The sequence below is a fragment of the Ceratotherium simum genome, chromosome X, assembly GCF_057802395.1.
Source record: "Ceratotherium simum simum isolate JZ-2026a chromosome X, ASM5780239v1, whole genome shotgun sequence".
NCBI lineage: Eukaryota > Metazoa > Chordata > Mammalia > Perissodactyla > Rhinocerotidae > Ceratotherium > Ceratotherium simum.
In genome coordinates this window covers 119,068,483-119,645,198 of record NC_141940.1, presented here as the reverse complement: position 1 = coordinate 119,645,198, position 576,716 = coordinate 119,068,483, and the positions used below count along the sequence as shown (strand labels likewise).

At 41.2% G+C, this 576,716-nt stretch overlaps 1 protein-coding gene, 1 long non-coding RNA gene, 1 other non-coding gene and 1 pseudogene across 3 annotated transcripts; 3 read left to right on the top strand and 1 right to left on the bottom strand.

Annotated features, from left to right (window-relative positions):
* Positions 1-4,842: 4,842 nt before the first annotated feature.
* Positions 4,843-7,023, top strand: TMSB4X (thymosin beta 4 X-linked). The gene is made up of 3 exons (XM_004435116.3): positions 4,843-4,960; positions 6,042-6,155; positions 6,584-7,023. The coding sequence occupies exons 2-3, from the start codon at positions 6,056-6,058 to the stop codon at positions 6,616-6,618; spliced, it is 135 nt and encodes a 44-aa protein (XP_004435173.1). The 5' UTR covers positions 4,843-4,960; positions 6,042-6,055; the 3' UTR covers positions 6,619-7,023.
* A 94,026-nt stretch (positions 7,024-101,049) lies between these two features.
* On the top strand, positions 101,050-101,156 carry LOC147912016 (U6 spliceosomal RNA). The gene has a single exon (XR_015550775.1). It is a non-coding gene; the product is annotated as a U6 spliceosomal RNA (small nuclear RNA).
* A 68,727-nt stretch (positions 101,157-169,883) lies between these two features.
* On the bottom strand, positions 169,884-524,989 carry LOC147912015 (uncharacterized). The gene is made up of 3 exons (XR_015550364.1): positions 524,912-524,989; positions 174,188-174,330; positions 169,884-171,912 (listed from the first exon to the last, which is right to left on the bottom strand). It is a non-coding gene; the product is annotated as an uncharacterized LOC147912015 (long non-coding RNA).
* A 39,814-nt stretch (positions 524,990-564,803) lies between these two features.
* Positions 564,804-565,748, top strand: LOC101389728 (aldo-keto reductase family 1 member B10 pseudogene; annotated as a pseudogene).
* The last annotated feature ends 10,968 nt before the right edge of the window (positions 565,749-576,716 follow it).

Here is a 576,716-nt window from a genome sequence, read left to right as displayed (position 1 = left end):
ATTTTTTTAACCATTGTAATATGAATGACTACTGGGAAAAATATTAAAGTAGTGAAAAGCTGTGTGACACTACCAATGTTCAAAAAGAGCATGTTGAATTTCTGTAATGAAATAATTTGAAAATTGGAGCAGGCAACTTTTTTATTTATATGACCTATTGCTATGATATCTATGTTTAAAAGTTTTAATGATGGAAAAGTTGGATGATTTATCCAGATGGAATATAACTTTACCTTATCTGGACTATAGAACAAAGTCTATAGGCCTTAGCTTAGGATTCTAGAAAAGTATAGTGTTGAAATGAGGCAGCTTCTGGGCCAGCCAGTCTGAGTTCAAGCCCTGCCTCTGGCTTTCGCTGTGTGGTTTTGGGTAAATTATTTAATCTCTCCAGGACTCCGTTATTTGCCTCTGTCACAGGGTTGTGTGAGGATTTAGGGAGAGTCCGCGTGGAAAACTCCCCTGTAGATGGTAAGCATTCAAAAAATGTTTGCTACTATTATGGTCATGATTGCTGCTGCTGCTGCTGCTGTTAATATTATACAACCTGGCCCCTGCCTGCCTGTCAACATTATTTCCTGTCACTTTCTCTCATTCTATGCAAGCCCTAGCCAAACTAAGCTACTCACCGTTCCCTGCGTATACTCGAAGATTCTCTGCCTTCTTATTGTTGCCCTTGCTGTGCAGGGGCTGAGTAACCACTTGGAGGGGATGTTGTAGAGGCGAATTCAAGCCACAGAAGGGAACTGGGTTGAATGAGATCCCCTTTAAAGTTCCTTTTGGCTCTATGATTCCATCAGATCAACAGAGCGGACAGAAAAATTAGCAGCACAACATTCAACATTCTCGAGAGTGTTCTTTGACTCTTCTCTGCTTCCTTGGTATCCTCATTTTTAGCACACTAGCTGAGGGAGCCTTCTGTTCCATCGCACCGAGCATAACGTGAAGCCACCACAGGTGGGAATCCTGGAGAAAGACTAAGGTAGAGATGGGCCTCAATGGAAGGACGCGGACTTGATAGATAGACCTGGGGGTTTGATCTCAAGCAAGTTGCTTAAGTTCTCTGAGCATCAGTTTCTTTAACAGTAAAATGGGGTATAGTACCCCCCTGCATCGGTGAGAACTGAATCAGACATTGCATGCAAAGGGCTTTAAAAGAGGGTCCAGCATACAGGTAGTCCACTAAATATCCTCTTCCTGTCATGAAGGGGGGACTTGGACTGTGTCTTTAAGGGGATTTAGATGAACAGATGGAGACTGCGAGGTCTCAGGGGAAAATGGGTTGCAGGCAGGTGGGGGCAGATGGTAGGAGGCCCTGAAATCCAGACAAAGGGACCTGGGCTTGAGACAGCAGAGTTGGGAGCCTTGCTGTTGTCACTGTCCCTCTGTTTCTCCTCTGCTTCCTTCTCCTCTTCTGGCCAGTGCTCTGCACAAAATTTCACAGGTTAAAAATAATAGGACTAATTTTCATGAGCTCAGACTTCAGTGGCTATTTCCCCAGCTTTGGAAATAGCTACAACACCGTCCCAGGCGCACCCTGGAAAGCAAAATAAAACACAATGTGCCCTGACACCTCTTCCTGGTTCCACTGGGCACGGGCTTGGAGGGGGGCCACCTTCCAATGCAGGCTCTCTTGGCACATTTTTCACGGGGCGCTGTAGCCCACGAGATGAGGAAGGCAGGGCCCCTGCCAGGTGGGCTCTTTGCTCATCTTTCCCAGAGAGCTCTGACCCCAGAGTGCACCCTGCAGTTCCTCTGCCCCTCCAAGCCTCCGTCTTTTCAACTGGGATTGAAAATGCCCACCTTCAAGTTTGTTGTGCCCAGTACATGCTAACCACTTATAAATGGTAGCTTCCATGAGGCAGGAATGATCCCCGGCATCTGAAACATTAATACTGAAAGGATTTAATTATCTGGAGAAGAAAGCATGGTGGCGACAGTCACAAGTTCAGAGTGGGGCAGAGCCAAGTTCAAGGACGTTTCTCACTTAAGCACGGCAGCTCAATGCAATGCCCTAATTGTTTACTGAGCAACTACTACCTACCAGGTGTTGTGAGAAACAAAGCAGCCTGCCTCCCACTCTTCCTGGTGCTTCTCAGGCACGGATTGGGGGCACAGGGTGAAGACTTTTATGTACCCCTTAGCATAATAATTGAGAGTGGCTACCGGCTGAGTTATCACAAAGATAGAGCTCTAAGCCTCAGTTTCCCCATCTGTAAACCTCTCCTCAAGGGAGAGGCAGTGGGCATGAAAGGCAAAAACAAATGTAGAGCACCTATTACAATGCCTGACTCTTAGAAGGCATCGACCAACGGGAGTTGTTTTTTGTTTTTGTTTTTGTTTTTGGCAGGGAACAAGTCACCCTGAGCTAACATCTGTTGCCAATCTTCCTTTTTTTTTTTTTTTCCTCCCCAAAGCCCCAGTACATGGTTGTATATCCTAGTTCTAAGTCCTTCTAGTTCTTCTATGTGAGCCACCACCACAGCATGGCAACTGACAGACGGGTGGTGTGGTTCCACGACCAGGAAGTGAACCTGGGCTGCCGAAGTGGTGAGAGCGCCGAACTTTAACCGCTAGGCCATCAGGGCTGGCTTAGGAGTTGTCACTTTTTATTTGCTGAAAAACTAGCAAAAGATCTCATTTTTACTGGTACTTTACAAGAGAAATAAGTAATATTAAAACATCTAAAATTTTAAATGAATTCCAAACACTAAAACATTTATTATTTTTTTCTCAACCTTCCATCCTAAATAATAATAATAACAATACAAAGCACTTACTAAGTGTCATGCACTGTCCTAAGCATTTAGGCCTCCCAACAACCCGGTGAGGGAGGTGCTGCAGGGATGAGAAAACTCTGGCACAGAAAAATTAATTAACATGGCCAGGGTCACACGCTCTTGGGAATATTCCGTTAGTTTTCATTTCCCTTCGTCTGCCTCACCCTCCCCTTCCCATTCTCTCTCAGTCCCTGATAAGTTGGCAAGTCAAGCCCAGTATGGCGGCTCTCTTCCTTTCTGCCAGCTGCTTCCTTCTCTCTCCCTTCCTCTCTTTCTATTAATAGTTAAACACAGTGGAAGGCTGCTTGTCACCAAACTAAAAAAATTCTCTAGGCATTTACAAATTTCTGCTCGTCCATCTCCTTTGGAGACATTGCTCTGCAAGGCCTAACCCTTTCTAAGGAAAAGGCCTTGGGGAGAAGAAGCAACTGAGCTGGTAGTGGGTCGTCTGTAATCAAGAGTCATGGGGGAGGAAAGGAATGATTTTTGACAGCAGCTGGGTGAGGGGAAATGGAATCACAGAGCCTACAGAAATGGTGTCAGTACGATGTACCTGCCAGCTGAAACAGGCCAAAAATTCATCCTGCTCCATCTTTTCTGAGTTTCCACGATGAAGTGGACTCTCAGGTCAGTCAACTAGGGTAGGGTCAGGGGGATGTAAACCAGAGAGGTGACATCCTGTGCCTGCACGAAAAGGTCCAGTGCCCCCATTGGGAGAGCAGAATGGCAGCCACCCAGCAGAGCATGAACTGGGGAACCAGACAGTCACCTGCCACTGCCCACCCCCTCCCCCCTTCCCCCCAGGAAGAAGGAAGTCAAGTGGATGAAGAAATGGGGAAGTCCCAGCTGCTCCTCCAGGGGCTTCTAAGGGTCTACATCACACTTAACTCCAATTCCCAGTGAGACAAAAGCCTCTGCCATAAACACAATTAGCAAGGAGTTTCTGGAAACATTTCCTCAGGATGCAGAAAGGAGAAGGAGTATTGTGCATACCCCTTTGCGTCTCAAAATAACCTCAAGTGGGCCTTTTTCAACCTGTGGGTCTTTTTCCTTTCACAGGCCATTTGCCGGCGCAGCCATGGTGTTTGTAACTAATTTCAGCAGCGAGGGAGGGGTATTCACCGAGTCAGGTGCCATTTTGAAAACTGCTCCTCTCTACCTAAATCTCCCCTATTTCCGGATGTAATTCAGAAGTGCACTTCGAAAATGTCTTGTTCCAGAAAGGCTCCTTCAAAATAGAGAGTTCGATTTTGAAATTTAACCTTCAGATTTTAGAGATAATGGGCTTGCAGTCTTTGGTATTCAGCACGGGCCTCCTTAGCAATCATTTGTATAATTTAGGAGAATAAGGAACAGAAAAGTAAAAGAACTTCCTCATTGTCAGGCAGAAATAGCAGAGCTTGAATTTGACTTTTTTTCTAAAGAGAAGGCGTTGTACTCTATAAACTCCAGACAAATTATCCTCCACCCAGCAAGTATTACGTCTGTTTGATTTGGGTGGTCACAAAAATTATAGCGATGAAAAAAATATGGATGTTACAGTGATGAAACTTTTTTTCTTTAATCACGTAAGGGTGCTTTACCTCCCCCCCAAGTCTAGGAGAAGGCAAGCGAGGAGACAAAGAGGGCCGGGGTGGGGCGCAAGCCCTCCACTGGCCTGAAAGCTGAGTCACAGGCATCTACCCCTGCAGTGGGTGAGGCCCTCCTGCGAGGCACAGCGCACCCTTGCTCGGGGATGTCTGCATCAGACAAAGCCAGCTTCGCAGTAAAGGAATGCCTGTCCCCCTAGGTCCTGCCCAGGCCCTTAGTTATCACGCTCTGGTCCCCAAGAGCAGGTTTTCGCGGCGGTTGCAAAAATCCATTATGATGATGTAGATATAAAAGGGGGAAAATGCATTATGAAGGAAATGTCGGAAGGTGGGCTTTTGCTCGTTTTATTTTCCCCCCCTCGTTGTGGTGAGGGTGCATTGGTGGACGCGGGGTGGGGGTGGGGGGCGCAAACGCCAGGTAGGCCCCCGGACGCCGTTCCGGAGCCGCGGCGCGAAGGAGTTAAGCGGGCCCGCGGGTGACATCACCTCATTTACATAGGAGCGCCCATATAGCGGCGCCCGCCGCGCCCCGCCCGGCACTCGGCGGCGGCTACTTCGCAGACCCGTCTCCACTCGCTCGCGCGCCTCGCTCCGGTGAGCCCCAGGGCCCCTGCCCCCTGCCCTCTGGTCCCCTCCCCGCACGGCGCCCGCCTTCGCCCTTTCGGCGCCCGCAACCCTATTAAGGCATCCCTAAAGCCGAGCCCAAGTGGTCCTCCCGGGAAAGGCTGCCTTGGGATGCTAAACCCTTCCAGATGCTGGGTAACGGGGTCGGGAACTTCGTGATTTAAAAAAAAATACTGGGGCCTTTTGCTATGTAGCTTCAAGGGAACATTTTTTTCTTTCTTTCCACCCGAAAGGCATTCTACATTGCCTCTTAGGCGGTGATTAATCAGGAACAGAAAGATCCTTTGTTCCAACTCACACCCACCCAAGCCCGGAGCTGCGACAATTACATTTTTTCCTCCAGCTTCTGATGGCTTTGTGGGCTGCATCTGTCTAGGTTTCAGGTGGCTGGGCTATACCGTGAGGTTAAAAAAACACACCCTTCTTGCAGGGAATGTGTGTAGAGGCTGCCGAATTGCCCCTAAATGCAGATTGGGGTTGATTTATGGGGTGTGGGGGCAGCTTTGTGTGCGGCTGGCGGCATTGTTGAGCGCGAGTGAGGAAGCGGATAGGGCGGTGGTCGGAGGCGCCCGGCAGCAGCTGCCGCCTTTGTGAGAAAGAAGAAAGCAGGAGGGGCCCGCGTTTTGCGGGGAGAGACCACGTATAGAAAAGGGAAACGCTGTGTGCAACCTTGGCTTCGCTTTAAGAAGTTTCACTCGATTCTCTCCCTTAAACTGGAAAGGGCTTCACTATTCTCTACTCCTTCTAGCCAGATTTTACTGTTGAAACGCTGTAGTTAACCCACAGTGGTCAATTGCATTTGTTCCAAACGATTCGGGCCTGCTAATGAGCGATCTTCCAGTTTGGTCCTCCGCGTTTTGAAATATTGAAGGGACGGGGGTGTCTTTTTTTTCCTGCAGAAAGAGGAAGATCTTTAGCCCCAAATGAAAGCGGAAGGAGGCAGAGTCGGGTTTCAGGCAGGAAATGCGAGGGGGAGATACACATTTCTGAGCCCGGAGAGACGAGAGTGGGTGGCTCGCTCTCAGCCTCGCTCTTGGCTTTGTACTTACAGCTTCCTCTGCAACCATGTCTGACAAACCCGATATGGCTGAGATTGAGAAATTCGATAAGTCCAAATTGAAGAAGACAGAAACGCAAGAGAAAAATCCACTGCCTTCAAAAGAAAGTAAGTCTCCCCCGCCCCCACACTTCTCGAGAACATGCTGGGCGGGAGTGGCGGGGTGGGTGGGAGAGGATGGGAGGGGCTGGGAGGAGAATTGAGGGGGGCGAGGAGTGTGGGGGAGGAGCCGACAGTTTTATGATGAATGCGGCCTGGAAAGGTTAATTAAAAATTTTTTGCAGCCAGCAAACACAGGGCTTTAATAATTTAATAATGGATGTTTAATATACCATATTAATATGCAAATTCTTTTATGTGTTAAAATGTTCTATTATAAATATTTCATGATGGAATGCCTATTGATACTTGTAGAATTTTCACGATATGGAGAGATTGTAAACGAAAATACTATAATGTTATACTAGGCTATACTGAATCCGCATAAGCAGCCTCCTCCATGTTTTTTCTTTTTGTCTTTTTCTTTCCGGTCACAGCGATTGAACAGGAGAAGCAAGCAGGCGAATCGTAATGAGGCGTGCGCCGCCAATATGCACTGTACATTCCACAAGCATTGCCTTCTTATTTTACTTCTTTTAGCTGTTTAACTTTGTAAGATGCAAAGAGGTTGGATCAAGTTTAAATGACTGTGCTGCCCCTTTTCACATCAAAGAAGCGAGAACTACTGACAACGAAGGCCGCGCCTGCCTCTCCCATCTGCCTGTCTGGCTGGCAGGGAAGGAAAAGAACTTGCATGTTGGTGAAGGAAGAAGCTAGGGGGACGACAGTGAAATCTAGAGTAAAACCAAGCTGGTCCAAGGTGTCCTGCAGGCTGTAAAATGCAGTTTAATCAGAGTGCCATTTTTTTGTTCAAATGATTTTAATTATTGGAATGCACAATTTTTTTAATATGCAAATAAAATGTTTTAAAACCTGGCTGGTGTCACTGTTTGTGTCTGGAAGGAGCCAGCGGCTTGCTTGAAGATGAAACCTTTGCAAAAGGGCCTGCCTCTTGGTTTCACTGGGGAGCAACAGATGCCCAGCATCTGGTAATTTAAGTAAATTTTCGAAGACATAGAAAGGGGTTTCATCCAGGTATGTTAAATAGCTTGTCTATACTAGGTAATTGCGAGATCATTTTCTTAGGCTGATTGAATTCCTAGTAGGAGTTGTATAGAAAACTGGATAAAAATATATTCGCAGTTCTTAACTTTTATAGCATTTGCTAAGCCAACATTAAGTTTATTGCGTCCTATCGAGAAAATGAAGGTAGTGATAATTCACAGAACGATGTTTGTCTCAGGTGTCAAACTGAACTTGGTTACTTAGCAAATGACCAGCAGTGACACAAATAGAATTTAAAAAATTTTGTCAAATAAGGAAAAATTACATTTTTAACAGCTGTTCTATAAAAAAATTCAAGACGTTCTTCCTTGTCTAATGGCTGGTTCCAATCAGAATTCAATATTTAAAATTGCTTTTATAAAAAAAGTGCATTTATGATTGATGATAAATCACTTAAAATTATTGAATGCTCTTAATCTGAAGAAGGAAAAAATCCTCGGATTTAAAGGACACTAGCAGGACAAGGATACAATTCGTGCTCGGTTAAAATCCAGTAGGATTTAGTTGGCTCATCTCCAGGGCTTGGCTGTCTTGAGCCCTTGCTAACTTCTCAATCATTTGAAGTACCTATTTTAACTGCTGCGTAAAGGCCAAGCCATTGTTTTGGGGCATTTAATGTGCAGAAAGGGAAATAAGGCATCAGTTTTTTAAGGTAAAGGATGTCTTAACAAAAGTCCTTAATGGATTCCTCCATTCTGTAAGGAAGGGTGCCAGTATTTTTTCAAAAATGAGTCAATTTTATTAAGTGGAAACATTTAAGAATGGTGGTTCACCCAGTATCTCAGCAAAGCTAAGATTTACAAAATGAAAATGTCCAAGATGTTAAACTTTTTTTCCCCAAAACTGCCTTGTGAAATTATGCTTTTTAAAGGAGAGGGAGTGGAGTGCAAATTGTTGATCATTATTAAACCGGTTGATTTCATTTCCTTTGCTCAACACTTATTTTGAGAAATGCACAGGAAGCCATTTACCTGTGGTTTACACAATCAGCTGGCCCATCAGCTAGAAGCCAGTATGTGCATTGCGAGGGAAGGGGTGTGTACTGGTGGCTGCGAAACCCGAAGTGCCACAGCCTGCTCAATCGAGAAAAGACCAGAGCGGTGAGCACAAAGGTCTGGGAGCCTTCTCAAGATGGAGCCTCCAGCCCTGCATTTTCTTTTCCTGCCTGTAAGGAAGGGTGTGGGCAAAATGAAAATGCCCAAGGTACAAAGATAAACCAAGCACACAGGAGGTTTAGGTTTTTGCTGTGTGCATTTTTCAAACTGCCAAGATGAAATCAGATTTTAAGAAATTAATACAACTCCAGTGTTCCTCCATTTAAAATTAAAAATGAGCATTAAGGGGAAAGAGATGATTCATGAAATCAAGTGATGGCAGAGAAGATCTTTCTCTTGGGAGGACAAAGAATGTAGCGAAAAAGAAAAGTAAAATACAAAATTTGGTAATGATTGAATTTTGGCTGCTTGGTGTGTGGGATGGGGAAATTAAGAAGCTTCTGTACAGATCACACTGTACACTTAGGTGCTGCACATGGGGATGGAGGTGGTGGGAGAGGCTACACATTTTCTTTGATGGGGAAAGAGAATTCTTTTTTCTTCCCAAGAGAATCTTCCCAGAAGGGCTGGGGGTATTTATGAATCAGTATGGGAATTTATATTGCTATTTAGAAGCTTGGAGTGGACAGGATTTTTCACAGACACGGAGGAGACCTGAGGTTACCATTAGAATGAGGGATCCTTCCAATTGAAGGTGACCCTAGCACTACATCTCTGACACCCCCACCCCCTAGCCCCCAGGAGGAAGCAGGCCAAGGGAGCTTACGTACAAGCTGAAGGTCACACAGTCCTGTGTGGGACTTCTGCAAATTTTGAATTGATCAGGACGAATAAAGCAAAAATAGAGGAAGTAAAAAGAGGCTCGCCAAAGGACTCTTGGGGCAGAGTCTTATTCATTTCTAAATCTCACAAATTCCTCTACCTGCGAAGATTGAGTGTGTATGTGGGGTGGGGCCGGGGGGAGGCAGGAAAAGTCTTAACAGACATGGAGCCTCTTCCCTGTACAGGGCCTCTTCAGTCCCCGCTAATCCTTGCATCCTCCCCACACCCTTGTGAGTTAGATATCATCTTTTTTAAATGCACCAGGAAGGTCTATTTATTTCCCTAAAAAAGCATCTAACTCCCCAAGACACAAAAATAAAATAATTTTCTGTTCTTTCTAAACAGATGGGGCCAATTTCGTGCTTACTAGAAAGAAGTGTGCGTTTTGGAAACAACATTACGGCCAAAAAATAAAAATAAAAAATCTTGAGCCCTTCTTAGTTAAAGAATGTAAATTGGAAACATGGTTTCCTAATGTCGAAAGCACTTAACGCTTGATTTCCCTAGTGGCCTTCACTGGCCTATGGAGAGGATAAGAAAAAGACCCTCCCCAGTACCCCCTCCCTAAATATCTTACTTTTAAGAGTGGCTTACACTGCAGTCTAAGAGAATTAAACACACAAATTTGAAGTTCAACTCTATTTTATTTGCATGTAATGAGAAGGGACTAAATTACAAATTTAAGACACAGATGGCAATGAAGTAAGCTAAGAAGAAAATACGTTTCTAAGACCTATGTATCCAGCTTCTTTTTTCCTTGGATACTTGTATAGCCTTTTATCTCTCTAGTTACACAGTCATGTTAGTATCGTCCCCACTTGGCGTCTGAGACTTTGTGGGCAGGGTCTGTGCACTCTACGTTCGTATTCATGTGTTCTTCCTTCCATGTCCAATCGTGCCTCACATAGTAATGGACACATAGTAGGGCTTGCATAAACACCTTTTCCCTCTTAATTGACGGAGACTTCATTTAACATGCTTGTTTTGGGGTATCGTTGAATACGTGAATGTCATGCTAGATAGCACAATTTTTAATGTATTTTTACAAGTAATTTTAAGACCTGTGAATGCTAATTTGCCACTGTCCTTGGTTGTGTTGACTTTGAACCAATGCTTAGAGCCAACTGCATGTTATCAGGCTAGAGCACTGGGTCTTTAGTACACTCCACCAATATTTATTGACTGCCCAGTACCTGCCCGGTATTTTATTTGCCACAGAGATACAGTCGTAAATAAGAAGATGCAGTCCCTGTCCTCATGTGTCTTCCCTCGGTTACAGATGCCCTTTTCATCTAAATCTGAGTGGAAAATGCTAAGAAATTTTTCCATTTTTAGGGTGAACGCTGAACCTAAGCGCTTTGAGTTTTTAAATGTGTTAAGATCTATTCTTTGCAATAGTGTGGACTTTTTCCCAAATGTATCTATAATGATTGCGTTCCAATCCCTCTAAAAGCACGATGGCGAGTGAAATTTGGTGGAAACTAACTGATTCTTTGCATCACAATCAAATATTTTATCAGCATAGAAAGATTGGGCATAATAACTCTTGCCTGTTATCTTTTGATAATCCTTTTTGAGGAATGCCCAAGATTTAGGAATGCACTGAATGGATATAATTTTTTTGTTTTTTTGTAAGGAAGATCAGCCCTGAGCTAACATCCATGCTAATCCTCCTCTTTTTGCTGAGGAAGATGGGCTCTGAGCTAACATCTATTGCCAATCCTCCTCCTTTTTTTTCCCCAAAGCCCCAGTAGATAGTTGTATGTCATAGTTGCATGAATGGATATAATTTTAAACATCTATCTTTTTCGAGGATTTTATGATTTAGATGCTGAATTTCTAGAGAAGTGCTTCTTGCTAAATCCTTACCCTTCCTATGACAGCCTTCTTTCTCCAATTCGACTGTAAGATTGTTGGGGGCAGAAAAGGTCACTCAAATTTTGAAATCCTTCGGAGAACATAGAAAATGATGACTACATAAAGGTATCTGTTAAGTATACCACCTTGCTAAGTGATGGCTGGGTCACATTTGTTTAGTAGGATTCCACAGCTTTGAGCTTCAACTGAGAGGGACAAGTTGTGTTCATGATCTATTCAAAGCGGTTGGAGCTATTCCTGTCACATTCTTGTCAAACCACAGGAAATCATGCCTTCCCTCATTACCACACTGAGCTCTGTAAGTGGTTGATACCCTTCGGTTACACAGAGACTTTGTGATAGTGTTTGCCCAATCTAGAAACAAAAATATTTCATGAGATTAAATATATATATATATATATATCAAGTGCCACTTAGTTATTTCAACCTAAAGTAATGGCTTGCACGGAGGGTGGAAAGAATCATTCTTTATTTTCTCAGGAAATATTTATTGAGCGCCTTCTGTGTGCCCAGCTCTTTCCTAGCTGCTGGGAATAGGAAGATGAATCAGACCCAGGCCTGACGGGAGAGGCAGGCCCGTGAGAGTGAATTGCCATATACAGCATGAGCTACAGATCTGGTCATTTACCCACCAACTGTTCCCTGAGCTTCTGTTTTTCCCAGGTCATACATTGGGCTGGGAGATAAACTGGAAGCAGACCATAAAGGGGCCCTATGCCCGGTGAAGGAGTTTGAAAATGACCCTTAGGCAATTAGGAGATATCGGAAGTAAGATTGTTTAGCACACATGAGACAGCTTGTAGACTCTTTCTGTTCAGAATGGAGCTAATATGAAGGGTAGGGCACAGAAGCTGTCCATACTTGTCATTGAAAAAGCAGATTATCAGTGTGACATTAACCTAGTATGAGAAGGAAATAAATCATACTTTTATTGGTATTTCTCAGTCTACATTTCAATAAGACAGGCTGTAACACTTCCATGTTGTAAACACTTTCGTGTTCATTTACTACCAATTTTTATACTGGTGTGGACAGAGTTAATATATCTGAAATGGCTAAGATTACACTTTTTTGGTGGACTCTGAGGTTTGTAGGACCTTATACTAGGGTTTGCACATTAAAAGCTGGTCTTCAATCATCTATTAGTTTCCTGAGGCTGCTGTAACAAATTACCACAAACTCGATGGCTTAAAACAACAAGAATTCGTTCTCTCACAGTTCCAGAGGCCAGAAGTCCAACATCAAGGTGTCACAGGCCACACTCCTTGTAAAGGCTGTAGGGGAGAGTCCTTCCTTGCGTCTGGTGGCTCCAGGTATTCCTTGGCAGGTGGTTGTATCAATCCAGTGTCCGCCTTCGTCTTCACACGGCCTTCTCTGTCTCTGTGTCTCTCCTCTTCTGTCTCTTCTAAGGACACTTGTCATTGGATTTAGGGCCCACTTGAGTAATCCAGGATGATCTCATCTCAAGATCCTTAGCTACATCTGCAAAAACTCCTTCTCCAAACAAGTTAACACTCACAAGTTCCAGGGATTTGAGGAGGCTAGAGCTCTTAGGGGGCCACCATTCAACCCAATAGGAATCGTGACCAATAGGTCTTCTAGAAGAGGCATTGCACAGCGATGGTTGAAGTGGTAAACTGTGATCAGCACTGGAGGCAGCAACATTTTACTGAACAAGCGGGTTTGTGAGAGAAGAGAGGATGATGGCAGTTTTTTCGTATTAATCAGAAAGTTACTTCATGATATCAGGATTAATATGGAAAAATTGATAGGAGCTGTGAGTGAGTGTAGCCAAAGGGACATGGAATGGAAGGAACATCAAAGGTTTGGGATGGGTTATGTTTGCTGTGATTACAGAGATGAGTAACATGGGTGGTCATAGAAGAAAACAATTATGTTGCTACAGTAATTTGAAATGTCCTCAAGGAGAGTGAAAAATACCATCTGGGAAAATAAGTATATATACTATTATAAGTAGTTGGAGAGGCCAGTCCTGAAAATCAAAAAGAAAATAACAAAGTAAAAAGAATATAAAATGAATTACTTGAAGAAGGGATTGTACTATATAACCCTGAACTTGTCATTTCAAAAATTATTGTTAACTTGAGCTAGGGAGACGAGAGCATCTTCCTAGGAGTTCATATATCCAAACACAGATTCTCCACAGCATACATATATGCCTAAGGTATTCCTTTAAGATTCCACTGACTTTCTCTTTAAAAGCTCCGTGTTCCAGCAGCGATGCATGAATACATACACGCACCAAGAACAAACATCTTGGCAACTAATGTTTTGAACTTTCATTCAATCAGGGCTGCTTTTCTGAAATGGGTCATGAAGTTTCCCAATAGGAGAGATGGATACCAAAAAATAAATTTATTTAGGTTCTCACCCCAAGTTTCAAAGAATTAGAAAGAGGTGAGGTCAATTGACTCTAACTCAGACCTTAAGAACCATCTGCCCCAGGGAAGGCTACTGCACACTTTTGACCATATTCCTTTGCAACAGCTATGATTTATTTTCTCTCCTCTCCTCTCCTGGAAGCTGATGCCTATGTATGTTGACGTCTAAGCATGTTCAGAATTTCTTAGGCATTGGGCTTGACCGAGGCCAGTTGGCACTTGGCCCCTTGCCGCCATTCTGTACCACAGATGTTTCCAATTAGGGCCTCAGTAGGGTGTGAGGGTAGTTAGGGCTTTAGGTCACAGGCCAGGTGAACACAACTGTGAGGGCCCAGGCTCAGCTAAGGAAAGAAGGCTGAGGGAGACGCCTCCAAACCAGACAGCTGCCTGCCATCCTCACTGCTGCGCCCCCACCCCAGCCCGCCACACCCGGGCCACACCCTACAGCAGGGTTTTCAAACCACAGGCTGTGTCTCCTTACTGTTTCACATCAATTTCGTTGATTCTTCCTAGTACTAAAAACAGAAATAAAAAAACGGACAAGCCAAAACAAATCACTAAAGAGAAACCCAACAGGGATGATCAGAGTCTCCTGCAAACTTCTGTGCCAGTTATTTACGAGGGAGATTGTGTGTGTTTACTGGCCTGTGATGTAATGTGTTTTTCTTAGTGTGAGTCAGAGTCACATTTATCAAGACAGCCATTCCGTGACCTCTTGCCTCCTCATGGCCTCACTTCCTTTCTCTTCTCAATCCAGCTTCCACTCCTAATCCATCACTTCACATGGATTTTAAACCCTCTCCTCTTCATGCCCTGCTGAAGTCGCCCTGAACACCCCATTCCTGAGTCCATTCCAAGAGCCTATGTTTTCCATTCCTTCATCCAGGCTCCTGAATGCTAACAGACAAAATGATACGCTTTCCCATGCTGTCACCACTGAACTTGTCACTTTTCCCTGGTCAGCTCCCAATTAGCTGTGCAACCTTGCATGTGCTTCCCAACTTCTCTGAGCTTCGCTTTTCTCATCTGCAAAGTGGGGGAGGGGATGGTCCTGACGCATGGCTTGCTGTGAGGGTTGAAGGAAACGTGTGCACTGCGTACGTGATAGGTGCTCAGTAGATGGTCCCTTTTATAATAAGGACATTCTCTTCCATAACCACAGGACCGTGATCAAATTCAGGAAATGTAACATCAATGCAATGCGATTATTGTCTAATAGAAAGTCTATATTTAAATGTTGCCAGTTGTTCCATTAATGTCTTCTACAGCAGTTTTCTTCCTGCATGTAGCTGTCAGGTCTCTTTAATCTGAAAAAATCCTTCCACTGTTCTTTGTCTTTCAAGACATTTCACATTTTTGAAATGTGAATTTCGAATGTGAAATACAGACCAGCTGGTGCGTAGAATTTCTCTCAATTTGGGTTTGCCTGATTTTTTTCATGATAAGAATCAGATACTTGTTGGTAGTAATACCCCATAAGGGATGTTGGGTCCCTCTCGGTGCCCCACAGAGGAGGCACATGGTGTCCATTTGTCTCTCATTGACGATGACTTATATTGCTTGTTTATGTGGTTGCCACCAGGTTTCTGTGCTGTAAAACTACCATTTTCCCCTTTGTAATTAATAAGTAAACTGTGGGGACATACTCTGAGACTCAAGTCTCCCTGATGAAATTTTCACCACACAGTTTTGGCATTTATTGATGATTCTTGCCTGAATCAATTATTTCTCTGATGTCAGCAAAAAGGTGAATTTCTAACTCTATTATTCCTTTTAATGGGACCTATCATTTTTGTGCAGTCTACCTTATACGTATAAACCAATGAATGCAATTTCAAAATGTATATACTAACAGTATTAAAAATAAAAGCAGCATATATATGTAGGCCGGGGGCTTGTTCTGCTTGACTAGACTCAGCGTTATAGAGGTTCCATGTTATAAGGAATATTTTCAAAGGCCCTTTCAAGATATGGCTGATACTGGCCTGTGCTGTCACCATTTCATCTTTAAGAGTCAGCTTAGGGCTCGTTTGCAACCAACACTCTTACATGTTATGGCCGTGATTTTAAAGAAGAATACAGATGCAGATGTGTAAATCACATTCACATTCAGTTCAAACTAGATCTTTAACGTTGACTTTGATCAACCACAAATATTATTCAGTTCCCATGGTCTGGCAGAGAAATTTCTCGTCATCAGTTCTTCGAGGCTACAGCAAAGGCTTGAAGTGTTGAGGGACAGTAGGGGCAGATCCTTTTCAGGTTCCTGATAGACAACGGATGTCTGCATTATGAAGGAAAAGGGAACACACCGGGAATAACAGGGCGTGCGCTCAGCACCCTAACTTCCACACGGCACCACGAGAAGAAGGCTTCTGCTCTCTCTCTGAGAGCCAAGAAGTGGCTTCAGAATTGCGAGTTTGACTTCGGTCAGGTGCCTGCGTTTCAGCAAGCCTTAAACAAACATCACCTGTTCTACTGGTCAAACACACCTTCCCAGCACTAGCTCAAGAGGAATATAAGGGAGAGCTTCAAGGACGTCTGGCCCTCTTCCATTTTCTACCTGGAAAAAATGTCTTCACCAAATACCGTTGTTTGCTTGCAACCATTGTGCCCTATCCTATCTGAGTCTGGAGGCCAGTGCTAGTGCAGCTGTATACCTGAACAACAACAGCTCACTCCTGGAGTCATTTTAAAGATATCCTGGCCGCGTATTTGTTATGGAAATCAAGAAAAAGTCTATGATTTCAGTGGGGGCACAGCCTCAAAAGAGGCAGTCTCCAATATGCAATGATAAATAATAAAAAAATTTTCTCCTGTTTTTTAGGGAGGTTGAGAGGATAGCAGTTGAACTTCTAAAAGTGTTTTTAATTCCCTTTAATTACTTCCCTTGCTCCCTTTGGGTGATGCTTTTTATTAGTTTCTTGTTTAGCCTCCAATATATATGCAAAAGCAAATATATATTATCTCCCCTCTCCTTACACAATTGATATTTAAATCATCTTTCTAATATAGTGTTCTTAAACTTTAAAAATTATTATTATAAAAATAATACATATCTGTTTATTTAAACAGACAATATAGAATGGACTGAATGAAAAAGGGAAAGTTCCCCTAATCTCCAACTCATTTTCCAGAGGTAGCACTGTTAACAGTTTTATGTGAACCATTCCAGATGTTTCCTTAACGGTGGTATTCCCAGCAAGGGCCACTTATTACATTTTCCAGAAATCGAAAGCTGATTGTTAAAACACAGCCACTCTTAAAAATTAGATTATATAAACTTACAATGAAATAAATTATATAAAAGTAAAGGTAATAAATACTCATAGCTCATCACTGCCTAATTATTTTACTACATTTACTATGATCTATGCTCTTGGGGTTAATTATGTCTACTATGTGTATCTGATGGTGGAAATACTACAAAATGTGGCTGGTCATCTCTTCTCAACTCCTCTTGAGGACTTTACACCTCTATTGACATAGAATGTAAAAGATAATCCATCAAAGTGAATCAGAAATATAAATTATGAAATGTAAAGATACAACTAAAATGTCAATGCAATTATTTTTAGATTTAAAGAAAATCGGATTACAATAAATGACATTGCTTAGTTAGGAAAAAAATTTGCTAACTCTCGTGGGTGTACAAATATCCTTCCCCTTTTTTTATCCAAATGCCCAAGTAAACAAGATCTGTCCTCCTTCATCCTGTAAAGCGTCCTCTCTCATCCACCTGTCACTTTTTTTGATTGTCATTCCAGCGTCTCCCCTAGTCCCGAATTTTCCTGCTTCCCTTCATTCTCATCTTTTTCTCTGGCTCTGCTTCTTCTACCTGTCCCTTAAATATTGGTTTCTCCAGGGAGCTAACCTTGACCTTACACTCTGGTAATTAGTGAGTTTCTCTAACCTGGTAACTTTATGACTCCCTTGGACTCCATCTGACTCTCTCTCTCAGGCTCCATCTGGCTAGACATCTCCGCATGACTGTTGCTTAGTCATTCTGTCTATCAAACTTGTCCTCCCAACCTGGTCAATGGTATCATTGTTCAAGTCACATGATAATTCTACTGTATCTTGTTAGTCATCACTCATATCCATTACTCACCAGCACTGGGAATCTAATCCAAACGCTCTGCTCTACAAACCTCCAGCTCTGTCCCTGGGTTTAGGTTTTTCCTTCTTTCTGTCAAGCTCTTTCTCCCTACATGCCCCATCCTCATCCCAGTCATCTTCCAAGGCCCAAGTCATTTCACCATCCTCCAAGAAGTCTCCCTAGATCCTCAGTCAGGTTAATTTTGCCCTCCCCACACCTCCACTGCATTCTGCTGGTACTTTCTGTGAAGACCTAGAGTCCATGCCTCACTGGAGCAGCAGAATAGATCCTAGCTCTATGGAGTATGCGCTTGAGAAATGTCAGTTGAATTGCTTTTGATAGAATATGTGCTACATATAGGAGACTTGCCAATGAAAGGAGTAGGAAAGAGCAAATTTTCTCTACCTCTGGGGTCACAAACTCATGTATCTACAGGTACCCAGCAGGTCACATAAATAACTGGAGAGAACAAGCTCTCTCAAGAGGCAAGGCAGCCCCTTCTCAGCTCCAGCCAATTACTGTAAGGAAACATGGACCTGGTGTTGCCAAATCTTCCACTTTTTCAAGAGAAGGCAGAAATATGGGTTTTAAATATGCAATCTCCCAAGTTTTAATTATTGGTTACTAATTAAAAACATTTTAACCCTTTTATTGTAAAATGAAAAAGAAGTAAACTACAAAAAAATGTGTAGTTCAATGTGTTATTATAAGGTGAACATCCAACTCTTATGACCATCACCCAGGTCAAGAAATAGAACCTTGCCACCTACCCCAGGAGCCTACGTGGGCTCCATTCCAGTCTCAACACCCCCAAATTAACCACCCCCCTACTTTTATACTAAGAATTCGCTTTTGTTTCCTTATGTTTTTATCATACGGGTGTGCATCCCTAGGTGCTATATTCTTACTAAACACAAGTTTAATCTTACTCATTTTTTTGAACTTGTGTCTTTTCATCTACAGCTTCCCTCTCCAGCCCTTCCTTTTCCTTACAATTTTTCTGTTGCAGTACCTGGGGTATTTGCCTTGTAAAGTTTCCCACAGTCTGGATTTGGCTGATGATTATTGGATGATGCATCTCAACATGTGGTCTGCATTTCCTACATTTTGGCAACTAGATCCAGAACTCATGTTCATTAATTAAAACATTGTTTTAAATTGTGAATATCAGGCCTGCCCCGTGGCTTAGCGGTTAAAGGCTCGCACTCCACTGCTGGCGTCCCGGGTTGGGATCCCGGGCGCGCACTGACGCACCGTTTCTCTGGCCATGCTGAGGCCGCGTCCCACGTACAGCAACTAGAAGGATGTGCAGCTATGACATACAACTATCTACTGGGGCTTTGGAGGAATAAATAAATAAATAAAATTAAAAACAACAACAAAATAAATTGTGAATATCATTAGTTAGCAGCTCATCTCTACATCCTTTACCCTGCTCTGTCTCCTTTGTTTCTCTGTCTACTTACTTTACCCTTACTATGAATGATAAATCAACTTCTTTGCTGCTTTCCATGTTTAGAGCATGAAGATATCTTCTGATCTAACAGAATACGAGTATTCATAATTATCACATTGCCGACCATAAGCCTTAAGTGTAGCAGCTCCTTTGATCCTATAACATGGGCCACATGGGGATGCTTTAAAGGGAGAAAACCAGGCCCATCCCAGAGAATGATTTGTTTTCTTTTCAGCCAGATGGTTCTCTAGGTGGGATTCAGCCAAGACACCAGTCTTTCCCTCACCAGATGACAGGGTTTCCTCCAACCATGGCCCATATAGGTTTAAAAGAGTTATCCCCCACATGGGGGTAACTCTTACTGCAGTGCCAAAAGTCAGAAAGTTCTAAAGGCAAGAAGCGGGAGGGTTGGAGGTGGGGTGTGAATGCAGCAGAAGGGAAATGGAGCTTGTTGAGTAGACGCCATCATACCTAGGGACCTATGTCCTCCACGAGGGTAAAAAGGGATAAAAGGAAACAGGATTTGCAGACAGACCCTCAGGATAGCAAAGCTCTGGTGAAAATCTATCAAGAAATCTATCAAATCCCCTGAAAGAACACATAAGAAATAGAGAGGAAAACAGCAACAACAAAATGAGGAAAAAAAGGCATCTAGACAGTAGAACCAAGACATTGACCTAACTGTCGTAGATGAGAAAACATTTTCCCCATCGATGAAAGGGCCTGATGAGCAAAGCTAAAATTGTGCATCCATGGTATGTATGTAATTAATTATAATTATTTGACCCACTGAATTGTTTCAGGTAAAGTTTATCCATGGTGTTAGATTGCTGCCCCAAACTCTTCTTATTACAGGTCAGAGATTGAGAACCCAAATGCATAAAGCGTAATGACATTGATTAGTGGACTAACAACCAGGGAAAAACCCGTCTCTAGGGAAGTTCACCTGTGCAGCTACTGCCCTGGGGGGAATTCTCTCCAGTTGAGTGGACATCCTGTCTCGTGGCAGGTGATAAGCGATTATACCAGCGGGTAGGCATGTCCTCTGGCCTGCCTTTTTTTCTTCTCCTTTCCACCATCTTCACTTCTTTTTGCCTTGACTCTTTCATCTCTCATCCTATCTCAAGTTCACTGTTAATCAGACATGGCTAGGTGAAATTTTCCTAAAAGAACATAAAGTTCAGTGTCTAGCAATAATTGACTTTTATTAAAATGGCTCTGATGGACTACCGACTTTCATAAGAAGTTTTCTTTGAATGAAAATTTGCCCAGTCACGTGCTTTGGGCATTACAAGATGACATCCTGGGGGAGAAGAGATGCATCTTCCTTACAGAAGAATTCCAAATGATGTATGTGGATACTCCTCCCTCCAAGAGAGGAGGTTAATCCTCCCCAAACACTCCCCCCACACACACACTTGAGGGTGGGCTAGATTGAGTGACTTCCTTCCAAAGAATGGAGTATGCATGGGGAGGGAAAAGCAGTAACATTATAGTGGAGAAACCTGGCAGACAGCACCCTAACTAAGAGACTAAGGGTTACATCACCAGCGATGTCATGTACATATCAAGTACCAGTCCATATGTTGTGACAAGAAGGGCACTTTACTTCTTTCAAAAAAGCATAACCTCAGTCTAATGAGAAAAACCTCTGGCAAACCCAAATTGAGGGACATTCTACAAAATTCCTGACCAGCACTAATGAAAATGTCAAGGTCATAAAAAAATATGGAAAGATGAAGAAACTATCACAGCCCAGAAGAGACTAAGGAGACATGATGACTAAATGCAATGTGGTATCCTGGATTGAACTCTGGAACAGAAAAAGGACATTTAATGGAAAAACTGGTGAAATTGGAAAAAAGTCTCGAGTTTAGTTAAAAGTAATGTACTATTGTTGGTTTCTTAGTTGTGACAAATGTACCATGCTGATGTAAGATGTTAACAATGGGGGAAACTGGGTGAGGGATAAATGGGACCTTTGTCCTATTTTTGCATTTTTTTCTGTAAATATAAAATTGTTCCAAAATAAAGTTTATTTAAAGAAATTATACAAAAACAACAAAAGATAGCATCTTTTAATTGGGTACTAAGTATTCAACATAGATTTATTTTAATAATTCAGTACTCCTCATATCCTGTTATTGCACAGACCAACTGTTAACACAGTAAAGACCTGTCTTCCATTTGGTTTTTTTTTTTTTTTTTTGGCTGAGGAAGAGTCACCCTCAGCTAACATCTGTTGCCAATCTTCCTTTTTTTTTGCTTAAGGAAGATTAGCCCTGAGCTAACATCTATGCCAATCTTCCTCTATCTTGTGTATGTGGGTCGCCGCCACAGCATGGCTGACGAGTGGTATAGGTCCACCTCTGGGATCCAAACTCGAGAACCTGGGCCGCTGAAGCAGAGCATGCCGAACTTAACCAGGCTTGCCCCTGTCTTCCATTTGTAATAGCTCATGGCCGGCTATGTAGTGTGAAAATCAAGACTGTAAATTTGACATGGGCTTGTTAATTCTATGTGATTCCATAGCTGTAGTCTCAGTCCTAGCTTTGTCTAGAGAGATCTTGTGCAAATGTACACTGTTTGAATCAGAGTGGGTAAACACTCACTGCAGTTCCCCCTGACCCCCAGAAAAATAACTGAAAGCACATGTTCTCTTAAAGGTGAGCCAGCAGTGCTATCTTTCCATATGAAGACCAGCTTGATTATAATTAAAACTTTCATTTGACTATTCAAATTAAAGAACAGCTATGAATTAAGGTAACAATATTAAAACCTCTGGAGGTAAGTCTAAAAATGCTCTCTGTAATTAGAGAGCTACAAAACTTAAGGAACACTAATTCTTTTTGATGTCAAGGTCTCATTTTACAAGGAAGCTGGTATTTTGTAAAATCACAGACTTTCCAGGGCTGAGGACAAATTTTGGTTCTTGCATAGGGTTATTGCCTGAAATATTTTGCCGTTTATGAACTAGACTCTGAATTAGAAGACTGATTTCTTATCCTGACTGGACATGTGAGAATCTGGGTGGTCTTGGTCAGGTCATGACCTTTCTGGATTAGACTTTCCATAGCTCTATAATTAGATGTTGAGTCATCGACCTTATTTGACTCTCTAGCTCCAAAAAGTTGGAATTTTTATTGTAATAATGAAAATAATACCCTCTAACACTAGCTTTCCTTAAAAACAGAAGGCATTAGTTATAGGTGGTAGGTTTGGTTATTAATTGTTTGTATATTCTTCTTTGCATTTGTCTATATTTTCCAAATGTGTGTGTCTCTATAGCCATGTAAATAGAAAGCTGTATATGAAAACGCAATAAGGACATATACCAATAGGTTTTTCATTAGGACTTGCTGAGTTAAACTGAGGCATGTGCTGAGGTGGGCCTTTATCCTTCACTTTACTGAGAATTTTGCCAGGAGAATCTGAAAGTTGAACTTGGCCTACAGTCCATCCTCTGACTGTATTTTTCCATTTGCCAGCTTTAATATTTGTGCTTTCTCTTTATAGATATTATTCTTCAGTTTTTATCTCTCTTTTTTTCCATTGGATTAAAACAAACAATGAACTTTAAAAAGAACATTCCTCATGGTAGATATCTCCAGAAAGCTTATATTTACTCTAAACTGAATTCTTGCCAGACCACCCACGTGGAAACTCCTGATTTTCCATTATCCGTCAACATATTACACTGTAGTGGATACAATGGCATAAAAACGGTGTAGTCAAGCAAAGCTCTGATAGCCCAATAGGACAACACAAAATCATGAGAACCTTTTTCTATCTAGTTCTAGGAAAATAATTCATATTTTTCCTTCCTTCCTTTCCTCTTCCTTTTGAGGTTTGTGAAAGGCAAAATTATATAGTAATTTGGTGCCTAAGAATTTGGACTCTGGAAAGTGGGATTGCCACTTGCCGTGTTTCCCATTGGCTAAGGAGATACCTTTTCTAAGCATATGCAAACACTGTAATAGTCTTATGTCTTTTAAAGTTACTTGTTTGTTTTATAACATAATGCCAGCATGACACTACAGTCAGCTGTATCTGAGACTAAAACTGTATATTTTGTATTCAAAGCAATGAATGAGGACATGGAAAAATTGAGCATTTAAGTTTGCCCATGATTATCTCAAGTTGACAGAGCTCTGGATATGGCTGAGTCACTTCTGGTTTGATTATCTTGGCTGATTGCCACCAATCACATTTAAGGATTCTGCCATCACAATGCCCATTTTTCATACATACTGATATGTGTATGTCAAATAGTGTAAAGGACTCAATGGTAATTTTAACCTACTGCCCGAGTCTTCAGTTGTGAGAATCACAGGGTACATCCCAGTTTGGTGAGTTTCTCATGTAGAATGAAATACACATATGGAACAGGTTCCATTAGCAAAAGTAAAATTAGTCTCCTCTTTGAAGATCTGGCAGGATTTGTGAACCTGACCACTATAAGGACATCTTTGCTAATTTAATACATATCTATATACTTACTGCTACTTTTTCATCCTTAAAATTTTCATTCCAAAAAGAGAAAAATCTTTTACAATGATTAATGCATTAACTCTGATAATGTCTCTCTACACACTAGGAGTTAGCAAACTCTGGCCCAAGGGCCATATATGGTCAGCTACGTATTTTTTCTACAGGCTGAGAGCTAAGGATGTTATTTACATTCGTAAATAACTGGAAAACAAATCAAAAGAAGAATACTGTTTCTTGGCACATAAAAATTATATGAAATTCAAATTTCAGTGTCCATAAATAAAGTTTGATTGGCATACTCATTCTTTTGTGGCTTGTCTATGGCTGCTTGCATGGTCAATGGCAGAGTTGGGTAGCTGTGACAAAGCCTGCAAAACAGAAAATATTTACTATATGGCCTATTCCAGAAAAAGTTAGCTGCCCTGTGGTATAGCCAAAGCTATTTTCAGAAGGAGAACTGAGACACAGCAAGAAATGTGTAGACACATAAAAATTACCACAGTGAACTGGCACAGAATGTAAACTGAACTTCTCATGTGATATAATTTCTAATGAAGCATCTTACATAAGCAGGGAAAATAAAAATCTGGAGATTAAAGTAAAAACCAAAAATCAAAAACCTGAACTTTGCATTGTGGCAAAGTATGAAGAATAGAGCAGAAACATTGAAGGCATTTTTATCTTTCTGGACTAGCACGCTCCCTTCCTGAAAGAGGAGCTGTGCAGCCCTAGGCAGTCACTGACCCTTGCTGATTGACTGATGGGTGAAGGACACCCAGCTTTGATTGTGGTCTGAGTATGCAGGGATGAGGGTGACCTTCGACTGTCTAGGGTTTCAAAGCAAACATACTTTGGGGTTTCCTATGAAAAGGCTGAGTATGTATCCTTCCATTAATGCCCCCCTAGAAGTGCTACGGTCAGGTTCACAAAAAGCTTGCCTGTTCCTTTTATTTGGGACATATTTCAGTCTATTTGGGAGGGGATAACTAAGATTAGAGTTTCAATACTTGTTATAACTTCTACAGCAAGGAAGAAAACTGTCAGTGGTGGAGAAGGGATGTGGCTAAGAATATTGGTTATCCTTTGTCATTTCCAGTTTGTGTGTGTATGTGTGTGTCTAATGTTTTATTTGGGGATAATATCTTGGCATAGTAGTTCATGTATATAATTTACGAATACGTAATACATTTTTTATATATTTGTGTACTCAAACTTTTTATTGATAGTTTTATTTGTGTTATCAGTTTGTACACTTGTTGGCTTAATTTTCTGTTGCTGCACATAACAAATTACCACAAAGTGGTGGCTTAAAGCATCACATTTATTATCTCACAGTTTTCCTCCATTAGGAGTCTTGGAATAGTTTAACTAGATCCTTGGCTCAGGGTCTCACAGGCTGCAATCAAGGTGTTGGCCTGGACTGTGTTCTCATCTGGAAGCTCATGTCCCCTTCCAAGCTCAAGTGGTTGTTGGCAGAATTCTTTTCCTTGAAGCTCTAAAACACATGGCAGCTTGCTTCTTCAAGGTCATCAGGAGAGATTCTCTGACTCAGAGAAGGCCTAAGCCCCCCTTTAATGGATACCCAACTGATTAAATCAGGCCCACCCCAGATAATCTCCCTTTTGATTACTTAAAGTCAACTGATTTGGGACCTTAATTACATTTACAAAATCCATTCTACCTTGCCATATGATGTAACATAATCAAGGGAGTGACATCCATCACCTTTGTCAGATAACATAACTTAATCATGGTATAACACCAGGGGGCTGAGATCATGGGTGCCATCTTAGAATTTTGGCTATCACACTGGGCAAGAAAAACATGGCTCCAAGAGTCAGAACTAAGTTTGAATCTTAGCTTGCCCACCTCCTAGCTGTGTGACTGCACAAGTAATTTCACTTCTCCATGGCTCAATGCTTTCCACTGTAAACTGGAGATCATTTTAGCACGTTTTAGCATTCTAGAACCTACCACTTTGGGCTGGTGCCAGAATTAAATAAGATTATACTTATAAATTTTCATTTCATTTTATTTTCATTTTCATCCCTACAGACATTTTATTTATACAACAGAAAAATAATATTGGGCACCACTGGAATGTGTATCAGTGGATCTCCACGAAAGCAAGACGAGAGGAGGGAAATTAGGAATGCAAATTAATCATGGTTTTATAATAGAAAAGGCTTACCCTGATGGTGATTAAGAACAAGGTGGTTCAGTAAATGGTGCCTTAACACAAAGTGAGATACCATATGTAAAAATGCCTGCACCCAATAAATATTAGTTCAATTTAAATCTGGACAAAAGTACATGCTTGATACTTGTTAGTGGATTAATTGATGTGATTATTATTTTTTTAAGTCAAATCACTTGCTTAACCAAATTCTTTCTTTCCCTTTATTGTTCCCACAGAACTATTTGAACATGACGTTTAATGTGCCCAGGCAGCCCCACCTTCTTCCCCGGTCTAAGGTGAGGTCTGTTAATATGAAACCAATAGAGAAAGTCAAAGTATAAGAATGTTTGCCAAAGATCTTGATAAAGTCTTGTGTAGCAAATGGAGAAATACAGATATCACACCCAGGACCTGTAGTTTCTGTACTGAAAAAGAGTTCTTATCCACCTCCTCCTCTCAAGTTAAAAGACTGCACTAAGCTCTTCTATGAAGAGGAAGGAAAAAACAAAAATGAAACCCTCAAAACAAGAAAGCCCCCCAAAAAACACCACTCTAAATTTGCTCATGTCCTTGGAAATAAAAAGAAACAGTTTCCCCTGATCACAGACTTCCTGACATGCAGAGAATGCACAACCCCACGAAACCTCGTGCTCACAATGGGCAGATAGAAATGCGCACAGTGCAGCCTTTTGTCCTCTCGCTATATTGGCATCTGATTCCCCAGAATGGCTTCTGGCCTGGTGCTGGGGAGAGGGCCTGCTTGCTGAGGAACCCTCTTCAGAGTGACTGGTATGGCTGTGGGCGGTGTCTGGGGAGACTCGGAAAGGAAAATTCCTGCGAGCAGGGGCTGTGCCGTAGCTCCAGTAACTCAGCCACCCCGGAATTCCTGACAAGACTAGTGCTCCTGGAGTTCCTATCAGAGTGAACCAAAGAGCTAACTATTCTAAAGTTTTATTGGAAAAGGAGGTGGAGGAGAGAGCGAGAATATAACATCAACATACAGCAACATTCTGAGTCTCATTGTCAAGTCCTGGCAAGCCATCCTAAGTGGCAGATCCAGATCCTGCTAAATTTCTCATAAAATAGGAATTTTTTTAGAGGGCAATAGGCACAAAAAGACTATAGGGTTGGTAGATCATTCCTTGCCTTACTTCAGCATCTGTGTATAATCTATTTTTATCATTAAATAATTGAAGGAAAATAGAATAATGGAGGCAACCATCCAGAAGTTTCCAAACATCCGGGCGTTTGACAGTGTGGAAATATATATAAACACAAATAGTCTGGGCTTTACCTGGACTCATTATCTATCCTTTTTATTTATTTGTTTATTCATATGTATTTATCAGGGTGGGGGGTAGGATGGGTGGGTGATGAGCAGACTTCGTTCATTCAACACACACTTATGAAGCATCTGCTGGGTGTAAGACACTGGGAAAGACACACAGAGGGACTCTGGCCTTAAGACATTTGCAGTCCTAGCCCAGGGGCTATAAATCTTGTAACAAGCATTGTGCAAAGCTGTATTGATATCCATACATCTCACTTATCTTCCGGAAAAGTTGGTCAAAAACATTCAATGGGTTGCCTAACTCTAGAAGAGAACAAGAGTGAGGTTGAACTGACTGTTAATTCAACAAATGTGGTTAACTTGATTTCCAGTTTACCAACAACCAAACAAACCAAAGGCTTCTTAGAGGAGTAAGTCAGCTCTCTGACCTACGTCAATCCTTTCCTGTCTATCGGAGGAAAAAGCAACCAGTCCAACTGCCACCAGGAAGGCAAAATTGCAACCAGCCAGTCAGATGCAGCTTTCACCTCTGAACCAAGTGTTTGGTTTCACCTCCACACTTCCTCCAGGGTGTTCTGCTCATTCAACAGGCCACAGCGATGCTTTTCCCCATTCAACTCATCTCACTATTTTTTAGTCATCAGTGGCAAAACAGGATAAAATACCTTTATTATTTTCATCTGAGGCTCAGCATTACACCTAAGATTTAGCTTTTTAAAAACTAGGAAGTCATTGCATTTATCAAAGGACAGAAGTAGTGGATGTGGCTAGGTGTTCATATTGCCAATGGGTATTGCATATTATGCTAAGAAAATCTGAGAGCCAATATCTTGTGTTATCAGCTTCTCAAATTCGATTACTACTACTTTATGAGTGCCTTTTTTTCCTTCCAAATATTCGTGGCATTTTTCTTAAAGTAACAACCAGCCTAATATATATGTGATTTGCACCACCTGCAGCATTATTGCTAAGAATAATCCACGTGGGTGCTGATGCAATTTTAGTCTTGTATTTCTGAACTGTTGCAGCCATCTAAGCAGCTGGCCCACGGGGGGACGCCTGAGAGCACCTTTGAATGCCTTACAGAGACGTACATTTTAGCCAAGGCTGCACTGTCTTTTTGGCTATGCGAGTCCCTGGAATGTTGCAGAAAGGATGATAAATCAAAAGTCCACATTATTTGCATGTTTGTTTCCATGAAAGGAATAATAAACTGTGCCTGCCTTTCTATACTAATTGAAGATGTGTCACTTGGCTAAGGCGGCCAGGAAGTGACTGTGCTCCCAACGACAGCATTTTCAGATTGCTCTTTTTTGCACAATAAAGGTTAAAAAGGAAGCAAAACCCTTTGTACTCTTCTGCACTGCTGTTTATCCAGACAGAGCAGAAATGGCCTGCCCGTACGTTCTTCTAAGGACTTGCTAAGAAAGGGTTGAAAGAAGCGGGCAAGCGGTGTGTTTGTTTTGCTGCCTGTGAAATGAAAACAAAACAATGACATTGAATTTGGCGTTGGAAACTGCGGTGCCCTTGTTGCTGTGATGACTGGCTTGACAAGCCCACAATATTCTAGAAGCCTGAGCCCGTCCCAGGAGCCAGCTCAGCCATTTCTCAAGAATGAAAAGGACTAGGCCATGTGGTCATGTTTCCTCTTCCTGAGCTTTAGAGCAGCAAGCTGGGCAGAAACACATGCAAATAAAAAGTAAGAAGCCCAGACAGCAACCAAACCATTTCCAGACAGACTGATAATGAACTTCAAGCCTTCAGCTCAAATATCACTGATTTAAATCCATTTGTTCTAGCTCTTTAATAGACTATGAGGTTAAATACACAAATTTACATTATTAGTATTCTCTCTGTACCAATTCCGGCATGTGATTTTTTTTTTTTTCAAGACAACATAAAATAGAGTGATTTTAAAAAAGCTAGCATTTATAACTCCATAAAACTGGGAAAAAGTCTAGCCTAGAATGAGAAAACATAAAATGCTTTTGGATTTCCTTTCCCTGATTTTGTAGGTTTTTTTTTTTTAATTCCTTTTCCTTTATTACGCTACCTTAAAGATTTTAAAATTTAAGCCAGGTGTGAGTTCTGGGGGAGAAGGAAGCTGTGTTTTATTTACCTCTGTGTCCCAGACAACCAGAAATGGTGGTGTTTGCGTTTGTAGAATGCAAGAATCTTCGGCCTACTTATCCTTCTATTCTTCTCATCTATCTAATCTATCCTTTGAATTCTTCTATTTAGGATGAGCTTAGATTTGAATCAGGAGACCCTGGGTCAGTAGTACTGCGTGTACTACTGGGATCACATTAGGGAGAAGTTTAGAAGATCTAGAAGATCGTATATTTCTCAAATCTTCCTTTTCCATTTTTCCATGTGTTGGGAGATTTATTGAGAAAATCTGCCCTCAGCTACCGTGGTGACTTGGCAGCCTGCTTCTCTCTTACTTCCTGTTAATCATTTGCATTTCTATGGCCTATTATAGCCAAACATTTCAAAGAACCTCGTAAAATGTGAGGATTAATTTAATTGAACTGTACTTCTCTGTCTCTGGGATAAATATGACAATGTTTTGCTCATTTCAGAGCGGGAAAATTAAGGCTTACAAGTTGCAAAAATATTTCTCTTTCCTAAATCTGTGTATATATATATGCAGTACATGAAGAAATCATTCTTTACAGTAAAAAGAAAAAAAAAATCCGATTTTTTCCTTTTCTTTTTTTCGGAGATTTTAATGACTCTTCCTCCAAACCTTAGTTTTATTCACACGTTCTGCTAACTAAACCGCCCTTATAAAACCTTTGTGATTAGGGGAGGCCATGAAAAAATTAGCTAAAGAATTAAATTCCTCCTTTTCAAGGACTTTCATGATCTTTCTCCTCTATGAAAATCCCTTGCTCCCTCCTTGTCTGAATTTTCCATTTATATTGCTCTATCAATGGTTCTGAACTTTTAGAAAAAGCGACCCCTTTTCCCCTAAATTATTTGTGGCCTCTCACAAGATATTATAATCATTTTTTAGAATTTTGAAATTTATTAGAAAGAGAAGAATCTTCTAGCTAAGGGATTGCATTCAGTTGTTTGGGAAAATACACGTTCAACATTGAATCTCTCAGTCCCTATGATAACTCTGTGAGCCTACAGGAGTCTGAGACCCATGGTAAAGAATCTCTGGGGGTTTTCACTCAGCCACTTGGGTGCTTACTTGCCCATTTTCTAATTGCTTCTCAGTGTTTAGTTTTAGAGGATGGGAATCAGGCCATCTTTTTATCTCTCACGGAGCTGGCCATAGAGCACTGCTTCAGAAACCAGTTGTTCATTGCTTGGTCTGTGCTTTTTTTTTTTTTTTTTTTGCTGAGGAAGCTTTGCCCTGAGCTAACATCTGTGCCGGTCTTCCTCTATTTTGCATGTGTGTCTCTGCCGCAGCATGGCCGCTGATGAGTGGTGTAGGTCTGCCCTCCGGGAGCCAAACCCAGGCCGCCAAAGCGGAGCACACCAAACTTAATCACTAGGCCAAAGGGCCGGCCCCCTGGTCCGTCCTCTTGATTCTCTTTTGCCTAGAAAGAGACACTGCACTGACTTTTCAAACAAGGCTTTCGTTGCTGCAGTTCGTTTTATATTTTAGTATAAAGTAGAGGGCCTCTGACCTCCATCTAGTAAGAATCTGATCAAATATTCCTGGATTAACAGTTTCCATTTTTGCAGACTTTGTCTGTCCTTTGAAGCTTGTTTTGCTTTCTTTTCTCACTATTGCAGGGTCTTTCAGTTTTCTGATGAGCATAAAGCTTCCAAAGACCTATTCCCTCCAGAAAGGAAAGTCGAGGCGACTTGGCTGGATGGATAAAGCATCCAGGCCTGACCCATTGGCTGCTGGAATAGCCAAGTGAAAAAAAAAATGGCCCCATCAACCACCTTTTCTACCTGTACCTTAGTCATGCTTGCAAATGGTTTGTTTCTAATGTCTTTTCATCATGGTCTTTACAATCATCTTGTCAACAAGTTATCCTAAAAATTGTTGAAAAGCCTTCATTAATTCTCAGCACGGAAGCTATCCTTGGATTCCTTTGTGACTATTGCTTTGCTCTTAACATGTAGCTGCTATGAACTTGTTTTGAAAATCCTGACACTGGAACATATCTTCACCCAGTAAAATCACTGATGCTTTCCTCTTGGGCTGGTTTTAAGGGGCTTCTTCATCTAATTGACAACAACCCCAGAATCTTACTTCCACCGTGAAAATTTCCCAGTTAACTCATCTTCCACACCTCATCACTACTTCAGTTCTCTCAGTTGTTGGGTGTTCATCGTAAATCACCTTAGCTGTGGTTGTGTAGAATTGGTTGGGAATCACATGAGTCTCTCCATAAAAGGACTACTAAGAACTCTTCATTGGGTCTAGATCTTGGCTTATGTTGCCTTCTCCAAAAATAAGTGGAGATGCTTTTCCAATTTAAATAATGTGCAGGGACTTGCCATTGGCTCCAGGTTTTTTTAATTGCATGGTTCTCTGATGTTGTTGGGGAGTAGTAGACCAAATAGATCCAAATTCGGGCATGCAATGGTAACTGCACCCAACTGCAGCCAAGATATATGAGTAGGCTCTTGGCTTCTAATTAGCCATGTGACTTTGGGCAGGTCGCTCTCTCTGGCTTAGATTTTCTCATTTGAAGAATGATGTAATTGGATCAGGTTCTTTCCAGGCCTCTTTCTGGTCCTTTCCATTTCTAAAGGTCTATGACAAATAGGCGAGCCACGTCATCACAGCTTCCAGCACAGCACCCTAGAGCCTTTTTCCCCATTCCTGGCACGCACGGACATCTCCATATAGGGCTTGCTGGTTTTTAAAGAAGGGCAAATGGAAAAGGAGACCTGAAACTCACAGAGTTTCAGTTCTGACTTAGTGAGCTTTGAATTTAAATGCTTTTGCATATGAAACAGTGAGTGGGCAGAAGAATCCTACAAAAAGAGGGCCCCGAGAGGTTGGATGAGCAATGCACAATCCCTTTCTATTGGTGATTCTCTTTTGGAACAAAACACACCACTGCTCAAAGCCAAAAAAGAAAAAATAGGAATAAGCAGAAGTAGAAAGAGAACGCATCATACAATGTGAGAGGCATTGTTGAACAAAGAGAAATAGTACACGGCAGCATGTGTATCCACGTAGGCCCTTGGCCAACCCCCCTACTTCTTTTTTTTTTTTAAAGATTTTATTTATTTATTTTTTCCCCCAAAGCCCCAGCAGATGGTTGTATGTCATAGCTGCACATCCTTCTAGTTGCTGTATGTGGGACGCGGCCTCAGCATGGCCGGAGAACCGGTGCGTCGGTGCACGCCCGGGATCCGAACCCGGGCCGCCAGCAGCGGAGCGCATGCACTTAACCGCTAAGCCACCGGGCCGGCCCCAACCCCCCTACTTCTAATGCTGCCACACCTGCATATATCAGGATAATTTCTGGGTTGGAGGTTTTTACTGAGCCTTTGAAGGCAGAGGAGATTGTTCTCAGTCTCAAGACTTCCAAAACAAAACAAAACAGTGCTAAGAGGGAACACTGTTGGGACTGATGTTACATGCAGTAGCATCTTCCAAGTAGCTCTGTGGGATGAGTAACACTTGAGTTGGGATATGGGACAACGCTGGGACCAAGAATGGTGGACAATGGTGCATCACCATTGCTTCAAACCGCCTCCAACCAAGGCAGAGGTCCCTGTTATTAAGGAGTCTGAGCATATCACCTGCAAATAATATGTTTGCAACTTTTAAATTCATTTGAGCCCTGACTGACAAGTGTATTCCAGGCAAATGACTATCTGCATGATTTTTTTGTAGAATTTTGTCATACCAGCCCCTTAAATGAAATACAAAAACCAATCAGAGAGTGACGGAAGTCTGAAATGTTGCTTGGGAGTGTAAAGAGAAGATGGAGAGAAATGCTAAGGATTTAAATAGGAAGAACTAATGAGGAAAAACATATGACACTATTACACTGGAATTTTTCCTTTTTTGGCCATTCCTAAATTTCCATAGTTGTAACATTCCATCTCAAGCTATTCTTCTGATATTTTTATATCTTATAAAAATGAAGAGTCGATAAAAGACAGCATCTTGTAGGCCTGGAGCATTTGTAACTGGTTTTTTAAAAGATCTTGTTACTTATCTGTCCCTATGAGTGCCTTTCCAAGCTTTCCTTGCGTTTTTGGTGGGGAGGGAAAATTAGTTTTCCTATTTAAATCCTGGACCCCCTGGAGAACATCTGTTTCTCAGAGAGTGATAAATAAGGAAAGAGGATATGACGCATACAACAAATTTAAAAAAACACCATCAGTTGTGCAAAGGTACCTAAAGAAAACATGACAGACAGATTTGTGGGGAAGGGTTCAGGGGAAGTCAGACCTCATGGAGAAAGTAACATAATGTGACAGTGTGTAGAGATGCATAAAGAGATGTAGCTGGAGAATCATAAAATAAATAAGAATTAAAAGTAATGTTGATTTTTTTTCTTGGGCTTAGAAAATTTGGGGAGCCATTTAAAAATAAATACTCAACGGTTCTGCCATGGAGTGTTAGAGATGGGAAAAATTGATTCCTACATGACAGCCCACTGTATGCCCGGGGCTATTCTAAGTCTTGCAGATACACAGTGACGAAAATACAGAGTCCCTGCCCCCAAGGAGCTTGCATTCTAGTGAGGGGACACTGACCAAAAAACCAAAGAAATATATAACATGCCAGGCCTATCGATAAACGCTTTGAAGAAAAGTAAAATAGGATAAAAAAGGTGGAGAGAGCACGGGAGGGTGGGGACCTGTGCTATTTTATATAGGTTATGATCGTCAAGATTAAGTCTAGTCACCATTCTCCCTCTGCACAGATAAAGAAACTGAGGGACTGAGAGATGGCCCAAGGTTCCCCAGCTGCTTAGTGGCCCATTGGGAATAAAGCCCAGCTCTTGTGACCCAAGACCAGTACTCTTGCCTCTTCCCTCCACAGTAGGCTTGCCCACAGTTGCAAATGAGTTGCTGCCGTCAGATTTTGAAGTCCATCATTTCTTCCCTTTGCAATCAATTTAGGTTGATGCTCTTATGAGTATAAAATAAATTGTCCAACACTACTCCCATACCAACTTACGGCAGCAGTAAGGGTACCTTAGATTTAGAAAGGGTTAATTTATCAGTGGTCAGTTGGGAGTTGTCTAGAGTTGACCGGACCAACTGCGGTCAGTGAGCATTCATGACCCTGCTCGGCACTCTTCACGGTGACGTGACACAGTCAGGAAGAGAGCACTGCTTCTCCAACGTTCATGTGCATAGCAGGCAGCTGGGAATCCGGGGAAAATGCAGATTCTGATTGAGCATGTCTAGGTGGGGCCTGAGATTCTGCATTTCCAGCAAGCTCCCAGGTGATGCTGATGTTGCTGCTCCACGGATCACACTTCGAGTAGCGAGAGTCCAGGCACCTCTGCTCCAGTTTGCACGGCACAACTGACAAAAGCCCTGAGAGTTAAAACTTGCTTTTTTTTTTTTTTTTGTCTTCACTTCCCCATTGCCCTATTCCCCTCCCTTGGAAGAATCCAGCTTAAAAAAAGAAAACATTATGAAACACCAGTGCCAAGCCTGAATTACAATGTTAGGCACGTAATTATCTGGGCAAAAAACAGATGTCTCAGACTGGGGCTTAGCTCAGCCCGCTGCCGGGGCCAAGTGATTCAGTTGCTAGATTGAAGAGAAGGTCGAGGCTGCACGGCATATACAAGAGAAAATGTGCCTGAAACTCAGGAGGTGAGAAGTGAGCAAGGATTACCATCGCATAAATAATGTTGGAAGCTTCTCCTTCCCCGGCAGATTGCAAGTGGAGACTCCTGCGTGCTAATCTCGGCTGCAGGGGTGACTCAGTCTGTGTCTGCAAATGAAAGCTTTCATCCTTGGCTGTGAAATAAAATAGCAGAGCGTGCGCCGTGCAAGGGCTTTTCCTCTACAAGGGGCTGCCACTGTCTACCGTGAAGGGCCTCTGCTTGAGCCATCCTTAAGGAAGGAGTGAGCGTGAACGAGGACTTAGTTTGGGACAGATTGCAACACCAGTCTGTAGAGAGCAGGCTTCCTGCCTTCTATTGCTCTTTACATTTGAGTATACTTGCTAGCTTGCTGCAACGTCTCTTGCTGTCAGCAATCTTGACTGACCCTGCATATGTGAATGCATGTCCTGGGGCCACAGAGGGCAACTTGGGGAGGGAAAAGCCAGGCCCCCTCACTGTGATCTGGCTGAGCTTGGGAGAACTAGGCTCCCAAGTCTTTTTGCAAGCTCAGTTTCTTCTCAGAGGAAAACGGTAACAATGATAATAAGAAAAAATTAAATTGATATCTCTAGGTGGACGAAGGCTAAACAGTTCCCGTTATTCTCATGGAGACAAAACCAGTCCTGGTTGGCCTAGGCTTTCACGCTATGTGGGACTTCACTTCAGTTTGAGACTTTGGACCGTTTGGTCTGTATTCAGTAAGACCTGGTGGGGGAGGTGAGGATGGGGTGGTGAGTAGGTGGTATATATCTGACTCTAGATTTCTAGGCATTTGTCAAAATCTTTTAGGCCGCCTTACTCTTACAGTCAAGACTTGTCACCATTGGGAAAAATGGTCATTCATCTTGAAACAGTTGGAATCTCCCATAATGCTTGCAGTAAGGACAAGTAGATCACCCCGGACCACCAACCAATGGCCCAGAAGGTTGGACTTCATTCTGGGAATTTTTGCTGGTCTCTTTTGTTCAAAGTTGAGCTAGAGAGGTGGACCTCTCTTATCAGTTACTAGAATGTTTTCTCATGACCCACATAAGCCATCCAGGGAAACAATGTCTAGTTCCCTGGCCAATATCAGACTCCCACCCTTGGGTAAGGGAATAGGGAAGGCAAACAACGCTCTTCTCCTTTACCAAATCTCAATCTATTGCAGTGTCTCAAGGATAAGGCTCTGGGGCAACCCAGCTATCGCAGGCCTGGAGTTTCTGTGTGAGACTGTAATCTCTGCTTGGCCAACACCAACTGTTGCTGGAGGGAGATTCTGGGGAAACAAGAAAAATAACCCTTTTAATTCAAATGGCCCTTCTCACTGTCACTTTGAGCAGCTAAATCATTTGTACTTTTAATTGTCCACACTTCTAGACGTGGTGTGTGTAAGTGGGCACCCACTGACAAGATCACTCTATAGCTCTATAGAGTGAGCCAGGTTCCAGGGTGGAGGTGGAGTAGAGAAAGGCAGAGAAAAGTTCAACCCATTTTTCTTATTGTACCACTAATCTTAAAACGTTGCAATTTATAGAAAAGTTGCAAAGATAGTACAGAGAGTTGCCATATACTCTTCACCCAGCTTTCCCTAATGTTAACATCTTACATTTCCACCTTTCATTTGTCACAACTACATTGGGGCAGTACTATTAACTAACCTTCAGACTTTATTTGGATTTCATCAGTTTTTCCATTAACGTGCTTTTTCGATTCCAGGTGCCAATCCAGGGTACCGTATTGCATTTAGTAGTATGCTCTTTTCTAGCAAACCGCCACTTGAACGAATCTAGCTGATCTTTTCACCAGCCTTCCTGAGCACCTGTTCTGTGCAAGGCCCTGGCTAGACCAGCTCTGAGAGACAAAGATGAATGAGTCCTCAAGCAGTTCCCTGTCTAGTTGTTGAGGATGATGCACAAAGGCCACCATGGGATGCGCACAATCAGAGTGGTTTGCAAACAGTGCATCCAGATTGCAGAGCACAGTTATAGCTGTGCCCCAGGCCTCAGTGAGGATACACTTGCTATGAGCCCAGGAGAATCAGAAATTATTCCTAGGTAGAGAGTGAGCTGGGAAGGGAAGTCTGGGAAGGACAAACAGGGCTCTGCCCAATTTGACTTCAATAGGAAAGGGAAAATGATGCCCTGTGCTGAGCCAAACACTCAACATGTAGGTGCTAAGAACTGGGCAATGTCCTGGTCTCCAAAAACCATGAAGGGAAGTATCCTAATTTTGGGAAAATTGTGTGTGTGTGCATGCGCGTGTGCGTGTGTGATTTTCAATCTGGGCTCATTAGGAAGAAACCCCACCAATCTTTCTTTTCTTTTACTACATGGTAGCTTGTTGAACTATTTGATTTTACAGTGAAGAACTCACAAAAAGTGTGCCTTTGTCCCCAGGCTGAAAGTACGAGAAAACACCAAAAAACTTGCACCATGCCAGCGCCCAGATGAAACACCATTCGTTTAATTTGTTGGTTATTAATTCTGTTGCTGATGAGCATCTCTGCTCTTTCCTCACGCTAGTGGTGCTGACTCTCATCAGAGCAGAGACCTGAGCAGTGGAGCGAGTACCCACTTCCCCCACTGAAACCAAATGGCTGCAGGGACATGGGCCGTCTGACTGACGCACAGCCTCAGTTCAGTCCCCAGAGAAGATCACGGAGTGTGCCGGGGAGAGACTAAACAGAGTTGAAAGCGGTGCTCTCTTAAAGTAGGGTGTCCATTGAGGTCAGAAGAAATGGCAATGTTGCCTATGGGATTTCAGATAGGGTTCAACCAAAGTGTTCGCAAGTTCTGCTTTCCGTGTTCAAAACTTAACTTCTGTTCTCCCAGGAGAATTTGCTCTCTTGCTGCAAAGAAGGCCAAGATATAGCCTCAATGCTCTTCTAGTCTGGTCTTCCACAAAATTCGTAACGTGCACACGTTCACTGGCAAACACAGACTTTGGTAGTGGACGTGGACGTGGCGGTGGGGCTGCTGTCGAGGACCAGCCAGGTCTGGGAGGGCTGTCATGATTCCAGCTGTTTAGCCCAAGACTCACCAGGCAGGTGGGTTTAACTTAAAGGCAAGAGAAGAGGGCGAGACTCTGGGGGCAGACCTCCGTGGGTGAAGGCCTGTAGGTTAAGAAGGCAAGAAAAAGTGTGTCTTTCATGGCTGAGTGGAAGCCGGTGTGACTTCAATAGCTGAGTGGACCTTTATCTTTCTGAACCTTAGATTTTTTTCATCTGTAAATGAGAATATTATCATCTGTACTGTCTGTTTTGCAGGGCTCTAGTAAGAATTCAAAAAATAAGTGAATGCAGAGTACATTGCCTGGTATAATAGCACTCAATAAAGGATGGCTATTGTTCATATTACTTCACGTATCATAAAAGAGTACTTTCCTGCATTTGAATTCCTAGTAAATATGAGAGTCTCATTGCAGTAAAAAGAGAACAAACCTTGCGCTCCTAAAAATATATATAGGTATTTGCCTGTTGTGGGAGAAAGAATAATGGCTCTGCAAAGATGTCCGTGTCCTAAACCTTGGAACCAGTCAACATGTTATGTTACAAGGAAAAGGGGAATTTAGGTTGCAAATGGAATTAATGTTGCTAATCAGATGAACATAAAATAGGGTGGCTATCGTGGAATATTTGGGTGGGCCCAATGTAGTCACAAGGGTCCTTAAAAGTGAAAAGGGAAGATGTGACTATGGGAGAGAGAAGCAGACAGATGGCAGCATGACAAGGACTTGGCCTGGCGTTGTCAGCTTTGAAGATGGAGGAAGGGAGCCATGAGCCCAGGAATACAGGCAGCCTCTAGAAGCTGGAAGAGGCAAGGAAATGGATTCTCACCAAGAGCCTCCAGAAAGGGACGCAGCTCTCCCGACACCTTGATCTCAGCCCAGTGAGATCCACGTCAGATTTCCGATCTATAGACTGTAAGATAAAAAAGTTATGTTGTTTTAAGCCACAAAGTTTGTGGTAATTTGTTACAGCAGCAATAGAAAATGAATACACCTGCCAATAGAAATTCTGGAGTAATGGCACATTCTTCGATATAGGAATGAAATGTTTGTTAGCTTCACAGTTTTTCAGGAACTTCTTTCGTTCTTCTTGTGTATAATCACAGATGAATTAGTATTTTTTTCCCCATTTGCCTGGCATGAATTGTAGTTGCTGAGCTTGAGCAGCTATTTACAGAGCTCTTCGTACACTTTCTATTATATTTGCAAAGATTTATATACAAAATACTCTTGCCTGATTCACTCAGGCTCCCTGGTCTGGTTTTGAACAGGGTGTGCCGGGGAAATTAAAAGGGAAATTCCAGCTCAAGGACAAAGTGATGTTGATAAATTCCAACGCAAAATATTTACGGGAGAAAGATGGATATGGTCTAGTGGGCCTTTGTCCCTGTGGTTTCACGGTTTCCCTGGAAACAGTGCAGATAACGTTGCTTTCCCTTTTGCTGATTGTTAACATAAAATGAGAGGTAAATGACAGAAGCCAGATTCAAAGTGTTTGACCCCCTAGAGGGGCTCAGAGAGGGAGAGGAAAATCCAAACTCCTAAGTAAACATCTGTAAAAGGATTTGGAACTAAGGAGAGGGAAGTTCAGAGGCCTGCTAAAAGGGAAGGAAGGGCTTTTGTTACTGGCCATGGATTGTACTTCCTGTTGTGAAGCCCGCCGCTGTTTCATAATAGCCGGGGGGCTGCAGAGTCTTGTGCTATAATGAGGAAGGAGTGCTCTTGGTTCCCCCATGTTACACAAGTCAATGACCTCTACCGCACAGTCAAATAGATGAGGGAAGAAGAATGGGGCACTTGCACTTGCTTTTGCAGACACAATAGAGCTTGTTATTTAAATTGCAGAAATATCTTTTCATATGTAATATTATTGAATATGCAGCATATCCTTTATTCTTGTGTATGCTCTTTGCTTGTCAAGAGATTAAAATAGCCGAAAGGGATAAGCACCCACCAGGGCCACCCCATGGCATGTATTAATTGTCATTGCATAGCCCGGCTACGAAAGCCAGCACGGTCCGTGAAAAAAGGAATTAGATTTATGTCTTTCTTATCATATAACTTGTACCACAAATGCCATGAAAACTGTTTTTGTGGCCAATTTGCCTGGAAGTTCAGCCAAGGAATTGGGAAAGATTTTAAGCTTGATGGGAGCCGTTATAACCTGCCTGTATCCTTCTGAGGATGAGTGCTACTGTGGTTAGGTTTACATGTGTGAAATACAGCGAAAAACTACAGAGACTTCCTAGATATCTCATTGGATGAATACTCAAAAACCCAGATTTTTCAACAAAAGGATCTTTCAGGTTAGAGGACGGAAATGGGGCTCCACCATCACACTGTACGGGGTCAAATTCGGGTAGGACCATTTACTAACTGTGTGACCCTGGCTAAGTTAGTTAACATCTCTGTGCCTCAGTTTCCTCATCTTTAAAGGGAGGAGTAATAAAACTTATGCCATATGGTTATCGTGAGAATTAAGGAAGGCAATATATGAAGCCACAGAAGAGTGCCTGATGCTATAAAATGCTTGATGAATGTTAGCAATACAGAATGGATGTATATTCATGATAGAGGAATAAGGGGTGCAGAAACAGGTGAGTCACTGCAGGGAAGGAAAGTTTGCCAGCCCAGGAAGTGCTGTCTACCAACACGTGGTATGGTTGTATCCCGTATTCAGCACTCTCCCCCTGCTCCACTCAGCTTCTTTTCCAGCCTGCTTCCCAAGAAATCCTTCAGGAAGTTTCTGCACCAGCCACACCGGCCTCCAGGACTTTCCCATCTCCTTCCTGGACTTGTACATTTTTTTCCTCACATCCTCACCTCTGCCCATCCATTCTACTGAGAGTTCCTCTCTCTTGGAAATCTTCGTACTTTGAGCTCACACGACTAAAAGTCACAAGGCTTTTTTTAAAGAGAATTATTTGAAAGGACTTTGGATATCTTGCTTATATTATAAATTTAAAAATCTAGACTAGAAAAGTTCCATGGGTTGACAACCTTATTCAACTCTGCACTTGGAAAATACAGACTTTTCATCTCCCTTCCCACTGGACCGTACTACATATTGGGGATATTGCTCTTCTAACAATGCTGCTAGAAGAATAACTGCTGTCTTCTTTCCCCCTGTAACCTTCGGGGTTTGGTTACTTATCTCTCCATTAGATTCTAAGTGCTCCAGGGCAGGGACCAGATGTAAGCTTTGGATTCCCAAGGATAGCTCTCAAATCCAAATGGCAGATCCTTGATACTGTTGAGAATCTTCACTGTAAGTATCTATTGACATTTGCATCGATTCAATGATTAGGTGGCTTATTCTCCCTCAATGCAAACGTCTATAAAAGGTGGGTTGTTTCCCCCACTGCAGGCTCTGTGGATAGGTACACCAATCTCCACAGTACCCCCTGACTATTGTGAATTCTGGCTGTTTTCATCACAGCAAGTGGCATTCTGGATTCTTTCCCCAGACTTTGGTTCCATCTCAAAGCCATGTCCTTAGCATTCTGCCCATTGACCACACTGGAAGTGAAACCATACGGTCCTTTTTCATTCTGGGATACAGTGTATAAGGAAGTAAAAAAAGGCAAAAAGAGAACAGACCTACTTTGTTCCCTTTAATCTCAGGTTTGTGGGTTGCAGAATTTGGGGCAGGCTTTGGAGTCCAGCAAATTACACCATATTGCCTCCTTTGTTATCTCCAGGGAACATGGCCACCGAGTTCCTTTTGCAGGGGAATGTAGGACAGTTTCAAATTTTCACCTTTGGGGGCTGGCCCGGTGGTGCAGTCGTTAAGTGCACGTGCTCCACTTCCATGGCCCGGGGTTCGCAGGTTCGGATCCCGGGCGTGCACCCACGCACCACTTGTCAAGCCATGGTATGGCGGCATCCCATATAAAGTAGAGGAAGATGGGCACGGATGTTAGCCCAGGGCCAGTCTTCCTCAGCAAAAAAAAAGAGGAGGATTGGCATCGGATGTTAGCTCAGGACTGATCTTCCTCACAAAAAAAAAAAAATTTCACCTTTGAGCATCTTGCCTGGGAAATGTAAGGAAGGCAGGATCCTCACCTGTTATGATGGGGTGCAGGGACAGTGCAGGCACTCGTGGCAGCAACTAGCACAGTAGCTTCCTGCATCTTCATTTCTTCTGGATGAAGTTCATGCTGAAGACTTAGGAGATCCATTTGTTGAGGGGAAGGTCCCTCTATTGCCTCAGTTAATTGCATATCTTGACCTTTCACAGCCTGGACTTGAAACCCTTGGGGCCTTTTCTCTGACACAATCTCATGGTAGAATTAAATATCACTCCTGTCAGTTCACTCATATTGACTGGTCTTTGACATATTCCAGATACCTTGGAACTATTGCTTTGTAGTTCTCAGCTTTTCCAAAAGGAAAACCATGGCCAGGCCTTCTTGGAATGCCTCTTCCCTGCCATTCATAGCCTTTCACCAACTAAGTCAGGTCCCACTTTCCATTTCAGCCCAGAAGTATTATTTCTTCCCATAACCTTAGAGAGAGAAGGTTGGACCAAATGGCAAACACCCATTAGTTCCAACATCCTAAGCATCTCCTTTCCCTTGGTGTGGTCCAGGGAAAAGAAAGTCAGATTTGGGTTCCAATGGCAGCAATCCTGCTTTCTGGTGTGTGAAGTTAAGAGATTTCTCTTTTCCAAGGCTCAGTTTCCTCATCTTTAAAATGAGAATGATAACGCCAGTCTCAAAGAGTTGTTGAGAGAGCATTAACGTGGTCATGCATGCAAAGCATCTAGTACAATGCCTGGCACACAGAGAGCACTGAATGCATTTGGCTATTATTATTATTATTATTATTACTGTGTTGATAACATTAGTATCTTTCATGGGATTGAAAACCAAAAGAACTGGTCAGGTGAATCCTTGCAATGATATGTTAAAACACTAGGAAATAGTAAATGTCATTCTCTGCCATCAATCCTTTAGTCTTTCTCCTTCCATTTTGGGGCTTAAATCATATCCTATTGTTACGGTATTATTAATTTTTTTGGTTTCGTTTCCACCATATTTCACTTTATCATGTAGTCCACAGAATCTGACACAGTGCTATATGCCTGGTAGTGTATTATAAAACATATAACATATTGAACTGATCATTTTTTTAATTAACCAACCAGTCTACTATGCCAAATAATCATGATGACAATTTCCATCGTCCTGACCAATTGCCAGAGTGATCTGATGAACCAGCGACGGACTGGGATTGTTCACGGCCTCACATTGAGTGGTTTTCCACTGACAGAGCTGAGGAGAGCTTTCAGTTCTGTGCGCACGGGAGCAAAGCCAGTTAGGGGCTGCTGGGAGCTGGAGCTGGAGGAGGCACAGAGGTTGAGCAGAAATAAGCTGGTCCGTCTTACTGAGCAGCTACCACGGAGCTGACCCTGGCCACACACTGTTTCTCATAATCCTTCCAGCTATCTTCAAGGCAAGAATTTTTGTCTTGCTTTTGAATGAGGAAACTGAGATTCAGAAAGATTAAGTAACTTTCTCAGAGTTGAGCCGGCTGTCTGAGTTGGCAGCCACGTGCTTTTCTGCCATGCTTCCTGGACTTCTCAGCAGCGAGGGAGGGGTTGCTTACCTCGCCCATACTCAGAAAGTACACTTCGTTTTCTGAATAACTCGATTCTCTCTGAGATGTCTCAGACTATTGGACGACAATTTTCACACATATTTTCATCTCTTTCCAGCCTCCCTGGGTGTGTCAGGAAGTCATTCGTTGCATATTTTCCAAAACGATAAGGCTTGAGGTAGACTTTCTAATTCTAAGACTCATTTGAACAGAATTAAAATATTCCACTCGATGCCTTACACAGTGCTTTGAATCCATCTCCAATAAATATCTTTCCGATGGAATCTAATTTTAAGAAATGTGCTTTTGCTTAACTCACATTCAGTAAACCCACGCCCACCCAGCTATTGCTACTTGGAAGAACATTGGTCTAAGAAATCAGAGGCAGCTCCTTGTAGCAAATACACTCGGAATTTCCCCACAAATACAGACTCCCATGACAACCAAATAGAAAGAGAAAAGAAGAACTCACTATCTTAAAGCCATCAGCTGTAATTCCTTTCTGCTAAAAACTGTAGTACAATATAGATTCTGTTTAAAATTTTCTTATTTTTATGACTGACATAAAGAATGACCTGAGTTTAAAAGTCCTTTCTATTTTACTTCTAAACTGGTAAGAAGATATTAGTATAAAATATCTATCCAATGAATGAATTGACAAATAGACTTAATAAATTTGACTTAACTAGCAAGTCTATATTGTCGATAATCATTTTGACTATTTCCACACATTTTGGTTTTCCAATATTCTGCATCCTTTTCTCCCAATGAGATTCTCTAGGCTGGCATATCTCTCTATGGCACAGTGAGGGAGCAGTTGATACAGTGTAGGCCAAAATGATCCATCTGTTTCTGGTTTCCCCCTAAAAGTAACCCACACTTGAACACCACTGGTTACAACTGATGATTTCGTTCTCAAATGAATTTTACATTTATTTTGCTATACATGGTTCAGTTCCCAGCAAAACCATTACCAAGGTCTACTTATGGATTCAATTCTGAGGAACACGGACTTGTTCAAAATTTTGTGGTAAAAACAGAGGCCTAATTTTATTTGTCGTCTTCACTTCCATTTGTCTCATTAGAATCTTTAAGTTGGGGTTAAGCAGATCTCCCTCCCTCCCCCTAATAACGTTTCTTTTTTCTGAACCCGGGACAAAGAATGTATGAGGTTTCCTGCGCAGTATATCCTCCATATGTGCTTATCCCTGGAGTAGTTTAAAAATCAGAGCTAGGGGGCACATTTTTCTCTCCATAAATCACCACAGAATCAGCCTCTGACAGATCAGCAGCTCGAATGACTCCCAGCCAATCCTGGGAGGATTCCTTTCTTCCTAAGGCATGCCTTTCAATGTCCCGGGGCCACCCTCTCTGTTGTCAGAGGACATCATGCAGTGTGCAGGGGGTTTTAATTAACTCACTAATTGTGCCCTCTCTTTAATTTTCTGGATGATATTGTGTGTGTGTTAGCATGAGATATGCAGCTCCTCACTGTTTTTCTCTGTTCAGAGAAGCTATTCTGCGCGAAGACTCTGCACAAGAATTTTCATAATATCCCACTGTAGTAAGAGAAAGTTTGAAATAATCTGAATACCCAAGTGAAGGACGTTAGTCAGATAAATTATAGTATAACAAAACGGGATATTAAGCACCTATTTGAAATGAGGTGTCTGAAGGGTATTTTGGTGTTATGGAATTTTTATAATGCTACAGTGAATATCCTTATACTGGATCATGTGCACTTATGCAAGAAATTCTGTAGGATATATGTCGAGGAGTGGAATCACTCATTCAGAAAGTTTAATCATTTTTCATTTAATAGATTTTGATGGGGGAAAAAAAACTTCAAAAAGACTGTCAAACTTATAATCACAAAGCAATAATCAATTGGATGAGATTTTTCCAAGGGACCATTTTTAATCCATCCATCTTGGTCTAGAAACAAGCTGGAATGCTCTCTAAGAAACTCTAAAACTCTAAAACACCAACTTGTCTTTTCACTCAAATATGTATTGTTTCTCCAGAAAGATGTGTAGAGAAGCTGTATATAAAAAGTTATATGTATAAAACATCTCTTTGATGCTGCTAAATTAATCAGTAGTAAGGGCATGTATTATGTCTTTTAAACATCCTAAAAGCTTCAGTGTGTGTGAAGACAATCCAGCTTTGTGTCTAAATGCTGTGTGTCACTAACGTGTTCTGGCCCCAGTTTCCTTATTTGTAAAATGAAGGGTTGCAATCTAAAATCCATGTAGCTCTAACAACTTTATGATTTCACAATTCCTCTTACTAGCTGCTTCTAGCGAGATGGAGACCTTCTTCCTCTCTCATAAGAATGACATCCTGTATTATATGTTGTATTTAGTCCTCATAAAAGCCCTTTGAGGTTTAAGTATCATTGTGCCCATTTTACAGAGAGGAAACTGAGGCACAGAAAGGTCAAGTAACTTGTCTGGGGCCACAGAACCACGGATGGCAGATCCAGGTTCTTTCTCTTTCCCTGCCTTCCTCCTCAGAGTCAACAAGTAGAAGTAAATGTCAAAACGAACCCTACAGAATTTTTAACACTGCATGCCCCAGCTTGGATAGACAATGTTTATTTCCATGTTCCAAGGGAGAAGATTCTCAAGTTACACCAAATTGAATGTATAAATCCAAACTTGGCTTAGCTTCTTTATGCCTTATGCTTTAAGATTAAGAGACTTCTCATGTTTTTTAGTTTTATAATTTTTACAAGATACTGAAACAAAGGCAGAAAAGAATTGTGGGGAAAATCTCTTTAAGGTCAAATGGAGTCACTTTCTCTGGCAGATCAAGATTGATGTGCTTCCGCGGGGCAGGTTGCTGTGGCCCACGCGGAGATCTGAACTGGTTCCCTGTTCTTGTTAAGGAAGGGGCAGCACCAACAGAAGGCGGGTCGTCGTGTTGAGAATCAGGTGAGACTAGGCCTGCAGAACTGGCGCTCCCTCCCTTCTGGCCCCTAGCCCACCTCCAGACTTCCAGGCACAGACAGCTCAGGACATTGTAGCATTTTGTGCCAGGCAAGAGCCCAAGGCTCTCTCCAAACCTCCATCATGTTGGAAATTTTTTTTTCTTTCAAATCACTGGAATGTTCCACATCGCCAAATACCAAAGAAAAAACACTTAATCTTTTGTCTTAAACTTTCTTTCTTGCTGATCCTAAGGGTTCTTAAGAAAACTCTTTGCTGATCATCTTCGATTCCTCACCCTTTTCCAGTTGATGAGCACCTCCTTCTTTCTAGATTATTCCTTGAGTCTTTGCATATAGGCTCTGGAGTGGACAGGATGGCTCTACCACTTGGAGCAAGTTACTCAACCCTTCTGAGTCTCAATTTCTTCCTCTGCAAGAAGGAAATAATTACAATGTCTACCTCAAGGCATTTTAGGGCTAAACAAGGCAATACATGTAAAGATCATAGCCAGGTAGGTGCCAAGTCCAACTCACTGCCTATTTTTGTAAATAAAGTTTTATTGGCACACAGCCCTGCTCATTCATTTACATATTGCCTGTGGCTGCTTTCCTGCTAAAATGGCAGAGTTGAGTAGCTGCAACAGAGATTGTTTGGCCTGCAAACCCTAAAATATTCACTATCTAGTCCTTCACAGAAAGTTTGTTGATTCCCAGTAAAACTCTATATAAAAATAGGGCATCACCTGTGCTAATAAGGCCCTTTCATTAATTTATTAGTTTATTTATACATCAACAAGTATTTATTGAGCATGTGGGCCGAGCATACGCTAGGGATTCACATATGCGTAACATCCTTAAAGGAGGCTCAAGGAATTTGGGAGAGATACTACAAGTCTATAGTGTGGATCTAGATATATCCAGGACTCTTAGATAGTGGGAGGGTGGGGTGGGGTGAGGTAGTGTGAGAGAGGTGTATGTGGGGGGAGAGGAAGAAGTTTCCAGAAGTTGAAGACCTCTGAGCTGAATTCTAGGTAAGGAGGCAGTAGGAGACAGCTACCCTGGGTATGTTGACATTTATTCATTCAGTAAATATAGCTTGAAAAAGTCAGGTAAGATCTCTGCCCTTAGGAGAATAGACTCTAGGATAGACAATCAGCGAGTTAACCAAGGAATGAAGACAATAATATCCAAGTGTGAAAATACTATGAAGACTGAAAACCAAGGTGATGTGCTACAGAGCCTGAAAGGGATGATGGGGGATGGGCAGAGTTATCTCCAATGGTCTGGGGAAGCCTCGCTGAAGAGAAGGAGAGCTTGTGCTTGTACAAGAATGACAAGTGAGCCAGCCATGAGAAAAACTGGGTGACAAAACAGCCCAGGCTGAGGAGCAGTGAGTGCAAAGGCCCTGGGAGGGGGAGGAGGGCCAAAGACTGTTCACTGTGTTGCAGAGGAGAGAAGACCTTTGTTGACTGCTGGTAGCACAAGGTGTGAGCGATGGAGAAGCCCAGAGGCCTTATATTGCTGCAATCTGATTCTCATGCGATGGGCAGCCAGGTTTGAAGCAGGGGACTGAAGCAACCTGATGATTCATAATAAAAATGTTATAGTATAACTATTATGATCATCTTTGAGATATCATCCTTCTAATAAGATTGGGAGAGGCCTTGGGCTAGAGATATGAATTGGGAGACTCAATCCAGGAACAGGTGGAGATTACAGACTAGCAAGGGAGGGTGGGAATTGAGGAGCCGGAAGTACTGACAGCCAGCATGGGCTGCAGGGTGGGAACACATTCTGATCTCATGCTCTTGTGTTTGCTTTACTTTGAGGTCACCACTGCTTTGCCCTTTGGCCACGATGAAAGATAAGAGTAACTTGAAAGTAAACAACCCCCCCCCAAACAGAACAACAGCTTGTTTACCTGTAATGGAAAATTACTTGCACCAGAGCTTGCCGGCTCCCAGGGATTCTAAAGTTGTGAGGTCAATCTGCATTTTATCCTGGATAAGACCAAGATTAACTAAACTGAGACTTGGGCACTAGCCTGAAGTTAAAACTCCTATATTCGGCGCTGATTCTTTCCAGTTTCGCTTTCAACCTTCTATAAACTGTTGCAACTCTCCCTTTTCTTGTCTCATGATTCCATAATGGTTTGGGCATCCAATTTCCATGACTTGACTCCCTACACAAATTCTGCTGTGAAACTGTTTCTACGACTAAGCCACAATGGATGGATTCAGTCAAATAACTGCTCAATAGAAGGGAAGGGATGCTGGTAAAGCAGGAATTTGGCATCAGGTAAACATGTAATAGGCTTTTAATTGAACACATCTTTCCCCTTTTAGCCAGTTGTTTTGTTGTGTAGACAGAGTCTCAACCTGCCCAGGTACCTTTTCCTCTTTCCCCAACAATCCCACTCTCTTCTCCTTCCTGGTGCTCTGTGGGCTCCTTCATGCTGTTTTACCTGGCCACGTGCCACAACCTGTCTGAAATGTTGGAATTGCAGAAAATCAGAGGAAAAGGGAGTCTGGAGTGCTGCTGTCAAACAGCTTTCTCACTCCATCGCTGATAAAGAATGCCTGTGGGTCCCATACGAAGGGAAAGTGTGAACATTGTGGCATGACAGGAAGTGATTTACAATGATTCACTGAACAGTGCTGGGCAACTAGACAAAAGCAAATATCAAATCTACCCAATTCAGAGGGATTAGCCAGCTGTTTACCAAGCCAGCAGTTTCCCTGCTTCCCACTCGACATTCTCACTGTGGGACATTATCTTCAAGGGATGCATCAGGTCCCTTCCAGGGCACTGTAAGGGTCCTTCCTTTTTTCTCCTTTACATTTCCTCCCAATTGTTTTCTTTTCCTGCCCTCCAGGGGAGAATAGGAGGATACCCCGTGCCTGTTTCCAGTCTTATAATGAGCATGACCATTTGGTGCTGACACATGAACAGGAACGTAGCTCCTAGGCCTGCACATCTGGGGGAAATGCCTGTTTTCCTTTGAATTCAATAGGCATCTAATGAGTTTCCCATCCCTTCGGATCTCTCCGAGCTCTGCTGTCGTGTGCACTGGTAGGTGTTTGCAAATACAAAGTGGTTGAGTATACTTCCTTCCGTTGCAAAAGAAGACTTTCAGAACTCGTAAATAAATGGTCATTTATGAAGGTTTGATTGGATTTTGAAAATAATTTAGAACTGTGTGTGTATAAAAAGAAAACTTTGTTAGCATGAAACCACGGTGCTTGGAGTGGGTCTGGTAACCAGGGAAAAGGGTGGTCTCTTCTGTCCTTTGACTGGCCACATTTAGCAGAGTGCCTGAGTTGGCAGGAGAGTTGATTCCACCGTCTCACTTTAGTCTCTTCGAGAATCTTCTTTTTTTTTTTTCTTACAACGAAAAAGTGCACAGATCATAGTACAGCAGATCATAAGAGTCACCCTTGCCATCTTCTGCAGATCATGAATGTAGGCCATTTTATAAAAATGAGAGAGAGAGAAGAGAAAGATTTTGATTTACGAATAAATATGGAAAACCATTTTATCTACAAAGCAATTCAATCTGGATCACAGCCATAAAGTACTAGTTAGGCTACTAGTAAGTGATTAGAGAGAGGCAAAACCTGACTTGAATACAAAAACTTCAATCACTTGGATACATGTTTGATTCTCTGCAAGAAAATCCGTGACCTAAATCTCTGAACTTGGGTATTTCCAAGGAAACCACCCAACTTCCCTATTGTCTTAAACACAATTAATGAAATGCGTGACAGGACCAGAGGTCTTTGTGTAATTAGATCAATAGCAGTAAAAGCTATCAGCATCTGAGATTTATATCTCTCTCCAACCAAGACCCCTTAGGCTTAGTAACATATCCAAGTGGAAATAAGGGGGAAGAAAAAAAGAACCCCAAGAAAACAAACAAAACTACTGATGGAATTAAGAACCTAGGATTTTCCCAGAGGCAAACAGCTGAACTCGCACTAGCAGTAAGACTGAAAGGGACCCATTACTCAGCCTTTACTTAGCATTGGGCACAATTCATTCTTGATGTTTTAATAAAACATGGGTTGGTAGCAATAAAAGCCTTGTGTTTTAATAAAATGCAGGTTAGTATTGTCAGCCTTGTTTTACAGGTAAAGAAATGGAGGCTCTGAAAGTCATCAGCAATCCTGAAGTCTAGAAGATCTCCAGGCCAGGACTCAAAGCCAGACCTGGGACTCTATAATCTAGAGTCTATGTTGTCTTCTTAACAGTCACACCCTAACTAGCCTCACTGGGGAAAGATGATTTCACATATAGTTGTTAAAAAGTGAGCATGTGGGGGGGATGAAAATGTGGCCCAAGAGTATCTAAAAAGGAAGACAGCTCATTGGCACACCAGGTCATGAAATGACCAGAGTGTGAACGTGAACTAGTAAACCACAATGCAAATGGGAGTGGCTCAGACACAATTGACTGCACCATCTGGAAAAATGGTGAAGCCTACCAAGAAAGAATGCTAAGCTGAAAAGTGATATGGGTTTATGTCAAGCAAATCAGTATCTTATGTTTCTTTTCACTTTAAGTAGTTATTTTCTACTTATGACATATCCCTTCACCCTGAGCTGACTCGAGGTTATTGGTTGAGTGCAAAACAAGAGGAAAGCCAGTTGGGAACTGACATTCTTTTTAGATTGAGCCTCTTCCAGTGAGACCCCAACTTCAGGCAAACCTCTGGGATTTCAATGACAGAGATTGCTTTCTTAGTAAACAACCTTGGAAATTCTTCCTCCTCTTCTTTCACGGTCCTGGTGTTCTTCACCATTTTATCAATGATTTGTGGGTTGGAAGAGAGAACCCTGCTCACTAGATTTTAAGATAAACTTGTGGAGAGAAGGATGGGAGTTGGAAGGCGGGTACCCAACGGCTTGGAAGACAGGATCAGAATTCAAAAGAGATCAGAGGCAATTGAAAAAAGATTCATAAACAAAACAGTACAACAAATACTTGTTGATTGAGTGATCAAAATTCAAGGTAGTTCTGGGGAATATGGAGAAGCAGGTTATAAAGCAAAAGGTCTATGGATCATAGTTATGGTTCCTTTGCTTCTGAAATAGAAACCTAAGATGTATCATGACAAGCATAAATGTACTTCATAACACTAGTTCATCGAGCACCTATTTGATTCTGTTAAGATTCTGATGAGGTAGAGAAAAGGGAATCAAAACGAGAATCATGAAATGATCAGCTTAACTGCCTGTTGGGCACTCAGAGGGTAGTTCTTGACTGGTGCATTAAAATGTACTCGTTTTGCATTTTTTCAGCTTTGTCGAGGAGTAATTGACATATAATAAGCTGCATGTATTTAAAATGTGCAATATGATGAGTTCTGATTTATATACACACCTGTGAAACCATTTTCACAATCAAGATAATGAACATATCCATCATCCCTAAAAGTTTCCTCATGCTCGTTTATAACCCCTTCCCCTCTAATCTCAGTGCCCAGGCAACCACTGAGCTGTTTTCTGTTACTATCGATTATATTTTATAGACTAATTTTATATAAATGAGATCACACAGTAGATACTCTTTTTAGTCTAGCCTCTTTCACTCAGCATAATTGCTTTGAAAGCCATCATGTTTCATGTGTCAATATTTCATTTCCTTTTATTCCTGGGTAGTAGTCCATATAGTTTATTTTTTGGAGCTTAGTTATTACTCCTCTGGATAGATTAGTCAGTTGACATATTCTTACTCTCTTTCTTTATTCTATTTTGTTGTTGTTTGACTCACATCATAGACTCAGTAAATACTTATAGTGATTTATTTAAGGATTTGGTTAAAAAAATCTCTTTGAGAGGATTCTATGAGAGGTCATTCATTCATTCACTTATTCAACCATTCAGGAAAGATCGATTGAGCCTTTACTAGTGTTAAAAGATAAACTGAGGCATATTAAAAAATTTAAAGTTTATTTGAGCAAAAATTGATTCCAATCTGGCAGCGCCAAACTGGAAGTGGTTAAGAGTGCTCCACTGACAAGAGCCAGGGGAAAGAATTACATAGAGACAAGGCAGAAGCAAAGTAAGGGAATTGTTGATTGGCTACAGCTTCAAGCCTAGTTGGCTGTTTGTGATTGGTGCTCCTTAGTGTTTTGATTTCGTAACCTAGAGATAGTTACTGGCTTAGATTTTGGTTTGCTTACATAAGCTGCCACGGCATTAGCGCCACCTCAGTCTAATGGCTCCTTGTTTAATTAATTTAACACTAGGTCCCAGGCACTATTCTAGGTGCCGAGGATACAGTAATAAAGAAAACAGACATGAATACAAGCTCTCATGCCCTTACATTCTTTTTTTTTTTTTTTTTTGGTGAGGAAGAGCAGCCCTGAGCTAACATCCGATGCCAATCCTCTTTTTTTTTTTTTTTTTTTTTGCTGAGGAAGATTGGCCTTGGGCTAACATCCATGCCCATCTTCCTCTACTTTATATGGGATGCCGCCACAGTCTGGCTTGACAAGCAGTGTGTCGGTGCACGCCCAGGATCCGAACCTGAAAACCCTGGGCGCGGAGCGCACACACTTAACCTCTGCGCAACCAGGCTGGCGCCTGCCCTTACATTCTATTGAGAGGAGACGGACAATAAATACAATAAAAAAAAATTGTATAGTATATTAGAAGTTGACACGTGCAATTTAGAAATAATAGAACCAGGTAAAGCATCATCAGATGCCATTCTAATGGTAAGCCCACATTCGGACCAGCTCCCATAAATTGGACTGAATGTAGACTTTGGTGTGGTTTTCTCAAACTCACAAGATTCTGTGGAAATCAACTTCCAACAGGACTTAAAAGAAAACAAGGCTGCCATGAATGGCCAGGAGTTAGAGAATGCAGTGATCTTTCCACTGGAACTGCCCCCAGATAATAAGCTTGTGTGTCCACCTGGAGGAGAAAGGAGAGGGAGTGGCTGCCGTAGTCTCCTCCCCCAGCTGTAGGAATCAAGCCAAAGAGCTTAAATGGGAGAACACTCCAACACATTATGTTGGTAAATGTCTCGTTTCAGTTCCAGCTATAAACCTCGACCCAGGAATGTGCGTGCTTTGCTATTTCCAAGTATACATTTATTTGCTTTGGGGGAGGAGAGATGACAAGGCACAGGAAACGGGAAGTTGGGCCAAGCCAAAATGTCTTGCTCAAAAACTGATGAAACGGGGCCCCAAATCCATCACCAAGGAATGTTGGACTCTTTCCCCAGCAGCAGAAATGTTTTTGCATTTCGGCTTAGGTAGGTTTAAGGGAGAAGTGAAAGGGAGTTGCTGTAACTAGGGGAAGAGAACCTTCCCTGCCTGCCTTCGACACTTACTCCAGTGTCAGCGGGCACCCGTCCAAGGCAGCCTGAACTTTCTGAGAAATTTCATTTCCTGTTCCCACTGCCTATGCGGACTGGAGGTCTGGGTGACCGAGGGAGGGGAGCAGGGGTGCGGTTTAGTCTAAGAGCAGGGGGTGGGAACTCTTTGCTCTGACATGCTTAGCAGCAGCAACTATAAAAATAAAACTTTGAGCTGTAGAAGCTTGGTTCTTTCAACAGCAAACTTCACTCATGAAATTCTTAAAAATCTTTTGGGAAGACAAGTTTGTTTTGTTTTGTCTTGTTTGCTTTCAGAGTCACTTAAAACATAAAACGATTGACTTCTTAAAATCCAGAGGAGGCCTTACCACCACCTAGTTCAACTTATTCATTTTACAGAAGAGACTACACAGTTCAGAGCTAGTAAGTGGCAATGGTTGGGGGGGTGGGAACAGGGTCCACGTTTCCTGGCTCTGAACGCACTGCAATTTCCTCTGTGGATTATAGAAGAGTGCAATTCCAAACACCAGGTCCTGGTGAGTTTTACTGTATGTAAGTTATATCTCACAATCTGACTTAAAACAAAAAGAAGTATATGTTATCCAGGCCTCCCCTTGAACCTGAGTCTGTTTGACTCCAGAGCCCGAGGCGGTCCTGCACTTTGCATTATTGTCACTACTGTGAATCCACAGTCCTTTTCCGTTTAGTGTTTGAGGAGCAAGCTGAGGACTGAAGAGGCTCTGCAGCACGAAGGCATTAATCATGGCAATTGGAAAGAGAAGCCTGCTGAGTCTTGAGCCCCGCCAGTCAACAGCTTCTATCTTGCCATGCAAATTTCACTTCCCGATGAAATTAATCACTCTTTGCATAGAGGGACCGTTTTTATCGGAACCAGTCTCTGCTTGAGGTTCAGGATAGAAAAACAAAACAGGGCCAGCCCCAGGATGGGAAAGGGACATTTGGTATTCTTGTTGGCTTCCTGGCTAATTACAAAGTGTTAATGACATTCAAACGAAACTTGCCTCCCTCAATGATCTACAAATAAAGAAGGGCAACAGAAGGTGAACCAAAGAAAAGACAGGGTCCTCTGGGGAAGTGCAGAGCAAGCCCAATCAGCCTTAATAATCACCAGAGGGAAAAGCATCTTAATTTACAAAGGAAATAGACACTCCAGTAACTCGGAAAACCAGCACAGGCTGAAATCAGGTAGACCAAGAGCTCTTAAACTAATCAAAGCTGGTTTTCAAACCTCAAAGATTTGTTATTGCAAACCATTTCTCAAACAATAAACTGATAGAATGAATGGCGGGACTCTTTGTTAACATCCATAGTAAACATATAAACATGAAATACAAATAATGCTGTAAGAGGAATGAGGAAACAAGACGAGAACAGGTAGAGACAATAAAGCTGTTTAACTTTGAATGGTAACAGAAAATGTTCTTTGCTAGTATTGCTTAAGAAAATCAACATAATATTTTGTTTTGTCCCTTATGAGTATTCTTGATGAATTTTGCTCCTGTGGTTAAAATGATATTAAATTCAAGTTTTCAAATTTTTCCTTCGAGAGCATATGCTTGCTGGTCAAGACCAATTAGTTTTGATCCTTCCTACAGTCTTGGTTTATATCAAGTATCAGTTTTGGCATTCCGAGGACTGAGTCTTTTTATTCCTCAGCACTTTGAACCGGGCTCTGCTCTCAGCCTGTACTGAGATTGCTGAATGAACGAATTCGGCAACTTCTGAATTTCCCTTCTTGCAATCCTTGTGTATTTTATTATGCCTAGTCAATAGTTCTCCAGGCTCTTTCAGGCGTGTTAATTTGTTTTCTCCCTTTTCTGCTTCTTCATCCTGCCTCATCTCCACTTCGCTCTGTGGGGGGTTTTGCATATTAGATGGCTTTCTTTACACAGGATTAAGATATGTTGCAGGGATGTCATAGGCAACAATTAATAGACTTTTAAGTTCATTAAAATAGGGGTCAGGGCCGGCCCCGTGGCTTAGCAGTTAAGTGCGTGCGCTCCGCTACCGGCGGCCCAGGTTCGGATCCCGGGCGCACACGGACACACCGCTTCTCCAGCCATGCTGAGGCCGTATCCCACATACAGCAACTAGAAGGATGTGCAACGATGACGCACAACTATCTACTGGAGCTTTGGGGGGAAAAAAAGGAGGAGGATTGGCAATAGATGTTAGCTCAGAGCCGGTCTATGTCAGCAAAAAGAGGAGGATTAGCATGGATGTTAGCTCAGGGCTGATCTTCCTCACCAAAAAAAAAAAAAAAAAAAAAATAGGGGTCAGAGTATTATGAAGGCCAGGGGTGTTCACTGTAACAATACCATGAGTGAAAATAATCACCTGGGGCCAACCGCAGTGGCCTAGTGGTTAAGTTTGGCACACTCGGCTTTAGTGGCTTGGGTTAGGTTCCTGGGTGTGGACCTACACCACTCGTCTGTCAGTGGCCATGCTGTGGTGGTGCTCACATACAAAAAGAGGAAGATTGGCAGCGGATGTTAGCTCAGGGCAAATCTTCCTCAGCAAACAAAAAAAATCACCTGGTTTGGGGACTGGTTGCTTTACGATATCTTTAAGGACATATTAATTCTACTTTTAGAAATTCTCTACTTTTAAAAACGATTCACAAGTTTTTGTTGGGCTTGAGTACCAGGGAGGAGGCCCTGCCACAGGCTCCAGGCATTTTATTTGGTCCTATCCTTCTTCATTCACTTACACTGGGCATGACATGATTCTCCAGTGGATCTACAAAGTTCAAGACTTGCTCGAGAGATGGCTTGCAGAGGCTTGGAGCAGGCAGAAGTTTCTGGGAGACGTACTCTATGTCTTTCTGCAACTCAGGTTTGCTTCTGGCGCTGAGTTCAGCATCATATGAACTGCATTGCTTCAGGAGGAAACAAAGAACAGGAAACCACGACAGGGACATTCAAAGCATACCCTTTGTATTGCGTGTCTCCTTCTGCACATCTTCACCTGCTCTTCCTCTGTGGCGGCCCTCCTCCACAGGCGCACTGCTCCAGCCTGAAGCTCAGCCGTTACACCTTTATGTCGAGACTTGTCTTTTTTCTTTTTTTTTTGAGGATGATCAGCCCTGAGCTAACATCCATGCTAATCTTCCTCTTTTTGCTGAGGAAGACCAGCTCTGAGCTAACATCTATTGCCAATCCTCCTCCTTCCCCCCAAAGCCCCAGTAGATAGTTGTATGTCATAGCTGCACATCCTTCTAGTTGCTGTGTGTGGGACACGGCCTCAGCATGGCCGGAGAAGCGGTGCGTCGGTGCGCGCCCGGGATCTGAACCCGGGCCGCCAGTAGTGGAGCGCGCGCACTTAACGGCTAAGCCACAGGCCGGCCCGAGACTTGTCTTGATAGGATCATTTCCATTGCTAGGTTGGAAGCCATCTTCTCCTTTCAAGTCAGCCCACCTTTACATCTAGGAGTTCTCAGCAACCCAAAGAGAATCCCTAATTCCTGACACTAAACACCACCAGCTGTCCCCATTTCCCCACCATCCACTTGGCACCGAAATTAGCCAATGAGACATCTTGGGCAATTTTAAGCCATAATTGCCTCAGGTTCCTCTCTATTTCGAGCTTAAGATGTGTAACAGTTAAGAAAGAAGACAAACCTTGCTGAGTGCTTTGTGCAACCAGTTTTACTACTTTATATCCCATCTGGATAAATACAATTTACAAATGCCTCATCAAGGAGTTCAGCTGAAAGCAGTATTCCAGGCCTGTTCTGTAATCAGAAAAACACACACACCAACTAGCAACAGTCAGCTAAGAATTCAATGCTGTCTCATTTTTCTTTAAAAGAATGTCAAATCAAGGAACAATTCTCCATCACAAAGCAGGATGAGATGTCAGGTGGAGACAGATGAGGATTATAGGGCTACTTATTTGGCACAACTACCTAGAAACAAACCGAAAAGGATACTGCAATGTTAAACAGGCGCAGGGCATTCTTTTAAAAACACCAAGTGTGCAAGTTACAAAACCCTGAAGAAGTCCTTCTAAACTCTCAGATGGGACAATTTATCTCTTTTCCCAGCTGGAGTATTTGTGAGATGTCTCTCAGAAAGAAAGGACTCAATATGCAAATCTTTAAGCCTTAAAGGGAGGAAGTCTATTTGAGGCAATTCTGGGTTGAGGAAGCAGAAAGACCAGAAAATGCATTTTTCACATAGTTTTGTGAACTAACCAAAGTGTTTAGGGTGAACATGGTCACTTCAATTTTTTTCCATTAGAGGTTATCTGCAAAGACCACAGGAAATGTTTACGCAAATTTAAACCCTATTTCTCAAGCGTTATTGGGATAAGTACAGTAATTTAGAGACTTGGTTTCTACACAAGTTTCTAACAACTTAAGGCCTGGCCTCTCCCACCCTCAACACCATACTTCACCCAGTTGTGTCAACTAGCTAACAAATAACAATAATGCTTACTAACAAGTGTAGCAATGGCTTTTTTAAATGTTCATTCTTTCATTGCTCTCGTTGATAACTAACTCAAAGAAACGTACCACTCGGATTAGTAGACAGACAGAGAGACAGACAGATGCATGGATAAGCAAGCATAGCAAAATGTCAACGGTGGAATCTAGGTAGTGGGAATATGAACGTTCTCTATGAAATTCTTTCCGCTTTGCATTAAGTTTGAAATTTTAAATAATAAAATGTTAGAAAAAAATCTACCACTTATTTTGAAAACATCTACAAGTCTAAGAAGTGACCATTGGGCTAACGACTGGGAACACCCCTGCTCTGCAGCTTGAATTAGTGATTTAAGCCCCGACGCCCAATCAAACATTGCTAATTTATCAAATGGGGCTGGTAGTGGCGGAAATGGAGGTTTCACCACCAGTAATCCTCTAGATGTTCGACTGCTTCATGTTTATTTACGTTTCAGCATTTTCTCCAATTCTTAGACTCTTGGCAAAAGCTTTTACTCAAATGCAGCAGCAAATTGTAGGCTCTGGCTGTTTAGGAATAAATGAAGGATGGGGCTGGCCCAGTGGCGCAAGTGGTTAAGTGAGTGCGCTCCGCTGCGGCGGCCCGGGGTTCGCCGGTTCGGATCCCGGGCGCACACCGACGCACTGCTTGGCAGGCCATGCTGTGGCGGCGTCCCATATAAAGTGGAGGAAGATGGGCACAGATGTTAGCCCAGGGCCAGTCTTCCTCAGCAGAAAAAAAAAAAAAAGAGGAGGATTGGCAGATGTTAGCACAGGGCTGATCTTCCTCACAAAAAAAAATAAAAAAGAATAAATAAAGGCGTTCATCTCTTTCAGAAAGCCTTCTCTCCCCCCCTCCCTGCATTAGTGCCCCTCTTCTTTCCCCCCCACCCCGCATTAGTGCCCCTCTTCTTTGCTCTCCTCTGTGCAAACTCTATCAGGGCCCTTCTCAAGCGGTTTTTCAGGAGTCTCTCCAACTAAATTATGGTTCCCTGGAGGGCAAGAACAGAGTCTTGGTCGACTTTGCTTCTCCGGTACTCACTGCCATGGCTGGCCCATTGTGGGCCGTCAGCAAATGCTGCCTTTGTCTGTGTGTAGATTAATGCTGTGTATACACGTAGAGACGTAGGCTCAGGCCTTCCCATCAAACGGCGAAGTCAAGCCGTCCAGTCATGAGAATCGCATGTTTGCCTAGAGCAGAGTTTCCCCACGATGGTGTCCCCTGCAATCACTGGGGATTCCAAAGCACACTGCTGCCTCCACCCTACCCACTGAGTTTCTGATGAACTGTGCTGGGATGTGGCCTGGGCCTCAGGACATTAGACTCTCCCCAGTGATAGAAATGTGTAGGTGGCACAGAGAACCCCTGGGCTGGGACTTTAGGGGTTACTAGGTACTTTCACTTGCATTTATTCTCTTTCATTTCATTCTCAGGACAATCTAGCAGGTCTCCAGGGCAGAAGCTTATCATCTAAGTCAGTGGTTCTCAACTGGGGCGCATTTTGTCCTCCAGGAAACAGTTGGCAGTATCTGGAGGCTTTTTTGGTTGTCACATCTGAGAGGGGGGCATCCAGTGGGTAGAGGCCAGGGATGCTGCTAAACATCCAACAGTGCACAAGTCAGCCCCCACCTCAAAGAATTATCTGACCCCAAATGTCCATGGTGCTGAGATTGAGACTTCCTGGTCTATGTAACTGTTCGTTTAACTGGAGTTTCTTAGTTAGAATAATTTCTTTGTGACTGTTCCTCCACGCACACTGTGCCCTTGCCCCAGATAAGACAGACAGCTGCACAGCAGTTGATTCCAAAGGACATCTAAGTCATCTGTTATTGTGACAGGTCATATTGTCTCCAGTGAATGAGGGAGCTGACATTCAATGAGTGTTCTCTTCGTGCCAGGCACTTTACACAGAGGGCCACATGCTTCTCCCCACGATCCTGAGAGATAGATATTCTAAATGCAAAAACTTAACTCATTACACAACGTCACACATTTAATAAAGGGCTCGAGCTCCAAGTTTTATATTCAAGACAACAAGTTGCCTCAGATCTCAAATTGGTCTGTATGGTTTTAATATAAAATTAATAATCGCTTCGTGTTTCAAAAACTCCTTTGTTTGAGAAACTTTGGCCTACAGCATTCTTCATCTTCCCTGCTCTTGTGGAAAGGAATTGAGGTGCCTTATAAACCTCATCATTAGCAAGGCATACCGGAGCCATTTCCTCGGAATCCCAGCCCTCTCCACGCCCCCAGGAATCCATGAAATGCCTTTGAAGGTAAAGTGTAAATCACTTTTGCATTATCGGAGCCACGGCTTATCTTCATTGTCATGGATAATTGAGGTGACTGTGCTAATGGCAGCTTCTGAATAACCTGAGGATAGATCTATTAATACAGTGTTAAACGTCACAGTTAAAATAGAAGGTATCATACTTATTGCTGTATTGCCGGACCTAGCACAATTCCCGGCATAAAGTTTATGCTTAACAAATGTTGGCTGGATGAACCGATGAAGTAAATGAATCAGAATAAGAAGCAGTAAATTCAAGTGATTTATAGAATGGAAAATCTAGAGAGTTTTTGTTTGAGATTGATATCTTCTCTAGTGGTAGCCGAAAGAGGCGATAGCTGGCTTTCATTTTATTATTAAAGCATGAATAGAGCATCTCAACATTTATTTTCTCAGGGAACCCTTGTGCACTGTTGGTGGGAATGTAAATGGGTACAACCATTATGGAAAATAGTATGCAGGTTCCTCAAGAAATTAAAAACAGAACTACCATGTGATCAGAAATCCCACTTCTGGCTATATATCCAAAGGAAATGAAATCAGGATCTCAAATGTCTGCACTCCCATGTTCATTGCAGCATCATTCACAATAACTAAGATATGGAAACAAACTAAATGTCCGTCGACAGATGAATGGGTAAAGAAAATGTAGTGTATATATACACAATGGAATATTATTCAGTCTTAGAAAAAGGAGGAAATCCTGCCATTTGCAACAACATGGATGAACCTGGAAGACGTTATGCGAAATGAGATAAGCCAGACACAGACAGATAAATACTGCATGGTATCACTTATGTGTGGAATCTAAAAAAGTCAAACGCATAGAGGCAGAAAGTAGAATGGTGGTTGCCAGGGGCTGGGGGATGGGAGAAACGGTCAAAGGGTACAAAGTTTCAGTTATGTAGGATGAATAAGTTCTGGGGATTTAATCTACAGCATGGTGACTGTAGTTAATAATACTGTATTGTATACTTATAACTTGCTGAGTAGATCTTAAGTGTTCTCAACACAACACAAAACAAACCAAAAAAAACAATGTAACTATGTGAGGTGATGGGAATGTTAATTAGCTTGATTGTGGTAATCATTTCACAATGTAAATGTATATTAAAACATGTTGTACACTTTAAATATATATAATTTTTGTCAATTATAAAGCCAGAAAAAAAAAGAAATAACATGGCATAATCAGAATGCTGATTTACCTCTATCATTAATAAATTATTTTAAAATATAAAAAAGTTATTTTCTCATCCTTATATCAAAACCTAAGAGTGTCACCAAATATTATATTTTGTGGCTGAATATAATTTCAATATTCACATCAACATTTCTTGTTGGCAGATATTAATTACATTTTTCTTTTAAAGAAGGATAAACAGTTTAAAACAGGAAAGATTTTACATGATTAGGTTTTTTCAAAAGAACTTTTGCACTTTTATCAACATCTGACAAACATCCCCAGGAGCAACTTCTCCATTAGGCACAGAGCTGAGGGCGCACGAAATTATTTCAATTTCTTCTAAAAATCAGAAGGAAAAAAACTAATATAATTTAGCCTGGATTATACTCACCATCAAACCAACATAGTCATCAAATCTAATTTTTACTCCAGATATATATACATTTTGGTGGAGGAAGGGCTCCACAAAGGACAAAGTCCCTACAGCCCATGAAAATTGCCCAGTAGTTCTGGATATCACCTCTCTACATTCCACAACTCTACTCTTCAAATAAAGAGTGGTTTTTCATTAGCTTCTGATTTCAATTTTTCAGAGAGCTTCATTCAATCATCTAAATGATTATCTGGGTCCTTCAGTGAAGGGAGACTGGCAGCTAAGGACATTTTACATCCAAGGGATGGCAAGGGACTGACTCAGGGAGTGGAGGAGGGGAGAGGCAATATATGAAGTGGGAATATACTGGCTTGCAGGTGAAGGGTGTGGGGTCAGGGATGACTCCAAGATTTTCAGCTTGGGGATCTGGGTGGATGAAGGTGCAGTTATCCAAGATATCTCAAGAAAATAGCATGAGAGACGAGATGGTCAATGGGTCTCAGGGAGAATGGGATTGGAAAGAGCTAAGGCTGACCCTGGCAGAGATGGAGGAAGAGGAGGTGACACTACAGACTGCGATGCAGTAGGCAGAGGCGAGAGAACAAGCTGGAGAGCTGGGTCCAGAGTTCTGGAGAGGATGGAGTCTTAAGAGTTACCGAGAGGTCAGTAAATTCACAGGCCTCGGGGAGGTCAAGGAGATTGGGGCCACTCCTGGCTTTGACCATCTGGAAGGCACTAGAGGTCTTTGCTTGATAGTTTCTGAAGCGCTGTATAGGGAGAAGTCAGATTGCAGTGGATAGAAGATACGGAGGGTCAGGACGTTTTAGAATATAAATTGAGGAAAAGAAGTCAGTGCCAGGGAGAAAGGGAGCATGCTGGTGTTTTACTTCTCTTCTGCCTCTCAAAAAAGTGCTTTAACAGTCAGAGAGAAGGAAGTATTATTGTCTAGATCAGGGGTCAGCAAACTATGACTCATCGGCCAAATCCAGCATGCTGCCACCTATGTTTGTAAATAAAGTTTTATTGGCAGACAGCCATGCCCATTTTATGGCATGTTTATGTTTTGTCTACAGCTGCTTTTTGGTACAATGGCAGAGTGGATAGTTGTGACAGAGACCGTCTGGTGAGTAAAACAAAATATTTATTATCAGGCCCTTTTACAGAAAGTTTGTCAACCCCTGTTCTAGGTTAACTTCTAGATGTAAAGATGAAGAAACAGATATTCCATTATATTTCTATATCCATTTGCTGTCGTGCTCTGACAAAGCAGAAATGCCTCCTGGAATGACTAATTATCTAGTATAGCCCTCATGACTCACCAAACATCTACTCTCATCAAGGTGAATTTTCCTTCCCATTCTAGCTACAAACCAAAACTAAAGCTGAATGCGCCTCTGTCCCCTGCATGGGCCTTATTTCAGGAATGTTTCTTGGGCCCATTAATGAGCAGAAGTGACTTAGCTGTTTCTGAAAACATGGAGATTTAAGTGAAAAGGAAATACTTTTATTTCTGCCTCCATCCTTTAGTGGGAATCAAAGTTAATAGCTCATGGTCAGGTTGGCAGCTCACAAGAAAGGGCGAGGTTGCCAGAAAAACCAAAATCACACAATTTCCTGTTATTGAAGATGTATTTCAACAATGTCACTGAGGGCTTCAAAGACAAAAATGGCTGTGTGCCGGAGCCAGACCAGCTCCAAGGGCCTTCATGTGCTTTATTGTTTGAGGCTGAGGGGGTCAGAGCACTCTCTCTGCTGTGTTCTTCTCTCTTCTTCCCACCTCTGTAATTTTTTTGTTATGCTATTACGATCCCTGCTGAAAATTAAATTAAACTTTCCAATTTCCTCTTTGTTGATCCAAGCAATCAATTACAGAGAAATTAGAAATGATTTACAACACTAAGGTATTTTTTGACATTGCAATTGGCTATACACAAAGATGGTGGGATAATAGGTTTGAAAATGAAAGATATTTGCACTGATTTTTCAACTGATATTTATATATCTTAGCATCAAATTTCCTCCCATTCACCCCATTTAAACATGAAAAGGTGCCTCTTACTGGTGCTATAGTCTACCTCCCCCACCATCTTCCTCCCCAGTCATCCCCACACATCCCCCACACTATTTTTAAGTTATGGCACTGGGCCTGTGTAGCTCCTGTCATCCAGCGTCAAGTCTAAAGCCATACTCCCAGAATACCTAGCATGTCATTGCCACTTACACTCAAAGCTTCGGCTTTGGCATGGTTGAAAATTCTTCCAAGTGATGTCCAAGAGGAATATTTTTTTCTAGGGTGGGCCTGCTGGGCCAACTCAGAGGGGCATGGTAGATTTTGATTACATCTTTCAGTATAGAATGTGTGTAGGCCAGCCATGGAAGGATTGGAAGATTCACTGACTAGAGGGGCTCCCAAGATTACTCTATGTGAATTCAAACTGCTAAAGAACCTGTGAATTTGACCCACTGTCCTGACTTTTGGGTCCAGATCCATGTGGCCATCATAGACTTGAATAGTTTGACCTCTGGCCACCACAATTGAAAATTAGACTCCTGAAGAAGGTAAGAATTTCTGGAGTCTCCTTGGGTTGGGAGAGCTTTAGGTCTGGAGTGCCTTAAAGGTTTCCCTTAGGAATCATTTTGGATATGGTGACCACATTGCCCAAATTTAAATTCCGGAGGCGTGAACAAATATTCATAAACATGGACAAATATCCATAGAATATTTGAAGAGCTACTGCCACCGAGCCAAGATGACTTTTCCAGGCTACATGGCATTTCTGTACTTGATCACTCCTGAGTCTCCTACGAGAGAAGCATTTTCTTGGGCCTGGTCATTCCTGTCTGGGTTGACTATCAAGATCTGTACATCTCAGAAACAAGAACTGGGCCCCATGATGTCACACAGGTGGCCTCAAGGAGAAGACAGAGCTCTCTAGTCGTCTTGACTTAGAGTAAAGGCATGCAACTCCTGTATTGCAATGAGAGGGCCAGCTAACTCTGCAACCTGGTGACATAATCTGAAAGTCCTTGAGCTGAAATGGAGCGACTGCGGTGGTGATGGTGCTCTTACTCCTCATACCTTGGTAAATATCTGTCAACCAGAATGTGGGTAACCAGTTATAGGCCCCCAATGATGTTTTAGTTAGGAAGATTTTTCTGTATTTACCCAAGGCCATCCCAGAAGTGTTTTATTTTTAAGGTGCTTTATTCATAGAAGTTTGCTGTCCTCTTTATGATTTAAAATAATTGATTACTAGTCATTCAGACTAATCAGTATTTAGTATTATACTGTCTCTGAATCACCAGTTTATTCTGTTAGGTTTCAGGCGGGTCAGGATTCATGAACAAACTTGAACTTTGAACCCATACAAGTTTATCACCACAAAAGGAACTGAGACACAGAGATAATCTTTAGCTGTTAGGATTCACCATAGCAATTACTGAGATAATCTTAAAACATTATAAAAATCAAGAAGTTATAGCTTAGTCTCATAAAATCAGAATTATAAGGCACTTCAAATCAGTATTGCTTTAAATCAACATAATTCATTCATGACACTAATTGTGAGTAATAATTACTAATTTGGGAGAGTTTCCTGAATAGTCCATAGGCTCAAATCAGTGTTTACTATTTAGTACAATCATGGCATTGTTGAAATTTTTTTTATAATTCTAAAAATAATATAGACTCAAGATAAAGAAATGACTGTTCACCCTTTTGGGTGAAGGGGACTGAAAAAGTCCCATTCCTTGGAGAGATATTAACACTACCTTATATAAGCTTTCAGGATATTTTTTACTTATAAATACGTAATTGACATTGATTGATTTCCTCCTCAGCAGCCTCCTGATTGGAAACATACCATCTAATAGTTCTTTGTTTGCAAATAAATAGGATCATACTGCACATCTGCACTTGCCTTTCAGTTAACATAATGATGACCCTTGGGCATCCTTGTATATTATTACATGTACATTTGCCTTATTTCATGGTTGCACAGTATTCCATTGTAGGGAGGTAGCATATTTTAACCAGTTCCCTCCTGGTGGCTATTTATGTTGATTTCAGCTTTTTTTCTTTTGCTGGTATAAACATGGTCTTTTCATATCATTGTTCAGATGTGCAAATTCCTAGAAACAAAAAAATCTTGATCAACTAGAGTGTATTTTAAAATCTTGTGATCTGTTGCAATGTTTAGGAAGGTAAGGCACCTGTGTTCACAGAGATATCACTGGAATAGTTTAGAGCCTTTGCTTTCTCCCTCTTTTATAGGCTCTGAGCCAATTAGCAGACATTTTGTATTTATAGCACTCAGTGGCAAGCTGCATGCTGTGATTATACTGGATTTTATCCCCATCCTTGATTATGGGAAGCCCTTCACAGACACAGTGAACCTTGATTGTGAAGATGGGGCTTGATTTCAGGAACATAGAGAAGACAAGAGAAATGCTTAAGATTGCTGTTTAGAAAATGATTGTGAATTTGCTTATTTGGCATGTAGAATAATAAGCCTTGTTACTAGTATTACTAATACTCATGCAAGCCTTTCCTCTAAATTATTTATTATTCCTCAGAACTCAGGCCATTCTAAGTATCCATTGGATGATCTTTCTGCAATGACATAGGCCATTGGAATTGTTGTTTATAAACTATAGAATCCAACTCTGGATAACTCAAGCAAAAAAGGAATTGATTAGAAGGACAAGGGTAGTTCATATAATCATTAGAAAAGTGAGAGATCAGGTTCAGAAAATAAACAAGAACCAGCAGTGGGCCTGATGGCCAAGGGGAAGGCCAAGATCATGCTGCGCTCTGGTTAGGGCCACACTGCTGGCACCACTACTCCTAGAAATCCCCAAACCTTTAGGTTCCTGACTCCACCACTCCCACCAAGAAGTGGCTCAGCTCTTGGTGAAACCTCAAGACTGCCTCCCTCAAGACCAAAAGTCCTAGGCGGGACTTTCTGATTGGCTGAGCCTAGGTCATATGCTGAAGTCCCAGGCATAGAGAACTCTGGGGGAGGGAATTATCTGACACCCTTTGGCTTTCCCCTGGGGAAATCTCCTACCAAGACCCATGCAATGGGGAATTGTTCCTAAATAGAGAGTTCTATGCTTCATAGCCAGAAAAAACGAGAAATGAGAACTGATCACCACTGTGAGGTCTCCACTTCTGTTTCTGGAATGACATTATAATTAATTTATGATTCTCTTTGTTGGCACCTCCTTAAAAGCAGCATATTAACTTCTTGTAACCTCATCTAAGCTCCATCCCTCGGCAATGTTGTTATTGTTTTTAATGATTCTCAGCAATAGTAATAATGCTTCATAGTCACCTAGTGGTTGTGGCTGTCTGAATGCTTTTCCATGTAGGGTGGCATTTAATTAATTAGCCTCTATGTAGTAGGAATAGTTCCTCCCCATCACGTTTACTTCTTTTGACATACCTTTTTTTTTAAGTCTCTCCCTATAGAAACACTAACCTCACTATTTCCACTTGCTTCCTCAGCATCAATCAAGAGCTCCATATTAATCATTGGAATGAAGACTTAGTTTTTTTCCCCTGGATTTCAGGACCCTCCTTGATCCCATCTTTTCCTGCCCATCAAACCACTGTTCATCACCACAAATCATTCATCCAGCCAGCAGGGACCCTCCTGCTCAATCTCAGGTCTTTATGCCTACGTTACCCATTGCCCTAAACGAAAATAAGACCCTGGATTTTGAGTGAAAAAAATACCCATATACGTATTATTTTTATTTCCTAGTATTCCAGAAATGTGCAGGTAGCAAATTATTTTCTATGGTTTTATATTTTGCACATCTCTTCTGTGAATTTTTCTTTTGTGAAAAAAGTTGGAATAAAAATGCTTTAGTGAATTCTAGAAAAACTTACATTAAATCAGCTGTGTGTTTTTTGGAAAAGTAGAGAAGCTGTCTGGGCCTCATCTGAAAAGCTAAATGTTGGGCCAGATGATTTATGATTTGTTCTTCAACCGTAAACTTCTATGTATTTAAAAAATTCCATGAACAGAAGTGGGGGCTGACAGAGAAGGGGACTCGAGGCAACATTATAGAGCAGAACTCCTTCACTGGCTTTATCTGCAAATGAGAATCATAATTGACCTTCTTGGAGTAGCTTGAAGATTCACGAGTTCATTGACGCCCAGTGAGTTAACTGATGTAAGCTACTTTAAGACCTTAATACACATCTCCTGGAGATCATTTTACAATAAAAACCCTAAGCATGAAGGGCTCAATTCTTGCCCTAGGCACTTTTTGCTTTATTAAAACATAATAGTCATTATTATTTTCAGGTGTGATGATGGCATTGTGGTTATTTTTTTAAAAAGTCTTTATCTTTGAGAACAGGATTTCTCAATCTCGGCAGTATTGACATTTTGGGATCATTCTTTGTTGGGATGGGGGGGCTGTCCTGTCCATTGCAGAATGTTTGGCAGCACCCCTGGCCTCTATCCAACTAGATGCCAATAGTACTCATTCCTTCCCCAGTTGTGACAACCAAACATGACTCCAGATATTGCCAAATTGCTGACTCCCCATGGGGGGCAACTTCACCCCTAGTTGAGAACCACTGTTTAAGAGATGCATACCGAAATAATTTTTGGATGAAATAATATGTCTGGTGGAGGTGGTGGAGGGTGCGTGTGTCGATGTGGCAGGATTGGCCAAAGCCTGATGGTTATTGGGGCTGGGTGATGGGTTCTGGGGCTTCATTATACTATTTTGACAACTACTTTTGTGTATGTTAGAAATTCTCTAAAATAAAAGCACAAAAAATATTTTTTAAGACATCAGTGGCATCAATTTAAAATCCATTTCCAGCTTTGAGCCTGCAGACTGTCTTGCTTTGGAGAGAACATGAAGAGCTGAGGATAGAGGAAGTAGAATATTATTCACACTCCTGACTAACTGGTGTTGACCATTTTGAAGATACACTAAGTTTTGAATGTTTAAACTGAGCTCCTAACCAGTCTTGCTAGGCTCAGGCCACCATGATTGTTTGTTCCTTGGTCATCTGGACCAGAGTTAGCCAAATTGAAGACTGGGACTCGATGACTTGTGGAAGCCTTCCATCCTCCTGGTGGCCAGCATGCTCCTCATTTAGGCCAACTGCATCAGTGCAGCCCTATCTCAGCCCTGTTGCCTTGGGGGCTGATGCTTAGGGACAGATTTCCCTTATTAAAGCCTCATGGGCATGGACATGCCTAGTGAGAAAGAGGCAGTGGGAAGGCTGAGACTGGCTTGAAATAGAGGAACACCAGCAGGGATCCAATTAATGATGCATAATTATCAGTCAGCCTGAGGTTTTTCGGCCTGAGAAACATAACTGGAACTTTGCTTGAGGCTGGGCAGAGCAACTTTCAGAACCTTTGTTTTGAGGCTGAGAATTGGGGTCATCCAGAACAGAGCAAGAGCAAATCAAGGATTGCTTTATGGATGATGATGTTGGGCGGGTGGTAGAGATGAGTTTGGGCAGATTGGCACTAGAATTTCAAAGTGATTCTTTTTCATGCTTAAGGAAAATAATCAGGGCTATCTAGAGAAACTGGCAATTCATAATTCTCACCTGCATAGAAAAAATGCAGCTGTAACTGATTTAGAAGAGTCCGGGGCTGCTTCCAATCTTGAAGTAGAGGGTGTGGCTAAGAGATGCAACTCCGGCCAGACCACCTGGAATTAGATCCCGACTCCACCCCTTAGGAGCCCTGCTAACATTAGTTCAAGTTCATCTTTTGTGCTATTAATGTGTTAAAGACTCACAAAAACTCTGTCCCTTTGAGATACTTATTTTTTTTTAACCCCATCTCCCAGATGGCATGTAGACCCTTTCTGGTGTCATTTCAAATCTGGAAGTGAATCTGGTAGCTATCTTTGTTGCCAGCATTTTCTTGTTAAATGAGGTTATAAGAAATTCAAATACTCCATATTTACATGCTCTTTACTCTGTCTTTGATGTTTTCCTTTTCAGCTAGCAAATTATTCTAGCGTTCGTACAAATACTGCTCCTAATCAGAACGAGGGCTTCTCCCTCCCTCCCAGAGGCAGCCCAACTGTTGTCTGCTTTCGCTTGCTTGTTCTGTGCACTCTGTGGACAGTATTATCACTCTAAACCGGTTTCCCAGAGTAATCCTCAGACCTCTGGTATCAGAATCCCCCAGAGTACGAATTAAAATTGCAGTTTCCCGGCTGAACCCCAGATCTTCTGATTCTGAATTTCTAAGACGGGGTCCCAGGAAACTGTATTTTTGCCAAGCATCCCAAGGGATTCTGATGCACACTGAAGTATGGGAGCTGTGGGCTTACACCTTAAACCCAGGGTTTGCCCACCGCCCCCATAGCAAATTCTTCAGCATCCTTAACTTCTGTCTTCTCCATGCAGGAAACTCTCTTCCCAGAAACTCGTCCTGCAAGGTGTTATCAAGTTTGTTTTCCCAGGAAGATAAACTCTTGTTATAAGCTTTGTAATGAGGGGGAAGAAAGCAATTTTTATCTGAAGTTGAGAGGTTAGCTCAAGCCTCAGACAGAAAACTTAGACAGGATGAGTCATCTGAGGAAAAGGTGAAAAGCTCAGCTAGCCTGAGCTGATAGAGAGAGACAAACTTGTGAGTCTGACTATGTGAAACCATGCTCTTGGGTCAATAAATATTTGCAGAATGAAACTGATAGTTTACTGATATGGACACGGTGAGGCTGGCCACTTTGATTACCTGTGTACAGTGTCTAACCCTGAGATTCCACATTAAAGTAAAATAGCTTGTGTGTCCTTCGAGCTGACTGGGGCTTGGCCCTTACTCAGACCTTAATTGCTCTTTTTTATGCAGAATTTCAAAAAGATTAGTTATCTGATTGCTCAGACCACTGAAAATGGGAAGCAGCTGATTAGAAGCAATTTGCAAGAACAAGAGGACTATGCAAACACAGGGCACCAGGACAGAGGCAAAAACTGACTGAACTTAGAGTTCTGGAAAATTTGGTTATGTGGAACTCATCATTCCATGATTATGATATATAAGTTAGGTGGGAATGTAATGATACCTGTAAAATTGAGTCCTCTCAACTTAAAGACTTTACCTTAAGAATCTTTTAGTACTTAAAAAAAAAATAAGTAGGCCATTGGTGATCAAGTATAATGTTGACTACTTAGGTATGGAGGAGTAGAGATAACGAAAGGTAAAAAGGCCTTACACGGGTCATGGAATAGAGTCAATAACGATCCAGGGGCTGGGACTAGATCCTAAACAGGTCTCCCTGAATTTATAAATTTTGTTTCATAAAAGGAAAATGACAGTCTGAAAACCTGCGTTGAGCCTTTCTTCCATTTGATTGACCTAAATTTCATTTCGCTTTGGCTGATTACCAAAGCATTACATTAGCAAAGTGCTTCCCGCTAGCGTATGGCCATTTCAGCTGGAAATATAATACTCGACTAATTAGAATCAATGTTCCCTATAGAAGTATAAGTCATAGCTCAGATGTTTCTCTGCATATAGGGAAGAAAGAAAAATCAAGTTCTGGCATAGTTCTGTAAATATTGGCTAATTTCAGACAATTCCAACAATGCCGTCACAAGATACAGGAAGTTAAAGTCCAAATTCTAAAATAAAATTGAATACTATTTTGCCTGCTTGTGTGACCCTTACATTTGAAGTTATGTTAAGAAAATAAACTTAGTGTTTGTGGTCATCTGAGGAAATGAACTAAATAATTCAGGCCATAACGTTGTGTTAGTGTGGTGCATCTATGTGATTTTTGTCTCAAGAGGGGAAATATACAAAGCAGAATACATGTGGTAATAAGGGCTGGGGAGATGTTGGCAGTGACCAGCCAGGTGAGTTTAAATTTTAAATCCCAAATAGGAATTTGCAAAATTCATCTCATGTTGAAAAACATCTTTCCCGTGAACTCTAAAGAGGCCCGAAACCCTCTCTACCTTTGGGTTCATCTATTCCTGAGCCAGGACTCACCATGGGCAAGATTCGAACTTTCCCTAAGTCCCAGTTTCTCCATTGATAAACTGTGAATATCATTTCTCACCATGGCACAGCTCCCCCCAGGTTATTGATGTTGACGAATGACCCTCAAACGCCAAATACGGTTTCTGAGAGAACTGATAACATTTGAATAGAGTACTAGGATCTTAGATCAGGAAGAAACTTCAGTGATGCAGTGCTGTACTCATTTGATAGATGAATGACCCTCAAACGCCAAATACGGTTTCTGAGAGAACTGATAACATTTGAATAGAGTACTAGGATCTTAGATCAGGAAGAAACTTCAGTGATGCAGTGCTGTACTCATTTGATAGATGAAGGAATGGGGTCAGAGAGGTTGAGTGGTTCACCACCTGTTTTCATGTATTTTCTGTGGTGCATAATAACGATCGGGTTGTGTTCCTCTCAGTTCTGGGAGTTCCTTCCAGGCAGGAGGTATATCTTAATCGTCTTGATGTCCCTCTGTCCTAGCAGAGTGCCACGAACACAGCAGATGTTTGCTGCTTGTTAAATAAGTTGCTAAAGCAAGTCAGCAAAGGAGTGTCCCTGGTAACCAGACTCCTAGCCAGCCCTCTTTTCATTAAGTCTCGGTTCTGTAAATGTTCTTAACAAATAGGGCAGTTCAGAACATTCTGGACTTACTGAGGGATTTGTCTCAGCAGCATCCTACTGGTGCAAGATGTTTAAATTCCTTTGCTGAAGGTCCTGGCCACATAGTCCCAGAGGCCCTGGCCAAGTCTGCATACACATGGTCTGTTTTTTTGGGGCTCTTTCTCCCTGCTGTGGGTCCTTTGAGAACCGTGACTGTGAATTAGTCATCTCTGTGTTGCCGAGGCTACCACAGTGCCTGGTGCATACTGGTGCTTCTGCAAGTGCTAGCTGGGGAAATACGTGTTATCTACACATGTTGAACGTGAACTGAACCAGGCACCTTTCCAAAGTGCTTGCCCTGATGAATTTCTTTAATCCTTACAGCAGCATTCTTAACATTATTCCAGTTTTACAGATGGAGAAACAGAGAAGTTTGGAACCTAGTCCAAGGTCACACAGCTAGTAATTAGAGGAGCTGGGATTTGAACCGAGGGAATCTGGCTCCAGGGCCCACCAAACCAGCAATTCCCAAAGTTTTGGTCTCAGACACCCTTTGCACTCTTAGAATTTATCAAGGACCTCAAAGAGCCTTTCTTAATGTGGGCTAAATAGCTCAAAATTTACCATAGTAGAAATTAAACCTGAGAAATTTAAAAATATTTATTAATTAATTTATTTAAATATAACAATAATAAGCCCATTGCATGTTAATGTGACATTTTTTAATTAAAAAACCCCAAACTAAAGCCAGCCCTGATGGCCTAGTGGTTAAAAGTTTGGCATGCTCTGCTTCAGCAGCCTGGGTTCGGTTCCTGGGCACGGAACCACGCCACTTGTCTCTCAGTAGCCATACTGTGGTGGCAGCTCACATAGAACTAGAAGGACTTACGACTAGAATGTACAACTATGTGCTAGGGCTTTGGGGAGGAAAAAAAAAAAAGAACAAAACAAAACAAAAAAAGCCCAAACTATATTTTCCTAGACACAAAACATGTGATGAGAAGAGTGGCAATGTTTTTCATTGCTGCAAATCTCTTTAATGACTGACCTAAGAGAAAACAGCTGGATTTGCTCATCATCTGCTTGGCATTCAGTCTGTTGACGTATGTCCTGTAGCCTCCGGGAAACTCCACTGTATACCCCCTGGGTATAGTTTGGACCATACAACACTCCCTCTCTGCATGAGCCCTGGGGTGGGTTGGAGTTCACAAAGATGAGACTCTGCCTTTCAGGAGGCCTTAATGCTGTGGTGACTGATGCATCCTTCTCTAACCTCGTGCAGCCCATGATGGGGCTGTGGTCTCATAAAACCAATTTGTGTGCTGCCCCCTCATGCTCCATGGGTTTTCCTGCTTGTGTGCCTGTGCTCTCGCTGTGCCCTCCTCCCGGCATGCTGTCCTCCTTCAGGTGGCTTTCCAGAGGCCCAGGCTGGCCTGAATACCCCCCTCCTCTGGGCTCTCATTTCCCCAAATAGAGCTACATGGCAGCCCCACATTACACCCCATCTCTCTAGCCCAGGCTGAGCACTCTCCAAGGACAGGGATTTCGATTTTAGTCCTCTTCTCATTTCCAGCGTTCAGAGTAAAATGCTGGGGAGCATGGGGGTAGAGGTGATAAATTTGATGTGAAGATCGAGGGAAACTTCCTGGAGGAAGGGGATTGGACCTGGTCTGGAGGCAGCAGGGAGGGAAGGGCAATCCTGTCATTTGGAACAGTTTGAGCGGGGGCTTAGTCATCTCCTGGAGGAAATCGATGTGGTTGGAGGGTCCACGGCAAAGGGGCTGGTGGAAGACAAAGCTGGGAAGGTGAGAGAGGGCACAACGTCACCTGCGTACAGAAGTCACTTGGATGAAGGGAGCTCATCTAATCTCGCCGCATGTGAGTTTCAGAACAATTGGACTTATCATCTACTGATGATGCTTGGCTCAGTGTGCAGAATGAATACTCAGGCCTTTTAGATGAGATGAAAGTGCTTTTCCTGAGCAGCAGCCAACAGACATCACATTCAGGAGCCTCCTGGTCCGACTGGCTGCTAGACAGATTCTGTAGGAGGAAAGTCTTATACAGAAGAAACTTCCCAGCCACTGGGCTGGTAAGTCTATGTATTCTCAAGGACAGAGACCGTCGCCTCATACAAATACAAGAGCAGCTAGATGACTATAGGAGGCAGAGTACTTAAGGAGGCAGAGATTTACTTTTAGTCGACAGCAAGAAATATATTTTTTCCCTTGTGCTTCAGCTGCCATTGTGGCTACTTTTTATTACTCTGGAGACAGGCACAGCCAAGATTTTCTTGTAGACATTATTTCCCAGGAAGTGTCATGTTTTAAAATGCATAGAAAAAGCTTCTCCTCGATTTATTCCAGACATTCAACTTGGCACCACTTAGTAAATTATTATTACAAATTTAGCATCATTTGAAATTATTATTATTATTAAAATGGTGCTCGTTGAAGAATTTGAAAGTACCGAAAAAGGAAAAGAAGCAGGAAAAATATCCCCTCTCTTATAATTCCAAACATCAAGATGCTCATCCCTATGTGGTATCTCCCAAGATGTCTACCATCAATTCCTTCTCTCCCTGTATGTGCATGCTCTTCAAAGGATCAAGATGAGGAGTCTATCTCCCCTTGAATCTAGGCTGATGTCCTGAATTCCTTTGATCACTAGAAATTGGCAGAAGTGATGCTGTGCCAATTCTAGGCCCAGACTGTAAGAGACCTGGCACTTTCACTTTCCCTCTGGAAACTAGCTGCCATATAAGTAGAGACACCATACTGTGAGGAAGCCCAAGCTAGTGATGTGGAGAGTCCATACAGAGGAGAACCAAGGTGTCTGACATGTGAGAAAAGCCTTCTTGGACCTTCCAGCCTAGCCCAGCCACCAGTTCAGTTGAATTAATGACCTCAGCTTATGTCACATGGAGCAGGAAACCACCTGGCTAAGACCAGTTTACCCACAGAATCATGAGAAATAATAAATGATTATTCTTTTAAGACACTAAATTTTACAGTTTGTTATTAGGCAGCAAGCAATAACTGAAACACCCCATTATATTTTAGAATATTTTCTTAGTGTCTTTTTCACAAAGTATTTTTAGCAGAGTCACACTCATGCAATAAAAACAATTGGTTTTTAGTGCTTTTCGCTTCACATTGTAGAACATGACTTTTCTCATTTTATCAAAAGTGCTCTGAATATGTTTAATGACTACACTCTATTCGATTGTAGGGAAGCATTATCATTTGGGCCAATCAGATCCCCCATCCCAGGAAGGTAATATTGGGACAAGTGATTCTGGTCAATCTTTGTGACTGGGATGGCCACAATTGGATACTGTGGAAGTAGAAAGAGAAAATCAATTACAGAGAGAAAGAAGAAAGAGGCAGGCACAGAGAGAGGAGAGAAAATAGAGACAATGCAGCCTGTAGGGAGTCTTCTGGAGTCTGCTGGTATTCTAGCTCTAACCCTTGTGTGCAACCCCCTATTTTCGATGAAGCAGTTGGTTATTTGTTTCCAATAAATTCTTCATTTACTCTTAAATCACTTTGAGAGACTTTGGTTCCCTACAACCAAATGACTCTTGAACAAGACCAACGGTTTCAAAAGAAGAGCAAGAAGGAAGATTATCTTGGAGAGGTAGGGACAGCTGCTTTTCTGGAGAATGAAGTTGCCTTTGCAGACTTCAGTTTCCTGATGACGAATCAGCTCTACAACTTGGAATTGAGCAATTAACAGTCAGTTTGTGTCGAGTAATTCTAGTGATGGATGTCCAGCTTATCTACAGATGTCCACCATTAAGATCTACTTCTGATGCTGAATTCTGATTGTAAAAGGAATAGAGGCTGTATTAGTCTGTTCGGGCTGCCATAACAAATACCATAGACTGGGCGGCTTAAGCAACAGAAATTTATTTTCTCACAGATCTGGAGGCTGGGAAGTCAAAGATCAAGGTGCTGGTCAATTTGATTCCTGGTGAGAGCTCTCTTCCTGGCTTACAGAAGACCACCTTCTCACTATGTCCTCACATGGGAGAGAGAGAGGGTGAGAGAGAGAGAGAGAGAGAGAGAGATCTCTTTCTTTTCTTATAAGGCCACCAATGCCATCAGATTAGGGTCCCACCTTTATGACCTCATTTAACCTTAATTTCCTCCTAAAAGCCCTATCTCCAAATACAGTCATATTGGGGGTTATGGCTTCAACATATGAATTTTGGAGGGACACAATTCAATCCATAGCAGAGGCCAAAGCAAGGCCATAGTAAGTGCCCCTGAGAGAATAGTGCCAAATTATCCACTGTAAAATGGGGACATCAATAACTGTCACCTTATTACACTGAAGCTGTGACAAAGATTATTGCTTCAGATTTCCAAAATCAATCACGGCTTGTGAAATTAAGAACATCTGAATATTGTGAGTCTGTACATATATATCCATAATTAATACTGTATTTCTGGGCTAAGAGCCCAGCAACTATGTTATATAAGCATGCACAAATGCACCTTTATATTTTGATGGTATTTAATTTCCTTGTAGGCAATTTTCTTCTTGAATAAACTACTTGATGACTGTATTTTTTCATGACAGATCATGAGGAATGTTCTAGATTGACTCTCCAGTGTTTTAGACGTACAGCAACCTTGCCAACATGTGGTCTTGAACATTCTGCATCTAGCTGGGGATCTGTTAGAACACCATCCTCTATAGCTGCCCTTTTCCATACAGTGTACACATGTGGCTAGTGAGCAACTGAAATGTGTCAAATCCAAGTTCAGATGTTCTGTAAGTGTAATATACATACCTAACTTTGAAGACTTAGTACAAAAAAAGAATATATCTAGTAATTTCTATGTTGATTACATGTTGAAATATTTTAGATATGTTGAGTTAAATAAAATGCATTATATTAATTTCACCTTTTTATTTATACTCTTTAAAAATGTGGTTCCTGGAAAATTTTAAATTATGTATGTGGTTCACTTTTGTGGCTTGCATTATATTTCCAATGGAGAGCACTACTCTACAGAATTGAATTCAGCCTTTTGTGAGTTCAGCCAATAAAGACTGGTAACCTTAAAACCCTAGAGTATTTCTTCTCAGGGGCCCTAAGAACTGGAGCAAGCATAGAAGAATCGGGGTGTTTTAGCCTTTAATGCCTCCTTCTTTGTACCTTTCTCAACTCCTGGATGCTACTAGCTGCTACCTAAGTGTCCCAGCAAGAGAATCTACCCAGGGGGTCAGCCCAGTGGCGTAGTGGTTAAGTTTGTGTGCTCTGCTTTGGCAACCCAGGGTTCCCAGGTTTGGACCCCCAGGGTGGACCTACACACTGCTCATCAAGCCATGCTGTGGCAGCGTCCCACATACAAAATAGAGGAAGATTGGCACAGATGTTAGCTCAGGGCCAATCTTCCTCACCAAAAAAGAAAAAAGAGAGAGAGAGTGAGAAACACCCAGTATGCCCTTCCCAAGACATCTCCCTGAGCTTTACAGTTGCTCATTATTCTTTTCCTTTTTTATCTTCCCAAAACTAACAACCCCTCAGCCTAGGGACCTCACATAGTTGTTATTTGGAATGTGGGCTTAAAAAATTTCCCACAAGAGTATAAAAGACAAGCTCTCTAGTACCCTGTTAGAGGTGAGATTGTAAGGCTCTGCAATGGGATAACTTCTGGCCAAGTGTCCCAGTTAAAAGATGCATTTCCAACAGTTGGGAGGTAGGTATTTTGGGGTAATGTATTTAAACCAAGCATTGTCGACGCACAGCTATGCTGTAAATATATTAACCTTCTCTCTGCTGAAGGCATAGTTAGCAGACTTACAATCAATATTATGTGCTCTCAAACTGATTTCCCCTAAAATAATCTCTACCTGTTTCCATATAAGTCCCTTCCCCCTATCCCCATAGCCTCTTCCTCATTTTAAAATCTTTAAAAATCAGAAGGTACCATTAGTGGAACAAATCACTTCTGTTGCAAGACTGTCTGTCAGATATTTTTAGCTGTGCTCCATTATTGATGACTTTCTCTCCTTTGGAGTGGCATGTTTCTCATTCATTTGGTATTTATATACCACGCACATTCCAAAAGTTCTCGAAGCTGTTAGGTACCTTTCATATGCATACAAACATGCTCTCCCACTGTTGTTCTGTAAAACTGGAGCTTCTACTGAAAGAAAACAATTCTTCAAGCACACCAATCCTGCTGCAAACAGACGTTAGGCCAGGTCTTTTGGGAATTTCTTAAGTAGACTCAACTAGAGAGCTGGGTTTTTTAAAAAAGTCCCCATAAATTAACCCATAGTTTGTTAAATTAGCCGAGACTAAAAGAAGTTTATTAAACGATTCCCACAGCTACAGCATTATATTTCAGGGAGTTTACGGGGATAAGTAGATCTTTATTGGGAATCACCATTAACATGGTCATCAGCTTTCACATCATTAAATATCTCACTTCAAGGGCAATTATGTTGGACTCTGTATTCATCAGAGAATAATTGCAGAAAAATGTGCCATTCACACCAATTTTTCAGAGATATCAGCAATACGAAGGTGGAAATCAAAAGTAACATTTCCTTTTTTGTGTATTTGAAAATTGTACTGTGGCAGTTTTGCAGGACTAATTCATAGATTGGCTTATTTATGTGTGATGTTATATGAGCATCAAATTATCGAAATTCTCTATGATTATTTTAGTCTGTTCCTCATAAATGGATGCATGCTTCTTGCTGCCAAATTTGGCTTGCATGGTAATTGGTGGGTTTCTATTGGAAGACTCAGCCGTTAAAATTGGATTACCTATAGATGGGTGCGGTGGACACACCCTAAGGTGACCCCCAATGAGTCTCAATCTTATATAATCCTCTCCCCTTGAGTGTTCCAGGAACCTGTGGCCTGCTTCTAGCCCATAGAACATGGCAAAGGTGAGGGAATGTCACTCCCTTGATTACATTATGTAAGACTCTGTCTTGGTGGACTGAAGTGAGAGAATCTCCCTTGCTGGTCTTGAAGAAGTGAGCTGGCTGGTCGGGAGAGGGCCTTCGAGAGGACCACATGGTTAGGAACTGTGATCAGCCTCTAGGAGCTGAGAGCAGCCCCTGGCTGACAGCTAGGAAGGCAACAGGGACCTCAGTCCTACAGCTTCAAGGAACTGAACTCTGCCAACCATCCTGTAAGCTTAGACGAGGTCTCTCAGCTCCAGATGAGCTGAAGCCCAGCTGACACCTTGACTGCAGCCTTGTGAGACGTGAACAGAGAACCCAGCTACGCTGTGCCCAGATTCCTGACCCAGGAAACTGTGAGATAATAAAGGGGTGTTATTTTGAGCCACTAAATGTGTGGTAGTTTGTTTTCAGCATAGAAAACAAATGCAATGGGGTTTACATTAATTTCTATGACACAGTATTCATAAATTTATCTTTAACCAGTTATTCTCAAACTCTCTCTGTGAAGAATGAGTGTCTTAATCTCCGATCTATCATGAAAACATATTTTCATAAAATGAAATAAAAATAAATTATTAGAAAAATTAAATTAAAAGACATACAAAATACAAGCCTATAGACCAATACTTTCATAAAGTGAAATAAAAATGAAATAAAGTGAAAAATTAAATAAAAAACATACAAATTGCAAGCCCAAGAGTTTTATTATAAGATTCAATAGATATATAATTTCTCTGTCAAATTAGTATAAAAGTTCCTAAACATTTACTTTCAGTTTACATATCTCATTGAGGATGGGTAATACACAGTCCACAGACCAGCGGAAATCTATGGATCATGCATTTGATTGAGACCAAATCAACTTGTAAAAATAATTCGTATTTATGGAGGGCTTACTATGCCCTGGACACTGTGTGCAGTTCTTTTCATGAATTACCTTCTATTCATGTTCCTCACGACTCTAGGAACTACAAATCCCCCCATTTTATATGTGAACAAACTAGGATTAGTGGGGTGAAGTAACTTGCCCAACTTGGCCACACAGCTAGTAAGTACAGGAAGCTGTGTCCCAAACCCAGAAATCTTAACTGAACAGTATGATCTTGCAGAATTCCTTTATCATTCATAATAATTGAGATAATACTCAAGTTATCATAAATACGAGCTATAATTAATTTCACCCTGGTCAACTATCCTCCAAAGTCCTACAGAGGGAGTTTTCTGTGTTTATATTCCCTAAAAATGAGACCAGTCATTTGTGCCAAACATGAGCTATAGAGAGATGAGCCATGTGGTGACTTCTAGAAGGAAATGGGCCATGCTCTTGTTGATCTCTCTTTTCACAACGTGCTGGTTCTTAGTGGCAGAATCAGAGATGCGGAAGAGAGGAGAGCAGGTGTACTTTGGCGATTTATGCTCCGTTGACACTCCGTCATGGCTTTCACTTCCTTCACTGAAGCCTGTCAGAGGCTTAAGGGTAGTAGTTCCCATCAGAATCACTGGGGGGATTTTTACAACTACCGATGCATGGGTCCTGTCCCAAGGGGTTCTCAGTCTACTGGTCTGGAAGAACCTGGGGAATCAGGAGTATTTCCAAAGCTTCTCCGATGATTCTTATGTACAGCCAGGGTTGAAAACCGGATTTTTAAGGAAGATAGCATAGGACTAGGTGCAGCTGAGTCATTTCTGCTCCACGCTTGATGTCCTGTTGCCCAGGGCTGTGTGGAAGCCACATGGGAACAGCTTTCTGTCCATGGCACTCACCTATGGGAAATGCCCACTTAGGATTAGGAGGGCTCAAGGACCCCACTTCATTTGAAGCTCAGGGAAACTTCCACTGGCAACTCGAACAGTTTCCAGCTTCTGTCAATTCAGGCCTTCATCAGCTTAGGTCTTATCTGGTTTGCAAAATCACATTCAATTGATTTTAGTGTTTGAGGTTATATCATTTATGGGCAAATTGCAATTTTATTGCTATTCAGCCCTCATTCATGGTATTTTTACCTACACTGTAGGAAACGCTTCTGTCATTTTAGAACTTTCCTAAGCATTTTAGTGTTTTTTACATTTTACTTTTATCCAGCTGTGAGTGATCAGAATTATAAATCATTGAGATTTTGCTTTTAAGAATTTTATGTTGGTTCCCTCCCCCCTCCCATATTGGATTGGACACCATAGCAGAGCTAATGTTGAGACCGTGACCTTACAGCATGTTTGGTGGAATCTAGTCTTGTGAGAAGTTCCTTGAAAAAGAGTTTCCCAGCCCCTTACTAACTCCAAGTGTGGTGGTCCATGAGAGCTGCAACATCCACATCTCCTGGGAGCCTGTTAGAAACACAGGCTCGGGCCCCACTCCAGATCTAAATGCAGAATCATAATCTGCACTTAACTAGATGCCCAGGTGATTTGGACGTATGTATAAGACTTTGAGAAGCATTGAATGTTGAGAAACAACCGCAAATTTGTCCCCTTTTTGAAGATGAATGATACACATTAGCATATGAAGGATTCTAAGTTCAATGATAAAGAAAACCATTTACTCCAGATTTTTCCCAAATGTTTTTGACCATACAATAACATTTTTTTTTTTAGGTAAGCACTTTAAAAAAAACTTTTTGTTGAAGTATGACGTACATCACAATAGTGTACATAGTACTGTTGGGTGTCCATTCTCTCTGGGTCTCTCACCTTTCTGCAAATCTTGGAACCAGAGGCACTGACTTCATTTTGAACTCTCTTCTCAAGGATATTTATAGAGCAAACAGCCTTGGAAGACAGAGATAGGGTCTCCCTCCAGAGCAAAGATCAGTCCAGTATAATAAAGCCAGTCCAATATAATAAAGACATTGTTTCTCTCCAGGGCAAAGGTCAAGCAGGCTTATTGCCTATTTTAAAAGATTTGGGGGGCCGGCCCCATGGCGTCACGGTTAAGTGTGCGCGCTTTGCTGCTAGTGGCCCAGGTTTGGATCCTGGGCGCGCACCAATGCACCGCTTGTCAGGCCATGCTGTGGCGGCGTCCCGTATAAAGTAGAGGAAGATGGGCACAGATGTTAGCCCAGGGCCAGTTTTCCTCAGCAAAAAGAGGAGGATTGGCATGGATGTTAGCTCAGAGCTGATCTTCCTCACACACACACAAAAAAACATTTGGGTTCCCTACAGTCTGTGTTCTTCAACTATGACACAAACCCACTGCAGGCACAGTATCCAGCTGGCCCCTTTGCATTGTCCCCAGGGGACTAGGGGCCAAACGGAACTAATGTGAACATGAGGCTCATGCTATAAGCAATAAAGTCTTTTGTCTCTGACCCAGGAATCTTGTATCTTTTAGTAGCATCCATAAAACTATGGCAGGCTAATTTGTCAGCTTGCAAGTAGGGTCAAATCTGAGATCCTTCACAGTTCTTGATAATTATACGGGATCAACTTGATAGAGTTTTACAAACTGCACATAACCATGGAACCAGTTACCAGATCAGGAAAGATAACATTATCAGCGCCCAGAAGGCCTCCTCGTGATCCTTTCCAGTCATTACTCTCCTCAACTCAGGTGGACTACCAGTGACCTCAAATATATGTAATGAGCTGTTTTCTAAACCAAGGTCATTTAAGCTGACATTTACTAGCTCCTAGTATGAGTCAGGCACTCTCCTAATCACTTTACATGTAGTAAATAATTTAATCTTTATAGCAACGCTCTGAGGCAGGAACTATTATACTTATTTCATAGGTGATAAATAAGTGCAGAGAGGCTAAGTGATTTGCCAAAGGTCACACAGCTAGAACTTGAACCCAGGTAATTTGACCTCAGTGCTAACTCTTGACTCTGTCACCACATTGGACCCCATGCTCTGAAACTGGCATATGATATCTGCAACAGGAATCATCCCCGGAAGTCTGGGCATGTGCTGTTTTATAAACGCAAGCAGGATCAAAATATAAATAGGCTGTGTTCCAAGGATTTGTTCATAAACCAATCATCTTTTCTGTATAGTAGAAAAGGCACTGAACTTAGAATCGGAAAAACCTAGATTCAAATCCTGACTGTTCTTGAAGATACAGATGGCCAACAGACACATGAAAAGATGTTCAAAATCACTAACTATCAGGGAAATGCAAATCAAAACTACAATGAGATATCACCTCACGCCCGTCAGAATGGCTATAATTAACAAGACAGGAAACAACATGTGTTGGAGAGGTTGTGGAGAGAAGGGAACTCTCATACACTGCTGGTGGGAGTGCAAACTGGTGCAGCCACTGTGGAAAACAGTATGGAGATTCCTCAAAAAATCAACGATAGAACTACCATATGATCCAGCTATTCCACTGTTGGGTATTTATCCAAAGAACTTGAAAACACCAATTTGCAAAGGTACATGCACCCCTGTGTTCATTGCAGCCTTATTCACAATAGCCAAGACTTGGAAGCAACCTAAGTGCCCATCAAGGGACGAATGGATAAAAAAGCTGTGGTATATATACACAATGGAATACTACTCAGCCATAAGAAACGATGAAATCCAGCCATTTGTGACAACATGGATGGACATTGAGGGTATGATGCAAAGTGAAATAAGTCAGAGGGAGAAGGTCAAATACCGTATGATTTCCTTCATTAAGTAGTAGATAATAACAACAATAAACAAACACATAGGGACAGAGATTGGATTGGTGGTTACTAGAGGGGAAGGGGGGAGGGAGGAGGGTGAAAGGGATAATTCGGTACATGTGTGTGGTGATGGGTTGTAATTAGTATTTTGGTGGTGAACATGATGTAGTCCATGCAGAAATAGAAGTACAATGATGTACACCTGAAATTTTTACAATGTTATAAACCAACGTTACTGCAATAAACAAAAAATTAAAAAAAAAAAAAAAAAAATCAAATCCTGACTGTTACCTAGCAGCTGTGTGACCTCGCAAAAGTCACTTAACCTCTTTGGGCTTCAGTTTCTTCATTTGTAAAATGGCCCAGATGAGCATGCAAGCTTCTCCTAACTTTAAAATTCTCTATTTTTATGTTCAATATATATTCTCCATAGAATTAATGCTATTAATTCCAAGACTAGCACCATAATTTTTTCAAGTAAAATGAACCTGAAAATTATGAACATATACATCATAATATACACATAATAATATCTCCATGAGCTAAAACTTGATTTTATCACTTGTGACTTGGCAAGTCACTTATATGTATGAAGCTGCTTTTACTATGGTAAAATGAAAATAAAAAATATTTATTCTGAGGGGAATCATGAACTCAAATCAGATACCTATCTATCATCTATCTATCTCTATGTTTCATGAGGGGATATGTATTGTGCACACTGATAAGATATTTGTTGTTTATAACTTCATTCATCCATTTATCTATTCATTCCTTCATTCAAAAAACTTTTATTGAATACCTGCCCACTCCTTGCCAGGTACTATGTTAATGGTGGAGGTATAATAAATACTATTAGAATACAGTGTGATAAAGTTTCCGAGAAAGGCAAGTACTGGGTGCTCAGAATGGACACCTAATCTAATTGGCTGGCTTTTTTGGGAGATTCCTCTGAGGAATTGATATAAAAGCTGAGACTTGCCAGACAACACTGACCAGGCTGGTGGAAGCTAGGATGGAGTGTGGGTAGATAACACTGTTCCAGGCACAGGACGTGGCATGGGCCAAGGCTGGGAGGCATGAGAAAGCCAAATTCTTTTTTTGTCAGTGGGGTCAATGCATTTGGACTTCTCAGACCCACATTTCCCCCAACAAGTGGCCTGGGGGTGGTAGATGGGGCTCCTATTATGGGATGGTGCAGACAGCTGTGTTTCCAATTCCTTTGAGAGTCACTTTTTCATCAGGGGTTATGTGATGCGGTGGTAAACCCGAGATGCCCTAAACGCCACATCAACCTGTGGTCTCATCCCTCCCCTCCTTCTTCCAGTGAGCCAAGAGGGTGCAGACGCTGGAAATCGTGTTTGGGGATGTACTTTCCTCTTCAGGGCTGACTGATTTTAACCCAACTGTGCCTGGGTAAAGATGTTGGAGGGGTGCTCTCTCTCTGCCTCCCTCTATCCCTCCTGCCCCTGGCCCAGCCTGTTCCAGGAATCACAAAGACACACCCGGCTTCTCTGGAGCTAATGGAGAGGCGGAGAGGCGCTGTTGGTGCAGTCAGTCCCACAGATTCTTTCTGCTCCAGCCTCGCCTCTTTGCAGCCCTCAGTGGGGAGGAAATTTGAGGGAGGCTCCCTGCTGGAAAAAAGAAGGACTTCCAATTTTGGCTTGTACTTAGGAGATCAGCAGGGCTTCCCGCTGTCTTTGCAACCAGACCAGGCGCTTACACAGTGGGGAGATGGTGTCACCAGAACACCTCTAATTTTCCTTATCAGAATGACTTCTGTGACTCAAAACAGGTTGGCGGATGGAGAGCCAGGGAACCGGAAGCTCCTTTCAAACACGGGAAGAGACTTTGATGCATGGGGATTGGCTTCCCTGAGCACCAAATGCTTGTCTCTCAGCCCCATTTTGTTTTTATAAGCTGCTTTGTGATGAGGGGAAAATGTGTCATTGTTATTTGCTTTCTGCCACCTAGCAATGTCTGGCAAGTTGTAGGCACTTGAATTATTTGACGGAGGAAGGAAAATGAGCCCGGGTAATGAAAACTTTCTCTGAGTCCGGTGCTGCCCTGCCATTAAAAACTCAGGGACATAGATGCTGTCCTTTTCCTGTCAGGATCTAGTCCAGGACACCACGCTGCATTAATTCATCTTTATTTTTAAGCAAACATGACTTCCCCTTTTGGTTGGAGAATTTTCATTCTTAATCATTATTGCCCATCTTTCTTAAAATCCCTATGTCAATTTTGGAAAACATTAATTCTTTGGATAATGAGGGCATTCTTATATTTAAGAGTCTATTGGCCTTTAATTGCCAATGTTAGGGAAAAATTATACAATTTAAAAAAATGGGTCTGGTGGGAGTAGATGATATTTTAAGCAGTCAGGCAGGTGGTAGCACACGGCAGAGGGAGGGGTCTGATGAATCCAGCAGGAGAAACACTTATTCACTTATTTACTTGTGCCACTTAAAAATGGATTTACTAATTTGGGCTAGTAGATGACTCATAAAATAGCCTCGTACGTATTGTATAAAATGGAAGTGAGATCATGTCCCTTTGTTACTTAAAAGTCTACAATGTTTATAGCAACACTACTCACAATAGCCAAAAGACGGAAATAGCCTAAATGTCTATCGACTTGATGAATGGATAAACAAATTGTCTTCTATCCATACGATGGAATATTACTTATCCATAAAAAAGAATGAAGTACTGACATATACTACAATATGGATGAACCTCCAAAACACTATGGCAGGTGAAAGAAGCGAGTCACAAAAGGCCGCATATTGTACAATTCCATTGATGTGAAACATCCAGAATAGGCAAATCCCTAGAGACACAATGCAGATTGGTGGTTGCCAGGGGCTGATGGGGAGGATGAAATGGGGAGTGACTACTAATGGATGTGGGGGTTTCCCTTTGAGGTGATGAAAATGTTCTGGAACTAGATAGAGGTGGGCTTGCAGAACATTGAGAATGTACTAAATGCCACTGAATTGGTCACTTTAAAGTGGTTAATTTTATGTGATGTGAATTTCACTTCATTAAAAAAATAATAATAATAATTTAATTAAAACCTGCAATGGCTCCCCATTTCCTTGAGAGTATGAGCCAAATCCTTACAGTGGCCTACCAAGCCCCACAGGAGCTGGCCCTGTTACCTCCTGGCCTCGTCGCCTCCTGCGCCCTCTACTCCCTGACTGGGCACACTGGCCTGCATGCCTGCTGTGTCTCCTACATGCCAAACATGCTCCAACCCCCACCTTCCTTTGCATTGGCTGTTCCCTCTGCCTGGAAAACTTCTCCCCAACACCCATGTGGCTCCCTCCCTTGCCTCCTTTATGTCTTTGCTCTGATGTCACCTCTCAAGGAGGCCTGTCCTTACCACCCTATTTCCACTCACACCAGCCCCAAGCATCATTCCCTTTAATCTGCTCTGCTTTACCTACTACCTTCACCAAACTAGGTCCTCTACTGATTTGTTCTGTGTATGGCTTGTTCTCTTTCTCCCCGCCCCCCCCCCACCCAATTTGAATGTAGCTCCACTAAGAAAAGGATTTTAGTATGTTTTTGCATTCTGGACTCAATTAGTGTTGATTTTTAAAAAATGTCCACAGAAGCAAATAAGAAGGAATTACACATTCAAACAGATTCAATTGAGTGGGTTCTGAAGGAAATATCCACAGAAAATGAAGTATCAAATCTAATAGTAAAGTGCCACTATGGCTTTTTAGTCTCTGCCAGTATTTATACTTCATGGAGGCATTAAAGCATTTAGGTTGAAGTTAAAACTTTCAGTTCAGGAATTCCTCTCTCCCTCTATTCTCTTCTCTCCTTTATCACAAGTCAGTTGAGTTTTGAACCTGAAGGAGGTACTTTGGGTTGAAAGTTATTAATTATAGAAGGTGGTGGAACTGTAAAACATTTTCTACTGGGAGAACATATCTCAGTTTTTTAACAAATAGTGTTATCCTCTTGTATCAGGGCTGATTTGGGTTGTTACAGCTTTTATCAGGGGGGCAGGGGAGACTATAAAAACCCCTTTCTGTAGCTGCATTTACTTATCAAATTTGTGCAAGGCCTTGATGGTGATCGTGGGAGGTCCAGAGAACACACATATTTGTCCTTAAAGTAAGAAAACTGGATTTATCACAAGGGGAGTAAAAGTCTGAGAAAGAAAGAAAGAAAAGGAACAGAGAAAAGAAAGGACAAGAATTTAGAAATAGATCTATGCCTGGAATATTTTTGTACACGAGCAGGAAGTTACTTTCGGAAAGCCAGGCCACAGACTCTTGCACACGGACCTTGCACAATGAGATCTATGATTAGAAAATAGCATCATGAGCTTAATGCTATTACAGTTTGCAGATGGGGTGTCTCTATTAATTTGAATCTATCTTGTAGCTGGAGATCCTGCTATCTGATGCAAAAGTGAGCAAGCAATGCTACTCCCCTTCTCTCAATGTCGGCATTAAAGCTGAGACATGTTTTTAAGTACATCTGTTTATCTCAAGCATAAGGAAATTGAGTGTCATAGTGCCAGAACTTATCAGGTCTCTAAGACTTAGTGTGGCGTTCTGATAGGAGAGCTCTTGAGCATCAAGTTTCAGCTTTGGACAGGGAAGGGTTTCTCTGCGTCAGTTACCATTCCCTCATTTGGCTTAAGGAAATGCTTCATGAATCCACATTCCATTGTCCTGACACTGACGTGGACACACCACTCATATGGATTCCATTTGAGGAAAGAAAAGCTCCAGAAGCAGCAGTGAAGTGGGATTTTTGGTGAATGTTGTAATTTCAAAGAATGCAAAAATAGCATGACTTAATACTGGCTCCTCTTATGCTGCAGAGTGCTCTGTTCATAGCCACAGAGGAAAGGCTGCATTTCTGAGGCGGAACTGGTCAGCTCAGGGACCAGAAAAGACACGGGAGTGAAAAACCACATGCATATCCACATCTTGTAACAGAGAGCAAAATTTTCCTGATAGTGAAAAATTACTTTCCTTAATTTGACGTAAGGCAAGTTAATATGAATGCTTTCCTGGATTAACTTAAGCCTCCTCAAATAATAGCACGCATCTGTGTTTTCATAGGGAGCGTTGAATGCATGATTTGTGATGGTGTGAGGCAGGAGTCATCATTTGGGATTTTTCATATGTCCTTGGAGCATAAACCAAGCAAAAAATATCCAAAGAAGCCAATTCCTGTTAAAGCTCTTTTACAATGTACAGTGAAACCTGCCTAGGAGACTTTAAAGATTGCCCAACCTGGTGGTTCTCAACCAGGGGCAAATTGGCAGGGGCACATTTGGCGATATCTGAAACATTTTTGGTTGTCATGACTGGGGGGGAGGCATGGCTACAGTCATCAAATGGATGGAGGCCAGGGATGCTGATAAACATCCTACCATGCACAGGACAGCCCCCTCACAACAAAGATTTATCCGACCCAAAATGTCAGTAGTGTGGAGATTGAGAAACCCTCTTCCTAGCACATGCCCTAAATACAAACCCATTTGAAACATCCCCCAATTGGTGGAATTAACCAGAACAACAATCTGACAAAACAAAACCAAGCAACCTAGTCAGTAGTATTTCCTCCTTCCTCTTTACCACCCCACAGAAAATCACTGAATAAATATAAGCATGACCTTTTTAAAAAAACAATGCTGTAAGCAATATCCTTATATATGTTTCACTGCAATTTCTCTCATGCTCTAGAGGCTATTATGTTCCCAGTAAAATTATTGAAATCACTGTTAATAATAAAAATTTATAACTGCATTAGTGTCTCCTGGCTGAACTGGTTGAAATGATAGGTGAGGGGGAAACAGAAAAAGTCTTTTTTAAAAAATCTACCTTCTGTGATTGTTGCTCCACAGTTTAAGAAGAAAGACCAGAATTTATGCTAAAACCTTCTTTAGATGCAGGGCAGTAAGTGACATATATAAAAATTCAAGCCCAGTAAAGCAATGCCTGTTTCAGCAGGCCTGAGCTTGTTGCTCTTTTAATTTGTTTGCTAGAAGAGGAAACTGAGCTTCGGTTGTTCTTCCTAGTTGGGAAACTTGATAATTGTTATTGAAATATGAAGCCCAAGATCCCTTGAGCGTGTTAATACAGAAAGTCCTGCCCACGGCTTGGAGAGTTTTGTGCAAAGAGCATTAGTTGGGGTAATTGGGAGATTTGGGCTTTTAAGACAACTGGTGCCACCATTTATCTGTATGACCTGGGTCTTTAGTTTTCTCATCTGTAAAACAAAAGCTCTGGGTTATGACCTCCAAGGTCACATAAACTAAAGAAACAATAGCACAAAAATAGTTCAGTACATGCTAACCTTGAGATTTCCACCATACCGCCCAATGTCTCTATTTAGTTATTTTTACCAATTTAGAAGTAGTTAAGTGATAGCTCATTAAACTGTGGATTTGCTCTTTAATCCAATAGAGAAAATAATAAATATCTGCTGTAGAAGGACTGTCAATAATTAAGACTCTCTTTCCTTCATCAGAATAAATGAACCAGGAAATTTATGATGGAGAATTGATTATTTCTCCAGCATCCAAATCTATTTGCTATTCTGAAACAGTTGGGATTGGGTGTGTATATAATTGTAGGCTATTTCTGTGTCAAATTTGGCCTTGCAGACCCCCCTCAGACAATAGTACCTCTATCTTAATATCAATCTGAATGTTCATGTAAATTAATTTAGAATTTTCCAAAAATCGGTATGCAAAATAGATTGCCTGACAGCGTGGTGTTTCAGCATCTAGTATCTTCTCTATGACGGGCCTTTGAAAGCTGAAAACAGGAGAAGACAGGGCAAGAGCACAGAGATCACTATGTGTTTTTTCCTCTACAGGAAGTCTCTCACCGGAAGCCAGGCCACAGAACACGCAGGCAGCTGGCAGAAAAGGATGCAACCCACACCGTGCCCAAAGGGCCCTAGGGAAGGCAGAGTTTGCTTGCTTCTCAGCCAGTTTCATTCCCCTGCCTACACCCTCCCACCCAGAGCATTTGGCTGTCTAGGGTCTTCCTTCTGCAGCTGCTTTCAATTATTTCAGAGTTGGTTTTACAGTCTTTGCTTTACCCACGACTTTGTCTTGTCTTTTCCTCTCTTCTTGGGCTTGGTTTAGAAGGGACATAAGAGTAAAGGTCAATGAATCCCAACCGGTTTTATTTATTCATTCATTTGTTTATTTATTTTCACCTCAGCAACAGTTTAGCGAGAAAGAAGGTGAATAGGACGACAAAAATGTGGGTTTAGAAAACCATCAGTGAGTTTTAAGAAGGCAGGCCACCATGGTGGCTGTAGCTAGACAATTGAGCATTGGCTATATAGGGCAATTTTTAAAAATTGAGTGTTGTCTGTTTAGCAATGTCTCGGGTTGTTTACCAAGTTGTGTGACTTTGAGAGTAAGGAGTGGAGAAAACCGAAGGAGAGTGAGAGAAACCATCCTCCATTTGAGATGTTACTGCAATAAAAAAAAAAAAAAAAAGAAAAGAAAAGAAATTGTGAACCAGCTTAGTTTCTTTTGCTAACTCTGTCTAAAGTTAAAAAAAAAAAAACCCTTAATGGGGAAATACATAAATATTTACAAAGGCTTCTCCTCTATCTATAGTACCCTTGTGCAAGATCCATCATCTTGCAGTCTTGTACTATGGTTGTATTTGAAATAAATGGTGCAAGAGGTGTTTTTTCATTTGTTTGTTTCTTTCTTCATAGTGGACATGTAACCTGCTTGCAAATCTTGTGAGCATGTATCCTAAATGCTTCATCTGCCTTGGAAGGGAGAAGCTTGACCCAACACCGCTGGGATCTGAAAGTGTGGTTCCTAAGAATCTGAACATCTCCGACATGACTTTAAGGCCCTGTCAGACTTGCCATTAACGCTGGTTTAGTAGTGACAGATAACATGAATTGGCACTGAGATCAGGTTAATAACAGAAGGTAGCTACAAGGTGCTCTCTTTTAGCTTCATTCCCCAAAAGGGCTCACTCAGCTGTGTTAGCAGAGCAGGCCTTCCCTCTCTAAGTGGTCTCTCTAGAAGTTTGAGGGACTGTTGCTTAAGGGGAAATGGCTCAATCTGAGGGATTCTTTAGGAGCAGCTGAGAAAAGGCCCCACACCCAGGCCTCTCCTCAGCTGGATCCAGTGTGTTGTCCTCTGCATGGCACCTTCAGACATTGCAATAAGAAAAAATGGACACAGTGTGAGAAATCAAATGGCTTTTGTCAGAGTGCAAAAGGGACTGCATCAAACTAGCACTAAAGTTGGACAGAAGCCATAAAGGATGTCTTCTGTGAACGTTTCTGGCTGCAAAATCTACCTGACTGTTGCACTGAAACCACGACTATCTGTCACATGCCTGCAACAAACCCCCAGAAGCTTCCTGTTTCATGTGGCTGGGGAGAAGGATTGCACAGTACAGTACAGTTTTCATTGTCTTTGTGCTATTTCCAAGCTAAGAGAAAGAAAGAGAATTTATACTTTGTATTTTAAGGTATTTATGAATACTTTACATCTATAAATCTCTCTATTAGTACATAGATACTACAAGACAATAGAGAAGAGACAGTGTAGATCTGGATTAGCCCTTCCATTTAGGCCTTGGGGAGGAGTTGGGACACCTCTGGGGCTAAAAGCAGTGTAGTTACGCAGGGGGACTTCCGAGGAAGCATCAGGCCGAGACAGAGGAAGATGATTGACCAATGGCAGGATGGTTCTCAAAGATGGATCAGATGGGATTGGCATAGGTGGGTTGGCTTGTGAGGCCAGAAGGCCTACAGCCTCTCCTACTGAGTCCAGTACCCACCAAAGACTAATTAGAGAGCATGGAGAAGAACATGGTCTCATATAAGGTTCACGTCAGACCTCATAAGCTAGCTCAGTGTAAACCCTAAGGAATGGCCGAGGTTTCTCTTGCAAACTACAACAGACACATGTTCAGGGCTGTAAAGGACAAGCATCTGGTCACCCAGTGACCAATGGAGTCAAAGTTCTGATCACAAGGTGAGCAGTTTCCTGAAGATAAAAGAGCACTGTGACCATGGCCACAGGTCCCCAAATTGGAGCTCTCTGGGGCCTCTGGGGCCCTCCTTGCACTCTGCACTGTGCTCACTTCAATGTGCTCTCAGAAGGCTGTGGCTGACGCAAGCTTTCTCTTCCCCTGTGTTAACTCAAGAAAACAGAACGTCTCAGCTGGACCCCAGCTGCCCTGGCCTCCTCTCTTCCCTCTCTCTGCTGGTCAGCTTGGAATTCCTGCTTTCTCTCAGTCAGCTGGGAGAATGGTCACAGTGCATTGTCCCTCAGTTAGCATGCAAGAGCAGCCACCTCCTTCTGCACATGCCTGGGAGAGCTTTCATTCACCATATCTGGGTGTGAAAGTAGTAGCTTTTTGCATGGTGCATGTTATGTGTAATCACAAGGACCTTTTTATAAGCAGCAGAGTGGAGAAAGTGCAGGATGGACTCAGAACTGACATTCTAGCTTCCACCACGTCGACTGGAATATTAGCATGTTACCTTTCTCCCATTCATGTTATTAATTAATTAATTAAGGATATTATTTTCCTAAATGAATTTTTAATTATAAAAACAATACTTAAGAGACCTACAGTTTTTCTCCATAATAAACAACACTGCAACGAACATCTGCATCTATAGATTTTAGACTGTGTCTCTGAATACTGGCCAAATGTAGGATCCTTGAAATAAAAATTTCAAGATCAAAGGGTCTAAATACTTTTAAGGCTGTTGATGCACATTGTCAGACTGCCCTCCAAAAGTGGCTATACCAATTTACAGTCATATAAGGTTTTCTTTATCTTTATTATCAAAGGATCCTTGGTACTAGAGACGAAGAGTGACTGCACAGTGTCCTAAGTGAGAGTGAAAAGCACAGACCAGCTCCATTTGGGATTTAAAGATCTAAGAAGAAAACTGAGCAGATGTGGAAGAGAGGGTACTTCCCACAATTTTTCTAGAAGGAAATGACCCCTGAAGGACCATTTTGGCAGAGCTACTGACCTGTACCAAAGAGACCAGCACAAAATGCCCTCAACTTGAACATGAAAAAGACCTACACTTCATCCAAAATTTCCCTTATGTCCCCCAAACCCACACTTCTCTATGAAAGTTGGGGTTTGTAACAGGGTAGCCTAATAGGGTTGAGGTTTCAGTAAGGGGAGGGTGCATGTGTATGTGATTTGTTCTTGCAAAAAGGAAAGCAAATGCACCTCAAAGTTGACCTTTGAGGTCATTCAGTGCACACCATGCAGTGGGCAACTTGAGGTGAACCAGTCCTGGTCTTCTGCTTCTGGCCAGAACTGACTGTGTCATTGTCTGTTTTTTCCACTGGGGATAATAATATCCATTGGCTTCCCAAGGGGATCTTGAGGTTGAATTGCTGTTTATCAAAGGCTTGGAAGAGAGGACTTGACAGTGTGCAAATGATTGATAGGGAAGTCCAGCTGTGGGCTTGCACTCCTGGATGGCTTCTAAAGAGAGGCCTTGGGTTGCTCACAAAATGAGGCTGGGGTTAGTGGTCTTCCTCCTTACAGAGTTCCTGAGTGACAGTGCAAGAGATTCATGATCTGATCACAAGAGCAAAAAGTGTCTGTTGCCGATAACAAAGAATTACACAAGGCCTGGAACAAACACCAATGTTTTAAAACACTTGGCAGAAATTTAAGCTGCAGAGCATTTTATCATCTCAGGCCATCGCTGAGAGGGGCCAGCTGAAGCTTCCCCACACACATCCTTGTACAAGCACTGGGCTTTCAATGGGGCTTTTAAAACCAGCTGAACTGTAGCTTGCTTTTCCGAGTGTTTAAGCTGGGCGGCTTACAGCAGTACAAATTGGCAGCGTGGCAAGAAAGAAAACTGAAATTCAACCCAACGCTGGGATTGAAAGCTCTTGAAACTCAAATGTCACCAACACTGGGGTGCGGCTTCTCTGCTAATTGTGTTCTGTCAAACAAGGGTTGCAAATGTCAGCACAGACTTAAGGCTTGGCTCCTCCAGCAGCCAATAGCAGTGGGCCGGGACCCTGGTTTAAATGATGAAGAACAAGTTTGAAAAACCATACGGTTAGTTTCAAGACTTCCTGGGGACAATGTTTAAACCACAATGTTCTCTTTTCGGGGCCAAGTTAAAGCCAATCACAATTGAGGTTTCTCAGCATGTTCTGCCCATATTTGGCTGTAATCTTGCTTCATTCAACTAAACTGATAAAATATGCACTTGAAAAGCAAAGCTTTGAGAATCGTTTCTCTCTCTCCCTGTTATAAAAGAAGTCTTATCTTTATGCGTTTGGGCCTGTCTGTGAACTTGAGGGTAGCTTCAAAGCAAAGAAAGGAGCCAGTGTGGGAAATTTCCTTTTTCCTTTTTTTTTTTAATAAGTTTCAACTGTAGCTTCTGGCTTTGTAGTATTTACATGAGAATACATAGAAAACAGAAACTAGTTTTGTCTTGTGTAAAATATCCAGAAGAGGCTTATGAGATTGTGGGGATATTGAAGGAGTGCCACATGCATTATTGTATTTTATCTATGATGTGTGGGAGATCTGGTTCTCAGAGATTCCAGGCAGTAAATGCACCCTTCAAAGTTTCTTCTTAAGGGTTGCTTGAGAAGGATGATCAAGTCTTGTGGAGAGATATGACACAAATATGATAAACCTTATTCTGTCTTTTTTAAGTGGATATCTCTCAACCCCTTTATACGTACCATCCATTTCATTCTCACCATCCCACAAAGGAGATCCTATTCTTATCCACATTTTGCAGATGAAGAAACTGAGGCAGAAAGTTTGCATAACTTGTCTAGGTGCCTGAGCTTATAAGTAGTAGAGCTAGGAATTCACCCCACCGGTCCTCCCCAGCCCCTCACTCTTAGCCATATGTCACTCTACTCAACAGACATGTTTTCTTATGTTTATGGATGGGAACAGAGGCTTTAAGTAGTACAGAATAGCCCCGGGGACCCCAATGTCTAAGACATCAACCTCCTCTGACTCTCAGGACCCCAGGGAAAGAAAGTTGAGAGGTTGTTCAGCTTGTCTCAGGCCTGAAGTTGGATAAGTTCCCAGTGACCCCTAAGAGATCACATCTAGAACTGTCTGGTCAGAGAGGAGCCCATGATCCACCAGATGAGCCCCTCACTCAGGGCCCTAGTTATTTCTGGTCTTAGGAAACCCAGCTCCAGAAGGCCCTCCTCAGTGGGACTAAAGACATGTGGGCTGGAGCAGAGACCCACAACATGGTCCTCTGTGTCCTCAAAACTAGGGAGACTTAGAAAAAGAGGAGGGAGGTGGCAAGGCAGCCCAGCCTCCCCTGGGACTACAGAGAGGCCCCCACCTCCTCCCTGCAGAGTAGTGGTACTCATCCGGGGTTAATTTAGTCCCCCAGGGGACGTTTGGCAATGTTTGGAGACATTTTTGGTTGTCACAGCCAGGGGGAGGGTGCTACTGGCATCTGCTGGGTAGAAGCCGAGGATGCAGTTAAACATCCTACAATGCACAGGACAGCCCCTCTCCTCCCAAAGAATGATGTGGCCCCACATGTCACTGGTGCTGTAATGAGAAACCCCGCCCTAGAGTCTTGGTTCAGTGCATTCCATCCACAGCCCTGAGGAAGCTCTGTCTGGGGCTTCTTCGAAGAGTCATTCTGCAACCAGGAAGCCAGCAGCCATACAACTAGGCAGAAGGTGGGAGAGAGAGAAGGCGGGCCCATGCATACAGGTTTTAATTTACTGCATCTTTCTTCCTGACAGAGAGAGGTCAGTGTTTGCCTTTATTTACAGGCCTCAGGACCAAGGTAGGGGCCGCCCTACGTAGTAGGCTGAATAATGGCCCCTGAAGATATCAGGTCTTAATCCCTGGAGCTAGTGACGGTTACCATATAGGAAAAAAAGAATGATCTTTGCAGATGTGATTAAGTTAAGGGTCTTGAGATGGGGAGATTATCCTGCATTATCTGGGTGGGCCCTAGGTGCAATCACCAATATTCTTATAAGGAGGAGGCAGAGGGAGGTATGACACGTGCACACGGAGAAGACGATGAGATGAAGGAGGTGGTAGAAATTGGAGTGATGGGACCACAAGTCAAGGAATGTGGGCAGCCACCAGAAGCTGGAAAAGGCAAGGAACGGATTCTCCCCTAGAGCCTCCAAAGGGAGCATGACACTGCCAACACCTTGACTTTGGCCTAGTGATACTGATTTTAAACTGCTGGCCTCCAGAACCATGAGAAAATAAATTTCTGTTGTTTTAAGCCACCAAGTTTGTGATAATTTGTTACAGTGGCCCTAGGAAATTAAAATACCCTGACACTCCTAGAGCTCCCAAATCGATCTTTTGAGGCTGAGGGGCAAACCCTTCCAGCACAGACAAAGCCAGAGCCCTTTTGGGGTAGGATTTGAGGGGAGAATGGAAATTTCCTTCGCATCTTCCTCTATACATGCCCCTCTCCCACCATCCCTTTGAAGCACCCTCCCCTATGAACACAGGGCACCTACCTTCCTTCTGCCTTTTTCAGCCAACAATTTCCAGTAAACATTGGGCAAATCATCTGACAATCCCAGTGCTTGGTTCTAACCCGTCTGGGGCCACCTATGACTTTCTACCTTGAATTCTTGTCACCAATGTCCGTGCACTATATCCTATACTAGACTGTGAGCCTGGAGAGCAGGAACCCCATTTGATTTATCATCAAGCCTCCCAGCACCCCCAGCACAGTGTCAAGCACACAGTAGGTACTCAATCAATGGTTAAGGTGTGGTTCCTTCATCCTGACCATGAGAAATGTTATTAGTTCTCTTTATTGTCTAGCAGTCAAGAAGCTCAAAGCCAAGTCTGATGTTTATAAGCAGGGATCCCCACGCATTCTCTCAGGCCTGCAACAACTGGACATGGACACCATCAGTATGCTTTGTTTTTAAATTGGGGTGTAATTTACACATAGTAAAATGTACATATCCTACGTGCAGCTTGATCAATTATTACCTATATATGCCTCCTTGTAACCACTGCCCGGATCAAGATATAGAATCTTTCCTATCACCCCAGAAAGTTCCCTTCTTCCCCTTTTCCAGTCAATTAACCCCCATGCTCCTCACACTCCAGGAAACCACTCTTCTGTCTTCTACTGCATAAGCTAGGTTTGCTTGTTTGTGAATTTCATATAAATGGAATCATACAGAACATACTTTTGCATCTGGCTTCTTTCTCTCCACAAAATGTTTTTGAGATTTATGCATGTGGTTGTGTGTATCAGTACTTTTTTCTTTTTTAAAAAAAGTGCTGTGTATTATTCCATTGTAAGGATATGCCACAATTTGTTGATCCTTTCTTCTGTTGATGAGCATTTGGCTTCTTTCCAGTTTGGACCAATTGTGAATAAAGCTGCTATGAGCATTGTTGTATTGTATGGCCCTATGCTGTCATTTCTCTTGGTTATGTACCTAGGAATAAAATTGCTGGGCCATAGGGAAGGTGTCTGCTTAACTTTATAAGAAATTATTATCACTATTCTTGATTTAGATACAAGAAAATAGATTGTTAGAGAAAAATGAAGCAGCGACCATCTTTCTGCGCTTATTTTCCCAATTCCATCCATTGTAGGAATGTCTTAAAGAAACAGAATGCCTCATGCATGGCTAATTGAATCAGCAGTAGAGAGAGTTGGAGAGTCATGAGGCATGGAGAATTGAATGAATACATCCACATAAACAGATTCTCAGATCATTTTCTACTCATTCACACCAACCTGTATCTTTAAAGCTGGTCTTCCCTGGTGTTGGGATTGAACACAGTGCTCACGCAGACAGGATCCCTATGAAAGAAAATATTTTAAGAGGAAAATTCGCTCTGTAATGAAGCCCTGGTTGAGATGACAACTGCAGGCAGCAAGAAGTACGTGGGATGCGTAGAACAAGGGCAATCAGATCCTTCCGTGGTGTCTGTTCTGAGTGTTTGAAGAAGTCTTATTCCCCTGCCGAACCCACAGCTCTGCTGAGGCCTGGGCACAAAGAGAACTGGCCTGCTTTCCCAGCTGCCAGCTCCCTTCAGAAGCGAATTCCTGAGTACTAGGGACTCCCACTTGAGTGCCACTGAATTCTAGAAATCCTAAACAGCTTTGCAAAAGTGTCTAGAGAAGGGGAAACTATTTTAAGACCCTGTAGTGTTGTCACAACACTGTAGAATTAAGGCTGGGATGCCAAAGGAAAGGACAGAAATGTCCAAGCTTGTCTTTCTACAAGGTGTATTTTACAACAGCCATTACTTATTGCAAGTCAAATTCCTTTCACCCAAATAGGTGTTTGATACAATTTTGCTAATGGTGCACAGTGTTTAATGGTTTTCAGATTAATTAACATCCCATCCTTTTTGCTATTTAAAACTTTGATCTTTACCGGCGAGGTGCATCTTATGCTTCACTGAAGGGCAGCTTGGTGCAATTATACATTCCTTGGTTCTTTCTTAGATAATCTGAGATGCCACTTCTGGGATCCAATCTACTTCACCTGTGTCTCAGAATTTACTTGGTTTCCCTAAAATCCTCATACCGTCCTTTCCCCCTTTCTTCCCAGCCATGGAAAAAATTGGCCTTGTCCGTGTGGCACCAAACAGTCAGATTGAGTCAGCAAATAAGAAATGTCAATCACCACGTCGTGTATTTGGCACCAGGAAATTAAAACAATGGGGTTATTCAATATCTCTTTTTTTCTTATTATTTTTTTCTTTTTTGCTGTTAAACATTTGTTTTTCCATTGCTCTCCTTCTGTGCAGATAGTCATTTTCTGGACAAAAATAAACCACCTGTTACTTGATCTTCTTTGCCATTTTTGAGAGGGACTGTTGAGTGAACTTGTCCTGAGACTGTTTTCAGAAAAGAAGTCAGCTCTCTCAGGGAGTTGGTAAATAACACAGTGAGAACCGGCCCTACATTTCTCATGTTGCTTTCCTGAAGCTAAACTGCCATATGAGTTGTTTTAATGTACAACTTGTTGGTCTGTGGTGACTTGGAGCTCATTTCTCTCTTATTCTAAAGGGCATGCAGGGCTGCTTAGGGAGAAGCAGCCATGGACTCTGGCAGAGACCTCCCTTAGTACCAAAGTCAATGCTTCTGCCGCTGGAACCACACACTGCGAACCTCAGAAGCCTCCAGAGCAGTGGGGGATAGAGTCCTTTCTCCAGCACGTGCTTTATGGAAACACTTCCTTCTTATTTTAATTCCACTGGCACAACTAAGTCTTGTTTTGGAAAATGGTGAATACATTACTGCACACGCCTTTGTGGGCCCACAGCCGCTATCATAAACTTTTTTTTATTGTTGATAACGTCAGGTTTAGTGAGGTATAATTTGCCTATAGTATACTTCAGCCTTTTTATGTATGCAGTTCTGTGAGCTATGAGAGTCATGTAACTACCATGACAATCAAGATATTGGGTGTTTGTATCACCCCACAGTTTCCCATTGCTCCTTTGAAGTCAGTTTGCTCCCACCAATCCCCAGTTCCTGGCAACCACTGCTCTGTTTTGTGTCCCTATAGTTTGGCCTTTTTTGGAATGTCCTAAAAATGGAATCATATAATATGTAGCCTTTTGTCTCTCTCTGTTTCCACTCACTATAATGCTTTTGAGGTTCATTCATGTTGTTGCACGTATCAGTATTTGATCCTTTTTATGGCAGAGCAATGTTCCACTGCATGGATGTACCACAGTCTGTTTAAATGTTCATCTGCTAATAGGGCATTTGGGTTGTTTCTGGTTGGGGAAATTATGAATAGTGCCACTATAAACTTTCATGTACAGGCGTTTGTGTGGACATGTGTTTCCATTTCTACTGTTTCTACTATTCTACTCTTAGTTTAAGCTACTATAACAAAGTACTATAGACTGAGCGGCTTATAAACAACGGAAATTTATTTCTCACAGTTCTGGAGGCTGGAAGACCGAGATCAGAGTGCCAGCATAGTTGAGTTCTGGTGAGGGGCTTCGTCCTGGTTGCTGACAGCTGTCTTCTCATTGTATCCTCCCATGGCAGAAAGAAGGCGAGAGAGTGCTCACTTTGACAGCACATATACTAAAACTGGAACAACACAGAGAAGATTAGCATGGCCCCTGTGCAATGACGATATGCAAATTTGTGAAGCATTCCATATTAAAAAAAAAAAAAAAGAAGGTGAGACAGCCCTGTTATCAGGGCACTAATCCCATTCATGAGAGCTCCATCCTGACCTAATCACCTCCCAAAGCCCCACCTCCAAATACCATCACGTTGGGGGTTAGGATTTCAACATACGAATTTTGAGAGGACACAAACACTCAGTCCATTGCATGAGTAAAACCTAGTAGTGGGAATGCTGAGTTGTATGCAACTTATAAAAAACTGCCAGTTTTCTACAGTGGCAGTACCATTTTACATTCCCACTAGCAATGTATAAGATTTCCAATTGCTTCACATCCTTGGCAGTGTTGTCAGTTTTTTAAAAAAACATTGTAGACATTCTTCTGGGTTTGTGGTGGCATCTCATTGTGGGTTTAGTTCATATCTCCCTAGTGACTAATGATGTTGAACATCTCTTCATGTGCCTACCTGCTATCTGCATCTCTTCTTTAGTGAAGCGTGTGATCAAATCTTTTGGTCATTTTTAAATTGAGTTGTTTGTTTTGTTTTTATTATTGGAATGTGAGAGCTCTTTAGATATTTCTGGATGTGAGTCCTTTATCAGATACACGATTTGTAAGTATTTTCTCCCAGTCTTGCCTTGCCTTTTCATTTTCTTAGCAGTGTCCTATTGTACGCTCACATTTTCAGAGAGTTGGGGTTGTTTCTTGCCCCACTCCTGACCCCTCCATCATCTTGGACAGCGGGGTAAGGAGCCGGGAGGCTTTGGACTAGTTCCTAACACTCTGGCCACAGGTTAAGATCAGTCTCCTGAAAAAAGAATATTGGCTTAAACAATGGACACTTCACTCTCTGACTGTAGTTTGCATAGAATAATCTTGAAAATCTGAATAACATGCAGATTTCCAAGCTCTACTCCTAGAAATGTTTATTCAGTAGGTGTAAGGTGAGGTACAGGTTGTTGCAATATTCAACAAGCATCCAGATTATCCTGATATAGGTGGCTTTGGGATGACATTTTGAGAAACTCTGAAACTCTAAGGTCACTGACAATGTGTCATGTCTGCTGGGATCAGGATGCAAAATCTATGTCCAGGCCTAAACGAAATGGTGTGGAATAAGTTAGAGGAGGGAGATGTTACCATACAACTAGACAAAAAGAAGAAACACCAAGAATGCAGGAATTTTAGGACATTTTTACTGAACATTCACCCATTCCTCCGTCCATCTCTCTCTGCTATTATAGGCATGTCTTAATTTGGGCAGATATCTTTTAAAAGTCCCTTTCAAGTGTGATACTTTACTTGAATAGAGACTGGAGGGAAAAGGTGGCTGATAAATAAATATATTATGGCACATTAATAAATGTCAATAAATTCTTAACCTTGATCCTGAACAACATTTTCTCCTTACATCAAGTACTAGGCTGCCGGGGGTGCTAAGACAGATTCTGGTCCATTTTTTTCAGACCCACTCTACTTACAAGAAGTCATCCTGAACTTTTTCACCAGGGATGTGTGGAAGGTCTTTTGTCTACAATAATACTTTTTTGGACAAAGGCAAAACTTGTTCTGCATATTTTCAAACAAATCCATGAAGGATGTTGGAATATGAATCATTACTGTTTTTTACAGAAAAGGAAACACAGTAGTAACAAAATACCCAATTCCATAAAATCCAGGCATCCAGATGTTTGGACTGTGTGATACCAAATAACCGGTAGGTCTGAGGTTTTTCCTGAATTGGACAAACTATTCTGACATTGCATAATTACAACCAGCATGATTTAAGTTTTATCTACCGACAGAAACCCATTGGGACTGACCTGATTTTTCTGTGTTAATTAATCAAATGTTATTGTTCAAACTTGTTGGTACCTCTCAGCTGAAAAAATTTAAAAGGCCCATTGTTTTAATCCTGTGGGGGAATGTTTCTTTAAATCACAACTAGTTAACAAATCTTCTAGGGTAACTAGGGCACTTCAGGCTCTAGCAAACAGAAGTGATCAATGATTGTTAATCAAAGATGGTGTAGTAGGAAGAAGCCTGGAATGGGAGGCCAGAGATGCGGATTCTGCTGCTCGCTGGAGCTGGACTGCGCCACCTTAAGCTTTCATGCGAGTAGACACCTAAGGAAACATCAGTTTGTAAGAAGACTAAAACCACAGTGGTTAATCCCTCTCTCTAAATATAATCCCCCCCCCCAAAGCAAGCAAGCAAACAAAGAAAACAATCCTAACAATGTCTTTATGTACCTCCCATACAAAGGGGACCTGAAACCGGGAAGCCACAGGATTCAACGAGGTAAGCAGAGAATTATGTTCTTTATTCCAAAACGTTCTTCAAGTTATGTATAATTAATCTTGAAAAATGAGAAAATAAGGAAAAGACGAATCAATAAATAAAATCAATTAAAATTCTACTACTCAGTAAAAACCACTGTTAGCCTATCAGTGTGTATTCATCCATGGATCCATACATGTTTATGAGACATGTATGTTTCAAATGGCTGCTGTCCTGACATCTGCTTCTGTGACTTAATGCTATACCATGAAGCTCCTTGCATGCCAATAAATACGCATCTTCATCACTCATTGAAATGGCCATATCGTATTCCACTGTAGGCTTATAAATATTAACAACTAACACATATGGCGCTTCCTATGTGCTCGGCACTGTTATAAGCCCTATAACAGCATCCCTGTGAGGTAGTTGGTCTGATTACTCCTGTTTTATGGACAGGGAAACTGAGTTAAGGAGAGGCTAATTAACTTGCTCTCTGGGATTCAACCCCAGGTGGTCTGGCTTCAGAGTCCAAGTTCTCAATACTTGGCCATATTGTTTCTCACCTCATCCCCTTTGGTTATTTAGGTTATTTATAATATTTCATTCTTTTAAACAGTGCAGATTAATTTAAACCTCTACTTCCTCACAAGATTGATTGTGGAGGCAGAAGGAGGAGCATTGATAATGGATGACTTTTCAATAAGAGTCTACTAGGGGGACGTTCTTTTGTGTAAGATCAGATTAGAAGGTATTCACTCTTATGGTAAAAACTGGGGAAGTCCGTAGAATCAGCATAGTTACTCAGGGGAGGGAGTGTTTTTAGACATGTGCAGAAGGCATATTCACAGTGCTGGAGAGAGGGACTCCTCAATTGCACGGATCTACGTAGGAGGAAATAGCAGCTCCATAGTAGAAAAGAGTAGCCATGGTGATCAAAATACAGAATTAATATTCTGCAGGCCAAACTTTTACCTGTTGCAAAGAGAGAGATAGAAGTCCTTAGCAATTAGAGTATCAGCTTTAAGACAAGGAAGTGAGTGTTCTTCTGGGACTAGGTGTGGTGGGAAGTGGAGCAAAGCATTACTCACAAGCAGATCAGCAGACATGATAGGAACAGGGCCAGGAGGAGGCAGGAGACCTGAGCGGAGCCAGGCATGTACTTCTCTGGTGGGGTCACAGCATCGCTGGCTCACCCTCACACAGGATTTTCTTTACTTATGTCTGCGTATTAAATTATACAACTGACATGGAGCGGGTGAAGGTGGGGAGGTGGTCGCTAGTAAACAAGTGAACAGGTAGATAAATACATGATAAAGAGTGATGAGAATCTGAATAGATATTTCTCCAAAGAAGCTATTCAAATGGCTAATATCCACATGAAAAGATGCTCAATGTAATTAGGTATTAGGGAAATGCAAATCAAAACCACAGTGAGATATTACTTCATACCCATGAGGGTGGCTATAATCAAAAAGACAATAACACATGTTGATGAGAATGTAGACAAATTGGAAAGCTCATACACTGCTGCGGGGAATGTAAAATGGTGCAGCCACTTTGGACAGCAGTTTGACAGTTCCTCAAATGGTTAAACGTAGAGTTAGCATATGACCAGCAATTCCTCTCCTAGGTATATATAAGAGAAATGAAAACATGTCTACATAAAAACTTGTAAACAAATGTCATTATTGATAATAGCCAAGAAATGGAAACAGCCCAAATGTCTATCAACAGAAATAGATAAACAAAATGTGGTCTATCCATACAATGGAAGATTATTCAGCCATAAAAAGGAATGAAGTACTGATACATGCTACATGGCTGAACATGCCTAAACCTTGAAAACATGCTAAGTGAAAGAAGCTAGTCACAAAAGTCACATGTGTTGTATAATTGCATTTCTATGAAATGTCCAGAATAGGCAAACCCATAGAGACAGAGAGTAGATTAGTGGTTGCCAGGGCTGGAGGTATGGAGGAATGAGGAGTGACTAATAATTGGTATGGAGTTTCCTTTTGGGGTGATGAAAATGTTCTAAATTTGATTGTGGTGGTGATTGCACATTGCTGTCAATATACTAACAACCACTGAATTGCATACTTTAAAAGGATGAATTGTATGGTTTGTGAACTATATCTTAATTGAGGGCATTATCGTAAGTGAAATAAGTCAGAGAAAGACAAATAATGTATGATCTCACTTATATGTGGAATCTCATAAAGCTGAACTCATGAAAACAGAGTAAAATGGTGGTGGCCAGGGGCTGGGGCATGGGGGTAATAGAGAGATGTTGGTCAAAGGTTATAAACTTCTAGTTATAAAATTGTTATAAGATCCAGTTATAAGTTCTGGGAATCTAACGTACAGCATGGTGACTATAGTTAACCATGCTGTATTGTATACTGAAAGTTGCTAAAAGAGTAAATCTTAAATGTTATCACCACACAAAAAAAGTGGTAAATATGTTAGATGATGGAGGTGTTAACTAACCTTATTGTGGTAATCATTTCACAATATACACGCATATCAAATCAGCATGTTGTACACCTTAAACTAACACGATGTTATAAGCCAATGATACCTCAATAAAGCTGGAAAAAAAATGATGAAGTGAGTTGAGGGAAACTAACACAGCCCCTGAGGCATGAAAGGCCATGTGTGCTCCAGGACAGAGAGAGGAGGCCTGTGTGATAGTGTGCTGGAGAGGGTGGAGGGATCTCCGAGAGTTTAGGGTGACAGATCTAGCAGATGAAGGTAATTATAGGCACTTTAGGATTGTGTTCAAAGGACGAGGGGAAATCTTTGAAGGCTACAAAACCCAGCAGTTACATAATCCAACTTGTATTTTAAATAGCTCTCTCTTCTTGACTTGTTGGGGCAGAAATAGATTACTGCTATGGCTAAAAAAGAAAAATAGAAATCATTAACTTAAAAATTTAGAGTTAAAATTAGCATACAGTTATTTTCTTTTGATTTATTATGCATGCTAGAAAAATTAGGACATCAAAATACTTATCACTAATAGAACAAAAGGAGTGCATTATCATGTAAATAATAATGTAATTTTTTGACTTTTTAAGTGAGTATTCTGTTGCTTCCAGGAATTAACAACTATAGGACACAAGTGGAGAATTAACCTCTTTTACCCATGTTCGGTAGCATATTTATATCACACACAGATTAGGTTCGATTGCATTTAAGAGATGGAGCCAGTAGAAGCTCACCTAGCAAGGTCTTGATGGGTTGGGCCAAAGCTTACTGGCATGTCAAATGTGGGATTGTCGGCATGTCAGCACAGATTACCGGGAATCCTTTTGGCCTGTTGGTTGAAACTGTGAAGAAGTTATTGAGACTAATGATTGCATTTCAGAGATTCTGAGAGGAACACTCCCAAATGAGAAGAGATGGGCTTTCCCGGCCTAAGGGAGGGCAAGAGAATCTCAGGCAAACCGAGAACACAGCTACATGGGAAGACAGGAGAAAGGTGTGCACACATCCTGGGACATCAACTCAGGGCCCAGGCAGTGGGGGAAGAACAAGCTCAGGTGTGGCACCTGCCAGTGTCCCAAAGACGCCCAGGTTTTTGTGCACCTGTTCAGAGTTCCTTGACAGTGGGAGGACTATGAAACTTCTGGAAGATCCAGGGTCTCTCTCTCTCTCTTTTTTTTTTTTTTTGTGAGGAAGATCAGCCCTGAGCTAACATCTATGCCAATCCTCCCCTTTTTTTTTTCGCTGAGGAAGACCGGCTCTGAGCTAACAAATACTGTATGATTCTACTTATATGAGGTACATAGAGTAGGCAAATTCATAAAGACAGAAAGTAGAATAGAGGTCACCAGGGGCTCAGGAGGGGGGAATGGGGAATTATTGTTTAATGGGTACAGAGTTTCTATTTGGGATGATGGAAAAGTTCTGGAAATGGATAGTGGTGATGGTTGCGCAACATTGTGAATGTTCTTAATGCCATGAGTCCTTCTTTTCTTTCCTTCTTTCTTTTTTTCTGCCTTTGCTCGATTTATTTGCTTATCTTTTGCTTTCAGAGTGATTTTGGTTTAAAAGCATCTCCTATATGTCACAGAGAGTTGGAAGTTGGTTTTGTTTTTTTATTTCAATCTGAGAGTAGTTTTTTTTAAAAAAGGTAAAATTATGTTTATTTCATTTTCCTCTATTGTACATTTATGTTTATGTTTGGTCTTAATTCTGTAATCTTAAGTCATCTTTCCTGATTTTTAAATATTGAGTTTTCCATCTGATAATTTAGAAGATTTATATTCATATTTCAGTACCTCAAGGGGTCACTTCGCAAATTGAAATGATTCCTTACTAAACATTTCAATGACTGCGTAGTAGTTCATCTTATGATAATATTCTAATTTACTTTGATCATTTCCTTTTGTTATAAATTTAGAGTGCTTCCAGTGTTTTGCTAATATGGGGTAACGCTATGATAACCATCTTTGGACTTACACTTTCTCTCCCTATACTTCAGATTCTGTCCAGAGAACAGAATCAAAAGATACAATAATGATATCAAAGAATTTGAATATTGCAAACTCCTGATCTCTATTGTAAGATTGCTTTCCATACATTCTGTGACAATGTATACTCCAAACATTCACATAATTGGGAGGAAAAAAGTCTTAGTTAATAAAAGAAACTTGCCAAAATCTTAATTAGCTTTAAGGCTGATATAGCCTTGGGATAAAATTGTCTCCTACGATTTGAATTCTGAAACAAGTTATCTGAAGAAATTCCCAAGCCAGGTAAGAGGAGACAATTAACTTCGCTTCCATCAAATTTTGGACTCTTTTTCTTTATTTTTTTTCTTTATTATTTTTTTTTTTTTGTGAGGAAGATCAGCCCTGAGCTAACATCCATGCCAATCCTCCCCTTTTTTTTTTCGCTGAGGAAGACCGGCTCTGAGCTAACATCTATTGCCAATCCTCCTCCTTTTTTTCCCCCCCAAAGCCCCAGTAGATAAATGTATGTCATAGTTGCACATCCTTCTAGTTGCTGTACGTGGGACACGGCCTCAGCGTGGCTGGACAAGCGGTGTGTCAGTGCGCACCCGGGATCCGAACCCAGGCCGCCAGTAGTGTAGCACGCACACTTAACCGCTAAGCCTCGGGGACGGTCCTGGACTCTTTTTCTTGATGGAGGATTTCAGAGATGGTATCTCTTCATATTTCTATGGATTTCTTACACCACAAATAGCCCTAATAACAAGCTACCTTAGTCTTTTTCTTTTTTTTTTCTAATTATAGTGGAAAATGAAGAGTGTTCTGAAGATCTTTTAAACACAAAGACTTTAAGATTATGGAAACTTATTTATAAGCTCACGAAGTTATCACCAGGTTGTAATGAAGTACAAATCAAATTAATTGAGGAAAAATAGCGTCACAGCAGTTCTGGTTTCTAGTTCAGGTCAGCAGGACTTAGAAGTTCTTGCAGCAAGTGGGTTGGCACCTAGAGCATCATTGAGTGACTTGTGGTTAAGGTCTTTAGGCACATAATTTTAATAGATGATGGAGTCTAAAGTCTGCTTTAGATTAGTTCAAGTTACATTACATCTTCAAAAGAAAAAGAATTCAAAATATTTATGTTGTTGCTCACTTCTATAATCTTCTTGTTTGTTTACATAAACCCTTTAGAGTCTCTGTGTGAACTTTCCAAAGCATTCCACGGTGTTGTTGGGTGATAAATTTTCTTTTGCTGTGTCTGTAATCATAGCACACATGAAACAGGGATTTGCAGTGTTCCCCCATCACAGTCCAAAACCTGAAAGAGGAGTTAAATACTATGTCTGTGCTTCTCTCCCCCACATCTTCCTCTCCAAATTTTGAGTAGGAAATATGCTATACTTCTTCTCCCTACAATTTCTCCCTAGGCTGACCACCTTCCTTATAGGACAGGCGTCAGCAAACTCAGGCCCATGGCCAAAATCCAGCCCACTGCCTGTGTTGTTATGGCCTGTGAGCTGAGAACGGTTTTTACATTTTTAAAATGATTGAAAAAAGAATCATAAGAAGATGAATATTTCACGACATATGAAAATTATATGAAATTCAAATTTCAGTGTCCACAAATAAAGTTATATTGTAACACAGCCAGGCACAGTCATCTACATATTGTCTATGGCTGCCTTTGAGCTACAACGGCAGAGCTGAATAGTTGTGACAAAGACCGAGACTGTGTGTCCACAAAGCCAAAAATATTTACTAACTGGACCTTTACAGAAGAAGTTTGCTGACCCCTGTTCTAGAAGATTCATTAGATTCTGAAGAGAATCTGAAGATTCTGCTTGCTAAGAGCAGCTAACATGGCCCAGGAGACCCCATTTGCTCAAAGTTGGAGCACCTGATCCCCATGTACAATGATGCACTACTGTGGCCCAGACTTCACAGACTTATGGATCTCATTTCAATTTTCTCTCTTCACTAAGATATCAAGTCCTTTTCAGCTGGTAAAAATTTGGTATGGGGTGCACGGAGGGCTGAGCATATGCAAATAAATAAGGGTGTAGTGAGCTAATGTCTCCCAAAATACAGTCTAGACAGTGCTTCTCAAACTTTAACGTGCATTTCTATTACCCAGAGATCTTGTTAAAATGTGGATTCTGATTCAGTAGGTCTGAGGTGGGGCCTGAAATTCTGCATTTCTCCCAAGCTCCTGGGTGATACTGATACTGCTGGTTCACAGACAACACTTTGAGTGGCAAGGGTCTACACTACCGATGTCTGTTTCTTCACCTGACTTGGTTGCCTTTTCATCTTTGAATTTCTGTAATACCAATAAAAATATTCCTAGATTGTGATGGATGGCTTATATATTAGATCTTATTACTTCATCTTTTTAACTCATGCCTTATACTTCTTATTATAAATAGACTGTGTTTTCTAGAACTTGGATAGTAAGTCCCTCCTGTATAGACCAAATCATGAAATGGACTAAGTTTGCCTTCAGGGCCCTGATTCTCTTGTCTTTTCTCATCCCCTCTTTTCTTATCGGCCCCAGGCATAAACCTCCTAAGCCCTCCTACTCTCTCCTCACTCCTGGGATAGATCCTCCATCCTGGTTCCTCCCCTCACCCTTGGGCCTCCACAAATCCCTTCTGCACTCCAATCTGATGAACACAGTCAGGAGTCCTAAAGAACCCCAGGGGACATCCACTCCAGCTCCCTCATTTTGCAGGTGAGCACACGAGGACATAGGAAGTAGAGGTGATGCTTCCAAGGTCACCAAGCAGAGACCAGGAAGCCGAGGCCCCCAACTTTTAGCCCTTGGACTTCGCTCCCTCAGCCCTCTTCTTCTGTCCCAGAAAAGCCCTTCTAGATGGCCTAAAAAGTCATCAATAATGAAATGTTCAGTGGGCATCAGGGTACAGATGTGTCACACTTCCCTGGTAACATATTTGTGGTGAAGCAGGATATTGCTGGAGTGATTCTAATGGTCATTATTTCAGATACCATGATGGGGTAGCTGGAGACAATAGCTTTGAAGCTCTGGGCCTTTTCCCCCCTTCAAATCTACACTGAGAGGGATCACTCACTTGGCTCCTATGTTAGAATGAGAAACTGAGGTAAAATTCACATAATATAAAATTAAAAAGTGAACAATTCATTGGCATTTAGTACATTCACAATATTGTGCAACCATCACATCTATCTAGTTCCAAAACATTTCATCACCCTAAAAGGAAACCCCATACACATTAGCATTTACTCCACATTCCCCCAGCCCCCCAGCCCCTGGCAACCACCAATCTGCTTTCTGTCTCTAGGCATTTGCCTATTCTGGAAATGTCATATAAATAGAAGCATACAATATATGACCTTCTATGACTTGCTTCATTCACTTAGCATAATGGTTTTGATGTTCATCCATGTTGTAGAATGTATCAGTACTTCATTTCTTTTAATGGTTGAATAATATTCCATTGTATGCACATACCACGATTTATTTATCCATTCACCCATTGATGGACATTTGGGTTGTTTTCACCTTTTGGCTATTGTGAACAGTGCTGCTATGAACATTGCTGTATAACTATCTGTTTGAGCCCCAGTTTTCAAATCTTCTGGGTATATACCTAGGTGTGGAATTGCTGGGTCATATGGTAATTCTATGCATAACTTTTTGAGGATCTGAATTTCATTTTAGTGGTTTTACTATTCCATCACACTATTTCACAATAAGGACAAATGACATAATCAGGCAATGGAGAAGTATCTCACTATTTAGTATCTCTACCTGTCCCCCGCCAAATCAATAATTTCATTTTATATCATTTATTTTCCTAGTCTACAACTTAATGTAGCAGTTTCTGAAGGACCAGAGATTTGTCCAAGCCAGCAAGCAGGAAAGTGGATGAGAGAAAACACAGAGCCTGGAGAACCTTCATATTGCCTATGAATGATCCAGAATCAGGGCTGGCTTCATGGGAGTGCAACCTGTTTAGTCACACAGGGCCTCGCACTCAGAAAGACCCCCATTTGGTTTAATGCTCTGCTGTCTCTGTCTTGAAAATCGTAATAATTTTTGAACAAGGAACCCCACATTTTCATTTTGCACTGGGCCCCGTAAATTATGTAGATGGCCCTAACAAGAGTTGATAGTTTCTATCTTATACCAATCCTACACCCCAAACAACAAATTCTAAATTCTAAAACAAATTCTAAAATGGGAATTAAAAAGATATGTCTCACTCAGGGTGGAAGCATTCCAAGTGTGGGTGGCTACTAAATAGAATGCTAATAGAATAACTCAATTATATTCAAAAACACAGACAACAGACCAAAGCCAGATAGAGTTTCCACAAATGAATTTGCTGTGTCTACTATTGTTGGCCTGAAACAAACTCAAAAAAGCCATCACAGGAAACTGAGCCCAAATAAGGACAAATAGCAAACATACTCCTCCTGCTCTCCAAGAAAAAGTGGGGAGGTTTCAGTTCTTATGCCTTCAAGTAGAACTGAGAAATGCCCCCTGTGCTTGGCCAGGCCTGGTAAACTCAAGAGCAGAATGCAGTCTCAAGAGATGAACTTTAAAGAAAACAGAATACTTTTGCAATAGGCTGCTAAGCCTTTTCATCGTGTTTTGGTTGTGGGAGAGAGCAGGCTTCATGGGCTCAAGGAAAAATAAATGTGTTACTGATAAGCCTAAACCCTGCCCTGCCCTTTCCAGTATAAGCAGAGAGAAGAGGGCCTGGACTTTTCCTAAGATCAGAGTAAACAGGTTTTAAATTCAAGATGGATCACAACTGGCCAAAAAGCTGGTGAGCCTCCTTATCTGCTCCATCTGCTGGCTCTCAACAACTTCTAGCAATTGCTCAATCATGACACCTTTAAAGAAATCCTGCCAAGCGCAGCCTTTTCCCAACCTTTACTTAGTTAAAACAATATACAACAGACTGCGGGTGGAAGAGCTGGCCACCTCTGTATTTACTACAAGTGGGTATGAGAAGTACCCTAGGAGACAGATCCTGCAGGAGAATGATTAGCCAAACAGTCTTGTCCAGAGGCCTTCCAACAAACCAGATTAGCTGTGATGTGATTATGTAATTATATGGCCTGTTTCAAGGAGACAACATAAATGACAATTGACAATTTGGCACCAGGCAGCAATTTGGGGTGTAACCTGTCAGGAAGAGCCAACTTGGATACCAAAATTAGAAGGACTCACTTTTGTAGGGAAAGAATAGTGGATGGAGGTGTTTGGTGATGGTGAGAAATATAACACATTTGGAGTTTCTTATGAGGAGTTTCTTATAACATCTGTCCACATCCCTGATTCTCCTTTACAGTTCATAGCCTGACTTCAAAAAAAAAAAAAGGCCTAAGGTAGAAATAACAGGGTCAGGCTCACCTATACTCCATGATTTGGTCGAGTTTTGTGGGAGCGAGATTCTGTAACACTTTTGTCCTCTACTGTCTTAACCTCCATGGTGCAAAGCCCAGTCTGTTTATACATAATTGTTCCTCAGCAGAAAAGGTCCCCAGAGCATTGACCTACCTTGTCTTCTAGACTCATTAATTTGTGGTGGGCAGTAGTCAGGTACACTCTATGGAGGACTGCCTATATCTTTGCATATGTAATTTACTCCTCAAGTTTTAAAAATGGTATTGATTTTGATCTGCCTGGAATTGCTTGAACTTGATTCCATTGGAAGGTAAAGTGATATAATAATTGCTTTTTTACTTCTCTGTCTCCCCCACTGGAATGCACTCCTGGAGGGCAGGTATCTCATTACACTGACCTTTGTGTTCCCAGGGTCCGGTACAATGCTTGGCACACAAATGTTTCCTGAATTTTTGCTGGATGAATGAAGCAGACAGAGACCCTTTCAAGATCTTTCATAGCCCAGCAAGTATACCATAGTGGTTTGGAGCAGAGATTATATAACTAGACGACTTGGTCTTGTGTCCTGGCTCTGCCTCTTTCCACTTGTGACTGTGGCTAAGTTACTTAACCTTCCTGTGCCTCAGTTTCACCATCTTGAAATTGAGTGTACTAATAAGATCTATCCTATAGTGTTGTGGAGATTAAATGAGTTAAAACTTAGACCATTGCCTGGAAAATGGTAGGCATTCAACTGTGTTAACTCTATTATTTACAAAAAACGTACTAATGACCCACTTCCGTGTTCTTGCAGCTTTGTTCCATCCCTACTGCTCCCCAACAAAGTAATCTTTTAATAAAATATTTTCTCATAATAAATCATTATATAACCCATCATCTCCCTTCTAATTCTTGCATTATGTAGGGCAAAAAACCCTGCAGGAACAAATGTCCCCAAATCCACACTCAATAAGTCAATGTTTAATAAACATCCGACTGGCTAAAAAAAGGAGGGATGGCCTTTTGGAACCATTTGAAGCACTTAGTGACCTAAGCATTTATAATATTTAATAAATTTTGATGAGTCATTTTCAATTATTAAACATAAAAGGATTCGCTTATGCATGGCTATATTTGAGTAGATTTGGTTGATACCCCATATTTTCCATTAATTCTAAACCATAAGATGGGAACAAAGTCAGAATAGTGAATTAAAGCTCTTTAAAAATAAACTTTCTGATATCTCCACCACTTCAAAAAATGTCTGCATGTGTCCTTGTGGAAAGTTTGAAAAGTTATAAATATGCTAAGCGTGTCTTGATCCATTCTTCTGAACCCGCCTCTTATGCTGCTTGGAAAGGTCTAACTCTGAATTGTACTTGACATTCAGGAGAGAAGCCCTGGCAGTCAGCTGACCTCTACCAAAGCAACTCAGTCAGGAAGCCAGTGGAGGAGAGCCTGGGGCTCGGTAGGTGAGTGTCGTGGCTGGAACATCTCTGACACAAATCCATTCATTTGTGTGCCTGTGGTGGGGCTTTCTTGGGGGGACTCTGAGATGCCAGGAAATGGTCACCCCTGATTTACATCTACCAGCACCAGCTTATCTCCCTGGTTTACCATCTACTCCCTTTCTTCATATGTCACCAGACTCCTCAAACAGCCTTCAAACAGCGATAGAGCATTACTAAATGAGGAAAGAAATTGATAAGAAGCAGTACATACAAAATGACCTGAATTGTGTCAAAAGAAAAAAAAATCACACTCAGGAATAAGATTGGAGGAAAAGACACTAAAAGTTGACAGAGGTTACAATGGGTTTTAATTTGTAGCTGATTTTTATTTTCCCCTTTATGTGTATCTGTATTTTCTTAAAACGTCCATAAAAAATTTATGCTTATAATCATATAAAAAGGAATTAAGTTCTATTTAGAGAAGCAGCCATCTGACGTGGGGAGAACTGCCTAGTCCAGTACTCCTTGAAGCCAGTGTGCAGCCACATGTAGGAGGTGATATCTGACTGAGAGAAAATGCAGCTGCCACTCAGTCAGGCCTAGTCACAAGGACTTGCCGGAAGTCCTTACATCAAACTTCACTCTTAAGAGTCCCCCCCACCTTTGTTTGCTGGTAGTTTCCTGAGACTGTGTTCCCAGCCCCCTCCTTTCACCCTCCTCAAAAGTTGAACACTGGGCTGCAACTGAAGCTTGGAGCAGAACAACAGGAAGGAAGCTGTGTGTGTTTCAAAGCCCACCATTCTGCTAATTATTCCTGGAGGCCTATGAGACCGCAGAGAGTTATACTGACCCACATTGTCCAGCCTCAACAGTCGGTGTGTCCCTTTTGTGAGTTATTGTGCTTTGCTGGTTAATGTTAGCTCAGTAAGTCAATAAGGGGGAGTAGCCATTTTCTCATCTGGTGAACCAGAACGATTTCCTTTCTTTAAGAAAAGGGGGAAGGCTATGATTTCATAAAAGCTCCTTCTTCTCTTTGAGTGGAAGATTAGACTTGTTATAGACATTTTTACTTTCTTATGAACTTGTCTATTGCCTTTTGCTTTGGATAAAGGTATTTGGTAGACTGAAGTATGACTTATTTTTGAACTCCAATGTGGAAAACAGTAGTTAAAATATTGATATCCATTGAATATCCACTGAACCTGTCAAAGGATATGCCATTTGTACAAATGCTAATGACTTAGGAAACTCTGGCTTTAAAGGGATGATTATTATTTTTATAACCTAAAGGAAATCTCTATCTAGTGAGAGGGATTCCAATTACTCCATAGATTTCTGATTGGACCTAAGAGCCTCCTTCCCCATCTGCCCCATCCTGATTTCTTCTTGTATAGCCTGATTATTTCTTGTCTAGCCTTCTATCATGCAACCTCCAAGCTTTCTCTCTGACTAAAGCAATTTGTGTAGTGTCTTATCTTCTCTCTTCAACTAGAGCTCATCAAGGGCAAGTGTCAGGCCTGCTCCTTTTTTGTGACATCCACATCGCCTATCTCAGTTCCTGGTACATACTAGTAGCTCAAGTAATTATAAGCAAACGAATTAATTTTAAATCTATTCATTGGTCATTTATTCATTCATTCAGCCAGTAACTCAACATATTTTTTGAGCACAACTATATGCCAGTCATGTTCAAGGGGCTGAGGACACAAATAAACAGATCAGACTGAAATCTCCATCCTTTGGAAATTTGCATTCTATTGGGTTTGATCATTTACTATGAAAACCCTTAATTTCCTTGATTAAGTGTCTAATTGCTGATTCTCGGGGTTGATCTGAAAGGAGGTGGGGGATTTTGTTTTTTGTGGTCTTTCCTTTCTCTAAGGATGTGATCAGGATCAGGGTACAAATAAAGCCCTTCAAGAAAACCTGTAATTTCAAAATTTTGGCCCAGAACTTCACGTGGCTAAAGGTGCAGCGCCAGGTAGGGCCCTCTCTCATTGAGGAACTGGGTCCCCGTGCATGGTCTGAAATGGAGGGGGTGAAACAAGAGGAGGTAGCTCACCTGTGTAATAACAACTTTAAGTCGTCCCCTCTCCTTTCCCTCAGAGGTCCAAAATCAAGAATTTGGGAACTCTATCACTCAGAGAAAATGAGGAGCTAGGATCCAGGTCTCTGTGTGAAGGGAACGGTGGCTGGCCACATCGAAGGTGTCAAAAAACCTAAAAATGACCTACAGTGAGGCAGACCCACGGTGCCTGAGCCTCAGACTGGAGTTGGGAGCATGAAGAGGAAGCAATGTCCAAAAGGAGGGAAGTAACCCACTGGGAATTCTCAGAAATGTTGGGATGGGTGCAAGACTTCCTATAGGATGTGTGACTGAGGCTTGAGCTCGTTTATTTAGACATTAAAGGAAAACCTGGGCCTGGAAGGCTGGGGTACATGGGGAATCCAGATTATTCTGTAGTCATGACCTTCTTTTCCAGCCTGGGAGAGCAGTTTGTTGGCAGCTCTTTATAGGATTCCCAATGTGTTTATTTGGTTGGTCTTCATATTGCCTCACTCTCAACAAATCCAAGATCTTGCAAAGATCTCTGGGAATAAAAGGGTCTCATTTAAAAGCCTTTCACTCAGACTTGGAAACAAACTTTCCCTAAATTAAAAGTAGATAGGATATAAATCTGCATTTATGTAATGGAATGTTCTGAACCAATCTCCATTGTTTTGTGAAACTGTTTTCAGGATCCCTTATTTGCAGCAGACCCTGGGTCTTAGTAGCCCACCATTTTTCCCTGAGAGCTCCAGAACTAATTCCAGGCAAACGCAGACAGGCTTTCAAGCCTACGTGTTCCTTACACACAAAGAAGCTGTTTTCCATGCAGAAATGCTGCTTAAATGCAAAGCTGATTCATCAGCAATCTATTTGCACAAGCCACCTTGTGCAAACTGGAAATAAACAACATTGACCCAAACTCCCAGCAGTGGAGGCAATGTAGAGAATGGGAGATGATGCTTTCTCTCTCCCAGCCTCTTCACCAAACCCCTCCATCCCAACCCTCAAAAGCAACCAGACCCAGGGGAACCGAAAGTTTCACTACAATGACAAATTCAGTTTAATTGGAACAAACTCCCACTCTCCCCAAAGATACACACTCCTGCACTGTTCTAGCTTTGAAATTAAACTTTGGGAAGGAAGCTTCCAAAGATCACCTTGGTTTGAGGGAGACTCATGTGGCAAATTACCTCTCCTCTATTTCTGCAAAAAGTGAGGATTCAGAGAAAACTTGGAATGCCACGACTTCCACCTAAAAATGTAAACTTCTGCTCAAGAGGACGCCATATACACAATGACCACCAAAACAGGTCATTGTGGCGACGCTCAGGCGGGTCATCCACGTGCCTGTTCATATTCCATTTGCAGCTTAGCCTTCAAACCCCTTGAGCTTAACCTCTCCTTTGGAGGCTGAAAAGCCAATTGAATAATGGAGAATGGTTAGCACTGGAGGATTTAATAATCTTTTCATCCATTTGCTCTCATAAAACTGACTGGATGATGGAGACACTTCTCCTGTTATTACCATTTAGCTCCTTGCCTTGATGCTGTATTTTGCTCCCTTAAAGCTTTTAATGGACCCAGATAAATCAGAGCTTTTACATCACCCGCCACTATTTGCAATCTAGGATTGAACATGTCTAACAGTTCATTTACTTTTGATCACATTCTGCTGTCTTTCTACCCTGCATGGAGCTTTTCTGCATGGACAAGTTCACAATTCCAGTTCAGCTTGCAATTGGGTTTTCCAAAAGGTTCCATTGGTCTCCTTAAGAGCGAGAAAGGGAATGCCTTAGAGGTTGAGACAGAGAGCTGGCAATGAGGCATGCCAGAGCTAAAATAGATGTCTAGGACTTAGCAACAAAATAAAATAAAACCCAAGCCCCATGCTGCTCTTTCTCTGCCCTGCATGTTCTTTTCTGCCAGTGATCTCGCCCTCCTCAGTCTCTAAGACTCAGCCCTGGTGTCACTGTGAAAGCTGTTGGCACCTGTCCCTCCTGTGGACATTTAAGCACCCCGCACAGTTTTCATTCCAGCATGCTCCTCATGAGTTTGTAACTACTTGTCTATTTGTCTGTTGCATTTAACATCTAGCACCCTCTCCTCTAGTCTGTGATCATTGTGTATATTCTCAACTAGTGCCCAATAAATGCTATCTACTCTTATTCTCATAGAACAGGATTTCTCAACATCAGCTCTATTGACATTTGGGGCCAGATCATTCTGTGTTGTGGAGCTGTTCTGTGCATTGTAGGATGGTTAGCAGCAGCCCTGGCATCTACCCACTGGATGCTGGTAGGAAACACCCCCCCCCTCCAGTCATGGCAATCAAAAATGTCTCCAGACATTTTGTCTGCCAAGCATCCCCTGGAGGGCAAAATCACGCACCTCCCATCCTCCCCCATTTGTGAACCACTGCTATAGAATAAGACAAAAAATGTGGGTGCCATGATTTAGTCCACATGGTCTTTAATCGCATGGACTCTCCAAAGCTATCAAAACTAACTTTTATTTTTTTAGAAGAAAGCACCAATGTATTACCAATGCAGTCTCCAGATTCTACTTGAAAAATATGTTTTTTAATCTTATTAAAGCCAAAGTTAAAACAAAAAATGATCCCTGAGAGGTAGGTCTGTTTGCAGACTCCGGAGGGTAGTAGTTAAGAGCAGAGCATGGAACTCCCTGCTTCAGGCTGAAAGCCAGTTCCACCAGATCCTATCTTTGTGATCTTAGGGGAATCACTTAGCTTATCTGTGCCTCCTCAGCTAAATAATAATCTAATTAATCTAAACCATAATCTAGAATTAATAGTATCACCTGCCAAAAAGAGTTGTTGAGAGGGTTGATATTTGAGTTAATATTTGAAAAGTTCTTAGAACAGTTCCCAGCACAAAGCAAGCAACATATAAACATTAGCTAAAGCCAAGAAGTAGGGGGATTTTCAAGAGGTCTCCAAATTACAGTCCATTTGTTCAGAACTATTTGGAAGCCTTAAGTTTTTGCTGCCAAAGGGATCAGAGTCGACCTTGCAAAATGTATAAAACATCTTTACACCTCCAACATTTTAGAACTAAATTGGAAGATTAGGGTCTGCTCTCTAATTTTCTACTCTTAAGACTTGACCTTCCTTCAGCTGACTCTAACTGCTTATTTTAGAAAGAGATACAGTGAGTCTCAATAGGTAAGAACCTGGGAAATCTCATTGCCTCTTGCATGTCCTAGTCATTGGGTTCACACTTACCTATTAGAAGCAAAATCACCAAGGAAACCAGTTGGCCACCATTTTTGATAAGATATGCTAGTTGGTTTGTGTGCTCTGGAACGTCGAGCCATTAATCTCCAGGGAACTTCTCTTTTTAAATTTTTCTTCCCTTCTTGTATATTAAAAAAGAAACAAAACAGACTTTAAAACATGTCATGCCTTTGATCTCACTGTGCAGTGGTTTTTAGACTGTCTTCTGTGATAATTTCATCCATTCCCACTGTTCAGTATTAGATTTTAGAGGCAGCATAGTTCAGGGATAAGAACATAACCTTGAGGCTCAACTTCCACTGTGACTAACAAGATGCATAACCTTGAGTGAGACACTTAATTTCTCTATGGCTCAGTTTCTGCATGGATAAGGTACAATTGATATCACTACTCTCATCAGACAGTTTTTGTGAGACTGAACTGAAAGCTTCATCTTCAGAAGTCAGCACAGAGCAGGACACATCGTTAAGGTTCTATAGATGTTAGCCATTACCATTAATAATGTCTCATAACCAGAGAGCAGTTAATAGTCTTTCAAGCAGGTTCATGTTCATGATCTCGTGTGACAGTGAGAGTATTGTTCAAAAAGTGAGGGAAGTGATTTTAGCCCCGCTTTAGAGAGAAGATGACCGAGGCAAAAAGATGGTGAGGAATTTACCCAAGGTCACCAGGGAATTAGCACCAATTGAACCTGGAACTGGATCTCCAAGACCTTGAGTCTTGTGCACTTTCTTTGATTAGCGCTTCTCGAAAATTAATGTATATTCAGACGATCTGGGAATCCTGTTAAAAAGCAGATTCTGATTCAGCAGATCTGGAAGGGGGAGGGTTGAGATTCTGCATTTCTAACAAGCTCCCAGAAGATTCTGATGCTGCTGGCCCACGGACCCCACTTGGATTAGCAAAAAGTCTATAACTGGTTGCATCAACCTCTCGCATTTCTGATGCCTTAACGCTAATTTTCATCAAAATTCGAGAAAAAACAGTGTGCAGAAGAATCACAAAACATATTATGAGGATAACCCCCAAAGTTATCATTCTCTTACCACTGTGAAGTTACATGGGAGTTTCTTAGCAAAATACCCATCCACCTTCACAGTATCAGCGCAAACAAGCAACCCTAACTTGCTACAGCCTACAGTCAATAAAAGTTTCTACTCTGTTGGCTGATTGGAAGTCCCGCTGGGACCCACAAAAGTCCCTCCACTCCTTTCCCTTTACTTAACACCAGGGAGCTCATTCCCAGTGGGGAGCTCCATGGAAAAGAACATTTCTCTTTCTTCTGAAAATTGATTGCTCCCTCTCTGTATACATTTGTTTTTCATTTACACAGACATTTCAGCTATTTTTGCTTTGTGGTGTAACCCAGGTAACCTAAACCAGCTAAAACAAGAACTAATTCCAACTTTTGCATCAAATTTCAAACCATACCTGAGCTTTCCACAAATCACGTGGCAGAAACAATGACAAGGTTTTTGCCGGGAGGGTGCCTCCTTTAATCTCAGGTGGCCAGGATGTCATGAAAGTGGGGACAAATGCACAGGAGAGGTTAAAGTGAAGCTTATGAAAATCAACTCGTGAACAGGGCATTTTCTCTCTCTTTTTCCTCCATATTGTTTTTTTGTACTTTTACTTTCAGATTAAGCTGGTCTTTGCATATTAGAGGAAGGGTCATCGAATGTTTTCTGTAAAGGGCCAGATGGGAAATATTTTTGGTTTTGCAGGCCATAGGGTGTCTGTGGAAAGGACTCAACTCTGCCCTTGTAAGCTTAAAAGCAGCAGCAGACAATATGTAAACAGTTGGGCCGGGCTGTGTTCCAAATGGACTTTATTCATGGACGCTGAAATTAGAATTCCAATTAATTTTCGTGTGTCACAAAATATTTTCCTTTTGATTTTTCTTTTCACCATTTACAGATGTAAAAACCATTCTCAGCTCTCAGGCTGTACAAAAACAGACGGCAGGCAGGATTTGGCTCACGGGCCATAGTGTGCTGACCTCTGTCTTAAGAGTCATATGATCTCAGCCAATGGCAACGTTCTCATATATTGTAATGTTAAAAATTAGATGTAGAATAGACTTCCAGATTTCCTGTGTTTATGATGGCAGCTTTAAAGGAAACCAAAGCTGTGTGCTGGGAACTGTTCTAAGTGTTCTGCAAATGTTTTTTCACGTTAGCTTTCAGTAATACATCCTCATTTCCTAGGGCTGTTTAGTTTGTGAATGTGAAACCATCAACTTCCTGTGTCAACTGCAAGTAGCTAAGTTTTCCTATTTGTTTGAATTCCTTTAGTGGACCCCCGTCTTGTATTTATTTATTTTAGCTCCAAAGACCGACCATATTCATAACAAGGGTTTGGAAACAGAAGTAGTAATTTTCTGCAAAGGAATATATTGTGACTGATTCATTTCACTGAAACCTCCGAAACTACATACTTTTATTCTAGTAATGATGATAATAAAGGCTTGAGGCAAGATTCTTTAACTCTTTGGTTTGTACATGTTATAGCTACAAGAATGTAGTTGGATTTTTTTCATGGAGGAATGCCATGCATAGCCCAGAAACTGTTTTAAATGTAGAATTTATCTTTGTAATATGCATCTTCAACAATGCATGTATGCTTTTTGAGTATGCACAATTATTCTACTATTCTGTTATTTATGCTTACTTTTCCTTTGCATATTTCTTTTCACATCAGGCACAATCACTTCTCAGATCCCCTCCACCATCACCATACACATGCCCACTAACCTCAACAGCCTTAGCTGTAGGAATTTCTCTAAAGTTATGAAATTAATTTTCTCCAAACACCTCATTCGTTTATTCCACCCCTTAGTAACACTAACTTAAAACATGACACATGGGCTTTTTGGCTTGGGGTTCTTCTTTTATGGCTTCTGTAAACCATTACCTAATTGTTCATCTGACAGATTGTAGATGCAGAGTGAGTTTATTAACCAGAATATCTTTTGTGACTCCATAAAATTAATTTATTTCTGCCAAAAGAGATTTTTTGGGAGAGGGTCAGTAAGAAACAGCTGAATCATAATCACTTTTGGAACAGCCCTCATACTGCATAAAAATAACATTGACTCAGAACCACTCCCAGCGCTCTGTGCTCCTTCAGGAGATGGGATAATGGAATAGAGTAGCACCGGGTGGAGGCGGAATGCTGAAGGATGCCCGCAGACCTGGAGGAGGCTTGGCCCGCCCGACCCATGCACCTTATGGCAGGAAGGAGTGTGGGTTAGCTCCTCTTCAGATAATTTGCTTGTGTTCTGTTGCACCTTTGATAGGGGCACTGGGACATAAAGTCTTCGTCAGAAGAGGAAGAGGGTGGGGGAGGGTGAAGGCAGCAGCTGTGGCCCAGCTGAAGAGCTCCGCACAAGCTTTCAGATCTCTGACATCTGCACTTCCTGGGTCCTGACCTTTGTCCAGCCCTTCCCTGGCGGTGGGGTAGCACTCCCAGGAATTCAAGCCATGTCACAACACCCTGCAGGATCAAGAACATCCCTGGGTGGCCTAACAATAAAAACAGTGTCCTGGAAGAAAGAAAAAAGAGGGCAAGAAGAACTCTAAGTGAGCAATCTGCAGTGTTAAAAGAGCCAAGCTATTCAATGTCTGCTTAATTGCCAATTCATAAAATTGAAAGAAAAAAAGGAGATTCATGCAAGTTGGCACATGTTTACTTGTTTTTAATGATTTAATGCTTTGAAGAAAGTTGATTGAAAAAGAAAGAGGGTCATCTTCAAATGTAGACAAGCAGGTTTTGCTTATAGGCAACCATGGTTCAGAACTCCAGCCTCTCCAGTATTGCCTTTCAAATTTCCTTCCACAGTGGAGATAACATGGAGGAGAACGCCCATATTTCTCAGTTAGCTGCACTGCTGGGAGAGGCAGGGACATGCACAATGCAAAAGCCATTTCTTTTGGCTCAGGATGAGTTATATGGTGTCTGTTGCACCCAATTTACCCTTCTGATCTTCTGATGGTGTTTGGCTTAGACTAATTTTAAATGTGCTTGTATTCCCTGAGTGCACCTTCTGATGAAATTTACCCCAAACACAAAGCCCCCAGAGCTGTTTCATTGCATCTTGGGTAACTTTCCGCTGCCACGACACAGGGGAGCTGGTGGAATTTCTCCTCTAAAGACTGTGCCTGGGGAATCATGCATTTTTCCCATCTGCTCTTCTTGTGGTAGTGACCCTCATTCCCATAAGGTGTCAGGTGAAACAGGAAGCAGTGGACAAGTCTGGTCAGCTGTTGAAGGTTCACGAAGCCTTTTACTCTAGTGATGTCATTCTTTGTTGTGGGGGCAGCCCTGCGCATTGTAGGATGTTGAGCAGCATCCCTGTTTTTTGCCCACTGGATGCCAGGAGCACCTTCCTCCCAGTTATGACAACCAAAATTGTCTTCAGACACTGCCCAATGTCCCCTGGGGGACAAAATTGCTCCCAACTGAATACCACTGTTCTTGTATGAGGGCACTGTGGGGGTACACAGGACAGCTAATATTATTCCTTTCACCTTGGCTCAGTCTGAAGCACTTGTCATTCTTTTCCATACTTTTGAAGTACAGGACAGGCAGTCATATAAGCTCCATGAGGAAAGTGTCCCTGCTTTATTCCTAGCTCCTAGCCTGGTCAAAACAAAGTAGGTGTTCAATGAAAGCTTGACAAGTTGAACTATATTTTCTTTTTTCCTGCTAATTCTCTCTCCTTTCTACTCTGCATTTAAAGTCTAGGGCTGTTGACTCACTTCTCTTGTTAACTGGAAGAAAAAGACTCTTCGGCTTTGGAAGATCCCTAGTCCTGGCTCAGTTTCAGATCTCAATTTCCTTTTCTTAAATATCAGATCTCAATTTGAGGGCACCCCAAGAATCTTGCTCACAGTGTCTGCTTGAAGGAACGTTTCTGTGCTGGGTCAGCTTTATCTCCCTACTTTTTCTTCAACAGAGTTTCTTCAACTTTCTTTCTGACCCCAGCTCTTCACAGTCTGCCTGTGGCCCTCGTTGACCACCAATGACCTCCAAGTCTCTGTTTCAGGTCCCCACATTCCCACCACTCTGGAAGCCCCCTTTCCGGGCCCTCCATCCTGGGCATTGTCTCTTCCCAGATAATCATTCATGGACAGTTGAGACAAGAAGATCTTAAGGTAGAGCCCATGGATGGGACTTAGAGAATTGGTCAATCCCTGAATTGTCAGCTGACACTTTTTATGTGGGCATTTAAACCCTCCCTGAGCAGAATGTCCATGGCCTTCATTACATATCCAGAAGGATTTAAGACACAAAAAAATCTCCAGATCCATGTGTCTAGATGCTGGCCCAGCAAAGTTTAATTGCACTTTGAGATCCTTTAAACATATTAGTGACTCATACTCTATACATGATCTTTAGGGGAAGGGATTAATTCATTATCTCAACAAATGCATATTGAGCACTATTATGTATGAGGTGCTGGACTAGGTATTAGAGGTACAGCAGTAGCAAGAGAGAAGTGGTCCCTACCCTCACGGAGCTTACTCATTGGGATGAGCTAGCTCAAGGAGAAGAGAGTCCAGCACACAACACTGAATGCGGCTAGTGCCTCTGGTCATTTTAGAAAATGGCTAACAAAAAATATGCTGTGCAAGTTTCACAATGAAAGAATCATTCTGTGGATCTGTATAGATCCAAAGCATTGCTAAGTGAAAGCGAATATCATGAGAAACTTGGAGTCCAAGAAACCAAATGGACTGAAAAGCATGTAAGCCCTTTGTATGGCAGAAAACTTACAAAGGATTTTTGGTCCAGGTTTTTGAAAGAAGTGTTAAACTCTAATGCTTCTTTAGAAAATTTAAAGAAAACTTGAAGAATTTGTTGAAGTACAAATTCAACTAGAGGAGAGAAGTCTTTGGTAATAGCATGAAGTGTTTTGTTCCGTTTGGATCCCTTCATCTTGCAGGGAGTGCTAGAAAAGGGAAGAAAGGCTGCGAGGAGATTTTGATGAGTGATAAGGTCTCCAAACAACCTCGTTCCTGGATCTCTTGGTCTAATAGCTCTTGGTGACTTTATTCTGCGTGGGAGGTGGCTGTGGAAAAAGGATGTAGACCATTATTTTTCTTGATTGAGTCATATAAAGCATGATATTGCAAAAGGAGTCAGAGGTTATGCAGAGATTATTATGTAATCGATTCTCCCATTCTAAGAAAAATATGGTCAAAAGTCATTTTCAAAACTAGATTTTTATTTTCCAATATACTGTGCCTTGGGGGATATGTAACAAGTTACAAAGCCATCTTATCCCACCCATTGACTGTTAAAAAGAATATTGTTTAAAAAAGAAAATTGAGAACACAATGATTATATTCTAGATCAGGGGCAAACAAAAGAACTAACATGGTTATTTCAGTAAAAAGGCCTAAGAAACAGGAAAGTCTTTTGTTTCTAGGCAAGAGAAGGAAGCATTCAACAGAGATATATGGGAATATTACCTTAAGATGCAGATGAGAGAGCTTAAGTTTTGGTGAGAATCATTTGACACACTTGAAAGTGGCTTGATTTTTCAAATATTTCCAAAATATATGAATGATAACACTTGTAAATATTTTTGAGTCTCCTTATTGGGATAAGCAACATCTTAAGGAACTGAGAAAACTTAACCTGAGCCCTCTAACCCACCATAGAGGACTCAGGGAGAATGGAATGAGCACCAGAAGACTGAAGGTCTGAACTTGGATTCTGAATACTGTTGACCAATAGATAAAAGTCTAACATGATTATCAAAAGTTTGATTTCTGAGCTCCTAATAGAAAAACCAGTCATCATCAGCATCGAGTGATGGCTCTCTGGAAGGAGTAATGTCAGATCAATTTAATATCTTTTGAAAATGAAGTTACTACAATCGTGGGACAATGATATGAGAACATCAGGGAGAAGACAACTAATCCATTGCCTTACAAGAGACACAATTCGAAGATTCTCCAACACATATGTAACTTCCTACTAGTTGGCATCTAGGAATATAATATAATACATAAACTAGTAGTTTTGGTGAGAGAGATGAAGGCCCTATATTAAGCAACACCAATGATAAAAAAATTGTCTTGTGGTTATGTCTATAGTTCACAGTATTTTTCTTTGAGTGAGAGGCAGATTGTTTGAGGATCTAGAATGTGACAGAGACAGTAAGTGGGTTGCAGACATAGGTGACAATATTATCATGTGGACTTACTATTTATAGGCATTTGTAAGTTGCATATAGCATGCCTAACAAAACTCTGACATGGATTATCTCAGAGCTCTTTCCTGTGACCCATCTGGTGGAAATCATCCCGGAAATCTCAGCAGTGAGGTGTTTGTTCTGGTAGGAATATCACTACTGGAGTTAAACCAATTGTTCTGACGCTCCCAACCCCAGACATGTAACTGCCTTAGCAGTGGAAACACATGGTAAAGGACTTCAGGAACTCAAGTGATGATGTGGTCTAGGTACTTACTATTTTTATAACAAATTTACTAACAAAGCACATGGGATTTTCAGTGATCTCTGTTTAAGTTTCAGGAGAAGTGCCAAAACTAAAGGATAGCATCAAACAAGAGCTATCTCTTATGCACATGCACACACACACACACACACACGATAAACAACAAGACATAATTTGTTTATTTCCCAAATACTCTTCTCTCTGCCCAGATTCTGTTGGCTCTACTACCAAGATGGTTAAAATAAATAAATAAATACAACACAATAGTAATCCTTTATCACTAGAGCCTAAGCAATTTTTTCTAGAACCTGGAACTCAGCAAGTCCCTATTAGGGAACTGGAGGCATCACGTGGGACAAGTAAAGGTTGTTTGAGGTTGGTATCCATCCGAGAAGGCACTGGCTTCTGGTTCTTCACAATGTGTGTCCTCTTCCCTGGAGGAGGAAATGATTGCTGTGGAGATTAGGGTAAAGTATGCTTGATGCAGCTTGTTCTTCTTTACATGAGAAATTCCATCCAATGCACCTGGCCTTGAAAATAGGCTCTGGGCTTGGAAAGAAAGCAAGTGCCTGTAGAGAGGCAGAATTTAGAAGCAAGAAGGATGCTCTCTGGGTAACTACCACCACCAGATTCCATTTCATTTCTAAAATTGTAATTTGCATGTTCATCCCTTTGTTTGCATAGGGCTTTCTCCTTTTGCATTGTTTTGTTTATTTTGATTTTGTTCTGGAATCCAATACCAACACACTGTGAGGAATAGCTTCTAGACAGTGTTTATGAACAGCTGAAGGTGAGGATCAAGTTAAATAGCACATATACTCCCAGTGGGATGTTCTTTGCACTTTATAATCTTCACATTGCTAAATGCCTTAAACTACAGTTGATTCTCTCTATAAGAATTGCCAAGGCACTGCCAAAGCAAACTTCAAAAAGCTAGAAACATGACCTTTATACAAATATATGCTGAGCAGGTATCAGACATATTTAATTCATTAATGAGGAAACCAGCGTATAGGAGAAACTATCTACCTATCTATATATATATAGATAGATAGAGAGATATATATAGTCAGTGGAAAAAAGAGTGTTTAAATATGGTTGCAATGATAGATACAAAACTGTTTAATGTCCTACAAGGCAATAAAAGGTTATCTTTTTTACCAAACAGAAATCATTTACAACTCTACTGGACAAAAATCATTTGTAACTTATCAGTCTACAAGTTAACATCTAACTTAGTAGAGTCCCAGTCCTAATCAAGGGTAAATACTAAATCAAACAAAGAAGCATTTCCATAGAGAATTAAATACCCTTGTCTTAGTAGACAGTGCTCCAGTGTGACTTTGAAAGGACACGTAGTCATCCTTTTGCTTATTTGCAAGCTTTGTATAACTTCTCTTCACAGGGCCACACATAAGGCATTCTGTCTAAAGTTCAGTGGAAGGGGGTTTTATGGGTTTTGGTCTCTGAAATTCCCTATGACTCCCTCAAAAGCTCTATGCCATGAATAGTTTCAGCAAGCAAAGGAAAACTCCGATATTTCAAAAAAGAGATCTTAAAGGATTTGTCTTTCTAAAAGCAAGCTTTTGCCATGCACCCAAGACAAAGGTGGCCCCCTGTCCGCCCAGCAGCTCACTTGATTATAGGCCAGCAATCTGCAGTGGACTATTTGTCAGTGTTCTATTGTAATCTGAGGTTTTGAGGGGTGTGACTGCCCACAGCTGGCCACAGCTCCTCTGTCTACATTTTGCTAGCCCATGCTTGCAGCCAGACAGTCCTTTAGAATGCTGCAATGAACAAAACCAAAAGCCCACGGGCCATCTCAGGCAGAGGAAACCACAGACAGACTCATTGTCTTCCGCAGGCTCCCAACTCAAGTTGACCTGGTTTATTTCTCAGTATTTCAAGTCCTATGACCTTAGCAAAAGTCCAACATGCAGTACTGACTGAGCAGGCAGAAGCACAATTGTAGTTCTTGACCCAGGCTTTGGAGGCACAAGAGTTAGATTAAAATTCTGCGTCCACCATGTACATGTAGCTGCACCCATTAACTCAGGCCCCATAAAGAGCCACACAGCTGTTGGTTACTGCAGTGTGTATGACAAATACTGTTACTTGCATACCAATATTCCATCATCCCCTTCTTCTGTGCTAACATAACTTCAGTTTTGTCTGCAGTGGCAGTATGCACAGCTCTGTTCCCCAGACCCTCTTGTAGCTAGAAATAGGCATGTGACCTGATTCTGGGCAGTGAGACCTAAGCAGAAGTCTTCTGGGGACAGGGGTGAACTGTGGAGAGCTTTTGCTTCCATAATAAGAAGAGACTGAGCCGGCTGGTGTGGTCTTTTCCTCTTCTCTTCCCATTTTCCTCCTGCCTTGAATGCAAGAGTGATGCTTGGAGCCAGAAAAGTGAGGGACCAAGAGAACTGCAGAGATGTGGGCCCAGCCATAATAGGGCAGAGCTCTTTGATCTGAATATTGACAACTGCCTCTCTCCAAACTTCCTGTTATGTGAAAAGATTAATTCCTCTAGGATTAAACCACTCCAGTCGGGTTTTTGATTACTCGCAGCTAAACACAGCACTAAGCAATGCAATGTACATGAAGCAGTGAAAGAGCTGAGTCTCCTAAGGTAAACTACGGACTTTGAATGATGATGATGTGTCAGTGTAGGTGCATGCTTGGTAACAAATGTCCCACTCTGGTGAGTGATGTTGATAATGGGGGAAGCTGTGCATGTGTGGGGGCAGGAGTAAATGGGAAATCTCAAATCTCCTGCCTCTCAATTTTGTTGTGAACCTAAAACTGCTTTAAAAAGTTAAAGTCTCCTTAAGAAAAAAGAGCTGTGTCTGCAGGAGTTTGAAGTTTAATTACTCAACTAATGCCACTCTCTCCATAAAAGCCCAGAGGCTCTGAATTCTGGGGTCTGGCTTTTCTGATGAAAATGCAATGGTCTCTATAACCCTCTCTGCCCACCTCCCAAAAACATCTGTAAAAATTATCTTCACTGACCAACCCTTCAAAATTAAGCATGTGATTAGTGCCCCAAACTAAGGTTGGTTCTTGACATGGAGCAACTGTTTTCAATCACTTGGCCTTGTTATTCTCATAAATTACAGAAATACCTTAGAATTGAAAATATTTTGCCATGCAAACTTAATTGATTCATTAAATCAAAAATTTAATGGATACCTGCTAAGTTCCACGCTTTAGGAAGATAAATAAGAATAAAAGACATGGCATTCACAGTCTAGGGAAGAAGATAGACTTGGAAATAAATAATTTCGAAAAGACTGGAAGGAAAACCACCAAAATATCTTTGTGGTTATCTTGAATGAGAAGGATCCATGAGAGATTTTACTTTTCTTTCTTTCTTGTTTTTTTTTTTTTTGTAAGGAAGATTGGCCCTGCACTAACATCCATTGCCAATCTTCCTCTTTTTGCTGAGGAATATTAGCCCTGAGCTACCATCTGTGCCCATCTTCCTCTATTTTGTATATGGGACGCCAGCACAACATGGCTCGATGAGTGGTGCATAGGTCTGAGCCCGGAATCCAAACCTGCAAACCCTGGGCTGCTGAAGCAGAGTGTACGAACTTAACCACTATGCCACCTGGCCGGCTCCCATACTTTTCTTTTTTATGTATTTCTAAACATTCCAACTTTCCTATATCAAACATACATGGTAATAGGGAGCCCAGACAACTCCTCAAACATAAAAAAATCTTTTCTTGGATAATAAACCCTGCATTTTGATTTGAAAAATATGGTTACTGGGTCTGACATATCCCTTGGGCTGGAGACAGGTAGGTATGGGTCACATTTTTGGAGCCAATCTTATATACTGACTTTTGTTGGACCCTACCCAGCTCATAGACTAGTCAAGATGAAAGGGACCTTAGAGATGACCTAGGCCAACTCACCAATTCTCAGATGAGGAAACTGAGTCCCAGAAAGGTGAGTGGCAGACGAGAATTTGATCCCAGGGCACTGGACTAAAACTAGTAGTCCTGAAACTCTCAGTTAGACTCCTCACACACGAACACAGTATTTCAGGGTTAAAAGTCTTGCTAGGAGAAGACCAAACAGTTGGAGGAAAAATGGCCTGGTTATCAGCAAATATTTACAAGTACATTCTTAGTGCCAAGGATTATACTAGAATTTTTTTTTTTAAATAAACTTTATTTTTTTAGGAGTTTTAGGTTCATAGCAAAACTGAGGGGAAGGTACAGAGATTTCCCATATACTCCCTGTCCCCCTCTCCACACACACACAGTCTCCTGCACTGTCAACATCCCCCACCAGAGGGTACATTTGTTACAATTGATGAACCTATATTGACACATCACAATCACCCAGAGTCCGTAGTTTACATTAGGGTTCACTCTTGGTGATGAACATTCTATGGGTTTGGACAAATGTATAATGACATGTATCCATCATTATAGTATCATACAGAGTAGTTTCACTGCCTTAAAAATCCTCTATGTTCCACTTATCCATGCTTTCCTCCCTCCCAACCCCTGGCAACCACTCATCTCTTTACTGTCTCCATATCTTTGCTTTTTCCAGAATGTCATATAGTTGGAATCTTACAGTTTGTAGCCTTTTCAGATTGGCTTCTTTCACTTAGTAATAGGCATTTATGTTCTCTCCATGTCTTTTCATGGCTTGATAGCTCATTTCTTTTTAGCGCTGAATAATATTCCATTGTCTGGATGTACCACAGTTTATCCATTCACCAACTAAAGGACATCTGGCTTCTTCCAAGTTTCAGTAATTATGAATGAAGTTGCTATAAACATCAGTGTGCAGGTTTTTGTGTGGATGTAAGTTTTCAGCTCTTTTGGGTAAATACCAAGGAGGATAACTGCTGTATTGTATGGTAAGATTATGTTTAGTTTTATGAGAAACTGCTAGACTGTCTTCCAAAGTGGCTGCACTATTTTGCACTCCCATCAGCAACAAATGAGAGTTCCTGTTGCTCCACATCCTCACCAGCATTTAGTGTTGTTGGTGGTTGAGATTTTGGCCATTCTAATAGGTGTGTAGTAGTATCTCATTGTTGTTTTAATTTGCATTTCCCTATGATATATGGCGTGGAACATCTTTTCGTATGCTTATTGGCCATCTGTATATCTTCTTTGGCTCTACTAGAATCTATTGTTGTCAACTCCCTGAAGATCTCAATATCTGAATATACTTTGAGTGACATTTTGCACTTGAAAATTGGCTGTGTTTACCTCACAGCTTAGGAATTTGCTTAGTTTGAAAATGAAGAGCTTCACAGATACAGTGCATCACACATTTTCCCATCAAGGACATTCTTTCAGTTGAGGTGACTAAATGGGCACTGACTAGGTGGATGCCTGGAGGCCTGGCCCAAAGCAGGCTGTATTGTTTAAATATAGCTCATAATATAATAACTTTTTTACACTAAATTGTAAACACCACTGACCACCCAGGCAGGTCAATCATTGACCACCTGTGGCTTATCTCATCCTGGATAAACAAAATGTGGTATGCCCATACAATGGAATATTATCAGCTATAAAGAGGAATGAAGGGCTGATACGTGCTACGATGTGGATGAACTTTGAAAACATGATGTTAAATGAAAGAAGCAAGACACAAAAGAATACATACTGTATGATTCCATTTATATGAAATATCCAGAATAGGCAAATGCATGGAGACAAAACACAGATTAGTCACTGCCAGGGGATGGGGGGAGGAAGAATGGGAAGTGACTGCTAATGAGCATGGGATTTCTTGGTGGGGTGATGAAAATGTTCTGGAATTAGAAAGTGGTGGTGGTTGCACAACTTTGTAAACATACTAAAAACCACTGAACTGTACACTTTAAAAGAGTAAATTTTGTGGTATGTGAATTATATCTCAATTTTTTTTTTTAAAAGGATTTTTAGGTTACTTATCTTTTTAGTTATTTGTTAGAGGACCTGCAGAGTCGACTCAATCTTGCATAAAACTGCGTGATGTAGGTTCTTTTTTCACTGTAGTTTTCACTTGGATATTCATAGTTCCTGAAATGGAAACGACATAGAATTTACCTCCACCTTGGTTTTTATTGACCCCTGTCTCATGAGTTGTGTTTCCTTCCTTTCACAGTGACATTGGCTGAGCACTTTTACAACTTTCTTCTGGAAGTTTAAGAAATGCCACGAAACGTAAAGCCTAAGATACTCGGGAAAAGATGGTCGTCTTCTAAAATACAGCAATTATTTCATTTTTTTGCTCTTGGAGTTTTATGCGGTTTGTGTTTTGAAAGCTTTGATCCAGCTTCCTCCCCTTTCTCCTCCTTTCTTTCCTTTTATAGTGAGAGGCCCCGAGATTGGAGTCTGGGCAGTAAAACACACCCACTGCCTGCAGCACCTCCCAGGTCCGGGGGTGGGGGGGGGAGGTGTAAACACACTGCATTATCAAGAGAGAAAGCCAGAGCTTTGGCTGAGAGGGAGGCCACGAAGGCAGCATCCAGGCAGGCCAGGCTCTGCCCATGATAACCCATATCCTGGGGCCTCTCCCACTGTGCACAGGGAGCACCAGTTTCATCACAAGCACAGCTCCAACGACTCTTTCTCTGTTAGCAAAATATCTCTAGGGTGAAACCTGACCCTGGAGGTTTGTGCTCCCCTGTGCTGTGTGGGTTTTAGACAACACGTCCCCAGGATCTCAAACACTCGTTTACATTGGGTCGTAGCAAGAAGTTTGCCTCATGTGCCTTCATTGATGGAATAAGGAGCGTTTACTTCCGGGTTCTTGGTCGAGGAGGACATTTTTCTCTCTTCTTGGGCTGGGCATGGAGAGTTTTATAAGGATCCAGACTTACTTTTCGTGAGGGCGTTTGGACATTTTAATTCTCCCGGGCCCTCTGTAAAGCAGGGATAACCCTTCACCCAGGCTGAGACAGGAACACGCCTATAGGCGCAGTAAATGCCGCACTGTGAGTGGCGCTTGACTCACTTCATGCACAGGCTTGATCTTGAAAAGATCTGTTTAAATTAAATTAGGCTGGAGGGACTGGCTCATCAGAGGAATCCGGAAGTATATTCTTCTGTAAAGGGAAAAAACATCAAGACCCCATAAATCAGCGATTTGGAAAATTGGGATTATTTTAAGATGCTTTCATTGAACTATATCTGTACAGAGAAAAAGATGAGGGTGGGTTGAATGTCTTTTTCCTTCAATAGACTTGAGGTTGTGTGAAGTCAAGACCCTTCTGCCCACAGTGCAGTGCCCAGAGCACAGTAGAAGTTCCACAGATATTTGTTAAATGAATGAATACATGAGTGTTACGTTATTTCCCTTAATAAAATATCTCCTTGAGGGAAGCATCATTATCTGTTTATAGGCAAGAAAGTTGTGCTGTTGTGGGTTAGCTAATTTTCTCAAGATCATACAGCAGATGAGAGCTGGAGATGATGAGATTAAACCCAGCTCTATGAGTTCTGGGTCAATGCAAAAAATGGTGGGGGGGAGATACTGCCCTCCCCTGATAATCCTACCATTCAAAAATAACTCAAAGTTAACCACCACTCAACTTTTTAAATATTAGTATTGATTTACAAAAATAGGTTTAAAGTACTTTTTGTCACATAAATTGCCCTTTAAAACTAATATATAGAAACTGTGTCGGGGCCGGCCCAGTGGCATAGCAGTTAAGTGCGTGTGCTTGAGTTCGCAGGTTCGGATCCCGGGAGCGCACCAATGCACCGCTTGTCACGCCATGCTGTGGTGGCATCCCATATAAAGTAGAGGAAGATGGGCACGGATGTTAGCCCAGAGCCAGTCTTCCTCGGCAAAAAAAGAGGAGGATTGGCATTGGATGTTAGCTCAGGGCTGATCGTCCTCAAAAAAAAAAAAAAAGAAAGAAACTGTGTCATTACATATTCTTGTATAGCGATGGTTCCCAAAGCGTGGTCCCTGGACCGGCAGTATGAGCATCACCTTGGAACTTGGTAGAAATACAAATTCCCAGACACCATCCTAGATTTACATAATCAGAAACTCTGGGGTGATGCACAGTAATTTGTGTTTTATTTAACAAGCCCTCTGCAGATTCTGATATACATTCAAGTTTGAGATGCATCTTATGTTATCATGTGGATATATTTTATATTACCATTCCTCTTTTATTGGAGGCTGAGGAGCCCTCGAACAATTTTTTGTGTGTATAAAAATTGCAGTGGTAAAATCCTTATAATCAAACCCTTGGGTGTATCTGCAATTATTTCTCTAGAACAGATGAAAGAAAGACAACTGCTAGGTCAAAGGACGTGCACAATTGTAAGCACCCACGTTCTTTTTTGCTACAGGATTGCAAGGTCAGTGCAAGGTCATGCCTTCTGTCTCCTTAACTCTGTGATGCCCTTGTGCAGGTGACCTCATCAAAGATATAAACATTCCATGGCAGAATTTGGAGCAGGCTCCAGCTATCCAGACACCTCTGAAGGAAACTATTAGATCATGAGAAGGTTCTGAGGCTTAAGGAAATAGAAGAGGGAGGTAACATGAAAAGCAAAGAGAGCTCCCCTTAAATAAGCAAACGGCAGAGGAAGTGATCACAAATTCAGCTCACGTGAGGATTGACTGTGATTAAATTTAAATGCAAGGAAAGTATAAAGCAAAATTTAAACTCCACAATGATGAGGAATTTTATGTTAGCTATTACATTAAAATGCCTTGCTGCATACAGATCAGGAAATTATTAAAACAAAACATTCCAAGCATTGTAAATGTTTCCAGAGACATCTGAGTCATTTTATAAAAATAGATTATTTTTCTCTTATAACTGAGTTGATATCAAAAGTTAGAAATAGAAACCAGAAACCCCACACCAGGGCTGGTGATACGTGACAAGGAACTTAAATATTTCTTGAGCAAGGCCCTACTCAAATGGGGGTCCTTGTTTGAGGCTCACCACTGCCAAGCATATGAGGGACACAGGACAAAACCAAATCGATGACATCGAGCCTGTGGTCAGTAGACATCAAGCATAAAGGGCTAAATGGTGGCTCGCTATTAGATACCTCTTCTGACCTATGAAAGTTGGGGTGTCCTGTGGAACAAGGTTCTAGTCTCGACTATGTTACTTCCAGGTGTGTGACCTTGGGCCAGATCACTCTCTTAGCCTCCATGTCAAGGGCACACAGATATGTGCCCTTGTCTATCTCCCAGGATTATGGTGGGCATGAAATGAGATAATAGCTCTGAAAATGCTTTATAAAGGACAGCAAAATGGTAGATATTGCCATTATAAATAGGGGACTTTGATGAGCCACTGGCAAGGCTGAGAGATGAGTTTTAGTCTTGACTGTGCCACTAACTAGCATGTGGCTTTGGGTAAGCAACTAGAGTAGATACTAGTGGTGCCCCACTCAGATCCCCTTTATTGGGCTGGTGCATCCTCATCCAGCTGCTGGATGCTTACAGCTGTATCCTTCTCCAGAGAACTGCTCCTGGCCAAAGGTGGGCCCTCTAGCCTCAAGGTGCCACGCTATGGCGTGTTTCGTGCTCCAGAGCTTCCCACAGGATCACGCTGGAGCTAAGCTGAGATTGAATCCTTACTTTGTCCTTCCCCTTCTCTACCTTGTCTCCCTTGCTCCTTTTCTCCTGAGAGCACTACCTCAATAATTCCCATGCAGCTAAATCCCAGTCACAAATTCTGCTTCTAGAAAATCCAACTTACCACATTGCTTTCTTATCTTCCTTTCACTTATTGTAATAGTTTTATTCCAGAGCGACTTCTCAGCCTGAGTTAGTTGAAACTTGTTGTCACCAGCATGCTCTGTGATTCCTGTACCAAGACCTATGTCATCAGTCTCCTGGTTAAACACTCATTTTTATACAAAATGTTGCTCTTTACAACGACCATGTTGCTTCTCGTGTTACCTACATTCTACTGTAAAAGTAGATTACATTCTACTTTTCATGCAAAGTGGCCCTAAGGAATGACTTGAAAATGAACCCTCTTTAGCTGAAACACACTTATTCTTGAGCAAATTGGAGCTTAAAAGTTAGTTTTGCTGATCCAACTGTCATCGCCTTGCTGGTTCTTTTCCAGCAGTGTAAATGAACACCCTGTTCTTTTAGTTTTGTTTACAAAATGCTCTTTCCCCCTTACCCAGCTGTCTTTCTACAGCTTGGATGAAATCCCAGAGGGCCATGCCCCTGAGCATAATAGCGTTGCTGCTAGAACCTCCCGAGCTGCAGACATGACTAGTTTTTTTTTAGCAGGGAGTGTTTCCCATAGTAACCTCCACATGGGACCTGTTGACAGGGGAAGGCAAGAAAATGGTCTAGTCTGTGGCATTTAATAGAAGTCTTCCCATAATTACCTTCCGGGGCCTATGAGAAACACAACCATCAATCTGACATGTTCGCATATCACATCATTCTTCTGAGGGTTTGTTAATACCTATCAAGCATAATTCACCAGCAAGTGTTCCTTTGTGCATTCAAAGATGGACAACGTTAGGCTGTGGGTCTGGAAGCTTCACTTGCTGGCTGTCAGGCAAATGGATTTCCAAAATCTCTGAGCTTCTCTTGAGTTTCACTAGCTTGAAAAACATCACTTCCCTGCTGATATTCACAAACTTTGCTGCAATTCTCTGTCCTTAGGCCAAGAAAACACAGGATAGAAGAAAATGGGAAAAAGTAATTCTGAGTTTTACATTTCTCCTGAACTCAAGTCATTTCTTCCTTTGTCTCTTTCTTCCTTCAAACATCAGTTCTACAAGTATTCACTTAGCTTATTCCTCAGCAGGTAACGGGGAGTAGACCAAAGGGACAGAAAACCCCATCTTTGCTTTTAAGTCGCTAACAGTCAAGCTGGAGAGATAAGAAATGGCTCAATTGGATATCGTTATGCACATTTCTCAGATAAAGAAATGGAAGCTTGAAGAGCTTAACTGATACATCTGGGGTCACCCAGCTATCCAACATCGAGCTGAGACTCAAACCCAGATTTGATTCCCGGTCAGCCCTCCTTCCACTGCCCCCAATTGCCTCAGTTCACGAATGAGGTGTAGGATGGCTATATTCTAAGGCTGTAGAATAAAGTGAATTGAGAAGAGAGAGAATCAGAGTCACAAGAAAAATCCAGGAATGACATGGAGATCTAGAATATGGTTGCTGTGGAACTATTAAAGATGTGTATCCAAGGCAGCATTTTCTGATTAGTGAGTAAACCAATTCTACCGTCCAGGGATTCTGGTGTGTTCAGCATTGTGCTAAATGCTGTGAGGAGCAAAAGCATATGACAGCATGACCTCAAAGAATTCACATCTTCTTGAAAAGAACTTTTATAAAACAATAGTAGTTACCAGGGAGAATTCCCCAAATAGCCTGGCCGCTAGCTGTATGATCACACCACTCATGTTTGTATAGAAGACAATTCAGGAGGTTTAGTCCTATTGCAAGGTTGGGGGCAAGAAGGGAGGTTGTCAGTTGGCCCAAGTTAAATAAACTCTCGGGAGACTTTGTAAATTACACATCATAGAGGCTTACCACATTACACCCATGTTATATGTGCCCGCCAGTGAATACATCCTGTTTTTTTCTGAATAGGACCTTCTTGCATGTTGTTTTTGTTCTAGCAGATGACTTAAGGTCAAACAGGCAACTTAAGGTCAAATATCTGGATAACTGGCAGGCGTTGCTCTAAGAAAGATCAGCTATGGAGGTCCATATCTGTGCTGTGTGATGCCTGGGTTGAGAAGTGATAACCAGAGGGAGCAGACCAGTTCCTTCCCCCTATTCCACCAACGAAATATTCAATCAACAGACCTTCCACCAGGTACCCCAGGAAATGGCATCTCAGGACATACTTTATGCTAAGAGGTCAGTAAATTGAATGCCATTCCTTAGGAATTTGAGCTACAATATTTTTATTTGAAAGCTGTTATTATTATTTAGACTTAGTTCTGGGAAAAATAAAAAGAATGCAGGAAGAAATGTTGGCCGACCAGCACTGACACTGTCTAGAACATTTTGTGAAGTTTCCTCAGGCCTTTCCCAAGTGTCTCTTGTGCAAAAGCCTTTTCCCTCTCTCCTTCAGTTCTTTAGGTGCTAAATAAATGCAGTGAGTGGTGGATAAATCTCATCTAAGATGAGTTGGGTCCACAGTTCCCATCATAGGCTGCTGATTCCTGACCCGGAGCTTGTTCCTGCTCATTCTGGCTCAAGCGAATCCCAATGTCCTTCTCTCCCCCATTCCGAATCCCATTCAGCATAAGAGCCCAGCCCCAGGCCCACCTCTCAGAAGCATCACAGGTTCTCAGCTAGACAGAAGGGTCTAGACTCCAGAGGATCCCTGGTTCACTACATATGGAGTGAGGTCCTAGTATTTTTTTATTAAAATACTTCCCAGGTGATTCTGATGGCCGGCCTGTGTTGGTAACAACTAGTTTAGTTTATCTCAGTGGTTCTCAAGTGTGATGGAGGTATCAGCCTCACCGGGAACTTGTTAGAGATGCAAATTTTCAGGTCTCCACCCCAGACCAACTGAATCAGAAACTCTGAGAGTGGGGGCCAGCAATCAGAGTATTAACAAGCCCCAGGAGATTCAAGTCTCAGAACCACTGAGTGATCTCTAAGGGGCGTTTTCTCTAGCCCTAAGGGAGTCTTTATGTTTTAAATGTTCCACAGACATCTATGATGTCAGCTCAGTCTGGGAAGCAATTAGCAAAGAAAACCAAGACCCAAGAAAGTTACATGGCTTGACCAAGTTCATAGTCACGCAGTTACCCAACCAGAGACTAGAAGCCCTGACTCCTGACCCTGTTAGAACTCGTGCTTACTCTTTCAGCCTTCGAGGAGTCCAGCCTAGGAGAGCTTTTCCATCTCTAAACTCTTATAAACATTTATTATACTCTTTATCGCTCCTTTGAGCTCCTAACCAAATTCTGCCTTGCCTTACTAAGTAACTTTTCAATGAGATTCAAGCTGAGGCAGGGCATGGCCTCCTGATGCAAGGCATGCTGTCAATATTTGTCTTCTACCGTGCTGGCAGCCCTTCCGGCAAAGCAGCTCTCCCTACTTCCGCCACCCCTGCTCCTGTCCTCATCACAGCCTGGAGTGGTTTATTTACGTGTCTTTCCTCCTCTAGTTGAGACACAGAAGGCTCACTTAATATTAATAGAATGAATCAAATACATCTGTCTGCCCGTCTGCTTTTTTTATAATAACTTTTTCTTTAATGTTTTATTTTTGAGTGCATTATTTGTATTTAAAAGGTTTTTATGTGACACCATGACAATCTATTTTGACTTGGAAACTTTTAAAATTGAGATAAAATTCATATAACATAAAATTAACCACTTTAAAGCATACAGTTCAGCGGCATTTAGGACATTCTCAATGTTGTACAACCATCGCTAATATCTAGTTCCAGAACTTTTTCGTCACCCCAAAACAAAACCCAATTCCCCTCTACCTCCAGCCTCAGGCAAACATCAGTCTGCTTTCTGTCTCTATGGATTTTCCTATTCTGGAAGTTTCATATAAATGGAATCATACAATATGTAACCTTTTGTGTCCGGCTGCTTTTACTTAGCATAATTTTTTGAGGTTCCTCCATGTTGTAGCATGCATCAGTACTATATTACTTTTTATGGCTGAATAATATGCCATTGTATGGGTAGACCATGTTTTGTTTATCCTTTCATTCACTGATGGACATTTGGGTTGTTTCTACCTTTTAGATTTTATGAATAGTGCTGCTATGAACATTTGTGTACAAGTATTTGAGTATCTATTTTCAGTTCTTTTGGTTATCTGTTTGCTTTTAAAATGTAGAGTAGATATGTGTTTTGGGGGGTGATAAGGGTTAGTAGGCTCCTATTTCACCAGAGAGCTGAGCCCCAAATGGGCACCTTAATGCCCTGCTCACCTTCACAGGCATAGTCACATTTTTTTGTCTTCTTTCAGGTCTCACATCATTACTCTTTTGTAAAAGCCCAAATGGCTACAATGGAGAAATGGGATGACCCAACTCATCTTCTGTAACCCAGAGGTGGGGACCCTGCCCAGCTTTCAGCTCTCATGAGAAGCTCACCCCTGATGAATGACTTTCAGTTAACTAGCTCCGTGTCAAGGGGGAGATTTTTTGGTTTTTCTGCTTAATCACAACTTCCTGTTTTTTCAGAAAGATAAAAAGATTATTATTAATATAAAAAGGTACCAGATATCAGATAGCAGCTAAGAAAACATGTTCTGAGGACGATTTATTAATGACTGAGAAAAACACTTTCAATGCAATATTTCTATTAACTGAAGAATTCCAGTCTTAGGCCCATGCACCCAGCTGTGGTAAATCAAAATTTCTCTAGTTTGGCAGTGTGTAAAGAAAACACAGTGTATCTCCAGTAGCTACCGAAAGGAAACAAACACAAAAAGAAATGGAAGCTGTGAAATGCTAATATCTCTTCAGAGACTTGGAGCAATTTCCAGAAGCCTGTGCAGAATTCTCTTTGTAGTCTGGTTGCTATGGCTCTGTCTTCGTTATTGCAAAATACTGTCAGATATACTCCGGTAAGTGGTTAAATGAGCGAGTTGATAACTACAGAGGCGCTGGCAGATTCCTATCTTTCAGGCTCCCTCCCAGCCTGAAGCTTTCTGACTAAGGCTTTACTCCCACCTTCTTATGGCTTCTGGGGCCGCCAGTGATTAAAGCGGCACAGGAAGAAATCAAAGAAAATGCCACTCGGAAGAAATCAAAGAAAACGCCACTCAGCCAGTTCGCTGCTGAGGCTCTGAGGGGCTCTATGTGACAGGAATACCAAGCTGAAAGTGGGCTGAATTTAGAGGTAAAAAGAGGTTAGACCTTGCAAATATTCTACCTGGATAGCTCACGTTGTGGGTTAAGATGTGACAGTGGGAGTCTCCAGGCTTCGGATGTGAATTGACCTCATGGTGATCAATGTGAACATGTATATTCAAAGGAGACTCTTTGCTGGGGACAATAACGCAGGGAGCTTTTGAGAAAGCATTCGGACAAATGGTGGCTGACCACCCTTGTCTCTCTGCCCTGCCCTCCTTATCTATGAATGGACCCATAACCATCTCTGCCTTGGCCTTCTTCCCTTCCTTCTCAGTAGAAGAGAGTTCCTCTTCCAGTCCACGGGACCTCAAGGAGCCTCCCTGTATATCTCTTTGTAAATCAGCTTTATTGAAGTATAAGTTATATACAAAAAATGATATCCATTTAACGTGTACAATTTGTTGAGTTTTGACACCGTGAAACTACTGCCACCACCTATGTCTCCATCGCCTCCAAAAATTTGCTTGTACCTCTCTGCTGTTCATTACTTTCTCTCTGCTTCTAACCTTAGGAAACCACTGATCTACTTTCCATCACTCTAAATTAGTTTGCGTTTTCTAGAATTTCATGTAAATAGAATCATGCAGTATGTACTCCTTGTTGTCTGGCTTTTTTCACTCGACATAATCATTTTGAGATTCATCCATATCGTTGAGCATAGCAGTCGGTAGTGCGTTTTCATAACTGAGTTATATTTTGTTGTATGATGCACCACTTTTTGTTTATCCATTTTCCTGGTGGTTGGGTTGTTTCTAGTTCGTGGCTATTATTTCTCCTTTATCTTTAATTGCTTGCTCTCTTCTGCTTCTATCCTCTTAACAAAGAGTTATGCTCAAGTCTCTTCCATATTTAAAAAAACACTTTCTTGGAGGCCAGCCCAGTGGCACAAGTGGTTAAGTGCGCGTGCTCCACTTTGGTGGCCCGGGGTTCGCAGGTTCAGATCCCGGGCGCACACCGACGCACCACTTGTCAAGCCATGCTGTGGCAGTGTCACATATAAAGTGGAGGAAGATGGGCATGGATGTTAGCTCAGGGCCAGTCTTCCTCACCAAAAAAAAAAAAAAAAAACACTTTCTTGACCCGGCAACCTTACATGACCAGTCTCAGAACAGTGATGAATTGGGCTTTTTTGGGATATTCTGAGGATTTCTAGGCATAATCCAAATAAACCAGGCAGGCAAATTTAAGTGGTCTGTCACAGTCACGGGACAAGCCAACCTTTGTGGACATAGTTTATCCAATCTGGACATTTCTCAGGGCTGGCTCTCAGTCTCTAGAAGTGGCTGCCACAGATTGGGACCCCGCTGGGTTATTTTTCTTCCTCTTTCTGGACCAAATAACCATTCTGTGCCTCAGTTTCCCCCTTGGAGATCAGGAAGGACCTTTACTTATAATTAGTTAAAATTATTGAACTAAGTAAAAGTGGAAGAATATTGGCTTGGGTAGGGAAAAGACAATGGCTAAATCTTAAGTATCTATATCTTGTCTTCTTGTGCATTTTAAGTATGCTTGTAATTAGGGTCAAGACTAACTACTTGTTTTAAATCATAAAGTACAGAACAAGTTGTGCTACTAAAATTGTAAGGGCTGGGGCCAGCCCAGTGGCACAAGTGGTTAAGTGCGCGCACTCCACTGCAACGGCCAGGGGTTCGCCGGTTCGGATCCCGGGCACACACTGACACACGGCTTGTCAAGCCATGTTGTGGCGGCATCCCATATAAAGTGGCGGAAGATGGGCATGGATGTTAGCCCAGGGACAGTCTTCGTCAGCCAAAGAAAGAGGAGGATTGGCAGATGTTAGCTCAGGGCCGAACTTCCTCGCAAAAAAAATAAATAAAATAAAATAATAAAATAAAATTGTAAGGGCTGTGGATGTAGCATCAGTGATATACAGAATGGTTTGAGATAAAACTGGTGAACTGCCAGGCCCTGGTACCACGTCTAGTACATAGTGGGCACTGAATGAAGGTCAAATGACTGACCCCTCTCCCCAGTGAGGCAGACAGGTGGGCTAAATGCTCTGTTATCCTAACCCATCTAGGTCTTGTTGGACGTTGGGTTGGCAACAGGACCTGGGGGCTGCACCAGAGATTCATCTTGAGGCTGGACAGAAGGTGGGAAGATGAGGACGAGCTGTTTCCATAACCCCAGGTGAAAATGATTGTAGTGACTCTAAGAGGCCAAATAGAATTCCCTGATAGTGTTTAAAATCATAGCCTTGGAGGTAAGAGGTGACTGGACTTACAGATATGGGACTTGTAGCGAGTCATTAAGCCTCCCAGAGCTTCAGTGTTATCATGTGTAAAATGGGTGTACCAACACTAAACTCCAGTGTTGTTTAAGGACAACATGCAGTGGTGGACATAGAGTGTTCACCACGCATGCCCAGATTATTGTAGGTGTTTAAAGGCAGTGATGATGATGAAGATGATGATGCTAATATTTCAAGGAGGCCTCCTCTCTGTTGTGTTTCTGTGATAGAATGATGGTCCCCAAAGATGTCCATGTCTTAATCCCTGAAACCTGTGAATATGTTACCTTACATGACAAAAGGGATGCTGTAGATTGGTTAAATTAAGGATCTGGAGATGGGGAGATTATCCTGGATTACCCTTGTGGGCCCAGTGTAATCACAAGGGTCCTTATACAAGGGAGGTAGAGAGAGATTGGAAGATGTGATGCTTTGAAGAAGGAAGAAGTGGCCACGAACCAAAGAATGCCAGTGGCCTCTAAAAACTAGAAAAGGCAAGGAAATGGATTCTCCCCTAGATCCTCCAGAAGGAAATAATCTTGCTGATACCTTTTTTTTTTTTAAAGATTTTATTTATTTATTTATTTTCCCTCCAAAGCCCCAGTAGATAGTTGTATGTCATAGCTGCACATCCCTCTAGTTGCTGTGTGTGGGACGGGCTTCAGCATGGCTGGAGAAGCAGTGCATCGGTGCGCGCCAGGGATCCGAACCCGGGCCGCCAGCAGCAGAGTGCGCGCACTTAACCAGTAAGCCACGGGGCCGGCCTGCTGATACCTTTATTTTAGCCCAGTGAAAGCCATTTCAGACTTTTGACCTCCGGAACTGTAAGATAACAAATTTGTGCTGTTTTAAGCCACTAAATTTGTGGTAATTTGTTACAGCACCCATAGGAAACTAACACAGTCTCTAAAGCAAAGCCAGTGTGATTATCTAGGATTCCAATTCCTGAATCCTTGGTCACCGCCGTTACAGGTTCCCCGGGGAGATAGGCAGAAAGGACATTCCAAACAAATGAATAATGCTTTTTACCAGCTACAGCCTTGGCTCCACACTTCTATGTGGGAACTCTAGCTTTGGCAAGCTTGCCCAGGCCCTGGGTGGCCCTCAAAGAGCTGAGTAATCCTGAAAATGAGTCTATAAGGCAATCTGTGGAAAGTTGGCCTTTCAAGGGCCCTGCTTTGCCTACAGCTTTGACTTTGCATTTCCTCTTGCTGAGAATTAGGTCATTCAAACCGAGATACTTTAGAGGCAAGTGATTTCTGACCTTCCCTGAGATGACACTTCCTTGACATCAAAATTCATAATAATTTATCACTGCATCTTTATTCTGAATAGTATTCTAGGGTAGAAAGTTCTTTTGGGACCCTAGAATACTATTAAGGTAACTTAACCCTTGTGTTGAGAGCATTTACTTGGATCTAATTTATGGAATGGATCATGGATGATCTCCAGAGAATGCTAAACATGAATAGGATTCTATTTGTTTTCGTATACTTAATTTCTTGCTGACCTAGTCAATATATGTTGAATATAGACCTATGATATACACTTTAATGTTTTATTAATTGATATCTTTCAAGAAACCATGTGCCAAATATAAACTTTTAGAAAAAAACAAATTGGTAGCAGATGCAATTTAGAGGACCACGTGCTCAATATGTAGAAAGCTAACTGCTACGCTAGCGTGGTCATTTATTATTTCTTGAATTTGCTTAAATAGCCTTTGGGTCCAATGCTATGCTCATAGTAGGTTCATAGTAGTCATGAATTAATAAATTAAAAAAATATATATGGTTCTGTCATACTTGGGCTTTATGAACGGGGAAACTGCAACCTAAGCACAACCGAATATCCTCATTTCCAGGCACTGGGGAGTGGATCAGATAGCCCACGCCCAGTTTATCAATTCCTAGGGATGCACAATGGTAAAAGCAGGACATATCAATTCACAAGTGAAACCAAAGATTGTTCTTTTTCTTACTTCATCATTTCACATCAACACAGTAGCTTGTGAGTTGTGTTTGACACACCCACACTCTATAACCTATCATCTTCAGCTCTAGTTTGATTTAAATTGCTTTAACTACTCAGAAACATCTTCTGAATTAAATCAACAGACACAGGCATCTATATGTGAAAGTATGAGAGTTTAAAATGTGGTTGGGAAATTAAAATATAGGCAGAAAAAAATTATAAGGTAGTACATAATATCAATTGAGTGGAACAGATTATATTGTAACTACAAAATAAAGATAATCTTTAACAGTCAAATCACAATGATCTGATTTGGCCATGAGCCTAAAAACTGGGTTTTTTTTTAATTTATTGAGATATAATTCACATACCATAAGAGTCACCTATTTAGAAGTATACAGTTCAGTGATTTTTAGTGTATTCACAGGGTTGTGCAACCATCAGCACAATCAATTTTAGAACATTTTCATCAATCCCAAAAGAAACCCTGTACCTATTAGCGGTCACTCTCATTTACCCCCATTCTTTGAATCCCACCCCAGCCCCAGGCAATCACTAATCTACTTTCTGTCTCTATAGATTTCCCTATTCTGAATATTTCATGTGAATGGAATCATACAATATCTTACCTTTTGTGTTTATCCATTCATCAGCTGACGGACATTTGGATTGTTTCCACTTTTCGGCTATTATTAATAATGCTGCTATGAATATTCATGTACGAGTTTTCATGTGGATGTATGTTTTCACTTCCTTTGGGTGTGTACCTAAAAGTGGAATTGCTGGGTCATACGGTAACTCTGTGTTTAACCTTTTGAGGAACCCCCAGGCTGTTTTCCAAAGCAGCTACACCATTTTACATTCCTGCCAGCACTGTATGAGGGTTCCATTTTCTCCACATTCTTGCCAACACTAGTTTTTGTCACTCTTTCTATGATAGCCATCCTAGTATGTGTGAAGTAATATCTTATTGTGGTTGGCCATGAGCCTTTTTTTTTTGTAGTGAGGAAGATTAGCCCTGAGCTAACATCTGTTGCCAATCCTCCTCTTCTTGCTGAGGAAGATTGGCCCCGAGCTAACATCTGTGCCCATCTTCCTCTACTTTATATGTGGGATGGCACCACAGCATGGCTTCGTAAGCGGTGCATAGGTCCACGCCCGGGATCCGAACCTGCAAACCCCAGGTTGCCGAACCAGGGCATGTGAACTTACCCACTATGCCACCAGGCCAGCCCTCCATGAGCCTTTTGATAGGTCCATGGGTTTAGGGAAAGGAGTTTGGGGGTCGAGGTGAGGGAGATCAGGAGCAAAGTCTTGAGGTAGGAATACCCCTCCCCCAGCATGTTGATTTCACCTGTTGAAGGCTGGTCATTTTGGTCTGCACAGAGGATATGTATAGGGAAACAGTGAAGGATGAAACTAGAAAACTCCATCGGAGGGGCAGCTGCATGAAGATGAGCAGAGCGTCCGGCAGGCTGGGTCAGTGTGTGCAGGAAACGGTAGAGACATGGAAGGGAGTACTATGAAGAAAGTCTCGCTCTGTGAGAATTAATTTGGATATACAGAGTGTCCTGCACAGGAGAGAGGGACAGATGCTGGAAGCATCGCATTGGGTCAGCATCATTGCATGTGGGTCAGCAATCGGATCGGGATGCTGGTTTTGCATAAGAGATGACACATGAAAACTAAGTGACCCTCAGAGTTCTAGCCTGGGGCCCTGGGAAAATTCTGGTACCCTAAGAGCAATAAGGATGTTAGGAGGATCGGCTGTTTTACGGGGTGGATAAAGGACAGGGCGTTCTCATATTGTAAATGTCAAGTCTGAGGGTGTTTCGGACAGCAGGAGGAATGGAAGGTGGAGAGAAGTATTGGTTAGAGCAGGGGGTGACAAACTCCAGCCCGTAGGCCAAATCCGGATCACAGTCTGCTTTTGTAAGGCCCGTGAAGAATAGTTTTTACATTTTTAAATGGTTGGGAAAAAAAATCTAAAGAAGAATAATATTTTTGTGACAAGTGAAAATTACATGAAATTCAAATTTTAGTGTTCATAAATAAAGTTTTATTGGAACACCGCCACGCCCATTCATTTACATATTGTCTATGGGTGCTTTTTTTTTTAATTTTTTTATTTATTTATTTTTTTTGTGAGGAAGACCAGCCCTGAGCTAACATCCATACCAATCCTCCTCTTTTTTGCTGAGGAAGACTGGCCCTGGGCTAACATCTGTGCCCATCTTCCTCTGCTTTATATGGGATGCCGCCACAGCATGGCTTAACAAGCAGTACATCGGTGCACACCCAGGATCCGAACCGGCAAACCCTGGGCCGCTGCAGCAGACCGCACGCACTTAACTGCTTGCGCCACCAGGCCAGCCCCTATCTATGGGTGCTTTCATGCTGTGAAGATGGAGTTAAGTAGTTTCAACAGAGACTCTATGTCCCACAAAGCCTAAAATATTTACTATCTGGCCCTTTGCAGAAAAAGTTTGCCGACCCTTGGGTTAGAGAGAAAGTTGGGAGGTACGTTTTCCTAATTGTAGTACTTAAAGCTGAAAAAGCAAGAGTGACCCAAATTGAGAGAGTATAGAGGAAAAAGCGGGCTGGGGCCAGTCCTCGGGTTGCTTCTGCTCAGGAAACAGAGGAACGTAGACGAATCAGTGAAGACAGTAAATAAGTTTAAGTAAACCTCAACTTAATTAAACATGTCAACTCCCAGACTGTTTTATTGCTTGGTATTTCAAACACACTCCCAAGTGGAAGATTAATGAATAAAGTCGCAACCTGGGGTAGCTAGTCAGCTGGAAGCAGGGCCAACCTATGACAAAAATTTGTCTTTGGCAAATCCCCACCTCCAGTCTTTTCCTTCCTTCTCCCACAACACTGTGAGGTGTCTCCTTCCTGCCTTATTCCAGGAAGGCCTAGCTTCTAGCTAATTCTCTCAGAAAGGGGTATGAAGAAGAATACTTCACTAAGGTAAATGATAAAAGCTCAAAGTGCTCTTCTTACCCTAATATTAGGATCTTAATAGACGGACTTTTAAGACACTATGAGGAATGACTCTCAACTCTGGAAAGTTCAGGCCCTTGCAAAGGGGTAGACAGGGAGTTGTGTAAGAATACTAGGGGGGCAGGGGAGATCCTTGCACTGTCCCTCCAGCCAGGCCAATTGTGTGTGCTAGGTATGCAGGATTTGAACCCACCAGCTTGCCAAGTGGCTTTGCATAAGTCACTTCAACATTCTGTTTTGGTACCCATGTGGAAGTAGGGAATAAATTCTAAGTCACTTTTAAACAAGAGGCACAAAAGCATTTGAGTCTCTAGTATTTGCTTCATTAACCTTTGCAGACAGGCTATGTCAATAACAATGAAGTTTAGAGGAAAACACCTCCATTAGAGTTGTAGGTGAAATTGTTCTTTCCTTTCCTAGGACTCAGCACAAGGAATGGAGACCAGGAAGCCATTCCCAGGAGTTGCCTTCCCCTCCCACTCTTGAGTACATGGCAAGGTGACAGCTGTGGCTGAATGCCCAGGCCCAGAGCCACAAGTACTAACCTGTGCCCTTGAAAGCAGGAAACACATTGTCTTCATTGCCTTCTGCTTTTTTGGAGGAAACACGGCAGCTCTTGCAGGAGGCCCTTGTGGCCCAAATTCAGTATAGCACCTGCTCTTCAACCATTGCTCCATCTTACATCTGTTTCTGGGGCTATTCGGGAAGTATTGACTAGTGCCAGTTGCCCTATGAAATATGTATGTAATAAATTGTCCTTCATGTCTTTCTACACACTCACACACCCCTACTCACATAGCTTATCTCACCCAAGAGACTAGGAGAGCTGCAGAGGAACAACATTAGCCGACTTGACAACTTTGGTTGGGGAAGTCAGACCTTGGATTCTCCCTCCACTCCCTACCCACCCAAATTACTATATACTCAGGTTCCTTCTGAGTATGTGCCCAAGGCAAATTCACTGTTGACCGTAGTTGATGAAAATAATGTCTCAATGTCCATCCAATATGGAGCCATCAAAACCTTCATAATGCAGTGTAACTGCTGATCTGGGAATGATCTGGTCCACTAAGCATTGACCCCCGTCCCTTTCATATACAGAGAAACTGAGGCCCAGAGAATTTAAGTGCTTATAAAAGGTAATAGTTGAGACAAATCTTTAAATAGAACTCAAGGCACCTTGACCCACAATCCAAACCATCTATCTACAAGTCCCAGCTGAGTTCATGCATGTAAAAAACTTTGTAGGGCCGGCCCCGTGGCTTGGCGGTTAAGTGCGCGCGCTCCGCTGCTGGCGGCCCGGGTTCGGATCCCGGGCGCGCACCGACGCACCGCTTCTCCGGCCATGCTGAGGCCGCGTCCCACATACAGCAACTAGAAGGATGTGCAGCTATGACATACAGGTACCTACTGGGGCTTTGCGGGGAAAAATAAATAAATAAAATCTTTAAAAAAAAAAAAAAAACTTTGTAAAAAACATTCTAACACCTACCAAGATGTTAACCTCCATTATTTATTGTTACTAATTATAAATTACCCATTTTTCAAGATGCCTCTGCGGGGATCTTGACAGAAACATTTCTAATCTTGCCCTAAGAAACAGTCCGTCAGAGACCCAAGGAGACACCAGAGGCCCACATCTGGAGGGAGGAGGGAGGGAGCGAAGGGGAGGCTGTGGAACATAATTTTTCAGGCAGAAATTTTTAAAAAATCTTTAGTGCAAACCCCTCCAGCTCTGTGTGATTTTGTGTTTTCATTTAAGTTAAACTAAGAAAAACACCAAATTCTTGATTGCAAGGAATTTCTTAACAGAGAATAAAAGACCATATGTGCCCTTGGGGTACCCTGCCTTGCAAAGCCAGAAGACTCCCTGGATTAAAGGTTGCAAATTAGAGGATGCGAATCAAAACATCTGAAAATCGGTGACAACGCAAACTTTATGTAACAAACTACAGAGATATATCACTATATGAAAATAGATAAATAGCTGGATAAAAAGAGCCATGTGGATGATGGATGGATGGAAGGATGGATGCATAGAGGGATGAATGAGAAGAAAGGAAGGAAATAAGAAAGAAAGGGAGAAAGGAAGGAAGAAAAGACGCCAAAATGTTGGTTGTAGTTGATCTCTGGGTGGCAGGCAATTTTAATCTTCTAACTTTTTCTTCTCTGTATTTTACAGATTCTTGTATTTTCTAATGATGAGTAAACAACAACAACAGCAACTCTAGTAATAAATGCAATGTTAAAAGGGTTGATTGACAATGACAAACACAAACCCCTTGAAATTTCCAACTCTGCTTCCCAGCAATTCTGCTTTCCCTGGGGCTCTGCCTGGTTTCTCAGCAACATCGAAGTTTCAAAAAATCCCACTTGATCGAAGTCCAGACCACATCTAAGATTGAACTCCCTAGACTTAAACCTTTCTCTGATCTGTTTGGCAACTTTTACTTGCTGGAGATAAAATGACGACCAACCCACTGTTTCATTTTCCTGTAGACTCAGCCACATCAATCCAAGGCCTGGTTCTGTCATTTGGTTTCCATCAATACTGGTTCAATTCACCCATGTGAAAATGTCTTTGAAATGAGGGCCTTCATTCAGCGCCTCCAGGTTAACTTTAGGGCCCTGATTGAAGAATCTGAAACCACTTGACAAACTTAATTTGAATCGCAAAGAGCTGCTGGCCCAAATCCAAGCCTTATCTCTTAGCCCTGAGAAAATAGCTGTTTTGATATGTTAATCATTTAGCTAGTAAGAGCTCTCTGTTTGCTGTTTTTATCTTTTATCTACCAATTGCTTAACAAAGTTCCTCTACAGTATTTTAATATTATTTTTTAACTCTTTAGTACTCTTAGGGCTCAAATATATGATATATATCTCAGCTACTAAAAATGTCAGGAAATAATAAGTTTTGACTCTAAAGAATATGAAAAACAAGAGAATGAAGGTTTTAGTGACATTTGGATCTAGTTCATTTTTAAATCCAGATCAAAGAAGGCTACTTACACTAGGAAAAATATATGTTATCCAGCATGTTCCAGAAAATTAATTTTAGGGCTTTGGAAACATTTAGGTGAAATTGTAGGAATCTCTGAGAAGCATGAACTGTAATTTTTTTTTTTAACTTCTGTAGAATTTGTGACATTTGTGTTCATTGTGTTTGGTTTCAGAAACTGAAACAATAGCTATTTTAATTTTTAAGCATATATTTTTATCTCTAATATGTGCTAGGAACTTTGCTGTTATTATAAGGGAATTAAAGTTGAACAAGATTTGGCACAGTGACTGGCACATTATAGAGAGGCAATTAATAATTATCCAATTAATGAATGACTAAAATCTGGTCTTATTCACATAAGATTGAAAGTGTTACCCTGACCTATTAGGAGTAGGGTTTTAAGATTTTTACACCAGGTTACTGGAAGTGTTACAAGCCACATAATTCCTTGTAGAAGATATTCTAACTATAGCCTTTGCTCAACTATGGCTTAATGAATATGAGTCTCTATGATAAAGAGATCTTAGTATAATCATATTAACAATAATATCATCTAGCATTTATCAAATGCTTACTTCTTGGAGAGTGCAGGTCTAGCTGTTTTCCTTTGTATCTCATTTAATCCTCACAATCACCATTTTTATTGTTATTGTTGTTACTGGTGAGGAAACTGTAGCACAGAAGGTTAAGTAACTTTCCAGCACCCAGAGCTAGAAAGTGTTGAGGGCAGGAATCAAAACCAGGATTCAGATTTCAGGCAGCTAAGCTGCTTTGCCTCTATCCTACTACTACTTCTTGTAAAAGTGCTAGGAAACTTGATTTGAAACACCACTTGTTAGCCTTAGTTTAGACTTTTTGAGTATACGATTTAAATGATAAATCATACAATCAATGTTATAGGAAGCTAACTCTGTCAGTCATGTGGAACATGGATGGGAGTTACTGGAGCCTGGGGCTAGTTGACCAGCACAAGACTGTTAGAGTAATGCAAGGGGCAGAGATAAGGACCTGAGGGGAGAACTTGGAGAGAATGGGGCTAATTCAAGGGATGATTCCAGCAGGATTTGGTAAATCCATGGAAAAGGGGAAGAGGAAAGTGTCTAACACGAGTGTGAGGTTTTTAGGGTGGACACCTGGGTAATGGTGGTGCCATTTCCACATTTCCACGAGAAGATTGGAAACTGGGCGGGAGGAAGGAGTTTGGGGATGGGGGTGCAGGGTGGGGGATAAGGAGCTTGGTTTGGGAGGTGTGTCTTTGGGAGTGATTCTCCGATGAATAGGTGGGATGCACAGAGGGCAGTTGGAATACAGCGCTGGGGGTCAAGGGCCATGTTGCCTGCAGAGTGGAAATTCTCTGCTCCCAAATAGCACATATGTCAAAAAGTAGAAGGGCATGTCTATTAAATTTTATAGTTTTTTAAAGTTTTAACTTTCAATAACTCTGGGTAGGGAACCAAACTAAATGCTAGAATTAAGTGCACTTCTACCAATTTTTGTTCAGAAACAATGAGCTGCCTTCCATCAGCTCACTGAGTCAAACAAAAGCCTCTCCTGGTTTTGCCTGGATCATTTATGCAGTTCCTTCTCAGAAACATCCACTCTCCGAGATTTAAATAAAATCCCTCTCCCAAAGGAAGGTAGAGTTTTGACATCCCAAGGCTTGCCTGCTGGCTACTCTGTGTCCCCAGTCCCTCTGTTGCTGTATTACGGTATCGTGTAATTTAGACTTAAATTTAAAATTACAGTGTAGGTTGCAGCTGTAGCCTGGGGCTTTGTGCAAAGCCTGCTGCTCAGGCCCTCTGCTCCATGACATCATCGCCTTTCTATTGACAGAGAGCTTCACTTTTACTTAACACAAGTAACAAACTAGAACAATGGGCACTGGCAACAGGGAGGTCTTGCTTGGTCTGGAGAAATTAACAACCAGCCTCAGATAGGCAGACTTCCTTACCCTACCAGGAACTCGAAGGGAGGAACACTTTTCCTTCTTCCAGTTTAAAGGCAAAAGAGCTGTTTTTGACCTACTGGGGCAGAAACTTCCCTGAAACCCTACAAGGACAGCTGTTTCTAATTAAGAAGAATCCATCCCTGATGAAGGTGATAATGTTTCCAGAGATGCCTGTTCTGTGTCCCTCTGCAGTGAACTTGTGAACTCTTTGACTTCCTGCTCTAAGAGGAAGTCTGCCCTCTGAAACGCTCTGATGTTTCTGTTCTCTTTACCCAACCTTTCAGTTGATTGTGGAGACTTTCCCCAGTTTTTGATCGTTCTGCGCCTATCCCGCTCCCTCAGCGTCCTAGTGTGGAGGAAAAAAAACCCCACTAGTATTTTTACAATCCATTTGAACATATATCAAGCCAGCCATTCACAGCTGAAGTTCCACATAACTCCAGGGTTTGGAGGAAGAACAAATGTTGAATTTTGGCAAATATTTTTGGCATAGTCCACACTGTGATATAACAACAAGGCCATTAAAAGGTTAAAATATGTTCACTTGTGTCTTGGGTGGGTATAATAAATCTTTAGTCTCTAAAAATTCCTTACTGTGTAGCTCGTGGTTTACTGCCCTCAATGTCTACTCCCATTGCATCTCTCTGTAGGGATCTTCTGAGGAACGATCGGTTCATGCGAACACAGGAAGTCTAGCTATACTATGACTTTCTCCGGATCAGGAAATGAGGCCTTCTTCTTGCAAAGAATAAGTGACTCAAGATGGGGAGCAACAAATTGAGAATAATTAAGGAGTTTTCTGTTAATGGACACAAGGATTTATCAGTTTAAGGACTAGTTGTCCTTTCAACCCTAGATAAATTCCCATCTGGCTTGAGTAGTATGGACTGTTTTTATTTGTTTGTTTGCTACAAAATAATATAGATATGATTGAGTTTTTAATAAGCCTCAAATACTTGGATAAGTGCAGAATGTGACAAGATTGAAGATGCTATAAATGATTCCCAGTGATGGAAAGGAGAGAAGGACTGGTGAACCTGAGTTCAAAGGGAACAGTATATGGGGTTCTTTGCAATATGCAACTTCTAAGAACCCTCTGATGGGAGACCTCTTCTGAGAAAGGAAGATATTTACAAATGAGGAGAAATATTCTATAATAAGAGTGTGGACTCTATGGTATAAGAGGATAGAGAAAGAAATAACTCTGTTTCCATGGATCTGCAGGGGAGTCAGTGGAAGCATTTGGGCTAAATGGTGGATGAGTAGGATTTGCCAGAAGGGGAATGGGTGAGAGAGAATTCTCTGCAGAGGGAACAGCATACGCAAAGGCACAAAACTGTGAAGAAACAGGATTTGTTCAGGGAAAGCCTAGAATTTGAAATGGCTCCAGTGTAATATACACAAGAAGTTGGCTGTGAAGGACCATGTTGAATTTTATCCATTAATCAACTAATGATGGCTGTGGTTGTTTTCTCCTCTATATGTCGATCAGGTAGATTTATATTTTTTTGGATTTTTATTCTAATGGAATAGCTCAGAATTAACAGAATAAAAAATCATGTGAACATATTTTAAAATCAAATAGTACAAAAACTTATAAGAAAAACAAGAGTTCCTTGCCCCACCCTTCTGCATCCTCAGTCCCATTCCCCAGAAGCACCCACAGTCAACCCCTTTGGCTCTTTCTCTTCCTGTGTCTACCTTCCACCGAATGTTTAAGCCTTATCTACCATAATAGAAAGTCAGTATGATATGTCTAAAAATTAGACAGTATCCCTCACTATAGCTGTCCCAATTCACCCAATAATGCTATCACAATTTTTGGCTAAATCAATATTTATGTTATTATATATTTCCGCTTGAGTCAAAATCACATCATTTTTCATTTGTTTAGTTTTTATGTACTTATCTCTACTTCTCCTCATACATTCCAACATATGTATGCTCAAAAATGCAATATAATATCTCAGATTTATTTGTTTGTTTATCATTTACTTTTTCCCCTTGGTGACATCCTTTCTAGAATCTTTTTTCTTCCTACTTCAATCTGAATTGGTTGCTTTCTAGACTTGCTGTATGACTATCCTCCTAGGATTTCTTCCTCCTACTCTTCTGTATTGGATCCCCTGATTCCCTGACCCCGTATGTAGTGGCTTTGAAACACGGTTGTAAATTCTTTGACACTCTTCCATCAATGGTGGTGTTTATGTCCCCTTCCCTTGAATCTAGGTGGGCTTGTGACAGCTTCAAACAATAGAGGATGGCAGAAGAGATGCTATATGATTTCTGAGGCTGGATCAGAAAAAGCCTTGAAGCTCTGCCTTATTCACTGGGAGCACTTGCTCTAAGAGTCCTGAGCTACCATATAATAAGTCCAGCCACCCTGAGACCACTGCTGGAAGAATACATATAGACGCTCCAGTAGACAGTCCTACCTGAGCCTGTCCTTCAGCCATACCCACCCAGTTGCCAGACACGTGATTGAGGGACCAGCTTGGAAGTAGATCCTCTAGCTCCTGCTATTCCAGCTTCCAGCCATTTGAGTTACTCCTGGGACTCCGAGTCATCCCAGCTGAGACCTCAGATATCATGCAGGAGAAAAGAGCCATCCTTGCTACGTCCTTTTTGAATTCCTGACCACATAATAATTTTTTTATGCCACTACATATTTGGTGGTTTATTGCACAGGAAAATATAACCAGCAAACCATATTTTCTTTCATTCTTTCCTTCATCATTTTTGTTTGCTTGTTTATTCTCTTCTTTTGGTAGAGCCTATCCACCAGTGTTTCTCTGAGAAAGAATATATGGGAGGTAAATTTTTGAGTATTTTTCTATATGGAAATGTTATTTTAACCATTCATTTGACTGATGCTTTGGCTGCTTATAGAATTTTTATTTAATATTTTAAGACATTACCCCTTCAACTTCTAGCATCCTGTGTCCCTAATAAGAACAAGGTCAATTCAATTCCTAATCCTTTGTATGTTTTCTGTCCACATCCACCCCTCTCAAGAAAGCTTTTATATTTTTTTAAAAAAATTTCTAGTGGTATGAAATTTCACAATGCCTAGATGTCACCCATGTTTCTTATTTATTTTTGCTGTATTTATTTTGCTCCCAGTGAGTTTTAATCTGGAGACCCTTCTGTTTTAGAATATATTCGTGTCTTATTTTATTATTTTCTTCCTCTGCTTTCCCTATTCTCTATTTCCAGAACTTCTATTTATTAGGTAGTGGACCTGCTAGATAGATTTTTCTTTTCCTTTCTCACATTTTCCATTTGTTTGTTTTTTATTCTCCTTTGGGCCACTTAGTTGTACAACTTCATGGGGCACTAGATAATGTGCATGGTTTTCCACGACATTATTCAATAGGATAGTATGGCTGGGAGATAATCTTGACTTTATTGTCTAAACTTTTTACTGAATTTTTTCATTTGGGCTATAAGAACATTTTTCTGTTCCTTTTTTTTTTTTTGCTTGAGGAAGATTCACCCTGAGCAAACATCTGTGCCAGTCTTCCTCTATTTTGTGTGTGTGTCGCCACCACAGCATGGCTGCTGACGAGTGGTGTATGTCCACACCTGGGAACTGATCCTGGGCCACTGAAGCAGAGTGCACCGAACTTAACCACTAGGCGTGGGGCCGGCCCCTTTCTGTTCCTTTTAACATGTCATCCTAATCTTGTTTCATGTATACAGTCCTGTGCCATATAACGATGTTTCGGTCAACAACGGAACACATATATGATGGTGGTCCTATAAGATTAGTACCATATAGGCTAGGTGTGCGGTGGGCTATACCATCTAGGTTTGTGCAAGTAACTCTCTGATGTTCGCTCAACGACGAAATCACCCAATGATGCATTTCTCAGAACGTCTCCCCGTCCTTAAGCAATGCATGACTGTAATCTTATTTCATGTTTACTGTCCCTTTATCGTTCTGAGAAAATTAATTTTAGTTTCTTTAAACTTTTTTTCTTCCTGATTTATCCTTGTCTCCTACAAGTTCCTTTATTTGTGTGTGTTTGGTTTCTGTCTTTCATGTTGCAAGCTTTACTTGGTTGTATGTTCATGTTTAAGGCTAAAGCATGGAATAAAATTAGAAGCTTTGTGAACAGAGGTGGGGCATGATGACAGTTGATTTTCACTGTGGGAGGCGGAGTGATTTTCTATTGAATTAGATTTAATGTCGGTGGATCTCTAGATATTAGTATATATAGATTTAGTGTTTATAGATAAATATCTACAGATATTTGTATCTATAGATCTGTGAGACATTTGCTTTCTCCTGTTACCACTCCACAGTTTGTTATCCAACTTCCAAAAAATGCTGGTATCTGCATTAGGGAGCTATTGCTATGGCCACAAACATCCCCCAAATCTCAATGGCTTACAACAGCACCTTTTTTTGGTCTTCAGTTACATGAGGGCTGTTGCTCTACTAGGCTCTGCTGGGCTTGGCTCCGCATGTTTTTGAAATCCAGGACTTGGGCTTAAGAGCAGACACCATCTGGGGAATTTTGCCCTCCTGGTGAAGGACAGAAGCACAATGAAAAGAACTGAACCACAGAAAGGCACTAATGCTCCTGCTCAGACATGTCTTATGTATTATTTGCTCACACTACATTGGCCCAAGTCAAATGGCCATGTCCAAAGTACACAGGGTGAAGTATTTCCACCTATAGGGAAGCAGAGCAAGTACAGACAGGGAACAAATGATTGTGAACAAATAATAAAGCCTATCACAGTATCTCATGCTGACTGGTTTCATTTTTCCTATTCTCTATATCTTTGTGAAGTTTTACTCTTTTCATCTTTTACCCTCATTTTAATGGGTTTGTGAGAGGATCAGTGATAAATATGAGCCTTCAGTCTTTAATGTTTAACTAAAAGTCTGGTAATTTAAATTCTAGGTGCTATTCATACTGTTGGGCCAAACTTGGTGTTTGTCAGAACAACTCTTGTATAAAAAAGGGGAAATAAGGATCAACATTCATATTTATTTGGTTGAAATTCTGAAAAAAATGCGTACGAAAGGAACAACAGTATTTACCTGGGGGTGGCCGTGGGCGGTGGGAACTGAGACGTGGCAGACAGGAGAGCCAGGGAGCTTTCCGCTGAGTAACAATGATACTTTCCTGCTTTTGCGCCATGCAAATGTATTTCCTCCTCAGAAAGTCAAATTTACCAGTGAATTCTAGCCATGCTAAACCTTAGAAGAATTAACATAAATTTTCAGTATCGTTATGGCTAAACTAGCAAATGAAATTGGCTCTCTTCCCCAAAGCTATAAACAATGTAAAATCTTTCTGTTACCCAAGTTCAGTTGCCTGATATATAAAGTGAAAGTGTTTTATTTAACCCTGAATGCCCCTCCTCTTTCCTATTGATAATTTGAATTCCTTGTGGGTGAATAATAGATTTTCAAGTCAGAGTAGAGAAGTAAATCTTTCCCTAAATGGACCCTCATTACTCTGGAAGTACAGTTGACCCTCCGCATCTGTGAGTTCTTGGAGCCCAGAGCTCAGCAAGCAGTCCATATACTCCAGGCAAGAAATCAAAGAATTCTCAGGAATCGCTGATTAGCCCAAGAAAAATACCAAAAGAAACTGATAGCCGGGGATCCCCCAATTGAATGGCTCAAACAGAACATCCTATATTCAAGTCTGCAAAGAACAAAAAAACTTACTCATACATGAACTTTCCAATCTGCCTCACTCTTAAATATGTGCAGGCAGTCAAAGGTCACCAGATATTTGAGGGAAGCTTGTAACATAAAAGATAGAGACCAAAACAAACAAGGAACTTGGAAGAAACAGAGACAGTACAGGAAGCAGAAAATAAGAATACTAACAGACCTATGATTAATATTCTCAAAGGTATAAGAGAAGATATTGCATTCATGAAGCAAGAAGAGCACCTTATAGAACAGGGCTATTCACTGAAAGCTCAGAAATTAAAGCATAAAAACAGAAATTAAAAATAACAGTAGAAGTTTTGGAAAATAAAAGTGAGGAAATCTTCCAGGAAGTAGAACAAAAGCATAAGGAGATGGAATGTAAGAGAGAACAGATAAGAAAATCAGATGAGCCATCTAGGAGATCCAGCAGCTAAACAGCAGCCATCCCAGGAACTAAGGGCAGAGAAAATGTAAGAGAAGAAACCTTCAAGAAAATATTTCAAAATTTCTGCCAGAACTGAAAAACGCAAGTCTCCAGAATGAAAATGCTCCCCTAAGTGAGCAGCATAATGAAAGAAAACTGACCGAAACCAACACATATTGGAATGAAATTTTAGAACGCCAGGGTTGAAGAGAAGATTCTAAACATTTCCACAGAGACACAGTTATAAAATAGATCATGTAGCAGCACAGGGAATAAACATGACATTAGTATTCTCAATAGCAAGCTGAAAGACTCAGGGAGACGTAGCCTCAAAATCTTGCATGGACATCATTGGTTGTGTATCCTATGATCAGGCGATCAAGTGTGAGGATAAGAAAACTATATTTACACCTGAAAGTTTTTGAAAATATCACCTCCTCTTTCTTTCTTTGAAAGCTACCAAGGGAGGAGCTCAACCAAAGTGATGTAAAACCAAGAAAGGGGAAGTTATGGGACTTAGAAATTGCTGACCTTACACAGGAGACACGCAGAGGCAGTCCCCAAGATGATGGTGGAGGGAGGTTCTAGAAGGCTGATGTGCCGCAGGCTCGCAGTACAACCAGTCCAGACTCATGGTTGATATTTTGTGTTTGAATATATTGAAAGAAGAGTTTTCTTCTAACGGAGATCTGAGGGGACAAATCATTGGCAGATACATTTATTTTACTTTTTAGTTTTATCAAAGTTATGTATGCACAAAGCTACACATGAATAATTCATTAAAAACGTCATTCCTCTGTCCTCACTCATCCTACATAGTCTATCTTCCCAGAGGCAGCCATTTTTAAATCTTTACAGCTGTTTCTTCTGGTGTTTAATTCCACATTGCAAGCAAAACAAGAACACACAAAAACAAAACCCTGATTATTTTGCTACTTCTCAATTATTCAGTTTTAGGCATTATCTGTTCATTTCCTCAAGAGGAAATTCTCTGTTCCTCCCCCATCCTTCTAATATAATTACACAATAATTTTTTAATCCATCAGTGTTCAGTATTTATATTTTTATGGCTATGTAAATATTATTCATAGATATGATTGCATCTCCTTTCTATAATTGTTATTTCTAGAGTTAATTGCCTTCTTTTATTTGGTTTTTATTTTTGGTTGGAGAAAGAGAGATTGAGATTTTTAAAACAATTGGGGAAAGTCTAATTGTAGACTAGGTATTGGGTATTAATTTTGTTTGGTATGAATGTTGCTGTGGTTATATACAAGAAAATGTGCTTCTTAGAGATGCATATGGAAATATTTAAAGGTCATATGATATAACATTTGGGATTTGTTAAAAATACTTCAGCAAAAAGACAAAGGGATATATAAAGCAAGTGTGGCAAAATTTGATAAGTTTTGAATGTGGGTGAAGAGTACATGAAAGTTCAATGCTCCCTACTTTTGCGTATGTTTGAAATTTTTCCTAATTAAAGTTAAGTATCTCTTGGTAGGGTTTCAATAGAACCACATTTAACAAAAGCTCACCAATAAAGTTTAGATTTGCAAGGAGTGACTATGACGTGGACAATATAATATTAATTGAATATGTTTATTGCCTAAAACCACACACACATATGGACTGGAAATAATGAAATCTAAGCTCTTAATCTCGGCGTGGCCACCACTACAATATATGCCTGGGGCATCATGAATAACACTGGGCCTGGTCCCCTCAACTGTAAAATGAGAGGGATGGACAAAATGATCTTTGGGGCCTTTTCTGCTTGAAACTTCTTAACTACAGAGAGCTCCATCTAATATATTTGCCTCAGTATAAAAATTCTCCTCTAGGGGCCAGCCCGGTGGTGTAGTGGTTAAGTTCACACGCTCTGCTTTGGCAGCCTGGGGTTTGCAGGTTTGGATCCCGGGTGCGGACCTATGCACTGCTCATCAAGCCAGGCTGTGGTGGCGTTTCATGTACAAAATAGAGGAAGATGGGCACAGATGTTAGCTTGGGGCTAATCTTCCTCAGCAAAAAGAGGAAAATTGGCAATGGATGTTAGCTTAGGGCCAGTCTTCCTCACCAAAAAAAAAAAAAATTCTCCTCTAGAGATACAAATAGATGCCCAATGGCAGGCTGAAGATGTCAGAGAATCCTGGAAACTGAGACTCCAATAGTACCTTGCCAGTCCTGTAGCTCGTATTCCAACCCAATGCAGGAATCTCTCCAGTAGATGTCCACCCAGCCTTGAGTTCTTCTAGAAATGGATATCTCACTATTTGGTGAAGCTGCTCATTCCTTTGGAGATCATTGTGATCCTTAGATTAAACTTATAAAAGATATTTTCTTTAATTGCCTAAACACGAGCACTTTCTCATTTTGGATAATAAACACCATCATTTCATTATGCTAAAGAATTTTCAGAGTTTTTTTAAGCACTGGGTTTAAAAAATAACGACAAATAAAAATCTGTGTAATGCTAAGAAACTAATTCTATCTGCAAAAAAAAGTTGGTCATGGTCTGCTTCCTTCTGATAGTTTCTTCACTCTTCAACCACTTTTTTTTTTTTTTTTTTTGCTGAGGAATATTCATGCTGAGCTAACATCTGCTGCCAGTCTTCTTCTTTTTGTGTGTGAGCACCACCACAGCATGGCCACTGACAGATGAGTGGTGTAGGTCTGCGCCCAGGAACTGAACCTGGGCCGCCAAAGTGGAGCATGCTGAACTTAACCACTAGGCCACTGGGGCTGGCCCTTTAACCACTTTCTTTACCCCAACTGGTTTCCCCCTATTCTCGTCAGTTTTTGAATTCCCTACAAGCTAGGTGCAGATTTAGAATTACTTTTGCATAAATTCCATTAGGGAGCTCTGTGTGCAATCTATGTTCTGGGTATATTGACATCTGGTTGGGCCCAGACCATAGTTCATTCTGTTTTTAGAACATAAAATTCTGTTTTCTCCCCAAATCATGGATCCAACCTAATTCATTGGATAACTCTTTTTCATTTTTTGCCTATTTCCTCCTTTGGATTAGAAGCCTGAGTTTCTCAGTTCAATATTCTTCACGAGGAACAGGCATGCTTTAGGAATTTCTGGCTAAAATTGTCAGTTGTTATAACCTTAACACTTTCAGAGAAATGTGAAGAAAAATATCGTCATTTGTAGCTGCCTTTGATCATTTCTCAGCCTTTGCCCCATGAATGGAAATAGGTTAAAAACTAAGTTATACTGACTGCTCATGCAAAACCTATATTTTTACAACCTTGAAGGTCAAGCTAAGACAAAATGTCCCCTAACAGAGCAGATAACACTTATTTTGTGAGGTTCCTCTGAATGCTATGTGGCCCATATTTGAGGTTTTGGCCATCCATTTATCTGTAGGTTAGAACAGTCCAGAACTGTTTGCTTGGGGAGTTATCGATCCTTTCCATGGACATGTTCTTGATTTGTCTTCCCCACATGATGGCTGTGTGGACATTCATCCAAACACCTGTCTTGAGTTGGCATTTTAAATTTCCTAAGATGACCTTAACTTTACCCTCTTTTTGATGGTTGAAACATATGGATTGTCCCTTAATTGGCGATAGAAAATGCCTGGTGCTGTGTTCACATCTGGGTTATTAACCTTGAATAATCTGCTTTGCAAATCTTATCAAAAGCACATTTACAGGAAATAATATTGTTGGAGGATTGTTTAAAAGAAATGAAGTCCATCCTCAGATGTTCTAAAATTTGCCCTTGGACCAAGCCAATCCATTAGCAGGCTTTGTACTTGACTTTCATTGCTTGGACCCTGCATAGATCACTTAGTGAATTTCCTTCTGCCTTATGCATTTATTCCACAATGAAGGAAGCTTCTAAGAAACAGCCTTATGAAATTCACTTTTATGTGTTGCAGAAAAGTTGTCAAAGATGCCTTACATACTTACTTTTAAAAGTGTGGTCCCGGCAAAAGCAGTTTTGACGTCGCCGGGAGTTTGTAGGGCATAGAGAATTCTGAGCTCCACCCCAGACCTGTTGAATCAGCATCTAGATTTTAACAAGACTCCCAGGTGATTCACGTGCACAGTAAGGTTTGAGAAGCCTTAAACTATATTCCTTTTTGCCAGAAAGCTTAGCAAAACAATAACAAAACACATATTTCAGAACCTAATAAAGCTTTGGTTCCCTCCAAACTCTTCTCATTCTTGGCTTGTTATTTTTCTAATGTTATTTTCCTTTCACCTAATTCTCATAACTTGGTGTGAGTTTATAGTAGTGTTTCAATTATCTAGTGCTGTGTACCAAACCATCCCAAAACTTAGTGGCTTAAAACAATAGCCACATTTGTTTTGCTCACAGATATGCGCTTTGGGCAGGCCTTGACAGGACAGCTGGTGTCTGTTCCCCTTGGCATCAGCTGGGGCTGCTCAAAGCCTGGGGGCTGGAATCATCCAAGGGTTTGCTCACTCATATGTGTGGAAGTTAGTGCTGGCTGTTAGATGGGAAGACAAAAACAGCTGGGACTATGGCTGGAACACCTACATGTCGCCCCTCCATATGGTCAACATGGAGGCTGAGTACCAAGAGTGAGCATCCCAAGATAGAATGAGCTTGGCAAAAGCTATGTTGCCTTTTACGACCTAGGCTTGGAAGTCAGGCAGCATCACTTCTGACACATTCCTTCCTAAGGTTGGTCGCATAGTCCTTCCCAGGGAAAGGAAATAGATTCCATCTTTTAATAAGGGAATGGCAACATTCTAGAAGGAATGAGAAATATTGCTGTAGCTCTTTTTTGGAAAATAAAATCTGCTATAGCTATTTATATTTTTTAAGCCATTTTAAATCATTTTGGAAGAAAGTGGGGGTATAAACTAATAAAGAATATTTATTAGAATTAAATAGCTTTTAGTTTTTTTTTTTCTAAGTCTGTTATACATCTTTATTTTCTAGTAAAGTAAATAGCCTGAGATGACCAGGAAAGCAGTTAAAATTTATGGAAATTTATCTCTTGCTCCTAATGTTGGATCTACTCCCAACAGGTTCTACCCAATGTATTATTTTGAACGTATATTAGGGACCAGAGTGTCTGCTTTAGAGTCTCAACTTTAATGTGCATACAGATCATCTGGGGGGGTCTTGTTAAATGCAGATTCTGATGGACTAGGTCCGGGGAGGGGCCTGAGACTCTGCATTTCTAACAAGCTCTCAGGTGACGCTGATTCTGCTGGCTCATGGACCACATTTTGAGTAACAAGGTGTTAGGCTGAAGTTTCTCTAAGATGTGTGGCTATGGGAATCTTACTTGCCAGGACCTCTGCCTTGTCCCTGGATGGCAACCACGAGGGAGGGGCTATTTCTAAAATTGAGGTCAATCCTTTCCTTCAATTCTGAGGCCAAACCAAACAGGCCCATTGGAGATGGCTGATCCTACCCTGAGTCTACCCAGAAGATGAGGATCCAGTTTCCTCTGCTGACCCTCAAGCCTCCTACTTGGACCTGAAGGATCCAGGCCTAGCTGATGGAGAGTGGCAGGAAAATCACATCTCATCAGGTTGCTTGAAGCTCCCCTCGACTGGCTGCAGGTCCTTCTTGGATCTTCTCTATTGGTGTAAATTTTGCCAACTCTGCTTTTTCTGACCCTAGACTCTATGAGCTGGACCAGCAGCTGTGTGAACACTGGTCTTTTCAGTAATGCCTCTATCCTTTTTACTCCCTCCCCAAACCACACTGACTCTACCTTTAAAGATTTCATCTCTGCCTGGGGCTGGGCTACTGTCCCATCATGTTGCATACCTTCTATATGTAAGACAGAGAGGAGTCTGATCTAGTCCTGAGTCTTTCTGGTCCTCAAAGACCCAAGAGACTTGGGTCGGATTTCTAGATTCTATAAATTTTCATTTTTTGCACAACATCTGATGTAATGGGGCAAAATCACTGACACTGAGAAGATCTGGGTCTATAGCTCGGTGCAGTGAGCTCGGCCACTTAGTACTACATGTGAAAGTGATTATAACGATTCCTACCTCAGAACGTTGTTGGAAGGAAAATTATAGCAAACAATAAGTACAGAGGTGCTTTTAAGATTAAAAATACTAAACAAATGAAAAGATCGAGGTTGGTGGCCTAGCCACCACTGTGGCAGTTATAGGCATGATAGCAGGGAAGACATAATTTTATCTCTTTGTGTTCAGTCTTCTAAAAAGTATGGTTCAAGGACCAGTGCATCAGAATCACCTGGAATGTTTTTTAGAATGTAAGTCCCAAGCCACACTTTAGGTTTCACTGAGTCTGAATTCCCGAAGGCAAGGCACAATAATCTGCGTTTTGACCTCCTCAAAGGATTCTTATGCATATCGAAGTTTCGAGAACCAGGCTGCTGCCTCCACCTTGGGGGCGTTTGTTTGAAGCCTAACCTCTGCTGGGTTAGGCTTCAGAGGACAAACTCATAGACAATTTGGATTTTTCCTGCTCATTCTCAACCCCTAAGTCCTGATCTTCTAAGCTCCAGGCCTAGCTTGGTTTCCCTTAACCTCCCATTTGTAAGTTCCAAGCTCTGTTCTAGTTTCTCTATATCTGGCTCTCATTCTAGACCTCCTCCTGGGTGTCCTTCCCAGAAGCCTCATCTTTTAGCCTTCTTTCAGCTTTTATCCTAGAGTGTGCCCTCAGGTCCGCCAGACTAAATTTTCAGGCAAGTTACTGCCACCCCTGGGGAGTAATTACCACGACCTTCTCTTTTTGAGCTAGCTCTTAGGGTGTTTTGGCTACAATACATCCCATGAGTCAGCTCTGTCAGGGGAAAGGAAGGCTCGCCATCAAGTTGGGTCATGCGGGAATCATCTCTTCCCTTCGAAAGAAGATGCAGTGACAACCTGCCCCTGCCCCCATGCTTGCTGGGAAGCCAGCAGTTCTCCAGCAATGAGCACAGGAGAGGCTCAGAGCACTCTTCTCCTGACCTGTTTCAGAGGAAAATCCAAATGTCCACGGAGTTCCAGAATTGATCCAGTGCAGAGCAGTTCCCATGTGCCTTCACCATCCTAGAACAGGGGAAACTGAGGACCACTCAGTGATCAAGGTCACTTCAAGGAGTTTCAGCCACATCAGGCGTCAGTGATGTTCTACTTTCTTAGCTTTTACAGAAAGAAATATATATTAGTAAAGTGAGCCTTTGTATCATAGATAAGTACCAATCCAGCTTCCACTGGCTTTGCTAGCAGATATACAAGTAAAGTTCTAGTTCTAGCCATGAATCTGAGCATTAAGACAGTCCTCTTTGGCTTATTGTCCTGGAATCAATTCCTAGCACATATGTGTGTTCCTGTGGATGTGAGAACACTTGAGGATGTAGATTTGATTCCAATAACATTTGTTCCTCTTCTCCTTTCATGGTGTCTCTGTAGGATAATACCGTAGTCCTCTTCAGTCTACCAAGCGAAATGGTGGGGGCTTAACGTAGGAGACTTCTTTTACTGGTTGGCATTAAAATGCTGACTTGCTGGTTTTGTTTAGATTAGGGGTCGGCAACTCAGCCTGCGTGCCTGCTTTTGTAAATAAAGTTTTATAGGCACACAGCTATGCCCATTTATTTATATGTTGTCTATGGCTTCTTTCCCACTTCAGTAGCAAGAGTTGAGTAGCTGCAACAGGATGGTATGACCCTCAAAGCCTAAAATAGTCACTACCTGGCTTTTTACAGAAAAAGTTTGCCAACCCCTGGTTTAGACTGTAAGCATCTAGAGGTCACAGAACAGGTTCAGTTAGGTTATTTTGTAAAGAGCTGAGCACAACTCTACATGCCTAATAGGTACATCCTGGTGCATTTTATGATTTCCGGAGCTGCAGTACATAGGACTTTAAAACTTCTATGTGGAAGAAAAAAAATTGAAGAAACAAAACATGTTAATCATGCTTATCTTTGATTAGTAGGATTATGAACAGTTTAATTTTATTCCTTTTACTTTCTGGGTTTGTCAGATTTCCTTCAGTGAATATCTATTACATCCGCGCACACAGACACACACCCCAGCATCCCCCACTCTCCTATTCCAGGTTATTTGGTGGGGTCTAGTTCTTTAAACAAAAAAGATCTAAACAATATGGAAATTATTTTTTTCTAAGTCAATGTGGAGATGGGAAGAGGGGGAAAACCTTTTTCATAATCAAATCATAATTAAATTAAAACAATAATATTTGAAAGTCTCTCTCTTTTAGCATTGTGCCCCTATGATAAATATTCATGAGAGTGTCAATCAAAAGAAAAATTAATGGATTAGGATTATTCTACTATGTATTTTACAATCCTAAATCCAGGGTTATCGTTCTTAGTAGGTGCTAGGCAATCATATTTGCCAGATTACTGTTGCTGAGCTGTGTATTAGTCGGGACATTGTTGTTGCAAGTGACAGAAAGCTGACTCAAATGACCTAAGCCAAAAAGAGGAGGGATTTATTAGCACACACACTCAAACCACAGGAAGGATGTAGAAGCAACTGGAACCAGCTCAAACACCATCAGCTTTCCCTGTTTCCACCTCTGCTGCTCTCTATTCATGGGAGTCGTTCTCTCAAGCCAGTTTACTAGATCTTGTTTGAAAAATCACAGGAGGATTCTGATAGGTGTGGCTCAGGTCACGTGATCACTCCTGGGTGAGGGAGGGGAGGTGGACGTATATCCTACTGGAGAGAGTGGGTAGGCGGTGAAGAGAAAGCGAGTTTCTGTCACCCGAAGCAGAGGAGGTAGAAGAGTCACAGTCAGTGCAGTGATTATTTTGGAGCAAGCAGCCACTGTGATTGGCATCTACTCATCACAGACATACAGTCCAAATGTGCTAAGACAGGCTGGATACTATATACAGGTAGACAGCTGATAAAGTTCATCGCAGGAAATCCATGTTATTTTAAATCCTTAAAGACCATTCATCAAATGCCATTAAAATCTAGGCCTCTTCTCCCTTCTTCTCCCTCTCATTGATGAAAGACAAAGTGTACTTCATCTATTTATCTTCCTCCAGCATTTTGCTCTCTGCCCTACCAGTTAGAATCCTGCTCACTCTCATTTATCATCATCTCCATTCAGGAGAGCAGAAGGCTGAAGTGTTCCCCTAGGAATCAATTCCAGTGCTGCTAAGACTTCTGTGAGCATCAGAGTCACCCTGAGGGCTTGCTAAAACACTGATTCCTGGGCCCCAATCCCAAAGAATCTGAGTCAGTAAGTATGGAATGAGGCCCATGAACTTGTATTTCTAACAAGCTCCCGACTAATGCTCATGCTGTTGGTCCATGGACCACACTTTGAATAGCACTGATATAGTTCGTGCCTCAAAACCCATGTTTCTATAGTAACCTCAAAACCTCAGTGGTTTTCACCTAGGGGCAATTTTGCCCCCTAGGGGACAGTTGGCAATGTATCTGGCGCTTGGCACTTGTAGGTATCTGGAGACATTTTTTTATTGCCACTCCTTGGGGACTGGGGATAGGTACTTCTGGCATCTAGTGGGTAGAAGCCAGGGATGCTGCTAAACATCTTATAATGCACAGGACAGCTCCCTAGACAAAAAATTATCTGGCATAAAATGTCAATAGTGCTGAGATGCAGAAACACTACTTTAGTCCACAAGGTCAACCCATGGGCCAAAGATGAACTTTGCAAGTAGTTTTGTTGATCTTCTACCTTTTTCTAAAAGGTAGCATCAGTGAAAAGAGGATCCACATCATATGTCATCAGGGAAATGCAATTAAAACAACAGTGAGATACCACTACACACCTAATAGAATGGCCAAAATCTCAAACACTGACACCACCATTGGCTGGCGAAGACCTAGAGCGACAGAAACTCTCATTCATTGCTGGTGGGAATGCAAAATGGTAAAACCACTTTGGAAGACAGTTTGACAGTTTCTTACAAAACGAAGCATACTCTTACCATATGACCCAGCAATCACACAGCTTGGAATTTTCCCAAAGGAGTTGAAAACTTAAGTCCACACAAAAACTTGCACACAGATTTTTATAACAGCTTTGTTCACAATTGCCAAAACTTGGAATCAACCAAGATGTCCTTCAGTAGGTGAAAGGATAAATAAACTGTGGTACATCCAGACAATGGAATATTATTCAGCTCTAAAAAGATATGAGCTATCAAGCCATGAAAAGAAATGGAGGAACCTTAAGTGCATACTACCAAGTGAAAGAAGCCAGTCTGAAAAGTCTACGTACTGTATGATTCCAACTATATGACATTCTGAAAAAGGCAAAACTATGGAGATAGTAAAAAGATCAGTGGTTGCCAGGAGTTGGGGAGAAGGAAGGGATGCATAAGTGGAACATAGAGGACTTTTAGGGCAGTGAAAGTACTCTGTATGATACCGTAATGGTGGATACATGTCATTAAACATTTGTCCAAACCCATAGAATGTACAACACCAAGAGTGAACAGGAATGTTGTAATGTAAACTATGGACTTTGGATGATTATGATATGTCAATGCAGGATCATCAATTGTAACAAATGTCCACTCTGGTAGGGGGTGTTAATAATGAGAGAGGCTATGCATGTGTGGGGGCAGGGGATATATCGGAAATCTTTGTACTTTCCCCTCAATTTTGCTGTGAACCTAAAACTGCTCTAAAAAATAGTCTTTAAAAAAAAGGCTGCAAAAGCAAGTAGATTATAGTACAATCAACTTAACATCTGTTGTTTTACACTGCACTTACCTCCTTATATTTTCAGTCTGGCCCCTGGAGGCATCTGAGTTTGCAACCCTCTGATCTCATCCAACCTCTTTATTTTATAGATGGGGAAGGAGTGAGGAGATAGGCCAAACAATTTGCTCAAAGTTCAATAGGGGAACCAGACCTGGAATCCAAGCCTGTGACGGTGATCATAATGCCAGTGTGAATCAATATATACACGCTGGGACCCTCTAGTACATTCAGATAAAGCCATATTATTCATTCATTTATTTATTCTTTCAGCATTCATTCCCATACGCAGTGTTCTTATTTGCACACACGTGATTAAATACTTAGATACAGAAATCAAATGTTCTCATGTATTACCTAATAACAGCATTGGACACATGACATATTTGGCCTGTGATATTTATTTACCATCCCCTCCAAATGCTTAACGATAGAGATGTTCCAGTAACAAGTTCTATTTTTGAGATACCAAACCGAAGCTTGGAATTTGTTGTGAGACCGGATGACTCTTCCTTCTATCGATGGAGATTGAAAACAGCTGGTCTCTTAAAGTGTGTGCATTATGGCCAAACCATTTCTCTGCCCTTCAGGGAAGTTTTGCACCATCTAGGATTTTTTTAATCTTCATCATTTTAACATTAAAAGAATTCTGAAAAAACAAAAACAAAAACAATGAACAACAACAAAACCACAAATTCAAAATACTAAAGAGCAAAGAAAGATACTAGATTACACTTGAATGCTGCCTCCAGATGAAGGATTGGCAAACTATGGCCTGCATGTCAATGCCAGGCCCCCGTCCATTTTTATAAATAAAGTTTTATTAGAACACAGCCACATCCATTCATTTACATATTTTCTATGGCTGCTTTCATGCTACAATGGCAGAGTTGAGTAGTGGGACAGAGACCTTATGGCTGGCAAAGCCTAAAATATTTACTATCTGGCCTTTTGCAAAAAAAGTTTGCCAGCCTTGCTCTTGAATATGTATTAGGTTGTACCATATAAAATTGCCAAGATTTGGCAATTTTACCTACACTTTCCTATGGTTCATTCTAAAAAGCAAAGAATAATGATTCCACTGAAAAATGGCATATTTCTTTTTCTTGCAGGCTAAAACTTGTAGTGACTCTCAGGGCTCGACACAGAATATCACAATGGCCACGTTAATCAATAAAAGCACTTTCTCATCTACAAAAAAAATAAAAATAAAAATCATCCTTCCTTTTCCCATAAAATAGATAAAGACCAGACTGCCTCACTGGCCTTAAAACAGAACTTTCTCGTGAAAGATTTTGCAGCTCTCTGTAGATATAGATCTACCCTGCCCCACCTGTAAGATCTCTCTCAACTGCAGTTAGTCATTCATGAGGACTTTTTTATTAGCTCCCTCTGCCCATGCCATCTTCTGCAAAAACAAGTGTCTATGCTTCACTTAAGAGATGGCACTAACGTGTTTGCATAACATGGGTCACTGCAGATCACTGCTAACATAATAAACCTCTGCTCAGATGGCCTCAGTTACACCACACCCATAGCTGTCAACTTCTATCTTCTTGCAGAAATATCCAGCATGGTCAGAGAGAACGAGCTAAGGCTGTGACCTAGGCTAACCTGCTTTGGAATTCTGGCACTGCCTCTTACCAGTTGTATGAACTTGGGCGAGTTTTGTAGCTTTGATGAGCCTCACTTTCCTTAGCTGTAGAATAGGAATGATGCCTCTTTTACAGAGGTTGTTGTAAGGGTTAATAACTATGTGAGCAAAGTACCTGACGATCAGTAAATGATATTAAGTCGAACTATGTGAAATTGGTTAAAAGATGGCAATAGCATGTCATTTAACCTCAAGTTGTTATTGCTGGGATTGTTAACATTATTGCATGTACATGGGCCAGGCCTAGGTAAAATGGACACAGCACTGTGTGCCACTTGGAGCTTCCAGCCAGGGTCAGGACTAGGATGAGGCAAGTAAGGCACCCGGGGCACTAAATTTAAGGAGGCACTCACTCTCAGGTGCAGACCCTGTACTAGCATGACTCAGAGCCAGTTCTTCCTTAAATTTTCCTCCTGAGGCACCTCTCTTGCCTCTCCCTAGTCCCAGCTTTGTTGCCAAGTTCCCCTTATCTAGCAGAGAAACTCCTCATCTCCTTATCAGCTCAGGTGCCTGGTGCCTCTCCCTGAAAACCGACTCTTGGATGACCCTTTAATAACTGAGGGCTAAATGACTCATAGCAATCATAACATTACACCCTCCCAAGGATGCTTGCTTCAAGAGAGGATTAAAATCTTAATTAAAAAAGCACTAAGGCAGGATTTCACACATGACTTAGTTAGTGGAATGGAATATTGAAGGAGACCAGCAACTTCTGGGGATCCTGAAACCATATCAGTTGGCAGGCAGTGTCTCATGTCACCCTGCAGGTCTAAGCACATAAATGTAGCCACAGAGAGACTGATACACTGGGGACTTCAACTGATTCTTGAGGAATGGCTAAGCAGTCAGATGAGAAGGGAAGGCATTTTAGCATGATTGAAGGCATATCCCAAAGGATCTCTTCCTCACTCTTTCCTTTTTTTTCCTTCTCCAAAAATGACTTGATATTACAAAAGACTTGCATGGTAGCCAGCCTCCAAGATGGCCCCCAATGACTCTCCTCTCCTGGTATTCATGCTCACGTGTAGTGAGTCCCCTCCCACATTGAATAAAGGCTGGACTGGGTGATCAGTGGGATATGATGGAGGTGAGAGTATGCAACTTTCCAGGCTAGCACATAAAGGGCATTGTGCCTACTACTTTGCTCTCTTAGATTGCTCATTCTTAGGGAAGCCAACTACCATGCCATGAGGATGCTCAAGCAGTCTTGTGAAGAAGACCATGTAGGAAAGGAATTGAGGCCTCCTTCCACCAGCCAGTGCCAACTTACAAGCCATGTGAGTGCACCATCTTGGAAGTGGATCCTCCAGCCCCAGTCAAGTCTTTAGATGATCGCAGCTCCAGCGGACATCAGACTGCAACCTCCTGAGAGATCTTGAACCAGAACCAGCCCCGTCAACTGTTCCCAAATTCCTGACCCACAGAAAATGTGAGGTAATAAATGTTTATTGTTGTTTTAAGATATTAAGTTTTAAGTAACACGTTACACAGCAATACAACTAGAATTCAGGGAGAAAAGCCCTCCTTAAATCAGTAAGAAAAAACAAACAACACAATACAATAATGGGAAAAGACTTGAAGAGACACGTCACAAAAAAAAGAATATCCAAATGGCCAATAATCATTTTGCAATACACTGAATATTTGTGTTCCCCCAAAATTCACGTGTTGAAACGTAATTCCCATCATGATAGTATTGGGAGGTGGAGCCTTTGAGAGGTAATTAGGTCATGAGGGTGGAGCCCTCATGAATGGGGTTAGTGCTCTTCTAAAAGACACTCCAGAGCGCTCCCTCGCCCTTCCGCCATGTGAGGACAGAGCCAGAAAACGGCTTTCTATGAACCAGGAAGCCAGCCCTCCTCACCAGACACCCAACCTGCTGGTGACTTGATCTTGGACTTTCCAGCCTCTAGGACAGTGAGAAATAAATTTCTTTGTTTATAAGACACCCAGTCTATGGTATTCTGTTATGGCAGCCTGAATTAAAATGAAATTGGTATCAAGAAGTAGGGTTGCTGCTGTAAAAAATACTTAAAAATGTGGAAGCAGCTTTGGAACTGGGTCATGGGTGGAAGACTTTTGAGGTGTGTGCTAGAAAAAGCCTGGATTGCTGTGAATGGACTACTAACAGCAATGAGAGCTCAAAAAGAAAGGAGGAGCACTGTAGAGAAAACCCGTCTTAGAGAATACTTAAGTAATCCTGAATCAGATGTTGGCAGAAATATGGATGCTAGAGGTCATTCTGATGAAGTTTCAGAAAGAAATCAGGAGCATGTTATTGGAAAGTGGAGGAAAGGTGATCCTGTTATAAAGTGGCCAAGAACTTGGCTGATTGTATTCATGTTATAGTGTTTTGTGGAAGGTAGAACTTGCAAGCGACGAAATTGAATACATGGCTGAAGAGATTTCTAAGCAGTGTTGAAGGTGTGGCTTGACTCCTCTGGATTGCTTAGAATAAAATGCAAGGGACAAATGACTTAAAGACAGAATTGTTCAGCAAAAAGGAAGCAGAACTTAGAGATTTGGAAAATTTTTAGTTTATCCATATTGCAAAAAATGAGAATGCTAAGAATGTGGCCATGTGACCTAGATAAGGAGAATAGTTTGTGTCAGCCATCTCAACAGAAGCTAGGAGCTGTTCTCCAAGACTAGGCAAGAATGACCCCTAAGGCAATTCAGAGGCCATAGGGCTGCTGCTCTCTTAACAGGCCCAGAGTGCAAGGGGTTGGAGGGGAGCAGAGAAATTTCAAAGAGGGGCCACCCGTGCTCCCAGGACCTGGGCACTCACTGCCTGGCACCACCTCACATCACGGGGTCTGCTGCCCACATTCTGGCACCAAGCTCCGTGGCCACCCCAGGTGCAGCTCTTGCAGGCCCCAGTGCAGTGGAGGCCGTAGTGACCACCCCTCTGGAAGGCAAAGGCAGTGAACTTTGGTGGCATCTGCAGGATGCAGTTTCTGCCAGTGCACAGAGTGCATGGGCCTATGGGGCATGGCTGCCTCCATCTAGATTTCAAAGGATGGGGCTCCTGGCAGAGCCTCGGGCTTGGGACCCCAACCCGAGAGAGCTGTGGTGCCTTCTCGTGGAACTATGGGAGTGACATTGCCACACAGTGGAGCACCATATACAGCAATGGAATTGAATCAGCTGCAGCTACACACAGCAACAGGGCCGTGACTCACAGACACAATGTTGAGCTTCTAGGGGGCTGGTGATGGTCTTTTTTTATTTTGTAATGTGAACATTAGTTACATGGATGTGTTCAGTTTGTGCAAATCTGCCTAACTGTAAAAAAAGATTTTGAAAGTACCCACTTCTGTGGTGTGTTGAGAAGGTAAGCTCTCGGTTCAGATCACGACATCTGCAGTTCTAAAGTCCAGGCTCAGGGTAAAGATTTGGACACCTATTCCTCCAGTTCAGTGGTAGGCAAATTATAGCCTGCAGGCAAAATCCAGCCAGCTGTCTCTTTTTGTAAATAAAGTTTTATTGGGGCCCAGCCACACCCATTTGCTTATGTGTTATCTATGGCTGCTTTCACCAGACATCAGTGGAATTGAGTAGTTGTGACAGAGATCGCAGGCTCTGATGGATTGGGAAGCTTCTGATACTGTTGTATCACCTCTTTATCCTCTTCACCCTTTCTCCTCCCTTCCTCTTGCTCATGCCTGTGTACCAAGGCTTTTTCTAAATGCAGACAAGCCCTGTGATTCTCTGGATAAAGGACAAGTGAGGCCAGCACCCAGCCCGCCATCACCCTGCCTTGGCAAATGTCTAAGCTGTCTACTGGGGCATAACCCAGGTGTTCCCGCGATGTGCGCCATGAAATGGAACGATCAGATTGTTCATTTGGCTCATTACTAAGGTGCTCCTGAAGATAAGATTGAATTTGACAACAATGGCAATTCAGGCTGCAGAACACCTGCACACACTCAAGCTACTTAAGCGGAAAGAGACCTATAAGTGCACGGTTTTTGGAAAAGGACATCTAGACAGAATCATTTTGATTACTAACTGCAACTCTACTCTAGCTCATGATCATAGATGGGCTCTGGATTGCCATGGCTTTGCTTTTGGCATGCCAGGTGTTTGGTAATTACATCTTGATGAATGTGGTCACTCACGTGGAAACACAAAAATCACTCTCTGCTTAAATCAAGAAAACCGTCACTGCCAGACATGTTTGAGACATTTTTTTTTCCCTGAAGTATTTTCTCTCTCCCACTTATAATCAGCTATACTTTTGGTATCATTTTTCCTTAAGAAAAGAGACATCAAAATGGACAAAAACAATTTTGAGAGGGATTGTCCAATAGTTAAAACTCTAAGTTTTCAGTGAAAAAGTTGGCTGTCTCTTCTGCATTTTTCTAAGGATTTGCTCCGTGACCTTGGGCTTGCTTAGCCTATCTGGTCTTCCATCTGTAAAAAATAAATTTTTAAGTTCATGCTCACTCACTTCCTCAATTGATCTAGAGAAATGATTGTTGTCCATGAAGTTTGTCTAGATGTCTAGATGAAATAGATGAAATTTTAAAATTAGCCCCCGTGACAAGGGCCAGTACATTTCCACTGCCAGTATTTTGTGATAAAGAATGAAGATGTATGTCTGAACTTGGTCCTAACTTGTACAGTATCTTGGAGTGATGTCATCATTGTGTGACTTCATGCACCTTTACCTAAGGGAGGAGAAGAGGAGTCTGAGCAAAGAGAAGAATCTCCTTCATGGAGGGAGAAATTCTACAGAAGCACAAAGGAAAGACCTTCCAAAATTATTTACTTCCTTTTTTGCTTGTATTAGTTGAATTTTCAGTTAATTCACCAGAAACACATATCAAACACATGTAATATTCTAGGCACTATTATGGATACACAGACATTTTAGAAACCCTCTTTGTGAGATACAAGGGCTTTTGGAATCAGAAACCACAAGTTCAAGTTTTGTCTATACCTTTTACTGGATACGTGACCTTGAGGAACCCACTCATTTTATCCGAGCCTTAATTTTCTCATCCAAAAATGGAGAGAATAATTATCCAACCATCCCTTAGCACTGCATTGAGGAGAAAATGAAATAAAGGATGTAAAGTGCTCAGTAGAGTACCTAGAAAGGAGCCAGCAGTGAATATTAGCCATGCGATTGTTGTTGTTATATTAAAAACTGTTCACAATTAAATCTACTTTTGTTAAGAAAAAATTTCCAAAATGTGGAACACAGAAAGATTACAGTGTGCCATTTCAATGCCACACTAGGACATTATCTACAGGCCCACCCAAGGGGCAGCTAACGTAGGTAACTTTGTTTGACTTATTATTTACTTGATTAGACCCAAAACTTTATAAAATTAAATAACTTGTAGAATATTGATAAACTGCATATTCTGATTCTGTAGATGAAGGGTGCAGCCCAGGAATCTGCAGTTCTAATAAGCTCCCATACAATGCAGATGTTGCTAGTGGTTGAGGGACCACACTTTGAGTAGCAAAGGTGGGAGCATTTATTTTCAAACTTCCTGCACGTTGCAGTCATCTGGGGAGTTTAAAATAATTCCTGATACCTAGGGTCCATGCTCAAAGATTCTGATAAGATTGATCATGATTGTGATAGTAATGCACAGACAAGTTTGGGAATTACTGGGAGTTACAAGTTGAGAGTGTAAGAGACTATATGATCAAGCCAGGAATATCCTGGCACATTCTATGCATCACCAAGATCCAGGTCGATGTTGTTTCAGAGTTGAGTCTCTTCATAGCTAACGTGCCCTGCCCATGGCTACCAGGTAAGTCTGATTTCTCTTTTTCACATCTATCCATATTCAGTACAACTTCAGTACAACTGCAGCCAGATCTCTTTATAGCCATGGCATACCAACAGAGTCATTTGCTAGGGTGCAGGCAATAAAGGGATGTAAGTAGAATGTTTAGAAACAATTGAGAGACTGAATATACGACTGGATAATGGCAAGACCATATATGACCATAAGACTCTGACTCACAACCTCTGCAGGAACCAGGTTAGGCAGCCAAACCATCACCTCTACAGCCCTCTGCTCAGAACGTCTTGGTCAATGATTGCCAGCTTCCCTATTTTTTTGCCCTGACTTCCAACTCAGAACCAACCAGAGAAAGCCAACTATGCTCCCCAAACCAATCATATAAGATTCCACAGTTCTAATTATCCCCCCTCCAGCTTCCCCATGTCAACAACCTCCAATCAGAGCACACCTGGAGCCTTCCTTTCTGTCCACTATGACGCTTTCTCACTCCTCTGCCTGCCTTTGAGTCTCTGCCAAGGGAAGTAATGGTGGCAGACTCCTTTGCTCTGAATAAGGAGCCTCTGTTTGTTCTCTTTTGGGTGGTCTTCATTTACTTCCACACAATAATGAAACTAAGCGTTGTCTGCTTTTTATTATCACCGTGCATGAGCAGTTCTAAATAATTTCAGTGATATAATACTTCTCCTAGATGAGGGCGGACTGTTCCCATCACCCTGGCCCCCTTGGTGATGACACTGCTTTTTAGGCACTTTTCCTACTAGTGTTTAAAACATAGCTTGATATCCAGGCTGCCCTGGAACTCTAGACCGCTCTCCTCTTCCCGAACTTGCTGCTGCTCATGTCCCCTGTCTCCACGCCAGGGGCTCCTCCACTTCTGGAGACCTTCCTTCAGCTTCAGGTCTAACTGTTCAAGATCACATTTCTTTCTAGGAGGTCACAACCTCTGACTCACTCTTCTTGCTTCCCAGCAGCTCTCCCCACCCCAACCCACGGCTTGGCTCCAATCCTCAACTTTTCGCTTTGGTTTCTGTTGTTCTATTTCCTGCCAATTGATCCCCGGCACACTGAAAATTAACATTTACAGCATTGCATAAATAACATGGGATAACCTAAGAGGCTCTTTTCTATGAAAAAAGTGTCTGCGTTCCCCATTAGCAAAGTAGGTTATTTAAAGTCAAAAATGCAGTTGATAAGCTGCTTCCAAACCAGTTTATTCGTTTCTTTTAGGGCACTTTAAGCCTAGAGTTATACTGAGTTTTTTTAAAAACCACTTACTTTTGTTGTTCAGTTTTGCCTCAGCCTCCTTCCCCAACGCCACCTACCTTCACCCCTAAAATGTATCTAATTCTTCACATTTCTAGTGTGTATCGAAAACTTCCACGCTGTGATGTCTATTTGCTAACATAGTCTTCCTACCGTCTTGACTATGAATCAAAATAAAGCAGGAAAGGAACATAAATAAAGTGTTTAAAAAAAATGACACAAATCTAGAATATAAGGCCAGAAGAGTTCAGGATCTCCTTTTAATGTCATAACAGTGCACCATGTAACAAGCCCACCCAGGACTACACAATTGGCTATAGGAAGGTACCTTTGTTTGACTTGCTATTTACTATTTATTAAATAAGATCCTAGACTATGTGAAGTTATGTGTTAACATATATATTTTGTCTGGTAGACATGCAAATCATTTCTGATGCAGGTAGAAAAGATAACTTCAAAGGTTATAGTTTTATTGCCCTGTAGGACACTGAGAAGTTTCATATCTAACCTAGAAATCTCATTCGAACATTCTTTAATGCCTATAAATATGCAGTTCCTCTAATGTTCCTTTATCGTCTCACTGGTCCCGTCATTAATAGATTGGAAAAAATCTTTGCAGTGAGCCATGTTCTTAACTTTTTGGAAATCATACTTTGAAAAGAGTCTGGAAAAGTCAAGAGAGGAGCCTATTACGGCAGATGTGTGAATGAAGAAAATTCAGGTTTATTAGTGCAGCTGTTCTAATCCATTCATAGATTCCCTCTTACAGAGTTTTTTTTTTTCAACCTATACTATTAACATCCTTTTAGGAACCATGCGCTTTTCCACAACGTTAATTCAAAGAAGAATATGAACATGTCATAACATTTGTGGCCTCTAACCTGCCTGGGAAAGCGCTGGTGGAAGGCCTTGGGGTTTACAACAGAAACTGGCATGCAATGAAAGCAGCCCCAGAGTGCAGGGGTGTCCATGTGACCAGGCCACCATTTCCCAGAGTGCAAAGGGGGAAAGGTAACTGGCTTTTCCAAAATGATAAGGGAGTGATAAAGCAGACCAACTCAAATGTTAATGTCAGCCTCAAAGACACATGTTGGAGCAGCAATTATTTCATAACAACCTGGAAAAGCCCAGACACACCCAGTGAGTTCTAATATCAAACCCAGGAGAAAGTTTAGCCTCCGTGGGAGGAGCCTACTTGCTTGTGAAATTTGTTGGCAATAAGATCATTTGAACAGCTGGAGCCCTGGGTATATTTCTCACACTGGCTATTTTATACAAAGGAGTCTTTTTGTTTTCCCCACTCAAAAAAGGGGCAAGGTCTTTTCATGTTTTTATTTAAGAAGCAGTCATTAATCCCACTAGGTCAGTCGGTCTGCTTGTTTTCTGGCTGCTTATTTAACAAAATTCCTTGTCATGAACTGTGTGCTTTTAATCACCTGGCATGTATGTAAGTGGCTTTTTCTAACTTAAAAGGCATTTAATTTTTTGAAGATATGATAAGGCAAGTTTGTCTCTTCATTGTAGTATTGGCATTTCTGCTGCTGTTTACACTGTCGTCCACTATTTTACGTGCTATTTCGTATTTATCTGGCTCTGAAGTGTTGAATTTATCAATAAAATAGCTTCTGGGTAGGTATAGACTGATAGTGTTGATCTAAATCATTAGATCTCAATATTTATGGAAGTTTTTTCATTTTGTTTTGATTTGAAATATTCAGGTGACTGAGTAAGAACATAATTAAATGAAAATCTTATTTTAAAAAAGTCTCCTTTGCCAAGAAAGCCCAGAGTCATCCCTTATTATGGTAACTCTTTCACAAGGCTGTTTTGTAGTTATTAGCAGAAACGCAAAAGGGTTATCCAGGGCCTAGAGCAGTGCCATTGTAATTGTTGGATAAATTTTCTTAAATAATAAAAACAATCTAAATGGTCAACTTGTGTATATTTTGTTCTGCCTTAGTCTAGGAATTTATCTATCCCCTAATGAATCTAGAAAGCAGAGCTGAGGAATCAAGCAGGTCATGGGTTTTACTATTATAGTTCTGCAGGGCCAAACAAAACATCTTTCCACCCTTTCATCTGAAGAAGGTTTCCTGAAGGGGGTCCCCCACCCCTGTGATCAGTCCCCAGATCAGAGATGTGTTCACCAGGCACTCACTGCTTTCTGAGCCAGTGACAGGCTAAACAGTCTGCTTTCCCCTGGCTTTCTCTGGCTCCCACTCCTCCCACATACCATTGCTATTTGTCAGGAAAGAAACCCAGAGAAGAATATAAAAAACCTAAATGTACAGTGCTTTCCTTAAATGGCTTTAATTCTGGTTATTTTGTGATAGATTATTTGAGAAAACCTCTCTGAAAAACTGCTGCTTCCTTTTGCAGGTATTAGCTCAGGCTTTTCTCTTGCATTTTCCAGAAAATTCCGTCTTCAAAGAGCTGAACGCTGGCTCCACATAAAAGCTTCAGGGTCTGCATTACCTTCTCTGGCTTTCGAGCTGCTTCTGACACTCAAATTACTTGTTCTGTCACAAGAAGACCTTCACTTACTGCTTCTAATTGGATTTGTAAAGGGGATATTTACTGGGGAGGGGGAACTTGACTGTTTTTCCCTTTGTCCCTGTCATGAGTCTCCGATTACTGGCCCCTCGTAAACTGCTGGTGTGTTCCTTTATCTGCAATACCTGAAAGTTCTGACCCCGTAACACGGGTAATGAAAGTGATGGTATAAAATCAGCATCAAGTGGGTCAGAACAGCTTGTTTCTTTGCTTTTGTGTTGAACCTGTGTCGCTGCTCTGCCCCTTCCAGTTCTGAGGCATCCCTGCCCCGGCCCACACCTGCCCCCACCCCCCACCAACTCCTTCTTAGTGGCCGTCTTTCCTGTGACACGCCCCTTCCTCTCATAAGCCTTTCAGGGGAGACCTGGCTTCCTCTCACTCTGCCCTGAGGCCTGAAAGACGGGGTTGACCTTCTCCTCCCAGTGCACTACCTCAGCTTCTAGACTGTGCTGTCCAATATGGCAGCCACGAGACACACGTGGCTATTGAGCACTTGAAATGTGGCCAGTCTGAATGGAGATGTGCAGTAAGTGTAAAACCCACATCAAATTCCAAAGACTTCATACAAAATAAATAAATAAATAAAAGAATATCAAATGCCTCAGTAATTTTTATATTGATTATATGTCGAAGTGACAATATTTTGCATAGATTGGGTTAAATAAAAAGTATTATTAAAGTCAATGTCAGCAGGGGCCGGCCCGGTGGCATAGTGGTTAAGTTTGTGTGCTCCGCTTCAGTGGCCCAGGGTTCGCAGGGTCGGATCCCAGGCGTGGACCTATGCACTGCTTATCAAGCCATGCTGTGGCAGCGTCCCACATATAAAGTAGAGGAAGATGGGCACGGATGTTAGCCCAGGGCCAGTCTTCCTCAGCAAAAAGAGGAGGATTGGCAACAGATGTTAACTTAGGGCTAATCTTCCTCACCAAAAAAAAAAAAAGAAAAAAGGTCACCAGTTTCTTTTTACTTTCTTTTTAATATGGCCACTAGAAATTTAAAATTCCATAGGTGGCTTGTATTTGTGGCTCGCATTCTAGTCCCATCGGGCAGTGTCTGCCACCTTCACTCAATATCCCTCTGCCTTTGCAAAGCACACCATTCGGTGTGGTGTCCTCTTTCCACCTCTGTTGGCTCCCTGGCCACTCCTTAGTCATCCTCCAGGTTGATATTACTGCTTTTCTCCATCCAAACTATCAACCAAGACAATTTAAACATGTATCTAAATGAAGCCACTAAATATTAATTAGGCATTTACTGCTGTCAGGTACCTTGAGGCTCTGAATCTATATATTTTTTTTTTTTTTTTTTTACCCCCAAAGCCCCAGTGGATAGTTGTGTGTCGTAGCTGCACATCCTTCTAGTTGCTGTATGTGGGACTCGGCCTCAGGATGAACGGAGAAGTGGTGCCTCGATGCGCACCCGGGATCCGAACCCGGGCCACCAGCATCGCAGCGCATGCACTTAACCACCAAGCCACAGGGCCGGCCCTGAATCTATATATTTTTAAAGAGTAAGAAATAGATTGCAAAGAACATATAGTCTATTGAGGGGGAAGAGATTATAAACAATTATGATAAAATGAGAAAAGTTCTAGAATAGGTATACATATAAAGCCTTGTTGGAACCAATGAGTGCAATTAATTCTGCATGTGATTATTAGAGGACGTACCAAGAGGAGGCCACGGTGAGAGAGTCCATGGGAGGTGGAGGTGGAAAGTGCCTTTTAGGACCAGATGATAGAGCTACATGTGGCCATGGGCGGTAAGACTGCAGAGGTGTGGTGGGACCAGATGATGGGTCTGGCTGGGGCACCAGGTGACCAAGATGCATAGGACCAGATGATGGTGGTAGATGAGGATGCATGGATGATGGAGCTACATGGGGCCGTGGAGATAAGGCTGTAGTCCTGCCAGCTATAGAGACAGGAGACGAGAGCTTGGTGGTGAAGCTGGAGCTGGGCAGAGCACAGAGGCTGTTACAGGAGAGCGGTGGAGTGCTCAGAGGTCTCAGCTCCCAAGCTGCATCAGTCCGGACCCTGGTCACACATTTCTCTTTGCAGGCAGCCACTGGGCACTGTCAGGGGGCAGGAGATGGAGGACTTGCTAATGGGTCACAGCTTCTGCAGAGGTTTGCAAATCTGCTCTTTGACAGGAGAGCTGCTTTTGCACTGAAAAGCTTAGCAGAAACAATGACCTAGTTCACCTGCCTTCAAGCTGGCTGGCTTGCCAAGGCAAAACGCTGGAAGTTTATTAAAAGTGAAAACTCATTCTCCAGTAAACGCCTTACTTGTCAGAACCGTCTCTCCACCTCTCCACGACAGGGAATTCAGGGTAATCAGCAGTTACAGAGTGCATGTATTTTCTTTGCTCTTGAGACCCAAAGACAAAATGTTGGGGGACCCTCTGCGCTAAGGGATGTTAGAGACCGTGGCCTGGTGCACCCAGGACTGGACATTAGACAGCAGGCAGCTCCTTGTCTGTGTGCCCAGAACTGACACACCCCCCCACCTTGGCCTTCACTGTCACATGTGGAGAGGGTACTCATGGTTTGACGTGGAGAGTGCTCAGAGAAGAGACATGTCTTATCCAAAAAATCAATATTGGGGTTAAGTTTATCTATGAAAAAAATTAGAGCACTCTCTCTACCAAGCCAAGGCCAGAGCGTTGATTCTCTGCTAGATTTTTGGCTCGTGGGATTACCTGATGAACTTAAAAGAAAAAAAACAAACAAACAAAAACCACAACAACAAGACCCGCACCCCCAGAGATTCTGATTTAATTGGTCTGAAATTATTTTTGTGAGCACCCCAGGTGATTCCAATCTGCAGCCAAGGTTGTGAACCACTGGGTTAGATTTTTAAAGTCCATCCATTTTTTTGCAGTTTACTTGGCACCGATTTTCTGCTTAAAGTGGGAGGAGGGAAGATTGAGGTTATTGACTCCCGGTTTGGGAAACCAAATGGGCAAGTACCTAGCAACCGAGAAAGTCTGAGGTGTGCGTGTGTGTGGGGGGTAAGAAATTGGGACTGTAGCCCACCAGAAACCTCACTTGGGGCAGGCTCCTAACTTCCCCCGGCTTCTTTATTGCTTAGCAAAAGCCACAGCAATTGTCCTGAAGGGGCCAGATCTCCTATTTTTCTAAGGCTGGTGGCTCTCAAGTAGACCATCTGGAAGCCTTGTTAAAACAGATTGCTTGGGCCCAGTGGTGTAGTGGTTAAGTTCAGCGACTCCACTTTGGTGACCCAGGTTCGTGGGTTTGGATCCTGGGTGTGGGCCTACACCACTCATTAGCCATGCTGTGGTGGCAGCCCACATACAAAATAGAGGAAGACTGGCAGAGATGTTAGCTCAGGTTGAATCTTCCTCAAATAAAAGGAGGAGGATTGGCAACAGATGTTAGCTCAAGGAGACTCTTCCTCAGCAAAAACAACAGATTGCTCCATCCCACCTCCAGAATTTCAGGTTCAGTAGATGGTATTGGGCCAGAAAATGTTCATTTCTAACCAGCTCCCAGGTGATGCTGCTGCTGCTGCCCCCGGAAGGCAAGGGAGGAGAGGACTACTTAAAATGAAAATGCAGCAGAAAGTGAAGGTGTTTTCACCAACCACCTACTCTGTGCCTGGCACCATGCCAGACCTGGGGATCCAGAGGAGGAGCCAGAGCTCCTGCCCTCCAGAACTTGGCAATCTAGAGACAGAGACCCATAGCTAACAATTACATTTTGTTAGGTTCCATGGATGGGACCTCCAGTGTCTTCTTGGAGATGTACAGGGCTAGAAAGAGCATTGCTCCCACGCTAAATCAACAAGCCAGACAAACTGCAGGTTCAAACTTTCCTTGAATCCATCAGATAGCTGAGGTCACAGGGCAAACAACTAATCTAAAATGGAAGGACAGACAGACATCTGCAGGAAGAGATGGGACATAAGCCCTGGCTTTCTGGGGGCAGAGGCAGCAGGATATGAGCAAGAATTCACTAGAATTTTTTTAGTTTGTTTTTAAAATTATTTTTATTGAGGTCCTCTGTGGGTTTTGGGCCACAATTTGAAATTCATTTTGAGACAAGGCCCCCAGGTCTGCCTCTTCTAGCTTCCCCAAATGACAGCCAGGCCATAGGGTAGGAGTGAGGGGGGAATATGACAAGAACCCAAACCTTCCTTTGTCTCAGGGTCCTTCCACCCAGGAATGAAACTGGATGAGTTTGAACTGTTGGAGGAAGCCCCTGGTTTTGGGCGCCAAAAGGGCCAGCTGGAGGAAACCCAGTCAATAGCACCCGTGCTAATTGCGGCAAATGGTATTTGTGCCAACAAGATGTCTGAAGCCCTAGGATTGGGCCAACCATATGGATCAACAAGGATTCTTTTTGCTAGCAATTTCTTCCACTGATGGGCTTGTCCCTTTGCAGAGCTGGGGACATCCCAGAACTTTTCTCTCCTGACAATGTTTCCATTCTAGCACCATCGCATGCACTGCCTCACAGTAAATTCAACCTGTCTCCTTACAGTAAAAGAAGCCGAGTGAGTGCAGTCTCTTAAAAATTGCCAATCATTAGGCAATTCCTATAACTTTTTCTGTACATAAAAGTTATAGCCCTGGTGAGGGCGGAGTCAAGATGGCGGCGTAGGCAGACTCTGAACTCACCTCCTCCCGTGGACACAGCCAATTTACAACTACTCGTGGAAAAATTACCCCTGAGACAGAACTGAAAACTGGATAAGAGGAACTCCTGCAACAACGGACAATCCTAACTGGGGTAGAAGAGGCAGAGACTCCCTTCTGGAGAGGAAAAACGCCACCTTCACAAGCCGCCAGCTTAACGGCCGCAGCTTCACGGCCGCCGGGAGCAGCTCACAGGTACGCAGCCTCCCTGGAGGCGCGGGGCCCTGAGCCGGGGAGCGCCCCCGCTGTGGGCATTTTGTGGACCCAGCACAATCGAGACCAGCAGCATAATATCTGACTTTGCCTGCTACTAAAGCATTGGGTAGCACCCCCAGAAAACCAGGTTCACAAAGAAACTAAAACTGGCTCTTAAAGGGCCCGCGCACAAACTCACCCGTTCCAGAAAGCATCCTAAAATCACCAGAAAGAAAGGTGCACAGTGCTTCGGTGACAAGAGACTCACCTAATAGGCCCTGAGTGCATCTCGGTGAGGGTGAGACCTCTCCAGGGACTGGGACATTGGCGGCGGCCATTGTTGTGGCCTGGTGTGAGCGTGCTGACACAGACGCCATTGGAGTTCTCCCTGAGACCTGCTAGCCCAGGGTCTGCTCCACCCGCTAGAGCACCGATTTAATCCAGCTCAGCCAGGGCAGGCAGCCCACCCTAGAGACTAGCCCCACCCAACAACAAGCCCTCAGGCAACGTGTGGGCCTGCATAGATTGGTGACTGGATTCTCTGCAGTCTGGCAACTGAGCTGACTTGAGCGGGGCAGGGTGTGCACAAGGAGCGGGTGGAGAGTGTGGGGCGGTGGCAGAGTGTGTGGGGCTCCCGCCGTGGCGAGACTGGGTCCACTTGGGGAGGTCGGGGTGCTCACACGGGGCAGGACTGTGTTGACTGTGTGTGTGGACCTGTGGGCGGCAGGGCTTCTCAGCCACAGAAGACTTGTACTTCTCAAAGACCCACATAGGAGGTTTGCTCCACCTTCCAAAACCTGAAACAATTGGGTGCTCCTGTGCCTGAGGCCAGCCCCACCCAGCTGCAATCCTCAGAGAGCTGACAAGAGACCTAATAGGCTAGAGGCTTACAGCAATTGTAAGGCCCTGAGCCTAACAACCTGCCACGGTGGGGGCCTACTCACTTAAAAGAAATACTGCAACACAAATGTGGTATTAGAACTTGCAGCCAACTGTGCTGGGGCTCCCCACAGCTGATAAAAAGACTGAAGGGCCCACAACAACTACAAGCAGCTGAGCATTACAACAGCTGGCCAGGAGCATAACTCAGCCTCCCTGGGCGCCTACAGGGAGAGCAAACAGGCCACAGCAGAAAGATACACGTAGCCCACATAGGGGTCACCCCTGGAACATTGAGAACTGAGGGAAGCACACTGGAAGCCTCCTAAGCCATCACTTACATAAGGTCACCTATCCAAGAGCAGGAGACGTAGCCAACCTACCTAATCGTGAGACACAAGCACAGGGAAAGAGGCAAAATGAAGAGGCAAAAGAATACATTCCAAGTAAGGGAACAGGACAAAACCCCAGAAAAGGAACTTAGTGAAACAGAAATGAGCAACCTACCCGACAGAGAGTTCAAACTAAGAGTGTTAAGGATGCTCACTGATCTGGGGAGAAGAATAGATGGACTCAGTGAGAATGTCAACAAAGAAATGGAAGATATAAAAAAGAACCAATCAGAAATGAAGAATACAATACTGGAAATGAAAAACTCATTAGAGGGACTCAAAAGCAGAGTAGAGGATACAGAAGAACGGATCTGTGAGCTGGAAGAAAGACTAGAAGAAATTACCCAAGGTGAACAGGTAAAAGAGAAAAGAATTAAAAAGAGTGAGGACAGTCTAAGGGACCTCTGGGACAACATCAAGTGCACTAACATCCGTGTTATAGGTGTCCCGGAAGGAGAAGAGCGAGACAAGGGGGCAGAGAATCTATTTCAAGAAATAATAGATGAAAACTTCCCTAACCTAAGGAAGGAAACAGACATCCAGGTACAGGAGGCACAGAGAGCCCCAAACAAGATAAACCCAAAGAGGCCCACACCAAGACACATCATAATCAAAATGTCCAGAATTAAAGATAAAGAGAGAATCCTAAAAGCCGCATAAGAGAATGTCAAGTTACATACAAAGGAAACCCCATAAGGCTATCAGCTGACTTCTCAGCAGAAACCTTACAGGCTAGAAGAGAATGGCATGATATATTTAAAGTGCTAAAAGGAAAAAACTTACAGCCAAGAATACTCTACCCAGCAAGGTTATCGTTCAAAATGGAAGGAGAGATCAAAATTTTCCCAGATAAGCAAAAATTAAAGGAGTTTGTCACCAAGAAACCAGTGTTACAAGAAATGTTAAAGGGACTGATTTAAGGGGAAAGAGAAGACCACAAATAGGAAAAATTATCTATTTCCACGATTAGAACGTAATGGATACAAATGCACAAAAAAGAGGTTGGATATGATATCAAAATCATAAAAGGAGGGAGGAGGGTAGATAAAGAGTACAGCTTCCAGACAGAGGTCGAACTAAAGTGACCATCAATTCTGTATAGAAGAAGTAAGGAACAGAGAAGGACTACTAAAACACTGAGGAAAAAAAAAAAAAAAGTTAAAAAATGGCAGTAAGTACATACTTATCAATAGCTACTTTAAACGTCAATGGACTAAATGCTCCAATTAAAAGGCATAGGGTGGCTGACTGGATAAAAAAACAAGACCCATATATATGCTGCATACAAGAGACACACTTCAGACCTAAAGACACTCACAAACTGAAAGTGAAGGGATGGAAAAAGATACTCCAAGCAAATGGCAATGAAAAGAAAGGTGGGGTAGCAATACTCATATCAGACAAAATAGACTTTAAAACAAAAACTGTAAAAAGAGACAAAGAAGGGCATTACATAATGATCAAGGGAACAATCCAACAAGAGGATATAACACTTGTAAATACCTATGCACCTATATATTTAGGTAGGTGCACCTAAATATATAAAGCAATTATTAACAGACATAAAAAGAGAAATAGACAGTAACACAATAATAGTAGAGGGCTTTAACACTCCACTTACACCAACGGATAGATCATCCAAACAGAAGATCAATAAGGAAACATTGGCCTTAAACGACACACTAGAACAGATGGACCTAGTAGATATATACAGAGCATTCCATCCAAAAACCGAAGAATAAACGTTCTTTTCAAATGCACATGGAACGTTCTCCAGGATTGATCACATATTAGGCCACAAAACAAGTCTCCATAAATTTAAGAAGATTGAAATAATACCAAGCATCTTTTCTGACCACAAAGGTATGAAACTAGAAATCAACTATAGGAAGAAAATCAGAAAAGCCACAAATACATGGAGATTAAACAAAATGCTACTGAACAACGACTGGGTTAATGAAGAAATCAAAGAAGAAATCAAAAATACCTGGAGACAAATGAAAATGAAAATACGACATGCCAGAATTTATGGGATACAGCAAAAGCAGTTCTAAGAGGGAAGTTTATAGCAATACAGGCCTATCTCAACAAACAAGAAAAATCTCAAATAAACAATCTAACAATGCACCTAAAGGAACTGGAAAAAGAAGAACAAACAAAGCCCAAAATCAGTAGAAGAAGGGAAATAATAAAAATCAGAGCAGAAATAAATGAAATAGAGACAAAAAAACAATAGAAAAATTAATAAAACCAAGAGCTGGTTCTTTGAAAAGATCAACAAAATAGACAAACCTTTAGCTAGACTCACCAAGAAAAAAAGAGAAGGCACAAATAAGTAAAATCAGAAATGAAAGAGGAGAGGTTACAACAGACACCTCAGAAATACAAAAGATTATAAGAGAATACTATGAAAAACTATATGCCAACCAATTCGACAATCTGGAAGAAATGGATAAATTCTTAGAATCATACAACCTTCCAAAACTGGATCAAGAAGAAGTAGAGAATTTGAATAGACCAATCACCAGTAAGGAGACCGAAACGGTAATGAAAACCGTGCCCAAAAATAAAAGTCCAGGATCAGACGGCTTCCCTGGTGAATTCTACCAAACATTCAAAGAAGTCTTAATACCTATCCTTCTCAAACTCTTCCAAAAATTGAGGAGGGGGAAGCTCCCTAACTCATTCTCTGAAGCTGACATTACCCTGATACCAAAACCAGACAAGGACAACACAAAAAAGAAAATTACAGGCCAATATCACTGATGAACATCGATGCGAAAATCCTCAACAAAATACTAGCAAATCGCATACAACAATACGTTAAAAAGATTATACACCATGATCAAGTGGGATTTATTCCAGCTATGCAGGGATGGTTTAACATTCGCAAATCAATCAACGTAATACACCACATTAATAAAATGAAGAACAAAAATCACATGATCATCTCAATAGATGCAGAGAAAGCATTTGACAAGATCCAGCATCCATTTATGATAAAAACTCTGAATTAAATGGGTATAGAAGGAAAGTACCTCAACATAATAAAGACCATATATGAGAAACCCACAGCTAATATCATCCTCAATGGTGAAAAACTGAAAGCTATCCCTGTAAGAACAGGAACCAGACAAGGATGCCCACTGTCACCACTCCTATTTAACATAGTATTGGAAGTCCTAGCCAGAGCAATCAGGCAAGAGAAAGAAATAAAAGGGATCCAAATTGGAAAGGAAGAAGTGAAACTGTCACTATTTGCAGATGACATGATTTTATATATAGAAAACCCTAAAGAATCCACCAGAAAACTTTTAGAAGTAATAAACGAATATGGTAAAGTTGCAGGATACAAAATCAACATACAAAAATCAGTTGCATTTCTGTACACTAACAACGAAGTAGCAGAAAGAGAAATTAAGAATACCATCCCATTTACAATTGCAACAAAGAGAATAAAATACCTAGGAATAAACTTAACCAAAGAGGTGAAAGATCTGTACACGAAAACTATAAAACATTTCTGAAAGAAATTGAAGAAGACACAAAGAAATGGAAAGATATTCCGTGCTCTTGGATTGGAAGAATTAACGTAGTTAAGATGTCCATACTTCCTAAAGCCATCTATAGATTCAATGCAATCCCTATCAAAGTTCCAACAACATTTTTCACAGAAATAGAACAAAGAATCCTAAAATTTATATGGAACAACAAAAGACCCGAATAGCTAAAGGAATCCTGAGAAAAAGAACAAAGCTGGAGGTATCACACTCCCTGATTTCAAAATATACTACAAAGCTATAGTAACCAAAACAGCATGGTACTGGCACAAAAACAGACACACAGATCAATGGAATAGAATCGAAAGCCCAGAAATAAACCCACACATCTATGGACAGCTAATCTTTGACAAAGGAGCCAAGAACATACAATGGGGAAAAGAAAGTCTCTTCAACAAATGGTGTTGGGAAAACTGGATAGCCATATGCAAAAAATGAAAGTAGACTCTTACCTTACACCATACAAAAAAATTAACTCCAAATGGATTAAAGACTTGAATGTAAGACCTGAAACTGTGAAAGTTCTAGAAGAAAACATAGGCAGTACGCTCTTCGACATCAGTCTTAGCAACATCTTTTCAAACACCACATCTGACCGGGCAAGAGAAACAATAGAAAAAATAAACAAATGGGACTACATCAAACTAAAAAGCTTCTGCACAGCAAAGGAAACCATCAACAAAGCGAAAAGACAACCTAACAATTGGGAGAAGATATTTGCAAACCATACATCTGATAAGGGCTTAATCTCCAAAATATATAAAGAACTCATGCATCTCAACAACAAAATCTACCAACCCAATTAAAAAATGGGCAAAAGACCTGAACAGACATTTCTCCAAAGAAGATATACAGATGGCCAACAGACACATGAAAAGATGTTCAAAATCACTAACTATCAGGGAAATGCAAATCAAAACTACAATGAGATATCACCTCACGCCCGTCAGAATGGCTATAATTAACAAGACAGGAAACAACATGTGTTGGAGAGGTTGTGGAGAGAAGGGAACTCTCATACACTGCTGGTGGGAGTGCAAACTGGTGCAGCCACTATGGAAAACAGTATGGAGATTCCTCAAAAAATCAAGGATAGAACTACCATATGATCCAGCTATTCCACTGTTGGGTATTTATCCAAAGAACTTGAAAACACCAATTTGCAAAGGTACATGCACCCCTGTGTTCATTGCAGCCTTATTCACAATAGCCAAGACTTGGAAGCAACCTAAGTGCCCATCAAGGGACGAATGGATAAAGAAGGTGTGGTATATATACACAATGGAATACTACTCAGCCATAAGAAACGATGAAATCCAGCCATTTGTGACAACATGGATGGACGCTGAGGGCATGATGCAAAGTGAAATAAGTCAGAGGGAGAAGGTCAAATACCGTATGATTTCCTTCATTAAGTAGTAGATAATAACAACAATAAACAAACACATAGGGACAGAGATTGGATTGGTGGTTACCAGAGGGGAAGGGGGGAGGGAGGAGGGTGAAAGGGATAATTGGGTACATGTGTGTGGTGATGGGTTGTAATTAGTATTTTGGTGGTGAACATGATGTAATCTATGCAGAAATAGAAGTACAATGATGTACACCTGAAATTTTTACAATGTTATAAACCAATGTTACTGCAATAAACAAAAAATTTAAAAAAAAAAAAAAAAAAAGTTATAGCCCTGTAGGTCTGAGATAAAACTGGAATGTTATTGGAAGTTCTGAGTCTGAAAATATTTTTAATGGACTTTCTGAAATCTTTAATTTAAAGCCCATGAATGTATCATTTTTCTTTTCTAGGGATTTTTGGATAACATAAAAGAATTTAACGAAAAAAATTTTCATCTTCTTGAAAACACTAATAACTATGATTTGCTGCTTCTTGATGAGAGGCCAGCAGGAGTCAGGCTAACTGGAGAAGAGAAGGGTAATTCTTCACCTACTTTACGTTCCTTTTTTATTGCATCTTATTCTTCATAGCTTTCAGGATTCCTGGGTCTCTCTGTGGCCCACACTAACTGGAAAGATGCCCAACTCAGTTCTTCCTCTCAGAATTTGGGTGGACAATTTTTACTTCCTGTGAATCCTTTATTGCCCAAACCTCCCCTTTTCCACCACACAGTTTTACCCCCATACCAGGAACCCAGGGAGAGATGTAGGCCCTGAATTCAGAAATGTTCTTTCCTTGGTTGTCAGCAAAAAATAAACTTTCTAGTATTGCCAGTAATTCATCAGTAATTTATGGCTCTCATTTCTCGAAGTCCCTTTTGCTGGTGAATTCTTGGTATTTCTTTGAATCATTCGCTTTCACTCATCCTCCCTTTGAGCAAGTTCTATCATTCAGAGAGGAATCAAACCATTTTCCAAATATCTGGAGTTGTGAGTCTTTTAAATTCTATCCTCAAACTGAAATGTTAGCTAGCTGTCTCATGGATTGTCCACCAAAGGAGTCTCACATCTAGAACCTTTAAACTGGACAGTTGTGAATCTGATTTCCAGTTCCATATTCTGGTCTCCACATAAACTGCCCAACGTACAGATTCATATTTAATTCTAGAATTCTCTTGGAACTGGTCATCGTCTCCCCACCAGTGATTAACTCAAGCCCAAATTGAATGTCCTGAGCTGGTATTGAACTCAAGTTGACCTTTTATGTCTACTCTCATCTTAACCCAGGACTGAGGTTTGGCCATTACTGAGTTGGTTTGCACTATTGGGGTGCAGTGAAATAGGCCTGGATTGAAAGAGAATGGAATAAATACTCCCCACATTTTCCTGACAGTTGTCTTACCATTTTGGTTGAAGGAAATTATCTTTGTAAGTGAAAATCATCCAGTGCACACGTGCTTTCACCAAAGATAAGCAAGACATATGATTTCTTTCACTCGAACATTCACATGGATCTTTAAAAGTCCTTCAAGACCACCAGAACTAAAAGCTTCATGTCCCAGGAGAATAAATATATCTATACACACACACACTCACACACACACTCACACAAATAAGTCACAGGAGAGTATCACTGCCTGGGAAAGGGATTACATTAGTGAAATACTAAACCAGGGATCGATGTCCATTTGCTCATTCTTGTTAGGATTAAACTGAAAGCTGTTTATCTGCCGCTAGTCACTCAGGGATATATCTTGGCTTTACTTTTGAAATAGATTCTTGGCACAGTTTCATCGTTAGGGAAACAGGATCCAAGACAAAAAAACAGTTGTCCTTAAGGAATATACAAGAGTTATGGTCCTCAGATCTTTATCTATCTTGATGTTTTGAAAACTTGCTTTAAGAGAAATAACATAGGCCTGGAGTAGAAGGACAGGAAGGAAGGGGAGGCTGAGAGAATGGCCAGGAAGTTGAGACTAGCAGCTGTTCTATTTTTCTGAGCAGGGGAATAAAATTAGACAAGAGTTACAAATGCACGAGTGTAAAATAACAGCATGTCTGAGCAGGACGGGGCGGTGGTGAGTCCATATTGCTTGTGTGTAAAGGACAATTGAAACTAGTTCATGAAAAGTTCATAAGGATAAATAAAGTTAATGTACTCAGCATGGTCTTGATCTCTAACACAGGCTTTTCCTGCTACGGATGTGTGAAGAGCACACCAAGGTTCAATCAGTTCTCCATCTCAACTGATTTCCACTAAACTAACCAATTTGTGTTTATTTCTACTTTTGAACATTAAACCAAGGTGTGGTTTTTGATGACAAGAGCTCTGAATCAAAGGCCCCAAGGACAACTTTGCAAGCCTGAGTGACGCACCCACCTGGATTAATCTTTCTGCAAAAGTCTTCATTTATACCTCCTTTCTTGGCTCTTTCTCCAAACCCAACCACTGTATACTACACAACCTGGCTGTTGTTTATCCTTCATTTTTTAAAATCAGAGTAAAGGAAACAGTCCTCTTAGACATCTCTTTATTCAATATAGACTTCATAAATGTGTACCTTCTTTTGTACACTTGCCTCCGCCCTCACCCGCTGCCTCCAGCCCACCCTCCAGCCTGTTGTCCAAATCATGGTGCGAAGAGTATGCCTTAATGGAGAAAAGCACTACTAAAGAGTCCTTTGGTAAATTCTTTTTCATGATCCAATGGATAAAATGCTTGGACTACATTAAAATTAGTTCAAACATTTAACAAAATTATTAAGTCCATAATATATACTAGACATCCTTCTAGACACTGGGCACAATGCAGGAAATAAAATAGACAAACCCTTGCCCTTGTGGGAGGTCAAGATTTGACCACCCTGAAATATGTCTCTTTACCTTGATTGTTTTCTGTGATGGACATTTGACCTCCCCCACTAACTGCCTAGAGAATTTAACATAGAAGACCTGTTCCAGGAAGGAGTTACTATCATATGATGGCTGTAATCTAATGTAAAATAGATGTTACAATAGGAAAGGTACCAACAGGCCCCTCTTATCAAAAATTCTGTCTCTTCCTGGCCACATTCTCTAGGTGGCACTGCTAGGAGTTGCCAAACAAACATTTACATTTATAAGGGAAATCTCCCTTTGTAAAGGTATCTCTGTCTGTGTGCTGGGAAGGGGGGGGGTGGCCTTGTCTCTGGAAACTCTTAATCAGTACAGAAGGAAAGGACTTAAATCTACATACTCTTGATTACTGTGATTTCTGTCTCTCTGGTCACATTCTCTATAGGTGGCCCTGCAAAGCATTGTCTGACAAACATTTACATGTCCCTTTTCATGTAAATTGTCTTCTTCTCCTCTGAAATCCCCAAACACCACCCACCCCCAACATCCTCCTTTGTCTTTAGCTGAAGATAGTATTTAAGACAAGAATCTCTGCTATCATGTTGAGAAACTCAGTTTCCCTGGTTTCTCCCATGTATACATGTTATTAAACTTGGTATTATTTTCTCCTGCTAACCTGTCTTTTAATTATTCAGCCAGCCATAAGAACCTCAAGGGAAAGGATGGAGGGGGATTCTCCCTCTTCCCCGACACCCTCATGAAACTTACATTCTAGTGGTGATATACAAAGAAACTGAAAGAAAGGAAGAGGGTAGGAAATGCAAGAGTGGTGTTGGTAGTGCAATTTTATTGAGGTTGGTCCCCAGAGGTGATGTTTGCAGAGATGTTTGAGCAAAGAACTGAAGGAGGAGAAGGGAGCCAAGTGCATGTCGGGGGGAGAGCATTTCTGGAAGATGAAGTAGCAAGTGTGAAGACCATGGAGAGAAAGCCTGCCTGGTGCAATGGCAGAGCTGCATGGAGGCCAGGATGGCTGCAGGGAGTAAGGGAGGGGTGAAGTGTTTGAAATAATAATTAAAATTTCAAAAAACAGTGTTCTTTCTCAACCTGATTCTTACCAAATTTACATTTCTGATTTTTTCCTTCTCCATCTAGACAAGACAAATGATTTGAGGTGCCAGGTGTATTATCACTAGAAATGTCAGAAATAATAATAAGGGCATGCTATCTGATCTACTTTCAATTATTACAATGATTATTATCATAATCTGATAATCACCACTGTGACCGCTAATAACACAGTGGCTCCACAGTTCATCATCTCATTTGACTCTGTGATAATGTCTGGATAAGTGTTATTTTCCCATTTTGTAGATAAGGACAGTTTTTGGATGCATTATGTGACTTGCCTAAAATTGCTCAGCTAGTAAATATTGGTGGGGTAGGGACTAGAATCCCAGTATTATTTTTGCTAAATCACACTACTTCAATGCCAGCAGTATCCAGTATACCTGCTCAGAACATCTCTACTCTCTATAATTTCTCCCTTTAAGAAAAAAGATTTGTAACGAGAAAAGATTGGTTTACTTAATAAGGAAAAAGTAAACTAAACAATGACATTTATTACAACGTTATATAGCATAGTAAAAAATGAGAAACAACCTGAAAGTCCAACAGTAAGAAATGAGTAAGTGTGGTAGGCAGAATAATGGCCACCCAAAGATGTCTGTGTCCTAATTCCTGGAACCCATGAAGATGTCACCTTACATGGCGTAGGGGAGAAAGACAATTCTTTACCCTCTAGGTCCTTCTGGCTGGTCTAAGAATTAAATTGACATGAGACAGAATAACAGGAGAAAATCAAACAAAGCTTTATAACATGTATACATGGAGAAACCCAGGAAAGCTTAGTAACTCTCTAGAGTGGCCAAACCCACCACCTTAAATACCATCTTCAGCTAAAGACAAAGGAAGATGTTGGGGCTGGGGGGAGTCAGTTATGAGAGATTACCAGAAAAAGCACAGTAAACAAAAATAAGGTTATTATGCAGATTTAAGTCCTTGCCTTCTGTATTGATAAGAGTATCATCCCCCTCTTCCTGGTACAGAGAGGGAGACACCTTTACAAATGGAGATTTCCCTTACAAATGTAAATGTCTCTTACAAAGGGTAACTTCTATTTGGTTTTCAGAGCTTATCCCCTGTCTGCAGTTTTTTAAAAAAATAACCAGCCCAAAATAATCCTCACACCAAAGAGACACATCTTGAGGTGGCAAATTCTGCTCCCCTACAATGGCAAAGGGGGATTAAGGTTGCAAATGGAATTAAGATTGCTAAACAGAGAAATTTTGAGTGGACCTGCTGTAATCACAAGGGTCCTTAAAAGTAAAGGAGGAAGAAAGGCACAGACAGACACAATGTTCTTGACTTTGAAGGTGGAGAAAGGGGCCACAAGCCAAGAAATGCAGGTGGCTTCTAGAAGCTGCAAAAGGCAAGGAATCATTCTTTCCGAGAGCCTCTGGGAGGGAAAGCAGCCTTGCTGACACCTGGGTTTCAGCCCAGTGAGACCCATGTTGGACTTCTGACCTCCAGAATTGTCAGATAATAAATCTGTGTTGTTTAAAGCTGCTAAATTTGCCGTGATTTGTTACGGTAGCAATAGAAAACTAATATAGTAAGTCAACATGGACTATGTACTTGAGAGTCTGTCATGCAAACACTTAAATGATCTGTGTGAAGTCTCTGTGATAACATGGAAAATATTTAAGATTGTTGGGGCGGGGGAAATCCCCTTTCTTCCCTTCTTGTGTTCCTATGGCTAGACTAATAATAAAACTGACACAAGGCCAGATTAACAGGAGAAAAATCCCAGTTTAACACGTACATATTGGAGATCATAGAGAAACGATGCTCGGAGAGAGAACAAAGCAGGCAGGATATATATCTTTTACACAAAGAAACAATAAATTTGTGAGGAATGACAGGACAAGGAAACTTAGACTTGAGGTACATAATTAGTGAGGAATTTAAGCAGAGTTAGGGCTTGAGGTAGTAAATTAGCAAACTTTGTTTATACAAGCTCCTCAGTCCTGAAGTCCCCAGCTCTGTTGATAAGGATGCAGGGACAGCACGTTTCACATGGGAGATTGATTTCCTGCTTTCAGGGGGAACAGAGGCAGAGGGTCAGAAAGAGCTTTTTGCTTCTCAATTAACTTTAATTCAAAATAATCAATATGCTATTGTGGGATATTTTGGGGTGGCCTGCCCTGGGCTTCAACAGGATCTGCATTTAAAAAGCAGTATATAGACTATATACAGTGACAAGAGATTTTCACATATTGAGGTATATGGGGTAACTATTTGGGTTCCAAACTGATTTGGCTTGGACTAAAAAGCCTGACTTATGGCCTATCAAACATACATTGTACGGCTGCTTAACCATTAAAGTAAAGAATACACCCTCTTAAGATAAGAATGCATACTTCCCCTCCTACACCCTATTGGTAATGCCCTATTGGTTAACACCCGTATTAGTCCCCTTCCTGACATCACGGTCACATTGACCTGCTAATTTGCAATTGAATATCTCTCTGAAATTTTGATGAAAATGTATCTGGGTGTGGTTAATGTATGTTGTTTGTTCTAAAAAGATATGGGACTGGACTGTAAACCATGCTTCTCTGGAACGCTTTCTGAGGCCTTCCTGGGTTATAATCCTCACTCTGGCTCAAGTAAACTCACCTTATTTCTCTTATCTGTAGAAGGGTCATTGGTTATTTTGCGTCGGCAACAGGGTGGTTAAAACTATGTTTGAAAAACAAAGAAACAAAGACCTTAGTCCAGTGGATATAAAATCTGGGAGAAAATTCATAAAAATGTGAATGATGAGTAACGTGAGTAGTGGAGTGATGCTGATTCATTTTTCTTTTCTTTCAACTTTTATGAATTTTTCCAAATTTCTTTTAATGGGCCTATATGGAGAAAATACTAAAATTAAGTTTTACATTGATTTATGAAAGTAAAAATCCCATTCAGAGAGTCGTAATGACACGTGTTGCCCATGCAGGACACCATCAATCATTACATCTGTGGTGAAATAGCAGCATTCTTCCCTGTGTTGTCCAGGTAGCCATATGGAGAAACAGTTATCGTTTTAGCAGCTGGTAACAGAATTCCTCTGTAGGGAGAGAGCTGCCTTAATTGAGAAGTTGAAAAGAAGCTGTATCAAGTTCACTGGAGAGAAGGAAGCCTTCAGGCCTGAGTGTTGAGCTGGTGCTCAGAGAAGAGACAGGGAGGAGCAAGGGGGCTGAGGCCGCTTGGGGCTGGAGTCAGGAGAAGCTGAGTTTGGAAGAAGAGATTTGAAGGAAAACACATACCTACAGCATGTTTTCAAAGGAATTCAGTGAGTCGTAGATTGGATGGCTCCTTGTTACCCCCAATCTTCAGCAAAACTGTAATTCATCTATGTTTGATTGGATTTCATGGGGAAACTAAAAAAGGGGGCAAGATTTATGTCAAGGCTGACTCGGAGTTGAAACTGGGCTAGCATAGACGGGGAGGGAGCTGAGACGGGAATCACTTGTCCTTTCAAAATATGGTCACCGTCCATTGGTGGTGTGCCCGCTGTGTGCCTTCAGCTTTGCTCAGTCACCAGTGCCACTGAGATGGGTGTTTACTGCCCTGGTCACCATCTCCCCTTCCTAGGGTAACTCCTGGCCCTCATGTACTGTGGGGTCCATTACAAAAAGCAGGGGTTTGCAGAGCTATTTCACTACCTTGAGTTGCATTTCATATACAAGACAACCTTAGGAGCCAGCCCTTGGGTTACCTGGAATTTGTGTCAGCTTGTTACTAAGCAACTACTGAACCGATCCCCTGAGAACCTGTGGAAGGCTCCTCACCACTGATGTTCCCCAGGGACTGAGCAGCTACTCATTCTCCAGCGTGAGATGGGGGCCTGCAGTTATTCAAGGGAGTTGTGGCCCTTGGGCTGTCCTCAAAAGCCCAGAAGATGCGGGGAGGGGGAGTTTGTTAGAGGATCCACTGGGGAGTCTATATCCTCCAGGGTGCCCTGGAGAGCTGAACTAACTTAACTCCCCCAGACATTCCAGAAACAGCCCAGAACTCCTGAGGTGCCCATGATTGAACACAAGGAGGCTTCCCTAGAGACCCTTTGGGCCAAGTCCAGCTTTATTCACAGTGGTCTCTTTAGGGTGGCTATAGCTTCTTAGGTGTTCTCCAGTCCTGTTTTGAGGACTCAGTGAGCCAGAACTCCCTTGGGGTCAGGTGATATCCCAGAGGTCTAATATCTGCAGTGGGTGGCAAAACCTGTCACCAAAAATGTGGAGGAGTAGCAATGGTGATGTTAGTGTGTGTGTGTGGGTGTGTGTGTGTCCATGCACGAACATGTGTGTACACTTGTGCCTACTTGTGCCCATTGGGCAGGCAGGAGTGGATCCAGATTTTGTGGGCCTGAAACTTACATGATTTTGAGGGCCCTTTTTAAGAAAAAAGAACACTACATTACAAATTCAAAATTAGGTAAAAAAATTTAAACACTTATTTAGAATGAGAAAAAAGATTACAACAAATTACAAATATAAAAAAGCTGGCAAATACCCAAAGCATCAAAAAAATCTAGAAAAATAATAACATATCTTAATTAGTTAACTCCCTGACACACTTCTATAATATTTTTTCCTACATTTTTTACCTGCATTTTCTTTGATCAACTCTTCAAATGACAATGATTTTGTAATGTTTTCTGTAACAGGAATTGAAAGTCTTTCTTCTGTCTAGCATGACTGACTAAATTTAAAAAAAATTATTGATAATTTAGAAAATGATTTTCAGCTTCCCAATTCATTTTCAAATTGAAATGACATTCATTGCCAAAAATGTCATGTAAATTTTTAGAATCTGTTGTTAAGTTTGGAAAACCAATCGAATTTCTTTCATGTATGAGCTCTCAGATTTCAGGGTATCTGAAGCTTCCTTACACAGTGACTAATCTTAAACATTCTTTGAACTGATGATACTCATTAAACAATTTGTCATTGATATTCTTGTTTAGTGGTATATTATGATTTTTATGTTAATCATTGTCAATATTAGTATTTCTTGTGAAATTGGCAAGAAATTTAACTCTCCTCAAATGTGTTTACATGACTCACATCTTTTCATTAACTGAGTTAGCAAATCATCCAAGAGCCTATCTATCATTTCTATTCAAAATTTATTCTTCCTCTTCATGTATTGATTTTGTTATGATCTAAAAGAACCTTTCAATTATCATTCATTTCTCCATATCAGTATAATTTCTATTGATTTCAAATATATATCATAAATATATAGATTCATATATATCATATATATGATATATATATTATGTATAGTGAAATGTATATATCATATGGAAATATATTTCATATATTTGAAAATATGTCATAGGAAACATATATATATCATTTCACTGTATAATGAGTTTATAATTGTATACACGGAGCTATCGTAGTCTATTCCTGATGGGAGAGAACTTCCATTTTGACTTGAAGTTACTGAGAATGAAATCCTCTAGTTATAATTCTACTCATCTCATAATTGGAAGGTTTTCCACAGACTAGCTTCTGGCGTTCTGTATTTCAAACCTTCTTTCTCCTCCACTATCCCATACTTCTGGTGCTTCTGAGTGTGACAGCACACATTAATATTTTTCGCCTCTGGCCCTAAATGTCATGATTCCAGGTGAGTCATCCCAGTAGATGGTAGAAGTATTCCTGAAAGCCATTCCTGCATCAGGATGGCTAGTAATAACTTAAATATAAAATACAAATCATGCCACCAAGCCCAAACTCTCCCTAACTCAACTCCACATTAGTCAGATTTCAAAAATGCCGTGGCCATCTCCAAGGCCACCCAATACAAGGACGGGAAGTTATAGCAGAAAGAGACAGTAGTCTTAACTAATTGTGGGTTGAGATATATTACATTTGCAAATTTTGCAAAAGCATACAACCATGTGAACACATGGCCTTGGAAGAGGCCTGGGTGTGCCGTGGGGCCCTTAAGCTTCATTAGCAAGAGTGGGTGACTAGATGATGTACTCTACTAGAACCTTCTCTATTCTCTATTGCTGAATCCACCTATGTTTTTGCCTATGCATTTTTTTAACACAAATCTGTTTTTTTCACTCATTGCTCCAACATTTCCAGTTGAAACAGCTATACTAGAACCATAGTTCAAAGTCATCTATTATAAATAGAAACAATTTTTTTTTTTTTTTGGTAAGGAAGATTAGCCCTGAGCATCTGTTGGCAACATCTGTTGCCAATCCTCCTCTTTTTGCTGAGGAAGGTTGGCCCTGGGCTAACATCCGTGCCCATCTTCTTCCACTTTATATGTGGGATGCCTGCCACAGCATGGCTTGATAAGTGGTGTGTATGTCCGTGCCCGGGATCCGAACCTGCGAACCCCGGGAACCAAAGCAGAGCACGCGAATTTAACCGCTACGCCACCGGGCTGGCCCCAAACAGAAACAGTTTTTTAGTGAAGAGTTATTTTTCCCAATGAAGCAAAAATTTTACTTTTCAAATTGACAAATTTTTATTTGATGACTTCAATAGAGCTACTATTTAGCCAGGAGTATAGGAGACTTTAAAGGAAATAAAATTATTTCTGCATTACCACAGTGATAAAGTTTCTGCTTATTATGAAAACAGGAGTTCAAAGCAAGTGTAAAAAAAGCCACTAGAAAGTTGTTTAAAAAGGCTTTATTTTAAATAACAAAGCTTGCCAGTTTGAATAAGATTAGCTTTTCTTTTTAAATCTCATTTTGAAAGCTTTATAAAATGAATCTAGAGTTATTAATCATTTCTGTATCTTTCATCAGTGGCCCGAAAAATCTTAATAAAGACTCCACTGACATTAGCAGATCCATCGCAAGAATAAAGACTCTTTGTGTAGATTCATACTGGGAAAAAAATAAACCTATGTCCTCCTGGTTCTTGATGAATGCTTTCTGGTCCGTGTGTGTGTGTGTGTTTGTGTGTGTGTGTGTGTGTTTCTCTCACACACAAGCCAACTAAACACTTCCTTTTCAAAATATTCTGATCATCATTATCTCTGCTGCTCCAGGGGAATTTTCAACATTCTAAAAATAATTTCAATTCTATGGAGTCAAAGTGTTTTTAGTTACTGCTGCACAAACGGTGGGGTTTCAAATCAGATCCATGTTGAAATACTATAGAAGACTCGGAAAATGATGGAAACATGAAAAAGGCTTTGGAAATTAGGATAACTAAATCTGATTAAAATCAATTTCTATAGTAGCCAAAGGATAAAATCCTAGTGTTAATGGTCAATCTTAGAGGCTTGATAGACACCTGCTTCCTGTCTCTCTTCCTCACCTTCCATTTGCCTTGTTTCTGGCTGTCTTTTCTGTACTGCTGTAACATCAGCTAGGACTGGTTGTAGCCCCACGCTTAACCCCTTCTCTACAGCCTTCATCAATAATCCTAATCTAGGAGTAAGAAGCTAGGTAAGCTCTAGGCAAAAGGTATCCCTAAGGCAAGTTATTTCCTTCTTCCCAAATCACTTGCGTTTGATTTAAAATTTTTGTATAACTAGATTAAAATTTCCTCTCTTACTTGTATATATATTATGATAGGTATAAGCAATTTGTTTTATTACCGCCTTCAACCATGCAAAATTAACTTTTTCAGTTTGATTCATGTTGCTTATAAATATCACAATGAAGACTAGTTACTGAATTCTAATCACTGCACAATTCCTATGAATAGCTTGGTGGCAAAAATTAATATTCATGAAGACTGCCTAAGGAAAGCAAAATCCATTGCTTACTATAGATATTCATGGACTCCAGGCGAAGGACCTGTGTTGTAACTGATAGTGTTAATTAGTTATTGCTGCATAACAACCTCTCAATTTTCAGGAGCTTACAGCAACAAACATCTGTTTTTTCATGCACAGGTCTATGGGTCAGCTATAGCTTGGCTGGATTCATCTGGGGTTGGGAGGGCTTGGCTCCAGGCTGCAGGTTCATTTTAGATCTGCTCCACGTCTTTCTTCATTCTCCTTGGACCAGCAGCTCCTCGCGGCATATTTTTCTCATGGTGAATCACCAGAGCCTAAGAGGTCAAGCCCAACCACACGTGGGCTCTTAAAGCTTTAAAGCTCTGGTCAAATGGACAAGCTTTCTACTAGCTAAGCCCAAAGTCAAGGAGTAAGGTTGCAGACTCTGTCCCCACTATTGCAATGCTACATCACATGGCAGAGGGAAGAATTAACGACAATAATCCAGTCTTCCACACTGATCATTTTTATTTGTGACTTGATTTTCCCATTTGTAAAATAAAACAAAACACAACAAAGACAAAAAACTCTACCTCCTCGAGTTGGAAGAATTAAAGCACCTAGAACAGTGCCTGGCACACACACAAAAAAGCTCAATAAATAAATTCAGCTGCTGTTACTGTTGTCCCCACACCCCAATTATCCAATAAAAGGGAGATGTTAAGTCTTATGAATAGCCATACCTTGGACCATTATGCAGCCATCAAAGACAGCTATGAGGAACTGCAACAATTTGGGGAAATGTCTCTGCTTTAATAGTAAGTGAAAAAAGCAGGATATACAAAAATATGTGAATAATGTGATCTCAACAATGTAAAAAAAATCTATATGAATCAAAGATGTAAAGGAAATACACCAATCATTAAAGTGGCTGATTCTGAGTGGTGATTGTTTTCTCTTTTCTATTTTTCTATATTTCCCAATTTTCTATAATAACATGTATTTTTCTCTAATAACAATAAGCTTTAAAAACATTGTTAAAAACACAAAGAGATCTAGGGTTTGGGCCCAGAATATGAGCATCTGATCCCAGCTATTAATTCTTTGTTTTGTGTTTTGGGGTAATTTTTAACCTCTATGCTTGTTTTTTCAACTTCTCATTAGGCAACAATACAATTAGTTTGTCCAGTTTTTCAAATATCCAGTTCCTTTCCTCTTACATCTGGCTTTGGATTATTTCAAAGGTTAAATGAGATGCTTTTCATGATTGGAAAGATACACAGCAGGGCTGGGGGTGCTGTAAGCTTAGGAACACAAGGAGGCGACAACTGTAGGTAATAACACAGTCCATCTGAAAACCTGGTAAGTGCAGGAGAGATATCTATAGATATTAATGATTGTCTTTACATTATTTTTCTGTTTTATTTGTCTTTTTCTTGAGTTTCTATGAATAATGGTACTGATTATGAGCCTGACCTTTTTAGAAAAATGCTACACTACTATAATTATATTTTAGAGACACAGTATTATTGAATAGGCCCCTCAGTATTACTCAGACATATTTTAATATTACCAGGACTCAACGTCACTGAATGATGCAAAATTTCCTAACATTACTCATCACATTTAGTGTAGGCAGGTTGATTGTGGGCATATTTTTAGCTTCTTTTGGTAAACTAAATTGGATTGTGTTTCTCTATGTTCTTGAGTTTCCAGAACTTCAGTATTTTCTGAAATTCAAAGTCTGCTTATGTGGTAGCTTAAAAATATGTCCATAAATTCTTTGGTGTTGCTTCCTTTAAAAGATGGAGTCTAATCCCTCTCCCCTTGAGTGTGGGCTGTACTTAGTGACTCACTTCTAACAAATTGAATGTGGCTAAAGGGATGGTGTGTAACTTCTGAGACTAGGTCATAAAAGGCATTGTGGCCTCCTCCTTGCTCTCTTTCTTTGATCATTTATTCTCAGGGAAGCCAGCTGCCCTGTTGTGAGGACACTCAAGCAGTCCTACAGAGAGGCCCATGTGGCAAGGAATAGAGGCCTCCTGCCAACAGCCATGTGAGCACACCATCTTGGAAGCAGACCCACCAGCCCCAGTCAAGCCTTCAGATGAATGCAGCCCTGCTGATGTCCTAACTACAACCTCACAGGAGAGCCTGAGCCAGAATCACCCAGCTAAGCTGCCCCCAAATTCCTAACCCACAGAAACTGTGAGATAATAAGTGCTTATTGCTTTGAGCCACTAAGTTTTAGAGTGATTTGTTATGCAGCAATAGATAAATAACACAGCTTATCACAGAACTTTATTGCTGGAAAATTATTTTGAAAGGTTTTATATCCTGACCATGGAGTGCCTACCATTAAACAGGGTCTGAATCACATGGTAGGTACATAATGGTGACAAAAACAAACCCAGAATCTGCCTGCAGGTAGCTTACAATCAAATTCCACAAGCATATAATGAAAGAAAAGGAGGCAAACATTTGTGACATTGAGAAAGTTACTTAATATCACTTATCCTTGATTTATGAAATAGAGAATAACATTTACTTTCAGGGTTGTTATGAGATTGACAAATAAGATTAAATAAAGAACCTACCACAGAGTTGTCATTCATAAATGCTTGCTATTATTATTATGGAGGTGGATATTTTTTCAGACTTCAAGTTAGAGCCCCTGCATAATGCCAAAAATGTGTAACATTGCACGTGTGTGGAAGGTAGCATTTTCACTAATAGTTTTGAAAAGTGAAAACTTTGCTAGAAAAAGTTCACCACTGTCCTTTTCACAACTGTTGGCTTGAAAACCTCTTAGGGAAATGATGGTGCCGTGGTTTAATTTGACTCAGTGTCTATCATAAGCTGGTTGCGAATATATACTTTCACTACTCATCACTTAGAATAATAAATAAGCTAAGTTCCCACAGTGATGTGCCAACATACTAAACGCCATCAGCCATTTTGTTGAAAGATAGGGTAATATTTCTTATGCTGGACCATGTGTGTGATATTTTATTCCAAATCCTCTTATCATTTAGATAAACAATCATCTGTCATCACATTATTTAATCCAAAATTCCATGAGTTCCCTCTTTCCTTAATGATAATGTTTGCTTTGACTCCATCTCACCAATTATACTGATTTCTTAAGCCATTGAGACCAGGAGACCTGACGCATACCCACTTTGTTTATTCTCTTCTGCTCCAATGTTATGGGAATTACCAAGAGAAAAACCTCAGAACCAAAAGTTTAGATAAATGATCAGCATTTTTTTTTTTTTTGGTGAGGAAGATCGGCCCTGAACTAACATCCCTTGCCAATCTTCCTCTTTTTGCTGAGGAAGATTAGCCCTGAGCTGACATCCGTGCCCATATTCCTCTGTTTTGTATACGGGACGCTGCCACAGAATGGCTTGATGAGCAGTGCATAGGTCTGTGCCCAGAATTGGAACCTGCGAACCCCGGACCGCTGAAGCCGAGCGCACGAACTTAACCACTACACCACCAGGCCAGCCCCTGATCAGCAATTTTAAGAGCCCAAATCTAGATAATTGACATACAAGGTGAAATAACTAGATGACTATGAACAAGTCAGTATGTCTGACCAGCGCAGCTCTCCCTCACTGTCAGTTTCCTTATATGCACAATTGCAGCCCCTGGATTGCTCTGTTGCTATGGCGACCATCATCGTATATCACACTCAAATCTGATTTTGAAATGTACTAGAAGCATGAAGCGTACATTTTTCATATGTTTCCAAGTTCATTTTTTCATGGTTTCATGTAGCAGTCCAAGATGAAACATTTATTTGAGCTTAAAAAATCATAAATACATCTTCTCCCACATTGAGATTTAGAACTAGCTTCTGTGACTGAAATAGTAATTCACCATCAAACAGATTTAATACATTTCAAACAACTAGGCTTTCTTTCAAAGAAAGAAAGGGGAGGGATTGCACTTGGTGGTCATCTGTGGAAATAATCTACATCACTCCCACCCTGACATAAACAGAATTAGCCTTCAGATTCCAAATTGCTGAGAGACAATGTGGGGAGATTTCAAATGAGGTGTGACATTTTTGCTTCTATTCCACAGGGAATAAATGTTGACAGTCACGTGCTGCTCTGTTTAATTCATATGGTCAAGTCGGAGGCTTCCAGACTGAGGACTGGTTGCTCTTACTCTTCTTACAGCAGCTACTAGGGTTTGGCACTTCCATGAGACACACTGGCCTCATTATCAGAATTGCTGGCGTTCAGACAATGGGAAGAAGGCTGTAGGTTATAGCTAAATCCAGAGCACTAAAACTGATTAAAAGAAAAAAAAACTTTTGATAACCTAATTCAGGAACTACCAAGGATGCCTCCTGGAAAGAATTTTGCATTAAGTGTTCACGTCGAGAGAAAGACCCACATCCATTTATCTGACACATTTACTTCACAACATTATTCCTCTTTCTCTAGGGAAAGATTATATAACTGGAAATATGGTAACAAATGGAAGTAGAACATAGAAAAATCCTGTTGTTGAGTAAATTGCTGACCTGGTATGAATTTTTGTGAACATTTCTTAGATGCAAATTTAACAGTTTTTTCAATATTAATGTTAATCCAGTACTTATTGCCAAGAGTAGAATATATTGTTAAAAATTTGTAAAGAACTCGAACATCTGGAGTTTTAAATCTGCTTTTTCAATATTGGAGATAATTTGCTGCTTGCAACATCTTTTTCTTATTATTATTTTTTTTCACAGAAAGAATATTCCAGTCAACTGGACAATCTCATTAGAATGCAGCTTGAAAGGAAGGAAAGATTTTCTTTTAATAGCTAAACAGTTCTAGGATCAAATTTATGAACTTTGGAAATGGAAATAAAAATAAAGATTAAATGAATTAAAATGTCCTTGAGCCAGAAAGTAAGATAGGATGGAGAAGAGAATGTCATCTGATTTATTTTGCTTCAATTCAAATGCCATAAGCAAACCCCAGCTACTCAGGGGCCTTGTTAAGGAACTATTCCAAACTAGAGACCCGAGAGAACTGAACTGGGCTGCAGCAATTTCCAGTCGGTCCACTGTGGAGTAAACCACTGACCTAGTGAATTTCTGGAATGGATTTCTGGTGTAGTCAGAGAAAATTGCCCTATGACCTATGCTAGACAACTAGCATTTGACTTTCCTCATGAGGAGTCACATCAACCAAGCTCCTGATTAAACAGGTTATGCGTTCCTACTTGGTCTATTAAACCAGGGACTGTGCTCTTGGTATTAAAGCACCCAAATGTGATGCCAAATCACAGTGGATGGAGGCCAACCCTGGACAGTGTATATTAGAACATTTTTGTCACAGCCAAAAGTTCTCTTGGGCAGGGCTGTTCTAGATGAAGAGCAAATGATAAAAATTAATCAAGATTAATGGTATGGTTTTAAAATATTTCTTGAAATAGAACAAAGAATACTAAAATTCATATGGGATAAGAAAAGACCCCGAATAGCTAAAGCAATCCTGAGAAAAAAGAACAAAGCTGGAGGCATCACAATCCCTGACTTTAAAATATACTACAAAGTGATAATAATCAAAACAGCATGGTACTAGTACAAAAACAGGCACACAGATCAATGGAACCAAATTGAAAGCCCAGAAATAAAACCACACATCTTCAGACACCTAATCTTCGACAAAGGAGCTAAGAACATACAATAGAGAAAGGAAAGTCTCTTCAATAAATAGTGCTGGGGAAACCGGACACCCACATGCAAAAGAATGAAAGTAGATCATCCTCTTTTGCCATACACAAAAATTAACTCAAAATGGATCAAAGACCTGAAGGTGAGACCTGAAACCATAAAACTCCTGGAAGAAAATATAGACAGTACACTACTTGACATTGGTCATACAGGGATCTTTTCGGATTCCATGTCTACTCGGACAAGGGAAACAAAATAAAGAATAAACAAGTGGGACTTCAGATTAAAGAGCTTCTACAAGGCAAATGAAACCAGGATCAAAAGGAAAAGACAACCCACCAGCTAGGAGAAGATATTTGCAAATCATATATCCGACAAGGGGTTAATCTCTGTAATATATAAAGAACTCACACAACTGAACACCAAAAAAACAAACAACGTGATCAAAAAATGGGCAGAGGATATGAACAGATACTTTCCCAAGGAAGATATACAGATGGCCAATAGGCATATGAAGAGATGTTCAACATCACTAATCATCAGGGAAATGCAAATCAAAACTACACTAAGATATCATCTTACACCCATTAGAATGGCTATAATCACCAAGACAAAAAACAACAAATGTTGGCGAGGATATGGAGAAGAGGGGAACCATCATTCACTGCTGGTGGGACTGCAAACTGGTTCAGCCTCTATGGAAAACAGTATGGAGATTCCTCAAAAAATTAAAAATAGAAATACCCTATGATCCAGCTATCCCACTACTGGGTATCTATCCAACGAACCTGAAATCAACAATCCAAAGAGGCTTATGCACCCCTATGTTCATTGCAGCATTATTCACTATAGCCAAGACATGGAAGCAACCCAAATGTCCCTCGACTGATGATTGGATAAAGAAGATGTGGTATATATATACAATGGCATACTACTCAGCCATAAAAAAAGACAAAATTGTCCCATTTGCAACAACATGGATGGACCTGGAGGGTATTATGTTAAGTGAAATAAGCCAGAAAGAAAGACAAACACCACATGATTTCACTCTTATGTGGAATATAAACCAACACACAGACAGAGAGAACTGTGTGGTGGTTACAGGGGCAAGGGGGTTGAGGGGTGGGCACAAAGGGTGAAGGGAGGCATTTATATGGTGACTGACAAACAAGAATGTACAATTAAAATTTCACAATGTTATAAACTATTAAGACATCAATAAAAAATATAAAACAACAACAACAAAAATATTTCTTGAAATAACATACAAGCTTTGAATGCTTTAAATTTTACGTCTTAGAAATCAAACTTAAACATGATTTGGTGGCTAAGGGAAAATAAATAAGAAAATAAAGCCTGCATCCAATAATTGCGAGAGCTTATAAAATATTTTTCAAACTTTTAAAAATTTATTCAGCAAAAATGTATGGCTCTTCCCCATACCAGACACTGTGCTAGGTATGGACTCAAAAATCAAGAGGCATACATCCTAGCCTCATGGGGTATTCTAAAGAAGTTCAAACAAAGAGACACAAAGGAGAGATACGAATATGAGTGATGAATACCACACGAGGAGATCCTCTTCCAGGTGCAGAGGCTCTCTGAGCCCCTCTCAGACCCCTTCAGGAATGGAACACTCACTCTCCAGCTGTTGACAGTGTTGCCTACTAACTGCTCATGGCTGATGCCTACCCCAGCAGGCTAGCACACTGGATTAGCCATGTTTTCACATAGACAATCTACTCGAATATAAAATGAAGGATTTCTCTCCTTCCCTGTGACCCCCCCCAGAACCATCAGTAGACACAGCCAGTGGGCAGCCATAAGAGCAAAGAGAAAATTTGAGGTGAGAAGGGATTAATGTCCAAAAGAGGGAGGTCGTGGTAAAAGCAGGTTTTTATTATTTGATGTAGCTGGTTTTGTGAGTTTGGGGCTTGGGGTTGCAAAAGAAACAGTTTTTAGAGACACAGCGAGTTCAGAAGGAAACTTGGATATTGGCTGGGAAAAGATCACAGCCTCAGCTGAGGTGAGTAGAATAAGGCACCCTTATCCCCGTGATGGAGAAAGCCCTGTCTTGGGGGAAAATATCACACCAATTCTGGCGATGTCGAGTTCACATGGCGGTGAAGAGAACAAGTCAAACCAGGTCACACGAAGCCCCGCCTGTTCGTCAGCAGACCTGGGACTCATACTGCGAGTTTGACTGTTACTCCTCTGTACCGACGTGAGTGATGAACCTGAACTTGGAACTCAAGGAAACTGCATGTTTTTGGGGGCCCAGGGATTATTTCATTAGAGTAAATGGGCTGGCTGGAGGTGCTATTTCATAGAGAAGATAGACTTCCCATAGAAAAGACAGAACAAGGCTGTGAATCCCAGGGAACCTGGTCTTTGCAGGAGAAATATCTCCATTCTCTGAGGGCAGGATGAACCCAATAGAATTTTCTGTTTGAAGCAACTGCCCATCTTGTCTTTGGTGTTTTACGGTATTAGTGCTTATCCTAGAATCTTTAGATTAAATTCAAAGCTTTACTGGTTTGAGCCAGTTCTGCAGTTAAATTCAGGAATGTACTCTCTGCTTCTCTCTCCGCACCATCTACATGTGAAGAAGAAAAGGCACAGACAACTCAATAGAGTCTTCTGACTGGAGGGAAAGACCGTCCAATTCCTCTTTGTTCAAAGTGTGGTCCTGGGACCAGCAGCATCTGGGAGCTTGTGGAAAATGCACAATTTCATGCCATACCCTGGGCTTGCGCAATCAGAATCTGCATTTTAACAGGGTCCCCAGGAGAATCGTGTGCACAGTAAAGTCTGAGAAGCAATGATCTAATTCAGTGGCTCTCAAAGTTGAATGTGCAGCAGAATCACCCAGGAAGGGTGACCTGTTAGACTATAGATTGCAGGTGGGCACCCCAGACTTTCTGGTTGAGTAGGTCTGAGATGGGGCCCAAGAATTTGCATTTCCAACATGTTCCCAGGTGATGCTGATGCTGCTAGACTGGGGCCCACACTCTGAGAAGCACGGCTTTAATTCATTCTCCTCACTTAGTGGGGAACCAGATACTCCTGAATTCAGATTTCAGCTCTGACGCTCACCAGCTGCGTGACATCTGGCACTCGCCTGACCTCCCTGAGCCCAAGTTTCTCTCCATATTACATGGAGTAATACCAACTTCATCGGACTTTGTGAGAATTAAAAGAGATTTTTAAAAGCCAAGCACCCCACTCATGCCTGGCTGCAGAATGTGCTCATCAAATTGTGGTCCGCAGACCAGCAGCATCAGCATCCCCTAGGAGCTTGTGAGAAATGCAGTCTCTGGCTCCACCTCACCTGTGGTATCCGAATCTGCCTTTTCACAAGACCCGCAGGTAAGAATTACGCATGTTAAAGTCTAAGAGAAATTCTATAAGTACTTGGGTCCTCATTTCCCTGTTCCAGCTGAGGATACTAAAGCTCAGGGAATGGGGCTTCGAGCCCCGGATCAGGCATTGGAAGCTTGAACCCCTAAATCTCTCTTCAGTGTTCCCACTCTCTGAAATTCAAGCCACACACAGAAGGTTTGAGGCTCCATTTCAGGCCCAGACGCTCACCAGACCCACCCAGCCCCCAGGTTTGCAGAGTACTGGGAGGCACCAAATGCATCAAATGTGCGTTCACTTGCCTCCTAACCTGGAGTTGACCAAGATACAGGTACAACCTGAGAGGAGAGAAAGGGTTTTTATACCTTAGGATTTGCTTCTTTGACTTTTTTTTTTTTCCGATGAGGAAGATTGGCCCTGAGCTAACATCTGTTGCCAATCCTCCTCTTTTTGCTGAGGAAGATTGGCCCTGAGCTAACATCTGTGCCCATCTTCCTCCATTTTTGCATGTGGGACACCACCACAGCATGGCTTGATGAGCTGTGCATCAGTCTGTGCCTGAGATTCGAACCTGCAAACCCGGGCCACCGAAGCGGAGCACACAAACTTAACCACTACACCACCAGGCTGGCCCCTGCTTAGTTGACTTTTTGATGGCTTTTTTTGGATATTCACATTAAGGTTCCACTTGAATCCTCACAGGCAGGCGAGGAGTAGGAAAGAGAAGGGATGGAAGCAAAAGCCACACAGGGTACAAAGCTTCTGATAGGGAGAGAAAGGAGACTCGGAGCTGCCAAGCAGAATGACTTGCTCACAGGGAGAACGGTTTCTGTTAGAACAAATGGAGCAGCTGAGTTCTCACCACAGAAGTCAGCCCCCTCAATGTTCTGGTGTGTGATTCTTTGGGAACAAAGTACTGTTTGAGAGTCATTACCATTTGTAGCTATTTTATTGTATGAACCAAATAAAAATTAATCCTTCCTGAACATTCTAATGAACAAAACAATACAGAATGACTTCAGCAGAGTTGGGAAGGCAGCATTGCTTTTTTGCATATTTCTGAATAATGACATCTGAAAAATAATCTGACAGGAAATATAAAATAACTGGATTTATTCGATAATGAATAAAATTCTGGAAAAGCTTTCATCCCCCATGAAGTGGCCCATAAGTTTAAGGCTAATTTTGTCATTAAACTTGCTCTTTGACACCTCTGACACTGTGATTAAAGAAGTTTGCTTTCATTTCATTAAATATCATGGACTAGGACCACTTTTTCTTTCCTTGAAGCTGAAGAAGGCTGGACACACGTAAACAAGCCATCATCCCAAATAGTACAGCTATGAGATTTACGCTGCCCATTACAGTGGAAATCAATACAACGATATTCACTCTACAGCTGGAAGAAGTTCAGGGATGGGAAGTAGTTTATCTAAGGTCAGAGCCAGTCCAGGTTGGGGATAGGATTAAAATTTAGATCCTAAGTGTGCAGCCTCTTGATATACAACATAGACACAAAAATGGTGAGTTCCAAGAAAGAGCTGGATTTTAAACTTTGAGTCTTGATTTCTTTACTTAGCTATATTTTTTCCTCCCTGTCCCTTAAGCACTAACATCTCCTGGATATAGTGCCAGGGTTGTGTCCATGAAAATAGAAGCAACTTTGGGAAAAATGGATTTCTGTTAGACCTTAGTCAAAAGCCCACTTGTGAGAATTTGGCCTCCAGTTCAAGACTGGGCAGAGCCCCTTTGGATAAATCCACAATTCAACACATTTAATGAATAAGGACTCTCAGAAATTTGCCTCCTCCCTCCCTAATTCCCAGATATACTTCAAAATTCAACAACATGGAAAAATCAAACAGTGATTGCCTCTAAGAGGGAGAGGGTATTTTTGGCTGGGAAGGAAGGGGTAAGGCAGAACTTTCTGGAGTGAAAATAATGATCCCTTTTCATAGGGGTTTGGGCTAGGTAGTGCAGTATGCATTTGTCAAAACTTGTGGAATGGTACCTTGAAGATCTGTGTGTTTCATTATATGTTAATTTTACCTAGAATAAAACCCTGTATAATAAACTCCCTAAGAAAATATTTGAGACAGTAATAGGGTTAAGAGCTAAAAATGTTAAAGTTGCATTTTTGTCAGCTCTGTCATCATCTTCACCAACCACAAAATACAAACACCTGACCACATCTGTAGGGAAGCGGGTGGAAGTTCTCAGAAGACAAAATGTAAAGTTTACGTTTAGATTTACTTATCTAAAGTAAAAGGTGTATGTTCTGGGGCAATTGTCTTTCTGCGGCACTGTCAGGAAACCAGATCTTTGCCCCTGAACTGAGCAGGCTTCCTTTAGTAGTCAATCCTTATGTAAAAATAGTCGCTAGGGTAGTGAGTGTGTGCAGAGGCTGCAGTAGCTGGAGACTTGCAGGAACTCTGTCACAAATTCCCTGGAGGAGACCCCACGCAGGGTGGCGGAATTGGGCTTCTCAGGTTCTCTGATGTCTTCCCCTAAGTAAATGTAGAAATAGGTCCAAAAACTAGCAGGGGGGAGGAGAGGCACAGCTTTAGGATAAGATCCATTACATTATGGGTTTGGGAAAAATTGTAGAAGCGTGTGGGTAAAGAATATATTTTATTAAAAAGGGATTGTGTGGGTGAAATAAGTGGTAGTTCTATTTTTAATTTTTTGAGGAACCTCCATACTGTTATCCATAGCGGCTGTACCAATTTACATTCCCCCCAACAGTGCAAAAGAGTTCCCTTTTCTCCACATCCTTGCCAACATTTGTTATCGCTTATCTTTTTGATGATAGCCAACCCAGCAGGTGTGAGGTGATATTGTGGTTTTGATTTGCATTTCCCACATGGTTACTGATGTTGAGCATCTTTCCATGTACCTGTTGGCCATTTGTATGTCCTTTTTGGAAAAAATGGTCTATTCAGGTCCTCTGTCCATTTTTTAATCAGATTGTTTGTTTTTTTGCTATTGTGTTGTATGAGTTCCTTAAATATTTTCTATATTAAACCCCATATTCTTTATAACACTGTCAGCAATTTTGAAATTTTAAAACAGAAATATTTATAATGTAAGTCAGTAGTTCTCAAACATTTGGGTCTTGGGAGACATCTAGAGTCTTGAGAATCATTGAAGACTCCACAGAGCTTGTATTTACATGGATTTATCAATCGATGTTTTACTGTATTAGAAGTAAAAACTGAGCAAATTTTTTAAATACTTAATAATTCATTTAAAATAACAATAATAAACTCATTACATGTTAACATAACACATTTTTATGAAAATAACTATTTTCTAAAATCAAAATTTATTGAGAAGAATGCCATTGTCATACATTTTTGCAGTCTCTTTAATGTCTGCCTAGAAGGAGCTGTATTCTGATATTTGCTTCTGTATTCAATATATTATGAAACATTGTTTTGGTTGAAAAACATGAAGCAAACCCAGCCTCACACAGATGTGTAGTTGGAAATGGGAGGAGTATATTAATAGCTTTTTCAGATAGTTGTGGATATTCTTCTTTGGTACTATGCCAAATTGAGACAAGTAGTAGTTTCTTAAAGAAAAGATACATTATGAGATTTGAAACCATAATAATGAACTTTTCATACTCTGTTACATTAAAATTTATTGGTTTATCTTACATTTTGAGTGGATATTTTACCCATGCATGATTTTGTAACATCACATGTTGGTCATTAGGGAAATATTTGTTTGTTGAGTTTTGCAGATCTTCCCTATACAATATATATATAAAAAATCTCACTCATTAATAATATCACTGCTCAGAGAAGTCTTTAAGTACTGTGAAGCTGTCAAGCCCACGAGGGCAGATTCAAGTTTTCTAAAATTTTAAGTGCCACTTCAAAAGTCAAATTTTATTATTGGCAGCAAATACTGCCAATTGTTTTCCTTAAAGTGACAGGCTCATTTTGTTTGCTTTTTAGAAAATGTCTGCCTAATCCCCAAGTCTGAAAAATCTTTGGTTGTCAGTTGCCCTCTCAAGTTAAAATGGTATTGCATGAAAACAGCAGCTAGTCTAACTGGCAACTCAAATATTGGTACCTCAAACTCTCACTGAGTGCTTTTCCTTGAGACAATTTATGAACATTGGTATGCAGCAGAAATGATTTAGACTTACTTCTCATTTTTTCACACAGAATTTAAGGTGTGTCCTCAAGGATTGAAATGTGGTAAAAGTAATCATTTTTACTGGCATTTGTTTTTCCTGCAAGTACATAGTAGTGAAGACAGTTTTGCTCCCCATTCCTTTGTAACACTGGTGCAGATATCAGCACAGTGAAAAAGACAAATGCTTTCTTTGAGATATTATGAGAATAGTTTTGACTTCACAGAACCCTTGAGAGGGTCTTGGGGACTCCCAGGTATCTTGGGACCACTCTTCGAGATTCACTGTTGTCTATCAATAATATTTTTTCTCCTTTAGGTAAATTTAGTGTCAGAATTTTACATACTTAGCATTACAGATGAATTTAGTGTTCTTTTATTCAGGAATTACATGCGCACATATACGGTAATGTGCTGGCAATACAATGGTAAGCAAAGACAAAGTCCTTGCCCTCATGGAATTTCTATTCTACTGAGTGAGACAAACTGTAATCCAATGATCAGATAACTGTAAGTGTATAATTCTGATAAGTGCTGTGAGAATCATAGTAGGGGTGGTTCACTTAATCTGTGGGTGGGAGGTTAAGATACAATGTTTCCGAGGACATAATGTTTTATTTAGAACCTCAAGGGTCAATAGGTGTGAGCTGGTGAAGGAAGTAGTGGTGGAGAGTGTTCCAGGCAGAGGGACCAGCATGTGCAAAGGTCCTGAGGTAGGAGGGAGCTTGGCATGTTCAAGAAATGGGAAACAGCTCTGAAAGGGAGGGAGGATGATGATGGGAGATAATGCCAGAACAGAAAATATATAGCAAAATATACAGTAGTCTCTGCTAACATTTTGGCTTTTATGCAGAGAACAAAGAGGTGCCATTAAAGCATTTCTAGAAAGTGTGGCTTAATCAGATTGGCAATATAAAAAGATCACCTGTGCAGCAGTGTTGAGAAGCAATGGATGATGTTGGGGGGGACCTTTTAAAAGGCTGTTGTAGTGATTTAGGAGAGAGAGAAAGACAGTGGAAGAATTCTTAGGATGCTGCCATGGGAAGAAAGTGATATGGATTCAATGGAGGGGTGGGCATGGGTAGGGGAGAAAGTGGCTCCACAGATAATGCCATGGTTCCTGGTTTGCCCAGCTGGATGGATGATGGTGCCCTGGGGTAGCCACTTCTTATTTAACTCAGGCTATCTGGGAACCGGAAACTGTAAACTGGAAAAAATAAGGTAAAAGAAAGAAAATTTTAAAAAAAAGCACCTAAGGCCAGGGGTTGAGGACAGAATCCAGTTATTAGGAGAGGGATTTGAATTTATTAAATTAATTATATCAGTTCTCTCCTAAAAATAAAATATTTCAAGGGGTTATTTAGAGATTCCTAAGAACATTAGGATCAGTTTCCTTTTGTATATCTATTTTTAGCAGCTAAAGTGTTTGTTATGGTGCTTGGTCTTCCCTACAGAAGACAAGGCGTCAAGACACATTCAATAAATGAGAGAACTTTCAAACATTCAGAACATGAGTTGATGATCCCCTGGGGCAGTCTGCACACCCTGAGCACCACGTGCCCCGCTCTCTTGGATGTGTCCACAGGTGTGATCTCACTTAAGGTTGATGATAACGCAGCATGGTGGGTATTGTCTTTGCTCCCATTCTACAGATGGGGAAGCTCAGAAGTGTTGATGTTTGCCAAGGATCACACTACTCCCAAGCATCAAAGCCAGGATTTCCACACTATTTTGTTTTTCAGCTTTATTGAGGTATAATTGACAGATAAAATCGTAATACATTTAACCACACTATTCTTGCTTAAAGCAGCTGAGTGATATTGCTAATGCAGAGGTTTTCAGGTTTTGGGGGGGTCATGGACCCCTTTGAGAGTCTACTGACAACTATTAACCTTCTCCCTCGCAAAGTTTACATTTGCACACACACAAAATTGACAGCTCATTTCTAGAGATTTTCAGATCTCTTGAAACCTATTCAGAGATTGCCCAAGACCATTTGCAACCCAATGTTAAGGCTTGTCTAGTGCCTTTTCAAAGCTATCACTGGTGTTGTTTTTAAGTCTGGTCACTGGTGGAATTTTTAATAATCATAAAAAAAATTAACCACCTTAGATTTCCAAATTAAAAATTAGTTATTCTTCGTAAATTACCATATAACCCAGTGAAAGGAGCAAACTTCCATTGATGATTAAACAGCTAGTAACTATGGGGGATTGGAATTTGCGAACTCAAAATACGTCTCTGCCTGAATGACATTTTGACCCCCACCCCCACTAACTGACCAAAGGAGTTTGGGATGGGAGGCCTGCCCCCAGAAAAGGCCATTACATAGACATCTCCGGGTACCTGGGTGGGTCGTGCTAAACCCATTCTTAGTTCTAGTTACCCTTTATGAGAGACATTTACATTTGTAAAGAAAATCTCCATTTGTAAAGGTATCTTCATCTCTGCACCAGAAAGAAGGGGGGATGGCCTTACCTAGAAATTTATCAGAGTGGAAGGCAAGAACTTAAATCTGCATGATAAACTTACTCATTGTTAACTGTGCTGTTTGGGCCATATGCTATCTGACTCCCACTAGTTTCCTATAGATGACATCTCCCTGGAGCCTGGGTTACTATGGTAATGGGTGTTTGAGCTATTTTTTCAGGAACTGAGCCCCTTGTCCACTTCAGGCCGGACTGAGACCACCAAACCACCAACCCATCAACTGGGCCCTTTTGACAGCAAGAGGTTGGAACTCCACCCTCAGGGCATGCTAATGCTGCCATTCTGTGAACATGTGTCCTATGAAGAGGCATGAAGCCTGACTACGCTTGCGCAGATCAACTACCTCATCTCTCCTCACCTCCAACCATTTCAGACCACCTTGCCCCCTTCCCCATAAATACCCCTCAGTCCCTATTTTCTGGGAGGCGGATTTGAGACTTGTTCTCCCGTTTTCCTCACTTGGTTGCCTTGTGATTAAACCCTCTCTCTCTGCAATCTCGTCGTCTTCGTGATTGTCTTTCTGGGCGGCAGGCAAAAACAGACCTGGTGCGGTAACACCGGCAATTTCACCCTAGGTATACACTCAAAAGAATTGAAAACAGGTGTTCAAACAAAAACTTGTACACACATGATCATAGCAGCACTATTCACAATAGCCAAAAGGTGGAAACAACCCAAAGGTCCATTAACTGATGAATGGATAAATAAAATGTGGTAAATCATTACAATGGAATATTCTTCCGCAATAAAAGGAATGAGGGTCTGATATGTACTACAACATGGATGAACCTTGGAAAGATTATGTTAAGTGGAAGAAGCCAGATACAAAAGGCCACATATTGCATGATTCCATTTATATGAAATATCCAGAATAAGTACATCCATAGACAGGCAGAAAGTAGATGAGTGGTTGCCTGTGTAGGGGGAAGAGAGAGAATCTCCCTCTGCCCTTTCCCTTAAGGTTCTTATGGCTGGCCAAATAATCAACAAGACAGGTTAGCAGGAGAAAATAATACCAAGTTTAATAACATGTATACATGGGAGAAAGCAACACTGAGTTTCTCAACACAATAGCAGAAATTTTCATCTTAAATATCACGTTCAGCCAATGACAAAGGAGGATTTTGGGGGTTGGGGGGAGTCAGTTACAGGAGATTACCACTAAAGCACAGTAAACAAGAGTAAGGTTTATTATGTAACTCAAGGCCTCACCTTCCACATCGATAAGTCACTAGAAATGAGCTCATCCCCCTCTCTTCTCCAAACAGAGAGGGAGATACCTTTACAAATGGAGATTTCCCTTATAAATGTAAATGATTGTCTGGCAACTCTTCGCAGGGTCATCCAGAGAATGTGGCCAGAGAGACAGAACTTCTGATAAGAGGGGCTTGTTGGTGCCTTTCCTATTGTAACATTTACCCTACGTTATCTTTACAGCCATCATGATAGATCTGTTCCAGGAAGGAGCTACCATGTCAAATTCTTTAGGCAGTTAGTGGGGGAGGTCAAATGTCCCTAGAGAAAACAACCAAGGTAAAGAGATAGATTTCAGGGTGGCCAAATCTTGATCTCCCACATCTGGGACTGGGGAAGGAGGGAAAAGTGAGTGGCTGCTGAATGAGTATGGTTTCTTCGTGGTGATGAAAATGCTCTGGAATTAGAGGTGATGGCTGCACAACATTGTAAATGTACTAAAAGCCATGAATTCTATACTTTAAAGTGGCTAAAATGGTGAATTTTATGTTACGTGAATTTTGCTGTAATTTTAAAAAAAGATGACTTTCAAGAAACCTATGCCTGCCCAGCTCTGCCTTCCTAGTACCTTCCTCTGCCCGGGCTGGGCTAGTTAGAGGCGCTTGTGTTTGTTCACTCTGTGCCCAGGTGTGACTTCCCTAGTAGGCTGATTTGCACCAACAGGCTGACTTCTGGCAGTGTTCTCCAGGGGTACCCATTGCCACCTAGGGGTCTGACAAAGTGTGTGGCCATCTCTATGCAGAGATCTCAGGTGCTTGCCTACTGCCTGCATTTGCAGCATCTTGTTTGCATTAGAAAGACAGGACTATATGGACTTTTTTAAGCCTTTAAGCCTGAAGCACCCTTCTTTGTATTTTATCTTTTTGGCCTCTTCCCTAGCTGCTCTGGGTCAGCTATTTCTGCCTTGTTGACTACAAGACTGGTTCTCAAAGATGGGGGCGGGGAAGGGGGGATGGGATGTTGTGACCCCCAGGGGGCATTCAGCAATGTCTGGACATTTGGCAATGTCTGGGGACAGTTTGGTTGTCATGACTTGGGGGGTGTTAATGCTACCTAGTGGGTGGAGGCCAGGGATGCTGTTAAACATCCTATAATGCATAGGACAGCCCCACAATAATGAATTATCTGGCCCCAAATGTCAATAGCGTTTAGACTGAGAAACCCAGGATTACGGTATCATTGCTATCATATAATTGAAAAGGCCAATAACTAGTTATTGTGGGCATTCTCACGGAGGCAGTTTCCATTCTCATGATCTCTGTGGCTTGTGATGCCAAATGCTGAAACAGTCCCAAAGAGAGGGCTCTGGGACTCTATCGGGAAATCAAGGACCTCAGCCTTGTAACTTATTGATCCCACAAAGACTATATCCCATAAGGCCCTGGGGCATGTACACATCATGGAGCTATAAAATGGAAGTTAACCCTTCCATGTCTGGCCCCGTGGCCCATGCCTGCTTGTCTGCCTGACAGAGACAAGCAAGTAAAGAATTAGAATGCTATTCCAAACATAAGACCCACCTGATCTGTAAAGGAAGGAAATAACCACGTTACTCTTACCATTTTTCTTTATCATTTCAAGTTATTCTGACTAATAATTGTATCATCAGTAACTTCATTCTGAACTAAGGTTTATTTATTGATTTTTATAACCTATTTATAGAAGGTTAGTCCTTTTTTCTTGTGAGAAAGACATTATTAGCTGTATGGATCTGTTTCATTTTCCTTAGCAATATTCCTATACTGGTAAAGCAAATGCTTTTAAAACAGGCATGATTTGAATGAAAATCAGATCCTCCATTTTAACAACCTTGTCACAGTCTTCCTGGAAGAAAGCAAGCACATGCTACATAAAACAGTAACAGATTCTTAACTGTTCTCCTCATTGCCCTGCAGAGAGATGATATGTTCAAAACACCTTTAACTATGCTTACTCACGTTACCTTAGAAAACACCTTGGGGAAAATCTTCAGTAATTATTTACTTGCTGGAAGGTTTACTCCCTGAAAAATTATACTTGGCCTCTCCCTAGCTGCAGGAAAATGTCCCAATTAGTAGATATCATGTTGAACACGTTGTTTGACAATCTGGCAGTCACATGGGGGAGGAGCTCATTACAGCTCCTCCATAATGAGTTTGCCAAACGCATCTGTACCTGCCCCTGCAGTGGTAACTTTCCAGCAGTGGCCATCCAGGATAAATGGAAAAATCATGTTTGAGGACAGGGGGCACTTGCTTACTTGGATTCACTCACATTGAAAATGCCATGAAGTGAAATTCACATCTTTCTTCATCTAGCGGTCTGGCCATCACTTTCTGATAACAGTGCACAATTCCGTGAGGCCACTGAGGCCAGGACTTCATATGCTTGTGATTAGAAGACTACTGCTACAATAGAAAGTGAAGTATGCGGAAGAAATTAACAAATACACGAGGGTGGGTGCGAGCTTCTCTGCTTGGAAATGGTTGTATGGAAACATCTGTTTCAAACCATTCTGAGCTAGGAAGAATGTGGGGACCAGCCATATGGTTCTCTTGGAAAATGCTTGCCTCACATTCTTGACCTAAGAGATTGCATCTGGACAGAGGAGATGTCGGGGGAAGAGGGAGAATCTCCCTCTGCCCTTTCCCTTAAGGTTCTTATGGCTGGCCAAATAATTAACAAGACAGGTTAGCAGGAGAAAATAATACCAAGTTTAATAACATGTATACATGGGAGAAAGCAGGGACACTGCGTTTCTCAACACAATAGCAGAAATTTTCGTCTTAAATATCATTTTCAGCCAATGACAAAGGAGGATTTGGGGGTGGGGGGAGTCAGTTACAGGAGATTACCACTAAAGCACAGTAAACAAGAGTAAGGTTATTATGCAGCCCAAGGCCTCATCTTCCACATTGATAAGTTACTAGAAATGAGCTCACCCCCACTTTTTCTCAATACAGAGAGGGAGATACCTTTACAAATGGAGACTTCCCTTGTAAATGATTGTCTGACAACTCCTCGCAGGGCCATCCAAAGAATGTGGCCAGAGAGACAGAACTCCCGATAAGATGGGCTTGTTGGTGCCTTTTCTATTGTAACCTCTATCCTAAATTATCTTTTATAGCAGTCATGATAATAACCCCTTCCTAAAACAGATTTTTTGGTTTTAAGTTTTTTAGGCAGTTTGGGAGGGGAAACTCAAATATTTTTCCTGAGCTCTCTGAGTCCTTATTGTCTTCAGCTCGAAATAATCCGCATACCAGAGTGGTGCTTCCTGGGGCAGCTTGTCCTGAGCACCATCAGAGGAAATAGAAGTGGTCTTGGAATCACATCCTCTTAAAAACAAAACAAAACAAAGCAAAAACCATGTCCTTATGCTTTTTTTTTTAAATTTTTATTTATTTATTTTTTTCCCCCAAAGCCCCAGTAGATAGTTGTATATCATAGTTGCACAGCCTTCTAGTTGCTGTATGTGGGACGCGGCCTCAGCATGGCCGGAGAAGTGGTGCGTCGGTGCGTGCCCGGGATCCAAACCCGGGCCGCCAGCAGTGGCGTGCGCACACTTAACCGCTAAGCCGCGGGGCCGGCCCTCCTTATGCTTTTTGAAAGGTTGCTTCACTGCATAAAAATTTCTCAAATTTCCCCTTTGTGTTTATTTTTTTAACCCCTTACATAATTTCCCCACGGTTAACATCTTTCATGACTGTGGCATATTTGTCAAAATGAAGAAACTGACATTGGTGCACTATGATGAACCAAACCCCAGACTTTATGTGGATTTCACCAGTTTTCCTACTAATGTCCTTTTACTGTTCCAGGATCCCACTCAGGACACTACATTACATTTAATCATCATTTCTCCTACTCTTTCTTCTTGGCATTTGATGACCCTCCTCTCTTCTTTTTGACTGAGACAGTAAGCTTCAAAATGGGCTCTTAAAAAGCCTTCCTAAACATACTGGAACCAACTTTTCAATTGTGTCTATTGAAGGAGAAAGAAAAAAAACCTTTTCCTATACTCTCCTAGGTTCTGCAGTTGGGGGCCTGGAAGTTAAACTGACAAAAGACAGATTAATAAGAGAAAAACAGAGTTTATTAACATTAGTAGAGTGTATATACGTGGGAGAAACTCGGTGATGAGTGACTCAAAGGGGTAGTAAGAACTTGGGGCTTATATAGCATCTTAACAAAGAACAATAAATTTGTAGAGAAGTGACAAGACAAAAAGAAAAGGGCTTTAGTCTTTTAGGGGTGGAAACTGTGGGGAAGTAAATATATGGGGGAAAACTAATGGAAGATAATGACTATTTAATCAAGTTTGTTATACATACTCCTCTCAGTGCTGTCTCTGGGCTGATAAAAGTCTAGAGTTGTTCCCACTGTTTAAGAATCTAAGAATTGTCCTCCTCTTCCTGGTGTGAGAGAGAAAGACACCTTACAAATAGAATTTTATGTTCTGCTTTTAAGCAATTGGGGGAGAGTGCAGAGAGCTTTCTTTGGCATCTGCTATTTCTCAATTTCCTTCCACTCAAAATAATCCCTATGCCAAAGTGTGGCATATTTGAGGTGGCATATTCTGATCCCCTACACTAGCTCAAAAAACAAATACACAAAAAACAAAACAAAAAACCCAATCAAAAAACCTTTGGAAAATTGAAAAATTCAAAAGTCTCTCCTGGTTGCTGTTTTTACCACATAAAACCATCATCATCCATTTTATGAATTTATCTTCTATGATTTTATTGGATATTCTGTCATAACTCAGCATATAGCTGAATTTATTTCATGGGTCAGAACAAGAGGTCATCAGGCAATAGGAAGGACCAGACTAGGAGAAGCAAGGTCTTAGAAGCTAGACTTCTGGGCTGGGAAAGAACAGAAGCTTGGACCAGACCATGCTTAACTATATGAGGGGAAGTTCAGAGAACTGGACAGCCATATCCAGAGAGTTGGGCTATAGAACATCTGGGAGACCCCAGACACATAACATCAGAAAGTGAGCAAACAGCAGAAGCATGGGGCTGGGTTGGGAATGGTGGGCCAGCAGATGGACCGGCCATGAGTGCTGGAAAGGGTTAGGTGATACTCAGGAGCCAGCAGGCAATGATGAGGAGGTTGGCTAGAAAGAGCAGGAAGAATATCAGCTTGGGCTCACACTGCCTGTGAATCAGAGGCAGGATCCTGGTTCGAGGTCTTAGCTTAGGTTCTGAGTTAGTATCTCCAACAGGGTTGGGCCATGCAAGAACCACCCAAGAGCAAGATACCTGGCTGGGTTCAAGGCGTGAGATATCCAGTATACCAATGTAGAGTGTTGAGTACAGGAACCCCAGCCATTAGAATCTCGGCAAGGTAAGACCAAGGTCAGAACCCAGGTTAACTTGAAGTTGAATTAACTTCCCTACTAAACAGGAGGTGCTAAATCCCCCTGAATAGGAAAAGAAGAAATCGTTCACCCTAACTCAGAGTTTCTCAACCTTGGCACCAATGAGATTTGGGGCTGGATAGCTCTTTGATGTTGGGGGGCTGTCCTGAGACATTGTAGAATGTTCAGCAGAATCCCTAGCCTTGACCCACTAGATGCCAGTAACAACCCCCTGCCAAGTTGTGACAATCAAAAATGTCTCCAAATATTGCCAAAGGGACTGGGGGGACAAAATCATCCCCATTGAGAACAACTGCTCTGAAATAAGGCAGACCCAGAAGGAGGCATTAAATGGCCTCAGTTTTAGTTGAAAAATGTCTAGGGGAAGGAACCCAGGCCTGTTATTAGATCCCAGAAAGGAAGTCAAGGGAAGTGATGTACCTAGTAAGGCAACATGGATGCAATAGTTCCTTTGTAAAGAGGCACTGGATAGGCAAGTATTAGAAAATTTTGATCCTCGATGGCAAGTCTGGGACTATAAATTGTCTTGCTCCATATAAACAATATATATGGTAGAAGTGGGTATATATTCACTGACTTAATAGGTCAAATGAAATGGAATTATGCTTAAAACAATGTTTGGTGCATAAGGCCAAAGGAAATCAAAATTTTCTTTGTGTTCTCACACCATGAAAGCCTTGCTAGCCTTAAAATGCCTTTGCCCAATGTAGGATAAGATGATATTTTATTGAATAATGTCCTTTTTCACTCTGAGTTTTTTTCAATGGAGTCTTATAAAGTTATTTTGTAAAGCTTTTTTATCCCAGAAAATAGTAGTCATTTTAACCATTTTGGTGGACTTGTTACCTCTTATATACAGTTCTAGCCTAGATTTCTCTGATTTTCTGTGTGATGTTGATATTTGGGAATAAACTGGCAAAGACTAGTAATCTCCAAACTCTGCTGCTTAAATCCATGTGAATTTCTTAATTTCATGTCATGTTGCACAATTACACTGTGGTTGGCAGCTTCCAAAATGGCCCCCATGATCCCTACTTCCTGGTGGTCATGACCTGTGTAGTCCCCTCCCCTTGAGTGAGGGCCGGACCTAGTGACTTGCTGTTGGCAAACAGACCACAGCAGAAGTGATGGGAAATCACTTCCAAGGTTAAGTTCTAAAGATTGTTACTTCAACTTTGCTTTCTCTCTGGCTCTTCTTGCTTGTTCCATCTGATGAAGCCAGATGCCATGTTGTGAGCTGACCTATGGAGAGACCTACAAGACAAGGAACAAAGGGAGGCCTCTGGCCAGCAGCCAGCAAGGAACTGAGGCCCTCAGTCCAACAGCCTTTGGGGAACAAAAACCTGCCCACAACCACTTGAATGAACTTGGAAGTGGATCCTCCTCCATTTGAGCCTTGAGATGACTGTAGCTCGCAGCTAACATCTTGATTGCAGCCTGTGAGAGACCCTGCACCAGAAGACCCAGCTTAGCCGCTCACAGATTTCTGATCCCCAGAAAGTGTGAGATGAGAAAAGTTGTCATTTTAAGTTGTTACATTTTAGGGTAATTTGTTATGCAGCAATAGATGACTAATACATACACGAAGGTCATTCTGCCCTTAGATCAATGGTATAATATGGTGTCATCAAATGTGGCAACACACAGCTGTAAAGACAGAACAGTTAAACTTGAACTCCAGGTCCTAATGGGTAGAGACGGGCCCTGAGGTAAGGGGATAGCAACTGACCATGACACACAGAATTTAGGGCTGCTGAGAAATGGAAGATAATCTACTTGTGACATGGAAACAGGAAGTTCATCATTTCTAGCCAGAAAACAAAAAGACCCAAAATGTTTATAATCTGCCCAACAGGAATAAGCAGAAGCGAGCAGAAAACCAAAGAGTGGTGATATGAGTATTAGGAGAAGTCTCCATTGCCCGTGGGGAAGGGGCACTGGAAAGAAAAGGATCCAGGGTTCAAGGAGCACCAAGGATTCAGAATAAAACGGTGATTGTGGTTTCAGGGAGAATGTCCACGTTTAAAAATATATTTCCGGGCCGGCCCCGTGGCTCAGCGGTTAAGTGCTCGCGCTCCGCTACTGGCGGCCGGGGTTCGGATCTCGGGTGTGCGCCGATGCACCGCTTCTCTGGTCATGCTGAGGCCCCGTCCCACATACAGCAACTAGAAGGATGTGCAACTATGACATATAACTATCTACTGGGGCTTTGGGGAAAAAAAAAGGAGGAGGATTGGCAATAGATGTTAGCTCAGAGCCGGTCTTCCTCAGCAAAAAGAGGAGGATTAGCATGGATGTTAGCTCAGGGCTGATCTTCCTCACACACACAAAAATATATATATACATATTTCCAAAATGTGATGTATGATAAAAAGTCAAATACATCACAACCACAACACCCTGAAAAGAAGAAGCCTCAGTCTCCCAGCCCTCTAGGTGACAAAACTATAGCTGGATTTTCTGGACAATTTCATAGGCCCGATGGAAAAGAAAGAAACTTAGTTGATGGAAGAAGAGAGGCAAGGATGTGAGAGTCCATTATTTGTAACTGGGCAAAAAACTTAAACACAATAATACCACTTATTGATCATGGCGCAAAATACATTACAGTTTCTTTAAACTTCATGGTTTGCAGGTGAGGAAACTAAGACCTTGTGACGAGATGTGTAAATGGTGGAGCCAGATAAGACCCAGGTCATCTGACTCCTAAAGCATACACTTTGCCCAGGGGTGATAGTCAGAAGATTTAACAACCGTGCAGCACAAGGTGACAGCAATCAGAACATGATGGCCTCTGAGCTGAGTCATCCTGCAGACCCCTGCTGGGCCACGCCAGCTGGATCATGGGAGGCTGGCATAGTGACCCAAGGAGGGGGCCACCAGGGTTGCTCAGGGCAGTGTTTATTTCCGAAGTGGCACTGAAGTTCTGTACTTCAATATGTAACCATCTGGTCAGAGGTACAGGTTTCCCCTGCTATCCCAAAGTTTGCTGTACACCACTTGGCTTTTACGAAAGACCTACATTAGTGCCTGTTTTCGCCAACCGAAAGAAATCCAAAGAGGATTTTCACTTTTACGAAAAAAGGCAAACAGTGAAAATAGTGTTCAGCGTTTGTTTTGCAGCGAGCCATTATAGAGGCTAAGCAGTCAAGCATACTGTCTTATTTCAAGCCTGCCACATCGGCCACAGCAGGCAACGAACCTCAACCTTGAACATTGGGCAGGCGAACATAGAAGAAGGTGTAGACGTTAGTATCTGCCTGCCCTGATGGATTCAGACGACGATGAGATGTTAATAGATGAATGACCCTCTTCCTCTCTCTCCTCCACCCCAGTCTCCTGTACCCACCACCACCCCAACCTCCGACGACTCAGCTTAACACTCCATCATCTCTCCCACTACCTCTCAGCTTTCCAGTGTGCTCACTGCCTTCCCGATTCTGGTAGGTGAAACTTCACTGTACATGTTATTTCTACTTTATATAGGCTGTGTATTTATCATATCATTCCTGCTTTTGCTATATGTTAGTGTTATTTTAGGTTTTATGTATTATTTGGTATGATTTGGTAGGTTATTTTTTGGGTCTGGGAACACTCAAAAATTTTTCCCATATTAATTAACGGTAATTGTTTCTTCGCTTTATGCCATTTTGGCTTACGAAAGGTTTCACAGGAACGCTCTACTGTAGAATAGGGGGGGAAATCTGTACTGGTGGGTGTGGGCTGAGTATTAACTTTGTTTCCAACATGTCTTCTCCCAGGCCTCCTTTCTGTGGGGTCCTGTCTCCACTTGTTAGATAAAACATGGAAATTTATTTCCAGCACAAACTAACTAAGAGTGAAGGGGAAACCAGATTGTCTGCTCCCTCGAGCATTTGTAGACAGACAACTTTTAAATAAAAGTGCACACATGGGATTCTGAAAGCTGCACAGGAACAGTGAGTTCTGGTCAGAGATCCCTCTAGAAAGAGAAACTCAAGTTCCTGTCTTGCCACTTGAAAAGGGAGTTGGGAGTGGGAGTGGAATTCAGCTGTTCAGGCAAAAGCTGGTCTCTTCGTTTCAGGTGAAATTGCAAGATTATGACATAAATTTGAAATAGTCATGGAGTTGTGCTCCTCCAGCCTGGCTGGTTAATTTCTGTTGCGTGCAGATCTGAGGAAGAAAGCCATATATGTGGCCTTGGGTTGGGGGCGTGAGACAGGCAGTAGAATATAAAGCAGTTCTTCTCCATCCCAGGGACACCCTCCTGAAATTCGGAAAACTGGTCTCGGGTGTGGCCTGGCAATGGGGTTAAAATCTCCCCCGATGATTATAATGTGTAGCCCACGGTGGGAATCATTGATCTAGAGGGATGGTAGGACTTTTGCAGGGACCACAGCTAGGGTGGAGTTCCAATTTTGCCACTTACTGATTGGGTTCAGTAAATGACCAGATTAATGCAGTCCATTTTCCTAATAAGCCAGTCAAATATTGGCCCAACTTTCCCCCTCTGATGCATAGAGGGAATTGCAGTTTTTTCCTTGTGACTTGTCTCTCTGTGTTGTCTCCCCTGTTTGCATTCGAAGGGAGAATTAATGATTTAACCTCTCTATGCCCTTTTTATTATCCTAGAAATGAGAAAAATAGTCCCTATTTCACATAGCAGGCACTCAGTGATCAGTAGCCACTATTTTTGTTGCGGTCCTGCGGGGCACATAGCTAATGAACTCGCAGGGGCGCTGCTGAAGCAGCATTCCATGGAGAAAACTCACAGAAACGGGAACAGTAGCAGGTGTGGGAACCCCTGCTCCCTATCGCATTCTGGCACGGCTATGTTGGACCCTGGAGAGGGACCCACACCCTTGGGCTAAGCAGTTGAGTTAGGGAAGCCCAGACTCCTCCACGTATGAAGGGTTCCGATATAATTGTAATAAGACAGAGTAGAACCTTCCTGTTATAATTGAGCTGGGATATGTGAAAATACTTCAACTATGAAAGCATCATACAAAGGAAGATGTAATTATTGTAACAGTCTCCTGTTTTCACGCGTACCATATCCCTACACAACTTTCACATTGCTCCATGTTGGGATTTTCTGGGGCCATTGTTTGTATAGTTGAGTACACTGTTTCTCGAAATTTAATGTGCATACTAATCACCCAGGTCTCCTGTTAAAATGTAGATTCTGACTCAGTAGATCTTGGTGGGGCCTGAGATTCTGCATTTCTGTTTTTTCAGCATCCCAGGTGATTCAGAAGCTTCTTCTATAAAAAAGGTATCAAGCATTGTTCCATTTGCTGTCTCAAGGCACATGTCATGGCCATCAAGCATTGCCATCTTTCTCTGGTATGTTGGTCTCTTTTAGGGTTGCCAGATGAAATATGTATGTCCCAAACATACTTAGGTAAAAATTATTCCTTGTTTATCTGAAATTTAAATATAACTGGGTTTCTGGCTAAATCTGGCCACTCTAAGGCCCCACTAGCCTCTTCCCACTTCTAATTTGCTGCCTCTGATCTGTTGGGTGAAGAGGGGAGTTGAAAATAGAGCTTGAAATTATAGAGCTGCCAAGACTAAGTCCTCAATTATTTTCCATCTACGCTTCCTTCCCCATAGCTTCAAATACTGTCTCTATTCTGACCAAACCTCTTTCCCCAACTCCTCTCTCCTGAGTTCTAAGACTCTGAGACCCAGTTGCCTCCTCACCATCCCTGATGGACTGTCAATGGGGATCTCCAACCTCACATGCTCCTAGCAGGACTCTTGATCCACCCTTCCCCTGTCTCTCCCTCTGTTCCACCAGTTTCTCTTCCAATATCCCATGTCTCAGTACATGGTACTGAGGGCCAATATCCTAAAAGCCATTTTGGGTGCTGCTCTTCCCCACACATCCCCTTTCCAGTCCATCAACTGGTCCTGGTGGCTCTCTCTCCAATCCATCCTTCCCTCCCAGTCTCACTGCTAAAATCCCTGTCTAGGCCATCATCCCCTCCTGCCTGGACTAGTGCCATGGACTTAGCTGGTCTAGAGTCTTTCTTGTCTCGTTTCTCCCCATTCCCCACACAGCAGCCAAGGGACCTTCTCACAGCACCAATCAGATTGTATCACTCGCCTCCCCCCCTCGTTGGTTCCCACACTCAAAGGCCTCTAGCAGGTCCCTGCTGGAATTACTGGCTAGAAGATGGTAAGTCTGCAACAGAGGTTCTGAACTGGCGGTGACTTTGCTCCCTAGAGAACATTGGCAATGTTTGGAGACATTTTTGGTTGTCACCACTGGGGGCCATTACTGGCATCTAGTGAGGAGAGAACAGGGATGCTGCTAAACATCTTGCAATGCACACGACAGTGCACCGATACCAAAGAATGTCAATCACACAGAGGCTGAGATACCCTGGCCTAAAGTAAGTAGTATCACAGTGTTTAAGATGAAAGAGTCAGGGACATTGCCTCAACTCTACTGGAAAGTTCTTGTGCTGACAAGCCATCCCTCCACATTAATGAATGCCTTCATTCAGCTGCCCTGAGGGAGGACCAGCTACTGCCTGGATAGACAGATGCAGCAAAGAGAAGCAGTGCTGAGAGCCTCGTCTGCTGCTACCAAGTAAGCAAGCATAACTAGGGCACTTGGAGTTTACATAAGCTTGAGCAAATCACACCCCTAGTAAAGAATAAAACAGCTAAACACCAAAGCCATGTGCACTGAAGGGTTGTATTTCCAAAGGCCCAGGGGACAGCCAATGAACGCCTTGAACTGCCGGGCTGTACATGGCTGCTTTGAGAGTTTGCAAAGAACAGAGGCTTCTGATTTTTTCCCCTCAAGCTGTTAGCTTTAAGTGAAACCAGGGTAAATAAGATCTCTTTGGTGTCTCTTGTCAGTTAAAGGATGATGTAGACAATATGTTTTGATCTCTCACAAAAACTATGAATTTTTTTTCCTTCTGTCGAAACATCTTTTCCAATGACATTTGAACAACTTACCAAGGGCAACCTCAAAATGTGTGTTTTTTCCACCTTTAAAAAAATGCAAAAATAACTGTTGTTCTTTTCTGCTTCATTAAGCTAAACAGACTTGATATAAGGCTGGCCTTTCCTACTACTGAGTAATCCCATGTAATATGAATACAGCTGCCAAAGAACTAATAGTTGCTAATTATCTCCCTCAACTAGCTTTCCTGTTAACCATTTTTAACTCGGGTTTCCCCTGATGGGTAGGAAACACTGTATAGCGTGGTTCACCAGAGAGCCCTCTGTAATCCCCTGTCATTTGATAGGCAAAGCCCAAACCTATCTTTGTCCAGCAGGTTTCAAGAGCCCCGCAGTGAGAAATAGACTAAGAAACAAGGTGGGTGCACGGGGAAGATGGGGACGCGGTTTTGGCAGAAGACTTCACGAGAGATGCAAAACAGATGCTTATAGGAGTCAGATATTTTGGGGGTTTAGGATGTTGAAGACAGTGTCTTCTCATGCTAGTAGTTCTCAACTCTGGCTGCATATTAGAATCACCTGGAGAGCTTTTAAAAAGCACCAATACCCGGACTGGGCCCCACCCTCAGAGTTTCTGATTTAGTTGGCCTGGGGAAGGCCCATGGCATTGTGATTTTTTAAAAGTTTCCCAAATGATTCTAATGAACGCTGAGGGTTGAGAACCACCACCCTAGACCAAGATTTCTCCACCTCAGTGCTGGTGATATTTTGAACCAGGTCATTCTTTGCTGCGGGGGCTGTCCTGTGCACTGCAAGATGTTGAGCAGCATCCCTGGGCTTTACCCACTAGATGCCAGTAGCACCTTTTCCGAAGCTGTGACAACCAAAAATGTCTCCAGATATTGCCCCCTACCCCCTCGACCACCATTGAGAATCACCGTCATGGCCACTGCATGCAGAACGTAGTTCACTGGTGACTACAAGATAGTCATAAGACTACAAGATTTACATGATGTTAAAGATCTATCTCTGAGAGATAAAGGAGAGGAATTATTCTCTCTCTAATCGAGTTATTTTTTCCCATAGGCAGCCTCCTTCCCTCCTATCCATGCTACTCCCAGGATAACTTTCTAGCCTTAGGCGCTCCAATATGGTAGTCAGTAGTCACTAGTCATATGTGGCTTGTTAAATTTAAACTTTAATTTAAATGTAATAAAAGTAAAAATTCAGTTCCTCAGTCACACTAGCTTCATTTCCCTTGCTCAATAGTCACATATGGCTAGTGGCTACAAGACTTTAATGCAGATATAGAACTTTTTCATCATTGCAGAAGGTTCCATTGGACGGCACTGTTTAACCACAGAATTCATGGTGATGTTGTCATGCTTAAAAACCTCTGTTAGCGCCTCACTGCCTGTAGGATCAATTTCAGCCACGTTAGCTTGGCATTTAAGATACTTCAGGATCTAACCACACTGTCTCTTCTAAACATCTCTTTGCTCCTCAGCCTCCTTTGTACAGTTCATCACTTTATAGAAGAGACCAACGCACTTCTCTACCTCCAAGCCTTTGCTGGTGTTGTTTTCTTTGCCATGAGTGCCCTTTCTCTAACTTCTTCACTTGGAAAACTCATACTTGACCTTCAGGTTCAGTTCAAATGTCCCTCCCACTCCAGCCCTCTAGATCCCAAACAATTGCTCCATTCACTGTTGCCCCACAGGACTTGAATACTTATACTTGTCACCTTTGATCATAAATAGTTGTTTCCATATGTGTCCCCTATGCCTCACTTGGAGCTCCTCAAGGTCAAGGAGTGGTTTTATTCCTCTTCACATCACAAAAGGCTAGCACAATGTAGACACACATTTCAAGTGAAATAGTTAATCAACTAACTATTGAATGAAAATGGCGTGATTAGACACATTTAACACCACAGAATTCCAACAACCCACACCTCTATGAAATTGACAGCATCTTTTTGGGGTAAGAACATCTGCCTTTTATTTTCTGAGCAGAATGAGCATATCTGGTAACTAGAGGGCTCTTTACTGGGATAGAAGATACAATCATTTAAAAATTATATCTGATGGGCTGATAGTCACAAAGAGTAAGAAAGAAGATAAAGAGGAAATTTATTGTTCTCGTATGTGGGTTTTATCACTTATATCAGTTAAACAGGAATATCTCAAGAGAAAGAACATTTAAATGGAGAAAAAACAGAAAGGAAAACAGCTTAGCATTACAGCTACACAGTGTTTCTTCCCTGGCATATTCTTGACTTTCTCTAAAGCATAGTTTGTCTGCATCACCAAACCCAGAGTTGTATCTTACAATTCCTTTCTCTTTCCCTCAGCACCTAACACAGCATCCAGAACATAGCTGGTGCTCAGCTCACTCACCTCCTCCAGGAAGCCTTCTTTGACTTCCCCCTGGCTGGTTTTACCCCTCTTTTGTGATCCTGCAGGACCATGCACACTGTTTCATCGTGTACTTACCACACTGTATTACATACCATCTCCTGACTATAACTGTGTTTTTCCCGAGGTCAGAAACTATATCTTCTTCTTCTTTGTGTCTTCATGGCCTTTTAGTGTCTGGCACCACAATAAATCTTTGTTAAATAAATAAACTTTGGGCAGCAGGCAGTTCAGGTTTTAATGGAGAACAACAGTATTTCTTTGCAATGGTTAACAGTATTAGTAGGAACTTGTAGAATTTGGAAGGAAAAGTGGGAGAAAGTTTATGAGTATGAATTTATTTGGATGAAAAAACCCTTTGGTATTACTGGTCCTGAATAAAGACACAATAATCATTAAGTAATTCTAGAAAGTAGAGACAAGTCTAGAAAAAGAATCCTTGCAAGATTCCTTTTAAACCTGTTGATTTCAATCCAATGAATAAATATTGAATACTTAGTATAAGTAAATAATTGTGCCAAGAGAGAAAAAAGAAAATACTTCTGCCAGTTAACATTTCATAATTCTATGACCTTATGATTCTGAACGCCTACATAAGGTATTTTTAGACCTTGGCAGTCACATTGGGTAGATTTACATGAAGAAACAGGCATTATGGAGTCAGAACTCGCATGGATTTCTTTCATCAAAGTTTCACTACCAAGTGCCATGAGGTCGTTTTCAGATTCAGGCCATTGGTTTAGGGCTTCTCCGCAGAGTAGACTGGACAATCATGAGCCACTTGGCAGTTTGCAAGGTGCAGGTTCATTCTGCTTTATGTTCTGTCCATTTCTCTAGCAGCCAGATGGTTAATTGCCCTTTCTTAAGCACATGCACACTCACAGAAAAGGTGTGAGGAAGGACCCTGGAATGAGGAGCTTCTCACACAGCAGGCTGACTCGCTGTACAGAAGTTGGGATTGTTGACCCACTGCTTGTGCCTGAAAGCCTTTTCAGCCTCACAAAACCCCGGGTTTCTTCATTAGCATATCAGAGGTGGCTCAGTGGTGGGAAATGCTGCAGGCGACAAAGGCCACCGCTCAGTGGCATTGTCTCATTGGTGCTTACTGAAGCAGAAAAAATGATAATCGGGCCAGGGCTGCAGTGATGGACGGATGTTGACATATTTTCTTGGGTGACCAGCGTCTTCCCCCCCTCCACTTGATCCGTCCTCAAGACTGCCTACCCACCCACCTCCAAAGGCATAGCTGCTGGACAAGTATACAGGGAGAAGCGCCTCCCAATCAAAACCTCTCTCTAGTTAAAACAAAGACATAATTTCAACTTTAACTTCAATCGTGACTGGAAGGGATTTGCCATTCTTTTCAGACTTGAAAGCATTATTGGCAACATAATTTGATGATAAATAGGAGAGTCAGCTGCCAGTTACTAATACCATCATAGAGACTGAATCACTGTTTATGCCACAACACCTCTTCCCAGGAATGAGCCATCTTCTGATTTTACACTGAAAGGGAGAAAAGACATTCAGTGAAAAAGGAACTTCACATTCTCATTGACCTAAATGATTTCCCTTCTCTTTGAAGGGAAATTTTGAAGCTTGAAGCCAGAGTTCTATATTCTATCGCAGTGGCTCTCAACCGGGGGTGATTCTGCCCCCAGTGAACATTGGGCAGCGTCTGAAAACATTTTTGTTTGTCACAACTAAAGGGTGTATATGCTCCTGGCATGTAGTGTGTTGAGGCCAGGGATGCTGCTAAACATCCCACAATGCACAGGACAGCCCCAGTAACAAAGACTTATTTGGCTCAAAATGTGAATAGCGCCAAGGCTGAGAAACTGTTCTATAGCCTTCTTTGTGAATATAGTTTACCAATTCTTATTGAGACAAATTGCTATTGATAAATGGGCACCTTGAGGGCCTTATATCCCCATGCTTGCTACATTAATTTAGAATATTGACAATTTTTTACAAAGAAACAGGACCTAAATTATAATTTCTCATCTTTGGCTGTGTCATTGAAAGATTTGATCTAAGCAGTGGGTGTAAAATTTTAGAAAATTGCATATTGGGCACAGAAGGGTGAAAATTTTCCTACATTCGGTAATTTGACTTTCTTACAGCCAACAACATGTCTTTTACTTCATGCTCAGCTGAGTCTTAAATATACTCCAAATGGCATAAAATTTGATTGAAGACTTCTTTCTCCTTGCTTGGAGATATTTATAACCTCCTAGAAAATGACACACTGGGGTACAATATACATTGTTCAAACATATATATACATGTTTGAATATATATATATATAAATCAAATTTACATTTAAAATCACATGTTGTAGTAGGTTTGTGTTATTTAATATCATGTTTTCCTAGATCAAAATTTTTTCAGTTCAATATTTACAAATCAGAATATTTGTAATCCTATATATACACATATACATATGCATATATCAATAGATATAGATGTATAAAAAAACATATATTGTTTTTCTTAGATGCCGATTATTCTATCCAAGTAGCTGCACGTTGACCAAACCACCCAGATCCCAAACTCTAACGACTATTGATCCCTGGTTATTATATCCATTGGTATATAATTGAGATAACTGACTTCTTCACAAGGTAAAGTAGATTTTAGATGCTAGAAAAAAATTGCAGATGATTATAATGGACTTTATAAAGAGGAACATAAAATGGAGACCAAATTGAATTGCCTTAATCCATCTTCAATCATCTTATGATATAGTCTGCATAATATATGGTTTTTTCCTTAAAAGTTCTTAATTAAAATTATCCTATTATTTAGGAATCAAACAGGCCTGAGACACTTCCAGAATCAGAGTTAGGCTCTTCGGTGAAGATATTTCACCATTTGTAAAAATAGTTTTACTTTCTGTAAAAGACAGTGTCATATATTCTAACACAGTGGTTCATATTAGAATCAATTGAGCCTTAAAAGTGTACTCATTTCTTAGGCTCCACTCAGACTGGTTGAATCAGAATATCTGAGAATGGTATTAAAACAAAACAACACAGACACGCACAAACCTGCACACACACCAGGCAATTCTAACATGCCTCCTTGGTGGGAAGGCTGGCTGGAAACCTAGGTCTAAAGCAGAGGCAATCATAGGCAAGTGAATCTGCAGGTAAACTGGGAAAATACTGCCCCATAGAGAGAGCAGGGACATTTCTCTGTCTTAGTCTAGCAGGGGCGGGGAGTGGGAATCATCCAGGTGAATACATTTGGTATGTAACAATTTAGCAATGATTCATTTTTTAAATTGCCATCCTGAATGAGAACAGCAGCTTAGTATAACGCAAAGAATGTTGGAATCCAGGCGGTGTTCATTCTGGCTCTTTCCCTGACTAGCTTCGGGTGAGCTCTGTCAAGCCCCTTCATTCTTCCTGGCCTCAGTTTACTCACCTATAAAATGGGGGGCTTGGTTATGTGATTTCTACTGTTTCACTCAATTAGGAGAGAAAATTAACAATGAGTGATAATTATGAATTTAGAAAAAAATTTAAACAACACAACATTTTATATTTTTCATAAGTTTATATAGTACTGTATGGAAAAATAATATAGAATTTATAAAAGAATTTTTGGTAATTTGTACTTAAGACATACATTTCATATCAGAAAAACTGGTCTAGTGTTTTGGCCATAAGATATTTCTATAGCTAAATATATCTTGGAGATCAGCAAATTTTTCTGTAAAGGAGCACATAGTAAATATTTTAGGCTTTGAGGGGCAGGCTACAGAAAATCTCTGTTGCATAATCTTTTTTAAAAACTTCTTTAAAAATGTGAAAAACAGATGATGGGCAAGATTTGCTGATCCTGGTCTTAAACAATTAAAATGTATATTTGCATAAAAACAAAATAGCTTGCTTTTACATAACAACAACAAAAAACCTCCTAAAAGCTATTGTTACGTGTGGTTTCATGGAGAGATGGAATCTGAGCAACAAAGAAGCCTGCTGAAGAAGTTTTTATTTAAGATCAACCGGGGGCAACCATCCATCTTGCAGCATGACCAACTCATCCTGGTTTGCCTGGAACTTGCCTGGTTTTAACACTGAAGTCCTGAGTGCCAGGAACCCAGGATGGTTGATCACCATCCATCTAAGACTCTTGGACAGGTTTCTTTCTTGGGAAATCTAAGACCAAATTGAAAGGTAAAAAGCTTGAAATGGAAATGCTTTTAGGAGCTTTAACATATAAACAATAGGCAAAGACCCCAGCTGGAAAACTTTAAAGGGAAAATTGCAAGAGAATATTTTGTAGTCTTTTTTTGGATTAAGCTCGATTGAACCTAAATCTACATTCCAGATAACAGTTCCAATCCAAGAGGCTGCAGATGAGGAAAATGCTTATTCACAAGTGTGTTGGGTGTTTTGTAGGACAAGTTTATACATCCTCTGGATATGATAAATCCTGGATGTTATGATGAAACACAACCCAACCTTATTACTCAGAAGTGACAGTTTATGATTACTTCCTGCATTTGTCTGAAGAGGACACATGGCATGAAATCATCTGTGAGCCTAACTATGAATAAAAAGATTACTATGTACAGGTTCAAAAGCTGGACAGTGAAGAAGGCTGACAGAGATAAAAATGGATTCATTTGAAATATGGTGTTGGAGGAGAGCTCTACGGATACCCTGGACTGCCAGAAAGATAAGCAAGTGGGTCCTAGAGCAAATTAAGCCTGAACTGTCACTGGAGGCAAAAATGATAAAACTGAGGCTGTCCTACTTCAGGCACATCATGAGAAGGTAGGATTCTTTGGAAAAGACAACAATGCAGGGAAAAGTAGAAGGCAACAGGAAAAGAGGAAGACCAAATATGAAATGGATTGACTCCACAAAGGAAGCTATAGGCATGAGTCTACAGGAGCTGAGTGAAATCAGTAAACAGCCATTGGTAATTAGGTAGCTAGTAACTAAAGTTTTTTTTCTTTTTTGCAATTACTAATTATAGCTTTTGGTTGTTCGCCCACCCATTGTTAACTACACTGCTTAGGCAATATGCTATCCGACTTTCACTAGCTTCCTACAGACAACATCTCCCTGATGCCAGGGTCACCATGGTAATGGGTGTTTGAGCTGTTCTTCAGGAATTAGGACCCCTTTGTCCAGTTCAGTCTGGTTGAGACCACCAACCCATCAACTGGACCCGCGCAGATACCCAATAAGGGACATTTTGACATCAAGAGGCTAAAAACTCCACCTCAGATCATGCTAACGCCACCATTTTGTGAATATGCGTCCTATGAAGAGGCCAGAAGTTTGACTACGTTTGCACAGATCGCCAATTACCTCACCTCTCCTCACCTCCAATCGTCTATCTCCACATTTCAGATCTCCTTGCCCCATACTCTATAAATATCCCTGAGTCCCCATTTTCGGAGAGGCAGATTTGAGACGTATTCTCTCACTTCCTCATTTGGCTGCCTTGTGATTAAAACCCTCTCTCTGCTGCAATCTCGTTGTTTCCGTGATTGGCTTTCTGGGCGATTGGCAAGAACGAACCTGGTTCGGTAACATGAGGAGGGCTGTTGAGGATAGGACACTGTGGACATCACTCATTCATAAAGTTGTTAGGAGTTGGAGCTGACTTGACAGCACGGCACATAACAACAAAGTAGGGACTGCTTTGGAAAAGGCCAGGAATAAAAGAGGGAACAATTTTCTCAACATGCTCTTATTGTGTGCATTATTGTCATTAATTTGAATCTTTAAGACTACAAGCTCAAAGCTTAAAAGGCTATTTTCTTTTAGGAACTTGCCTGGAAATTAGGTATAGCACCGCCAGGGGAGCTTTGTTATGACCACATGGTTTCCCATTTGTACTTTATAAAAACAGAAACCCTTGTTAAAACATAAATATTAAAAAGTAGATTTGATGGCTTGAAAGAGGACGCCATTGAGTAAAACAAAATCGAGGATATAATTTAGAAACTTTTGCAATATTCTTTCATTGTTATCAATTTACTCCAATTCTAATCCTATGTTTGGAACTGTGGTTGTGTCTTTATGACTCATCCTATTGGGTTATAAAAGCATCTTTTTTTCTGAGCTTCAGGTCAACTTGGCATCAAAAGCTCTGCTTCCTCTGAGGCTGTGGCTATGGGTAGTTCTCTTTAGAACCTATTTCAGCAGAATCAGTGATGCTGGAAAATAATCACATATTTCTCTAAATTCATCTTCCTTCCCCTTCCATGGTATAAAATCAAGGGGAAAGAGGGAAGACCCATTTAGGTAGTGGCTTGTTGTCTTGGCTCTACAAGAAACCCAGTGATGAGTGTCTTTCCCTAACTGGAAACAAACTTTCCTTGGCTGTAAGGGGAGTGGAGTGGGGCATTAGGACCTCAAACGAGGAAAGTTCAGAATGGTTCAAGTGATCATAGATAAGGAGAAAAGGGCCGGGGGCCACTGGGTGCACTGAGCATGGCCGTGGAGGGTCCAAGCAGTGAAATTTTACGTTAAGTATTAAAGTATTGCTTCACCAACTCTCTCCCAAAGCATGTAAATATGTATTATAATACAAATACAATTACAAGCGTAATATTTGGGTCAAACATTCTATTAGTTCCTACTCATCCACCCCATTCACTCAAATCCAGAAGACAAGTGGCCATCAACTTCCTATTTCACCTAGTGATAAATCAAGAAACTCCTAATCATTTTTCGATGTATTTTAATACCTAAATTCCAACACTATTGGATGTATGCAAGTTAAATTTTTCTAAATTATTTTCTGACTTAAACCTAAATGCAGGAACTTCTTTTTCTTAATGGCCTATGTAAATAGATGAGGACTTACCCTACTCCCTTACAAAATTTTCCACTGAACGATGGCTGAAATTGAGCCCCATCCAAAGCCAGCCTTGAGGCCTGAGCCCTACTGTCCCTGGCTGCCTGTGCCTTCCACTGCCCCCATGGGTCCAATCCCTGGCTTACATGTTTTTCACATGAGGGTCTATTCCATGGCTTCCTGCTCCTCTCTGTTAGCAGTGTCAATCCTGCTGCCCTTTCCTCTCAGGTTCCCTCTGGACCATAGTCCCCGCTTCCTTGTATTGTCTTGCTAGACTAGTTATTAAACCACAGTCTCAGCTCAAGCCCTGCTTTCTGTACTCTGTCCTCTGATGCTGCGGCTGGAACTCTGCAAACCTCATTGCCCCTTTCCCATCTGTCACCCTGCTTGGCTCTGCCAGTATGGAGTGCTAGATGGAGGTAGAAGCATGAAGGACAGAGATGGGACTTCTTCCCATTTGCTTGCTGCTCCTGTCAGTGTCATCCCAGCCATGCTTCCTTGCCCTGGCAGCAGTTGCTTCCAGTAATAGCTGGTTCCAATTTCCAGTTTTATTCTCCATCCTCTTAAAGGTACCAGCTCCAGCCTCCTCAGAGGTCTGGGCACCAGCTCTGCAGGCCTCTGCTCATAGATTTTAGGTTCTGATAGCCCCGACTTCTTCCATTTGTTCCTGCAGGCCTAGGAGTGGCCATTGCTTCTAACAGCAGTGACTACCTCTGTGTTACCTCAGTCTTCCCTCCTTGTCTTCTCATTCCTCAATACCTATTTAACTGAGTATATTAAATTCTCTCTGTTAAACTAACTGATGTGTTTCCTTCTTTTTCAATTGCATCTTGACAGACTTGTTTGTAAGCTTCTAAGGTTCTGATTGCTCAAACATGCCACGTATCAACAGAAGGGAGCCTGGAAATATCCCTTCCAATTTACCCAGGGTTTACTGGACCCTCGTTGGGATCTATGCACTTATATAAAGTGGTCCTCAAATGAAGTTCCTCCTTTTGGGATGCCTCCCCTAACAGACACATTCCTATTGCAGCTTTGTGACCCCTGCATGGATTGGCCACACACCAAGCGTTCTGCCCAAGGGATTCCTTTGGTCTTTGCTCAGAAAAATTTAAAGATAAAGGTAAAATTTAAAGATAAAAATAAAAGATAAAAAATTTAAAGATAATTATTTATCATCTATTCCAACCTTTCATTTTAGGGAGGATCTAAGCATTCTATATTTTTTTTAAGTATAATTTCGGGCAAATAAAAAGAAAAAAATTGGTTGAATAGATAATTCACAGAATACTAATATTCCCTCTGCCTGATGCTATAAAGCAGCCAAGGTATTCAAAGGAAATCTTATAAAATACATTTAGATTTTATTTTGATCTTTAACATGGGTCTCTACATCTTCATGCCACGGGGTTACAATCTCAACAAATGCCAGGTTTGGGAACATGTAGATTGTATGGAAGAGCACTAAAGCAATTTTCCTAGAATTATTCAGCAGCTGTCATTCCTGAAAATTGTAATTGCAGTGAAATAGAATGTTCCCAAATCATGATGAGGGGAGGCAACGTTCTATGATCTGGAGCATGCAATGGGAGGAATGCAGCATAATCTGAATATCTCGACTATGAAATGAAAATACTTCTAGGGCATATTACACCTAAAGTTTTCAGTTATTCAAAATAGTTTATAATATTCTGGTCCCTCAAGCATCAATGGCCACATTCTGATGTGATCTTATTTAATCTTCTGCATGTTCTAGTTTTGATATTTGCTTATGACATTCTCACCACTATAAAAACAACCATGCTTGTATATGTTTAAAAAGCACTTTAAACAATGAACTCTTTCTTTTCCCCATAAATATAAAACAGCAGCCAGAGTTGAAGAACAGGGATGCTTCTCTATAGTTATATCTAAATGTCCTCATTCCATTCAGAATGTTAGTGCTGTGGTTATCTGTTAGTTTTCTATCGCCACATATCAAACTACGCGAAATCTTAGTAGTTTAAACCAGCAAACATTTATTATTTCACCATTTCTGTGGATCAAAAATTCAAGAGCACCTTAGCTGGGTAGTGGTTCACAGACTCTCATAAGGTTGCAATCAAGCTGTTGACCAAGGCTGCAGGCATCTGAAGATCTGACTGGGGCTGGAGCATGGGCTTACAGGCTCATGCCTGTGGTTATCTGCATGCCTCAGTTCTTAGTGGGCTGGTGGCCTGAGGCTTCAGGTCCTTCATAGTCCTACTCAAAACACAGCAGTTTGCCTCCCTGGAACAAGCAATCTTTGAGACCCTGCTTTCAATTCCTTTGGATATATACCCGGAAGTGGGATTACTGGATTACATGTAGTTCTGTATTAAATTTTTTGAGGAATTGTCATACTCTTTTTCCACAGTGGTTTTACAATCCCATCAACAGTGCACAAGGGTTCCAATTACTCCACATCCTCACCAATACTTGTTATTTTCTGGGGTTTTTTTTGTTTTGTTTTTTGTTTAATATTAACCATCATAATGGGTATGAAGTGGTATCTCATTGTAATTTTGATTTGCATTTCTCCAATGATTAGTGATGTTGAGCATCTTTTCATACGCTTGTTGGCCATTTGTATGTCTTCTTTGGAGAAATGTGTATTCAAGTCCTTTGGCCATTTTTTAATGGCACTGTTTTTGTTGTTGTTGAGTTGTAGGAGTTCTTTACATATTCTAATTATTAACTCCTTATCAGATATATGATTTGCAAATATTTTCTCCCATTCTATAGGTTGCCTTTTCACTCTGTTGATTGTGTCCTTTGATGCACAGAAGTTTTTTTTTTTAGTTTTAAAATTCTATAATTGTAATTTGGAATATCTCATCTGGTGGGAAGAATCTTTGGATGGAGCTGCTTGTTTTACTTGTACAAATTCATATTCTGGGTTTAGTTCTGGGCTCTTGATTCTGTTCCATTCATCTGTTTGTCTGTTTCTCTGCCAGTACCATGCTGTTTTGGTTACTATAGCTTTGTAGTATATTTTGAAACCAGGGAGTGTGATACCTCCAGCTTTGTTCTTTTTGCTCAGGATTGCTTTGGCAGAAGTTTTAAGTTTGATATAATCCCATTTGTCTATCATTGCTTTTGTTTCCTGTACTTTTGGTGTCATGTCCAAGAAATCATTGTCAAATCCAAAGTCATGAAGCTCTTCCCTTATGTTTTCTTCTGGGAGTTTTATAGTTTTGGGTCTTAAGTTTAGGTCTTTAATCTATTTTGAGTTAATTTTTGTTTATAGTGTAAGATAAGGGTTCAACTTCATTCTTTTGCATGTGGATATCCAATTTTCTCAATACCACTAGTTGAAAAGACTGTCCTTTCCCCATCAATTGGTCTTGGCATCCATGTCAAAGATCATTTGGCCATATATATGAAGGTTTATTTCTGGGCTCTCTATTCTACTCCATTGGTCTATAGGTCTGTCTTGATGCTAGTACCACACTGTTTTGATTACTATAGCTTTAAAGTATGTTTTAAAATCAGAAGGTGTGAGACGTCCAACTTTACTCTTCTTTATTAAGATTGTTTTGACTGTTCAGGGCTTCTTGAGATTCCACATGAATTTGAGGATGGATTTTTCTATTTTTGCAAAAAGTGCCATTGGGATTTTGATAGAGTTTGCATTGAATTTGTAGATCACTTTGGATAATATTGACATCCTAATAATATTATCTTCCAATCCTTGAACACAGAATGTCTTTCCATTTTATTTGTGTCTTTAATTTCTTTGAACAAGGTTTTATAATTTTCAGTGTATAAGTCTTTCACCTCCTTGGTTAAGTTTATTCTTAAGTATTTTATTATTCTTGATGCTATTGTAAATTGATTGTTTTATTAATTTCCTTTTCAGATTATTCATTGTCAGTGTATAGAAATGCGACTGATTTTAGTGTGTTGATCTTGTATCCTGCAACTTTGCTGAATTGTTTATTAGTTCTAACATTTTTTTGTGTGGAATCTTTAGAGTTTTCTCATAAGATCATGTCATCTGCAAATACAGATAATTTTACTTCTTCCTTTCCGATTTGGATGCCTTTTATTTCTTTTTCTTACCTAATTGGTTTCACTGGGACTTCCAATACTATGTTGAATAAAAGTGGCGAGAGAGGGCATCCTTGTCTTGTTCATCATCTTAGAGGAAAGCTTTCAGTCTTTCGCTATTGAGTGTGATGTTAGCTACTGGATTTTCATATATGGCCTTTATTATGTGGAGATAGTTTCCTTCTATTTCGAGTGTGTTGAGTGTTTTTATCACGAAAGGGTGTTGGATCTTGTCAAATGCTTTCTCTGCATCAATTGAGATGATCATGGGGTTTTTGTCCTTCGTTCTACTACAGTCATGTACCACATAATGATGTTTCCATGAGTGATGGACCGCATAAACCATGGTGGTTCCATAAGATTAGTACCATATAGCCTAGGTGTGTAGTAGACTATACCATCTAGGTTTGTGTAAGTATACTCTATGATGTTCGCACAACGACAAAATCACCTAATGACACATTTCTCAGAACGTATCTTCATTGTTAAGCAATGCATGACTGTAATGTGTTATATTACTTGATTAATTTTCATATGTTGAACCACTCTTACATTCCAGGAATGAATCCCACTTGGTCATGGTGTATAATCCTTTTAATGTGCTGTTGAATTAGGTTTGCTAGTATTTTGTTGAAGACTTTGAGTATAACCTCAACTTAACTAATTACATCTGCAATGATCCTATTTCTAAATAAAGTCATATTCTGAAGTACTGTGGGTTAGGACTTTCACATCTCAAACAAATGTGATTTCCACCAAAAGTGCCCACATAGTTTATTTATTTCGAGTTTTGCAGTTCCAGAGAATTGCTTTTCATTGTTTACAGAGGTCCTTTGAATGCAAACCATTTGTATCATTCCCTTGAAATTTCCTCTCTGTGGAAACCAGCTACTTTGGTACAGTGAGTTCACTTTTAATTCAAGAAAATAAATGATTGGTATGTAGGTCAGTTCCTAGTTCTACCTCAGTTAGAAAACAAAGGATCAGGGCCCAGCTAGAACTTGCATAGTTCAATTATTCCTTCATATGGCCTTCGTACAGATGCTTGCATACATTTCACCTCCCTCTTTCCTTGTGACCTAGAGATAATAAACCTCCAAAGATCTGGCTTGAGGCTAATTAAAAAGTCCAAATTTATTACATCTTGGATGAATCTTATTTGAGACTTTTGAGAATCTTCTTCTGACCTCACTAAACCAGCTTGCTTTCTCTACATAGACATGGATTGTTTAAAAATGAACTTCAGGGGCTGGCCCTGTGGCGTAGTGGTTAAGTGCGTGTGCTCCGCTGCTGGTGGCCCAGGTTCGGATCCCTGGTGCGCACCGAGGCACCGCTTGTCAGGCCACGCTGTGGCGGTGTCCCATATAAAGTGGAGGAAGATAGGCATGGACGTTAGCCCAGGGCCAGTCTTCCTCAGAAAAAGAGGAGGATTGGCATGGATGTTAGCTCAGGGCTGATCTTCCTCACCAAAAAAAAAAAAAAGAACTTCATATGGTTATTTAAGAGAATGTGTTTTTCTGCTAGCTGGATGATTACTGTTAGATTTTAAGCATACTGTTGAGACTTTGGTATATAATCCCTCAAAAGATTCAAGGAATATATAGAGTCTTTGGTTGTCTTGTGGTACCTTTCTCTTTAGGAATTCTCCCTGGTGCCCTGACCTCCCTTCCGCACCACCCTGGAGCTCTGAGCAGTTTCCTACAGCTTCAAGACCATTCTCATGCACCTCGCCCATTGAGAGCCTTCTACTCAAAGCTCCAACAGGTTGGGAATAAATTTTCCACTGTGGGAACATTTTCATATTTAAAATTAAAATTGCAGCACAGCTCTGTGGTTAGAAGAGTAGCATTTTTAACTAAGGTGACACCAAGTCATACACGATACAGATGAGTCATTTTATAGTGTTTGCCATACTTGACAGACAAAGCAAGATGCTTCTGAAAAATTAGACATTGGCTTCTAGCATCTGTCCATGTAAATCTATTTCTTGAAAAATGTTCACATCCAACCTTCTTTTGGGAGATTAGGAAGTAACAGGATAACTTTTACCCAATCAAATATCAGATTTTCTTATGAATCAGAAAGAAGGTTATAATGTTTATTTAAAAGAGACTTCTTATTTATAGCATTTTGTCTAGTCAGGTACTAGAACCAGCTTACACTAGCCCATAAGAGCTGATTGTTAGGAATTCAGCAATTTTGTGAGTTGATTGACATCATGTTGGTAGCTTGCAGTTGGCCACAGTGGAAGTATTTATACCATGGGAATCAGCAAATGCTATAAATCAGGGCTTTTATCAGCACCATTGATTTTGTCCCTCCTTTTAAAAAAACTCACAAGCAATCAACATTATGCACAAAATGCCTACCATGTCCTTTTTAAGATGGTGGACCCACTCCCCCTCAAGAAGACACTTTTTTTTCATGAAATTTATAACCTATTTAAGAGAAGAAAACAAACAAGGAACATCAAGCAAAGGAGTGTAACATTGACCATGAGGACAAAGGAAGTCCAAAGAAAGAGAAAGGAATGGGTACACATATGGCAGAGACTTCATGAAAAGTTGGACTTTGAGCTAGGCCTTGAGGACAGGTAGGAAAGGAAAATGGGCAATTGAGCAGAGAGAAAGTCATGGAAAAGAAACAGTAGGCAGACAGAAGGAATCAAATCTGTGAATAAGAAAAGCAAGCATGGACTGAGAGAGCACAGTGATGTGGGGACAGCTTACAACTGTGTACACAGTACAGTTGTGAAGCCTTTCTTATACATCATCTCATTCTGATGTTCAAACCAAGCCTGAGAGATGAGGGCAACCGAGGCTCAAAGAATTAATGTGACACAGCTGTATGAGCCTGTGTTCGGGACAAAAATTTCTTTTATCCCTTGTTCAGCCTTCTTCCCACTGTACCATGCTGACTCTGCTTATCTACATTGTAAAGCATGTAACACAGAAAAGCAGCAACGAAAAAGAATTTTAAACAAGTCATATATTTAACACATCCTGGTTTACTTTAAATGTGCAGATATGATGTTCTGGGTGGATTTGAACGGCAGTGAAGTCTAACTTCTAAGTATAATTGCTTTCAAGAGTTCAGATACAATTTCTCTGCAAGGCGTCCAACATACCCAAGCCCACAGCTTTATTGTATTCAACCCTAACACTTGACAGGAAACAGAATTATAACCAGAGCTCTATTTCTAAGAAAAAGAAAACACAGAACAAGTAAAAAATAGTGCTATCTAAACTACAAGGGCTGGATTCTTAGGTCCCCTGAGAGTCAACTGTTCTAAAAGAAATATTTTTGTTCTTCTCCCCATACCATACACTAACCCTCAAAAGGGATAAACAAGAATTGAACTTTTGAGTTTAAAATTTTCCAGTAACCTGAATCTCCCAAACAGAGTGTTGAGCGAAAGAAGCCAGACACAAATGCAATACTTGATGGTTTCATTTCTATAAAGTATGAAAAACCAGGCAAAACTAATCTGTGCTGGTAGAAGTCAGCCTCGTGGTTACCCTTGGTGGGGTGGGGGCATAGTGACAGGAAGGGGTCACAAGAAGCTTCTGGAGTGCACGTAATATTCAGTTTCTCCATCTGGGTGCTATTTATATGGGTATTTTCACTTGGTAAAAATTCATCAAGCTTTCACATATAACTTGTACATTTTTCCTTAAGTATGTTTCACTTTAATAAAAAGGTACTTAAATATTTCCTGGATCCTTAAGCAGGATAGAGCCAAAATTACAATACAAAGAATGTTTGACGCTAGAAAAATGCTCCATGATAAGAGAGTGAAGTATTGAAAGTCTGGCTCCCACAGATGTTGGGGCGGAGCAGTCTTTGGAGTTTGGAAGGAAAGAGGGCATGTAAACAGGAGTGCTGGTACATTCCAGCCTTCCAAATGGGGGCCAGAACGTAGCTGAAGGATACTTGAGAGGATTAGAGAAACAGGAGGAGGCCCAAGATGGCATATAATATATAATATTGTAATATAATAGGTAATATCAGGATCTGGCCCACTCTGGGGCCATTTTCCCATAATTCAGCTGATTGATTGCCCCTTGAGATCTTAATTCAGAAGGAAATGATTTCAAATAAAGATGGTAAAGGCCATGCTCATACAAGCAGAGTAAGATGCTCAATTTTTAGTCACTCAATGAATAGGCTATAATTACAAAAGCAGGGTGTAGGGCCCCTTGAATTTCACTCACTGATTATTCTTCATAACTTTAGCAGATACTCAGGATCATGGGATTTTTGAGCAGAAAGAGGTTTATAATTTAAAACTTATACTATCTTATCTCCCTCCTAGGTTTTCTAAGCCTATGCAGTCATGCACCACATAATGATGTTTTGGTCAACGATATACCTTATATACGATGGTGGTCCCATAAGATTAGTACCATACAGCATAGGTGTGTAGTAGGCTGTACCATCTAGGTTTGTGTAAGTACACTCTATAATGTTTGTACCATGATGAAATTGCCTAATGACACATTTCTTAGAACGTATCTCCATCATTAAACAATGCAGGACTGTACTTATATCAAGTTAGATCATCAGAAAGTTCTGTACCATGTTACGTTGGTCTCTTACCTCCTTGGAGCATGTGTCTGACCTTCTTCTATGCTATGGAGCCCACTGGTAGTCTGGTGAGGCCCATAGAACCCTTCTCAAAGTAAACATTTAAATGCACAAAGAAAATGCATGGGTTTACAAAGAAAACCATTTATACTAAAATTCAGTTATCAAAATATTTCAATATAGCAACAAATGTGCTTCTTAATTAAAGCATTATAAGCAAGAGCTGCCTGAGGTCTAACAGCAATTATACTTTCAAAGTAGCAATGACAACAAATGAAATTTTGAGATATCTACAACTATATTGTGAGAAGAAAATATCTGTGATTTCTATTGGTGGCAAACTTATAAGTATTGCTAAAACTCTGTGTGGGCTCCATGCACAGTGGAAGAAAATGCTGAAAAATATCCGTCAGAGATTGATGAACATAAGGATGTAATCCTCTTCCGTCCAAGCCCATGGATCCCAGGAATTCTACACACAGACTTGGGATTTGCAGATCCCAGGTTAACAATCTCTGTTTTAGAGTCCGTCCTCGGCCTATATTCAGGCTTAATAGCCATTTGACCATGACATTCTTGTTTGTAAAATGGTTTAAATCATTGTGTACCGTGTAGTTCAAGGTTTCCTGAACAAAGAGTTTAGCTTTAATATTATGAGAAAGTGCCTCTGTAAACTAAAAAGGGTTATGTGTAACTGTCCTGCTTACATTTTTGCCCACATTGAATTTTCCATTTATTGACAGTAACTATGTTAACTTTTGTGGCTTGCATATTCGGCCTCTCTGCCCTTTCACGATTTTAGTTTTCTATCCCTATGGTATGAATCCAACTTTATGCGTGTTTTTATTGGAAGCCATCATGTACATGTGTGTGTGTGTTCTTAAGAGGTGTGGTATAAACACATAGGAGTAACTGTCCCATCACACCTGGGGCTGCAGAGCCACCACAAGGATCTGTGTCTCAGGTCTCCAGACCCTGTGATCTTTCCTAGACCCCAATACCTGCTTACTGCTTCATCATTTGCTGGCAAAACTAACCAAGAGATTACATATTTAATCCTGGAAAAGCAAGGGTAAAAAGGTTTTATTTCTGGGGACAAGTGAAAATGGCATATTTTCAGGAAGGAGGTTCGGAGCTAAAAGCTCATGAGGACAGGCAGGTGGAATGAATAGAATCTGCTAAGGATAATGTGTACGTCAAACCTCACATCACTCAGGTGTGGGAAGAAAATTTCATTCATGCTCTCCATGCTAAAGAAGGGGTGGAATGGTCTCTAAGTATAGCAATTTGGCTTTTTACTTAATCTGTCCATCACATGAAGGTTCCAAGGTGCCTTGTGAAAATTCTGAGGCATTAGAAATGTGGCTAGCTTATAGGAAAGACCACCCTGCTCAAGAGAGCACCAATGAGTTTCTCTATTCTCTCTGGAATATTCTTGAGATTTAAAATTTAATGTGGATAATTCTATCCTCAATTCTAGTTCATTTTCTTCCATCAAGTCTACCTCCTTTAAATACACACACAAACACATACCACAAACTGGATCGTTCTAGGATCTGAATATTTTGAAAGAAATTATCAGGAACAACAGTTTACTTTGAGGTTGGAGGAAGAAAAAAAAAACAGCAGGAGCTCTTTGTTGATGTCATATTTCCAAATATTTGAAAACTCTAGTAAATAACAAGCGTAAGATTTAGAACTAGCTTGTGCTATAATTGAATATGGATTTGTAGTTATGGGAGAGAGACTCGTCTCCAGCAGATAGGAATTGTCTTTGAAAAATATTCAAATGCAGAATAACATTTGGTACGCTGGAGAAATGCAGGCCCATGTCCTGTCACGGAAGGGCTCATCAGAGGGTCAACCAGGGCTCATCTCTAGGCAACAGCATACTTTCCTCTCATGTTCTAATCTTCCCACCCCCCATTTAAGTGTGATTTTTTTTCTTGTATTGATTTCAATTATAAAATTCAAGGCTTAGGGAGAAAAATTAGAAGAGTAACACATTCATTATTTTTAAAGATGTTAGAGTGACAGAAAAAGTCTTATCATTCTGATTTATTAACTTCATTGTACCGCCTGCATGATATATAACAAATCTATTTGTTGGATTGGAAAGGGGCCTCGCGTGGCAGCCAAAGAGAGAAGATAGACGAACTACACGATCATTTGCTTTGCCCTTATTTAGCAAATGCTGTGGGTGTGATTTTCTTCACTGTTCAGCTTGAGAATGACTGTCACAATGGATGACTCCAATTTAGAGGCAAAGCCATCCTTAAAGGTGTTCGCCATTCTTCTGCCTCTATGAAAGTGACAGTGACAGTACATGACTCCTCCTTAGAGGCAAGATCATCCTTAATTGTTCTCTCCATTCTTCTGCCTCTACATTTGAAGCAGGAGCTAAATGAATCATTTATAACAGGTAATCATTTATAACAGGTATTTTTGGATAATCATCAAAGTCAGGTTCTTAAAACTTTTGGATCTGAATGTCCATCCTAGCCAGCCAGCAAGGGCACAGGATGACCTTCAAACACTTTAAAATGGTCCTCCCTTGGGGCCAAGGGTTAAGAAACCTGTTAGAATCCCCTGGAGAAGTTCATGACTTCAGAGTAGACATTTTAACAGTTTTGTCAAAGAATAGACAAGAAGTTTTCTCACTTCCACCCCTCCCCACTCCCCATTTAGGGCTGACTGGGTTAATACCCTTCTCCTCTATTGTAGCCTACTCTCCATGGATCCCACAAATCTCTGGGATCTCATGAGATGCGTGCCCATATAATTGTGAAATTTTCAACCAACAGAATTTAACTAATACAGACTCACTCTACTGTCCTTCGTTTCAGTATGAGACAGTTTTTAAAGGGCCTTTCTCTCCTTCATTTGAGAGTGAAACAGGGTATAAAAGCATGCAAGGGGCTTGATTATTTCAACAAATAGTCTCCCCATTTTCTCAGATCTCATCTTGCACAAAATTCTTTAATAGCTCTCCACTGCCTACGAAGTAAAACCTAGCCTTATTAGCCCGGACTAGACAGCATCTGTGATCTGGCTTCTGACTCATCTCCCCCACCCTTTCCCATTACATGTTATACGCCAGCAATACTCCTTAAGAGCAACACCCTCAAAATGCCATGCTGTCTCCTCTCTTTGGACCTTCACACACACCACTTCTTAAAATGACTTCCCTGATTTGTGTGCCTGGGAAATTCCTATTCGTGTCCTTCAAATCTTAGCTCAAAGCCTTCCTTCACATCCCATTGCCCCCAGGCCAATGAATCCTCCCTGCACTCTGCTCCAGACACTTCTTACATATCCTTCTGCCAAGGGGCTCAACCTTGGCTGCACATCCTGGGCTTACTGCATCAGAATCGCTGGGGGAGAGACCCAGGCAACAGCATTTTTTAAAGTCCCCAAGTGATTCCAATGTTTGAGGACCATTGTTTTTCCTCCCCAAATTGAAGACTCCAGACAAGCAATGACCATGCTATTACTCTTTTATAAACTTAGTGCCTAGTCCAAAATGAATAAATACATAGAGCCTGGGCAGTAACTTCTTTCAAAATGTTTTTCAGTCACTAATGAAGTCTTTGGAAAATAACTCCAGGGTTATTTATTTAAAATAAATCCAAAATAACTTTGGGTTGCGCAAAAACTGCTCAATCCAAATCGAACTATTTTAACACTTTTACCAATAAGTTTAATTCTTGTGTTTTGGAATATATCTACCTTTTGCAAACCTCTTCCCATCACTTTTAGAGAAGGAGGGGGGCTATCCCTCCAAAATTGCTATTTTTTAATGTGATTTGACATATTGTATTCATTTAGCACAATCAGAAAAAAATATAAGAAGAAACAAAACTAGGAAGTTAGTTGCTTTCAAATCATCACCTGCAATGAGGATAACATGTGCAAGTGTCCAGTGGAGTACCTGCTCCATGCCATGTGCCCAGTGATGGCGGCTGTCATCCTTCTGTGTTTCCGCTTTCAGGAAAGGCTGCCTTATTAACTCACCTCACACAAAGGCACCTACAAAAGGAAATAAAGTGACTTTCCAAACGCTTCCTTTCTTTTATGTACAGCCTGTGAGATTTCCTGACCTCATTCATCATAAACAGAGAGGTGTTTGCAGCTTTAGAAATTCAGTGGATACGCTGCCCATAACTCAGACAAAAAAGAAACAGTTCTGTTCCACCTTTTCTCACTCCATTTGGCTATCATTATATAAGGCCTGCTTTTCTAGACCTTTCTTTTTTCCACAAAACTCTGCCTCTACATTTACCCCAAAAGCCTTCAGATTGACTGTTCTGAGACTAGCCAGCCACTTCTTTGGTTTAATCACAAAACTCTACTTCTACACAGTCCCTTCTCTCCTTGGTCTTGTGATTCTCTACTCCCCAGCTGAGTCATTCAATCACAATCACAATTTTTGCCTGCACCTGAGTGACTTTCTTCAGGCAGGCTGCCTTTGTCAAGCATTAAGTGGCAACTTTTATTTATGCCACAGCATTTCTTAGTATCCATGGTACAAATCAACTCGGCAGACTTTTCAGGCATGAATTAAAGTGACAGCTCTCCATGCTACAATGACAGCAAAATTTGAGTTAGCTGAAAATCTTAATAAACAAGTGTATTTTCATTTAATTTAATTTTTATCCAACTCAGGGTGAACTTAAAAAATCATTCTGTTTTCAACCCTTGGTTTCGTGCTTTAGTAAGCACCATGCATTAAATCAATAAGGTTTTTGTTTTGACAATTAAGTCTTTTGTAGTACGGGTTCATAATTATGACCATAACTTTTCACGCAGTAAGCCTCCAGGAATTGATAAAGGAGACACAGAAAAGCAGACCCTCTTGGCAGAGACTGGCTAGCTGTTGAACAAACCCCTCTCCTCTTCCTCTTTTGTTGTTAGTGCTGTCGAGTGGATTCCGACTCCTAGCCACCCTGTGTCCAGCAGAGTGGAACCCTGCTCGGTCTTTTCGCACCATCCTCTCACCTTCTGGTGCTATATCAGCAGTGCTCCACTGCTATTCATAGGGTTTTCATGGCCAATTTTTTCAGAAATGAGTGACCAGGTCCTTCTTCCTAGTCTTTCTTAGTCTGGAAGCTCCGCTGAAACCTGTCCACCATGGGTGACCCTGCTGGTATTTGAAATCCCGGTGGCATACCTTTCACCATCACAGCAACACGCAGCCACCATAGTATGACAACCGACAGACTGGTGGTGTGGTTCCCTGACCGGCAAATGAATCCAGGTCTGGGCGGCTGAATCTTAATCACTAGACCACTAGGGCTGGCTCCTCTTTCTCTTAGGCATCCACATTTCCCAGCTGCCCTTGCAGTTAGGTGTGGTCATGCCTGCATCTTGACCAATGAAATATAGACAGAAATATGTAAATCAGATGAATTTCAGGCCTGGCTCATTAAAATCTTCCACGCACCATCCTCCATATTCTTTCTGATTACCCAGGACCTTGGAGGCCATATGTTGAAAATGACAGAGTCACAAGATGGAAGAAGCCTGGGTACCAGAGTTACCACTTGGAAGAATGTCACCTGCCAAAAGGAAGACCCCTTTTGGACCTACATGAAAATACCTACATGAAAAAGAAATAAATTTCTATTTTTTTAAGCCATTGAGATTTTGGATTTTTATGTTATAGCATAGTTTTATCTTAACTAGTAAAGATTTATACTATACTTTAAAAAATAAAGTGTTATATTTCTCCCTAATAGTAATATATTTTCATTGTATACTATTTGGAAAATACTACACACTGGCATGTTAATGTCACCTGAAAGATACTTTTAGAAATAAATCTCTGATGATAACTTTGTTAGTGATAACATCCTTTCTTTTTTATGAACATGGAAGGTTAAAAAAAAGACCCCCCCTCAATTGAGATGCATTATTCTAGTTAATGTTTTAGCAATGACACAAGTTATTCTAATAACTAAATTAACTCACAGTGAATTAAGCAATTTTGGGAATTGTAACTTTCTCAGGCCCCCAAGACATGATACAACATTTCCACGACAACCTTGCTACTTTATAACCAGGATACAACTTGGGTTTTGCTAGAAATTTTCACAACATAGGTCAGTACATGTGGAAATGGAAACTGTCTTGCAGTTGAGACTAGATATATTAAGTTATTGTTTCTGGGACACAAATATTGCTAACTTTCATGCGGTTATATGCAAAGCTTTATATTCAGTTTCACATTCCTTCAGACAACTGTTGAGGCTTACTGTCAGCTGCGTTGTTCTTTTCCTCGCTCAACAAACATTAAATACTGACTATGAACTGTCTAGGTGCTTGGGGCACAACACTGAATGAGAAACAGTTTTGATGATTGAGGAGCTTATGGGTCTGGGCAGAGGGCAACTAACTCTTGTGAGGAAGGGGATGGGAAAAATCTTCAAAGACAAGATTATATCTGATAGAGGTCTGGAAAGGATGAGCAAGAGTGTGAGAGGAATAAATGAAGAAAGGCATACCAAGTTGAGATAACAACAGGGACCAAGGCATAAGATTCTGAACGAACTTGAGATATTTGGGGAACGATGAGTTCATTTTGGCTAGTGTTTAGGGGAAAAGTGGGGAGTACAGAATAGGGGGCTGGGGAGGTGTATTGGGGCTAAGTTATGGAAACTTGGATGATATTCTATACATCCTGAACATTTATTTTCTGTATAAAAAGAGAAGCCAACAAATAGATAATAATAGATGATCGATTTTAAGCAAAGCAGTGAGTGACCCGACCATGTTAGGTCTTGGGGAACTAATTCTAGGCATAGCATGGAGGATGGCCTAGAATAGAGACAATATCCTGGAAGTTGAGGGGCCAGTTAGGAGGCTAAGTATTAAAGTAGAGGAGGCACTTGATTTGGGAGATGTTTCTGAGACATAATCAATACGACTTGCTGGCTGTTTGGGTGTAAGGGAGAAGGATAAGTTAAAGATGCCTGAGATTCTAGCTGGGGAATCCGGGTGGACGATGACACCACTAGCCAAGAGGATATTTAGAAAGAAGAGCAGAGTAGGGGTGAAGCTGAAGAGGTTGGTTCTTGACTTGTAATAAAAGTGCCTGAGGAGTAGCCAAGTGGAACAGGAACTAAAAGTATGCTGTGGTTTATAGACTCAAAGTGTCTCCTCATTAATAGTCCGTATGAATGGCAAACGGAAAAAAGGCACCTTTACAGTAGAGAAACCTGGAAGACACTACCTTAACCAAACACCAAAATGATGTCTCCTGATACAATACACTGATAAGGACGCAACATCACTTATGAAATTCTCCTGCCAAAAATTCATAACCTGATTCTAATCATGAGAAAATATCAGACAACGCCCCATATGTTACAAAACAACTGCCCTGTATTCTTCAACAATGTCAATGCCATGAAAGGCCAAGAAAGGCAAGGAACTCTTCCAGATACAAGGTGACTAAAGAGACAGGACAGTCAAATGCTACGTATGATCCTACATAGGGTCTTGGATCGGGGGAAGGAATCGCTATTAAAAAACTGTCGATGCAGGGATGCTGCAGGTGGATAGCACATCGCGGGCTCCCACGACTCCGGACTCTGGTCACGTCCTCGTGCCCCTTCCTGCACCTGCGCGCACCTCCACTACTCGCACGATGTCCGCGCGCTCCAAGACTGGAGTTCAGGGCTCGGGCTGGTCAACGCGGCCTTCTTCCTGTGCGCCTGCGCAAACCTGCCTGCCTGCCCGGATGTAGCGGTTGGACAGCCGTTGGTCACACCTGTCAGAAGCAACGGAAAGTTCCACAGCGGAAGAAATTTGATTGGAGCTCCCAGCCTGCAGCCAGTTCTACGAAATGAAGAGCCTTAAAAACTTTGCCCGCCTTTCCGCCTTGCATACATTGTATTTGGCTCATGCTTTAGAAGGGAGGGAAAGATAGCTGCTGATTTCATTATTAACTGCTGAGGGGGCGCTCCAGCTTTTACCAGAGGAACTGTCCCTGGAAGATTAAAGTTCAAAGTATGAACACGTTTATCCTAAGACCTATGTAGTAACAGCCTAAGAAAATCACATATAAGATACAGACTAGCGATCCCATATACGGATTGTTGACATTCCTAAAAGAAAGTTCCAGAAGAAATGGAAGAGAAGCAATATTTCGAGAAAAGAATAGTTTTCTTGAGCTAAAGAAGAACGGTCAGTCTTCAGGTGAGAAGACTTTACCAGAGTCAAAGCAAAGTTGACAAAAATTGTTCAATACTTGGATGTGAACAGCTAATGTTTTAAATTTCAAGATAAAGAATGCCATAGATTTTTAGGAAAAAAGAAAGGATTATCCGTAAAGTACAAAATCAGGTTTCTCCTGAGTGTCAGAGTAGCAGGGTCCACAAGACAGAATATATGATATTTTGAAGAGGAAGTCTGTGTGTGACTCAGTAACTTTGCATCGACATGTGCAAAAAGCCATAGGAATAATTCTCATACACAATTATTCAGGGCTCTGAAGATTCCAACCTTTCTGAGAAAATTCGTTCACAGATGTACTATAAGTGACTGAAAGATTAATCAAAATAAAGGCTGTTGAAGTAGAAGTGCATGGTAGAAGTGCTGATGGTGAGTGTAAAAACCAATTAAATTAGTAAGTCTGAATAATTACTGTAAATATGGTTTAAAAGCACGAAAGTGTTTTTAAAAATTCAAATTTTAACCCACTTTGTTTCTTTAAAAGTCTTCTAATAAAAATAATCTGGTTCAATTAAAAAACTGAGGATTGGGAAAATTTGAATTAGAACCACATAGTAGATAATAGTGCTATATATCTATATCACTATTCATTTTCTAAATTTGAGAATTGCACTATGGTTATGTTAGAGAATGGCATTGTTCTTAGAAAATACTGAAGTGTCACTGGGTAAAGGGATGAGAAAGAGAGGAAGCAAATGTGGTTAAATGTTAATAACTGGTGATGCTGGGTAAAGGGTATATGGGAGTTCTTTGTACTATTCTTGCATGTCTTCTATACATTTGAAATCATTTCAAAAGAAAACGTTTAAAAATAGTTTTTTTAAAAAATGTAGGATCAGGATGTCGTTCTTATTCTAGTGAGAGCCATTTCTATGCAGTGGTTGGGGGAGAAGCCGGTTTGAGTGCGTTTGTGGAGCAAGAGAGAAAAAAGTAGAGAAAATGTGAGGTAATTCGTGGCCCTGAAACAAATATTTTATCTGGTTGAGTATTGGGTTTTCATAGTTAGAGTTTTCATAGGCAGATTACCTCTGTAAACTCCGTGATTGATGTGCCCATGTATATTCCATGCTGTAAGGTGACAAGACATGAATTCTTCGGGGCTGTCATTGTTTTAAACAGGAAAGTCCAATTAATTCCCAGACTGAAATTAGAATTCTGGCAGAGCTGCAGCACCATGTGAGGAAAGAGAAGAACCAGCTTGCCAAAGATGCTGTGGTTTGTTATCAGTGACCAGGATGCTACATTCTCACCAGCCCCTTCCCTCCCTGGCAAGTATTTAGTTCCTGCAAGTCTAGGCAGGATTCTTGGGTAGAGATAAGTGATTGCTTTATTGGCTCTGGCCCTCAATGGCTGCATAATTTTACTCATGAAACAGAATGGAAGTGATTGTGTAACCACATAACATGTCATTGCCAAAAATTGCAACATGGCTTCTTCGTGGCTGCCCAGCTAAATATCTAAATTACCTGCCCTGCCAAGGAGGGGAGAAAACTGGACCCAAGGAAAAACAGGGAAGAGATTGGCCGTCAAGATAGGAACATTTGTAGAAAATTTTATTTGTGATTAAATTGCTTTTGAAATATATGAGGAACATTTAAAATGCATACATAATTCCAATATCTCAACAATATAGTGATTTTCATTTGTTTGTAGTTCTTTCAAACTTTTATCCACATGGACATATTGTTTCTCAGTTCATCAAACTATCTATATTTTATACATTATGTCACATTATTTTAGAAACATTTTCCCTTGATTTTACATTTTTTATCATAAAATTTTTAATTGTGTCATATCCCATTGTATTTATACATTTTATATACTTTATTTAATCATTTCCTTATTGGATGCAAATGCTCGGTTTTTAAAATTATGAATAACTGCTGTAAATATCTTCGTACATATGGATTTTTCTCCTTTTGAATTTTCATATTTCCTCACATGTTTCTTCTTTTAATATACATCAGGGTACATTTTAGTATCAAGATGACAGTATTTGTTTTTTCCCTTTAAAAATTTATTATTAAATTGATGTTGCAGCTTAAAACTGATACTGTCTTAGAGTTGGATAAATACAATAATTCTATAATATTAATTCAGAATAGAGGGTTTACTGGTCAAATAGAGGGTCAAAATAAGTTTATGATACTTAATATGTGTATCAAAATGTCTTCTAAAAAGATTTTACCAAGAACAACATCAGGAATATCTGTGCGTTACTATTTTCCTACAGCTTTGCCAGCATATAAAATTTGACCTCTATCTTGATTTTAAATAGTCTTAATAAATGCAAATTGTTTCCTTATTATTATTTTAATTTTAATATATTTAGCTATTCTACTCTTTGTATGTGAAGGACCTATGGGTCTAAAGAGAACAAAGGGCAAAATTTGAAGACATCTCAGAAACCATTCAAAAGAAAAGGCCTTGATGTTTAATCAGTAATTTATAAAGGAAAAAGTGAGAGATACCATCCTGCTTCTTGGCTCTTCTCTTTCCATGTTGTTATATCTGTTCTGTTGCCATGTGCAGAATTGGAAGAAGGCAATGATTTTTTTATAGAATCGTAGAGTTTTTGAGCTAGATGGACCCTTAAGGATCATCTGGTCAGACCTCTCATTTTACATATGATTAAATAAAAACCCAGTGAAATTCAAATTGTTCAAGATTTTGCAGCTAGGAAGTGGCAGGGCTGAAATTTGAGACCAAGGTTCTGGACCTTTCTGCTAAGCACACTGACTCTCTGGTGCAAATTCCATTTGAAGGCTAATGACACATCTACCAGCCCTTAACATTTAGGCTGGGCAGTATAAAATTTAGGCTTAGAATATTACTAATTCTTACTAAATAAATTAGTCAAGAAAGTGATTCTCATGATCTCAGATTTAAGATTATAGAATCAAACATGAAAAAAGTTGCCTTTATCTGAATATGTTGCACAAAACTAGAAGCACGTATCATGCGTTCCCTGTAATTGGCTTACGTAATGACTTCTGAGTAAGGTGTCTTAAGTCTGGTAATTCAGATTTGTAGGTGATTAAGCCCTCTGGGGAACTGAATCACCATGCTCTTGACTTTTTCTCACTGTAGATTGTCTCATTGCTATTAAATATTGATGCTGTGCTTACCTTTCCCGAACCAAATTAGCACTCAAATTTTATATCTCAAGAATGGCATATTTTTATCCCATCATCTTTATCATTGTTATTTCCAACCTTTTATGATTTTATAAAGTGTCCCAACAACTATTAACCCAAGTCTCAGGCTTTATCAGTCTGTGACAACAATGTTAAGTCACAATTCAGTCTCAAACCCAAACTGCTATGTCATGAGCTCAAATCAGCAAAACTGCTGGAAACTGGCACTCCTTAACCTTTTTTGAGGTCCCCAGGGTAATACCTCATAAATACCCAGGACTGGTCACCATCTTCTATCCCTGCCTCTTTGTCTTTCTTCTGGACAGTAATGCTGCTGGGCACCACTGTCCTCCTTTGGTGACCACTATTGACCCATCCCTACTGTGGTCTCAAAGCAAGGTTAGTCCTTCTCCAAATTCCCCCTATCTAAACTGTGATGAAACTGTACTTTTAAAAAACCATGTCTTGAAGGCTCTGGGAAAAGGAAACTGAAAACAGAGAATAACTTACAACATCCAGTAGAAGTAGATATCTTTAGAGACGACAAGTCCAAACACCAAACCCTGACACCTTGCCTAATTCCCAGCAGTCCCTCCCATGGCAGGGAGGCAGCTCAAAATGAAACTGGCAACTCCAGGTATCACCCTAGCTTGGAGTTCAGGTCCCATTGCCCCCCATCTTAGAGAAAGAAGAAATCCTCCAGACTTTCTCAAGCCCTAGCCTGGCTTTCTTTACTTGCCTTGGAATTTTCCTCTTCTCAGAATGACTGACAGGGGGAATACCCATTTCCTTTGACAGGGATGGGGGGTAGGAAGGTGGTGGGAATCCTATACCCACTCTAAGGACTGGTCTGGGCTTCATAGCTTAAACAAGAGAATCATGATAGTAGACAGTATATTTTCCAAAATCTGGCTTACACAGTCTTAAAATTACCACATTGTGGGGAAAAATTTGTACTTCAGTGGGAAACTGGATTTTTCTGGAATATAGGGCACTTCTCTCAGTTATCCAATTCTATGGGAGCAATTTCACAACTCTGTAAATTGTTGATAACTGATAGCAATGCATAATACCTGTTGTTTATAGACATCAAATATGTCCCGTTCAGTAAAGGGATGGAAGTTCAGTTGACTTCTCTCCCCTACTGTGGAAGAAGCTAGTTCTGTCCCAATTTGCATATTCATTTCACTATTCCTCATCTATAGCTAATATTCTGCATTGGTCCCACTTCTGATCACCAACAATTCTGATTCCACTTCTAATGTGTGCATGGTGGGGGGATCCCCACACCACCAAGCAATTCTCCAACACCAGCAAGGGGTCCTACAATTCAACTCAATTCTGACACTATCTACCCAGAGATAGCATCAGATCCCACAGGTTAAAGGCTCAATCCTACAAGACTGCCCCTACCTTCAGACACCAATCACAAGTTCAGGTTGTCACCTGTGCTTCTGACTGACAGGCTATATATTGGAGGTTCCAACAAGCCCCTCCTTGAGTTTGATTAATTTGCTAGAGTAGCTCACAGAACTCAGAGAAACATTTTACTTACTAGATTACTGGTTTATTATAAAAAGATATAACTCAGGAACAGCCAGAGGGAAGAGATGCATAGGGCAAGGTATGGGGAAAGGTTGCGGAGCTTCCGTGCTCTCTCCAGGTTCGCCATTCTCCCCAAATCACCACGTGCTCACCAACCCGGAAGCTCTCCAAACCCCGTCCTTTTTGGGTTTTTATGGAGGCTTCATTATATAGGCATGATTGATTAACTCATTGGCCATTGGTGATCAATTCAACCTCCAGCCCTCTCCCCTTCCCGGAGGTCAGGGTGGTGGGATTGAAAGTTTCAGCCCTCTAATCACATAGTTGGTTCCCCTAGCAATCAGCCCACATCCATAATTGCTTTCCAAAAGTCATCTGATTTAACATAAATTTAGGTGTGGTTGAAAGGGGTTTGTTATGAACATGAAGACAGTTTTATAGCTCTTATCACTTAGGAAATTGTAAGGGTTTTAGGAGCTTTGTGCCAGAAAAGAACAGAGACCAAATATATATTTCTCATTATAAATCACAATATCACAATAACTGTGTGTGTTCTGTGGATTCTCCTTTGAACTGGCTGTAATACTTGAGCATTTTCCTCATTAATGAGTTGAATAAGATCTTTAACACATGTTCATTTTTATATCTCTATGAGAGTCATGGTTTTACCATTTAAAAAAATTATCTTTTAACACCATGTTTGGGACCCTAAAGCACAGTTAGTTTTTGCTAAATCAAATCTAGTTTAATTCTTTGTTATATTTTTCCATCAGTATGAGGAATAGAGATCAAGTCTGTGGGTCCCCTCCCCCACCCCCGGCATAATATTCACACACACACACACACACACACACACACACACAATACACATTAACTTCCAAAAATAAGCAATGATTTTTAGCCATAGAACAGTCTAAAATCCACATTCAAGAAGAAAATACTTTCTAATGCAGTAGAGGCACAGTTCTGGTGATCCACCAAGCAGAACATGTGCTGTCTCAGCTTGAAGGACCCATGTTTGGGTTATTTCCCCATATCCAGAAATTCTTCAAGAATATAGAGTACTTGGCTTTGATCTATATCAGGGTTTGTCAACCTTGGCACTGTTGCATTTTGGACTGGATGATTCTTTGTTGTGGGGCCTGTTCTTTACATTGTAGGATGTTTAGCAACAGCCCTGGCCTCTACCCCCTAGATGCCAGTAGCACCCACCTCCAGTTGTGAACAACCCAAAATATCTCCAGACATGGCCAAATTTCACAGCGGGGGGCAGGAATGGGGGGGCAAAATCACCCCCAGCTGAGAACCATTGGTCTGTTTTATTAAAAGCCTCCCCAAATGGTTCCTTCTTGAGTAAGGGGAAGATCTCTCCAAAGACAAGTGAATGTACTCAATATGTATCAACATGGATGGGTGTCAGTATTAGCGTTGAGTGAACACAGAAAGTTGCAGAATGCTTTGCACAGTGTGATACTATTTATGCAAATCTAAAAATCACAAAACCTTATAATGTGTATTGCTTATAGAAACATGAAATATGGAGTAAAAGTATAAAACCATGAATATGAAGAATACACACCAATTTAATGAGTATGGTTGCCACTGGGAAAAGAGGGAGGGAATTAGGACAGGCTAGGACTACAAAAGAAAATTCAGCTGTATCTGTAATGTTTTGCTTATTTTTAAAAAGAGATCTAAAACAAATGCTGCAAAATGTTATTTTTTTCATTCCAGGTAGTGCATATATGGATATTGTTACTCTACAAACTTTACTGTTTTTGAAAAAAATTCACAATAAAATATTAAAAATACAGCTTAAATTTCACATAATGTTCTTTGAAGCCGTGTGTTATTAATTTTTCAATCATCTACTGTTTTGTATTATTCACACTGCTGTGTGCCTCTGCCATTTTAGGTAGCTGTGAGCTGGCAGTGTTTTATAGAGCAATTTCCCAGCTCAGTCTCTAATGACAACCATAATATTAATGCTCTCACCTTATATTTGTGGAGTGCTTTATCTTTTCTCAGTACTCTTACATCTATCTTCTCATTTTATATTCACAACTTCTATCACTATCAATTTTAGTCTCAACTATATTCACCATGGAAATGTATAAATGTATGAAAGCTTTTTCTTTGGCAGCTACTTTAGTTTGGGTTACCCCAGAAACCAACTCTGAGACAGATCCTATTTGAGAGGTGATCCCAAGAAGCACACATAGGGGAAGGGAGACAGGCAAGGGAAGGAAGCTGATAAATAGCACATCATAGAGCAAGGAACAGTTCAGGGCAATTGAGGCTAAATCCAGCTGGGGAACTTTGGGAAACAATAGAGAACACATCTCAGAGCTCTCCCTGCTGAGAAGCAAGTCATATGGGTTATTTTTCCTCCAACTCCCATCTGTCATTGACTGAGGGCTGCTCCCAGAGATGACAGCTTTCCAACACTTCTGACCTGCCCCACTCTGGGGTCATGTGGAAGCCTTCAGATGTCGAAGCTCAGATGCCTGCAAATGGGTGCGGTTGGCATGTACTAGAACTCTGAGTGCTGGGAGGGCATGGGCAAAGCCCGCAAAACATCTGCTACAACACCTTTCTACAGGTGTGTCCTGTATTTTCATGGATGTCTTACATTTACACCTTATAAAGCATTTTCACAAATATCACATTAAATCCTATGAGGAAGGGCATGTTCTTATTTGTAATTAGGAAGCTCAGCTGAGTCAATTTACTTGCTGGAGGCTTGAAACTGTGTCTTTTGACTCTAAGTCCAATACAGTCCCCCCAATTAGAGGTTTTGCTTTCTGCAGTTTCAGTTAGCCGCTGTCAACCACGGCCTGAAAATATTGGATGGAAAATTCCAGAAATAAACAATTGACAAATTTTAAATTGCTTGTTGTTCTGAGTAATGTGATGAAATCTCACGCTGTTCCTCTCTGGACATGAATCATCCCTTTGTCCAGTTGATCCGTGCTGTATCTGCCACCCATCAGTTAGTCACTTAGTAGCCGTCTCGGTTATCTTATCGACGGTCATGGTATCACAGTGCTTGTGTTCAAGTCACCCTTACTGTACTTAATAATGGCCCCAAAGTGCGAGTAGTGATGCTGGCAATTCAGATATGCCAAAGAGAAGCCGTAAAGTGCTTCCTTTAAGTGAAAAGGGGCAAGTTCTCGACTTAATAAGGAAAGGGAAAAAATCATATGCTAAGGTTGCTAAGATCTATGGTAACTTTTATTACAGTATATTGTTATAATTGTTCTTTTTTATTATTAGCTACTGTTGTTAATCTGTTACGGTGACTAATTTATAAATTAAACGTTATCATAGATCTGTATGTTTAGGAAAAAACAGAGTCTGTATAGAATTCAGTACTACCCACGGTTTCAGGGGTCTTGGAACATGTTCCCCACGGATAAGGAGTGACTACTGTACTCTTTAAGTTGCCTGGCTGCAGACTCCCTATACCAAGGATTAGCAAACTATGGCCTGTGAGCCAAATATGGCCTGTCACCTGTTTTTGTAAATAAAGTTTCATTAGAACACCACTACGCCCATTTGTTTACACATTGTCTATGTAGCTGTCACACTTCAGTGGCAGAATTGAGCAGTTGCAGCAGAAGCCTGCAAACCCAAAGATATTTACTATCTGACTCTTTACAAGAAAATTTGCCAACCCCTCCATTATACCATAAAACTATGAGAAAAGTTCATATTTTCAAGAATTTTGGGAGCTTCCAGTATGAACAAGTTTGTAAGAAGGAAATATTACTTATTACTCATAAAAATTCCATTTTTATGAAGTGGGTTAGGAGCAAAATCATATTTTTAAAAACCTTTTCCGTAAGAGAAAATATTGGCCATTTGCCCTAAAAATATATCAAGATCCAAGGAGAAACTTGAGGCAGTTTCATCTCTACTGTGGAATAAATTGTAAACACATAATTCAGACATAGAAAATAGTAATCATTTATTGTGCCAAACCCCAACTAATTAAAAATTGTGTTGATAATGATACAAAACTGTGTTCAGGCTTAGTGAAAGTGAGGGCTGTAATTGATGAGCAGTGTCTGCAGTGGGCATAGGAAGGGATAGTGGTGGCCAGTACTGAGTGCAAAAACATAAGCACTACAGCCTGTCCTGGGATGGGAGGAGGAAAGAGCAAGAGGAAAGGGGACACTAGAGTGGTCATAGCAGGCTTCCTTTCCTGTGATCCCAAGGGGATAAGGAAGGCTGATGAAAGAGAAATATACACCAAGTGGGAAAAATGGAGCTGGTGGCTTTGGCTCCTATTAATTGTGGTAGGTTTGGAAGGTGTTTGAAATTGGCAGCCTTCTTCTTTTTCTTTCTTTTTCTTTTTTTTTTTGGTGAGGAAGATCAGCCCTGAGCTAACATCCATGCTAATCCTCCTCTTTTTGCTGAGGAAGACCGGCTCTGAGCTAACATCTATTGCCAGTCCTCCTCCTTTTTTTCCCCAAAGCCCCAATAGATACTTGTAGGTCATAGTTGCACATCCTGCTAGTTGCTGTATGTGGGACATGGCCTCAGCATGGCCAGAGAAGCGGTGTGTCGGTGCGCACCCAGGATCCGAACCCGGTCTGCCAGTAGCGGAGCTCGCGCACTTAACCACTAAGCCACGGGGCTGGCCCGACTTTTTCTTTTTTAATTAATAGACTTTCTTTTTTAGAATTTAGTTTTAGATTTACAGATAAATTGAGCCAATAGTACAGAGAGTTCCCATACATCCCCCCTAACACACACACAGTTTCCACTGTTGTTAACATCTTGCATTAGTGTGGTACATTTGTTATAATTAACGAACCAATATTGATATATTATTATTAAGTAAAAGTCCATAGTTTACATTAGGGTTCATTCTGTGTTGTACATTCTATGGGTTTTGACAAATGCATAATCTCATGTATCCACTATTACAGTATCATATAGAGGTTTTACTACTCTAACATTTCCCTGTGCTCCACCTACTTACTCTTCCCCTTGCACCCCCACCGCCCATCCTGATCCCCTGGCAACCACTGATCTTTTGACTGTCTCTGTAGTTTTGCCTTTTTCAGAATGTCATAAAGTTAGAGTCATACAGTACGTAACCTTTTCAAACTGGCTTTTTTCACTTAGCAATATGCATTTAAGATTCCTCTATATCTTTTCATGAATTGATATCTCATTATTTTAATCACTGAATAATATTCCATTGTATACATGTGCCAAATTTTGTTTATCCATTCACCTATTGAAAGACATCTTGGTTGCTACCAGGTTTTGGCAATTAAATTATCTACTTCTCCTTGTGTGAATTTTGGTAGATTGCGTCTTTCAAAGAATTGGTCCATTCCTTGGAAATCTCCATTTCATCTAGGTTATCAAATTTGTGGTCATAGCATTGTTCATAATATTCCTTCATTATCCTTTTAATGTTTATGGGATCAGTAGCGATTGCCCCTCTTTCATTTCTGTTATTAGTAATTTTTTTCTCTCTTTTTGTCTTGATTAGCCTGGCTAGGGGCTATCAATTTTATTGGTCTTTTCAAAGAACCAGCTTCTAGTTTGGGGATTTTTAAAATTGTTTTCCTGTTTTCCATTTCATTGACTTCTGCTGTAATTTTTACTGTTTCCTTTCTTCTGCTTGCCTTAGGTTTATATTTATCTTCTTTCTCTAGTTTCCTAAAGTGGAAGCTTAGATTACAAATTTTAAGTCTTTCTTCTTTTCTAATATATGCATTCAATGCTATAAATTTCCCTCTAAGCACTGCTTTTGCTGCAAATTTTGATAAGTTGTATTTTCATTTTCTTTTAGTTCAAAATATTTTAAAATTTCTCTTGAGAATTCTTTGACACATGTTATTTAGAAGTGTGTTGTTTAATCTCCAAATATTTTGGGATTTTCCAGCTATCTTTCTGTTGTTGATTTCTAGTTTAATTCCATTGTGATCTGAGGACACACATTGTATGATTTCTATTTTTTTAAATTTGTTAAGGTTTGTTTTGTGGCCTAGAACGTGGTCTGTCTTGGTGAATGTTCCATGTGAGCTTGAGAAGAATTTATATTCTGCTTTGTTGGATGAAGTATTCTGTAAATGTCAATTAGATCCAGTTGATTCATGGTGCTCTTCAGTTCAACTATGTCCTTAATGATTTTCTTCCTGTTGGATCTGTCAATTACTGATAGAGTGGTAGAGTTGAAACTCTACCACTATAATAATATAATAATCCAACTATAATAATGGATTTGTCTATTTTTCCTTGCAATTCTATCAGTTTTACTTCGCATATTGTGATGCTCTGTTGTTAGGTGCATACATGTTAAGGATTGTTATGTCTTCTTGGAGAACTGACCCCTTTATTATTATGTAACACCCTTCTTTATCCCTGATAATTTTCTGAAGTTTGCTTTGTCTGAAATTGATATTGCTACTCCAGCTTTCTTTGGATTAGTGTTAACATGGTATATCCTTCTTCATCCCTTCCCTTTTAATCTGTCTGTGTCTTTATATTTAAAGAGAGTTTCTTTAAATATAAGAGAAAACATATAGTTGGGTTTTGTTTTCCTATACACTCTGACAGTTTCTGCCTTTTAATTGGTATATTTAGACCATTCACATTTAAGGTGATTATTGATATAATTGGATTAATATCTACCATGTTTGTAACTGTTTTCTGCTCGTTGCACCTGTTCTTTGTTTCTTTTATCTTTACCTCTTTTTTTACATTCTCTGGCTTTTTTTTTTTTAATTTTTTGTTTATTGCAGTAACATTGGTTTATAACATTGTATAAATTTCAGGTGTACATCATTATACATCTATTTCTGCATAGATTACATCATGTTCACCACCCAAATACTAATGACAACCCATCACCACACACATATGCCGAATTATCCCTTTAACCCTCCTCTCTCCCCCTTTCCGCTCTGGTAACCACCAATCCAATCTCTGTCTCTATGTGTTTCTTTATTGTTGTTATTATCTACTACTTAATGAGGGAAATCATGCGGTATTTGTCCTTCTCCCTCTGACTTATTTCACTTTGCATAATACCCTCAATGTCCATCCATGTTGTCACAAATGGCAGGGTTTCATCGTTTCTTATGGCTGAGTAGTATTCCATTGTGTATATATACCACACCTTCTTTATCCATTCGTCCCTTGATGGGCACTTAGGTTGCTTCCAAGTCTTGGCTATTGTGAATAACGCTGCAATGAACACAGGGGTGCATGTATCTTTACACATTGGTGTTTTCAAGTTCTTTGGATAAATACCCAACAGTGGAATAGCTGGATCATATGGTAGTTCTATCCTTGATTTTTTGAGGAATTTCCATACTGTTTTCCATAGTGGCTGCACCAGTTTGCACTCCCACCAGCAGTGTATGAGAGTTCCCTTCACTCCACATCATATCCAACACATGTTGTTTCCTGTCTTGTTAATTATAGCCATTCTGACGGGCATGAGGTGATATCTCATTGTAGTTTTGATTTGCATTTCCCTGATAGTTAATGATTTTGAACATTTCATGTGTCTGTTGGCCATCTGTATATCTTCTTTGGAGAAATGTCTGTTTAGGTCATTTGCCCATTTTTTTATTGGGTTGTTAGTTATTTTGTTGTTGAGATGCATGAGTTCTTTATATATTTTGGAGATTAAGCCCTTATCAGATGTATGGTTTGCAAATATCTTCTCCCAATTGTTAGGTTGTCTTCTCGTTTTGTTGATGGTTACCTTTGCAGTGCAGAAGCTTTTTAGTTTGATGTAGTCCCATTTGTTTATTTTTTCTATTGTTTCTCTTGCCCGGTCAGACATGGTGCTTGAAAATATGTTGCTAAGACCAATGTCGAAGAGCATACTGCCTATGTTTTCTTCTAGAAGTTTCATAGTTTCAGGTCTTACATTCAAGTCGTTAATCCATTTGGAGTTAATTTTTGTGTATGGTGTAAAGTTAGGGTCTACTTTCATTTTTTGCATGTGGCTATCCAGTTTTCCCAACACCATTTGTTGAAGAGACTTTCTTTACCCCATTGTATGTTCTTGGCGCCTTTGTCAAAGATTAGCTGTCCATAGATCTGTGGGTTTATTTCTGGGCTTTCGATTCTATTCCATTTGTCTGTGTGTCTGTTTTTGTGCCAGTACCATGCTGTTTTGGTTACTATAGCTTTGTAGTATATTTTGAAATCAGGGAGTGTGATACCTTCAGCTTTGTTCTTTTTTCTCAGGATTCCTTTAGCTATTCGGGGTCTTTTGTTGTTCCATATAAATTTTAGGATTCTTTGCTCTATTTCTGTGAAAAATGTTGTTGGAACTTTGGTAGGGATTGCATTGAATCTATAGATTGGTTTACGAAGTATGGGCATCTTAACTATGTTAATTCTTCCAATCCAAGAGCATGGAATATCTTTCCATTTCTTTGTGTCTTCTTCAATTTCTTTCAGCAATGTTTTATAGTTTTCAGTGTACAGACCTTTCACCTCTTTGGTTAAGTTTACTCCTAGGTATTTTATTCTTTTTGTTGCAATTGTAAACGGGATTGTATTCTTAATTTCTCTTTCTGCTACTTCGTTGTTAGTGTATAGAAATGCAACTGATTTTTGTATGTTGATTTTGTATCCTGCATCTTTACCATATTCGTTTATTACTTCTAAGAGTTTTCTGGTGGATTCTTTAGGGTTTTCTATATATATAATCATGTTATCTGCAAATAGTGACAGTTTCACTTCTTCCTTTCCAATTTGGATCCCTTTTATTTCTTTCTCTTGACTGATTGCTCTGGCTAGGACTTCCAGTACTATGTTAAATAGGAGTGGTGAGAGTGGGCATCCTTGTCTGGTTCCTGTTCTTAGAGGGATAGCTTTCAGTTTTTCACCATTGAGGATTATATTAGCTGTGGGTTTCTCATATATGGCCTTTATTATGTTGAGGTACTTTCCTTCTATACCCATTTTATTCAAAGTTTTTATCATAAATGGATGCTATATCTTGTCAAATGCTTTCTCTGCATCTATTGAGATGATCATGTGATTTTTATTCTTCATTTTATTAATGTGGTGTATTACATTGATTGATTTGCGAACGTTAAACCATCCCTGCATCTCTGGAATAAATCCCACTTGATCATGGTGTATAATCTTTTTAACGTATTGTTGTATGCGATTTGCTAGTATTTTGTTGAGGATTTTTGCATCGATGTTCATCAGTGATATTGGCCTGTAATTTTCTTTTTTTGTGTTGTCCTTGTCTGGTTTTGGTATCAGGGTAATGTCGGCTTGGTAGAATGAGTTAGGGAGCTTCCCCCCCTCCTCAGTTTTTTGGAAGAGTTTGAGAAGAATAGGTATTAAGTCTTGAATGTTTGGTAGAATTCACCAGAGAAGCCGTCTGGTCCTGGACTTTTATTTTTGGGGAGGTTTGTGATTACTGTTTCGATCTCCTTACTGGTGATTGGTCTATTCAAATTCTCTACTTCTTCTTGATCGAATTTTGGAAGGTTGTATGATTCTAAGAATTTATCCATTTCTTCCAGATTGTCGAATTGGTTGGCATATAGCTTTTCATAGTATTCTCTTATAATCTTTTGTATTTCTGAGGTGTCTGTTGTAATTTCTCCTCTTTCATTTCTGATTTTACTTATTTGTGCCTTCTCTCTTTTTTCTTGGTGAGTCTAGCTAAAGGTTTGTCAATTTTGTTTATCTTTTCAAAGAACCAGCTCTTGCTTTCATTAATTTTTTCTATTGTTTCTTTGGTCTCTATTTCATTTATTTCTGCTCTGATTTTTATTATTTCCCTTCTTCTACTGATTTTGGGCTTGGTTTGTTCTTCTTTTTCCCGTTCTTTTAGGTGCATTGTTAGATTGTCTATTTGAGATTTTTCTTGTTTGTTGAGATAGGCCTGTATTGCTATAAACTTTCCTCTTAGAACCACTTTTGCTGTATCCCATAAATTCTGGCATGTCGTATTTTCATTTTCATTTGTCTCCAGGTATTTTTTAATTTCTTCTTTGATTTCTTTGTTGACCCAGTCATTGTTCAGTAGCATTTTGTTTAATCTCCATGTATTTGTGGCTTTTCTGATTTTCTTCTTATAGTTGATTTCTAGTTTCATACCGTCACGGTTAGAAAAGATGCTTGGTATTATTTCAATCTTCTTAAATTTATGGAGACTCGTTTTGTGGCCTAATATGTGATCAATCCTGGAGAACGTTCCATGTGCATTTGAAAAGAACATGTATTCTTTGGTTTTTGGATGGAATGCTCTGTATATATCTACTAGGTCCATCTGTTCTAGTGTGTCGTTTAAGGCCAATGTTTCCTTATTGATCTTCTGTTTGGATGATCTATCCATTGGTGTAAGTGGAGTGTTAAAATCCCCTACTATTATTGTGTTACTGTCTATTTCTGTTTTTATGTCTGTTAATAATTGCTTTATATATTTAGGTGCACCTACATTGGGTGCATAGATATTTACAAGTGTTATATCCTCTTGTTGGATTGTTCCCTTGATCATTATGTAATGCCCTTCTTTGTCTCGTTTTACAGTTTTTGTTTTAAAGTCTGTTTTGTCTGATATGAGTACTGCTACCCCAGCTTTCTTTTCATTGCCATTTGCGTGGAGTATCTTTTTCCATCCCTTCACTTTCAGTTTGTGAGTGTCTTTAGGTCTGAAGTGTGTCTCTTGTATGCGGCATATATATGGGTCTTGTTTTTTTATCCAATCAGCCACCCTATGCCTTTTAATTGGAGCATTTAGTCCATTGACGTTTAAAGTAGCTATTGATAAGTATGTACTTACTGCCATTTTTTAACTTTTTTTTTTTCTCAGTGTTTTAGTAGTCCTTCTCTGTTCCTTTCTTCTTCTATACAGTATTGATGGTCTCTTTAGTTTGACCTCTGTCTGAAAGCTCTACTCTTTAATTCCCCTCCTCCCTCCTTTTATGTTTTTGATATCATATCTAACCTCTTTTTTGTGCATTTGTATCCATTATGTTCTTATCATGGAAATAGATAATTTTTCCTATTTGTGGTCTTCTCTTTTCCCCTTAAATCAGTCCCTTTAACATTTCTTGTAGCACTGGTTTCTTGTTAACAAACTCCTTTAATTTTTGCTTGTCTGGGAAATTTTTGATCTCTCCTTCCATTTTGAATGATAACCTTGCTGGGTAGAGTATTCTTGGCTGTAAGTTTTTTCCCTTTAGCACTTTAAATATATTGTGCCACTGTCTTCTAGCCTGTAAGGTTTCTGCTGAGAAGTCAGCTGATAGCCTTATGGTGTTTCCTTTGTATGTAACTTGACTTTCTCTTGCGGCTTTTAGGATTCTCTCTTTATCTTTTATTCTGGACATTTTGATTATGATGTGTCTTGGTGTGGGCCTCTTTGGGTTTATCTTGTTTGGGGCTCTCTGTGCTTCCTGTACCTGGATGTCTATTTCCTTCCTTAGGTCAGGGAAGTTTTCATCTATTATTTCTTGATATAGATTCTCTGCCCCTTTGTCTCACTCTTCTTCCGGGGCACCTATAACACAGATGTTAGTGCACTTGATGTTGTCCCAGAGGTCCCTTAGACTGTCCTCACTCTTTTTAATTCTTTTCTCTTTTACCTGTTCAGCTTGGGTAATTTCTTCTAGTCTTTCATCCAGCTCACAGATCCATTCTTCTGTACCCTTTACTCTGCTTTTGAGTCCCTCTAGTGAATTTTTCATTTCCAGTATTGTAGTCTTCATTTCTGATTGGTTCTTCTTTATATCTTCCATATCTTTGTTGACATTCTCACTGAGTTCATCTATTCTTCTCCCCACATCAGTGAGCATCCTTAACACTCTTAGTTTGAACTCTCTGTTGGGTAGGTTGCTCGTTTCTGTTTCACTTAGTTCCTTTTCTGGGGTTTTGTCCTGTTCCCTTACTTGGAATGTATTCTTTTGCCTCCTCATTTTGCCTCTTTCCCTGTGCTTGTGTCTATGTATTAGGTAGGTCAGCTACGTCTCCTGCTCTTGGATAGGTGACCTTATATAAGTGATGCCTTAGCAGGCTTCCAGTCTGCTTCCCTCAGTTCTCAATGTTCCAGGGGAGACCCCTGTGTGGGCTCATGTGTCCTTCTGTTGTGGCCTGTTGGCTCTCCCTGTAGGTGCCCAGGGAGGCCGAGTTATGCTCCTGGCCAGCTGTTGTAATGCTTAGCTGCTTGTAATTGTTGTGGGCCCTTCAGTCTCTTTATCTGGTGTGGGGAGCCCTAGCACAGTTGGCTGCAAGTTCTCATACCACATTTGTGTTGCAGTATTTCTTTTAAGTGAGTAGGCCCCCAGCGTGGCAGGTTGTTAGGCTCAGGGCCTTACAATTGCTATAAGCCTCCAGTCTTTAGGTCTCTTGTCAGCTCTCTGAGGATTGCAGCTGGGTGGGGCTGGGCTCAGGCACGGGAGCACCCAATTGTTTCAGGCTTTGGAAGGTGGGGCAAACCCCCTATGTGGGTCTTTGAGAAGCACAAGTCTTCTGCAGCTGACAAGCCCTGCTGCCCACAGGTCCACACACACAGTCAACACAGTCCTGCCCTGTGTGCGTGCCCTGACCTACCGAAGCGGACCCAGTCTCTCCACGGCGGGAGCCCCACACACTTCACCACCGCCCCACACTCTCCACCTGCTCCTTGTGCGTGCCCTGCCCCACTGAAGTAGGTTCAGTTGCCAGGCTCCAGAGAATCCTGTCACCAATCTATGCAGGCCCACAAGTTGCCTGAGGGCTTGTTGTTGGGTGGGACCAGTCTCTAGGGTGGGCTGCCTGCCCTAGCTGAGCTGGATTAAATCGTGTTCTAGTGGGTGGGGTAGACCTGGTCTAGCAGGCCCCAGGGAGAACCCCAATGGCGTCTGTGTCAGCACGCCCACACCAGGCCACAACAATGGCCGCCGCCAATGTCCCAGTCCCTGGAGAGGTCTCACCTCTCAGTGAGATGCACTCAGGGCCTATTAGGTGAGTCTCTTTTCACCACAGCACTGTGCACCTTTCTTTCTGGTGATTTTAGGATGCTTTCTGAGATGGGTGAGTTTGTCTGCGGGCCCTTTAAGAGCCGGTTTTAGTTTCTTTGTGAACCGGGTTTTCTGGGGGTGCTCGCTCCCCAATGCTTTAGTAGCAGGCAAAGTCAGATATTCTGCCACTCGTCTCGACTGTGCTGGGTCCACAAAATTCCCCCAGCAGGGGCGCTCCCGGCTCAGGGCCCTGCGCCTCCAGGGAGGGCTGCGGACCTGTGCACTGCTCCCTGTCGGCCGTGAGGTGCTGCGGCTTGTGAAGGTGGCGTTTTTCCTCTCCAGAAGGGAGTTTCTGCCTCTTCCACCTCAATTAGGATTGTCCGTTGTTGTAGGAGTTCCTCTTATCCAGTTTTCAGTTCTGTCTCAGGGGTAATTTTTCCACGAGTAGTTGTAAATTGGCTGTGTCCATGGGAGGAGGTGAGTTCAGAGTCTGCTTACACCGCCATCTTGACTTCCTCTCCATTCTCTGGTTTTAATTGAGCATTTTATATGAATCCATTTTCTCTCTTCTCTTAGCACATCAATTATACTTCTTTAAAAAATATTTTTTAGTACTTGCCCTAGAATTTGCAATACATATTTACAACTAATCTAAGTCCACTTTCAAATAACACTATACTGTTTTACAGGTAGCTCAGGTACCTTATAACAGAGTACAGGCATACCTTGGAGATGTTGCAGGTTTGGTTCCAGACCACTGCAATAAAGCAAATATCATAATAAAGTGAGTCACACAAATTTTTTGGTTTCTCAGTGCATGTAAAAGTTGTATTTGCACTATATTGTAGTCTATTAAGTGTGAAATAGCATTATGTCTAAAAAACAATGTACATACCTTAATTAAAAACACTTTATTGCTAAAAGGGGCCAGCCTGGTGGCATAGTGGTTAAGTTCATGTGCTCTGCTTCAGCGGCCTGGGGTTCACGGGTTCAGACCCTGGGCACGGACTTGCACACTGCTCATCAAGTCATGCTGTGGTGGCATCCCACATACAAAATAGAGGAAGATTGGCACGAATGTTAGCTCAGGGCCAATCTTCCTCACCAGAAAAAAAAAGGAAAAATACTGTCTTGCTGAAAAATGGGAACCATCATCTGAGCCTTCAGTGAGTCATAATCTTTTTGCTCATGGAGCGTCTTATAAAAAACACAGTATCTGCAAAGCACAATAAAGCAAAGTGCAATAAAACAAGATATGCCTGTATTCCCAATTCCTTCTTTCCATCCTTTATATCATTGCTGTCATTCATTTCACTCATCCATAAGCTATAATCACCCAATACATTATTGCTATTATTGTTCCTTTGAACTAACAGGTGTCTATTAGATCAATTCAGAATAAGAAAAATAAAAAATTTTATTTTACCTTCATTTATTTCTCTCTAGCATTCTTCCTTTCTTTCAAGTCAGATCTGAGTTTCTGGTCTAGATCATTTTCCTACTCTGTGAAGCACTTCTTTGAATATTTCTTGCAAGGCAGGTTTATCAGCAACAAATTCCTTCAGTTTTTGTTTGAGAAAGTCTTCTTTTCTCCTTCACTTTAGAAGGATAATTTTGCTGGATAAAGAATTTTAGACTGGCATTTTTTTTTAATTTCTTTTAACACTTTTAATATTTCACTCCATTCTCTCCTTGCTTGCATGGTTTCTGATGAGATATCTGATGTAATTCTTATCCTTGTTCCTCTATAGGTAAGGTTTTTTTTCTTCCTTCAGTTTCTTTAAGGATTTTCTCTTTGCTTTTGGTTTCTTGCAGTTTTAATATGATATATTTAGGTGTATATTTTGTTGCATGTATCTTCCATGGTGTTCTGCAAGCTTCCTGGATCTGTGGTTTTGGTATGTATCATTAATTTTGGAAAATTCTGAGCTGTTATCACTTGAAATATTTCTATTGCTCTTTTTTCTTTTTCTTCTCCTTCTGGTATTCCCATTATGTGTATGTTACACTTTTTGTAATTGTCCCACAGTCCTTGGATATTCTGTTCTGTTTTGTCCTCCTCTTTTTCACTTTGCCTTTCAGCTTGGGACATTTCTATTGACTTATCATCAAGCTCATTGATTCTTTCTGCAGCTATTTACAACCTACTGATGAGCCCTTGAAGGCATTCTTTATTTCTATCACAATGTTTTTGATTTCTAGAATTTCCTTTTGATTCTTTCTTGGTTTCCATCTCTGTGCTTACGTTACCCATCTGTTCTTGCATGTTGTCTACTTTTTCCATTAGAGCCTGTTCTGTTTCAAAACCACTTGGCAACTCAATTCCGGCTCTAACTACCTGGAGTTAGCATCTGATCCCACAAATTAAGGGCTCAGTTCTCCAGAAGATTGCCCTTACTCCAGATGCCAGCTGCAAGTGGGGTCCCCACGCTCACTGCACTTCTTACTGACTAGCTATAAATTTGACGGTTCCCACAACCCCCTTAGTTTTGATAATTCTCTAGAATGACTCATAGAACTCACTGAAAGTGCTATACTTAAAAGTACAGTTTTATTATAAAGGATACATAAAGGATAAGGGAAGGACCCTAGATACAGAGCTTCCATGCCCTCTCCCTGTGGAGTCAGGGTGCATCATCCTCCCTATACATTGATGTGTTCACCAACCAGGAAGCTCCAGTGAACTTCGGTGTCCTGAGTTTTTATATGGGGGTATCATTACATGGGCATAATTGAGTGAATCATTGGCCATGTGGTTGAACTGAATCTCCCCTCCCCTCTCTGGAGGTCAGAGGGGCCCAAAATTCCAGTCTTCTAATCATGTGATTGGTCTTTCTGGTGACCAGCTTGAAGCTAATTAGTAGCCCACCATGAGTCACCTCATTAACGTAACAAAGACATTCTGTCACTCAGGAAATTCCAAGAGTTTTTGAAGCTCTTTGCCAGGGACCAGGGACAGACCACATAAAATCTTTATCATACTACAGAGCCCTTAATATATTTATCTCAGTTATTTTAAGTTCCTTATCTGATAATTTCGAAATCTGCATCATGTCTAAGTCTGGTACTGATGCTTGCTTTGTCTCTTCAGACTGTATTTTTTCTTGCCTTTTAGCATACCTCATAATTTTTTGTTGAAAGTGGTCATGATGTATTTGGTAATAGGAACTGAGGTAATCAGCCTTTTAGTGTGAGATTTTATGTAAATCTGGCTAGGGGCTGGGCTGTGTTAAATATTTAGTGTAGGTGTATATGCCAGCGGCTTTCTTTAGTTTCCTTTTTTTCTGCTTCTGTGTTGTATTTAGATATCCCTAAGAACACTTTCTTAAGTAGAGTCTGTGTCTTGCAGCTCTCTCAGGTGTAATCCAGTTATTATCCTGGAGCCCTGCTGATGTTGTGGTAAGATGTTGAGGAAGAGAAGCCCTCTATAATCTATAACTAAATCTCAGTTTTTTAGCAGGCCTGAGTTGTGAAGCTGTGACCTTCAGAAGTATTTCTTACCCCTTTTTTCCTCTTATTATATGAGACAGTAAAGCTAGAGGGTCTGTAATTGTCTAATTGCTGCTCCCTTTGGTCAGATAAGGCTCTGGTAAAGTAGTTTCCCTTGAGGACAACTTTTTGTTACAGAGAACAGTACACTCTGGGCTTATTTTAAAATGGTTATTTTTCTCCTCCCACTGCCCAAAGCAGAGATTTTTCTCCTAGATGATGTTCACTCCTGGTAGCACTCCTGGAGGTAAAACCCACAAAAGTGAGAGAGGCCCCCTAAAACTGGGTCACCAGGAGTTTTTAACTCTCAAGTTAGTCTACACTCAGCCTCAGTAATTCATTAATTACCGTTTAAGTGTTCCAACCAGTCTAGCTCCAGAGGTCTCTGCTCTTGGTAAGCTGTGATTCTCTGTATTTACATATCTTTCTAGTTTTCAGGGTGGCAGTTTGCCCTGTGACCTCAATTCTTTGATAGATCCAAGAAAAGTTGTTTTTCAGTTTATTCAGCTTTTTGCTTGTTGTGAGGACGGCAGTGATGACTTTCAGGCCCTTTACATGTCAGAGCTAATCAGGAGGCATGATTGGTGTACAACTAGAGGCAAGTGTTCTGAAATCCAGGCATAATTAGCCTATGGCCCATGGGGATCAGGCACATTGATTAGTGCCAGCAGCCACTGACCCTTTCAGAAAACCAACTTTTCAATTAAACTGCATTAAACAAATACAATATTTTGCTGAGTTATATGGTCAAATGTAATTTTCAAAAGAAGGATCTGTTAGTGATATTTGGTTTTATGGTTTCAACCAGACTTCATTTCCACTGTATCAAATCCCAATGGCCTTTTCAATGCCAGAATGGGTTTCTTGCAAATTCTGTGCATTGCAATTGTTAATTCTTAAGTAAAGTGCTCTGGAATATGCTTTTTCTGGCTTATGGGCAGACCTCCTCTCCACCTTATGAGTTTCCAGCTCTTTTTCCTTGAATCTGAAACACATTGGTAGGTTCCAGCCCAAGAGACCTACTGCTTGATAAGACACTCTTCTTAGGATGAATAGGCTGTGGACTAAAGACCAGAATTACAATTTTTTATACTTGTATACTTTTTATACAAGCGGTTAAATCCATAGCTATATTTTTCTAAATTAAGGCTGTTTTGTTATGACTTGTCTCTAGATTTCCATTAACAGTCTTGTTGGCCAGATGATTTAGAGAAAATAAAAGAACATCATGCGTTTGATTTTTCTTCTTCCTATAATCCAATGGTTCTCAACTGGGGGCAGTCTCACCCCCAAGGGGACTTTTGGTAATGTCTGGAGACATTTCTAGTTGTCACAACTGGTGCTACTGGTGTCTTGTGTATAGAGGCCAAGGATCCTGCTAAATACCCTACAATGCACAGGAAAGTCTCCCACAACAAAGAATTATCCACAAAAATTATCTGGTCCAAAGTATTAATAGTGGCGAGGTGGAGAAACCCTGCTATAATCTGAGAAATTAGCCACCACAGCCTATCTCCTCAGCTAGACCAGGATCCCAATGATCTCATTATTCTTATCTCTTTATTGATTTTTGTATTACAAAGATAATGCTTCTCTTTGGACTGTTTTTTCAAAAGACCCGAGAAGTTAATCTTGAAATCCTACCCCACAAAGCCTACAGTATCATCTACTTATTGGAGGCCTACTAGGTGCTGGGGTCTTAAGAGTTAAACACTCTTGCAAAAATTATTCTGTTTAGCATGCAAGTTATACAAGTAAAAATTAGTAATAACACAAGGTAACTCCACATTAGAGGTACAGAAATAGCCTTGGTGGAGAGATGAGAAGCAGCATCTTTTGAGCTACTGAGCTGCAGACGTGGTTTACAGATGTTCTCCTACTTCATTCTCATAGCAGTCTCACCAGACAACCTTGTTCTCATCAAATAAAGCTGTCAAGAGGAGAACAGAGTGATACCTTGAAGACAGTTTTTTCCCCTTCCTGTTAATAACTCAAGTAAATGCCTGGTAGAAGTTTACAAGGTACAAAATGTCTAGAGGAACATAAAAATCACCTATTACTCCACTCTCAGAGATAACTGTTTAGTGTATTACTTTGCAACTTATTTTTTGCATGTGTAATACATTTTAAATATAATTGTTATAATGTATATGCCACATATCTTTTCCTCTCCCTACAATATTATTTCACAGGCACATCAGCTGATATTTTCTAAAGTACGTTTTTAATGGTTGTATAATACTTCATTATATGACCACTTCATATGTTTAGCCATTCTCTTTGATGTGTGGCAACATTTTTCTGTATAAAAATGTATAAAAAAAAGAGAAGAGAACAAAACTGCCCGAATAGCACCAAACACCGAATTTCAACAACCAAAACAAGAACTAGTACCACCAAAACAAACATAAATAAATCTTTGACTTTCCATTGTATCTAATGACAAAGTTAATTTGTATATTGGGACCCACAAAATGGGGGCCACCCCAGTGGCCCGGCCTACATCACAAATCTAGCTGTAAGTCAGCCTGCACTTACAGGAAACACCTGTCAAGGAAACCTAGTACTGATCACAATCCTCCAACTCAGCTTTAGCTAGCTCACCTTGCCCTGGACTACAGGACCTGCTGGCCTCATAAGGAAATCCCCAACCTTCTAGCCAGTCCTGCCCTATTCCACATTACCTCTTCTAATGCTCAGTAAATCTTGCTCTTGCCCCAAATCCCTCGGGAAGAGGTCTCCACTGCTTGTGAGGCACTGCACTCCCCCAATCTGTGGATTGTCTTCCCGTGAACAAAGAACATCGAACTCTTTACTAAATTGTTTTAGTGTTGTCTTTCGACACAAACAATGCTAGGTTTTACAAATATCTGTTACACGATATACAAACACCTGTACACTGATGTTGATATTTTTCACTGTGCCCAGAGAATCTGTTTGGTGTCTGCTTATAAAAAAGGGAGAAGATGATAATGAAGTAATCAGAATTCATAAATGGGGTTTTATTTTTAGTATGCTTAGAAGTGGCAGACTGTTTTGTTTATGTGTGTGTGGTTTTTCTTGATTTTTTTTTAAATACTGCAATATAGTGATTTATAAGAAATATATACTTGGTCATTCAGATGACCAAAGTATATTTCTCATGTGTATTTGGTCTTCATCCACAGTTCCTGGCTCACAGCTCCCAAAACCCTTGGAACTTCCTGAGCAATAAGAGCAATGGGAGCATCTTTTGTTATAATATTTGGTCTCTTGTTCTCAGTTCCTGAAATCCCTTTACATCCATAAAGGTGAAATGGGTGTCTTGTTATTCATAACAAGCCCCTTTCCACCACAACTGGGTTTATGTTAATGAGGTGACTTTTGGAAAGCACCTAAGGATGGAGGCTGGTCGCCAGGGGAACCAAACTTGATTAGACAGTTGACTCTTTCAGTCCCACCCTCTGATTTCCTGGGAGAGGAGAGGGGCTAGAGGTTGAATCAGTCACCAGTGGTCAATGAGTTAATCAATCATGCCTCTGTAATGAAGCCTCCATAAAAATCCAAAAAGATGGAGTTCAGAGAGCTTCTGGGTTGGTGAACACATGGAGATTTGGGGAGAGTGGCATGCTCAAAAAGCATGGAAACTCCATGCCCTTTCCCCATGCCTTGCCCTACACATCTCTTCCATCTGGCTGCTCCTGAGTTATATCCTTTTGTAATAAACCGGTAATCTAGTAAGAAAAATGTTTCTCTGAATTCTGTGAGCTGTTTGCTAGAAGCAAATTAGTTGAACCCAAGGAGGGAGTCATGGGAACCTCTGGTTTATAGCCAGTCAGTCAGGAGCACTGATAACAACCGGGACTTGTGATTGGCATCTGAAGGTGGGGGCAGTCTTGTGGGACTGAGCTCTTAACCTGTGGGATCTGATGCTGTTTCCAGGTAGATAGTGTCAGAATTGAGTTAAATTTTGGGGACACCCAGCTGGTGTCTGAGAATCAGTGGTGTGGGGAAACCCCTCCACTCCACATGTTGTAATTGTTGTAATTGGTTCTAAGTACCAATTACTACTAAAATAGTAACTTTAGTATCAATCCCAGGAGTTCCAAGCTTATTACATAAAATTATTAGTGGTATTTATACTAACATATATATTTATTATATACTATATGTCATATATACAATAATAGCTATATAGTATTGTGATTGTATTCAGACATAATAGTCAAGACATGAGATATGTACAAGCAGAATTAATTATAGAAGTCGTCTCAATCATGGCCTGAGAGGGTACAAGGCTGCTAGAGACAGGAGACCTTGCTGAGTCAGGGCGTGCCATAATGGAAGCCCAAAGCCCAGCCTTTGCCCTCTGCTCAGCCTAAAGCAGGGCCCACCTGTCTCTTGTTGCCAGACAGATGTTGATAAACACAAGGAGGAAACCTCTGCAGTTACTCTTTCACCACATGGCTAACAGGGCCGTCAAACATTTTCTCCACTTCAGTCAGATTATAAAGGGAAAGCCCCACATGAATCTGACCTCAGGAATTTTGAACATAAAAACCCAATTGGAAAAGGGGTCAAGGGGCACATGTGTATGGTGACGGATGAAAACTAGACTATTGGTGGTGAACACGATGCAGTCTATATGGAAACTGATATATAATAATGTACACCTGAAATTTACACAATGTTATAAGCCGATATGACCTCAATAAAATAATTTTTAAAAATAATTTTTAAAAATGTCAAATATATAAATGTAAAAAAAAAATCCAGTTGGTAGCACATTATAATTTTAAAGCACGTTTAATTCCTTGCAAGGCAGGAAATAATTCCATGTGAATTCAACCAGTGCATGTAACAAAATCATTACTAGCAAAGAAGATAACTTTTTTCACTTCGAAAAAGTGAAGGGTGAGATGAGTGAGAAGTAGGTTTAAGAGGCAGAACAGCATTCTGAGAGATAGTTCATGCCCCTGTTGGTGCATTGACTGTGGCACCAACATTGTTTCTCATGGCTGATGGCTGACCTTGGTGAGTAGGAATGGGTAATAGCTAAGAAAAATCATTAAGAAATAGAACATTTTCTCTAAAAAAGGAAAATTGCCTGGCAGTATATCAGTTTTATATTTATAATCACCATGGTCCATTTAACTTATTGGTATTCTATTATTGGGAAGGGTTGCAGAAAAGTGGTGGTGCAAGGAGAAATAAAGAAGTTTTAAGCTGAAACCAACCCTAACATGAAAAAAATAGCCTTCATTTATTGCATTCTGCTTCTGCTAGTCTCTGGGCAATCTGAAGGACATAGTCATCAGAATTGCACCCATGTGGCGCTTTTTTTTATTTCCTGGAATCACCATAAAATTGGCTCCCACACTGTGGACCTAAAAACAGGGGATATAGAGTGCTGCTTCTCTCTCTTGGCATTTTACTTGGTTTCCAAAGGAATAGTGACTGAGAACCTCATGAAATTGAAATATGCTTACTGAGAGAAATTGATTGTCACACAAAGCACAATAAGATTTTCTCTGGTAAATGGGTGATATATATATATGTATATACATATTTTTGGTTAGGTCTAGTAATATTTAATTATTGGACTTTTTTCTCAGCAAATTTATAAACTTAGGACACATTGAGATTATGTAAATCCTTGGTCAGCATTAATATTATATTAAGTAATTTGTAATAAAAGTGTCCATTTTTTCATTAAGTATAAAAATTTGGGAAAATAATATATTTTAAGGCATAGATAGAGCAAACTGACACATTCCTTCCACAATGTTGTCATTATTCTGTAGTGCCTTTCCCTGTTCATTTATTACTTTATTCATCAGCACATCCTGGTAAATACCTAAAAGAAAAGCCCCAATGTGTAGCATTTGCCAATTACTGTGGTGTAAATACTCCCACCATGGCCAATTTCAAGGCCATTGAACACTGAGTTGCAAAGAGATGCCGATAATCAGCTCTCATTAGATGGTAAGGGCTGGCTTGAGCATTCAACTGCCGTAACCAGGAGAGGAAGGAATGTTCAGGGAAGTTCAACTGCTTAGAATGTTCATGTTTTAAAAGATGAGAGGGGACAGCAGGGGCTAAGACTGGTGAGACAGGCAGAAGTCAGAGCATAAAAAGCCTTGAATGTCTATTCAAGAGATTCAGTGACCATAGGATTTGATAGATACTCAGGTAAGAGATGATAGTGGCTCTCATCATTGTAGTGACCATAATATTCTGAAGGAATCCAGGGAGAGATGATGGTGTCCCTAACCACGGTAGTGCCCATGGGCTTTTGTAGATATAGAGTGAAAAGATGACAGAGACTCTCACCATGGTAATGTCCATGGGATTTTGTAAATATCCAGGTAAGAAATGAGGATGTTCCTACATAGGTAGTAAACATAGAATATTGAAATTATACAGGTAAGAAATGATGGTCAGTCTAACCATGGGAGTGACCATGGCATTTTGTAGATATCTGGTTAAGAGATGTTTGTGGCCTTAACTACAGTACTGAAATGGGGATTTCTCAGATAGGTAGGTAGAAAAGCTCATGGTGTCCCTTATCACATTAGTGAACATGGCATTTTTGTGGTATTCCAGATATGATGGTGAACCTAACCACAAAAGCAACCATGAGATTTTTCAGGGTTCTAGTAAAGAGATGATGGTGTCCTTAACCATGAAACTGATGATGGGATTTTGCAGGTTTGTAGTTAAGAGATGATAGTGATCCTAACCACACTAGTGAACAAGGGAGTTTGCAAGTATCCAAGTAGGAGATGTTAGTTCAAAAATGTGGTGACCATGGGATTTTGAAGGTATCCAAGTAGAAATGATGTGTAACTAACAATGGTAGTACCAAGCTATTTTACAGTTACCCAGGTTGAGATGATTGCCCCTAACAATGGCATTTATCTGGATAATTTGTAGGTCTTCATGTAAGATACATTGTTTTTTTTTTTAAACCTAGTAGAGACCACAGGCTTCTGTAGATATCCAGGTGAAGATGATGTGTCAAACTACTATGGTGACCAAGGTATTTTGCAAGTATTTAGTCAAGAACTGATGGTAAACCTAAAGTGAATATGGGACTTTGAATGTATTGTAGAGGAGGAAAAGTAATTTTCCCTCTACTCTCCTAGGTTCTTGGCTGAGACCCTCCTGTAATAAAAGATAGTTTAACAAGAGAAAAACAAGCAATTTTAATTACATATGTACATATGAGAGCCCCACAAAGATATGAGACTCAAAAAGGTACCCAGGCGACTAAGGCTGATATACCATCCTGAACTAAAGAAAGGGACAGGGGTCTGGGGCTTCTAAGGGGAGGAAGGAATTTCACGGAAGGTGAGAAGAGGAAATGTATGGTAAACAGAGTTTGCTCTGTCATGCAGAAAGTCTCTCAGGTGAAAAAGTGATCTCTGGTAATAGCTCTCTTCCTGGTACAGGCCCCCTTTCTAATGTGAATCTCCTTTACAGAAGGGTAACTTCTAATCTGCTTTCAGAACTTCTCTTGTGTCTGCAGTTTCTCAAAATAATCAGCTCAAAATAATCCTTTTGCCAAAGAGGCATATTATGGAGTGGCATATTCTGCTATCCTTCAGTATCCATTAGGGTAATGATGGTGACTTAAACCATGATAATGACTATGGAATTTTCAGGTGTCCTGGTAAGAGATGATGAGTCTCTAATTATGGTTGTAACCATTTTTTTTTCTTGCAAATTCCAGTAAAGACATGAAGGTGAAATTAACCACAGTACTAACCATGGGATTTGATACATAACTAGGAAAGAAATAATATGGACTTTAACCAAGTGGACATCATGGTATTTTGGAATTGCCCAGATAAGTTATCATGGTGTCACTCACCACAGTACAGACAGTGGGATTTTGCAGATTCCAATCAATAGATGATGGTGAGCCTAATAATGGGAGTAAATGTGGGAATTTGCTAATATCCATGTAAGAGATGATGTGGGCCTTAAACATATCACAGACCATATGATTTTATATATCTAGAAAAGTGATGATGCTGCCCCAAACTCTTATCATAACCAAGTGTTTTTGCAGGTATTCAGGTAAGAAATGAATGTCCCTAACAAAAGTAATAACCATCAGATTTTACTGTTTTCTGACTTAGAGATGATTTGTCTTAAAATTTAAGTGACAAAGATATTTGTAGGTATCTGGTAATATATCACAGAGTCCTCACTACAGTAGTGACTGGAGGGTTTTTTCAAGTGTCCAGTGAATAGATGATGGTGTCTGTAACTACAGTGTTGACCTTAGAGTTCTCCAAGTGTGTAGGTGGAGTTAGTGGTTGCCCTAATGAAATGGACACATGGAATTAGCAGGACTCCAGATGGAAGAACATGTATCCCTAACCAGTGTTGCCACCATGTATTTTTTCAGGTCCTAGTCAAGAGATGATGGTTTTTCTAACTGCAATGTTTACCTTACAACTAAAGGATCCAAGTTGAGTTCATGGTTCCCCTAGTAGTGATCCTGAGATTTTTTGAGATCCATCTATAAGATGTATCCCTAATCATAGTTGCCACCATATGTTTTTGCAGGCTCCAATCAAGAGATACAGGTAAAGATCATGGAATCCAGATAAGTGATGATGTGGGCCTTAAACATAGTACAGACCATCTGATCTTCAGAAATCCAGGTAAGTGATAATGGTGTCCCCAACATGTGTTGGTACTGTTTTTGCAGGTATTCAGGTAAAAAATGATACCGGGCCTACAAATGCCATTAACTATGAGATCTAGTTTAACCACTGTTTTAGTTTAGAGATAATGTGTGCTTAACCTTAGGAATGAATGAGGGATTTGCAGGTATCCAGGTAAGTGAGCAGAACTTTCTTTACCACAGAATTGACCATGAGATTTTCACAGGTGTGCAGTCAAGAGATGATAGTGTCTGTAACAACAGTGTTAACCTTGAAGTTCTTCCGGTGTCCAGGTGGCATTGATGGGCCCGTAAAGATGGAAGTGACAAAAGTTATTTGCCAGTGTCCTGGTAGGAAAACTTATGTCCTTATATACATCTGTCACAATGTATTTTTTCAGGTTCTAGTCAAGGGATCACAGCGACCCTAACAATAGTGGTTAATGGGACTTTGCTGATATCCAATAAGTGATTATGTGAGTCTTACCACACTATAGACGTTCTGACCTTCAGAAATCTAGGTAGATATAGAAAGTCAAGATGGCGGCATAAGCAGACTCTGAACTCACCTCCTACCGTGGACACAGCCAATTTACAACTACTGGTGGAAAAATTACCCCTGAGACAGAACTGAAAACTGGATAAGAGGAACTCCTGCAACTAAGGACAATCCTAATTGAGGTGGAAGAGACAGAAACTCCCTTCAGGAGAGAAAAAACGCCACCTTCACAAGCTGCAGCGCCTCACGGCTGCCTGGGAGCAGCCCAAAGGTACGCGGGGGCAGCGATTGTTGTGGCCTGGTGTGGGCGTGCTGCCACAGATGCCATTGGAGTTCTCCCTGGGGCCTGCTAGCCCAGGTCTACCCCACCCACTAGAGCACCGATTTAATCCAGCTCAGCCAGAGTGGGCAGCCCACCCTAGAGACTGGCGCCACCCAACAACAAGCCCTCAGGCAACTTGTGGGCCTGCATAGATTGGTGACAGGATTCTCTGCAGCCTGGCAACTGAACCTACTTCAGTGGGGCAGGGCACGCACAAGGAGCAGGTGGAGAGTGTGGGGCGGCAGCGGAGTGTGCGGGGCTCCCGCCGTGGAGAGACTGGGTCTGCTTTGGGAGGTTGGGGCACGCACACAGGGCAGGACTGTGTTGACTGTGTGTGTGGACCTCTGGGCAGCAGGGCTTGTCAGCTGCAGAAGACTTGTGCTTCTCAAAGACCCACATAGGGGGTTTGCCCCACCTTCCAAAGCCTGAAACAATTGGGTGCTCCTGTGCCTGAGTCCACCACACCCAGCTGCAATCCTCAGAGAGCCGACAAGAGACCTAAAGACTGGAGGCTTATAGCAATTGTAAGCCCCTGAGCCTAACAACCTGCCACAGTGGGGGCCTACTCACTTAAAAGAAATACTGCAACACAAATGTGCTATTAGAAATTGCAGCCAACTGTGCTAGGGCTCCCCACACCTGATAAAGAGACTGAAGGGCCCAGAACAACTACAAGAAGCTAAGCATTACAACAGCTGGCCAGGAGCATAACTCAGCCTCCCTGGGCGCCTACAGGGAGAGCAAACAGGCCACAACAGAAGAACACACGTAGCCCACATAGGGGTCACCGCTGGAACATTGAGAACTGATGGGAGCACACTGCAGACCTCCTAAGGCATCACTTATATAAGGTCACCTATCCAAGAGCAGGAGACGTAGCTGACCTACCTAATACATAGACACAAGCACAGGGGAAGAGGCAAAATGAGGAGGCAAAGGAATACATTCCAAGTAAGGGAACAGGACAAAACCCCAGAAAAGGAACTAAGTGAAACAGAAATGAGCAACCTACCCAACAGAGAGTTCAAACAAAGAGTGTTAAGGATGCTCACTGATGTGGGGAGAAGAATAGATGAACTCAGTGAGAATATCACCAAAGAAATGGAAGATATAAAGAAGAACCAATCAGAAATGAAGAATACAATACTGGAAATGAAAAATTCACTAGAGGGACTCAAAAGCAGAGTAGAGGATACAGAAGAATGGATCTGTGAGCTGGATGAAAGACTAGAAGAAATTACCCAAGCTGAACAGGTAAAAGAGAAAAGAATTAAAAAGAGTGAGGACAGTCTAAGAGACCTCTGGGACAACATCAAGCACACTGACATTTGTGTTATAGGTGTCCCGGAAGGAGAAGAGTGAGACAAAGGGGCAGAGAATCTATTTCAGGAAAAATAGATGAACACTTCCCTAACCTAAGGAAGGAAACAGACATCCAGGTACAGGAAGCACAGAGAGCCCCAAACAAGATAAACCCAAAGAGGCCCACACCAAGACACATCATAATCAAAATGTCCAGAATTAAAGATAAAGAGAGAATCCTAAAAGCTGCAAGGGAAAGTCAAGTTACATACAAAGGAAACCCCCATAAGGCTATCAGCTGATTTCTCAGCAGAAATCTTACAGGCTAGAAGAGAGTGGCATGATATATTTAAAGTGCTAAAAGGAAAAAACTTAAGCCAAGAATAGTCTACCTGGCAAGGTTATCATTCAAAATGGAAGGAGAGATCAAAAATTTCCCAGACAAGCAAAAATTAAAGGAGTTTTTCACCAAGAAGGCAGTGCTACAAGAAATGTTAAAGGGACTGATTTAAGGGGAAAAGAGAAGACCACAAATGGAAAAAATTATCTATTTCCATGATAAGAGGGTAATGGATACAAATGCACAAAAAAGAGGTTAGATATGATATCAAAAACATAAAATGAGGGAGGAGAGGAGTTAAAGAGTAGAGCTTTCAGACAGAGGTCAAACTGAAGAGACCATCAATTATGTATAGAAGGAGAAAGGAACAGAGAAGGACTACTAAAACATGGAGGAAATAAAAGTTAAAAAATGGCAGTAAGTACATACTTATCAATAGCTACTTTAAATGTCAATGGACTAAATGCTCCAATTAAAAGGCATAGGGTGGCTGATTGGATGAAAAAACAAGACCCATATATATGCTGCATACAAGAGACACACTTCAGACCTAAAGACACTCACAAACTGAAAGTGAAGGGATGGAAAAAGATACTCCAAGCAAATGGCAATGAAAAGAAAGGTGGGGTAGCAATACTCATATCAGACAAAATAGACTTTAAAACAAAAACTGTAAAAAGAGACAAAGAAGGGCATTACATAATGATCAAGGGAACAATCCAACAAGAGGATATAACACTTGTAAATACCTATGCACCTATATATTTAGGTAGGTGCACCTAAATATATAAAGCAATTATTAACAGACATAAAAAGAGAAATAGACAGTAACACAATAATAGTAGAGGGCTTTAACACTCCACTTAAACTAACGGATAGATCATCCAAACAAGATCAATAAGGAAATATTGGCCTTAAATGACACACTAGAACAGATGGACCTAGTAGATATATACAGAGCATTCCATCCAAAAACCAAAGAATACACGTTCTTTTCAAATGCACCTGGAACATTCTCCAGGATTGATCACATATTAGGCCACAAAACGAGTCTCCATAAATTTAAGAAGATTGAAATAATACCAAGCATCTTTTCTGACCACAATGGTATGAAACTAGAAATCAACTATAGGAAGAAAATCAGAAAAGCCACAAACACGTGGAGATTAAACAAAATGCTACTGAACAACGACTGGGTCTATGAAGAAATCAAAGAAGAAATCAAAAAATACATGGAGACAAATGAAAATGAAAATACAACATGCCAGAATTTATGAGATACAGCAAAAGCAGTTCTAAGAGGGAAGTTTATAGCAATACAGGCCTATCTCAACAAACAAGAAAAATCTCAAATAAAGAATCTAACAGTGCACCTAAAGGAACTGGAAAAAGAAGAACAAACAAAGCCCCAAATCAGTAGAAGAAGGGAAATAATAAAAATCAGAGCAGAAATAAATGAAATAGACACTAAAAAAACAGTAGAAAAAATTAATAAAAGCAAGAGCTGGTTCTTTGAAAAGATAAACATAATTGACAAACCTATAGCTAGACTCACCAAGAAAAAAGAGAGAAGGCACAAATAAGTAAAATCAGAAATGAAAGAGGAGAAATTACAACAGACACCTCAGAAATACAAAAGATTATAAGAGAATACTGTGAAAAGCTATATGCCAACCAATTCGACAATCTGGAAGAAATGGATAAATTCTTAGAATCATACAACCTTCCAAAACTAGATCAAGAAGAAATAGAGAATTTGAGTAGACGAATCACCAGTAAGGAGATCGAAACAGTAATCAAAAACCTCCCTAAAAATAAAAGTCCAGGACCAGACGGCTTCCCCGGTGAATTCTACCAAACCTTCAAAGAAGACTTAATACCTATCCTTCTCAAACTCTTCCAAAAAATTGAGGAGGGGGGGAAGCTCCCTAACTCATTCTACCAAGCCAACATTACCCTGATACTAAAACCATACAAGGACAACACAAAAAAAGAAAATTACAGGCCAATATCACGATGAACATCGATGCAAAAATCCTCAACAAAATACTAGCAAATTGCATACAACAATACATTAAAAAGATTATACACCATGATCAAGTGGGATTTATTCCAGGTATGCAGAGATGGTTCAACATTCGCAAATCAATCAACGTAATACACCACATTAATAAAATAAAGAATAAAAATCACATGATCATCTCAATAGATGCAGAGACAGCATTTGACCAGATACAGCATGCATTTATGATAAAAACTTTGAATAAAATGGGTATAGAAGGAAAGTACCTCAACATAATAAAGGCCATATATGAGAAACCCACAGCTAATATCATCCTCAATGGTGAAAAACTGAAAGCTATCCATCTAAGAACAGGAACCAGACAAGGATGCCCACTGTCACCACTCCTATTTAACGTAGTACTGGAAGTCCTAGCCAGAGCAATCAGGCAAGAAAAAGAAATAAAAGGGATCCAAATTGGAAAGGAAGAAATGAAACTCACTATTTGCAGATGACATGATTTTATATATTGAAAACCCTAAAGACCCACCAAAAAACTTTTAGAAGTAATAAACGAATACGGTAAAGTTGCAGGTTACAAAATCAACATACAAACATCAGTTGCATTTCTATACACTAACAACGAAGTAGCAGAAAGAGAAATTAAGAATACAATCCCGTTTACAATTGCAACAAAAAGAATAAAATACCTAGGAGTAAACTTAACCAAAGAGGTGAAAGATCTGTACACTGAAAACTATAAAACATTGCTGAAAGAAATTGAAGAAGACACAAAGAAATGGAAAGATATTCCGTGCTCTTGGATTGGAAGAATCAACATAGTTAAGATGTCCATACTTCCTAAAGCAATCGATAGATTCAATGCAATCCCTATCAAAGTTCCAACAACATTTTTCACAGAAATAGAACAAAGAATCCTAAAATTTATATGGAACAACAAAAGACCCAAAATAGCTAAAGGAATCCTGAGAAAAGAGAACAAAGCTGGAGGTATCACACTCTCTGATTTCAAAATATACTACAAAGCTATAGTAACCAAAACAGCATGGTACTGGCACAAAAACAGACACACTGATCAATGGAATAGAATCGAAAACCCAGAAATAAACCCACACATGTATGGACAGCTAATCTTTGACAAAGGAGCCAAGAACATACAATGGAGAAAAGAAAGTCTCTTCAACAAATGGTGTTGGGAAAACTGGTTAGCCACGTGCCAAAAAATGAAAGTAGACCCTTACCTTACACCATACACAAAAATTAACTCCAAATGGATTAACGACTTGAATGTAAGACCTGAAACTATGAAACTTCTAGGAGAAAACATAGTCAGTACGCTCTTCAACATCGGTCTTAGCAACATATTTTCAAGCACCATGTCTGACCGGGCAAGAGAAACAATAGAAAAAATAAACAAATGGGACTACATCAAACTAAAACCTTCTGCACAGCAAAGGAAACCATCAACAAAACGAGAAGACAACCTAAGAATTGGGAGAAGATATTTGCAAACCATACATCTGATAAGGGTTTAATCTCCAAAATATATAAAGAACTCATGCATCTCAACACCAAAAAAACTAACAACCCAATTAGAAAATGGGCAAAATACCTGAACAGACACTTCTCCAAAGAAGATATACAGATGGCCAACAGACACATGAAAATATGTTCAAAATCATTAACTATCAGGGAAATGCAAATCAAAACTACAATGAGATATCACCTCACGCCTGTCAGAATGGCTATAATTAACAAGACAGGAAACAACATGTGTTGAAGAGGATGTGGAGAGAAGGGAACTCTCATACACTGCTGGTGGGAGTGCAAACTGGTGCAGCCACTATGGAAAACAGTATGGAAATTCCTCAAAATATCAAGGATAGAACTACCATATGATCCAGCTATTCCACTGCTGGGTATTTATCCAAAGAACTTGAAAACACCAATGCGTAAAGATACAAGCACCCCTGTGTTCATTGCAGCGTTATTCACAATAGCCAAGACTTGGAAACAACCTAAGCGCCCATCAAGGGACGAATGGATAAAGAAGCTGTGGTATATATACACAATGGAATACTACTCAGCCATAAGAAACGATGAAATCCAGCCATTTGTGACAACATGGATGGACATTGAGGGTATAATGCAAAGTGAAATAAGTCAGAGGGAGAAGGTCAAATACCGTATGATCTCCCTCATTAAGTAGTAGATAATAACAACAATAAACAAACACATAGAGACAGAGATTGGATTGGTGGTTACTAGAGGGGAAGAGGGGGAGGAGGGCAGGAGGGATAATTCGGCCTGTGGGTGGTGATGGGTTTTAGTTAGTATTTGAGTGGTGAACATGATGTAGTCTATGCAGAAATAGAAGTATAATGATGTACACCTGAAATTTATACGTTATAAACCAATGTTACTGCAATAAACAAAAAAAAAAATATTAAAAAAAAAAAAAGGAAATCTAGGTAAATGATGATGGTATCCCTAACATTTGTGTTACCATGTTTTCATTTGTCTTTTGCAGATATTCAAGTAAGAAATTATAGTGTTCCCACAAATACTGCTAAGAATTAGCCGTTACTGTTTGCTAGTTTAGAGATAATATGTTTTTAACCCTGGTCAAGACTGAAGGATTTGTAAGTTTTCAGGTAAGTTAGCATGGTGGTTTCATCTCATTATTAACCATGGGATTTTTATAGGTATCTAGTCAAGAGATTATGGTGTCTCTATGGTTTTGACCTTGATATTCTACAAATATCCAGGCAAGTTTCTCTACTGCTGGTAGTTCCCATGAGGTGTTACATGGTCTAGGTTGAAAAAGATGTGTCCCTAACCATGGTTGCCACCATAGATTTTACAAGTTCCACTCAATGGATAATAGTAATTAATAATGGTAGTGAACATGGGACTTTGCTAGTAGACAGGTGAGAGATCTTCGGATTTCCAGATATCTAGGTAAGAGAAGATGGTGCCTATAACACTTATGGTTACAAGGATTGTTTTGTTTTATTTTTTTGTTTTTTACAAGTACCAGGTGAGGACTTGGTAAGAAATGATGTGACATTTACACATTAGAGACTTTCTGAATTTCAGATAGCTAGGTAATTGATGGGGATCATAACTCTGGTAACCCGTTTTTTGGCAGGCATGCAGGGAAGAAATTAACTTACCCCACCAATATTAGTAAGCATGAAATTTTATATATTCTTATTCAGAGATAGTATATTTTTTACACTCATTGTAATAGATTTATAGGCAGGAATCCAGGTAATCTATCATATTGTCCATCACTGTGTTATTATCATGGGATTTTTGCAGGTACCCCTTCAAGAGAGGAAGGTATCTCTTACTAGGGTTTAACATCCCAGCTCTGCAAGTATCTAGGTGGCGTTGATGAGTAGTAAACATATAGAAGTGATCAAGGGAATTTGCAGGTGTCCAAGTAGCATAAGACTAGCACCAAACACATTTTCACAATGTGCTTTTCATATTCCTTTCACGAGGTCGTGATAAGCCTAACAATAGTTGTTAACTTGGGCATTGCTGGTATCCAGGTAAGTGATGATGTGGGCTTAAACCACAGCAGAAACCATTTGATCTTCATAGAAGAAGGTAAGAGGTGATGGCATCCCTAACAATTGTTACCATGTTTGTTTGTTTTGTGGGTACTGAGGTAAGAAATAAGAGAATTCTTGCCAATGTTAGAAATCATTAGTTCTTACTTTTTACATTTTTTTATTGATGTTTTAATGGTTTTTAACATTGTGAAATTTTGGGTTGTGCATTTTTGTTTGTCCATCACCATATATATGACTCCCTTCACCCCTTGTGCCCAGCCCCCACCCCCACTGCCCCTGGTAACCACAGTACAGTTTTCTCTGTCCATGTGTTGGTTTATATTCCACATATGAGTGAGATCATACAGTGTTTGTCTTTCTCTTTCTCTCTTATTTCACTTAACACAATACGCTCCAGGCCCATCCATGTTGTTGCAAATGGGACGATTTTGTCTTTTTTTATGGCTGAGTAGTATTCCATTGTATATATATACCACATTTTCTTAATCCAGTCGTCAGTCGAGGGACACTTAGGTTGCTTCCACTTCTTGGCTATGGTGAATAATGCTGCAATGAACATAGGGGTGCATAAGCCTCTTTGGATTGTTGATTTCAGGTTTGTTGGATAGATTCCCAGTAGTGGGATGGCTGGGTCATAGGGCATCTCTATTTTTAAGTCTTTGATGAATCTCCATACCATTTTCCATAGAGGCTGCATCAATTTGCATTCCCACCAGCTGTGTATGAGGGTTCCTGTTTCTCCACATCCTCTCCAACACTTGTTGTTTTTTGTCTTGGTGATTATAACCATTCTAACGGGCGTGAGGTGGTATCTTAGTGTTGTTTTGATTTGCATTTCCCTGATGATTAGTGACGTTGAACATCTTTTCATGTGCCTATTGGCCATCTGTATATCTTCTTTGGAGAAGCATCTGTTCATTTCCTCTGCCCATTTTTTGATCGGGTTGTTTGTTTTTTGTTGTTCAGTTGTGTGAGTTCTTTATATATTATGGAGATCAACCCCTTGTCAGATGTATGTTTTGCAAATATTCTCTCCCAGCTGGTGGGTTGTCAGTTCATCTTGATTCTGGTTTCGTTTGTCTTATAGAAGCTCTTTAGTCTGATAAAGTCCCACTTGTTTATTTTTTCTTTAGTTTCCCTAGTCTGGGTAGGCATGTCATCCGAAAAGATTCCTTTATAACCAATGTCAAATAGTGTGTTGCCTATATTTTCTTCTATGAGTTTTATAGTTTCAGGTCTCACCTTCAGGTCTTTGATCCATTTTGAGTTAATTTTTGTGAATGGCGATAGCAGATGGTCCACTTTCATTCTTTTGCATGTGGCAGTCCAGTTTTCCCAACACCATTTATCGAAGAGACTTTCCTTTCTCCATTGTATGTTCTTAGCACCTTTGTCGAAAATTAGCTGTCCATATATGTGTGGTTTTATTTCTGGGCTTTCAATTCTGTTCCATTGATCTGTGTGTCTGTTTTTGTACCAGTACCATGCTGTTTTGATTACTATTGCTTTGTAATATGTTTTGAAGTCAGGGATTATGATGCCTCCTGCTTTGTTCTTTTTTCTTAGGATTTCTTTAGCTATTCGGGGTCTTTTGTTGCCCCATATAAATTTTAGTATTCTTTTTTCTATTTCTGTGAAGAATGTCATTGGGATTCTGATTGGGATTGCATTGAATCTGTAGATTGCTTTAGGTAATATAGACGTTTTAACTATGTTTATTCTTCCAATCCACACGCATGGGATATCTTTCCATTTCTTTATGTCATCATGGATTTCTTTCAATAATGTCTTGTTGTTCTCATTGTATAGGTCCTTCACCTCCTTGGTAAGATTTATTCCTAGGTATTTTATTCTTTTTGATGCAATTGTAAATGGTATTATCTTTTTGAGCTCTCTTTCTGTTAGTTCATTATTAGCATACACAAATGCAACTGATTTTTGAAAAAACTTATGTTTAACTCTATGGATGTTGAGGAATAGCCACATCTAGGTAATTATTATGTTGTTCCTCATCACAGTACTAACTATGGGATTTTTGCAGGTGTCTAGTCAAGAAATAATGGTTTTATCTGACAGCACTGTTGACCTTGGAGTACTGCCAGTGTCAGGTAGAGTTCATATGTCCCTTAATGATATAAGTGACCAAGGTTATTTGCAGGTCTCCTGGTAGAAAAAAATCTCCTTTAACACATATTTCATATTGTGTTTTTCAAATTTCTGTCAAGAGATCAACAACGTTAGGTGAAACTAAGAATGGTCTTTAACCTGGGACTTTGCTAATATTCAGGTGAGTGATAATGTGGGTCTTCCACACTACAAACCATCTGATCTTCATAAATCTAGGTCAGTGATGATGGTGTCCCTAACACTTGTGTTACCATGTTTATTTTTTCCCAGGTATCAGGTAAAGACTTTGCTAGTATACAGGTAAGAGATGATATGACATTTACACATTAGCGACCTTCTTATTTTCTGATACCTAGGTGATTAATAATGGTGTCAAGAACTCTTATACTACCAACATTGTTTTTTGACAGGTATGTAGGTCAGAAATTAATTTGTCCCTAATAATACTAGTAAGCATGAGATTTTACTGTATTCTTGTTTAGAGATGTGTATTAGAGTGCTAAGGGAAGGCCATATCCAAGTAATCATGATGGTGTTCCCTACCACAGTAGTAACCGTGGGATTTTTGCAAGTGTCCAGTCAGTAGAGGATATTGTTGCTAACAAACGTGTATACAATGGATTATAACAAGTATCCAGGTAGAGTTGGTGGATCCTGCAATGAAGGAAACCACCAATTTTATTTACAGGTATCTAGAAGGAAAAAGATGTGTACATAGAAATGCTTATAACAATGTGTTTTTCAGGTTTCAGTCAAGAGAACATGGTGAACTTCACCATGGTTATTCACAGGGATTTTGCTGGTGTCCAGGTAAGTGATGATGTGGGCCTTAAGCACACTACAGACAATCCGATCTTCAGATATCTAGGTAAGTAAGGATGGTGTTCCTAACATTCATGTTATCATGTTTTTTCACATGTATTCAGGTGGGAATTAATAGTGTCCCAAACAATGCTAATATGCATTACTCCTCATTGTTTAAAAGTTTAAATATAATGTGTGTTTAACCCTAGTAATGACTTAGGGATATACCTATATCCAGGTAAGATATCTTACTGTGTCTCACCATAGTATTGACCATGAAATTTTTCAAGGTGTTCAGTCAAGACATGATAGTGTCTCTAAGAATGTTGTTGACCTTGAAGTTCTGCCAGGAACCAAGAAGTGCTGATGGCTCCCTAATGAGGGAAGTGACCAAGGTTATTTGCCGGTATCCTGATAGAACAAGTTGTGTCCTTAAACATACTTGCCACATGTATTTTTTAGGTTCCAGTCTAGAGATCATGGGGGATGTAAAAGTGTTCATTAATGGAGCTTTCCAGGTATCCAAGTAAGTGATAATATAGATTGTACAACGCTATAGACCAATTAATATTCCGATATCAGTAAATTAGGATTTGACTCTAACACTTGTGTTCCTATATTTTTTTGCAGGTATTCCATTGAGGTCTTTGCTAGTATACAAGTATGGGATGATGTTATATTTACTCATTAAAGACCTTCTTATGTTCAGAATCTAGATAATTAATGATGTTGTTGAGATTCTTATATTAAAATTGTTTTTGGCAAGTATGCAGTTAAAAATTAATTTTTCCCTAACAGTACTAGTAAGCATGAGATTTTACCTTATTCTTGTTTAGGGGTAACATGTATTTAATACTCCTTGTGATAGATGGATATGCAGATATCCAGTTAATTTTTCATATTGTTCAACGCTATGTTATTGACCATGGGATTTTTTTTAGGTATCCCTCTACTAGTGGAAGATGTCCCTTACTAGGATTTAACTTAGGAATTCTGTAAGATCGAAGTGTCGTTGATGGGTCCCTAAATGGTAAAATTGACCAATAGAATTTGCAGATGCCCAGGTAGAATAATACGGGTATTAAACACATTTTTAACACTGTGTTTTCCAGGTTCAAATCATGGAAAGCTTATCAATGGTAGGTAACATAGGACAATTTTGGTATCCAGGTAAGTGATGGTGTGGGCCTAAACCACAACACAGACCGTCTGATCTTCAGATAGCTAGGTAAGTGATGACAGTGTCCCTAACACGTTACCGTGTTTTTATTGCAGATGTTTAGGTGAGAAATGATAGAGTCCTTACCAATTCTAGAACCCATGAGTTTTCACTTTTTATATTTTAGAGAAAATTTGTTTTACCCTCCAAGTGTTGAGAGTGCAGGTATACAGGTAACGGTGGTGTTGCTCACTACAGTAGTAACCAAGGGCTTTTTGCATGTGTACAGTTAGGAAATGATGGTCTTACCTAAAAACGATGTTGACCTTGGAATGCTGCCAGTATCCAGGTAGAGTTTGTGTGTCCCATAATGATGGAAGTAAACAACGTTATTTGTAGGTATGCTGGTAAAATGAATTGTATCCTTTGACGTATATTTCATAATATATTTCTCAGGTTCCTGTCAAAACATCACTATGAACCTAACAATGCTCATTAGTGGGGACATTGCTGGTGTCTAGGTAAGTAAGGATGTGGGCCTAAACCACAGTACAGGCCATTTGATCTTCAGAAATGTAGGTGATGGTGTTGTCCCTGTCACTTTTTGTGACCATGTATTTGTTGCAGCTATCCAGTTTAGAATGATATAGTCCTTACCAATTCTAGTAACTATGAATTTTCACTTTTTATATTTTAGAGAAAATTTATGTTCAACTCTGTGAATGTTGAGGGTTCTCATGTATCTAGGTAACTATGTTGATGTTCCTCCCCCAGTAATATCTATGGGAATTTTGTGAGTGTACAGTCAGGAAATTATGTTCTTATCCGATAACAGTATTGACCTTGGAGTACTACACGTATCCAGGCAGCGTTGATGGCTTCTACAACGATGGAAGTTACCAAGGTTATTTGCAGGTGTCCTGGCAGGAAAAGTTGTGTTCTTTAACACATATTTCACAGTGTGTTTTTCAGGTTCCTGTTAAGAGATCATGATGGACCTAACAATGGTCGTTAATGGAGGACATTGCAGATATCCAGGTAAGTGATGGTGTGCACCTTTACCACATCACAGACCATCTGATCTTAGATCTGATATATCTAGGTAAATGATGTTGGTTTGCCTAAACTTGTTTTGCCATGTGATTTTTCATACAGGTATTCAGGTAAAAAATGACAGTGGTTTACCAATTCTGGTAACCCTGTTATCTTATTGTTTTATATTCTAGAAAAAAAATGTGTTTAATCCTGTGAATGTTGAGCAATTTTCAGGTATCCAGATTATCATCATGGAGTTCCATGCCAGAGTAGTAATCATGGGATTTTTTCAGGTGTGCTGTCAAGAGATGATGGTGTCTCTGACGGTGGTGTAGACCTTGGAGTACTGCAAGTATCCGAGTAGAGTTGATGGGTCCTGCGGGGATGGAAGTGAAAAACGTTATTTGTAGGTATCCATGTGGAAAAGGCATGTCCATAGACACATTTGTCACATTGTGTTTTTCAGGTTCCAGTCAAGAGAACATGGTCACTTTATGATGATAATTAATGGGGACTTTCCTTGTATCCAGGTAAATGATGAGGTGCACCTTAAGCACCCTGCAGATCATGCAATCTTCAGATATCTAGGTAAGTGAGGATAGTGTCCCTCACATTTGTGTTACCATGTTGTTTTGCAGGTGTTCAGATAAGAAATGATATTGTCCCCACCAGTGCTAGTAAGCATTAGCCCTTATTAGAGGTTAGATATAATGTGTGTTTAACCTAAGGAGTGACTGAGGGATATGCAAGGTAAGTTATCTGTCTATTCCACACCACAGTATTGATCTTGAAATTTTTACAGGTGCTCAGTCAAGAGGTAATGTCACTGACAACAGTATTGACCTTGAAGTTTTTCCGGGATCAAGATAGTATTGATTGTTACCACAGTGATAGAAGTGACCAAGATTATCTGCAGGTGTTCTGATAGAACAAGTTGTGTTCTTTTTTTTTTTTTTAGTGAGAAAGATTGGCCCTGAGCTAACACCTGTTGCCAATCTTCCTCTTTTTGCTTGAGGAAGAGTGGCCCTGAGCTAACATCTGTGCCCATCTTCCTCTATTTTGTATGGGGGTCGCTGCCATGGCATGGCTTGATGAGTGGTGTAGGTCTGTGCCCAGGATTCAAACCTGTGAACCTAGCCACCAAAGTGGAGCGTGACAAATTTAACCACTACGCCACTGGACTGGCCCCACAAATTGTGTTCTTAAACACGTTTGTTGTTTGTGTTTTTTCAGGTTCTAGTCAAGAGACCACAATAAACCTAACAATGGTTGTTATTGGGACCTTGCTAGTCACCAGGTAAGTGATAAAGTGAGTCTTACTACAATGCACACTATCTGATCTTCATAATCTAGGTAGTTGAGGATGGTGTCCCTAACACAGTGTTGTTATAATTTTTTGCAGGTTTTCTTTGCTAGTACACATGTATGAGATGATATGATATCAACTCATTAGAGACTTCCTTATTTTCAGATATATAGGTAATTAATGATATCATCAAGATTCTTATATTAACTTGACATGTATGCAATTAAGGAATTAGTTTGTCCCTAACAATACTAGTAAGCATGAGATTTGACTGTATTTTTATTTAAAGATATTGTGTATTTAACATTCAAGGTGATAGATGAATATGCAGATATCCAGGTAATTTATCAGATTGACCTTGCAAATTTGCAGGTATCCCTTCAAGAGAAGCAGGTGTTTCTTACATTGGTTTGATTTCAGAGTTCTGCGAGTATCTAGGTAGTGTTGATGGGTCCTGAAATGATACAAGTGACCAAAGGAATTTGCAGGTGTCCAGGTAGAGTAAGACATGTACCAAACTCAGTTTCCGCAATGCCTTTAGAGGTTCATGTCAAGATATCACGGTGAAACTATTGGTAGTTAACGTATTGGTAGTAACGTGCTGGTATTGAGGTAAGTGATGATATGGGCCTGAACCACAGCACAGACCATCTGATCTTTCTATACGTATATAGGTAAGTGATGATGGTGTCCCTAACACTTCTTGTTACCATGATTTTTTGCATGTGTTCAGGTAGGAAATGAAAGTCCTCACCAATTCAAGAAACCATGAGTTTTTACTTTTTATGTGTTTTAGTGAATTTATGTTAAACCCTGTGAGTTTTGCAGAGTTGCACATATTCAAGTAATTATCATGGTGTTCCTCAGCACAGTAGTAAGTGTAGATTTTTGTAGATATACAGTCACAAAATGATTGTCTTATCTGACAACTGTAGTGACCTTGGAGTGATGCAAGTATGCAGGTATAACTGTTGTTTCCCATAATGACAAAGTGACCAAAGTTATGGGCAAGTGCCCTGGTAAAAGAAGTGTCCTTAAAAACATTGTGGCTTGTTTTTTCAGGTAGCAATCAAGAAATCAGGCTGAACTTAACAACGGTAGTTCACTGGACCATGATAATAACCAAGTAAGTGATAATGGGGAACTTACCACAATACAGATCATCTGACCTTCAGATATCTAGGTCAGTGGTGATGGTGTCCCTAACACTTTTTTTTGCAAGTATCTAGTAAGGATCTTTGCTAGTATAAAGGCATGAGATGTTGTGACATTGACTCATAAGAGACCTCCTTATTTTCATGTATCTAGGTAATTAATGATTTTATCAAGTCTCTTGTATTAACCTTGTTTTTGGGACATATGCAGTTAAGAAATTAACTTGTTCCTATCAATACTGGTAGCATAAGATTTTAATTTATTCTTGTTTAGAGATAATATATTTAACATTCATAGTGCTAGAGGAATATGCAGGTACCTCAGTACTTTTTCATATTCTCCATCACTATGTTATTAATGGTTATTAATGTGGGATTTTTGTAGGTATCCCTTCAAAGAGGAAAATGTCTCTTACTAGGATTTGATCTTGGAGTTCTTTAAGTATCCAGGTAGTATTGATGGGTCTTAAAGTGACACAAGTGATCAAAGGATTTTATAGATGTCCAAGTAGAATAAGATATGTATGAAACACGTTTTTCACAATAAATTTTTTGATTCCTGTCAGTAGATCAGGGTGAGCCTATAATTGGTACTTAACGTGAGACATCGCTGGTATCAAGGTATGTGATAATGCTTTACCACAGCACAGACCATCTGATCTTCAGATAGGTAAGTGATAATGATGTCAATAATACTTACCATGATTTTATTGCATGCTATTCAGGTATGAAAATGTAGAGTCCTTACCATTCTAGAAATGGTGAGTTTTCATTTTTTATATTTTAGAGAAAATTTATATTTAACCCTGAGAGTGTTGAGGGATTGCATGTATTCAGATAATGATCATGGTGTTCCACAACACAGAGGTAACCGTGGGAATTTTGCAGGTGTACAGTCACCAAATGATGGTCTTATCTGACCACGGTATTAACCTGGGAGTACTGCAAGTGTCCATGTGAGGTTGATGTGTCTCATATGATAGAAGTGACCAAGGTTGTTTACAGGTATCCTGGTAGAAGTAGTTGTATCCTTAAACACATTTGTTACATTTTTTTCAGGTTCTGGTCAAGACATCACAGTTAAACTCTCAATGGACATTAACAGGATTTTGCTCTTAACCAGGTAAGTAGTAATGTGGGTCTTACACAATACAGACCATCTGATCTTCAAATATCTAGGTAAGTGGAGATGGTGTCCCTAACGCTTGTGTTACCATGTTTTTTTGCAGGTATCTCATTAAGGTCTTTGCTAGTATACAAGTACAGGATCATGTGACATTAATTCATTGGAGACCTTCTTTATTTCAGACATCTATATAACTAATGATGTTGTAGAAACTCTTATATTAACCTCTTTTTTGACATGTATGCTGTTAAGAAATTAATTTGTTCATAGCAACACTAGTAAGCATGAGATTTTTACTGTATTCTTGTTTAGAACTAATGTGTATTTAACATCGGTAGTGATACAGAGATATGTAGGCATCCAGGTAATTTATCGTATTCTCCATCACGCCTTATTGACCATGGAACTTTTGCAGACATCCCTCCAAGAGAGGAAGATGTCTTTCTCTAAAGTTTGTCCTTGGACTTCTGCAAGTATCCAGGTAGCATTGATGAGTCCTGAAATGATACAAGTGACCAAGGATATTTGCAGGTGTTCAGATAGAATAAGATGTGTACCAAACACATTTTTTACAATGTGTTTTTCAGATTCATGTCAAGCCATCACAGTGAGCTTATCAATGATAGTTAGTATGGGACATTGCTGTTACCAAGGTAAGAGATGTTGTGGTCCTAAACCACAGAATAGACCATTTGATCTTCATGTATATAGGTAAGAGGTGATGGTATCCCTAACACTTCTTATTACCATGATTTTTACAAGTATTCAGTTAATAAATGATAGATTCCTAACTAATTCTTGTAACCATTAGTTTTCACATTTTATATTTTAGAGAAAGATTATGTTTAACTGTGTGCTGAGGGGTTGTGCATATCCAGGTAATTGTCATGGTGTTCCCATCCACCCCAGTAGTAACCATGGGATTTTTACAGCTTCCTGTCAAGAAATTATGGTGTTATCTGACAATGGTGTTGACCTTGAATTAATCCAAGTATCTAGGTAGACTTGGTGTGCTCTATAATGAAGGAGTTACCATGGTTATTTGCAGATGTTATGGTAAAAAAAATTGTGTCCCTTAACATGTATTTCACCAAGTGTTTTTCAGGTTCCTGTCAAGATATCATGATGAATCTAACAATGTTCATTAATGGGGGAGGGGGGTTCTGGTATCCAGGAAGTGATGATGTGCATATTACAGACCATCTGATCTTCATATATGTAGGTAAATGATGTTGAATTGCCTAAATTTGTTTTACCATGTGAGTTCTTAGCAGGTATTCAGGTAAGAAATGGTAATGTTTCACCAATTCTAACCTGTTTCACCATGTTAACCTGCTGTTTTATATTTTACAGAAGATTTATGTTTAACCATGTGGGTATTGAGTAATTTGCATTTATCCAGGTAATTATCCTGGAGTTCTGCTTCACAGCAGTAACCACGAGATTTTATAGATGTGCAGTCAAGAGATGATGGTGTCTATAAATATGACTAGACCTTGAATACTGCAAAAATCCAGTTAGGTTGATGGGTCCTGCAATAATGGCAACGAAGGAGGTTATTTGCAGGTGTCAATGTGGAAAATGTGTGTCCATATATATACATTTGTCAACAATGTATTTTTCAGGGTTCAATCAAGAGATCATGGTGACTCCACAATGATTATTAACAGAGACTTTGCTATATCCAGGTAAGTGATGATGTGGCCTTAAGTACCCTTCAGATACCTGATCTTCAGATTTCTTGGTGAGTGAGGATGGTGTGTCTTACATTTGTATCCTACTGTTCTACACCACAGTATCGATCGTGAGATTTTTACTTGTGCCCTGTCAAGAGGTGATGATGTCTCTAAGAATGTAGTTGACCTTGAAGTACAGCCAGGATGCAAGAGGCATTGATAATTCCCTCAAGGATAGAAGCGACCAATATTGTTTGCAGGTGTTATCATAGAACAAGTTGTTTCCTTAAACATACTTGTTGCTTGTGTTTTTTCAGATTCCAGTCAAGAGATCATGGTGAATCTAACAGTGGTCATTATTGGGACATGGCTGGTAACCAGGTAAGCGATAAAGTGGCTCTTACCACAATGCAGACCATCTGATCTTCAATATCTAGGTAAGTGAGGATGGTGTCCCCAACACATGTGTTATGTTTTTTGCAGGTATCCCATTTAAGGTCGTTGCTAGTAAAGAGGTATGATATGATAGGACATTAACTCATTAGAGACTTTTGTTGTTTTCAGACATCTGGGTAATTAATAATGTTCCCAAGACTCTTATAATAACCTTGTTTTTGGCATGTATACAGTTAAGAAATTAATATGTCCTGAACAGTACTCATAAGCATGAGAATTAACTGTATTCTTAACTATAGAGATAGAAATATACAGAGATAATGTGTTTTTTATACTCATAGTGATAACAGATATGCAGGTATCCAGGGAATTTATCATATTGTCCATTGCAATGATATTGACCATGGAATTTTTGCAGGTATCCCTGCAAGAAAGGAAGATATCTCTTACTAGGATTTTACCTTAGAGTTCAGAAGTTATCAAGGTAACACTGATGAGTTCCAAAATGATACAATTGACCAAGGGAATTTCATGGGTGTACAGGTAGAATAGGATGTATACCAAACATTTTCCACAACTGTGTTTCAGGCTCATGTCAAGACATCACTGCCAGCCTATCAATGGTAGTTAACGAGACATGTAGCTGGTACTGGGTAAGTGATGATGTGGGCCTAAACCAGAGCATAAATCATCTGATCTTCATATGTGTAGGTAAGTGATGATGGTGTCCCTAACATTTCTTGTTAGCATGATTTTGTTGTGGGTGTTCAGGAAAGAAATGAGAGAGTCCTTACCAATTCTAGTAAACATGAGTTTACATTTTTTATATTTTAGAGAAAGCTTATGTTTAACCCTGTGAGTGTTGAGGGATGGATCGTCCTGGTAATTGTTGTGAAGTTTCTCATCACAGTAGTAATGACAGGATTTTTGCAAGTGTCCAGTCAAGGAATGATGGTCTTTCATGACAATGATGTTAACCTTGATTTAATGCAAGTATCCAAGTAGAGGCGATGTGTTCAATAATAATAGAAGTGAACAGGGTGATGTGCAGGTGTCCTGGTAGAACAAATTGTGTCCTTGAATGCATTTGTCCCATGTGTTTTTTCAAGTTCCTGTGAAGAGAACACAGTGAACCTAACAATGGTCATTAATGGAACCTTGCTCTTAGCAAGGTAAGTGAAAAGTTGTATTACCACAATACAGACTATCTGATATTCAATATCTAGATAAATGAGGATGATGTCCCTAACACTTGTGTTTACATCTTCTTTTTGCAGGTGTCCTGTTAAGGTCTTTGCTAGTACATAGGTCTGAGATGATGTGACATTATCTCATTAGAGATTTTCTTATGTTCATATATCTACATAATTAATGTTTTTGAGTCTCTTATATTTACCTTGTTTTTGGCATGTATGCAGTTCATTAATTAACGCACCCCTAATAATACTAGTAAGAAAGCGATTTTATTGTTTCTTGTTTTGAAATATTGTGTATTTAGCACTTTTAATGATAGAGTGATAGCAAGTATCCATGTAATTTATCATCTAGTCCACCACTGCATTATTGACCATGGGATTTTTGCAGATATTCCTTCAAGAGAAGAAGGTGTCTCTTCCTAGGGTTTGATCTCACAGTTCTGCAAGTATCCAGGTACTGTTGATGGGACCCAAAATGATACAGTTGACCAAGGGAATCTGCAAGTGTACATGTAGAATAAGATATGCATCAAACTGGTTCTCCACAGTTGTGTTTTCAAGTTCATGTCAGGACATTATGGTGAGCCTATCAGTGGTTGCTAACAGGGGACATTGCTGGTATGGAGGTGAGTGAGGATATGGGCCTAAACCATAGCACGGACCATCTGATCTTCAGATATATAGGTAAGAGGTGATGGTGTCCCAAACACTTCTAACATGATTATTTTTGCAGGCATTCAGGTAAGAAATGACAGAGTCTTACCTGGTCTAGAAAACATGAGTTTTTACCTTATATATTTTAGAAAAACTTTATGTTTAACATTGAGAGTGTTAAGGGATATCACATATCCAGCTATTTATCATGGTGATCACCAACAAAGTACTACTCATAAATTTTTACAGGTGTTCAATCAAGAAATTCTGGTTTTATCTGACATTGGTCTTGTCCTTGGATTACTACAAGTATCCAGGTAAAGTTGTTGTGTCTCATAATGATGAAAAAGTTGTGTCCTTTATCACAGATTTCATAATGTCTTTTCCAGGTTCCTATCAAAAGATCACAGTCAACCTAGCATGGTTGTCAACAGGGGATGTTGCTAGTATGCAGGTAAGTGATGATGTGGGCCTAAACCATAGCACAGGCGATCTGATCTCCAGATAGCTAGGTAAGTGATGACAGTGTCTCTAAGAGTCCTTCTTACCATGATATCTTTGCAGGTATTCAGGTAGAGTCCTCAGCAATTCTAAAAACCATTAGTTTTCACATTTTATAAGTTAGAGAAAATTTTCGTTTAACCATGTGAGTGTTGAGGGATTGCCATATCTAGTTAATTATCATTATGTTCTCAACCACAGCAGTAACCATGGAAATTTTTGTCTTATCTGGCAATGATTTGGACCTTGGAACACTGCAAGTCTTCAGGTAGAGTTGATGTTCTCATAATGATGAAGTGACCAGGGTTGCTTACAGGTGTCCTGGTAGAACAAATCACATCCCTTTGCACATACACCATAATCTGTTTTTCAGGTTCTTGTCAAGAGATCTCAATGAACCTGACAGTGGTAATTGATGGGGGACATTTCTGGTATTCAGGTAAGTGATGGTGTACACCTTCACCACATCAGACCCTCTGAGCTTCATGAGTCTAGTTAAGTGATGTTGATTGCTTGAATGTGTTTTATCATATGTTTTTTTTTCAGGTATTCAGGTGAGAAATGATGGAGTTTTATCCATTCTAGCAATCATGTTATTCTACTGTTTTATATTTTAGAGAAAATTTCTTTTTCCCGTGTAAATGTTGAGAAATTCATAGGTATCCATCTAATGATGATGGAGTTGTGTGGCACAGTAGTAACCATGGTGATTTTGCAGGTGAGCAGAGAAGATATGATGGTGTTTCTAACAAGGGCATAGACCATGGAGTATTGCAAGAATCCAGGTAGAGTTGATGTTGGGTCCTGCAGTGATGGCAGTGGATGAGATTATTTGCAGTGTCCTAGTAGAAAAGGTGTGTTCACAGATACATTTGTTACAATGTGTTTTTTAAGTTCCTGTCGAGAAGTCATGGTGAATCTCAAAATGATCATTAATAGGATTTACTTGTATCTAGGTAAGTGATGAAGTGGACCTTAAGCACCCTACAAACAATCTGATGTTCAGATATATAGTAAGGGTGGATAGTGTTCCTAACTATTCTATTACTGTGGTTTTTTGCAGGTATTCAGTTAAAAATGATATTGTCCCAGGGGCCGGCTCCGTGGCTTAGCGGTTAAGTGCGCGCGCTCTGATGCTGGCGGCCCGGGTTCGGATCCCGGGCGCGCCCCGAGGCACCACTTCTCCGTCCAACGCGAGACCGAGTCCCACGTACAGCAACTAGAAGGATGTGAACCTATGACATACAACTATCTACTGGGGCTTTGGGGGGAAAAAAATGAATAAATAAAATCTTTAAAAAAAAAAAAAAAAAATGATATTGTCCCAACCAATGCTAGTAAGTACTAGCCCTTATATTTTTAGAATTTAGATATAATGTGTATTTAACCTTAGTAGAGACAGAGAGATATGCAGGTCAAGGTAAGTTATTCTACTGTTGGATACCACAGTACTAACCATGAAGTTTCTACAGGTACTCAAAGAACAGATGATTGATAGTGTGTCTAACAATGGTGTTGACTTTAAATTTCTGGTAAGAGCCAAGTATTGTTTATACTTCCCATAATGATGGAAGTGACCAAGATTATTTGCAAATGTATACATTTTTTTTACATAAAAACAAGTTTTGTCCTTCAACACACTTGTGGAATGTCTTTCTCAAGGTTCTAGCAGTCATGACATCACAGTGAACCAAACGATAGTTGTCAATGAGACCTTGCTAATAAGCAGGTATGTGATAAAGTGGGTCTTGCCACAATAGAGAGCATCTGATCTTCAGATATCTTGGTAAGTGAGGAAGGTATCTCTAACACAACAAACCATGCTTTCTTGTAGGTTTCCCTTGAAGTTCTTTGCTCCTGTACAGGTATGAGAGGATGTGATATTAATTCATTAGACACCTTCTTTTCAAATATGTAGGAAATTAATGATATTTTCCAGATGCTTATATTAACCTTCTTTTGGCAAGTATGTAGAACAGAAATTAATTTGTCCCTAACAGTATTAGTAAGCATGAGATATTACTGTATTCTTGTTTAGAGATAATTTTTATACACTCATTGTAACGGGCAGAACACATCTCTAGGTACTTTATCATTTTATCCTTTACCACGATAAAGAACACAATTTTTTGAAGGAATCTCTCTAAGAGAAGTAGGTATCTTTATATAGGATTTAGTCTCGGACTTCTGCAAGTATCAAAGTAATAAGGATGAGTCTGAAAATGGTGCAGTTGAACAAGGGAATTTGAAGTTGTCACTGTGGAATGAGACGCAAAGTGAACACGTTTTTGAATATATGCTTTTCAGATTCATGTGAAGACATCACGGAAAGGCAATCTAAGGTAGTTATTGAGACACAAAGAAGGTATTGAAGGCAGCGAGGATGTGGGCCAAAAGCACAAGACAGACCATCAGATCTTCATATTTCTAGGTAAACAATAATAGTGTCACTAACATTTCTTGTTATGATGATTTTGTTGAACATATTCAGGTGAGTAACGATACGATCCTTACCAATACAAGTAACCATGACTTAACACATTTTACACTTTACAGCTAACTTAGGTTTAACCCTGTGAGTTTCGTGGAACAGGGGAATCCTGGCAATTCTCATAGAGTTTTCCAGCCCCATAGTAACCATAGGATTCTTGCAGGGGTTCAGTGAAACAATGGCGGTCTCTCCTGATGAAGACTTTGACCTGAATTGCTGCCGGTATCAAGGTTGTATTGAGGTCTTCCATAACAATGCACGTGAGCAAGGTGAGGTGTAAGTGTCCTGAGAAAACAAGTCATGTCCTTAAACACGTGTGGAACCTGTTTTATTCAGATGCCTGTCACGAGAAGTCGGTGAACATAAGAGTGGTCGTTGATGGAGCCTGGCTCTTCAGCAGGTGAGTGACCAAGTGGGGCCTAGCGCAAGGCAGACCATCTGATCTTCAGTGGGAAGGGAAGTGAGGATAGAGTCCCTCACACTTGTGTTCCTGTGTGTGTTTGCAGGTGTCCTGTTAAGGCCTTTGCTAGGACACAGGCATGAGATGGTATGACAGGAACTCCCCGAAGACCTTCTTTGGTTCAGATATCTGTGTACTTAACGTTGGAGACTTGTGTGTTTCTCTTGGTTTTGGCATGTATTCCGTTCCGATATTACCCTGACCTTACTAATACGAGTAAGAAGGAGACCTTGTGTATTCTTCTTCAGAGATAATATGTATTCCAGGTAATTGCTCCTAGTGCCATCAGCAGGTTATTGACCGTAGGCATTTTTTCAGGAATCCCTTCAAGAAAGGAAGGTGCCACTTCCTAGGGTTTGACCTCGGCATTCTGCAAGGATCCAGGTAGTGTGGACGGGTCCTCCAGTGATACCAGTGACCGAGGGAATTTGCAAGGCTTTAGGTAGGATGAGACATGTACCAAACACATTTACTCCGATATGTTTTTCAGACTCTCGTCAACAGGTCCCGCTAGGCCTATCAATGGTAGTTAGCCTGGACACCGTTTCTATAGAGGTCAGAGAGGCTGTGGGCCTAAGCACAGCACAGCCCATCTAACATTCACCTATCTCACAAAGCGATGACGTTTCCTCAAACTTCTTGTTCCCGTGTCTTTATTGCAGGTAGTCAGGTAAGACATTGTAGAGGCCCTAGAAATCCTAGCGACCCTGTGATCCCACTGTTTTCTATTCTAAGGAAAGTTTTATGTTTAAACAGATGATGGTTCAGTGATTTGCACATCTCCACGTGATTACCATGGAGATGCGAGTAACAGGAATCACCTCGCTTCTTTCTGAGGTGAGCAGTCCAGAGATGCTGGTGTCCCTAGCAACGGTATAGATCTTAAAGTACTACAAGATTCCAGGTAGAGTTGACGCGTCTTGCCGGGATGACACTGAACAGGGTTATTTTCAGGGTCCAGGTACGGGAAGCGTGACGATAGACGCCTGTGTCACGATGTGTTTGCCAGGTTAGGTGTCCTGGTGCACCTCATAATGCTGATTCAAGGGACGTGGCTTGTATCCAGGGAAGTGGTGGTGTGGGCCCCAAGCACCCTATACGCCATCTGATCTTCAGATGTCTAGGTAAGTGGTGATGGAGTTCCTACCATTTGTGTGAGCGTGGGGTTGTTCTGTAGGTATTCAGGGAAGAAATCGTATTGTCTCAAAGAATGCTAGTAAGTGTGAGCTCTTACAGGATTAGACTTCACGTGTCGTGTGGGTTTAACCTAAGCAGTGACTGAGATGTGTGCAGCTCCGTTATCCTGCTGTTCCACACCACAGTACTGACCAGGAGATTTTTCTAGGTGATCAGTCAGGAGGTGATGATGTGTGTCATATCGGCGTTGACCGAGATGTTCTGCCTGGATCCAGGTAAGGTGGATGATTCCTGCCTTGAGGGAATGGAGCAAGAGAATTGGCAGGAGTCGTGGTGGAACAAGTTGTTTCCTTCAACACTTTTGTGGCACGTGTCTTTGCAGCTTCCTGTCAAGAAATCCCTCGGAACCCAAGGATGGTCGTTAAGAGAACCTTGTCAGGAACCGGGTAAGTGAGAAAGAGAGAGTTACTACGCTGAAGACCGTCTGATGTTCAGATAGCAAAGGAACTGAGCATGATGTCCCTAACACTTGTGTTCCCATCTGCTTGCAGGTAAACTCTGAGGTTTTGCTAGGAAACAGGTATGAGATGATGTGGCGTGAACTCCTTGAAGACATTCTTTCTTTGGAGAGATCTGGGTAATTATCTACGTGGCTGAGACTCTTAGAGCAACCTCGTTTAGGCATGCGTGCCGTTGAGATATTCAGGTGTCCCTGAGAAGACTAGGCGGCAGGGGAATTTTCTGTGTTATTGTTTAGACATAATGAGTTTTTCACGTTCAGACGGATCGATGGATATGCAGATGTCCAGGGAATTGCTGCTATTGCCCATCACCGCGTGATTCACTGCGGGAATTCGGCAGGTGTTCCTTACTAGGGGCTGACCTCGAAGTTTGGCAGGTGTTCAGATATCGTCGATGGGTCCCGAGATGACGCAAGTGAGCAGGGCAATTTGCGGTTGTGGGTGAGAATAAACTGGTACCCAGCACATTTTCCACAATGTGTTTTTCGGGTTGCTGGCAAGACGTCAGGACGAACCCAGCATTGGTCCTCAGCGGAGGACATGGTTGGTGTGCAGGACAGTGAGGATGTGGGCCTCAAGCACAGCACAGGCCACCTGATCTCCAGATATCTGGGGAAGTGATGATGGTGTCACACTTGTCGTGACCATGAGTTTGTTGCAGGTGTTCGGGCACGAAATGATAGAGTCCTTATCGATGCTAGTACCCATGAGTTTGCACTTTTTACATTTTAGAGCCAACTTAGGTTTAACTCTGTGAGTGTTGTGGATCTGGGGAGTCCTGGCAATTGTCATGGAGCACCCACCCCCCTGGTAACCACAGGATTCTTGCAGGGGTTCAGTGAAACAATGGTGATCTCTCGTGACCAAGTCTTTGACCTGAATTCCTGCCGGTATCCAGGTAGGGTTGACGTCTTCCATAAGAATGGACGTGAGCAAGGTGAGGTGTAAGTGTCCTGAGAAAACAAGTCGTGTCCTTAAACACATGTGTGGAACCTGTTTTTTCAGGTGCCTGTCACGAGAACTCGGTGAACCTAAGAGTGGTCGTTGACGGAGCCTGGCTCTTCAGCAGGTGAGTGACCAAGTGGGGCCTAGCGCAAGGCAGATCATCTGATCTTCAGTGGGAAGGGAAGTGAGGATAGAGTCCCTTGCACTTGTGTTCCTGTGTGTGTTTGCACCTGTCCTGTTAAGGCCTTTGCTAGGACTCAGGCATCAGATGGTATGACAGGAACTCCCCGAAGACATTCTTTGGTTCAGGTATCTGTGTACTTAATGTTGGAGACTTGTGTGTTTCTCTTGCTTTTGCCATGTATTCCATTCCAATATTACTCTGACCTTACTAATACGAGTAAGAAGGAGACCTTGTGTATTCTTCTTCAGAGATAATATGTATTTCAGGTAATTTTCTTTGTGTAATCAGCAGCTTATTGACTATAGGTGTTTTTTCACAAATCCCTTCAAGAGAGAAATGTGTCCCTTCCACTGGTTTTCATCTTGGCATTTTCGTTTATCCAGGTAGTGTCAATGTGTCCTATAGTGGTACAAGTGACCAAGGTAATTTCCCCGTGTAGAGGTAGAATGTGTCTTGTATTTTTCTTATTCTCCACAATGTGTTTTTCAGGGTCATGTCAAGATATCAGGGTGAGTCTATCAATGTTAGTTAATATGGGACATTGCTAATATGGAGGTAGCTGATTCTGAGGTCCTCAACCTCGGCACATTCTCTCTGACCCTCATATATCTAAGTAAGTAATATTTGTCCTCGCACTTCTTTTACCATGTTTTTTTTGAAAGGTATTCGGGTAAGAAATGGTAGAATCCTTAACAATTTCAGAGACCATGAATTTTCACTTTTCTTATTTCTGTATATGTTCATTTTGTGACCCTACAAATGTCGAGGGGTTCCATGTATACTGGTATTTCTCTGGGTGTTCCCATCACATTCCAACCCATAGGATATTTCCTGGTGTTAGTCAAAGATTGATGCCTTTTTCTGACTTTGGTTTTAACCTTGCATTACTGCAAGTGTCCAGGTAGGATTGATGTGTCCTGTGATGATCAAGTGAACAAGGTTATTAGCATGTGTCCTGGTAGAATAAGTTATGTCCTCCAACACACGTTCCATAATGTCTTGCCAGGTACCTTCCAAGACCTCATGATGAGCCTACCACTACTTGTTAATGGAAAACATCACTAGTATGGAGGTAAGTGATGATGTGGGCCTCGACCACAGCACAGACCATCTGCTCTTCAGATAGCTAGGTAGGTGATGCCAGTGTCCCTACAATTGTTGTTACCTTCTTTGCTGATATTCAGGAAGGAAATGATAATCCTTGCCAAGTCTAGAATCCATGACTTTCAGTTTTTATACTGTTGAGGAAATTTTCATTTCTCTCTGTGTGTAATGAGGGATTGCCATATCCAGGTAGTTCACATGATGCTCCTAACCACGGGAGTAACCATGGAGATTTTGCAGGTGTCCCAAAATGATGTGTTGTGTCTGACTCTGGTTTTGACCTTGGAGTACTGTAAGTATTCAAGTAGAGTTGATGTTCTCATAATGAAGAAAGTGTCCAGGGCAATTTGATGGTGTCCTGCTACAAGTTCTATTCTTTTACACATGTATCATAATGTGTTTTTCAGATTCCTGTCAAGAGATCTCAATGAACCTGACAATTGTCATTAAGGGGGAACATTTCTGGTATCTAGGGAAGTGATGGTGTGCACCTTCACCACATCAGACCCTCTGATTTTCACGTATCTAGGGGAGTGATGTTGATTGGCTAAACTTGTTGTACCATGTGATTTCTTTCAGGCATTCAGGTCAGAAATGATAGTGTTTTATCCGTTCTAGCAATCATGTTATTCTACTGTTTTCTAGTTTAGAGAAAATTTCCTTTTAAGCTTGTGAATGTTGAGCAATCCACAGATATCCATGTAGCAACGATGCAGTTGTGTGGCACAGCAGCAACCGTGGTGATTTTGTAAGTGAGCAGGGAAGAGGTAATGGTGTTTCTAAGAATGGTGTAGACCTTGGAGTACTGCAAGAATCCAGGTAGAGTTGATGGTGGGTGCTGCAGTGATAGCAGTGAACAAGGTCAATTGCAGTATCCTAGTAGAAAAGGTGTACCCACCAACACATTTGTCACAATTTCTTTTTCAGGTTTTTGTCAAGAAATCATGGTAAACCCCATAATGATCAATAGGGAGACTTTGCTTGCATCCAGATAAGGGATGATGTGGGCCTTTACCACCCTACAAACAATCTGATCTTCAGGTATGTATATAAGTGTGGATGGTGTTCCTAACTTTTCTGTTACCATGTTTTTATGCAGGTATTCCATAAAGAAATGATATCATCCCAACCAGAGCTAGTAAACAGCCCATATTTTTTGAGAGTTTTCGTAGAATATGTGTTTAACCTTAGTAGTGACAGAGGGATATGCAGGTGTGCAGCTGAGTTATCTTACTGTTGCACACCATGGTATCGACCATGAGATTTCTCCAAGTACCCAGAGAAGAGATGGTGTGTCTCTGACACTGGTGTTGACCTTGAAGTTCTGAAAGATCCAGGTAGTGTTGATGGTTTCTCCAAGTTTGGAAGTGAGAAAGATGACTTGCCGGGGCCTTTTTTATTTTATTTTAATTTAATTTGTTTATTTTTGCGCATAAAACAAGTTGGGTCCTTCAGTCCTAAAACACACTTGTCATATATGTTTTTTAAAGGTTCCAGTAGTCGGGATATCACAGTGAAGCTAACAATGGTCATTAATGGGGCCCTGATCATAAACAGGTGAGTGGTAAAGTGGGTCTTACACCCACTACAGATCATTTGATCTTCAGATGTCTAGGTAAGTGAGGACAGTGTCTCTTAACACAGTGCTACCGTGGTTTTTTGCAGGTATCCTGTTAAGGTGTTTGCTAGTGTACAGGTATGAGATGATGTAACATTAATTCGTTAGAAACATTCCCAATTTCAGTATCCACTAAATTATTGTTTTTGAGACTCTTACATTTACCTAATTTTTATCGTGTGTGTAGTTAAGAAATTAATTTGTTGCTAATACTGCTAGTATGAATGAGATTTTTATCTTCTTCTGTAAAGATAACATGCCCTTAACACTACTAATGAAAGCCAGATATGCAGATATTCAGGTAATTTGTCACATTGTCCTTCACAGCGTTATTGACTAAGGGATTATTGCAGGAATCCCTTCAAGAGAGGAAGGTGCTGCTTCCTAGGGTTTGACCTCGGCATTCTGCAAGGATCCAGGTAGTGTGGATGGGTCCTCCAGTGATACCGGTGACCAAGGGAATTTGCAGGTGTATATTTAGAATGAGACATGTACCAAATACTTTTACTACAATGTGTTTTCCAGGCTGTGCCAAGAGATCACAGTGAACCTGTCTATGGTAATTAATCAAGGACTCTGCTGATATTGAGGTAAGTGATGATGTAGGCCTAGACCACAGCACAGACCTGATCTTCAGATAGCTAGGTACGTGATGATGTGTACTATCACTTCTTATTACCAGGATTTTGTTGCAGGTATTCAGGTAAGGAATGATAAAATCCTTACCAATTCTAGAGTCCATGAGTTTTCTCTTTTTATAATCAGATAAAATTTATGGTTCAATCTGTGAGTGCTAAGGGATTGCAGGCATTCAGGTATTTATCATGGTTTTTCTCACCACTGTACTTACCCATAGGATTTTTACAGGTGTCCAGTAAAGAAATTATGGTTTTCTGACCCTGACGTTGACCCTGGATTACTGCAAGTATCCAGGTAGAGTTGATACTTCTCGTAATGATTAAGTGACCAATGTTCTCTGCAAGTGTCCTGAAAAGTTGTGCCTTTCACATATGTTTCATAACATCTTTTTCAGGTTCTTGTGTAAGAGATCACAATGAACCCTACCGTGTTCATTATTAGGACATTCCTGATATGCAGGTAAGTGAGGACGTTGGCCAACCCACAGCACAGGCCGTCTGATCTCCAGATAGCTAGGTAAATGATGACGGTGTCCCTACCACTTGTTACCATGATTTCTTTGTAGATATTCAGGTAGGAAATGATTCATTCCTTACCGGTTCTAGAAAGCATGAGTTTTCATTTTCATATTTTAGAAAAAATTTGTGTTTATCCCTATGAGTGTTGAGTAATTTCACATATCCAGGTAATTATCATGATGTTCCCCTCCACAATGGTGACCATGGAAATTTTGCAGGTGTCCTGTTGAGAAATGTTGTCTTACGTGGCAATGATCCTGACTTGGAGTACTGCAAGTAGTCAGGTAGAGTCGATGTTCTCATAATAATGATAGTGATGAACGTTATTTTCAGGTGTCCTGGTAGAACAAGTTATGCCCTTTTACATGTGTATCTTAATGTGTTTTTCAGGTTCATGTCAAGAGATCATGGTGAACCCTAACAATGGCTGTTAACAGGAGACGTTATAGGTATCCAGGTAAGTGATGACGTGCACCTTCCCCACATCACAGACCATCTAATCTTCACATACTTAATTAAGGGAAGTTTGTTTGCCTAAAGTTGTTTTACCATGTGATTTTTTTGTGGGTTTTCAGGTAAGAAATGAGTGTTTTACCAATTCCAGAAACCATGTTATCCTACTGTTTTATATTTTAGAAAAAAATTATGTTTAACCATATGATTGTTGAGTGAATTGCAGATATCCATGTAATTATCACGGAGCTACAAGTCGCAGTAGTAACCATGGTTTTTTCACAGGTGAGCATTTAAGTGATGATAGTGCCTCTAACAATGGCTTAGACCTTGGAGCACTGCAAGATTCCAGGTAGATTTGATGAGTCCTGCAGTGATGGTAATGAATAAGGTTATGTTCAGGGTCCAGGTAATAAAGGTGTGTCATAGACACATTTGTTACAATTTGTATTTTTCAAGTTACTGTTAAGAGATCATGATAAACCTCATAATGATCGTTAAAGGGATTTTGTTTGTATCCAGGTAAGTGCTGATGTGGGCCTTTTGCATGCCACTGACCATCTGATCTTTAGATACCTAGATAAGTGATGATGGTGTTCTAACATTTCTGTTGCCATGTTTTTTTGCAGGTATTCAGGTAAGAAATGATATTGTCCCAGCTAATACTAGTAAGCATTAGCCCATATTATTTTAGAGTTTAAATATAATGTTTGTATAACCTTAGTAGTAACTGATGGATTATGTAGGTGTCCAAGTAAACTATCATTTTGTCTGTCACCTCTCTATTGACCATGGCTTTTTTGCAATTATTTTATCAAGACAGGATAGGATGTTGGCCTTGAACTTCTACAAGTTTCTAGGTAGATTTGATGGGCCCCATAAATTTGATGAGATTTTGCCAGGTATTCAGATAATACATGTATTCCTACCACAGTTTTTACCATGAATTTTTGTAGAATCTAATCAAGAGATGATGGTGGCCTTAACCATTTTGGTTAAGGCCCACATCATCTCTTAACTGGATGCCAGCAAAATCTCAAACTAAATACTGTTGTTTGGTATTTTTGCAGATGTCTACCCCAAAGGAGATGATGTCTCTATCTAAGTTCTTGACTCTGGATTTTTGCAAGTATCTGCATAGATTTTATGCTTCCCTTTAAGTTTGTAAGTTGTCTCTTTGGTTTTTGTAGCTTCCAGTTAAGAGATTTTTGAGAACCTTCGTATGGTATTGAAGGTGAATTTTGCTTACATCCAAGTAAAGGATGATAGTGTTTGTACCAAAGTTGGACTTCATGCAGATATCCAGGTAAGCAGTGATAGTGTTTGTGAGCCAATATAGAGATCACATTTATTTGCAAGTATCCTTGTGAGTTGTGTTGACTAACCACCTTAGTGATCAGGGGAGTTTTGCAGATATCCTGTCACCTTATGAAGGTGTCTCTAACTAAGGTGTTTTCTTTGGAAATTTGCAGGCATCCAGGTAAGAGTTGATGGTGTCTCTAATCAAAATAATGACCATGGAATTTTGCAGTTATCCAGGCAAGAGATGATGTGTCCCTACCGTGATATTGACCCTGGGCCGTTCTAGGTATTCAGGTAAGACATGGTATTTGTCTGATTACATTAGTGACTGTGGGAGTTTTTGCTGGTAGGCAGGCAGAAAATGATTGTGCCTGTATCTACAGTCCTGATCTTTGAATTTTGCGTGTATCCAGGTAAGAGTTAATCTGTGCCTTACTGTGCTAGTGACTTTGGGATAACTTAGTTGTCCAGGTAAGGAGTGATGTGTCCTTAACCATGTTAGTTACCATGGGATTTTGCAGGTATCCAAATAAGAAATCACGCATCCACAACTATGTTTTTTGTCCTCAGATTTTTTGGGTATTCTTGGAAGAGATGATGGTGTTCTTAACAATAATGACCATAGGATTTTGCAGATACCCAGTCAAAAGATGGCATCTCTATCAATGTTGGTGTCCATGGGAATGAAAGAAAAATGGAATACATTTTTTGGCTAGCTATATATTTTGTTAAAAGAATTTTAACATTCAATGACTATTAAATATTATTCACAATCATATTCCCTTATATCCATTTCTTTATTTGTTCAATTTCTCCATAATGACATTTGCACCAGGAATCTTAGGCCCACATTGATGAAATAATTTAATATCTAGGAGCTATCAATACAGACATACTTCATGTAAAATTTGGTTATTCCTAAAGAAAATTAGGCTATAGATATTTGTATAGTTCTTAATTAAAGGGTTGGGGGAACCTATTGGTATACATATTGTGGAGAAAAACATTTCTACTCTCACCCTGCTGATATGAATAGGTATTAGGTGATATGTTGGAAAATATGTGAAACATGATATAGATTAATGGAGGACTTGAATAACTCTTACCCAATTATTAATTCAGTTATTAAATTATTATTTAGATTATACCATTAAAACAGAAAATGAGAGCTGAATAAGAACTTGGTGATCAACTAGTCCAACACCACCACGAATGAGAGAGCCCTGAGTGCAGAGAGGTTAATAAAGGCACACAATTGTGTAGGTATCAAGTACTCTTCTCATTATCCTGTTTTCTTTGTTTGAAAGCCTGAGACCAATTAAAAAGCAATAAAACAAGTGCTCCAGTGCTTGTTTGAATCAATATGTCTCAGGAAATACACTTCCGATTGGCCAGACTCTCCATCATGCACTTTGCTTTGTTGCTCATATATTCAGTGTAAAATTCGCCTTAAGGAAGCCCTGGGTCTCAGTCCCAAACCCCCCAGCTACAGATGTCTCCAATGAAGGGAAGCACCCTAGTCTGAATTTCAGTTCAGCCAAGTGGGATCCCTGTGAATTTCCATTCTCTTCTGATATTCCAGTTCTTGTGGGATCTGTTTACAACCACGGTTCATCTGACTATGGAATCACTGCTCTGCATTTCAACACCATCGAACATATGTCAGATCAAGACCCGTTAAGTACAATTCCACAGGAAAAGAGAAGTAAAGGGGTTAACCTGCAATAGTAGATGAGAATGATGATGGAGAAAGAAAATTAAAGAAATGAAGACGAAAAACCTTTTGACAAGATGCCCTCACCTGGGCCATGCATATAGTAGGCACTCAATAAATATTTTTTTAAGTAAATGAATGCTTCTTGATAGTTAGATGATAATGGATTAGCTCATTCAACAACCATTCTTTCTTCTAGTGAGTAAAGGCAAGAAAGCTAAAAACTCCATTTCCCAGACTTCTTACAACACGGATGTGAGTGGATTTAGGTTCCACATCAAAAGTAACAGTATCGTAACTTATTGAAACTGAGTCATGAGTACAAAGGCAGGGTGTGCATGTCCATTTTACTGGCCTAGATTGTGGCAGGGGCACCAGGGTTCTGGTCAGATGTGCTTGAGGAGCTTGGAATTCATAAAATAGACAAACCACAGCTGGAGATGTAGCTTAGAGTCAAACATGCTATTTAAGGAAACATTCTTTCATTTTTCCAGTTTTTTCCTTTTAGTTTTTGAAAATTTTACAGACAGTATTGTCATGAGGATAAAAGAGATTGAAAAAGAAAGAAAAAGCCAACCATTATACCACCACTGAAACACATAGCACTTTCAATTTTCCTCTGTTCTTTATCAATCATTATCCATATTAATACATATTATATAGGTACCATAAGGTTGATATAACTTTGTATTCTGATTTCTTTCTCTTAAAATTATATTGTAAGTATATATACACATATATTTTAATATATGGAAAAATGTACAAATGACAAGGAAAAATTAAACATGTAAATCTATGGATGTATAAATCCTTCATTCAACAATAAGTGCCTCCTGATGGGAGGTACAGTTCCATGCTCTGGGGATCAACAGTGAAGAAGCTAGACAAAGGCCATGCCCTAAGAAGATTACCTTCTCTGGTGGGTTACAACTCCAGTGGTCCACACATCCTGGTGTCCCTATTATTTCATTGTCCAAGCATAATTACTAATAACTCTCACTCTCAAAGGTGTCTCAGTTTGGATGATTCATTACATGGACACCCTGTATATAATGGATAATGTGTAAGTGAAGACATTCCTTAATAGCAGAGTAATGAATGCTATAAAAATATCATAAGATAATGTGGTATTAATTGGGGGAAAGGGACTTCTTTAGTTTGAGGAGACTAAGACTGAAGGACAACAGAAGCCAATCAGATGAAGTCTGAAGGGTATAGGGGAGGAAGAACTATTCCTCTACCCTCTAGGTTCTTCTAGCTGGTCTAAGAATTACATTGACATAAAACAGAATAACAGGAGAAAATCAAACAAAGTTTAATAACATGTATACATGGGAGAAACCCAGGAAAACTGAGTAACTCCCCAAAATGACTGAAGCCACCACCTTAAACACCATCTTCAGCTAGTGACAAAGGAGGATGTTGGGGGTAGTGGTTTGGGACTTCAAAGTGGTGGAAGGCAATTTACATGGAGATGGAAAAGCAAATGTTTGGTAAACAAATGTTTGCTGGGCCAGCTAACTTTGATAAAATGGGCCTTGCTAGGCACCTTCCTGTCTGTCTATCACACCTAGAGTTATCTATGGTGATAGCTCCTTCCCGGGACAGGCCTTCTATCTTAAATTCTTTTAGGCAGTCAGGGGAAAGGTCAAAAAGTTTCTTTCTGAGTCGTTTCTTAAAAATAGTCAAGCCAAAGAGACACATTTTGGGGTGACAAATTCTGATCCCCCACAGGGGTGAGCATTCTAGGAATAGCTAGTGTCAGTCGATGTGTCCAGAGGACAGAAAGAGACAGTGTGGATGGAGTGCAGGCTGTGAAGGAGAGAGTGGTCCAGGGGTAGGCAAGGGCTAGATTTTGCAAGGCCTTGTATGTTATGAGGAGGAGCTTGGCTTTCATTGGAATGCAATGGGAAGTTTTTGAAGGAGAGCAAAGTAACCTAATTTGTGTGTCTTTGCCCAATTTACTCAAATCCATTGGATAGCAAATCAGTATCTGGTGAGGCACTCTCATGTTTAAAATACAAAAGCTCCTATCATAAAGCCATAGATCCTATGATTTATGGAAAAACCATATCCATTTATTACCAACACTGGACTAAAGAGTAAATTATGATAGGACTTCAAGCTTAATACTAAGCTTCAATTAAATTCCTGAGAAGCATACATATTTACGACTTTTCCCCCTAAGGTATTACTTCTTTTTGTGTGTGTGTGTGTGTGTGTGTGTGTGAGAGAGGAAGATCAGCCCTGAGCTAACATCCATGCTAGTCCTCCTCTTTTTGCTGAGGAAGACTGGCTCTGAGCTAACTTCTATTGCCAATCCTCCTCCTTGTTTTTCCCCCAAAGCCCCAGTAGATAGTTGTATGTCATAGTTGCACATCGTTCTAGTTGCTGTATGTGGGACGCGGCCTCAGCATGGCCAGAGAAGCGGTGCGTTGGTGCGCGCCCGGATCCGAACCCAGGCTGCCAGTAGTGGAGCTCGCGCACTTAACTGCTAAGCCACGGGGCCGGCCCTCCCCCTAAGGTATTAAAGGATAAAATAAATCAAAGTGCTCAATTTTAGAACTTTAGGATAGACTTGCAAATAAGTGCAAATTTTTACAAGTTTAATAAAGCCCCCCCTCTTGTCATTAATGCTATTAGTTCAGGATTATGCGATTATGCAGTTTGTAGGTAGTTGGGACAACTCCAGACACAAGGGAGGGCAATTTGAGGCAAATTTAGTCCCACGGATGGAATTAATTTGGGGAGAAAGGGAGGAGCAAGATGCCAGAAGTCTGGTGGAGGTCCTTGGTAGTAGATATTCCAGCAGCTTCTAGGTTCCTTCTGAAGCATTTTAAAATGGTGCAGCGCAGAGGCACAACTCCATCCTGCTATGCTTGGTGTCCCAAGGCCCAACACTTGGAAACACAGGTTGTGTCCAACACAAGGATGCCAGGCTGCAGAAGCTGGAGTGAGGGCCAAATTCTGGATCATACTCTGCTCACCAAACCATGTCAGCTCAGAGGAAGGGACAACTCCTCAATTCAGCTTTGGCTTGCCTTTCGGTTTTATGAATTCCAAGCTCCTCAAATACATGGTACCTCTGCCACAATCTGTGTCAGTAAAATGGATGTCCATTCCTTGTCTTTCTACCCATGACTCAGGAAGAGGGCCATGCCCACAGGGGATGTCATGAAGGTTTCTTCTTTGCCTAGTGGCCCTATGTTTTGGGCATTCCTGGGGCTCTTATGACCTCTGACCAGTCCCATTACTGTCTGAATCTCTTAGCAGATGCACCCTCACCAGCTGGCTAATTCTGTCTCCTGGTTCTCACTCTGGTTTTGAAACAGTGTTGATTTCTTGTTTCAGCAACATCCGGGGCATAAGACAAATAGAAGCATTTCTATTATTCACCCACGTAAATAACTAGTTGCCCAAGGCTGCTCTGGATAGCAGAACTATATACGGCGCACCAGTTACCGAATCTGCCATTATCTCAAGACCGCTGTTCCCTGGCACCAGGAGTCCCGTTAGTACCGCCATCATCTCCTCTGTCACCCTTTGGACTTCTACTCTTTTCTGGCTTTCTCAGGACTAGTTAGGACAGATGCTAATGTGTTGGTGAGGTTTTGAAAGTAACACTTTTCACAGCAGTGGTTTGCACTAATGGTGTTCACCTCAAAAATGTTTTACAAGCATTAATTAAGCTTCTAGCTCCCTGGTGGGCTTAGGCCAAGAGAATGCTCCTGGAGAGAGTTTCTGCTTTTCCCTCAAGCCACAGAAAGTCCTCAAGGAAACAGAAGGCCTGGGGGATTCTGCCTAACAGTCCTTTTCTTGAAAGAGGGTTTAACGTATCTTTAGAACTTCTGTGATGCTCAAAAAATAAAGTCTTGTGATGCTTCATAAAATGAAACTCATTGGAAAGCTTTATTAAATGAATCCAGCTAGTATAAACCACCTGTCAGGACGTATTTTTTGTTAATCGTTATGGAAAAGTATACATCTATTGAGTTAGTGCCGTAGGAAAATAGAGTAAACTGCAAACCTAAATCAACTCAACAAGAAAATCCTTATTTCTCAATAGGAAGAGGGGAAAAAAGAACCTTAGCAAGTGTGAGTCGGAAGAAGGAAGGATGTGAGAGAATAGGAGATCCTTAAAAGCATTCTTTCTGTTTCCTCATTCTAATGCAGAAATCCAAACATAAAAGCTTCAGAAGAAACACCTGGAAAAACAGTGTGTCAACATTCAAAATGCAGAAACACAGGCATAATGAGATGGTGAAATTCATTCATGGCCATTTTCGTCTAAATCAATAACTTCTCAACCAGGTATGATTTCTGTCCCCCAGGGGACATTTGACAATGTCTGGAGATATTTTTCGTCGTCATGACTCAGGAAGCAGGTGGAGTGATACTGGCACCTAGTGTTTGGAGGTCAGGGATGCTGCTGTAAACATCCTATGGTGCACAAGACCACTCCCATCACAAAGAATGATCCAGCCCCAGATCTCAGTAGTGCCGTGGTGGAGGACCCCTGCTCTACATCATTACCTTGTCGGAGAGGTACCTCCAAGTCTCCAGATCCAGTTGAAGTTAGTGATATGCCGTTGACATGGTTGACCTCAACCCACTCAACTCCCAGCTGGCTCAACATGGTCATCTTTCCCACTGCTGGTTCTAGGATACTTTCCTTAAGCGTGGGAACCCAATCTGTGCAGAGTCTAAACTCTACCATGTTCCCGGCTGCTACACTGTTATTTTCTCAGAAGGTAATGGCTGTGCTTTTTTTGAAGTGGTCCAGGCTCCTTTTAATTAGGAAGACACATGTGCATTTCTACTCAAATACGTGGGCCAGTTAATTTCATTTGGGTAGGAACAAAGTCAAATGCCAGATCAAGGAAAGAGCCCTCTGATGAAGCCTCTACAGCACATCGTGTTAACTTTTCTGTGCTAACTAATGTTGAGAACGGGGAAGCTTTGTATTCTTCTTTTGCACCTTTGTCACAGAATCACCTGTTGACCTACTTCTGGCATTCTGCTTAAACCATTGTATGCTGGAGTCTATAGAAAATGCAGTCAAGGAGAGAGAGGGCACGGGAGAAAGAGAAAAGAGATATCTTATGACTTAAAGTGCGTGAGCATAGACCCTCCCCTTTGTTATTTACAAATTTTACTATGAACCAAAAATACTGAGTGATGGTAACTTCAACCAAAATTACATTCAAATTAAAAAAGACCTGGGAACCATCCCTGTTTATATTTCTCATTCCATTACAGTCAAGATTTAGTACACTACTTAAAAAACAAAGAAAACCAGGACAAAATTTCTGTCTTTGAGTCTGTTAAGCAGAGAGATAGCTAATGAAACAGCTCTCTGAGACAGAAAGAAGAAGAGAGGTTACCAGGGACTGGAGGAGGGGGAAATGAGGAGACAGTGCTTCATGGTTACAGAGTCTCTGTTTGGGGGGATGAAAACATTTTGGATACAGATAATAGTGATGGCTGCACAAGTTTGTGAATGTGGTTAATGCCACTGAATTTTACACTTAAAAATGGTTAAAATTGCAAATTATATGACATACATACTTTGCTACAATAAAAAAAATTATCTGTGAATTGCAACAATGGCTATAGATGAGATACATGTAAAAGATCTTGAGGGTAAACAGAAGAAATAATCATTTAAAAACAAAATTTATTGAGTTTATACTTTTTCTTAGACACTTTTCTAGGTATTCGATAGTCAGTGTCTCAGTCTGGGACCTCCAAGAAACAGATGCCAAGATGAAATGAGGAATTAAATGTTCTAGAGCCTGATTGGGGAAACACCTATGCAGGATAAATGGGAGGGAGCAGGAGCGGGCAGGGAGAGTTTCCAGCTGGACTGCAGGTCCCACACCGGTGAGAGGAGGGAGGGGAGGGAGGTGGAGGATTGGGAATGGAGAGCCTCAGACGCAGTGGCAGTGCCCGACTAAGAATGTTTTGGCCAGATTGATGGGAAGTCTTCCAGCCCAAGTCTCCTACTAGAGGAGTCTCTCATCCCCCAGCAAGGGGCCTGAGTGAGTTTGAGTTTCTCTGCTGAGCTTCGTGGTTGGCTGCTTGCAGCCTAGGGTAAGCGTGGCCTCAGTGCAAACCCAGTGGAGGATCCAGAAGGCAGCAGCCAGTGCTGCGAGACTCTTAGGTTCCTGGCAGCAGATTCTCTAGAAGGGGCTCTAGCTGGTGCACTTTCGTGGTCACCACACATCTATCACATTTAAAGATCATAACCCCTCTTCCAAGCATTTTATTATCTCCAGGTAACAAAAGGGGAAACAGGACTTAAATAAATTGCCCCAAAGCCCATGGCTCTTAAATGGTCAAGCCAGCTTCCAAAGCCAGGTTTGAAAGACCCCAAAAACCAATGTTTTGTCTCTTGTAATGTGGTAGATTAAATTATTGTTCAGCAAGTATTTAGTCTCCCACCCCCAGCAATCTCCATGGGAGGGATTATTCTCTGCCCCATTGACATGAACTTGGAGTATGTCTTGTTTTGGCCATCGAATGTGAGTGGAAAGGACTATGGGCTGGTTCTGAGCCTCAGCTTTGAGACGCATCACGTGTTTGCACCCGTCTCTTCCAAGAGAAGGCCATGTCAGGGGAAGAGCATAGGCTTTTCAGTCAACCCCCAGCCTTAAGCAAACACCATCCTCCCGACCCAGCCAACCTGCAGACCCAAGAGTGAGAAATAGAGGCTTGTAGTTGTAAGCCATTGAGATTTGTGGTGATTTGTTGTGAGCATTACTTTGGCAAGAGCTGACCTGTAAGTACCAGGTTGCCTTTGCAGAAGGAGTAACTGATCTTGCCTGGGGGCAATGGCAACGACTTCATGGAGGAAGTAACATTTAGGCAGATTATTCTCAAAAATAATAAAATAATTCTTGCATTTTTGAAAAAAATGTTTTATCTCTTTTTATTGTCAAAAATTTGGAAAATGCGGAAAGTATTAAAAGGAAAGTCAAAAAGATTACATCTGCTGATATTTTATATATTAGATTCCTTCTCCATGCATTCTATGCCTTTATACACTCTGGGGCTTTGCCCTTTTTGCTTAACATATTATCATCATCAATCTGCAGTCTTACATATAATCAAATAGTCTTTGAAAATGTAGTTTGCAGTGCTTGCATAGTATTCATTGCAGCAATAACTTGAGCTTCAAGGACAAGTTGAAGCACACCAGAAGGACATTCTTTCATTCATTTGTTTAAAATTATTGACTGAGTACTTACTATGGCCAGGCACTGTTCAGGGCACTAGGAAAACAACTGTTACAAAGTAGACAAAGTCCCAGTGTGTATCAACGGCTAGTTGATAAACATATTGTAGTATATCCACACAATGGAATGCTACTCAGCAATAAAAAAGAACTAACTACTGATACATAGTACAACATGGATGAACCTCAGAAACATTATGCTAACTGAAAGGAGCCAGACACCAAAGGCTAGGTATTATGATTACATTTTTATAAAACTCTAAATAATTCAAACAAATCTATAGTGACAGGAAGCAGACTAGCAGTTGTGGGGAAAGCAGTGGGGGGGCGGGGGCAAGGAGGGGAGAAAGGAATTATAAGGGGCATGAGAAACCTTTTGGGGGTGATGGATATGTTCATTATCTTGATTGTGGTGACGTGTTCACAAATGTATACATGTGTCAAAACTTTAAATATGTGCAGTTTATTGCATGCCAATTATACCTCAACAAAGCTGTTTAAAAAGTCATAGAAAAAAAAAAAAAAAGGGCCGGCCCTGTGGCTTGGTGGTTAAGTGCGCGCGCTGCGATGCTGGCGGCCCGGGTTCGGATCCCGGGTGTGCATCGAGGCACCACTTCTCTGTCCATCCTGAGGCCGAGTCCCACATACAGCAACTAGAAGGGTGTGCAGCTATGACATACAACTATCTACTGGGGCTTTGGGGGCAAAAAAAAAAAAAAAAGTCATAGGAGTAGGGTGGGGGCTGACGAAGTGGAGGATAAGCATCTGTGCCGAAGGAAAAGCACATACAAAGACATAGAGGCATTTTATTTAATAAGCACACGGGACTTACCATCTACTAGGCGATGTTCCAGAAGTTTTACAAGTATTAACTCATTTTATCCTCACAGCATCCCTATGAGGTAAGCACTATTAATGTCAACCTCACCTTGCAAATAAAGAAATTAAGGCACAAAGATATTAAGTAACTTGCCCAAAGTAACAGAGTAGCTGTCATAGCTGGGCTTTAAATCCACCAGCCTGGACCTAGGGTTCATGCTTTTAAATATGACAACATGCTGCCTGCACATATCTAGGAACATCTTTGGTAGTATTTGCAGGTATGTTTGAAAAGCCACATGACTGTAGCCAAAAGTGAAGGGAGAAGAGAGGAAGGAGAAGACCTTGGAAACAGGTTTGGATCATTTAAGTCCAGTCATATGACGTGAAGATATATTGGAAGCCTGCTGAATGATATCTTCCTTTTGCATGGACTAATTTTCATTCATTATCAAATAGCAATTGTATCCTCGGTGGAACTCATCTGAAAGCAACTTTTCCACTGCTCTTATAAAGGACTTAGTCTCAAATGCACAAATTGATCAGATAGTATATTATGCTCCCCAAGTAGCTTAAGAATCAGGTGACATTACTCACAAAAAGAGACATGTTCCCTTTCAGAAAGGGCATGCACAGGCTTTCCCTTATGCCCACTTGGGGAGATGCAAATAGAAATGCAGAAGCATGAAGCCTCCCCATTAGCACTTACAGAACTGCTATTGCTTTCCTTTCTGGCTTTAACACAGATCATTTACAAAATCTCCTTTGCTTGCCTAAAATCCTGAGAAGGACATGACTGGAAATTGGGCTATTAAAGGCTATTAACCAAAAAAGCAGGCTACTAAGGTTCTTAAAGTTTAAACCAACTACAAAATACACGTTTAGCAGCGGATGTGTTAGGGACAAGAGCCTTAATGTCATGCGTCTTCTTGAATCCAGGAGCTCGTTGCTGCTCATCTTGACTGGCCTTGTGTCACTTCATCTGGGATCCCAAGCTTCAAATAGAAGACTCTTCCTAAGTCTTTTTCTCTCCTTTTCATTTCCTGCCAAAACATATCTCCAGAACACTGAAGAGGTGAACGTGTCTTTAGTGTGGGTGCCTTGAGGAGCTCAGCAGCTCATCCCTCAGAAGGGCCCGGAAATTTGACTCAGCTCCCTGTCTTAGTCTGCTCTGGCTGCCGTAACAAAATACCATAGGCTGCCTGGCTGAAACAATGAAATTGATTTTCTCACAGTTGTGGAAGCTAGAAGTCCTAGATTAGGGTGCCAGCACGGTCAGGTTCTGGTGAGGGCCCTCTTCCTGGCTTGTAGATGGCCTCGTTCTCTCCTCACTTGGCCTTTCTTGGGTGCATGCACATGGAGAGTTATCTTCCTCTTCCTATAAAGCCACCAATCCTATTGGATTAGGACCCCACCCTTATGACCTCATTTAACCTTAATTACCTCCTAAAAGCCATGTCTCCAAATACAGTCATATTGGGGGTTAGGGCTTCAACATAGGAATTCCAGGGGACACAATCCAGTCCACAGCACTCCCTCTCCTCGAGATTCTGTGCTGCACCCATTTCATAGAGTGGACCCCAGCATCTGTGGCTCTCCCTGTGTGAAAGCCATCCCCCACCCACACATTTGAGATTGTAAACTTGAGACCCATGGGCTAGATTCAGCTTTCACAAATATTTTGTTTAGCCCACAGTTTTTACACAAATTTAAATTAGTTGTCAACATTGAAAACTTGGGATTTAGCAAATCATCATTTGCATTCCGCGCTTTTCTTGAAGGAAATCTGTAATGGTCTTTGTGTTGGCCTTGAGAGCTCAAAGTCAAGCTTATGTCCCACAGCTAACAAAGCAGGGTGGAACATTATGGAATCTACTGGGGAGCTCAGTTGCTTATGAACCCGTTTCATTTCTTCCATCCCTAATTCGTTTCTTTCTCCCCCTTTCATCAAATCGTTTATCTTTTATCTTATTGCACCTTATGGATATTTATAATCCACATCAAATTTGAAAGGAGATAAAAAACCATGTATATATGTATATGTATATATTTAAATTGACTCTCCATATGTGTTTGCTATATGGATGAATGAATGAAAATGTGCGTGTGTGTGCGTGCATGTGTATTCTCAAAACATCCAAAGAGAACTCTTTATTGAATTCAGAAATAAATATAACATTTAAAAGGCAACTTACTGTTTAATAAAATCTTGAAAAGAACTAATATATAAGGGAAGAAGGCATCATTCATAAATTAATGAATCTGCATGGCACTTCACAGTTTACAAAGCACTTGGCCATATATTATCTCATATATGTTTCATAACTGTGAACCATCAGGGAGAGGGCTCGATGCTTATAGCCCAGATGTAGAGATGAGCTGCAGCTCAAATGAAGCACATTTATTGGTTTATTCCTATTCTGACACAGGCTGGAAGATGTGGGTTCATGGGCAGTGGAAAGAGAAGAATCAGGACTCTGATAAAGGCAGATCTTCTCAAAATATTTGTCCAAGGCTGGTTCCTTGCATAAATAAAACACTATATCATTCAAGCTGTCTTCACATTAACGATCTCACTAGAGGCTCACAGGCTAACATTATTTCCATTTAAAAAATGTGGAAATTAAAGCAGAATTATGAACGATGTGCCAAGTTTACACTGCTATTTGATGAAAGAGGTGGAGCTAAAACCCTGGAGACTTGACCCCAAGCCCAGTTTCGCTGCAGCAACCTAGCCCAAAGTGTAGTCAGGGAACGGTGAGTGCATGGGATGCTGACAGGTGTTATGCAAAACAAACAAATAAATAAACAAAGTTATGAAAAAAATTAAAAGCTACGTGATGAAATAGATTTGGAAAGTTTTGGATTAAACAGTCTGGCATTTTGTAGGACTTTTCAAAGACTTGAACATACTACTATCTATTGCCAAATTCCAAGGGAGAATTTGGTATACAGCATTTCCCCAAATCATAAGCTCTTGCAAGCCATTCTTTAGGGATATTTCATACAACTAGTGTTCTTGAGGACATGCTCTGAGAAACGTTTTCCTACCTCAATCATGGGTCATAGCCATTCATGAGTGACAGCACAGCCCCGTGAACTGTTCATTCTTAAGTCTGAGTGTTACTGGGTCTAAGGACACAGAATTAGAACAGAAGTTCATTTGAAATATGAGAAGTCTTCCGTGTTCATAGTCACTAGCACTCTCTAGGGAAGAATCATCCTTCCCCACCCCATTAATGTCAGGCTTGGCTATATAACTTGCTTTGGCCAATGAAATGAGAGTACACCCAACTCGTGTGACTTCCAGGCAGAGGTTTTAGAGCCAGCATGTGGTTTTCTATGCACATTTTCCTCTGCCATTATGACCAGACATGAGTCACATAGAGAGAGCTTCATCAGCCTGGGGCCTGGAGTGAGGGCAACATGGAGCAGAGGTGTTGCCAACCCAACTGTTCCCAATGATGAGAAATAATCCTTTGCTATTGTTAGCTACTAAGATTTGGGGACGTTTATTACTGCCACATAACCTGTCCCATCCTGACCACTACAATTTCCAAAACATTTGTCATCACATAATTAAGTATTGATATGCCATTTCTTCCACAAATATTTATTCATATGCAATATTTGAAGAGTCATTAAGACTCAGCAGAAAATTCAGTGGTCCTAAATTTAGGAGATCTGTTTCTAACTTGTTTTCCCTTGATAATGTCACTGAATTTCCCTGAACTTCTACTTTTAAAAAATGCCTACACAGCTCACCTCACACAGTTGATGAGACGATCATATATATGAAAGTATTTTAAAAACAGTAAAGTGCTAAACAAATGTAAGACCTATAACTCAGTGTGCTGTCGTAGGCTGGATTTCAGAGCTCCTGCCTTGGCAATGAATGGCAATGAATGGAGTGACCTCCAAGTGGGGAAGCAGGAAGTCAAATGCTCTCGACCCATGTCTATGGTTCCTTTTCATTGTATTTCATGAATTTTATAGCTAGAGACTTCTAAATTAATGAATATTAAAGTTTTTCCATGTCCCATCAGGATACATTGGCTTCTAGGTAAGAGAAACCCCAACACACACAGACTTGAACAATAAGGGAATGTTTCATCTGACAAAACACCATGTCCAGAGGTCAGGCAGTTGATAGGTAATTGATAGCTCAATAATGTTGAAGACTCAGGCTCTCTCTGATTCTCCTTTCCATGGTCCTCAGCACCAGCTTCATCCTAAAGCTGAGATTTCCTCTGGTCACTAAATGACTGCTGGAAGAAATCACATCTAGCATCTTCTTTGGTCACATCAAGCAAGAGAGAGAGGGAAGATAGGAACCCTTCACTCGTACAAGTATTGCAAGTCTTCCTTCAATGTACTGAAAACATGTGCCAAGGATTTGCTGGACTAATGGTGGAGGAGTTGGCTCAGGAGCTCAGGTGAGGATATCGGAACGAAATCCAGTTTTGTTAGGAAGGAGGAAAGGAGAAGCAGACAAGAAACTAATATTTTGCAAGGCAGCTCAAGAGGAAAAAATCTAGCACCTCATGCATTTCCGCAGACCTGTGAACTGTTTAATGTTCAGATCTGCAAACCTGATAGTTGGGCATAAGTAAAATCTCCTAACACTTAGCTCTACCATCTGTTGCTGACATAAAAATTTTACATGATATGAAAAATGCCAGATGGAAGCTACACATTAACCATATCCAAGCTGTTTTATGCTCACAACATACACAGAATAGAAGAAATAGTTTTGTTCCATACACTGTTGGGCTTGTAGTTCTCCAGTTATGATTCTGGCCACTGACAGAGAAGGACTTCTCTGAGCTTCCTAATCACTTATGTTCCTTTGGCATTTGGGAAGCTGTGTGCACTGGTGGCCCCAGAATTTCTATCCAGGACAGACTTAGAAGCTACAATTTTTTTAGAGCTGGGGGCTGGGAAGGGGAAGGCACACCTATTTGAAACTGTGTTTGCACAGCAAAAACACAGTTTTTAGCTTAGAATTTATATTATGGTAAATAAGAATGGTAAAGTTTTCTAAAGATGTTTTTATTTTTATTGTATATAGGATTGAGAAAATAGCAATTGTCCGTATCACAGAATAAGAAGTCAAGGAATAGTTGTTATTTTGAAGCAAAGGTAATGGAAAATGTTCTAGGGGAAATAAGATTTTTATCATAAACTTTCCACCAACTGAAAGAACTTCTATAAAGTACAGGCAACAATTTCCCCATTTTTATTATAAAATACTTCAAACATATATTAATAGAGAGAGTGATATAACAGACATCCGCGTGCTCAACACCCAGATGCATCAGATGTTAACGTTTTTTTGTTTTTTTGTTTTTTTTGTGAGGAAGATCAGCCCTGCGCTAACATCCATGCTAATCCTCCTCTTTTTGCTGAGGAAGACTGGCTCTGAGCTAACATCTATTGCCAATCCTCCTCCTTTTTTTTCTTCCCCAAAGCCCCAGTAGATAGTTGTATGTCATAGTTGCACATCCTTCTAGTTGCTGTATGTGGGATGTGGCCTCAGCATGGCCGGAGAAGCGGTGCGCCGGTGCACACCCGGGATCTGAACCCGGGCCACCAGTAGCGGAGCGCGTGCACTTAACCGCTAAGCCACGGGGCCGGCCCAGATGTTAACGTTTGACATTCTCCATCTACTCCTGATTTTTCCCCTTCCTCTTGCAGTAGAGATGACCCCAACTGAGATCAATCTTCCACATACATTATACTATTACCATATGTGCATGTATCCATAATAAGGCCATAGTTTTGAAAATGGCATTATGTGAGGTGTCATTCAGCAGCTTAACTTTTCATTTGTTGAGTTTTTTTTAATTATTTTATTGAGGTCATATAGACTTATAACATTCTGTAAGTTTCAGGTGTACATTATCATATTTCAGCTTCTGTACAGCCTGCATCCTGTTCACCACCGATAGTCTAGTTTTTATCCATCACCACACATATGTGCCCCTTTACCCCTTTCACCCTCCCCACACCCCCTTCCCCTCTGGTAATCACCAGTCTGTTCTCCTTATCTATGTGTTTGTTTGTTTAGCTTCCACATATGCGTGAAATCGGTGGGAATGCAAACTGGTGCAGCTACTATGGAAAACAGTATGGAGATTTCTCAAAAAATTAAAAATAGAAATACCGTATGATCCAGCTATCCCACTACTATTTATCCAAAGAACATGAAATCATTAATTCAAAAAGATATATGCACCACTATGTTTACCACAGCATTATTCACAATAGCCAAGACTTGGAAGCAAACCAAGTGCCCATCAACAGATGAATGGCTAAAGAAGATATTATATATATATATATATATATATATATATATATATACATACACACACACACACACAATGGAATACTACTCAGCCGTAAAAAAAGACAAAATCGTACCATTTGCAACAACATGGATAGACCTTGAGGGTATTATGCTAAGCGAAATAAGTCAGACAAAGAAAGACAAATATCATTCATTGTTTTGATGTTTCACCCTCATTGTTCCAGTTCCCTCTTTGAACGGGTCTATAAGATCCCATTACTGAATATAGTACAATTTACTTACCTGTTTTTCTGTTGATGGATATTTAAGCTATTTGCATTTTTTACCACCACAAACACTGCTGCAAAAAACAACCTGGTTTTTTGTGTTTTCTCTGATTCCTTGTGCACAGGTCAGAGAACTTCTCTAGGTTACAGATCCATGAAGGGAGAGTGAGAAATTCCGTTCCGTCATGATTTATCAAGTAACGTCTACACCAGCAATGTTCAAAAGTTCCTTTTTCTTCATGTTGCCAATCTGTTGGCTATGAGATAGCATTTTCCTGATAACTATAGAAATAGAGCAACTTTTCATCTATTTGACATTCAGGTTTCCTCCTCTGTCAATTTGCTTCTTGATATATTTTGCCCATTTTGGGGTATTTGTCTTTTTCTTGCTGAATTGTAAAACTCTTTTACACTTTTTATATACTAACATTTGTTGATTTTATGCATTGCAAATACCTTTTTCCTGTCTATGACTTGTCTTTTAAATTTTGTTTAAGGTGTTTTTTGTTGTGTTTAGGTTTATAATTTTAGTGTAATTATATTTGTCTACCTTTTCCTTAATTAAGGGTTTTGTTTTCTTGTGCTCATCTATGGAATCCTTCAAAGATTCAAGATCATAAAGAGATTTTCCTTTATTTTCTTGGAGAAGTTTTTGTGGTTTCTTTTGACATTTAGATATTTAGTCTGTCTGGAATTTATCTTTGTGAGGTGTAAGATAGTGACTTAATTTTCTTTCCAGAAGGATAACTAATTTTCCCAGACTCATTTGTTGACTAGTTCATACTTTCGTCTCTGATTTGTAGGGTCTTCTTTGTCCTCCATCAAGTCTCTATATGTGCCCGTGTCTGTTTTGTCCAACTCAAATAGCATGCTGTCTACATTACTATATCTTTTTAATTAGTCTTCATATCTGGTAGAGCAAGCTCTCTGGCTGTCTTAGCTATTGCAGTGGTCAATTTTATGTGTCAACTTGACTGGGCAATGGAGTGCCCAGATTAAACACTATTTCTGGGTGTGTCTGTGAGAGTGTTTCTGGATGAGATTAGCGTTTGAATTGGTGAACTCAGTAAAGTTGATTGCCCTCCCCAGTGTGAGTGAGCATCATCTAATCCATTGAGGGCCTTAATAGAACAAAAAGCAGAGGAAGGGAGGATTTGGTTCCTTCCTGGAGCGTGTATGTTTGAGCTGGGACATCGATCTTCTCCTGCCCTTAGACTGGGATTTATGCCATCCGCTCCTCTGGTTCTCAAGAGGGGAATTTCACCACCAGCTTTCCTGGGTCTCCAGCTTGCAGAGAGCAGATCACAAGACTTCTCAGCCTTTTCCTGATCTTGTCTTTCCTTCCATGAACCCGCTATATCTCTGCGTATATTCAGGTCATCTTTTACACCCTTCAATGCTGTTTTGTAATCTTCTCCATAACAGGTTTTGTACATCTTGCGTAAATTTATTCTTGGGTATTGTATAGTTTTTGTGGTTATGGTAAATGAGAACTTTATTCGAAAACATTTCCTGATCGGTCATTACTGTATGTAGGAATGCTAAAAATGTTCGTGTGTTGGTTTTGTATCCAGCACGTTGCCAAACTTTCTTATCAGTCTAAAAGTTTGTTTCAGATTCTCTTGAATTTTCTATGGAGATAATCATATTGTTTACAAAGAAGGACTGTTTTATCTCCTTTTTAAAAATTTTAGACCTCTTGTTTTTTTGACCTATCTAGAACCTCCAATACAAAATTGACTGATGAGTTTATTCTCTCAATCCTGATGTAGATGGGAATGATTCCCAAGTTTCCAATGAAGTAAGATGTCTGCTAAGAAGACTGATAGCAGATATACCTTGTCAGGTGAAGGAAATGCCCTTCTATTCCTGGTCTGCTGGAAGCTTGTATCACAATTACTTTTATTGAATTGTCTTATTAATTGAGAAAAATATGGTTTTTATGCTCTGATCTTGTAACATGATATATAACATTAACAGAATTCTAAAAGTTAAAATATTCATTCAGTGCTGGGAGAAACCCTACTTGAGAATATAGATACATGAGATATATTATATATCTGTAATCTTTTTGACGAATTTTATTTTTATGTAGTCAAATATAATAATTTTATTCCTTTTCTTATTTTCTTAAAGAAATAATCTTATTTCCTTATTCTATAATAATCTAACTCCTTTTAATTTCTCTCTCTTATTTATGCTTAAAAAGTCCTTCCCCACCCCAATAAATATTCAACTATCAATATTTTCCCCACTATGTTTTGCAATTCTTATTAGCATTTGCATTTCGTTCCTTGCACTGCATGAAATCTAAATGTTACACTTTTCCCCCAGAGAGTCAATTCTTTTTAACTCTTTGATGAATAATCTCTTGACCGCTGGTTTATGATTCCTTTATTATATGCTTCCTTTATTATATATAATCTTCTCATATATATTAGGATTGTTTCTCTACAATCACTTTCACAATCATTGATTTTCACGCTAGTGTCATGATGCTCTCATTTCTATAGTTTTTTGAATGTGCATGTATATACATATACACCAAAAGTAGAACAATGAAATAATGCATCTCTTTCTCAAGGAAATATTGAACCAGGATCCACTGACATAATTTTTTTTAATTTATGTTATACTTTAACGTCTAGCAGAGCAGCTCAATTAATTACTCTTAGAGTTGTGTTAAACGAATATGCTAATTTGGGGAAAACATACAGCTGTAATATTCAGTCTTCGCACCCCATTACATGGCCTATATATTCATTTATTCATATTTTCTTTGAACTCTCTTGGTAAATTTTGTAACTTTCCTCACATAGATTCATTTTTAAAATTAAGGTTGTAGCTGGATATTTTAAGGCTGAGGGTTGTTCCCCCCACACCTCATATATCTTTTGGTAGTTACTTTGGACAGAGCACGAAAGCTGGTTATTTTTGTACACTTATCTTTAACCAGCCGTTTTAATAAACTTCCATAAGGATAACCACTTTCTAATTATGTTGGAGTTTCTCAATAGGCAATTATATTATCTCTAAATAATACTTTTTGTTTTCTCATTTTCTATAACAGTGTTCCTATATCTGTTCTAGAATTGTGTATTAACTAATACAATGGTGTAGAAATCCTTGTTTTATCTCTGATTCTAATGGGATCCTGCCTCCTATTTTGGTTTTTCGTCTGGTAACATGTGGTGCTGATTAAATGACATCATTGGTGTTTTGTCTGGATTCTCTGGGCAGCTGGTAAGCTCCTTATGAAGACAGCCCATCCTGGGCAAACACGTCTGCTACTCTGGGGCTGGTCTCTGCAGCCCCTGGCACCGAGCAGGGAACTTGGTCAGGGCCAGAAAGAATCTGTCTCATGCTGGACTCTGGAGAGGCCCTAACAGGCTGGGGCTGCTCCTCTCTGGATGTGACCATGTGTTTAGACACTTCTGCTCTCCCGGAAGCCTGGAGTTTCTACTCCAGCCTTGAGCAGACACTTGGGTTTTCCTCACGTGCTACTGTCTATCGTGGATGACATACTCAGAAATAAATGGAAATTGCAGCAGTTGTGTCGGCCGGGTTCTGCATGACAGACTGAGAAAGATTCTAAACAAATATTTACTTGTTATAAAATAAAATATGTGAGATCCAAGTTTCCCACCGATCCTATCGCCAGAGGTCAGCACCATTGCCCATTTGGGGAGTGTGCGTCTATGCACACACATATATGTGCATACATGTATTTCTATACTTGTGCTCTATGCTTTTCAAACATATGCACGTTTGAATAATGTGAGCCAATATAAATATCATTAATTTTTTTCAACAGCTGTGTAATACTCTACCATATGGCCGTTCTATAATCATCCTTTCCTCTGTTAATATATATTTCAAGCTTGTTTCTTTGCCTCTTGAACCAACATATATTTAGGATGGATTTCTAGAAATTAGTTGTTGAAGTATAAGGTAAGCAGATTTTTTAAAATTTCGCTTAACTTTCATAGGTACTTTCAACTAGTCCTTCCCAGGAATTGAGAGTTCGGTCCATGAACTGTTAGTGGTCCATGATGTGATAAGTACAGAACTTGAGAGTAAATGTTTAGAAATGTTTATCATAATTTGATATTTCCATGATATCCAAACATGTGATTTTATATTTTATAAAAATGTTTGACTAAAAAACCTAATTATTTTAAAATAATAATAATAATAATAATAATAATAATGCTAAAACAAAAAGAATTATGAAAAGAGTCCATTTGGAGAATATGGATTAAGTGAGATCAAGAGCTTTTCATTGTGAAAATAAATATATTTTAGGAAAAGTTTCTTAAGAGACATATGAGGGATAAGTGTAAAAAAAGTCACAGTTTTCAAAATATTATATTGGGAAAAACATATGTGCTGTATTTAGGGATGGATGTGGGGTATGATCAGTAATATAATACATTCTTATCAGGACAAAGAATAAAAGAACCTGATTCTTCATCACAAATAGCTTGGGAAGCAATACTCCCATGAGCAGTTGACGGGAGTTTCCATTTTCTTTTCTAAATTCTTGCCACTAGTTCGTCTTGTCAAAGATTAAAATGTCTATTAATCTGCTGGTTATAAACACTCTCGTTGTTTTGATGTGAATTTCCCTGATTACTAATGATGTTTGTATCTTTATTAGTTATGTGGGTTTCTTCTTGCTACTTATATTGTTTGTGCTGCTTTTTATTGGTTTGGAGATTCTTCTTTCTGGTATCTGGGGATTTCACATTCTTATTTTTGAGTTCCTCTATTATTTTAGAAGTATTTTTGTTATAATTTATTTAATAATTCTATGTATTTAGACTGGGAGGAATTCGCCTCCCCTTTAGGCTCCATTATAGTTTCTTGTTGGGCATTGCTGATTTAATGGACAGCTATAGAGTTTTGTATAGTTGTCTGTTCTCTGGACTCTTTTATTGGTGAAAAGTTTTTTAGAGAAGAAGTTTTCTTTCTCGTTCTCTATACCTCTTCTTTCGTATTCTTTCCTCACGGCAGTACCATATTTACTGGACATGCCCTTATGGACAATTTCAGTTTCTCTTGATCTTTAGGCTGTTGATCTGTCATCATATTCTGTATGATGGTCCGAAAAAAAAAGCACAATTGAAAATGTAAAATTGCTGTTCATTAAGTAGAGATTATTTGGAAAAGGAAATGTTTGGGATCCCTGTGAAGTCAGCCTCTCATATCAGTACTGTTGATTCTCTCAAACAATACTGTCCAGCCTCTTCTGAAGCTTCCGGATTTGGCCCTGTTTCTATCCTCTGTCCATGAATTATCTCCACTCACCACTTCACATCCTTTCCCTGAAGCCAAATAGCAGGTCAAATGAAGTCCTGAAACAGCCATCTGGGGGTGTTGAAGCACGGATGATTGTGGTCAGCTCTGGGAAGCTGAGCATATATGTCAGGGGAACAGCTGCTCACAGATTTGTAAACAACTGCTGGGTGGCAAGCTGACAGAGGGCAAAATGTGCACATGGAAGTCAATGAAGAGCTCCAAGTGATCAAATGTCAGTGTAGACAGCTGGACGATGAGGCTAGCTGACACTGCCTGCTGGAGCACAGCTTTCCGGGAAGGGGAGAGCCAAGTGTCCCGGCCACAGGCAGTGCCAGCCCAACAGGTGAAACCCAGGACAGAGAAGAGCCCAGAAGCCCTGAGACCCATTTGGGTCATGGCCTGGGATATGCAATCATGCTTTGTGCCCAAAATGAAATGCCAGCAAATGTTCCTCTCTTTCTACTAAAAAAAAATTCTTGCCAATGTGTCTTAATTAATTAAGATTTAGGGTCTTGAGGCAGCCTCTTGAGCTACACCAGACATAATAGTCTAGCCAGGGCCACTGGCCTGAGTTCTGGGATTATCAAGGGTCCAAAAGTCCCATACTTCCTGACTACATGGTAGGCTTCAATTGAGACGAGCCATCAGGTAAGACACAAGGAGTTATGTCAGAGACAGAGTGGACAGAGGTCAGGTTCAGGGGCAAGCATGGACCCAGCATCAAACCAGCATGGCAAAGGCTGAGAAAGAGGCTGCCCAAGACCCAGTGCTGGTGAACAGCAAAATGGCAGTCACCTGGCAAGTCTGGAAGTCATGTTGGAAGGGGTTGACTGGGAAAAATGACTCAGGAGCTAGAGTGTCACGCAGTCAGTCCACAGGCTGCTTTTTGGAGACCTGAAGTCCCATTGCCATGGACAAATCTCTGCACTTTAAATGTGCTCATTTCTGAATCCTGTGTCTGATGAATAAGGTGTGGTCTCTTGATTCATAGGGCTTGTAATTAAGTTGGACATAAAATGGTAAACCATTTTGACACTTGAATAAGTTTCTGCTTGTTTATTTAATGAGAATGTTCATGAAAATGACAAAGGAGCAGAGAAACAGGTGCCCTCATATACAACCTGTGAGAGGGTAAACTGAGGCTCTCCAGGGAGTAATGTGGTGACCAGGATCAAAACCCTTCAAATGCACATCCCCTTTGATCCAGTAACTCCACATCTATGAACTTAGCTCAAGGAAATGATCAAGTGTAAGTGCAAAGATGTTTGATGCCATGTAACAGCAAGACAGGAAACCACTGAAGCAGACACTTGGATGCTCCATGCCACCCTCGTCAGCCCCCCTGCTCTTAGCGCATCTGTGGTGGACGGTTCCATGCACAGTCCCAGCCTCCCACCCCAGGCTTCACCTTGGTGGCTTAAGGCTTTTCTGCTTCAGGACTTTTTTGGATGCCACAGAACGCCATTCTGCCAGACATAGAGAACTGAAGAATAGTTAATACCGCCAGGGGACTATTCTCCATCAATGGGAGAAAGAGATGGAGAATGATGCCCCAACTTCTCCTTCTCCAAGTGAGACCACTTCAAGGACTATTCTACATGATTCCTGAGAGGGACCCCATGGGATTGAGCTCCAGCTGCCCGCTGTGATCAACAGCTCCCTAACACACCTCTTTGGCTTTGCTCCTTGCTCCTTTCCCTGGCTCACTCTCCCCACCCCTCCTCTTCTGCTTTCTTGGATCACCTCTCAAATAAATTACCTGCACCCAAATCCTTGCCTCAGACCCTGCTTTCAGAGAACTCAAATCAGGAGTCAATCTAAACATCAAAAATAGGGATTAAATTAGACATGATACATTCATACAACGGACTATTATGCAGCCATTAAAATTTGGACCCAAGGAAGAAGCAAGCATAGGACCATACAAAGACTTGTACATGAATGCTCATAGCAGATCTGTTTGTTATAGCCCCAAACTGGAAACAATCCAGCTGTCTATTAGCATGTGAGTGGATAAACAAATTGTTGTATATCCATACAATGGAGTACTATTCAGCAATAAAAGCACTAAAAAGAATTGAACTATTGATATACACAACAACATGAACCTCAAAATAAGTCTGCTGAGTGAAAGAACCCAGGCAAAAAGAGTACATAGTGTGTGATTTTATTTATAGAAAATGCAAACTAATATATAGTGACAGAAAACAGACCAGTGATTGCCTCGGGGCAGGGAGAGGGTACAGAAAGGGGGGAAAGTGGGATTACAAAGATACACAAGGAAACTTCTGGGGGTGAAGGGCATGTTCATTATCTTGATTGCAGTGATGGTTTCATGGGTGTATACGAATGTTAAAACCTGCCAGAATGTCCCCTTCAAGTACGTGTGGTTTATTGTATGTCAATTACACCTCAACAAAGCTGTTAAAGATGAAAAAATGACCTGGGATAAAAATAAATTAATGACATGATGATTATTCATATTAAATTTTTAGGTTTTAAAAAAAGGCTGGTTTTACGTCAATATGCACAATATGAGCTTAGATACCAATACAAATTCATAAATTAATGACTGAAATGACAAAGTCCAAAATGTTGCTAGTGTTCGTCTCAGAGTCTAGGGATTGCAGTAGTTTTTATGTTTTTCTTTTGGTATACCTGTCTCTTCCAAATTTTTATGATGAATATATATTCTGCAATTTTGAAAATCAGTGGATAAAACACAACACAAGGTATCTTATGTTACATGCCAGAAAAATGGTAGAGGCCAATGGTTTTCAAATTTGTTTTTTGTTTTTTTTGGAGCATTGGGGATTTCATGAAAGTGTCTCAGGGATTAGCCCAGGAGGAAAAAGAGGATACACAGGCCAGAGTCTTCACTTCTTCTCTAAGTAGAATAACTGTTTTCATTTCAGGAATAAATGTGCAAGTCTGAAGAGGGCCAATTACTGAGGCCTGGGTAGTAGTGGAATGCTTTATAGTGAAGACAGAAGTTACTTGGAGAGATGGATCTTGACTAAGCAAAGAACAGAAAGTGGGTCTTCTAGAAAAGTCTGAGTAAAGATACTAATGGAACCTGTTACCCTCTGCACTATACTTTTTTCCTACTCTGATTACTGTTCAATTCTTCATTCAAATGAGAGCTGGCCACTAGAATGCCCAGCCTGATTCTTGGCCTTCACGAGATCACTCAGGTTGGGAATCCAAAGGACTCAATAGCAGTGCCAAGGGCAGTGGTGGGGATGCTAACAAGTGGGGGGACTTTCTCTTCCTCCCCCAATCTCCACCAGATCCCCTCCCCCATTTTTTATGTGCACCAATAATATGTTCTCAAGATAATATGAATTCTTTGCCAACACAGCTCTGAGGCCCTGCCAACCCTCCAAATAGGTCACTGTTCTTATTTTCTCCTAAGTTGCCATGGAAAGAACTGAAAATTTGGAGAAGACTACCTTGAGAGACAATCCTGTTAAAAATCACAGTTTAAATGTAGCATGTGGGACCAAGAGAAAGTGTCAGTTGAATGCATTGATACTTCTCAGTTTTAGAAGAGAGTGAATAGTTAAATTTAGCTTATCAAAAAAAAATTGTTCCGTTTATTCCTGTTCAAGGAATTACAATAACTTTCACATAGTGTTTGCATTTGTGGCTGCTTATTTTCTGTCATTGCTTTCCAACAGTTCATGTCCAAGCACACGTGGAAAATGACCATGTATTTAGGATCTCAGATTTTCAGCACCTGGAATCAAGGCATTTAAAAGGTGGAGGAAAGCAACTGGAATGAATACACACTGGGGTAAAGTGATGGGGCTGCTCCCAGGAGACCCCACCTGGTCACCCCGAGGTGTGTGTTGGGGGGGTGTCAATATCTACGGACACCTGCAACCCACTCAGGACCAGATGAGTCGTGATGCTGCAGGTTGGGATACAGGACTGATCAGTTTCCAGCTGGCTTGCTCCCAAGAGGTTTTAGAGCAGGCATTTTCAACCTTGGCTGCACAATGGACTCACCTGAGGAGTTTTAAAATATTGATGCAAGGGTCCCACCCCTGGAGATCCTAATTTAATTGGTCTGGGGTGTGGCCTGGGCACCAGGAGTTTAAAAAGCTCCCCAGGTGATACTGATGCACAGCCACAGTTGAGAAGCACTATTTTAGAGCCGGGGTCACCAGCCTGTTTTTGCAAATAAACTTTTTTATTGGAACATAGCCACCATTTGTTTACATATTGCCCATGGCTGCTTTCCTGCTACAATGAAAGTTGATTAGGTGTCACAGAGACCTTATAACCTGCAATGCCAAACATATTTACTATCTGGTCCTTTACACAAAATGTTTGCTGAGCCTGCTTTCGAGAGAAACTTAAGGAGGACTTTCAGTGTCACGTGAAAAATAATTTTAGGATTTTTACTCAAGGTACTGGGAAAATTCCCTTAAGGGATTCTGACAGGGACAAAATATTCAGATTACACAAATATTAGGGTACTATGAAGGTAAATGAGCCTTCACAGCTGTTCCTGTTTTCCACCAGCCTGGAGCAATGAGACAGAACTTAGGAGAAAGGAAAGGCTAAGTGGGTTTATGTTGGAGAAGGTGGGGAGCTGTTCTTAGGAAGAAACAATCCTAAAAGGAAAAGGCTGTGAAGCAGGGAAGAGCCAGGGAGCTTCAGGTAAGAGTTTAGAGGGTTTCTGGGGGGAGGAGGGGTGAGGAGGAGGAGGGCTGGAGAGCTGTCAACCTGTGACGAGTGACACTGCAGAGGTGGATGATTCTGGTGATTTTTAGAAATTTGGCTTTGTGCTATGAATCATATTCCCCTTAGTTTAAGAGACTTTTGTAAAGTTATATACATTTTCCAGACTTTTTTAGATGTCAGTTTGGTCTTTTTGCAACATAGCTTTGTACTATGATTAGCCTCAGTGGAAGCTGGAACTATTTGGGCTACAAGATGAATGTGCCTTTAAACCACCAATCTTCAACAGTGTCATAGCTGTTGGAATAGAACATCTAGAGAGTGTAGAGGAGGAAGAATTATTCCTCTACCCTCTAGGTTCTTCTGGCTGGTCTAAGAATTAAATTGACACGAAACAGAATAACAGGAGAAAATCAAAGTTTAATAACATATATACATGGGAGAAACCCAAGAAAACTGAGTAACTTGCCAAAATGGCCGAAGCCACCACCTTAAGTACCATCTTCAACTAACAACAAGGGAGAAAGTCACGGGTAGCGGTTTGGGGCCTCAAAGGGGAGGAAGGCAATTTACATGGAGATGGAAAAGCAAATGTTTAGTAAACAAATGTCTGCTATGCCTTGCAAAAACAATGGGACATGGGGAGGATTTTGATCAAACAGGCCTTGCTAGGTTCCTCCCTATCACACCTTGTTCATATGATACTATAGTTGTCTATGGTGATAGCTCCTTCCTGGAACAGGCCGTCTATCTTAAATTCTTTTACACAGTTAGGGGGAAGGTCAAAGTTTCTTCCTGAGTCTTTGTTCTTAAAAATAATCAAGCCAAAAAGACACATTTTGGGGTGGTAAATTCTGCTCCCCTACAAGAGTCAGCAGCAGGAAAGTAAAAAAGGAATAAATGGGGATCTGAAAACTTACAGAAGAGCAATGTGACATTACTGGGTCAGTTTTCTCAACTCTGAGCTCTAAGTAGCTCCCATAGGACATATGTAAAGGAGCATCTGCTCAGCTCCTGGTCACTGCAGTCCAAGACCACAATATGCATACATCTCCTCTTCATTGTGAGGAATAGAACACCAGCACTTTAAGTGATTGTCTAAGCTAACATTATCACCAAAGTAACAGCCTTGTATAATCCCCTTTCAGATCTCAGATTCCCATCACCCAGAATCAAGGCTTTTAACAGGTAGAGGAAAGGAACTGGAATGAATATTCACAAATGCTTGCCCCTGGAGAAGGCTTTCTAGAATTATCAGCAAAACACTCTACTCTTTCCCTGGTTTGTCAATTCTCCCAACAAGAGACGAGTGGCTTAGGAGCCCACATTCCTCAAGACCCTGAATGATTTGGTGAACGTGGAGGCGACTTAGGACCAAGGTGAATCATGGGACTGTCAGCCTTAGAGCAAGGGATCAAATCAGAGGTCAGAGGCAGGAAGCAAATCTGAGCTTCCAGCATCTAGGACAGCCAACGTGAGCTGGAGGTTTATTTCCAGTTCAGAAATCAGTCATCATCATTATCATAATCCTACAGGTTGAACCCTGAGAGCATCTAACTCAAAAGGCTATTGCAGTAAAATAGCAACAGGAAACACGTACATGCATATTTCAAAAGTAGAATCCTGCAGTTTCAACTATTTTCCCATTTCTGTCTGTCCTTACTTATCTCTCTATACATACTTATCATATTGTTTCATAAATACTGGAAGCCTTCATTATCCAAGGATAATTTGTATCTGAAAAAGGCCATTTAAAATGAATCCAGCTAAAATAAGAACCAAATGTCACAGTAAATATTGAAAAAAGATTTTTCCAGGATTTTATTCTGAAAAGAAAACCAGTGTGTTTTAAAAAGTAGGAAAATGATTTTATATACTCTCATATATTAAAAATTCAGGATATAGTTGCCATATATTTTTTAAATGAAGAACGACACATTAATTTCTCTTTTGGCGTATATTGTTCTGGAAAAACTATATGATAGTGTTGTGTGGCCCTCTATTCACAGTTGACTTTCAGGCACAGTCATAAAGAAGGTCATCTTTACAAAAACATTTGAAGATTTCATCAATTTGCCCCAAAGACCTCTCTAAAGCCCTTGATAGTCAAACCTTTTTTCAAACCCCATATTCTGACATTGTAGTAGAGGAAAAATAATTTTCCCTCTACCCTTCGAGGTTCTTGGCTGAGACCCTCCTGTAATAATAGACAGATTAACAAGAGAAAAACAGAAGTTTAATAACATGTATACCTCATGTATCCCTGGGAGATACGAAAACTGAATAACTCCCCAAAATGGCCCAAGCCAACATCTTAAATACCATCCCCAGCTAAAAACAAAAGAAAGATGTTGGGGGTTGGGGAGGCTGGCTGTGGGAGGTTACCAGGAAAAAAACAATAAACAAGAGTAAGGTTGCCTCTCCATTGATAAGAGTTTCTCTTCCAGACACCCTTACAAATGGAGATTTCCCTTATAAATGTAAATTTCCCTTACAATAGAGTAAATTCTACTCTTTTTAGAGCTTCTCCTGTGCCTGCTTTTTCTCAAAAATAATCAGCTCAAAATAATTCTTATGCCAAAGAGGCATATTTTGGGGTGGCATATTCTGTTACCCCTCATTTGGAGACAAAGATGGGATTGCTGCTGTTGGGTGAGAAGCAGACACAAAACACCCACTCTGAATGAATCTTGTCCTGGACAGTGTATTTGCATACACCCGGAGTATTCCATAGCATCTTTGTTAATTTTCTCTTCTCCTAATACCAGATTCTTATTTTGGCTTTGCCAATGGTTTGAGCCATTCTCCTGCATCATCAATGAAACTGGGAGCCAACTTGCTTTAAGTATACTCAGTTTACAAAAGTAGTTAGATAATGCATTACTAAAACCCACCCTATAGCTAACATATCTGATACTTGGGTGACCACGGTAATGGGTGCTTGAGTTTTTCAGGAACTGAAAGTTGTTGACTCCTTGTCCAGTTCAGGCTGGTTAAGACCACTGATTCATCAACTGGGCCTGTGCGAGTGACCAATAGGTGACCCTTTGATGTCAAGGAGCTGAAAACTCCACCCTCAGATCATGGTAACACTGCCATTTTGTGAACATGCTCCTATGAAGAGCCATGAAGCTTGACTACACTTGAGCAGATCATCAATTATCTCACTTCTCCTTATGTCCAATCGCCTATTCCCACACTTCAGACTATCCTGCCCCCTTATCCTATAAATATCCCTAGTCCCCACTTCTAGAAAGGTGGATTTGAGATTTGTTCTGTCTCCTCATTTGGCTGCCTTGTGAATAAACCTTGTCTCTGCTGCAAATTTGTCATCTCGGTGATTGGCATAATTGTGTGGTGGGCAAAGGAACCTGGTTTGGTAACATCAGCTTTGTGAACTCTTTCATTTTAGCAAGCTTTGTGATTTCAGTTTAAAAACTATTTGCATTGAGTCATTAGATTTACAACATCCACATTCAATGACACAGTTACTTACCAGGCTCCTTCACTAGATTAAGAACTCTTTAATGGAGAGGATGTCGCTATTTATCTTCTACCACCAATGACTGCTATAAAGTAGGCACCAATTAACATTAGCTGAATTTAGTGGCTTTTCATTTAAGATCTTCACTGACACAATGGGCAGGGATATGACTTAGTGTCAAATAAAGATGGATGCTTGGTTGAAACAAACTTTATTAAGTGGTCAATTCCTTAGTATAATTTTTTAACGTTGTGTTGACTTTTGTTTCCCTATCCAATGTGTCAGTATTTGGATAATAAATATTTGGTCCCTAGCACCACTGATATTGTTTAATTAGCAGCCTCCTTAATGGAGGAGCTGTGACTTATTCATCTTCTACCTCCTGAAGGAAGTAAATTATATTAAAAATTTAAAAGTTAATACCTTAGAGACAGGCAACTCCACGCCCTAAGGATTCCTGGTATAGGAGGGAACGTTTATCAATCCTGACTGACTCTATTCATGAAAGACCCACCCTAAACTGTTCGGGGAAGAATTGAGAACAAGAGAGTGCTCCAGAGGGATAAGTTTGGGAGGGTCGGGGTGGAGGGGGTCCAGATGGGGACGCGTGTGTGTAACCTGATAATCGCTTCGCGCCATAGCAATTCGCACCATAAAATGTAACTGTTTAAATGTTTTAAATTAGCCAATCATGTAAGACCGCGCCAACCTTTTCCCCCTTTATGCTTCCGAATCCTATAAAAGAGCTTGCCCTTTAAGGTTTGGGTTCGACTCCTCTGTCTCCTGCGAGAGATACGTGTCGGCCCGGAGCTCCGCTTAATAAACCTCTTACCTCTTGCGTTTGCATCAAGCTCGGTCTTCTGTGTCTGTGGGTCCGCGCCTTCCCGAGACTGGAGTTGGGGTTCCCTTTTTGGGATCCTACACTCCAATAACTGCTTAAAGTACGTATCAATTAACAGTAGTTGAACTGAATGTCTTTTCACTTAATATCTTCATCTTCCAATAATTCCAGGCCATCCAGAATGACATAATAACAGCGTGTAGCACAATTAGATCATTGGCAACATTAGAAAGACAATCCAGAAGTGACTTTGAGCTATAGGGGAGGAAGAACTATTCCTCTACCCTCTAGGTCCTTCTCACTAGTCTAAGAATTAAATTGACGTAGGACAGAATAACAGGAGAAAATCAAACAAAGTTTAATAACATGTATACAGGGGAGAAACCCAGAAAAACTGAGTAACTTGCCAAAGTGGCAGAAACTACTACCTTAAATACCATCTTCAGCTAGGGACAAAGGAGGATGTGATGTTGGGGGTAGTTGTTTGAGACTTCAAAGGGGAGAAAGGCAATTCACATGGAGATGGAAAAGCAAATGTTTGGTAAACAAATGTTGACCATGCCTTGCAAACACAATGAGAGATGGAGAGGACTTTGATTAAAAAGCCCTTGTTAGGTTCCTCCCTGTCTATCACACCTAGTTTATATTATACTATAGTTATCTTATGGTATTAGCTCCTTCCTGGAACAGGCCTTCTATCTTAAATTCTTTTAGGCAGTTAGGGGGGAGGTCAAAGTTTCTTTCAGAGTCTTTTGTCCCTAAAAATAAGCCAAAGAGACACATTTTGGGTCGGCCAATTCTGATCCACCACAGGGCACATATAAAATGTTTCATAAATGTTCTTTGAATTGAATAATGGATCTTCAAACAAGACAGAAAAGACTTTATTTTACCTACAACCTTGCATGGAAGTCTTGAGTGACCAGAGTAATAATTCCTATTTTCTCTCTTTTTCTTTCTCTCTCTCTCTCTTTCTTTCTCTCTCTCCTTTTCTCTCTCTCTCTTTTTAGTATTGACATCCTGAAGGACCACGGCAGTTGCTTGCAAGGGCCAAATATGTCGATGTTGATGAGAATATGATGATAGAGATTCAAGATTCCCCCAAAGAAAGAGTATGTGCTAATCTGGGCATTGAGCATCCTTGCTTTCAGTAGGGAGATATTTTAATGTGCTCATTCGTTCCTCCAGTCTTCAGGATATTCTCTAGCCATTTGGCTTACTTGCTGACTCTTGCCCTTCCATGAAGCAGCCATAAATGCAAAGCTCTCAAATAGAAAATTCTATTGGTCTCATTTTGAACACCCCCTTGAGTCAAGGTTAGGAAGATGGGAGATAATGATCCTTTTCGTCCCCTTAAATTTAAATACACAAATTTAAAAGTACATTAACTCTATTTAAAAAGAAAACCAAAATGTCACAAAGGCAGGAATAATTCAAATGCAGTTTAGGCTAATGAGGGAGCTGTATCCTTTCACTATTCTGTTCTGGGAGCTTTTCAATCAGTTAGCATTGGCAAAGCTTCTGAACAAAGACAGTAATTACCAAATAAAAATTGCCTTCAATGCATTGTCTAACTGTGTTCACAGTTTGGTATGAACAGATTTACAATCCTTTTATTCCAACAGGAACTACCAGTTCTCCCTTCATTTCAAATAACCTGTTCATCTCAGCATGAAAACAGCTAAAATATACCAGCAGAATATGCTGCCTCTGCAACCCGAGCCGCAGACAGCAGGAGTCAGCTTCTTCCAACAGGCACAAATATAACAGGCTTGGAAAAACTACAAAACAAAGACTCTAAAAACTCTTGAATATTTTTTTTAATTACAGCAGTTATTTGGTTCTCGTTCTTTTCACTATTTTGTATCTTTTGTCCAAAATTAAATTAATTCCATTTTGTGTAAAATGATCAAAAGTGCAGATTACAGTAGCAAAGTTATGCTTAAATAATGATCTATGGCTGCTACTCAGGTACATAGATCAATACGTTCTATTTCTTAGGGGTAAGTGGCACAGATATATATTCACTTTACCAGAAACAACCTAATTGGTGGCATCATCAAGCAATTACTTGGTGCCCGACACCCATCCATAATGCATTATCTTTTTCTACTCTCTATCCCATGCTTGAGGTAAATGTGTATATACATATAAACCACGTATTAGAATTCTACAATAGCATTCCTACAGGAAGTCTCTATAATAAATTGAGAACTTCACACAGAACTTTGGGTTGCAGTATAATACAGAGCATGTTAAAATGTTGACCTAAGACTATCTACAAGTATAATGGATATAAGGTCAGTTCCAAGCACAACTTTCTCATTGGTCCATGTCACATTATGTCCTCATGGCAGTGTGAGCATAGCGATTGATCCCTTTGGTTACCAGTGTTGCTTCACTGGATGTATACCAACCATATACTTGGTTTGTCCCAAATGTACACTGAACATGGTAACTGGACATGGTAACTATTTGGCTAACAGAGGTGTATAGCTGTAACAGAGTGGAATCCTGGAAAGGGCACTCTCCAAAAAGTTGGGAGAATTGTTTCTATGCCTCAACCTGTTACTGTCTATGTATGACATCATGTAACTCTCTTTACCTCTCTGAACTTCAGGATGCCATTATTAAGAGATAGAGGAGGGAGTTGGTCTGATCATTCCTTTTGTCTCAAAGTGTATTCCATGGAGAAATGATCTGATGAGATATACCACTGCATCTGCTTGTTAGTATGCCCTTCTGGAAGAATCAAGCCTCTGGGAATCCCTGCAATAAATAAATCTGTTTAACTTTTTAACTCAGCATTATATGAGCTTATATAACCACAGAAGTCCTTCGTTTTTTAGTGGAAGACTCATAATATCCCCATTCTGATTTTTTCTCAAAACACACTTGGGGAAGCACTAGACCAGCTCCCTTCCAGATCTAACAGTATATAATCTAATTCCAGGCTCAAGATCCACTTTGTGGACCAATGGTAATGGACCTCCATCATGCCAACTGCTAGAGGATCTGAGAATTTTTAAAAACTCAGTGCAATTTTTTCTGTCCTCCAGCACTCACAGGGACAGAAAAGACCTTTCACTCTGTATTCTCCATCCTCCAAGCACATGCAAAGTGTCTACAATCATCAGGCATATGCTAGAGCCCCTGGTCATATGAATCTAAGTCCCGCAAGTGTATCCTTGCTTGTGGTTCCTTGGTAGGTGTAGTTAAAGGGTCAGCCCTGAGTAATCTGCATATATATGAAACAATAATATTTTGCTTTGTCTATGTCCCATTTTTGGAAATGAATGTAAATTTACCTTTAAAAAATCTACCAAATACCATAATCTCCACTCTTCTCAGCATCTCCCCAATCTCGTCAGGACTTTGCCTGCACATCTGTTTTAAATCCCAACTGCTTCTGTTTTTGCTCACTCCCACTTTTCTCATTCTGGATGCACCCAGAGAACAACTGTCAACTACCACCCATATAATAGCAATTTGCATATTTAAAGTCTAATTTTTCCCTCAGCCTTCTTTTCTTCATTTCATTTACCATTTTTTCTAGAATTCCACCATCATGACTTTTAATGGCTTTGATTGCTTTTCTCTGGACTCTCTCCAAGTTCTACATCGCTCCTTTGAACTAAAAGTTCCCAAGTTGAGCACAGTGCTTCCATGGAGATATGACTAATAATGCATTGGCTCTTAAATCTAGCTGAACAGCAGAATCATATTTTTTTAAACTATAGATTGCAAAGCTCCACACAGCCGTGTATGGGAAACATTAATTTAAATTGGTATCATATTGATTTTTATTGGAATGGCTTCCTTCCAAAAGTCCAGGCCCATTTCAATTGTTCCCTCTTTGGGAAGATTTTCCTGTCCAGTGCAACTCAACCAACATCCCTCACAGTCCATAAGTCCCCTTGGGGTTTGTACCATATTGCATTGCATTGCATTGCTAGCCATATATAGTAATACCCTCTTTGGGAGATCTTAGATTGTGAAGCCCCTTACTCTTGTGTTTGTCTTCCAACCCCAGTACTAGGAAAGGATCAATTTCAGTTAGAATCAGCACTTGGAACAAGTCCTCACCATATTCCTCTATACACATTTCCCACCAAACACCAGCAAAATGGAGGCCCCCTCAGTTTTGAGAACAGAGAACTTGTAATCCACCTATCACTACCACATGATGTGGCATATAATAGCTATTTTCTTTATTTAAAAAATTTTTTTCCAATGAGATTTCAAGCAATCTGAAGGGGGGTGTTATGTCTTAGAAATTTTTGCATTTCCTATAGGGACTATACCTCAGTAAATATACCATCAGAATGAAAGAACTCAAAGTAACTTAAGGACTAAGCATTTAAACCCTCATTTTACAGGTGAGGAAACTGAGGCCCAGAGAACTGAAGTGATTTACTCACATAAAAATACATGTCAAATCAGACCTCAGGCTACCCTATACCCTGGGGTCTTTTTGCTTATTCCATGTGTCCTCTATTAATTGAATGGAGTTGATTGATTGGCTTCCTAGCTCTATCTCCAGGAACTCGGAGTAAAACTCCACCACTGAACTCTTGAGAGGAATGTCTTCTGAAGAACAGAATTTCCCATCTAGGAAACAGGGAAATGCCACTGGCAATAAGCTGAAGACTGACTTTGATTTACTGTACTAGGCATGATTTCAATGACTAACCACTTGTACACACACATAGGCCACATCAACATAGGGTAGATTTGAATAAATTAGGCAATCAAGTAGGAAAATATAAGCACAAGCTAGGCCAAGTTCAAATACCTGGCCTCACATCAGTCAAAACCATCATATGTAGAATGATGGAAGTAGAAAGAAGATATCACTTCCATTGAATTCAGTTGGAAACACATTCCAATTTCAATTTAGCAAGATTTCATCAGAAGGGTTCTCCTGCAAATTGAATTCCGTCTCATTGTTATTATTCTCATTGTTTGTGTGTAGTTTGAAATATTAGTGTTGTTGCTACCACTGCTGTATTTATTATTGTTGGGTGCTGGGGTTCATCTCCAACCATGCTTTCACCCAGCTGAGTAGCCTTCATATCCCTCCTGGCTGGTGAGTCAGATCATCCAGATAGATTCTCCAAAAGAACACCCAGTGAGGAAGGGGCAACCAAGGTGGCCACAATCCAGTCCTTGTGAGCCCAGGACCTGAGTGTAAAAGGTTATTTGATATACATTTAAAGGAATTCCGGAAAAAGCAAACATAGCAGGGAGTCTTTACCTTGTAAAATATGTTCTTTAGAAGTGGTTCCAAAAGCCATGCTAAACCCACTCACTTACCCAGATACTGAAAACTCAAAGCAAAGCTTCTTGTGAGCTTCCCCTGCTCAGTAGGGGAAGGGAGGCAGCGGAGGTGCTCAGAGAAAGTGTGGCTCCTTTGGCATTATGTGCCTGAAAAATTCTTCAAGTCCAACAGCAAATGAGTCAGCAGAGTTTTCTGGAACAACCAAGGAGAGGATGCTTACGTTAGGAGACTATTTATTTGGTTGCTACATAATACTGTAGATTAATTAGGAGTAAGAATGGGTGAAACTGTTTGGAAAAAGTGATAGTAGCTTGAAAGCTTCACCCACCCGTGACCTAAACTCCATTACAGTTCCATGCAACTCATTATTTGAGGGGGAGTAGGAAAGTGACATCAACCAAATGTTATAAAATCTTTGATCATATTGGCCCAGATATCAGGCTTATAAGGTCAAGGTTTAGAAAAAGTAAATTGCCACAAAATTTAAACAAACCCTTTATATTTAAAGGTGCAAAATATGTCCACTGTGGCTCCCAACATGTTAAGAAATGCATCAAGAGCAAAATCTAGCCAAAATACAAATTAATGTGGCTTAGAAACATCTTTCCTCATTTTCTAAATGTTTCCATATCTGGCAAAATGACCAGGGCAGAGGGTGATGTTTTCAATATACTCAAGATTCAAACTGAGTTTATAGTGATTACTTGAGAGACTCTAGTCTCTGAAATCCACCTCCTGTCACCTGATGTCCTTGACTGTTTGCTTCTTAGGCTATTTATTCTCTCATCTTGGTCATCATCGCTCCAACTCTACTGGACCATTCCGATGAGCATACATACACCTTCCTGTATTCATTACCAGTTTAAAACAATTATCAACTCATGGCCAACCTTATTTCATCCATACCCTTTCCCCCGAACTATTTTGAAGCACTTTCCAGACATTATATTGTTTTATCCATAAATAGTGAAGCATTTATCTCTAAAAAATAAAGATCATTTTAAAAAACATAATCATAATACCATCATCCCACCTAAAAATATTAGCATTTTTAACAGTCTATTTCTTACTGACAACTAGAAACTATACTAGAAGCTGACCAGAGACAAAAGAAAGATCACTTGGTTCTTTTCTCTGGACATTTGCTTGCAAAGCATCACATGTCCACCTAAAGATTGCCTGCATCTCTATATTCTACCTCTAGGAGCTGCGTGACATTTGGGGATGAGAGAAGAAAACTGAAATGTCACCCTCTATAACGCGGCAATCTGGAAAAGCTGATCTCAAAAGATGGGTTTTTAAGAGTCTATGTTCTTTGGTTTTTAAGAGCCTACTGATAATTTTTTTAATGAGAGCTTACAACAAAAAACCCTCCCTTGAACAATGGCTCTGCAGATTGAAAAAAATGGAACATTGTGGGTGAGACTGGCTTTGTAGAAGTTTCACGACTTAGTAGAAAAAAAAGGTAGGCAGATCTGTGAAAACCTTCACAGGGTCACGCGTCCCTCCCAAGCCCAGCTGGTACCACTATTTTTTTTTAAAACCAAAGAAATCAATCTTAAAAGATCTTGCATTTGTTTTATGCATATCAATTCTGTTTGCTACTTAAAGCATGTGATTAAGCTGTACCAGGAGACTATAGAATAAGAAAATCCTCAGTCTTGAGAAAAGCACTGAGATGGAGGGGAAGACCTCGGGCCCCAAGACACCCACCAAAATTAGATAGAAATCGTTGGGCATGTAGGATTCCAAAAAGGAAATCCAACTCCAGTCTCGGGAAGGCGCGGACCCACAGACACAGGAGACCGAGCTTGATGCAAATGCACGAGGTTTTAATTAAGCGGAGCTCCGGGTCGACACGTATCTCTCGCAGGAGACAGAGGGGTCGACCCCGAACCTTAAGGGGCAAGCTCTTTTATAGGATTCGGAAGCATAAAGCGGGAAAAGGTTGGCACGGTCTTACATGATTGGCTAATTTAAAACATTTAAACAGTTACATTTTATGGCGCGAATTGCTATGGCGCGAAGCAATTATCAGGTTACACACACGCGTCCCCATCTGGACCCCCTCCACCCCGACCCTCCCAAACTTATCCCTCTGGAGCACTCTCTTGTTCTCAATTTTCCCGAACAGTTTAGGGCGAGTCTTCTATGAATAGAGTCAGTCAGGATCGATAAACGTTCCCCCTTATACCAGGAATCCTTAGGGTGTGGAGGTGCCTGTCTCTAAGGTATTAACTTTTAAATTTTTAATATAATTTACTTCCTTCATTCCCCACTTCTTCTTTTGTCCCTAGTTCTAATCTTAGAACTTAGTTTTCGGTGTCTACTATCAGTGGCTCATTGTGTGGGAGAGCTTGGTAATGGCGTTGGAGCATCATAGCATGCACTGCATTGACTCTTTTTCTTATGAAAGCAGTAATTCTATTGAAAACACACGGTCCGAAGACCAAAAGTAGACAAAGAATCAGCAAGGGTCCTGCTAGGGAGGATAGTAAGGTCGTCATCCAGGGGACTTAGTGAACCAGGATTCAAACCAGCTCTGTTGCGCCTCCCTGCTTTGCTGCCTCATGTCTAATCTTTTCTTTAATCTTTGCATTGAATCTCGGACTACCCCTGTGTGATCTGCATAGAAACAGCAGTCTTCTTTAAGGGCCGCACAAAGTCCTCCCTCTCTTAAAAACAGCAGATCTAATCCTCTTCTATTCTGGAGCACTACTTCAGACAGGGAGGTGAGGGACTCTTCTAATTTAGAGATGGACTGTTCTAAAGTCCTGAGGTCTTCATCTATAGCATTGCTCAAGGCAGTTAATCCCCTTTCTCCTGTGACTAAGGCCGTAGTGCCAGTCCCTACGCCATGCAACTCCCAGTCCCAGGAGTACAGCCAGGGTGAGGGATACTGGTTCTCTTTTCCATAATCTGGATCTCTGGTCAAATTCATCCTCGAAACTATTGGCAGTATGATAATAAATTCTAGGCACCAACTGCACAAGCACGCAAAAATCTTGTGACGAATTGAATACGCTAGTTGAGATGCAGGGGGTTAGGCCCGTGGTGCAGGCCCACCACCTATTGGGTCCTGGTACCAAAAAATGACCAGGAGTAGTCGGAAGGCTGACTTCAATCTTATTACATAGAGCTTGGTAGCCTGGGGGAATTTTTCCTAAGCATAGTCCTGAACCGGTCCCCGACACATCCGTTAGGGTTAGCCGCCCTTCTTTGCCCCAAAGACAAGTCGTGTGGTCTGGGGTGTTATTATAGACCCCCATGGTGGCAATTCCTTCATAATAAGGGGGGCTGACCGCTAGGCATAGCCAGCATGATTCAGTCATTTCAGGGTTGGAATCATTCAAGGCGTAGTAAGCTCCCCATACTAAGTTAAACAGTCTGTGCCATCTTTGCTCAGTAGGTACTGCGGGAGGTGGCGTAGATGGTGGTCGCAGAGCAGATCTGGTGACCATATCTACGGCCCCATTTAGGGTTATGGATTTTACCTGGGGGGGTTTGGGGCTATTTAACCCTATCGGTCTGCTGGCGGGGGATTTTTGGGACAGAGGGCCTCTGATCGGCTAGGATCCCGTTTGGCCCTATTGGTCTGCTGGCGGGGGTTCTATTTTTAATCTAATAGAGAAGGTCAGGCCATCATCATTACCGTTCTTTGTACAATCTTATTCCCCATGAATGACCATTCCCGATCCAGGTTTTAATTGTTTTTCCCTTCCCTGTGAACTGAATGGTTAAGGGGTGGCACCAGGTATTGCATTCTGAGCCCGACTCATCTGGTGGCTATAATTTGCTCTAACCCTGATTAAATCCCAAGAAGAGGAGGGTTCCCAATAAGTAGTCCCACTGGTTTCACATCCCCAGTTTTTACAGTAGAAGTCTTCTTTGCCCCCGCACCAGGAGTCAATTGAGCGAGGTCTGTGGTGACCGGGGCACACGTAAAGGGGTATGCCTTTAGTTTACCCTTGCGATGGGGGAGTGGCATCCTCCGGCTTGTTTTGCCCCCTTCGTCGACCCATGAAATCCCAGTCGGGGTTCCTATAGCCAGTTTACAAAGGTCAGGGTGTAAGTCTGGCCACCATGTCCAAGGGGAAGCAGTTTTTGGATTGACCAGGTTATATCTCCTACCTGGGAGGCGACTTGCCACGTGAGCAGTTGAGGAGCGTGGGGATTAGGATTGACGACTTGCTCGCCCGTTCCCATGACGCAAAGCGCAGCTTAAGAGGGTTATCAGTCTTTTCCACCTTCCAGAGATCTGCTGCATTCTGGGGTGCCTTCTTTACGTGTGTGGCGTGAACCCAAGAGGTTATACCGTCCACCTTGACTGCTGTGGGCGTAGTGAGGAGCACCACGTAGGGCCCCTTCCAACGTGGCTCTAATGACCCCGTCCGATGTCGTCTCACAAGGACAGAGTCCCCAACCTGGAATTGGTGCGGGATGAGCAGATCACCAGGCTGGTAGGCCTCTTTTAGCTGGTTCCAGATGTCGCGCCTGACGGCCTCGAGTGCTTTCAAGCGGGCTGACAAAGGTATAGAAGGTATAATGTCAGGGTCATGTATCCCTATTTGTGCCAAAGGGGGAGGGGTTCCATAGAGGATTTCAAAGGGTGTAAGTTTTAAGGGTCCCTGTGGGGTGGTCGGGGCGCGGAACAGGGCAAAGGGCAGGAGGGCTGTCCAGTCACTATCGCCGGTCTCTATGGACAATTTAGTTAGGGTCTCTTTAATTGTTCTATTCATCCTTTCTACCTGGCCTGAGCTCTGGGGTCTATAAGCACAATGTAATTTCCAATTGATCCCCAGTTGACTGGCCAGTCCCTGACTTACCTGGGCAACGAATGCAGGACCGTTGTCAGATCCAATTACCTTTGGGATCCCGAATCTCGGGAGGATTTCTTCCAATATCTTCTTGGCTACTACAGAGGCAGTCTCTTTTCGGGTGGGGAAAGCCTCTACCCATCCCGAGAAGGTATCTACAAATACTAGAAGATATTTATTCCCATACCGGGCCGGTTTGATTTCAGTAAAGTCTATCTCCCAAAGGTTCCGGGCCTGTCTCCCGGAGTCTATGTCCAGTGCGGTATTTGGTAACTGCAGCATTTGTGAGAGCGCAAGCTCTACAATCCTTATAAATTTCCTCAGCCGCCTTTCTCAAATCTGGTACCTGGTGCGGGAGGCCTCAATAATTTTAATTAGTTTCTGAGGGCTCAAGTGGGTTAGCCGGTGTAGATGTGATAGATATTCTCGCCCTTCTGCAACGGAAAGGACTTTCTCTTCTTTAGTTAGTTCCCCACCGGAGACAGTTTTGTTGACCTTAGCTCCCTGGAGAGTCAGGACCATAGGTCCTAGTGCCGCCCGCTTGGCTTCCAAATCTGCTAAGCGGTTTCCTTGAGCTATGGGGTCGGTGCCTTTCTGATGACCTGGGCAATGGATGATTGCCACCTTTTAGAGCAAATGTATAGCCTCTAGGAGGCCCAGAATCTTTTTTATTTTTGATATCTTTTCCGGCCGAGGTAAGCAGCCCTCTTTGTTTATAAATAGCCCCATGAACATGGGCAGTAGCAAAGGCATACCTGCTGTCCGTGTATATATTCACAGTCTTATTTTCAGCTAACCTTAACGCCTGTGTCAGGGCGATAAGCTCAGCCTTTGTGCAGAAGTCCCTTCCGGCAAGCTGCTTGCCCACAGAGTCTTTTCCGTCTACCACAGCAGCCCCAGCCATCCTCTTACCTTCTGCCATAAAGCTGCTGCCGTCGGTGTACCAATTAGGGGCCCCAGCCCATGGCTCATCCGGCAGATCGGGTCGGGTCTCCGTTTCTGATGCCAAGATGTCGCCGCATTGGTGAACAGGTATTTCATCATCTGCTTCGGGCAGTAGTGTGGCTGGGTTTAAGATGGCCGGTGGGGCGAAGGTAATTCTCTCAGTTAGGAGCAGACTTTGGTAGTGAGTCATCCGGGCGTTAGTCATCCATCGATCTGGAGGCTGTCTGATAATGCTTTCTAAGGCATGGGGGGCTACTACGGTTATCTGTTGGCCCAGAGTTAACTTATCTGCATCTTTTACCAGCTGGGCAGTGGCGGCGATTGCCCTTAAGCAGGAGGGCCATCCACTGGCTACCGGATCCAGTTTTTGATAGATATGCGACTGGGCGCTCCCAGGGCCCAAGGGCTTGAGTTAGGACTCCCCGGGCGATTCCCTTTCTTTCATCTACATACAAGGTGAAGGGCTTGGTCAAATCTGGTAGGGCCAACGCAGGTGTCTCTAATAATGCCCGTTTTAGAGTCTCAAAAGCCTTCTGGTGCTCTAGAGTCCAGACAAAGTTCCCACTTTCCTTAGTCAATGGGTACAGTGGAGCAGCCAGGGTAGCAAACCCAGGGATCCACAATCGGCAGAAGCCGGCTGTCCCCAGGAATTCCCTTACCTGGCGGCGGAGGTTGGGGCCGGAATCTGGGTCACAGTCTTTTCCGTCGTCGGTTAACCACCTTTGGCCGTCCTTTAGTGTGTAGCCTAAGTAGACTACTTTTTCCTGGCACAACTGTGCCTTTTTCGGCGCCCGGTATCCCAACTCACCCAACTCGGCCAGGAGGCGCTTGGTCCCTTCTTCACAGTCTCCGGGGTTTCCGCCGCCAACAGTAGATCATCTACATACTGTAAAAGAGTCACTTGAGGGTTTTTAACCCTATAATCAGTCAAGTCCCTGTGGAGGGCTTCATCAAACAGGGTAGGGAGTTTTTAAAACCTTGAGGTAGTCTCGTCCAAGTCAGTTGTCCAACGATCCCCATATCAGGGTCGCGCCACTCGAAAGCAAAAAGTAATTGGCTTTTTGGGTGAAGCCGTAGACAGAAGAATGCATCTTTCAGGTCCAAGACAGTGTACCATTTTCGTGATGGGGGGAGGGAGCTGAGTAGGTTATATGGGTTTGGCACGGTAGGGTGTAAATCCTGCACTCTCTTATTTACTTCTCTCAAATCCTGGACCGGCCTATAATCATTAGTTCCAGGCTTTTACAGGCAGGAGGGGGGTGTTCCAAGGAGACTGGCAAGGAACCAGGATTCCTTGTTGGAACAGCCTCTGGATATGGGGGCGGATTCCTTCTCTGGCCTCTTTGCTTATTGGGTATTGACGCACCCTTATCGGGAGGGCTCCGGCCTTAAGATCTATCACGACTGGGGGAATTCTCGTAGCCGTCCCTAGTCCCCCGGTTTCAGCCCATGCCGTTGGAAATTCGATCAGCCACTTATCGGTATTGAGCCGAGCTCTAGGCTTAGGCTGCTGATGGAGCCGATATTCTTCCTCTAGCTCCAGGGCCAATATCATGGTGGTAGGTGCGGACCAGGATACTGTAGGCCGAGGTTGAGCAAAATCTATTTGAGCTTTCAGTTTGGTTAACAGGTCTCGACCTAGCAACGGGGTCGGGCATTCAGGAATCACTAGGAAGGAATGGGACACCCTTCCTTTCCCCAAGTCCACTGTCCGGGAAGTAGTCCATGAGTATTGTTTCTGCCCAGTGGCTCCAACAACCAGAGTCTTTTAGTTTTTAATTTCCCCAAAGGTTGCTTCAGTACTGAATATTCAGCCCCAGTATCAATCAGAAAACTCATAGGGGTCCCTCAACAGTTAGGGTTACCCTAGGCTCGGGAGGGCCCGAGCCCCGTCCCGCTATTCTTCGTCCTCTCCTAAAGACAACACCTTGGGTGTGGCCCTTTTCTTGGGGCATTCCCTTGCCCAGTGTCCTCTCTCCTTACAATAGGCACATTGGTCCTTGTCCAAGGGTTGCCGTCTGCGTGAGCCTGGTCGTGGGGCGTTGCCCAGGTTCCCTGACTGTCTGTGATCTGGCCCTGTCGCTTTTATCACTGCGGCCAGTATTTTAGTTAGTTTTTTTTCTCGTCTCCTGTCTCTCCTGTCTTCCCTCTCCTCAGCCTCCCTTCTCTCTCTCTCTCGCTTTTCCTCTTCACTCTCCCTTTTATGATACACCTTTTCAGCCTCCTTTATTACGTCCCGCAGGTCGTAGTCTTGCAGCCCCTCTAGCCTTTGTAATCTCCTCTTTATATCTGGGGCTGACTGTCCAATAAAGGCCATAATGACAGAGGCCTTCTGCCCTTCCGAGGACGGATCAAAGGGCGTGTACCTGCGGTAAGCCTCCATCAATCGTTCTAGAAAAACGGAGGGGGGTTCAGTGGGTCCTTGCTGAATCTCTCTTACCTTAGCCAAATTGGTGGGCGCCTTGCGGCTCCCGGAGACCCGCCACTAGAGCCCGGCGGTAAGCGGACAGCGACCCCCTACCTTCAGCCGTGTTATAGTCCCAGTTGGGTCGGTTGTGCGGAAACCCTTCTTCCGCCTCAGCTATCGTTGCCCCGTGCCCCTTGGTGCCTCGGATATTCTTTCTTGCTTCCTGTGTGATTCTTTCTCTCTCCTCCGTGGTGAAGAGTGCCTGTAAGAGCTGTTGACAGTCATCCCAAGTGGGCTGATGGGAAAACATTAGGGACTCTATCAGGGCGGTTAATCCGGCGGGGTTTTCTGAAAAGGGGGGATGGTTATTTTTCCAGTTATACAGGTCTGAGGAAGAGAAAGGCCAGTACTGGAGGGGTGACAGCTGGTTGGGCCCGCAGGAGCTCCATACTCTCTTAGCGGGGGCGCCACCGTGGTATCAGGCCCGGCCGGAGTGGGTCCGCGGCGGCCGGGTTCCAGCGGAGGGACCCGAGCCAGTCGCCCTCCGTCCTGATTGCGATCCTGGAGGCGGGGAGGGTAAGGGGAGGCGAGAAAGGGGGCCATTCGGGAGGAGGCTCAATCTCAGGGTAGACCCGGGGGCCGAAGGGTCTCCGACTCCGCTGTTCGAGTTGATTTCGATTTTTGCCGTGTCTCCGCATCCTGCAGCGCCAGGACTCGGGGGCTTAGTTTTTCTGCTTTTACCCATGGCTTAACCCACGGGAGTGGGTTCTGCACCAGATCCTGCCACACTGTAATATATGGTCGTTGGTCAGGATGGGACCCTGGTTTCTCCTGGAAAACAATAGCCCTCACCGCGAGGATAACAGNTAGATTAAACGTCCCCTCAGGGGCCAACCCACATTGAGGCAGGGCCACTCAGAGGCGCAAAAAGTCTGCCAACGCCCTTTTTTTATTTCTACCGACAAATCGTGCGCTCTCGCTCTCACTTCAGTCCAGTGGTCTAAGGTCAAAGAGAGGGGGGTCGTCATAGTCTGTCCCATCCCGTCAAATGAGGTCCACGTAACGAACAAAAACAGAACAATGAACATCAAAAACACAGCAAGACAAAAACAACTTTGCCCGGTTGGTGTCTGTACAAGCCAACCGAAGGCGGTTTCAGACAGGAGGGGTTTTCGTGTCCTCCCTGGGAAAAAGAGTGCCGTTTCTTTTTCTACCTGAAAGGGGTAGTCAGGCTTTCCTGACTCCCCTTGTCCCTTGGGGCGTCCCCAGGGTTGCAGCCTGCAGTTCCCAGCACGTCTGCCACTGCAGCCGCTGGGCCCTCTCGGCCCAGCGGCGGCTGCCCAGATACCGAGACCAAAGCAATGCTTGGCGGCGCCGCACACACTCGCACACCCAGTCACTCAGGCTTACCTCCAAGGGGTCTTGGAGTCTGGGGTGACCAGCGCAGATCCCGGACGAGCCCCCAAATGTAGGATTCCAAAAGGAAATCCAACTCCAGTCTCGGGAAGCGCGGACCCACAGACACAGGAGACCGAGCTTGATGCAAATGCACGAGGTTTTAATTAGCGGAGCTCGGGTCGACACGTATCTCTACTTGGGAGACAGAGGGGTCGACCCCGAACCTTAAGGGGCAAGCTCTTTTATAGGATTCGGAAGCATAAAGCGGGAAAAGGTTGGCACGGTCTTACATGATTGGCTAATTTAAAACATTTAAATAGTTACATTTTATGGCGCAAATTGCTATGGCGCGAAGCAATTATCAGGTTACACACACGCGTCCCCATCTGGACCCCCTCCACCCCGACCCTCCCAAACTTATCCCTCTGGAGCACTCTCTTGTTCTCAATTTTCCCCGAACAGTTTAGGGCGAGTCTTCTATGAATAGAGTCAGTCAGGATCGATAAACGTTCCCCCTTATACCAGGAATCCTTAGGGTGTGGAGGTGTCTGTCTCTAAGGTATTAACTTTTAAATTTTTAATATAATTTACTTCCTTCAGGCAGAACAGACAATCCCGTCGCCTGAGGCCAGCCCCTAAATTCTGGCTGGCCCCCAGAATGGAGCCAAGATAAAGGTAAAACTTTTTGGTTTCTGTGGTGAGCCTTTACCCAGATCAAACCACTCTGTAAGAAGGATGGCCTGATACCTGGAATTCCACACTCTTAGGCTCTCCGTTTCAAGGAGCAGGGGTTCATCAGATCCACTCCTCAGCATGGCAGTGGGATAATTAATGTACCATCCAATAGAACTGGGCTTCTCAACCTTGGTAGTATTGACATTTGGGGCCAGGAAATTCTTCGCTGTTTGGGGGCCAGGGGGACTGTCTGTGACTTTAGGATGTTTAGCAGCATCCCTGGTCTCCACCTACTAGATGTGAGTAGCACTGCCCCACCTCAAGTTGTGACAACTAAAATGTTTCCAGACACTTCTAGATGTCTCCTGGGGGGCAAAATCAACGCTGGTTGAGAACCACTGCAATGGAAGTAATAATTTTTGTGTGTGTGTGTGAGGAAGATCAGCCCTGAGCTAACGTCCATGCCAATCCTCCTCTTTTTGCTGAGGAAGACCGGCCCTGAGCTAACATCTATTGCCAATCCTCCTCCTTTTTTTTTCCCCAAAGCCCCAGTAGATAGTTGTATGTCATAGTTGCACATCCTTCTAGTTGCTGTATGTGAGACACGGCCTCAGCATGGCCGGAGAAGCGGTGTGTCGGTGCGCGCCCGGGATCCGAACCCGGGCCGCCAGTAGCAGAGCGTGGGCACTTAACTGCTAAGCCACGGGGCTGGCCCGGAAGTAATATTTTATCAACTACTTGAAGCATAAAGGTTGCTAAGGGATATAAAATAGACTATTTTAGATGTCAAGTCTTAAAAGGACCACTACCATCATCATTGAAAAAGATGCTAATAATTAGACATAAAATAAAACAATAAAAAAGCTATTGTTTTGAAATATTCCCTCAAGGATATGAAGCATTTGTGTAAATTCCACCCTTTCACCCATGAAGATGACTGTGACAGCGGATGTGGGAAAAGGCATTGTTCAGAAGCCTGTTCCTGGTTTACTAGTGAGAATAGTCCCTGGCTTAGGGCTACAGCTGCCATGCACAGTCTCTGGTGACAGTCTTTCACAGCCACTCCTGAAAATCCCCACATAGTTTGAAGTTGTGTATTTTAATTACAGAGGCAGGTTCTGAGAACCAAAAATGAAGCTACTTGAAAGAGCAGTAGGATATAGAATAGATCGTTGGGACTGGTAAATTTTAATTTTTGTGGTTTCAAAGTACTCATAAGTGTGGTGGGAAAGGGTTTTGGAGATGATCCTCAGCTTGTTAGAGGCCCTGTCATTTTTTCACCTACAGCCATTGTAGAGAATCCCACCTGAGTTCAAGAGTATTGTAGAAATACTCTCTATGAGCCTGGGTTGTTGTGTGTGAAAGTCAAAAAGAATGATGTATGTCTGTGTATACTGGTCATTATATACATGCACATACATACATATGTATGTGTAGTATAAATTTATCTCTACAAATGCCTAAAGTGATGAAAGTGATGGGGGTAGTTTAAAATATTAAGCACAAATTGGGGCTGAGACACTGATCAGAGAAAAATGATCTGTAATACTGAGAAGGAGCCATCTGTCATGGCTGGAGGCTCGAGCAGAGAAGAGATAAGTGGGGAGGCCCCAGGAACAGACGGGGAGGCTTGAAGCCCCACACAGAGCAGAGGGTCCAACAGCTGGGGCTGATTAATCCAGATGGCTGACTGTTACGTCATGTGTCAGATTACACCAAATGAGCAGCTAAACCTTCCAAGCAAGTTCAGGCCAACATGGAGGTGCTTCCCAGATGGTGTTCACCTTGGAATTCCATGAGGGATGAAAACACTGCTCAACTCTGCCTTGTTGTCCTCTACAGAAAGAGCAGGGGGAAGAGGTATGAGCTCTTACAGCCCCTTCTTTATTCTCAAGGTAAATGGGAGTAGAGAGGGAGAGAAATTGAGCTTTTAAAGAAGCTTCTTGACCTCTGTTTTTGTTCTGTTTCCTCTCTAAGTTACATTAGAGAGGGAAAGATAAGGAACTTCAATGTATGAAATTCAACCCAACAAAGTGATCCCATAGTCCAAGATGTGGAAAAAAACGTTTCTGAGGACGAACTTGACCCACTCATGCTCTTAGTGCTCCCACAAGCACTTCAAACAACATATCAGAAGCTGAACTTGACACCTGTCCCCTCTCCGGCATTTCCTTCAAGTCTGAAACCAAGCTGTTGATGCCCAGCTATAGCGTCAATTACCGAGGCTTGCAGATTCTATCTCGTTAGCATCTCTGGAAACCATCTGACTTCTCCATCTCCATTGCAATCGCTTAATTCCGACCTTCATTAAGTCCTGCCTGGACTGTTACAATTGTTTCTTCTACTGGCCTCTTTACTCCAATGCATTCTTTCCATAGCTTCCAGAATAATCTTTTAAAAACTCAAATCTGTTCATATTATTTTCCTGCTTACAACTCTTGTATGGCCGCCCATTCTCAAAGGTTTTTAAATTTTTCTTTTGCCCTGACAGACACAGTACAGATGAAATTCATCAGAGTAACAGAATCCTACAGGCATAGTCGGATTTTAACTATGCCCTCCTTTCCCCCCAGGGAAATAAATCTCAGCACAGTGAGTCATCGTGACTCATTACAAGGTATGGTGTAGATTACATAGACTAGGCAATGTGCACACTTGCCTTTGTGCTAGGTAAAACAAATTACTTCCCTCTCACAAAAGGATACATGTTGGTCCCAATGTTAATTTCTTAGTTGTGATCAATGTACCATGGTTACAGAAGATGTTAACACTAGGGGAGGCTGGGTGAAAGGTATGTGAGAACTCTGCACTGTCTTTGCAACTCTTCTGTAAATCTAAAATCATTTCACAATGTTACTATTACCTATGTTCTTGATGTTATTTACGTCTATTATATCTGAATAGTGGAAATACCACATAATGGTGTGCTTCTGTGTGTCTCTCCCCAACTCCACATTCACTGATATCTAGTGGGTGGTTTTATATCAGACAATATGGGTATCTGCACCATGGCAATTGTAATATTATAAACATTTATCAGCATACCAAAGCAGCCAGATGTTACTCTCTGTGCCTGAAAATGTAAAAATATTGATAAATATGGGTTGCCAAAAGTGCGAGAGAGAAGAGAAAATGGCAACTGTGAAAGCCAGCTCCCCCTTTCTCTGCAAGAGCTGTAAGCCTCGTGCTTATGGGGGTTTCAGAGTTGCTGGACAGCCAGGACACAGGCGTATGACTGAGATCCCTGTGCTGCTCCTGGCACCCAGGAGGGCGGGACGTGGAACCCACATTTGAGATCCTGAAAAATCTGAGCACTGGGGATGGGCATGGACACGGTAAGCCAAGCAGGAAGATCCCCATAATTTTAACCACTGTGAGTAAATTGAGAAACACCCAAAATACTTAAAACTTGGCATCAGGGACAGGGCTCATCAGTTCCACATAGCAGCTCCCAACATAACATTTTCCAGCATGGTTTTCTGTCTGTTAAACACCCATTACATGTCCGTTAAATGATATTATTCTGTGCCAAAATCATCAGAAAGATTTAGTGTATGGAGAGAAAAGGAACACTTCCAGTGACCACACATCCTGATACCGGCTCAACACAAGGTTGACATAAGGGAAGCCATATTATAGAAAAGAAGCCATATTGTAACTTTGAATGACTTCTGATTAACTAACCCAGCTGGATATGCACCCTCCAGGAGATATACATGCTCTGTAGATTTTATGGCCCCTGCTTGTGTTTGTACCTCCCAGCTGCGATAAGACGATAACTTTGTTCTTTTGAGTTCCTTAGGAATGTGATGACCCCCGGACCGAGAGTCTATGCTGATAGCCGTCATCCATGACAACTGAAAGATCTGGTGTAGCGACTCCCAGTCTGTAACACCAGAGGGTCAACATTCCTAACCCCTTCCCCTACAACCCACTGGCCTATATAACTGCTTCAAGATTCTGTGCACCACATAAGATAGTTCTTTAGGCCACTAGTCCACCGTCTTCTGATCAGCTAGCTCATCGCTTGATAAAACCCCCTTTCTCTGCCATCATCTTGCCTCTTGATGAATTGGCTTTTGTCTTGCAGCAAGCAGATTGTGTCCAGAGTGGGTTGTTGAAAATGTTCACCATCCAGATCGTTCATGGCAGAGATGATCAGCACTGAGGGTACACTTTGGTAATTTCTAAGGCACAAACTATTCAACTTTCCATAAACATGGGGTTTCATCCTTGGAGGAGGAAAGGCAGGGACCAGAGGTGGGGTTAAGTATTAAAATCAGCATATAAGGCAAAAATGGTTCATAATCAAAATGACTCTCTAAAATCCCTTAAATCAGTGGTTTTGCAGAGATGGTACACCCCTAGGGGGGATTTAGGATATTTTGCTGTGTGTTTTTGGTTATCACACCAGTAGGGAGGGGGGAAGTTGCCTTAGACATTAATGAACCACAGCTGGGGATTTTAGGCATCCTTCATTGCTTATAAAGCCTAATCAACAAAGGATCCTCCCGAGCGCTGCAGGACTTCTGAATGTCCTGCTAGACACTCTTGTGTGCGAAACCTGCTCAAGATTGTCTGAGGATAGATGTCACATCATTTTACAAATAAACAAAAAGTATTTTTAGCATAGTTTTAATAGACGTTGAATTTTTCTGAAAAGAAATTACTATGTAATTCAGAAGACCATGTTTTGTTTCTCATGGAACTTGAGCAATTCACTGTTCCAGAAAATCATGACAGCACCAGTCTTCAGTATAGTGCTCCTGTATCTATTGGCATCTGTAGCTACTGCATTCTTGGTGATCCTACAAACTGGCACAGGCATCTGATGACTTTATCTTCTGGTGCAGCTTTATACAAATCAAAATGCATGTTATTTTATTACAGATTATCTTCTCATTTCTCCCTGATATGTTACAATCATAACATTATATTGATATTTTAAAACTATTTGTATAGATAGGTTTTATTATCTATGAATTTCATTTCAGGATAGAAGAGGAACCGTTATAAAATATTCGTTATAAAAAAGGCTCACTGGGTCTAATAAAGTTGAGAATCATGGCTTTAAATTTCTTTAAATCACTGGAACCAGAGCTGCTTGAAACCAAGTCAAGAATGGAATGTGTGATTCTTTTCACTTTGCATTCAGGCTATGGGCTCCTTTCCCAGGGATGCTGGAGGCCCTGGCTTTGCTTTATTTAAGGCATGGTTTCTCAACCTCAGAAAGAGTGACATTTGGGGCTGGATAATTCCTTGGTTGGGCGGTGGGGTTACCGCTGTCCACTGTAGGATGTTTAGCAGTGCCCCTGGCCTCTACCCACCAGATGCCAGGAACAACCTCCCCACAAGTTGTGACAACCAGAAATGTCCCCAGACATTGCCAAATGTCCCCTAGAGGGCAAAGTTACCCCTAGCTGAGAACCTCTGGCTTTAGGCAGCTCCACCCTGGAGTTCTTTTCAGAGTGAGGGGAATTTGCGTCATGTTTCTCAAAGGGTAATCTGCAAATCGAATCAAAAAAGTAGGATCCACCAGGATGTGGACAAAAAGTGCAAATGAGAATCTGGGATGGGGGCAGAAATCTGCATTTTAACGTGCACATCACGGGATGAGGAAGTACACGGATACAGAGCTACAGAGATCCTGACTTGATCCAAGTTTGGCCTGTTAGTAACGGTGCAACTTTGGCAAGTGAACCTCCGTGAACTTAAGATTCCTCGGGGACAGAGTGAAAGTCACACCACGTCTCTGGGTTGTTGCAAGGAGTAAATGAGATACTGTGCTGGGGGCCCCACAAGAGTGCGCGCTTATTTGTCTTTGTAGTGCCTTGTTATCCTCACCCAAGCCAGGTGCACACAGGGGTACAAGGTCAGAGATCCTGGAGCCCGGACTGATGAGTCAGCCTGGCTTCAAAGGGGTGAATGCTTTGAACTGTTCCTCGTGGAGGGCTGCAAGTTCCTCAGCTGCCAGCCCCGCCCTTGGAGGACAGCTGCTACTCCAGCCCCTTGGTTAAGAAGCTGAGACTCCTTCCTCCCTCCTGCTGCCTTCCTTTCAACCACAGCCCCAGGGAACAAAGATTAAAAAGAAACAATCACAGAGCTTCTGGGGTGTTAACCTTAGCTACCAGGTGCCCAGCTCTCCTCTGTGACATCATGTGCCTTTTCACCCAGTAAAGATTGTGGGAACAGGAATGAGCTAGGCTCATCAATCCAATTCCATAGCATCTCCGTGTACAGTGGTTACTGTTATGAGGCTCAGAAAGGTTAAGTCTCTTGGCCAAAGTCACACAGCTAGCAAAGGGAGGAGGCAAGGATCTGAACTTAGTCAGTACCTGCTTCAAAAATTATGAGGGAGAAACAATATGTCAAAGTAACAATGACATATCAAGGCTTTAGACCAGCACTATCCAGTACAGTAGTCCCTAGACACATGTGGCTATCTACATGTAAATGTATATTAATTAAAATTAAATAAAAAGTGAGTTCTTTGGGCACACTAGCCACATTTCAAGTACTCAATAGGGACTACTGTATTGGACAACACATTTCCATCTTTGGAACATTTCCATCATTGCAGAAAGTTCTGTTGGACAGCATTGTGCATTTTAAATAACCACAGAAGCCTAGCTCAGAGAGTACAAGATCTTCCACAACATTAACCCAAAAGGAATTATTCATAAACAGCCATACATCATTTTCTCTGGTTATTTCCAAGAAGAGCAGAGGAAATCAAGGCGTATTCGATCTTTCACAGCTGAAGAGTTTGTATTCACAAGCCCAATGCTAATCAAGAAAAACTGTAGATGTTTACCAAGGAGAACACTGAATTTGTGGAAGCACCCAAATTAAACAAGTTGGATCCATTCACTTCATGGAATTGGAGCATCTCAGAACTTACTAGAGGAATCGTGGAATCATAAAGTGTCGGAGCTGGAAAAGACCTGGGAAGACATTTTATCTACATTTGCAGACAAAGAGACCAAGATTCAGAGTGAAGGGACACAGCCAGCTAGTAACAGAACCGGGAGTGAGGGAGAACAAGGATCTGTTTGCTTTCAGATCGCTGGTGCTTTTCTTTTCAAAGCCTGGGCAGAACAGTGAGTGCCCTTTGGCTGAGGTACTGAGAAAACAGATCACGATGTCTGAGGTGTCTGTCATACCCCATGTCAGGTTCAGCCACGTCATGTTACTTCCCCAGATGGTGACTGTCAAATTCCTGACGACATAAAGCTACAAACAGCCCTGTCCATTCACCAGCTCCCAGTGTCTTTGAAAACATAGAAATCAGCCCCTTTTGCCCTCCAAGACTCTCAGCTGCTTCCTTCAAAGGAGGCAGAAGTTCAAAGGAAAATAGCAATGTGGAGGCCCATTGTTTAGGCACAAGCTGGCGGGGTTCCAAGTCCTCAAGTGAATTGGAGGTTGAGGACCATGTCCACTGGATTAGGCCTTCAAACAGCCTGTCATGAAGTAATCCTTGAGAAGGTCTCATTCGGGAGCAAGGAGAGTACCTTTCTCCCTGCGCTCAGTGCCTTATATCTGTTCCCTTCTTAATGTCTTGCTTTCCTTTTCTCTTCTACAATGTAGGAGTCATTGGATATTTATGAGAAAAACCCCCAAGACTTTTATATTCCCCCAAATTTGTGTATATCCCTACAGCATAATATTTTAATTCTCTCAGCTTTGAGCTCAGGCAACTAGTACCTACGTCACAGGATCAAGATAGCTACAGGACTAAATGCAATCCTTTAAATATGTTGGAGATGCTGGGTTTATGAATTCCCTAAGGGAATTTCTGCCACTAGAAAACATACTAGCCAAGCAGTGCTCCTCCCCTAAATGGAAAATTACTTCAGCAAAAACCCTTTAGATTCAGCAGAGAAGAACTAAAGAGTCCGATGTTACATCCACCAAAACCAAGAGTCCAGGGAAGTCTCTTTAGTGTCTTTTTCTTGTATGAAGCCTCATATTGCTGTTGAATAGGTGGATGAGAGGAGGAAAAGCCCCAGATCCTGAAGCATGATGACTGGACTCAAATAATGGCACCATGAGGGCCTGTATTAGTTATCTATTGCCTTGTGACAAATGACCCAAAAACATTGTGGCTCAAAATAATAGACATTTATTAGCTCATAGTTACAGAGGGTCAGGAATCTAACTGGTTCTGGCTCAGGGTCTCTCATGAGGTTGCAGTCAAGATGTTGGCTGGGACTGCAGTCATCTGAAGGCTAGACTGGGGCTGGTAGATCCACTTCCAAGACAGTGCACTCACATGGCTGTTGGCAGGAGTCCTCAGTTCCTCACCACTGGACCCTCCATTTGAGTGTCCTGATGACATGGCAGCTAAGCCATGAAAGAGAGAGCAAGGAGGAAGCTGCCATGCTGAGACCATCTAGTCTCAGAAGTCACACATCACTTCTGCCGTATTCTTTATTTAGAAGCAATGTTAAGTCTAGCTCACACTCAAGGGGGGAAGAGTTGGTCTCCACCTTTCAAAGCGGAGGAGTTTCAAAGAATTTGTGGATATACTTTAAAACTACCGCAGGGCTCCTGCCTGGGCGGTTTACCACTCAGCTTTCTTGCAGCACCCCATACCAGCTCCGTACCTACCAAACCTCAATGATCGTAAATGCATAATCCTCCTCATAGATAAAGGGCTCTGAAAAATTGGGTAGAAAAAACTTCAAATAGTATAATAAGCTTTGCATTGCTTTTTCATTCTCCTTTGGTTAGGTTTCCATTAGAATGCACATTTCCACAAGCTCTACATATTAAAACTCCCTTTATGGGCCATTTCTAATTTAAAACTTATGGTGATTTAGGCAGGGAATGGATTATAAAGTAATTTTGTCCATAAAAACAAATAAAAATGTGTATAATGAAATCTGAAAAGCAGCGTTTACATACTTTAATGAGAGCATTGCTTTCAGGCACTTTGTGGGCAAACTTTCCTTTTCATTGAATTGCAGAGCCCAGAGTTAAGCTGACTCATAGAAATGTTCATTAAAAAAATTAATTTTCTTGTACCCTGGACCCGAGGGAAAGACAATGGAGCCTTAAGTGTAGGCCATGTACACAACCATATATTGAGGAAAGTGGATCAGCTAATTTTTTTTAAGTTATTTCTCTTTGTTTATGTTATTTTTCCCTAAAATTCTGTTGTGAAAATTTTTAAGCATGCAGAGAAATTGAAAGACTAGCACAATAAATATTTATATATCATCCACTTAGATTTGATCATTTTGACATTTTGCTATGTATACTTCTCTGTCTCTCTCTTTCCATATATATATACACACACACACACAAGCCATGCAAAAATGTTGCCTTTTTTTTTGCTGACCCATCTGAAAGTAAGTTGCAAACACTTCACCCCTAAATACATCTCCCAAGAGGACATTCTCTATAACCGTAGTAACATTATCATACCTAAGAAAATTAATAATTTCACTGTGTGATCTTCAGATGCAAATTTTCCCCAATGGCATGTCAAAAAGACACAGAAGCCAGCTTGAAAGTGCTTCTACTGAAAAATAAGAAAAAATTTGAGCATTAAAATAAATAATGAAAATAAAAGATTATAATCCATTGAATAAAATAAGAAACCACAAGTCCCTATTGATATAAATAAATGGAGGGGGAAGGGAGAAAAAGCTTGTCCTTATAATAGGAAACCAATTATTAAGTAGAAAGAACAATGGAATAAGAAAAATCATGAAAATTATAATTTATTTTTTTATTTTATTCTATTTTTTTTTGTGAGGAAGATCAGCCCTGAGCTAACATCCATGCCAATCCTCCTCTTTTTGCTGAGGAAGACTGGCCCTGAGCTAACATCCGTGCTGATCTTCTTCCACTTTATGCGGGACACTGCCACAGCATGGCCTGACAAGCGGTGCGTCGATGCGCGCCCGGGATCCGAACCCAGGCCACCAGCATCAGAGCACGTGCACTTACCAGCTACACCATGGGGCCAGCCCCTTATAATTGATGTAGGTGAGAATCATCCATGAATACTAAAATGAGTGGCTGAAAGCTTGCGGAGTATATTCGTCTTCTATTGCTGCTGTAACAAATTACCACAAATTTTGTGGCTTAAAATAACACAAATTTATTATTTTATAGTTTTGTAAGTCAGAAGTCCAAGAGGATCTCACATCAAGGTGTCAGCAGAACTGTGTTCCTTTCTGGAGGCTCTAGAGAAGCCCTCTCCTTGCTGTTTCCAGCTTCTAGAGGTGTATTAATCATGACTTTTTATTTCCTTCTAGAGGTGTATTAATCATGACTTTTTATTTCCTATATTTTTGATGCTTTGACATGTTGGGGCCTTGCAGACCCTGGAGGAACTGCCCCTCCCAGGACTAGCCAGTTCCTAGAGATAGTAAACTACTTGCCTGCAAATGGGCCTTTCAGAAGCAAACCAACCAATCCAGAGCCCACACCCCCAATCACCTCCTTTATCAGATTCTTACACTCTCAGCCACTCTTCCCCTGCCCTAATCACCCCAGGGACAGGTGCTAGATAACTAGAGACAGCCCTACACTCAGAGCCCTTTTGAAATGATCCATAGTAGCCAATCCTAAGCCTGCTTACTCTGCCTCCCCAGTTCCTTCCCATAGAAACCATAATAAAGGCTCTTGCTCATGTTTTCCCCTCACTCCCTGTGCCTCCTTAACAACCCTGGTCCTTCCCTGTGTAGCCCCCCATGGTTTGGCGTGCCCCCTCCTCTTGGCATCTGTGAGGATAACAGTCTTTTCAATGGCAATCATCTCCTGATCTGTTGGTTTCGTCATACCTGAATCATAATAAAACAGACATTTTAAAACAAGGGGCCACTTGCGTTCCTTGGCTCATGGTCCCCTTCTTCCATCTTCAAAGCCAGCAATGGTAGGTCAAGTGCTTCTCACACTGCATCACTCCAACCTTGCTTCTGTCATCACATCTTCTCTGCCTCTGATTTTTCTGCCCCCTCTTCCACTTTTAAGGACCCTTGTGATTACATTGGGCCCACCAGGATAATTCACAACAATCTCCCTATCTTAAGGTCAGCTGATTAGCAATCTTAATTTCATCTGTACCTTTAATCCCCCTTTGCCATGTAACCTAACATGTTCACAGGTTCCAAGATTAGTACATGGACACATTTGGGAGGCCATTCTGCCCACTACAAGGAGTAACAGGATATTCAACGTTTCTCCCCACAAGATATTTATTAATTGTGAAGGGAGAAAGGGTAGCTTTATAGTAGAGAAACCTGTCATACAGCATCTTAATCAAATGATCAAATTTAACATCTATGGTAATGGGGCAAACTGACATCATGTGAGCCATGTTATGCTGCACGGAGGAGAACTCGCCATCTCTTCTATGCTCTTCCTGCCAAAGATGCATAACCTGAGTCAACCCAGGAAGAACTAGACAAACTCACACTGAGGAACACTGCAAAATAGCTGGCCTGTATTCTTCATAAATGTCAATGTTGTGAAAGACTAAAAAAAAACGGAGGAGTTGTTTAGGATTAAACGAGATTAAAGAGACAGGACAACTGAATGCTGTACATGATCTGAAATTTTCTTTTGCTATAAAGGAAATTATTGGGACAATTGGCAAAATTTGAATAAGGTCTATAGATCAGATAATAGTACAGTGTCCATGTAAATTGCTTGAATTTATTTATTTATTTATTTATTTATTTATTTATTTATTTATTTATGAGGAAGATCAGCCCTGAGCTAACATCCCTGCTAATCCTCTTCTTTTTACTGAGGAAGACTGGCTCTGAGCTAACATCTATTGCCAATCCTCCTCCTTTTTTTTTTCCCCAAAGCCCCAGTAGATAGTTGTACGTCATAGTTGCACATCCTTCTAGTTGCTGTATGTGGGATGCGGCCTCAGCATGGCTGGAGAAGCGGTGCGTCGGTGCGCGCCCGGGATCCAAACCCGGGCCGCCAGTAGCCGAGCGCGCGCACTTAACCGCTAAGCCACGGGGCCGGCCCTAAATTGCATGAATTTAATGATTATAGTGTGGTTACACAAGAGAATGTCCTTGGTTTTAGAAATTTTCACTGAAATATTTAAAGGAAAGGAACATCATGCCTGCAATGGACTTTGAAATGGTTAAGAAAGAAATTATGTATATAAACATACATATATGTGTGTTTATATATATGCATGTGTGTGTGTGTGTGTGTGTGTGTGTGAAGGAAAAAATTAATGTGGTAAAATGTTATCACTTAGGGATTTTGAGTCAAGTTTATGTGGTAATTCTTTGTACTTTTTTTTTATACACCGTACTTTTTATTAATTAACATCAATTTAAGGGATGATATTAGGGGCTAAAATGTAGTCAAAGGGATTCATTTTTCCTACTCTTTTCCCTATTTTACACTTACATTGGTCCTCCCACCCCCTATCCTAATAGCACATAAAAATCACTTGTTTCTCTTTTGCTTTTATAGTTTATTACTTTTTAGTTTTTACATTTAACATTTCAATCCATCTAGAATTTATTTTGATGTGTCATGTGATACATCAATTTTAAAAAATGATTAATCAGTTGCTAACCTCATTGATTTGTGATGCCTCTTATCACATTTATTAAAATCTTAGATACACTTGAGTCTGCTCCTAAACTGTTTCCTTAATTTTTATGTCTACTATTGCACCAGGACCACTTGAATTATTATTGTATAATATTATGTTTTAATATCTTATAACAAGGGAAATTCTCTAACCAAACATAATCCCCCCTTCTTGAAAGTGTCCTTGGCTATCTTCACCCACTTATTCTTTTTTTTTTTTTCAATTTTTTGTTTATTGCAGTAACATTGGAGTAACATTGGTATATAACACTGTATAAATTTCAGGTGTACATCATTATACTTCTATTTCTGCATAGATTACATCATGTTCACCACCCAAATACTAATTACAACCCATCACAACACACATGTGCTGAATTATCCCTTTTGCCCTCCTCCCTCCCCCCTTCCCCTCTGGTAACCACCAATCCAATCTCTGTCTCTATGTGTTTGTTTGTTGTTGTTGTTATCTACTACTTAATGAGGGAGATCATACGGTATTTGACCTTCTCCCTCTGACTTATTTCACTTTGCATAATACCCTCAAGTCCATCCATGTTGTCACAAATGGCTGGATTTAATCATTTCTTATGGCTGAGTAGTATTCCATTGTGTATATATACCACAGCTTCTTTATCCATTCATCCCTTGATGGGCACTTAGGTTGCTTCCAAGTCTTGGCTATTGTGAATAATGCTGCAATGAACACAGGGGTGCATGTATCTTTACGCATTGGTGTTTTCAAGTTCTTTGGATAAATACCCAACAGTGGAATAGCTGGATCATATGGTAGTTCTATCCTTGATTTTTTGAGGAATCTCCATACTGTTTTCCATAGTGGCTGCACCAGTTTGCACTCCCACCAGCAGTGTATGAGAGTTCCCTTCTCTCCACATCCTCTCCAACACATGTTGTTTCCTGTCTTGTTAATTATAGCCATTCAGACGGGCATGAGGTGATATCTCATTGTAGTTTTGATTTGCATTTCCCTGATAGTTAATGATGTTGAACATCTTTTCATGTGCCCGTTGGCCATCTGCATATCTTCTTTCGAGAAATATCTGTTCAGGTCTTTTGCCCATTTTCTAATTGGGCTGTTAGTTTTTTTGTTGTTGAGATGCATGAGTTCTTTATATATTTTGGAGATTAACTCCTTATCAGATGTATGGTTTGCAAATATCTTTTCCCAATTGTTAGGTTGTCTTTTGGTTTTGTTGATGGTTTCCTTTGCTGTGCAGAAGCTTTTCAGTTTGATGTAGTCCCATTTGTTTATTTTTTCTATTATTTCTCTTGCCTGGTCAGACATGGTGCTTGAAAATATGTTGCTAAGACCGATGTTGAAGAGCATACTGCTTATGTTTTCTTCTAGAAGTTTCATAGTTTCAGGTCTTACGTTCAAGTCTTTAATCCATTTGGAATTAATTTTTGTGTATGGTGCAAGGTAAGGGTCTACTTTCATTTTTTTTGCATGTGGCTATCCAGTTTTCCCAACACCATTTGTTGAAGAGATTTTCTTTTCTCCATTGTATGTTCTTGGCTCCTTTGTCAAAGATTAGCTGTCCATAGATGTGTGGGTTTATTTCTGGGCTTTCGATTCTATTCCATTGATCTGTGTGTCTGTTTTTGTGCCAGTACCATGCTGTTTTGGTTACTATAGCTTTGTAGTATATTTTGAAATCAGGGAGTGTGATACCTACAGCTTTGTTCTTTTTTCTCAGGATTCCTTTAGCTATTCTGGGTCTTTTGTTGTTTATATAAATTTTAGGATCCTTTGTTCTATTTCTGTGAAAGATGTTGTTGGAACTTTGATAGGGATTGCATTGAATCTATAGATTGCTTTAGGAAGTATGGACATCTTAACTATGTTAATTCTTCCAATCCAAGAGCATGGAATATCTTTCCATTTCTTTGTGTCTTCTTCAATTTCTTTCAGAAATATTTTATTGTTTTCGGTGTACAGATCTTTCACCTCTTTGGTTAAGTTTATTCCTAGGTATTTTATTCTTTTTGTTGCAATTGCAAACAGGATTGTATTCTTAATTTCTCTTTCTGCTACTTTGTTGTTAGTGTATAGAAATGCAACTGATTTTTGTATGTTGATTTTGTATCCTGCAACTTTACCATATTCGTTTATTACTTCTAAAAGTTTTTTGGTGGATTCTTTAGGGTTTTCTATGTATGAAATCATGTAATCTTCAAATAGTGAGAGTTTCACTTCTGCCTTTCCAATTTGGATCCCTTTTATTTCTTTTTCTTGCCTAATTACTCTGGCTAGGACTTCCAGTACTATGTTAAATAGGAGTGGTGACAGTGGGCATCCTTGTCTGGTTCCTGGTCTTAGAGGGATAGCTTTCAGTTTTTCACCATTGAGGATGATATTAGCTGTGGGTTTGTCATACATGGCCTTTATTATGTTGAGGTACTTTCCTTCTATACCCATTTTATTCAGAGTTTTTATCATAAATGGATGCTGTATCTTGTCAAATGCTTTCTCTGCATCTATTGAGATGATCAGGTGAATTTTATTCTTCATTTTATTAATGTGGTGTATCACGTTGATTGATTTGCAAATGTTGAACCATCTCTGCATACCTGGAATAAATCCCACTTAATCATGGTGTATAATCTTTTTAATGTATTGTTGTATGCGATTTGCTATTATTTTTTGAGTATTTTTGCATCGATGTTCATCAGTGATATTGGCCTGTAATTTTCTTTTTTGTGTTGTCCTTGTCTGGTTTTGGTATCAGGATAATGTCAGCTTCACACAATGAGTTAGGGAGCTTCCCTCCCTCCTCAATTTTTTAGAAGAGTTTGAGAAGGATAGGTATTAAGTCTTCTTTGAATGTTTGGTAGAATTCACCAGGGAAGCCATCTGGTCCTGGACTTTTATTTTTGGGGAGGTTTTTGATTACTGTTTCGATCTCCTTGCTGGTGATTGGTCTATTCAAATTATCTATTTCTTCTTGATCCAGTTTTGGAAGGTTGTATGATTCTAAGAATTTATCCATTTCTTCCTGATTGTCGAATTTGTTGGCATATAGCTTTTCATAGTATTCTTTTATAATCTTTTGTATTTCTGAGGTGTCTGTTGTAATTTCTCCTCTTTCATTTCTGATTTTACTTATTTGAGCCTTCTCTCTTTTTTTCTTGTTGAGTCTAGCTAAAGGTTTGTCAATTTTCTTTATCTTTTCAAAGAACCAGCTCTGGGTTTTATTAATTTTTTCTATTGTTTTTTTAGTCTCTATTTCAGTTATTTCTGATCCAATAGTTATTATTTCTCTTCTTCTACTAATTTGGGGCTTTGTTTGTTCTTCTTTTTCCAGTTGCTTTAGGTGCATTGTTAGATTGTCTATTTGATATTTTTCTTGTTTGTTGAGATAGGCCTGTATTGCTATAAACTTCCCTCTTAGAACCACTTTTGCTGTATCCCATAAATTCTGGCATGTCATATTTTCATTTTCATTTGTCTCCAGGTATTTTTTGATTTCTCCTTTGATTTCTTTGTTGACCCAATCGTTGTTCAGTAGCATTTTGTTTAATCTCCACGTATTTGTGGCTTTTCTGATTTTCTTCCTATAGTTGATTTCTAGTTTCATACCGTTGTGGTCAGAAAAGGTGCTTGGTATTATTTCTATCTTCTCAAATTCATGTAGACTTGTTTTGTGGCCTAATATGTGATCAATCCTGGAGAATGTTCCATGTGCATTTGAAAAGAATGTGTATTCTTCGGTTTTTGGATGGAATGTTCTGTATATATCTACTAGGTCCATCTGTTCTAGTGTTCATTTAAGGCCAATGTTTCCTTATTGATCTTCTGTTTGGATGATCTATCCGTTGGTGTAAGTGGAGTGTTAAAGTCCCCTACTATTATTGTGTTACTGTCTATTTCTCTTTTTATATCTGTTAATAATTCCTTTATATATTTATGTGCTCCTACATTGGGTGCGTAGATATTTACAATTGTTATAGCCTCTTTTTGGATTGTTCCCTTGATCATTATGTAATGCCCTTCTTTGTCTCATTTTATAGTTTTTGTTTTAAAGTCTATTATGTCTGATATGAGTATTGCTACCCAAACTTTCTTTTCATTGCCATTTGCATGGAGTATCTTTTTCCATCCCTTCACTTTCAGTTTGTGAGTGTCTTTAGGTCTGAAGTGTGTCTCTTGTACGCAGCATATATAAGGGTCTTGTTGTTTTATCCAATCAGCCACCCTATGCCTTTTAATTGGAGCATTTAGTCCATTGACGTTTAAAGTAGCTATTGATAAGTATGTACTTACTGCCATTTTTTAACTATTTTTTTTCTCCGTGTTTTAGTAGTCCTTCTCTGTTCCTTTCTCCTTCTATACAGAATTGATGGTCTCTTTAGTTTGACCTCTGTCTGAAAACTCTACTCTTTAACTCCCCTCCTCTCTCATTTTATGTTTTTGATAGCATATCTAACCTCTTTTTTGTGCATTTGTATCCATTACATTCTTATCATGGAAATAGATAATTTTTCCTATTTGTGGTCTTCTCTTTTCCCCTTAAATCAGTCCCTTTAACATTTCTTGTAGCACTGGTTTCTTGGTGACAAACTCCTTTAATTTTTGCTTGTCTGGGAAACTTTTGGTCTCTCCTTCCATTCTGAATGATAACCTTGCTGGGTAGAGTATTCTTGGCTGTAAGTTTTTTCCTTCTAGCACTTTAACTATATCGTGCCACTCTCTTCTAGCCTGTAAGGTTTCTGCTGAGAAGTCAGCTGACAGCCTTATGGCATTTCCTTTGTATGTAACTTGTCTTTCTCTTGCGGCTTTTAGGATTCTCTCTTTATCTTTAATTTTGGACATTTTGATTATGTTGTGTCTTGGTGTGGGCCTGTTTGGGTTTATCTTGTTTGGTGCTCTCTGTGCTTCCTGTACCTGGATGTCTATTTCCTTCCTTAGGTTAGCGAAGTTTTCATCTATTGTTTCTTCAAATAGATTCTCTGCCCCTTTGTCTCACTCTTCTCCTCCCGGGACACCTATAACACAGATGTTTGTGCGCTTGATGTTGTCCCAGAGGTCCCTTAGACTGTCCTCACTCTTTTTAATTCTTTTCTCTTTTACCTGTTCAGCTTGGGTAATTTCTTCTAGTCTTTCGTCCAACTCACAGATCCATTCTTCTGTATCCTCTCCTCTGCTTTTGAGTCCCTCTAGTGAATTTTTCATTTCCAGTATTGTATTCTTCATTTCTAATTGGTTCTTTTTTCTATCTTCCATTTCTTTGTTGACGTTCTCACTGAGTTCATCTATTCTTGTCCCCAGATCAGTGAGCATCCTTAACACTCTTTGTTTGAACTCTCTTTCAGGTAAGTTGCTCATTTCTGTTTTACTTAGTTCCTTTTCTGGGGTTTTGTCCTGTTCCCTTACTTGGAATGTATTCCTTTGCCTATTCATTTTGCCTCTTTCCTTGTGCTCGTGTCTATGTATTAGGTAGGTCAGCTACGTCTCCTGTTCTTGGATAGGTGACCTTATATAAGTGATGCCTTAGGAGGTCTGCAGTGTGCTTCCCTCAGTTCTCAATGTTCCAGGGGTGACCCCTATGTGGGCTGGGTGTGTCCTTCTGTTGTGGCGTGTTTGCTCTCCCTGTAGGTGCCCGGGGAGGCTGAGTTATGCTCCTAGACAGCTGTTGTAATGCTCAGTTGCTTGTAGTTGTTGTGGGCCCTTCAGTCTCTTTATCAGGTGTGGGGAGCCCCAGCACAGTTGGCTGCATGTTCTCATACCACATTTGTGTTGCAGTATTTCTTTTAAGTGAGTAGGCCCCCAGCGTGGCAGGTTGTTAGGCTCAGGGCCTTACAATTGCTATAAGCCTCCAGTCTTTAGGTCTCTTGTCAGCTCTCTGAGGATTGCAGCTGGGTGGGGCTGGGCTCAGGCACAGGAGCACCCAATTGTTTCAGGCTTGGGAAGGTGGGGCAAACCCCCATGTGGGTCTTTGAGAAGCACAAGCCTTCTGCAGCTGACAAGCCCTGCCGCCCACAGGCCCACACACAGTCAACACAGTCCTGCCCCCTGTGCGCGCCCCGACCTCCTGAAGTGGACCCGGTCTCCCCACGGCAGGAGCCCCACACACTCCACCACTGCCCCACACTCTCCACCCACTCCTTGTGCATGACCTGCCCTGCTGAAGTGGGCTCAGTTGCCAGGCTGCAGAGAATCCAGTCACCAATCTATGCAGGCCCACAAGTTGCCCAAGAGCTTGTTGTTGGGTGGGGCCAGTCTCTAGGGTGGGCTGCCTGCCCTGGCTGAGCTGGATTAAATCGGTGCTCTAGTGGGTGGGGCAGACCCTGGGCTAGCAGGCCCCAGGGAGAACACCAATGGCGTCTGTGTCAGCACGCCCACACCAGGCCACAACAATGGCCACCGCCAATGTCTCAGTCCCTGGAGAGGTCTCACCTCTCACTGCAATGCACTCAGAGCCTATCAGGTGAGTCTCTTTTCACCAAAGCACTGTGCACCTTTCTTTCTGGTGATTTTAGATTGCTTTCTGAAACGGGTGAGTTTGAGTGTGGGCCCTTTAAGAGCCAGTTTTAATTTCTTTGTGAACCAGCTTTTCTTGGGGTACTCCCCAATGTTTTAGTAGCAGGCAAAGTCAGATATTATGCCACTCGTCTCGATTGTGCTGGGTCCAAAAAATGCCCACACCGGGGGCGCTCCCCAGCTCAGGGCCCCGCTCCTCCAGGGAGGGCTGCGTACCTCTGGGCTGCTCCCGGTGGCCGTGAAGCTCTGCAGCTTGTGAAGGCAGCGTTTTTTCTCTCCAGAAGGGAGTTTCTGCCTCTTCCACCTCAATTAGGATTGTCCTTTGTTGCAAGAGTTCCTCTTATCAGTTTTCAATTCTCTCTCAGGTGTAATTTTTCCACGAGTAGTTGTAAATTGGCTGTGTCCGTGGGAGGAGGTGAGTTCGGAGTCTGCCTATGCTGCCATCTTGAGTTCTCTCACCTCTTTGTATTATTATTGCAACTTTTCTCTAAGTCTGAAATTATGTCAAAATAAAAAGTTTAAAAATTTCTGTAATTTTTTTTGGATTGCATAACTACTTCTTTTCAATCCAGAATCCAATCATGGTTCACAGAAACATTTGGACATGACGTCCCTTTCTTCTTTTTTAATCTATACCAGTCTTCCCCACTTTTCTCTTTCTTTCATGACACTGACTGTCTAAACCACCCATTTCGACTGACTTATTCTCTATGATGGATTTGTCTGCGTGTTTCCTCGTGGTGTCATTAGACTTATACCTGACAGTTGAGCTATCAGCCTTCTTTCGCCAATCTCATTAACCAGATGCTTTTTATGATGGCAGACCAATCTCTGTCAAATCCACAAGTGGTCATTAGCAAACAGGCACACAAAGCCACCACATATCCTGTTCAGTAGCATGGGGATTGCCCACGGTCCCCTGAACACACTGACCAGTACCTTGCATGAAATGCTCACTCTTAAGTGGACACAAGTATGTTTGGGCAACAGGATGGGGCAGATTCAAGTCATATTCAGGAGCCTCTGAGAAGAGGAGGGCCATTGGTCTTAAGAACTGCACATATTGTTTTAAACTGTGGGACATAAAGGATGAAGAAGTGAAATAACTCAGGGATGCCCCAGAGAACAATCCGGGGTAGGGCCAAGAGTGGCTTTCTGATAGAAAGTTCCTCAGATTCTTCTCCTACTTTAATTTCTACTAGCACCTCCCGAGCCACCCAGTTATATAACACTCTTCAGTATGAGCAATTGGCATTATTTAAAAATATATATATATATGTATTTTATTTTGAAAAAACATAAACTTACACTATTTGCAGATGATATGATATTATGTATAGAAAATCCTAAAGACTCTGCCAAAAAACTGTTAGATCTAATCAACAAATTAAGTAAAGTTACAGGATACAAAATCAACATACAGAAATCAGTAGCGTTTCTATACACTAACAAAGAATTATCTGAAAAAGAAATAAAGAAAACAATCCCATTTACGATAGCTTCAAAACCAATAAAATACCCAAGAATAAATTTAACCAAGAGGGTGAAAGATCTATACACTGAAAACTAGGACATTAATGAAAGAAATTGAAGAAGACACAAATAAACGGAAAGTTAGCCCTTGTTCATGGATTGGAAGAATTAACATTATTAAAATGTCCATGCTACTCAAAGCCATCTATAGATTCAATGCTATTCCTATCAAGATTCCAATGGCATTTTTTACAGAAATAGGAAAAACAATCCTAAAATTTGTATGGAATTGCAAAAGGCACCAAATAGCCAAAGCAATCCTGAGAAAGGAGAATAAAATATAGGGTTTATTATTATTCACATATGATGAGACCAACATGTTGTTCAGGAGACGATTGCCATTGAAAAGATAGTTTGTTACTCACACTTCCCAAGAGGAGGAGGTATGTCACCCCACTCAGGGCCACATGGGGAAGCACTGAGGTTGGTCAGGAGGCAGAGGGAGCAAAGGGAAAACAAGAGCAAGAGCCTTTACTGTGGTTTCCATGGGAAGGAAAGGATGAGGCAGGGTAGGCAGGTTTAGGATTGGTTACTATGAATCATTTCACTGGGTTCTAGGTGTAGGGCTGTCTCTAGCTGTCCAGTAGCTGGCCCTGGGGTATTTAGTGCAGGGGAATAGTGGCTGAGAGTGTAGGAGCTTCACAAAGGAGATGACTGGGGGCATGGGCTCTGAATTGGTTGGTTGGTTTGCATATGAAAGGCGCATTTGCAGGCAAGTCATTCACTATCTCTAGGAATTGACTGGTTCTGGGAGGGGTAGCCCCTCCAGGGTCATCAAGGCCCCAAGATGTCAAAGCGTCAGAAACACATGGTTAATACACACACCCAGAGTAGGCACCTACCTGTTTGGTCTTCCAAGATGGCTCACCCACATGGCTGGTAGCCTGAGGCCTCAGTACCTCTCCACGTGGACTCTTCCATAGGTCTTAAAAATCTATCTTTTCCTAACAAGAGAGACTCAAATGGACACAGCTAAGCAAGATGGAAGACCTTGAGTGAAGTGCACACCGAGGTTTCAGCAACTGACTTCACACTTTGCCCTCAAAACAGGTTTTGATAGACTAGAGACAAGACAAGGCCCATGTCCCTGAAGGAGAGGAAAACTTTGAAGAAAACCAAAAAGGGAGATTGATTTCTGCTTCACCATTTTGCCCAGGGCTTGACACATCACCCACTGAATGTACTTGAACATGATAATAGCTTATTTTAAAATTAAAATTCCAAATCTGCACTATATCATCATACGGCCTTTCTTCCCATTAGTCTGGATTGTCGAGACTTCTCTATATTAGTATCATGCTTCATGATGAAGCTTTCACTCATTCAATCAACAACTATTTACCGAGCACACATCACACGCCACGTACTGTGATGGGCACTCAGGATAAAATGGTGAAAAGACAAATACAAATACGGTCCCCTCCTCCATGAAGCTTACTTTACACTCTAGTGGGGAAGCCAGAAAATCAGATAACATACAGATAAAGGTAAGATGGCAACAATGATAAATGCTGCAAGTCACAGTAACCACAAGGACCCAGAGTGGGGGAAGAGGTGGATTCTCCAAGGGGAGAGGGGGTCTCTCTGAAGGAAGTTAAAAGAGGGCTGAATAATACATGGTGGTCTCCAAAACAGTATCTCCATTACTATGTTGAAGACACCCAGGATAACAACATGTTTGAGGTGGAGAGGAAGCCTGTGAGCAAGGGGCAAGTGTTCCACGAACGATGGAGAATCACCAGGAGGTCAGTAGGAGAGACAGAAGGTGGTACAGGGATGACATGGCATGAGATGGAAAGAAGTTTCATTTTGTTTTTAATGAGGATATGGAGGAGAATGGCCAAGAAGCGATCATGAAGAACAAGGGGGAATAGTAATTTTGAAAAAATGAATGCAAATTTTGTAATTTTCTCCAATGTCCATGGGCCTCCCCCTCCCCCATTGGAAGGTTAAGACAATGTAAAATTGATTTAAGGACTCAGTGTTGTTAAACATAACATTCAAAAGCTCTTTGTTAATGATTCTCCCCATCTCTGCCCTTCCTTCCTATGACTTCATGCTTTGTCTATCCTTCCAATAAGATGTTTCTGAATTATAAAATTTCCATTGCAGACTGACATTCGTAATTCTAGTGCCTTCTAATGCACAATTTGTTCCCATTTCAGTGTACTTCTCTCAGCAATAGATTTGCTTTCACAAGAGCAGCCTTAACAAACAGCAAGCACAATATACAGTCCATCAACCAGAGAGTGTATTTCTCAACAGCCCACTCATATTTTCATAAATCACAGAGCAATTGTTATAACTGATTTGCTCAGAAAGTTTCATTTTATTTTCAATCCACTTATTTTGATTGATAAAAGGGAGATGGTTAATGGTTTTTTTCCTCTAAACTTGTACAAAACAAGGTACATCCTAACTAGCCTATTAAAATAGTGAAATCCATGGTACATTACATCTGTGTGGTGAAAATCATCATTTATGAAACTAAATTAGCCTCTCTACCTGGTGAGAGGAAGTGCTCAAATTTAAGAGCCTGTGGCAGAAATCTTGGCTAGACTAAATTCAGCCCTTGGTTTCCTTCTCCAGTGAATCTGGTATCTCTATCCAACTCGATATCTGCAATTCAAAACATGTACACAAAGACAGTTGGAATTTTCAAGGAAGGAAGTAACTTATTGATGACCAGTGAAGGGGAGGAAGAATAGTCCTCTACCATCTAAGTTCTTCTGGATGGTCTAAGAATTAAATTGACACGAGACAGAATAACAGGAGAAAATCAAACAAAGTTTAATAATATGTATACAAGGGAGAAACCCAGGAAATCTGTGTAACTCGCCAAAATGGCCAAAACCACTACCTTAAATACTATCTTCAGCTAATGACAAAGGAGGATGTTGGGAGTAGTGGTTTGGGAACTCAAAGGGGAGGAAAGTGATTCACATGGAGATGGGAAAGCAAATGTTTGGTAAACAAGTGTTGACCATGCCTTGCAAAGACAATGACAGATGGAGAGCACTTTGATTAAAAAGCCCTTATTAGAGGGCCAGCCCAGTGGCGTAGTGGTTAAGTTCGTCATGCTCCGCTTTGGCAGCCTGGAGTTTGTGGGTTCAGACCCCGGGCATGGACCTACACCACTCATCAAGCCATGCTGTGGTGGCCACCCATATCCAAAATAGTGGAAGATTGCCACAGATGTTAGCTCAGGGTCAGTCTTCCTCACTAAAAAAAACAAAAAACAAACAAAACACTTGTTAGGTTCCTCCCTGCATATCACACCTAGTTTATATTATACTATAGTTATCTTATGGTATTAGCTCCTTCCTGGAACAGGCCTTCTATCTTAAATTCTTTTAGGCAGTTAGGGGGGAGGTCAAAGTTTCTTTCAGAGTCTTTTGTCCCTAAAAATAAGCCAAAGAGACACATTTTGGGTCGGCCAATTCTGATCCCCCACACCAGAAATGCCTGCTTATACAATCTCTCACCTTTATGCCTTGCAAGAAACTCTTATATTACCTTCCGAAAAAATTTTTAAGTATCTGTGAGGACAGCTGTTATATTAAACAAAGATCATAATAGATATAGAGTTTAAGATGCAGAAAAAGAGGATTGAATTTTTAAAGGGAATATCAGAAAATAAAATCCTTTCCTTTTCTCTAGCCTTTGGAGTCAAAAAATAAATAAATAGGCAGAAACTTGCATAATCCTTCCTAGATCCCATGAGCTACAAATGTATTATTAGTACAGATTGCTATGCAAGAATGGTTAGTTATGTTTATGGATGTATAGGAAGAGACAGTCTTGCAAAATTGTACATTGAAACACTCACTGAATATTCCTGGAAGTGTGTCGAAATAAGTTAAAGGGTTAATGACACAGTTATGGGTGTGCCTTGTAAGGACATGACAGAGGGAGTAAACAGCCTAATAAAAAGAGAAAAGCACATAGTGTATCACGTAAGACTATTCTTATTAACCTCTTTCATTCATGTTGGAGATAATCTAAAAGGATCAAGTCAAGAATTTCCTATTGTGAAGGGAAGAGGTGAACCTTGATTTCTGCCTTGTGACTCAGGTTAACTGCCCAACAGCATTTTTAGCATCCAAGAGTGTGTAAATGAATGCCCTGTGATACAAAAAAAGTAATAATGGATTAAACAAGGCTACAGAAAGAAGCAAACTTCCATCATAGCAGTGTCTCAAGCCTGCAAACTTGATACCCCCAACCCCATTCCAAAGGTAGAGTTCAGAGACCACAAGTACTATAGGCATGGATGACAATATCTAAATCTAGAAAGGATTAGCATATGGCTCCCAAAGAACGCTTGTGCAAATGCATGCAGCAGCACTGGGTTCTCACAATTGCTGGAAATGACTCAGGGTTCAAGTGTTGGTTGCCAGGCTGGCTCCACTTTTACTGGAATGCTGTGAGTCATGTGTTCGTCGGCTGGGTGAGGAGACCACACTGGTCTCGAGCACACTTATATTTCACACGACCCAGACACAGCAGCCACCTGACCAAAATTCCAACAAGACTCACAGCAGATAAGAAGGGGAAATGATTTAAATGTTCAACCAGAGAAGAGAAAGCTGAACCTTTTTAAACCTCCAAACCAAGAACTTAAAAATAAAACAATTTTCTACCACAGGACTTTGATAAGACCAGTAACTTCTACGCTCCTCCAAAAGTATTTAAGAAACTATTTGAGTAGTGTTAAATCTTGATTGTTCCTCCATTTAAATACTGTCTTTAAAAGACCTTCCACCTGTCTAGAGTGGAAATAACAAAAGTCAGATGTCTTGAATACTTCAAATTTCCAGTTCTAGAAGTCCTAGCTATGTGACTTTGTCAGTTACAATTAGGTCAGTTGATTTAAGACAGCACCCAGGGTTTATCTTCTCAGATTGAATGTCCAGAGGGGGTCAGTCCAGGCTGCTGTGGTGGCTTAACAAAGCCACTGGGCAGAGTCCTCTCTGCTTCACCATTCTCATACACACATGGCTTTCATCCTCACTGTTATAAGATGGCTGCTCCAGCTGCAGCCATCACATCCACACCCCAGGGGACAAGAAGGTAGAAGGAGGAAGGCAAAAAGAGGCACATCCCATTCCTTTTTAAGGAGCCTTTCTGGAAATGCCACGCTACAGCTTTCAGGTTGGCCAGAACTCAGTTATATGGCTACACCTAGCTGGGAAATATACTCTTCTAGTTGGGTTGCCACCCTGAGAAATATCAGGACTCTTTAACTAAAGAAGAAGGGAAGAATGAATACTAGGTAGGCAATAAGTAGTCTCAGTCAGAGGGACGTTTAAAGCTATTCACTTCTCTGAGTCCATGGCCTCATTTATAAAGTGGGTAGACAATGCGTACTTCACATGGTTGGTGAGGTGAAAAACAGCATACACATACTAGCTGTTAATAGCCTCCCAAAACCTAGCTTAGAATCATCGGCATCCGAGCGTATATTCAGCATTACTCCACTTTCTGGAAAAATCAAGTCCCTAGTCTGAGTGCAGACTCTGCTTTGCTTTGCTGCCTCATTCGAGTTCTAGTAACTGGACGTCTGCTTTTTTCTTGTGATTTCATTCCTTTCTCATGGAATAACTTTAGGCAATGGCTCTCTGTCTTCATTCTGACTTCCTTGTTCTCTAGTTCCTCCACGACTGGGCCCAGCCATGCTCTTCCCACTATATTGCGACCTATCTTTAAAATCTGATGATCTCTCACATGTGGTACAAATCCTTTCAGTGGTTTTTAAAACATCTCAAGTCTCCATAGGATCATCACTTTCTCATCTTACTCATGTCTTGTTGAATTGCCTGGGAAACCACACGCAAGAGCACAGTAAACACGTCAGTGCAATGTATATTTTTAAGTAGGGACCATTACATTGGTTCCTACTTAGAAATGTGTTAATGACAACCAGTGTGCTTTATGTACCACCATTCTTTCCACCTGGGGTTCTAATAGTAATCAGTCTGCAAATTTTTAAAGACATTTCTCATTTAAATTCTTTAATGTTCTATAAGATATGCTCTTCAGGCATTCTATGCAGCGTTAAGAATAAGTTAATATTTTACAGATGTTAAAATTTTCTTTTAAGGGATTAAGTGAATTGTTTCTGAATTTAAGTAGCTTGTCCAAGAACTTCTGGGCCATAAGCAGTAGGGGTAAGACATATCCACTGTCTATTTCCAAATCCATGCACTTTTTTACCAGAACAAAAATGCCCAATTCCCATTAAAGTCAATATAAATCACACTGCTCTATTTTATGATGCCTTAGAAAACTCAAGGCTTAAAACTTAAGGATGTAAAATCTGTTTCCATCATGATAAACTATACTATTAGCACTCATTATTTCAAACAGTGAAATAAAGGGGTGGAGGTGAGGAAAAAATCCATGCTAGTTATTAATTTATAAGGCTTTACCCTACGCTAGTCTATTTGATACATAGACAGGCCAATTGATCTTGACTATAATGAAAAATCTTGCTTGTCTAAGAATAGGTATATTGCCCAGACCACGTTTTCCTAAAAAATTATTTTTCTGTAGGTAACTTTATAAGAATAGAGAGACATTTGAAATGTTAGAAGATTTGAGAATTATTGGTGAAATTTCAAGGCACCAGAGTTAAAATAATTGTTTCTATAACCATGACTTGCAGGCTGGCATGTAAGGTTGGTATATTGATGAGGGAAGGAAGGTTCTAATATAATACAGCCAGACATTTTATATAGAGAGGATGCTGAAGAGTAGGCATAGAGAATTGACTGCACAAATGCCCGGAGCTAAATATATTGATTGAAAAGGTCAGCATGTTAGCAGGAGCCTCAAGCCTTCTCATCCATTAACCCAAAATATTGAGTGTTACCAGGGAAATGAAGGGGAAAATGGAAAGCTCTTAAACAATGAAATGGCTTTTGTCTTCCTGAGATGAGACCTGAATATCTCTGTCTCCATCCCTGGAGCGTTTCCACCGGAGCCCTAGGATTCTTGCCGAGGGTGGCTATCCCTGCATGAAAAATGAAAGTCCTTATGGAGCACAGCTAAAACGTAAAAGCCTGCTGAAGAGTCACTCACATACGTTATCAAATGAATCACTCGGTCACAACAAGATTGAATAGTCTTTAGAGCGAGAACATAAGGATTTACAAATAATGACCACCAAACAAGGTTAACATTATATATAATATATATTTGTTGTTAGTGCTGTCGAGTGGATTTCGACTCCTAGGGACCCTATGTACAGCAGAGGGAACCTTGCCTGGTCTTTTTGCAACATCTTCTCACCTTCTGGAGCTCTATCAGACAATGCTCTGCTGCATTCATAGGGTTTTCATGGGCAAGTTTCTCGAAAGTGGGTGGCCAAGTCCTTCTTCCTAGTCTGTTCAGTCTGGGAGCTCCACTGAAACCTGTCCACCATGGGTGACCATGCTGGTATTTGAAATGCCAGGGGCATAGCTTTCTGTATCACAGTGTCATGCAGCTGCCACAGTATGACAACTGACAGATGAGTGGTGAGGTTCCCTGGCCGAGACACAAACCCAAGCCACAGAGGTAAGTGTGTTACCACACAAAATTGGGGTTCTCTGTCCCATGCACATAAACAATCCAATTAATTATGGCACCAGCCTTTGAGGGGAGAAATCAGCTTTTATTCTGCGAGATTGATCTCCAGGGAGACAGGGGGCATGTGCCCTCAGATCTGTCTCTCCAATTGAGGATTTGGGACAAAATTAAAGAGGTTAGGGAGAACAGGCTGGCACTCAGAAACTCTGGTGGGACAGGTTTTGATTGGTGGGCTTCAGGTATTTATGGTAAGGTTTTAAACATTTATGATGGGGTTCTAAACATTTTTGCGTGAGGTGAGAAAGGAATTTTAATACTGGATCTTCCTGAATGAGGGACCCCTCACTTCTGATAAGAGTCCAGCTTTCAGGTTCCAGTCACGTCCGGGTCCTTGGGTTCCGTGGAAGGGGGATCTTTGGCTCCAAGATTGTTTCAGGTCACGATTTCTCCTTTTGCGCATGCCCTGGCTACATGACTTTGCAGTTTTTCTGAAAGACGATCCTTAATCACTTTGTTGATAAGAGATGGGGGTCTGTTCAAATTGGCTCTAAATGGGCCCAGGGTCACAAGAGCACCAAATCTTAACCACTAGACCACATAATGTATATAGTGCCTTACAAATTAACCATATTTATCCAGGTGTATGACAGGATACAAGAGCTGCCTGTGGGAAGCAATTTATGGCCAAGCAATCCTGGCCAGGACGACTCTATTGAACTGGCAAAGAGTATGGCCCTTGGCCTCCCTGATCTGTGTGCCCTCATGCAGACAAGAGAGACTAATAAGACACTGCTAGAACCAAGACATAGCTCTACTAGTTTGAGGATAGGGGAGGCTTCTCTCCCTTGCCCCTACTTCCCTCAGGCTCTGAAGACCTCGTTTTGAAGGAGGGAACAGACCAGAACATTGATTCACCACCACTCCCCAGGCCTTCTCATCTTTCATTTCCGCTGCTTGGATTACTCTGTCCTCTGCTCCTCCTTAATTGGGAGGTTTCACTCAGATGAAGTCCAAGCACATATGTTCTGGGGTCCCTAAGTTCTCTATGAGAATCATTAAATTTTGTTCATTTCTATGTTTGTCTTAAAAATATAATAACATGAGCATATTATGGGTTATCTGGTCAACCATCTTACACCCACATGCTGCCATACAATTTCAAGGTCCACGCTTGCATTTCCCTTAATGATTGCACAGGTGCCATGTGATCTGCTTATGTGACATGTTTGACTTTTAATGCAGGGTTTCTCAAACTAGGGTTAGCACGGACATCTGCAGACATAATCCTAGGATCTGAAAATCCTCAAAATTCTAACCTCCCTCATTCATCCTCTCAGTTATTGACTGTTTTGTCCTGGGCAGCTATTTGAATTAAGATGATCTCCATGGAAAATTTTTAATGTCTAATTAATGTCTGTCAACCTCATCTCTCACATAAAGATACTCATTTTCTTGACTGATGCTGTGTCTTCAGTATTTTTTTTTCCCGTCTTTCTTTCACTGTACTGAATTTAATATGCTATAAATTTTGAAAGAGCATCGTGGCCAGATTTAGAAAATTGGTGATGGGCACTGGGAATGCCATACGTGAGAGAGAAAAGGATCAGTGAGACAGTGGAGGGGTATGTTATTCTTGTCTGCTTAGGAGGAAGGGGACAGCATGAGAGGAATTGGTGATGTTCTGTCATATTTACAATTGATATAGAAAATGCTTTGATGGGAGAAAAAGGACATAGATTTTGGAGTCACCCGGACAGTCATATGACTGGGGCAAAATGCTTCGCTTTTTCAAGTCTTGATTTTTTTTTTAATCTAAATAATAGGAATAAAAATACTAATACCTCTTCAATCAATGGCACTAGAACAACTAGATGTACATATTTTAAAAAATAAGAACTTTGATTCTTATATCACATGCAAAAAATTAATTCAAGCTGAATCATAGACCTAAATGTAAATGCTAAAATTAGGAAGCTTCTAAACTAAACAGAGAACAATATCGCTGTAACTTTGAGATGGGTAAAGACCTCTTAGAGAGGGCACAAAAAGCTTTGACCATAAAAGGAAAAGTTAATAAATTGGACTTCACCAAAATTAAAGACTCCTACTTTTCCAAGGACACTGTTTACCTCTCAGTAAAGTACAATTCTCCCTTTAGCAGCTCAGATACCTTATATCTCGCAGAACTACAAAGAGATCTCCAAAGGGCAAACCCAGTGATGAATGATGCTAATGACCCAGAAGTTTTCCTTTTGAGGTGTTGATGAAAGGGAGGACAGCTGGGGCAGCAGGGATTAGGGGGATGTAGTTCCTTCATGTTGTAATGAAAAACAAGTTATTTTACTTTCAGTTTTACAAAACCATTTTCATGTCGCCTTTTCTGAATATGCTATGTGTGTCATTGCTATGGCAAATAGGGTGAATAAAGTATTTGTGAGAACAAAGTGAAAGACCTGTGGGCAGCTCAGAAGCAGTCAGTTGCATACGACAAGAGGCAGGATGAGGATTGGGCTTGGGTCAAAGTTCCAAAACTAAATTACTGAAATATGCATAATTATCTCCATAAAATAACACTCTCAAAGAGGTCTCAACAATTGCAATAGACAGATTTGCATATTAAAAATTCCATGACGCTTCCTGAAATATTTATGATTTTGTATTGACATCTCTCTTTTTTCAAAGCTCTAAATAATTAAGTGTTTCTATAATATTCGGGAATACAGAGTGACAACAATAATTGTTTAGCCCATATACTCTCTTGTTTGGAAAAGATCTTGACCATATTAGTGAAACCATCTCATGAGTTTGATTGCATGTTTGACAAAGTGGCAAGGGCAATGTCAAATTTCAATGAATGATCTTCTTATTATTATTGTTTTCCATATTCCCATTCAGTAAAAGGCATCCAAGAGGACAGTTTAAGGTTGGAGTATAGCAGGAGTTGGTCAATTTTTCTGTTACGAGCCAGATAGTAAATATTTTAGGCTTTGAGGCCCATATGGTCTCTGTCACAACTACTCAACTCTGCCATTGTAGCACAAAAGCAGATATAGATAATAAACAAATGGGCAGGCTGTGTTCCAATAAAACCTTATTTATGGACACTAAAATTGAATTTCATATAATTTTCATGTGTCATGGAATATTATTCTGTTTTATTTTTTTTTAACCATTTAATCATGTTAAAACCATTCTTGGGCCGGCCCCATGGCTTAGCAGTTAAGTGCGCACGCCCTGCTACTGGCGGCCCGGGTTCAGATCCCGGGCGTGCACTGACACACCGCTTCTCCGACCATGCTGAGGCCGCATCCCACATGCAGCAACTAGAAGGATGTGCAACTATGACATACAACTATCTACTGGGGCTTTGGGGGAAAAAAAAAAAGGAGGAGGGTTGGCAATAGATGTTAGCTCAGGGCAGGTCTTCCTCAGCAAAAAGAGGAGGATTAGCATGGATGTTAGCTCAGGGCTGATCTTCCTCACAAAAAAAAAAAAAAAAAAAAAAACATTCTTAGCTCAAGAGTCATACGTAAACAAGCGACTGCCTGGATTTGGCCCAAAGCAGGTAGTTTGCTGATCCCTGGATTTGACTACTGATATTTTCTAGCTGAGGGACTTTTACTAAGTCATGTAACTTTCCTGAGACTTAGTTTCTTTATCTATGCAACTTGGGTTGTCAGATACACCTTAGAAGGTGGCTGAGGATTAAATGAATAAAATATGGAGAGATTCTGTGTAAACTGGAAAGCACTTTAAAAATTAAATATTAATATATTTAAATACTATTATTAAATAATATATTTCTTGTTATATTTATACATTAGGTATTACACAAATGATCAGCCATATTACCATTATCATATCATTTAAGAGAAACATAATAACAAAAATTGGCAATGGGGAGCCTGATGCAAAACTATCCTAAATAAAATGGAATTTCTTTTTGGTTTTTTTGACTGATTTTTAAAAAAATAAATTTGACATGTAATATTGTGTAATTTTGGAATTTCACTTTTACCAAAAGAAAGTTTCAATTTTGACTTTCCATGTTCCTGTTTTCTCTCTCTTCATTGGGTGGATAATGTGATGTCAGCAAAAGTGAAGGATGGGTAAAAATTGAGTTAAATTCCTGTTTGAAACCTCTTGCTCATCTATTTAAGCTGCGTTTTCCTCCCTGAGAACTTTTAGGTGAGAAAGGACATCTGTTCTAGATGATTCAGACCTTTACTGGCCTCTAGGCGGAATGAGGTGATCTCTTCGTGCCTTTCTCCTGTCAGCGGTAGACATGACCAGTTACTAACTAAAATTAAATTGTTTACCACTGATGAGACCACTGCAAATATTGCTGCTCCTTATTTAATTTCTATTTGGGGAATATCCAAAGGGAAAAGTAAGCTCTTGTTCAAAATCTTTCACATCTTAATTTTTGAAAAGCTAGTTTTCAAGTTATTAGAATTTGTATAGATGGAAACTTAACAGCCTCCTTCTTTACCTTCTGTTCTCTTAGTCCTGTAGCTATACAATGCCAACACAACCAATTAGGAGAAAAATAAATTCAGTCCACAGGCTTATCTACTTACCCTAGAGTACCTAGGGCCTTGAACATTGTAGGAACTTAATAATATTAAGTTTGAAGGATGACTTTTAATGAAGCAATTATTTCATACTGAATAAGCAATTTTGTAATCATGTGGACTCACAATTGGTGTCATTACTCTTTTCTTTGTCTTTGTTTTCTCCTCTCTTCAGCTATTGAAGCCATTTAAGCCAGAATCACTAGAACAGTTTTGCCATTTAAAATGGGCCTACAGGCCTTGGTCTCCTGCAAACAGTCTAGACAGAGGTGTATATGGAAGCCTCCAGTGAGAACTTCTTCAGTTGTTTGTTGTACAGTCATGTGCTGCATCACAACGACAGACTGCATGTATAATAGTGGTCCCATAAGATTAGTACCCTATGGCCTAGGTGTGTAGTAGGCTATACCATCTAGGTTTATATAAGTACGCTCTGTGATGTTAGCACAATGACAAAGTCGCCTAACAACACATTTCTCAGAACGTGTCCCCCTCGTTAAGCGACGCGTGACTGTACTATGTTGAGAAACCACATGGAAATGAAATCTCGATTTCAATGATTTTTCTTATTTTTATATTGTTGTTGCTTTTCACAAGCCTTGCTGATATTGTTCTACAACTATAAAGTGGATTAAAGCTTTTTAAATGGCATAAATTCACTCTAGCCTTAGAGTTAGCATTTTTTTATACATGGCTCTAAAGTAGGAGTTTTGATAATGTGCATTTCTACCTCAGCTAATGCCATTCGAGACAGGATACAGACAGTCCTTGACTTAGGATGGTTTGACTTAACAATTTTTCAACTTTATAATGGTGCAAAAGGGACACACATGCAGTAGAAACCGTACCTGGAATTTTGAATTATGTTCTTTTCCTCAGCAAGCAACATGTGGTACAATCCTCTCTCGTGATGCTGGGCAGTGGCAAGGAGCCACAGCTCCCAGTCAGCCCACAATCACGAGGGTAAGCAACAGATACACTTACAACCACTCTGTACCCATCCAACTATTCTGTGTGTCACTTTCAGTACAGCATTCAGTCAATTACATGAGATATTCAACACTTTATTATAAAATAGGCTTTGTGTTAGATGATTTTGCCCACCTGTAGGCTAATGTAAGTGTTCTGAGCACGTTTAAGATAAGGTAAGCTAGGTTAAGCTATGATGTTCAGCAGGTTAGGTGTGTTAAATGCATTTTCAACTTACAATATTTTCAACTTATGATGGGTTTATTGGGACGTAACCCCATCATAAGTCGAGGAAGATCTGTAATTAATCCTACAAGCAGTAACTGGTTAGTACAGGACTGATAAGAACCCTGGGAAACACTTTAAGGACAGATATTTGAGATTGAAGTAAATAAAGGGGGAAAATGTTTCAGACTGTGTCAGACGCAGGTCTGCCTTTTAACAATATCAACATTAGACTGTTTATTGTAGTGCCCCCCAACCTGCCCTTACACTTCCCGGGGGGAGCCCCTGGACTGAGCATGGGTACAGTAAAACTCTCAAAAAGTGTTAGAATCTATTTCAATCCACCTTAATTTAAAATATATGAAAAGTGGTATAGATTAGACCTCACTAGTTTGGGATTATCTTTCATGGAAGGTTAAGCCCATCCATGACAGCCATGGAGAATTCTCATCCGTGGGGACAAATAGTTCTTGACTCCTACTGACCCAGCTTTTATTTGGAGCCAGGCTCTGTGCTAGGTGCTTTTCATTCAGTATCTACCCTTTACTCTTCACAGAAACCACTGCAAAAACAGGCTCATATATGGAAGTTTGTTACATTGTTCTCTATATTTTTTAATTAGCATAATTAGCCAAAATATTCATCAATTGATGAATAACTAAACAAAATGTGGTATATCCATATAATGGAATATTATTTAGCAATGAAAAGGAAAGAAGTACTGATGTGAGGTACAACATGAATGAACTTGAAAACCTTATGCTAAGTGAAAGAAGCCAGACACTAAAGGTTACATATTGGTTGTCAGGGGATGGGGGGAAAGATGGGAATGGGATGTGACCGCTAATGGATATGGGGTTTCTTTTGGGGTGATGAAAATGTTCTAATATTGATTGTGGTAATGGTTGCATAACTCTGTGAATTACTTAAAATACATAAAATTGTACACTTTAAGTGTGTGAACAGTTTGGTATGTGAATTATATCCCAATAAAGCTGTTATTAACAAATAAGCAGACTGGGAGTGAGAGTTAGGGTTAGATGAGGAAGGGCTTGAACGCCATGGTAGGACATTGGACTCTATTGTCATCCGTGGGCACCATCAATATTTTCAAAGAGTAGAGTCAATCAGATTTTTGTTTTAGAAAAACCACTGTTTTAGTGGCATGCATGACGGATGCGAGCCAGGAAAACCTGACACAGAGAGAGCAATGAGAATCTGCCATATTTGTGGAGATTTTATGAAAATATTAGTTTGTGTTTTGTTCTCATGGTATTTTTCCCTCCATATCAGGAAGGTAAACTCTCATCACTTCATTCGCCCAGAGAAAGATCTGTTGCAGGGCCAAGAGCAGAATTTATTCAGAGACAGCTCTCCAAACAGTTCCACCTCCTTGTCAACACTTGGTGTTTTCTGTCTCTGGTTCTAGCCATCTGAGTGGGTGTGAAGTGGCATCTCACTGTGGTTTTGATTTGTATTTTTCTGATGATCAGTGATGCTGAGCATCTTTTCATGTGCTTACTGGCCATTTTATATCACCTTTCCTCCTGCTGAAATGGCAGTTTTACAATAAGAGATTGATTCTGAAACCAAGGGCCAACTGGCTTTAATTATACTCAGTTGTCTGTTTGCAAAAGTAGTTAGATAATGCATTACTAAAGCCCACGCTAGAGATAACATCACTGATGCTTGGGTCACCACGGTAACGGGTGGAGTGCTTAAGTTTTTCAGGAACTGAGAGTCAACTCCTTGTCCAGTTCAGGCTGGTTAAGACCACCAACTCATCAACTGGGCCTGCGTGGATGACCAATAGGTGACACTTTGATGTCAAGGAGCCAAAAACTCCACCCTCAGATCATGATAACACTACCATTTTGTGAATATGCATCCTATGAAAAGCCATGAAGCTTAACGACACTTGCACAGATCAGCAATTGCCTCACTTCTCCTCTCCTCCGACCATCTATTCCCACACTTCAGGCCACCCAGCCCCTTTATCCCATAAATATCCCTAATCCCCATTTTTCAGGGATGCAGATTTGAGATTTGTTCTCCTGTCTCCTCACTTGGCTGCCATGTGAATAAACCTTTGCTCTGCTGCAAACTCATCATCTCTGTGCTTGGCATAATCGTGCAGCAGGCAAAACGAACCTGGTTCAGTAACAATTCCTTTGCTCTCTCAAAGTAGAAATGTATAAACCTAACGGTTCTTAAGCCAGGCAATTTTGCCCCCCAAGAAGGGTTGCCAGATAAAATACAGATGCCCACTTAAATTTGAATTTCAAATAAATGGCAAATAATTTTTCAGCATGCATATGTTCCAAATATTGCATGGGACATATGTATACTAAAAAATTATTAATTGTTTATCTGACATTCAAATTGAACTGTGCAGCTGTATTTTTATTTGCTAAATCTGGCAACTTTAACCCAAGAAGATATTTAGCAATGTCTGGAGACATTTTTGGTTGTCACAACTCAGAGAGGGCTGGGGGCAGGGGTAGTAGGCAATAGAGGCCAGGTTTGCTGCTAAACATCCCACAGTGCACAGGAAAGTTCCTCATGATAAAGAATGATTTCAGCCCCAAACATGAGTAGCTTAGAGGTTGTATAACCCTGCCTTAACCATATAACGTGAACTGCCTCTGTGAGATGAAGAGAGGAAGGGAGGCCCTCTGGAAAAAAAGAATCAGAGGGGAAGTCTGGAGTGAATAGGTGGGGGATTCAATTAAATTAGCTCCCTTTTCAATGAGGACTGAGATCTGTGTTGGCTGCTCCGCCCAAGAGTCCAGCAACAGGAACCCTCTGCAGCCTGCAGGGCAGGAAGGGCGGGACCCACTCGACCTTCAGAGAAGCTATTATCAAACAGACAGAGCCCCAAACGGCATCATGATCTGCATCTGGCTCCTGCTGCTGCAAACCAGAGCAGAGCCTCACCTCCAGAGCCCGGAAGGACCTGAGCCCACAACCATGGGCACCATCAGCACAGCCACCCACCCTCACCCCCAAACCCTGGCCCACAGGGATAACAAGGCCTCCCAGTGGCTCTGTTCACATGAAATGAACAAGTTTGGCTTGAACAGCAGACAAGCTGAATGAAAGATTGCTTCCCACTCCAGTCAGAACAGCTGACACTGTACCTTTGGCCATTGTCCCTCAATTTTCTTTTCTCTTACCCCAACGTACATTAGAGTGGGTGCTGAGATAGCATTTATCAAATTCCTGTGTTTGTGGATCACTTTCAGTAACATCATCATGAATGTCAGCTTCTAGTCCCTCAGAGAGCAAAGATGAGACGTTGATAGACTTGATTAACCCAAAACCCCAGCACACAAGTTCCTAGAATATTCCTTCTTAAACACTGCCTCTGCTTGACGCTTTATCTTTATTTACCATTATTATGCAATATCTACATAGTAAACTGGTTCATGCGAGGAATTCTGAGTGCAGGGAAATGAGCAATTCCATAATTCACAGGGCTCTTCCTCAACTGTATGAAGTTGCCTCAAGCAATTCCGTCAGAAATAATTCAATTGCTTAGAGCCATCTTCAAACTCCAAGATGTCATACGATTGTTTCCTTCCAGCAACACAAACAAGCACAAGGCTCATCCATCTAGAAAGTGCTCACTACCACTCGTGCTATAGAAATTCTTTTGAGTGATCTGTACTTTTATTGTACCTGTGTCTGTGGCCATGTTTCATTAGGATGTTTGGCTTTTGTTTCACAAATCTGTCCCAGAAAGTAAAGAAGATATCCAAGATGATAAATGTGTTTTAAAAAATGAGTATCACATTAAATTGCTATCCATGAATTGAAGAATAATTGGTGCTGCACATATATTTTTTTTAAGAAAATAATTCATAATTTCTCTCTTTTAAGTTTGCTTTTTTTTTTCCTTCTACTACACAATTTTTACTCCTGGCTGCCTTAGAGGTCCTAGGTTTCTATGGTATATTTGGACGACAAGTTGAGGGTCCAAGAGGAATCTGAAAAGGCAAAATTTAAAAATAAATAATATTGTACTATGCAGAAAAGTAGAGCTCTGCTCTGTAGAGCTGCTCTTCAGAAGGAGACGATTTTTTTCTAGAGAAGGGAACTTTCGATGGGGCATGAAAATCGTTACATAAATCAACTGTCTCCACTCCCACTGGTTTTTCCTTCGTGACAGCTGCACCTGCTGGGTGGAAAGGTGATGCTCAGTCAACTTGTACAGAGATTGTATTACAGAGCCACATGTGCACGGTGGGCTTTGTGGTCCTGCACCATCACTTACCTTGGCAATAACTTTCTACTCCACGTGAACTCTGCATCCCCTATACCACTGCTTTAGGGTTTGCCAAAACTAGGAATACTCCTCATTTGCCCAGATGGCACCTTCCTTTTATTGCAATGAGATGAAAAATACCAGATACCTGGAGACAGTTTGTTGTCCCTTTATCCCCCATCACAGGAAGGGCCACGAGTATGAAGGGATTACCCAAGCTGCTCTTGCCTCTGCCTGAAGGTGGAATTCTTCCCAGCTTGAAGGATCCTGGGACCCAGAGGGGATGGCCTCCTCCACACAGGAGCTGAGGACAGGGCTGGCCAACATCCACAAGCAGGTCTGGGGCCCCAGCTAGGCTCATGTTCCAAAGGCCAGGGGCGGAGGCTCTCCTTCTGTTATTCCTGGGGTCCATAGGTAGACAGATTATTTTGGTTAGGTTGTTTGCCTTTCCATAGACCTTAGGTCAGTAACCACACAAATCAATCCTAGTGCTGTAGGGGAGGAAGGCATACTCCTCTACCCTCTAGGTCCTTCTGGCTGATCTAAAAATTAAATTGACATGAGACAGAATAACAGGAGAAAATCAAACCGAGTTTAATAACATGTATATCTGGGAGAAACCCAGGAAAACTGAGGAACTCACTAAAATGGCTGAAGCCACCACGTTAAATACCATCTTCAGCTAAAGACAAAAGAAGATATTGGGGGTAGTGGTTTGGGCCTTCAACGGGGAGGAAGGCAATTCACATAGAGATGGCAAAGTAAATGTTTGGTAAACAAATGTTTGCCATACCTTGTAAAGACAACAGGACATGGAGAGGACTTGAATTAAATGGGCTTTACAAGGTTCCTCCCTCCCTGTCTACCATTATAGTTATCTGTGGTGATAGCTCCTTCCTGAAACCGGCCTTTTATCTTAAATTCTTTTAGGCAATTAGGGGGAAGGTCAAAGTTTTTTTCTGAGTATTTTGTTTTTAAAGACAGTCAAGCCAAAGAGACACATTTTGGAGTGGCCGATTCTGATCCCCCATAGCACACACTGGAATCTACCGTGCTGGGAAAGCAGTTCTTGACCCTCTCCATCCCAGCAAGCCAGGCATATCGATGTTTTGTAATTTTAATTTGAGTACCACCTCCAAGTTTCCAACTCCGTCCCTGAGCACAAAACCACCTGCTTGGGTTGGAATCTGTTTTCTCCTTTTATTCCTCCCCCTTCCACCTGCAGAGAGCAGAAATAAACGTCTCTCGTCTGTAAAAGATTCTGCCTTGACTGGACCTAAACTTGCTACCTTTGTATAACAAAAGAAGGGGAAAGGAAAAATGATTGTGCATTTTAAAAGCCTGGTGAAGACAGGAGGCGCTGTAGGGAGAAGGGGCTCTGCCTCAGCCCCCAGCCCCAGCCCACCCACTCCCGGAGAGCAGCTGTCTGACAGCAAGCAGGGCGGATAGAAAATGAGATGGTGACAAGAGTGTGGAGGAGGCAATTGGGGAGATCAGTTCCGCTGAGACAGGCTCTAAAGCGAACCCCCTGGAGCAGCGCTGCTCTCATCTGCAGGATGGCCCCCGAGTCCACTCTGACTGAACATGGTGGCCGAGGATCTGCACCCTGCCCAGTGTGTCCTTGTGCGTAAAGCGCCTTACTCTTCACAACAGGCAGTGATCAGACAAGGGCTGTGTGTGCATTTAAAGAAGGCCAGGCTTCAAAGGCAGCCTCAACAAAGCATTATTTTTGGAACATGATTAGGAATCTTCTTCAACTGCCCAATTTCCTGTTTCCTTCTAATCAACCTCTTAAAAGACAGGACTGTATTCTTAAGACAGAGTGGTAAAAGCACACAGAATTCCAGGAGAGACAGCACAATCATTGTCAGGAAGGCTTAAGGAATAGAAAGAAAATGCAGGGGATAGCCTCTGTTTTGACAGGTGCCAGGGGTCAGAGGTCATTTAGGACAAAACTTCACACTCATTGGAGTAAATGTACTGAGCATATAGGAATGTGGAAACAAAAGCCACCACCAAGCATTTGCTGTAATGACCATACTTATCCAGTTTGTCATGACAGACCATAACAAGGAAAGAAGAATTTAGTACACGCTCAGTAGGGACATAGATCTGAAGCCGTGTGCACTCTAAATAGAAACAGAAAAGATACGATGATCCAAAAGTAATATTCTAGCCGAGGAGGCAAGATTAAAAGAAACAAGCACACACAATAACAATACATATAAATGTGTACGTGATCATTTGCTGTTGGCAAGGTCCTTGGGACTCAACATACAAAGATCCACTTCTTGAAGAAGAAACTGGGACATTTTTAGTTCTCTTTTACCTTGAAGGTGTAACAGGATGCAAATAACTGGTGAGGGAAAGTGCTCAAAGGTGACAGAGAGTGGCCTCTTTGTTGTAAGGATTCACTGTGCCCCGCCAGTGTGTGGAAGAGGGAATGGAGGTTGGTTCATCTCTGGAGTTGGTTAGGCAAAGTGTCTTACTAGACCTTCGGCGGCATTCAAAGCAGAGCCGGCTTTGGGGCAAGTTGTGAAGAAATTTGCTCAGATGATTTTGATGTGCCCGTTCTTGCAGACTTTTCTCTCCACTCACGGATACTCACAGCGCTCAGGTTCCTTCAGCTTCCCGCCGCCTTCCACCAAATTGCCGCACCCAGGACAGTGCTCACCACCCCAATGCTTCTAGACCCCATTCCAGTGCACAGGATTTTAAGACCTGAGGGTACAGAATTTTAAAAAGTAATGAAGTGTGGCCGGCCAGTGGCATAGCAGTTAAGTGCGTGCGCAGGTTCGCATCCTGGGCGCGCACTGACGCACCGCTTGTCAGGCCATGCTGTGGCAGAGTCCCATGTAAAGCAGAGGAAGATGGGCACGGATATTAGCCCAGGGCCAGTCTTCCTCAGCAAAAAGGGGAGGATTGGCATCGGATGTTAGCTCAGGGCTAGTCATCCTCACAAAAAAAAAAAAAAAAAAGTAATGAAATAATGTAAGTGAAGAAGTATGAGCATCCAGAATGGACTTCCTTGAAATGTACTGACTTTTAATCAATCGCCATTGACTATTCACTACATAGAGAGCCCAGCCCTTCTGTGTGGAAGAGCTACACCAAGAGAAAAGGAAACCCTTCTTGCCTTTGGCAGCTTACATTCTAAGCAAATTTGAAATGCACCAGCGCTGTCTAATTCACCTTTAGGAGGAACAACAAATCAGGAAGCACGCAAGAGGGAAAGCAGCCATTTCCAAATGCCTTTTGCTACCAACCAGCCTCTGATTGGTAGGAAATTTCTAGGATTATTGAGGTTTTCCTTGTAAGAATGGGGACATCAAAATCATCTGAGCAAATTTCTTCACAACTTGCCCCAAAGCTGGCCCTGCTTTGAGTGCCGCCGAGCTCTGGTAAGACACTTTGCCTAACCAACTCCAGAGACGAACCAACCTCCATACCCTCTTCCACACACCGGCGGGGCATGCTGAATCCTTACAACAAAGAGGCCACTCTGTCACCTTCGAGCACTTTCCCTCACCAATTGGGCTGCATACTTACCTCCTATCAGTTGTCTTTGTTCCCAAACATCTTTATGCCAGTTGTGCTTGGAACTATAATTCTGTAATTTTTTTCCAGCTTTATTGAGGTATGATTGACAAATAAAAATTGTATATGTGTAGGTTGTACAATGTGATTTTTTCCAAAGGTGTACAACATGATGATTTAATATATGTATACATTGTGAAATGATTATAGTCAAGCTAATTAACACAACCATCACCTCACATAGTTACCTTTTTGTGTGTGTTTGTGGTGGGAACACTTAAGATCTACTCTCTTAGCAAACTGCAAGTATACAACACTATCATTTGTAATTTTATGAAAAGTGAGATGAGTGTGATTGTTTTCACCCCACACAGAAGAGGACTCTGAAACTGAGGCAAAATGTTCAAAGGTTCAGAAGAGCCATAGTCTACCCACTCACTCACCCTCCCATGGATTCTGGTGGTCCAAGGGAAAGTGGAGACAGAAGACACACAGCTGGGGCTTCTCCTAAGCCCCCCGTGGCTCCCCACTCTCCTGAGCATCTCTGAGGACCACCAGGGAGGAGCACTGCCACACACCCTGGAACCAGAAGTTGAGAATCCGATTCAGAGCTCCAAAAACTGCACGAAGTAGTGTGGTGTATTGGAACTTGCAACAACAACAACAACAAAAAAAGTAACTTTTCTTTGGCTCACAAATTAAAGAACATTTGTGTTTATTAAAATGACTCAAACTAATTAATTCAGAGCTATCACTTGGAAATCCTAAGAGGGGAAAGGTCTGTGTTTGTATTTGAAATTTCAAAACAGTGAAATATTTAAGATGCCAACCCAAAGCTCCAGCAAATCAATATTAGTGACTATTTCAGCAAGGTTGTATGATATTTCTTAAGGAAATTGGCATTCAGGGTTTTTTCCCCCCACATTCAGTATTAAATGTAAAAATTGTATATCTAAGCAGTAAATAGTAGAAAATCATTCTAGGCTTAATTTGAAATGTGGGTTTAAATGTGAGATAAATGAAGTATGATGTGGCAATCCAGTGCTATTTATTGTGGAAAAAGAAAAATCGACCTTGGTAGAAAGACTCTTTGGTATTTAAAATGATTGTTAAAATACGAATATGTCATAGACGTTGTACTTGAGTTTTAAATGCTCCAAGGTTAGCTAATTACATCCCTTCCATTGTTAAAGTCCCCTTGACATTAGAAATGGAAATGTTCTTTTAGTATGATCATCGATTCTTGGGAGGCACCACAGAACAGTTACTTCCAAAATGTTCCCTTCTTCTTGGTACACTGTAGAGTCTTTTAAGAACAAAGAGTTATTCTCAATTAAAGCTGGACTGAGCTGTACCAACTGTACTCCAGCATTATTTCAGAAATTCTGTATTCACTGGGGAGGATGGAACAAAATAATTAGGAGACAGGGCCCAGAGACCCTCAAGGAAAGATATTCTTGCTGTGTTTTACAGCTTTTTCTTCCCATTTTCTCTTCTATCTTTTGCCATCTCTCCCACCCACTCTTCATGCCAGCAAATAGACAATCCTGGGGAATATGAATATTGTATGCTTACTAGTTAATTTACTTGGAGTTGATATCCAGGAACCACAAATCTGACCATTCAGGAGTTTCCATCAAATTTTTTGCAGCCTACTAAGAACAGTTGCCCATGAGAACTACTGATTCTTCTTCATTTACATACCACATATGACAGGGCATAATGCACCATGTCTTGTTTACACTTAAGCTGCTCTGTATTGGATCAGACAACATTACTCACTTTTAAGTTCTGATTTCTGTCTCTTGCACATGGGTATTTAGGCTTACGTAGTTCAATTCAAATGCTCCCTTCCTATACAGACCAGTCTAAGGGGGCACTACGTGCAACACTACCAGAATATAAGAACATGACACTGACTCTTTCTTTTTTTATTTTTTTAATGAAAGCATTTTTTTTTTAAGAAGAAGATTGGCCCTGAACTAACATCTGTTGCCAATCTTCCTCCTTTTTTCCTTTTTTCTCCCCAAAGCCCCAGTACGTAGCTGTATGTCATAGTTATGCATCCTTCTAGTTGCTCTATGTGGGACGCCACCTCAGCACGGCTTGATGAGAGGTGAGTAGATCTGTACCCAGGATCCGAACCAGCGAACCCTGGGCCGCTGAAGCAGAACTTGCTAAGTTAACCTCTACACCACCTGGCGGGCCCCGACACTGGCTCTCTTTCTTAATGATTGGTTTGAAGTTGAGGAGATTCATTAATTCAACATTTATTGAATGTCTACTTTGCAACAGGCCATGAGCTAAGCTCTGGGGATTTTTATAAAGGAATGCCTGGTAGCTACAGCATTTTAACATAGATCACATTTTGTGCTCTATGCAAATTCATAACCCAGCTGGGAAATAGACACCCAAGCAAGTAAGAGTGTTGGTGATGGCGGTTTGAAAGAAGTGCCCACAAAGAGCCCTGAGGAGGGAGGGGTGCTGGGGCTGGCCTTTGTAGTATTCATACATGAATCTTTTTGTGGGTATTTGTTTTCATTTCTTTTGGGTAATACCTAGGAGTGAAATAGCTGGGTCAAGGGGTAATTTTATTAGAAACTGCCAAACTGTTTTCCACAAGGCTGCACCATGTTGCATTCCCACCAGCATTTGCTCAACAATCTCAACAACACTTGATATTGTCAGACTTTAAAATTTTACCCATTCCCCTGTGTATAGTGGTGTCTCATTGTGGTTTTAATTTACATTTTCCTAATAACTATTAGTTATATGTTATTATAAGATATATATAATTATAGATATATTATCATGTCTATATATTATTATATCTATAATATATATATTACATCTATCATTATATTTAATATTATATGTTAATATTATATATTAGAATTATATATATTATATGTTAATATTATATATTAGAATTATATATAATCTATATTAGTTACATAGTTATTATATGTTGAACAACTTTTCACGTGCTCGTCAGCCATTTGGATATCCTATTTTATAAAGTGCCTGTTCATATCTTTTGTCCATTTTTAAACTGGGTTTTTGTCCTCTTTTATTGATTTGGAGAAATTCTTTATGTATTCTGGTAACAAATCCTTTGTTGGATATATGTATTGCAAGTATCTTCTCCCTGAAATGAATATTCTTTTGTACTTGATAAAGAAACTTCAGGATTCCATTTTGGGCAAGCATTGTTCGAAAGGATAGAGTGAATTCTATAGATTTTGCTGTACTATCTGACTGCCCCAACATGCCTATGTAGGCCAAAAATGAAATGAAAGTCTGATGTGTAATAAGATATTGAGTTTTAATCATGTGCTTGGTGGCTATTCAGTCATGTACATAGTAAGTGTTGAACACATATTTGTTGAAAAAACTAATAATTGGGAAGAAAGGTGCTTTTTTAAAATGAAAATTACTTTAAACTAAGCCCCCTAAGTGGAATGTACCATCAGAGAAGACACATACTTGAAATTATTTTTCAATTAAATCACTCATTTGTTCATTCAATAAGTAATTGAGGGCCTGCTAAGTGTAGGGTACTTTTGTTAAACTCTGTAGGGGATATAAAGAAACAAAAACAATGCTTTTCTTTGAATAGCAACTCACGATTCATAACACGCCCTCAGAAATTGTATTTGAACTTGAAAACTGGCTTCTCAAATTCTGCATTGCTTATTTATTTATTTATTTATTTATTTATTTATTTATTTATTTTTGTGAGGAGGTCAGCCCTGTGCTAACATCTGCCAATCCTCCTCTTTTTTTTTTTTTGCTGAGGAAGACGGCCCTGGGCTAACATCTGTGCCCATCTTCCTCCACTTTATATGGGACGCCGCCACAGCATGGCTTGCCAAGCAGTGCGTCAGTGCGCGCCCGGGATCCAAACCAGCGAACCCCGGGCCGCCGCAGCGGAGCGCGCGCACTTAACCACTTGCGCCACTGGGACGGCCCCGGCATTGCTTATTTATTAATTCAAGCAAATATCATGTACCTACTATGCGTCAGAGCAAAAGTTTTGGAACACGATGGACAGTAAATAATAAACACGTGAATGGTGGAATTGTACTGAAACCATAATCTCTCCATCCCACCAGCAGCATTAACCACCTGCCTCCACGATACTTGTGAACTTTGGACAAACTTCTTTGTTTGCTTTGATTTTACTTATTTTTGAAAAATAAGTAATACCTTCACATGGTTCAAAAATCAAAATGGTATGAAAAAGTATACATTGAGAAGTCTTACTCACATCCAGGGGTTGGTCTGCCCCATCTTCCATCCCATTGTCTCACTCCTTTTATTAGTTTCTTGTGTATCCTTCCAATGTTTCTTTATGGAAATATGCACAAATACCAATAAATGTCCTTATTTCTCCCTCATTCTCACATGAGCGTTGACATGTTACATACCGTTATATAAATGCATGAAGGATGGCTCCTGCATATTGGCCCCTGTGTTGTTTACTTCTCCGTGGCAGACTAGGACCGTTAGCTCAAAGCACACCAGTGCCAAACTCAAATTCTACACAACCAATGCCTTAAATATAGCTCAAATAAGCATATTTTTAGCCATTGAGAAACTTTCTGCTTTGCATACCTGGTGAAGCTGCACCCAACATTTGCTAGCCGTAGGCAACACAAACCTTGGGGACACAAAAGACCCCAAGATGCTGCTGCCCATTGTAGGTCTCTGACCCAGGGACTCCCCACCTTGCTGCTATACAGCATCATGAGCCCTCTCTCCAATCCCCCTCTCTCCCAGAGTTCCCTTTCCCTCTTTCCTTTCTGAGGAGTGGCCCCATTCTCCCATCTCTGGAAGCTCCCCTGCTCTCAGGGACTTCCCCTCTCATGCAACATGTCCAAGCCCTGCCCAGACAAAGCTCGTTATGTGCCATTGACTGTCATCTCACAGTCTCGTCTTTTCCTTTATCAGCCCTGAAATCCTCAATCTCACCACACATTCTCTGCATTTTCATCTGCTTTTTTTAAATAATATATTCTGAGCAAAGCACCCTCATTCTTTTAGACAGCTCCATAGTACTCCATTGTGTAGATGGGCCAAAGTGTATTTACCCAGGCCCTATTGAAGGACACTTGGATTCTTTCCAGTCTTTTGCTATTACAATAACGCTGCAATGTATAACCTTATACATTCATCATTTTGTTCATGTGCAGGCAGATCTACAGGATAAATTCCCAGAAGTTGGATTGCTGGGTCAAAGGGTAAACACATCTGTATTTTTTAAAAACATTGCCAAGTTGCTCCACTTAGCAAGCACACATGAGAGAGTCTGTTTTCCCACAGCCTCACCCTTTACCAATCTGGTAAGTAGAAGGCAACAAACGTCTAACCTTGCATTTCTCACACTGTAAATACTCTTAACATGCTACTTGTTAACATGTCTGCCTCTGCCTCTGGATTGTGACACCCTTGAAGTCTGGGGCCATTTCTTACTCATCTTTGTGTCTTGTTGCTTAGCTAGCAAAATTCCTTGTAGAGGAACTTCCTCCACCTCCCCACTTCTCCAAAAAACATATTTACTGAGTTGAATTAATCACCACTTCAGCCTAGAGAGGCCCCTCCCTCAGTCCTTTCCATTGTGGTATATGCTGCTTTACTTTCATATTCTTTTGTGTGTGTGTGTGAGGAAGATCGGCCCTGAGCTAACATCTGCCAATCCTCCTTTGTTTTGCTGAGGAAGACTGGCCCTGGGCTAACACCCATGCCCATCTTCCTCCACTTTATATGGGACGCCGCCACAGCATGGCTTGCCAAGCGGTGCGTTGGTGCGTGCCCGGGATCCAAACCGGCGAACCCCAGGCCACTGCAGCGGAGCGTGCGCACTTAACGGCCTGCACCACTGGGCCGGCCCCTACTTTCATATTCTTACCAATATTCTCTGGAGGCTGGGCCTGCTTGGCCCACCCACAGCGGTAGGCCAGAATTCCTTGAGAATGAACACACCGATCGGCACCCAGCAGCCCTCAACCAATACCTGAAGAGAGATGGTGTTGAAATAGCCTAGAAAGCTCATCCCTTGGGGACATACCTCCGAGGCACGTGGTGGTCTACACTGAGAGATCCTCGTGGGATGAAGCTCCTGTTGCCCACAGTGAGAAGTGGCTTGATCACACACCTTTTATTGTCTTCCCTGCCTCTCCCTCCCTTCCCCTCTCCCTCACTTCCCCACTGCCTTATTGGAGTTTCCTTGAATCACTTCCCAAATACACAACTTGCACTTTCTCAGGGTCTTTTTATGGGGGAACCAAAACAAAGACAGTAGCCTTTTCCAAATGAAGAAACCAGTGCGCTGAGAAAATAAGTGAAGAGCTCATGGCACAGCTGGTGAGTGATGAAGCCACATCCTCTGGCTCTAGAAACGTGGCTTTTAGAACATGGAGTTTGTCTTCATGAGCGATAAAAACAACCGTTGAGACATGGAAGAACGGTAAAGAAGAAGAAGAGGAGGGCGGGAGGGGGAGGAGGAGGAGGAGAAGAATAAATCTATCTATCTAATCTCAGAGACAGCACAAGGCTACATAAAACGAATGGCAAATAAACGAAACAGTTTTCACGTTCAGTCCTTACTATGTGCCAGGCGTTGTTTCAGGGGCTTTTTGTGTGTTAATTCATTTAACACAAAACCCTGTAAAGCAGGTGCATTATTATCATTGCCCCCCGTTCACGCAGGAAGAAAATAAGACACAGAGAGTTTATGTAACTTGTCAAAGGTCGCACTTGCCCAGGTTTGACTCCTGGATTTGTGCCCATAACCATTAAACTACACTGCCTCTGGGGAAGCGCAGAGAAATTCTAGAAGCGACAGATGACTGCTGGCTTTTGGCAGCAGGGGTCTTGAAAAGAGAACATGGGATTATGCCTAATTAAGGACTAATTCTTCCTAGGGCCATCAAAGAACTCATTCCTGTCAGCTTGGATATTTGCAGGGGCAGAAACGAAATACCCAAGTAAAAATGACTTAAACAACAGGGGTTTACTAATCTCACAAAATACGAGATCTGGAGGCAGGAGGATCCAAACTTGTTCAAGTCAGAAGTTAAATGACATCAAAGCAGCAGTGACTCACATATTCATTCTTTATTTTCCACCCAATGCCAGCTTCTTTGTGGTTCTCTTGGTTCTCCATCATGGTCTTCCGAAGGTTGCCTCAATTCCAAGTAGCAAGTATTATTAGAAAGGGAGGGAGGAAATTTATCCCAGAATCCCCCAGAAGACATCCCCTTTGGCTCTATTGGCCAGGATTGGGTCACATGATCTAGACGCAGGGGAAGCTGGGAAAGTAAGTCTCTGGCATTCTCTGTCTCCATTGTGGAAGGCAAGTTTGGCTGGAGAAAAAAAAAAGTGAACAGAGACTGGCAGGAGAAGGCAACTAATCATGATGCCATAGCACTTAAATCCCACGTTGAAGCATTCTTTTCTGGCTATGCTGAAATTTGGAAAAGCCAGAACCCAACTGCTTTGCAAAGACAGTCGTGGGAAAACAATTTGAGAGGGTGCTCAGGGTGAGGGCCAGAGATGGCGCCATCTGATGATGTCATATTTCAGGGCAGGACATCAGACAGGCCAGAAACCAGGACCTGAACCAGTCAGTCGTGTTCCGAACAGGGAGGCGCCACGTTGACCATATTTAAGAGGCCTCAGAGACTGGCTACCAAATCCAGACAGAGCCAGGAGAAGTGGGATTGCTGAACTCAGCCAATCAATGGATGTTCGGTGAGTGTTTACTCTGCTTAGGGCGGTGTATTAAGCACTGCGGGGGAGGAGAGATGCTAAGATATCACATGTGCATCCTGACCTCAAGAAAGACATAAAAACCTAATAATAATAGTCAACATGAACTGAGCACTTACTACCTGCCAAGCCTGTTTAAAGCCATTTACATTGTTCTAGACACTAAAATGTACATTTAATCCTCACAGTATCCCTATGAGATAGGTTATATTTGTTAGGCCCATTTACCAATATGGAAACTGAGACCAAGAAATGGAGGCACGGAGAGTTTAAGTAATCTTGACATTAAGGTACTCAATATTTGTTGAATAATTTTATAAAGTAAAAGCCCAATAAAGAATTGAAGACAGTGGCTGTAAACTCTCTCAAAAAAGTCTGGGTATAATAAATATGATATGGCTCTATAAAGATCGGGGCACACGTTCACATTGACTTTTTAAGACAGGGTGCGGCTCAGCCCAATACAGGTAGGCAGAGAAATCAACAACCAGGGTGATACGACAGACAGGGTCCTCCCAGTTTCTGTGACTGTTACGAGGAGCTACAAAGACAGAGCCTGGTTCCCTGGTTAGAGGGAACCTGGAAGGTCATTGTATGCAAGTGGACAGTTTCACCTGATTCAGGGAGCCAGGCCAGTAGCCAGGAGGCCAGAGAGACTTTCAAAACGTTGAAGAGTATAGCAAAGCCTGCTGCCCAGGCTCCAAAGACAATTCCCAGAAACCCCACTTGACAGAACATGAAGATCCAAAGTGGCTTCCAGAGCTGCTGAGAGGCCTCAGCCTTTAGATTTATAGCTGCAGATGAGTTCAAAATGGAAGCACCACATAGACTGTCCCAGCAACATTTAACCTTTTTCTCCAGATTTAGGGTGACCAGTTCTTCCCGGCTTGCCTGGGTCTCTCCCTGTTTCAGCACTGAAAGTTCCACACACTGGGAAACCTCTCAGTCCTGGGCAAACCCAAATGGTTGATCATCCTACAAATGATGGACATACCCAACCTAGGTTGCCTGACAACCCAATTGTTGGATAATGGAGAAGGAAAAGTTAGAGAGAGAGAGATTTGAGAGAGGAAATTTGCTCCTCTCTCAATAATAAATTCCCATAACAAAACCCACTGAAGTCAGAATAAAAGAGTTCATAAACATTGGGCTTCTTAAAATCAGGAGATCCTCAGCTCGCTGATGTTATAGCATTAAGCTGTCCAAAATAGTAGCTACTAGCTACATGTGGCTACTGAGCATTTGAAATGTTCAAGGCCAAATTGAGATATGCTGGGAAAAAAATCAAGTGATAAACAACCACTTGATTCGAAGACTTGCTACAAAAAAAAGAATAGAATGTAAAGTCTCTCATTAATATGCTTTATATTTATTACATATTGAAATGATAATATTCTGGATATATTGGATTAAATAAAATATATTATTAAAATTAATTTCACCTATTAATTTTTCCTTTTTTGTGTGTGTGGAAGATCAGCCCTGAGCTAACATCCATGCCAATCCTCCTCTTTTTGCTGAGGAAGACTGCAACTGATCGCACACACTTAACCTCTACACCATGGGGCTGGCCCCAATTTTTTCTTCTTTTAATGTGGCTATTAAAAATTTTAAATTACACATATGGCTCACATTATATTCCTGTTGGACAATGCTCTTTCAACAAGATAATTCTGGGGAGAATGTCTCTATTAAGAGAGATTCTCTTTGTTTATTTGCTATTGTTTGCAAAGCCAAGTTAAACATTAATTAGTTCAAATTATGCAAATCATGCAAAGGCCTCAGAGGAGGTTTGCAATGGGGACTACATCGCCTTGTGGGCGTTGCCTTGAAGCTGTTGAAGGCAGAAATGCTGCCCAGAACACACTCATGCTTTCTTGTGACCAGTGATTCCAGGCCAAGCTACAGCGCCTATAAAAATAATGCTGATGAGTTCATTGTTCTGAACTTATGGCCAAATGGGCTGCTGGCTCTTTTCCTATAGTTTGAATCTTTTATGACCGGGAGATACAAAACACATTTTTAAAAGCAGTAACTAATGCAATCCAAGTCATTTTTTTAAAACTTTTGGGTATTGAGCAATTTTTGGCTCTCCAAAGATAGTAATGATGATAATGCCTTTTGTTTGTATAAATTTTTATATTTTTAAAGTTCTGTACAGTTTTTTTTTTTGTTATTTCCATCTGAATGTGACAGTGTATCCCCATGAGGCAGTCTGAGCTGTTGTTTTGTGCACATTTTATGGGTGAGAAGCTGTCCTAAGTCTTCTTAATCCTGTTTAGTGCTCTTTTGGCTACACCCAGTGGTGTGATGGAGCCACATCCTACCCACTCCTGAGAGCCAGATCCTACCCACTCCTGAGAGCCAATCAGGCACGTCTCTTCACAACTCAGTATTCACGTTGGTCGCTTGTGAGTATTTAACCACTGCAATGGGCAAATGCTACAAGTCAGGTTTGTTTATTTTGTTGTTTTATTTTTTTCTGGAGAGCTGGTTATTAAACAGTTAATAGCACACCACTAAGTACACCTCCAAGAATGAGAGAACTTCAGGATTAGAACATGTTTTAGAAAACAGGAGCAGATACACAAATTCTCTGGGTTCAAGAACTGAATTCTACAGATATAAGATTCTTTTAAAGTGAAAAGGGTCATGCTAATTTCTTGAACTTTGTACATTGTAAGAAAATGATGATGCTACTTCTTTACCCAGATAAGGCAAGGCCAAAATCATCTAAACCTGAGCCAGCACCCCTTCAGGAAAGATGGAAATCACCCTCCCAACTCTAACTCAATTGTGTGCTTCTGTCTTTCTGTTGTTTCTTTCTCTCTCTCCTTCTTTCTCCCTTTCTATCCCTCTTTCTATTTATCTTTTTCTGCCTTTGTGTGTGTGTCTTGCAGGGGAAGAAAAATAATTTTCTGAGTCTTAGCTAAGACTTCTTTAATAAACAACAGATTAACAAGAGAAAAACAAACAGAAGTTTATTACATGTTGTAGGGGAGGAAAACTATCCTCTACCCACTCTGGGTCCTTCTGGCTGGGGTATGAATTAAATTGACATGAGACAGAATAAGAGGAGAAAATCAAACAAAGCTTTATAACATGCATACACCGGAGAGACCCAGGAAAATCTGGGTAACTCAACAAAATGGCAGAGGTTCTCTTCAATACTATCTTCAGCTAAAGACAAAGGAAGATAGATGTTGGTTAGGGGAATCAGCTATGGGAGATTACCAGAAAAGCACAGTAAACAAGAGGTTAATACGCAGATTTAAGTCCTTGCCTTCAGCACTGATAAGAGTTTCTAGAGATAAGGTCATCCCCCCTTCTTCCTGGTACAGAGAGGGAGATACCTTTACAAATGGAGATTTCGCTTATAAATGTAAAGGTCTCTTACAAAGGATAACTTCTACTTTTACTTGGTCTTCAGAGCTTTGATAAGAATGGGCTTAGCAAGGACCCTCCCAGTGTATTCATACCCAGAGTTATCTATGGTGATGGCCTGTCCTGGGGGCAGGACTTCTATCTTAAATTCTTTTAGGCAGTTAGTGGCGGGGAGGTCAAAGTTTCTTTCTGAGTCTTCTGAGCCTTTATTGTCTTTAGCTCGAAACAATCCACATACTAGAGTGGCACATCTTGGAGTGGCCTGCCTTGAACCCCATCAACGCATACCTCATATATACATGGGAGACACTCAGGGAAAAATGAGTAACTACCTGAGGTGGCTTAGAATTCAGGATTAAATACCATCTTAATAGGGAAAGGGGAGTAGGGATGTAGGCCTCTTAGGGGAGGGGAAATGATTTTTAGGAAAAATGAAGGGGCCCTTAGAAGAATAGATGGGAGGTGTGATAGTTTGTGACAATGTTTGTCTGGGTGTGGTGTGGACGTCTAGTCTCCTCTCCTGTGACAAGAGTCAATCTCCCTGGTTGATGAAACTCCCAGGGAGGTGTTGATGACAATTGAGTTCCTTTCAGAGGATGTGTCTTTAGGCAGATAAGGGGAGGTCAGAGAAAGTCTCCCCCTGCATTTGCTGTTTTTCAAGTGCCTACAGCTCAAAATAATCAATATACCAAAGAGGCATATTTTGGCATGGCTTGTCCTGAACTCCTACAATTCTATTTTGGGATGGAATATTCTGCTACCCTTCAGTCTCTATCATATATACACATATACACACACCAGTTTTACTATATAGGTTACTATGGGAAAGAGCTAGAAATTCAAGAAACCAAATAACATCAGTGCAATGCCTTCATCCAAAGAAAGCTGGGATAAAATGCTTCATTTCCTTCAATGGAAAAACAATCACGCACTAAATTCACTGGTGAGGGGAAATCTTTGAAACTAGAAAAAAAAGGAGATACTGGATGTAAAAATCTATATATACCTAAAATGAAATCACTTCAATCATCTGCGGTTGTCTCATATCAAATCAAGCTCAGTTTTTCTCAATTACTTCATTATTTCCCAACAAGAGAGCCAGATTAGATAATCACATATGAATTTTAGCTTGTGCTTGCTAACTAAAGTTTGCTATTGGCAGTCACTTGAAAAGAGCTGCTCTAAGAGAAACTATTCTAAATGAGTGCCTTTGGGGAGTCATTTTCTTTTTAACTCATCCCTTCCCTCCCTACACATCAATGAACTAAGCAAAATGCTTACCAGATGGTTCTAACTGTGAACCATGGGTAATTCTTGAGTTCACATATTAGAGAGCCTGGAAATCAGTTGGTGCTGAAAAAATGAACCAAGAACCAGAGGTCTCAAGCTGTATGCCATCACTCCATAAAAGGATGGGCAAATGTTGTGTTTTATTACAATGCCTTTATCAAGAAAAAAAGCTAACATTGAAAAATTAGGAATCTTTCAATAAAAATACAGATTTGGGGATTTCCTGAGGGGTCAGGACTGTCACAATGGACAGGTGCTCCCATAAAGCAAGAGTAGGGAGAGCTTCACTCATTTATGTTCCTTGCTTGCCCTGGAGATATTTAAGTTGGCAACCCTGCAATAGAACCAAAATGCATCTTATCACCCTAAACTGATAAGAAGTAAAGGAATAAGTCATATCATGTGGCTCTTTGGATTCTCAAGACCTATATTCAGCGGCTTTTGTTCCCAGTAGGCCACTCTAACCCAGCCACGATCCAGAATTATGGTCAGATCCACCACCCCATCTGCCCTTCTGAAATCAAATGTCCTGCAAGCTGAAAGCTTTCTCATAACTCCTTTGGGGGCAACACCTGACGTGAACTAACAGGAGGCTGTTTACCGTCATTATTTTTCCCTCTTTGTGTGAACATGCATGCATATAGCTGCAGAAATATGAATGCATTTGACTCTATGGTGTCGCCTCCTGCCCCTACTGGTGGTGTTTGGTAATATACAGCACAGGCACCACGTTACCTTTCAAAAATCCCCCAAATCCTGCAGTCAGAGCCCTGAGAGTTTCTTGGGAAACTCTCAGAGCCTTGGAATCTAAAGATATAAAGCACTTGGAACAGTGTCATCATTTAGAAAGCACTAGATAAGTGATTGCTATTAAACAATTAGAATCACACTGTTCCCAGTCCTTAAGAAGTTCATGAGTAGGGGACAGGAGTCAGAAATGTGAAAATGACAATTGTGGCTAGAAGTGGAATACAAGTGGTGGCAAGAAGAGGGAAGGAGTTTTAAGCATAAGGTGGTTTAACATCCCATTTTAAGTTGCTTGCTATACTGGCCTGTGATGTAATTAACACACATGCACACATGCAGGCACACACACACTGCCGTTGCCCAAAGCATTCACTAAGTCTATTATGAACAGAACCTTGAGTTGGGAGCACTACTTGGATGGAAAAGGGAGCAGGCCCACCAAAACGGAGACTCCATGCTAAATGCTTATTGATCAAGGAAGAGAACGAAATAAAATGAACGAGTTATTAACATCTTTGCTAAGACAGTTACTTTTCCTTGTTGGAAGGTAATTATAACAAGATGAGACATGAGCATTTTATATATGTAGCATGACTATGGTGAACTCTAGTGAAAACTATAACTGGAAGATAAACAAACCCACATTCCCTGGTGACTTACTCTGGACCAGTGGTGATCAAGCTTTGTAATTCAACCCTTCCACTTATAAAGATGTATCAAGGAGGAAATCTTGGCTGAAAAATTCGATCACGTTAAAGAACATTTTAATTTCATAGCTTCTGCTGATTCTTCGTGCTGCTGGGGGTGAACATTTGGTGTTGAAGGCTATTTTATTGATAGCAATGTCTGGCTATGCACAGTATGCCCCTAGAGCTTGCATGTGGGGAACAGAGCTGTTCTGATTAATAAAGTGAGAGTCTGTCACCGTTGAGGATAGGGAAAATCCTTGTAGATTATATTGCCTTTAGGAAGATGTTTTTCTTCTTTAAAATGTGTCTGAAGTATATTGTCTACAAGCAACTTTGTTCATCCTTGGGAGACCTGTTTTGTTCAAGAGCTATTTGTATCTCATCCTAGTGGAGCGTGTCAAATGAGTGCCAAAGTCCACCCATTCCAGACTGTTCCACTAAGGCCCTGAACTTTCCTGTGGTGTTATTTAAAGTGAGAAAGTCAGACTTGAGGAAACTATTGTAGACTAGCACATTCTATCTACGGTTACTCAGGTGGGAAATGGCAATGGGTCATAAGATTAAACCAAACCCTATGGATTAGGGAAAGGATTGCCTTGGAAGTAGGGGCCTTTGAGATTCATACAGTAAAGAATTAAAGGAGGGCTCTCTAAGGATGGAAGGGGAAGGCAGTTCTCATCTGAAGGTTCAAAGGAGGATTTATTTCCAAGCTCATGTAGTCATTGGCAGTATTCTGTTCCTTGTGTGTTGGTGGACTGAGGGCCTCAGTTTCTTGTGGGCTGTTGGCTGGAGGCTGCCCTCAGCTCCTCGCTGTGTGATCCTCTCCATATGACAGCACTCAACATAGCAGCTTGCTTCTTCAAAGCCAGCAAGGGAGAGAGAGTCTCGTAGCAAGACACATTAAAATCTTCTGTAACACAATCACACATGTGTAATCACGTACATCCCATCACCCTTGACACATTCTGTTGCTTAGAAACAAGCCGCATGTCCCACCTACACTCAAGGGGAGGGGATTATGTAAGGGCGTGAACGTCAAGGAGGTGGGGATCATGAGGGCCACCCTAGAATCTGTCTGCCACACGTGGAGAAGTTTAAGAAGCAAAACCTTAAGCTATTTCTTGCTGTTATCTTAGCTGTAGTAATTTATCAATCAAGAAGCACAGATTAAGTGCTGGTTATATGTGGAGAATACAAAAAGGCAGAAGTAAAGACTGTTTCCTTTTATGGATCAAGACACAACCTATTCACAGCAGAACAGTTAACACTATGCCGACTTAAATAATAATAATTGTGTATCTGAATTCTTTTTATTTGAAAAATAAGAACACTGGAAAAGAGGAGCCTTGGCAATACAAAAATGAGGCAAGGACAGAAGCTGTGGGAAGAGTCCAGAATTGGTTGGAAAATGAATGAGAAAACAAGGAGGAGATAGATACCCAGACTCATCTCCCCTCTGAAAATATAAGCATCCTGTGCCATCTCTGACCTTGCTGACTCTTAGATCCAACTCATTCTCCTTGCCCAGATTTGGCTGACTTCCAAGCTCTGATGGTATTGCTCATCCATGAGGTGATGTTGCATGGGAGTTACTTATGTGGACTCTGCTGCCCACTGCTTGACTCTGATCCCCTGTTCTACCCCTTACCAGTTGGGTAAATTATTCACACTCTCTGTGAATGCTCACTAACTGTAAAATAGGATCATAATAATACCTACTTCAAAGAGTTGATGGAATGAAACAAGTTGCAACATGGAAAGTGCTTAGAACAGCACATGGACACAGTAAACACTTCATAAATGGTAGCTATTATTATTATTATTACCACTATTATTCTTTGAACAAGTATTGATTGGGTGTCTGTTATATGTACATTTAGACCACCTCTTTCACCAACAAATTATTCTAGGACCATTCGCAAATTTCCTCAAATGATTCCATATTTGACAATGCCATTGTGATTGCCTTAGTAATGCAGTGCTTGGCTATCTCAAATATTTTCTTTTATTAAAAAAACTGACTCAATGCATCATAAAATTCTATATTGATCTAAAATTACTGTAACTCATTGTAACAGCACTTAATGGATGTAGTTCAGCCAATTTATTTTCCCCCTCTTCAAGAAGAAAAAGTAGGGTCCACAATCCCTCATCTATCATTAAGAGTGTAGTCAGCCTCTTCAGAACGCCTGCTGTACTGTAAAATCACTCACATCCATAGCGGTACTCACACTTTCTGCATCTGACCGTGAAATTCAACCTCGTTGTTATCCTTCATTTTCTGTCTCCCTTAGAATTTAAAGCTAGAGTCATGATAATGGCTCCAGTATTTTAAAACATTTAGTCGTAGTAACCCTAGGGCCTAAAGAGAGCTATGAAATCTGATGATTGTTACTCAGTTTAGGGATATATATAACTCCTGACACAGCACTTCACTGCTCAATCTGGTAGCTCTCAGACTACATTCTCAGCTACGTTTTTGTCTTTGCTTTACAAAATCCCTCACCTGTTGCGTTTCTGCAAAGATTAAGTGGTGTTTCTCAAACTTTGATGTGCACACAGTCCCCTGGCAATCTAATTGAAGTTCGCATTCTGATTCAGTAGGTCTGGGACAGGGCCCGAGATTCTGCATTTCTGACAACTCCCAGGTAATGCCCATGCTGCAGAGCAAAGGACCACACTTTGAGTAGAAAGGATTTAAAGGACAGACGCCACAGCCAGTTACAAAATCAAAGCCAGATGAGCCTTTTGAGAGATTCCAAACCACTCTCAACCATGAAGTCAGCTCTCCATGCTGAAATTCAATCCTGGCTGCTCTGTGAGCACCACCTGTCATGGCGTTGCCTAAACAGATGTGTCCTATGGGTGATGGACCCTAAGAAAGGGTGTTGGCCTCATCTATAGTCAGCCTTTTAAAAGCAAAAGCTGTCTTCAAGCCAAAAAGAATACGCCTCATATTTTTGGTTGTAAAAATCGGGTTCAGGTGGGGAGGTGGGGGATAGGGAGAAATTATATTATGATCTTCTATTCATGCTCAGAAAAGAATATGCATCCTATTCGCCAGCTCTGATCTTGAGACTGTGTTTCCTAAGGGCGTGTGTTTTTTCACTTTCTGCCAAGAACACAAACGACCACAGATGGGCCCAGAGATGGCTTTGAGCTTTGATCTTTCAGAGATCATATTAAATGGTTGAAAAAAATGCCCTATGAAATCAGTGGGTTGAATAGTTTTGAAGCCAATTCCGGAAAATAGGAAAGAGATCATGACTAGAGCACAGACATGATCAATGTAGCCCCATCTCAGTATGCTTTGAGGAGAAAGGAGAATCCAACAGTCCTTTTAGATCTCTGTGTCACAAGCTTGGGTGCATGTCAGAGTCACTGGAACTTTAAAAACACTGATACCTGAGTCCCACCCCCAGAGTCTGATGTTAGGAGGCCCAGATGGGTCTAATGTGTAACCAAGCCTGAGAAACACTGTTCTAGACTAGTGAGTCTCAAAATTGAGTGAGCATCCAAATCACCTGGAAGTCTTGTTAAAATAGATTCCTGGATCCTATCCCTGGCGTTCATGATTCAATAGGTTTGGGGTAAGCCTGAGAATTTGCATTTCTAATAAGTAACTAAGTGCTGCTGCTGGTCTTGGAGCACACTTAAGAACCATTGTTCTAGATCAGAGGCCAGCCAATTATGGCCCTGAGGCCAAATCCTGCCTGCCACCTGTTTTTGTAAATAAAGTTTTCTTGAAACACAACCTCACTCATCTGTTTACATAATGCCTGCGGCAGAGTTGAGTCCTTGCAACAGAGACCATTTGGCCAGTAAGTCCTACAACATTTACTATATGGTCTTTTGCAGAAAAAGTTTGCCAATCTCTGCTCTGGGTGCAAAGGGTTTTCAACAAGGAAACTACATTATCTGTCTTAACATTTTTACTCTATAGAGAGATGGGTTACAAAAAGTGTTGGTAGCCATGGGGAAACGGAATGAAGAGGGAAAGGGATCCAGGGAAAGGGATGATGAGGGCATTTTACAGTTTGTCAAGCTACAGTCCTACCCTCTCTCTCTCTTTAAAGAAACTCATGATGATAATATATTTGTTCAGCCCAGTGGTTCTCAAAGTGTGGTCCCTGCCCCACAGCATCACCATCACATGGAACCTGTTGGTATTGCAAATTTTCAGGCCCCACCTAAGACTGTTTCAGAAACTCTGGGAGTGGAGCCCCGAAATCTGAACAAGGTGATTTTGATAACACGCTCAAATTTGAGAACCACTAGCATAGCACTCAGTTTACAAAGTACATGCACTTCATTTAACTCATAATCACAAGATGAAAACCTAGTATCCCTTTGCTCTTTGAGTTAATTCAACACTAACTTAACTTTTGAATGTATAATTTTTATGAAAATATAAACAAATTGTATGACCTCTTGAAGGAATACTTTGGTTAATCCAAACAACAAGGAGTTGAAGGAAGGTGCAGTTGTTACCCAACCAGGTTCATTTTGCCTGCCACACAATTATGCCAATCATCAAGATTATGAGTTTCCAGGAGAGAAAGGGTATATTCACAAGGCAGCCAAGTGAGGAGATGGGAGAACAAATCTCAAATCTACTTCCCCAAAAAGTGGGGATTAGGGATATTTATGGGATAAAGCAGTGGGGTGGTCTGAAGTGTGAGAATAGATGATTGGAGATAAGGAGAAGTGAGGTAATTGATGATCTACACAAGCGTAGTTAAGCTTTATGGCTCTTTATGGGACACATGTTCACAAAATGGCGGTATTACCATGATATAAGGGTGGAGTTTTCGGCCCCCTGACGTCAAAGTGTTACCTATCAGGGATTCACACAGGCCCAGTTGATGAGTCAGTGGTCTCAACTGGCCTGAACTAGACAAGGAGTCGACTCTCAGTTCCTGAAAAACTTAAGCACCCCACCTGTTACCATGGTGACCCAAGCATCAGAGATGTTTTCTATAGGGTGGGCTTTAGTAATGCATTATGTAACTACTTTTGTAAACAGACAACTGAGTATAGTTAAACAAGTTGGCCCCCAGTTTCACTAGTTAGAACAGTGTCTCAAATATGAAGATATCAACATCAAATGGAGGCTTGGTGAAAACACAGATGACTGGGCCCCACCCAGAGTTCCTGATTCAGTAGGTCTGGGGTAATGCCTGAGCATTTGCATTTTTAGTAAGTTCCTAGGTGATGATGATGCTGCGGGGCCAGAGACCACACCGAGAAGCACTGAGTTGAAGTATTATCTTTAGCATTCTGTAAAAATGGACTCTCTTACAAGCTCTGAGTGTCTATAAAGAGAAGGAGTATGAATGGGTATGTGGTGGGTCTGATGAAGACCAGGCTTTTTTTCATAAATCTTTGTCAAAGAGAATGGGAGCAGAAAAGAAAGGCTGAGATGTTACCTTGGGATTCAAATCAGGGAGAAATACCCACTGCAAAATCCTGTGTTTCTTCTTACAGGTACTAGATTGAAATTCAGAGCTAGCAGCAGGAGGCAAATTATGTTCTTCTCTGGGAAGCCATAATTAATGATGACTTGACAGTGCTCAGAAGCTCAAGCTGGCTTGAGTAGCTGTTTTAGATATAAAAACTATTTGTGAAGCGGGAGAATTTAGAAGGAGCAAGCCCTGAGAGGTCTACAGCTTGGTGGCAATGAGAAATCAAAGACATTCTGAAAGTAGAAAGCAAAAGTTCACATAAATAGAGATTGACAGCAGATGAGTCCAGCGAGCGAAGTCCTTGGTGAACTCATGTGTTTCCTATTTTCTTAATTGCTCCCTCTCCTTTGCACCTGCCACTCTATGGCATTGTTGAACATGTTGTTAACAAGCTTTCTCTCTATCTCTCAGCTTGGCTTTCCTTTGTGTTCCCTTCATTCTCAGGCATGCTCTTGGTGGCCCCAAGCTTTCCCAGACTTATATCTTCACAGCTCAGCAACGTCAGCCAAAAGAGAGCTTCTCTTTCCCAATAGTTGAAACTCCAGTCCAGGGATTGACTCTGGTGCGATTGACTTTGGTCGGTGCCTGTCCCCAAATCATTCACTCCCATGGAAGGAACACCCTGCGATTGTCCCTGATTGCTTGGGATGGTGTCAACCTTACCCAAACCCCTTGGACTGGAAATGGCAAAGGGGTGGTCCCTAGAAGACAACCAGGGGGAATGGAAGCTGGGAAGCACAACCACAGGGGAATGGGACATGACTGCTATCTTGAGAGTCAGGAGCAATGTGTCCTACGCTAGCCTTCATTTTCAGAATCCTCAGGTTTGGGGCCAGTATGCAGAGGGCTCTGAATGGCAAGAGAATGAGAAAGAGCTTGGACATTTCTGTTACTAGTGGAGAGCTAATAACAAGGTTTGGAGCCACATAATGGTGTAATGAAGGAATTAATTGAATTAGCTTTATACGGAAGCTTAAAAAGCAGGGAAATGATTTAAGGGACTATTGAAACAGGTCAGAAGTAGGGTGATATGAAAAAGGGCTATGAAGCTGATGGGAGGAAAAGTACTTGGTAGACAATCTTGTAACTCTAGGAAGTTGGTAGACAGGTTAGAGACAGATGTCAACTGCACGCATTCACTCCTCTGGGCTGGAGTGGACATGCTGCAGGTTTACATCCCCCCGGCTTGGCTGGGAGAACCACGACTGGACCGAGTTCTGCTCCTCAGCCTCCCATGGGCACTTTTCCTCCCTTACATCCCCCAACTCCTGGCCCCTCTTCCTGCTTCTTGGCCTAGGCTCGACCTGGATCACCAATTTGTGCTTCTGTTCCATTTCTGCCCTGCAGAGATGTTTACCTTATTTTGAGTATGGCTTTATGTCGTTTTATTTTTTTGAAACTGTATTATTTTATTATTAAGGGATGCACTTCTATGACTGTCGTGAAGCCTGGGTTGTGTTAACAGTGACAAGTTCTGGAGGTAACTACACCCCACTCTGGACTTTCTGGTTATAACCACTGTCCTCTCTCTACCTCAGCTGAAAACCCAGACTGAGGCTTCAATCCCTGCCCTCCTATTCCCGGAAGATGCCAAAGCCAACTATGAAGGAGGATTTTTCAGAGAAGACGACTTTGTCTTTCCAGAAAACATATCCTCTACTTTGCTTTATGAGGTAGATAGCAACCCCAAACCATGGACAAGTTGGGACCTGTGCAGGCCTCAATGTTTTATTTTTATATTTAACTTAATGTGAAATGTTTGAAACTAAGGAGTCCTCAAGCTATCAACTTAGAATGCCATCTTGACCAAAAGTCTGCCCACTTGCTCATCTTAAAAGTTTTCCCAAACATTTCATGACAAGTTCCAATCCTGGTTGCCCAATGTTGCTTCTTTGGCCCTTTCAATAGTCAAGAGAAAAGCAGAGAAACTATATATATTTTACTTTATAAAAATGACAGTTGGACAACTTATTTTATACATATAAGTTAAAAAAAATACTATGATTAGAACCAGAGCTGTAACAAATCACGGTAAAGTAATTTTCAAAGTGTACTCTATGAATTGTGAATAATTGTGCTGACAGTGTAACAAGGGCGACATGGAGAATTTTACCAAAAATATGAAAAGTTTATGAATTTCATTAGTAGGGGATCAAAACCAGTGAAGTGTGTCCTGTGATGGGAAGGACAAGTGCCAATCAATATCACCACTGAGTTTGTTTCTTTTATCATCATTCAGCAGTGAGTCTCACTGTGCGATTTTCAGATATATGCTAAAAAGGATAGAGTCCCATATCTGCTGGTAGTGCTCAACTGATGTCCTATTGTGTCCCCATTAGTGCCTTTGGCTTTGCTGTCTGGTTCCATAAGATGCCTGCGTGGGTGAGCCTAAATGGAGGAAAAAACTGGATAGGTTGTACCATGGGTGTACTTTTGCAAATGTGGTATTTCAGCAGCCTGGAGAATTACCAAGGCTAAAGAGATGATTCTGCAGGCAAATTTAATTATTTTTAAAGAGCGAGCAATTCCAAATTCCTAAGTCTTAGATGAGGTTCTTATCTACTTTCTCAGGTGTTTAAACAGGGTACTTTCACTTGGAAATCTTAGCTTAGGGGAAAGAATTAGGGCTGATTTAGAGTTTCTTAAAGTTTTTTTAAATTACAGAGGTACTAGAGGCTTATAAAACATATTCAAAACAGTGGTTTACAAATTATAAAATGCAAGCCTCCTGCTTGATGAATTCATCCCTCATCTCATCTTCTAGGGTAGCTCATGAAAAGAGCTTTCAGTCTATTTTCTGTGAATATATCCATATCTATAATTATATCTATAACATAGTAGTAGTTCTCAACCAGAAGTGATTTTGCCCCCCAGGGAGCACTTGGCAATGTCTGGAGACATTTTTGCTTGTCACGACAGGGTCGGGGAGGGGGCTATTGGCATCTAGTAGGCAGAGCCCAGGGATGCTGCTAAACATCCCACAATGCACAAGACAGCCACCACCACAAAAAAATATCCTGCCCAAAATGTCAAGAGTGCCACAGTTGAGAAACCCTAATATACAGATTTTCTTCACATAGGAAAACTTTAAATAGGAATGATGGTTTTAGAAAATAACAATTCTGAGAATTAAAGCACCATTATTTCTTCGAAGTTCATATGGGGAATCTACCACTAATCATCTAAAATTGTTTTCTTTTTCTTTGTAAAAGTCTCAATCATTTTTAGAGCAGACATTGGGATACACTTACTCCCAGTTCCGCTGGGTCATTCAGGCAGAGAAGGTCTCCTCAGGGATTCAGCCAGGTTGTTCCTAGGCTGGGGAGAATCAAGACAACAGAGCTCTAGTTCGGGGGCCCACAGCTGCTTGGATAAGTGTCCCCAGGCCATAACCGGAGAGTCACACCAGGGGTGCAACTGGAGACGGGGGCTCCTGGCTGGAACTAGACAGGGTCTGAGGCACAATCGGCTCACAGTGACAGCCTTGCCTTCTCGATGGCTAGAAAAAGCCAGCAATCTCGTTTGCACCCACCTCCCACACCTCCAGGGGACATGATGATTTCAGTGCATTTTTTTCCCTTTATGCTATTTTGGTCTGATAGTCACTTGAATAAAAATGCCAGGGGGTGGGAAAAGCAGGAAGTTTGGAGGCAGTAGAACCTAAGGGGGTTTTTCCTTAGGCTCCAGACTGCATAGGGTGTGTTGTGAGAACTGCATCCTAGGGCAGAAATTCTAGCCTCAGCCCTGTCTTGGAAGGGAAAAGAGTCTTTCAGCCCCAGTTCATGAGTATAAACAAGGGTTGCTCTGCCAATGCCAACAAGATGGCTGCAGCACAGAGACTGGACAGGCGAGTCTGTCCACTGAGGAAGAAGTGACGCCTGCTTTCCATGGACACCGGAGGAAATAGGGAGATTTGACAAGGCCTGAATGACTCCTGCCCACAACCTCAGTTAGGCTTCCCTTCAGTTCATGTCACACAAGCCCTGAGGACTCAGCGAGTGCCTTCTGGGGGTGACTCCATAAGGGAGTGTTGGCGAAACCATAATCCCACTGTGGGGGATCAGAATTGGCTATCTCAAAATATGTCTCTTTACCTTGATTATTTTCTCTGAAAGAAACTTTGACCTCCCCCCCACACGCTCACTAACTGCCTAAAAGAATTTAAGATAGAAGGCCTGTCCTCAGGACAGGCCATCACCATAGATAACTCTGGGTATGGATAGACTAGGAGGGTCCTTGCTAAGCCCATTCTTATCAAAGCTCTGAAAACCAAGTAAAAGTAGAAGTTATCCTTTGTAAGAGACATTTACATTCGTAAGGGAAATCTCCACTCGTAAAGGTATTCTCCCTCTCTGTACCAGGAAGAAGGGGGGATGACCTTATCTCTAGAAACTCTTATCAGTGCAGAAGGTGAGGACTTAAATCTGCATACTCTTGTTTATTGTGCTTTTCTGGTAATCTCCCATAGCTGGTTCCCCCACCCCCAACATCCTCCTTTGTTTTTACCTGAATATGCTATTTAAAGATGAGAACCTCCACCATTTGTTGAGTTACCCAGTGGGTCTCTCCCACGTATAAAGCTTTGTTTGATTTTCTCCTGCTATTTGGTCTCATGTCGATTTAATTTGTAGCCCAGCCAGAAAGGACCCAGAGTGGGTAGAAGATAGTCTTCCTCCCCTACACCACCAACATGTGCCACTTTCACTAGCTCTGCAGGGTCATCTCCAATCGACAAAGATGAGTTGTTTAGGCAGATCCCATTCAGAGGAAAGTAACTGGAGACCCAGCTGTGAGTTAGAATGTTCTAGGCTAGGAATTCTCATGGCAGAGCTGTAGGTCTGAACCAGTCTGAAATACTCAACTGCAGAGAATCTTGTCGGTGGGTAAGAAAATTGTGAGGGACTTTTATGTGTATAATAGTTTTTTTCTTTCCTCCCTCCCTCCGTCCCTGCTGCCTTCCCTCCCTCCTTCTTTCCTTCCTCCCTTCCAGAGAATAGCATCTTAGAAAACTTTAAACTTCTTACGAAACTACTTATGGAAAAGAACAAATATGCAAAATGAGAACATTACAGTATGTACCACTCTATGGGGTGGAGAGTATTAGGGAGCAAGATGGAGAAGAATCAAGTTTAAGGTCATTCATGGGTATTTTGAAAATCTTGTTATAGAAATAATGTTTCACAATATACTTCTGTTTCAAAATATATTAAATTATCAATTAGTATTTTGTCACCAATAGATATTTATTAAGCACTTAATGGGGGCCTAGCATTTTGCCAAACATGTTGCATATTTATTCCAGGCAAGTAAACATGAAAATCCTTCCTGTGACCTTTATCAAATGCTACAATTTGTCACACCACATGAAATTTAAATATTGTTTATCCTGAGTTTAATTTAAGTCTTTGTCATTGAAAACAGGTGTATGGTTGAAGAGATGAAATACAGAGTCGGGTAGACCAGCTCCGATTCCAGATCCCACCATTAGCTTGTACTGGGACGTAGCTGCATTTTCGTGGGACAAAGACATGCAAATTTTACCCCAAGATAATATCACTCATGACACCTCTCTCCCAGCTCTTTGCTTCCTCTACTCGTCTTCTAAGGAAATCAAAGGGAAAACAAATATATCCAAAATCTCACCACTTTCCACCAATCCCACTGGGCCACCCTAGTCCCAGGCACAGTCTTCTGTAACGGATTCATGCCATAGTCTTTTCGTTGGTCTGCCTGTGTCTGCCCTGGCACCCTGCAGCCTCTTCTTCATGGAGCAGGCAGAGCGATTATCTTAAGAAGCAAGAAAGACCATGTCATGCCTCTGCTCAAAAGCCTCCAGTGGCTCCCCATTTCACTCAGAGACAATGTCCATCTTTGGCTACTCCCTTCTCTAGGCCTTTGCACATGCCATTCCCTCTACCTGGAAGGCCTTCCTTCCCTAGGTGGTCAGGGCTCACCCTCTCAGCTCCTGTGTCACTTCATCAAAGAGCCTTTAGCCAACCAGCTTCCTGAAGCAGCCCCTCCCCACTGCCACAGCATTCCCTATGCTCCTTTCCCTAAAACTAGTTCTCCGCATCACTTATAACTCACCCAATATGCTTTATTTATTTGTTTATTGGTTATTATCTGTCTGCCCCACTTGAATGAAAGTTCCATGAGGGCAAGAAGTTTTGTCTTTTTTATGCATGGATGTATCCCCAATATCCCAGAACTGTGCCTGGTACAAATATTTGTTTCACAAATAAAAAATAAAAACCGGGGCCGGCCCGGTGGCGCAGGCGGTTGGGTGCGCGCGCTCCGCTGCGGCGGCCCGGGGTTCGCTGGTTCGGAACCCGGGCGCGCACCGACGCACTGCTTGGCGAGCCATGCTGTGGCGGCGTCCCATATAAAGTGGAGGAAGATGGGCACAGATGTTAGCCCAGGGCCGTCTTCCTCAGCAAAAAAAGAGGAGGATTGGCGGATGTTAGCACAGGGCTGATCTACTCACAAAAAAAAAAAAAAAAAAACCACACCTCGTCAATAAACGCTTCTGCTTTTCTTCCCCATTGAAAGGAGTGCAGGAAGAGCTAATCATGAGGAATGCTAAGCAGATTAGGATCCATTCTGATTTCTTTATATCCAATTTCAAATTAAAAATATCTAGTTAGGGTTCTTTGATTAAGTTGCTTATCACAAAATATTTTCAATAATAAGTTAATACATGCACCATGCATAAAAGTACAGCCAGATGTATTAAATATGTGCAACTAACTGCAGATATATCTAAATAAACTTTATATTTGCAAACTCAAGTTTTACCACCAATCAATCCATTCTCTCTGAGCTGTGGGAAATATTTTGCTAACCTGCTGAAGGGAGGGCCAAGTGCCTGTTAATCTCTTGATTTTTCTTTCTCTTTCTTTCTGCCAGCCAAACTCGCTAACGGCAAGATCTCCTATTTCTGTATGTGACTATGTGTGTGAGTGTTGAAGATAAGCATATAACCCAGCACTGTCTAGGAGAAACATAATGTGAGCTACATTTTAAATTTTTTAGTAGTTCAGTTAAAAAGTAAAAGGAAACAGGTGAAAATTATATAATTTTGTGTGTATGTGTGTGTGTGTGTGTGTGTGTGAGGAAGATCAGCCCTGAGCTAACATCCATGCCAATCCTCCTCATTTTTCTGAGGAAGACTGGCCCTGGGCTAACATCTGTGCCTATCTCCCTCCACTTTATATGGGACGCCGCCACAGCATGGCTTGACAAGCGGTGCATTGGTGCACGCCCGGAATCCGAACTCAGGCCGCCAGCAGCAGAGCGCACGCACTCAACCACTATGCCACGGGACCAGCCCCTAAAATTATATAATTTTAATAATTATTTTCTTCAACTCAGTATATCCAAAATGTTATTATTTCAACAAGTAATCAATATTAAAAAGATTAATGAGATATTTGATATCCTTTTTTTGAACTAAGTCTTCAAAACCTAGAGTGTATTTGACACTTACAGTGCATCTCAATTTGGCCACATTTCAAGTGCTCAATAGCCACAGGGGGCTAATGGCTACTGTTATGGACTAAATGTTTGTGTCCCCCCAAAATCATATGCTGAAATCCTACCCCCCAGTGTGATGGTATCAGGAGGTGGGGCCTTTGGGAGGTAATTAAGGTTAGATGAGGTCGTGAGGGCAGAGCCCTCATGAATGGGATTAGTGCCCTTGTAAGAGTCACAAAAGAGCTTCCTGCTCTCTGCTCTCTGCCATGTAAGGATACAAGAAGATGGCCATCTCTGAAACAGGAAGTGGACCCTCACCAGACACTGAATCTGTCTGCACCTTGATCTTAGACTTCTTAGCCTCCAGAACTGTGAGAAATACATGTTTGTTGTTTAAGCCTCTCAGTCTATACTAATTTGTTACAGCAGCCCGATCTAAGACAGCTACCATATTGGACAGTGTAAATATACACTTTGTCTTTACATGTCTCAATGGCCCATGTTAATAATGTTACTACTCATTCAGTCAATCAAAACAAATTTTTGAGTGTCTACCACGTGTCAGGAGCTGCTCTAGGCCCTAGGGTACAGCAGTGATCAAAGCAGACAAACTTCCCTTCATACAGAATTTACATTCTCGTCATGAACAGAGTAAGCAGTAACAGATTTATAGCAGGGAAGATGGGTAGGGCCATGGAGGGGGTGACAATGGTAAGAGGATGGGCCTAGAAGGCTTTGCTGAGACAGTGGCACCTGAGCAGCCTGAGGGAGGTGAGGGAGAAAGGCACAGGGACATCCAGGGGAAGAGGGCTCCAGTAGCAGGAAGAGTAGGGACAGAGACTGTCCTTGGAGTGTCCAGGGATCTGCAAGAGGGCCACTATGGCTGGAGTGGGGAGAGCAAAAGGCAGCGTGGTAGGAGATGAGGTTAGGAGGGAAGGGAACATCATCAAGACTTGGTGGGACCTTGGCTTTCCCCCTGAATGAGAATGGACACCTTGCAAGGATCTTAAATAGAAGGGTATTAAGACCCATAAGAGGGTTTCACCAGCACCTTCTGCCTAAGCCCACACATTTGCTGCAAACTCTGGTGCTCTCTCTTTTTCCCTATATTTGCTTCTGCACGTTGCTCTAGGCGTGCGACACTAAAATGCACTGCTGAAAGGTGAAATGCGGCTGCTGTCTTCAAAGGTGGCCCTCACCCTGTTATCTGTTCTGCAACTCTTTCTTTGCCCATTCGCTACATAGAAGGACAGAGGGATTCTACATTCAGCTCTCAGGAAAGCCCCCAGGTGGGAGAGAAAAGATCAGGTTCTGGGCAATGTCTTCCACAAGGCAGATGCTCCGTGGAAATAAAATACACCTCCTCCCAATAGTACATTCCATTTGTTCAGATTAAAACATCTCCTAGCTGAAATGAAGAAGTTATCCTTCAGAGCCCTGCCTCGAAGATGTGGAGACCAGGAGAGATGCCCTCTAGACCCTGCTGCTTGAAGTGTGGTCCAGGACCAGCAGCGTCAGCACCACCTCAGAATCTAAGGCCCCAACCTAGATGTGCTGGGTCAGAATCGCCTTTTAACAAGATCTCCAGGTGATTTGTTCACACGTTAAAGTTTGAAAAGTGCTGCTCTAGACTTCTTAGTTCTTAATCTTCTCTGAACTTCCCTACAATCATAATGTTTTAATGATTTAAAACAGCAATAACCATTTATTATTTTTTATGATTATGAAGGTTAATTGGACTCCACTAGGCGATTCTTCTGCTCCCCATGGTGTGACATGGGGCTGGAGTCATCTGGAGGCTTGACTGGGCTGGAATGGCCACGATGCCTCATGCACATGGCTGGCAGTGGCTTGGGGATCATTCTGTCCCATGTTTTGTCAGCTGAGGGTACAGCCATCTGGGGATCTGACTGGGCTGGAACCCCCACGATGGCTCCCTCACATGGCTGAGAGTTAGCGCTGCCTGCCAGCTGGGAGCTCAGCTGGGGCTGTCAACTGGAGAGCCTCAGTTCTCCTCTGTGTGGACTCTCCATGCAGCTTGTCCTTCTCAGAGCATGGCGGCTTGGTTCCAAGAGGGAGCTTTCCAAGGGATGAAGCTGCAGATCTCTGAAGGCCCGGCTTTGGAAGTTACCCAGTGAGACTTTGCTACATTCTATTTGTCAAAGCAAGTGAGAAGGACAAAATAGATTCAAGGGGAGGGGAAATGACTCCATCTCTTGATAGGAGGAGTGGCAAGGAACTGACAGCCATCTTTAATCTATCCCCAAAGAGAATAACTAACACGTATCGAGCAATTATCATGTAAGTGGTATTATCCAATATTATCCAATATCATCAATTTTAAAATGCACGTTTTTTGCTTTTTATAGATCCACAGGAAGTCGTTAAGATAATACAGAGAGGGGCTGGCCCCGTGGCATAGCAGTTAAGTGCACACGCTCTGTTTCTGGCAGCCTGGGTTCAGATCCCAGGCGCGCACCGATGCACCGCTTGTCAGGCCATGCTGTGGCGGCATCCCATATAAAGTAGAGGAAGATGGGCACGGATGTTAGCCCGGGGCCAGTCTTCCTCAGCAAAAAGAGGAGGATTGGCATGGATGTTAGCTCAGGGCTGATCTTCCTCACAAAAAAGAAAAAGATAGTACAGAGAGGTTCTGTGTACCTTTCCCCCAGTTTTCTCCAATGGTTAGACCATACATAATTTTAATACAATATCAAAGCCAAGAAACTGACATTGGTACATGTGTGAGGATGGTTCTACGTCATTTTCAAAGTGTGTAATTGACGTTTATTGAATATTGCCATGTGAGTTCTATTACCACATTTCTTCATTTCTAAGATGCATAGTTACTTGCATTTAATGTCTCTGAAATGAGAATGTCTTACAATCAAACACATCTTACAATTAGAAGCATCATTTTTATTTTCTTAGTGGTACATAAAATAATGGTGTGTTTTACAATATCTATGTATGATGTTGTAGGTTTGATAAAATATTGTATTAGCCCATTTTACAGATAAAGAAACTGAGATACAGAGTGGTTAAGAGACCTGCCCAAGGTCACACAGTGAGTAGAGCTAGTGATGGGAACTCAGGGACAGAATTCAAACCCAGACACTCTGATCCTAGAGCCAACCTGCTTCACCTACACCTGCTCAGAAGGTAATTATAACAAGATTAAACATTGCATCTTATATATTTAGCCTGACATTGCTGAGGTTTAGTGAAAAGGATATAACTAAGAGGCAAACAAACTCCTATTCTTGGTCCAGATCTAGTGTGCTTACCCCACACTACAGTACTTACCACAGAGTGAGCACTCCATGCATTCTGGGGTATACCTTTTCTGATCATAAAACTATAGGAATTAGAAAGTTCACAGGAGCAACAAGCTCAATAGCTCTTGGATTGTAAATACTAAGCAACAGTGTACTACACTTCCAGAGCTGCTCCTTGAGCAACAGACTGTTATATCTGTAGGGGAAGAAGACTATCCTCTATCCACTCTGGGTCCTTTCTGGCTGGGCTACAAATTAATTTAACATGAGACCGAATAGGAGCAAATCAAGCAAAGCTTTATAACGTGCATACATGGGAGAGACCAGGGAAACTGAGTAACTTGACAAAATGGTGGAGGTGCTCATCTTAAATAGCAAATTCAGGTAAAAACAAAGGAAGATGTTGGGGGTGGGGGGAAGTCAGCTATGGGAGATTACCAGAAAAGCACAATAAACAAGAGGTTAATATGCAGATTTAAGTCCTTGCCTTCCGCACTGATAAGAGTTTTTAGAGATAAGGTCATCCCCCCTTCTTCCTGGTGCAGAGTGGGAGATAACTTTACAAATGGAAATTTCCCTTATAAATGTAAAGGTCTCTTAACAAAGGATAACTTCTACTTTTACTTGGTTTTCAGAGCTTTGATAAGAATGGGCTTAGCAAGGACGCTCCCAGTCTATCCATACCCAGAGTTATCTATGGTAATGGCCTGTCCTGGGGACAGGCCTTCTATCTTAAATTTTTTTTAGGCAGTTAATTAGGGGGGAGGTCAAAGTTTCTTTCAGCGAAAATAATCAAGGTAAAGAGACATATTTTGAGGTGGCCAATTATGATCCCCCACATATCCTTTGCTTTCTACTGCAATGAAACTTCATTCCTTAGTAGAACACATTCCATTCTGCATTTAATCAGTCCTCTGCAGGGATTCAAAGTTGAATAGGGAAAAGTGAAATGAAGAAAATGGAAAGGAGGTGATTAGTTTGGTTTTCATATATGTGATGGAAATAATGGAAACTCTGGAGACAAACAGACCACGTTGAAGAAAATTTTTCTTTTAATTGTAAAACTGTTTCAACCACTTCTTAAAAATGATGCTCCCTCCTCCCCTTTTTTTGCACCACCAGAAAGTGCAAAAAAAAAAAAAAATGACTTTGTTCAGTGGTAGGTTGGAGCTAAATATGATGCTTGCTACATAGACCACCGCCAAGAACAGAGGAAATTGGTTTAACCAGATGGGATATATACAAAAATAATTACAGCTCACTCACAAGTTTAAACTTTGCTCCCCAGGCAGTTCTTTTAAATCCTAATCTCTAACTTGGGACTAACAACCAAAAAACACTTCTTCTGGTCATTTAAGAAAGCAGTGTTTGGGTGCCACTCACCTTGCATTCTAAATTCAATGCAAAACAACAGACCTACCTGGTTTAAACATACCCATTCTTCCTTTCATCATGCTTTCTTTGATATGAGTTATTTTGTGGGTCAAGAAAAGGAGCAAAATCCAGAAAAATTTAGTCTGTTGATAAGGTAAGAGCAATTATCTAGACCACCTGGGGATTTGTTGATTCGACTGATCATCGTTTCTGTATAATGAGTTACATATTATTTTGGCTTGTGTGGTCACATAATATACTTGAGGCAAGAAAGAATGATTTTATCCACTTAGCCAAATAAAGAGGGACCAAATACACAGGAATTTGCTTGGAGTCAAAGTCCAGTTTGTAGAACTTGAAACAGAGAAGGTGACAATAAAATAGTTATCATTTATCTAACACTTAACTTAAAGCCACATCATCTCACTGAATTCCTGCCATAACCCCCTGAGTGAAATACCCTCATCCCCATTTACAGATGAGGAACTCTATCTCAGAGAAGCTAAGTAATTTATCCAAGGCCACACAACAAATAAAAGGCAGGTCAGGCTCCAAACTGTTCTATCATATGTAACTCAGTATATATTTATTTCTGTCTTAAACAGGTAAATATGAATTTCAAAACATATCTGGCCCCAATAATTTTGGGTAAGGGATCGTGGGCCTGTATTTTATTAAGATTCCCATTTACATTTCTAGGATTTCAAGAAGTAGATTTTAGTGAGGTGGAAAATCCAGCCAGGAGGTAATAGGGTCCATTTTCTGCTATGGGGTCAGATAATTTGTGTTTTGCAGAACTTGGCTAGTTGGGAGTAACCGCATAAAGGCAGTCCTCACCCGCATAGACCTGAAAAAGTTTTTTTTAGAAGGCCAGTACAGTGATATATAGTGTTTATTATTAAGTCCCTCAGCAGAGTGGGGGACGTAATATAATATAATTAAACACATTAATATTTCTGCAGTGAAATGTATGACTATTCACCCTAAATAGGGAAAAGACTATAAGTAGCCCCCAGATAATTGAAGCCAAATTTTGCAAATAAATCACTGATGAAAAAAATCTTTGAATTTTCAAAGTATTTAGATCATGGAATTGTGCGTAAAGAATTGTAGACCTATATATTACATACATCTTTACCATTTAGAAATAGAATTCTGAAGGATCTCAGTCACTGGCTCCAGAAAGTTCTCCCTTTTCCTATAAACATGTAGCACGTTGGGCTTCCACTCTATGGGGCCCCTTCCCCAGTGTGTGCAGTTCAGCTACGTGCCACCCTCTGTGAGATTATGAGAGCTCGAGATGCAAGTATGGAATCTGCTTGTTATCCTTCTGAAATTTACCCCCCATTAAAGCCTATTTTGTATTTATACCTTCTGGTGCTAGTGGTGTGTGTGGCTGTGTCCCCTCAGCACAAGACCGTAGAACCACTCAGCTAGAAGGAACATTCAAATTCATCTAGTCTGATTCCCTGTGATAGCAGCTTCCAAGATGCCCCTGCTGGTCCCTACTTCCTGGTATTAACACCCTAGTATGGTCCTCTCCAACATTATATCAGTGTTTGTCCCTGTGACTGACAGAATACAAGAAAAATCATGATACATCACTTCAGAGATTAGGTTAAAAAAGGCATGATGGCTTCCATCTCTCTCTCTCTCTCTCTCTCTCTCCTTCCCTCCCTCATCACTAGCTCTGGGGAAGACAAGTGGCCATGTCATGAGGCAACTCAAGCTGCCCTATGGAGGGTCCATGTGGTGAGGAACTGAGGCCTCCTGCCAACACCCACATGAGTGCACCATCTTGGAAGCAGATCCACCAGCCCCAGTCAAGCCTTCAGATGATTGCAGCCTTGGCTGACATCTTGACTGCAGCCTAATGAGACCCTGAGTCAGAACCACTCAGCTAAGGGGCTCCCCAATTCCCAATCCAGAGAAACTGTGAGATAATAAATGTTTGTTGTTTTAAGCCACTAAATAACTAATACGTTCCCTCATTTCACAGATGAGGAGACTGAGTCCTAGAGACATGAGGATATGCTCCAGGACCCCTCCAGCCCTATGACTCCTAGGGCCAGCACAGCTCCTTCTGCTTATGTGGAACGGGGTGGAAGTCTCTCATTTTTTATGATCTTGGGTGCCGTTTCCCAGAATCTTCTGTTTTCTCACAAAGAAACTAGAAGCCCATGGAAAATCTGGCCAATAACTCAGCTGTGAAAAGGAAAGTTTGGCACAGATGTTCTGGAGGGAGTCTGCCCACTTGCTAAATTTCTCAAAATAGCCTTCTTTTGTGGGTTTTGTTTTTCAGGAGATGATTTTTGTTTTTTCCTGACTTTCTAGACTGCTGTTGTTAAGTCAGGGAAAAGGAAAAAACATTTAGCCCCTTTCCTTTTCCTGGTGTTGAAGAGCTTGTTCTTAATAAACCATCCACTCTCTCACAGGTTTTATCACAGCGTTGGCTCTGGCCTAGCCTGTGAGGTCACGTCAGACAGCAAAGCCACAGCTGTCATCCTGGTTATGTTACTGGATGAACGATTCCAGCCCCTGCTCTAATGCTGAGTGTCTTCTCGCACCAGCTGCAGTTTACATACAGGATGCGTTTCCTGTCTAAAGCCCCCGTCTGCCTCTCATGTCTCCATAAGCCATATGCTTATGTGTGTTAAGTACAGATGGAGACATTAGTCATGCAATTCATCATATGGGAACATTCAGAGGCTGGCTATTTTATTTCAATATAGGTATTAATTTCTACCTTTGCTTCTGGTAGAAAAACACAAAAATATCAATGGGAATTGAGGTAGACTATCTACCCCCACTTAATTTTACTGGATTCTTCCTTTTAAGGTTAAAATGGGGCATGACACACCCAGAAATTGCAGAAAGATACATAGGCCTAGTGTGGTAGATTTATTGCAATGATGGCCCAATACTTCACCCCTTGATGTATCCTCAGTCTTTGTCCTGTGACCTTGCAGTACCTCTCCCTAAATAGGCCGTGTCTCTTCCCCACCCCTTGAATCTAGGGTGGCCTTGTGACTTGCTTTGGCCAATAGAATGTGGCAGAAGTGACTCTGTGGCAGTTCCATGCCTTGGCCTCAAGAGGTCTTGGACCTTCTGTTGCCTCTCTTGGACCCTTGCATCGACCATGTGAACATGCCCAGGCTAGCCAAGGATCAGCTGACAGCCAGCCCACCCCCAGACACAGGAGAAAGCCCAGCCAAGATCATCAGAGCCACCAACTTGACCTACATCTGACCACAAATGCATGCATAAGCACAGCAAAAATACAGAACCACCCAGTCATCCTGGAGACTCATGAGCAATGATAGATGGTTGGTTTTTAAGCCCAGAGTTTTGGGGTGTTGTGTAATGCAGCATTACTTGTGGCAATAGATCATTGATGCACATAGGCCAATTTTTTGTATTGTGTGGCATGCTTAGACCCGAGGCAGAAGCCAGGCTATGAGAGGTTTTCAGAGAGAGAGCTTCCCATATCCTGCCTGGAGATATAAGCCTGACTGACAGTCTGAGATCCCAGTAAGAGGCAGGGCCTTGGAAACTACTCATCAGTGTGTAGACTTCCAGATTATTGTCCTGTTTCCAGCACAGTACCACCACCCTTGACTGGGTTTAGTGTCCTTCTTCCAGAGTTCAATCTCACTGATTCAATGTTTCTGGAGTAAAAATCTTCTACCCTCTGCCAGAGGTCTAACTGTATATTAGAGAGATGTTTAACAAATCCACCTACTTTCAGCTGTACTTGCCTCCCATTTCCAGAGGTACCAGGTTCCACCAATTCCTGAGCGTTTGCGGGAGGTGAGGGGAGTTGTCATTCTGACTTAAGTTGTTTTTCAGCTTTGCAAACTCGCAGGCTTCCTTCCTGGAAAGTACTGGGCATCTACACGAGGCAGGGGAGGGGAGAGCCTGGGCCCCGGGTTTCTCAAGATCATGGGCGAGAATGATCCACAGGGCAAAAGAGGATTGATTAAAGCAATATAAGGGAAAATAGCCATGGAAGAGTTATTTAGAGTCTTTAAATTTAGTTTCAGCAGCATTTTCAGTGACTAGCAGGAAAATAATGCAGAATTGGAACTTATAAACAAAGACCTGCTTTGATGAAACCTCTCAACCATTTACAGCTCATATCTTCCCAATTCTATCCCAATGGCCTAAAGTTCACTTATGCCCTAAAATTATCAATGTGTATTTGGGGCCTGAGTTTTTCCAAAAGTTGAGTTTTCATATCATTGGTCTTGGTTAGATTCCATGTGGGAACTATGACACACTTTGTATTTTTATTAAGTATTATTCTTATTTGTGCTTTTCTGAGTTTTTCTTCAAAACTGTTTCCTGGGTGCTGTCTCTAAAAAATAACCAAAGAAACAGAAAACAAAGAGAAAAATGTTCATGATCATTGCAAAGTGTAAACAATTCCGTAACTCTCTTTCTCTCATCATTCTTCCCCCAGACTTCTTTTCCCACTGGATCTGGTTCCTCAACTGATCATTTTAAAGTAAATGTTATATGAACAGGAAACTACATTCTACACTAAGATGATTAGACCACCCCTTGCAAATATTTGTCAAGGGAGAGACAAATTTTTAGGATCAATTACACAGTGTCATTACAGTAGATGCACTCTTAGGTTCTATAGGCTTTCATTTAGTCGTCTGCGGGGTGCTGCCAGAGATCCATGCTGTAAGGTCTCGTGGGACTTTTCCCCCACCCACCCCCTCTGTCTGCCCTCCTCTGACCTCACTGCAGTGTTGGTTTGCAATGTTTTCTTAAATAGGTAGAAATGTTGTTTTCCTGCTGATTTTGCTTTTGCACATTTGGAAATTCTATCTTGCATTCCTCAATGATCCTCTATTGGAGTCCTCCTCCAGCTTATAACCAGAGCTGACATTTTAATTGTCCTTGTAAATTCTAACTCCCTTCCAGGATGTAGGCTACTGCATGAATTATTTAGTACTTTTTTTTTATTGAGGTATAATTGACATACAACATTATATTAGTTTCAGGTGTACAACATAATGATTCAATATTTGTATATATTGTGAAATGATAACCACAATAAGTCTAGTTAACATTCGTCACCATACACAGTTACAGAATTTTTTTGTGTGATAAGAACTTTTACTCTCAGCAACTCTCAAATGTGCAGTACAGTATTATTAACTACAGTCGCCATGCTGTACATTACATCTCCATGATTTATTTATTTTATAACTGAAAGTTTGGACATTTTGACCCCTTTGACCCATTTCGCCCACCCTCCCACCCCCTGCCTCTCACAACCACCAATCGGTTCTCTGTATCTATGAGCTTGGTTTTTGTTTTGTTTTGTTTTTTAGATTCCACCTACAATTGATATCATACAGTGTTTGTCTTTCTCTGTCTGGCCTATTTCACTTAGCATAATGCCCTCAAGGTCCATTCACGTTGTCACAAATGGCAAAATGTCATTCTTTTTTATGGCTGAATGATATGCCATTATATATATATACACCACATGTTCTTTATCCATTCATCCGTCGATGGACACTTAGATTGTTTCCATGTCTTGGCTATTGTAAATAATGCATCAGCGCATATATCTTTTTGAATTTGTGTTTTTGTTTCCTTTAGATAAATACCAAGAAATGGGATTGCTGGATCATATGGTAGTTCTATTTTTAATTTTTTGAGGAATCTCCGTACTATTTTCCATAGCAGCGGTACCAATTTACATTCCCACCAGCAGTGCACAAGGGTTCCCTTTTCTCCATATCCTCACCAACACTTTTTATTTCTTGTCTTTTTGATAGTTGCCATTCAAACAGATGTGAAGTGATATCTCATTGTGCTTTTGATTTGAATTTCCCTGATGGTTAGTGATGTTGAGCATCTTTTCATGTACCTGTTGGCCATTCATATGTCTTCTGACATATGAATGTCAGACATATGTCTGACATTTTCATTATGTCAACAGACATATGAAAAATATCTGTTAAGATCCTCTGCCCATTTTTTAATCAGACTTGTTTTCTTACTATTGAGGTGTATATTTAATACATTTATTAGAGATGAGCAAGGAGTGGTTTGATAAAGATTTTCAAGATTAGGGATGATTATGCTCGTGCTATATTTACTCCCTGCCATGATATCTAAAGGATTCTACATGGCTCCCTAGATTTCCTAAGATGAAATAGATATAAAACTTAAAACTCAAGACCTGCAAAAATGCACTTGTACAAAATCAGGGGAAGAGTGGAAAAAAAATTATGTAGGCTCCACTCCAAAGATAAGCCAAAAATTTGGCCCTAAGCTTTCTGATGCCCCACTCAAAAAGGGAAAATATAGTCAAGTGTGTGAGTCACGTTGTCTAAGAAATATAGCCTGCCAGTAATTCTGAGGAAGTAAAGCTTCTCCTAGCACATAGAACTAAAAGAACATTCCCATGCAGATCGTCACATGGGTATATCACCTCTATAATAAACGCAATTGCTGGTGTGCTAGGGGTGTTTATTAAAAGACCCCTCAGTATGAAGTTAAGAAGGGTGAATATCAGTACACTTTCTGGCAAAAGCAGTTTTTCACAGGAGTCTTCTACAGTATGATCTAAATGTTCCACTCTCCAGTGGCCCACCAAGAATAAAATGAGGAGTGTCCGGAGATGAATAACCAGCTCATCCTTAAAATAAACTTCTGTTAATATTTTTTTCAACAGAGTTTTGACTTTTCCTCTTAATGCGTTTGAGCGGGGAATATCAGAAGACAGTTCTGCAAATGCTACATAAAAGGAAATTAGCTTTATTTGCAATGTGAGACTTTCAGGTTTGTTGAAAAGATTGTCCTGACAGTGAGAACTAGCTTTTGCAGTGGATTCCTATGAAAATAGATTCTTTTAAATATAGTTTTGTCTTATTCATCTTAAACAAAGGAAAAATCCGCATAAGTCTTTCCTAACCCCGTGAGATGGAGATTGTGACAATTCATTTCCATTGTGCTGGAAATATAAGACTGTTTCATGCTGATCCGTGACTCCTGCACTGGGTCAAGTAGGAGAGGAGGAAAAGGAAGCATTAGAAAAGGTGGCTCCTGGCCAACCTAGAGGTGAACTTCATTTGGGGTGTGGCTCAAGTTCCACAAGCCCAGAATCAAACTTGCAACCATCTGTTGGAGGTTTTGTGGGAACCAAGAATTCCAGAGCCCAGAGAGATGGGAGAGAGTCCCAGGAATAGACTCTTCATTGACTCTTATTTCCATTCCAAGATGGACAGCTCCCCAGGGCTTCCTTTCCTCATTATTTTAGGCCTGGGGGAGGAGCTTCACGGGCACCTTTGGAGCTCAAACTTGGACACATCGTGGCCCTTTCCCACAGAAGAGTTGACCCTTGGAACGAGATCTTTGGACATTCCATCTGTTCCTCCTGAGGCAAGATGACCCAAGTAAATGCAGTAGATCTCTCTAATGACCACACTGAATTCACCAATTATTTCCAACCTCAACAAAACCAAACTGCATATTACACTTATACTAGTGATTCTGGCTGGTTAAAAGATCATCCGTCACTCAGTTTCTCTCACTAGAATTGATCTGTATGGGACTGAATTACCATCTAGTCAAGGAAACCTTCAAAATTATAGGTGGGGGGGCTAGCCCGGTGGCGCAAGCAGTTGAGTGCACGCGCTCCAATGCGGCGGCCCGGGGTTCGCCGGTTTGGATCCCGGGCGCGCACCAACGCACCGCTTGGCAAGCCGTGCTGTGGCGGCGTCCCATATAGGGGGGAGGAAGATGGGCACGGATGTTAGCCCAGGGCCAGTCTTCCTCAGCAAAAGAGGAGGAGGATTGGCAGATGTTGGCACGGGGCTGATCTTCCTCAAAAAAAAAAAAAAAAATTATAGGTGGGATGTAACAATTGTGGATATGAATCTTAAAGCAATGCAGATGGGTTGCCAAAATCTGGGTAGAGTAACTTGGTGAAAGTGTTCTCCTTTACGCCCAGCCCCACATGTTCATCCATAAGAGGAATATCTTTAAGGTGAACTTGCTAATTGTCTTGGTTGAAGTTCCCCAGAAGCAAAGCCTGAGATAGAGGTCCTTGGGCATGTAATTTATTGGGGGCTGTTTGCAGGAGAAATCTGTAAGGGAATGAGGAAAGAGTATGGGGAGGAAAGCAAGGATGTGGTCTCAGAAGCCTAGTCTCTCTCTGCCTAATTCCATGGGGAGCTCTGGAGCATAAACAGCGTGGCAGAGTCTGTCCCATCTTGAGGCAAGGGGGCTATGGTAACCTCTCCAACCAGTCATTGGCTCCCAGCCACCCTGCATGTATGTGTGTTGAGTGACTCCAAAGAATCTCCAGTTGAGGCAGCTCCAGTCGTCCAAGAGCATCCTCTGAAGAAGGTGTCAGATGTGAGCTCTTAGCCACAGCGCTTGCAGCAGCTTAATGAAAGGAATCCCAAGGTATGAGACAAGACACCAACAGCAGCTGCTAAACCAGAGCTTCTCAAACTTGAGTGTGCACCAGAATCCTCTGGAGCACTTGTTAAGCACAGATTGCTGGACCTCACCCCCTAGAGTTTGTGATTCAGTAGGTCTGGGATGGGACCTGAGAATTCGCATTTCCCAGGTGCTACTGCTGCTGCTAGTCCAGGGACCATGCTTTGAGAACCACTACGTAAAGCTAACATTTTAAAAAAGCAATCAGTCACCTTTGGAAAGCTAGGTTATGGATATCGTCACTCTCTGGGCATTTGCACATCAACATATTTACAAAGGTTAAATAAAGTGAGGGTTGGCTCATCGAAAATGCAGACAGGCTGATTTTATCAGGCCATTGACTCAGCTAAAAATTGACTTCTCTCATGCATCACCAATCCCAACTCCCATGAGAGAATTTTAGCAAAGAAGCAAAGAATGGTATCGTTCCACCTAGAGATAAACGCCTCAGAAGTTCAGTGATTGGGTGGAAAGAAGGCTGGATCAGGAGTTAGGAAGCCTGGGTTCCATACCTGCTCCCCCCGAACATCTGTGGGATCACTGGCAAGTAGCTGCAACCTGCTATGCTTCAGTTCCCTCAGATACAACGTAGAGACCTTAAAGGTCACTTCCAGCCCTGAGCTCTTCTTCCAGTTACTCCAGTATTTACCTTAGGAACTCCAAGCAAGCTACTTGGGTCACAGATCTGTTTCTTTATCTGTTAAATGCGGATGGTGCACTCAGTGATCTCTCCAGCACTTCCACCTAGCCGTCTTACAGCATTCTACCTGGAACATGCTGACAACCCAAAACATGAATGCCAATCTCTTTCTCCCGGCTGAAAAGGGTCAGAGAAGAGCAGCAACACCTGCAAACATTTGTTTGAGTTTCCTTTGTGTTACAAAAAGAGGAAGCAAAAGAGTCACTGCTCTCGTGTTGGATACTCTCTGTCATTTGATATCATCACAGTTCCTGGAATCTTGTGAATTGGGATCATTAATCGCCAAGCTGACTGGAGGGCCTGACAGATCACAAGGCTAGGGCACTCCCCATAAGCTCCAAGGCTTTACTTTAATCCTCTGGGACTCCACATGGAAATCGATAATGGTTTCCTCAAAGTGTTATGGTCTAGTGTGTGAATGCATACTTGGGAATCCCTAATGAGTGGATTAGGAGCACAATGGACCACATCACATGAATGGAGACACTCCTGTTTATAAATTAATTAACTTGGTAATTCAGAAAGAGCACTGCAGTGCTGACCTTAAAGGTCCTCATGAAAGAGAAACAACTATGCATGTAGTCCCTGTAGTCTTCATATTGATGAAGGAAAGTCACACAATGTGCATGGAATGCAGAATTTTTCTTTATTCAGCTATTTAATTGGATCTCAACTCTGTGTATGTGTGTGTGCGTGTGTACGTGTGTGTGTGTATTGGAGGAAACAAATAATGACAAACAATAAATACCTATTATGTGCTATGTAAAAACAGCTATGTGTAAAGTGTAATGAAGACAAAGAAAGCAGGGTAAGGGGCAGGTTGTGCTGGGGCAGGCTTGGGGAGTGGGCAGGGGGACTGGGCAGGCCTGGGGACAATGTGGGAAGGAGTTGCTCTCTTTTATAGGGATGTCAAGCAGACTCTCAGATGCAGGGAACTTTGAGCAGAGCCCTGAAGGCAGTGAGGGGTGAGCTCTATAGCTACATGGAGCGACAGTGTTCCGGGCAGAAGGGACAGCAGTGCACAGCCAGTGGAGTGCTCAAGAAACAGCAAGGTCTGGAGGATAGAGCAGAGTGAGCCAGGGGAAAGGACATGAGCACAGGAGTGACATGAGCTGGCATGAGCTCTTTTTGAAAGGCTCCCTCTGGCTCTATGTGGAGAATACACTGTGGAAGGAAAGGGAAACCAGGAGAGCAGTGAGGAGACAAGAAGCCAGGCTAATAAGATGTAGCCTAGCTGGTTGTTACCCCCAGAGGTGAAGTGTCCAACTCAACATATATCCATATTTTGAAGGTCAAGCGAGCAGAATTTGCTAATGATCTGGATATGGGATGTGAGAGAAAGAAAAGAATCAAGGATGAATCCAGTGCTTTTGGTGTGAGCTACTAGGAGAATGAGGCTGCCATTTGCTGACATATAGAAAACTGAGGAGGGCAAGCATGTAAAGGGTGGGGTAGAAAACAGGGGTTTGGTCTGGAATGTTCTAAATTTGAGATGCCTATTAGACACCATGGGGAGATGCCATGTAGGCAGTTGGGGCCCAGAGTCCAGAAGGGGGTCTGAGCCAGAGACACAATATTGGGTGGTGTCAACTCCATTCTTTCTAAACAACCATGTATTCTAAGCCCCAGTAGTGAATGACATATTCCAGCCAAGAAGCTCCGCACTTATAACAGTAGATTTTTTCTAATATAAGACAATTTATAAAGAAGTAAAATATAAAACAATGATTTTAAATAAAATTGGTCTTCAAATGAAATCTGTGGGTGCAATTTTGCAGCCAGGACAAGCACACTCCGACAATATTCTGAGGGTCAAATTAGACAGCTAGCCAGCTGGACTCAGGAATGACTAGCTCTCCTCCATCATATCTCCATGCCTTTGTGTAAGAAAGGATTGGTGAAATTAGACTTCATCAAAATTAAAAACTTTTCTACATCAAAGGACATTATCAAGAAAGTGAAAAGACAACCTACAGAATGGAATAAATATTTGCAAATCACATATCTGATAAGAAGCTAGTGTCCAGAATATATTTAGAACTCTTATAATTCAACAAAAAAAGACAAACAACTCAATTTAAAAAATGGGCAAAGGACTTGAATAGACATTTTTCCTAAAAAGATAAAGAAATGGCCAACAAGTACCTGAAAAGATGCTCAACGTCATTAGTCATTAGGGAAATGCTAATCAAAACCACAAAGAGATACCACTTCAAACACACTAGGATGACTGTAATCAAAAGAGTGGAAAATAAATGCTGGTAAGGATGTGGAGAAATTGGAACCATTGTGCATTACTGGCAGGATGTAAAATGGTGCAACCACTGTGGAGAACAGTTTGGCGGCTGCTCAAGAAGTTAAACAAAGAATTACCATAAGACCCAGCAATTCCACTCCTAGGTATATACCCAGGAGAATGGAAAACAGGGACTCAAACAGATACTACACCAAGTATGTGTGTATGTGTGTGTGTGTGTGTGTGTGTGCGTGTGTGTGTGTGTGTGTGTGTTGGAGGAAACAAATAATGACATTTATTCACAAGCATTATTCACAATATCCAAAAGATAGAAACAATCCAGATGTCAATCAGTGGATGCATAGATAAATAAAATGTTTTTTATACACATGATAAATATTATTCAGCCATAAAAAGGAATGAAGTGCTGATATGTGCTACAATGCGGATGAACCTTAAAAGCATTATGCTAAGTGCAGAAAGCCAGACACAAAAGACCACATAATATATGATTCTATTTATTTGAAATTTCCAGAATAGGTAAATCCATAGAGGAAAAAAGCAGAATGGTGGTTGCCAGGGTCTAGGGGGAAAGGAAGGAATAGGGAGTGACTGCTTAATGGCTACAGGGGTTTCTTCTGGGATGATGAAAATATTTTGGGACCAGATAGAGGTGGTGGTTGCACAACACTGTGATGGCACTGAATTGTTCACTTTAAAATGGTTAATTTTATGGCCGGCCCCGTGGCTTAGCAGTTAAGTGCGCGTGCTCCACTGCTGGAGGCCCGGGTTCAGATCCCGGGTGCGCACCGACGCACCGCTTCTCTGGCCATGCTAAGGCTGCGTCCCACATTGTAGGATCCCAAAAAGGAAACCCCAACTCCAGTCTCGGGAAGGCGCGGACCCACAGACACAGAAGACCGAGCTTGATGCAAACGCAAGAGGTTTTATTAAGCGGAGCTCCGGGTCGACACGTATCTCTCGCAGGAGACAGAGGAGTCGACCCCGGACCTTAAAGGGCAAACTCTTATATAGGGTTTGGAAGCACAAAGCGGGAAAAGGTTGGCGCGGTCTTACATGATTGGCTAATTTAAAACATTTAAACAGTTACATTTTATGGCGCGAATTGCTATGGCGCGAAGCGATTATCAGGTTACACACACGCATCCCCATCTGGACCCCCTCCACCCCGACCCTCCCAAACTTATCCCTCTGGAGCACTCCCTTGTTCTCAATTCTTCCCCGAACAGTTTAGGGTGGGTCTTTCATGAATAGAGTCAGTCAGGATCGATAAACGTTCCCTCCTATACCAGGAATCCTTAGGGCGTGGAGGTGCCTGTCTCTAAGGTAGTAACTTTTTAATTTTTAATATAATTTTACTTCCTTCATTCCCCACTTCTTCTTTTGTCCCTAGTTCTAATCTTAGAACTTAGTTTTCGGTGTCTACTATCAGTGGCTCATTGCGTGGGAGAGCTTGGTAATGGCGTTGGAGCATCATAGCATGCACTGCATTGACCCTTTTTCTTATGAAAGCAGTAATTCTATTGAAAACACACGGTCCAAAAACTAAAAGTAGACAAAGAATCAGCAAGGGTCCTGCTAGGGAGGATAGTAAGGTCGTCATCCAGGGGGACTTAGTGAACCAGGATTCAAACCAGCTCTGTTGCGCCTCCCTGCTTTGCTGCCTCATGTCTAATCTTTTCTTTAATCTTTGCATTGAATCTCGGACTACCCCTGTGTGATCTGCATAGAAACAGCAGTCTTCTTTAAGGGCCGCACAAAGTCCTCCCTCTCTTAAAAACAGCAGGTCTAATCCTCTTCTATTCTGGAGCACTACTTCAGACAGGGAGGTGAGGGACTCTTCTAATTTAGAGATGGACTGTTCTAAAGTCCTGAGGTCTTCATCTATAGCATTGCTCAAGGCAGTTAATCCCCTTTCTCCTGTGACTAAGGCCGTAGTGCCAGTCCCTACGCCCGCGGCAACTCCCAGTCCCAGGAGTACAGCCAGGGTGAGGGATACTGGTTCTCTTTTCCATAATCTGGATCTCTGGTCAAATTCATCCTCGAAACTATTGGCAGTATGATAATAAATTCTAGGCACCAACTGCACAAGCACGCAAAAATCTTGTGACGAATTGAATACGCCAGTTGAGATGCAGGGGGTCAGGCCTGTGGAGCAAGCCCACCACCTATTGGGCCCTGGTATCAAAAAATAACCAGGAGTGGTCGGAAGGCTGACTTCAGTCTTATTACATAGAGCCTGGTAGCCCGGGGGAATTTTTCCTAAGCATAGTCCTGAACCGGTCCCCGATACATCCGTTAGGGTTATCCGCCCTTCTTTGCCCCAAAGACAAGTCGTGTGGTCCGTGGTGTTATTATAGACCCCCATGGTGGCAATTCCTTTATAATAAGGGGGGCTGACCGCTAGGCATAGCCAGCATGCTTCAGTCATTTCAGGGTTGGAGCCATTTAAGGCGTAGTAAGCTCCCCGTACTAAGTTAAACAGTCTGTGCCATCTTTGCCCAGTAGGTACTGCGGGAGGCCAAATGTCCTTCAGTAAAGAGATATATTTCAGGGTGGCCAAATCTTGATCTCCCACAGTCCCGCCTTTGAAACTAAAAGTTTCACAGTCCTTTTGAAACTTAAAGAAGTTTCATAGTCCAGAAGCTGAGTTGGTAGATTGTTTCATCTCACTGAACACATTTCATAGTCCTGATGATAGATCAGTTCAATCGAGTTCCTTTTGGAAGGTGGTGATGCAGGTGGGCTCTCAAGGTTACGCCTATATTATGGTATCAAGTCCATCAGCTTCAGTTTGTAAGGCTTCAGGAAAAAGGGCAGGTTCAGTTCTCAGTGATTCCAAATGAAAATGATGGAAAAAATTAAAAACGTTAGTTTGGAGATCTGTAGCCAGATATTTCAGGAGACTGGAAGAAATCAGGATCCAGTCTAGTCAACAGATATAAAAAATAAAAACCTCAAAAGACAATTAACAAAACTAGGATCTAATATCTGCAAATGTATACTATAGTTTTTACTGAAATATAATTTTTTTCTCTAAAATCACCCTCATTTTTATTAAGCAAAATAAGTCTAGTTCTAATAGAGTTGGCCCAATTATTAACATAAGTACAGCAAGAATAGCAATTGATCACATAGGCTCTTTTAAATCTGCTTTGCTGGAACTTTTTATAAGGAATCTCACATTGAACTTTAAAGGCCTCTCGAGGCCAGGAAAGCCAAGCCAAGGATTTTGTCACCAGACTTTGCCTGCAATACCTATAAATTTGGGTGAATTCCTCTATTCCGAGGTTTCCCCAAAATATTTCAAGATTCCTTGTACCTGCCAGATAAGTGACATTCTTTACTTATCCTGGTAAGTGCTGCTTGGAACACAAGGTACCAGGCCAATATTTCCACGTGGCTTTATTCCATAAAGTCCAATCTTCATTCCTCAAAAGCTGTATGGTTATATCGCAAATATGATGTTCCAGTCATAACCTTGGTAATAAACCAGTGTTTCCAATTGTGTCCTGTTACAAGGAGAACAGATTCTTATTGAACTTATGCAAATAACTATATTGCCATGAAAACAACAATACTCACTAAGAGTTTCCAAATTCGAGGGATCAGATAGAGAGAAAAAGATAAATATTTCAATTTTACTTCAATTTTACTTACAAAAGTATTATTTACCAAATTGCTATAAGTCATAGCTAGCTCAGGAGAAAAGAGAAAAAGTTTTCCTTAAATCTGAAAAAACAAAACATTAAAAATTCAGCAATACTTCAAATGAAAAATCATAAAAATTATAATCAGTCCATTCAGTCCTGTGTAATCCATTCTTGATCCCAATCTTTTTGTTAGCAGCTTCATGAAGTTATCAGTCTCTCCAACAGATTTCTGTAATTTCTTATCAAGTTCAGTTTTATGATCAGAAAGTTTATCAGAAGCCTGTACTTCAGTGTAAATGTCAGAGTCCTTTCTATGAATTTTTCTGAAGTTGAAACATTTTGCAAAAGCATTAGAGCAAAGAAATAAGTCTGTAAAGAACAAGACCTCAAAATGGCAATTGACAGAGAAATTTGGTTAATTTTGTGACATACAACACTTTAAAATAATAATAACCAGAATTATGACTGATAATCAGGACAGATCAGCATTTCAGTAATGTTGTACAATTTTAAAACACCTATATCAATAACATTTACCCACATAATAGCACCTAAGCAGACTCATCATCACTTGTCTGACAATCCTTTCCATGTAATTTAACATACTGAATCAGCCTAATAAGTTTAGTATCTTTCCCCTTATAGGAAGAGAGCAAATTTCTTTGAGAAGTTCCAGGGCCCTTTGAAAATTCTCAAAGAAAAAAGTAAAAAAAGACTTTAAGATATGAATTTTGGGGGAGCTTGTCAAAAATATAAACAGTCAAAGCAAACATAGCATTAACAGTCCAAAAAGCCTTAATAGAGAGACCTCAGTCTTTTGAACACAGGAAATTATTTTAACAAAACATAGATTTTTTTGTCTTTTAGGTAGACTTATTCAAAGGTGAAGAAAAATCTTTTGTAACCTCTTTATCAAGTTTAAGAAAATTATCCTTTTAAGAGAAATAAGACCAAATTATAATTTTGTACCAGCTTACTTTTGATATTAAAACTCATTTACTTAATTAAATTTATTTTAATCTTAGCCAACTTGACCATGTAAAAACTCTTTTTCCAGAATTCTTCTTTCACAAACTTATAACTTTCTTTTTACATTCAGAATTTGTCCCATGTCTTTCTTTTCCCTTCTAGTACTTGAGGACAAATTTATCTTTCTTAATCGACCAAACAAAACATTTCCATTCTTTGTTCCTTCTTTATACATCTTACTTTCCTTGTACACAGACATATTTTTCTTAATTTTTAGTAGCTTCAATCACATATATTAATTAGAAATTTTAACCCTTATAGACTTTGACTTCTAAGTAAAAACTAAGTAAGCAGTTATAAACTTTTTTACATTAGCATTTTGTGGATTGGAAAATTTATGAACACTTCATAACTTCTAGAAATATGTTACTTTATAGTACAATCTTTTAATAAAACACATGTTTACCAATAGACCTAAAACACCTTTTAGTTTTCCTGTAATGAAAAGCCAAAAGTAGACAAATGTACATTTAGCAATCAATGTCTAATATCTTATCTTATTTGGAAATGATGATATTCAGAGAATTTTTATCATAAAATTTAGCAAAACTCTAAAGTTTTAAGTTACCAGAAAGAGCTTGGAAGCTGTAACCACCATAACACATAATTATTGTGTAAAGTTCATCCAACGTTCATCTTTTTCACAACTATTTAGTTACTTATTCCCAATTATTATTTAGATTGCCTACAAGACTTCATAAGACTTCAGATAAAATTAGCCATCATTTAAATTACTATTTTTGTTAACCAGTTCTGTAATAGAAATAACATCAGTTTTTTCCTACAAAATTTCATGCAGTTTTCATCACTTCTTATACCTTTAAACATAGTTATCATTAAGATTTTTATCAATAGGTCTTGGTCTTATAATTTTGGACCAGGGGAGCATTCCCAGTCAGACATTTTAAAACATATTCAGGCAAGGTTGATGCAACCTCTCTATACAAAATCAGCTCAAACATTCCAACCTTTATAATCTCATCAACACTTACACTTTTACATGTTCTCAACTCAATTGTAACCTGAGTCAAGGTCTTAAGACTAGTCAAATTTTTCCCTTCCTTTTTTTAGCCTTAATTCTTAGGTACCAATTAAGCAATTATGTGAGAGCTCTCAAAACATTTTTTTTCCCCAATTTAGAAGTTTTTCCAATTCAAAGGATCCGTCGTCTGGCCATTGACGAGTAGGATCTTCACTTGTATATTTATTCCAATAGTGACTCGAACCAATAAGCCTTTTTAAGGAAAGACCCAGAGGTAACTTTCCACGCTTAGAATAAATCTTTCCCATGGATGCAAGAGGCGTCCCTGGTGAGGGCGCAGATGATGTAGCCCCCATGATCTACAGAATTCACTCCCAAAGATATTTAGACTCCCCTGAGAGCTTGGCCCAGCCGGACAGAGACAGTTCGGAACCCCAGTGTACTCGACTGGCCACCAAGGTGCACCCCGGTAAATGCACCTTCCGTATGGTGGAGACCAAGGAGAATATTCTCACTGGTCACAAAGCCAAGTTTTCTCAGGACACAGAACAAGACAGAAGGAAAAACCTCATCCGGTTTTTGTTTTTTTTTTTTTTTTTTTTTTTTTCTTATGTGCACAATGACAGCTTTAACCACGCCACGCCTTAGGTCTCTTGGAGCCAGAATAATACCTGGGGGGGAGGTGCCGCGGGGTCGGGAACTGTGTGCTTTACAGAGTACCTCGTCGTTGCACGGACATTTTCTTGCAGTTGGCGGGGGACCTGTGTCATCTACCCCGTTCCGTGACCCAACTTATCCTGTCACGGGAGTCTTCTGAAAGTGGCGAGCGCCCTAATGGCTCTTAACTGCTCGACCCGCGCCCACTTAAATTTGCGGCCTTTTTGGCTTCCAAGATGCCCTCGGCAATGACCTTCACTTCATGTGCATAATAACCCACAGCAAAGTTTGTAGACGCCGGTCTGGTGAGACCCGCAAACTCACCAGTCTGTGGGGCCGCCCGGACAGCAGGCTAATAGGGCCTATGCCTGCGTCCTACCCTATGGTATTTCCTTCTTATGACAAAAGACACAGACAAAAGAGAAAAACAGAGATTACCTTTGGGAGGAAAAGGGATCAAGATCAAAAACCAAGAGTACTCTACCAAATTTAAACCAAGAGTCACTAAAAGCCCAAGAAACTAGTTTCCCAAATATTTTCTCCTGCCAATCTAAATTTAGAAAGAGAAAAAATTCTCACCATTTCCTTCCGCCGGACTCCGCAGATAGAGATTCCGGGAGGCTGACATGGTAAGAAGTCTTACCTTTTTGCCGGCTTTTGTCAGGCGTTCCCGTATCTCACCATCTGCAGTAGTCCAGGGAGAAGGCAGGTCTTCCAGCTGTAGGATCCCATCCCGTCAAATGAGGTCCACGTGACGAACAAAAACAGAACAACTAACACCAAAGACACACCAAAACATAAACAATCTTGCCCGGTTGGTGTCGCTACAAGCCAACCGAAGGCGGTCTCAGACGGGAGGGGTTTCCGCGTCCTCCCTGGGAAAAAGAGTGCCGTTTCTTTTTCCACCTGAAGGGGGGTGGTCAGGCTTTCCTGACTCCCCTTGTCCCTTGGGGCGTCCCCCAGGGTTGCAGCCTGCAGTTCCCAGCACGTCTGCCACTGCAGCCGCTCGGTCTTCACGGCCCGAAGCGGCGGCTGCCCAGATACGGAAACCAAAACAATGCTTCGCGGCGCCGCACACACTCACACACCCAGTCACTCAGGCTTACCTCCAAGGGGTCTTCGGAGTCTGGGGTGACCGCGCAGATCCCGGATGAGCCCCCAAATGTAGGATCCCAAAAAGGAAACCCCAACTCCAGTCTCGGGAAGGCGCGGACCCACAGACACAGAAGACCGAGCTTGATGCAAACGCAAGAGGTTTTATTAAGCGGAGCTCCGGGTCGACACGTATCTCTCGCAGGAGACAGAGGAGTCGACCCCGGACCTTAAAGGGCAAACTCTTATATAGGGTTTGGAAGCACAAAGCGGGAAAAGGTTGGCGCGGTCTTACATGATTGGCTAATTTAAAACATTTAAACAGTTACATTTTATGGCGCGAATTGCTATGGCACGAAGCGATTATCAGGTTACACACACGCGTCCCCATCTGGACCCCCTCCACCCCGACCCTCCCAAACTTATCCCTCTGGAGCACTCTCTTGTTCTCAATTCTTCCCCGAACAGTTTAGGGTGGGTCTTTCATGAATAGAGTCAGTCAGGATCGATAAACGTTCCCTCCTATACCAGGAATCCTTAGGGCGTGGAGGTGCCTGTCTCTAAGGTAGTAACTTTTTAATTTTTAATATAATTTTACTTCCTTCAACATACAGCAACTAGAAGGATGTGCAACTATGACATACAGCTATCTACTGGGGCTTTGGGGGGAAAATAAATTTTAAATAAATAAATAATAAAATAAAATGGTTAATTTTATGTTATGTGAATTTCATCTCAAAAAAAAAACTAAAAATTAGAAAGGATTGGTGAAAGAAAAAGCTTTGAAAAATAAATGTCAGAGGCAGAACTTGCTTCTGCAGCAGGCAGACATTCTTCCATTAAGTCTTCATAAATAAGCCCTGGGTATCTCACTACAGACTCAAAGTCAACACAACAGTCTCCTTTATGCCAGAAGAGCCAACACTTTCCAAAAAAGCAAGCATCAAAAGTTGATTGTTTCCCTGACTTAACATCCATTGCATTTATATATTCCATTGCTTATTATGGTTAAAGTGTTTTGAAAATAACTTGCAACCAACTTCACAGAATAGCCTGATTCCTTGTTTACCAAAATGGCAAATGAAAGAGACGGAAAGGCAGGACTGAGCAAAGTGTGCCTTTGAAAGCACAGACTGTACGGGGAGGGACACACTGCTATTTTCAGTCTTATGTGGGTGTGAGGATAACAGGCCTCTGGAAACAGCTGTTTAACAACAGAATGTGAGAAGTCTTCTGGGACTCGAAGACCCACCCCCTAACCAGGGAATTCATGAGAGCTAAGAGAGTTCAATGCATTAAAAAATATTTGAAATGGGGATTCAACACTGGGGTTTGATTGAGCTGCAGTGCTTAGCAAGGCTTTGCTCCCTCTATTCAAAAGAATGACTCTAGGAAACTGAAAAGCCAAACCAGAAACAGACATGGTGTACTTTCTAGAAGAATAACTACCCTCAAAGCCACTGCTGCAGGGATCCAGCCTCCCTCTGGGAGTCTGACAATCTTCCCACTTCTGGAAGGAAACAGACTTGGGTGGAGGAACAGTGACCCCTGTGCAAACTTTTGTTTCAGGATCCAGCATTGAACGTAAACTCTTTGTTATGATGAAGGATAGAAGATGGTTTGAAGACTGAATTTGCTTTCATTTTTGTTTTAATAAATCACAGTATCCAACCTTTCAAAGCTTGTCCACATGCACTGGAAAGTAAAACCAACCCATTTCCACCCAGCTACAGAGAACACACTGTAAGTAGGACCCAAATGGTGGTGCATTAAAAGCTGGGTAACAAGTCAATCCATTTCTTTTTGTTTTGCCCATAAAACCTTGTGTCTTAAGCATAATCAGAGTAAGGAAGAAGTATTGTAATTTAAGGTATAATTACCTTGATAGTGCTATATCTTTAGCCATACTCTGGTCAACACCTTTAGCATTTATTCATTCCATCATTCATTCATTCAACAAATATAGATTTATTGCTTGCAGTGTGTTAGGCATCATGCTAGTGTGGGGATACAGTGATAAGCAGAAATATGGTCTCTGCCATAGGGAGTATGCAACACACAGAGGAATACAGAGAACTATTTACTCAATTAGGGGCTGAGACAGAGGGGGACATTTTCCATCACTCAAGTTCAAGGCCTCCTTCCTAAATCCTTATTTTCTGTTCTAAAATTAAACTCCGTCCATGATGAAATACAGTGGGACCTTCCACTCCCTAGAAACATGGGCCCTCAAAATCATCAGAAGAAAATAGTCTAGTTATACATTTTCCAAGGTCAGGATGATTCAGAGTTAAACTACTGTAATGGTCCAGGCTGAGCTAAAAGTTATGCCTACAGGTCCTTCCCTCAATTCTTAGGTTCTCAACTCTGGATCTCCTGTAAACAGCTACTAGAACAAGAATGCACATGCCTCCTCCCAAACAAGCAATAACTTACAGCTAAATTTACTGAGAAAAGTAAAGCTCATTCCCCAGAAAACCGTGAAATCTACAGAAAAGCAGCCCAGCTGAAAGATGCAAGCACTTACACGATCAAAATGCATGCAGTTTATACAATCAAACAGGACTACTGGGATTCTGAGTAAAATGTAGTTTCTTGATCACGTGCTAGCCTTCCCCAACAACAACAGATACCACTTGCTTCACATTTGCATAACTAAAAGGCCCATACCAATAGTTTTCTTGAAACAAAGGGATAGTTTGCCTCAAATGTCACCTCTTAGGAAGCAAAATACAATCCTCAATGTTTAGCCATCTATTTTTCCAGTATCTGCTCTTCAAGATTCCTCCAAAGCTTTAAATAAGGTCCAGCCCTAACCAGGATCACTGTGTTATATTTGTTTACAAAATTTGCAGGTGGTGCAAAGCTGAGTGTGGGTTAAGGGACGGGCTGAAATAAGCCTTAACAGGCTAGATTCAGGCAGCAATATTACCCAGATGACAGGTAACCTCCAACTTAGGGTTCTCCACTTCAGGTGGACAACCTCAATCTTAAAGGGATCAGATCGGGAAGCCGCCACTTAGCAACTATACATAGGACTTCAGGTCTAAATTGACAGGAAATTCTATATGAAATAACAACTTAACGGAGAGACCACAACTTTTGGGATTACAAAATAGGGTTCTCACCTTCTATTTAACCTCTCTCATATTCAATTTCTTTAAACAACAACATTATAATATCCCCTTTCCACTCTTAGTTCCTCTGATTTTAGTAATTTGAGGCTGTTTTTCCTCTCTTCAACACTTGGGGATTAGAAGTCATTTTCTGTGTCCTAATATTAAATTATTTTAGTGACTATTTGGGTGGGGTAGTGGAGAGGCAGTTGCCTTGAGGTTAAAGAGTCCAGAGCCATTTGACCAATAATTGAACAGTTTATCACAGTGAACAACTGGCCTTCCTAAATTTAGATCTCAGAATCGCTGGAGGAGGCCCTAGGGGAGGCCAGGGACAGGGCTACATGAGCTTGCACAGCCCTCATTGAAAACTATACGTGTAGAAAAAGGAAACAATAGGGACCGGGGGTATATGGGAAATCTCTGACCTTTCTCTTAATTTTGCTGTGAATCTAAAACTGCTCTAAAAAAATAAAATCTTAAAAAAAAAAAAACTTCCCGTCAGTGGTACACAGCCTCTAGAATGGGCTTCTGGTGTTCATGTCCTTGTGTAATCTCCTCCCCCTTGGAGGGAACTGGACCTAATGACTTCTGACTAAGTGGCTTCTAACTGAGAGGATACAGCAGAAATGAGGAGATGTCACCTCCGAGATTAGGTTACAAAAGCTGTGGCCTCCATTTTGCTTTCCCTCTCTTCCTCTTTCACTGGCTCGCTCTGATGGAAGCCAGCTGCCGTGTTGTGAGCTGCCCTATGGAGAGGCCCACATGACAATGAACTGAAGGAGGACCCACCCAACAGGCCATGAGGAACCGAGGCCCTCAGTCCAACAACCTACAAGGAACTGAATCCTGCCAACGTCACTTGAGCCAGCTTGGGAAAGAATCAAGGAATTTAGTTATGTGAAATTTTACTGGTAATTGATTGAGAAGACAGATCTGAAACCAAAAATGCACACATGCTCTCCTCTTCTTTCAAAAGAACATAGACTATGCCAGTGTGCACGGTTTTCTTCTTTCTCTTCCTCCCTCTCTTCTTCCTTCTTCTGATGAAATCAATCCCAAAGAAAAACCTTGTATTTGTTGCACTTGTTGCAGGTCGATTTAAGGAAGTTTGAGAGTAGAGAGCAGAGATCAGAATGAGGCACTGGGGAATCACCTGATGGATACCTCACAGGAGTGCCAGACAGCGTGGAGCGATTAATCTTCTTGAAGCTGTGCAGCAAGACAGGAACGATGACTGACCATTCACCCGCAGCCTTCCCGTCTGAGTCAGCAGCCTGGATTTATTCCCAGTTGTCAGGAACCCCATTGGAGGTGATCTCCACCCAGTTTGTTATGGACAACTGCTCAGATCACCCAGGTGGCCTTCTCAGTTTCTTCCTGGCCAGAGGCAGGAGGACAGTCAAGGACTGAATGGGCGTGCATGTGACCCCTGCTCTGTCCCTGATAGGATGATCCTGATGATTAGGGTCAGGCCTCTAAGAGGTCATGGACCACCTTTGATAGATTCAGCTTTGATGCCTGGACATCCAGAACATTCAGAAATGATAAGTTAGTTCTGAAGAAACAAAAATGGAAGACATGTCACTGCCACATCAGCAAGGGTGCAGTGGAACAGAGTCAGGAAACACACCCAGTTCTTAAAAGTCTAATGCCAGATCTGGCAAGAGCTTTCCAATAAAGCAATTAATAGTTCTGTGCTTTTATTTCTTCACCAACTGTATAATCATACCACCTATTTACCCAAAAGGAGCAATGTCAGGTTAACCCCATAAATAAATCTCATGTTAACACGATTTGTGCTCATGAAGACTGCAAGATCTGTACTGGCCCAACCCAAGGCCGTGTAGTTACTTAGCTCCGAAACTGCATTCTCCCTTCCACGGTCTCCTGGAGCTTCAACAACCTTACTAAATTACCCGTGATTTACCAAGCTCTTTACTTTTTAAATAATTCTCATTTACTTTTCACAAGAAACGTGAGTGGAAGATCTTTTTATCACCAGTTAACAGATGAGTATACCAAGGTTTACAAAGGATGAATAACATGCCCAGCGAGTGAGTGGTAAAGCTGAGATCCAAACCTAATTGGGCCCCAAAGCCCCCAAAACCATAAGGCCCCCTGTTTTAATGGAGGGGGAGTCTACTTCCTGCTCTTCCATGGACAAGGGCCATAAATCAAAGGCACTTCACCACCCCCCCCCGGAGAAGAGATCATTGATCCTCACAACCTCGAATAAAGGAAGGACTCGAGGTTAGCCAGTGTCTTCATTATGACTCACTCATTAGCAGCATCTGTGCGCAGATTCAGCCTGAGCTGTCTGCAGAAATTCTTCCCCATAGTTACCAACCCTATGTTATGGGCTCAGAGATCGCTGATTATCTTTTTTGGCAAAATCTGACTTAATAACGTGGTATCTTAAAGGTTGCCTAGGAAAAATCAGAGTACTACACAGAGCTTCCAGCTCTTCCCCCAGAGCTAAGTCCCCTCAGATCACATCTCAGCAGGTTTGCTTTAGACCCCTCAAATTCTTTTACTTGCAGTCTTTTGGGTGCAAGAAATGATGCTCCCCCAGCCAACTAAAATAAGGGAGATAGAGGGCCAGAGATGCTGAGATACTTGTGTGACTGTCGTGGAGCCTGTAGGTGGAGGAGGATTCTAGAACCCAGGCTGCTCTCCCAGCCCCAGGGTCTTCATTCAAGTTCTCCACAATTAATACAACCCAGCTTGTCTCCACAGATCACCTCAGCTGTCTTTCTGCACCTGAAACTGGCAGATTCTATATTACTGGTTCAAACTCATGGAAGGTGAAAACTAACTGGCCCAATGAATCTGTTCCCAGCAGGCCCACACTAGGGCTCTGGCTGGCCTATGGGCTGACTGATTCCTGGGCCCATCTATGAGCAGAGAACAGCCTAGTGCAGCTTCTCAGATTGAGGAGGGGCATTGAAACAGGGCAGTTTCAGGGAGAAAAGGAAAGTTGGAATTGGCAGGTAATATGTCTGGGGCAGATTTGAGACAATCCAGAACTAAGCAATGAAGAATCTCTTCCAATTCACCTAGTTTTCCCAAAAGAAGTCTGCTCCTTGAAATTTTTACTGAATAGAGCTAGCAGGCTGTGATAGGACTGGAAGAAAGTGAGAAAGTGCTAGAAGAAGAGGAGGGCTACTCTGTAACCTCAGTAGGGCACCTGCCAGAGAAAAATACCCCAACATTTACTAAATTCCAGCTGTGGACCAGGCCCTGTGTTAGGCATTGTGAGAAATAATAAGAACGACTCCTATATGGCACATATTCTGTGCCAAGCAGTGAAGGACAGTACTTTACATACAAGAACTCACTTAAGCATCTCAACAGACCTATAAGGAAGGTGCTATTACTATGATCACTTTACAGATAAGGCACAGAGAGGTTTAATGACTTGCTTTAGGTCACATAGCTTGTGAATGGCCAGGCTGGCATTTGAACCACATCTGGCTCCCAACCCTGTGCTTTAACCACTACACTGTGTTCCCTCTCCATTCTTGTAAACCTTGTCATTTAATTCCCACAGACTCTCTGACATAGGTATAATTACTTACATTTAACACATGAAGACACCGAGGCTCAAAGAGGTCAACTAATTTGCCGAAAGTCCACCAGCAGAAACAGTCCCTCTCTCTTCCTTCAGTCTGTCACACAAGTCCTGAGCAGATGAGGCCCCACACTCAGCTCGGAGCATGTGCCAGTCTTTCCGGCACCCACACCACGCACGGACTTTTCTCTGAGTTTTCCCTGCCACTGTTATGGATTCCCATTACAAGTTCCTGAATCGATATCTTATCTATTGCAGAAACAGTTTAAAAAGGATTCACCAGAGCATCTGTGGCATTATGGCTATTAAAAAGGAAAGTTTATCTCGTTTTAAATGGAGGCATAACATTCATATAAATGTACGAAATCTTAAGGGTACCATAGCTTGATGAAATTTTCCATATGTATATACTTATGAAACTATTATTCAGTTCAAGATGTAAAGAAGGGATGAGGAAACTACAGGCAGACCAAATCTGGCCCACCACCTGTTTTTGTAAATGAAGTTTTATTGGAACCCAGACATGCCAATTTGTTTTTGTATTGTCTGTGTCTGCGTTTGCACTACAATAGCACAGCTGAGTAGGTGACAGAGACTGTATGCCAGCAAAGACTAAAATATTTACTATCTGGTCCTTTACAGAAAAAGTTTGCCGACCCCTGTTATAGAAGATTCTGGAGCACACCAGAAGGCTCCCTCATGCCCTAAAAATGAATTTTACCCATCAAATCTTGGAATTGGTGAGCAAAAATAATTATAGAAAGAAGAATATGTGAGGATGATTGCATTTGCTACGCAGGCTAGAAGCCTCTGTTGGTTTTCTCATCCTCGTTGGAACAATCAAGCGTCTAACAGTTTTAGCTTGTCAACAAGTCGCCTGCCAATACATTGAGGAGCTTCTATTTTTAAAATTATCTCCCAAGGGTGACTAAGAATTACATTTAAATGAACAGGAGTGAAGAGGGAAACAGATTTCTGGGCAGTTGTCCTTCATCGGGTCTGTAGTTCTGCAGTCGGACCTGACTGTGATTGGGTTCATTCTTTCCTTGATTAGGCATTCAAGCTTCCAGGACATGGAAAATAAGAAGGGGGGCTGAGATTTCACAAGTTTGCTTTGGCCTCATTTCTTATATTTTTCCTACTCCTTTGACTTTATAGCATCCGTCGCATAATCTTTTTGTGCTTTTTTTACTTTCTTCACCTTCAGTCTGCTACTTGAGATTATATGTAAGTTCTCTCAGGATTCTGCCCTCTTGACAATACCAAGAAAGAGCCAAATAAATCAACCTAACAGCTCAATTGCACCTGTCCTTTTGTCTAGGCAAGAACACACATGCCCACGATAAATCACCGCTGCCCAACAAGAGCGTGACCCAGATTAATGAGAAGCTTGGCCCTCTGTCCAGAACACTCCAAAAACATTGAAGACATTGGGATGGCAAGACAGCGCCCCTAAATAGATGGCAGAGAACAGGTGCTCTCCTCCACCAGAAAATCTTGGAACAGATGCTTCAAATCCTGAAGCATTTATCCTGTGCTCCACCCCATTTATCGCAATACAGACAACCAGAAGGCCACCGCAATAATAAAGAGGACATCCTGGACACACATAGCCCAGAGCACAGGCAGAACCAAGACCACACCCAACTCACAAACAGATTCTGTTCCAAAACTTTGGGTTAATGTTTTTTTTGTTTTTGTTTTTGTTTTTTTGTGAGGAAGATTAGCCCTGAGCTAACGTCTGTTGCCAATCCTCCTCTTTTTGCTGAGGAAGATTGGCCCTGGGCTAACATTCATGCCCATCTTCCTCTACGTTATATGTGGGACGCCTGCCACAGCATGGCTTGACAAGCAGTGTGTAGGTCCGCGCCCAGGATCCAAACTTGTGAACCCTAGGCTGCCGAAGCGGAGCACACAAACTTAACCACTACACCACTGGGCCGGCCCCTGAGTTAACGTTTTAAGAACTCCAAAAGCACACTTACATTGGAACAATGATTTAATAGGCAGTAGGCTCTCAGCCTAGGTCTCTAAAGTCTATTCATTCTAGTCCCAAGCTAAAATACTTAAGCTAAAATAAAATAATTATTTTTCCCAATGTCTCAGAAACCTTAGGAAACAGCCTGTCTTGGCTAGCTTGGGAAGCAAGTGACTATGTGCACCACTGTTTCAATGGGCCATCAGAGGGCAGCAAGATGTGAGCATAGAGGGCAGTGAGCTTCTTCCTCCTCCCAGCCACAGCCTCAGTCTGGGGCTGAGCAGATGGAGAGGAGGAAGGTGAGGATATAAGGGTTCTTGGTCACAGGGCTGAGGGGGATATAGAAAGTGAAGCTGGAACCCAACCCATACCCCTAGTGCACTCCGGCCTGAATTCCAACTGCCAGCATCTCAGCTCTTTGCCTGATGGCTTTCTTTGGTGGCCCACACCTGCCTTGCCCACAGCAGGCTGGAAGTGCCAGAGAATTACCCCCACTCTGGAAGTAACCCTCAGCAATGACCAAACTCGCTAGGAGGGAGAAGTCTGAGGCACATAGTCTACACTGGCACCCGGGTCCCCAGTGAGACTGAGCTGCTGCCCACTGTGAACCCTGCTCAATAAAACTCTTCTTATTGGCTTCCTTCCCTAACCTGACTCACTTCCCCACTCCTAACCCAGTGCTTCCTGGGGTCACCCCGCAAATAAACAACTTGTGCTCGAATCCATGTCCGCTTCTGAGGAAACTCAAATCAAGGTGGGGGGACTATGAAAGTCCAAGTCCTGAGGGGTGTGGGCAGATACCCAACTCCTCTGTCATCCACTGGTCTCTAGTCTTCACACACAAACCCACATCCCAACCTACCTCAGCCAGCATCCTCCAGTCCTTCAGTGCCCCTGCTATTGACTGAATGTGTCCCCCCAAAATTTGTGTGTTGAAATCCTAACCCCCAATGGGATGGTATTAGGAAGTAGGGCCTTTGGGAGGGGATTAGTTCATGAGGGTGGAGCCTTCATGATGGGATAGTGCCCCTATAAGAAGAGACCCCAGAGAGCTCTCTCATTCCTTCCACCACATGAGGACACAGTGAGAAGACAGCCGTCTATGAACCAGGAAGCAGGCCCTCACCAGACACCAAATCTGCTGGCGCCTTGATCTTGGACGTCCAGCCTCCAGAACAGTGGGAAATAAATATTTGTTGCTTGAGTCAGCCAGTCTGTGGTATTTTTTTGTTATAGCAGCCTGAACGGACTAAGACAGCCACTTTGCAGAGCACTAATTTGCAATAACTAAAGCAGGAAGACATTTAAAAAATGCACTTGACTAGATGTTGTGAATAAGGTGGGGGACTAGATAGGGCCCATGTCTGTTGCTTTTTGGCAGTTAGCACACTGAAATTACAAATTGAGTGCAGTAAGTTATTGGAGCTGCCAAGTCACTCTTACTTGGTTTTAAAACTCTTAGGGAGTTTTAATACCACTTTTTACTTTTATCTATCTTGCTCTCTGTTTGTCCGTCTGTCTGTCTGTCTATCTTTCAGATGAGGAAACTATACTGTTCTTGCTGCAACGGAAGTCCATTTCCTCCCATGGTTCTTGCTCAGGTGTTTGGGGTTTATTAGCTGTGATGATTATTCTTATGCATCCCCTTCCCATGTCCCCCTCCTCTAGCGTAGAGCATCCCCCCACTCCTGCATCCATCCACATGGCAGCCATCTTCTCACACCACTCCCAGCTCTTTACCACTGAGAATTGGAGACAGCGTTTTCCCTCATTACAAGGGCATCAGGGAAAACCAAGCTCTCCTACCCCACCCTATCCTTAATCTCTCACAACATTAACACAAGGCTGTGTGTGTGCTGGCAGCCTTCACTGAAAGGTAGAAAAATGACAACGTAGAAATGGCTTAAACTTGGATTCTTCATCAGACTATTCCCAGAGTTTACTGCAGCTATAAGGAATAAAATCACACCTTTACCCCAAGTGCCCCTGAGTATGTGAGAGGCAGGCAGCGGAGCAGTTACATGTGTGTGTTCTGGCACCACTGGAATGCCTGAATCCACATCATTCCTGTGTGACCTTGGGCATATTAGTTAAACTCTCAATTTCCCCATCTGTCAATCAAGGGTAATAATAGTACCTTCCTCATAGGCTGGTTGCAAGATGTCACTGAGCACAGAGTGCTTAGCATGGAGCTTGGCATATAATAATCCCTCAATAAATGCTAGGAGATGTTGTTGTTACAAGCCAAGATCTTGACTTGGCTTCTCGCTCTTTGATATAGAGCCCATTCTTATTCTCTTTAGGAAAAGCTCTCTCCCCTACTGACAATAGTTATGCTCACCCTAGGTCCTTTTTCTACCATGGCAACCCTCAGGACACAATAATTCACAGAAAAATTCAAGATGGAGGAGCCACAGTCTGAACTACCCTGAAAACTCTTTGAGGTCACTGCCAGTGGAAGTAAAGAGACTCCCTCATTCTTTCTGCAGCCTTCCAGTTTCCCATGAGTAACTTCTGCTTGGTAGACATGCATACACATGCACACATATACATGTGTGCGTGCACACACACACACACACACTCTCTCTCTTCCAAAGGACAAACAATAATTCTCAGGGACTGGGGAGTCTTAATCCACTAGGCAGTTGAATCTGCCTTGGTTCTCCCATCCCCAATGGATTGGCAACTTGTATTATTTTGTACAGAAGGCCAGTTCTCTTTTCTCATCCTCCTGCTTCTAGACCATTGCTAGGGGCATCTTAGTACCTAGGAAGCAAGGCCCATAAGAGTATCACTTCAAATAGCAGAGCTATCTACTCTTATTTTTCACTTTTAGCTATACAAAGGCTTGGCTCAAGACTTGAATTGGATGCTTTTCTGTACCTTGGACCAGAACAAATTCTTAGGCAGGGCTTCCACCCCCTTCTAATTTCTGTAAAGAAAAGGAAAAAGCATAGATATTTTTCCTTTTGCCCAAAGCAAAGGGTGAGGGGTGGCTCTTATAATTATATTCTTTCAACACTGGTTAATTGGGCACCTATAATCTGTAGGTGCTGGACACTGAATGGGAATCAAAGAAATATAAATCTGGTCTTATCTGTAAACAGATTATAATCTAGTCAGAAGAAGGATTGCTAGACAGGGCCAGAGGGAGAAAAGGAGTGGTGCCCTATGAGTAATTGGTCCTTGGTAGCAAAGTTAAAAATATTGTTTTAGAAAGAGTTGAAGAAGTTTGGGGCAAGCCTAGCATATGTTAACAATCCATTCAGAGCCCAGAATTCATCTTTAGCTATGGTTTCCAAAACCCACCTAGTATGTTATGGGACTTTCCTTTATATATTGCTTCAGTCGGCTTGTGCTTGACAAGGCCTCTAGCACACACACGCATCCTAAATAGATTGTGCTGCCCCACAATTCCTACCAAGACCTGGATCTGCTTGTCAACCATCATCCAGCATCTGAGCAAGTTTAGGGCAAGAGTTTTTAGGAAGGCCTAGTGTTTTTAGGAAGGGCTAGCATTTTTAGGAAAACATTTTGAAGTAAGAGATTGAATGGAAGATGATTGTCATTTAGGACACCGCCACTGCCCCAGGGCATTCATCCTTGGTTAGCAGATGATGTCAATATATGAAACAGAATACTAGGCAGTCCAATGGGAGAGAATGCTGACAGGAGATATTTCTCACATGTTGTGCCTCCAAATTAAAGAAAGTGTTCTAAAGTAATGGTGGTAAATACACACCGTGCTCTGACTGGCAACTTTCTCCACTAAACCTGTAAGTTGAAAGCCGTGTAAGCTAAAACTCACCCTCCTCTCAACCTTGAGGGATGAGTCACCAAAGCAATCCTCACGTTTCTCCATGCAGAAAGGCAAGAGACTTTCCCAAAAAGGTTGTGGTTTTTCTGTTTCCTTGGTTCTCTGACACATAGCCCAGCCATGATCACGTGCAGTGACAAGCAGGAACCTGTTGCCTCATTTGGGAATCCTATAGCCCTCTGTGTAGGAAGAGTGGGGCAGACTGAAAAGTCCAGATTAAAATGGCAATAACTCACAAAAATAAAGAGAATCAGATAAAGGAAGTGAGCATTTTATCTAGAATAAATATAGAAAACTGGTGTAAGGAATAAATATTTCCACACCCATTTCTTTGTGATGGTCTCCTACGAAAAGCATTAGAATCTTCCATTTTCTGTAATGACTTCTCCCATTTTCCTTCTAGCCATAATGCTGACTGTCTGCATTTCCCAGCTGCTGCGGGGACAGCTATTCGGTTGTGGGAGACTATGTGAGTTGCATTTACCCACAATTCTCTAAACAGAGCCTCTCAAGTGTCCCTCATTCTGACCCCAACATGTGCTGTGTGACATTCATTGTGGCATGCAGACAGCAGGAACAGTGTCAGCCCCAAACAAGAAGATTGCACAATGAGGAGTGGAGGCTAAAGGCAGGAATGCTCTGGATTTTATAGTTTCCTGTCTGCTTTCTCTTAGGGTGATATAACTGGGGGGTGGACCCAGCACAGATATTAACCACACATGGAGAAGCAGGACTTCTAGCTCATTCTGAAGCACTGGCAGCTGTACAGAAAACATGCATTCCTCTGCTCAGGTGTTCCTCCAGCAAGGCTGCTGCCAGCGACCACTCCCTTTTATTCTGTGTTTCTCCACATATGAGATCACCCAGCTGAGAGAAAAAAGGACTGTGGGGAAAAGGAGGGAGACAATGAAACAGTAATGGGTGTGTCAGCTCAAACTGGAATGTGGGTCCATTGTCAGCCCCAAGTAACTGAGAAAAACAAACAAACACAAGTCCAGAATTCCTTCTCGGGGTGGTGAGTGTGTCAACAGCATAGAAGGTTGAAGGGCGCCCTCTGCTGTCACTATGGTTTTTTGGTTTTAATTTCAAAGGAAATTGTCAAGCTCCGTGTAAAACAGATTTAAGAAACATTCTGCGTACTAAATAGGGAAGCCAACATGAGATTTCAGCTGTTTTAACCAGGCTGTGTTCTGTGTTGGAAGAGAGAGACATGAGGGATGGCACAGGCAGCCATGAAACTTCCATCTCACCTGGCTGCTGAGAGAATCATGGCTTGGGAGGGGGCCTGTGGGCTCTATAGATCCACGACAGTTTGCCCAGAAAAAAACCAGTCCTTGGGAGCAGGGCTCTTCTTAGCTGACAACACACTCTGGCCAGCATCTCCATTTATTTCCTCTCCTTTCCCAGTAAACCAGTTTGGGCTTGTTATTAGATTCCTCAATTTGTTTGCCTAGGAAAGAAAAAAAAATACAGTTTTCACATAGAGAGATGAAACTCAATGGCTTTGCTCAGAAATGTAACATGAAGATAAGAATTCAAAATAAATTCAACTCATGAAAGATCAGTTATATGAGTCAATGTGCTTTCCTAGGAATATTAACTGAGATATAAAATAATTGACCCAGACATTCACCTTAGAGTCAACTCAAATGCAATCTACAAGGGAAACTTAATCATGGTTATAATGAATATTTTATAGACAGAAATGACTGCAAATTAAAGGCCATAAATAACATCAACATTAAAGTTTCAATATTTCCTCTCTCTCCGGTTTTTACTTTCAAAGTTTTTTTTCCTATATTTTAGAAGGCTTCAAGAAATTGTATATCACTGTACAAGCTTCTTTCACTTGGTGGAGAAAACACAGTTATTTGAGGTTCCACAGTCTTCTAATGGGAGGGAAAAAGGAAGGAAGAGGGAGTGGAGACCAGTCTTGCCACCATCTTCCACAAATGTCGCACCTTGCACTTTATAAGGCGCCTTGCTACACAGCCTCTTTTTGGCTGAATTCATCCCCCTATCAAAGGCTCATAGTTGGAGTGTCTACATGCTTATATTTTTCTATACATTTCTGATTTCAAACATATGTATCACTTGAACCCTTTTGAACCCAAGAAATGGAATCCAGCTTGGCAAAGGTAGAATTTATTGGCTCACGTTAATCAACATTAAGGTCAGAGGTGCGGCTAGATCTCAGAGAGGAGGAGGACCTGAATTTCATCAAAGTTTTCTCCATCTTTCTTCGATAGTGATTTCATTCTCTTTTTTTCTTTAGATTGACTTTTTCCATGAGATAGAAATCATGACTGCTGGCTACTCTTGGGGTCACGTTTCCCCAGCTGCATCTTCCAAGGGAAAGAGGATGCCTTCTCTTAAACGGTATTTTTAAAATCCCAAGGAAAGTTTCTGATCGCCCTTGCCTGGATTGTGAGTTCACTATGTGGCCAGGGTGGGTGGGGTATTAAGACAGACAATAGGAAAGGAGTGAGGCTGGGTAGACAAAATAATAGCTGTTTACTACAACATTCAACTCCATTGTGAGACCACTGAAGGAGGATGGGCGGGTAGGGCTTTCTTTAATTGGCTTTTCTTGTGCATCAGGTGCTATGCTAGGCATTTTTCTTTTTTCACACATAATTTCCTTTAATTGCTATAACAACTCTATGAAGCAAATGTTATTATTAGATTCTGGAAGTGAGATTCAGAGAGGTTTAGTGACTTGTCCAAGTTTGTACAGCTAGTAAGCTGGAGAACTAAACCCAGAGCATTTTGATTCTAGAGCCCAACATAGTCATTACTATCCTGTATTTCCTCCCATTCATCTGATGATGTGTGTTGGTTTCTGCTTCAGAAAAATTAATCCCTGGGGTTCTGGTCAAGGTTACAAGCAACTATTTGTATGCAAATCATAAATATAAAAATTCTCTTTCTGAATCAAGGACAAATAAGCTATGATCCATATTTTCTTCATAAGGAATGAATTTTGTTCAGTTTTTTTTAAACATCTAATACTTTGGACATAGCAGATGCCAAGTAAAAATTATTTATAGGGTATAGTGAAAAGCTTTCTAACTACAACTCAAAATGCAAATGCAATAGAGAAAAGATTGATAAATTTAATGACATAAAAATAAAAATATTTTTTACACAGCAAAAAACAATGTAGGCAAAGTCAAAGGACATATGGCAAGCTGGGAGAAACTATGTGTGACATATGTCCCAGATGGAGCTAACATTCCTAATATGCAAAGAACTTTTTATAACTGAGTTTAGAAAGACCAACAATCCTATACAAAAAATGTGCAAAAGACATGAACAGACAATTCACAAAAAGAGATGTAAAAATGGCTCTTAAACTTATGAAAAGATGCTCAGCTTCACTCATCATGAAAGAAATGCAAACTAAAACTACACTGAGACACCATTCTCACCCATCAGAGTGGCAACAATTCAAAAAGCTTGACAACACATTCTGTTGGTAAATTGTAGGGCACTCTCATTGCTGGAGGGAATGCAAAATTGTATCACCTTTATGGAGGGAAATTTGGCAATATCTAACAAAACTACCAAAAAGCTTTCTGTACCCAATTCCACCATGAGTGGTGGTTTCCACAGCATCAAACAATTCTCTGGATGCCAGCTGGGTGTCCTACAATTTAACTCAATTCTGATATTATCTACCCAGAGATAGCATCAGAGCCCAGAAGTTAAGGGCTTAGTCCTACAAGACCACCCCCCACCAACACACACTTCAGACGCCAGTCACAGGTCCAAATTGTCACCTGGGCTTCTGACCAACCAGCTATAGATTGGAAGTTCCAACAGCACCTTTCTTGGGTTTGATTAATTTGCTACAGAACTCAGAGAAACATTTTACTTACTAGATCACCAGTTTATTATAAAAGGATATAATTCAGGAACGTCTAGATGGAAGAGATGCATAGGGCAAGGCATGGGGAAAGGGTGCAGAGCTTCCATGCCCTCTCTGAGCATGCCACTCTCCCCGAATCTCCACATATTCACCAAACCAGAAGCTCTCTGAGCCCTGTCCTTTTGGTTTTTTATGGAGGCTTCATTACTTAGCCATGATTGATCAAATCCTTGCCCATTGGTGATTGATTCAACCTCCAGCCCCTCCCTGGAGGCGGAGGGGTTGGACTGAAATTTCCAACCCTCTAACGACATGGTTGGCTCCACTGGCAACCAGCCCCCATCCTTAGGTGTGGGTCCAAATGATACTTCATTAACAAAACACACCTTTATTGCTCTCATCACTTAGGAAATTACAAGAGTTTTAGGAGCTCTGTGCCTGAAACAGGAATGAAGACCAAATATATATTTCTTATTATAAATCGCAGTATCACAACTACATATGCACTTACCTTTCAACCTACCAATGCCACTGAAACACACCTCTAACAATATGAAAATACATATGCAAAAGGTTATTCATTGCAGCATTATTTTTCCAAGCATAGGAGACTGGTTGAATAAACTATGGTTCATCCACACAATGGAATACTATGCAGATAAATTAAAATCACCAGTGGAGGACAGCTGGACATCATATGCCTCCAGGTGTGCTACTCCAAGAAGGACACAACATCACCTGTATAATAGTCTGTCCAAAAATGCATAACATTTTCAGATTTGCATACCTATGAATACAAGACCCTCCCTTCCCTTGGATCCCAAAGCAGTTCCTGGAGGACTTGGGGAAGGGCATCTTGTAGGTATTCAAGTATGAAAGAAAACTTATTTCTTCTGCAGTATTCCCCCATCTCAGTAAAAGTCAACCCCAAGCTTCCAATTTTCAGACCAAAAGCTTTTTGCTCCTGTGGGGGAAGAGGGAGAATCCCCCTCTGCCCTTTCCCTTAAGGTTCTTATGGCTGGCCAAATAATTAACAAGACAGGTTAGCAGGAGAAAATAATACCAAGTTTAATAAAATATATACATGGGAGAAACCAGGGATACTGCATTTCTCAACACAATAGGAGAAATTCTCATCTTAAATACCATCTTCAGCTAAAGACAAAGGACGATGTTGGGGGCAGGGGGAGTCAGTTACAGGAGATTACCACTAAAGCACTGTAAACAAGAGTAAGGCTATTATGCAGATTTAAGGCCTCACCTTCCACATTGATAAGTTTCTAGAAATGAGGTCATCCCCCCTCTTCCTAATACAGAGAGGGAGATACCTTTACAAATGGAGATTTCCCTTATAAATGTAAATGTTTGTCTGGCAACTCCTCGCAGGGCCATCCAGAGAATGTGGCCAGGGAGACAGAATTTTTGATAAGATGGGCTTGTTGGTGCCTTTCCTATTGTAACATCTATTTTACACTATATTACAGCCATCAGATAGTAACTGCTTCCTGGAACAGATCTTCTATGTCAAATTCTTTAGGCAGTTAATGGAGGAGGTCAAATGTCCATCAGAGAAAACAATCAAGGTAAAGAGATATATTTCAGGGTGGCCAAATCTTGATCTCCCACATTCCTCAAGATTCAATATCCCCTTCTTGATAAACTGTAAGAAAAATATGGAGAAGGAGTTACTCTTTTGCATCAACATTTGGCTCAGAGACCTTCTGCTCAGACATCTCAGGTTTGGGGGGAAAAGGAAGAAGATCTGAGGATAGGCAGATAACATCTAAATCAACCCAAATGTTGAGTCTTTCAACCTGTATAGCTAGCACTCCTTACAAATATCATGATATCTTAGTAAACTGAGTATTCGTTTAAGGCCCACACTAGACCCCTCCTCATTTGATTCTTGGTGATATCTGTAGAGCCAAAACCTCATTAGGTGGAGCAGAGAACTTCAAAGAAGAGGTAGCACAGTGATAGAGCCCACACTTCCCCTCACCTTCCATTGGTCAACACTCAGTCACATGGCCACACATAACTGCAAGGGAGGCTGGGAATTGTAGTCTAGCTGTGTGCCCAAGAGAAGGGAAATGGTTTGGTGAACAACTAGCCAGTCTAGTCAGCTACCTTGGCGATAGATTACAAAAGTGTCTTCCCTTTCACATATTAATTCACTAATATGAATCTATTATTATTAAATATTAAAATATATTATTTATACTTTTTAAATTATAATAATATTTCTTTTTAACTTATTAAATGGATGACCTACATGAAACTCCTGATAGTGTAGAAAACCCATTAAGTAGACAATTAATGGCAAACCTCAAGTAACATTGCACTCAAGTCATATCAAGCCATTTCTCAGAAATAGTCCCTGTTGGTGCCAATTGAGAGACTCAAGAAGGAAGGCTGGTGTCTCTGTCAGGAACAAAATTAAGTGTTGCTGAAGCAATTCTCCAGTGCTAGCTGATAACAACTGCACACCAGCCGTCTGCATTTTATAACACTTTTCCATAAAGCCCCAGATTTTGGCTTTTGTTATTTTTTTACCCTTTTCCCTCTATAATGAAATTTGTATATTTAACTTGTATGGTGGCTCAAAAGTGAGCAAAATAAGAAGAAAGGAAGTTAAGATTAGAAAACACAAATGTTAAAAAAAGAAGAAAAGAAAAAATCAGAGGACTTCAGAAGTAGCAGGCACTGGAGCTGGGGGTGGGAGCGATGGAACACAGCATGGGGGTCGCTTGACTGCGCCATTGGCCATTTTCTCTCTTTGATCTTCCACTACGGCCTTTTTCAAACTGCATTCATTTACTCAGCAGGTTCTTCGCCCTGCTGGGAAGTCTTAAATCAGAGATCCTGGTTTAATTGGTCTGGGGGCTGGGGTCTTAGGCTTTGGAATTATTCAAAAGCTCCCGCGGTGATTCTCTTGTACAGCAGAGCTGAGAAGCACTGATTTTCTCTCTGCATCGCTTTTTGGTTGACTAATTTTGGGTACTTGACCATACCTCTGGTGAAATTGACTCAGATGAAGTTGAAAGTCAGTTCATTTGAAGTATGTGAAGAAAAACACACCTACTCAGGGCAGTTAAAATTGTGACCTGTGCTAAAAACGATCTCTGGGCGGCCAAAAATAGTGATCACAAAGTTCCTGCACTGAACTTCATCTGATTTCTTATCACAGGAAGCCCTGAAGGCCAAGATCTTCCTGAATTATCCTGTTTCCTCAGTTATGCCCTTGAACAACTTTGTAGGAAGTTGGGGTTGAGCTTATCACCAATTTGAATGACTTCAGTATTTGATCAAGTAAGCATTTGGGGACCTCCCTGGCCCTGTCAGTGCAAAGTTCGCTGGTTATTCGCAAACATAAGCAGAACGAGCAGTCACCCAGCATGGAAATGAGTATCCCCCCATTGTTTGTGAAGGCTGTTTCGCAACTGGAGTCCAGATGTGGTGGATCACATTAAGACTTTCTATCAAGTCCAATTGAGCAACATTCGTATAGACCAGGGTTTCTCAGCCTCTGCGCTATTGACATTTGGGGCTGGATCGTTCTTTGTAGCGGAGGCTGTTCTGTGCACTGTAGGATGTTTAGCAGCATCCCTGGCCTCTACCCACTAGATGCTGGTGGCACCCCACCCCTGGTTGTGACAATTAAAAATGTCTCCAGAAATTGTCAAATATCCCCTTCAGGTCAAAATCACTCCTGGTTGAGAACCACTAATATAGACTTATTCTTAGGTTGTCAATTAGAAAAACGAATAGTCCTGTTGTTTTGAAATTTCTCTGTTTCAAAATAATCAGTTGAGAAGGGCTTCATTCTAAAATTCTCCTGCAACTGTCTTCTTCCTTCTAGTCCTTTATGTGCCCATCAGGCCCATATACACCAGCAGTAGAAATGAGCTTTGCTGGGGCCGGCCTGGTGGCGCAAGTGGTTAAGTGCGCGCGCTCCGCTGCGGCGGCCCAGGGTTCGCTGGTTCGGATCCCGGGCGCGCACCAACGCACTGCTTGGCAAGCCATGCTGTGGCGGTGTCCCATATAAAGTGGAGGAAGATGGGCACAGATGTTAGCCCAGGGCCGTCTTCCTCAGCAAAAAAAGAGGAGGATTGGCGGATGTTAGCACAGGGCTGATCTGCTCACAAAAGAAAAAAAAAAAAATGAGCTTTGCTCTGGGACAGTGACCCTCAACGGAGGGCAATTTTTCTCCCCCGGGCCCATTTGGCACCATTTGAAGACATTTTTGTTTGTCAATACTGGGGAGGGGTGGGGTGCAACTGGCATCTAGTGGGTGAGACCAGGGATGCTGCTAAACATCCTACAACGCTCAGGACAGCCCCACAATAATTATTGGGACCAAAATATCAATAGTGCTGAGGTTGAGAAACCTTGATTAAAAGCCACCATATTCACAAAGTTCAAAGGGAAGAACCCTTTTGGGGGACCTTTAATAATATACATCAGTGGTTCTCTACTGGGGGTGATTTTGCCCTCCAGGGACATTTGGCAATGTCTGGAGACATTTTTCTTTGTCACAATGAGGAGGTAGGTTGCTACTGACGTCTAATGGGTGGAGGCCAAGGATGATGCTAAACATCCTACAATGCACCAGACAGCCCCCCACAAAAAGAATGATCCAGCCCCAAATGCCAGTAGTGCCAAGGTAGAGAAACCCTGCCCTAGCATCACCTCTGCTGTGTCCATTGGGCCCCCTGGTTTTTTCACCTCCTTTTGGTTTTGTGCTTTCACTCCCACACTTGCCTCTGCCCTTGTATTGCCAATCCAGTTTGGGGTGTCTAGACCTGATACAACTTCAGCATAGCAATAGGGTGGCTAAGAAGAAGAGAGGCTTGGCACAGAGCCCAGCCCCTGGAACAGATCAACATTGGGGAGCAGGCCAGTTAACATCAAAGGTTCAGCCAGGATTGGAGGAGGCAAGCCACAGTTACAATTCAAGCCAACATTCAGCACAAATGGCCCCGCAAAAGACACTTTGTCCTGCCAGGCGCAGGGACAGAGTGGCTGGGAATCTGGGGCAGTAGAGACTTTTACTGTAAAATCAGGCTGTTTCCGCAAAGTCAGGCAATAGGTAACGCGGTCTCAGCCAGCAAGCTGAGGCTTGGGGGCAGGGCTAGATCCTGGAGTGGGGCACCTCACCAGAGTCAGTCAGGACCCTAGAGAGAGGAGGGAACCTGGATACTTTGCAAGCCAACTGAAGGAGGATTTGAGACAGGGGCTAATGTACAACTAGGAAGCAGGGCAGATGGGAAGCTTGTGCTCGCTTTATAAAAAGAGTGATGGATCTTCATTAGCAGAGTGGAAATACCATGGGGGAGGGCAGGTAGTGACACGGAAAGCACTGCTGAGCCCTGCAACAAGCATCAGAACACTGCACCTTGGGTCTGAAAAATAGGAATACTGACTTCATAACAAAGAGCCGCTCTCCCTTCCCCCTGACACCACGGACACAGGCACACACGCACGCACATGCACATATGCACGTGCACACACACAGCACTGCCCCACCCCTAACACCACTGTGGGGATGGCTGAGGTAGCTCTTGCCTGCACGTAGGATTGGTCTGGGGAACTGGGGGTCACGTTGAAGCAAAAGGTGCTCAGTGAACGGAGCAGAAGCAAAACAGTTGAGACCAAAAGTGTCATCAGTTATTTGTTTTTGTTTTTTCAGATAGCATTGGCTTTATTTTGAAATTACGTTTCTTGAAAAAAAGTTTAAGCATAGCATACCTTCCTTATAAAAAATCTGGAACTTACAAAAGAATAAAAAGAAGAGAAAAAATTACCTGCATTCTCATAATGCCTCTGTTAATATTCTCTATTAATATTATTCCAGTCTTTTTTTCTGTGTGAAGACTCTATTTTGTTTGACACAGAGAGGAAATATTTTTCTCTCTGTAACTTTGTATCCTTGACATTATGACAAAATTGTTTCTCTTGCAATTACAAACTCTACATGAATAATTTTTGTCACATTTCTTGGTTTTGTCTGATTATAAAGTCAACCACGCTCACTGTAGAAAACTTGGAAAATAGAGAAAAGTATAAAAACATTTAAACAATTCGTAATTTCACATCCCAATGATAATCACTCTCAAGAGTTTGGTGGGTTTTTCCCAATCCTTTTTTGCTTTTATTGGCACATTTTATTCCAGTCGATGGTCATTAACTGATATTCACCTTATAATTTGCTATAATTACTATATGTCATTCGCTTGACATATAGTAATAATCCAGGAAAATACTATCATTCCAGAATTTTTCCATGGCCAGGTCCTTGTCTCATTTGAGTCCATAAGAAAATGTGAATTTTTTTTCTTCTGATGGACTCTGGATTTCTATGTCACTTTGGACTCCTCCAGGTGAGAAACCACCTACCCAAGAAGCAGTAAATGGGGAAGCCCGCCTTTTCCTGTTCATCACTACTTTTGCAGGTAATACTTTTTCTCCCTCTTCTTAATGGAAGTGTTCTGCAGTCTATTAAGTTTTGTGGCATAAATTTAAAAATTGAAAATTTTTATGAATCTGGAGCTAGAATCTCATTAGGGATTTTGGTGGTCATTGTTTTGCATAATCCAAACCTTTTTTTGTACATTCAAATACATCTACAAACAAGAATTTTTCCCCAAGCAAAACTGAGGTTTGCCTCTAAAACTATTAGGAATGAAGGTATTTGTTCAAAGATAACACAAGGTGTTGGTAAGAATGATTGAATTAAAGTCAGAAGGCCAGAGTTTAAATTGACCTTGGCTACTCAGCTGTGGGAGCTTAGCAAATTGCTTATCTTCAATAAGCCTCAGTTTCCTTGTCTGTAAAATGGGGATGTTAGGTACCTCAAAGAGAGTTAAGTGAAGTAACAAATACAGACAACAGTTCCTGGCATAGAGGAGCCCCTTTATTAGGTGCTAGCAGTGAGCCAAGCAAGCTGCTACATCACAGGCTGGCAACCTATGGTCCAGGGGCCAAATCTGGCACACTGCCTATTTCTGTAAATTAAGTTTTATTGGAACACAGCCAAACCCATTCACTCATGGGTTGTCTATGGCTGCTTTCATGCTGTGCTCACAGAGGTCAGCAGTTGCAACAGATTGTAGGACCCAAAAAGCCTACAGAAAAATTTTTCCAACTCCTGTGTTAAGTGCTTCCCCCCAAACCGAAGAAGTGGATCCTATTTTCTTCCCATTTCACAGATGATAAAACTGGCATATAAAGAGGTTAAGGACTTACCCAATTACACTGCTCTTATGGAGTCAGATCTTAATCCCAAGTCTATCTCAATTCAAAGCATGTGAGTTTAGCAACCTCTATATAATGCCTCTTCAAAAGATATTTGAATTAAATCTGAACTCATAGTCTTAACTTCTAATTTTGTCATAACACGTTGCTTTCAACCATTGATAGTGGTTGGGCCTCGAAAACAGGCATCAGTGTCTTTCACATTGATTCCAGCATGCTGTGACATAACTGCTCCAACAGAGACCACATCTCAACTCCAAATCAATATACCAAACTGGAACTCAGGGAGGTAGATGAAAGATGGTCAGGGTCAAGAACTGTGAAGGATCTGAGATTTGACCCTACTAGCAAGCTCATGAGTTAGCCTGCCACAGTTTCATGGATGCTGGCAGAAGACATGAGACTCCTGGTTCAGAGACAAAAGACTTTATTATTCTCAGAACCACAAGCAGCATGAGCTTCATATTCACATCCGATCCTTCTTGCTTCCCAAGTCTCATGGGGGCTACACAGAGTGGCCCAGGTAGATGCAGTGTATGCAGTGGTTTTGAATCACAACTAAGGAACCCCAAACTTAGGGAACCCAAATGTTTTATAATGGGCAGTAAGCAAACCTACCTGACTTTTGCCTCAGAAGGAGATATTACCTTTATTATACTGGACAGTAAATAAACCTGATTTCTGCTCTTGAAGGAGATGTTATCACTACCTTTCAAAGGATGCTATACAAACATCCCTGAAAAAAAAGTCCAGAACAAGATGTGCAGAACCTAGGGAGACCCATGGAGAACTGTTTCTAACTGTCGTTAACAAAAGGTTTATGTTGCTGCATTCTATTGAGTGATTTTTGCTTTCTATAGGTTCTCAAATAATATATATTAAATTTGCCACCTTAGGGTGGCTGGATAAAAAAACAAGACCCGTATATATGCTGCATGCAAGAGACACACTTCAGACCTAAAGACACTCACAAACTGAAAGTGAAGGGATGGAAAAAGATACTCCATGCAAATGGCAATGAAAAGAATGCTGGGGTAGCAATACTCATATCAGACAAAATAGACTTTAAAACAAAAACTGTAAAAAGAGACAAAGAAGGGCACTACAAAATGATCAAGGGAACAATCCAACAAGGGATATAACACTTGTAAATATCTATGCACCCAACGTAGGAGCACCTAAATATATGAAGCAATTATTAACAGACATAAAGGAGAAACAGATAGTAACACAATAATATTAGGGGACTTTAACACTCCACTTACACCAATGGATAGATCATCCAAACAGAAGATCAATAAGGAAACATTGGCCTTAAATGACACACTAGAACAGATGGACCTAGTAGATATATACAGAACACTGCATCCAAAAACCGAAGAATACACATTCTTTTCAAATGCACATGGAACATTCTCCAGGATTGATCACATATTAGGCCACAAAACAAATCTCCATAAATTTAAGAAGATTCAAATAATACCAAGTGTCTTTTCTGGCCACAACAGTATGAAACTAGAAATCAACTATAGGAAGAAAAGCCACAAATACGTGGAGATTAAACAAAATGCTACTGAACAACGATTGGGTCAACAAAGAAATCAAAGGAGAAATCAAAAAATACCTGGAGACAAATGAAAATGAAAATATGACATGCCAGAATTTATGGATACAGCAAAAGCAGTTCTAAGAGGGAAGTTTATACCAATGCAGGCCTATCTCAACAAACAAGAAAAATCTCAAATAAACAATCTAACAGTGCACCTAAAGGAACTGGAAAAGGAGAACAAACAAAGCCCAAAATCAGTAGAAGAAGGGAAATAATAAAAATCAGGGCAGAAATAAATGAAATAGAGAATAAAAAAACAATAGAAAAAATTAATAAACCCAAGAGCTGGTTCTTTGAAAAGATAAAGAAAATTGACAAACCTTTAGCTAGACTCAACAAGAAAAAAAGAGAGAAGGCTCAAATAAGTAAAATCAGAAATGAAAGAGGAGAAATTACAATGGACACCTCAGAAATACAAAAGATTACGAGAGAATACCAGGAAAAGGTATATGCCAACAAATTGGATAATCTAGAAGAAATGGACAAATTCCTAGAATCATAGAACCTTCCAAAACTTAATCAAGAAGAAATAGAGAATTTGAATAGACTGATCACCAGTAAGGAGATTGAAACTAATCAAAAACCTCCCCAAAAATAAAAGTCCAGGACCAGATGGCTTCCCTGGTGAATTCTACCGAACATTCAAAGAAGACTTAATACCTATCCTTCTCAAACTGTTCCAAAAATTGAAGAGGAGGGGAAGCTCCCTAACTCATTCTATGAAGCCAATATTACCCTGATACCAAAACCAGACAAAGACAACACAAAAAAAAAGAAAATTACAGGCCAATATCACTGATGAACATCGATGCAAAAATCCTCAACAAAATACTAGCAAATCACATACAACAATGCATTAAAAAGATTATACACCATGATCAAGTGGGATTTGTTCCAGTGATGCAGGGATGGTTCAATATCTGCAAATCAATCAACATGATATACCACATTAATAAAATGAAGAACAAAAATCACATGATCATCTCAATAGATGCAGAGAAAGCATTTGACAAGATACAGCATCCATTTATGATAAAAACTCTGAACAAAATGGGTATATAAGAAAAGTACCTCAACATAATAAAGGCCATATATAACAAACCCAAAGCTAATATCATCCTCAATGGTGAAAAACTGAAAGCTATCCCTCTAAGAACAGGAACCAGACAAGGATGCCCACTCTCACCACTCCTGTTTAACACAGTATTGGAAGTCCTAGCCAGAGCAATCAGGCAAGAAAAAGAAATAAAAGCGATCCAAATTGGAAAGGAAGTAGTGAAGCTGTCACTATTTGCAGATGACATGATTTTATATATAGAAAACCCTAAAGAATCCACCAAAAAACTTTTAGAACTAATAAATGAATATGGTAAAGTTGCAGGATACAAAATCAACATACAAAAATCAGTGGCATTTCTATACACTAACAACGAAGTAGCAGAGAGAGAAATTAAGAATACAATCCCATTTACAATTGCAACAAAAAGAATAAAATACCTAGGAATAAACTTAACCAAAGAGGTGAAAGATCTGTACACTGAAAACTAGAAAATATTGCTAAAAGAAATTGAAGACGCAAAGAATTGGAACCATATTCCATGCTCTTGGATTGGAAGAATTAGCATAGTTAAGATGTCCATACTTCCTAAAGAAGTCTATAGATTCAATGCAATCCCTATCAAAGTTCCAACAACATTTTTCACAGAAATAGAACAAAGAATCCTAAAATTTATATGGAACAACAAAAGACCCTGGATAGCCAAAGGAATCCTGAGAGAAAAGAACAAAGCTGGAGGTATCACACTCCCTGATTTCAAAATATACTACAAAGCTATAGTAACCAAAATAGCATGGTACTGGCACAAAAACAGACACACAGATCAATGGAACAGAATCGAGAGCCCAGAAATAAACCCACACATCTATGGACAGCTGATTTTCGACAAAGGAACCAAGAACATACAATGGAGAAATGAAAGTCTCTTCAACAAATAGTGTTGGGAAAACTGGACAGCCCTATGCAAAAAAATAAAAGTAGACCATTATCTTACACCATACACAAAAATTAACTCAAAATGGATTAAAGACTTGAATGTAAGACCTGAAACCATGAAACTTCTAGAAGAAAACATAGGAAGTATGCTCTTCAACATTGGTGTCAGTGATATTTTTTCAAGCACCATGTCAGACCAGGCAAGAGAAACAATAGAAAAAATAAACAAAGGGGAATACATCAAACTGAAAAGCTTCTGCACAGCAAAGGAAACCATCAACAAAACAAAAAGACAACCTAACAATTGGGAGAAGATATTTGCAAACCACATATCTGATAAAGGGTCAATTTCCAAAATATATAAAGAACTCATACATCTCAACAACAAAAAAACTAACAACCCAATTAAAAAATGGGCAAAAGACCTGAACAGATATTTCTCCAAAGAAGATATACAGATGGCCAACAGGCACATGAAAAGATGTTCAACATCATTAACTATCAGGGAAATGCAAATCAAAACTACAATGAGATATCACCTCACTCCTGTCAGAATGGCTATAATTAACAAGACAGGAAACAACAAGTGTTGGAGAGGATGTGGAAAGAAGGGAACTCTCATACACTGCTGATGGGAGTGCAAACTGGTGCAGCCACTATGGAAAACAGTATGGATATTCCTCAAAAAATTAAGGCTAGAACTACCATATGATCCAGCTATTCCACTGCTGGGTATTTATCCAAAGAACATGAAAACACCAGTGCGTAAAGATACATGCACTCCTGTGTTCATTGCAGCGTTATTCACAATAGCCAAGACTTGCAAGCAACCTAAGTGCCCATCAAGGGACGAACGGATAAAGAAGATGTGGTATATATACACAATGGAATACTACTCAGCCACAAGAAAGGATGAAATCCAGCCATTTGTGACAAGATGGATGGACATCGAGGGTATTATTCTAAGTGAAATAAGTCAGAGGGAGAAGGTCAAATACCGTATGATCTCACTCATAAGTAGAAGATAAAAACAACAACAAACACGTAGAGACAGAGATTGGATTAGTGGTTACCAGAGGGAAGGAGGGTGAAAGGGATGATTAGGCACATGTGTGTGGTGATGGGTTGTAATTAGTATTTGGGTGGTGAACATGATGTAATCAATGCAGAAATAGAAGTATAATGATGTATGCCTGAAATTTATACAATGTTACAAACCAATGTTACTGCAATAAAAAATAAATTAATTAAAATAAAAATAAATAAATAAATTTGCCTCTTCACAAACTAGTAAGAGGTGAACTTGCCTTTTAATTAGTAACCAATAATTTTACTTTATTTCAGCCAAGTGTGCTCTCTTCTTACAAAGATATACACTTTTTATTCATGAAACATGACAGTGAATATCCTAAGGCTTATTATTCTGACAGTCCTGCCCAGGCTGAAAATTTCAGACCAGTACAAACTCCCCAGCTGTCAGTTCCAAGTCTTGGACTCTTCTCCCTGCAGTTGATTCTCTTAGCATTCAGGAAAAGCAGAGTTCATTTCATTTAAGTTGGGGGAGATCATCAAACTTGCCAAAGCTGAGATGGGTGGGGATGTGGGGAAGGAAGAAGCACTGGGCAGGTGGGAACACTGAAAGCAGATATTAAAAGCCTCATCTGAGCAGCCAAGTAGTGGCATCTGATGCCGAGTGCATACAATGCCACATAACTGCCTTTACAATACAACAAATCATTTCTATCTTCTGAAATGGTTGATGCCACCAGATGTCATGAGAACAAACTAACATGATATTTTAAACCGACAGTAAAAGATAGCTATTAAAGGGAAAAGCAGACATATCTATTTGCTCAATGCCTGACTGTAAGCCAAACAAAACAAAAACATACACACTCGACGTTGTCAGGAAAAAAGGCAGCAGCATATCTTTATTCAAAATAAACATTGCCATCAGGTGCAAAACACACATATGCTTCCATCCACGCTTGCTGTTGGGACTGCCAAGTAAACATGCATGTAAGCATGTAACTGAGGATGGCAAACAGAAATGTACATCTGTCCAGAGAACAGACTTCCCTCCTATCTTCTCCTTTGGATGGCTGACTTCCAAGGGGGCTCTTCTTCTAGCCACTGTTGATTAAAGGGCTATGTCTATACAAGGATCTGAAAGTGGCTTGTTTTCTATATATTTTAGGGGACTGGATGGCGCCATTTTAATAATCAAACTGAATGCATTCAGTTATACCAGGCTTATCATTCCCAACGTGGACATTGTAATTGACTGGGCATTGACGGGTCTGGAGAGTGGCTCTTTTCACATGAATTTAGGTCCTAGAGACAAAGAGTTAGCTTATATTTGTTTTTTCATGGTTAATGTTTCTATTGAATATACTACTATATGTCTTTGAAAGCCACCTTGAATTCTTTTCCAAATGAAGCACAATACAAAAAAAAAAAAAAGATAAGATAGAATACCTACCTTCCAGGGGCTGTTAACCTGAGTAAGTGGACTATAATATTCAAAACTATCCGAGCCTCATGAAAGAAGTGTAACACACTAGAGCCAAAGGGAAGAGGGCTCGTATTTGGAAATAAATCAGAAAACAGTTCCTGAAGGAGATGGTGTTTGAGATGGACTCTTACCAGCATTTAAATACATTTCTAGGCCCAAGATGGAGCTGCTCCTGCCCAGGGTGCCACATCAGCAAACCAAAACTTAGATAACTTTCATGTCCCTGTAAATGTTCCTCTTGACCACGAGTGCAGTATATCCAGTCAGCCAGTCCCCACACGCCACGCCACCTCTGGGGCTTCTCACCCCAAATGAGGTTGACTATGTGGCCCCAGCCAATTAGATATTTTCTATTTGTCTCTTCCTTTTTCTTTATTCTTTATCCTATAAAAGCTTCCTGCCTTCTGTGCCATTCTGCAGTTCTCCAAATGGAGACTGTCCACTTCATGAAGTGTTCAAGTTTGTTTGTATCACTTAAATTGTCTTCTTTAATCTTTTTTTAACACCAGATTGGTAGGACCAGAAAGGTAGAAAGGAGGCAAGGAGGTTCATCACAAGCAGCAGTGAGAAGTAAGAAAATGTGGACCATGTTTGAGGATCAAAGTGTACTCTGGTATGGCCTGATGCTAAGTTAAAAGAGAGAAAGCAAAAACTGCCTGGTTGTGAAGGACGCTGAGGGTCAGGCTGAGGCATTTGAAGGGACTTGGGAAGGCGGAGTGCTGCGGACTTTTGAAGAGCAAGGACTGTGGTTTTATATCTCCTACAGGGCTCTTTTACCCAGTCCCTTGATGGCTTCTGATAGTGTCAGTGGAAAGGGCTGCTCAGAGTAGACATGCGGCTATGTGGAGAGAATAACCAAAAAATTCAGAGAATTGGGCCATGACAAATTTGCTAACTAATTCCTAAGGACCTGTGACAACTCTAGGTTTCAGGAGGTTTACAAAGTAACTTGAAGCCCTAGTTATCTCTAAGGAACTGGTAGGGAAAGCAAGAGACAGGAAAAAATGTATCATATGTAAGAAGGTATCATCAGATGGACAAACAAATAGCACGTTAGTAGGGAAAATTAACCAGCAATGTGGGAGTCCATAAAACACAGAAGCTAAGTCCTATATAATTGAAGAAAGTACATCAAAATAGAAGAGTATCCAAGCAGAGATGTCATTAGTAAAGACACTATGCACAAAATTGAACTTGCTGCTGCCGAAACACATAAAATATGTACTTTTCTATACACTATTTATGTAGAGTTGCACTGTTCAATAGCCGTGGCTATGGATTTAAGTTTAATTAAATTTAAAGAGCAGTTACTCAGTCACACTAGCCACGTACCAATGTTCACTAGCCACATGTGGCTAGTGGTTACCATATGGGCATATTGGCAGCACAGAAATAGAACATTTGTCATCATTGCAGAAAGTTCTGTTAGCACTGTTTGAGAGTTGTGGTTATTAAATTTGAGGGGTAGGGGGAGAGGGTCATGAATCCTTTGAGAAATTAACAAACGTCACAGACCCTTTCCTAATAAAATGTGCCAACACATATACACCTGCTCTTTTGTATATAACTTCAGGTATTTTGTGGCTTCCTGAAGCCTATTCATAAACCATTTAGGGATTCATGGACTCCAAGTTAAGAAACCCCAGAAAGCTTTTAAATATTTTGGTTTCTGGCTCGTAATCTTACTCTTCACGCTAAGTCCTATCATATTCTCATATCCTAACATTCAAGTGAATGTTGCGTAGAAAATCCTGTCTCTAATTTCCTTGTTCTCTTCACTGACAACGACCTTCTCTTCTATTCCATATTGGCCACGTGGTCGCTAGAGCAGATCTTTGTCTGGAAGAACACCTGCTGTCACCTCTGAAATGACAAACTTAAGTATCCGACATGCTGACTATAAACTCCTTCCTTCCAACTCTCTCACTCACTCTCAATACTTTAGTTCTTTTGCCTCATCAAGACTCCAGCCCATTGTTCCCTAAACATTCTCCCTACCAATCACTCCTTCCTTTGTTCACTCCCTTCTCTATCCAGCTCTGACAACTTGGACAAATATTTCAACTGCTCTCCTGCCAAGGTCTTCATTCTCCTTGCCTGTTGACCAGCTCTCAATTCAGCCTGTCAAAACCCCATCCTCAATGGGTCCAACTGTCTGCCTTTTTCCCAGCTACACCTGAACGGCTGAGTAGCATTAGAGAAAAAGCATAGAATTTCTCAAATTTGCTCTACAACACTTTTATGGCATCCAAAATCAATTGGGTCTTCAATGTTGCTGCAACCCTATTGTGTTTCCCTTGTCAAATCTTTCTCCCATTTTCCACCTTTACCACTTAAGACATTCTCTAATCTGTATATTTACATAATAACATATATGCATAATGACAAGAGATTGGAAATAAGCCATGTCCACTGTAAAGGGACTAATTAAATAAACTGTGATACATCTACAAAATAGAATGCTGCGTACCTATTAATAAAATGGAAAGATCTTCAGGATATATTGTTCTAAATAAAATAAAGTGAAGGTTCAGATTAGTATTTGTCATTTCCTTTGTCCCAGTGGGCACATTATGTGCAGTACCAAACTATGACATCTCAGCAGCTTAACATAATACATATTTATTTCTTGCTCATGGCACAACTCACTGTGGGTAGGGGACTCAGAGATCTAGATGCTACTATCTTAAACATGTGGCCTTTGAAGCCGTAACCAAAGAGAGAGTGAGAGCATAAACAAGGCTCAAGAAGTTGTATGAGCAGGCCCAGAGGTGGTATAATCGTTTCTGCCCACCTCCTATTGGCCAGAACCTAATCACACGGCCTCAACCTAACAGCAAAGGAGCCTGGGAAATACAGTCTTCCTGTGTTCCTCAGAGAAGGATAAAAAGGGGAATTTGGTGACCACATAACATTGTCTCTGTCACAGTTACACTTAAGTAAGAAATGGGGACAGAAGAGAATATTTATTTAAATTTGCTTGTATTTACATTTAAAAAGCTTAGAACAGCAAAGTTATAAACATTATTACTTCAAGGGGACAAGGGAGAAGAGATCGACAGGGTCAGGGGTAGAAGTAAGACTTCCCAGTGTGTGTATGTGTTTGTGTGTGTAAATTACTGAGCCAGGTGACTGTATTAAATATTCAACAAAATACTATTTTTTAAAATTTAAACAAACTAGCAAATAAGTAGAACATTCGCCACTCTTCTCAAACCTGCCACCACCATGATGGCTCTCTGCAGATGGCTCTCCTCCTACTTCTCAGAGAAAACTGAAGCCTTCTGTGATAACTCCCTGCTGGCCAAGTTCTGCTCATGCCTCAGGTCTAACTTTAGGCTTCATAACCAGGTCTGGGTTATGTGCCCCGCCACGAGCTCTTGGAGCATTCTCAACCTCCGCCATCAGTGCACTTTGCACGCATTGTCATAACTGTTAGTTTACTTGTTTGTCTTCCCTGCTGCACTTTCAGCTCGTGAAGGATAGCAATCCTGCATACTTGGTGCATCTCTGTATCCTACCAGTGCCGGCCACAATCTTGGCAGCCAATAGACATGTGTTTGTGTGAGATAATAGAAAATATATATATTGGTGTCTGCCCCCAGTTCCTGGCACACGTCTCCTAAAACCTTTGTAATCTCCTAAGTGATAAGAGCACTGGGAGTATTCTTTGTTCTAATATTGGTCTTTGACCTCTATTCGTGACACACAGCTCCTGAAACCCTTGTGATTTCCTGGGTGATAGAGGAGTGTCTTCTGTTCTAACCAGGTGACTCTGGGTGGGCTCCTGGATGGGGGCTGGTCACCAGAAAGATCAAGCCATGATTCGAAGCTTGGAATTTTCAGCCCCACCACCCATCGTCCAGAGAGGGGAGAGGGGTGGAAACGGAGTTAGTTGACCATGCCTACATGAGGAAGCCTCCATAAAATCCCAATAGCTGGGGATTTGGAGAGCTTCCAGGTTGGTGAACAGGTGGAGGTTCAGGAGAGTGGCGCACCCAGAGAAGGCATGGAAGCTCCATGCTCCTTCTCACATACCTTGCCCTATGCATCTCTTCCATCTGGCTGTTCATCTGTATCCTTTATCATATCCTTTAATAAACCGGTAAACATAAGTAAGTGTTTCCCCGAATTCTGTGAGCCACTCTAGCCAATTAATCAAACCCAATGAGGGGGTTATGGGAACCTCCAATTTGTAACCAAACAGACAGAAGTTGTAGGTAACTTGGGGACCTACTACTTGCAATTGGCATCTGGGGTGGGAGCAGTCTTGTGGGACTGAGCCCTTAACCTGTGGGATCTGCTGCTGTCTCTGGGTAGATCATGTCAGAATTGAGCTGAACTGTAGGACACCCAGCTGTTGTTGCAGAATTGCTTGCTGTGGGGAAAACCCCTGCACATTTGGTGAGCAGAAGTGTCAGAAGTGAAGCGTTGTGAGTGTGGTAGTAGTGTTCTGTGTAAAAGTAAAGGAGATTCACAGGAAAGAAACACACATAGGGAAGAATTGGGTTTTTCCAATTTAGTTTGAATGAATGAAACAATGAACTAACCTAGCGAAGGGTCGGGGCGTGTTAATTTTTACAACACTTGGAGTGTTTTACTGCTGAAGAATGATTCTGGTTTGTGGCCAGATGAGATACTGTTCCTGTTTATGTCTTCTTTCTAAGTAAAAACTGGTGGGTTTGTTTTTTTTTTTGGTGAGGAAGATTGGCCCTGAGCTGACATCTATTGCCAATCTTCCTCTTTTTGCTTGAGAAACATTGTCCCTGAGCTAACATCCATGCCCATCCTCTTCTATTTTGTATGTGGGTTGCCTCCACAGCATGGCTTGATGAGTGGTGAGTAGGTCCACGCCCAGGATCCAAACCCTGAGCCACTGAAGTGGAGCGCACAACTTAACCACTATGCCACCAGGACGGCCCCCAAAACTGGTGATTTTTAAGGGAGTCACATCCTTGGCCTTGAAACAATCACTTTTATTATCATTATCACAGATCACAAAATGACACCACACTTTCTCCTTCAAGGGTTTATGTGTTCTTAGGAAATAATAATGAATCTTCTGATTTTCAATCATTTTTTAAAACATGCGTAAACTCCCAATCCTTATTCCCTCTTTTCTACAATTCTTAAGAAGCTTAAAAACAGAGAGGGGGCGGTTTACATATAGAAACAAAGGCAGGAACAGTGAGGGAGGAAGGTAAATTCAGTCTGGATTTAAGTTCTTTCTTTGGCTTGCTCTTTACAGATGGAGCCAGCTTGGCTACGACCTGAGGTCCTCACAGCCTTTAGCAGTATGCACTCCCCATTCTGGTGCATTCTCACCCATCCTCTGCTGCCAGACTGCTTTTTGATATTGGCGTAAGCTCCTCCTAATGAGCAGAAAGCTTCACATCTGACTCAATGTACCGCTGCTGCATCAGGTCCCAGCCTTCCGGGAACAGTATGGCTGGCCAAAGCAGGAGGCGGTAGAAAAGCCAAGGCTTGCTCCATCTCCTTCTGGCTCAGAAACTTCTGGCAAATTATTACACTGTCTGAGCTTCAGTATCCTCAGCTATGAAAGAAAGATGATAAATTTTATAGGGTTGTAAAATTTAAATAAAGTAATAAGAAGTGAAGTGTCTCATACAGTTTCTGGTATATAATAAGGCTCAATAAACAATAGTTATTATTATTATTATTATTGATGATTATATCCTAATACAATTGCTACAAATGAAGAGGAACCTATAGTTCCTGGGAATATGTGCTGTACTGAGCTGCACACTGTCAGCACAACTTGCGCTGGCATTTCATTCTCTAACCACTTCCCAAAACAGTAGAGTAATGAAGGCAGGTACGACTATCACCATTTTCCAAATGAGGAAAACAGGGCTCAGGGAAATCAGGTCACTTGCCCAAGGTCACACAGGTCATAAATTCAGAGCTGGCATCCAGTTCTTCTGACTCTTCCCACCACACCAGAATAAACCAATCAAGCATTACCTTATTCCCCGTTGAGGAGAGCACCAGCAATTTTATTAGCAGATTTGAAGCAGTGAATAAGCAACTCGGGGTTGGGAAGAGAAGGAATGTCATTTATTGGGGTGGTACTTGGGGATGACAGAGTCGAAGCAGGAGAGGGCCTTCGCTGTGACCTAGCCCAGGGTTTCTCACCCTGGTGCTACTGGCATTTGGGGCCGGATCGTGTTTTGTTGAAAACCACTGACTTCACCCCAGCTTTTCTTTGAACAGCCAAAGCAATGGCAATTGATGCGACTCGGGGGGGCCCAATGGCTCCCAGCAGAGTTGAGATCATTGTCTTCCTCCATGATGCTTCTCCAAGACTCCAGGAGGCATCTTCAATAACTGTGGCTGACAAATGGGCAGGAGATGATATCTGGCAGGTCGCCTACACATAAAAGGAGAAAGTACTTGGACCCAAACCAAAGCCCATCAGTGGATGGCTCTCAGTTTAAAGAGTAAAGAAATGGGAAGAAAGAGAGAAAATAAAGTGACGGATATCATTAGAAGGCTGCTTTTTATTTCATTTGTTTTTTTTTTTTTTTTTTTTAAAGATTTTATTTATTCAGTTTTTCCCCCCAAAGCCCCAGTAGACAGTTGTATGTCATAGGTTCACATCCTTCTAGTTGCTGTACGTGGGACTCGGCCTCACGTTGGACGGAGAAGTGGTGCCTCGGGGCGCGCCCAGGATCCGAACCCGGGCCGCCAGCATCAGAGCGCACGCACTTAACCGCTAAGCCACGGAGCCGGCCCTCATTTGTTTTATATAAGTGATTTGATATGACCAAGACCTTCGGGCCGGCCCCATGGCTTAGCGGTTAAGTGCGTGCGCTCCGCTACTGGCGGCCCGGTTCGGATCCTGGGTGCGCACCGACGCACCGCTTCTCCCGCTATGCTGAGGCCGCATCCCACATACAGCAACTAGAAGGATGTGCAACTATGACATACAACTATCTACTGGGGCTTTGGGGGAAAAAAAAAAAGAAAAAGGAGGAGGATTGGCAATAGATGTTAGCTCAGAGCCAGTCTTCCTCAGCAAAAAGAGGAGGATTAGCATGGATGTTAGCTCGGGGCTGATCTTCCTCACAAAAAAAAAAAAAAAAAATGATATGACCAAGCCTTCTATTCCTCCTCACATCAAACTAGAAGGAATTAAAATGAAATCTGTTTAACAACATTATAAAAGGAGTTTTAAAATAAGAAGGGGGCAAATGCTTTCAAATCTGCTTTGGAATGGATTTATAACACGATGAGAACGCTGAGTCAGGAGACCTGTGTTCTCCTCTTTGCTACTCTCTGAATGGCGTGAGGTTACCTCCTGTAAGCCCTCAGTTTTCTCATCTGCATAATTGAAGGTTTGAATGAGACTACCTCTGAGGTTCTGATAGCTGTAGAATTCTGTACAATCTGAGCTCGACATCTGGCAGGCGAAAGAAATAGTGCCTATAGCTCAGTTTCATTAAACATATATTGACAGTTATAGAATTGTCCTTTCTTGACTTTTGCATGCAGATTTCACAAAGTATCCTAATTTATCTTCAGAGGCATAGGCTACCTAAAGGGCTTCGAGAATTTATTTCCTTATAATGTGTTCTGAAAATATCCCGATTATGTAATTACTGTATTATTGCGCAGTTTTGTTTTTCCCACTAAGCTGTCCAAAAAAATAGCTCAGCTTTATTTAGAACTTAGAAACTTAAAGATTTAACATCCAAGGTGAAAAGCTATAGAAACTGCTGATACACATTCCCACCTTAACACCTTCTGTAGGAACTCCATTTCTACCAAAGAAGTTTACCACTTGGTGACTGGCTCCTACCATTAGACACTTACATCTAGACTTTGCAGACTGTACAATCTCTGTCACAACTACGATACTCAACTCTGCCATTGTGGCATGAAAGCAGCCACAGACACTATGTAAATAAATGGGTGTGGCTGTGTGCCAATAAAACTTTATTTACAAAAAGGCAGAGGGCTGGATTTGGCTCGCCGGCCATAGATGACCCCTGAACTAGAGAGTTAACACCTGGCCCCCAGGGGACCTCCAGGACCCTAAACCATCACTGTGGCTTTCGTCTATTCTGATTGGTTGTTACCCTGACTCTAGCAGTTGTTGCATATTTCTAATATCAATCCTGGCAGGGTTGGGAGGGGGAAAGAATGAAATATCCTTTGAACTTGCCAATTGGTGGTATCTCAGCCTCTTCAGTTTTATGACTTGTATGACTCACTGTCTTTCAAATCTTCTCTGCCTCTTTCTAAAATGGTGCCTGGGTACATGGTGGCCTGCTTGCATGACTTGTGGCAGTGAGGGAAAGGAGGCCTCAGATCCGCTGGGTGTCCTCTGGATTCTTGTTAGTCTCTGCTCTGGAGTGGCTGATCTGGTCCAGGTTCTAGTCTGGTGAACAGAGAATGGTCATGGCTGGAGTCATGGCTCTTCTGTAGCAGCTTCACATCACAGCTGGTCCACAGAGCTCTCAACTCCTCCTTGACCCTGACTGAAGCACCAGGCACATCTGGATCCCATACAGGCCACCTGTGGACCAAGGACATGGAGCATGGACTTAGGCTCACCTATCTGGGCACTTCCTGGGCCCTGGTGTACCAGCATCCCAACACAGTGAGACATGGCCACACACAGATCTTCTCCTGATACTCAGATTTCCCTCAGCCTATCCAGCAAGTGATGTCACTAGTCCCTCCTTGGGTCCCCCATACCCATCAGCATGCTTCCATGGGCCACCCCACCCCTCCCAAGTTTCACCCCAAAGACCTGTGAACCTGTCCTCTCAGCCATCCTTCAGTCTCTCATCTCCTTTCCAGAACCAGCCTCGTGGGAGAGAAGGACTGTCTAGTTCCCTTCTCCCTCTCACAAGAACTTCCACTTTCTCACATCCTCTGCCTTCCTGAGCTGATATTTTCCCTGCCTCCTTATAGGGTCATAATAATGGGTGAAATATTGGAACTAAAACTGGCTCACCAATAATTGAACCTGAATCAATAGGAAGTTCAAAAACATTACATCTCTTTCATATAAATAAAGGTATACTTGAGGGTCCCCTCTTACTGTAGTATGATTGTTCAGGGGGCATTTTTTCCATGTCATCTTTTCTGTTTGCTTTTAGATCTATACAAACATCATCCTTTTAGTGAGTATTCCAGAAAAGAAAACAACTGGGAGCTGGGGTGGGCTTGGCAGTATCCAGTCCTCAGGGCCTCCCAGCCCCCCACCCCCAAGCTGAAGTTGCCCTGGCAGGAGGGCCTCTGACTGTGGTCTGCTGTGGGCCACACACTCAAGACAGAGTGGGACTCATTGCTATTTCGAAAATACCCCCTGATTATGTAAAACCAATTGTTCTCAACCAGGGGTAGGGGGGTGGAGATTTTGCCCCCCAAAGACATCTGGTAATGTCTTGATACATTTTGAGTTGTCATATGGCAGGGGGTGCTACTATCTGGTGGGTTGAGGCCAGGGATGCTGTTAAACATCCTGTAGTGCACAGGACAGCACCCACAACAAAGAATCATTCAGCCCCAAATGTCACTAGTGCCAAGGTTGAGAAACTCTGGGCAAAACCAGCCACATCCACAAAGGGAAGGTGCATGATAAGTAGGATGAGGCAAACAATCGTTTCTTCAGTTGCACATTTTCTGGTGTTTCCCCGTAGGCTGATGCCTTGAATGGCAGCAAATTTCTGCAGAGTTTCTGGACCACTTGGGCTCCCTCATTCATGATTATGATTTGATTAAGGCCCCCCACCTTCCTTCCCAACTTTGTTCTTGCCTAAGAAATAAGAGAAAATAATACAACTCTAAAGTTTCTCTAAAGTCCTCCTGCAGGATTAACAGCCCTTGACACTTTAATAATCAAGCACTCTTATAAACGTACAGATACCCAGCAATGGAGCAACATAAACATCCTTGATTTTCAATTGTTGAATTGTGGAGGCCTGATTTGTGATCCCAGCCAGGAAAAAGACTAAAAACTCCTCCCATTAGGAGACTAGAACCACTTGAACCATTTTGGTCTACAGTAGTGGTTCATAAAGTGTGATGTGTGGGCCAGCAGAGTCAGCATCACCTAGGAGCTGTCAGAAATGCAAATTCTCGGGCCCCACTCCAGACCTGTAGCATCATCAGAAACTCTGGGGGTGAGGCCCAGCCATCTGCATTTTAACAAGCCCTCCAAGTGATGCTGATGCACATGCAAGTTTGAGAACCACTGGTCTAGAACCACAGGCCCAAGACCTGTTTTTGTAAATAAAGTTTTATTGGAACACAGCCACAACCATTCACTTACATATGGTCTATGGCTGCTTTCATGCTACAAGACAGAGCTGAGGAGTTAAGTCAGAGACTATCTAGCCCTCAAAGCTTAAAATATTTACTATGTAGCCCTTTACAGAAAAAGTTGGCTGACCTCTCGTCTAGAGTATTAGGAAAAATAAATTACAAGGCTTTTTATCATTATGGAAAGAAATCTTGAAATGTGTTATTTCTTAGTTTTCAAACTCCTCCTCCTCTAACCCCTCAACACACACACACACACACACACACACACACACACATTAGATGAGATAGCAGATGATACACAGATTACTTACAGGGTTATGAGTATTAACTCTTGACGTCCAAAAGGCTGGGTCTTTGTTTTGACTCAGTCGTTGACCAGCTTTATGACATTGGGTGAGTTATTCAAGACATCTGGCCTTCAGTTTCCTTATCTGTAGAATGGGTATAACAATAAGCCCTACCTCATAGGATTGTTGGCAGAATTCAATGAGTTGGTACATGTGCTGAGCACTTAGAACTCAGCACTTGGGGCAGGCCCGGTGGCATAGTGGTTAAGTTTGCATGGTCCACTTTAGCGGCCCAGGGTTCGTGGGTTCAGATCCCAGGTGTGGACCTACACACCACTTGTCAGGCCATGCTGTGGCGGCATCCCATATACAAAATAGAGTGAGATTGGCACAGATGTTAGCTCAATGACAATTTTCCTCAAGCAAAAAGAGGAAGATTGGCAACAGATGTTATCTCAGGGCCAATCTCCCTCACAAAAAAAAAAAAAAAAAGAACTAAGCACTTAAACTAGTGCCTGGTGCATGGTTAGCCCCCAATCTGTGTTAGCTATGCGCTTCTGGCTCTAAGTGCAGAATAGCTATGCAAGAAATGTTAGCTGCTATGATTACTTAAGCCACATCAAGACACTCCAAGGACATTTTGATAGGATGGATGACTTCTCCTCAGACCCATGCTTTCTCCTTCATCATTCAACGATTGGGGCAGATCTGAAGGTCCCAGGAGTCTTAGGAATTGAAGAGACACCAGAAATGCATTGTCCATATAGCCCCTTCCTCTAGGGAGCTAAATCTGAAGGAACCAGGTAGCCCTCCCTCCCCTGCACCCCCACCCAACTCCTCCCCCTCTCCAAACCTTTGCCAGGGAGGAGAATGAAAATGTGTGGTCTATATGGCAGTCCCTAACAGCTAACCTAGACTCTCCCCCTTTAATTTAAGCCACTTCCCTCTCAGCCCCTCTTCAGTGGGGTTGAATCGCAGTAAGGGAGTCATTTGTAGGCTCCAAGGTCACTGGGTTGTCACCAGCATGCTCTACCTTTTAAAGCTGAGAGCAGGGCTCATTCTCACAGCCACCTTCACCTAGGACCCACTTCAAGGGCCTGTGACCTGTACAGTCACACAGGGCCCCGCACTCAGAAGGACCCCACACTTGGCTTAATGCTCTGTAGTCGCCCTCTTGGAATTCTTAATTTGTGAATAAGGGGCCCCATATTTTCATTTTAGACCAAGCCCCAAAGATGATGTAGCCTGCTTTTATCCTTTGTAGAAACCTGATTCTAACCTAAGCCCCCTACCCAAGCCTCGCTATCTATTAAGGACTCTGTGTAAATGTGAGCACCTATTTTTAAAATAAGTAACAACAACAAAGATGACTTAGTTTTTAAGAAGGGAAACGTCTTCTCTGGCACTTTCCAAAATCAAGATATCTATTATTGGCCAGCAGAGGTCGCTCTTGCTGCGTGGCAGGAGAGGGGATTTTTAAGAGGCCAACACATTAATTCAAGATTTTTGAGCCTGTAAGCAGGCAATCCTCAAAGGAGTTTGATCTAAGAACTTTTTTTTTATAACACTTTGTTTTCTTCTGATGAGGATACCACCCTAAAGACAGGAAATTCACCAACCACCAAATCTAAGTGGAAGAACTGCAAATAATCATTGTAACAAGGTATCAACCCAGTTAAATAAAAAATAAATAATGCAACTAAGTGCAATGTCTTCAGAGAGGTTTACATATTATTCTAACACTGTCTTGTCCTTCAAACTGGTGGTTAACACAGGGCATATGTGATATTGTGATTTATAATAAGAAATATATATTTATCTTCCTCCTCATTTCTGGCACAGAGCTCCTAAGACCCTTGGAATTTCCTAAGGGAAGAGAGCCAAAAAGGTGACTTTTGTTATGTTAATGAGATGACTTTTGAAAAGGATGAGGGCTTGTTGCCAGTGGAGCCAACCATGTGATTAGAGAATTGAAATTTTCAGTCCCACTCCCCCACCTCCGGGGAGGGAGAGGGCTGGAGGTTGAATCAATCACCAATGGCCAATGGGTTAATCAATCGTGCCTGTGTAATGAAACCTCCATAAAAACCCAAAAGGACAGGATTCAGAGAGCTTCTGGGTTGGTGAATATGTGGAGATTTGGGGAGAGTGGTGAGCCTGGAGAGGGCATGGAAGCTCTGCGCCCTTTCCCCACACCTTGCCCTATGCATCTCTTCCACCTGGCTGTTCCTGAGTTATATTCCTTTAAAATAAACCAGGAATCTAGTAAGTAAAATGTTTCTCTGAGTTCTGTGAGGCGCTCTAGCAAATTAATCGAACCCGAGAGGGGGGTAGTAGGAATTATAGCCAGTCAGAAGTACAGGTGACAACCTGGGCTTGTGACTGGCGTCTGACATCCAAGGAGGGTGTCATCGGAACCTCCAATCTGTAGCTGCTCAGTCAGAAGCACAAGACAGAAGCCTTGGGCTTGTGACTGGTGTCTGAAGTGTGTTGCGGGGGGCTGGGGGACAACGACAGTCTTGTAGGACTGAGCCCTTAACCTGTGGGATTGAGGCTATCTCTAGGTAGACAGTGTCAGAATTGAGTGAATTGTAGGACACCCAGCTGGTGTCTGAAAAATTGCTCGTGGAGGGGAATCCCACACACACATTGAAATTGGGTCTCAGAACACCAAAAGAGTAAAGACACTTTCCCAGTATGTTCCCTGTTGTCCTGAAGAGTTGCATTGGTTGCCAAATAAAGTGTAAAGGTTAAAGTCCAGCAAAGAATTGATGCTTTTCACTCCAGATCTCGGTGAAAATGGCAGAATGAATCCAAGGTTTCCCTTGGATGTGTTTCCTAAATTGCTGGAAGGTCCCAGCTGAACATATATTCCCTGTTGGAGCTACAGTATCCCTATTTAAATAGATGGTGATGGAATGAGATGATTCAGTTGCTAGAAAACTATCAGTTACTAAGACCAAGCTCCATTCTTAGTTAATGAAATCAGTCTGCCCTATATTAAAATGTAACCAGCACTAAAGTAACAATTCATCATGGAAGGACATTCAAAAGCCCTCACAGTCTCTCAAATGAGTCATTTTATGTGGTGGAAGATTAGAAAGCATTTTTTCAACTTTCACCAGGATTCATTAGTGTGCACAACACTGCAAAATCAGCAAAATTGCAATACATAAAGCAAATGCACCTGCAAACGGTAATGCAAAAGCAAAATGATAATAGTGCCTGGGTTTCATTAAAGAAAATGGTCTTGGTTAGTCCATCGAGATCCAACAATCCCTAAACCGGCAGCCTGGGAACCTAGCCCTCCAAGTTTCTGGGCCTGGACCAGTTATCCAAGAGGTATATGCAATGAAGATGTAATTTATCATATGTTGTTTTGGCAAAGCCAAACAAATTAATTATGCTTACAAGAGGATGCCCAATAGGCAACTATATTACATCAATAAAAGATGGAAGGCTAATGAAAGTAGGAATAGCCTTCCGAAAATGGACTGCAGGCATCAATCTGTACAATCACAGAGTGGACTGGTGGAGCTGAGCGTCTCCAAAGAATGCCCAGCGATGACCTTCACTTCTACTCTGTCAGCAGCCTCCTTCCACAGCCCCACTCTGGATCTGTCTAACCCAGCATTGTTCCACCCACCCCCTTAAATCTCAATATACATCCAACCACAGTCTCCTTGCCTCATCTCCAACATACCTTCTCTTCGTGCTTATGGACAGCCTTCTGTTTTCTCCCAGTCTAGCGGCCCACTCCTGGCCTGATTTCTCTAAGCAGTGTAGATTACATGGCATGCACTGAACGTGCTCCCATCAACACACCCAACTTCCTTGTACTACTATCCTACCACCACATGCAATGGGAAAAATCCCAAACCAAGATCCTCAATCTGCCTTCACATTTTACCCCTACTGAAGCTAATTCCACTACCCACAGTACCACAGGTTGGTGCAATCACAAAATCCTGGGCTCCAGCCACAGGTTGGCCCTCAGAACTGATGAAAACCTTCCCCAAGACTATCTGAGATATGTAATACTCTTCTCAATCCCCACACCCTACCCCTTTTAACAGATGGCTCACTTCCTACATCTCCAGGAATGGGGTGTCGGGGGAAGAGGGAGAATCTCCCTGTGCGCTTTTCCTTAAGGTTCTTATGGCTGGCCAAATAATGACCAAGACAGGTTAGCAGGAGAAAATAATACCAAGTTTAATAACATGTATACATGGGAGAAAGCAGGGACACTGCGTTTCTCAACACTATAGCAGAAATTCTTGTCTTAAATACCATGTTCAGCCAACGACAAAAGAGGATGTTGGGGGTGGGGGGAGTCAGTTACAGGAGATTATCACTAAAGCACAGTAAACACGAGTAAGGTTATTATGCAGATTTAAGGCCTCACCTTTCACATTGATAAGCCCCTAGAAATGAGGCCATCCCTCCCTCTTCCCAAAACAGAGAGGGAGATACCTTTACAAATGGAGATTTTCCTTATAAATGTGAATGTTTGTCTGGCAACTCCTTGCAGGGCCATCTAGAGAATGTGGCCAGAGAGACAGAACTTCTGATAAGATGGGCTTGTTGGTGCCTTTCCTATTGTAACCTCTATCCTATATTATCTTTACAGCCATCATGATGGAAGATCTATTCCAGGAAGGAGCCACCATGTCAAATTCTTTAGGCAGTTAGTGGGGGAGGTCAAATGTCCCTAGAGAAAACAACCAAGGTAAAGAGATAGATTTCAGGGTGGCCAAATCTTGATCTCCCACAGTCCCACCTTTGAAACTACAAGTTTCACAGTCCTTTTGAAACTTAAAGAAGTTTCATAGTACAGAAGCTGAGTTGGTAGATTGTTTCATCTCACTGAACACATTTCTTAGTCCTGATAATAGATCAGTTCAATTAAGTTCATTTTGGAAGGTGGTGATGCAGGTGGGCTCTCAAGGTTACCCCTATATTATGGAAGCAAGCAATCAAGTATTTAATGGAAGCATTTCTATGTAAACAAAAAGAAAAACAAGGTTAATGGTTGGAGCAAATTAGAAACGAGTTTGAGATAAGAGGACAGCCAGTTAAGATGATTTTTAGATGTCAGCGTCAAAGTATCTTTTGTAGTTTAAAATGTCTCTGATGGTGTCGTCAGGTCATCTCTTAAGTTTATATCAAGTCCATCAGCTTCAGTTTGTAAGGCTTCAGGAAAAAGGGCAGGTTCAGTTTTCAGTGATTTCAAATGAAAATGATGGAAAAAATCAAGAACGTTAGTTTGGACATCTGTAGCCAGATATTTCAGGAGACTAGAAGAAATCAGGATCCAGTCCAGTCAACAGATATAAAACAAAAACCTTAGACAATTAACAAAACTAGGATCTAATAGCCACAAATTTATACTATTGTTTTTACTGAAATATAATTTCTCTCTCTAAAATCACCCTCATTTTTATTAAGATAGCAAAATTAAAACTAGTTTACAAAATAAGTCTAGTTCCAATAGAGGTGGCCCAATCATTTACATAAGTACAGCAAGAATAGCAGTTGATCACACAGGCTCTTTTAAATCTGCTTTGCTGGAACTTTTTATAAGGAATCTCACATTGAACTTCAAAGGCCTCTCGAGGCCAGGAAAGCCAAGCCAAGGATTTTGTCACACTTTGCCTACAATACCTACAGATTTGGGTGAATTCCTCTCTTCCGAGGTTCCCCCAAAATATTTCGAGGTTCCTTGTACCTGCCAGATAAGTGACATTCTTTACTTATCCTGGTAAGTGCTGCTTGGAACATAAGGTACCAGGCCAATATTTCCATGTGGCTTTATTCCATAAAGTCCAATCTTCATTCCTCAAAAGCTGTATGGTTATATCGCAAATATGATGTTCCAGTCACAACCTTGGTAATATAGCCAGTGTTTCCAATTGTGTCCTATTATAAGGAGAACAGATTCTTATTGAACTTATGCAAATAACTATATTGCCATGAAAACAACAATACTCACTAAGAGTTTCCAAATTCCAGGGATCAGATAGAGAGAAAAAGATAAATATTTCAATTTTACTTACAAAAGTATCATTTACCAAATTGATATAAGTCATAGCTAGCTCAGGAGAAAAGAGAAAAAGTTTTCCTTAACTCTGAAAAAACAAAACATTAAAAATTCAGCAATACTTCAAACGAAAAATCATAAAAATTATAATCATCCTTATCAGTTCATTCAGTCCTGTGTAATCCATTCTTGATCCCAATCTTTTTGTTAGCAGCTTCATGAAGTTATCAGTCTCTCCATCAGATTTCTGTAATTTCTTACTCAGTTCAGTTTTATGATCAGAAAGTTTGTCAGAAACCTGTACTCCAGTGTAAATGTCCGAGTCCCTTCCATGAATTTTTCTGAAGTTGAAATATTTTGTAAAAGCATTAGAGCAAAGAAATGTCTGTAAACAACAAGACCTCAAAATGGCAATTGACAAAGGAGTTTGGTTAATTTTGTGACATACAACACTTTAAAATAATAATAACCAGAATTATGACTGATAACCAGGACAGATCAGAATTTCAGTAATGTTATACAATTTTAAAACACCTATGTCAATAACATTTGCCCACATAATACCACCTAAGAAAGTTTATCATCACTTGTCTGACAATGCTTCCCATGTAGTTTAACATACTGAATAAGCCTAATAAGTTTAGTATCTTTCTCTTTATAGGAAGAGAGCAAATTTCTTTGAGAAGTTTCAGGGCCCTTTGAAAATTCCCAAAGAAAAAAAGTAAAAAAAAGACTTTATTTAAGATATGAATTTTGGGGAGCTTGTCAAAAATATAAAAAGTCAAAGCAAACAGAGCATTAACAGTGCAAAAAGCCTTAATAGAGAGACCTCAGTCTTTTGAACACAGGAAATTATTTTAACTGTTTTTTTTTTGGTAGACTTACTCAAAGGTAAAGAAAAATCTTTTATAACCTCTTTATCAAGTTCAAGAAGATTATTCTTTTAAGAGAAATAAGACCAAATTATAATTTTGTACCAGCTTACTTCTGCTATTAAAACTCATTTACTTAATTAAATTCATTTCAATCTTAGCCAACTTGACCTTGCAAAAACTCCTTTTCCAGAATTCCTCTTCTACAAACTTTCTATAACTTCCTTTTTACATTCAGAATTTGTCCCATGTCTTTCTTTTCCCTCTAGTACTTGAGGACAAATTTATTTTTCTTAACCAAACAAAATATTTCCATTCTTTGTACCTTCTTTATACATCTTACTTTCCCTGTACACAGACATATTTTTCTTAATTTTTAGTAGCTTCAATCACATATACTAATTAGAAATTTTAACCCTTAGAAACCTTAATTTGTACGTAAAAACTAAGTAAACAATTATAAACTTTCTTTTACATTAGTATCTTGTGGCTTGGAAAATTTATGAACACTTCATAACTTCTAGAAATATGTTACTTTATAGTACAATCTTTTAATGAAACACTTGTTTACCAATAGACCCAAAACACCTTTTAGTTTTCCTGTAATGAAAAGCCAAAAGTAGACAAATGTACATTTAGCAATCAATGTCTAATATCTTATGTTATTTGGAAATGATGATACTCAGAGAATTTTTATCATAAATTTTAGCAAAACTCTAAAGTTTTAAGTCACCAAAAAGAGTTTGGAAGCTGTAACCACCATAACACATAATTATTGTTTAAAGTTCATCCAACATTCATCTTTTTCACAACTATTTAGTTACTTATTCCCAATAATTATTTAGATTGCCTATAAGACATTAGATAAAATTAGCCATCATTTAAATTCCTATTTTTGCTAACCAGTTCTGTAATAGAAATAACATCAGTTTTTTCCTACAAAATTTCATGTAAATTTCATCACCTCTTATACCTTTAAACATAGTTTTCATTAAGACTTTTATCAATAGGTCTTGGTCTTCTAATTTTGGACAAGGGAAGCATTCCCAGTCAGACATTTTAAAACATACTCAGGCAAAGTTGATGTAACCTCTTTATATAAAATTAGTTCAAACATTCCAACCTTTGTAATCTTACCAACACTTACACTTTTACATGTTCTCAATTCAATTGTAACCTGAGTCAAGGTCTTAAGGCTAGTCAAATTTTTTTCCTTCCTTTTTCTGGCCATTTTTTTTTTTTGGTACCAATTAAACAATTGTGTGAGAGCTCTCAAAACATTTTTTTTTCCCCCAATTTAGAAGTTTTCCCAATTCAAAGGATCCGTCGTCTGGCCATTGATGAGTAGGATCTTCATTTGTCTATTTATTCCAACAGTGACTCGAACCAATAAGCCTTTTTAAGGAAAGACCCGGAGGTAACTTTCCACGCTTAGAATAAATCTTTACCATGGACGCAAGAGGCGTCCCTGGTGAGGGCGCAGATGATGTAGCCCCCATGATCCACAGAATTCACTCCCAAAGATATTCAGAGAAAGTAAAGACCTTCGTTGCACAGGCGGTAAGGATGGTGTCTCCGGTCTCCCACAATAGTGTGGGATGCCTCCAGTCACAGACCCGCTAATCTGTGACACCGGGCGGGTGATACTGGAGTGGGATTTTTCCAGCACTAACAAGCAAAGAAGGTTAAAATGACAGAAGCCCTTATGGACTGGGCCCTTTATGACAAACTCCCCTGAGAGCTTGGCACAGCCGGACAAAGACAGTTCGGAACCCCAGTCTACTCGACTGGCCACCAAGGTGCACCCCAGTAAATGCACCTTCCGTATGGTGGAGACCAAGGAGAATATTCTCACTGGTCACAAAGCCAAGTTCTCAGGACACAGAACAAGACAGAGATTACTTTGAGAGGAAAAGGGGTCAAGATCAAAAACCAAGAGTACTCTACCAAATTTAAACCAAGAGTCACTAAAAGCACAAGAAACTAGTTTCCCAAATATTTTCTCCTGCCAATCTAAATTTAGAAAGAGAAAAAATTCTCGCCATTTCCTTCCGCCGGACTCCTCACATAGAGATTCCGGGAAGCTGACATGGTAAGAAGTCTTACCTTTTGCCGGCTTTCGTCAGGGGTTCCCGTATCTCATCATCTGCAGTAGTCCGGGGAGAAGGCAGGTCTTCCAGCCAGAGAAGGCAACTTGCCAGCCAGTGTGGCTCCTGGCGACTACGCCAAAACTGTCGGGGGAAGAGGGAGAATCTCCCTGTGCCCTTTTCCTTAAGGTTCTTATGGCTGGCCAAATAATCAACAAGACAGGTTAGCAGGAGAAAATAATACCAAGTTTAATAACATGTATACATGGGAGAAAGCAGGGACACTGCGTTTCTCAACACTATAGCAGAAATTCTTGTCTTAAATACCATGTTCAGCCAACGACAAAGGAGGATGTTGGGGGTGGGGGGAGTCAGTTACAGGAGATTATCACTAAAGCACAGTAAACACGAGTAAGGTTATTATGCAGATTTAAGGCCTCACCTTTCACATTGATAAGCCCCTAGAAATGAGGCCATCCCCCTCTCTTCCCAAAACACAGAGGGAGATACCTTTACAAATGGAGATTTTCCTTATAAATGTAAATGTTTGTCTGGCAACTCCTTGCAGGGCCATCTAGAGAATGTGGCCAGAGAGACAGAACTTCCAATACGATGGGCTTGTTGGTGTCTTTCCTATTGTAACCTCTATCCTATATTATCTTTACAGCCATCATGATGGAAGATCTATTCCAGGAAGGAGCCACCATGTCAAATTCTTTAGGCAGTTAGTGGGGGAGGTCAAATGTCCCTAGAGAAAACAACCAAGGTAAAGAGATAAATTTCAGGGTGGCCAAATCTTGATCTCCCACAGGGGGTTAGCAAACAACTCCAAACTTCACAGGCCAAATACAGCCCACCACATGTTTTTATACATAAAGATTTATTGGAACACAGGCACACCCATTTGTCTACATATTGTCTGGCTGCTTTTGTGCTACAATGGTAAGGTTGAGTCATTGTGAGAGAGATTGCATGGCTTGCAAAACCTAAAATATTTACTATCTGGCCCTCTGTTGAAGAAGTTTACTGACTCTGGTTCCAGAACATTAAGGCCATCAGGTCTTTATTCCCATCTGCTCCCTTCCAACCAATGTGCTAACTAACAACGAAGAGCCCTTTCCATCAGTCCCCAAGGATGAGCTGTCTCTTCTCAAGACCAACCCCTCAATCTCTGATTCTGACTCTAACCTCTTTCTTTTCTGGAACTTTCTCTATCAATCACCCGTTCAGTTTTCTTTGTCTTCCTCTCCTTCTGCACTGGTTTTTTTCGGCCTATGAATCTCTTCAAGTATCCCAGTCTAAAAAGCCTTTCCTTGATCTTTCACTATGCAAAAGCCGCAGCCTGTCTCCCACCTGCCCTTCTCATCTCCCCTTTACCCCACAAGCAATCTGAATTCTGCCCCAATCACTCTACCAAAGCAGACCTTGGAATGGCCACAAATCACCAATCACCACCACATCATGAAATTCAATGAACACTTTTTGATCCATATCTTATTGGACCTCTCTGCCGTATTTAACACTATTGGCCATTTGCTCCTTCTTAACCTTCTAGACTCACTTCATCCCCATGATATTACTCTCACCTACTTTCCCTTCTATCTGACTCTCTATGTATGTCTTCTTTATGCTCTCCTAAGTCCATTCTAAATCTTGGTGTTCATCAGTGGCCCATGGCCCACTGCTCTGGTCTCTATATAAACTTACTGCATATTTTCATCCACTCTTGTGATTTTCCCTGTAGCCTATAAATGGTGAGTCTCAACTCTGCATCTCCAGCCTTAACTACTCTTTCAGATTAATATATCCCACTGCCTCCTTAGAAAGTTCCATGTGATTTTCCTTTGGCCAGCTCAAGCTTAACATGTCCAAAATTGAATTCATTACCTTCCCCCAGAACTGCTCTTCCTGGCCTCAGTCATTACATCATCCACAATCCCTAAGCGGGAAATTTGAGAGTTGTCCCTGACTTTCTTCTCAGTGTCAGGCAACACATCCTGCAGACTTCATTTCCTAGCTATAATAAGTACACGCATATTGACTACTTAATATGTGTTATGTGTGCTGGTGGTTTTTATGGGTTGCCCCGTCTAATCTCCAGGACACTCATACACCGTAGCTATTATTATACCCATTTAACACGTGAGGCTCAAAGTGGTTGAGTAATTTTCTCAAAGTCACACAGCAAATAGGTGATAAAAGCTAAGCCAATATTAGATCCCAAGACTGTTGTGACCTCAAAACCTGTCCTCTTCCCTTCTATCACTGGGTGTTCTCTAACAGGAGTTTCATAGTGGGCACCGGATTATCCACCCAACACCCAATCCTTCTATGCTGCAGTCTGCAACAGCCATGCACTTTGGAGGGTTGACTCCTCTCCCAATTCCAAGCATGGCTATAATTATTTATTTATTTATTTATTCATTCATTCATTTATATTGAGATGAATTTCACGTAACATGAAATTAACCATTTTAAAGTGTACAATTCAGCAACATTTCAAACATTCACAATGTTGTGCAACCATTACCTCTATTTAGTTCCAAGACATTTTCATCACCCCAAAGGAAACTCCATACACATTAAGCAGTCATTCCTCATTCCTCCCAGCCCTAATTGTTTTTTTAATTATTTTATTTATTTTATTATATATTGGCTTACAACATTGTATAAATTTCAGGTGTCCATCACCATATTTTAGTTTCTGTATAGACTACATCGTGTTCACCACCAACAATCCAGTTTTTATCTGGATTTACCATACATATGTGCCCCTTTACCACTTTCACCCTCCCCTCAACCACTGGTAACCACTAATCTGTTCTCCTTATCTATGTGTTTGTTTATCCTCCACATATGAGTGAAATCATATGGTATTTGTCTTTCTTTGCCTGACATTTCACTTAGCGTAATACCCTTAAGGTCCATCCATGTTGTCACAAATGGCACAATTTTGTCTTTTTTATGGCTGAGTAGTAGTCCATTGTATATATATACCACATCTTCTTTATCCATTCATCCTTAGATGGGCACTTGGGTTGCTTCCACATCTTGGCTATTGTGAATAATGCTGCGATGAACCTAATTGTTTTAACTCCATCAGGGTAACCTCTCTTGGGACTTAGCCTAAGCCAAGTAGAGCATGGATGTCCCATAGCTAAAGAAATTGGTTCTGGGATGGACATGGTGGCAGGCCAGAACCAGGGCCCTATGCTGAAAACATGAATAGAATGTATAAGTAACTAAGTTATATTAATGTCAAACAGCAAAAATGTCTTTTCATAGTAATAGGGTTGTTGCCCTGACCTCCAGCCTAACATGATATAAGAAGGAGGGAGGCTTCTCTGCCCTGGTGGTCTCTTGCTGCACAGTGGGACCCCCAACTTTAGGCACATCTCTGTGAGGAAAGCACTGAGAAGCTGCATCTACTTGCCCACCATGTCTCTTTGGTCCCATGAATAAGCCTCATCCTGCTTGTTTGCTGGTTCTATAGAAAACTAAGCAAAAGTCAAGTCTAAGTGATCACTCCCTAATCTTGTTGTCTGCACTAGCCCTGCCACCTGGCCTAGATGAGTTCCAAACCTAATTTGGTGCAATGAGATCTGAAGGGAGACCTGCTGAAGGCTTCTAGAAAAGCCAAGTTCCTCTCTCAAGAAAGTATTTTAAATTGGGTATTATTGTCTCCATTTTTACAGATGATTCTGAGAAGTTAAATAATTTCCTAGAGTCATTCAGCTTATGAGCAGGAGGGCTAAGACTTGGGCCAGATCTGTTTGACTCCAGAGAGCATGTTTGTATTTCCAGCATGTTGGCATGCAAAGAGATGTAGGTCCCGGGTTCCAGACAATCCTTATCCAGAGCCATGAAGAGAGCACATGTTAGTGAGCTGCTATTGCAGAGCGTGTAGCAGAGGGGTTCATGGGTATCAGGTGTGCTAAGAAGCTATCGTTTGTTTTTTTTATTACTCAGGTGTAGCAGAGGTGATTGCTACGCATCCTCTCAGCCCTCCTCTCTACATGCTGAAGGCGGTTTGCTGTGAAGACTTGTGTTTCTCGGCCTGAAGCCTATTTTCCTGGTTGCAGGAGGATGTTTGACCGCTGCCCAGGCAAGCCAAAGCATTGGAAAGGTAACCTTCTGGAAACCGCATTCAGCCAAATGACAAATGGGGTGGAGGGGGACCACGATTCCCTTGCCTCCTTGGTTAGGATAATTCATAGCATGTCCTACCCTGGCCCCCAGAGGTCCCCAGCAGGACTGAGCCCCAGTTGCCCGCAGTGGTTGCTGAGAACACACGCACCCTTTATTGCCTGCCTTCCCTTCCCAGCAGCTCAAGTCCTGCTCCTCTACCACCAAGTGTCCTGAGATCACCTTCCAGACAAAATACTTGCGTTAGCATCTTTGCCTCAAGGACTGCTTATGGAAACCCCAAACTGTGATAACAGGAAAAGCATCACAAAGGGATTATTCCGACAGGAGATTCAGACCTATCATTTTGTATTAGATTGAAAACAATATGTCACTCATTCTATTTCATGTGCATATTTGATTTCTTACCCACAGACCGGTGTGCTCCTGGACTCTTACTCGTCATTTTGAGTGGGTAAGTCCAAGAAGCCTACATTTTCCATCGGAATGTACAAGGACAGAAGGACAGCTCTTGAACATTTCTCCAGATCGCATATGGCCTGGCCACCGGGAAACTACGTGGAGAGTCTGTCTCTTGTGATGAAGTGTTGGGCACAAGTGCTGCCATGTATGCTGGGGGCCAGGAAGAGGAATGGGGCGTGCTCAAATGCACTTTCGCTGTGTTCTGTCCACACAGAGATCACCAAGACCTTTTCTATAGCTGAATAATATTACATACATATATATATATATATCACACAGAAGTGTGGAGGTCGCCTCTCTCTCCCTCCTGTCCTCCAGAGCCAGAGCGCCACTCTTCTTCCCAGACCTTACCTCTCCTCTGGCTGCTCCCAGACCCATCGCTGCATGCCTCAGGCTTCACCAGAAACCTTTCCATCTCCTATTAATTTTGAAAGAGATTCTTTCTGCTGTTCTTAGCAAAATATAACCAAACATGTCTGGGAATTGCATACTTGAGTAACGGAGCAACTCATAAAAAGACCCAGTAACCAGTAAATCTTGCCCTATTTACACTGTTCCCACAGTCAGGCGTCATTACCTCCATATGTGTACACATGCAAGGAAAGAAAGGCCACAAGAAGACTTGAACATGTGCAAGGTAAGAGGGAGAATGAGGGCTGCTGTCAATTTAAGACAAATTGTTTTCACGTAGATGGTAGAGATTATGGAGATAAATATTGTTTATTTTTCATTGTGCCTTGCTTTGAATTTGGATCACATTAAACTGTGAAAGTGAGATGGAAGATGGATTTAACAACTCATTTCTTATTCCCACTAACTGTGCTCTCCTGCATTGATACTACCATAATCCTCTAAATTAAGCCTGGAATTTTTCTATTGGGCCTGTCCCAGCTGCTCTGTCTCATCTCTCTGCAGACTAATTAGGTTGTTGACTTGTAAGGAGAGCACCCTCTACTGACCTCACGTTTCTCTTCAAGGTAGACTCTTCCAGGTCTCAAAGGCTCAGACTTGTGGTATTTTTTTTCTTTTTGGTCACTATCTCACCTCGCGTAACAAATCAATCACCAATCAGGAGTTTGTCCTTCATAGCACCTTTCTAAATCACATTTTCCTTTCCATTTTCACTGCCTCTGCCTGGGGCAGGTCCTCATGAACGTGAGGACAGAAGGTTATTGAATTATCTGGATTCTTGTCCTAGATCCTAATGGATATCCTGACTGGAGTTCGAGTACTTCCTAGAGATCAGGGTCGTATTAATCTTCAAAAATGCTGATTATGACAATACAGCACAGCACCTAGATTGAGACTTTAAAACACAAGTCAGCCCATGTCATTCCTCTGCTTGAAACCCTCCAGTGGCTCCTCATTTCACTCACAGTATAAAAGTCAAAGTCTTTTTATATGCAAAGTTTTTATTGAGAGACAATTGACATATAACATTATGTTAGTTTCAGGTGTACAAAGTAATGATTCAATATTTGTGTATATTGGGAAATGATCACCACAATAAGTCTAACATCCATCACCACACATAGTTATAATATTTTGTCTTGTGATGAGAACTTTTAAGATCTACTCTCTGAGCAACTTTCAAATACACATTACAGTTTTATTAACTATAGTCACCATGCTGTACATTACATCCCTATAATTTATTTTATAACTGGAAGTTTGTACTTTTTGACCTCCTTCGCCCATTTTGCCCACCCTCTGCGCTCCTGCGTCTGGCAACCACCAATCTGTTCTCTGTATCTATGAGTCCTGTTTTTTGTTTTTTTGGGTTTCTTTAGATTCCACATGTAAGTGAGGTCATATAGTACTTGTCTTTCTCTGTCTGACTTATTTCACTTAGCATAATGCCCTCAAGGTCCATCCATGTTGTCATAAATGGCAAGATTTTCTTCTTTTTTATGGCTGAATAATATTACATATCTTATACATATATATATATCTATATCACATTTCATTTTCTATATTCATTCATCCATTGATGGACACTTAGGTTGTTTCCGTATCTTGGCTATTGTAAATAATGCTGCAACGAACAGGGGAGTGCATATATGTTTTCCAGTTATTGTTTCTGTTTCCTTTGGATAAATACCCAGAAGTAGAATTGCTGGATCATATGGTAGGTCTAGTTTTAATTTTTTTAGGAACCTCCATACTGTTGTCCTTAGTGGTTGCACCAGTTTTACATTCCCAACAACAGTGCACAAGTGTTCCCTTTTCTTCACATCCTTGCTAACACTTGTTATTTTTGTCTTGTTGATAATAGTCATTCTAACAGGTCTGAGATGATATATCTCATCGTGGTTTTGATTTGCATTTCCCTGATATTGAGCATCTTTTCATGTACCTATTGGCAGTCTGTATGTCTTCTTTGGAAAAATGTCTATTCAGATCCTCTGCCCATTTTTTAATTGGATTGTTTGGGGTTTTTTGCTATTGAGCTGTATGAATTCTTTATATATTTTGGATATTAACCCCTTATCAGATATATGATTTGCAAATATTTTCTCCGATTCTGTAGATTGCCTTTTCATTTTGTTGATGGTTTCCTTTGCTGTGTACCTTTTTATTTTTTTTTTGATCTATTTTTTTTTAATTTTTTGTTTATTGCAGTAACATTGGTTTATGACATTGTAAAAATTTCAGGTGTACATCATTGTACTTCTATTTCTGCATAGATTACATCATGTTCACCACCAAAATACTACCCATCACCACACACATGTACCAAATTATCCCTTTCACCCTCCTCCCTCCCCCTTCCCCTCTGGTAACCACCAATCCAATCTCTGTCTCTATGTGTTTGTTTATTGTTGTTATTATCTACTACTTAATGAAGGAAATCATATGGTATTTGACCTTCTCCCTCTGACTTATTTCACTTTGCATTATACCCTCAATGTCCATCCATGTTGTCACAAATGGCTAGATTTCATCGTTTCTTATGGCTGAGTAGTATTCCATTGTGTATATATACCACATCTTCTTTATCCATTCGTCCCTTTATGGGCACTTAGGTTGCTTCCAAGTCTTGGCTATTGTGAATAATGCTGCAATGAACACAGGGGTGCATGTACCTTTACAAATTGGTGTTTTCAAGTTCTTTGGATAAATACCCAATAGTGGAATAGCTGGATCATATGGTAGTTCTATGCTTGATTTTTTGAGGAATCTCCATACTGTTTTCCATAGTGGCTGCACCAGTTTGCACTCCCACCAGCAGTGTATGAGAGTTCCCTTCTCTCCACATCCTCTCCAACACATGTTGTTTCCTGTCTTGTTAATTATAGCCATTCTGACGGGCGTCAGGTGATATCTCATTGTAGTTTTGATTTGCATTTCCCTGATAGTTAGTGATTTTGAACATCTTTTCATGTGTCTGTTGGCCATCTGTATATCTTCTTTGGAGAAATGTCTGTTCAGGTCTTTTGCCCATTTTTTAATTGGGTTGGTAGTTTTTTTGGTGTTGAGATGCATGAGTTCTTTATATATTTTGGAGAGTAAGCCCTTATCAGAAGTATGGTTTGCAAATATCTTCTCCCAGTTGTTAGCTTGTCTTTTCGTTTTGTTGATGGTTTCCTTTGCTGTGCAGAAGCTTTTTAGTTTGATGTAGTCCCATTTGTTTATTTTTTCTATTGTTTCTCTTGCCCGGTCAGACGTGGTGTTTGAAAAGGTGTTGCTAAGACCGATGTCGAAGAGTGTACTGCCTATGTTTTCTTCTAGAAGTTTCACAGTTTTAGGTCTTACATTCAAGTCTTTAATCCATTTGGAGTTAATTTTTGTGTAAGGTGTAAGGTAAGGGTCTACTTTCATTTTTTTGCATATGGCTATCCAGTTTTCCCAACACCATTTGTTGAAGAGACTTTCTTTTCCCCATTGTATGTTCTTGGCTCCTTTGTCAAAGATTAGCTGTCCATAGATGTGTGGGTTTATTTCTGGGCTTTTGATTCTATTCCATTGATCGGTGTGTCTGTTTTTGTGCCAGTACCATGCTGTTTTGGTTACTATAGCTTTGTAGTATATTTTGAAATCAGGGAGTGTGATACCTCCAGCTTTGTTCTTTTCTCTCAGGATTCCTTTAGCTATTCGGGGTCCTTTGTTGTTCCATATAAATTTTAGGATTCTTTGTTCTATTTCTGTGAAAAATGTTGTTGGAACTTTGATAGGGATTGCATTGAATCTATAGATGCCTTTAGGAAGTATGGACATCTTAACTATGTTAATTCTTCCAATCCAAGAGCACGGAATATCTTTCCATTTCTTTGTGTCTTCTTCAGTTTCTTTCAGAAATGTTTTATAGTTTTCGGTGTACAGATCTTTCACCTCTTTGGTTAAGTTTATTCCTAGGTATTTTATTCTTTTTGTTGCAATTGTAAATGCAATGGTATTCTTAATTTCTCTTTCTGCTACTTCATTGTTAGTGTACAGAAATGCAACTGATTTTTGTATGTTGATTTTGTATCCTGCAACTTTACCATATTCGTTTATTACTTCTAAAAGTTTTCTGGTGGATTCTTTAGGGTTTTCTATATATAAAATCATGTCATCTGCAAATAGTGACAGTTTCACTTCTTCCTTTCCAATTTGAATCCCTTTTATTTCTTTCTCTTCCCTGATTGCTCTGGCTAGGACTTCCAGTACTGTGTTAAATAGGAGTGGTGAGAGTGGGCATCCTTGTCTGGTTCCTGTTCTTAGAGGGATGGCTTTCAGTTTTTCACCATTGAGGATGATATTAGCTGTGGGTTTCTCATATATGGTCTTTATTATGTTGAGATACTTTCCTTCTATACCCATTTTATTCAGAGTTTTTATCATAAATGGATGCTGTATCTTGTCAAATGCTTTCTCTGCATCTATTGAGATGATCATGTGATTTTTATTCTTCATTTTATTAATGTGGTGTATTACGTTAATTGATTTGTGAATGTTAAACCATCCCTGCATCCCTGGAATAAATCCCACTTGATCATGGTGTATAATCTTTTTAACATATTGTTGTATGCACTGTGCACCTTTTTAATTTGATGTAGTCCCACTTATTTATTTTTGCTTTCATTGGCTTTGCTTTTGGAGTCAGATCCAAAAAATCATCACCAAGACTGATATCAAGGAGCTTACCACCTATGATTTCTTCTAGGAGTTTTATGGTTTCAGGTCTTATGTTCAAGTCTTTAATTCATTTTCAGAGGGCCAGCCCCGTGGCTTAGCGGTTGGGTGCACGCACTCCACTGCTGGCGGCCCGGGTTCAGATCCTGGGCGCGCACCGATACACTGCTTCTCTGGCCATGCTGAGGCCGCGTCCCACATACAGCAACTAGAAAGAAGTGCAGCTATGATGTGCAACTATCTACTGGGGCTTTGGGGGAAAAAATAAATAAAATTTAAAAAATAATAATAATAATTTATTTTCAGTTAATTTTTGTGTATGGTATAAGATAGTGGTCCAGTTTCATTCTTTTGCATGTGGCTGTACAGTTTTCCTAACATCATTTATTGAAGAGGCTTTGCCCATTGTATATTCTTGGCTCCTTTGTCATAAACTAATTGACCACATATGCGTGGATTTATTTCTGGGCTCTCTCTTCTGTTCCATTGATCTATGTGTCTGTTTTTATGCCAATACCATACTGTTTTGATTACTATATCTGTGTAGTACAGTTTGATCAGAAAATGTAATGCCTCCAGCTTTGTTCTTCTTTCTCAAGATTGCTTTGGCTATTCAGGGTCTTTGTGGTTCCATACAAATTTTAAGATTGTTTGTTCTATTTCTGTGAAAAATGCCACTGGAATTTTGATAGGGATTGCATTGAATCTGTAGATTGCTTTGGGTAGTATGGACATTTTAACAATTTTAATTCTTCCAATCCATGAGCACAGAATAGCTTTCCATTTATTTGTGTCTTCTTCAAATTCTGTCATCAATGTCTTATAGTTTTCAGTGTATAGGTCTTTCACTTCCCTGGTTAAATCTATTCCTAGGTATTTTATTTTTTTTGAAGCAATTGTAAATGAGATTGTTTTCTTAATTTCTCTTTCTGATAACTCATTATTAGTGTTTAGAAACACAACAGATTTATGTATATTGATTTCATATCCTACAACTTTGCTGAATTTGTTTATTGGTTCCAACAGTTTTTTTGGTGGAGTCTTTAGGGTTTTCTATATATAATATCATCTCATCTGCAAATAGTGAGAGTTTTACTTCTTTTTTTCCAATTTGGATGCCTTTCATTTCTTTTTCTTGCCTAATTACTCTGGCTACAACTTCCAAAACTATGTTGAATAAAAGTGGTGAGAGTGGGCATCCTTGTCCTGTTTCTGATCTTAGAGGAAAAGCTTTCAGCTTTTCATGATTGAGTATGATGTTAGCTGTAGGCTTGTCACATACGGCCTTTATTATGTTGAGGTATGTTCCTTCTATATCCACTTTGTTGAGAGTTATCATAAATGGATGTTGAATTTTGTCAAATGTTTTTTCTGCATCTATTGAGATGATCATATGATTTTTATCCTTCATTTTGTTAATGTGGTGCATCATGTTGATTGATTTGTGGGTGTAGAACCATCCTTGCATCCCTGGGACAAATCCTATTTGATCATGGTGTATGATCCTTTTAAAGTATTGTTGAATTTGGTTTGCTAATATTTTGTTGAGGATTTTTTGCATTTTTGTTCATCAGGGATATTGGCCTGCAATTTTCTTTTCTTGTGGTGTCATGGTCTGGTTTTGGTATCAAGGTAATGCTGGCCTTATAAAATGAGTTTGAAAGTATTCTCTGCTCTTCTATTTTTTGGAAGAATTTGAGAAGGATTGGTATTAATTCTTCTTTAAATGTTTTGTAGAATATACCAGTGAAGCCATCTGGTCATGGACTTTTGTTTATTGGGAAGTTTTTGATTACTGATTGAATCTCGTACTACTAAGCAGTCTGTTCAGATTTTCTATTTCTTCATGATTCAGTCTTGGTAGGTTATGTGTTTGTGTATAATTATTCATAGTAGTCTTTTATGATTCTTTGTATTTCTGTGTTATCAGTTGTAACATCTCCTCTTTCATTTCTTTTTTTTTTTATAATTTTATTTATTTATTTATTTTTCCCCCAAAGCCCCAGTAGATAGTTGTATGTCATAGTTGCACATCCTTCTAGTTGCTGTATGTGGGACACGGCCTCAGCATGGCCAGAGAAGTGGTGCGTCGGTGCACGCCCGGGATCCAAACCCAGGCTGCCAGCATCGGAGTGTGAGCACTTAACCGCTAAGCCACGGGGCCAGCCCTCCTCTTTCATTTCTGATTTTATTTATTTGAGTCCTCTCTTTTTTTTCTTGGTGAGTCTAGCTAAAGGTTTGTTGGTTTTGTTTATCTTTTAAAAAAAAAAAACAGATGTTAGTTTCATTGATCTTTCCTACTGTGTTTTTAGTCTTTATTTCATTTATTTCCACTCTATCATTGTTATTTCCTTCTACTAACTTTGGACTTCGTTTGTTCTTCTTATTCTAGTTTCTTGAGATGTAAAGTTAAGTTGTTTGTTTAAGATCTTTCTTGGTTTCTTGATGTAGGCATTTATCGCTATGAATTTCCCTCTTAGAACTGCTTTGCTGCATCCCATAAATTTTGGTATGTTGTAGTTCCATTTTCATTTGTCTCAAGATGTTTTTTGATTTTTCTTTTGATTTCTTCTTTGATCCATTGGTTGTTCAGGAGCATGTTATTTAATCTCTACATATTCATGAGTTTTCCAGTTTTCTTCTTATAATTGATTTCTAGTTTCATAGCATTGTGGTTGGAGAAGATGCTCAATGTGATTTCAGTCTTTTTAAATTTATTAAGACTTGTTTTGTGGCCTAGGAAATGCTCTATCCTGGAGAATGTTCCATGTGCACTTGAGAAGAAAGTGTATTCTGTTGCTTTTGGATGGAATATTCTGTATATGTCTGTTAAGTCCATCTGGTCTAATGTGTCATTTAAGGTTTCCTTATTGATTTTCTGTCTTGATGATTTATCTATTTATGAAAGTGGGGTATTAAAGTCCCATACTATTTTTGTATTGCTGTCTATTTCTCCCTTTATGTCTGTTAATATTTTCTTTATATATTTAGGTGCTCCTGTGTTGGGTGCATAAATATTTACAAATGTTATATCCTCTTGTTGAATTGACCCCTTTATCATTATATAATGATCTTCTTTGTCTCTTATTACAATCTTTGTCTTAAAGTCTATTTTGTATGATGCAAGTATAGTTACCCCAACTTTCTTTTGGTTTCCATTTATTTGGAATATCTTTTTCCATGCCTTCACTTTGGGTCAAAGTCTTCATGACAGCCTAAAAAGCCCTTCGTTACCTCTCTGAGTTCCTCATCTACAATGCTCCTAGCTCAATCTTCTCCAGCCACACCAACTTTCTTGCTGTTCCTCACACTTCCACCATAGAACCTGTTTATTATGTTAAGCCCCTGAGAATTGGAGGTTGTTTGTTACTGCTGCTAGTGTTCTTTACCCTAATCTAGTGACATGACAGAGAGGAATTTTAATAGAGTGAGGGGATAGTGACTGACTGTTGTGGGCTTGGAAATTAAGGGAGGGGCAAGGAAGTGGAGACAATCTGGATGATCAGCAGAGTGGAACTCAGCTATAAAGTGTTAGCTGCCAACATTTCCAGCAGCTAAGGGAATGAGTGCTTCAGTTTTGGCGGGGGTAAAGTGGAGGTTCTGGCTTAGAGTTCTTACATATCAATATATAAAGAGCTTCCTCGTTCTTTTTCACAGATGCATAGCATCCCATTGTATCAATGTACATTAGTTTATTAACTAATTACTTATCAATCAACATTTAGATTGTTTTAAATCTTTTGCTATTCTAAATATGTATTAAATATTCTATACATATTCTAATATTCTTTAATATGTAACTTTAAATTTACCAATTTCACATGAATTTGTCAATTTCATGGACTTCAGATTTTATTATATGTGCAATGAGAAAATATTGATGGATTTTAAGTGAAAGAGAGAAATGATCCCATTTATTTCTTCCAGTGAGGTCACCTAGATTTAAAGCAAAGAAATCAAAGAACCTGGGGCCGGCCCCATGGCTTAGCAGTTAAGTGCGCGTGCTCTGCTGCTGGCAGCCCGGGTTCGGATCTCGGGCATGCACCGACGCACTGCTTCTCTGGCCATGCTGAGGCCGTGTCCCACATACAGCAACTAGAAGGATGTGCAGCTATGACATACAACTATCTACTGGGGCTTTGGGGGGAAAATAAATAAATAAATAAAATTTTTAAAAAAAGGGGCGGAGTCAAGATGGCGGCGTAGGCAGACTCTGAACTCACCTCCTCCCGTGGACACAGCCAATTTACAACGACTCGTGGAAAAATTACCCCTGAGACAGAACTGAAAACTGGATAAGAGGAACTCCTGCAACAACGGACAATCCTAACTGGGGTAGAAGAGGCAGAGACTCCCTTCTGGAGAGGAAAAACGCCACCTTCACAAGCCGCCAGCTTCACGGCCGCCGGGAGCAGCTCACAGGTACGCAGCCTCCCTGGAGGCGCGGGGCCCTGAGCCGGGGAGCGCCCCCGCTGTGGGCATTTTGTGGACCCAGCACAATTGAGACCAGCAGCATAATATCTGACTTTGCCTGCTACTAAAGCATTGGGGAGTACCCCCAGAAAACCCGGTTCACAAAGAAACTAAAACTGGCTCTTAAAGGGCCCACGCACAAACTCACCCGTTCCAGAAAGCATCCTAAAATCACCAGAAAGAAAGGTGCACAGTGCTTGGTGACAAGAGACTCACCTAATAGGCCCTGAGTGCATCTCGGTGAGGGGTGAGACCTCTCCAGGGACTGGGACATTGGCGGCGCCATTGTTGTGGCCTGGTGTGAGCGTGCTGACACAGACGCCATTGGAGTTCTCCCTGAGACCTGCTAGCCCAGGGTCTGCTCCACCCGCTAGAGCACCGATTTAATCCAGCACAGCCAGGGCAGGCAGCCCACCCTAGAGACTAGCCCCACCCAACAACAAGCCCTCAGGCAACGTGTGGGCCTGCATAGATTGGTGACTGGATTCTCTGCAGCCTGGCAACTGAGCTGACTTGAGCGGGGCAGGGTGTGCACAAGGAGCGGGTGGAGAGTGTGGGGCGGTGGCAGAGTGTGTGGGGCTCCCGCCGTGGAGAGACTGGGTCCGCTTGGGGAGGTCGGGGCGCTCACACGGGGCAGGACTGTGTTGACTGTGTGTGTGGACCTGTGGGCGGCAGGGCTTCTCAGCCACAGAAGACTTGTACTTCTCAAAGACCCACATAGGAGGTTTGCTCCACCTTCCAAAACCTGAAACAATTGGGTGCTCCTGTGCCTGAGGCCAGCCCCACCCAGCTGCAATCCTCAGAGAGCTGACAAGAGACCTAATAGGCTAGAGGCTTACAGCAATTGTAAGGCCCTGAGCCTAACAACCTGCCACGGTGGGGGCCTACTCACTTAAAAGAAATACTGCAACACAAATGTGGTATTAGAACTTGCAGCCAACTGTGCTGGGGCTCCCCACAGCTGATAAAGAGACTGAAGGGCCCACAACAACTACAAGCAGCTGAGCATTACAACAGCTGGCCAGGAGCATAACTCAGCCTCCCTGGGTGCCTACAGAGAGAGCAAACAGGCCACAGCAGAAGGATACACGTAGCCCACATAGGGGTCACCCCTGGAACATTGAGAACTGAGGGAAGCACACTGGAAGCCTCCTAAGCCATCACTTACATAAGGTCACCTATCCAAGAGCAGGAGACGGAGCTGACCTACCTAATACGTAGACACAAGCACAGGGAAAGAGGCAAAATGAAGAGGCAAAAGAATACATTCCAAGTAAGGGAACAGGACAAAACCCCAGAAAAGGAACTTAGTGAAACAGAAATGAGCAACCTACCCGACAGAGAGTTCAAACTAAGAGTGTTAAGGATGCTCACTGATCTGGGGAGAAGAATAGATGGACTCAGTGAGAATGTCAACAAAGAAATGGAAGATATAAAAAAGAACCAATCAGAAATGAAGAATACAATACTGGAAATGAAAAACTCATTAGAGGGACTCAAAAGCAGAGTAGAGGATACAGAAGAACGGATCTGTGAGCTGGAAGAAAGACTAGAAGAAATTACCCAAGGTGAACAGGTAAAAGAGAAAAGAATTAAAAGAGTGAGGACAGTCTAAGGGACCTCTGGGACAACATCAAGCGCACTAACATCCGTGTTATAGGTGTCCCGGAAGGAGAAGAGCGAGACAAGGGGGCAGAGAATCTATTTCAAGAAATAATAGATGAAAACTTCCCTAACCTAAGGAAGGAAACAGACATCCAGGTACAGGAGGCACAGAGAGCCCCAAACAAGATAAACCCAAAGAGGCCCACACCAAGACACATCATAATCAAAATGTCCAGAATTAAAGATAAAGAGAGAATCCTAAAAGCTGCAAGAGAATGTCAAGTTACATACAAAGGAAACCCCATAAGGCTATCAGCTGACTTCTCAGCAGAAACCTTACAGGCTAGAAAGAGAATGGCATGATATATTTAAAGTGCTAAAAGGAAAAAACTTACAGCCAAGAATACTCTACCCAGCAAGGTTATCGTTCAAAATGGAAGGAGAGATCAAAATTTTCCCAGATAAGCAAAAATTAAAGGAGTTTGTCACCAAGAAACCAGTGTTACAAGAAAGGTTAAAGGGACTGATTTAAGGGGAAAAGAGAAGACCACAAATAGGAAAAATTATCTATTTCCACGATTAGAACGTAATGGATACAAATGCACAAAAAAGAGGTTGGATATGATATCAAAAACATAAAAGGAGGGAGGAGGGTAGTTAAAGAGTACAGCTTTCAGACCAGAGGGGAAGGGGGGAGGGAGGAGGGTGAAAGGGATAATTGGGTACATGTGTGTGGTGATGGGTTGTAATTAGTATTTTGGTGGTGAACATGATGTAATCTATGCAGAAATAGAAGTACAATGATGTACACCTGAAATTTTTACAATGTTATAAACCAATGTTACTGCAATAAACAAAAAATTTAAAAAAAAAAAAAATTAAAAAAAAAAAGAAATCAAAGAACCTGAAAACAAGCCAGTGAGAAAGATGGAGAATGACAACAAAATGACCCAAAAAAAGAACAAAAAAAGATAAAAGTTACTTTATTAAGGAGTTTGGCTATGCAACAAAACAGACTTCTTACTGCACTTCTCAGTAATTGAGTTTGTTCTGAAACAAAGCAGTCTCCCTGAGACTGTTTGAGCTTCTTGAATTTGGAGCAAATGCTACCTACTGCAAATTGCCTGGGTGGGTCCTGACAAGAGGGAGAAGCTGGATGTGTTCTTTCCATACCACAGGTGGTCTATTACTTAGCACACATAAGGGCCAATCAACATCAAGAATGTCAGCTTATCAAAACCCCAATCCTGAGAGTTTGAAGACACAATCCTGATTTTTCCAAGTCCTAAAAACAGTGCCCCCAGTGGAGGGCTGGCAACAGTCCCGTGAAAACGATTTACTTAAGTTACCAGAACAATGTTTAAATTCTTGCCAATGTCTAAATTTGATTCATGCAGGGCTTGCTTAACATTTAATTGAGGCCTGAAGAGAATTGCATGGAGAACACTTTGCTGGGGGTGGGAGTTAGAATACTACAGTAGCGTGTAGTTCTTAACTTCTTTCATCATTGCACTGTTTTATTTTAGAAAATATATTTTGTACCCCACTAACACATCTGTTGGCCACATGAAGGTCAAATCCAGATCAGTATGAATTAGAATAATTTTGCATCTATCTCAGGAAATTAGATAAGTAAAATAAAAGTGAACTTCAGAAAAATTTTCTCTTTGTCCTTAGAGATGTACATTAATGGTAGTGTTTGACTACTGATAATAATGAGCTGAGTCCTGGGGCCCTTGTGTGCTCTCAGCTCTTACCAGCATGCTGCTCCCTGTGGGAAATGCAGAGAGTTCAAATCCTTCGTGGTTCAAAATAATCTCACATGTGTTAAGGAACCAAAACTTTGATTTTTAATTGCTCTAGCAGAGACCACCCAAGCATGTGAGAACTGCTGGAGTCCAGCTTTTCAGATGTGGGATTATAATTACTTAGAGGATATTTGCATTCATTTTTTCTTAGTTTTATGAAGTTAACTTGATGTGTGATCTGATCATTGTTCTCTGAGATGTCAGGAGCAGCGACTGTCCTGGTCTGGTTCAGGTATGCCATCCTTGGGACATGCAAGCAGTGCCCCCTTTTCCAACCAAGTGTATGTGTGGGGAAACGGGCTGATTGAGTACAACTCAGTTACTCCTTGCTCTTATCAGCCCTTATAACACAAAGTGTTGATTCCACTCACTGTCTCCAACAATAGAACTTGATGTTCAATTAGAGGATGCCCCAAATGTTGGGTGGAGGGGAACCTGGAAGGGGATATTTTCTTCTTCATCAATGGCTCACCTCCCAGGGATGAACGGGGACACTCTCTGGCACATCCCCAGCTAAACAAAAACACCAGTTAACCTATTAAACTAGGTTACATCTCTAGCTAGTCATCCTGCTACAGGATTCTTTATGAATTCCTACATGCCTAGAATGATGAGCAGATAGGGTTGGGGATGGGGAGGTTGAACCATGAGTCAGAAGTTTTGACTGCTCACTGGGGGCCAAACACTGGCTAAGACTTTTAATCATATCAAGTCATTAATTCTCCCGAAAAACCTATGAGGTAAGTACTAATATGCTCCATTTTGCAAAGGAGGAATCTGAGGCACGGAGAGACTAAGTACTTTGCCCTAGGTCATAGACTAGGAATGAAAGAGCCCGAGTAGGGCCAAAGGCAGGCTGGCTCTGAAGCCCACACTCTGGCCCCTGTACCGTGCTGCCTCTCACAATTGAAATCATTGCATGTCAGTGTGAAAAAGCCTTTTCCAAAGCTCTTTAAAAGCAATAGAATACATCATTAAGTTTGAAGATCATAAATACCCACACAATGAATGAAAAACCATGGCTGAGAATAAAATGTTCAGTGGCCCCAAGATTCGAGTGTCTCAAAACAACTTAGATAGAAGGGAAGATAGTGGGAATCTGGAATATGCCTTTAGATGACTCAAGAAGTGTCTCCCAGAATGAAGACATCATTGTTGGAAAATGCATGTGGAGAATCTGAATAAAATATCTTTCATGAAATGTGAACATGGAAAAATTCTAAAGTAATGTTTTATATCATACATGTACTTAAATATTGTTTAGTGGTTCTCAAATGGGGACAAGTTTGCCTCCCAGAGGACATTTGGCAATGTCTGGAAACATTTTTTGTTGTCCAAATTTGGAAGCAGGGGTGCTACTAGAATCTAGTGTGTAGAGGCCAGGGGTGCTGCTAAATTAGCTTCTGTTCTAGTTCTGTGTCCCTAGACCCAATAACACTCAGCCTTGAGAACGAACAGTTCACGGGGCTGTGATGTCGCTCATGATTGGATATGACCCATGATTGAGGTAGGAAAACGTTTCTCAGAGCATGTCCTCAAGAACACTAGTTGTGTGAAACATCCCTAAAGAATGGCTTGCATGATCTTATGATTTGGGGAAATGCTGTATACCAAATTCTCCCTTGGAACTTGGCAAAGGACACTATGCATAAGTCTCTGAGAAGTCCTGCAAAATGCTAGACTTTGTTTAATCCAAAACTTTCCAAATTTATTTGATCATGGAGCCTTTAAAAAAAAGTTTCTGATGAGTAGAAGGCTGGGATGCTTCTAGTATTGTCATGCTTGACTGTTTACATGTTGAAATATATTTTATTGTGAATTACTTTCATTTTATTCCTTTTTATATTACTATTGGAGCAGTATACCAATTCAGAGGGGAAAAGGTATGTGAAGGTAGCTTATAGAGTTTGTGAATTTCATGTAAGGATAGGAAAGTGGGCGCTGTAAACTATGTGTTGTAAAAGAAGGTATGGATCCAATCAAGTGGAGAACCACTGTCGAGCAGTGTGCCTTGGCATAAAGGGAGATTGATGGCCTAGCCTACCCCGTCTATCAGAGATGAGGCCGGAGGAAAGGAGAGGACATCGGCTGAGGTTGCAGTATTGCAGAGCAGAGCTGGAAGCCACCCCAGATTCCAGTAGCCCCACCTCCCACTTTACAGACAAAGAATCTGAGATTCAGCAAGGTAACATGCCTTGCCCAAAGGCCCTCACAGTTACCACAGAATACAAGGGGCCTTCTAGTATGGTCATACTACACCCCTTGAGTGGATGAACAGAAAGTTCCAGAAGCAAATATTGTATTGTCATATTGTTTCCATAGAATTTGCTATGTTGGTTCATCCTCACCAATCCCTGAAGACCCATAGAGTGATGCTGTGTTAGACACGTTTTCCCGTGTGTCCTCCGTTCCCTTGAACTACATTTACACAACCCCATAGCACAAAGTTTAAATTGTACCCCTGGAGACCGTGTGATATTTTGGAAAGAGAATTGGCCAAGGAACCGGAAAACATAATACCAAAAACACCAGCCTTATTCTTAAGGATAACACCTTTTTCATTTCTTTAAACATAAAAAGTATGTCTTACTCACCACATTTGCCAGACTTTGTTGAAATGAAATGTGACTCTTGAACAATCAAATCAACCCTGAAAAGGTCAAGGTTTGCCACAATGGAGTGTTTTCAAAAATGCGAAGTTAAGGAGTTCAGAGGCCTGGCTTTTGCCCTGGCTAGTTACGTGTGCTTGATTGTCACCTTACTTTTCTACTTTCCCCATCTGTAAAATAAGGATGAAAATGCATTTACGGTTTTTCTCAGGGTTGTTTTGAAGGTAAAATAATACAAGGCATATGAAAGCTCTTTTAAGATTTATAAAGCTTCACAAACATAAGGGATTGTAGTTATGACAAGAGCAGGTAGCTTTTCCAACCTGAAATGAATGTGACTATTTCAAGAGATTTCTGTGTTGGGTCTCAGACTAATTCAGATTCCTAACTTTGATCATGGCCAAGTAGTCTCAGAGTGACTTGCTGATTAGTCCAAAGCAGTCTGGCTTCCTCCCCTTGATGAAGCCAGCAGAGAATACAGATAGTTCTGGAACTTACATCCAGATGTTTTCATCATGCTTTCCAATGTACACTCAACTGCAATGGTATTTCTCCATTTCCCAAAAGAATTAGGAAATAGAAATATTTCTGCATACAGTATTGTATACTCTCAGTCACAGCAAACATGAACAATGACTTGAAGAGATTTCTGGATACTTGGAACATTCTTTTCCAGACAGACAGGGACTGTTAGCCTCTGAGCATTTTTTTCCCCTTATTTTTTTATCTTGTCCAAAGACCTCTTGCCAAGGACCACGAGGAACACCTACAGCTAACATGAACTATTAGTCAATACCTGTTGTTGAACATGTTGGGCCAGAAGGAGGACTGCACGCTGTGGGGAACCACTGGGCATCTCACTAAGAGGTTTTCATAAAGGACTTATTTTAAGATTTGGGCTTGTGGTAGGTGACTTGGGGGAGAGGTTAAGGAAGTAGGATTTTGCTTTAAAGTGAGTGCTGTGAAGAAGTGGGGATAATTCTATTATTGGGTATCTTAAATCTTGTTCATAAGGCAGAAGGAATAAATCAAGGCCAAAGCTATAATTGGTAGAAGCAGCAGTCACTCATATTTGCCAGGAGAGGGACATGTTAGGTCATTGTTGTGACATTACAATGCTCATGTTTTGTCTTCTGTATTCACATATGATTACAGGGTGGTCTTGTTTTCATCTTGATCCATCCTGGTCACAGAGCGGCCTTGTCTGACATTGATGCTCTATAAAATATTTATGTTCAACAGGGCAACACCAAGACCCAGCTGTGGGTACTTTGCCAGCTTCTAGCAACATCAAAGCCTCACTGATAGTGCCAGGCTATCAGGGACTGCTTTTCTCTTTCTCAATCTTTACCATGAAATAAAATACAGATACAAATCCCTACACATAACAAAAGCAGAGCTTAATGAATTTTTATAAGATAAACATCCTTGTAACCAGACATGCAGGTCAAGATATAAAGCTTTGCCAGCCATCCCAGAAGCCTTCCAGGTACCCCATCTCAGTCACAGCCCCAAAAGGACCCACTATACTTTCACAGTAATCACTTCCCTGTGTTTCTTTATCATTGTATCACAGTGTCTCTCCCTAAACATTGTAGTTTGGTCTTGCTCATTTTTCAAAACTTGGCAGGTCTTTTGAGTTTCTTTGAATCCATAGGTTTCCTCTCCCTTTCTTTTCTTATAATTTGTCTGTTGAAAAATTAAGGCCATTTGACCTATAAAATTTTTCAATGTTTGGATTTTGCTATTTCCTATTCTCGGACGGTTCAACCCTGACCTCTGTCCTCTTTATTCCCTTCCACTGCCATCTGGATCCAGAGGCCTGAATGGACTCAATTTCAACGTCTGTGGCAAGTCTGTAGGTGGTGTTGTGTTCTTTCCTCAGGAGGCGTATTCTGTCTCATTGTCCCTTAAGTTCCTTTTATAAGAAAAATGTATGCTGTCTGTTTTCATGTGTGAAATACTGACTTAAACAGCACATCTCCAACCCCCCCAAGGAGGCCAGCTGTGCTTAGATAAACCTGCTCAGAGGAAACCCGGAAACATTGCTAAGGGAGGCTTCTTGGAGCCCAAAGGATCAGGAACAGAGCCTGGGATTGTTCTAAATGTCTCCTCTCCTTACATTTCTGTGAATAATTTCCTTTTCCCACTAGTTTTATATATAATGTGGAAATGCCTGTCATTCAGAAAACTTAAAATAGAGCGTGGTGACATCTGGCACAGATCACACTTCTTTGCGATTTGATGAAAAATGCATGGTCTATTATAATGTAAGACTTATGCGTTGGAACTATTATTACTAGAACATAGTATTCTGTGCTTGCATCCCACAATGCAGAAAGTACTCAATTGTCATGTCTTCACAGATTCAACGAAATAAGTAGGGAAAATACAGCTCAGGGTAACGAAGGGATGCTGCCACCATAGACGATGGTGTCAATCCCTCCATAATCAACAGATCTTCGTGTCACTCATTCTAAAAGTTAAAGAGGCCAACTAACAAAGAGATCATTAATGTTGTACTCATGTGAACAAATACTCTGACCCCTTCACTGATCCTCAGTGTCATACTCCTTGTTTCAGTCATGGTCCCATCAGGAAAACAGAACTCATAACAGTTATTTTAACAGAGTGAATTTAATATAAGGAGTTGGTTAAACTGGTGTTGGAGGATTGAAAACAGGTAAAGAGAACATGGAGGTATCTCAGAGATAGTAACTGCTGGAAGCAGCTACTACCCCTAAGGCTTGGTGGGAGGAGGTTGGGGTTAGCTGAACCTAGAAGATAGCAGGAAAGTCCCCCTGGGGCTGCAACCCAGATCTCTGAGTGGGGTTCTGATCTGATGTGATGGTTCTGATATGGCTGAGTGAGTACGATAAGGCCAGGCTGATGACGTAGGAGAAGACCAGGAACTGGAACCAACTTCTAGGGCCAGAGGGAAGAACCATTGCTGGGGAGACACTAACAGAAACCACAATAAACAAGAAGGGGCACAGCCTTCTCCCACCTCCAGGCTTGCTGTATCCCTCTAGTGTCCCCGCATGGCAGGGCCTAACAGGGAGCAACTGGCAAAGCAGCAATGTAGAAGAGTGAGTTTGGGGCTGAGAGACAACAGCTAATAATTGGCACACTTCCCTTTGTTCTTCCTAGCAGATATCTCTGATGCCCCTTGTTTTCAATGAAGAGTAAGGGCTGAGATGGATGTCTTGGGTAGGCTCAGCTCTAAAAGATAGCCCCTAATTTGGATGTGTTAAGGAACCAGGGCATGGGATTTCCCAGTCCCTGGCTAGTGGGCGTTCTCATCTTCCTTTGCAATAAAGTTATTATAAATGCTAGTGTCTTGTTTTAAATTCTTGAGCCTGCAGTCTGTTTTCCATACCATAATGAATTAGTTCCCAAGGGCTTTTGTGCCCAGCCTCAGATTTCCAATGGCTTAGGAGCACTGGACATGTGGAGCTTTCTCCAGAGAGACAAGTCCTAGAGTCTGCCCCTTCCCTTTCTGTGTTCTTGCCACAAAAAGGCTGAAATGAGGATTCTGCTTTAAACCATGACCTTGGATCCCAAACTTGGCAGGATCTTTCAGAATGTGGGGTGAATAAGGAATGCTGGAGACTTTGGGAGGCTCCCCAGTTTTGAGCAGAGTGTCTGGGGAAATTCTTTTGGGAAAAGTTAACAAGTACAGATACACATGGTACTCTCATTCAATGTAGACTGCCTGGGACAAAGGAAATACTCAATGACAGCCCATTCATTCATTCATTCACTAAGTTAGTCAATATTTATTGGGCACCTATTCTGTGCCAAGCACTATTTTAAACCCTGGTGATACATCAATGACAAAACAGATGATATCTTGCCTTCATAGAGTTTGCACTTGTGGGAGATCAAGGTGGCCACTGCAAAATATGTCTCTTTACCTTGATTATTTTCTCTGAAAGAAACTTTGACCTTCCCCCAAACTTACACCTAACAGCCATAGACTGGGAGGGTCCTTGCTAAGCCCATTCTTATCAAAGTTCTGTTTACTAAACATTTACATTTGTAAGTGAAATCTCCATTTTTAAAGGTATCTCCCTCTCTGTACTGGGAAGAGGGTGGATGATCTCATCTCTAGAAACTTATCAATGCAGGAGGTGAGGCTGCATAATAACCTTACTGTGCTTTTCTGGTAATCGCCCATAGCTGATTCCCCCACCCTCAACATCCTCCTTTATCTACCTGAGTATGCTATTTAAGGTGAAAAACCTCCACCATTTGTCGAGAAACTCAGTTTCCCTGGTCTATCCCATGTATACATGTCATAAAGCTTTGTTTGATTTTCTCCTGCTGTTCGGTCTCATGTCAATTTAATTTGTAGCCCAGCCAGAAAGGACCCAGAGTGGGTAGAGGATAGTCTTCCTCCCCTTCACACTCTAGTTGAAGAAACATACATTAGAAAAATAACTATGTAGTATAACATCAGGATGTGATGGGTGCTGTGCTGAAACAAAGCAGGGGCAGGGGTAGCAAGTGACATGGGGAGGGGAGTAGCTATTTTAGAGAGGTGACATCTGAGCAGACACGTGAATGGAGATGGTGGCATTGGGGGGCAATTCCCTGTAGGTCTCTTGCATTTCTGCCTGTCTTTTGAGCAAAGGTATTGATTTTGTTCCAGATTATCTTTCCAAGGGTGTTTGTATAGTAATCAGCCTTGGAATACAGTCTTAGCGTCTCCCTCTGAGGCACAGGGCAGATTATTTCCGACCAGGATAATAAAGATAATGTCTCCCTCCAGGGCAAAGGTTGGGCAGGTTTGCTTGCATCCCACTTGTATGATTAGAGATCTCCTAAGCTTGGGGTTCCTCAGCTTTGACACAAAGCCTCACATGGGCTCACTTCCACATCACCCCATGGGACTTGACAGATAAGAGAAACCAACGGAAACAAGTAGCTGCTGCTGCCTGCTGTGCTTTCCTCTGCCCCAGGAGTCTCTGTATTCTGCCCACCTCTAGGAAACTGTGGCAGCCAAATTGGAGGCCTGTAAGTGGGAATATCTCAGACCATTCAGTTTTGACATTTGGAGTGGTCTCAAAGACTATTGAAGGAAGCCTTGGTTACCAGGAGCACCTACAAAACCACTAGTTCAGCAAGTGCTCAAGATTACCATCTTGATGAGGTTAATGTCGTTTGAAACAGGAACAACCAAGCAAAAGAAAAATTCTTCCAGCTATTGCTAAACATTTCATATCACTAAGGAAAGACAAGAAGCACCATCTAAACATCTGCTGGATTAAATTAAGGACATGCCAAGAGGTTCCACAGAAGGCTTAAAACTGCTTATCTTATCTAACACCTTCGTTTGCTATTTGCTACAGGGTTCTGGCTCATATTCTGGACTATTAGTGAGCCATTCTAACTTTGTAAGAAATCTCTTATTTTTATGTGCTGTACAATTATGCACAAGAACAGGAAAATGTTTGGCAGTCAAGCCCCTTGACAAATCACATCAAGGTAAGGAAGAACAAAATATCTCTACAGATCATATTTAGTCTCCAAGCAGCACACAGTTTTTAACAACAGTGTGACAATATAGCAGGATTTGGCCCTCAGAATTTCCCCCTCAGAATTTCCCCCAAGTCTTTCCAAATTCATAACAGGTTCAGCTGTATCTACTCAGCAAACCTCCAAAAGAGAATAGGAGGATTAAGACAACTGTGCATATCAGAAATGTTAGGACTCTCTATAGATATTCTGCTATTTTTCCAGGAGTGCCCAGCATTTTCCAGTAGTTTCTAACTCAGAATCCAGCCCCAATAATGATGGACACATGTCATTATACATTTGTCCAAACCCATAGAATGTACAACACTAAGAGTGAACCCTAATGTGAACTATGGCATTTGGGTGATAATGATGTGTCAATGCAGGTTCATTGATTATAACAAAAGTCTCACTCTGGTGATAGATGTTCATAATGGGGGAGGCTGTGCATGTGTGGGGGCAAGGTGTATACAGGAAATCTTAGTACCTTCCTCTCGATTTTGCTGTGAACCTAAAACTTCTCTAAAAATATTGTCTTTAAAAGAAAAATCCAGCCCCACATGGAAAAGGGCTAGAGTAATTGGGAAGTTATCTGGCCAACTCTGAATTGAAGACTCAAAGAGAACCTAAATCAGCTTGCAATGGCCAGAACGAATTTTATTTTTCAGTCCTCATTTTATGGGTCCAATACACTGATAACAACAATTATGATAGTACCAGGGTACTGGAAATTCACAGTATACTACATTAGCTGGCATAAGAGACATGCCTCCAATCCCCACTCCTCCCAAGAATATCCCAAATCACCCTGCATTCACCGTGTCCATTTTACAAATTCAAGGTGGTGATCTAAAGGGCAAAAGGCATGTAGCTAAAAGGGCTGGAGTGAGCAGCAATAATGTCACTGAGCCCCCCAAAAAAGTCATCATGATGCTACTGATGGTGGAGTGTGGCAATGTGAATTTTTAACAGCTTTATTGAGGTATAATTTCATACCATAAAATTCTCCCATTTGAAACGTACACTGCAATGATTTTTAGTAAATGTACTGAGTTGTGCTATCATCCCCACAATCCAGTTTAAGAACATTTCCATCACCCCCAAAAGATCCTTACTACCTGTTTGCAGTCACCCCACCCCATTCCCACCCCCAGCCCCAGGGAACAACTGATCTACTTTGTCTCTATAGATTTGCCTTTTCTGGACATTTCACATAACGGAATCATACAATTTGTGGTCTTTGTATCTGGCTTCTTTCACTACGCATAATGATTTTAAGGCTCAGCCACGACAATGTAACATTTTACTGCAAGGAATTTTATATCCAATCCATAGAGTTCTTAACAAAATTAACAAGCCATGGGCCACACAGCTGATAAGAAGCAGAGTTTCAGTTATTTCCCTAACCTATTTATTAGCATCACATTCCATAATAGCTCAAAAGTCCTGGAGACATCACTGTGACCTCAAGTTCAAGGATTATATTACAGACTTGGTGCTATCACATAAGAGGGCCAGAGAGGACATGTCACAGCTAATGATGTCTCTATTCCTGATACAGAAATGCCTTCATCCTAGAGGAAACCGCAGTGAGAACGGGTTTTGAGTGATATTTTCTAGGTACCACTATTCTCTGATTTCTTTTTAGTTAGGTGATTGAATTCTTTCTTCAGGATAAATAATAGTACAGATCTTACTGGATTTCAGAATCATTTATACGGACAAAATAATACTTTCCTCTTACACTCACAACACACACACAACTCCCCTTGCCCCTGTGATTGTTTCATTTTTCTCTTCTGCAGTTGTAGCCATCCCACCTCCACCCCACCAACCACCACCCATCCCCATCCCCACACAGCATTCTTCATTTGTCAGTTTGGTTAAGCTGGGAGCTACATTTCCCAGTGTCTTACTTAGGGTAGGCTAACTGATTATTAGTATGTACATTTTATTTTATCTTTTTAAAGATATTTCCTTTTAAAATTGGAATCCATCTTATACATCTATATATTTTATAAACCAGCAAAGTGGCAGGTATGGGTAATTCTTAGCATATCCGGATCCATTTTTTTGCATCCTCTCACTTGGATAAACAGAACACTGAGAAAGTGTGTATAAACCTGGCTTCATTGAAGCCCTGGATTCTCTGAGAGGGAAGCTACCAAAGAACCTACAATAGTCAGCTGAGGTCTAAGTAGTACCATGAAAAATAATTAGTTATCCTTGTGTTATCCTGTGGGTAGGGCCAACAGCCAGCCAGTCTATGTAAATTGCAATCAGGAAAACAATAAATCCATTTACTGTCTCTGGAATGGTTCTCCGGATGTCATATTGGCATGGGTTAGCCTTAGAGATGGTAGAGATGGCTGGCTTGGAACAATGACATAAAGTATGATTTAGACACTAGTGTGGACGTGTGTCTGTGCAAACGAATTTGGGAGCCAGCAGAAGGCACAGAGAGGTGAGGTAACTTGCCCAAGGTCACACAACTGATTGGGATTCAAACCCATGGCAGGCAAGCACCGTAGGTCATGCACTCCAAGACTGTACCGCGCTGTCTCTCTGCATAGCTAAAGGGGTGAGGTAGAGGCCAGAGGGACAGAAGCCACCAAAATGGACCAGCAGGGGATCAAGGTTCAGAATGGTGATTCCAAGGAGAACTGGGGATGTACGGAGGCTCAGGAAGAGAATGAAGGGCTCCTAGCTAAAGCAAGAAGAAAATGCCACAACGGACCCTCCGGAAATTGACTGATCTCTCTTTAGGGAGAATTCAAAAGCCAGGGCTAGTAAGGGAGAAGGGGAAGGGCAGGCTGAGCTGAGGTCAAGGACCAGCACTCGGGTTTCTCTCAGGGACGGGGATTGTGTTGATGGGGCCAGAGCTTCTCAAACTGTAATATGGACCTGGATCACCTAGGGATCTTTAGTGCAGATTCTGATTCAGTGGGGCCTGAGATTCTGCATTTCTAACAAGCTCCCAGGTGGTGCCAATGCTGCTGGTCCAGGGACCACCCTTTGAGTGTGGAGGACTAGGCTAATAGGAACACTGTAGACTTAAAATGGCAGCTTAAGGCTTCCAAGGAAGCCCTCCTAGGGGAGCCCCTCCAGGGTTCAAATGCAGCATAGCCTTCAAGGGGCTGGAATTCTTGGGTGGGAGGTTCTAAAACCAACCTCCCAGCAAAAACCTCAAAGCTCTATGCCCAAGACTCTGTGCCAACAACAAAGACCTCGAACCAGCTGTCAAGGCTTGCTCTGACGATTTCCAGGCATGGAAATGGAAGGTGACGTCCAGGAGAACATGGAGAGAGATGTGTTTGGGGGACAATGAGGGAGCCTGCACCTGGACCTTGTGGCCATTCCGTACATATGTGTTCACACATGCACAGAGAGTCAGCATTTATTGAACTAACTTTATTGAGCAGTTACTATGTGTACAGTGCTATTTTTCAAAGCTATATATACGGTCTATAAGGATACATTGAACAGTTAACAGTGGTTGTCTTTGGGTCCTGGAATTTGGAGCAAAAGGGTTTGTTTGACTTTCTGCTTTAGATAGTTTTGTATGGTCTGAGTCATTACAATAAGCATACTTTACATATTGAGGGTCAGACATACCATCTGGCCTACTCCAAATGCACCACACTTCTCCTGCTTCCATGCCTTTGGGCAAATGTCTCTGTCCAGAATGCCCTTGCCCACTTGGCAAATTCCTTCTCGGCTTTCAGGTCCAGCTCCCATGCCACCTCCTCCAGGAAGCCCCCTTGGTGAAGTCCCAGGCTGAATCCGGGCTCTTCAATGTGCCGTCACAGTCTCCCATCCACTCTTTTATGAGAGTCCTTACCCCAGTCTATTGCAATATTTGGGTCTTTCCTGCTATTTCTTCCACTGGACAGTGAACAACTTGAAGGCAGAGGTTTGGTTTCCTTCTTTTCTTTATTTCCAGCTTCCAGCTTAGGGCCTGGCATATAGTAACCACTCAGCCATGTTCTTTAAAGTCATCGTAGTATTGATAGATACACACGCTATTGTTTTTCATGCGCTTCGGGTCTAGTTTTTAATTGCTACCATCGGATTTGGGGATTTGGGGGCCAGGCTGTGATCCAGATCAGGACTGTAAAATGTGGTCACAATGGTTTACCACAGCTTGTGTTCTGGGCCAAGTTCCTAATTGGGCTTAAGACCACCAGAGTTACCACTTGTAGGTCATTAAAGTGACTTAGTGAACAAACCCAAATTTAGGGTCCTGTGTTGATTTTCAACCATCACATAGCCCTGGCTCAAGTTAAACTAGAAATAGCTGTTGTCAAGCTCACAATTTGCTCAAGCTCTAGCCTTGCCATTGACCTACATTCCTCATCTGTAAGTAATTTAAATTCACCTGGCGTTTTGTTCGGAGAAGGTAGCTGAGTCTTGTCAAGGCAGACGGCCCCAGCCCTCTGCTGGAGAGATCTGTCTCAGCAAATCCTCCCTGAGGGACTAGCTCTCAGCCTCTTGAGGTAAGCCATGGAGTAGAGCTCTGGCAGGCAGCCCTGTTCTCTGGCTCTCTGTGCTAGAAGCAAGCTAGGAAGAGAGAAAACAAGTTTATCTGCAAAGGAAGAACCTATAGCAAGAATGACGGAGATGGACAAGCTGGAGCGCAGACATACTTATTTTGAATGATACAAATCCTCAGGGACCACAGCCTTAGAAACAGAAAGTAGCTAAGAAATACTTATGGAGCAGGCCTAGCATTTTGCACGTCTGCGAGCCAAATCATACTCCATTATCCTCATGAAATTGTCTAAGGCTGCGCTGTCCAATACAGTAGCCACTACCTACATGTGGCAATTTAAATTTAAATGAAATAAAATTAAATATTCGGTTCCTGTGTTGCACTAGCCACATTCAAGTGCTCAATAGCCACATGTGGCTAATGGCTACCATATTAGACAACACAGATAAAGAACATTTCCATCATTGTATCTCTATACAGCATGCATCTAGAGCGCAGCAAAGTGGTGTTTGTGCTCTTTTCTCTTCACTAAATATGCCCCAAAAGCCTTCTTCCTGGTCGTTTTCCAAACCCTCTAAGGGCACCTTGCCTATTAAGGCCAGTTCTTTGAAGGGAATGGAAGGGGACTAGGAACAAATAAGCAGGCAAACTTGTCAAGTGCAAGGTCATCATTTTCAAGTTCCGTTGTTCCCAGCCAACCCCACTCCCATCCCCACCGCCCTTGCCACCTGCTCACAGAGTCTCAGCAGCCCCCAACCAGCCTCACGTGTGCTGTTTCCACCAGGACACATTTCACACAAATGAGAGCAGGATTTCCAGAGGGAAGGAAAACTGAACATTTCTGGGATGAGGTCTTAATGGTTTCCCCATATGTGAGGCCTAGATCATTCCTCTGGGACTGGTCTCAGATGGTATGGTTTCCAGCATTTTGAAGACAGCTCTAGATATTTTATCAGCTGAGGAAATCAAGGCCTCATTTTATAGGATATTTAAGGGATCTCACCAGGGTGGAGAAGAAAATAAGTCTGGATACAAAGCAGATACTCAGAACAGCCATTCTCTTATTTTTAAAGAAAATACGTGTACCATATAAAATACTTATCACCATAGTCAAGAAATAGTTAAGAGTAAGAAGAATGAATAGAGGATTGGCAAAGAGGAATGGCTCCTTTTTAAATGTTATTTTTCTTAAAATATAGTTTATATAACATATATATGGGTATGTATATGCATGTATGTGTGTTTGTATGTGTAAACAAAAATTGGAAGTTCTTTGTTTCTGGGCTCTTCATTAATACCAAGAAGACACTAGAGACGATGATGAATCAGACATTGGTGGGAACCCTGGAAATCTAGAAAGGATCATCAATTTGGATGTGGCTGAGCAGACAGACCTGGGTTACTCTGGACTTAAAATGCATTAAGATGCCTCAGTTTCCCCAAGTGATCACCTTTTGGGAAGACCTAGATGAAAACCATTTGGAAAAGCCACATACTGGACTCCACCTCCCCCACCATCAGCCATATTGTTTTTAAATTATGGAGTATTTCATTGGTACATCTGGAAAACAATAGTGTCTATCTGGTTTTTGTTTGTTTGTTTATACCAGGCTATCTTCCAAGAATGGATTTAAGACAAATATAAAACATTACAGGGCCGACCCCGTGGCTTAGCGGTTAAGTGCGCAGCACGCTCCGCTGCTGGCAGCCCGGGTTCGGATCCCGGGCGCGCACTGACGCACCGTTTCTCCGGCCATGCTGAGGCTGCGTCCCACATACAGCAACTAGAAGGATGTGCAACTATGACATACAACTATCTACTGGGGCTTTGGGGGAAAAATAAATAAATAAAATTAAAATATTACGTACTTTTTAAACTTATCAATTGCTACAAATTTATCAATCATTATAAATATATTGATTGCTACATGTATACCTCTTATACATTGTGTCAAATGTATTGATTGTTACAAGTGTATTTTAAATGTATCAACTGGAACACTGTTTAAACATAAGAGGTAAGGTTAAATTAAAAAGTGAAGAAATTGGGCAAAAGAAAATGGAGTGAACTGCTCAACATCCATGCTGTGGCCACATATTTGGTTCCGAGCTTTCAAGCAGCCAAGACAGAGAAAGAAACACAGACTGTTACATGGTCCAGCATCCATAAAGCATAAACTAATTCTTGGGGAGAAGTTCTATTCTCCTCCATTCCTAGCAAAGAGGACAGTATAAAAGTGAGCAAGGAGGTCATCGATGACCCTGTAACAAATAGACAAGTTTTATATGTTTGTTCTTCTAGTAAGGCCAATGGAAATGTGCAACTCTAAGTTTCAAAAAACAATTCACAAGCAAAGGGCTTGGAGATCAAAATATTTTTGTGCAGTTAAACAGCTTTCTGACGGATCGTTTAATCCAAGGATAAATTGTAGAGCTGTGATTCTTGGTGTAAGTGGGGAAATGAGGAAGCCTATTGGAATCAACTGAGGAGCTTTGTCATCCTCTCTTGAGATTTTATAGGACTCTAGGATGTTTGTCCCCAATTTATTAACAATGAGCCTGCAGTGAATCCCTCACATGTTAGGGAAGGAACCTCATGGAGAATGGAGGCTATGGTGAGAGGGTAACCAGACATGGGCATAAAAACCACCTAGGGTGCTCTCTCCATGAACTGCCCAGACCTCACCCTAGACCTAATAATTAGTGTCTCTTGGATGGAGCCCTTACCAGATGGTTCTGATGCAAAACTCCTTTGAGAAGTGCTAATCTAGAGCAATCGATGGACCATATACTGGTTGAGCGAGCTTCCCTAAACAGTTTTTTCAAGGAAATTTTTCAAAAAGAGTGAGTTCCAAATGGTACTCCCAGTGAACACAGCTGGAATGCCACTCCTCTGTCATTCTAGTTGATCAGTCCCACGGTGGATTTAACAGTAAGCTCAGCCCCACATGGCAGAGGTGACCACTGATTAAAGTAGAAGAAACCAACAAAGAGGCATTCCCAACAGTCAGCCCCCTCCTCTGCCTACCTATGTGGCTCTGGACACAGGTAAAATATTCTATCGGTCAGAATCCAGATTCTATCTGTTTCTTCAGATCCTTGACATTTTGAGGTGCCTTGTGGTTTGAGAATCTGCTTCTATATATCTAAGCCCTGCTCAAAATGCCATTGATGGATGGAAAGATATATTGATGTTGTATATTTGATGCCTAAAAAAATCTGACACACAAAATATTCTCAGTGTTTACTGAATTGATTTGAATTAAATTCATATATAACAATAATGATGATATGAATAACATTCACTCTTACCAGACACTACAGATAGAGAAACTACCCACCTGGCCCATTGGTAATTTGACATGACCTGAGATTTCTGAACTGATTCAAAATAATAAAATTTTATTTCTAAAATATAAAAGGAGGAGGATGAGGAGGAGGAGAAGAAAAGGAAAGAAAAAAGACAGACAGCAAAGCCCTCAGGTTGTTTTGGAGGCAATACAAGCTTGGATAATTCCTGACAGACGCGTGAAAAAGCTCCAGAAATTTCTTCTACCTTAAACACTGGACCAGCCCCTGAGTGTCCCAGAGATACTTTCATTAGGGCTCTTCTTCCCTTCTTGCTCCCCGGTTTTAAACCATTATTCCCGGAAATGAGAGTGGGGCATAACAGGGAGATAAGCACACCCGGAAACTCAGCTGACTGTGGGATTGGTTGAAGGGAAGATGACCAGCAACTGGTTTCTCTCCACCAAAAATGAGCAGCACCCAACTTATAACAGCTTGTGGAAAACTCGAAGATACCCCATGGGGACAATTCACTCAGCCGCTCACCAGTAAAAATAACCCTGATTTCCACTATAAAACAGTTTTCACTTAAGAAAATGGATGAATATTTATTTGATTTGGTTTTCTGTTTTAGCTGCATAGCTAAGAAATCATTTGGGACTAGGGTGGTGTGTTTTCTTTTTTCTTCCTCTAGGACTTTCTAAGGAAATATGAGAGCCTACATCTTTTACTGGGAGATTCTCTCTGTTAATATTTGGGGTAGCTAAATCTTATTGATAGAGGAGGAAGGAAGAGATGGATTTCATTCTTTCATTCAAAAGGCAGGCCTGGGATGCTGGTGCTACTTGCAATAAAAATTCCTTTCATGAAAGGTGAGTGTAAGGACATTCCATCACATTCAATTTCCTATTCCCATTTCAAAGACAATAACCTGGTTTTGAGGAGAGAGAGAGTATTTGTGTTTATACGGTTCATGAGAAGTCATTTGAAATTCCTTATTTTTACTACCTTGAAGAGTAGTGGGAACAAAAACAGTAGAAGTGTTGTAAACATATTGGCATGCTTGCGTTTCATTTTATTTCGTACTTTTGAAAAGTATCATAAAAAAGACCTGTGTTCTGGCCTCCTAATTTATAGGTTTCAAAGGAACTGGAACTTGTACGCAAAGTCCAACAAATATCCTTAGGAGGGATTAACATTGTACCTCAGGGTTGGGATTTCTAGTTTTTTCAAAAGTATTTTCATTATAAAATGAAACATAGACACAATAAATCACATAAAGCAAATACATGCCTTAGTGAAGTATTCTAAGTCAAGCACCCTTGTAACCATCACCAGATCAGGAAAGAATTTTGCTAGCCACCACAAACGCCCGTTTCACGTGTCCAATCCCAAACCCAGTCCCTTCCCTCCTTCTGCCCTTGAGTAACCATCATTTTGGCTTTTCTAGTAATCACTTCTTTGCAATTTTTAATAGTTGTATTACCCAGACACATGTACCTAGACACTATATATAGTCTTGCCTATATTTTTTAATTTGATATATTTTTTAAAATCTCTTTCAATCTGTAAGTTCCCTGCCCATTCCTTTCTTTTGCTTACAATTTATCTGATGAAGAACCTAGACTATTTGAACAGTAGTGTTTTCACAGTGTGGAGTTCGCTGACAGCATACTTGTGGTTTTCAGCTTTCAAGATGGCTGCCAATGATCCTCACCTCCTGCTATTCCTAGACTTGTGTAGTCCCCTCCCACATGGTATCAGGCTTAGTCCATGTGACCAATAGAATACAGCCAAAGTGATAGTGTGTGGCTTCTGAGGCTTTATCAAAGACATTGTGCTGTTTCTGTTTTTCTCTCTTGGATTGCTCAGCAGGAAAAGCCAGCCACCACATCGTGAGGACACTCAAGCAGCCCAGGAGAGGCCCCTATGAGTAGGAGCTGAGGCCTTGCACCAACAGCCAGCATTAACTTGCTAGCCACATGAGTGAGCCACCTCAGAAGCAGCTGCTCCAGCCCCAGTCAAGCCTTCAGATGACTCCAGGACCAGCTAACATCTTGACTGTGACCTCATGTGAGACTCTGAGCCAGAACCACCCTGCTAATCCACTCCTGAATTCCTGACCCACAGAAACTGTGAGGATATAAGTGTGAATTGTTGTTTTAAGTCATGAAGTTTTGGGCTCATTTGTTATGCAGCAGTAGATAACTAACACGACACTTTTGGTGCAGTTCAATGTGTTCCTCTGTCCTCCGTATTTCCTGCAATTCAGCATCTGGATCCTGACACTTGTCAGACTCAGGTCAGATCCCTTTGGCAAGACCACAGGGTGGTGATGTGTTTTCCTATTTGGAGGATCATAATGTCTGGTGGTCTCTTATTTGATGATGTTACCAGTCATTGATGCTTAATACCTATATACATGCATTCATTGGGGGTTGCAAAGTGGTTATTTTCTAACTTTATCCTTTCTTTTTCATTTATTAGTTGGAATACTTTTATAGAAAGAGACTTCCACTCATTTACTATTTGTTACCAATTGGTATAGTTCATAGAGGAAAGGTGGGATAAATCTTTGATTCATTTCTTTTATTTATCAGTTTTCAAGATAACAAATTGGTTCCTGTTGAGGTGACCAATTACTATTATCATCATCAGTATCATTCTAAATACTATTACGAACTCATAGATTTAAACATGTTTGATGGATTTTAATCCATTGCAATTATTATCATTATTAACGTTCAAATTGTACCATATTTGGTCAGTGGGAGCCTCATCAAGTTGGTTCCTGAGTCTTTTGACATGATCTTAGTTGCCTTTGAGAGTGTCCTTGCTAACTCATATTACAAGATGTTTCAGACTCTGTTGTCGGTCTCAGCCTATTAATAGTGATGCTATTGGCTAGGAACTCCTGAGGCATTCACTGGGCCCTGACTACGTGTGGCAGCCCCCACAGACATTTCCCTCACCGGAGTCAAGGTTGTGGCTGGACTGGCCCTTGCGGTTCTTATTATGATTGCAGGATGCACCTTAGCAAAAACCTCCAGGGAACTTTGAATAACAAGACTTATTACTCACAGGTCCTGGAGGGTACACAGCACACCTGACGGCCACACAGCAAGGTCACAGGTGGAGAGGGAGGAAGAGCAGACCGGGGCTCTGCCATTATTAGGGTCCAAGGGAGGGGGATGTAGAGTTTAGCAGGTTCACTCCTTATTGGCAAATTTAAAGCAAAGGAGTGGGAATGAGGGAGTGGAAGGGAGAGATGGGGTCACTCAAGTGGTCAGTTATCTAGGTTACCCAGGGCTTTCTAAAAGGGGAACTTTATGGGCGGGGGTGGCCTGGTTCCTTATCTAGTTGGTTTGCTGGTAGCTGTGTCATACAGCTGGCAGTATGTTTGTTCAAGATGGATGTCTTGGAAATGGATGCCTCGGCAATCGAAAGCTTAACATCAGGCACTTACACCACAGGCTCATCTTGTACATGTCCTGGCCCGGACTTGGAATCAGTCATTTCTACAAGAAGCCCTGGGGGTTTTTTGTGAGAAATTATATTTCAAGACCAATCTGGCCACTGGGCATGCTCACTGCTACTGAGTCAGTCATTGTTTCCAGACCATTTCACTGGCCCAAGGCTGGACATAGGAGAGGGGGAGCACACACACATGCACACACACATAAAATCTCAGGAGCTACTAATGATACTTCTAATTCCCATGTAAGAATACAGAGTGTTTGCTTCAGCACTTCTCTGTTACATTTATAACTCCTTTCTTCCACACCAAAAACCCTGGTTCTGAAAGACATTAGGAGATAATTAGAATATCCCAAACTTAATCATTTGTTTTATTTGTTATTCTGAGACATCAAATGGTCTCAGAATAACAGTCCTAATACTACCACCAATATGATTTTTGAAACCTTAAAAAAATTATAAATGCTCTCCCCATTCTCCTCCATTTTAAAAAATAGTTGTACTATACCTTGTCAGAGTATACAGTCATTACATGCTATGTGTGCTCCCTCCATCCCATTAGCCCTCATTTGGTCTGTTTTGTCTACTATGGTAATTGCTATCCACGTGTGATTATTAAACACTAAAAATATGAGACTAAGGAATGGAATTTTATTTTATTTTAATTAATTTCATTTTAATTTAAATAACCATTTGCCTTTGAGCATTTGAAACATAGCTGGTGCAACTGATGAACTAAATATTTTGTTTCATTTTAAATTTTAGTTGCCATGTGTGGCTAGTAGCTACCATAGTGGACAGCACAAATCTAGAGGGAGAAAGAGAGATGAACAAATCTACACGAGTAGCAAAATAAAATGAAAGTGCAAGACAAATCAGTTCATCCTAAAGAAGGACGTGGGAAAACAGCTCACAGGAGTGTTTGAGCTGGGGGATAAGGTTGAATAAAATGGTGCTCAGCTCTGCCAAACAATTGATCGCCTGAGGTGGCCAGCCCCCACCCTCAGGTATTCTGATTTAATTGGCCCAGTGGGAGCCTTGAGCACCAGTATTGTTTAAAAAATCACCACGAGGTGACTCCAATTCAGCCCATCTAAAGCATATAAATGTGTGATCCGTTCATTCATTCAACAAATATACGCAGAGACCTTACAACATATCAGGCACTCTGCTGGCCACTCCTGAATTTACCCCAGAGATTCTTCTGCAGCTCAGGGCATTGGGTCCAGGAATCTGACGATTTACAAAGAACCCAACGTTACAGAAGAGAATAGGAAAGCTTTTTTTTTTTTTTTTATGTCTTCAGAAATTTTATTCTATTTAGAAGTGACACGGTTTAATATTTGGTTATATATTGTTTATACAGTTGACTATTTGTACTAATATCTACATTTCATTAATCTTTATAAAGGCATCCCTTACTCTTTTTCCGTACTATTGTACAACTATTGAACATATAATGTAACGATTATATTGAAAGGGCTGCACATCCTGGGGATGAAGGGAAACAGTTTTTTCTCCCAGTTCTCCCTTGGACCTCAGTCTTTCTTTTATTGTTTCTGGATGGAATATATATCCTATAAATATCATATCACACACATATCCTGTAATATATAATAAATATTCTGTAACTTTTTCTATCACTTTAGATTATAAGAAGAGTCTCATTTCAGTACTTAAAATGTCCCCTTTGAACTTTTTTTTTCAATTTTTTGTTTATTGCAGTAACATTGGAGTAACATTGGTATATAACACTGTATAAATTTCAGGTGTACATCATTATACTTCTATTTCTGCATAGATTACATCATGTTCACCACCCAAATACTAATTACAACCCATCACCAGACACATGTGCCTAATTATCCCTTTCACCCTCCTCCCTCCCCCCTTCCCCTGTGGTAACCACCAATCCAATCTCTGTCTGTGTGTGTGTGTTTGTTGTTGTTAGTATCTACTACTTAATGAGTGAGATCATACGGTATTTGACCTTCTCCCTCTGACTTATTTCACTTTGCATAATACCCTCGATGTCCATCCATGTTGTCACAAATGGCTGGATTTCATCAAGACTTGGAAGCAACCTAAGTGCCCATCAAGGGACGAATGGATAAAGAAGATGTGGTATATATACACAATGGACTACTACTCAGCCATAGGAAACCATTTAAAGTTTCTAAGATAGTAGTAACAGGATTTAGGCTCTGTTTTAAGAAAACTTCTGCCTGAGTGTGATATTGTAATTTATAATAAGAAATATATATTTAATAGTCTTTGGTGCCATTCTTGGCATAGAGCTCCTAAAATCCTTGGAATTTCCTAAAGGATGAGAGCAATAAAAGTGTTTTTTGCTATGTTAATGAGGTGACTTTTGTAAAGCACCTAAGGATGGGGGCTGGTTGCCAGGGGAACCAACCATGTGATTAGAGGGTTGGAACATTCAGTCCCACCCCCCTGACCTCTGGTGGGGCGGCGAGTGGCTGGAGGTTGAATCAATCACCAGTGGCCAATGATTTAATCAATCATGCGTATGTAATGAGGCCTCCATAAAAATCCAACAGGACTGGATTTGGAAAGCTTCCCAGTGGTGAACACGTGGAGATTCGGGGAGAGTGGTGTGCCTGCAGAAGGCAGGGAAGCTCTGAACCCTTCCCCCATACCTTACCCTATGCATCTTGTCCATCTGGCTATTCCTGAGTTATAAAGGTAAAAGTTACCATTGGAATCTACAGATGGATCCAAATCCTGAGGAGTGGGTTCACTGAATGCATAAGGAAATGCAAACTACGGTAATAAGAAAAAGGTAAAAATTTCAATCCCTTGGTTATTGCTACGTGTAATAGCTAAAATGAAGTTAAAAGAGAATGCTGGGTCAGACCTGGATGTTAGACCAAGCTCAAATTTCAGTGAGTCTGAGCTTTGGCCACTAGCCTCAAAGCCACCCCCCAAGGGAAAAATTATGCAGGGACAACAAGAAATAGTTCTAAGACCTCTGGTCACTGAGAAGGTAGTGAACGTAGGGGGAGGGCAAAACCAAGAAACTATTGAAAGCAGAGGGTATAGTGTGAAGGAATTGTTTCATTTTGTGCATCGGTATCATCAGCATCTCAAGGAACCTGTACTAAGATGGATTGTGGCAGTGACTAGTTTAGGAGGAGTGTCTTTGGTTTTGAATGCTGCAGAGTGGAAGAGCATATTTAGGTTGATACCAGCCACACAGCTCACTATGGACCAATCACTGATAGCTATATGTGATCCAGACACATGAGAGGTTAGTCCTGAGGGACCAGCCAGCCTGGTGGACTGGATAAAAGCCACTGTAAGGCCCGTTTACCCTGAGAAGGGGGACTGTCCATCTCCCCATTTGAATGCCAAGTGGGACACCCCAGGTAAAGCAGCTAATATGCTTCCTACGCAAGCCACGTGGGACTGGCTTTATGATGACCAGGATATTTACCCGCTGAGTGTTCCTGTTACCCAGGTCATGGTAAATGCTGTGGTTAACGGGGCTCCTTTCACATGGGCATACCATATAACCTTATTGCTGTTGATGGTGCTCAGGGCAAGCTACCCCAGGAAGCACCACTCTGGTATGCGGATTATTTCGAGCTGAAGACAATAAGGACTCAGAGAACTCAGGAAGAATATTTGAGTTTCCCCTCCCAAACTGCCTAAAGAATTTAAAACAAAAGATCTGTTTCCGGAAGGAGTTATTATCATGACTGCTATAAAGATAATGTAGGATAGAGGTTGCAATAGAAAAGGCACCAACAAACCCATCTTATCGGAAGTTCTGTCTCTCTGGCCACATGCTCTGGATGGCCCTGCGAGGAGTTACCAGACAATCATTTACAAGGGAAGTCTCCATTTGTAAATGTATCTCCCTCTCTGTATTGGGAAGAGGGGGGATGACCTCATTTCTAGAGACTTATCAATGTGGAAGGTGAAGCCTTAAAACTGCATAATAAACCTTACTCTTGTTTACAGGGTTTTAGTGATAATCTCCTGTAACTGACACTCCCACCCCCAACATCCTCCTTGTCTTTGGTTGGACATGGTATTTAAGACGAGAATTTCTGCTATTGTATTGAGAAACGCAGTGTCCCTGCTTTCTTCCATGTATACATGTTATTAAACTTGGTATTATTTTCTCCTGCTAACCTGTCTTATTAATTATTTGGCCAGCCATAAGAACCTTAAGGAAAAGGGCAGAGGGAGATTCTCCCTCTTCCCCCGACACTGTAAAACCAAAAAACAGTTTGGAAAGCTTTATTGAAGTTCCTGTCTCAGCTTCCCCTCATGGGTCTTACAGATGCAAGTAAAAAATTAGGTTAATTAACAAGAGAATGGGAAGAGGCCCAGGGGAGAGCTAGGGACTCTTCCCAACAAGGTGGAAATTTTTTAAAGGTTATTAAGAAATAAAGTGAATAGGGCCGGCCCCGTGGCTTGGTGGTTAAGTGAGCGCGCTCCACTGCTGGCGACCCGGGTTCGGATCCCGGGCTCGCACCGACGCGCTGCTTCTCTGGCCATGCTGAGGCCGCGTCCCACATGCAGCAACTAGAAGGATGTGCAGCTATGACACACAACTATCCACTGGGGCTTTGGGGGGAAAAAATAAATAAATAAAAATCTTTAGAAATAAAGTGAATAAAAGAAATATTAGAGCCAGCCCTTTTGGCCTAGTAGTTAAAGTTCAGTGCTCTCACCACTTCAGTGGCCCAGGTTCACTTCTCAGTCACAGAACCACAACACCCATCTGTCAGTTGCCGTGCTGTGCAGTGGCTCACATGGAAGAACAAGAACAACTCACAACTAGGATATACAACCGTGTACTGGGGCTTTGGGGAGGGAAAAAAAAAGAGGAAGATTGGCAACAGATGTTAGCTCAGGGCAAATCTTTCCCTGCAAAAAAAAAATATATATATATATATATATTGATAGGAGTGAAACAAACAGGAAACAGAAAGGGGAGAGTCACAGGGCTCTTTCGCAACAGGGTAGAAATCTTTAGATGGTTGAGAAATGGGATGAATAAGACAGACATTAGATGGGGTTAAAACACAAGTTATAATACAGACTACCAAAGGTTGGGTGGGCCAAAGGGACCCCCTGTTTGTCCCCCCAACATTAAATGGTACCAAACAAGTCTACTCTATTTACCCCAATTTACAGAAATTTTAAAAGTCAGAAAGTTCATTGGAACCCTTAAATAATCACTTTTTTTTCTACATTTTCACTTTTAAAAAGAGGCAGGTATGGGTGCTGGCCCAGTGGCATAATGGTTAAGTTCGCGTGCTCCGCTTTGGTGGCCCAAGGTTCCCAGGTTCAAATCCCAGGCATGGACCGATGCACCACTCGTCAAGCCATGCTGTGGTGGTGTCCCACATACAAAATAGAGGAAGATGTGCACAGATGTTAGCTCAGGGACAATCTTCCTCAGCAAAAAGGGGAAGACTGACAACAAATGTTAGCTCAGGGCCAATCTCCCTCACCAAAAAAAAAAAAAAAAAATGCAGGTAATAATAAAACAAACTGTGTATAACTGCCAATTTCTTTTTTTTGTGAGGAAGATCAGCCCTGTGCTAACATCTGCCAATCCTCCTCTTTTTTTGCTGAGGAAGACTGGCCCTGGGCTAGCATCTGTGCCCACCTTCCTCCACTTTATATGGGATGCCACCACAGCATGGCTTGCCAAGCAGTGCATTGGTGCGTGCCCGTGATCCTAACCGGCGAACCCTGGGTCACCACAGCAGAGCGCGCGCACTCAACTGTTTGCGCCACCAGGCCGGCCCCATATAACTGCCAATTTCTAAGGTAATTGCCTTGTCTGTACATTGTAATCATCTGGGGAGCTTTAAAAAAATCCTGCTGACTTGGTTTTCACCCCCTACCCCAGAGAGAATGATTTCATGGTCTGTGGCATGGCCTGGACATCAGAATGCTTTAAAGCTCCCCAGGGGGTTCTAATATGTGGCAGGGGTGAGAACCTCTGCTCTAGGGGCAGCTTCTCAAACTGGAATATGCATGCAAATCACCTGGGGCTTTGGTAAAATGCAAGCTCTGATTCAGTAAATCTGGGTTGGGGCCCAAGGGTCTGCTGTTTTTTTTTTTATTGGCCAGTGGAAGTGTAAATTGTCACAGCTTCTTAGGATAACAACCCAGCACTATCTACCAAAATTAAAACTACCTATGTGCCAGACCCGGAACTCCTCAACTAGGTATTTCTCTTATGAACGTACTCACACATATGCAAAATGACAAAAGATGCAAAATTCATTGCACTAGAATTTGTGCAACAACCTAAGTGCCCACCAATAGGGAACTGTTTAAGTAACTGATGGTGCATCCATAAAATGCCGTAGAAGATTCCATAGACTTTAAACACAATAAGGCCATCCATGTATGCTAACGGAATAATCTGGAAACTACACTGTTCCATGGAAATAAAGAAGGTAGAAGTGATGTAAATATTTACAAACACATTTTTATAAATACAGACTATCTAGGGAAAGATGTGTAAGAAACTGGGAACAGTGGTTGCCTCCAGGGAAGAGAATTGGGAGATTAGTGTTAAATGAAAAACAAATCCAGATTTAGTAATTAGAGACTTTATTCGAAAGGATTATTGCAAGGGGGTGCAAGGGACTATTGTGATAAGGAGAACACTCCCAGCTTCGATCTGCAAGTTGTCTATGGTTGGGCAAAAAGGGCTTTCTTTTATAGGGAGGAGTAAGCAAGGAGAGAAAGAACTGGGGTGAGGAAGTGGGATGAATGCAAGTGGCACCATGGGACAGTCGCTTAGAGAATGGTTTCCCCTGAGGCCAGCCTGTCCTCAGGAGGACTGTCTGCTGGCTTGGGCTGAGGGTAGGCCAAAATTCCAGGATCTGGGGGAAGGAGAGGAGCTTAAACCAACTTTGGTTAATAAGCATTTTGTTCCCACTGATCAGTGGGGACAAAACAGTTTCAATGAATCTTTGTTGTTGTTGTTGTTGTTGTTGTTATTGAGGAAGATTCACCCTGAGCGAATCTGTTGCCAATCTTCCTCTTTCTGCTTGAGGAAGATTGTCCCCGAGCCAACATCTGTGCCAATCTTCCTCTATTTTGTATGTGGGTCACTGTCACAGCATGGCTGACGAGTGGCGTAGGTGCACGCCCGGGATCCGAACCCACAAACTCAGGCTGCCAAAGCAGAGCGTGCAGAATTTAAACCACTATGCCACAGGGCTGCCCCTCAACGAATCATCTTTAAGGCAAAAAAAATGGGAATTTGGACAGTCTGTGTCTAGCCTTGTCTTAGGTAAACAAAGGATTTATCTATAAGTCTTATCAAAATCACACGGGGAAAGGTGGTTCTTTGTGGTAAGCGTCTGGAGATTTCTTAACTTTCTACTGTTCTCCAGGAGCACAGGGCTTGGGTAGAGTTCAGTATTGTCATTGGAGAGACAAAGAACAGGGTGCATTTTTCATGGCATATCCTTTCATACTTTTGAATTTTATCTATCTAAAAACGAATTAAAAATGTAAACAAATACACAAATTTTAAATGGATAAATAGGAGATCACAAATTCCAGAAACCTCTTTTCTTGCTACAGTTTAGAATTCTTCCAAAATGGCTCCGGATGTGGAAAGAAGTCTTGGGCAGTGTTTGTTGACACTTGGGTGAAAGCGCTGAGAGATTAGAAGCGTTCCCAGGGGCTTTGATAACTGGGTTCAGAGTTTCACCTCTACAGATATGAGGGGAGCTGTGTGGGTTAAGCCAGCACACCATGCTGCAGAAACCACCCTTATCTCTCGGGGTTTAATTTCACAGGCAGGCATTGTGTTCCATTCTCATGAAAGCGCTGAGTTTTCTAATCTCCACTTCTCACATAAACTAGAACAAATCATGAAACAGGAGAGAAACTTTAGCCCCAGTACATGCAAAGACAGCATTCCTATTCCTCTGCTCAAAGGGATTTTGCTGAAGCACTGTGGTTCTATCACACCAGCCCTTGTTAAGGGCAGACTGAGGACATGTTGGCCGAGTTGGGGAATTTCCTCTCACCACTGGGGTCTGCTCTTTTTCTAATACACTTTTTCGGCCCCAGCCAGGAGTCTGCTTTTACTATTCCCTTGTAGGGGATTAGAATTGGTCACCCTAAAATATGTCTCTTTCGCTTGATTATTTTTAAGAACAAAAGACTCTGAAAGAAACTTTGACCTCCCTCCCCCCTCAACTGCCTAAAAGAATTTAAGATAAAAGTGCTGTCCCCAGCACAGGCCATCACCACAGACAACTCTGGGTATGAGTAGACTGTGAGGGTCCTTGCTAAGCCCATTCTTGTCAAAGTTCTGTCTACCAAACACTTGCTCTTCCATTTCCACATGAATTGCCTCCCCTTTGACGCCCCAAACAACTACCCCCAATGTCCTCCTTTGTCTTTAACTGAAGATGGTATTTAAGGTGGCAGCCTCGGCCATTCTGGCGAGTTACTCAGCTTTCCTGGGTTTCTCCCATGTACACATGTTATAAAGCTTTGTTTGATTTTCTCCTGTTATTCTGTCTTGTGTCCATTTAATTTGTAGACCAGCCAGAAGGACCTAGAGGTTAGAGGAATTGTCTTCCTCCCCTACACCCTCATCAGTGTGCCACTGCTCCTTCATATTTGGGCCATGGCCTTCTGCCCTACGAGGGCTTAGGCAGTGCTTACATACCTAAAGGTGCAGGCCTTATCAGGACCCAGGTCGTATAGAGCATTTATTAACTTGATCTGCCTCTTCTGAACACCAGAAACTTGAATGCAATTTCCAAAGTTCACCAGTCCAATTCTCTTAACAACAATTGAAAGGGTTGTTTTACTGAAGATATCTTAATGATATCAGAAAAGTTAGTCAAAACAATTAGACCCACAGAAATGAACTCTACACAGCTTTGTAAATTGTTAACTTTAGTCAGTAGAGATTGATCAGGACAAGGCTGGAGATGGACTGGTTAGGACTTCACCTCACAAGCCAGTCTCAGATGGAAATGGTTGATTCGTAAACAGGAAGGCCCAAGAGAAAGATCTATCCTGGCCTATGACGGCCGTAAGAATATACCTTGCAGACCTTTAACTTCCGGAGCATAGTTGACCGAGGGCCCTGGGGGTTGTGCTTTAAAATCCATCACAGTGTTTGTGCTGAGGCTCCCAGCCCATGCCATGCTCCCTGCCAGTGACCCCGTGCAGCGGGACACTGAGGCAGCCTGTTGCTGGGAGACACGACCTTCCTCTAACAGTGGGCTTAGGCTCCAAGACTGCCCAGCAGCTTTGCAAACCTTCCGTAGTCTGCGCAGCGGTCTAGGACGCTTCCACCAACCTGCCTTCCCACTCTCCTTCACTCAGGGTCAGACTTGCAGTGGGGTCTGATGACGCCCCTGCCCTCCCCAGTGTCCTCTGCATTTTCTCCCACGGGATTTCCCCTACTACAATCCTTGCGCGTTTAACCCCATCGTGGTGAATGCTTCACAAAGGACCTACTAACCCATGGCCCTATCCAGATTCTTGCCTCTGCTGACCTGATTGTAGACCTTGGGCCTTCTTGTCTCGTACTCCCACACTGTTGGACATTTCATGCCAGCCTTATCAGGATGGTTACTTTCTTATCTCCAGGTGCTCAGTCTGTCCCAATTACGATAAGTCTTAGTCTCTTCTTCCATGATTTCTGTTCATGGAGTGCACAGCCTTTGTCGATTGTGTTTTTAAGACTTAGATTCTCCTGTCCCTAGTTGTTACAGCACAGAGTTAAGAAGTTCCAGCCAATTACATCTCTCCTTTGATACAGCCTGGAAAATTCTGGTACGTCTCTGTTGAGTGGGCACATCTTTTGTCTCTCTCTGTACTGTAGAATTTCAGGACATTCTGGGCTTTGCCTTTCTAAGTTGCACTGAAGTTGTTGAAAAAGGTTAAAGTTGCAGGATTTTTGGTGCAGGAGAGCAACTTATAGATTGAAACTGACCCAAAAAGTTTTTCCTGACACAGAAGTCACTGACTCAATGATAATTCAGGGGTCTCACATTCAAAGGTGCCCACTGACTTACTACTTCAACTCTTTACACTCACTGTGGGGCTACACAAATCCAGGTCCTGTCTCAGTTCAGTTCATTGCAAATTATTTTGTTGGAATGGAATTTTGCTCCATCAAATATTGAATAATATTAGTGGAAAACAATTTGAGCTCAAGACTCGTGTTTATTTTGGAAATGAATCATCTCTACGTAGGAAGTAGTAACAAAATTGTCTCCAGGAAGGGATATTGAGTGACTAGACGACAGGCAAAGGGGAGGCTGACTTTTCACTTACATGCTTTTGAATCTTTTGAATTACTTTGTACTGAGGAAGTATTGCTATTTTTTCTAAAAGTTTTTCAACAACAACAAATAATGAATTGACTTATAATAAGCAACTGAACAATGAAAATGTGATTCTCCTTGGATTATTCAGACAGTGAGCTTTACCTCGTTGATTGAATCCTATGCGTGGCTTGTCGCCATCAAAGCTGGATGGTGACGATCCTGACTGACTGGCCTCCTACTTGACTGACGAGCATTTCTCTCCTCTAGTCCATTTTTTTGCAATAATGTAGAATCGAATTCTCACTTTGCCTTCACTCGTTTGCCCCTTGGAAGCAGAATTAATTTAACCACTTTTGTTTGTAATGATGGTAAGCATTCAGTTAAAGATAACAAGGTCTTTAAAAAGTCCATGTATGTATATACATATATGTATAGGCACAAAAGTACCTTGAAGAGAAAGTAACTATCTGTAACATTACAATGCTCTTCCCAAAAAAAGTAAAATATCCCCAATGTCTTGTAAAGCTGACGGCTTTTTTAAGGGGGAAAAAGGCTGCTAACAGAGGTACAACATTTCTAAACCAACATATGGAAAGTATTACAGCCCGAGAAGTGAAAAAGTCCTGAATTACATCCAGGAGATCTTGCTGGTTAGAATTATAAACACTTAGGAAATCACCGATGTGTGAATGCAGCGGTCGAAGCCCTCAGCTCTTGGCCAGAGGCGAGCAAAGATTTTTTTTTCATTCCAAAGCCAATGATTTATATTTATAACACTTCTAAGCTGAAACTAGCATTCTCAATACATTTATTCATGAAAATGATAAATGGGCCATTTCCTGATGAGTGAGCAGATTTTCTAGCATTTAATGGAAAATACGTACGAAAGAGGGAAAATATCACTCTACGTTCCTTTTCTTTCTGGACTGACAACAGAAAATGACTTGAAAAATGAGTGTCTTACAAGGGTCTAAGTCAGACCTCTTTCAGGGCTCCTGAGGGTGGTTCTCGGGTATAGCAAAGCCGAGAGGCACTACACCACCGTGTCTAACTTTCCAACTGAGGCAGAGCAGGCCCTGTGAGGAGAGGAGAATGGAGACGGTCTGGAATAATAATCCTAGACCTTGGAACATACGAGGCGGTGCCTATGAGGCTGCCAATTCATGGTAATGTAATAGGAACTGCTGCTGTCTGACCCGTGAGTTGAGCAGAGTTAAAATCAGCAGCTCTCCCTGAGTTGCAAACTGAATTTACAATTGGTCACGGTAAAATAAAGTTCATCATCTTTTTTATTAATGCTGCTTTTGTATTTCTCCCAGCTTCCACAATTCCTTGTCTCTCTCACAGTTCATTCTCTTCCACAATTCTCCATTCTCTCATAATTCCAATTCTTCCCTACAATTCTCAGTCTTGAAAATTCTCTCTTCTGCCTCACAATTCTACATTTTCTCCCACAATCCTCAATTCTCTCCCACAATTCACCGTATCACTCACAATTCCCAATTCATCTCAAAATTCCCTGTCTCTCCCACAATTCCCTGTCCTTCCCACAATTACATGAGGGTCCCAAAATTCTTTCGTTTCTCTGAATAATTTTCCATTCTCTCCACAACTCCGTTCTCTCACATTTCCCTATGTCTCTCATAATTCCCCTCTCTCTCCCACAATTCCTTGCTTTTCCCACAATTCCCAGTCTTTCCCATATTCTCTCTCTTCCACAATTCTTCATATTATTTTAAAATTCCTGTTTTTCCCACAATTCCCCATTCTCTCCCACAATTCCTATAGTTGCCACAATCCCCCATTTCTCCCACAATCCCCATTTCTCCCATAATCCCCGTTTCTCCCACAATCCCTTGTTTCTCCCACCATTCCTTTCTCTCTCACAATTCCATTCTCTCCCACAATTCCATTTTTCCCACAATTCTCTATTTCTCTCACAACTCCTTGCTTTTACACAATTCTCAGTCTCCTCCATATTGTTACCTCTTCCACAATTCTTCATATTCTTTTACAATTCCTGTATCCCTTACAATACCCCATCCTCTCCCACAATTCCCCATCCTCTCCCACAATTCCCTATCTCTCCCACAATTCCATTTTTCCCACAGTTCTCTATTTCTCCTACAATACTTTGCCTTTCCCACAATTCCTTGTCCTTCCCACAATTCCCGGTTTCTCTCACAATTCTCTATTTCTCCCACAATTCCTTCCTTTTCCACAATGCCCAGTCTCCCCTATATTGCCTATTTCTTCCACAATTCTTCATATTTGTTTACAATTCCTGTCTCCCTCACAATTCTATTCTCTCCCACAATTCCTATACTTCTCACAATCCTCTGCTTCTCCCACCATCCTCTGCTTCTCCCACAATGCCCAGTTTCTCCCACAATTCCATTCTCTCCCACAATTCTCTATTTCTCCTACAATTCCTTGCTTTTCCACAATGCCCAGTCTCTCCCATATTGTCTACCTCTTCCACAATTCTTCATATTCTTTCACAATTCCTGTCTCCCTCACAATTGTATTCTCTCTGCAATTCCCCATTCTCTCCCACAATTCCTATACTTCCCATAATTCTCTGGGTCTCCCACAAGTCTCAGGTTCTCCCACAACTCCCCATTTCTCCCACAATTCCATTCTCTCCCACAATTCCATTCTTCCCACAATTCCATTCTCTCCCACAATTCTCACAATTCCATTGTCCCACAATTCCTTGATTTTCCACAATTCCCATTCTCTCCCATATTGTCCATCTCTTCCACAATTATTCACATTCTTTACAATTCTTGTCTCCCTCACAATTCTATTCTCTCCCACGATTCCCCATCCTTTCCCACAATTCCCCAACTCCCCCACAATCCCCCATCTCTCCCACAACTCCTGATCTCTTCCACAATTCCATTGTTCCTGGAGTTCTCTATTTCTCCCACAATTCATTGCCTTTCCCACAATTTCCTGTTTCTCCCACAATTTGTTTCTCCCACAGTTCCCCATACCTCCTAGAATTCCATTCTCTCCCACAATTCTCTATTTCTCCCACAATTCCTTGCTTTTCCACCATGACCAGTCTCTCCCATATTGTCTACCTCTTCCACAATTCTTCATATTCTTTTACAATTCCTGTCTCCCTCAACTTCTGTTCTCTCCCACAAATCCCCATTCTCTCCCACAATTCTCCATTCTCTCCCACAGTTCCACATTCTCTTCCACAATTCCTATACTTCCCACAATTCTCTGCTTCTCCCACAATTCCCCATTTATCCCACAATTCCCCATTTCTCCCATAATGCCATTCTCTCCCCGCAATGCCATTCTCTCCCACACTTCTCTGTCTCTCCCACAATTCACTTTTCCTATAATTCTCTATTTCTCCCATAATTCCTTGCTTTCCACAATTCCCAGTCTCTTCCATGTTTTGTCTCTTCCATAATTCTTTATATTCTTTTACAATTTCTGGCTCTCTCACAATTCTGTTCTCTCCCACAATTCCCCATTCTCGCACACAATTCCTATACTTGCTGCAATTCCTGTACTTTCCACAATTCTCTGCATCTCCCACAATTCTCTGTCTCCCACATTTTTCTATGACTCCCACAATCCTCTGTGTCTCCCACATTTCCCCATTTCTCCCATGATTCCATTCTCTCTCGTATTTCCATTCTCTCCCATGATTCCATTTTCCCACAATTCTCTATTTCCTCCACAATTCCCTGCTTTTCCACAATGCCCAGTCTCTTCTGTATTGTCTATCTCTTCCACAATTCTTCACATTCTTTTACAATTCCTGTCCTTCTCACAATTTTATTCTCTCCACAATTCCCCATTCTCTCCCACAATTCCTGTACTTCCCTTAACTCCTATACGTCCCATAATTCTCTGGGTCTCCCACAATTCTCTGCTTCTCCCACAATTCCCCAATTCTCCTACAATACACCCTTTCTCCCACAATTTCCCATTTCTCCCACAATTCTCTATTTCTCCCACAATTCCTTGCTTTTCCACAATTTCCATTCTCTCCCATATTATCTATCTCTTCCACAATTCTTCATATTCTTTTACAATTTCTATCTCCCTCACAATTCAATTCTCTCCACAATTCCCCATCCTCTCTTATAATTCCTATACTTCCCACAATTCCTATACTTCCCATAATTCTCTGGGTCTCCCATAATTCTGTTTCTCCCACAACTCCCCATTTCTCCCACAATTCCAATCTCTCCCACAATTCTCTATCTCTCCCACAATTCCCTTTTACCACAATTCTCTATTTCTCCCACATTTCCTTGCTTTTCTGCAATTCCCAGTCTCTCTCATATTTTGTCTATTTCTTCCATAATTCTCCATATTCTTTTACAATTCCTGGCTCCCTCACAATTCTATTCTCTCCCACAATTCCCCATTCTCTCCCATAATTCCTGTACTTCCCACAATTCTTTGGTTCTCCCACAATTCCCCATTTCTCCCACAATTCCATTTTTCCCACAACTCCGTTTGTCCCACAATTCCATTTTCCCCTAATTCCCTGTTTTCCCACAATTCCATTTTTCCCACAATTCTCTATCTTTCCCACAATGCCCGATCTCCCCATAATTCTTCTCCCTCATTATTCCTTGCCTTTCCCACAATTTGCAGTCTTTCCAACAACTCCTTGTATTCTTTTATAATTCCTATTCTCCCTCACAATTCTACATTCTCTCTTACAATTTGCTTTCTCTCTGATAGAGCTCCATTCTCATTCACAATTCTGTTTTCTTCGACAACTCTATTGTCTCACAATTGTCCATTCTCTCCCATAATTCTTATTCTTACCCACAATTCACAGCTTTCCCACAATTCTCTTTATCCCACAATTCCCTGTTCTTCCCACAATTACATGTGGCTCCCACAATTCTTTGCCTCTCACAATTCCTAGTGTCTCCCATAATTTTCTCTTTTCCACGATTTCCTGTATAGTAGTACCCCCTTATCTGCAGAAGATATGACACATTCCAAGGCCCCCAGTGGATAACTGAAACCACAGATAGTATCGGACTTTATATAGACTATATTTTTCCTATACATACATACCTATGATAAAGTTTAATTTATAAATTAGGCACAGTAACAGACTAACAACATAACTAATAATAAAATAGAACAATTATAACAATATACTTTAATAAAAGTTGCCATAGATCTTAGCAACCTCAGTATATGATTTTTGTTCCTTCCCTGTTAAGTTGAGAACTTTTACCTTTTCACTTAAAGGAGGAACTTTATGGCTTGTCTTTGGCATATCCAAATTGCCAGCATCACTACTCTTGCACTTTGGGACCATTATTAAGTAAAATAAGGGTGATTTGAACACAAGAACTGCAGTACCATGATAGTCGATCTGATAATCCAGATAGCTACTAGGTGACTAACGGGTGGATGGTGTATATAGTGTGTATATGCTGGACAAAAGTATGATTTACATCCCAAGAGGGACGGCATGAGATTTCATCATGCTACTCAGAGTAGAGTGCAATTTAAAACTTATGAATTGTTTATTTCTGGAATTTTCCATTTAATATTTTTGGGCCATGGTTGACCACAGGTAACTGAAACCATGGAAAGTGAAACTGTGGATAAGTGGGGGACTACTGTAATATTTTTGGACCGCAGTTGACTGCAGGTTACTGAAACTGCAGAAAGCAAGACAGCGGATAACGGGAGACTACTGTATTCTTTTACAGTTCCCCATTATCTCTCACAATTCTATGTGTTCTCTCCCAATTCTCTTTTCTCTCTGATAATTCTCTATTCTTTTTCACAATTCTCTCCTCTACCACAACTCTCCATCTTTCCCACAATTCCCATTCTTTCCCACAATTCTCTGATTTATTTTTCAATTCCCCTATTCTCTATCACAATTCTATGTTTTCTCACAGTTCTCTTTTCTCTCTGATAGTTCTCCATTCTCTTTCCCAATTCTCTGTTCTCTCCCACAATTCTTCATTCTCCCACAATTTCCATTCTTTCCCACAATTCCAAGCTTTCCCACAATTCTGTGTTTCTCACAGTTCCCAATCCTTTCCACAGTTCCATGCAGCTCCCACAATTCTCCATTCTCTCCCACAAATCCCAGTCTCTCCTACAATTCCCTATATCTCCCACTATCCTCTGTATTCTCTTAGAATTCCCCATTCTCCCACACAATTCTCCATTTCTCTCACAATTCTGCATTTTCTCCCAAAATTCTACATTCACTCTTACAGTTCTCTTTTCTCTCTGATCATTCTCCATTCTCTTTCACAATTCTGTCTTCTTTCACAACTCTCATTTCTCTCTCACAGTTTTCAATTCTCTCCCATGATTCTGTGTTCTCTCCCACAATTCTCCATTATAGCACTTGACACAAAATTTTGCAATTATGTCTTAAAGTATATATTCCTCTTACATATGAGTTTTATGAAGTTGGAAAATATATCTTATTAAACTACCTATCCTCTATATCAGTGCTAGTCATAATGCAGCCTGCCCACAAGTGCAAGTTCACACACTGTTCTATGATGAGATGAGGAGACTGTGCCAGAAAGGAAAGCAATTTCCTTCATCAAGAAAGTCTTACTATGAAAAAAAAAGTCATCCTAAATAAACACTGTGCTGAGTGACATATCAAATTTACATTCTAGTGCAAGCTTCTTATCTCAGCTTGGACCAGTAACTAGCAGTTCCTGGACAGGTTCTTGAGTGGCACTGCCCTATCACAGTCTAGATCCTGTTATATAAAGGAGCAGTCGCTGAAGCAGTCAGTTAGCGGGTACTGAAGGGATAAGGGAATTAATGAATCTTGAAAAACATCATTCATTCAGCAGTACTTAAGGAGCATCTCTGACCCGCCAGGTCCTGTGTTAAGTGCTGGGAATACAAAAGTGAACCTGCTGGACAAAGTCCCTGCTCAAGGGCCGAGCCCCTTAACTAGGGCACAAGACATCTATCTGCTTGCTCAGAACTGTTTCTGCACCAACCATGGCCACGTTTGTGGAGCTCAATACCAAAGCCAAGATGTCCATTGTGGGTCTGGGCACCTGGGAGTCTCCCTCTGGCAAAATCAAGGAGCCTGTGAAGGTGGCCACTGGTGCAGGATATCACCACATAAGCTGTGCCTATATCTGTCAAAACAAGAATGAGGAGGGGGAAGCCATCCAAGAAAAGGTTGTGAAGCAGGAGGACCTCTTCATCATCAGCAAGTTATGGCCCACCATCTTTGAGAGAATCCTAATGAAGGAAGCTTGTCAGATGACCCTCAAGGATCTGAAACTGGACGATATAGACATCTGTCTTATTCATTGGTCATAGGGATTACAGCCTGGGAAGGATTGTCTTTTTCCCCAAAGACAATAAAGGCAATATCCTCACCAGTAAAGTAACATTCTTGGATGCCTGGGAAGCCGTGGAGGAGCTGGCGGATGAGGGGCTGATGAAAGCCATTGGAACCTCCAACTTCAACCACTTCCAGATTGAAAGGCTCTTGACCAAACCTGGACTGAAATACAAACCAGCGACTAACCAGACTGAGTATCACCCATACCTCACACAGGAAAAACAGATCCAGTACGGCCACTCAAGGGTGTCACTGTCAGATCTTACAACCCTCTGGCGTCTCCGGAGAGATGTTGGTCCAAGCCAGAGGACCCTTCCCTACTGGAAGATTCCAAGATTACGAAGATTGCTGAAGAGCACAAAAAAAAAAACACAACCCAAGTTCTGATCTGGTTCCATATCTGGAGGAATGTGGTTGCAATCCCCAAGTCTGTGACACTGACACACGTTGTTGAGAACTTTCAGGCCTTTGACTTCAAATTGAATGATGAGGAGATGGTGACCATACTCAGCTTCAACAGAAACTGGAGGGCCTGCACTGTGGACCATATGTCTTATTTGGAGGATTATCCCTTCAATGCAGAATGTTGAAGCTGAGTCTCCTGATAAGATTACCTGGTAGATTCTCTCTCTTCGCTTTGCTGAAGTGTAACTCTCTCCACCAGAGTCCTGTTTTAGCCAAGCTAATCTGAAATCATATTGAGCCTGGCCCCGCTATAGGCCAGAATCTAGGCAATGTTGTATCTAGATCAGTATGTTCAAGCAGGAGCGGATTATCACAGGGATACATGACTCAGATAAGCAAATTACAATTGTTTTTCACTTATGTGATCTGATCATCAGAGAACTCTAACACTGAGGATACGAAGACAAAAAGAATAAAGAATAATAATAGTGCAAAAAAATATCCTTGCTCTTATGGAATTTACCTTCTAGTAAACAAATAGATCAACCTACCAATGAACAATCTAATACACAAACAGATAAATAATTTCAAAGTGTAAGAAACAGCATAAAATGAAACAGGTAGTATAACAGAGATTGAGTGGTGGTGCTGCCTGGGAGCTTGTTAAAAACGCAGAATCGGGGCCGGCCTGGTGGCGCAAGCAGTTAAGTGCGCGCGCTCTGCTGCAGCGGCCCGGGGTTCGCTGGTTCGGATCCCGGGTGCGCTGGTTCGGATCCCGGGTGCGCACCGACGCACTGCTTGGCAAGCCATGCTGTGGCGGCGTCCCATATAAAGTGGAGGAAGATGGGCACAGATGTTAGCCCAGGGCCGTCTTCCTCAGCAAAAAAAGAGGAGGATTGGCGGATGTTAGCACAGGGCTGATCTCCTCACAAAAAAAAAAAAAAAAAAAAAAACGCAGAATCTCAGCTCCACTTCCTAAAACCGCTGAGTCCAAGATTGCATTGTTACAAGAGATCTATGTGCACAGTACAGATTGAGAGCTCTGGATCCACAATCTTGGATGTGATCATCAGGAAAGACCTCTCTAAGGAGGTGACATGTTAGCTGAGACCTGTATGATGAGAAGGACCCAGCATGTAAAGATCAGGACAAGGAGTGGTCCAGATGATGGGAACAGCAAAGGAACGCGGTTCTGTGATCAGAATGAACAGGGGAGGCCAGCATGGCCCACACAGAGTGGGTGAGGGGCACAGAAGAGTGAGTGCGGGGCAGAAGGGTAGGACTGGATGTGGGGGCTGGATTGCACTGGGCCTCCTTGGCCAGGGGGAGGAGTTTGCATTTTAATCTAAGTGAAATGTGAAGCCATAGATGGGTTTTGAAAAGAAGAGTTATTTGAGAATTTGTTTTTCTCAGTTTGCTCTTCACCACTCTCCAGTTGTGCCTGGGGACCTTCACTTGGCTCCCATGAACATAGCAGTCTTTGCTATGGCCTGAACACATGAAAGCAAGTTCCTAAGACACAGCCAGGGGGCTCCCTCATAGCTCAGTGTTCCACGGGGCCTGCTCGGATTCACCAGGACTCACCACACCTGTACTCAGAGGGACCATGTCTATATTATGTCTGTATCAAGGGCCAGGGCTGCCTCTCACTCTTTGAAACAAATGTCACTTTTCTTCAAAAGGATTTGTTGCCAATGAGATTACATATTGCCAGAAGTTATCATTCTGTTTAATATTTTCAACACCATTATTAACAACTTCAGAGGAAATACTGTTGCTAGTCAATAAATCCCAATCTTTTTTGTTTTTAAATAATAGTTCAGAGTCTCTTCTCAAACTCCTAAAAAGAAAATTAATTTTGAATCACTTTAGCATTCAAAGAATGCTCTAAGATTGTGGATAACTATTTTTTAATGTGGATCAGTCCCAACTTCTTATCTGAACTCTAGTTGCATGCTTGCAGATATATACGGGACATCACTCTTTAAGCTTTTCTTTTTTATAGCTGAACCTGTTTAAGACTAGACTCTATATTTCTCTTACAAATGTGATGCCTTTTCTAACTACTTGCTTTCTATCAGTGGGAGGTTCCCAAATGAAAGCGTTAGGATCATCTTTGACTTTTGTTCTTGCTCTTTTATCATCTATATCCATTTTGTTATTAAATCTTTTTTTTTCTCCTTTGACCCTTTCCCCTCAGTTCCGACTACCAGAACCTGAAAAACTTCATTTTTGAAACAAGGTCCAGGCTCTCCATACCCATGGATTACAGTCCCTGGACTCCAACTTGAGGAATGAACAGGACACATTGATGTGGGCTTCTTTAGAACTATTATTGCCTCATACTTCAGGGTGAAATGCTCCGTCCTGTGCTTCTCTAGAAGTAAATTGCAAAAAAAATCCTCAACTCGACAGCTCTAAACTCAAAACAGCATCTTTACACCATATAAAGTGTGGGCTGCTGTCAAAACCCATATTTTATTTAAAACACCAGTCCTGTCTCAGCGAACTCCAAACTCCCTAAAAAAAATCCTTTAGACTCCCTAAAGTCTGGAACTATAACCTGCCTGCCACTATGTTTCTCACCAAATATATAGTCTTTCTGGCAATTTAAACCCCAAAGTCTCCTAAGAGCTGCTTTTAGCTGCTTAAGTGATTGATTTTGAATGTCAACATTTATAATAGCCCGATGATGACATTTACAAAACCTTTAACTATACTTTTTGTGTCAAATACAACTCACTGTAACTCTGAAGAGTCATTTTAATATGACTTTCCTTTTTCTCATACACTAAGGACAGAGTGTTTACTGAAATGACAGTCATCTATTCTGGGTGTACAGTGGGAAAGGCATTTTGAAGGGAAATAAAACATTGCCTGTGATCCCTGATGAGGCCCTCACACTCAAAATGTTTAACACTCAGTTAAATGTTTGAAACTTGCACTTTGGATCAACTACTGTTCTGTCTTTGAGGACCTACCACAGATAAATGTCAATGGTTATGGTGTTTCTCATATCTTCTTCTTCCTCTAAAAGTTCAGACCAAATGACATCCTTATTCAGTTAAGGTTCAGTTTCCAGGATATTTTTGTGTTCTAACTCAAGTTGAAAAAAAAGTGTATATTTGGAATGGCTTTATTAAACTTTTGGAAATATTTTCCTTCAGTTTGCAATTTAATGTTTTTAAATTTAACATTCCACCAAACAGTGACTGATTTGGTCCCACAATTGAACTTCCAAGGGGAGTTAGGTCTCTACCAACTCTTAATCCAAAAAGAAAAACTCATCATAGTCAAAGACAAAATGGAGTTTTCAGATCATACCTCAAGGCTGGTCTGCTAAGATGTGGAAATGTGCAGTGGCAGAAACAGAGTGTACAAATATAACTCATGGGGTAGTTGCTCCTCTTTCTATAGCAGGGATCAGCATACTATGGTCCATGGGCCACAGCCTGCCCACAGCCTGTTTTTGTATATTCTAGGAGCTAAGAATGGTTTTTAACTTTTTAAATGGTTGAAAAACATCAAAAGAAGAATAATATTTCCTGATACATAAAAATTACACAAAAGTGAAATTTCAAGGTCCACAAATAAAGTTTTGTTGGAACACAGCCACACTCATTCATTCATGTATCTATAACTGGTTTTGCACTCCAACAGCAGAGTTCAGTAGGTGGACAGAAGCCATACAGCCTGCAAAGCCTAAATTATTTACTATCTGGTACTTTACAAAACAAGTTCGCCAACCCCTACTCCATAAGATCTTCTTTTCTGTTACTTTTTTCTCTCTCTTTGAACCCCTGTGGCCAGGTTGTCTCCCTCTCAGAAGATACAAGAAGTATGTTCCTCTTGGAGGTTAAATTGTGTAGGTCTGCATTAGCCTAGATCTTAAGCAAAAGGAGTTCTTGAGGATTATGTATATCCTAGACCAGAGCCCCAGCCAGTGGTGAAGAGATAGAGCATGTATATTTGCCTCAGATGCTTTGAATATCCCATTTCTCTCAAGAGACTTGCCAGGGTGAGGGGTTGGGGTGAGAGTGGGGCAGTCATGGAAGATACAAGTTTGGAGACTTTTGATCTTGCTTATCTTTGTTTAGGCACAACAGCAGCCTAGCTGAGCCCATGGGTGATAAACAGAACGTCTCTGGAATAATCTACATCATCAGAGGGCAGAGTCTGACCACCCGCCATGGAAAGCCCACATGGGCAGAAGGCTGCGCCGCTGACTCCTCCTTCAGCATTATGGCAGTGGGCGATATTTGTTATGGAATAAGGGGCAGGCATGGTGAGACTAGAGGGTACTGCAGTTGGCCTGTTGGAGGATATGGACATAGGTTTCCGTATCCCAGATGTCTCCATATTCTTCAGCTTTCAGATAACTCTTCCCTTTCCAAATGACCAATGTCCTCAGCCCCTTTGAATGGTGGAGTCTAGTTTTACCAGATCCCCTTCCCAATGTACTAGAGTTTGAATTTGTGAAGAGGTCTGTGTGACCCCCAGTCTGTCCTGGTTGCTGCTGTCTCTTTCCCTTGAGGAGCACAGCTTCAAGCTTCCTGCTCGTCTGTCACCTCTTGCCTTCTGACTTTCAGATCCTGCAGGAAGCTACCGCCCTTCTCATACCTCTCTGTCCCTGTCATGGACAAGTCATTGTCCCCTTCCCACCTGGCAGCAGACACTGACAGTGCTCCACCCACATGTGCTTGGCACCCTTTACATTTGGGGCCACAGTGCCTCCAGTGTGTGTTCCCTCTCAATACTCAGTACTTGTATTTCTTTGTAGGCAGATCAGCCTCCAGCTGCCTGAACCCACTCTAACTGCACATGGAAATTTATGTATTCCTCAAGAATAGCCCTGTACCCAAGACTGATGAATGAGAAGGTATAAATACCCCAGCTCCCTTGCACCTTGACTGGGACAACTCTGAGAAGTGACCCTTACTATTTTCAGAACTCTCCTGTGGAACTTTGCCCAATATTGTATCCTTGCCTGTGTATCTTCCTTTCCTGGTTCTTCTTCCCACCTCCCTACTGACTCCCCGGTAACACTTCCCACTAAATCCCCTGTCTTAGGGTCTGCTTATGGGGACCCAATCTTAGTTGTACCCTCCAAAAGTACAATTGCCCTCAGGACAGATGAGATGAGACGAGATGAAATAATGAGTGGAGGGAGGAGTTGTTTCAGATCTCCAAAGAGACCTTTTTGCAAAATGTTCACATCTCTGGGGGACCTCCAGACATTAGCAGGGAATCTTGGAAATCCTTTCACACTGCTTCAGGGGATTCCAGTTCTGCCAACACTAGCATTGAGTTTCCAGAAGAGTGGTTTGCCCTCTGAAGACCATCACACTTGTTCGCAGATGCTATCTAATATGGAAGTAAGACATGGAAGTTTAATCCATTTAGATAAAAAAAGTAAATCTGATTGGAAGTCCTAGCCAGAGCAGTCAGGCAAGAAAAAGAAATAAAAGGTATCCAAATTGCAAAGGAAGAAGTGAAACTGTCACTATTGCAGACGACATGATTTTATATATCAAAAACCCTAAAGAATCCACCAAAAAAACTTTTAGAAATAATAAATGAACACGGTAAAGTTGCAGGATACAAAATCAATATACAAAAGTCAGTTGCATTTCTATACACTAACAACAAAGCAACAGAGAGAGAAATTAAGAATACAATCCCATTTACTAAAGCAACAAAAAGAATAAAATACCTAGTAATAAACTTAACCAAAGAGGCGAAAGATCTGTACACTAAAAACTGTAAAACACTGCTGAAAGAAACTGAAGAAAACACGAAGAAATGGAAAGATATTCCATGCTCTTGGATTGGAAGAATTAACATAGTTAAAATGTCCATGCTTCCTAAAGCAGTCTATAGATTCAGTGCAATCCCTATCAAAGTCCCAACAACATTTTTCACAGAAATAGAACAAAGAGTCCTGAAATTTATATGGAACAACAAAAGGCCCCAAATAGCCAAAAGAATCCTGAGAAAAAAGAACAAAGCTGGAGGTATCATACTCCCTGATTTCAAAATATACTGCAAAGCTATAGTAACCAAAACAGCATGGTACTGGCACAAAAACAGACACACAGATCAATGGAACAGAATCAGAGCCCAGAAATAAACCCACACATCTATGGACAGCTAATTTTTGACAAGGGAGCCAAGAACATACAATGGAGAAAGGAAAGTCTTTTCAATAAATGGTATTGGGAAAACTGGATAGCCACATGCAAAAGAATGAAAGTAGACCATTATCTTACACCATAAACAAAAATTAACTCAAAATGGATTAAAGACTTAAACGTAAGACCTGAAACCATGAAACTTCTAGAAGAAAACATAAGCAGTATGCTCTTTGACATCCATCTTAGCAACATATTTTCAAGTACCATGTCTGACCAGGGAAGGGAAATAATAGAAAAAATAAACAAATGGGACTATATCAAACTAAAAAGCTTCTGCACAGCAAAGGAAACCATCAACAAAATGAGAAGACAACCTAACAATTGGGAGAAGATATTTGTAAACCATATATCTGATAAGGGATTAATATCCAAAACATATAAAGAACTCATACATCTCAACAACAAAAAAACTAACAACCTGATTAAAAAATGGGCAAAAGATCTGAACAGACATTTCTCCAAAGAAGGGATACAGAAGGCCAACAGGCACATGAAAAATGTTCAACATCATTAACTATCAGGGAAATGCAAATCAAAACTATAATGAGATATCACCTCATTCCCATCAGAATGGCTATAATTAACAAGACAGGAAGCAAGTGTTGGAGAGGATGTGGAGAGAAGGGAACTCTCATACACTGCTGGTGGGAGTGCAAACTGGTGCAGCCACTATGGAAAACAGTATGGAGATTCCCCAAAAAATCAAGGATAGAACTACCATATGATCCAGCTATTCCACTGCTGGTTATTTATCCAAAGAACATGAAAACATGAATGTATAAAGATACACGCACCCCTGTGTTCGTTGCAGCATTATTCACAATAGCCAAGACTTGGAAGCAACTTAGGTGCCCATCAAGGGATGAATGGATAAAGAAGGTGTGGTATATATATACACAATGGAATATTACTCAGCCATAAGAAATGCTGAAATCCAGCCATTTGTGACAACATGGATGGACCTTGATGGTATTATGCTGAGCAAAATAAGTCAGAGGGAGAAAATCAAATACTGTATTATCTTACTCATAAGTAGAAGATCAAAACAGCAACAAACAATCACATAGAGACAGAGATTGGATTGGTGGTTACCAGAGGCGAAGGGGGGAGGGAGTAGGGTGAAAGGGATGATTAGGCACATGTGTATGGTGATGGATTATAATTAGTCTTTGGGTGGTGAACGTGATGTAATCTATACAGAAATCAAAATATAATGATGTACACCTGAAATTTATATAATGTTATAAACCAATGTTACTGCAATTAAATAAATAAATAAATAAATAAATAAATAAATAAATAAATAAAAGTACATCTGTAAAGAGGAAATTAACAAAACAAGTCATACTGGACAGCAAGTTGGCGATAGGGAAGTCTCCCTCCCAACTATAAACATGCTCCTCTCTCTGATAAAAAAAATTAATTTGTATTCACCAGGCTGTCAGGGTTTGATCCTGATTTCTCTGCTTACCCACAAGGTGACTTGGGCAAGTTTCTGGATCTCTGTAGACTTCAGTTTTCTGATGGGGAAAATGGGGTTGATAATAGTCCCTATGTCACAGGCTGTTCTGATGATCAAATGCAAAAGTGTATGCTAAGGGCTTAGAGTTTGGCCCATAGTAGGAGCACATAGTGAGCGTGTTACTGCACAAAATTGGGGTTCTCTGCTCAAGGCGCATAAACAAGCCAATTAACTACAGCTTCAGCCTTTGGGAGAGAAATCAGCTTTATTCTGCAAAATTGATCTGCAGGGAGGACAGGGGGCATGTGCTTTCAGATCTGTCTCTCCAATTTAGGATTTGGGGCAAAATTTAAGAGGTCCGGGAGAACACAGTGGCATGCAGAAATGCTGGTGAGACAGGTTTTGATTGGTGGGCTTCAAACATTTATGGTAAGGTTTTAAACATTTATGATGAGGTTCTAAACTTTCATGATAGGGTTCTAAACATTTTTTTTTTTTTGTGAGGAAGATCAGCCCTGAGCTAACATCTGTGCTAATAGTCCTCTTTTTGCTGAGGAAGACCGGCTCTGAGCTAACATCTATTGCCAATCCTCCTCCTTGTTTTCTTCCCCAAAGCCCCAGCAGATAGCTGTATGTCATAGTTGCACATCCTTCTAGTTTCTGTATGTGGGATGCAGCCTCAGCATGGCCAGACAAGTGGTGCGTCAGTGTGCACCCGGGATCCAAACCTGGGCCACCAGTAGCGGAGCACGCACACTAAACCGCTAAGCCACGGGCCGGCCCAGGTCCTAAACACTTTTGATGAGGTGGAGAAGGAATTTTAACACCGGATCTTCCTGAATGAGAGACCCCTCGCTTCTGGTAAGAGTCCAACTTTCAAGTTCCAGTCATGTTCCAGTCCTTGGGTTCCATGAGAAGGAGGATCTTTGGCTCCATGGTCATTTCAGGTCAAGATTTCTTCTTTTGCGCATGCTCTACCTACATGACTTTGCAGATTTTCTGAAAGGCAATTCTTAATCACTTTGTTGATAAGACATGGGGTCAGTTGAACTGGTCCTGGAGGGCCCACAGTTACAACTGGTTGCTGTTGCCATCTCTCATGTTGTCTTTCTCCTTCCTTTAAACTTATTCACAGAGTTACTTGCAACTTTACCATCACTTTTTCCCAACCCACTGCCCTTATTTCATGCAGTGGTACATTAGCACATTAGCATCACTTCAGAGGCTTTTAGAAAAACACTGACACCAGGAAGCCAGGGATCCACGTCCGACCAATTTAATCAGAATCTCTGGAGGTAAGTCCTAGGGTTTAACTCATAGTTTTGGTAAGGTTTTCCAGATGGCTCTAATGAACAGGCGGGATGGAGATCTACTGCAACCTGCCCATAAGCTGGATTCCACTCCCCAAGAACTGCACTAGAAAGCCTCCAGGGGCCTGCCTGCCAAGTCCAATGGCCTTTTTCTCTGTGAGAGTGATTTTCACGGAACAGCCATGTCTAGGAGGGCAGGAGAGGAAGAGGAGTAGTGAAGATATCTGAGTAGGAATGATCAGGGAAGGAAAGAACATAAATATGAAAGGGAAACTTTTAAGAAAGTCGTCAACCATGTCAACAAATTCAATGAGATCAAGGATGATGGGAAACTCTCACATCATGAGCCCTAGCTCTGACCTCTCTTGTGAGCCTGCAACTTGCATTAGCTGCCTATTAGACACCCCAGAGGCCCCTCCAATTTAACCTGGGCCCCATCTCATGATAAAAACCCTGGCTGTGCCATTTATTAGCAATGAGACCCTGGGCAAGTCATTTAACCTCTCTGTGCCTCAGATTCCTCATCTGTAAAATGGTGTTAACAGCAGTATCTACTTCTTAGGGCTGCTGTGAGGAATGAGAATTAAATTAGTTAATTCAGGTAAAGGATTTAGACTAGTATTTGGCCCACAGTACTCCACAAATGGGAGCTGCGGCTGTTGCTGGTTGTTGTGTTGTTCCTGTTATCTTCATTATTGTTGTTAGCCGTCTCACAGCACCGGGCACTTCCCACCCCAGCCCTACCAGCATTATCTATGAGCCATGGGGACGGCAAGCTTGCTGAGGTGTGGACATCTTTGGAGTCCATGTGTTAATTCTCACAACCATCTCGGGAGTCAAGTAGTGTTATCCTCATTAACCTGCGCACCAGAGAGATTAAGTAATTTGCCCAAGGCTACACAGCTGGTAAGTCCCAGGGCCAGAATTTGAGCCTGAGTTTGATTCCAAAGCCCATGCTTTTTCTACTATAATACAAAGATAATTGAAAACTGAATATGATTAATATAGTTAGCCTTTTTCAGCAATTCAAACCTAGGGTGACCAACCATACCAGTTTGCCCTGAACTGAGGGTTTTCCTAGGACAGGGAACTTTCAGTGCTAAACCAAAAAGTCCCAGGCAAACTGAGATCAGTTGGCCACCCCATATAATCAGACCCAAGCCCCCCCCCCCCCCCGCCTCCAAAGAAAGTAATCTTGGTCAAATTACCTACAAAATTGCCTTGACTTTGTCCACAAGGATAAAATGGGAGTGTGATATTGTGATTTATAATAAGAAATATATATTTGGTCTTCATCCCCCTTCCTGGCACAGAGCCCCTAAAATCCTTGGAATTTCCTAAGTGATGAGGGCGTAAATGTGTCTTTTGTTATGTTAATGAGGCGACTTTTGGAAAGCACCTAAGGATGGGGGCTGGTTGCCAGGGGAACCAACCATGTGATTAAAAGGTTGGAGTTTTTTCAGTCCCATTCCTCCCCACCACCACCACCGCCACCTCTGGGAGGGGAGAGGGGCTGGAGATTGAACTCAGTCACCAATGGCCAATGAGTTAATCAATCGTGCCTGTGTAATGAAGCCTCCATAAAGACCCAAAAGGACAGGGTTTGGAGAGCTTCCGGGTTGGTGAACACTCGGAGATTTGGGGAGAGTGGCGCACCTGGAAAGGGCATGGAAGCTCTGTGCCCCTTCCCACATGCCTTGCCCTATGCATCTCTTCCGTCTGGCTGTTCCTGAGTTGTATCCTTTTATAATAAACTGGTAATCTAGTAAGTAAACTGTTTTCCTAAGTTCTGTGAGCTGCTTCAGCAAATTAATTGAACACGTTTAACAACCTGGATGTGATTGACATCTGAAGTGGGGGGTGGGGGTACAGTCTTATGGACCGAGCCCTTAACCTATGGGATCTGATGCCATCTCCAGGTAGTGCTAGAATTGAGTTCAATTTGTGGGACACCCTGTCAGTGTCTGCAGAGAACTGAGTTAATTGCTTGGTGGTGTTGGGGGAAAAAAACACATTGATGGTAGTGAGAGTGTGGGGGAAGAGGGAGAATCCCCCTCTGCCCTTTCCTTTAAGGTTCTTATGGCTGGCCAAATAATTAACAAACAGGTTAGTAGGGGCAAATAATACCAAGTTTAATAACATGTATACATGGGAGAAAGCAGGAACACTGCATTTTTCAACACAATA

What these genes read in the sequence shown, in the direction of transcription:
- TMSB4X (XM_004435116.3), top strand. Translation starts at nt 6,056, where the DNA reads ATGTCTGACAAACCCGATATGGCTGAGATTGAGAAATTCGATAAGTCC. An exon ending in TCCACTGCCTTCAAAAGAAA is followed by an intron (nt 6,156 to 6,583) that starts GTAAGTCTCCCC and finishes TTCCGGTCACAG; the next exon opens with CGATTGAACAGGAGAAGCAA.